The 525,830-nt window shown below is 34.3% G+C and overlaps 28 protein-coding genes and 1 long non-coding RNA gene across 49 annotated transcripts; 14 read left to right on the top strand and 15 right to left on the bottom strand.

The window, feature by feature from the left end:
- The first annotated feature begins 480 nt into the window (after positions 1–480).
- On the top strand, positions 481–38,172 carry LOC149484799 (very long chain fatty acid elongase 7-like). Of its 2 annotated transcripts, none has more exons than XM_089701115.1 (6): positions 481–641; positions 28,929–29,082; positions 32,060–32,250; positions 32,535–32,615; positions 36,296–36,595; positions 37,004–38,172. In XM_089701115.1, the coding sequence occupies exons 2-6, from the start codon at positions 29,022–29,024 to the stop codon at positions 37,286–37,288; spliced, it is 918 nt and encodes a 305-aa protein (XP_089557241.1). In that variant the 5' UTR covers positions 481–641; positions 28,929–29,021; the 3' UTR covers positions 37,289–38,172. The 2 variants fall into 2 exon arrangements, with proteins under 2 accessions (XP_089557241.1, XP_089557242.1); XM_089701116.1 differs by lacking the exon at positions 481–641 and adding an exon at positions 27,693–27,858.
- A 909-nt stretch (positions 38,173–39,081) lies between these two features.
- On the top strand, positions 39,082–51,393 carry LOC149484798 (LMBR1 domain-containing protein 2 homolog). 2 transcript variants are annotated; one of them, XM_089701098.1, is made up of 10 exons: positions 39,082–39,712; positions 40,112–40,284; positions 40,923–41,301; positions 41,578–41,748; positions 42,759–42,936; positions 43,313–43,494; positions 43,836–44,075; positions 44,899–45,100; positions 45,850–45,948; positions 46,414–51,393. In XM_089701098.1, exons 1-10 carry the CDS (start codon positions 39,539–39,541, stop codon positions 46,587–46,589), a joined length of 1,974 nt encoding a protein of 657 aa, XP_089557224.1. In that variant the 5' UTR covers positions 39,082–39,538; the 3' UTR covers positions 46,590–51,393. The 2 variants fall into 2 exon arrangements, with proteins under 2 accessions (XP_089557224.1, XP_089557223.1); XM_089701097.1 differs by having other exon boundaries at positions 46,363–51,393.
- A 6-nt stretch (positions 51,394–51,399) lies between these two features.
- On the bottom strand, positions 51,400–69,672 carry LOC149484797 (proteasome adapter and scaffold protein ECM29). The gene is made up of 37 exons (XM_089701085.1): positions 69,534–69,672; positions 69,302–69,420; positions 69,080–69,208; positions 68,730–68,848; positions 68,289–68,414; positions 67,738–67,849; positions 67,326–67,465; positions 66,946–67,042; positions 66,761–66,850; positions 66,557–66,642; positions 66,365–66,477; positions 65,911–66,066; positions 65,500–65,641; positions 65,058–65,174; positions 63,763–64,063; positions 63,353–63,527; positions 62,627–63,004; positions 62,014–62,354; positions 61,749–61,856; positions 61,562–61,675; positions 61,269–61,383; positions 60,716–60,899; positions 60,336–60,454; positions 59,857–60,026; positions 59,315–59,421; positions 58,828–58,957; positions 58,341–58,462; positions 57,697–57,916; positions 57,067–57,321; positions 56,538–56,727; positions 56,010–56,152; positions 54,962–55,113; positions 54,614–54,806; positions 53,936–54,074; positions 52,476–52,694; positions 51,789–51,860; positions 51,400–51,574 (listed from the first exon to the last, which is right to left on the bottom strand). The coding sequence occupies exons 1-37, from the start codon at positions 69,583–69,585 to the stop codon at positions 51,450–51,452; spliced, it is 5,670 nt and encodes a 1,889-aa protein (XP_089557211.1). The 5' UTR covers positions 69,586–69,672; the 3' UTR covers positions 51,400–51,449.
- A 797-nt stretch (positions 69,673–70,469) lies between these two features.
- elgi (E3 ubiquitin-protein ligase NRDP1 elgi) lies at positions 70,470–73,970 on the bottom strand. Of its 2 annotated transcripts, none has more exons than XM_089701061.1 (7): positions 73,668–73,970; positions 73,439–73,581; positions 73,037–73,119; positions 72,531–72,736; positions 72,084–72,242; positions 71,376–71,506; positions 70,470–71,255 (listed from the first exon to the last, which is right to left on the bottom strand). In XM_089701061.1, exons 1-7 carry the CDS (start codon positions 73,755–73,757, stop codon positions 71,117–71,119), a joined length of 951 nt encoding a protein of 316 aa, XP_089557187.1. In that variant the 5' UTR covers positions 73,758–73,970; the 3' UTR covers positions 70,470–71,116. The 2 variants fall into 2 exon arrangements, with proteins under 2 accessions (XP_089557187.1, XP_089557188.1); XM_089701062.1 differs by having other exon boundaries at positions 72,087–72,242; positions 73,668–73,968.
- A 277-nt stretch (positions 73,971–74,247) lies between these two features.
- On the top strand, positions 74,248–98,379 carry aux (cyclin-G-associated kinase). Its single transcript, XM_089701059.1, has 19 exons — positions 74,248–74,567; positions 76,585–76,989; positions 77,706–77,803; positions 79,379–79,604; positions 80,096–80,251; positions 88,824–89,031; positions 89,300–89,417; positions 89,779–89,997; positions 90,414–90,577; positions 90,655–90,738; positions 90,816–90,921; positions 91,449–91,606; positions 92,082–92,290; positions 93,334–93,671; positions 93,961–94,111; positions 94,383–94,707; positions 95,031–95,226; positions 95,979–96,140; positions 96,654–98,379. The coding sequence occupies exons 1-19, from the start codon at positions 74,435–74,437 to the stop codon at positions 96,762–96,764; spliced, it is 3,567 nt and encodes a 1,188-aa protein (XP_089557185.1). The 5' UTR covers positions 74,248–74,434; the 3' UTR covers positions 96,765–98,379.
- Positions 98,380–98,955: 576 nt separating this feature from the next.
- Positions 98,956–103,733, bottom strand: LOC149484793 (pre-mRNA-splicing factor ISY1 homolog). Its single transcript, XM_089701057.1, has 7 exons — positions 103,634–103,733; positions 103,437–103,459; positions 102,921–103,084; positions 99,888–100,091; positions 99,464–99,613; positions 99,230–99,321; positions 98,956–99,154 (listed from the first exon to the last, which is right to left on the bottom strand). The coding sequence occupies exons 1-7, from the start codon at positions 103,634–103,636 to the stop codon at positions 98,993–98,995; spliced, it is 798 nt and encodes a 265-aa protein (XP_089557183.1). The 5' UTR covers positions 103,637–103,733; the 3' UTR covers positions 98,956–98,992.
- On the bottom strand, positions 100,102–102,900 carry LOC149484794 (uncharacterized). The gene is made up of 2 exons (XM_089701058.1): positions 100,945–102,900; positions 100,102–100,866 (listed from the first exon to the last, which is right to left on the bottom strand). Exons 1-2 carry the CDS (start codon positions 102,305–102,307, stop codon positions 100,268–100,270), a joined length of 1,962 nt encoding a protein of 653 aa, XP_089557184.1. The 5' UTR covers positions 102,308–102,900; the 3' UTR covers positions 100,102–100,267.
- A 5,909-nt stretch (positions 103,734–109,642) lies between the features above and the next one.
- Positions 109,643–113,875, top strand: LOC149484792 (uncharacterized). The gene is made up of 7 exons (XM_089701056.1): positions 109,643–109,917; positions 110,005–110,197; positions 110,280–110,363; positions 110,670–110,820; positions 111,095–111,390; positions 111,668–111,795; positions 113,414–113,875. Exons 1-7 carry the CDS (start codon positions 109,759–109,761, stop codon positions 113,618–113,620), a joined length of 1,218 nt encoding a protein of 405 aa, XP_089557182.1. The 5' UTR covers positions 109,643–109,758; the 3' UTR covers positions 113,621–113,875.
- A 1,668-nt stretch (positions 113,876–115,543) lies between these two features.
- LOC149484791 (uncharacterized) lies at positions 115,544–120,528 on the top strand. Its single transcript, XR_016316305.1, has 2 exons — positions 115,544–116,932; positions 120,333–120,528. It is a non-coding gene; the product is annotated as an uncharacterized LOC149484791 (long non-coding RNA).
- Positions 120,529–131,627: 11,099 nt separating this feature from the next.
- Positions 131,628–159,079, bottom strand: Pkcdelta (Protein kinase C delta). Of its 4 annotated transcripts, XM_089701088.1 has the most exons (13): positions 158,807–159,079; positions 154,194–154,303; positions 152,168–152,369; positions 148,985–149,114; positions 143,741–143,851; positions 142,756–142,827; positions 139,432–139,568; positions 135,146–135,319; positions 134,709–134,863; positions 133,526–133,664; positions 132,965–133,153; positions 132,523–132,663; positions 131,923–132,373 (listed from the first exon to the last, which is right to left on the bottom strand). In XM_089701088.1, exons 1-13 carry the CDS (start codon positions 158,897–158,899, stop codon positions 132,224–132,226), a joined length of 1,803 nt encoding a protein of 600 aa, XP_089557214.1. In that variant the 5' UTR covers positions 158,900–159,079; the 3' UTR covers positions 131,923–132,223. The 4 variants fall into 4 exon arrangements, with proteins under 4 accessions (XP_089557216.1, XP_089557212.1, XP_089557213.1 ...); XM_089701090.1 differs by lacking the exons at positions 148,985–149,114; positions 152,168–152,369; positions 154,194–154,303; positions 158,807–159,079 and adding an exon at positions 144,061–147,496 and having other exon boundaries at positions 131,628–132,373; XM_089701086.1 differs by lacking the exons at positions 143,741–143,851; positions 148,985–149,114; positions 152,168–152,369; positions 154,194–154,303; positions 158,807–159,079 and adding an exon at positions 144,061–147,496 and having other exon boundaries at positions 131,628–132,373.
- A 6,680-nt stretch (positions 159,080–165,759) lies between these two features.
- RanBP3 (ran-binding protein 3) lies at positions 165,760–172,327 on the bottom strand. The gene is made up of 6 exons (XM_089701055.1): positions 172,289–172,327; positions 171,668–171,790; positions 170,528–170,934; positions 168,873–169,013; positions 166,856–167,095; positions 165,760–166,484 (listed from the first exon to the last, which is right to left on the bottom strand). Exons 1-6 carry the CDS (start codon positions 172,305–172,307, stop codon positions 166,086–166,088), a joined length of 1,329 nt encoding a protein of 442 aa, XP_089557181.1. The 5' UTR covers positions 172,308–172,327; the 3' UTR covers positions 165,760–166,085.
- A 1,017-nt stretch (positions 172,328–173,344) lies between these two features.
- LOC149484788 (kelch-like ECH-associated protein 1B) lies at positions 173,345–208,961 on the top strand. The gene is made up of 13 exons (XM_089701054.1): positions 173,345–173,717; positions 184,154–184,311; positions 191,348–191,461; positions 191,816–191,980; positions 193,233–193,382; positions 195,276–195,392; positions 200,505–200,666; positions 203,453–203,644; positions 205,153–205,284; positions 205,715–205,794; positions 206,119–206,324; positions 206,570–206,746; positions 207,872–208,961. Exons 2-13 carry the CDS (start codon positions 184,159–184,161, stop codon positions 208,150–208,152), a joined length of 1,929 nt encoding a protein of 642 aa, XP_089557180.1. The 5' UTR covers positions 173,345–173,717; positions 184,154–184,158; the 3' UTR covers positions 208,153–208,961.
- Positions 208,955–216,084, bottom strand: LOC149484787 (uncharacterized). 2 transcript variants are annotated; one of them, XM_089701052.1, is made up of 7 exons: positions 215,909–216,084; positions 215,759–215,830; positions 213,935–214,065; positions 213,184–213,297; positions 212,912–213,100; positions 212,002–212,681; positions 208,955–211,921 (listed from the first exon to the last, which is right to left on the bottom strand). In XM_089701052.1, the coding sequence occupies exons 1-7, from the start codon at positions 215,963–215,965 to the stop codon at positions 209,352–209,354; spliced, it is 3,813 nt and encodes a 1,270-aa protein (XP_089557178.1). In that variant the 5' UTR covers positions 215,966–216,084; the 3' UTR covers positions 208,955–209,351. The 2 variants fall into 2 exon arrangements, with proteins under 2 accessions (XP_089557178.1, XP_089557179.1); XM_089701053.1 differs by having other exon boundaries at positions 213,935–214,053.
- Positions 216,085–219,322: 3,238 nt separating this feature from the next.
- Positions 219,323–251,342, top strand: LOC149484786 (dual specificity protein phosphatase Mpk3-like). Of its 2 annotated transcripts, none has more exons than XM_089701109.1 (6): positions 219,323–219,954; positions 233,027–233,117; positions 243,649–243,829; positions 244,346–244,484; positions 246,797–247,027; positions 247,635–251,342. In XM_089701109.1, exons 1-6 carry the CDS (start codon positions 219,588–219,590, stop codon positions 247,658–247,660), a joined length of 1,035 nt encoding a protein of 344 aa, XP_089557235.1. In that variant the 5' UTR covers positions 219,323–219,587; the 3' UTR covers positions 247,661–251,342. The 2 variants fall into 2 exon arrangements, with proteins under 2 accessions (XP_089557235.1, XP_089557234.1); XM_089701108.1 differs by having other exon boundaries at positions 219,324–219,954; positions 246,797–247,032.
- Positions 251,343–254,432: 3,090 nt separating this feature from the next.
- Positions 254,433–341,827, bottom strand: cno (adherens junction formation factor afadin). 12 transcript variants are annotated; one of them, XM_089701077.1, is made up of 37 exons: positions 341,484–341,827; positions 338,435–338,500; positions 322,743–322,872; positions 321,334–321,442; positions 320,937–321,127; positions 320,410–320,566; positions 319,931–320,056; positions 318,575–318,732; positions 315,620–315,701; positions 284,266–284,450; positions 280,881–281,048; positions 277,121–277,245; positions 276,518–276,889; positions 274,208–274,372; positions 273,499–273,607; positions 273,119–273,264; positions 272,437–272,656; positions 271,191–271,329; positions 270,646–270,833; positions 270,459–270,549; positions 270,133–270,329; positions 269,627–269,767; positions 268,570–268,690; positions 264,938–265,118; positions 263,926–264,063; positions 263,711–263,813; positions 263,348–263,618; positions 262,984–263,266; positions 262,455–262,597; positions 261,894–262,053; positions 261,439–261,559; positions 260,344–260,664; positions 259,570–259,787; positions 258,825–259,011; positions 258,374–258,483; positions 255,950–256,094; positions 254,433–255,302 (listed from the first exon to the last, which is right to left on the bottom strand). In XM_089701077.1, exons 3-37 carry the CDS (start codon positions 322,848–322,850, stop codon positions 255,258–255,260), a joined length of 5,724 nt encoding a protein of 1,907 aa, XP_089557203.1. In that variant the 5' UTR covers positions 322,851–322,872; positions 338,435–338,500; positions 341,484–341,827; the 3' UTR covers positions 254,433–255,257. The 12 variants fall into 12 exon arrangements, with proteins under 12 accessions (XP_089557203.1, XP_089557200.1, XP_089557209.1 ...); XM_089701074.1 differs by having other exon boundaries at positions 262,984–263,618; positions 264,938–265,111; positions 268,566–268,690; XM_089701083.1 differs by having other exon boundaries at positions 255,959–256,094; positions 262,984–263,618; positions 263,711–263,810; positions 264,938–265,111; positions 268,566–268,690.
- Positions 295,458–297,549, top strand: LOC149484785 (uncharacterized). Its single transcript, XM_089701051.1, has one exon. The coding sequence runs from the start codon at positions 295,512–295,514 to the stop codon at positions 297,231–297,233; it is 1,722 nt and encodes a 573-aa protein (XP_089557177.1). The 5' UTR covers positions 295,458–295,511; the 3' UTR covers positions 297,234–297,549.
- Positions 341,828–342,549: 722 nt separating the features above from the next.
- D1 (D1 chromosomal protein) lies at positions 342,550–344,362 on the bottom strand. The gene is made up of 4 exons (XM_089701049.1): positions 344,245–344,362; positions 343,535–343,641; positions 343,300–343,455; positions 342,550–343,189 (listed from the first exon to the last, which is right to left on the bottom strand). Exons 2-4 carry the CDS (start codon positions 343,604–343,606, stop codon positions 343,064–343,066), a joined length of 354 nt encoding a protein of 117 aa, XP_089557175.1. The 5' UTR covers positions 343,607–343,641; positions 344,245–344,362; the 3' UTR covers positions 342,550–343,063.
- Positions 344,363–345,031: 669 nt separating this feature from the next.
- On the top strand, positions 345,032–346,320 carry LOC149484782 (NADH-cytochrome b5 reductase-like). The gene is made up of 2 exons (XM_089701047.1): positions 345,032–345,180; positions 345,298–346,320. Exon 2 carries the CDS (start codon positions 345,305–345,307, stop codon positions 346,184–346,186), a length of 882 nt encoding a protein of 293 aa, XP_089557173.1. The 5' UTR covers positions 345,032–345,180; positions 345,298–345,304; the 3' UTR covers positions 346,187–346,320.
- Positions 346,321–350,712: 4,392 nt separating this feature from the next.
- On the top strand, positions 350,713–356,090 carry LOC149484781 (putative acetylcholine receptor chaperone). The gene is made up of 4 exons (XM_089701048.1): positions 350,713–351,435; positions 352,787–352,925; positions 353,910–354,054; positions 355,975–356,090. The coding sequence occupies exons 1-4, from the start codon at positions 351,325–351,327 to the stop codon at positions 356,048–356,050; spliced, it is 471 nt and encodes a 156-aa protein (XP_089557174.1). The 5' UTR covers positions 350,713–351,324; the 3' UTR covers positions 356,051–356,090.
- An 8,135-nt stretch (positions 356,091–364,225) lies between these two features.
- Vta1 (vesicle trafficking 1) lies at positions 364,226–367,218 on the bottom strand. The gene is made up of 4 exons (XM_089701046.1): positions 366,837–367,218; positions 366,431–366,581; positions 365,822–365,979; positions 364,226–365,059 (listed from the first exon to the last, which is right to left on the bottom strand). The coding sequence occupies exons 1-4, from the start codon at positions 367,015–367,017 to the stop codon at positions 364,584–364,586; spliced, it is 966 nt and encodes a 321-aa protein (XP_089557172.1). The 5' UTR covers positions 367,018–367,218; the 3' UTR covers positions 364,226–364,583.
- A 155-nt stretch (positions 367,219–367,373) lies between these two features.
- Rheb (Ras homolog enriched in brain) lies at positions 367,374–370,462 on the top strand. Its single transcript, XM_089701045.1, has 5 exons — positions 367,374–367,559; positions 367,640–367,711; positions 367,837–368,044; positions 368,377–368,506; positions 368,663–370,462. Exons 1-5 carry the CDS (start codon positions 367,511–367,513, stop codon positions 368,750–368,752), a joined length of 549 nt encoding a protein of 182 aa, XP_089557171.1. The 5' UTR covers positions 367,374–367,510; the 3' UTR covers positions 368,753–370,462.
- A 3,340-nt stretch (positions 370,463–373,802) lies between these two features.
- LOC149484777 (uncharacterized) lies at positions 373,803–429,906 on the top strand. Its single transcript, XM_089701095.1, has 14 exons — positions 373,803–373,955; positions 374,236–374,363; positions 410,435–410,489; positions 411,426–411,567; positions 411,817–411,922; positions 412,187–412,345; positions 413,207–413,332; positions 413,635–413,747; positions 413,971–414,069; positions 414,892–415,129; positions 425,297–425,674; positions 426,035–426,242; positions 426,815–427,214; positions 427,656–429,906. The coding sequence occupies exons 1-14, from the start codon at positions 373,868–373,870 to the stop codon at positions 427,732–427,734; spliced, it is 2,319 nt and encodes a 772-aa protein (XP_089557221.1). The 5' UTR covers positions 373,803–373,867; the 3' UTR covers positions 427,735–429,906.
- LOC149484778 (uncharacterized) lies at positions 376,067–393,922 on the bottom strand. Its single transcript, XM_089701106.1, has 10 exons — positions 393,725–393,922; positions 380,028–380,143; positions 379,638–379,749; positions 379,111–379,208; positions 378,922–379,032; positions 378,301–378,516; positions 377,237–377,355; positions 377,053–377,149; positions 376,696–376,928; positions 376,067–376,338 (listed from the first exon to the last, which is right to left on the bottom strand). Exons 2-10 carry the CDS (start codon positions 380,133–380,135, stop codon positions 376,101–376,103), a joined length of 1,332 nt encoding a protein of 443 aa, XP_089557232.1. The 5' UTR covers positions 380,136–380,143; positions 393,725–393,922; the 3' UTR covers positions 376,067–376,100.
- Positions 429,907–430,777: 871 nt separating the features above from the next.
- Positions 430,778–432,774, top strand: Sh3beta (SH3 domain binding glutamate rich protein Sh3beta). The gene is made up of 4 exons (XM_089701044.1): positions 430,778–430,933; positions 431,039–431,242; positions 431,428–431,511; positions 431,605–432,774. Exons 1-4 carry the CDS (start codon positions 430,889–430,891, stop codon positions 432,064–432,066), a joined length of 795 nt encoding a protein of 264 aa, XP_089557170.1. The 5' UTR covers positions 430,778–430,888; the 3' UTR covers positions 432,067–432,774.
- A 3,346-nt stretch (positions 432,775–436,120) lies between these two features.
- On the bottom strand, positions 436,121–454,000 carry LOC149484775 (sphingomyelin synthase-related protein 1-like). Its single transcript, XM_089701104.1, has 5 exons — positions 453,371–454,000; positions 453,087–453,291; positions 450,154–450,440; positions 438,114–438,306; positions 436,121–436,740 (listed from the first exon to the last, which is right to left on the bottom strand). Exons 1-5 carry the CDS (start codon positions 453,813–453,815, stop codon positions 436,317–436,319), a joined length of 1,554 nt encoding a protein of 517 aa, XP_089557230.1. The 5' UTR covers positions 453,816–454,000; the 3' UTR covers positions 436,121–436,316.
- Positions 454,001–454,501: 501 nt separating this feature from the next.
- LOC149484774 (poly [ADP-ribose] polymerase 1-like) lies at positions 454,502–468,582 on the bottom strand. The gene is made up of 20 exons (XM_089701043.1): positions 468,284–468,582; positions 467,756–467,894; positions 467,471–467,622; positions 467,194–467,375; positions 466,654–466,852; positions 463,937–464,039; positions 463,629–463,803; positions 462,690–462,909; positions 462,392–462,499; positions 461,554–461,665; positions 461,051–461,213; positions 460,558–460,714; positions 460,317–460,475; positions 459,311–459,447; positions 459,062–459,198; positions 458,161–458,324; positions 456,743–456,863; positions 456,173–456,332; positions 455,662–455,853; positions 454,502–454,650 (listed from the first exon to the last, which is right to left on the bottom strand). Exons 1-20 carry the CDS (start codon positions 468,386–468,388, stop codon positions 454,578–454,580), a joined length of 2,958 nt encoding a protein of 985 aa, XP_089557169.1. The 5' UTR covers positions 468,389–468,582; the 3' UTR covers positions 454,502–454,577.
- Positions 468,583–470,320: 1,738 nt separating this feature from the next.
- LOC149484773 (poly [ADP-ribose] polymerase 1-like) lies at positions 470,321–484,894 on the bottom strand. The gene is made up of 20 exons (XM_089701041.1): positions 484,524–484,894; positions 478,936–479,077; positions 478,677–478,846; positions 478,179–478,360; positions 477,188–477,401; positions 476,831–476,936; positions 476,483–476,669; positions 476,040–476,256; positions 475,823–475,927; positions 475,556–475,664; positions 474,961–475,123; positions 474,501–474,657; positions 473,728–473,886; positions 473,441–473,577; positions 472,391–472,527; positions 472,035–472,192; positions 471,693–471,813; positions 471,350–471,509; positions 470,887–471,063; positions 470,321–470,526 (listed from the first exon to the last, which is right to left on the bottom strand). The coding sequence occupies exons 1-20, from the start codon at positions 484,632–484,634 to the stop codon at positions 470,457–470,459; spliced, it is 2,982 nt and encodes a 993-aa protein (XP_089557167.1). The 5' UTR covers positions 484,635–484,894; the 3' UTR covers positions 470,321–470,456.
- Positions 484,895–487,687: 2,793 nt separating this feature from the next.
- Positions 487,688–502,457, bottom strand: LOC149484772 (poly [ADP-ribose] polymerase 1-like). 2 transcript variants are annotated; one of them, XR_016316304.1, is made up of 21 exons: positions 502,112–502,457; positions 495,809–495,950; positions 495,558–495,727; positions 495,125–495,306; positions 494,674–494,887; positions 494,317–494,422; positions 493,981–494,167; positions 493,517–493,733; positions 493,300–493,404; positions 493,099–493,204; positions 492,579–492,741; positions 492,178–492,334; positions 491,791–491,949; positions 491,518–491,654; positions 491,077–491,213; positions 490,549–490,706; positions 490,217–490,337; positions 489,649–489,808; positions 489,182–489,358; positions 487,918–488,252; positions 487,688–487,860 (listed from the first exon to the last, which is right to left on the bottom strand). XR_016316304.1 is itself a non-coding variant. In XM_089701042.1 (20 exons), exons 1-20 carry the CDS (start codon positions 502,220–502,222, stop codon positions 488,186–488,188), a joined length of 2,976 nt encoding a protein of 991 aa, XP_089557168.1. In that variant the 5' UTR covers positions 502,223–502,457; the 3' UTR covers positions 487,688–488,185. The 2 variants fall into 2 exon arrangements, 1 of the variants encoding a protein (XP_089557168.1); XM_089701042.1 differs by having other exon boundaries at positions 487,688–488,252.
- A 5,832-nt stretch (positions 502,458–508,289) lies between these two features.
- LOC149484771 (uncharacterized) lies at positions 508,290–523,656 on the top strand. The gene is made up of 14 exons (XM_089701039.1): positions 508,290–508,567; positions 508,756–508,875; positions 510,181–510,280; positions 510,439–510,572; positions 510,920–511,042; positions 512,097–512,198; positions 512,606–512,689; positions 514,969–515,090; positions 516,241–516,292; positions 516,411–516,457; positions 518,795–518,962; positions 519,253–519,423; positions 520,874–521,074; positions 521,736–523,656. The coding sequence occupies exons 1-14, from the start codon at positions 508,504–508,506 to the stop codon at positions 521,970–521,972; spliced, it is 1,725 nt and encodes a 574-aa protein (XP_089557165.1). The 5' UTR covers positions 508,290–508,503; the 3' UTR covers positions 521,973–523,656.
- Positions 523,657–525,830: the final 2,174 nt, after the last annotated feature.

The following is a 525,830-nucleotide window of genomic DNA, read 5'->3' as shown; positions in this document are numbered from 1 at the left end:
TCAGTAAAATATAATATATTCACACGTACAGATTCTTGTTAGGTTTATCCCAACTATTGTCTATTTTTTTAAATGATTATTTTAAAAGATAAAAGATTCTCAGTTTTAAATCACATCAAACTTTTTAAAAGATTTTATTACGAACATACTAGAATATGATGCATATCTACCGAACCATCAGACTCTACCATAGAAGTAAATCTGCTCTACTTTAGTTTAATGTAGTTTATAAACATTAAATCATCGTTAATTACATACAAGAAACGATGGAACTTTTCTCAATAAATCTGTCTACTAAAAAATGAACAGAGCGCGCAAGTTGCCTACTAAATACGGATTTAGTAGGCAACTTGTGCGCTCTTTACACGGGTAAACTGTCCCAAAACGTAAACTTGCAAAACACATGTACCTTCGACACCTACCAAGTTATGATCATAGTACGACGTTGCATAACACTAGGTTTCGGTGTGTAGAACCCCAAGACAAGACGATGGTTGCAGTTGGTAAGCTCAATTCTAAATCAAGTTAGTTGCTTTTGAACCACGGTATTGGTAGGTCGTCCTCTACGTTAGATTTTTATCGTGGGTGATCGTAAAATAAACATAACAATTTTTGTTTTGTGCCTACTTCAGCAGTACGAGGTTAGTTAATATTTGTAAGATCATTTAAATTTATTGTATTGATAAGTGTAACAATAGTAACCCAGTTGTGCAATTAATTATTAGAATGATGCTTCAATAGACGAATTATGTCAAATAAGCTTTTTTTATTGGATTGACCTGAAATTTTTAATAAAACATACAATTTTTTTATTTTTGTATACTTACCATATAATCTTGAGTGAATATATTTGAATTAGAACTAAACTCTTGAATATGATAAAATGAAAATATTTTTTCCAAAATTTTATAATATTTTATTCTAAGTTTATAATATTCCAAGTCAAAGGTTAAATCATTGCTGCAAAAAGGTAACACATACACAAAATCTTTAAAGCAAGAACATACATAAAAAAATTCTATAGCTAAACTTTCTAAGCTCAATAGGTATGTCGCCTTTTAATATGATCTTATTAATGTGTAAAAAGTGTCATTAACGATAACGAACTCATTTAAATTTTTAGATATTACTTCATCTTAAAATGCTCCCAAAAATATCTTGCATATGGACTAAAAGAACTTTTTCATGTTATTTTTTAATATTAAATATAAACATAAATACTTAGTGCAATTTACATTGACCTTGAAAATACTTATATTTAACTAGCTTCCGCTCACGACTTTGTACGTGCATCCCCGTTTTTCCCCGTTCCCGCAAGAATTTCGGGAAATCCTTTCTTAGCGAATGCCTACGTCCTAACATCTACCTGCATGCCTCAAACAGCCCGATACGTCCAGTGGTTTGGGCTGTGCGTTGATAGATCACTATATCAGTCACCTTTGAGTTTTATATATATAGATACATTGTTTTTTTTAAATGTATTTCACAATACCTAAGTAAGTTAAAATAGTTTCGTCAACTACGAAAACTACGCTGCAATTTATTATCATATTTCTATGATTAAAATATTTACTACTAGATTATTTGTTTGTAATATAAATTATTATTTTAGGTTTATTTATTATGGACCAATCAGTCCCGAAATAATTTATACCAATTTCAAAACAGCCTTACGGAAGCGGTAAAATAAAAGTTAAAAAAGTTAATAGAGTTACATAGGTACAACCATAATAATTATAAAGTCTGCTTATAAATAATTATATCCTGCGTGATTAAAAACTAACGAAAATTGAAGACAACGAATACTTTTGGCGGTAACTTATTCTATAATTATAGAGGTAATAAATACATGCAATAATATATTCAAATGAAGAGCTTGACATTTAATAATTTAAACTTGCTAAAATATGGTTGACGTCATTTTCAATCTAATAAAAAAATTCATCCAGAGCCTATTTATTTCCTTTAGTATCACGTCCTATTGGCTAAATAATACAGGTAAAAAAAAGTAGAAAAAATGCTCAAACTCATGAAATTAATACAGTGTCGTCGATCCTTTATAAGTGTACAAAGTTTGAATTAAATATGTCCTTTTAAAGTGAGTAAAATCAAGCCTTATTGGACAGTTACATACAAATGTCATACATACACATTGAGATATACATATGGAGACGACACCGCCTACATCACTTAGAGCGTATACGCACTATGCGGGTAGCCGCATTGCGGGTAGCCGTCCGGCTGACCGCAAGCACAATTATGTACGTAATATTCATTTCTATGCGCACTGCGATGCGGCTACCGCAGACCGCACAGTGCGCATAGAAATGAATATTACGTACATAATTGTGCTTGCGGTCAGCCGGACGGCTACCCGCAATGCGGCTACCCGCATAGTGCGTATACGCTCTTATGTTCCGCTCAACATAAGCCATATGGCTTAACTGCACGCTCATTTTTTATTCGTTTTAAAGTGAAACGCATCAAATATGCCTTCGTGTGTGTTACGATATTGCACAAATAATACAAATAATACGGAAAAGTGACTAACATAACTTTTCATCGGTAAGTACCTAACTAGATAATAATTTTTAAAACTTAGTTAGAGCAAAAAAATGGCGCACAGATTTTGTTCGTGGTGTCTCCTCCATACGTAGTAATATTATCTCAATGTACATACATTACATAAACGGATGTCGGTTATACGCAATAAATTATATTTTGCGTTAGTTTGTTTATTTTTTTATCTGAAATACGTTTTACGTAGTATTTTTTCACAAATTAATAATGATAAATGGATGATGTGAACTGAACAAAAATAGTTAGTTCGGTAATGTAATACGCAAATAATATTTCATAAAAAATAATAATTAATTTTCTTTTTTGTTATGTAGTCATATTCGTTGATTCGTTTTAACAGATAAAAAATATTAAGTTAATAAAAAAAAATAACTTAGTTTAACATGACATAGATCATCTGTAGCTCAAGTAACAAGTTCTTGCAAGAACCTTGCATAAAGCATCAGGAACATTAAAGGAAAAACCAATAATTATTTATTACAATGCAAAAATATTATACGCAAATGAATAACAATCGTGTGAACGAATACGTTTTGTTAACTGTCCATTGATATTGCCATTACTCGTTTATGGTTAATTCTTGGCAAATATAATCATCATTTTAAAAACCACTAGCGGTCCGACCTGGCTTCACCCGTGGTACATGTTTACGTTTTCTCTTCATAAGAAACATCCTCGTACTATAAGGAATATTATAAAAAAATAATTATCGAAATCAGTCCACCCGTTCTCGAGTTATGCGCTTAACAAAACATTTTGCGCGTCATTTTATATTATAAAGATGATTTATACCAATATGTTATTCAGATCAAAGCCCAGGCATTGATCTAAATACTTATATTATCATAATTCTCAAGTACTAAGTACACAAGGCTATTCTTTTTATATGCAATACTTTATAAAACTTTAAATATATTATAGAATCGGTTAAACACAATTTTATTAAATACTATCTGAGGTAAGTCTTTATATCTATTTAATATAAATATTTGTACTGCTATTGAAAATTAAGCTTTTTATAGAGCTTTTACTCTCATTTATAAATGTTTCTATAATGTTCTATCATGCTTATGTATAAAAATCTATGTATATTTACAAAAATAACTTGTTTAAAGTTATGATAATATTAATGAAACATTAGTTTTTGTTTCAATAAGCAGTTCTGACACGGAACAACTAAAGGTTATGTCTTAACAAATGCAACAACAATTCAATATTTAGACACTATAAATATACTAGTAGATTTTTAAATACATTAAAATTTAGTCATGTCAATAATTTTCTTTCAAATGGGACAAAATAGAAAAAAAGTAAAAATTTAAAATGACTCTTATAGGTTAACTACAAATTAGCGTATATACGATAATGGTATCTATAGAAAGAACAAGGAGGTCATTTAACACTTTTATTTCTAAAAGTCGGGTTTTAGCAAAAATAGTAGGTGAATGTCCCTAGTAACAGCTAGCTTACCTTTCTACTTAATATGCTCGATTTATTCTGTGATTTTATACGAAGAATATTCATTATTATAACTCAAATTAAGGTGACTTATTTGTATTGGAGTTCTACTTTATACATATACATTGACTCTGTAAAAGGCCTTCGTTATTGGGACCCTTACCGACTTGACTTCACTTTGTTTTAACTTGCCAATAATTGGAAATCCTTAATATCAATGTCCCCTAATATATAAGAAAATAAAATGTATCACCAAAAACTAATTAAATGTTTTAGAAAATATTCAGAATACTTAATCGATCGAATAAATCGATACATATGAATTTAATCAATGCTAGACTGCGCAAATATTATTTACTAGCGGTCCGCCCCGGCTTCGCCCGTGGTACATATTTACGTTTTCTCTACATAAGAACCATCCTCGTACTTCAAGGAATATAATAGAAAAGAATTATCGAAATCGGTTCAGCCGTTCACACGTGATGCCGTGACAACGCGAAACGGGTGCGGACCCGCCGCCTATAGCTCCCGCCGCGAAGCGCGTCGAACGCGGCAACTGATACACAAAAATAATCCTTATGGCATGTAATTCACGCGCGATGACTTATAGCGTATTTCATGTATAACTTTGGTGTTTCTACACCGATTTACATGATTATTTTACTATAACCTGCCCAGGAGTATGAAGAATAATTGTGCCAAATTTCGTTAAAATCCGTCGTGTAGTTTTTGTTTCTATAACGAATATACAGACAGACAGACAGACAGACAGACAAAAATTTTACTGATTGCATTTTTGGCATCAGTAGCGATTCCTTATCACCCCTTCATAGTTTTTTTTTAAATATATTTCATGTACAGAATTGGCCTCTCTACAGATTTATTATAAGTATAGATTACTAGATTTCCGCCCGCGGCTTCGCCCGCGTTTTCAAAGGAAAACCCGCATAGTTCCCGTTCCCGTGGGATTTCCGGGATAAAACCTATCCTATGTGTTAATCCAAGTTACCTTTATATGTGTGCTAAATTTCATTGTAATCGGTTCAGTAGTTTTTACGTGAAAGAGTAACAAACATCTATACATACATACAAACTTTCGCCTTTATAATATTAATAGGAAAAAATAGGACAAAAAGGGTTCAATTGATGGTCTTTACCCCCGATTATGAAAAACAGCAAAAAAACTCGTAATAAAATATATCATATTTACATATTTTGTTTTTCGCTCTTTAGGATATTTTTTCCCATCGTAAGCGAAAATTTTTCCAGACGAACGTGTGAATTCACATAATGTGAATTTAAATATAGTAATATTCCATGTTTTTATATAATGCGTATATAATATTCACAAGTTATATGATCCACTGACTAAAACGAAAGTTACTCATTAGAAACATCAATCATAGTGGAGATCACATAGTTACGAATTGATCTACCCGGCGATATGTCCGGCGTCCACTGAAGGCCTAAAGGTATCCTGGTAAAAGTGGATTTTACATTGTAAATCGAAATTTTAAATCACCCCATAAATTATGTTATTATTATGTAATTACCCCATATATTTACAATGAAGCCATTGCTTTTTTTTCAATTAGATTCAATTAGATTCAATCCCTATTAGATTAATCAATTTAAATACATGTATAGTCGATTTCCTTCTAAATAATACAAAATATAACCAACAACAATGAAAACAAATTAACAATTTCCACGAGTGCATTTCAAACCTTGACTTTGTGACCTGAAAAACAAGGACTTATGTAAATATATAGTATGTATAAGAAAAATAAATTTTATGAAAAGCTATTTATTAAAATTGATATACCTATACTTCTAAAATATACATTAAACATATTATAATTATATGTACCAACTATATTATAAAATAGGTTCATAATGTCAATGTAATTTTAGTTTTTAAGTATATATATATATATATCATTTTTAAATTGTTTAGTCTTAAGAATTGTAATAATTTCCTGAATAAATGATAAATAAATAAATAAATAAAGAAGTATACGAATTTTCTTCTCGATTATAATTATATATTTTCCGTTCATGTGTAATTAAATTATTTTATATAAAATAATTGTTCATTTAACATTCCACTTTTCTTCGTTCCGGATTCTATAAATCTTCTTTAAAATTGTCTACTCTCACTATAACCTATAACATAAACTAATCTTAATGTGTCATCATTATAAAGATTAACTTCTATTATTATCACACATAAGCATTCCTACTGACCTTAACCATTAATATAGAATTTGCATAAAAAATAAACACGATTTCATGTTCATGTTATACAACCAATAATCATATCGCGATACATACTTCAATCATTCAAAAACACGATCGAATCTAGACTTTAAAATTTGTTAGAAGGTTATTGATCTCTGTCATCATTATTCGTCTGAAGTCTGAACACATAAACAAAAACTATGCAGAGGAAGAAATATACATAAAACATATCGAAGAGTCAGGTCTATTTTATGGGAAAAACGTTAAAACAAGTTTAGTAACAATGATTGGCTTCTAGGATTTTACGGTCAATCTTGTATAGTTACGAGATGTTTTTACTTATTATGTCAAGTGTCAACCAATAACGATTCAATTAAGCTTATTCTCGTTACAATTCTTGTATATGTCTTGTTGAAAGTTTTATTCTTTAAGTTAAAATGTTAAAATTCTATTATACATTCTATTTTGGGTTAGTTTCCGACAGAAATATGTATAATAATTAATTTTACTATGAAGGAATGCTTTTTCTTAAAATTACAATTATAAATGTAGAGTTATTATGATTAATTGCTCTTTGCACTTTGTCGGCTCGTAGAATGTTCTACGACAAGAAATAAATTACTAAATACATTTCCATTCTTCTATATTATTGGTTAATCAGAATTTGTACCAAAATTTGTACACGGAAAATCTTCATCTGAAAATAACATAATTAATACAAGTGGTAATTGGTGTAACCGCATAATTTCTTCATGGTTGTAAGGCTCTTGATTGTAATCATTGTAATCATTTGTTTTAGTACTGTTTCAAATACAATGTTTCTCTTAGCAATTGTATAAAGCATTTACTTAGTGAGTTGTGTGAAAGTCGTTTACTTTCCAAGGCTCGCATCCGATGATTCCGGGTTTATAGGCTAAAGGGCAAAAGGTGAAACAAAAGTTCTCGAAATTCTGTGACATTTCCGTAACAAGCGTTAAAACAATATTGTACTTGAAATAAACGGGAAATTATCTCAAAGATATCTTCCGCTGACGCAGTGCCGACGCGGACGTCTTACTTCAAAAAGTATATCTTTACAAAAAATAGCGAATTATAGCGCGTTTATGTCTTGTTTATTTTTATCACCGTGAATAGTAGATATGAAATCATATTTATAATATTATTATAGAAACTTTATGATTTTTTAATTCCCAATGGAATCGATAAAATAGTTTCTTGATATAATTATCAAGAAGCTATTTTATCGAAAAGATAGGTATATTTATTAGTAACATTTGATAGTAACATTTGATTCTTTGTTTTCATAAAGTTGGATCCTTTAAATACTACGTGCGATTACTTATGATTATAGAAACCGATATTCAATTATTAATTTATTGACATTGAACCTACGGGTCAAATATATCGTTTGCGATTCATACTATGTACCTATTTCTATTAATTATTCACCAATGTTTGTAATAAATAACGCATAAAATCGAATATTTTCCACAAATAACATGTTTTCATCTATTAGGGTAGGTACACACTACAGGTAGAAGAAAAGTACACTAGAAAATTTGATACACTTGTGAATGTAGTACGACAAATTACATAGTGTGCACTACGCACTTGTCCGACTTGTCACTTCCTCGGTACAATGACGTAACTAGATCCGTTCACTTCACGTACACCCTACCATACATTTTGTTATAAATAACTCTCAAATTACTGCTACTTGTAATCATTACATATTTCATAACGTCTTCTCAAAGCACCGAGGCGGAAATGTGCAATTTCCACTAAATCTATCATGCGGTATAATTCTTTCTAAATTAAATCCCCGTCTATATAACCATACTAATATTATGGCAATTATATTTAAATTATATTTTTCGTATCATAGCATTTTTAAATAAACTCCTTCAAAATGCTGCGAATTATTTTAACGAATTTTTTTGTGTTAATTCGACATGTCTAAAAATAGATCGTTAACTGTTTTTTACCCTCTAGTAATAAGCAAACAAATATAGGTATTGTAGGTACATATGATATTTAAAATGGCTTATTATCTCTGAGTGTCTACATGTTGGTCTAAGATCCGAATATAGGTCGACCTGTAGCGGCGTGATAATAGAATGAGACCAATTTTATAATAAATGTAGTCTATTAAAAAATCTATTAAAGATGGGTTGACTGAAAAAATTAGAGATTTTATTGAACGATAGAGTCGGTGTAGAGCGGCATAATATTATTATAGTTAACATTATATCTCATAAAACTTGCGACACGGTCGTCTAGTAGATTAATATTAACAGTATTATTTACTCCCTTTTACTTTCAAATTGTTTGTCAAAAAGATGTATATAATAACATGTAGCCGCTTAAAAATAAATTAAAAATATAATAGGTTATATTATATACTAATTTACCTTAAATCGTGCATATAATATAAAGAATTGCCATATGGTAACATGGCATAAATGATATAATATATTTATAGATATGCATGTATTTCATAATATTATATGTGTAATCTTATCCAACTTAGTAGACTCTATCGTAAATAACGCCTCATGTCCGTTGTAAAAGAATATCATCTAATCATTCAAAGGATTGATTACTTTATGTATCTACTGTTTTTATTGTCTTATAATTATCTAGCTGTGCTCCGCGGTTTTACCCGCAGTGCTCCACTTCTATTCGTCTTAGCGTGATGATATATATAGACTTCCTCGATAAATGGGCTATCTAACACCGAAAGAATTTTTCAAATCGGACCAGTAAGCTCCTGAGATTTGCGCGTTCAAACAAACTCTTCAGTTTTATAATATTAGTATACAATATAGATAAATCATCTTTATAAGCATTTATAATAATTTTATAGTCTCAATCACAACAATGCAAGATCAACGTCGCTCCAACATCAAAAAATGACTTTTACGGTTCATTCATTTAAAAAAGTGAAATCCTATGCGGCTTAACGACTAGTTGAGTTTGTTTTGTTTAAGTTTCATTGCATCAAAATTGCTCTGACCCAGTGGCCTACTCCACACTACGGAATTCGGAACTATTTATGTTACCATAACTTGAATCTCAGCTTCTACATTCATGACGAATAGATACCATCTATTATTAGATACTATTATTAGTCACGGTAGTTATTGTCGTGTACCTATAGTAAAAGTTACGTTCGTAGTGTAACAAAGTTTTAATTTATCTTCCAAAATTCAACGCCAATTACTGACGAAAATGGTATGGTTGTTGAATAACGTTTCAATAGTTTAATTACCATTTACATCATTCAATTCAAGTGAGACAAAAATAAACAGAGTTATTTATAACGTAAAAATATACGAATTATTTAATTCTACATTATAAGCATTAAAGGCAGTAATGCAATATCGTATGAACTACCTAGGAAATGAAACCTTCCTTATATTTAAGTATTAAAATTTGCTTTTCCGTACTACAGTTACGATTAAACCAGAATTTAGCACTCACGCCTACGTCAGCATTTTATTACAACATTTTTCCGATATTATCACTTATCGTTATGAAAGGCGGTACATATTATATTTTAACCGGTTTCGAAAAAGCCTCTCTCATGGAATTTTCGCGAACGTTTATTGATTAGGTACATGTTGTCGATAAAACACTATTAGTGTTTCTTCTATTTTTAATAAAGAGCGGGGAAGGATTAGAAGTACATAAAATGTAAAAAAAAATCTTAATTTGAAGGAGATTTGAAAAATCCTTGCTATTTCAATGGCTAGGGAAGTAACCTTTTATGCTGATATGACCGCAGCTTTGACATGTGAGTTTATATCCAAATGTCACATACACATGAAGAAAGTTGCGAAAGGTTGCAATAAATGTTAATTGCATAGTAATGTCAAGGACAAACAGAGTCAAAAAAATTTCAGTATCGAACAAAATTCGGTAACATTCTTCCGCATTTAAAGAATCGTGTATAAGTCGATGAACTTTTAAATTTTTTGCTGCAAGTTCAGTCTTCTTTATATAGTTTCGTAAGAATTATTTTGATTTAGCTCTTTACGAATTAAGTACATTTCACATTAACACACATTCTAGACGTGACCCAGACATGCTAAAATATTTTTCTAAATCGTTAATTTTATCAGGTTAATAGACTCATAGAATTTTACAATCTTTATTATCTTCATATAGCTATTCAGTTCGTGAGTTTTGTCACTGAATACGTCTTAAATTGGCTGGATGGATTTAGTATTTAAAAATTCATCAATCTAGTTTCAAGTTTGTCTACTGTGTTGTTTACTTACTAAAAAAAAAATCTATTGCATAGCATGCCTTCAAGCCACACCTCCGTGTCCGTCGGAGTGGGGAGCGTGAGGCTTTTTCGTTATGGAATTTCTCGATTCGGTCCCTGGGCTCAAGGCCCGCGATAGAAGCTATGCATTAGCTTAAAAACCATTTTGTAATAAATCCAGATACATCTTAGACGATAGCTCAAAATATTTTTGAATCATCATTTTCGGAAATTGCGATTTTCAAAGGCCACACAAAAAAAAATATAAACAACGATACCAATTTGAATCTCATTAATATCATTGTCTAAACTGCTATGTGGAGAAACAGTCTGCCCTTAATTACTATTACAGCATACACGTTACATAAGTAAATCAGAGCCGCGTGATATGATTAAAAAAACATTTTTACACGTGTATCAAGCCAACGAAATGACTTTCATAATTATTCGTTAACAGTAGGTATTCTAAGCGCAAACTAACAATTAAAATCAATGTCGAAACAACACGAACTTCACATATATCTCAGATATCACTTTAATAACTAAAGCTATTTAAATAAGAATCACTATTGTATAAATTTCCTATGCAGTTAAGTTCTTTAGAGTCGTTTGGCTCTAGACCTTAAGGTGATCTTCAATACGTTGCATTGTTTTTCCTGTTTTCTACGTAAAATCGCAATTGCAGGATTAAATGATCTTGACTATTATCATCTATTATGCTTTCGGTTTTCCTTGTAGATTATACTGGATGACCTAGGGCGCAAAGACTGTTCAGAGCATTATTGATGTTTATAGATAAATGATTAAATTTCGATGAAGCAATCTGATATATCTAATGGACAGATAAATGTTATGTGAAACGGCCTAGCTAAGTATTGTGAAAGTATATTAATATTAATACTTTATACCAGTCATAAAACAGGTGGTACCTCGTAAATCATCTTTAACCTACATCTGTCCTATAGGCCTAATTTTTTCTATGGTCATTCTATAAACGTATTTTTAACTTCTCATGCTAATAGCTAAAAGCCATACTTATTAATGTCAAGTTTATTTATTTTAGATTCAGATATTAATTTTAATACAGAGTAGTTCTTTGATACTCGCATATTTTATTGTACACTATTATTAACACAACGACGTCAAACAACATACATACAAATACAAAATAAAATACTGTTATTAAATCTGATAAGGATACACATATTAAAATAAAAGAAAAACATGGATCTAGAGTCACTTAAGGTGACGCACTTTATCAAGGAATTAATAAATAAAAATTATACTCAAATAACAACACTGAGCGCACTTTTTACTCTTGTAAATTCGTTACATACCTACTCTTGTAAAAACTGAAAACTTTACATATAATCTACGTTATCGTACATCAAGTGCAATACCTTAATAAATAAATAGATTACTGTGTATTAAATATAATATGTATACAAAAATATTTGATATAATGGAAAAATTTTCCTGTAAAATTTCGTGATCCTTAACATTTTTCAGAGGCTTTGAAAAGAGCACCTGGCCCTGTAGACAAAGTAACAATTAAAAAACGATAACGAAGTTAGAAAAGGAAAAATGTATGGGATTGACATTAGATAGACCACGTGATCTAACGCGGCGTATGTCAATCCCATACATTTTTGCCTTTTCTATCTTCGTTATCGTTTTTTAATTGTTACTTTGTCTAAGGCCCCTGGTTCACTAATTAATACATTTATTTGAAAACCTGTTTCTTTATTCCGGCAATATGGTTAAAGATTTTTAATACCATCTTTAATTGAATTGTAGTATTTATATGTTATGTCATGCATGAATATTTATTTAATTTTATTTTTAAATGCATATTTAAAATCGCTTATAGCGTTTGTCTTTTGCGTAACGGTTATAACTAATCTTTAACTAATAATGTTGTTGGATCCATTCTAGATGCAATAGTATATTGTATTTGTCAATTAATTACAAGCGGATACAAGGAGGCAACGTAATCCGAATCAGTTTTCCGCCGTAGCTCCGCACATGACGTGGACGTAACATTTTTATTTATCAAGCTTTTGATATAATATTAATTTCATGTGAAGATACTGTAAACACTACCTTAGTAAAAATAAGTTATAAGTATAGTAAGTATATAATTATATATAGTAAAAATAATAGTTCTCTAATTTATAGCTGATTCTGAATCAAACACAAATAAATTGATTTCTAAATGTAGAGCAATATTCTCGAATTAATATAAAAAAGTTTATGAAGCGAAACTTATCTGAAAGTGACCAATATCTAATCTAGAATGCACCTCCTGCATTTTAGTATCTAATTATGTAACTGTTACATTTTATCTTCATACTGTTGCCTTTTCTCGTTTTACGTAATATGCGTTAATTCATTGTCTTGGTATGTATTACAAGTGTACTTATATGCCTCTAATTCCCAAAACAAAGGCCTTATAAACGCGGATGGTTGTTCCACAAAATTGGTTGTTTAGTTGAAAGTGGGCTACACTACACTTTCATGAGTTTTCAATCTATAGTGGTTTAAAGTTAACTCAAAAATGGACCATTTTCGTAAATTTTCTAAAAAATCTTAGAGAAAGTGTAAGAAATGTATATAGTATGCTATATATTCGTGATCTACTCAATAAGCTCTTTCATTTGATACCCCACACGGCATGTTTTGGAAATTTTTATTTTTTTCTTTGTATGCCATATTTAATTACCGGGGTGCGGGCAGGGGGACCACAAAACTGGTTGGCAACATCTGTCTATAGGATGTCTGGGACCTATACAATATAATATATCAGAAGTCAGATTTAGGTCCGCTATTTTTGCAAACGAACATCTCCTTGGAGCCTGCTCTATTATCTAATCATTACATATTTAGGTGTAATTAATAATTACTTTCAATGCTATACTATTCGTTCTACAAAAAAACATTTTATGCAACGTTTAAATCCACCATCGATTAAAAACATAGGCCTATTAAATTACGTAATGAAGCAACAAAAACAGAAATATTGGCATGTTATCTAATGTATAATAGATTGGCAATCACAACTTGTTCTTTACGAAAAGTTAAATAGAGCCAACGAAAATGTTTCCATTAACATTATGGAGGTGATTAATTTTGTATTCAAATTAATTAATACACAACATAAGGTGATGGATTTAATGCATGTTCTATGGGTAGGTCCTAAGTTATATACTTAGGTACCTATGGGAAGATTTCTGATTAACACAAGATACCACTGCACCCCCTGTAAAAAAAAAGGCTGACTATAAGAGACATAGTACATTCAATAGGTGAAAAAAACACAGAATACAAGTAGGTAGTAGTAGAAGAAGTACCTCCCTAAAAAAATAGATAAAAATTCATAGTATCAAATAGGTCCATTGCGAAGTAACAGAAACTTAGAAACATAAACAAATAATCATATTTTGTGTTGTCGCACACGGAATGTAAATATTAGGTTATATTCATAAAACAAATATAATCAAATAATGTGAAATGTGAATATGCGCTAAATATTTTCGAATATCTTCCTACGGTCTGTCTTTGCTTTCTTTCTTCTCGCTGCCTTTGTCAATAACTATTAATCATGTAAAAAAAATTGTGATTAAAATCCCCATATAATTTGATCGTAGGTGGATATTTATTACATATTATCTAGATGCTTGCTAGCAATATAAGTAGGCCATTGGGTTAGTATGAAATGTCTACATTGCTCGCTTAGCGCGCTGTTTGCACTTCATAAGGCTCGGTTTTAACGCAATCAAATCATAGAAAACATTGCCAACCATTTAGCGTTTATATTTAATCAATGTTGTGACTGTGGTATATTCCCTGATTTATTAAAGTTTAGTAAAGCTGTTATTCCTTTATTTAAAAGTGGTGACCAAGAAGACTGTAATAACTATAGGCCAATTTCTATTTTACCAACTTTGAGCAAAGTCTTCGAGAAATTAATTTTAAACCAATTATGTAGTCATTTTGTATCAAATGGTTTACTGCACGCCAAACAGTTTGGTTTCACAAAGGGGCGCTCTACCACTGATGCGGGAATAGCTCTTTTGTCACATATAGAGCAGGCTCCAAGGAGATGTTCGTTTGCATAAATGGCGGACCTAAATCTGACTTCTGATATATATTGTATAGATCCCAGACATCCTATAGACAGATGTTGCCAACCAGTTTTGTGGTCCCCTTCCCCGCACCCCGGTAATTAAATATGGCATACAAAGAAAAAAATAAACATTTCCAAAACATGCCGCGTGGGGTATCAAATGAAAGAACTTATTGAGTAGATCACGAATATATAGCATTTCTTACACTTTCTCTAAGATTTTTTAGAAAATTTACGAAAATGGTCCATTTTTGAGTTAACTTTAAACCACTATAGATTGAAAACTCATGAATATATTTTTTAAATTATTATTTTAAATAATTAACAATAGTCCATTGTTTACGATTCAATAGTTCGTACAGTGAAATAGTTGCATGGGGGAGTGGGGGGAGCATTCAAAGATGGCGAGTATATTTTCAAGTTTATGCCAAAAATAAAGGCCTAATACAAAAATATCGGTGTCAGGGCTTAGAATAATTATCTCTGCACTGTCTTTGTGTTTGACAGAATGAAAAATATGGCAGAAAATTCTTGAATCAGCCTCTGTGTGATTAGATTTGGCATAAACTTGAAAATATACCTACTCGCCATCTTTGGATGCTCCCCCCACTCCCCCATGCAAATGTAAAAAATATGTATTGACGTTTCAAAAGTGCTTCTCGAAGAAGTCTAATTGAATAAATAAATGTTTGAGTTTGAGTTCTCGTTGAATCTATTCGTTTTAATGAAATTTTAATGACTAGTTTTGATTGATTAGTTTACTAATTATAGAAGTTTCGTGTAAATTCTTGTTAAGAATTTTCATCATCGTTTAGTGCATCATCGTTTTGACAACGGAAGCTAAGCTCGAAGGCTATCGTTGCATGTGACCTTTGAAAAGATACCTACTTCCAATTTTGAATTTTAAAATACTGCTTAATACGTAGGTGCATTAACAAAAATGCAATTTAAAATTTTAAGTGTTTTAATTATTTGGTGAACTAATTTGAAATGATGACAAAATACATTTACCACGTCGATTTGGCATTTATAATACTTCTTCTTTAATAATTACTTCATCAACCTGATCAAATAATAAATAAGATAAATCCTTCTAGTCTCTTCCTAGATAATTTCATAAAAAAAACTAACTATAGAACAATCCATTTAAACAAATGAAGTCCAATTTGTGCAACGCTACGTCAAATAAAAAAAAAACAAGTTATGTAGTTAGCAAGAATATTTTGTGGTCGTGTTACGTAGAAGGTATTAGATAATCTGTGCCCTTCCTCTCTGCTCGATAAAATCATTTCGAGCTTGTTCTCGTTTTTACTACCGAATTGTTTAGCTTGCGGCCACTGCCCAGTGCCCACTACGCAACAGCTACTTATTGTCCGAAAGAAAGGTGCGATGTAACTTTAAATTCAATCGAGTTTAGTTTATCTGTGTAACATCGAACTATAGTTCGATCGAGAGTTCGATAGTTCGATAAATTATATTATAATATAATTAAAATCTTTGTCTATATGTCTCTCTTTGTCTATGCCATAGTTAAATGAATTTTGAATTTCGAATATCCTGTATTCTATGTATTTTTTCATGCAATGTTCAGTTTAAAAATATTTGTATAATGCCACGGACTTGTAGAAAAACATGTTATATGTTGTGTGATTTATATTAGATTTAATTTATACATATATTATTAAAATCATTGCTAGTAACGTCTATTATAAGCTGTTTATGTTAATAATTGTATTCGTGAGCGATTATGCATTTAATAAGAATTGAAAATAATATAACATTGAACTTTATGTTTATTATATTTATAATGGACCAATTGAGAATAAATATACGTATAGGTACAAACTACAATTTTATACAGAAATTATTATTAATGGAAGATGGAACCCAGGATCCAAAGAATTTAACGGAACAGGTGGATAATGCCCCATATCCAACATTAGAATATTTTTATGCAATAAGTCATTTTTCAATGTTAGAAAATTAGTTAATTATAAATAAATAAATAAATAAATATTGGCATTATTACACAAATCGACCTAGTCCCACAGTAAGCTCAATTAAGGCTTGTTTTGTGGGTACTAGGCGACGATAAATATAATATTTAATAAATACATAATATATAGATAACACCCAGACCCAAGAACAAATAATTGAGTTCATCACACAAATATTTGCCCTGACGGCTCAGTAGGCAGTTACTTTACCACTGCGCCAACCGCGTCGTCAATACATATACATACCTATCTAACTATTAAAGATTCAAGACGTCATCATAAAACTACATTAAATTATTATTACCTACTATTTCCCATTAATATTTTCATTAAAATATAATATAACACAAAGTATTTATAAAATATTTTTTGCTATATTGAATGCCATTGAACTGGTATTTTCAAGCACAAATAAAACGCACATTAATCATTGATTGGAAAAAACCTCGTTTGGTAAGAATTAAATATTTAATCCGTGTTATTTTCATCTGCGAACGCATTAGACAATCCGCGTCATTTTATGTAAAAAAATAAATTACTTATTTTTTTTGTATTTTATTAGTAAGTATTAGTATGTATTAGATAAAAAAATGATGAAATCAAAACAACAGTGATAAAACATGTTTTTTTTTTTTCAAACAATTGATTTTTTGTTTTTTGATTTCCCGCCTATCAGGTCAATAACCGTAGACAGAGAATCCAATAGACACCGGCAATGCGTGTCGCAGAAAGAGATAAAAAAGAATACGTCACAATATTTAGGGTTACCGTGTGAGGGAAAATTTACCCCGCAATTTGTAAGATACAAATCTCTCAATATCATTATTCACATAACATAAGTGGATAATAATGAGATATCCACATTACATACTTACATGTTTATACTAATATTATAAAGAGGAAATGTTTGTAATTATGTATGTATAGGTTTTCACGCATAAACTACTGGACCGATTTCAAAAATTCTTTCACCATTAGAAAGCTGCATCTTCACTGAGCAACATAGGCTATATTGCATTTTCAAAAAAATTAGAGATCCTTACCAAAAATGCAATAATGTATCCTTAATAAAAATTCTGTCATCGCGTGCGCTGCGGAATCTTTTGAAAATAGAACAAATAAATGTTCTACGGTATTATAGAATGGACCAATATCTACAAGAAAGTCCGCGATATTCCATTCAAAAGATATAACGAATTTTTAAAAGTGTCAATTTACAGAAAATAGTAGGTATACTGTTTAATACAATGAGGAGGCGTAGTGCGGGACGGGGTGAAGGTGAGGAGGGAAGGGATATTCGCAGGAACTACTTTGATTCCGATTTGAAAAATTCTTTCAGTGTTAGATAGCCCATTGATCGAGGAAGGCTATAGTAGGCTATATTGTACCATAACACTTAGACCAAAAGGAGTGGAGCCACGCGGGTGAAACCGCGAAGCGCAGCTAGTATATAATAAACATATTACTTTTAGATTATCATTATCATAATCCCCATAATGTGTATGTAATGATAATGTAGATGAAAACTCGATTGTTTATTGTTTTTTATAAAATAAAATAAAAAAAATAAAAGAATGTTTATTTTCGAAAGTATTAACAGATACTTACACTCGTTAATTATATTGACCGACCCGCGAAGGCGCAAAAAAAAACGAAATTTACTTAATAATAATTTATTGTAATAAAAAAATTACATTTAAATTATCTCTTAACTACGTCCCTCCGGTTCAATGTTGGAACCAAGAGTGTCCATTGTCTTCGGCGGGGCAGCGTCGCGGTGGTGGTGATTGCCGTAATACTTTCTAACCTTCGGTTTTGGTTTCCAATCTGTTCATCCTGTAGCTACAATCCAAATTTGTCGTAAATTATCCGGTTCAGGAAAACTGGAACAAGCCATTGAATATTTCAGATATTTAATTAAATACACACTGCAGAATATATATTATTATTTCTCATAATAGTGGGTAACAATTTGTAGAAAAGTTGGCAACACAAAAATTTTTAGGTTAAAATTTTTAATTGTTATTTTTGTGGTTTTTAAACAATGTATTCAAGTCAACAGCACGTGATACACAATATATTAACACGCTGAAATATCATGAAGGCCTATAAACTGATAAAGAGTTGTATACTTACGAGTGAAAAGACAATCCAGGCATTTTCGTTCCACTATCACTTTTACACCCTTTAACGCTACACCGCACCATGGTATTATTTTATAAGGTATTAACAGTAAGTCTAAATCATTCTAAACCAAACATACCATGAATTACGTAACTTAGAACATGTAAAAACTATATTTTTATGGAAGACGATAGCTAGCTGTCAAACTTTGTTTATCAAAGTAGGTTGCTATTCTTGAAAAAAGCGGCACGCTGCGTGAAACAAAAAATTTTATCGTTCTCTCTCATTTCTTTACACAACACCGGCATAAGTTGCTCTTTTTCTTGTGTGAATGCGACATAAGATATCAATTTGTCTATTGGTTTCTCTGTCTACGTCAATAACCCATGTTTTTCAAAAATGGCGACCACTTACAAATCATAGGGCCCGCGCCGTTGCATGTACACGACCGCAGTCTATTATTATAAAATGAACCGACCACAGACATTGAAATATTTGTACGTAGTACATAATATATGATTTCGGTTCTCTTTGAAGTACTCAAAAACTTCATCGTAGTAATATTGTACTTTCTACGGTTGATACGGTACTTTTTAGAAGCCGTTAGGATAGATATTTAAAGATGGATTGATGTTCATTATATTTTATATTAAATTTAAAAATAATAACTGATGGGATCAGAGGCGGCTCGCCCTAAGGAGCGCTGGTGCAGTGAACTCCCATAAATAATTATAATAAAATCATACTCCTTAATTTAATTATTAACATTAATTATTACTATTTAAAATCAATCGTAATCTTTAAAACTACTGTTAATACCCATGAATATATCCATCATTCCATCATCCCATACACCTGTATAATACCTAAGTCTGTATTATGTAACGCGCGAAGCGGTGCGCTCACGACTGCGCTCCAATGAAAAAAGATTTAGTACATTTCCTAATACGAAATCCAATAGGAGTGAAAGAGAGGGTTTTGCCAGAGCCCTGCGCGTGAAACAAAAGATTTTCTATGGAAAAGTAGCAAAATTCGGTGCGCCGCACCCGCAAACGTTGCCGGTTCGTTTTCACCGCCCGGCAGGACAGCGATTGCGACGTTGCCAGTTGCCACGTCTATAATATAAACAAACACTCGACTCTCGAGTCAACTTCAATCATCAATGCACGCGCGCGATTCATGCAATTTTCTAATTAAAATTATAAAATACGTGTTGAAATAGCCTGTAGTTATCAGTATTACTTGTGAGTGTTAAAATGAACAATAATTATAATGTGGCGTTCATTAAAAAGTGTGATAAAACGTTACAAATTCGGCTTGAATGTAAAGCTAATAGACTCTTAGACTACAAGCCCGCATAGGACAAAAATATGGGTCAAATGAACCACCAGGGGATATATCTAGAACGATAGCAGAGCAAAAAATAATAAGATTCATCACTATGCCGTCACTTGTAAGCTGTCCAACTGAGTGCAGATGAGAATTGAAAAGTACAGGTAGACTCGGTAAATTTTGGTCATATATTTTTGTACGGCATTCTTAACCATCGATAGATCCATTAAAAATAATAAGAAACCGCTCAGTGCCGTACAAAAATGTTGGTCCACCAAGTCAGAATTTTTATTTAATTTCCGAGAGTTACCGGGGGTAAATTTGGTCATTTGACCATGTACGGCATCTGTGTCATACTATTGCTATACTGCTTTTAATCCATTATTCCGCAACGCCGTACAAAAATCATGGGGACAAGGGGAAAAAATCGAGAGTTGCAATCCCCTCTCTTTCCCCACTCCAGGGGGTCATTTGACTAAGTACGGCTTCGGTTCCAAAACATTATCTAGCACTCAAAAGTACTATTAAAAGCAATGCCGTCAAAAAATAATTGTTCTTTTAAATGTATACCAATAATCATCTTAATTTCATCGAATTCTTGATATAAAGAGCTGTAAGGTCATTTGACCCTGTACGGGAACTTTTTTTTTAACATGATATTGTAAAATTCAATTGTTGTATAGTATTGCCGTTCAAAAGAAACCGTTCTAAAAAAAGTTATAGAGAAATGCAAAAACAGAAATTTTGTTAAAGTTTAAACATCGTAGATTAATGAAAATTAATAGTTTTCTACACTTTATCCGTTGTTTTAAATAGTATTAACATAGATAAATTAGGAAAAAACGATGCCGTACATTTTTGTGCAGACCACATCTTTTAGGCTGATGAAAGCGATGAAAGCTACAATTTTAAGGGTGCTTTATGGCCATTTGATACAGTACGGCATTAACATATTTTTACCCAACTACGGCAAAGCAAAAGGAGGGTTATGGTTGTTTACAGGTCATGTATGTATGTTCATCTATTCCCTCGTAACTTCTAAACTACTTATCAGAATTCGACAAATGACATATCATTAGAAGCGTCTGAATTGTTCACTGGATAACCAGCGACCAGCTAGCTAAAGGCTATATGGGGTTTCACAAAATCTAATGTGGCGCCCTCTAGCGGACAAAACAAACAGAGTAAAAAAATAAAGTTAAGATAAATATGCAGTGTTTGGTATCATTTGAAAGCGCTTTACTTGTACATTTTGAATATGTATATATTACCAGCATTTGCTTGTGACTTTACCTGTATTCATGGACTGATTGCATATAATTCACATCTTTTCGTTCATAGCTTTTTTATTAGTTCATCAATTTAACGGAGTCCATTCCACCTGACTCCGACTTTCCAAGGTGATAATTAACCACCTCGAGCTTCTTAATATTAATGTATATTTATATTTTATTATAAAAATATAAAGCAAACATTTCGTTATATGGATTTTTTTCTTTTTCAGATTTTTCCCCTTTGAACCAACGAAAATGTACGGCACATGAAAAAATATTATCTATGCATAAAATACTTTAAAAATAAATTTATTTCGTGTTGTGTCAAATGACCCCCTGGAGTGGGGAAAGAGAGGGGATTATAACTCTCGATTTTTTCCCCTTGTCCCCATGATTTTTGTACGGCGTTGCGGAATAATGGATTAAAAGCAGTATAGCAATAGTATGACACAGATGCCGTACATGGTCAAATGACCAAATTTACCCCCGGTAACTCTCGGAAATTAAATAAAAATTCCGACTTGGTGGACCACCATTTTTGTACGGCACTGAGCGGTTTCTTATTATTTTTAATGGATCTATCGATGGTTAAGAATGCCGTACAAAAATATATGACCAAAATTTACCGAGTCTACCTGTACTTTTCAATTCTCATCTGCACTCAGTTGGACAGCTTACAAGTGACGGCATAGTGATGAATCTTATTATTTTTTGCTCTGCTATCGTTCTAGATATGTCCCCTGGTGGTTCATTTGACCCATATTTTTGTCCTATGCGGGCTTGTAGTCTATAAGGGACCGCCACGGCCTGAACTTGATTTTACGCAAAAATGTACGACAAAAACGAAAACATATACGCGTGTGTTTAAATCTGAACAACATGTGAAAACACCGTGGTTGTGTGGTTGTGATGAAGCAACAACAGATATTTACGAATGTCTTGTCGCTTTAAGTTATAGATATTTTTGCACACCAAAAAGAAAGACGTATGTATTTCCTTTATAAGTAATTTTTTTTGATAAATGCACTGCTTTACACCATGTATTTTCAGTGTTTTATTTCAAGTGAACACCCATAAAATTTTGTCACGAGCCGCCTCTGGATGGGATGGGACCTAAATAGTTCGCATCGATGTAGTTTGAAAAAGAAAAATATGAAATAGCCAAAATTCGATTTACTATGAATTCAAAATTCCATGCGTGTATTTTCATAAACCATAAAAGCTAGCATAGTCATTAAATAAAAGTGTGACAGTTACAACCGAAATTATACGAAATTGTACACAAAAAAAGTGTTACGTGTGAAAATACGTTAATATTCATTTGCCCTATGTCCCAACTCAAGATCCCCTCGTATTTTTTTTCTAGATTGTTCTTTAACCTAAAAAATGTGACGTATCATAAACAACACGAGTACCTAACATAGAAAATGCCAAACCAGGGCAAGCGTATTATGTAAAAGGTATTGGAACTGGTTTTCATCCACATAACATCGATAATCTTAAATTTATATTTGCTTATTAATTTCGTAGGTTAAACGCGAAGAATGTAAACAAGGTCATTGTGTTACATAATTATTGAATGATACAGATTTTATAGATAATAGCAATAGCTTTTAAACAATTTTAAATATTCAGGTTTTTCATCATTCATATTTTAGGTGCAAGGAAGCATGGTGCAGATATATTTGCAAAGAAAACTTTAAAGCTATTGCATGCTACGCCTTCAAGCCACACCTCCGTGCCCGTGTGGGGAGCGTGAGGTTTTTTCGTTACGGAATTTCTGGATTCGGTCCCCGCGCTCAAGGCCCGCGATAGAAGCTATGCAATAGCTTAAAATACCTTTTTTATTTAATATGTAACACCATTAAACAAAGTCATATTCATTCATTGCAAAAACTTTAAATTAACGTTATGCTCCTCTCACTGCGTGTGCCATTTTAATATTGCTGAAGGCCCTAATTATAATTTTTGCTCACTAAAACTATAATTCATATGAAGCAAGGAAACTAATATACCTCGCGGCATCTATAAGGAAAGGTCGTCATTGTAAAGCACTTGTAAAGTCATTAGGTTTTTGCTCAGTCGGTTGAGCTGAGTGACGAAACCTTCCTGTTTTCAAGTACTCTAGTATCACTTACACTATGTTACATCGATGGAGGCCTGAGTTACTAGATCAAAAACAGTAATAAAGAAGATTCAGTTATAAATTTTTTATGTCGAATTTTCCTTACATATTTTTCATAAAAGCAAATTGAATACCTATGCAATGAACATGAACATCGTGAAATGCAGATTATCATATAAAGCGTATTTAATAATGCATCCTTTATTGATTCTAATTATTCCTAAGATAAGGAAGAACTTAAGGAAGAACTTAAAAAAGTATTAAGAATCATTATGTATTGTAGAGAAACAATGAAAACAATTGATAGTATATTATATGCATTTAGTAGGTAGTTAACTTTGTGTCGAAAACTGAAGATTTTAGGGAAAAATGTGCATTACCTACATGATATAATATAATAAATTTAAAATGGATAGGAAATGATTTTGAATATACACGAATATTTCCTGGGATTAAAGATATGAGTACATACTCTGATATCAATTGAAAACAATGAAATATAAAGTTATTCGTACAATAGGACGTATCTTTTGTAATCGTCTACCGAATTACCGATGTAGGGATTTCCGAACGGCCCTCTTTGGTCCGAGGTATTTAGGACAGCTAGCGAACCGAGACTGTGTCGAAAGATCATGTTAATAAGCAAATATGACCTTTAAGAATTTATGCTTAAAGTGCATTCTTGCTGCAAATATTGAAAGAGCCGCAGCCACCAGTCCACAAGATCCCTTGTCTAAAGAGTGGACTAGTCATTGCAAATGTAACCAAGCTGCGGTAAGGCTCTCAGTAAATGGATAGCGTTTAAACTATACGGTGTCAGTATGAATGAATGTTGCGAAAAATATGTACAATGCATTCAGAGATAATGTTTAGACTTGAATACAATGAGACATTATTTTATGGTTCGCGGAAAATCGATACGCAATCGATATAACCTTCTTCGGATGCAATAGGAAAGGGGAAACAAAGAATAAAGATGAATTCTCTATGACGCTATTAGCTATATTTAATTGCTTCACTTATTACGATGTTAAAATTGCATGAAATATCATGATAGCTAATAAACTGATAGTAATAATTAGCAACAGGTGTAGGTTTTCACAATATTTCATATGACGACCGACAGAATCGTTATATTTTGAAATTGCGCCGCAACGAAAGGATCTCGGCATTTATAAATCGTTGCAAATTCACGATTAACGCGTAGTTCGTGTTTCCAATAATGTATGCTTCGATTCATTTACTTATAAATTATCTATCAACGTTTAAAATGTAACTTCCATTGTAGGTAAATTATTACTCCAATCCGTTTATTATGTATATGGTGATAAACTATAGGTACATAATTAGTAATTGTTTTGACTTTTGACCATCAAAGGTTGCAGATTAATGTAGCTTAAATACTAAATCTATTAATAATATTATTCACTTCTCTAGGGTAAAAACTCTAACAGCCGTACAAATAAACGAGTTATAACATTTTATGCAAAGAATAAACTAAGAATAAGGAAAAATCATACAAATAAACACGAAATAAATGTAACCTAGTATAACTTCGTAATAAGTATTCATACTAATGCTATTCCGTCCTTATTACGGCTACCACCCTAGTATAAGTCTGACATAACCGAGTTATAACATATCTTTTAGTACATTGTGCTGTGTTTTACAAGTTTTAGAACCAATTTTCAATCTAAATTTGAGATAATAGCAATGAGAGTAATACGAGAAGTAGAAAAAGTTGAGCAAATTAATAATTTCATTACGTACCTATTGAAATGGAAAATTTTGTATGAAATGTCAAAATGTACGAAATTATGAAAAACCCTTTTGATATTTATAATGATTTATTTATTTACAACATGCGCCAAACCATACATACATAAAACTTATTTCTAAACTTATCACAATAATATACACTTTCGTTGAAAATATAAATCTTCTAAGCCTGGAGTTGTATGTTTTGAGTACCAGTTATTTGGCAACTCTCTATCTCAAGGTGGGTTTATCTTCTGTTCTCCAGATATTGGATAGCGTTATCTATCATTTGCTTGCATATTTAATGATATATTTAAATTATTTCCAATAAATATTTAAAAAATAAATAAACAGAACATCGTATGATGAAACTTCACAACAAATTCGACGAAGTCAAACGTCAAAATGACAGCACCACAGACAGCACCAAGCACGCACCAAGGCTTAACCGTAGACAATTTCAATGTTTTTCATAATTTTGTGAATGAATTGCGACGTTGCCGCTTCGCGCCTATTGCATAGCGTGAGCATAGTTACATCGACGTTATTCCAAATTTATTTGTAAGAAATTATGACATCCTTATTCTTTATTTATTCTTATCATATCTATGCATTGCATAAGGTTTGAATAAGCAAGTTTTTATTTGTACGGCTGTAAAGGAAGAAGGAAGAAAGGGAAAGGATGGAGGTATATCATTATATTTATGTAAAGGGTTTCTATATATTTTATCTAACGAACCATAGTGAGATGGACCTTTTAAAGCTATTCATTTTATCGCCTATATTCTTATTGATAACTTAAATCGTGAGAATTTATTCAAATAATGTTGAATAAGCAAAAATATCATCCCTCGATTGGAATCTAAGACTATAAGCAGATATCGACTATTAAATAGAGATAAGACATGTACCGAATAAATATTGAAATAAAAATCGTTAGAGACAATTAAAAAAAACATGACATATTGTGTCTTATCTTACTGCACTCATATAATAATTGATACGATTTAATTACATAATCGGACACAATAAACGTTGTTTTTACCGCATCGTGTTAATGCCCTTGACTTCCGTAAAGAAACTCGTTTCATAAGCTTACAGAAAATATTCAAGGCCGCGACAGTCAAGAGTGAGTTCCTTCGAAAATAGTGAAAGTCGTTAACATTTTTGAAAAAAGAAGCACATGGGTGTTCTTGATCTTCTTTAAATTGTTTATAACCAGGTAATTGTATGCGGCATGCTTAGGTTCATGACTCTACAATAAAAAGGGTTTTTATATGATTCCTTTTTAAAATTTGATGATTCAAATGATTGAGAATACCGAAATAGAAATAATAATTGGAAATTTTCAAATACATAAATACGATACCTAAGCTTGCAATCTGAAATTTGACGAAGAAAGTAAAAGCAGCAATGCTCTTCCTGCTCAGGTAGAGCTCACGGTAGGGAACGTACCATAATGGTGAAAAATATAATTTTATGAACCTATGTATTATAAAAAAAAACAGTTTACCTGTTACATCCCTTGTAGGTACTCTTAATTTTAATACTTATACTTATTCTTCGTACAAATATTCCTGCATATCATTTACAATCGTAGAAGTTATAAAAATAATAATTATACTAGTAGGTAAGTAATAGGTACATACGTTGTTACGCATGATTGATTGTTTTTCATTTTTAAATAATTCAGAATTATAATTTTGCATAATTTATATTATCCATAATGCTAAATAATTCTTGAAATAATAACTAATTATTTTCGGGGCCTTGTAATAAGTCAAAAATATAGTCACGTTTCCTTAATTTGATATACATAAAGAATATGGAGAATTACTATATTAATTTTACAGCATTAATTGTTTATTTTATTCATTAAATTAATCCGAAGTATTATACGAGTACTATTATTAGACTAGTGTCTTCCTAGAATACACAATCAAAAATAAACTTAAAATATCTTTCATATTGTCATTCAAATAAATATTTTGTTATGTAAACAACACTTATAAAAATAATTCAAGGATTATTAGGTGACCTGTTAAGTTCAAAATGGTTAAAGTTTCAAGTAAACTAAAACAATGACTAAGTAATTACATTGCAGTTGTTAGGTATAGCTAAATCACGCGTTAACTTCCTGTATGTAAAATACATATTAAACAATTAAAATATTTAAAATGTTATTGCTCTGTCAAATATTCACGTACCAAACGATGACCAAACCTAATTGTAAAAAATTGCAATATAATTAATTAAATTGTTTAATGCGTGTCTTGTTACTTATTAAAAAATATTTTAATCTACATATTATGACGTACGTTGCACCCCACCGCGCCGCCCTCGCTGAATTTCAAAATGGCGGATGGGTAGGGACGTCAAAGGGTCGGAAAATTAAAAGCTCAGTTGCGGCAAAACACTACTGTGAAGTGGTTGTGATATAAATATACGTATTTTTTTATTATACAAAATAGGAAGTGTCAAAAGCGTTGCTCTACGTGAATATTTTAATTCTACATTTAATGTTATTTGTGCATAAATTTTATATGATTTTTTAGTGCTAAAGTGACTTGACCGTAAGACTTATTCTTTAATTTATTTTTTATTATTAAATAGGTTTGCCTTTTAACAAAACGGCTATGAATAATAATTATTAGCTGAATTAATAGTAGAGTTTTAATAAAGTATAAATTAACAATATTTTAATTTATTTAAACGTTACTTTTTAGAGCAACTTTTCTATGAAACTATACTTAACAACAATTTTTGTCTGAACATAAAATATGATCTTATTTAATTAAAATTATATGTTAAGCGTTTCATATTACTAACTTTAGTTTTACTGAAAGCTACACTATCATACTATCCTCGTTATAATGATTTTAGGCCGATAGCGATGATTACCTATTCTTATGGTAAAAAAATAAATTATAGACATTAACTTATATTTACTATAGGTACTAATTATATTGCACGCCTCATAAGCGAAGCGTTGAGGTGGTACTACTGTCACTTCGCGCAAAACATCTGATTTTTCAAACTTAAAATGTCTTTATGTATCATACATTGCACTTGTAAGATAATACATACACACACATATTAAGAAAAAACACTATTTTTAACGTTCATGATATTTTTGATGTCATTTTTGTTATTTAAACTAGTTAAAAAAGAGTTTAAAAAAGTTCTGTCTTGGACGTCCGTGTGTCTGTATGTGCGGATCCTTTTTCTTGTTAACACGATAGCGACCAAAATACTTTACTAATCGAGTCTTTTTTTTTCTCTTACGCTTGAGTATGCTCAGGAATAGAACCCTTTCATTTTTCAGGGTCTGATTCGATGTGGTTTAATTGTTATTAAATAAACAAAAATAATAATTAAAAATATTTATTAAAAAAAAATTATGAGGCGTGCACTTTTGGATTTTCCAAATTATTTTAGAATTATAACAGCATTTAACTAGAGTAAATAAACGAGAAGTGTAGGTAGCATATACAAAAGGATCAGGAATAACACGTTCGATAAATTTTAAAGTGTATTAAATATTTTTAAATTTATTTCATATAGATAATAAGCGACAGTTTAATAAAATTTTGTTTGTTTACTGCTAACTGAAAATTGTTTAACAAAATATAATTGTTCACAGAGTCCACATAGATCTTCCTTCTAAATAAGATGCGGAAAGGTCTCTTATGACGCGAGAGTAGAAAACCAAAAAATACAATTGGATACAGCCGCGATGGCGACGTCAAACAGTACTTTTGCGAAGACCTACCAACGGCTATTCGTGGACTTAGCTGGTAAGTATTATTTATTTTATGTATTTAATTTTAATCTAAAAACAATCCATACTAATATTATAAATGCGAAAGTAACTCTGTCTGTCTGTCTGTTGGGTACTCAATCACGCCTAAACTACTGAACCAATTTTCATGAAATTTGGTATGGAGATATTTTGATACCCAAGAAAGGACATAGGCTACTTTTTATCACGGGAAAATCCCGGAAATCCCACGGGAACGGGAACTATGCGGGTTTTTCTTTGACTGCGCGGGCGAAGCCGCGGGCGGAAACCTAGTACGCAATAAATTCGTCGAATGAAATGTTTGAAACGTCACATTTCAAATTTTTGCATAAAGGTATTTGTAACTCTAGGTAGAGGTAGAAAACAAATTCAAATATATTAACAAACTTCGTTAATATATTTGAATTTATTGAACATAAGTACCTATTTACGTAAGTGTGAACTTAATTATATTATGCTGAATAATTTAAATATTTTAAAATATATAGGTACATTAAGTACCTACTGTAAATGCGACAAAAACTAGGAAATTTATTAGTGTAATTTGACAACCAAAAATTTTTCAAAAAAAAAAAAATAAAAAACAAATCACATTTTTTATTTTATTATCAATCATTTATTTAAATTTTAAATTACATAGAGATTATATTATGAATACGTATCCAATTTTTTTTTAATAAAAACGGGAAGATCTCTGAAAAGTTGAAGGAACTTTGCTGAAGTTCGCTGTTTTAATTAAGTATATTAAAAAAAATCAATTATTATAATATTATTTATCCTTTTTTTATAAATCAAATTGCAATGGAGTTAACACTTTCTTACCTTTTTTATTAGCAAGAAGCAATTATGTTTAGTTTTAAGGCCAATTTAAATTGAACATAGCCGTTATAATAATTACATATGATTAAACACTGTTGGTTTAATTTATCTAGCTTCGGGTAATGTTTATAAAAAGCATACTCATACTTTTTAATTTCGGGGCAGACCGCAGTACAAAATTATAACATAGATATTTTTACATTTGTATATACAACCAAACTCTAAGATACCTATGAAGGTGCCAACTTTTAATATAGCATATTAAATACTTCATTTCCCATATTGAATATAGTATTTTTCATGTAACACAATTTACAAAAGCTATGATTTAATTTATTTAAAGTAATTTTAACAATGACTATAAAACAAAACTAACACGACTCTACTGACACGACTCTACTGACTCGACTCTACAGTTAGTACTACTCTCTCGACTCTAAGTTTATTGAAAAATGATCGCCCTTCTGAGCTAATATCTTACTTTTTTAAGTATCTCATACAATGTTATTATAAGATCGATGAAATAGATAGGCTTCTTGTGTTGATTTTCCACACAGATACTCATTATTTTCTTCCAAGAGAAAATGGTACTAATGGCTGATTTTTCGATCCTAAGTTAAAACTTATACGTCGAATAATGTATACAACTACCGTTTTAAAAACGTATTCTAATTTCCCGTATTTGACAGTTTACGTGACATTTTAATATTATCGTGTAATGCTTTATTGGACGGATAAGTTTTATCCAAGCATTGAAAAATCGTCCCTAAGTAGACAATTTCTCTAACTGCATTTTGAACTCCAAATTAGCACATACTAACAATGAAAAAGAATAGGAATTGCTAATTTGTAATTGTTAATTAGCTAATGAGTTATTTACTGACGTTTCAACTAACACCAGCGGTTAATATAATCAACCTCGGCAATGGAAAATGCTTAGTACATGTATAATTTATCAATTAATGTGGGAATTAGTTGCACATTTATTTTTGTATATTAGTATAAAGTTTGGTAAACACGCATTTTTTATTTAGTCAACTTTTTTTGTAACGCATGCAATTCTGTAACCTTTATATGTTTAATTGATCGTTATTTAAACCAAATTAAAATAATTATAATACTTATAATACATATATATTAATATATATATATATATATATATATTTAATTTATTATAATATATATATATATTTAAACCAACAAAGGATTTTCCATTAATAGACATCATTTTAATTCCAAAATCATAACTGTAGTCGAAAGAAAATTTATTTATTATTTTTGATTCTATGCTGAAAATATCCCTAGCAGATTTATTAGAATAGTAGATACAGATAGTATCTGATTAATTAACTTTATGAGATCTTAGTTCCTAAATTTTTATATCGAAACTAGCGGCTTCGCCCGTGGTACCTACATGTTTAAACTATCCTATCTCTCAAGTTGGATCGAACTGCACATGGTGTACGAATTTTATTATAATCGGTTAAGGAGTCCATTGAGGACAAACATTGTGACACGAGATTTATATATACTATTAAGATATTATATACATGGAATTACACATTTCCAAATGGGTTAATACAAACCCATCTGGAAATATGAAATCTCAATACGAAAACATAACGCAAAAACTTTTTCATATGAATTTGAACACTTGGTACCTACATACTTACGTATACACTATACTACAATGAAAATAATGACGCTTCATTCCAGCTAAAGTTGAATATAAAATTTATGAATAAGTGCCAAGGCAAGTGCAATATTTTATATTACAATTATTTAAATAGCGTTATTCTGATTGATGTTATTATAACGATGACCTTATTGCCCAGTTTCTATTTAGATTTGATCTCGTTTCTTTACTTGCAAGACAAAACTGAGAAGCACCCTTTTTATATCCTATCCTATCTTATCCTAATCCAGACATACAAATATAACAACCAACGTTACTTTTTGTTGGTTATACTTTACTATAATATTTATTCGAAGACCTGAATTCATCCAAGAATCTCTAGATTTGTTGAATTGTATGAAAAAAATATTTTTTTCAACAATGTATGTGTCTCAGTCACAGTCGACTAGTGAGCGTCTTATATTAACAAACACTTAATATTTAATAATAATAATTTACATGTTATTTTATCTTTCAGATCCGAGAACGAACGATTGGTTCCTCATCACAAGCCCAGTGCCAGGATTAACAATATTAGGACTATACCTGTATTTCACATTAAAATGGGGACCTCGGTATATGGCAGACAAGAAACCACTACAGTTACAGAAAACCTTAGTCGTGTACAACTTCATACAAGTCTTAGTTAGCATCTGGTTGTTTTACGAGGTTCGTATATATTTGTATGTTTATTTCCATCGATCGTTTACGTAAACTATGAAAATTTAATAACCTACTCTAAATTACTGACACCTTTTATCAGCTACTATAATATTACGAACCCTTTTTTATCCTCTACCATAATCTAGAGCAGTTTTGGGTGGTTTTCGTTTAAGTGTAGAGATACTTCACCCGTACCTAATACTCCGTTAGATATTTTTCGTGTGTAATTAATAATACCTAGTATTATTTTATTAATAATGAGAAAGTAATGAATAACGCAACGGTTTCAGGGCCTCGACGCAGGATGGTTGAGGACTTACAGTTGGAAATGTCAACCAGTTGACTTCTCTAGGACACCAGAAGCAATGCGGGTAAGAAATAATAATATTTCGATAAATATACATAATAAACCTGTAAATTACTTGTTATTATGAAATAAATAAATTAACAACAGTAAATAAAATATAATATGACTACCGCAATATACACTTTTAAGTTGATCTTAAATATTTGTCAGAAGGTAATAGAAAACTAACTATTCGCAATTAGTATTTACGCATGCATTACACAATAATATGTTTTACAGAAATTTTAAATTGCACAGGTACTTAGTCACTGATGCCCTTTGCCGATTCTTTAAAAGAATAAATGATTGCTCTGATTCTTGTATCTTAAAAAAATCTTAGGTCTAACAATGCTGAAAGAAGCAACGGATTTTATAGATATATAAGATAGATATAAGAATAAAAGACATTGCGAAGTATACAAAGACATAAAAAAAAATTACTTCGCATACTCTACATGCAAACAAACAGTCATGTGTTGGAATTTGGAGGGAAATTCCATTTATATCAATAATTGTTCACTTGACCCAGTATACCTTTTGAAACATCCAGGATGCATCGCATAATATTGCACACTGCGTCTACGTCCGATTAGTACAATCGCGATTTATGATTCGGTACAATTGCAATAATAACACAATAGCTTATGATTCCTATTCAAAGCCCAATGTAAATCATTGAAGCAGATGTATAGACTCTAACTGCATTACTGCACACAATGACTTACATGCACAAATAGAATCTCTTGCATCGTAGAAAAGGAAATTTCACATTCCTTTCAGTACCAAGATGTACCTTACCTATTCTCTATGACCTATGTTATGTATTGAGAAATGTATTAAATTGCCATAAATAATGTATTATTTGTTATTTATGGTCATTGGGAAATTAATCAATATCTAGCTAGGTACATATTTATTATTCAAATTGTGTTTTCTAAGTCGTTTGATACAAAAAAACATAAGTTAAGTAATGGAGTTTTTTTATTATTTTAATGCTAATAAAATTGCAAAGAGTAAAAAGCAAATTAAATCTCCTATTATACATACAATAACATGGTAAATAATTATTTAACGAGTCATCAGTAATTTAACAAGTAATTCAATATTGCAATAGTCTATAGTCATAAACGAATTGTATTACTTTACGATATATTATAGATAACTCATAAAGCGTGAATATATTGTTAATTCATTGGCATAATAACAATCACGGTTTACTGATTTATAGTTATTACTTATTAGCTATTTCAATCAGATTGTAGTACCTATTCAATTACCGTTTCGTACCATTGGATAAATCTATCATTGAAGACATCATTTGCACGTTACTATGTTCCTGAAAATAATAAAAGGTTTTAATTCATGTTCATTCAAATATAATTGTGACAATTCACGAATATGTAAAAAAATAAATCACGCTAGTTATTACGAATTGAGAGACTTCCATCAGAACTTTAGAAAAACATTACCTAAGTGAAAATCTAAGGTGAAAATATTTCTCATTCCACACACTATGGCATAATATTAACACTACATATAGTAGAATAATATTAGGTATTCATAGGCTACTGAATTAATTTCCCCACTATAAAAAAAGTGTGTGCGTGTAACCTTTACGCGCGATTGAAGTAAAACTTCTTTGGCGTTGACGACATATATCACTGAAATGATTAAATATTAACTTAAATAAATAAATATTATATTATAATTTAATTATATTTATTATTCATGTGCTTTACAAAGATTATTCATGTGCTTTACAAAGATTATTTAAATGTTATATTAATATTATTCATTCGAAACAGGTAATTGAATGTCATCATAATTTCTTACGTACGAAATTATAGGTTTGTGGTAACTATAATGTGAAACATAAATTTTACTCTCTAAATTTGCTACTTTTCTTGAAAATACAGCATCTATCGTTGTACCGAAACGCGTTGTTGAATGAAGTCGAGAAGTATTCATAGATAAATCAAATTTTTCTTCTAAAAAATCAATTAACGGCTGAGATTCCTGAGAGCGAAAATTAACATTAAAATCTCCAGTTAGAATCATCGGTAATTCATGATAATTACTATTTAAAAGTCGAGAACCTTCAATTGTGAAGTGAAGTAATTGCTGATGAATAAATTTTATGATATTTGTCAGGCTAGTATTTGTAGAAATATAAATAACAACGATAATCACAGGTTGGTCATTCGTATTAACACATCGAACCAAGGCGATGTCACCAATTTGTGAAACCTCATCGGAAATTTGTGATAATATAGTTGGTGAAATATTTTGAATTGGTGTTACATTGTTCAGTGTATCTGTAGATGAATGATATACAGCTACTCCACCAGCAGTTGAGTTGGGTCGTTTGTATTGGGTAACGCAATAAAAATTTTCAATAAGAATTTGTTCGTCATTTTTCATCCAAGTTTCGGAAAATAACAGCAATGTGGACCTTTTTAATACTTTATCATTCAGATCAGAAACATGAGCACGTAAACTTTGGCAGTTGAAGGAAAATAGTGTAATGTTACTCTCATTTACAAGGTTATATAATTCTTCCTGTTGTGTTATTAGGCGAGAATTTGAAAGTCTTTCAAATTCACACTGTAAATCAACTATTCCCCCTGGACGCTTTCTTCCATGATAAAATTTGTTGTCATCGGTGTTTGAGACAATGAACAATCCATTTATATTAGTTACTCGTGATAATGCTACATATAACAGCTGCTGACTGTGACTTTTATTGTATTCATAAACGATTTGATCAAAAGTACCACCTTGAGACTTATGTATTGTAAGCGCACAAGCAGATACTAATGGAAAGTGATTTCTCTTTGCAAATATTGTCTTATTTCTATTCATTGGTACAGATGACGATTTTCGTAAAATTGGGACTGCTGTTCTACTAATGTTTAGAGTTTGAATATGATGGGCAGCTTTTTTCCTAATTTTCTCTCCTATCTTACCAGGAAACTCAAGCCATAAGCGTATGATGTTATCACTGTCATCACGTTCAATATACACTAACTTTCCAACACAACCGTTGGCTAAGCCATCAGATACATCAATATTGGTTGTAATAATGTAAAATTTGTTAAGAACTAATATGATTTCATAAGGCGATCCTCCTGTATCAATAACTGACATTTTATGAAATTGTTGGCGTACATATGCTTCTTGTTCAACTGAATGACAACCTATATACATATCTGTTGCTATGGATACTACTTTGTCTTCAGCAATATTTAAAATAGATTGATTATAATCCGCAACATGTTTATTTTTATTTTTAATTTACTTATTTTAAAAGTAATAAATAAACAAGTATATTTAGAGATTTTCAAAAAATTTTGCAATTTAAAATAATGTTTTTAAAACTATTGAATTTTTCATTCACTTTGCTATTCACAATTGATCCGTTTGAAAATTTGAAAATAAATAATCCTAATTGATTATGATATTTGCCACTAGCTGGCGTATAAGTCAAGAAGCGTGTAGTATATGACATATACTTACAACCAATCAGAATTATTATTTTTAAATGGCGGAAACTACGCAGACTATAGTAAGCGTTACTTCCGTCAGAAAATAAATCTGAGTTACTCCCTAGTCGCGCCTAAAGAAGTTTTACTTCAAAAAGGCTACTGAATTAAAGAAATAGAGCTTATTGCGTTTTGTAGCTTATCTTTTAAATCTCCATTTCAGGTAGCACGAGGTGTCTACATATACTTCCTCGCGAAAATGACTGAACTTCTCGACACGATATTCTTCGTGATACGGAAAAAGGATCGACAAATAACATTCCTCCACTTGTACCACCACACAGTGATGCCAATGATATCGTGGGGCGCCACTAAATACTACCCCGGAGGTCATGGAACTCTCATTGGTGTGATCAACTCCTTCGTACATATAATTATGTACACTTACTACATGTTGGCAGCCATGGGACCGCAGTACCAGAGGTTCTTGTTCTGGAAACGTCACATCACTACGCTTCAAATGGTATGTCGACTACTAATACATATATACCTACAGTTCGCGGAAGTTAGGTGCAGGTGCGACTGCGGGTGCGGGTCCCTTAACGTCCCGCTAATTATACCTAAAATTGTTTTCTGCGCAATTCGGATCTTACGATGTTTCGAACCGCCATTAAGTTTGAATCGTACTGTACGCGGTGAATTTTCTTTTTTGTTAGACCTCAATGATACAACTTTATGTTACATTACTTTTTTATCTTAGTAATTCTTAGAAATAGACTTAACTATTTACCTAGAGTAACCAGTTACGGCTTAAAATGTAGTCTTTCCACATCAAATAGACCATTAGTAGTTGTTATTTAAATGTCATGACCACTACACCTTTTGAGATTTTTATTGCCAACATTTGAGTAATTTATTATTATTATTTCAGCTACAATTCTGCATCGCATTCCTACACTCATCCCAGCTATTGTTCTACGATTGCGGCTACCCAAGATGGTCTGTTGTCTTCACACTTCCTAACTCGATCTTCTTCTACTACCTCTTCTACGATTTCTATTACAAAGCGTATGGCAAACCTGAGAGCAAAAAGAAAGTAGCCAATGGCAACGCAGTATCGGATTGCAAGACCAACGGTGTTACCAGCCACAAAACAAATGGCGTCGTCGCGAACGGTACCTCAAATGGGACAACTCACACAAAGAAAGACGAATAATCGAATACTCTTGTATTTTTCAAAAAATTATAATATACAAGCAATACGACTAAAATATAAATTGTAAATAATAATTTAAGATTTGGAGGAAAGTAAGAATATAGACATGATGTACATTTACGAATAGATTTACGATTTTATCTCTTTGAGGATAAAATAAGGAAGGGAATAGTGAATAAACATACAAATATTTTTTTAAGTAGGGAGAGTCATATAATGTTATAGGTACTTTTAATGTCATAGGATATTTTTTATTGGATTTAGATGCCAACAATTAAATATTTTCGCATTAACGCACAGAATAACATAAGAAAAATATTTATTTTTAAATAAATACTTTTCTATATATTATTCTTATTAATGTTAATGTTTCATTAACTGTACATAGATTAGAATTAATTCAGCCTTTTGCTCAATATTCATTTTATACTCTATCATTACTTATAATGGATTTTTGGTGCTTATATTGTGTAAACCTTAAGTTTAATCCTCCCATTATTATTATTAAACTTATAACAACATGTTATTCATTGCCTTATAAAGTAACAAAATTTTTACTGTTTTTATATTATAATGTGATGTATCTAGGTCTTCCAAATTGTATTTCATAGCTAGTTCGTAATTGTTCATTGTTTACAAACGCGTGTTACCTTGATGTTTAACTTAAATAACGACAAGTTACCTGTTATCAAAGAAGCTTTATCGGATAAACCTTGTATATATTATAACATTATAATAAAAAGGGAAAATGTGTTATTACAATTTCATTTTAAAGATTTTTTCCAAAGTGTTACGTCGGCTCTTAAACCGAATTAGTTTACTTTTAATAATCTTGTAATGGGACATAAACGAAGACTTAAGTAAACTGTTATCCAATTACAAAATAGTTTTATTTCCCATCTCCTCTTCTTTGATATACCCTTTTGTCCTTTCCCTTGTTTTTCTCCGTAGGTAGCTAGGTACTAATAAGAGCATAATACATTATGTTTGGGAAATTTTCGATGGGCCCTGGAAGGAAAGTACTTGAAATAGATAGCAACTTTGCTGAAAGCAAACATTCCTTTATTTTCAGAAAGATGATGAACTGCATTCTAAGATTTTCAAAAATTCACTTGCTTCGACCGGGAATCGAACCGACTAAAAATCACTTTTAAAAAATCGCTGCCCCCCCCTAGACAAGTGGATTTCTATTAGCGTAAAGTTTAATAGAATAGATTATGAATGTATGAGATTGACGTAATCAATCGTCGTCGTCGTCGTAATCAAACGTCAATCTCATACATTCTTAATCTATTCTATTAAACTTTACGCTAATAGAAAGCCACTTGTCTAGGGGGGCTGGTAAGCGAATTTCCCAAAAACTTTTAATGCAGTTTTCATTATTTTATAAGAATAATGGGATGTTTCTTTTGAGTAAAGTTTTCTATCTAGAGTATTTTAATTCCCAACTTCCAGTATCATAATAATGGAAGTTGTATGGCATAATTTATAATTGAACGAATATTAACTATAAAAACAGTTTATTTTCTGATAAAAGTAATCCTGCATGATATTATAATAGCGATTTTTTTCTCTCTGTCTAATCCTGTGTAGGTAGAAGGTACATAAAGGCTATATTTTGTTTATAAATAAGGATAGAATTGTGATTAGGACAAAGTTAGGTAATAGATATATTATATTTTTTTTTATTTCTGTTCTATTCCTATTGATAGAATATATATTATAATCTTTATTTATTTATAGTCTATATTATGATATGTCGTGTGTCAAATGGTGTACATCATACATGTCAATTGTCAAAAATCATCAATTCAATCACTCATTATTACAAAATCAATTTTGTTGAATTTTTGTGTAGGTACCTAATTCGGGCTGTGAATACTTGTTTCAAGAAGCATTACAAGATAATAATAAAACTACTCGTATTAATATCAGAGTCGTTTAATAGGTAACAATGACTCAAAAACGGCAGTGTAATACGTAAAATGTCGGCAGAGAAAACGGAAAAAACCATAGCAATACAATTTGATCCTATTCTGCCAGATTCTGGTGTTTTGTTTTACGAAGAATGTCCAGCAGAATATGAAATTCCTCGTCCTATATTATTGCCGTTGAAAAGCAGCACCCAAACGCATTTCGAAGAGCTTCAAACCGAGGCAGTTCGAGCGTGGAAAGAAAAACAAAAATCTTCTGATAAGAATTGAAAATATTATTTCTTTGTTGTTTTGATTGATAAAGATAAGCTTCAAGATGTACTATAACCTATTTATTGTGGAAATTATATCTGCATTCATATTAGCAGGAACATTATTGTACCGATATGGAGATTGCTATAGAAATCATATTATTGTGACAGTGTCTGTGATGACGGCGTGGTACTTTTCATTCTTAATTATGTTTATATTGCCATTGGATATCTCTTGGGTATGGCTCTTATTTTTAATTTAAATTGCTAATTCCCTGTTTTAATTATATATCTTATTTCACATGACTGAACCTTAATTTATACTAGTGCTAGTGCAAAGCTATGAAGGCTTTTTAAATATATACCAATCCAAATTTTCCAAATACTGTAAAATGCACATGCATTCTAAACAAATTTCAATTTAGTGTCTTAAAAGTAGGAATCACATGATGTATCTATATTAAGAGTAAATTTTATCATTTATTACTTGTATCAGTGACTATAATGATGAATCATAAAAAAATGTACATTTTACCATAACTTCAAAGTATTCTTGCCTTTTTTTTATTATTATATAAAAAAAATACAATATTATCATCAATATTTATTCCTCTCTCATAAGAAACCTTATTTTTCAGACTGTATACCGCCAACACCAATGCCTAAATGCCTCTACACCAGTCATCACACCAACTCAGGTTAATGTATCAAGTACACCGGCACCTGTCAATGTATGCCCTATATCATGGCCCGATAATGTATTCCCCAGCCTGTGGAGAGTGGTGTATTGGACGTCACAATGTTTGACATGGTTTGTATATTATATGTATAGTCATTAATAACTCAGGCCCCGGAATCACAGACACAATAGAAAATATATTGTGTCGTGGACCGATCGGGCCGTTCGGGGCTCAATGGGTTAAACTTTTTAAAATTTTTAAATCTATACATAAAAAGAATGTTGACATGATTAGCCAAACCAATTTGGCTTATTTATTTTAAATATTTATTCCATGAAGTTCAACCGATAAAATGACCTGTGCAGAGCTGGGGCGAACAATTAGTTATAAATATTATATAAATAATTTGCTCAACTATTATTTTTATACAATTCTGTGCTGGATTCATCAGCTTATTAAAACTTCTCATGGTTGGCTATTGCATAAGCATCTAATAAATAATTATAACAAGGTCTTGCTTCAGCCTCTAACTATAATTGTGAATATGATTCAGAAAAAAAAGATTAGTGTATATCAATTAAGATACTTTTTCCACTAAATACATGTACTTTGAATTATCTTTAACAAAATTTTAGTATTATCTTTCTTTAATAAAATATCTTTTACATAATTAATATAATAGGCTGTTTACTATACAGAGAATAATATCAATTGGATAGCATTAACATAACAATATATTTATTCACCTGCTATAAAATAAAAATTTCAGGTTGATCATGCCAATGATGCAATCATACAGTAAAGCTGGTGATTTCACTGTGAAAGGGAAGTTAAAATCAGCGCTCGTCGACAATGCCATATACTATGGATCCTACTTATTCATATGTGGCATACTTCTTATATACCTAGCCTTCACATCTGGAGCACAACTAGACGGATCTAAAATAAAGGCCATAGCATCTTCAGCAAGTAACACATGGGGTCTGTTTCTATTGATCTTGCTTCTTGGGTACGCTCTAGTGGAAGTGCCTAGGAATCTGTGGAACAACTCAAAGAAGAATTATACTCTGTCCTGCAGTTACTTCAAGATAGCTAAATTGAGTACTGATAAATGTGAAGCGGAAGAGACAATTGATGATATATTGGAGGTGAGGGCTATGTTAAATAATAATAAATATTTATGATTTTACGAGTAAAATTGTTTGCGAATTACTGCATGTTACGGATCTTTTTTGGTATCCATTTTCTTATAAGTTTTATATTATGCTTATTACCTTACGTATCTTCAAAAGTCTATAATGTATACCAATATTGTGTGTTGAAAATAAATCCTGTAAAAACAGCTACTGTAACAATCTATTAATGTTCAACTTAAGAAACAAAAATAAATGCAATAAAACAATGCTTTTTCTTCTATATTTCAGAGTTTAAACACAATCACAGCGGCAGTAGGGCCAGGTCATCCGTTACAGCGACATGTGGAAACAATTGTTCAGAAGTTACCAGTACAACTTAGAGACAAACTCAACTCTAGGGCTCCACCCGATAGGGCCCCGCCGCCATCTTTGAAGAGCTTAATTAATTTACACAAAAAGGTTTGTCCTACTGTTTATTTAAATGAAAAAATCGATTTTACAGGTCTGTAGGATACTTTCTACAAATAAGTTGTTATTTAAGAGGGGGTATAAAGCAAAATTACGAATCTTCTATTAATTGCACACACCTGCTTGCCAGGTAGTTATACACTGAAATGAGTAGGCAAGTATACCTAGGCATATTCTGTGTATCAAAAACTTATCAGTAAAATAAATTTCATTTGGTTATCAAAAGTATGAAGGTGATGAAAAAAAAATCCATAAAAATTAATTTAATTAAAAATAGCCACGACCACTTATCGATAGGCAAGCAATTATAGGCATATTTGTTTATAAAAAATATTTAATAAAAAATACGTCTCATCTGGTTATCAGATCGGTGAAGGACGATCTCCCACGGGCTCTCCTACTAAGAAGACGTTGACAAAATTATGTTGTTTCGGCTGATGTTCATTTGAATAAAATCCTTATGAATAAAAAAAGTAATTTGCAATTTGAAAACAATATTGGCAATTCAGTTAAAAGATATAATTATTTAATAGAAATATGTAGCATAAATACTATAATAATAATAACGTCTCTGAACTATTATTACAGAGGATTCTGATTTTTATTGTTATAATCTATACTTAATATTAAAGCTGAAGAGTTTGTTTTAATTTGTTTGAACACGCTGATCTCAGGAACTACCAGTTTGAAAAATTATTTCGGTGTTAGAAAGCCCATTCATCGAGGAAGGCTATAGGCTATATATCATCACGCTAAGATCAACAGGAGCGGAGCCACGCGGGTGAAACCGCGAAGCGCAGCTAGTGGTTTAATATAATTGTTTATGAAAAAAAAATCATAATAGGTATTACCATGTGTCAAGTAGAAATCGGAAAAGTATGAAAATTAGAGGTAACTTCGTGATTTTTTTTATCGAGTCAATTTATAATTTTATGTTTTTTTAAACAAAGAATTAATCAAATCGACAAACAAAACAAAGTAAAATCAATAATTCCTCACAGACAATCAAAGCGCTCCACGTGTTACAACGCACGGAGACCCAATACGGTCTGATGCTAGAAAAGATCTACCATTTAGAAGACATCGCTACCAACAGTCGATCACCGGACCATAGGTTTCAGCATACCTTCCATATGCCCAGACCAAGGTTGCAGAGGTTATTCTATCCACCTATAGTAGGTAAGTAATCATGAATGAAAGGACAAACTTTATAAAAAAATAACGAACAGAGCACTGATCTTGAACATTTAATACTATACTGTATATTGGATAAACATAGTCTTATTAATCCAGTGTTTCAATCTATCAATTTCAAGATGTTAAATAACCAGATAATTTTTATTTGATAATTGCTTAAGTTTGCTTAAGCTTAAGTTTTGAAAGCCTATGAACGACCTAAAACCTTTTTGTGTAAGTGTAAAATTAAGTTCAATTTTAAGTAATTTACTGTTTAATTGAATGGCTGGATATCATTCAGGCAGTTAACTAAATGGCTAATTAAGGTAGTTGGTGACATACGTACATATTTATTTATTTCAAATAATTTTTGAATCAGAATGGTACTGGGAGTGTTTCCTCAAGCAGTACTTCCTGAAGACAATGGCGGTGATCACTTGCGTCCTATCGGTAATGGTTGTGTGGTCGGAGCTGACATTCTTCAACAAGTCGCCAGTGCTGTCGCTGTTCGCCATCTTTGTTAACGCGGCGGGGGATAATTTCAATTATGTTGCTATTGTGGTCAGTATTGCAATGTTATAATTTTTCCCAGGATTTTTGCCTTTTTTGGACTTCAGTGAAATCATTAAAAAATTAAAATTGTAGGTGAAACCTAATTAATTACTATCTAATAAAATGTTATTATATATAGTAGTATCATCTATTTTTTCTTTTCAATGGTGGATATCTAATTAAATAATTAAATAGCCACATATTGTAACACATATATGCAAGTAAATTTTACATTTCATCAAAAATTTTCGGAATTAATAAAAAATGCAGAAACGCAAATCGACCTTTTTTAATACACCTACTAAACAACGAAAACCGCATCCTATTTTAAACTAAACATTCCATTACAGACGATATCAACCCTCATAATCGGGTACATATTCTACTGCGCGTACTCAACCGTACTAAAGATACGAGTACTCAACCTGTACTATTTGGCTCCACACCACCAAACGAATGAATACAGTCTGATCTTCTCCGGCATGATGGCGTGTAGACTCACACCCGCTATGTGCTTGAACTTTCTCAGTTTGACGCACCTCGACTCGCATATTATTACGTCTAGGATCATGGAGACTTATTATACGCAGGTAAAATAATATAATATTAATATTTACTAATAATAATTTAGAGTAGTATTTTGTTTCATTGATACATGATTCTTACAGGAGAAGTTAAATTAGAGTTCTACAATCTCTGCTTACGACTGTAAGATGTTAAATCGATAGATTTTTTAATTTGTTATATGGCCTATATAAAATATTACGGACATCAAACTATTTTTACCATTAGCACACCCCGGACACTCCATACAAAATTATCGTTTTGACAGTCACACTGTAGAGACTGCAAATGTGTGTGTTAACGCTTTATGGTTGGCACATTTGTGACTAGCGTAAAAAAAAATTCGCGTTTTTCTGATGAAATACATCCGTAAACAGCACAATATCTAACCATTTTCTACGAAAAACGATAATCACAATTCCAAAATAATAAAATTACTTTAAGTCAATTTGATTAATGTTGTCAATCTTCGTTGCGTATCGTCCTTGCAGAAAAATATGGCCCATTTTAATCACGATCGCGCGGGGTGAGGTAAGTTTAATTTTGGCGGGAGGCGGAGAGTGTCCGTTCTGTAGCGTTTAGCTACTATTATGTATTCTGTGCCATTAGCTTAAAATACACGAAATTTTATGCAACAAAAAATTGCAAAAAATACCTTTACTGCCTTAATTCAGTAAATCAACATTTTTCATGTGAAAATGAAGACCAAAAGCCGCTATTTTACACATTAACCATTGAGCCCCAAGCGGCCTGATCGGTCCCAGACACAATAGATTTTCTATAGTGTCTGTGGTTCCGGGGCCTGAGTTATTAATAATGAAATCAAATTAACCCATATAACCTCCCCAGATAATGGGCCACATGGACGTACTGCGCATCATAGCGCAGGGCTTCAACATTTACTTCCCGATGCTGGTGATATTCCTCTGCCTAGCCACGTACTTCTCATTGGGCAGCAGATTGCTGTCCATGTGCGGCTTCCAGCAGTTTATTGGTGATGATGAGCTCACTACTGATTTGGTGGATGAGGGACGGGAGATTGTTAAACGGGGTAAGAAAAAGTGGAAAAAATGTACAAAACCCACAAAAGTTGGCAATACTGCTCTCTCTTGCCAGATGGCTGTTTCAGATATGCGTATTTTATAATAATTTCATTACATTATTGCCTTAGGGCCGATTTTTCAATGCTTGGATAAAACTTATCCGTCCAATAAAGTATTACACGATAATATTAAAATGTCACGTAAACTGTCAAATACGGGCAATTAGAATACGTTTTTAAAATGGTAGTTTTATACATTATTCGACGAATTAGTTATATCCAAGCATTGAAAAATCGGCCCTAAGAGAAATTAAAAAATAACGTGAGTGCCGAGCACACCTGAAAGTCTTGACTTACGAATTTTGCGTGAATCGCTACATAGCATACATATAACTACCCGACCACATCTTAAACAGGATCTTATCGACTGGTCGACCCTTTTTCGATGAAATGCTTTCAGTTTTCTACCTGTCTGCGTCAAGGTCAAATTATAAACAGAGGCGATTGATACTATCCATACTAATATTATAAACGCGAAAGTAACTCTGTCTGTCTGTCTGTTACTCAATCACGCCTTAACTACTGAACCAATTTGCATGAAAATTGGTATAGAGATATATTGATACCCGAGAAAGGACATAGGATAGGTTTTATCTCGGGAATCCGACGGGAACGGGAACTACGCGGGTTTTTCTTTGACTGCGCGGGCGATGCCGCGGGTGGAAAGCTAGTTTACTATATACTTAATATTGTTACAGAGAAGCGTCGCCGTCAGCGCGTAGAAGAGTCGATGTCTCGTCGTCGCGACTACAGCGAGCGGTTTTCGCAGTACCGCACCGCACGGGACAACGATGGAGGTAACACTCGAATTTGATTTGTTATTAATGGGAATTTATTGTTTTTTTTTAAGATGATAGAATGATAAAGAAAATTCTAGTGGTATTGATTTCGTTTTTTTTTTCTGTAATTCAATTTAACAATAACAATGTCATATAAATTATATCTTATATCAGAGGTTTGATGTCACACTAAAGCTTTTTCATAATTTTTTATAATGACGTAAAGCTAATCGATTGATTTATCAAATATTATTATACAATGTTTTTTCAGAAGTATGTAGTAGTAAGTAGTAGCTTGTTTATTAATTCAACTAATAATTGCTATCAGGAAATAGAATCGTAGTCATATTTTACAGTTTCATTAGAACCCAAAACATTTCCAACAATATCCAAGTAATGCATTAGTTATTGTGCATGTGTGTCACGTTGCAGCCCACACCGGGCTTCTGCACGATGTCGACAACGACTACTACGCGCCAACAGACAGACAGACACACAGCTACCAGCAAGCAGAACAACCCTACAATAGACCCAACCTGACCCTTGAAGATGAACTAGACCGTAGGTTCGGGGAAAGTACCCTACCGGCGGTTAGAACGGAATTCGATAGGAGGGACAAACTGACCATGCCACCTAGAGGACTATTTGATGATGTTTAATCGTTTTTTATAAACAGCTTAAATCGTCTGATAAAAGATCGTCAATGATTGTAAAAAGCTTTCATTGAAATTAAAACCTTATTACGTCGCAATAAGAACCAAGATCTTTTGTATGGCTGATTAGAAAACTCTGCTCAATAGACACGTAGGTAGAGTTTTGCTTCGGATAGTTATTGAGCGTAATTGTGATGCCAGTTATTTTTTGTATCAATGCGTTTAATGTAATAGATATATTAAATGTTTTAACTGTGTTTCATTTCCTCTATTATCTATTATTCAAAAAATATGCTGATATTCTTCATGTTTTATAATTTTTAAGGATGGATTTTACTTTATGTAAGCAATCGTATTAAAGTGATGTCGTGTGTTAAAGTATTCTATATTATGGCCTATTATTATAATAATTTCTGGATGTGTTAGCTCGAAAGAAAAGCTCTTTAAAACAACGAGATAATATAAAGATATGCAGCATAGAAATAATTTTATTTAATCTGTACGAACTCCTTGCAAACGTTAATTATAATAATTTTTTATTCGTCGTTTTAAAAATATTTGGGTGATTCTGAATGCTGATGGAGTTAGTTTATAGATGAAGGTTAGACAATTTAGTCTTCATATTGCAGCTTTTTGCAGCTGCTCCTGTTTCGTAATTTTAACAATTAAGTATGCATATAAAAATGTTTTACTTCAGTAATTGCATTGTATTTACATAAGCCAGTATAAATCTAGTTTGCGTCTTAACGTATAGAGATATATTATTTGTAAATATTGAAAACATAAACGACCCCTTACGACCAATCATAAGTAGTGTATACTTAGAACAAATTGTAATCACCATCTAGTGCAATTAAGGCAATTATAGTTGAGCCAATTTAATAGGCAACATTTGACGTCTATCAATTTTATCTTCATAGGGTGGTAACTTGCTTAAAAACATCGATTAAAGCGAATTAATCGATACGGACTTGAAACAATTGTCAATCGAACTTGAAACACATGTCAATAATTTATGATGATTTTTATTCCCAAGTAACCAATGCATTCGATTCTAGATGTCAGATTTCGATTTTTAGAGTAACGTCTCTGGTATTTATAAAGAAAAAAGGTTTATTGACACAAAATTGTAGCGACGTCAGTTCTTTAAATAAGAAAATGTTTATTATGTTTAGAATGGTTTATCAGTAAAATCAAATCTTAAAATTAGTTGCATCGGTCATTATTATTATAAATATGTAATCGTAATTGAAAAAAGTTAAGCAAATGTGCAGTTCTAACAAAACGAAATATCATGTTATTCTATGTCGTCGTTACTAGGTTACGTTGTTGAATTTTGTTGAACTGTCAAATGTTGCCTATTAAAATGGCTCTACTATATCTACGCGTAAAATTTATTTATATTAATTGCCTAATATAATATTATAATGTTAGTAATAATAGTGTTAATATTTAAAAGCTTTTATCAGGGTGTATATTGTGTGTGTGTAGTTAATAATTTGTAGCTAAATTCTTGTCATAGTATAAAATTTACAAGTTTATAAAAATATACAAACTTCGAAATATATAATAACATTCGAATTTCTTTTCAGAAAATATACATTTTGACTAGTAATGCTTGAAGTGTATATTAATAAATGTTTTTAACTGTAATTTCTTATACTAGGTATTGATTTGACTTTTTACAGCTCGCATCTATTTATATTTGCAATATTACATATAAAAACGACAGTTATTGTATAAATCACAAAAATTGACAAGAATTTTTGCCTAATATATTATAGTACGAACTATAGCCGTATAATTGTTATTAAACAGCTCACCAATAAGTTGGTGCTACTTTGAGATTATGATGGCTAACATAAAATTTAGTAACTTAATTTTATTCAGCACGCTTGTTTTCATATTGACACACGCAAAATACTAATTGTAGTGATTATTTAGAGCCCGATTCAAAATTGATTTTTAATAAGACTTTAATATAAGACTTAATCCATTTTTCATTGCTTATAAAAATAATATAAATTCTTTATCAGATACTTCAAATACGTATACGCTGCTCTGCGTACATACTTAAACGTATTATAAATAAATAAAAAAAAATACGGCCTTATTTTGTAGCCTTTGGAGTAATAAAGGTATTTTATTTCGCATATACGTTATGTATAATAGTTACCGTTATCATTATAACATTATCAATTGCTAATTTTTCTTCATGTGGATTAATATGTTTGTGTAAATTTTAACAATAATAAACCTATGAATTAATAGTGATTGAAATAAATACTTACTATAATAATTACTCAATAATATTTGCAATGTGTAGAATAGTCATGTATAAATAAGATATATAGTAAACCGTAGTCCTGTAGCTACCCGCGTCTTACCCACAAGGGCCTCTCGCGGACGCTTGCCAACAAGATTCACCTCACCTCCCGCGCCCCTTTTAACGGTCGGCACGTCTCTCGCCCGTGCCGCCGGGGAGGCAGTCGAGGATAAACCGCGAACGCGATACTACGCCTAGCTATAACGTTTCCCGCGCAAACCCTAACTGTCGTAAATCGTAATTTGATTAGTTATCTTGAATTAAGTTAATAATTATTCTCCTCTATTGTATTGTTGACTTTGTCCCCAGTGACCTTGTGTGTATTCTCGTATATTATATTGTGACCTTGTGTGACCACTAATCCACAACCTATGTATATTTTATTAGTAAAGAACTGACACCCACCCCTGAGTTATCATTTTCTGCCTGCTGGCAGTGGCGTACCCCATACATGTGACGACCTATGTCTATATCTGGCGATGGCCTCGCTGTTGATGCTCGACGTACCTCTTCTCCCATGGAGTCTTCAATATTTCTAGCGTGTTTTAGTAATTCGGCGAATGTCGTAAACTCCTCTCTGCGGAGTCGTTTTCTTTTACGAATGTTTAACATGCCGTATATCATATCTAGTTTCACTTTTTCCGTTAAGTCACTCGGTGGCAACCTTGCCAACAAGGCGCGAGCTTTCGCCACGAACACATCTGTATTTTCTTTCCCTTGTTCGTTTTCGAACAAGTCGCGGTATATTCTGTGGGGCGGCCGTCGGTCGCTGTAAGCGCTTCTTAAGTAAAATACGACCTCGTCCCAAGTAGATATTTGATTCTTAATGCCCTGCCACCAGGTGGCCGCATCATACGTCAACAACATTGCGTTTAATTGCGTTGGTATCAGCCACGTTGGCGCACTCTTTGTAGCTTTCCACTGCGTCTATGAATCCTCCGATCGATTCAGTAGGTGCGCCGCTAAACACCGCCTTACACCGCGCAAAATTACCGTTTTCGGCCATCGGCGCGGGAGTCGAGGTCATTGCGCGGTTTCCGATAACACTATCCAGGATTTCTTTTATCGCATTGGTTTGTGTTCTTTGAAGACCTTCCAGGAGCATGGAAACTCTCTTGCGAGTATGTTGCGTCAGCAATGTGAGGGGCGGAGGGGGTTTGGGGAATGCGTGTTGCATCATCCCCCTCGCCGCCATGCTGGTACTCCTGTTGTTCGTGCTGATGCGAGTCGTGTCTGTTGCCATATCTAGTACTCGTCATTATTATTAACTGAAATAACAGATAGTTCGTACGAAATTCACCCACACAACACGAATCGTTTAACCACTAATCCACCCACTGTTGGGACGCCAGATATAGACAGGTCGTCATATGTATGGGGTACGCCACTGCCAGCAGGCAGAAAATGATAACTCAGGGGTGGGTGTCAGTTCTTTACTAATAAAATATACATAGGTTGTGGATTAGTGGTCGCCTTTACACACAAGGTCACAATACAATATACGAGAATACACACAAGGTCACTGGGGACAAAGTCAACAATACAATAGAAGAGAATTATTAACTTAATTCAAGATAACTAATCAAATTACGATTTACGACAGTTAGGGTTTGCGCGGGAAACGTTATAGCTAGGCGTAGTATCGCGTTCGCGGTTTATCCTCGACTGCCTCCCCGGCGGCACGGGCGAGAGACGTGCCGACCGTTAAAAGGGGCGCGGGAGGTGAGGAAATCTTGTTGGCAAGCGTCCGCGAGAGGCCCTTGTGGGTAAGACGCGGGTAGCTACAGGACTACGGTTTACTATAGATTATAATATTTAATATACAATGTTAAGTAATGATTTAATGTACAAAATGATCTAATAAGGTTTTTTAGAATAATTATAGCGCCTTGGAAGCCTTGCGTATGAAAGTGTTGGTAGAATAATGAATATGCCGTCAATTACGAATGCCAGTCGCATATAGCTACATTTACTTATTAGTTCACAGACATATAAAATTGATAATTTTGTACAAAATTTATAAAAATCTTGTAAAAATAATAATCAAGTCATAAAATCGTTTAACAGACATCAAATCAAATATGTAGTATGTAAATTTATATGTGTATCGAACAAGATGTATCTCTCAATTTTTTTTTTTTTTAATAAGTCTGAAAATAAAGAATACGGTCTGTACGTACATTCACGGTAATAAAGCAATATAGAGATGTAGCGCTGCGAACAACACTAGGTGATCTTAGTTAAAGAAATGCTTAAGTATATATTTATGGTTATATTATCATACAGCTCGCAAAGCTCTTATTATTTGCAATATTATAAAAACGACAGTTATTGTAATTTGATCACGAAAATAATAATCAATTTGTCAATATGGTTTATATAATTCTATATATTCATCCCGCAGCTATTTATGTAAATACTAGAATTTATTGTTGTTTCATTCCATAGTTTAAGTAAATTAAATAAAATGTTGTAATAAATAAACACGTGTTTCATTTTCCATTCATTTATTACGGAATAGTTAATAAATTACTACATTATTAGAACAACACTTTAATGTTGTCGACTTTGGACCGCAGCTCGTGTGAAGAGTCCTTCGACAGATCTTGTGCATACGTCTGGTAAATTTGTTTTAGCTTGTTGATTTCTTCCGTTTTCTTCAAATCTGTAAAACAATAATAATAAATTAAAAAAAAAACATTGATATTTCAATACCATCTTAACAAAAGGTAACATCGGTGGTTAATGTTAAAAAATGTTTGAGTTTGAAAGAAATATGAGTCTACATTATCAGGGAATATATTTTTTTTTTCCTACACAGTATTTATTATCAATTGTTGAATAGGTTTTTATTTTTGATACAGTATTGAAAAACTTACCTTTTAGGCGTTTTATCAATATTTCCATGATATTCAGGGCATCTCTTCTATGCCTCACTTGGTTGCTGTTTTCTGTAAAATAAATGAAAATTGTTAAAAAATTAATCAAATAATTTCTTCTTCTCTTTCGGTTTTATGTGCCATGGTTGGCCGACAGGTCAGACGTTGGCTTGGAATCCCGCCTGCATTCATGCCGCTTCGCATGATCGAATCTTTTCTTTTCTTTAAAATTTATCATATTAAAGTATGTTATCCAATCATGTACTAACTTACTAGTTACACTTACATTCACTTACTAGTCTCGTGTAAAAATCACAGTACATTTGAGCTAATCATATACCCTTACAACATTATTAGCAAATACTTACTAAGCGTAAACTCGACGATATTAGCGACATGTGCGGTGACGTCAACGATCCCCTTGTCCCGACCCACGACCACCAATAAAAATTGGTTGTCTGTAAAGTCGGTTTACTGACGATAGTTGAACGTGACAACGTCCGATTGTGCTTCTTTGTCGTTCGTTCCGCGCTCTCGCTCGCACTTCAAGCCTTACATGGAACGCCTCAGAGCGAGGTAACGCCGCATGAGTCATGTTTTTTCGTGCGTGCAGCCGGCTTTATCGAATTATAAGACGTTGTCACGTCAAAAATACCCTTCATAATATTACCAATAACGCATACTTACTAAGAGTAAATTCGACGATACTAGCGACATGTGCGGTGACGTCACCGATGGCCTTGTCCCTGCCCCCGAGCGCCATGTTGTCGGTCTCCATCGGCTCGTCGAGCGCCGCGAGCCGCTCGAGCACGCGGCTCACACTCGATAGTATCGCCAGTTGCGTAGAGCGAGAACTTGTGGGGTACGATTGGGAGCAGTGCCCGAAGAACACGTCTTGGTATTTATCTGGAATATAATTTTAAGCTATTGCATAGCTTCTAGCCTTGAGCGCGGGGACCGAATCCAGAAATTGCGTAACGAAAAACCTCACGCTCCCCACTCCGACGGGCGCGGAGGTGTGGCTTGAAGGCATAGCATGCAATAGCTTTACTGCGGCAGTCCCCGAGTGCCACACGTCTTTTTATTCTTATTTTGTTTTATTTGGTTTTGTATAAGACTAAAACACGATTAAGACATGCCAGTTATGAATGGCAAGAAAACTTTAACAAATTCTTGTAAATGATAATTTATCCGATTCGAAATGAAGCTTCCTATGAAAGTCTTTGCAAGGATATTTACACAACTTACATTTTATATAAAACTTGTACTTTATTTTATTAAACTACTAGCGACCCGCCCCGGCTTCGCACGGGTGCAATGCTGATACTAAATACACTACAGAAAAACTTTTAACGTTGTATATAAAAACATAGCGGCCCGGCCGGCCGGTACCGCTGCAAACGGTACGTCCCGCAATTTTTAAATCTGTAATATCTTCGAAAATATTCACTTAAATCACGGTGTAAAGGGCCATATAGATCTATATTAAATGAACAATGTATTCAAGGTATTTAATTGGTTATGGATTAATGCTGTATTGGTTTAAATCGCTTCGAAAATTAGCCATTATTTGACGTAAAAAGTAAATGACAAAAAAAAGTTATTGTGGGTAATCTATAAGAGATAGACATATGCCATCGCGGACTTTTCTGTAGACCTTTTCAATGTGTATAATACTTAGTACATTATTTTGATAAAACTCGTAGGGTTCAGCCTGCGTTTGCAATGTAAGCGGAAAAAATGTAATTTTTTACGACATCACATTAGAAACCTCAAAAATAACAGTACTTCTCTACTATTTAATGGATGTTATTATACATATAAACCTTCCCCTTGAATCACTCTATCTATTAAAAAAAACCGCATCAAAATCCGTTGCGTAGTTTCAAAGATTTAAGCGTACAAAGGGACATAGGGACATAGGGACAGGGAAAGCGACTTTGTTTTATACTATGTAGTGATAATTGACACGGATGAGAAAGCGAGCTCGCTCAGTACAATGCGCTCGGTTAATACAAGCAATGTAAAATTTTCAATCTGTTAATTGTAATTTTGCGAACTTTTTGCGCTTCTAAACTCTTTTATCTGTTCTGTGTTATTTAATGTGTTTCTTCTAATAAAATTCGTTCGTAAAAAGATTTACTTACTCTGTGTATCAGCGCTCTTAGGCCACGCCTTCCCGAGCAGTTCGTAAGCGGCTTCTTTAAGCGCCGCTAACTGTTCCCTCCTTTGGCGGGCGCCTTCATTATCTTCTTCGTCGGAGTCCTTGTCCATTGAGTGTTCGTTCTATGACCAATATACATGTATATTTATATATTTTAAGGATAGATTTAGTCGCTTTGAACAACAATATATTCACCAAAATATCAAAAAAGGGACGGTCCTGTATTTAGTCCTTTAATATTCTAGAAGGATCACAGAAATAATTGAATTATTTTGAAATTCATTCTCAGCATAATGCCGTATAAAGCTTAATTTTATCAAGATTGAATATCATAACAAGTTATTTTTCCAATACTTTTGTAACTTTTTGGTACTGGATTGTAATAAATTATTATTACATTACTAGCTTTCCACCCGCGGCTTCGCCCGCGTTTTCAAAGAAAACCCCGCATAGTTCCCGTTCCCGTGGGATTTCCGGGATAAAACCTATCCTATGTGTTATTCTGATGTATAAGCTATATTGGGGTAAAGTTTCATTCAAATCCATTCAGTAGTTTTTACGTGAAAGAGTAACAAACATCCATACATCCATACTTACAAACTTTCGCCTTTATAGTAGTTGTAGGATAAAAAGCTACACAAATAGCTGAATATCAACTGACCTTAGACAGTATGACCTTAACGATATCATAAACTTGATGGAACACATCGCAGCCGGTGGCCGCGAGCGCGGTGCCGAGCGCTGTGATCGCGTGCTTCTTGTATACCATCTCTTGTTTTCTGCTCTCAACTAATAAAGCGTTGATACACTCTGTACTGAGCGCTTGGGAAACGGGTGACTCGCCTTCTTTTACACTGAAAACAAGTTTTAATTGATAGTTCTCTTCGTAACTTTGAATAAAGACTGTTCGATATATTCTAAATCATGTCAAATAACAAGCTGTCAAAACTATAAAATCTTAAAAAACCTCATTGCCTACATACATTAAATGTTTTATAAAAAAAGATACCTGCAAAGTTCAGCAAGCGCGTCAACAACATGTTGTTTCCCATCAAACGTCTTCCCGTGAACAGCAGCGAGGAGCGAGCGAATAAACGCCTCCCGTTGGTCGCCCAGACCACTCGATAGCTCCTTGCTTATTGTTTTAATTGCGTTTGCAGCCTGGGAAACAATAATTTGCGTAATAATTAGAGTTCTATTTGGATGTCAATTGAATATAGATATATGGTGAATTAATTTATGTTACCACACTTGGTTGTTGGAAGTTGGATATTAAAATATTCTTGAAACTATTTTAAATATACATGTAATTATAAAATACCACGATATAATCACAGGGATTAGGTCATTCCTCCTTTTCGAATGCATTTATATGAACATAGTGAAAAGTGAAAAGGATAACGCGATTTTATGGATCTCCCAAAGAGCGGTTGGATGAAAATGCTCGTACAAAGACAGATCGTAGTTAAAAAATAAAATAAAATAAAATAAAAATCGTTTATTTGTTTCAAAACACAGTGTACAATGAGTTTAGAATACAGTAAAAATTGCATATTATAATAACGGTTTGGTTGGTTCAGTTGCTTTCAGGGTATGTGTAGGAAACTGAAGCATTAAATAAAGTTGTTTTCTCTACATAACATCGATTCTTACATCAAGAAAAATAAGGCCCTTCTCTCATGGAGCTACTCAAAAAGAACTAGTCACAAACTCAAATTACTAACGAGTTGCCTGAGTGTCACAGCCCATACATGTTCTATGGAGATTCGCTCACGACGCGACTAGTTACTAACTGGTGAGTAACGCGTTTGCAACAAATCACGCGCGACGCGTCGTGTCGGTCTCCACGCTACTGGTTTCCCGAGTTTCTTTGTTTTTTATGATAAAAATGAACGAGCAAACATTGACAAGTGACTGAAACCTTATAACTTGAGTAGCGCTGTATGCGAGATACAATTTGTAACTGGTTTGTAATCGTAATTACTTATTAGTTCAGTCATTTTTGAGTAGCTCCATGAGCGAAGGGCCTAAGTTTCATCTATTTTTTTACCCCTTACCTGAACTTTCTTAGTCCAACTGCTAGAATTAAGCGCCTTCTCAATTTCCTCCCGTAGCGCGGGCAAGTGTTGTTTGATGCCGCTCTCCCGACCCGGGCTTATGTCCGTCCATATTTCTTCGAACATCTCCACAGTATTCGACTCTATAACAATGTACAATAAGGTCCAATTTAATTGGAATATTTACAGAGCTTGAGTTAAATATAAAATTCTAAAAGAATTTCGTAGGTTATTTTGTATTTGAATTGCTACCAAAGCTAAAAATGTATGGTTATATTTATGGTGAATTTATGGTGAATATTTAAATCATTACATCAGTTAAATTTTCACATATGAAAAATATCTTGAAGTATGCTGGCATCAGAAAGCCGTTTGTCAATAAAATCTTTGGGAAACTTAAACTAACATTAACCCTCTTTAAATTCATTAACAACATAAAAAAGTTACCCGATAGTTAAGCCTATCCGTACATACAATTTTATATATTATGTATTTTTATTCTATACGTATTCTTAATTTAAATCTTACCATCATCTTTAGGTGCGTGCATGGCCAAGAACACAATAGGAGCTAGTATGGCCTCATTGTCTTTGATGTGTTCTATCTTGGCTTTGGCGATAGACTTCAATGTGAGGGCTATGGCTGACCTCGCAGAATCATCCTCTTTAGTTTCGTAAAGGGTTACCAACTTTTTCATTAACTTCTCTATGGATTGCGGCTAAAATGAAAAATGATTTTAAGAAAAGTAATACCGTAAAAGCACTATATCTTCATTTTTTTTCTTTAATTCAATTCATATTCAAATTAAGAATATTGTAAACGATAATATTAATTTCATTCATTCCATCCATTGGACAGGTTTACAATTAAAATAGATACCTTGCAATTTGACCAGTTCATCATAGAGACAATTATTAAAAACTATTTCTGTCATTATTCTGTAGCATTTCTATGTGAATGATCTCGTTAAAGAAAGAATAAGACATTTTACCCCTTATTATTTATTCATCTATATATTTGCAACAACCATGCAATAAATATTAGGAAATAAACTCACTTTAGCAAACGCCGACACTTGTCCCAGCGCCTCCGCATAATTTTTCCTTACAGTAGCGTTCCTATCAAAGGTGCCATTCAACAAATTGGTCATAATCTTTCCAGCTACAGGCTCCAATTCTGCCCTTAGATAGTGTGCGGCTAACACTAGGAAATGTGCGCAGGCCACTTTAGTACCTAGTTGTGGTGACTTGGCAAGTTCCAGAATCTTTGGGAGCATTTCTTTCATCGCTTCGATGTCTATGAATGGCATACACTGCAAAAAATATAAAATTTCATATGATGGTTGGAAGAAAATCCAATTTATAGTGGAAATATAGAAGATATGCGGCATCTATACAGTGAAAAGAACCATTAAAAAGAAGAGATCGCTATATATATTTCATTCTACTGTAGTAACAAATCGTCAAATGTGTCTACTGTGTTTTAATTTCGCGTTTTTTTTTTTGGGCTTGTAGAGATATAGACAGAGTCCATCCTTATCTCTCTTTATTACCAAAGAACAACCGGATGCATCGCTTCCTTAATCAATTCACAATATCTGTATGATTAATACTATTGAGTCAATAATTATTTCAGTTTTGTTTACTGAATTCAAAATATTATGTACATTATCAAATTAATCACCCACCTTAACAACAGTGTCCGTAGTGTAATGCTGTCTCGTAGCACTAGCGCGCAAATCGTCCAACATTTCCCTTGAACCACTATCCGTTAGTGCGGTACTAAGATAAGACAGTTTAGCGGACTCGAGCTCGCCCGCCGCCGCTACTAGCGCGGGCACTAGCTTGCTAAGGAATGGTGTAAGGCTACTGCCCGCTGCTGTTACTAGCTTGGAGACCGTTTGGAGACTGAAAAACATATTTGTAATGTTTAAAAAAAATACATTTTGTTGTTTGGTTTTTTGTGGGGGCGAATAAGCGGATTTTTTTGTAAGAAATCTTATTTTTTTATTAATTTTGTAAAAATAACAGTGCAAATGGGTGCAGAAAGACGGTAATATCATAGTTTAAATCTTGGAAAATATAGCATTGTAGCGTTCTCAAGCTCCTTCGTTGCTAATTAACATATCAGGTTGCCTGGCAGAGATTGCTGTGTAGCAATAAGGCCGCCTATTGTGCAAAATTTTTGTACCTCATTAATTTGTACCACATTTCCTACATTGTTTTGTACAATGAAGTGTTATAAATAAATAAAAAAATAGGACAACGAAAATAGTAGTATCAAAAATATTGACAGTCGATAGTTAATTTGACAGTATAAAATGTTGCTCACCTCACACTTCGCACTTCTTTGACTAGATTAGTGATCCCTGTATCCAATAGTACCGGCAAAATAGCCGACACTATCTCCTTGCCATCTTTACCCTGACTCACATCAGACGCTTGGATGCATAGCTAAAAAATATAATGCCGAATAAGGAAAACGATAAGTCAAATAGAAAACAGTCTACACGCATACAAGTGAAACATTCCTAAATAATATGTAGGATTATTATATTTTCAGAAGACCATACTCTCACATTATGACTAGAGTTTAAATTATTGTATAGCTTTAAGGTTTCGTCGACTAGATTTTTTCCACAAACTGTGTGTTTCTTGCTACATACACAATAAGGTTCGAAATTCCCTATATACAAAACTTTAGATAGCACATTAGCCGTGGCCGCTTGCCGCGTATAGTGTCGAATTCATCCCAGACCGAGTTCCTTAATACATACACAATAAGGTTCAAATTTCTTCAATATACAGATTATACTAACTTTAGACAGCACATTAGCAGTAGAGGTCGCTGCTTGCCGAGTGCCCTCGTGCACGTCATCCATCACGCGGAAAAGTTGACACCAAATAGATGGCAACTGTTCTAGTGACTCATGGAGGCTTTTTGCACCCCTATATTCATTTAGGAGAAAAAATTACATACATTTTACTCTAATATTTTTTGTGTCTAATCAAAAAGAACATCTCCGAAAATGAACTTTAGTTATTGTTAAAATCTGTATTGTAAACAGAAATCGGGGAACTCTATGAATTCATTTATTTTAATTATCAAAGATTGTAGCAAATAACTAAATGTAATATTACAATTAGCATTGATATCAACATAACCCGAAATTTTATTGAATTTGCTAGAGAAAAGTTAGCAGTCTTTAGTTTGTTAAAATTTATGAGAATGATCTTAAAAAGCAACACTCTCTGTTGAAGGAATTTTGTTTTTATAAAATCCAGTTATTTTCAAACAAGTCTTACCTTAGTAAATCGGACAGAGCGTTGCAACAGGACATTCTGACACGCCATTGGTTAGAAGTAAGGTTGGCTGCGAGATCCGCCAATATTTCTTTGTGATATTTTTGTACCTATAATAAATATTTTACGTATAAGATTTTTGGAAACGAATTCTTTTAACGAATATTACAATTTAAACAAAAAGAAATACTAACTTTATTCTGCTAATACATTCGTTTGGTAAATGATAAAAATACGTTATAATAAAGTTACATTTTTTAAGCCCACATTTCATCCGGCATCTATCTTTTTTACGTGAAACAGTTTGAAATCTTAATCTCGTGAAGGTATAGCTGAAGGTAACGAATTTCGCGTTCACAAGCACGTTCAAAGTCCTTTTATCTATCATTAGAAAACTCTGCTTTATGCCTCTGCCAGGCAGAGTTACTTTTCGGACAGTTTTAAAGCGTAATTATGAGCCTAACTGTATATTGTACGTCACTTACAAATACCTCAATGGACCCTAAAAAACGAGACAAAAAGCCCACTATATCTAAATATCTCACCGTAGCCTGCGTATTCGGCACAATAGCGTGCCAAATGCTCGCCATCGAGTTTTGTATACGCGGTGTCGGATCGAATCGGTAGCGGTAAAGTCGTGGGACTATTTTGGGCAAGTGTTCTGATAGTTGTGCACCAGCTTGCAGTGCTATGGAGTGGAAACCGAAGGCCGCACCTGGAATGCATGGTTTATTATTAATATTGTATTAAAATGATTATTATTAGCGTATTTCAGACGGGACCATAAATTTTTAAAGGGTTTGAATAAAGGGGTAATAACTTTTTAGATCTTAGTGAAAGTATTGCAATGTAAATTCAATGAACTACTACTACTGGTATTTTATATGTTAAATATTTTATGTTTAAAAAAACGCAAGATAAAAGAGAAATTTGTTATTTACTAAATAAAAATAAGCAAGATCTGATACTACATGAAATTTCATATCGTGAAACTGTAATAAATCAATATTAATAATATCCATACCTCTCTTAGAATTCCAAACAGAATTGTGATGAGCCAAGTGCATGAACTTGTACAATAAGTCCGGTTGATTCAGATCTGATGCCAGCGAACACAGCTCTTTGTAAGTTGACAAATTTCCACTGCGAATATAATTTATATTATTTTCATTTATAACCTTAAAAACAATTGTCACAAAACATACTTTTATTATATTTTTACTTCTTTTTCTTAACTATCTACTGGTACTAGTCTCTCTTCTCCACCTTTGGTACTTACAACTTACTTACTTTTTGTGTAAAAGCACAAATTTATAAGAATCAATTAAAAAGGCAATGCAGTTTTAAGTCTATAATATATCTGAAACCAAAACGAATTATCACTATTAATAATAATAACATTACCCAGTAGGTGCTGCTCCTAACTGTCCTTCTTCAAATATCTTGGTATCTTCAGTGACTTGTGCCACCGATCGCTTGCCCATCGTCAATTGGTCTATAATTTGAGCGACTAGCGCTTGTTTCTGGCTTTCGTCGGAATTCTGATAAACAAGACTGAGGCCTTTGCTGGCTACGTCTTGTACGATATCTAAAAATTTTGACAAAATAAGAATAGTAATTGTTCCATCCAAAAGCAATCTTTATTTCCATTTGACATATACCACCAATGAATTTTTTCTCTGTACTTGCAGACTTATCATTTTAGAACTTGAAAATTAATTCTATGAAACAACATTTATAGAAAAACTAGCTTCCGCCCACGACTTTAGTACGTGCATCCCCGTTTTTCCCCGTTCCCGCAAGAAGGTTTGGGCTGTGCGTTGATAGATCACTATATCAGTCACCTTTGAGTTTTATATATATAGATTCGTTTAAGGACCATGTTTTACGCTGGAATAGTACTCATAAAAGGAGGAAAATCAACGATTTTTTTTTTGCTTATTTATAAAATACATACCACTATTCTCTGACAAGTAGTCCATAAATACGTCTTGTAGTTTCGGCAGTGAATTCTTTATTGGTAACCTTTCCGGACAATTCTTTAGAAGAGCCAATAACCAGATGCTTGTTGCCTAAAACATTCGAAACTCTATTTATCACTTAACTTTTGAAATATGGAACATAGCTATACAAAAAAAATTGAAGAAGTACTTATGTGTTTTTTTTATTATTATTACTTTTGTTTTGACACTCAATATGATTGGAATATACAATATTTTTAAGAAAGGTATCTGAAAAATATTGTCTTACCTGTCTAGAATGCGGATGTGGGTGTCTGCCAATCTTGAACAGTTCTTGTAAGAGCCAGCTTAATAGTTCGTCATTTTCTTTCAAAGCCTCTGCATCTCTTATTTTTGCGTCTCCCTACACAAAATAAAATAAATAAATATACTAATGTCAAAGTTTTTATAAATAAAATATTTAAGTAAAACTTTACCTCCTGTGGTAATTCTGTCCATAAGTCTCGTTTTTCATTTGAATTCACGCCTTCCACGCACAAAACTAATGATTCACCGATTTGAAGATGGATCTCGAATTCTTTGCTCTAGAAAATTAAAATAGGCTTAATATTTTATTGATACAAAATCATAATTTTAAATATATTAGTTCCACATTGTTAATTTTTTTTAATAAATATGTGGATATAAAATAGCGTATCATTTTCATTAATTTTTATATTCCGAAAAAATGTACACACTTACATCTTTAGCCATTTGCAGGAACCCTTTAACGATCTGCTTCGCGAAAACCAACCTTTCCCCACAGCACATAAGACCTAGCGTATACAACGACCTCTCTTTAACTTTAGTCGGTAATTTGGCGTTTCCCACGATCCTGAACAGCCTATCAGCGACGAGGAACTTGGTGACGTCATCACTATCATTCGCTTCTGCTTTTATGTTGAAGGGATTATCGCTTTGTATGAGCGCGTCTTGTTTTGAAGAACTGTTTGGTAGAGGCAAAGCGGAACATCGCACTAGTAGGGATACAGCCGTTACAGACGTCGCGACTAGCAATGATTGCGAGTTGGAGAGGAAGTTTGCTAAAAATTAATTAAATACGTAGAATTAATTGGAGTATAGTGTATATTAAAAGCTACTGATTGAAGTATTGTCTTACTTTGTTAATTGTATGTTCTTTATTGATAAGTTTTTTAACTGTATTACAAGTTACAGGTACTCAATAAGTATAGAAAACCTTTCAAAATGTATTTAGATTATTTTATTTTGCATTGGGCTGGTAACTAAAAAAACTATATTATTTAATATGATAACAAAAAAAAATACAATGTAAAAAAATATCAAAACATCTTACCTAAACACAAAGCTGCTTCTTGATAAGGCTCCCAATTGACTGGATTGAAGCCTTTACCACCGAACTTGCCCTTCCGAGACTGCATTATACACCGCTCACACATATTAGTGAACGCTGCTATATACCCACACTGCGCTTCCAAACTCTTATTATTCACACCCTGTACAACGAACTCCTTTATCTGTTTATCTATCGCGGACTTCTCGCTTGTATGTACTGTAATTATCGCGAAAATTGTCGCTGCCGTTTCACGAATCTCCTCCTTGGTACTGGTTGTAAAGAGATTCAGTAAGAATGGTAGAAGTGACGTGTATTTTGGCGCCATTTCGTCGGGCACACATCCCACTATGTCTAGGAAACATGTGAGCGGCATCACACCTGTAAACGTTTTATGAGGTTAGTATTTTGAAGTATTGACAATTTTAAGTGCTTTTTTTATTCTAGAAAAGGAGTAGTTACAAATAATCATACCCGGTATTGCACTTAAACACCTTTTAACGTGATAACGTTTTTAAAATCGTTTTAGTCGGGTGACATGTTCAGAAACTTGTGTCACACCAAAACCTCACGAGCGCGAGGTATACCGAGAGAGAGACGGACCGATCTCCCGTCTCATTTCGAGCGCTGCCACTGCATTATGTTATCACGTAAACATCTCGATCGTAAACCTACTTTACAAACAACCAATTTTTTTTTGCATGCATTTTTATTTTATCTATTTATTACCTGGGCTAGCATTAAGCAAAGACGTAATCATTGCTAGATATCTCTCCAAAACTTCTGATTCAAGTAAATTACTAAAGAGGTATTTGGTCAGTAAAGGTGATGTCGCATTAGGGTGATTGGAACAGTCCTTGAGATTCGCGTCATGGTTGAGACACATCCGGAAGTAGCGTAATATCTACAACAATATTAATTACAGTAAGATTGCAAATTTTTTTGAAGATTTTTTTTATCGCTTGTAAATATTATATGCATTTATTTTTCCTTCTTTGTATAACATTGTTTTTTTAAATAAAAGTTATTTCTTTCTTACTTTCTTTCTAAAATAAAATTCACAAAATAATCAACCAAGAATAAAATGCATTATTAACTTAATAAATGTGTTTCATTTCATTATTAATTAAATTTCTCACCTCTTGATAAGTCTGAGGATGAAACTGCAAAACCTGATTTCCAATAACAAACCTATGCTTTGAGTTCGAGCCCTTCTTTCGTTTCTGCATTTGTTCCCAAATATAATTCAACATTTCATTAAACTTGGGCGCTTTGAACACATCTTCCTGTACTTTGTCCTTGTCTCGCTTGGAGGAATCCTCATCTAGGTTGACTGTTGTCGTCTCTTTCTTTGACACGTTGTTTACTACGTCATCTATTTCATTTGGTCGTGACGTTCCGTATAAACATTTTAGAGCTTCGTTTGATATATCGTCTTGGCTAGATAAAGTAAATTATAAAATATCACTACATAGTATAAAACAAAGTCGCTTTCCCTGTCCCTATGTCCCTATGTCCCTTTGTACGCTTAAATCTTTGAAACTACGCAACGGATTTTGATGAGGTTTTTTTTAATAGATAGAGTGATTCAAGAGGAAGGTTTATATGTATAATAACATCCATTAAATAGTGGAACAGTACTGTTATTTTTGAGGTTTCTAATGTGATGTCGTAAAAAATTACATTTTTTCCGCTTACATTGCAAACGCAGGCTGAACCCTACGAGTTTTATCAAAATAATGTACTAAGTATTATACACATTGAAAAGGTCTACTGAAAAGTCCGCGATGGTATATGTCTATCTCTTATGGATAACCCACAATAACTTTTTTTTGTCATTTAATTTTTACGACAAATAATGGCTAATTTTCGATGCGATTTTAACCAATACAGCATTAATCCTTAACCAATTTAATACCTTGAATACATTGTTCATTTAATATAGATCTATATGGCCCTTTACACCGTATGATTTAAGTGAATATTTTCGAAGATATTACAGATTTAAAAATTGCGGGACGTAAAGTTTGCGGCGGTACCGGCCGGCCGCCCGGCTATCTATTTTATACCCGTGCGAAGCCGGAGCGGGCCGCTATGTTTTTATATATGTACAACGTTCACAGTTTTTCTGTAGGTAGTGTATTTAGTATCAGCATTGCACCCGTGCGAAGCCGGGGCGGGTCGCTAGTGTTATAATAAGTTATAGAAGGAACCAGCCGGAAACAGTATCAAATATTATACACAAAATTAGGTTTTTTAAATTGTTTTTTGGAAAATTCATTTAAACTTTTTTCTTTTCAACTTTTTGTGGCATTTACTGTTTACCATTTTTTGTTACAAGCTAATTCACATACAGTATAACTGGGGAAAATTAAGCCTCTTTTTTTGGACGGAAGAATGTTCAAATCAAAAATCAATCAAATTATAATCATACCTATCACCACTGGCCAGCAATAGCAGATATCTTGAAGGAATATAGTCCTGAGGGAACACGGCGGCGGAATATCTCATCGCGACATAACGTATCATTGGCTCTTCGCTGTGCATGTAACTGTGGACGAATAATGAATTATAATTGCTAATAATGAATGAATGAATGATTTTAATGAACTTTATGATTTAAGAATAATTTATTTATTTTGAAATAATGTTGAACACGAATCTATAACTACCCTCATATAATTTTCACAGTAACTAGCCATGATTTTTCACAATCAACTACTTAATTGATGAAAGCTCTTTAGCATTTCATTTTTAACTATGAAAATATCGCTTAAAAAAAATACAAAGTTTATTTTAATAAATAGTTATTTTTAAACACTGAATGATGTGAATTATTATATTATATGGATATTAACTAATACGTTGTTCCTTACTGATCCAAAAGCGCAAACAGTGCTAATGCTTGCGGCTGGTTGAATGGACTAGTGGTTTTTTCGGTTACTTCGTCTGTATCCATTTTTTCATCTCGTGACGTACCCGCTCCAGAAGACGACTGTTCTTTATCTTCTGTTTTCTCTAAAATAAATATTTATAGATTTACACAGATACACTAGTATATTTTTTTTTGTTGATGAGGGTTGATATAAACATTTATTATTGTATGGCTCAGTGTAAATACTAATTACACGTAAATACTAATACTAAGCATTTTCACAACATTCCGCATTATTTTTACACCATAAAACAACAGACAATAAATAATCATTTTCTTAAATAAAATCTAAATGAGAAAGGAAATAAAACGTATATAAACCCTATTTATTCTTACATCTAATTGTACCTACCTTCACTGTTAATTTTAAAAGCCACAGCCATCTCCAACAACGCATCTCTCAGCGCTGTCTTGATTTCGGGAACAGCTTCTGGAATCTTCTTTACCAATTCTTCGAGCAACGCAAACTGATTGCTAAAGCATTCAGGAGATTTCATAGCTAGTCTACCTAAAAACACGAATTTAAAAACAATTTAAAATTAGTTATATCTATCATTTCTAATGGGAATCTACTTGTTGAAACGAAAAATCGAAAATTTATTTTGACAATAGTTTCGTTTTAATAATTATGAATCTTTGGTAGGTACCTTTTGGAATCTTTTTTTTTTATTTATTTCAAAAATTAAGCAACCAATTTTAATAATTATTTTACCCTAAGCTACTTGTTCAATGTTCATCAATTATTTATTATTTCTTATTGCTTAATATTTCACTGGTAAACTGGGACGAATTGTTGAAATATTTACCCAAACACATGTAAGCTTTCTGGTGATGTTCCGCGTGTTCTTCAGCTCGTACCAACTTTAGTAGACCTTGCAGAAATACTGTGGCTACCTTTTTCAATTGTACTTGATCACCGCTAAAAAATACGATTTTCAAAATATATTGAATGGAAGAGCTATGTTGAATTTGCAGAAAAACACAAAAAAAATACTCACTTATTGATTACATTTAACAGAAACATGAGAGCCATATTTCTCAATCTTGAATTAGTATTTGGATCAAATAAAGAAGAAAATACAACCTGAAAAAACAATATCAAATCGTTAAATCATAATATACCATTTTATATTTAAAACCTTCAATAAATTTCTGTGGCAATTGAGAAAAAAGAAGTTGCAGGATTACAAAGAAAGACTCACTTGAACGCAATGTGGGAACATTATAGCAGGCCCAGTTGCTTTATTCAAATACTGGATGAGTTTTAGACGAAGTCTCGTACATGCGGGTACCTAGAAAAAATTAAATTAAAATTTATGGTATCTTTTTTTACAAGCAACACCATACAGTTACTGTAAAAAATTATAAAAAATACTCAAATAATTACCTTGCGATCATCTGGAGGTACTTTTAATCCACCCCAAGTACCCAAATATAAAGAGTACAATGGCGCCACTATTGATGGTTGCGACCAATCTACAGAACTGAAAAAGTACATTACAATTTATTTACACTAGTAAAATCTAACTTGCAATATCTGAATGAACACAACTTATATTATATTTATAATCACTGTGCACCAAAGAAAGCACATTAAAACATGATCAAAGATGATTGTAAATTAATAAGCAAATCGGTTTTATAGCATTCAAATGCTTTCTTGAATTTTTCCTTAATATTTCTCACAAATAACAGATGTTCATTTTTTAATGTATTGACGGAAAAAATCAACTATAAAAAATAGTCAAAATAAATGTCTCCTATTACCTATTAACTCTTATCAAGGGACTATTGGCGTGGTTGGCAACACTGAACCTAGAATCAGCTGCGGCAACAATCAGTGTTAAAAGAATGTCATTCATGTTAAATATATCCTTGCTAATAAAATTCACTATGGACAGTTTCATCTGCAAAGCAAAAAAATCACAATGTTAAATTTAACTGAACTATGAATTTGATATTTAGTTATTGTTGCTCCAGTAAGGCCAAAGACACGAGTATGAATATACTTGTGTCTTTGAAAATAATCTCAAGCATTATTCAGTTCTCCTTATTGTTTTGTATATTAATCTAATATTAAACATATTTTTGATTGTAATATGTTTCACATTTTCAAGAAAGTAGATATCAGTAAAAATTTTTAAAACATCAAAACTTAGTAAATCAAACCTTAACTTACTTCCTCCAGCTGGTTTGGGTTCAACTGATTCTTCTCAACAATCCTTTTATAAGATTTGACGCTCATACCTGGTGGCACTTGGAAATCACTCTCTCCTGCGTTGGGCAGAGCCCTTTAGAAAAAAATTGTCAAAACAATAAATATGCGTAACAAAAACAAGATGGAGTAACTTTCTATAGTAATTTTCCGATTTTCAAAAATTCGTAACTCAAAAACTAAGTTTCCTCAGTGTGAAATTTCAGATTTAGTTTCCATAGGACAATTATTAGGTAACCACAAAAAAATTTATGACTCTCAACTCCACACTCTATAATGTACAGTTTTACCCAAATTAGATTTGTATATATATCCCACTTATTTTTTAATAGCTTTATTAATATTAAAATTACGATAATTTGCTACTACAAACAAAATTATAACATATACAAATTTCAATTTAAATTAAGTATGGATTCTGTAAATTTTTCAAATACTTATGAAAATTTTAAATAAGCTTAAATAAGTAACACTACATAGATGGATGAAGATATATTATGTATGTTAGAACTTACCTGTATGGTAACAAAAGGACATCTGTTGCAAATTTAAGAATTAAAGTAGCAACCTTTGGTTTTGCTTTGAGGTTAAGGTCTGATTCTTTTATATCAGCAAGCAGAGGGATGACCAACATCAATAATCTGAAAATATCAAATTATTAGCAATACTCAAAAACGTCCTGCCTTCTGCCTAGTTCAGAAGGCAGAGCTTTTTTTTAATGTTAGTAAAGTTCAAAAAATAGTTTAAAGTAGGAACTAAGTACTAACATTGCAGTATTGTTTTAAGATTTTTGCACTGAATTATTTATTAGAAAATTATTGTATTAAATGCTTTCTTTCAAATATAACAGATTCAGTTCATAGTTGATAATGGATTGCAGAAAAACTAATAATAAAACAATACACATTATATTTTTATATCATTTAACTATTATTAACCAATCTCTATAAACTTACTGATCTTGATGTCCTTGAGGTCTGTTCTCAATAGATTCCAGTAGCGAAGGAGCTAACTTCAGTTGCAGCTCTCGAGGCAATCTCGGAAATCCCATTGTTATATAAATGATAGAGAAATTCTACAATAAAATAATTATTTATTAATCAATGACCAAGATGAGTATATTAAAAATAAATAAACATAAGTTACTGTATCATTTAAATAGACAATAACTATAAAATGAAATATAGACCTTCTTTCTGTTTCCTTGAATCATAGATTATTTTACTGCTAAGTAGGTTTGTAGTTAAGGTGCAATAAAAAAAGTTAATCCTGAGGATAATAGAATAAAAAAAGTAAAAGTACTTACAATAATAAAGCTGTTGGCAGTTGGGTCTCGATACAATTGCAATAAAGTTTCTACAGGTAACTTGACATCGGATCTACACTTCACTCTTTTATTTACATGAACTAACAATTCCATCACTTTAGTGCGAACCTGGAACATGTTAAGTAATTAAACTCTATCATCATTAACACTATGTATCTCCATATGGTTGTACAGTAACAAGTAAGTAAATTCCTAACATACCTGTTCAAAAGGTGACGATAACTTCAACATTACAGGTGGTAGGAATCGGTTAAGACAACTCTCCAACTGTTCATCAGTATCGGCATTTCCGAGGCGGAGAAACACACGATCAAGAAGCACTAAAAGAGTGGAGATTATGTTTTATTAAACAGTCGGTTAAAGAATAGCTAGGTTACAAACGTATACATGTCTTTGTAAATTGAAGTATACGTTACTTAACCAAACAACTTACATAAATCATTAGAGCAATTATTGCTGCTCTCTGTAACTTCCATCTCAGACATTGTTTAGAGTATTTTTGAAGATCTTTCCAAACAGTAAATACATTCGATTGTGTTTACTCGGAAAGACACAATGACATACAAAAATGCATATTTTGACATTAGTAAATTTGACAATTTAATTTTTTTTTTATTTGACAGTGTCAACTTCATTCTTTGGTGTATAGCCGGGTAATTATCTGACCACTTTGAAAATACAGAGGTATATTTTTATTCGCTGCACAATTCGCTGTAGGAACTCGCAACGGAGCGAGCGATATTATGATTTAAAGGTCTGGAGATATTTAGAATAATTTAAGTAGATCTTAAAGATTGATAGGGCACTTTTTCCATGGCAAAACATATTCTCATTAACATAAGATTTTTTTACTTATACAAGACACTGCTACCCGTTTACAGCTCATTATAAATAGTGAATCTCAAAATGACTTGAGGAAAATTAAAGTATCATTCAACAAGGCATTTGAATAGATATTTTATATATTTTTTATATGATAGCCATTTTATGATGGTTTTAAAATTATTGATCTAATGCACGCTCCAAATATACGAAAATCAGTGTAGATGAGGAGCGAAATAGATAGCCCGACTATCCTTTTAATACGTCACTATATAGTCACTACCTGTATCATACACACAAATTTTGACCAAATTTTACCGAAGTATTCAGAAATTTATGGAATATCATATTTTTTCTGACAATGGGCTCAGTGAGGTGATTTCTTAATTGTATCTAAAACTCGTAGAAAATCAGTAAGGGAGTTATCACCAAATATCCAGCAATGAATGTGCATGTGCATAGTGCAAACCTTGCAAACATTTTGCAAATAATCTACTAGGAGCAATTAGGAGTATGATATTATAATGTTGAATAATAAAACAAATGCTTTTGGAAAAAACAATTTTAATGATAATTATTTACCTCAATTGAGCTAAAAATAAAAATTTATTGAAACAAATATCTGTGGATAAAATAAACATGTAAGTATGAGTATGTATCACAAAAGTTATTACGTTGGTATTATGTGAAATCAGTTTTTAAAATAATTACATAATAATTTGTTTTTTTTTTCAATAGCAATATGATTGCGTACTATATTAAAGAATCTATTACTAGTTTTTAAAAACTAACAACACAGCACTCTTTATTATACAAATGTTATGATGTTATATACTAAGGTCAAACGCCGTGATATCATAACGGAATGTTCGTTTTTCAGTGCCTCATTTAATATCCTTCAAATGTACAACTTTTGTGTTATTCAGCTTTCAAAATGCTTTGTAACGTGCCATCCATATCCAAAATCTTAACATGATTTTTGTTTATTCATAAACAATAAACCAACACAACTCCAAAGAGTGTATTCAAAAGTCATGGTTATTTGCTTTGCATAAATTAACGGTCCAAATTTTATCGCCTCAATTCTCTAGTCCATACTTCATTATCCAAATATTCCCAGTATCAGCCTTCTAAATAGCATAACTTTGAAATATGCAGTAGTTTGATGAACGCTGACCAACTTAATATCTATGACTATTCTATGCCATGAGCGAATATCATGACAAGCCCGGGCTCAACCATCATGTGTTCGTCAACATGTGTGTTATCACAGTGGAGCACCAATACTGCCTGCTTTCCAGGCACTCGCTTACATACATATTTTTCATACAATCTGTAAATAAAATATATATTGTGTTGATTAGTATTACGTCAGCAATATCAAGTTTGATAATGAATTAGCTTAGATACTTTACCATAGACTATTATGTGAAAAGTAAAATATGCATTGTACCTTCTATTATTTTGTCTAGTCTCTAGTGAGGAGAGGCCTGGTGGCCATCTTCTTTCATGGCAGTTTTCCATCAGATCATCTATTATGTGAGGGGGACATCCTGACTCAGATAAACTTCTCTTGATCATCATCTGTAGAAGAAATCATTGTTTTAGGACCCTTTTATTTGACATAAAAATGAATTCATACTACACCTAAAAAGTTATGTAAAACGACCAAAACATAACGGTTTGTAAGGGCAGATATTCAACCTTCGGTTAAAACTTATTCATTGTATATTTTATGAAACAAACACTTTGAAATGTGTTTTAAATTTTTTTATATACAATACCATAATATGAAAAATATTATTTTCAGATAAGTTTTGACCAACAATTGAAAAATCCACCCACAGCAGACACAAGTAAAGAAAATCCCACACCACAGCCCAGTTCAACACAGTAGCTATAGGTCGCGTAATGTAAAAAGAACGCTGACGGTTAAGCTGCGCATTGGCGATTTATTGGTCTATTTGGTGTTATTAGGTGGTATAAGAATAACAAATATGTATGTAGTTGCGAAGCCACGACACGAGAGCCTACTTCAAAAATAAAATAAGCAGCAAATAACTTTCGTGCTAAACTCGATACATGCCAAAACACACCCCATCACTTTCATCCAGCGTTCTTCTTACATGATTCGCATTATACACATATTTCAGACTATTACCACCTGCAGGACGTCATCAGGTGTGGAGATCATACCGCCCCAGCGTGTGACTCTCGCGCGGGACAATGAATTCGCCCAGCGTATAACTTCCTCTCGCTCCATTTGATCGGCGAGCGCTCGCATCGTTGGGTTGGAGACACGCATCGCTCGCATGAACTCCTGTTTATTTATGGTTGAATAATATTATTTACATTTTGAGACATCCTTAAATGATAATGATAGCTTCAGTCTAGACAAAGTTAAATAAAATTAAGAAATTAAATCAGTATGGAATGAATTATCATGTGTGAAGTCAGGCATTTCGAATTATAATAAGAAGATCAGTTTATTCTAATAAAGTTTTGGTATAATAGTTGACGTCAGCCTGTACTGTAAGTGTCTAAATAGAAAGTAAATTTCTATTTTATTATCCTTACTATGAAACTATGTTATTTATTAAAGATATACCTTTAGCAATGCTAATTCTCGCTTATGTTCATTGATAATAAGTCTCTGTTCAGCCAACTCTTGTTGGTACTCAGTCAATTTTCCTTGTTGTGTGGTTATAAGAGCTCGCAGCTCACGCACACAATTGTGGTCTGCTAACTCATCTTTGGGTATAACGAGACCACAGCCAGCTTCACAAGGCATTGGCCGCTTTGGATTGAATTCACCTAGGCAAATAATTTTTGAGAAAACATAATTTTATGGTATGTGGGTGCAATAAATGTCTTTAAAATTTGTCATAATTATAAGTCCTTAATTATTAAACAGGGTATATAAGACCTTATAATTGTTTTGTTATGATTGTGAGATTTGTATAAAGTTAAAAAAAAGAATCACATGAAGTATAAATATTCAAAACTATTCTTATGAGAATGAAAATAAGGTATTTTGTATCACATTCAAAAACTGAAATCATTATCATTACATTATTTTATCAAAGTAGTTCATACATTAAATGTTACACTTACATTCCACTAAGTGAGAAACAAGAGAATCCAGTTTTAAAACAGCATTGCAACCATGTGGTGCATTATCACAGCTTGTACATAATCTGTAATTCAAATATAAGTTGTTTATTATTTATTACATTAATTATAGTTTTTAGTAAATAATTCATGAGCCCTAAAAGTTATAAATATATAAAATATAGTAATAGGTACAATGGTCCTTATTTTTATTAAAATAGGAAAACCAAATGATCAAATTAGATTCTTTAATATTATATTAGGGGTTCATGTAGGGGGCATGCATTTTTTAATTAATATACATCCATTCATAATGAAAACCTCTAAGGAAATCCTGCATTTCTTGTTTACAAAAACATTAAACTCACTGCCCTAGATTCGAATATAATTTCGTAACAGCAATACCTTGAAAGTAGGTTACGTAGGATTCTTGGAACTGGTCTTAGTTGACTTGCTGTGACTGCCTGCCGGTCTACTGGGCAAGTTGGCTGGAGACTTATCCACTCAGTTATGCAGGCACGACAGAACGCATGTTCACAAGCAGGTGCCTTAAACAGTTGTATAAAATTATTTATCGGAACTTTTATAAAGTTTATCAACACTAACTTTACAGTTTATTTAGTTCAGGACATACCTGTAATGGATCTTCTAGAACCCCTGAACAAATGGGACAAATAAGTTCTTCGTCAACGTCACCTTGAAATCTTTTGATTTCAAAGCCCATCCTTATATCCAATGGATGTCATGAATCATCCACGCTATAATTTTCTTGACTGTTTTAAAATATTCACAAACAAACACCAAATAATTCGGACTCTATCTATGGATTTGTTTCCGCTAAATCCAAGTGAACATCATTCATCAACAAAAAATAATACAAATAGCACACAAAATGCACTTCACACTTGCAACTGATAGTGATGTGAAATCGAGAGTTGCATATTCTTTCCATTTTGATAGCAACTGGCAACTTTTAGGCTTAACCGGTAAGCAAAAGTCATAATCGGAATACAAAATATTCACAAAAATACGTACGGTCTACAAAATCCAAATCTATGTATCTAATTCTTTTGTTATACATATTTTAGAATAATGACATGGTTATTAAATTAACTATCGTGCTAATTTATAATACGATATTATCGATTTCGATAGACCGATGGAATAAAAAACATACTCTACGTCTCCAGACATCACTATAGTGTCAGCAATCGGCATTCAGTGGAATGACGTATGTCGTTTGTCGTATCTGTCTGCCAATCTGCCATTCTATTAAATTTTCTTTTCAATCACTATCTTTTCGCTTATAAAATATAAAATGGATAAGGCCATGTACAAGTATTAACATTATTGTTTATTGTTTTTTTATGTTGTGTTAATGTTTCGAAGTAATAAGCAAAAATGAGTGTGTTCAAATCTGCAATGGGGTACTTCAGCTCTGGAAGTGCCAACGGGGGCAGTGATAATGATTTTGTTGGTCAATTTGTCGAAATCGGAAACATGAAACTTAGGGTCAAAAAAGTTATAGCAGAGGGTAAGTCATTTATAAATCTTAATATAGCTTTTATATTTGGAATATATTTTTATTCATGTTCTAATCGAGACACTCAAGATGTACATTAGGGGGCGGCGGGATCATTGTCTTACAAAAAACATTCCAACATATATATTTATCACTATAAGTTCTTACACCTATGTTCTTTGGTGTGTCACCTATAAGTTGTACATTTTCTTAGCTTACTGATTTTCAAATGACACAAATTACCTTTTACATTATAGGTAATACATAAAAAATTGAAATTTGTGGTTTAATAATACAATAAATAATATTTTATATAACAAGTGATAACTGCGTTAAAAACAACCGACTTCAAACTTGCACTTGCAACATTTACAATTACAGACAAAAATGCTCATAAAATAAAAACTACTGGGCCTATCCGAATAAAATTTTTATGGGACCAATTCGACACCATCCCGCATCGAACAAAAAAAGAATCACGTAAATCGGTTCAGAAACCTCGGAGTAATCGGTGTACATACATTAAAAAAAAAAAAAAACATACCGGCCGAATTGATAACCTCCTCCTTTTTTTTGAAGTCGGTTAAAAATATGATTATGATTATATTAAAATTATATTTGAAGAGCATTTGAAAGTACCTTATTGTTAAATTATAATTATGAGTAATTTATATTCATTCCTTAATTCATAATACTTTCACATCCTAATGGATTTTGTAAAAAAGAGTTAAGCATACATAAATAGCACTTGGAAGGTTTCCAATCACTTTTTATTGATTGAAATAAATATATTTTATAGAGGGTTTAATCACTCTAAACTATGAATATACAATGAAGAATTTAATCAGTTTACTCTTCTTCAAATTCAAGTCAAAATAACTTATGTACTTAACCTCTCAACCACCGAGAGGCCAGATCCCACCGCGACACAATAGATTTTCTATTGTGTCTGTGATTCCGGGGACTGATGGATTAATACATATTATATTTATATTTGTCTGTCTATATGTTATTTTGTATTTTAATATGAACTCATATTGGAACATTACAAAATGGGTCACATTAATTACACAATTGAATTTTTCATGGTACAAACTCTGATCCCCTATTCTAATACCTTGGGGGTAGCATTTATCAAAGTATTTTCTTAGTGGATGTCTACATCATAGAAGCTATCTGCATACCAATTTCATCCCAATTCCCATGTGGCTTTGTGTTGATTGATCTGTCTGTCACTTTTTAATATTTTTGAAAAAGGTAATATTTTGTGATTTTTACCATTCCTTTTTAGAGTAATGGTAAGTCGATGAATTAAATAAAAATAAGTAATTGTCCTCATCTGGCGATAAAAAAAATCTATAGGCAGAAAACATGGGTTCATATGCAGCCTTGTGATCAATTTTTTCTGTTCTTTTTTTTATGAAGTATATATTTATGAGGCATATCTGCTGAAATAAAAGGTTGATAATACATAGTTATTGAAAAAGTTTAAAGGCTCTGTTGATCTTGCAACAACTTTGATACAGAAGAACAATTGAAACTAATTGTGTGGTTTTGTAATTATTAAATATTTAGCTTTGAATATTATTAATTGATTACAATAATCAGTTAATTATTAAGTATGGTGATATTGAATTATTAAAAGTCAATTATAGGTGTAGTTTGTTAATTAACCAAACTAGATGTACTTATTAAAAAAAAAACTATAAAATACTTTGCCAGAGTATTGATGATTAATAATCTGTGACTGAGCTTTAGTATATTTTTTAAACAAAATTGTATATTTTCATATTAGAAAAATGATGAGGGCATTATAAAGGATGCAATGCTACATTTATAGAATGACAATATTTGTTACTCCGCTGCAATACACTGATTGTAAATAGTGATAAAATTGTGTACATGTGTTTTATTAATAGCACTCATTTATATGCAATAGGACCACTATTTTTAGTAATTGAGGTGAAGCCTTTAGCAGTATCAGGCTGTTTGTAATAAACAGTAATTATAATTTCTCGCTTTCTTGCAGGTGGTTTCGCATTTGTATTTGTAGCACAAGATGTCGCATCTGGAACGGAATATGCCTTAAAAAGACTAATGGCAGCTGATGAGCAGGCTAATAAAAATATTATACAAGAAATTAGTTTACTAAAGAAGCTCTCCGGACACCCAAATATAATTAAATATATTGCTGCTTCATTTATTGATAAGACGAAAACAACTCATGGGATGAGTGAATATCTCTTGCTAACAGACTTATGTAGTGGAGGCAGTCTTATGGAGGCTTTACAGAATAGAGGGCAGGCGTTTCCTTTGCCGACAATAGTGAGAGTGTTCTATCAAGCTTGTAAGGCTGTGCAACACATGCACGTCCAAGTGCCGCCGATAGCTCACCGTGATCTCAAATTAGAAAATTTTCTTATATCTAACGAAGGTAGTATGAAATTTTTTTGTTCAAGCTAAATTAGAATAGTTTATACCATGTGTGCGCAAAACTCGAGAACGGCTGAACCAATTTCGTTTATTCTTTTTTGTAATGTTCCTTGAAGTACGAGGATAGTATGGTATGAATGGAGAAAACTAAATCATGTACCACGGGCGAAGCCGGGCCTGACTACTAGTAGTTGATAATTTATACTTTAATAATGTAACTAATTTCCTCAAAGCAAGTGGGTGAAATATAATTTTCTCTGAGGCCTGTATTATAATACTTATATTTGAAGAGTTGTAAAATATATTACGATCTGTATAATTGCGGGATTGGATTCGACGCAATTTGACGCAATAGTCTGGGTCACTACTCATTGCGCCAATCAGTCGCCAATATTGTTTTTAAATATATCAAGTATGTATTATTATTGCTTTTGGAATGTTTGGTTCATGAAAATGTTGATTAAAATTTTCCTTTAATTTGGAAATCAAATCGTTTTTTTATTCTCCCAGGTAACTATGCTACCTAGGATCGTAAAAAAATACGATTTTATTTCTGTTATCACTTATCACTATCAGTTATCACTTATGATGCATAGAATTGTTTAAATAGAGCTTTGGTAAAAGCTTTGTTTCCTCTAAGAGAAAGAAAAATTCACTTCTAATGATATACATTCGTCCTTATGCTGAGGATGTCATTTTTAATGAGCAATGTTTTAGGTACAATAAAATTATGTGATTTTGGTTCTGCAACAACTGAGGTATATACTCCCAACCCCTCATGGAGTGCAAACCAAAGGAACATGCTAGAAGAAAATGTAAGTAGGAAACATTATACTTTTTATTTTACTGTGTAAATAAATTTATGCTCATAACTACTTTCATAAATTGTAATATATAAAACAGAATACTGTTAGTAATACAGTATGTTTATGTAAAAATGGATTCATTATACTATCATTTGTTACAATTAAATATATTACTCATATAACGTACATTTATTATGAATTAGTTGCTAGTCTAACAAATTGTGTTTTATTTACATCATAATGAATGGTAAATTGATTTTTTTTCCATAATGCACAACCACCTTTGTGGGCGTTACTCATAAATCACCTACTTAAATATTTTGCCAATTATGTATATTCCATGGAATTGGGGGTGAGTTAACTGCTATAATTTGGGCACAGTTCCAAACTACATGTCGTCGACAAATTTCAAATTGAAAACAATATTAACATTGCTGGATCACAGGATCTATGCGACGGACGGATCCCAGGACACGCGAAATCGTGATGCGTCCCACTATATTTTTGTAGCCGCATCTAGCACATCGGTAAAGTGGTTAACGCGTGAGCGTAGAACCAAGGTGTCCTGGGTTCGATTCCCGGTGGAGAGTAGAAAAAAATTCTCAGTCTGGCAGGACACAGAGAGATGATCACCTAATACAGAATAAACATGCTTACAACGATAGAAATGACTGTACTGAATTTTCTCTATCATTGGTTGGCTATTAATTAATTGCTAAATTGAACAGAAAGCCGCTTAAAATATCACGACTTGACTTGGTAAAACTGCTTTATGTTACCAGTATAGATTTAATTAAAATGTGTCTCCAAAATCACATAAATAATCGAACACAATCAATAGACTGACCTTGCTTTTGCTTAGCTCTTCGTTTTCCGACCATTGTCTTAAACTTACCTTGACTCTTAAGGCATATACTAACGACACAATAATTATCATATTCATATTATTATTATACAAAATCCTCCGCCGCGTCTGCAGTGCGCGAAAAAATCTCAGAAACTACTGCACCAATTTTCATTATCTTTTAAAATATGGAATCGATCGTACTATTTATTGCACGCCTCATAAGCGAAGCGTTGAGGTGGGTACTACTGTCGCTTCGCGCAAAACATCTGATTTTTCAAACTTAAAATGTCTTTATGTATCATACATTGCACTTGTAAGATAATACATACACACACATATTAAGAAAAAACACTATTTTTAACGTTCATGATATTTTTGATGTCATTTTTGTTATTTAAACTAGTTAAAAAACAGTTTAAAAAAGTTCTGTCTTGGACGTCCGTGTGTGTGCGGATGTGCGGATCCTTTTTCTTGTTAACACGATAGCGACCGAAATACTTTACTAATCGAGTCTTTTTTTTTCTCTTACGCTTGAGTATGCTCAGGAATAGAACCCTTTCATTTTTCAGGGTCTGATTCGATGTGGTTTAATTGTTATTAAATAAACAAAAATAATAATTAAAAATATTTATTTAAAAAAAATTATGAGGCGTGCACTTTTGGATTTTCCAAATTTTTTTAGTATATCATTAATTTTAAAAGAGCTAGTTTAAATTAAATTCCTTTTAACATTTCAGTTGGCCCAATTCACAACGCCGATGTACAGAGCGCCAGAGATGTTGGACACATGGGACAATAGAAAGATAGATCATGCGGTCGATATCTGGGCGCTCGGGTGTATTCTGTACACTTTGTGTTACATGCAGCACCCGTTCGAGGACTCTGCCAAATTAGCTATACTGAACGGCAATTACACTTTGAACCCCAATGATCAACGCTACAAATGTTTCCATGAAATAATAAGTAAGTGCTTCGGTGATTTAGATTGATGATGGTTATTGTTCGATTGGGATGTTGGCTTAGATTTTTTTTATGAAATTTGACAGTTATTATAAAATCATATTTAAATTCAATCTTAATTATGATTTTAATAAAAAATTTTTCGGTTTAAAATAAATCTATTCATATTGTACTTATGTGGATTCCGTTCCGTAATTTTTGAAGGGAAAACTTCTTTAGCGGCGTTGAGCACTTTTTCTGTAATGGGTATAAAATCTTAAACTCGCGTCAGGACACGTGACCTAATCGAAAAAGCGTAAGACGGATGGTTATCAAACATGCTCAACGTTAATAATCAAGTTTTCACTTCTGCCGGCACTCCCGGAGTGCAACCCGTCTTTTTTTGATAGCTTAACTACCCTCAAGTCACATAAAAAAAAAATAAAAAAAAATGTAAAAGATTATTTACTTAGATATGAAACCTCGCACTAAAAGCTCGTATTATTTGTTGTTAGGTGGTTGTCTGACAGTGAACCCCGAGATGCGGATGTCGATCAGCGGCGTGCTGGAGCGGCTGGCGGCCATAGCGGAGACACAAAACGTCAATATGAAGCAACCACTCAAATTTGAGCGTAAAAAAGTTGAACAATCTGTGGCCACTAGCTCGCCAGGTAATAAGAAGTCAAGTAAATATTACACTACCATATCTTAAACACGCGACGCGCTACAAATCGCGAACGAAATAATGCGTTTTTTGTTTTTCATTTTATCGCGGTCGATTCGTTTATAAACGGCGGTTTATTATTTTGCATTTATCGAGCTAAAAATGGTCAAGTATTTTTTGACTTTTTACACTCAAATTTATTTTTTCAATTTCGTTTTGTTTCAATTGAATAGTTTCATAGAGGTTTATTTGACGGTAAATTATTGTGAGATGTCTTTACATTCCAATGTTTTTTCGACAAAACAAAACATCGCCAAAGGTAAGAATAATGACATTGTTCGTCGAACGAAAAAAAGGTAGTATAGCATTTATTTGACTTTTACATATTTATTTTTTACATTATAAATGTGTTTAAATTAGCTACCATATTATATAATTTTTTCAATAACATTACTATGTAGGTATAGTTTATAAACAATTGTCACAAGTGCAATATAAGGCTAAAATAATCATTATTATAATTATATTGGTATAAATGAGCTTTAAATAATAAAAAATGTATTTTTTCAAAATATATTTATAGCTCGATTACCATATTTAACTTATAATGCAGTCTTAAATACGAATTTCATGCTGGGATTATAGCAAGTTAAATGGATATAAATTAGATAAAATCTTTAAAAATTTACTTATTATACTAATACAAAATATATTTTAATATTTTGAACACATCGCACTTTCCAAAGCTTTGTACATTCCTGCGTATAGTTAATTCCCAAAAGCCATTGAATTATAAATATGGCTATAATATTATAGGCATAATTATAAAACCTATTTTTATAATATAAGACATTGTTTCTACTTAGAAAGTCATTACGTGCCTAGACATAATAATGCATTCCATCATTTAATTTGATTCTAATATATAATTTCTATAGGGGATAGAGTAACACTTTTCTATTATTAAACATAATTATTTATTATATTTGTATATAAATCATACTAGTCACAATATTAGTTTTCATTACCACTTTTCTTATAAATATAGAGCAATAAAATACGGCCTGATTTATACGGATTTATTCGAGAAGGGACATAAATTTCATTTTCCATACCATTTGACCTGGCAGATTTCCAAACAAACAGTTTTAGATAGAGCACGTAAAATATAAACATTAGCATAATTTTTAGATGAAATGCCGGAAAAAAAATGACTTTTGATGAGTTAGTGACGTCATAATGTCCATATATCTAAAATGTAATTAAGTCCACTAATGACCTATATTTGGTTTAGGCTCGTATCTTCACCCACTTGCACATCATGTCATCACATCATAGTACCCGAAAATAACGTTAGATCTCCTAGGTACACCCGCTACAGTTTTTTTTCCCAAAAAGTGTTTTTCAAGCTATTGCATAGCTTCTATCGCGGGCCTTAAGCGCGGGAACCGAATCCAGAAATTTAGTAACGAAAAACCTCACGCTCCCCACTCCGACGGGCGCGGAGGTGTGGCTTGAAGGCATAGCATGCAATAGCTTTACCGCGGCAGTCCCCGAGTGCCACACGTCTTTTTTTTTAAATCTTTTCCTCTATGTATAGAATTTCATGTAAATCCGTCCAGCGCTCAAAGCGTAAGAACGGTAGTAGACTATACATATAGTAGGATCTTAATCGTGCCTTATATCTGTTTTAGTAATACTACGTCTACTCTCAACGAATAATTCTGTATATTAGAAATCGATGTCTAAATACTATTAGAATTTTAAGTTGCTTAACTAAAATTATACATTATTAACGAATATTGGCCTAAATAAGAACCTAATATACTAATATTGTGACCGTGGTATGGTTATTAACATCGTGATTTTAAATTATTTAACATTTGGTTACCTATTATTATAAGAAATTTGCAATTCGCACTAACATACGGTGGCTTGATAAAATCGCACCAAAATATTCATATGTATACTTTCGGTGTTATGTATAGAATAAACACCAGTGTCTTAACCAAATTTTGGACAATATAAATACGTAATTTGGTACAAGTGTTCGCTATTAGGTGGAGACAAATTAGGTTAATGCTAAAGCTCTGCTTCCATTTAAAAACATTTTGGTCAGAGATATAATAGAAAATATAATTTTTGGTATAGACTTTTTTGTCTACATTCTTTGGCAGGTAAATAAACATAGCTTGGGCTTTAACATTAACATAATATTATAATCACAAATAATAACACCTTGGCCACGGACACCGGCGGCGCGACCGACGGCGCGACGGGCGGCGCGGCAATTCGCGCGGCGCGGTAAGCATGCCACGGGCAGTTGCGTTCGCCGCCGCGACCAGTGTAGACGAGGAGACGAGATGGCTTTATCAAAGTTAGCTCGACGTTGTTTGGGGAGTAGCAGCTTTTTTGCTCAAGATTTAATGTTTGGAAGATATAGTGGAGTACACGAATTAAATATAAATCGTGTTACAGACGGAGAATTCCACCAAAAATATGAAAAATATAGGCATGATGAAAAATTATGTTGCGGGTGGCTAGACTTCCAAATAGCTGGTCTAGCTAAAATTTCTGCAATAAAAGCTTCCGTCTCCATTTTCGCGAAAAAAAAACAAACTATTTTAAATTAAGTTCGCTCCGGGAGTAGTCGCCGCGTCTGCCGCTCGACTCCGTGGCCTCCGCCGTAATAACTCATACATTTGTTTCGATCGCTAGTCGTGCCGCGCGATTCGCTCGGGGAAATTCGCCGGTCGTCTCGCTGGTCGCCGCTGCGCCGTGGCATGCCCAGTACATTTCCATACATTTGATTCATTCGCAAGACGCGCCGCCAGTCGCGCCGCGCGAATTTTCGCTATAGCGAATTGTCCGTGGCCAGCACGTAATGTCACTTCATCACATGCGAGCGGTCATATAGTCATGAACAATGTTCTATTTCATATATTTTATTTAATCACATATTGAGTTTAAAGAGAAATAAATGAAAATGTTGTAATCATTAGCTTTGTTTTTTATTTTAAACATAAATACTTCATAGCAGGAATACTTACAAGTGATTGGGCGGTTCACGAGGATGAGGGTAAAATATATCAGTTTATGTTTATCACTAACACTTTCCTAATTGTATTACTAACGCTTGATGGCTAGATTCATTATATGTATAAAGCAAATAGAATCGTAATATTTCTCAAGAAATTACAAGCATTGATAGTAAAACCTTTACAGGAACAATGCTTTGGTTTTAAGTGTTAAGTGTCATTGTTTTTGCAATATTTCACTATGATAGTGCTATTGTTATTGGTAATAACTTCTGTTCATGTATGTATGTCGTAAGTTAACTTTTAGTTCTGTTTTCACATTATACATTTATTTCATATAAATATACTATGTTAATATATTATGACTTGGTATAATATAATTTTTTAGACACTTGGTCATTTTATAATTGTAACCAACTTTAATATAATTCATTTAAAATTGTAATTAAAATTAGTATAAGTTTATTAAAGCGAAAGGAAATATATGTACCTTATGACATACAAACATTTCGCTAAGGGCAACTCTATTAACAAAACCTAAGCATGGGTTGACTAATATAATATGCACTTCACTTTACTACGCTAGTAAACTTAATATCTAAGAAACGATAAAATATGTGTTTTTTTTTTCTTAAAAAGTATACGATTGCAGTATTTACCATTATTATTAGTACCAGAGTAATCTAAGAGCACAAAGAAAAGAACTCAATTAGAAGTCATCATTAGATTCATTAGAATTTACTTGTTGAACAAAGTACATATGTCTAATTAGATGATAAAATTTACTGTGCTTTCTGCATTTCACTGTTTGGTGTTTTTAAAAGTTGTTAGCGTTAGCTTCACAGTAGGTACAGCACTCTTTCTTTATTTCGCATTATAAAATCTATTAAAATCATAATAGATCACGAAAATTAAGTGTTACAAGTAGGTGTAAAATATTATCTTCTTTAATTATTATTAGTTGTTATACTAAAGCATAAGTTCGTAAGGAAACTTATAAAATTGTTTTTCCCTGCCCTCTTGCTTGCATTGTTCCGATTTCCTTAAATATATAGGAATGTATTTTTCATCAAAGAAATAGAGAAATAAGTTTTGCAAGCTAGAGACAATCATTAGATATTTCCGACAACTATCTGAATTGTAAATGATATTTGAACACCAGAAACTCTAGTATAAGCTTCTTGTTTATCGATTTTTATAGAATTAACTAAATATTATAAAAAATATGCCTATTCTCAACTTTATGTATTTTATATTAGAAGCTATTTTCACTAGACTCTTCAAACCTCGTATAATAATTTTTATTTTACCTCCTTTGCATGTATCTCTTAGTGTCAGCTTCTTCTGTTTTGTTAGAGATAAGCTCATTTATTGCATGTTTGTGTCTGCCTGCTTATCAAAAAGTCTCGAAATCAAATTTTCCTTTATATAAACGGCAACATTTATGTACAGCCTCTGCAATAACTATATGAAGACATATACATTTGCAAGAAATTTTGTTACAAAGGTTTACAGATGTTAATACAAGACATATAAAGAGTTATGTGGTATCAAATTATTATTATGTTGTTATTTAGGCTATTGACGAGACTTTTTGATCGTGCGCCACGATACTGTATCCATATGTATCACGTTTTCTTTTCATTTTAGGTGTTTTCAACTTTTTCGGGTGCCCGATTGCTTTCTCGTTTAAATGACCTCGTCTACGCATGCGTCCCGCGCCGCTCGCACTTGACCGCTTGCTAGATTACGGACATGCTCGCAATGATGAGTATTGTTTTCATTTATTCGTATTTTATATAGTTTTGATTGTTTTTTAGGGCAAATATTGTTGAGAAATACACGTAGTGTATAGAAATTTTAATTGAGCATTGAATATCCACACCATCATTATATAGGTATATTAAAATCTGAAATTGCAAAAGAAGCAAGTATTGGTGATGTTTCTCAACTATATTTGCTAAAACATAAGAGCAATGTGCAATGATCTAGTAGGTAGCTAAATTGCTCAACTATTTTTAAATGAACCTTTAATCGCGTATAATAAAAGCTTAAAAAATACATTTAAAAGATCGCTTAAATCAGTTTTTGAATAATAAATAATACTTGCTTTTTACGATGACTATTATTTTGACCAATTACATGAGTATGTGTAGTTACCTATATAGACATTTGAAGCTTTTTCATTTAAAAGTATTTTTATTTCACTTAATATGATTTTATTGTTTTTATTAATTTTGTTAGCTAAATGTATAAGTAATATATTTGTAATATTGACGGAAATACTATTTTCTTATTGTGAAGTGCTAACGTTTGTTTGGTACTTCTTAATATTTTTAAATTAATGGAAACGCAAAGCTCAAATGACATTAAATTCATTGTAATTTAATAGAGGAATAATAATAAGACAATAATGTTAATCATTCCAACTTAAGTATTATATGATATGAAAGAATAACATGTAAGTCGATCAGTATTGTAACTTTGTTGTTATAAAATAGAAAGCGTTCCAAAAAATTTCAGTATACATATATGTATACAGGGTGTCCCACTTTTGGTATACTAAGCTTAAAGGAGGTTATAGTTTTGCATACGCTGAGTACGTAAAAAATACTTATAAAATTCCAGACGCATTTTTTTTTTTGGATAGATGAATTCTTAAAACTCTATGTGTACACCCCTAACAAGCAACACGCCCAAATTTGCCACCCGCATGTGAGATATCGTTTAGGATTATGTTTTCATAGACAAAATGCTCACATTAGAGAAGCGGTATATGCCGGCTGCGCGAAGCTAGAGAAGAAAACATGGATTTTCAGGAAAAATTTAGCAAAAAAATTTTGACGTAATTTTGTTGTTTAAGTATTTTTTACGTGATCAGTGTATGCAAAACTACAAGTCCCTTCGCGCTTAGTATACCAATAGTGGGACACCCTGTATATACATATGTATTAAGCATATTTTGTTTTCGTGTTTTTTTAATAAGGAATTTAATTGAGTGATTATTTTTCGTGCTGTGAATTAATCGTGTGTTGTTTTTTGTTCATCTTTATTTGTTAGAATTTAAGTCAATACACATTTTAATGCAAATGTTTTTTGGTAATATCGGTGCTAAGTATTAAGCGCCACAGGAATCTTTTGTCTTCTTCTATTACAAATATGTAGCTTCAAAAATATTTTAATTCATTTTAACATTATGTACATAACAGACTATTTGGTGGAGTAAAACAAATTCTGTTAAGTAAAATTGTACCAAATAACGAACGGTGTTGAACGATTGTCCAAATAATTTAAAATTTTATTTTTTATAAAATTTTTACAATATCATATTTTACCATTACTTTCTACAGTACTTAACAATAATTAATAATATTGTACACTTCGTACAATAGTGTGTTACCATCGTGTGATCATTCCATTTAGTTTATAATTTTTATTATTTTATTAACGAATAAGATAAAGTATAGAATAGGATTTCCAACATCACATATTATTTATCGTATATAAGGTCTTTATAATTTTGTGTTTATACATATTATAACATTCACGAGCCTGACTTTAATAGAACGTTTTATTGAACGTCACGGGACTAGGACATATTCCTTTTTAATTTTAATTTATTAACAAAGCACTGAATTTGTATTATTACTATTATACCTTTTTATATGTGCTTATTTGTTTCTTAGGCAGCTGTTATTCTTGGAATTATTCTTATTAAAAGAGGTTTTCATTCCATTACATATTTTAGTTTCATAAAAATATAATAAAAATGATATAATAAAAAATTTCATACATTTGTGATAGTAATTTAAATTACGTGAAATTAATTAATATGCTCTAATCGTAGAGACTATGTATCATGTTTCTGAATTAATGTTAAATTAGGTAGTATTAAGCTATTGCATAGCTTCTATCGCGGGCCTTGAGCGCGGGGACCGAATCCAGAAATTTAGTAACGAAAAACCTCACGCTCCCCACTCCGACGGGCGCGGAGGTGTGGCTTGAAGGCATAGCATGCAAATTGCAATAGCTTTACCGCGGCAGTCCCCGAGTGCCACACATCTTTTTTTTAATATTTTATACATTAAACATTTCGAGTATGATTGGATTGTTTGCTCACAATTTACTCTTTATTATAAAACATGATAAATTGTCTAAATTAATTAGATCTTTACAGTTAAATAGAGGACTGAAAAATAATTATGTACCTATTATATTTTACAATACATTTATCTTCAATAAATATTGTATGCTTAGATGCGAAAATACCGTTGTATCGCTCAAATTTTGAAATTTTCGTGCAAATAACTTAACATTTGCAATAATATAACTTATGATTCTCTAATCTAAAATATTTATTAAAAATTTAAATTTTGTTACGTAGTTGATAGATGAGCAATATTTTTGTTACTATTAGTAATGTAAGTGATTTGAACTTTGTAAAGTATTTAAATTATCAATAAACATGTAAAATAATGACATAGTTTTATTGGATGTAGTTTTAAGACATAGATGTAAGTTTATACAACAATATTGAGGTGTCAATTTAATTACACACATTGTAATCGTAACTGTAATTCGTCCTGTTAAAAGAGGTTTCCCTATTAGTTCGTTACAAAAAATGTATCCTTGATTTTTTATCTGTACCGATCTCAATTAGTCATCGCTATTTTTGTATACTATGCAACATGTACTTAATTTTCTGAGTTGCATTACAAATTTAACACGAACCCATCTTTTTCTTTTATTGTGCTTAATTGATAATGATGAAACAAATATATCAGCAAATGTTGTTCCCAACAACGAAAATACATTTTATCAGAATAAAAAGGTACACCTACATTTGACATCATGAAAAAATGCATTCTTACAACATATTTATCATTACACGTTTTTATGAGACAAACAATTACAAATTTAACGAAATTTCTCATGTAATTTATTCGCAATACTACTTTACACAATCTATTAGAAGGCGTCTCCTAAATGTCAGTCAAAATCAATCCCAAGAGAGCGTTTATTATTCAAACTAAATTAAATGTCGTTTGCCACTTCCAACACAACATACTCCTGTCGCAAACTATATTTACCATTGACAGATCAAGGACTACTACTACTTTATTGGTTTTAACTCGGACAACCCACGAACCTGATGATTGTTAACAATGTAGACCCACCACTATAAAGCCTTGTATTCATGGTAAACATTTGTTAACTTTGTTTAAATATTGACACTCCTCGGACGAGAACATTTCAACATGCTATCAACTTTGCGATACGCAGTGGTTCCAGTTACATGTAGACTGCAACACCTCCATGACTTCAATAATTGTAACTCTACAAACACAAACCATAATTAATAGTAATTGTTTCTTGTTTGATTTTACGCGAGTTTTATACACTCGTATACGTCAAGACCTTATAACATCTTAATCTCCCCGTGACCACGCTCTCTGCAAAGTGTGCGAAACGTCGGGGTAATAATATAAATCTCGTTTAAAATTTTTAATTTATAACTAAAAGTGTTCACCTTCATTCCAGGAGTCAAAGACAACGGCCCAACAATCCCCGAAGTGTCCCGCCCCCCGGAGCCGGCTCGCCCCCCGCCCCCCGCGCGCCCCCCCGCCGCCCCCCACTACGCCGCACAACCCCCCTCGGGGGGACTGTTCTCCTCGATCAAAGATGGCGCTGGTAGCTTCTTGAAGAACTTGAAGGATACCTCGTCGAAGGTCATGCAGACTGTGCAGCAGTGAGTTGGTTGTTTTGTCTTAGTTTAGTATTGTGGTGGTTCAAAAGAATTCTGATCAGCCAAGTTGAATAGTATTTATATCTATCATTGTATGGCTCTCCTTTGTACTTATACTTGTAACTTTTTGGTTGTAAGTGATTATTTTTTATTAAATTTTATGTATGACTGTTTTGAAATTACACGTGAGATAACTTTTAAATCTAGTAAAAATTTCATTTTATTCGTAAACCAAGTGACTCTTAAAAATTATTAATGATTTGCTTTTCAGATCAATAGCTCGAGCCGATTTAGACATAAGCTATATAACTAGTCGTGTTATTGTGATGTCGTACCCATCAGACTTACTGGAGAGTGCTTACAAAACCAACCATATTGAGGATGTACGGGTAAGTGGAAATAGTATTATTCTATGAAGCTAAATATTAAACTAATTTGGATACTCGCAATTGTATACGTCAAGTTAGGCTTTACGTACTAGGAACAAAAGCAAGGTATTGTCTTCTACTTACTACTATAGACAGTTCGTCCAAAAATATCCGAGAGGAATTGTATAAAATATTCATTGAAATTTACACCTTATTACGTGGTAGTAAAATTCAAATTCTATTGTATCGTTTATTATAAAACTCTGCCTAATACACACGTAGGCAGAGTTTTACTTCGGACATTTTTGAGCATACTCGAGAGCCTTATTGTTTATTATACGAAAGTACAGTATTATATGACTTTTTCTTTCCATTATTTTAGCTATACCTCGAAAGCCATCACCCGGGCGGCAAGTACTGCGTGTACACAGTGCACGATGCAAAAGCTCGCTTCCCAAGACGGCAACTCGTTACCGATACATCAGTGTGGCCAAGCGAAGAGCACAGAGCACCATTACTAGCGCCTTACTACTCATTATTACAGCATATGTATCAATACTTGGGAAGGGATGATAAGAGCGCGCTTGTTATTGCTTGTCCGGTAAGTAATTATAGTTTCTAGCTGTATCTATTTAATAATAAGTGGGTGGGGCCAAGCGAAGAGCATAGAGCACCATTAATAGCGCCTTACTACTCGCTGCTACAGCACATGTATCAATACTTGGGAAGGGATGATAAGAGCGCGCTTGTTATTGCTTGTCCGGTTAGTAATTATAGTTTCTAGCTGTATCTATTTAATAATAAGTGGGTGGGGCCAAGCGAAGAGCATAGATCACCATTAGCTCTTTACAGCATATAATGTGTTTGAAAGGTCTGAATCAATTTTTATCGAATTTCGATGAAAGAATAAGAAAGATAAAAATAATAGTAAAATTAATGTTTGCGACGATTTGATTCCAAATTCGTGGATAGCTGAATATTTCAACCCCAAATTTTAAAACACATTTTTATTTTCAGGATGGAAAATCTCGATCTGCTATGTTATTATGTGGGTTATTGTTATACGCGAAATTGGTAACCGTACCTGAAGATGCCCTGCAAATATTCGCTGTAAAACGTACACCTATCAATATGACACCGAGCCAATTGCGATATTTATATTATTTACATAATATTGTCAGGTAAGCGATTAGAACCTTTAGGTATATGATAGGTATGTATATATAGGTATGTAAATTATCAAACATTTTCTTTTCAGACCAGAACCAGTGTTACCTCACTTCCGACCTGTTTCTTTAGTATCGCTTACGATACAGCCAGTGCCATTATTTACAAAAGCAAGGTAATTTTCTTTAAAATATCACATATTATTTCTCTAATCTACAACTATAAAATCAAATTATTAAATTTAATTTGCAGAGATGGTTGCCGACCGTACCTAGAAGTGTTCAACGAAGATAGAATAATATCTCCCCCGTTACGGAGTTATGAGAGTTTACACCTTTACAATATGGCTGAAGGAAAGGTATGTAACGATTTATAGATAAGTTTTAAAATTAATTATAGAAACGTATAGTGCAAAGGGGGCGGGGCTTAAAAAACGTACAGCACCACGTGATTTGGACATCGTGACTTCTTTATATGTTGTTGCATTGTATTACTCGTTTATAGTATTTTTATTTTGTACCACATTTAAAGAGTATATTATATGAGAGTTCCGCTTCCATCATCGCAGGTAACTCTCCCGCTAGACTCGACGGTAACTGGCGATGTGCTAGTAGTAGCGTACCACGCGCGTTTTTATTTTTTACCGCTTTTGTAACGTTCTTTTAACGTGATAACGTGTTTAAAATCGTTTTAGTCGGGTGACATGTTCAGAAACTTGTGTCACACCAAAACCTCACGAGCGCGATCGCAGGAGAGAGACGGACCGATCTCCCGTCTCATCTCGAGCGCTGCCACCAATAAGACGTTATCACGTAAACATCTCGATCGTAAACCTACTTTACAAATAACCAATTTTTTATTATAAAATGGCTTCCATCATCGCAGGTAACTCTCCCGCTAGACTCGACGGTAACTGGCGATGTGCTAGTGGTAGCGTACCACGCGCGCCAGCAGCTCGGCCGCCTGCAGCGCGTGCCGATGCTCGCGGTGTCCTTCCACACTGGCTTCCTGGCGTACGACCAACACGCCATCAAGTTCACCAGGCGAGTGGGACTGATAAACATACACTCAACTCAAACTCAAATTTTTATTTATTCAATTAGACTTCTTTTAGAAGCACTTTCGAATCGTCATTACATATTTTTAAAATTTACGTAACGTAGTCTTCATACTACCACAATATACAGATACAACCAGTAGGGAAACTTCATACAACACGTTCGAAATGACTTACGCACACAAGCAAGCGTCTTTACGAGAATCGAAGATTACTGAATTAATAAGGCGTTTGTAATTAGACATTTTCTATTTCACTAATTTTGGAAAGATAATATTTCAGTCATATCACACTGTATATTCTCGACCCACTTAGCAATTTATTAAATGAAAAAACAAATTCAGAAATTGTTGCTCTCAGATTTCGTTGCGCGTGTGCTCATCACTTCAACGATACAAAATTTTAAAAACACATTAACCCAAAATATATCGAACACCATACTCACGCAAACAAACTTACAGATCAGAAATAGACGGTATAGACGAGACATCACCGATGAACGAGCACTTTTCATCAAACGTGTCAGTGGTGATAAGCCTCGTGGTGCAGAACGGGGAACGGCGCAAACCGCGCAGTGATGTATGGGAGGAGGACCATTCCTTTGCTATACGGACACCTGATGTTCTGTTCTCTACTACACTGGAGAGAGATGAGACGGTGGATAACTTTGGTAAGTGCTTTTAAGTGAAATTACAGTTTTATCTGTGCCGTTTTGAAATTGTAAATTGTCTTTAATTATAGTGTATTCTGGCAAACTTATTTGTCTGTGCCATTTTGTACTTAAAGACAAGGTGACTAAGAAATTCTTAAATCATGAAATAATATTTTGCTGTCTTTATCGACACAATTGGGTCGGTATTGTAGTTGTTCTTACTGTCTCAATTCGAAATCTTGAAAAATCGTACAAGTACGAAGTGAGTGAAAAGTGAATTATTAATTTCGAGTTTATTGTCATGTTATTTCATACAATGCATTATAATGATAAATTGAATAAAATTTTTAAAATAGATCTAGCAGTTTTTGAGTCGTAACAAATCTTCACATAAAACTACATATTTATATTTTTACTATAGATTCAAGTTTTATGTGGCAAAATATATATGTATATTATGTAAAATAAGAATAAATAGACCTTACGGGTATTGACATAAGAATTAAATTGACATGTATTACGCAGCTAATCTCCGAAGGAACCCGCCCCCAGTTCCACCAACAAGTATGTCAATGCAATAGGCATTTTAGTGAGCATGTGTGGTTTAAAACTTTATTGGCAGTTTCTATATAATTTTACATTTAATTTCATGCACAAATTATGTTCAAATGTTTTAGCTCCATGAAGCACAACTTATGATTTTTAAAACATTACTAATTATTCGTTTTTCTTTCTCCTTGTATTTTATATCTAGACATAGTATCATGCGCGCAAATGCTTACCTGGGAAAAAAATCATGCTTTCACATCTTTAGTAAAAAATAATTTCAAATTGATGTGCTTTACATTTTATAATTAGGAATAATTTAGTCACAATATTTAGATTCTTGACGATACCCAAAAAGACAAAACTTTAAGAAAATGTCCTAAAGAACCAATATAAATTGATCACATTAGTAAAATTCTTGATTTCTTTCGTAAAATAAGATATGAAACAAGTATCTGAAAATCAATTAAAACACAAATATACGACCACCTAACTTACATATTTTTAACTTCCAGTAACAGCAGATTATCCGCCACGCGAAGAAAAACGTCCCCACCGTCCAGCCCCACCCTCCCCACAGCGTCCTCCACCACCCAAAGTATCCACAATTCCTACCAATCCCACTCTTTCTGCCAATCCCACTCTTTCTGCAAATCCCACAGTTCCTACCAATCCCACTATTCCTACTGACACGACGGATACAGCAGACTTCCTGAACCTCAGTAAACCGCAAGAGGAAGCAAAACCCAAACTGAAGAGCGAAGACTCGTTCGACTTCTTCGGCATGATGGAGAAACCGGCGGATGAATCGTTTGGCGATTTCCTAAGCAAGAAAGTTGAGGATAATCCAGCGGTAAGTTAATTCTGACAAATATTTTGTACCTACGTTCTCTTACATTAACAAAGTACTTATGTTAAAAAAAATATTCATCCAAGATAACTTAAGTTCACTAGAATTTTCTTGTTACCTAAGTTCAACTGCATACTTTATGTTGATTGAAATAGATATGTGTTTCGTTTGTATTTCAATATATTTGCACGTTCAAATTACGAGGTATAAAATACATTACATATCTATGTTACTACATTCAAATAAAGCAATTTGAATTTGTTTAATAATCATTTTCGTTTTAACTTTTTAGCCATTCTCTCAGAACATATTCGGCGACCTTCCACCGCCTCCCACAGCAGCTGCAGCTAACTCCAGCGATATTAACTTCGACCCGTTCGGGTTAAATGACCCTCTGCCTAAACAGGAACCATTGTTGACACCTCAGTTGATTAAAGAGGAAGGTGAGTTCAAAAAACAAGATTTTAATTTAGAGAAATAATTATGATTTGTTATATTTTTTTCTTTAAATTTTCGCACTTGATTGTGATGCTCCATTGCATTCTTGAATTGATACAAATATAATTTTTAAAAGAAATTCTCTTAAGGCATAATGTCGATTCATTAAGGATAGGAACGGCAAAAAACTTGACCAAATCCTTTAATTCTACTGATGATCAATTTTTTATTTTTACTAGATAATTTGTGCTTAGGAATTATTGTTTTGTTACACAGGTCGATCACAAAGCGTACCACTCGAAAAAGCTCAAGCGCGTCAAGATCCATTCGCGGATCTCGGTTCATTGGGAACTGGATTGAATACTGGTTCTAATTCTAGCAACATTGGCCAAAATATTGGCCAAAACATTGGCCAAGCACCAAATGTACCTCTCACTTCGGCCAACGTTGGCCCCAATGTGATCCCCACTGTGCCGCCAAGTACCGCCGGTGTTGGTGCATTTGCGGCCAATGTTGGCGCCACACCGATTACTACGCCAAGAGCTTCCCCCGCACATACCCCTTCGCATAGAGCGCAAACACCGCAACAACCTGATTATAGGTAAGATGATTCACACCATATAATAATACCATTAATATTGGTTATAATAAGAATGTCTGACTTTAAATGCGAAGATCTGTTTTTATAGGAAACAAGCCATAAATTGTATAGACAAGAAAAATTGCATTCGCACCTTTAGAAAAAAAAAACAGTTAAGAAATCAAATTCGGGCGTTTTGAAAGATACAACCTTACATTATTCCTATCTAATACATCGATGGTATTAGATAGTATGGATTCTCTATAGTTCTAATATGGCTCCATTTATGCAACTTTATAAGCTTTAATTTGACTAATGACGTCACAATGTTTCAATTCTTGCAGCCGCAGCCACTTCGACCCTCCAAAAGCACCAAGCGAGGAGAAAGTCAAGAAGCCAATGGACGTGTTCGGTGATCTCCTCGGTAGTCAAGGTTACGACTTTGCGAAGCGCGAAACTGGGCCGAAGACAATGAACGCTATGAGGAAGGAAGAGATGGTTAAAGAAATGGACCCGGATAAACTGAAGATTCATGACTGGGTAAGTTTTGTTCTTCAGTATATAGGCTGATGTAGAACATAATTGTTCTGCATTTAGTTGTAGTAAATTACGTAATTTTTTTTACGAAATATTGTTTTTTTTTCGTCAAAATTACTGCATACGCATGGCCGATATCAGATGTTGTGTATCATTTTTTTGAGTTAGTTCGGTTAATATTAAACGGACCAATTTTTACACACACATAACGATTATTGACATTCCAATTCATAAGGGCAAATTTCCACTATAAGAGAAACCGTAAGAGGAAGTGATTAGCCACTTTCTCTCACGGAGACTAGTCGTTTAAACGTGTCATCAACATCGCGTAACCGCGCCGCTCTTACTATGTATAAAGATTACTACAATTATTTTGAACCTTAAAGTCATATGGATAAGGTTCAAAGTCATTTGTAATGTTTTGCCTGAAAAAGCCACTGCTGTGCGGCTCTTTTAGTGGTCCGCATTAGATAGCATAGTACATAAAAATAACACGTTAAAATTACAGGGGCCACTGAAAATCAGTGTTGCAACAGCTGCGTTGCAATTTATGCTGAGTGGCTACTGGCTACCATTTTGGCTCTACTTCTTACTTTTATATCTTTTAATTTAGTTATATACCTATATTTTAATTTTACTGTGTTTGAATTGTATTGTCATATTCTAATTGTATTGTGTGCTAATCGTGTTATTTCAATTTTGTGGAGTCAAATAAATGATCTTTCTTTCTTTCTTTCTATCAAAATGTTCTTCAGACGGAGGGCAAGAAAGCAAACATCCGCGCGTTACTATGCTCGCTGCACACGGTTGTATGGGCGGAGTGTCGCTGGGCGCGCTGCGACATGGCGCAGCTGGTGTCGCCGCAGGACGTCAAGCGGAACTACCGCCGCGCCTGCCTCGCCGTGCATCCCGACAAGGTTAGGCGAATAAAATAAAGAAATGTGTGACACGCACAGGTATCAGAAGTGAAACTTTGGAAAGATTCAAAAATACTAAAATGACCGCGTTATTCCATGACGTGACTGTATTGCTATGACGCGATTTTGAATACTCTCAACGCGCGTACAGAAGTTTCACTTCAAAATAGTTGTATGAAACTTTACATCATCTCAAACTTTTTGGTCTGCGTTTTGCATGTCGCGTGAGTCAGCCGCGGCGTTGGGATATATTGAATAGCGCTCGTCAGAGCAGCCGAAGCCAATATGGCCGTCACTATAATGTGAAAAAAGTTTCACTTTTACGGTGTTTTCATAAAAACACACGATACTTCTTTTTGTGAAGAATGCATATTTTTATCTTTATGTTATATGCAAAACTTTGTACTTATTCAATTTTTATGTAAGAATTGTAAAGTAAATTGTATTTTGAACCCTTCTCTTAGATTTACCATTCGCAAGAATTTCTTTGTAATTTGACTTTTTTCTTTTCAGCAAATGGGAACACCAAACGAGAACATAGCTAAAATGATATTCATGGAACTTAATAACGCATGGAGCGAATTCGAGAATGACGCTAAGCAACAAAACTTATTCCAATCTTAAAACTTATTTAAAGGGTATCGTTATGATCTTGAGCGTAACTTCCAGATCTTTCGATACAATTCTTTCGTTATATTTTAGGAATACTACATTATTTATACCACGGAAATTATATTCTTTAGTTCTTAAAAAGCGCTCGACTCTGATGCATTCTTATATTTTTTATGTTGGTTAAATATAATTTATAACATTTAATACTCTTTCAAATCGGCGTTCTTACGATATAAGAAGCTAGGATCGAAGACAAAACAACTCAATTTAGTTATCAACTTCGTATTTTCTTTTTAGAGAGTACTTACATTTTTACTTAATTATAAATGACGGTAGTCGAAGTTAGTTCACAAAGTTATTATTTATTGAACATGAAAATAAATATCAGTATCGTAAAATGCCTTTTAGTTTATTTCAATGTGTTGAAGATGTGCTTTAATAGCGTATGAATACAGAATTATCTCATTTTTATAAAGTACCCTCATAAGTTTTTTTTTTATGATCATCATATCGCCAAAGGGCTGTCTCGTTTTACATTGCCTCAATCTATATGACATATAAAAATTAATGCTTAGCATAATTTCTGCTAGACGAATAAATAATATACTCAACATTTATAGATTTTAATACGTAATTATGAAATAGTTGAAATAGTAAAATAAAATGATCGATAGGCAAACGTCCCAGAATTTAAACAAAGTATTGTACATAACGTTGATTCGCTTTTCAATTGATTAAATTAAATCTAAAAATAGAAAAAAAAAATATAGCATTCATAATTTATATTTCATTTAGCAATGTATAAAAAATTATATTACGAAAATTCTTTATAATAATTTAACGAGCACGTTTATGTATAGTTAGATAAATATAGCTTTGAATTACTTACATATATTTTGCGGGGATAAAATTCTATGTATTTTTTAAAATTAGTTTAAAATTTTATAATTCTTCTAGACAAAGTCTGAACTGGTACTTATGTAAAATATTAAGTAACTTAAATGTTATAGTCGTGTTTTTTCTTGTATTCGAAATTCGTTTATTAGATAGAGTAGATCGTTATAAATACAAGTACATATTAAAAATAAATTTTTCTCACGTATAGCGTATATTGTAGAAGTTATATTTTCTCATTGTTAGTGTTAAGTGCGAGTGATGGAATAAGTATTATTTTAATCCAAATAATAAAATGGTGAACAGTTTTGGTGGTTGAAAATATTTAAACGTCATTGAGCTTATAGTGGGAGAATTTTATACATTCCGTTGTCTCGTCCGTAGATGAATATAATTTTGTCGATAATTCAAGCTTATTAGATATAACCCGAGTATAACGAGAATAACTTATTTATGAACGAAAACTAAAATGTATATTTTGAAAGGCGAAATTGTTGCATTTACGATACCTAATGCAATTTATAAATATTTATTTCTTTCAGTCCGCTTATTGAAACCAGTGCAATTGTTCCTAGCGTTAGTATTCTTATAGATGCTTGTGATGGCCTACAATGTGTAATTATATATCAAGGTGTAAGGCCGCGGACACACGTGACGTGTATCCAATCTGTGTATAATTTGCTTGAATCGAGTATATAAAACAAAGTTGTTCGAAAATAAAATGGCAAATATATTTTATTGTTTTATTGATGATCCAATCCTCTTGTGCTTTAGATTTATAGCTCTATCGACTAAATAAAAATTAAATGTCAAAAAGATATACATTTTTGCCTTGTCTTTGTAAATTAAATTAACTACATGGAAAAGAAACTACTGGGCTCCAAGTCTGTTAACTTAAAAAGGCTTCAGTTGTGTCTCAATTTGTTTGCTTCATACTTATTTGGTCTGCAAAATTTTTAAGCTAAATTGTGTTCTATCGCATTGCACATCGAAGCGCAACTGAATTGTCATTGTTATTTATGAACATATTTTACTGTTTTAAAAAACTACTTATCGAGACAACATAAAAGTCAAACGATGTTTTTTCCTAGAATTCATACTTTTAATATAATCTCTAATAAAATCATGATTTGTAATGGTGTGTTATTGAACTAAAATAGCAGCCTGCTCTTCGAGTGTATTTATTTATTCACTAAATACTAAATTCACAATACTGAGTCACAATATGTACTTAATAAGTATCGTGTGTCCAAATCTTAGATATATTAAGACGAAAAAGGAAAAATAATAAAAGAATCGTTATTTGAAAAATATTATAATCTTATAGCCCTAAATTATAATCTACGTCAGCTCTCCTCGACTTTAACATCTAAACAGCCGTATTTTTCTAGAAGCTCCTGTTTCTTTCTTCTAAGAAGCGCTTCTTCTACGTCCTTCTGTGACGGCACTGCAACATGTGACACTGGCTTTTCTGAATCACTGTCATCTTCTATTCGCTTATCTTCGGGCTATAATAAGAAATAATGTTAGTCATGTGTAAAAAGCATCAAGTAAAAAGCATTGTTAGCTGAATTATTTCTTACATCTTCAGGATATATATTCTCTTCCTCTGGTACATCCTGCTCTTTATTCTCTTCCTTATTTCGTTTCCATTCGTCCACTGCTCGTGCTATGGCTAGAAAAAATATAAAGGCAAAGTTAATATCATGTTCATGCTTTAGAGTTTGGATGAAGATCACATCTTTATCTTTAAGGTAAGTGCATAAATGGTAGAAATACTAGTGTTATATATACTGCAGCAGACAATATGAACATACCCTCTTTTTCAGCAATTTGCTCTAAAGGTATCAAAAGACCATCTTCATCGTCTCGATACCCGTAGTAGTCCGCGTCCACGTCTCGCATCAAGTCCGCGCGAGTTCTGCGCGGAGGCGGCGGTGGTTCTTGTTCGAATAGCTCACGGACACCTGGGAAAAACTAGGCTTTAATGTGTCCTATAAATATAAATTTAATATTTAAAAGTAATACGTCAGTTTCGAGTAAAATTATTATAATGCGACGAAGAGACTTCAGAACAGTAGAGTACAGTAGATAACACTTATCTTTGAAAATGTCGTAACTTTAGACAATCAGTGGTTGAAAGCATAGTTTTAGATCTCTATCCAAATAGTGGTAGTATTAAATTTATTATTAAAAAAAAAATAGGAAACAGAAAAGTAAATATTTCCCAATCGTTCTTACCTGGTAGATCTTTTGCAGCACCAAAATATTTATAACCTCTATTCCCTGGAACTTCTTTCCCATCCTGGTCCAACATCTTTGGTCCCACGCGCGCATGGTCCGGCCCTCCGAGGGATTTGATCTGCACCTCCCAGTGACGTTTCTCCCTCATCAATTTGTTTATCTCATCGTTCAGATCCCGTATTCGAAACTCACCTAAACCAGCTGAAAGTTGGATAATAATGATTGATGGATTAGTTAGTTATAGTTCTTAATTGTATGTTGAAAATTGCAGATTAACTAAGTAGAAAATAAAACGTGGCTTAAGAATGTATAAGTTTTTATATTTATGGTTATATAGTTTGTGGTTTTATCAATGCATCGCAAATTGAAAATTAAATTTATGTTTTGCTTTTTTTGGATTTCTTTGTAGATTTGCGTTTGCTCTTCTTCGTTAGATCTGTTTTACTCTTCCCCTTTTTCTTCTTTCCCTTCTTCACGCTTGATTTCGATGCCTTGGACTTAATTTCATTTGTGCTACATTGTTGAGATATATTATTGTTAACTTGCTGCTGCTGAGGAATCTTCGGTGTGACGAGCTCAATTTCGAGATCTGTTTTTTTGTCTTTTGTTTCTAGTTTCTTTCCAATTTTAAGAATGAACACATCCTTTTGCGGATGTAACTGCTTTGCCATATCAACTGGCACTGGACAATTTGTTGGTGTGACATTAATAACTTTTCTATCTCTGCTGTCGTATCTTCTGTCCGATGTTTTATGAGTATACATTAAGTTAGAAGTATATGTATTTGAAGTCTTATCTCTCGGCAATTGAAACTGTATTTGGTCACCCGTGTTATATGGAGTTTCTTCACAGGAACACAGCTCTTGTATTCTTTCGTATTTACCATTTCTCTCAACTCTCGTGCTTTTCGGTACTCTGATCCTTAATTCGTTTGCATTAACTTTTGAGAATATTTCATCATAGTTGTTAGTACTACCTAAAATCAATTATGATATTTAATTAAAATAGTAAATGTCTCCCACAATTTTTTTTAAATTTATATTAATGTACTTACCCTGATCATATTGGTATATGTTATTATTTTGCACAACATATCCTCTATTAGATGCTTGTCCACTTGATAGCTGGGACACCGGACTCCCTGCTCGTCTTGAGGACATAGTGTGCATGCTACGTTGTACTTCTCTCTTTGTGAGAACATCTTCGTCTAAAAGAACCTTGCCCTGACAATCCATTTCTACATTCTGAAATGAATACATTGCCATTCCGTTGTCTTCTTTTTTAAGATAAGAAGTTTCGTGAGATTTCGTTGAAGCACTGAATGCTGTAGTGATTTCTTTACCAAGAAATGACATTCGCGTTGTAATTTCGATCATGCCTATAGAATCACAATGGTCACTGTCTCCGCAGCATAAATGAAACAGTTGTTTTGTAAGCGGTGTTGATGTCGTACATATTATATTGTCTTGTGGTTGCTCTTCTGTCCATTTTTTACATAATTCTTCCCTTAAACTCACGAAATCTTTGGTGTAATCCATATTCGTTTCAGCAATTTTTGTAATGCAGCTAGAGCAGGGAGGTTGTTTCGTAAGTTGTAAATGTATAATGAAGTCTTTTATGCAACATATTTTATCGTAGGTCATAGCGAAAAGAATAGATTTTCCAACATTTAAATTATTGAAATCTACAATTTTGCCATACGAAGAATCATACAGCACTATGGGCTGTTTTCCTAGAAATGTGGTAGATATAACAAGATTATTGTAATCCAATTCGAAACAATCACACTTCATGTGTATTTTGTTTATAATAAGTTCAATTAGAAATAAATGATATGGAAAGTTAACGTTTTCGCTAGCATCAACTGAAAGTTCTTTCTTTGTTTTAATGATATCATCACTTAAACTTTTTATCGACTCCCTAAGTGCGTTGGCTTCACTGGTTAATTTTCTGCTCATGCTGGCAATTTTGTTAATATTGCTCAGCACAGGTATTTGGGAACCTTGTGGGTTTTCCGAAAGCTTAGAAGAATTCAATAAATCATCCATATTTTGTTCGTTATCGGTTAAGAGATTGAGTTGTTCCTTGACTGATTGCGATTTCAGGCTTATACTTCGAGGACTCTCCGGACTTGATTTCCTACGACTTCCTTCACTTTTTAACGATATACGGGGTGAGTTTCGGTTTGAAGGAGGTGGACTTGGAGATTTCTGAACAGGGCTTATTGGCATTATTAACGGAGATGGCGGGGGACTGGATTGCAGGAATACTTGATTTTCAATTGTCGGCGACACGTCCAATATAGTGAGGTTTTGCGATTTTACACTTGTCTCTTTTTGCGATTTTATACTGCCTTCACGCGGACTAGCTATCACGGGAGATGGTGCTTTAAATACTTCGGTGCTAGGTTGGTCCATGTTTGTAATAAATACTTAATTGGAAAAATTACATAATTTTGAATTGAATGTGATATGAAATGTTACAAAATAATGGCATGGCCCTATGGTTTTTATTTAGAACACTAAAGTTAAACATAAGAATGAAGCTTATTTTATTAATGTACAGTAGAATCCTTTTATTATGACTCTGTTTATATTGACCAACCGCTTATTATGACGTATTACACAGCAAAGTTTTCATATAAAATTCTTAATTAAAGTCAGTAAAAATGACTTAGTTTATAGTGACATGTCGTTTATTGTGACCAATTTTTGATGAATTGTCCGGTTATACTGACCGAAATGAATTCTAACACTTTCAACACTTTTCAGTTTGGGAAAATTATGTGATATCCGACAACACTTTTTTTTGTTTGTTTTGAGTCTCAATGTGTAGGCATCTCTATTTTGTTTCTCTGTATTAAATACTAACAAAAACAGGAGATTGTTTATTTTATACAAAATGCTTTGTATGACGTCCGTTTATTATGACGTGTTTGATATTTCCCTTCAATGTCATTATAAACGGATTCCACTGTACCTACAAACAATATATTTGAATCAGTTATGTAAATAAAATAAAAATGCTTACCATTTTGTATTTGCGCTACTTTCTTTGCAATTTCTCTCACAATCTGTAATCTCCATTTTTCTGCCTGTTGAAGGTCATTGCACTCTGAAGCAAGGTATGGTCTGCGCTCCCTCTGACCGCCAGCTTCTTGCACTTGTGCTGCCCGCCATCGGGCTAATGTGGTCCTATATTATTATTATGAGTTAGTGGAACTTGAACATGTGATTGTTACCGTAGTTACTTTTCATTTTTGGTACTTATAATAGTTATTGGTTGGATTGAATGAAAAATGTACCTCTAGTATTGATTAAATCATAGATCTAGTTAATATTATGTTTTTGAGTGAAATTAAGAATTTAAATTCACAAAATGAATAAGCTTTTATCAAATACAATATGTTTAATTGTTTTGGGTGTATCTGTCAGGAAGCTATATTAAATATGATTTTTTATTTAGGTATGTTATGGTTAGGTACTTAAAATAAAACATATAGGTATATCCTTAATAGTTAAAACAAAATAAAGATCTTTTACTCACATAGCCTTCTCTGCATTCCTTGCCTAAAAAAAAAATATATTCATCGAACCATTTGACAAATGTGACAGAAATAAGAATTCATTTAATAATAAAACAACTAACTTAACTGTATTTTTTACATAATAACCTTTTATCAATATACAAGGCAAAGCTACAAAATGTACAAAACAGAGAATAATAAAGCTAGAACAACTTACCATCTTAATTCGTTACTACAGTCTTATTCAAAGATATTTGGGGTTCATCAATTAGTTATACGGAATTATAATGAACACTAATAGATTTAAAAAAAACTATCAAAACTATGCAGTAAACAAGGAGTATGTACACATTATCCACTTACTACAGACACATGACAATTGACAGATCACTCGACACTCACCACAGAAACTACCTAATAGCACATGTCAGTTGTCTTTTTGAGAATTGTATGTCAATGTCATCCATCTCATGTCAGCGAGCATGTCAGATTGTCAGCGTCCGTCGAGGGTGTCTTCCGATATGCACTGCAACCACTGCACAGTGCACAGTGCAGTGCTATCACTGTAGAAAAATTCGTTCCGTTATGGACTGCCAGTATACTGCCGCAGTACCCTAGGGAAATTTATGACGTCATTAATCGCCGCCATATTCTACTGTGAGCACTGGCGTTTTCGAGGTAAGGTACTCGCAGTACTTTGATCACGTGATCAGTCCACAGACCTATTATACATTATACTCTTTGCCACAGAGCAAGTAATATGATCAGTCAAAACCACTCGAGTGCCTAACGTCTTATAAACAAAGCTACAGTATAATCAGAAAATTTTAAAGTTCTGTAATTCGAGCTGAAAGTTCTTTTTTATTCTTTTTTATGAAAAAGTACTTACTTTTATTATATTTTAAATTCAATTTACAATTAATATTAATTAAAATATTTTTAATTGGACAGTACTCCAAAACAGTTTATTTTTATGTTCTAGAAAACTTTAATACACTCATTTGAATGCTGCGTCAAAAAATGCGGCTGACAGTATACTGGATTGCGTTCCGTTTTAAATCGTAACCAGTATAACTGGATAAAAACGAACGGCTTCACAGTATACTGAATTGACGTCACACCTTACAGTGGTCGCAGTGCATAACGGAAGACACCCAATACTTTCGACACTTGGTAAAATTCAGAACTGATGCCGTTATCCTTGCGTTATAGATCAAGAGCAGTGCCGGTTTTAGCCTTACCAGCGCCCTGGGCGAGATTTATACGGTGCCCCCTAACTGCAATTCAAACCCATATGAAATAAATTAGTTTAAAAAACTAAAAAAAAGCTTTCAAGATAGATACCACTAAAAACTTAGATCATTAAGTAATAAATAAATAAATAAATATTATAGGACATTATTACACAAATCGACCTAGTCCCACAGTAAGCTCAATTAAGGCTTGTGTTGTGGGTACTAGGCGACGATAAATATAATATAGATAATAACACCCAGACCCAAGAACAAATAATTGAGTTCATCACACAAATATCTGCCCTGGCCGGGGATCGAACCCGGGACCGTCGGCTCAGTAGGCAGTTACTTTACCACTGCGCCAACCGCGTCGTCGCGCGTTTTCATGGTTCTTACATCTTGCCAGACACAAAAATAAGTATCATATCATCAAATCTTAGATCATTACTTAATGATCTAAGCATCAAATTCACATAACTACCTAAAAGTGTAACAAATTTGAAATAACCCACTAAAAACATTAGTTAGCTATAATTATTAAAAAAATAATAGTATAATATATAAGTAATAAAGTTATTACTTATCTTTTACGGGGACTTATGTTGATGGAATTTCACGTATCTCGATGACACAATAACTAAAAAGTCATCAACTTTCCTAAAATAAGGAAAGTCTGGCCGTCGTGGGCTCTTGGGTTATTAGGTTTAAATCATGGTTTAAATTAAGAATTTTTTTAAGCTAATGCATAGCTTCGATCGCGGGCCTTGAGCGCGGGGACCGAATCCAGAAATTTAGTAACGAAAACCCTCACGCTCCCACTCCGACGGGTGCGGAGGTGTGGCTTGAAGGCATAGCATGCAATAGCTTTACCGCGGCAGGCCCCGAGTGCCACACGTCTTTTTTTATTTAAAAAAACCTTAGAGCATCCTAAAGAGATCAATTTTTAAATTAAATGGCTTCATAATATATCTAGCTCCATTTAATTTTACGGCTTTACGGGCTTTACTAAACGGCTTTTTTTTTGTAACTTCCCTGATACAAACACGAATTTTGAGCAAAGATACAAAGGAGACTTTCGTCACAGAATACTTAATAGTTGCTTTCGTGTCGGCAATCCAATCGTTCCTGAGATAGAATCTCAATAAACAGGGCAATGTAGCAATACATTCAAGATTCTCTCGCTTGTTCAATGTTCTCTCGTATTATTTCATGACTTGAGGACTTAAATCATTACATCATTATGATCTAAGCTTTAGGACCGAGTATATTATACACACAACTCTATGAAATATTCTGTTGGCTATAATATATTACTCTGTGTAGGTACTCTATTAGGTACATACTCCCCGTTTTCCAACAGCACTAGAGCGCATTATGAGGCATAATGCTTAAGGTGATGAATTAATTTTTCTAACATTTACGGCCCTTTTTAAACCTTCGTAATTTTTATATTATTAAAGTTGTCGTGATGAAAATTCTTGACAAGAAAGTTCAATAGTAACTCAATACGTCTACCGTTTTAGAAACATGATTCCATGATATTTTCTCGATAGAAAAAAAATACAAAGTTCTCATTGTTATTTTTTTTTAATCTCTGGCATCTTCAAAATAACAAACGTAAAGTTACGACTTTTTGGATATTAACTATAAAATATACAACCTATACGTCTACCGATTCAGAATTTTGAAATATGCGATGGTTTTGAAATAAACAAGAAATACTTAAAATTAGCGCGCGACCAGCCAATATAGTGAGAGCCGCCCTGTACCTTCCTACCCCGATCGCTGCACGAGTCATTCTCGCTACGGCCGTCACACGGGGAACTTGTGTCGCTCGTGCAATCGTAACAAAGGGTGACAACACGATAAGACAAAATGAGACAAATGGGGACAATAAAGAAAATAAGAAGAAGAAACATAAAGGTTGGAGGAAAAAGAATGCTTACAATTGGAACAAATTAATGAAGTAAGTTGGTTTTATTTTAAATTTGATGATAATTGTATTATAGACGATGTTTGATATGTACCCCTGTTTTAAGTACATAACGAATGTGTAAGGTTTTTTCATTTATAGCATAGATAATCTTTTCAGAAATCCGGAATCCAGAAGGAAAATAAACCCACTGATTGTTCACAATGTGAACCCACTCCTTCGTAAGTACCTTTATTCAGTCAAAAATGTATGTTATCAACGCTCTACTGGTTTTATCGCATGATTTCATTTTTAACAAAAAGCAACAAAGTGCAAAGAAATAAAAAATCATGGTGAACTTAGTGGAAGTATGGCGGATGTAATATGGAACAGGAGCTCATTGGAGTAGTATTATATTTAAAAAAAATACGAAAAAATTTCAAGAATTACATTTCTTAGTAGGTGGTAGATAAGTATGTTGTATAAAGAATTTGATGTTGATATTTATTTCATTTATACTTACTACACCTGTGCGGGAAATTGCTTAGTACTAAAACAGGTTTATATTCATATTTACATAGTAATGTGAGTTTTAATTTCGAAAAATTTTGTGTAAGTATATTAAATTGAGTTCCTGGGTGATCTGGAAACACAATTGGGCCCGGAAGATGGCGCTGCAGTCACTCCTCCTAATCACATGAACCGATTTGGATGAATATTTGTGTGCACATTTCATTGTTGTGGGATGATTGGTTGATTCGTTTTCACATTAGCTAATATTATGTATTTTTGTTGTTAGCAAGTAAACTTAATTTAATGTTTAATACATTATTATTGGTATAAATAAGCCAGTGTTCGTCTCACATTGCTGTACCTGCCTACCTACCCTACCAGGGCCTAACTTTGTACTGGCTATTTTATTTTGATTATTTGTAATGAATAATTAGAATTATTATAATAGAGTGCAAAAAATAAATACATGCGTCAATATATTTTGTGTTTTTTTAAAGTGAAACTTTTATAACATCGTCTCAAACTTTTTGGTCTGTGTAGCGCATGTCGCGTGACGGTCGGCTGCCGAGTAGGTATCTACTCGGCAGCCGACCGTCACGCGACATGCGCTACACAATGCAGTGTTCGGAACAGTTCGAACAGTTTCACTTTTACCGTGGTTTCATAAAACCACACAACATTTTTTTAAACAATTTTTTTATTTAAAAAAATATCATTCCGACCGCGGCTTTGCCCGCGTGGAATTAGGTTATATCGTGAATCCTGTTTTATCCCACAAAAGTGTTCAGTTCGGATAAAAAGTATCCTATCTGTAAATCCAGGAAATTAGCTATATTTTATCAAAATAGCTATATTTTATCAATTAGTATTGACTATTGACGTGATTAAGTAACAACTAACAAAAAAATATACAAATTAACATCCAAAGTTTCGCATCAGTTTTACTGTATTAGTGATATCTTCCACTCTTGACTTTGACTGAGAAGAATTAGGGTTTATAACTTCTTTCAGAAATAGTACCTTTCATTTCTGGGCATGATGTAATATCTACGTCAGCATCAAATTCTATCTAAATCAATTCAGTAGTCCGCGTTATTCAGTACCATTTCATTTTTTCAGAGTAACAATATTTTTTGTTATTTTAAAGATTATTTATAACCTGTATTATTTTGTAATAAAGTAAACATTACGAAATAATAATAATGTCTAAGTAGTTGTTAAAAAGAGGATTATTTGTTTATAAGCAAGAAAATAAAACCAATGAATCAACAATAAAATAAATGTATAACAATATTATAACTGTATGACGACTCCATACATGTTTGTCCCGAGTCGGCCAGCGGCAGCGCGGCGAGTTTGGAAGAATGACTTCGCGCACACCCGCGTTCGCGATAGCGAGCTATTAGACTCCGCCCGCCAGGCAGTGGATTTTTTTTTGTGTATCGTCTTAACGTATGTTCCAACTACAGCAACGCTTCGCACAATCGAGCACTAGAAAAGTAATGCGCGTGAATTGATGCGTGCAATCGATTTATCGTTAGTAATTATTAATTGTTGGAAAAAAATTTAAAGCTTTCGTTTCATTGTAGTTTTTTCGAAATAATCAAAGTTAATTCAAATTGTGTTAAAAAAATAAATATACCTAAGTATGGATGAAGGTACAAACATTGAAAAAAATGTTAATGAAATAATCAAAATCCAAATTACATAAAATAACCGTAAATATTTTTCAACCAATTATTATGTATACCACTTTATTTACACATTAATGAGGTTATTGCTAACTATGAATATTTTTTTTTTCAAAACTGAACTTAGCGCAACCTGCTGGTGCGTTTCATGTTCCAATTAAGCATCAGCATAATTCGGCATTGTGCGGCACTGAGTCGCATTATGCTCTGTAATGCTAGGCGTCCATTAGAGGCGGATCGGGCCGGGCCGCATCGCAACGGGCCGTCTCTAATGGACGCGCTGTTTGCTCCTGCGTCCACCTGTACGGGGCGCGGCGGACCGCCTAGGCGGATTTTATCTAACAGACGCTCGCCGCTTACATCCGCCTGCCTGCGTCCACTAGACGGGTCGGGGCGGGCCGGGCCGCAGCGCACCGCCAGCAGAAATCCGCCTGCGAAGCGATATCCGCCAATGCGTTGCGGCCCGCCCCGACCCGATCCGTCGCTAATGGACGATGTTTCATACAAAACATAGGCCGGAGTATTTTTGCGTTGCGATGCGGCCCGGCCCGATCCGCCTAGTGGACGCCTAGCATAATTGGAAAACAGCCACTGTTCCGTGGCCACTGTAGTGGATCAATAAAATTTATTAGAAAGAACGTCAATCAATGTCAAAAGTCAAAACTCAAAACATCTACCTATTGCTCGGAAGTCGGAGCACTCAGCAAGTCAGCACAGTATTACGTGGTATTACGTCTTTCTACTCATGTGGTATTACTTTACTCTATGAGTCGGAGCAATCAGCAATTACCTATTATTAACTATTGGTATTGTGTGGTATTGGCGATTTTACGATTTATCGGCTGTTGTGTCGGCTGTCGGCATATTATAACAAAGTAGACACACTTCTCTTAAAATCTGAGGGAAAAGAGGAAAATCTAATTTAATCATTAACAGAAAACAATTAATTATATTCTTTACTCACTATTGATAGTAGATAAGCGAAAGTAATATGGCTTGTGCGAAAATCAAACGTGAAAATTTTTCTTACTGGAATAATATTCCATCAGATGTATTAATCCATATCTATAGTTATTTAAATTTTGAAACACTCTCTACATGCTTTAGAGTGAACAAAGCTTGGAGGGACATGGGAATATATTACTGTGATGTGAGTTGAAGCTTATAATATTTATTAGACTAATTTTCTTTATAGTATTAACTATCCACACACTATTTAAATTATTTATTATTTTAGCATTATAGATTATGGGACAGAATGGTGAAAGAATGCCTTTCTAATTATGGAGAGAGCCATGGGTTAAGATCATGTATGACCAGTAAAGAAACCTATCTAAATGCTCTATTATGGCAAGATGTCGCAAAAGCAAAGCGACACATAAGAGATTATTACCAAAAGGATGGCATTAAACATATACATGTTTGCAAAGGTAGGTTTTGTAATTAATAATTATTATATTATATTACAATTATTGTGGTTTACAAAAATAACATTTTGTTTTTTTTTTCTAGAAATGCTTATTGTGGTTACCGATAACTGTGTTATTATATTGAATGTATATAACTTCAAAATGATAAGATTAATGAATATTAAATGTAAGTATTGTGTAATTGAATACTTGCCTTGGTAAAGCATTGAGGGTAGAAATATTTCGTTCATAGTCTAATAAAAAATGTTAGTTCTTAGTGTAACTATGATTAATACAAATTTCTATACAGTACTATACTTAAGTAAATTTTTTTATAGAATTTTCTTAACCTAAGGTAGAGAAGGTAAGTGGGCGCGTCTTTCTGAAAAGTAACATGGGGAGCATTTTGTTGCAAAATAATGGTGACAAAATGTTTATAGTACTCTAGGGTTAAACACTTTGCTGTGTTTTGATAGACATTGATCCAAAACAGGTGTTGATTATCAAGAGTCTGCCACATTGTTCACTATACTCAGTGCTCCCGTACCTGGTCTAGAGGAGTCTCACACTTTGAAAATATACAAAAAGGGAATCTGCCATTGCACTGACAGCGAATACAGTCATCCAATTCCGAAGACAACTCTGTAAGAATAAATATTGTATATTTAATTTTTTTATAAAATTAAATTTTTAATGATAGACAGTAGCACACACAATCAGCAACAAGATAAAAATTACCTGCCAAAGGGAATAACCAATTGTTTTATCTGCGAAAACTACATTCTATTCTGTGCATTATTTTTTGCCTGATACATATTAACATATTATTTAGATTTTAGATGGCCAAAAATTTAAGTCTAAATTTTTTTGTATAAATGTTATCATGATACTTTTACACATCCCTAAATCAATTCACAGGTACAGTGTACACGACAGGGGTTGTTACTTCTTTGACGAGAGTTACACCCTCTGGGTGTTCCTTCCAAAATGTGGTCGGCACTTATGTCTTATGGCCCGGTACTACGGTCAGAGGGAGCCTGTTTACAGCCTGTCTGTTCATACAAATGGCATATACATCTACTTGCTTAATGGCAGTGTTCTGTTTATGGATAAGATGAGCAGGAACATAAGCATAATATTCCGTGTGAATGCACCAGCACGGATATTCGACTTGAAGCCGCTCACTTTTGATCGCTTGACTGTTATTTATGGAAGTAAGTTAATTTTTTGGTTTCTTATATCTTGTTTGAGTAGATTCATATAGGTTTTCATAGACTAACATCAATTTTAAAATAGTAATGAAGTTATATACTACATCGAAACATGCTGTATAAACAATTTTTGCTTGCAATTGATAGTTTTATGGCTAATATTTGAAATTTCCTTCAACATTGACAAGTTAACTTCTGAACATCGAGTTTCATTATATACCTAGGCTAAATTATAATGTCTGTAATATGCAAAATTTTCTCAACATTATGCTCTCTCCAGCAAACGACTCCCAAGATCCGAGTATATATGAGAATAAGCTAAGGAATTCAAAGGTTTTGGTATTTCCTAACCTGTCCGCAGCCGTCATGCACGGCGATATGTTACTGCTAGGGTTTGACGATGGAGCGGTATGATAGACTAATATAGACCAGTAAATTTTTAAAGCTTCGCTTACATTGCTTAAAAAATTGTAACAAGATAGTATTTTTTTCAAAAATTATGTTTTTCTAACTATACAGACTTTATGGTTGCAGTTTATTTTTATGTGTTTATTGGGAGCTTTGCGAATTTTAATGAGCAATTATTTTGAAAACTTGGCTATTTGTGCGAATGCATGTTCATGTTGTTCTTTTTAATGTCAATTAGTGTCTATCTAGTGCTATTTATATATAATACTGAATAATAATACGAAATATAATGAAATTTCTCATTATATCAAGCAAATAGGTTCCAAATTGTTTATATCAAGTAATTCGGTTGAATTATACCATTCAACCGAATCATCTCATTTCCTATCACAATCCTTACGTTCCATTCTTAATGCCGCAGCTAGGCTATGCTCCTCGTGCTGCTCATCGCGCTGCCGTTATTCGCCGCGACATTGCCCTCTCTGGCCACACACTGCTCTACTCGCGCGATTATTCGCGACGCTCCTCACTTGTCATTTGCCTTGTCTCACGAAATGGACGTTGAAACGGTGGCAGCGTGCGCGCTATGTATAGCTAATTATGTTAATGTAGTACATCGTCGTTGTCGTCCTCAAACATAAAAAACATTAACAATTTTTCATTTGACCTTTCCATGCTTGGCGACGACATAATTATTAATTTCCAATTTTGCATACGTGTGCGTCTTGCGCGAGCGCTCGATGCGGATTGCGATCGCGCGAGTATGTGGCCAGGCATTCGCACTCGTATTGCCGGTCCTTTGACTCGCGCGCAAAAGCCGACAAAATAGGGAGCAGTGAGCAGGACGAAGAGCACAACGAGTGGCATGACGATTGACGAGTAACGTGGCCACACTATGCCTTTGCCTACTTTCCTCGTTACTTCCCATATCACTCGTCCAGTATGTGGCTGGCGTATAAGATTTAAATTCATTCGCATGTATTTCTTTGGATATTAATATAGCACCAGCATGAGCGGACCTTTTATCCACCAGTCTATATTATCACATTATCATTTAATTGACTTGTGTTTTTTTGGCCATATGAAAAAGCAAAAAATGAACTACTTTAAAATATATTCATTGCAATTGACCATCAAAATGTGTACTGCGAAACATTTTCCTTTTTCTGTATATCTCTTACTTCTCCATTCTCCTTAAGGCTAAAATACTATACATGTGTACATAGCGCATATTTAATATTTAGGGTTGGTTTCACAGCTTCTTATTATGTTCTCCATGTAAAAGGCAATTATGGAAGATAACGTAATAATTTATCGAATAGGCTATGAAGAAGCAATAAGCAAGCGGTGAAACCGACGGTCATTTTCCATCAATTTTAATAGCCTACATACAATGCCACACCATACAATGAAGAACTACACCCACAATCACATTTTAAATGTGTCTGAAACAAAACTCTGCCTACGCGTCTATTAGGCAAAGTTTTCTTGTGAGCGCTACCATTCGCGACTTTGAACATTACTGCCACAAATTAGGGTTCTATATTCAATGAGTGTTTCGTATAAACTACTATTCCTAGATGAATCACATACGTCAATGTATCATTTTTTTCTTTAGTTCGGCATATACAAGCCTGGTACGATGTCCACTGAGCTTGGTGGAGCCCCCGAACTACAGTTTCGTATAAAATTCAGTGACCAGCCCCCAGTAACCATTCGTCAGTTGGACGTGCACGAATGTTTCGGCAAACACACTATATTCGCACTTATAGGCAACAGGATTGCGAAAATAGTAATGACCTACCCGCAGTATTATAATTATTGAATTTTGATGTATTTTTGTTTATTGTTTTTGAAGTACATAATTTATTTCTGTTAAATCACAAACTGAAACACGGATACATGTTGTTTTAAATGTGAATTTTATTCATTCGTATCTTTAGTAAGAGCCAAGAGGTCTTATCTTTTAACGTACACGTATTTAATGTATTTTAGTCACGTAAATGTATTCTATGTTGTCTATAGTTAATATCATGTATGTTGTAGGTGTATGAAAAAAGAAAAAAAAAAACAATTAGCATAGTAAGACGTAGCAAGTAGCTTAAATAGATTTATAACGTCTGACTTTTATCCAAAGCAAATGATTTTAATTTACATATAAATATATATCCTTTTAATCAACCTTGGGATGATTTTGTATGAATATATTATAAGTATTCAAAATTTTAATCTTGATAAATGATTTATTTATATAAACTATTGTAAGTATTTATTTTTATACATACTTAAATATTTTTACCAAATTCGGATTACGTAGGTACGTAATTATGTTAAAAATTATATCTAAGGGTCAGCTCACACCGAGACGCGACGCGACGCGTCTGCCCCCCTAGACAATTAGTGGCTTTCTATTAGCGTAATGTTGAATAGAATAGATTATGAATGTATGAGATTGACGTTTGATTACGACGACGACGACGATTGATTACGTCAATCTCATACATTCATAATATGTATTCTATTCTATTCAACTTTACGCTAATAGAAAGCCACTTGTCTAGGGGGGCTGAGTCTTATGAGGTGACCCTTACTCGTAGCTCTAGTAAAGCGTTTAAGATAATAATAATTATCTGTTTAGGTTTAAGATATGGATGTATATCGAAACTCAAATTAATGTCTATCTATTTACGTTTAAATAAGCATAATATGAGGTAAAAGATACCTATTATATAAATATAATATGTATATCAAATTAGGGCTGAGGGGTAAAAAACTAAAGTTTATTAATATGTCTTTACCTAAAAAGTATCAAATAGGGGCCGTTCATAAAATACGTCACAAAAAAATAAATGCCCCCCTCCCCCCCCGGTTGTCACGCTGTGTCACACTTTCTGTGACCCCCCCCCCCTGGAAATATTTCGTCACAAAAACTAAGACCCCTCCCCCCCTAAACATGATCAATTTTGATTGATAATACACATATTTTGATATTAGAAAATTTTATTTTTATTTTTATAATAAAATTTAAATATTAGCGCTCATGTTGAAAAAAATAAATATATCAAGTTACAATTTATTGTAATAAATATATATACATTTAAATATCTGTATCACTACATAGTATAAAACAAAGTCGCTTTCCCTGTCCCTATGTCCCTATGTCCCTTTGTACGCTTAAATCTTTGAAACTACGCAACGGATTTTGATGCGGTTTTTTTTAATAGATAGAGTGATTCAAGAGGAAGGTTTATATGTATAATAAGATCCATTAAGTAGTGGAGAAGTACTGTTATTTTTGAGGTTTCTAATGTGATGTCGTAAAAAATTACATTTATTCCGCTTACATTGCAAACGCAGGCTGAACCCTACGAGTTCTATCAAAATAATGTACTAAGTATTGTACACATTGAAAAAGTCTACGGAAAAGTCCGTGATGGTATATGTCTATCTCTTATGGATAACCCACAATTACATTTTTTTGTCATTTACTTTTTACGACAAATAATGGCTAATTTTCGAAGCGATTTTGAACAATACAGCATTAATTCTTAACCAATTAAATACCTTAAATACATTGTTCATTTAATATAGATCTATATGGCCCTTTACACCGTATGATTTAAGTGAATATTTTCGAAGATATTACAGATTTAAAAATTGCGGGACGTAGCGTTTGCGGCGGTACCGGCCGGCCGCCGCGGCCGTGCCATTGCACCCATGCGAAGCATGGGCGGGTCGCTAGTTACTTATACGAAATAAATGACTTCTATCATTACAAAATTGAAAAAAAAACTCAGTAAAATTTTTTCATGAACGGCGAACGTCACGCTGCCGTAGACCCCCTGTCCCCCCTTGTCACATCTTGTCACACTCGCGAAAGCCCCTCCCCCCCCTTGTATGCGAACGTATTTTATGAACGGCCCCATACACAGTGTATTGTATATATTTGAATTTAATTCACAAAATTGTGGATTTGTAAATAATAAGTAATTAGTTAGATTACTTATTATTTACACATACATACATAGTCACAGCAGTGTGCCAAACATATTAATATGTTTAAAAGTTTCTAATAAGTATTATGCCTTAATCTTTGAGAACTTTTTTTTGCTGTCGCTGGTCTTTTCCATTATTTTGTTACAAATTAAAGATAAGAAAATTGTTGTAGAAAATGTGATTTTTAAATTTGCTTTTTGAGATCGTTATGAAACATAATAGGTATATATCTACGATATTGATTAAATATGTGTATATGGTTCTATGTTTAGCATTAAACATTATTCTCACGTGATCTCAATGTCTATTTAGCCAAATCATTTTAAGAATACCTACAATATAGAATAAGGAGCTTTACAACTTGGATTAATTTATAATTTTATTTATTATTAGTTATTACTAAAAGTTTTAATTATGTTACGCTTGAATATTGTAGGCGATACAAAAATACGCGTGAATTTCGATGAATTTATAGGATAACTATGATACCGCCTGATATTATGATAACAGAAAGACTGTTTGGAAAATGTGCTTTGGTGAACGGGAACGGGATTGGATGGATGAGAAGACGAGTACAGTTCTAAAAGAATGCGCGTTAGCAAGGTTAGAATGTCACTTAAGCCTCTACTGCACGTCCGCAGATGCATCCGCGGACGGACGCAAATGCACCCGCAGACGAAATTCCACCAACCGATCACACGTCTGTTGAATGTTGATCTTTCTGTCTGAGTTCAAACTAGGCAGACGCTACTCGTGCGCATGGATATTAATAATAATTTATTCATTTATTCAAGCAACCAGGACTCATTTTGTTAGTAACAATTAATACCATATTGAAAGTAGTCGCCGCAGCTGTAACGCGTATATAGCGCCGCGAACGCTTTATATAAACGGCACGAACGTCATTGAACGCTTTCGGTTGGCTGACGGATGGTCGTATGACCAATCAATTTAAGCCAAACATTCGTTCGTATCGTTTGTCTAAGTGACATTCTAACCCTGCTAAGCTTTCTATTAAAAAGGAAAAATAGTCGTTTTTATATCTCTCTTTCTAACTTATTATTTAAGACTGAATTGTTTTAAAAAATATTTTTTGTTTGCAAATTATATAATTTTTTCCGGCCAATTTTCTGTATACAGGGTGTACCAAAAAGTAGTGATGAACGGAAGCTGAGAGGTAGAGGACCTAGAGGGCTATCCGAATCACCCCCATGTATGTTATGCGATTTTTCGTATTTTCGGAGTTATGACGTTTTTTTTCAATTTTTCACCTATCGCCGAGTACGATGATATTTTCACTCATGCTGACGTCAATGATTGCGGAAGATTTTATTTATTTATTTAAATTCTTTATTTAACACACACAAAAAAAAGAATATACACAAAAATAAAAGAACAAAAAAAGAAAATCATATTAACATGTTAAATAGGCGGCCTTATCGCTATAAGCGATCTCTTCCAGGCAACCTTTGGATAGGATTTGTCATACGAATTAGAATTAGATGGGTGGTGTTTGATTTAAAAGAGAAAAAATAAAAAAAAATCATGATAATAATAATAAAAAAAATATGTACATACATATACATATATTATATATATAATAAAATAGATACCAATACTATAAATACATGCTATAAATACACATACATACATATATACTTACATACATACATACATGATACATAATACATAACTATGTATAAATAAAAATATTACAGCTCGTTGAAGAAATGGTTAAAAATTAGTTTTTTAAATATGTGCAGAGATTTAGCGCGACGTATGGTTATCGGAAGTGCATTCCACAGGAGTATGGCTTGAACATGGAACGAATTATGATAAAATTTGGTCTTGTGAGGTGGAATTTTTAAAAGTACATTTTCAGAGCATCGAAGGTTGAAATCCGTACTCTCACGAAATTGGAATTTTTCCTTAAGGTAACTGGGAGTATTAGGATGGAACAGGACACGGTATAGGAGTTGGAGAAGGTGGGAGTTCCGACGCTGACGTATTGGTAACCACTTGAGCTTTTTCCTGTATTGAGAGACGTGGTCATACTTGCGCAAGCCAAATATGAAGCGTATGCAAACATTTTGGAGTCGCTCAAGTTTGTCCAACTGGATTTCGGTCAGGTCGGGATAACAGGCATCGGCATAATCCAGGATGGGAAGGAGAAGGGACTGTGCAAGAGAAGTTCTGGTGGAAATGGGCAAGAAGTTACGAATTCTCATGAGTGAATGAGATGAGGCAAAGATTTTTTTATTTAACTCATTGATTTGTGGTTGCCAAGATAACGTCCGATCAATGGTGACGCCTAAGCTTTTGATGCTATCACTGAATGGTATGATGTAACCGTCTACAGTAATAGGGGGTAAACTAGACCATCCTATCCTTGATATGTAAGAAGAGCTGCCAATGAGAATCGTTTTAGTCTTAGAAGGATTAACAACTAAGCCATGTGCTTTACTCCAATTCATAATCAAGGAAAGGTCGTTATTTGTAGTAGCTATGGCAGACGGTAAATTTTCAAACGTAGACATCGTGTAGATTTGGAGATCATCTGCATACATGTGTGAGAAGGAAGTGAGGGAAAGTGAGATAGAGTTTATGAATATAGAGAAGAGAAGAGGAGAGAGGACGCCACCTTGTGGAACACCAGCAGTGATATCAGACCATGTAGAAAAAGTGTTGTCAATTTTGATCCTTTGCTGGCGTCCCAACAAGTAACTTTCGAACCATACAATCACCGATGGAGATATGTTAATTGAGCGTAACAGTCCCATTAGAATGTCAAAATCAACAGTATTGAAGGCATTACTGAAGTCAAGTAATGTGAGGATGGTGAGCTGCTTATCATCTAATCCTGCCCTTATATCATCGGTGATCTTGGTGAGAGCAGTAGTCGTACTATGTCCAGGACGGAAGCCGGATTGGAAGGTATTTAGAATATTGTTTTTATTAAGGAAAGAACTTAACTGTTCATGAACTAACCGTTCAAGAACTTTGGATAGGAAAGGAAGGATGGAGATGGGACGGTAGTCGGAGAAGGAAGAAGGATTTGGCTTCTTAGGCAATGGAACGACATGGGCGTCTTTCCAGGCATTAGGAAATATTCCGTTACTGATAGAGGAGTTGAATATGTAAGTGATGACGGGAGCAAGGATATCTAGGATAGGAAGGATCATACTACGACCGATGCTATCACTACCGACGGCTTTGGATGAAATCGATGATATGCTCTTCTTAACACCACATACGGTGAATTGTTTGAAAGTGAACGGTTGATATTGAGGAGTTGGACAAGATGAAAGATTACTCAATGTGCGTGACTTAAGTTCTGGATTAAATACAAGAGAATTATGTGTAAAGTGGTTGTTCATTAAATCAATGTTAGTGTTAGGAGGGAGAGATAGTTGCTGCTGTTTGCCAACTCCTAAGGACTTAAGAAATTTCCAAATCTTAGCTGGGTCGCCGTTCTCGACCGAATTGGAAACGTGGCGTCGCTGAGCATCTCTACACAAAGTATTGCAGTGATTCCGTATCATATTGTATTTCTCCCTGTTAGCCGGTGAGTTGTTCGATTTCAATTTGGATTTCGCCCTGTTTTTTGAGTTAATAACTGACTTGATTTCATTAGTCAACCATGGTGCCGGTAGTTGTTTAATTCTTACAGGTTTAATAGGAGCATGAATATCATATAATTGCGTTAATAACGAATTAAAAACAGTGACCATATCGTTGACGTCACTTGCACCATACACCTGCCCCCAGTCCAGCCTTTCAGCGTCATTCGCCAGTCGATTCAAGTCCATATCACCAAAACTTAACATATCACCAAGACGAGAGACTGCCACAATTTGGACGAAATAACCCGGAAATTCATAGTAGCAGAAGAAACCATTAAAAATGATAAAAGGGTATTCAGACATTTAAAAGACAACTTTTTACGGTGATGTCGCACTTGCATTGAGCAACAGCGGGGTTATTTTAAAAATTTCTGGTAATTAAACACCTATTTATTGGTTTTAATGATCATCATGTTAATTCAATTTTTGCACTTACCACATTTAGATTTAAATTTTTCGATTGAAGCCTTCTCAATAATTAAATGAAATTTTCAGGGTAGCTATCTGATAGATAGAGCAAGTTTTTAAAAGTCAAACGGAAAACTTTTTTTATGTGATTTTATTTTTTTACGGGCCCTTGAAGTGGTGAACATACTGGGTAATTTTATCTTTCTTGCCATTTAATTCTTTTTTTTATTCCATTCAAAGATCTAACGTTAGTAAATGTTACCATACTGAATTGGCCTATCTTTCAGCTTAGCACACAAAAAAAAATCAACAATCTTCCGCAATCATTGACGTCAGCATGAGTGAAAATATCATCGTACTCGGCGATAGGTGAAAAATTGAAAAAAAAACGTCATAACTCCGAAAATACGAAAAATCGCATAACATACATGGGGGTGATTCGGATAGCCCTCTAGGTCCTCTACCTCTCAGCTTCCGTTCATCACTACTTTTTGGTACACCCTGTATAAGACTCTCTTATCTCTATATTATAAGGATATTTTATACCTGGTTGTTGTAGTAGGAATAAATGTTTAGAATAAGTCTATTTATTTATATAATACACATTTATGTATCCCTAACATATATTTTTGTGTGTGTTTAAATAATGAATGTACCTATATGTTATTATGTGTTATTGGAAAATAAAGAAAAGTGTGAGGAAATATTTTCGTGTTTTATTCCATATCCCATTTAGACCGTAGGTACCTACCTAGGAATAAGAACACAAAGTTCAATATTCAATTATCTTTATTACATTTGTAACACAATGTATGCAAGTTGACCGCACTCACAACTAGATGGCGCCAGCTGTCGTATCACGATATTTAGATCTCGCTATCGTTTATCTCACTAAGAATAGTGACCTTCGGTCGCATACAAATGTTTGTTCGGGGATTGTTGGTGGTTGTTTGTTGAGTTGGTGGTTGTTTGTTCTTGGTCGTTTGGTCTCGTTCTCAGCGTTCTGCTCGCTGATCAAAAAATAAAATAATTAATTAATTGATTAATTAAAATCAATTAATTAATTGAATAATTTGATAATTCATAAATAACTTGTTTGTTTCTGAGTTATTAAATTTTTATTGCGGCCAGATGTAAATAAATACATCCTGCAATCATGCCGCCGCCGAGCGTACCGCCGCTGCCGCAGCGACGGGCGACTCGCCCGCGCGCACTGGGCCGCAGGGTCTATAGCCGGTCGGTTGCCGCACTTGAAATGGGCCTGGACGCCATTGCCGCTTCCGGCCAGGCCGCAATTGTGGCCCGTTCAACGACAGCTGGCCGGCGTCCTGTGTTGGTGTCGGAACCTCAGTCAGGAGCCGGCGATGAATCGTTCCTGGCAAGTCCGCTGACGTTGTCGCCGGCCCAATCCACCGAATCCGTATCCTCAATTGCTCGTCGACAGGCCCCGGCATTCGCCGCCACGCCAACGCCGGGCACTTTAAAACGCGCCGCACAGGCACCTCTACCACGTACTCCGCGCTTTCCCGCCCCCTTACCGGGTATTCCCGTGGGACGCTTTCCCTCCCCTCCCCATAGAGTAGGAGAGAAAACTCTCACAGCGTCCCCGCCTCCTCCTCTGAACATGCCGACGATGTCATCGGGCTCTCCTATGGAGACCGGGACAACCGGCACTACATACGCGGCCATGGTCGCGTCTCCAAAATCTCCAGTACCCACACCCTCCACCTCCTCCGCTGCCGTTGAGCCCACCCCAACTAACCATATTGTGACTGCGACCGACACTGTTGCTTCCGCCGGCACTGCAAGCGCCGTGCCTCCCACCAAACAGCCCAACCGCTACCCTCCGCTCATCGTAGAGACGCTGCCCGACTGGCCAACTCACTTTAAAGAATTAAAGAAGGTCCTCGGGCACACCCCGAACGGACGTCCGTTTGGTAAGGGCGTCCGATTCATGCCTAAGACGGACCAGGAGTTCCGAGCCATCCAGCGCTACCTTACGCAGCTGGAGAGCAACACCGGAATCTCCTGGTTCTGCTACTCGCTACCCGCTGAAAGAAGCGTGAAAGTAGCGATCCGCGGCCTGCCGGCTAACACAGAACCGGCACTTGTGGAGGCAGAGCTGCGCGAGCTCGGGTTCACCCCAGAGCACGTACGCGCAATCCCAGCTCGCCCGGGTAGGCCGGGTTGTTTGATGTTCGCGCAATTGCAGCGGACTCCGGACCTCATCCCAGGCATTTACGAGGTCAGCGAACTGCTCTGTATGCCCGGGATCATTATTGAGGCATGGCGCGGCAGGAAGGGGCCCGCGCAATGCCATCGATGCCAACAATTTAGGCACTCCTCCCAAAACTGCCACAGGCCATTAGCCTGTGTGCGGTGTGGTGGGAACCACCCGGCGAAGGAGTGCCAACGTCCGCGTGAGGAACCACCGACGTGCGCCAACTGTGGCGGCGCCCACACGGCCAATAATGCGAACTGCCCGGTCTTCCGCAAGGAGACTCGCAACCGCAAGGCCGGCACTATAGCCCGCACTGCTACAAGTACGCGCACGCCCGCAGCTGAAGTCGACGCACCTGGTTCGCTCATGGCTGCCGCCAACCAGCCAGGACCGACAGGTAAACGCCGCCGTAAGCGTGGCAAGCGCACCCGCACCCAACCGCGGCAAGAAGCACCGCCAGCTGCGAAGCCCACCGCGCCGCTCCATGTACCATCTGCACCAGCCACTGCACCGCCTGTTGCATCTTCCACCAGGCCGCGCCCTGCACCGCAAGTCGCGCCGCAGCCAACCAAGACGTCCAAGCCCACCGTGGTCGCTGCCCCCGCACGGGGGACGAAGGCGAAGCGAGTGATGCCGCTGGACCCTCAACTCACCAAGGTCATCAGCACCCTTAATCAGGTGCTGATTGCCATCCAGGAGCAGCGTGACCCAATACCGCTGATCCTGGGCTGTATCGCGGAGCTCTGCGCCTCTTATGGCTGAGCTTCGCATTGCTTTTTGGAACGCCGACGGGCTCTCAGCGCAAAAAGCCCGCCTCTTCAAAACCCTGCTCTCCCAGCGCCAAGTGGACATCGGCCTGGTTAACGAGACGCACCTCAGACCAGTAGACAAGTTGAAGGTTTCCGGATACTATGTCTACCGGGAGGACCACACCTCGCCAATCGGGACTGCTTACAGGGGATTAGTAGTCCTGGTCCGTCGGAATCTCATACACCAACTGCTACCAGTACCACAGCTGCAGTCGTCGTACGCCCTCGGCGTGGAAATTTGTATAGACCGCCAGCCCACCCGAGTGTTCGCCTTTTACAAGCCGCCGCAAAACCGACTGGCAGTGGCTGATGTCCGAACCTTGTTGGACTCGCCACTGCCCACGATCCTCGCTGGCGACTTCAACGCGAAACACACGGCGTGGAATTCCAACACCGTAAGCCCGGATGGTAGACGCTTACTGGACGATGCAGACCGCCACGGTTACGAGGTGCTGGGACCAGAGGTCCCAACACACTACCCGTACTGTGCAGCCCACACTCCGGACGTCATCGACATAGCAGTAGCACGCGGCCTCGTTGCCGCACCGTCGCTTGACGTCCTGGATGACCACCTCATCTCCGACCACCAAGCCGTCCTCTTGACGCTGACAATGACTCCACTGACGACATCGTTGCCTTCTCCAAAGCATCGCCAGGACTGGCGAATCTTTGCCGAATACATGGCTGAACACTCGCCGTCCTTTAGAGTAGAGAGCCCTGCAGACGTCGATCGACTCGCAACGGACCTCAGCGCAGTCATGTCCAATGCGCTTCGAGAGTCCAGACTCGATGCGGCATCTACTCGTAGAAAACCCCAGCTCCCTGCCTACATTCAAGCGATGTTAGAGAAGAAGAGGAAGCTGCGTAGACTATGGCAAAACCTGCGATGCCCGACCATGAAGACGCGGCTGAACGCTCTGGCAGCCAAGATTTCAGACGCACTGGAAACGGTAGCAGTCGAATCATGGCACACCGCCATCGAGCGAGCCGGCGATGACTGGTCCGGCATGCACCGCCTTTGCCGCCAACTCTCCAGGAAGCCCTCTCCGATTAGACCCCTCATGGCCGGTGACGGAACCCCACGTTACCGCGCCGAGGATCGAGCGGAGATTTTCGCAGACTACCTGGAGACGCAGTTTACGCCTAATCCAACTGCGAATGTGCAGCATGTAGAGACCATCAAGCGACATGTGATGGACTACTTTGAATTGCCGATACCGCCGACAGAAGATCCCGTCGTGTTCTCCCCTGGTCGAGTCCAAAGGATGATTCGACGAACTAAACTGCGCAAAGCCCCCGGTCCCGACCGAGTCACCAACGAAGCGCTACGTCACCTACCCCCGCGAGCTATCGCGACGCTGACGCGGCTCTTCAATGGAATCCTCCGTACCGGGCACTTTCCATCCCCGTGGAAGCTCGGCCGAGTCATCCTGATTCCCAAGCAAGGCAAGAACATCATGCTGCCTGAGAGCTATCGCCCCATCACTCTTCTGTCCTCGACCTCGAAAGTCTTCGAGAAACTACTGTTGCTGCACATTACGCCCCACCTTCAGCCACGCAACGAACAGTTCGGCTTCCGCGCCGAACACTCCACCACTTTGCAAGTGACGAGAGTACTGCACCACCTCGCTACCGCCTACAACAAGCGAGAACAATCGGTTGCAGTATTCCTCGATATGGAGAAAGCGTTCGACCGCGTATGGCACACCGGACTTATCTACAAGCTGTCCACGTCTACTACTCCGCGTCGAGTAGTTAAGACTGTGGCCACCTTCCTGCAAGACAGGCGTTTTCAAGTGGCGGTTGAAGATGCTTTGTCCACAGAGCGCCCCATCCGAGCCGGTGTGCCCCAGGGAAGCTGCCTGTCGCCCGTCTGCTATAGCAGATACACGGACGACATCCCAGTCGCTGGCGGAGCCATCTTAGCGTTATATGCCGACGACGCTGCGTTTATTACCACCTCGCTGAACGCCAAGCACGCATCGGTAAAGATGCAGCGAGCACTGGATGCGCTTCCCTCATGGCTGGAGGACTGGAGACTCAAGGTCAACGTGGGGAAAACTCAGGCGATTTCCATCGGGCGGGCGCGCCTTTTGCCGCCCCCGGTGTCTCTCATGGGCGAGAATGTCGAATGGTCACCGACGGCCAAGTACCTTGGTGTGACCATTGACAAGACACTCTCGATGCGGCCCCATGTGAAAAACGTGGTCGCCCAGACACGCGCCGTGCGGAATATACTCCGCCCCATGCTGGCGTCTCACCTGCCTCTCCGTACGAAGCTGTGCATATACAAGGCGTACGTTCGCACGCGTCTTACCTATGCGGCCCCTGCGTGGTTCGCACTGACCAAAGAGACGGACCGCAAGTCTCTGCGAGCGCAGCAGTCGCTAGCGCTCCGCACCATCTCCGGAGCACCACGCTTCGTACGGAATCAGGTCATCTCCAGGGACCTGCGCATGGAGAGCCTGGACGACTTCGTTCGCCGCCTGAGTTCCTCTATGTTCGCGCGCGCCGACGGAGCGCGATCCCAGCACTTGCACGGCATCGCGCCATACCATCGACGACCGCCGGACATAAGAGGCCTACCACGTGACCTAATCTCCTAGGACACGACCGCTTCCTCGCCGCTGGCTGACGGGCGCTCACCGGCACTCTGTCGGCGAGCTCGACCTCGCTGAGCGGCGGGTGAAGCACACTCGGACATTCTCCCCTGCAGCAGCTCGCAGATCGCCCGCGATACCGCGGGCTGGATCGCACTGCAGCAGGATACCTCCCGGACATGACACCTTGGACCATCCGGTCCCACCCAGTGCCCCGCCTGTAGTTGCAGGCGGCGTTGCTACCACTGAAAGGGGCCATCGCCCCGAACAGTTACCCCGAAGCCTGTGAAGGCTTGCGTGGAAGACCCGAGTAGTAGTGTTTGTTCGGGTTCGGTTCCGTTCTGGTTAGGGCCTGGATACACGCACGCTATACGCTTTCACCTTTGTTGAGACGTTTTAGTGTCAAGTACCCAGATATTCCCGTTGTTATCATAGTGGACTTCCACCCCTGTTGGGATTCACCTTGATAGCACGGCGCGCATCACAGTTATTATTGTCAATAGTCTGTAGTTACGTTTACTCAATAAATACTGTAGTATCAATCTGCATTTCTCTGTCACCCTTCACCCCCTCCCCCTTACAACTGGCGCCCTGACGTGAGGCCTGTCGACGTGACGTCACCGTGCTACGACGTGCTACGAGATCTGTAGAGCATCTACGAGACAACGTTCGCCTGCGCTACGACGCCTACGAAAGACGACCTACATTGTTAATGACTGGAAGAGGGTTTGAGATAACAAAATCATCTAAACTTAACCAACCTACTTACGTCACACGCTCCGGACGGCTTACAACGGTTAAAGTACAGAAAAAATCTGTGAAGATGTTATCTCCAGAACAATTTCAGCAGCTTTTGGAAAGGATTCCCGGCGCGCAGCCTGTTAGAAAAGGGTCTTTTACAAATTGCAATTACCATTATGATGGCGTAAAGGATGCCGAAGTAGTTGAAGCCTTCCTGTCTGCTATAAATATTTTTAAGCGTTCCGCTGATATGGGTGACAAGACTGCTCTAGACGAACTCCCCTTGCTGCTTAAGGGTGAAGCAGGAGTCTGGTGGTTAGGAGTAAAGGAGGATGTGACTTCGTGGTCAGACTTTGAAACCCGCCTGCGCGAAAACTTCGCGCCGACTCGAGAGCCATATCTGCTGTACTCCGACATAATGCAAGAGAAACAGCTCTCAGGAGTACTGACTGAGGATTTTGTACGACGCAAGCGACTGCTCTTTTCTCAATTACCTAGTCCAGGCCATCCAGAAACTCAGCAGTTGGATATGATTTATCATTTGCTACGCCTTGATATCCGCGAAAAGATTCCTCGAGCTGACGTCAGAAACTTCAACCAGCTTTTAAAGGCGGCTCAAGCGGTTGAACATGTCCTTGAGGAGAAAGTCGGTGTTTCTCGTTCAAATGAAGTTAAGCCTACGGAACACAAGTTAGATGCCCGACTAGTCCCCACACGTAAAATGAAATGCAGATTCTGCAAGAATTTTGGCCACACTACAGAGAACTGTAAGAAGTTGAGTGCCCGAAGGGACAGGGATAACGTACCGCAAAAAGATACGAAAACTGAAGCTAAAGAAGCAGTTACCCAGTTCCCTTCACCATCGACACCAAAATTCAGTTGTTACGGCTGTGGTGCTCCTGGAGTAGTGCGAAGCAACTGTCCGACGTGCCACGCCAGTAAAACTCAGCGCCCCGACCAGAATGTTGGTTTCTGCGCCATATCTACTTCCGCTGACACCAGGGATCGGCCAGTAGTATATGTCGATATTGACGGCATCACCGGCGCTGTCTTTCTTGATAGCTGTGCCAAATCCAGCATAGCGTCCTACGCGTTGTATTGCGAGCTCAGAAGGAAAGGATATGTGTTCAAGGAGTTAGGAGTCGGAATAACGTTGGCTGATGGTGTCCATAAACGACAAAACGTTTTAGTAACACAGGCTCCAATAAAAATTAACAATCGCACAATCCTCACAACCCTGTTGGTTTTACCTGAGTCGCGTAGGAATAAAACCCTACTTGGAGTTGGATTTATTCAAGATGCTCACATTGTGATGAACTTGCCGCAGTGCACATGGCACTTTCTTGAAGATCCATCACAGGAATTTGAACTCTACCCAGAGAGTTTTGTCAAGTTTGGGAACGTCGAGCTTGCAACAGTCACATCTGACGACATCTCCTTGTCGCCCTCGTTACCTGAAGAAAGTAACACCGAAGACTGTATGCCACGCCCTTTGATAAAAGTAGCCATTCCAACGCCTCCTCCCAGGAAGAGACGCTTTGATGAGTCCCCTGGCGGAGCTTCCGCCTTTTTAGATGCACTCTACGAAGATGCCATAACCAATCTGCAAAATTATGATGAGGGTTATGACTTAAGTGAATTTGAGAGTAATCTCTTCCCAAAAACCTCAATATCATCGATAGATGTCAGAGATATTAAAAATTTTCTGGATCGTAATCTTGACGTATTTACGCCTAATGGTAGGCCAGTCAAAGACTTCGAACATTCGATCGAGACCGGAGATCAGAAACCGATTTCGGTCCCACCTTATCGACTCTCACCTTTGAAAACAAAAATCCTGAAGGATGAAGTAGAGAAGATGCTGACAGAAAATATTATTGAGCCCTGTTCTTCCCCATGGGCTGCACCAGTAGTGATGGTCCCCAAGAAAGATGGAGGCACCAGAGTTTGCGTAGATTACCGACAACTGAATGCAGTTACAATACCAGATGCGTATCCCATGCCAAGGATGGATGACCTGCTCCATAATGCTAAGCCTGCTCCTTACATGAGCACCATAGATCTACGAGCTGGGTATTGGCAAATTAGTGTCAAAGAGGAACACCGGGATAAGACAGCATTTGTAACCCCATTTGGAATGTATAGATTTCGGAGGATGCCTTTCGGACTACGCAATGCTCCAGCTACGTTCCAACGAATGATGGATCGTTTCCGCATCTCTCTTAGCCACATAAAGTTGATGGTATATTTGGATGACCTAATAGTCATGTCTTCGTCGTTTGAAGACCACCTCAAAGATCTTCAAGATGTTTTCAATAAGCTGATGGAATTCAACCTTACAGCCAATCGAGAGAAGTGTAACTTCTGTTGCCAAAGAGTAAAATACTTAGGGCACTACATTACGGCTGATGGTCTTCAGCCTGATCCTGATAAGGTCAGTGCCATATTAGATATGCCTGCTCCGCGAAACTTGAAGCATTTATTAAGTTTTGTACAAATGTGTTCATGGTATAGAAGGTTCATTCCTGCTTTCGCTAAGATTGCCGAACCACTCACTCGCCTGACCAAGAAAAATGCCTGTTGGCAATGGGAAGAAGAGCAAACAAAATCATTTGCAAAGCTTCGAGAGCTTTTGGCGTCTTCCCCAGTTCTTGCCCAAGCGGATGAAACCAAACCATATACAATTAAAACTGACGCTAGTAGCTACGCTTTGGGTGCAGTTTTGGTGCAGGGGGAGGGTGAAAATGAACACCCCGTTGAATATGCAAGCCGTCTCCTAAACAAGGCAGAGCGCAATTACTCCACGACAGAACGTGAAGCGCTTGCGGTGGTATGGGCGGTTAATAAATTTCGAGGTTACATAGAAGGTTGTAAGATTACGATTATGACGGATCATCAGGCCCTTAGATGGCTCATGTCGTTGAAATCGCCAAGTGGGCGTTTGGCCCGATGGGCTCTTCTTCTACAACCGTACGACATTACTATTAAGTATATTTCTGGCAGAGTAAATGTTGTCGCTGACTCTTTATCGCGACCCAACTGTACTCCTGAGACAGAAACGGACTGCGGTCTATGTACAGTAGTGGTTGACATGCCAGCGAAGAGTAAAGAAACGATAAGGACAGAGCAGCTAAAAGATGAAGAAGTTGTCAAGATAGTACAATGCCTAGAAGGAAACAATACAGAAAACGGAGAATATTGGAGTAGAAAGGGATACTATATGAATAACGGCTTGTTATACCGTTACAGTCCCGATACTGATATAGGAATCAGTCAACTAGTAATACCCAAACAAGAGCAAAATAGTATCATCAGTGTTTATCACGATGAACCAATTGCTGGACATTATGGGGCGGAAAAGACATTTGAACGCATTGCCAAACGATACTTCTGGAAGGGGATGAGGAAGCATATTGAGACTTATGACCGCAACTGCCTTCAATGTCAACGTTACAAACCTTCTAACCAAAAGCCCGCCGGTTTGCTCCAGACCACAGCTAGCAATCATCGATTCGAAGTGGTCGCTTTTGATTTATTCGGGCCATTGCCCCGAACTGCCAAGAACCAAAACTGGATCTTCATCGTCGAAGACGTCGCTTCGCGTTGGGTAGAATTATTTGCTTTAGAACGAGCTACTGCTGATGACTGTGCCAAAGTAATTCTTGATGAGATTATACTGAGATATGGCACTCCACGCCGATTTATCAGCGATAACGGCACGCAGTTCGTGAGCTCTGTCATGCAACAATTAACGTATTGCCTTAATATTCAACACGGTTTCACACCAGTGTACCATCCTGAAACAAATCCGGTTGAGCGAAGGAACCGTGATCTGAAAACACAATTAGCCATTTTAGTAGAGGAGAATCATAATACATGGGCAGAGAGGCTACCTAGTATACGTTTCGCTATGAACACGGCATCATCCTGTTCCACTGGGTACACGCCTGCGTATCTAACATTCGGACGTGAATTGAGGACGCCGGATGATGTGAATCATGATCTCCGTGAGATAATACAGAATGATAACTTTATCAAAGAAGTTACCCCGCGCTTACTCGAGATGGCAGACACTCTGCTTAGGGCACGGGAAGTACAAGAAATGAAAGAAGAAAAGAGGAAGGAGTACGTGGACAAGAAGAGACAAGCTTGCCCTGATTACGAACCTGGTGATTTAGTATTGGCTTCTACCCATGCATTGAGCAAGGCCAGCCAGGGATTCAGTTCGAAGTTTGCTCCTCGCCGTGATGGGCCTTATATTATACTACGCCGACGTGGTCCTAGTTCATTTGAATTAGCAAGCACTGATTCCAAGACTCCTGTTGGTGTGTATCATGCCTCGGCTTTAACGAGATATCGTTCTGAAGAAGCCGTAGTGCCAGAACCCACTCTACCTATTAGAAAAAGAGGAAGGCCTAAGAAGCAAACCATAGACGCTAAAGTTATAACGACCAAGGCTTCTAGACCTAGAGGAAGACCACGCAAGAATCGTCAATAAAGCTACATTCCTGTTCCTGTCCTACTCGTCGGGTCGACTTCATGGACAGAGGGGGAGAATCTGTAACACAATGTATGCAAGTTGACCGCACTCACAACTAGATGGCGCCAGCTGTCGTATCACGATATTTAGATCTCGCTATCGTTTATCTCACTAAGAATAGTGACCTTCGGTCGCATACAAATGTTTGTTCGGGTTCGGTTCCGTTCTGGTTAGGGCCTGGATACACGCACGCTATACGCTTTCACCTTTGTTGAGACGTTTTAGTGTCAAGTACCCAGATATTCCCGTTGTTATCATAGTGGACTTCCACCCCTGTTGGGATTCACCTTGATAGCACGGCGCGCATCACAGTTATTATTGTCAATAGTCTGTAGTTACGTTTACTCAATAAATACTGTAGTATCAATCTGCATTTCTCTGTCACCCTTCACCCCCTCCCCCTTACACATTTATGTTAAATTAATTGCGAAGTTTTAAATAAAAAATTTTGTTTAACTTTTCAAAAAAAAAATGTCGCTGCTTAGCCATTTCATTTTGTAATTTGTCATGGCATAAAATATTGAAAAGGTAAGCCAATAAAAGACGGAATATTTTTACCAATTTATTTATACATTATTGTTACAAAATTTTAATACTTAATTACAAAGTTCAACGTAAATAATATCGTTTACAAATCGTTTCGGTATTTTTTAATTCTTACAAAGAATTATAGTGAGCTGGTTAATAACCTACTAAAAATTACTTTACAACCTACTTAAAATATAAAATAACAACACTGTGTTCCAGACACATTGTGAATTATAAAATAACACGTGAATAACATGATATGTACAATTTTATTATATTTTTCCTTTTTTTGTTTCTTATTTAATTAAGGCCATAAGCCGCTCAAAGTCGGTCCTTAATGAGATATAATACCTATGCAATGGTATGGACTAGTTTAAGGGTACATTTTTATATTATTTAATTACATGGTAAGTATACCTTATTTAGAGATATTTAAATTTGATATAATTAAGCACAAATCATTAAATTTCGAGTGCGACCCAAAGGCCAAAAGTGATTGATTCAACAATTCATCTGAAATCTGAATAATTATTATCCAACTACTTGAACATCTTTATAAATGTAACATGACACCCACCATCCATCCTGGAAATGGCATGGTTAAATACATAAAGTTGAACAGTTGAGATATTGTAAGACTTCAACCAAAAAATAATATAAACAGTTTATAAACCATACGAGGTGGTTAACATCAATATTTTCTCGTCATAATATTATGATACATATAATTATTAGATAAAACATAAATCCATTCTAGAAAATATCTAACATAGAAAGTTTAAATTGTAACTTCATCGTTGGTAACAAGAAAATGACTAGATAAAGTGTTTGAACTTCAATGAAAGTTGTTTAAACACCATAGACAACATATAGACTACAGGGCCTAAGGTATTTCAAAACCTGTAGGGAAAACCTGAAAAGGGATAAATGAAGCCGTGACAATGATCATTTTATCAAAATTTTCAACGATCTGTAGCATTAGGATTAGTGTAGGAGAACCCTCGGAAGGGCTCTTGGTCCATAGAGCGCAGAACTTGCGGCTCGACCGCCGTGAGGCGCGGACGTTCGCCTGTGAACGCGCGGTCGAAGTATTGTGTGTCTAATGGATGTCTCTGTAAATAGATACATTTTACATCACAATACCATGATTGATTACAACATGAAATTTCTCGGATATTTTAAAATTATATTAACATCTTTTTAATAAACCTTTCCTCTAAAATCTAAATATGTACATAGTATAATATAAAAAAATACCCACCACTTTAGGTTTAAACGGCGCCTCGAGTTCCCGTCTCTCAAGTTTGTCCCACTGGATGGGCTTGAAGAAGTCCTGGTCCCGAATGTCACCGTGCATGCACTCCACACCGCCCAGCCGCGTTCGCGCGTCTTTGTCTAATAGCTGGATATACATTTTTTTATTAGACCATTATTCCTTTTAGTGGTAGCTCAATAATACTTGGTTCATAAACCACATAGATATACTACTCTACTACGACTACTCGCAAAATGTTACATGGTGATTTTGTAATGATTTAAATGTATATTTTTAACGTGTTCGTACACACGAACAAATATTAGAATATAAGGTTTTGAAATGTAGATATGATATGTTGTAACTAGTGAACAACGGGATAAAAATGTTAAAATGTTTGTTCCTGAGGGATGCGATTGGTAGAGATTCCTCTAGATTCAAAACTTACCCTTGTCAGTATGCTAAGACTCTCCGTAGATAAGAAGCGAGGGTATGAAGGCATTTCGTTGCAAATGGACCAAAACAACTCGTCCTCGTCGCAGCCGCTGAACGGACTCTGACCGATCAGCATTTCGTATAACAGAACGCCAAAAGACCACCAGTCTACCGTCTGGTTGTATTTTAAGCCTTTTATTATCTGCAAATAACGTAAAGATTGTAAAGTTTTTAGCCAAACATTATACAAAAGTAAACTTACGAGTGGAATATACATAATTGTTACTTAAATCATACTTCTCCTACACTCCTAATTTTATACGTATGCGAAAGTTTGTGAGGATGGATGTGTGTAATGTGTATGTTTGTTACTCTTTCACGCAAATACTACTGAACCGATTACAATGAAATTTAGCACACATATAGAGGGTAACTTGGATTAACACATAGGATAGGTTTTATCCCGGAAATCGGGCACGGGAACTATACGGGTTTTCCTTTGTAAACGCGGACGAAGCCGCGGGCGGAATCCTAGTTGGATTATAATGCTAATCAGAAGATGACCTACTATTACCTCAGGAGCCATGTAATCAGGTGTCCCGCAGAAGGTATCGGCAGTTTTGTCCAAATATATCTGAAGCTTGCACATTCCGAAGTCTGCTATCCGAACATGGCCGTCGAAGTCTAACAAAATGTTATCTAATTTCAAATCCCTGGAATAAAAGTCTTTTTATTGGATTTTTTATTGATTGATGCGCCTCATGATGTGTCTTTCGTTTTGATAAATAAAATATTTTTAAATAATATGTATTTTAATGCTTTTCAAAGATCATTAGATATCTATACTAATATTATAAAGAGGAAAAGTTTGTAAGTATGTATGTAAGTATGTATGTATGTATGGTTTTCACGCAAAAACTACTGGACCGATTTCAAAAATTCTTTCACCATTAGAAAGCTGCATCTTTACTGAGCAACATAGGCTATATTGCATTTTCAAAAAAATTAGAGATCCTTACCAAAAATGCAATAATGTAACCCAAGGTGTAAAAAAATCCTCAATAAAACTTCTGTCATCGCGTGCGCTGCGGAATCTATTGAAGATAGAACAAAAAAATGTTCTACAGTATTATAGAATGGATCAATATCTACAAGAAAGTCCGCGATACCATATGTCCATCTTCAGTAGTTATGTTACTACAACAACTTTTTTACGTTTTCAAAGTAAATAAAAGTGCCGACAGTAATCAAACCATGTTATCCATACACATATATTAATCCTTATCCCATTAAATGATGTTTTATTATAGACTGTTTCAATACCAGCAAAATACTTTTTAAATGAAAAGAATTGGATATTCCATTCAAAAGATATAACGAATTTAAAAGTGTCAATCTACAGAAAATAGTAGGTATACTGTTCGAGCAGGCCGTAGTGCGGGGGTCACGGAGGAATTCTACCAATATGCGTCTTGACGGAACACAGTGGGGTTTTTGTCGGTAGGAATCCGACATAACCCACGGCCCCTCCCCTGGAGGCCGTGGGTATCTATGAAAGATTTCCCCACTAAAACAAAAAAAAAAAGGCCGTAGTGCGGGACGGGGTACCTAAAGGTGATTTTCATGTCCGACCTATAGTAGACTTTTCACTGTAAAGATATCGCTATCTATGCGGGTGAAACCGCAGGGCATTGCTAGTAGGATATATGAGAAAGGCTTTTGAAAGATATATGTCTATCTTAATTCAATTTAAGTACCTATAAACTATTCCTCTTTTGTGTAAGAACTTAAGCCCGGAAACTATTTCAGCCGCGTAGAACCTCGCCCGGGGCTCCGGGAAGCGGCCGCTTTGTTGAATGTGGAACATGAGATCACCGCCGTTCAAGTATTCCATTACAAAGAATAAATTGGACTGTAACAAAAATATTAGCTTTCAAGAAATATATGGGAAATATTTAAGTACTTACATAAAACTACAACTACCTAAAAAAAATAAAAAAATGGCTATTTCATTTGACAAAAATAGGTAGAAAAGAGTACAAATCAACAAATCACTTTACGTGCCAAGAGCTAAATTTGCCTGCACTAGAAAAATTCCAACTAAAGTGTTGCACTTTATTAAATACGCTTAGTAGGTAGGTAGGTAGTAGTAGTAGTAGTAGTAGTAGGTAGTAGAGATTAATAAGAGTCTTACATCAGTCTGAAACGTTGCGAATAAATGGCACAGGTACGGATGGTTGGTGCCGAGCGCTAGAACCTTCCTCTCTATCAGGGTGCACTCGACATCGTCGTCTTCTAACACCACATCCTTTTTCAGACACTTCACTGCGTAGTAGTACTCCGTTTCCCGTAGTTCAGCTAGCATTACCTGGAACAAATAGAATATAATCCAAATTTGAATGGGTACTAGTACTAGATACGATATGGTGGTATCATTATTTTCTCTTAGTTACTACTAACTAACTACGTTGCCGTCCTTAACAGTAGTTAATCCATCGAATGCAGTAGAAATTAAATGAAAATAGTTACAAGCCTAGTCTTAAAGCGGCGATCTGACAGTCGGAAGCTTAAGCTTTCAGACTTTCAGTCAGCATTTGGGCTTTGCACGAAAGGTATTTCTTCAAAATCCTCTGCACTATCGAATATATTTGTTACAAAAAAATTGTAAAAGTTTACTATCGCTTTCAAACCTTTACCTTCCCATAAAAAAATTAAAAGTTTGAAAAAAAGGTAGTTGCTCGAAATCTTACGGTATCTAATAAAAAAAGCTTATGGTATCTAATCGCCTATTTTATGGTAGGTATGAATGTTTTTTCACAACAAAGGAATAAGAACTAATCGTAAATCCCATCATCCATAACTGAAGGAAAATATAAATCTAGGTTTCGAGTTTTACATCAGTTCCTTTGTCATCCTGTCATCACATATAACTATAAAAATATCGCTTTGCCGTGACGCAATTATAATTCGCGTCGTAGTCGCTAGTACAATGATTAATTTATTGTAAAATTTCCCACGTGGTGCCTGACGTCCAAATGATGTCAAAACCAAGAATAGCCCGAATGTGAAATGGATTGGCGTGACAGGTGACCCGCAGCCGGCTGCGGGCACACTGCCATATGAGCCGCCAGGGTTATGGTCAAAATGAATTACCCTTATTTGCAAAACACAACACTACATAATGGTTATTTATTTGGATGACACAATCGCAGTATTACAATATGTTTGTGATGTCAAGTGTTAACGACTGAACCGATCCAAGATTAACAAGTTCACTAACTACAATACAAAATCAAAGACACTATAAAAATGTAAATGGATTAAATTATGTTTTGTTAGTTCTCTCAAAACCTCTTCTTTTTCACAAGTTTAAAATGACTTCATCACATAACTTATAGTATTTAGATAAGGTAAACATTGGTAGGTTTGATATGCATATTTAGGTTCATATATGTAAAATATAAAAAAATTTTTATTACAAATCATTATATAAAATGTTTCATCGCAATATAATTCAATAATGTAGAACGTACTGAACGTTCAGTTAAGTTCATCGTACTCTACCCGAAGAGCGATATAAATAATTTGACATTTTGTGACTCGGAAGCGAGCCATCAGATTAGCTTTATTTACGATATTTCTGTTCTCTTTAGCAAGTAGTGAAATGAACATTTGGTTTACATTTCATGAATTTCAGTAGACTTTATTATAATGACATCGGAGAGATGTAGGACGTGTTTTACACCCACTGCATTATATAAAGTGTCGTAATAAACCTATTAGATATGAAATGATTTTACAGCGATTGGTTGATACATTTTTATTTATTATCATCTAGAACGTTTTTTTACCCACGACAGGCATCTGTAGAATACGCAAGTATTACCTATATGATATCGATAGAAGAAAGAGTCATTAGAATTTTCCTTTTTATTCTCCAGAGTCACTAGTCATAATGTTTTCATATTAATAATTGAAAAATTGATCAATTGAACTTAAATAATGCACTTTGCCCTACTTTAGGCTGTCCCTGTCATACCAGTAAATAGTCCTAAGCAAGTTGCAACCTATAAAATCTTATTACATATTTCTTACCTATCTAAACTTACAAGATGTTATTGTTAGATTTTTAAAATAAAATTTGACGAATGTAATAAACAGTTTCTGTTCTTCTTTTTATAAATATAGTAGTTAATATTATTATAACGACACGCTTTCCTGTAGTTAATAGATGTCCCTGGAACAAGGGAGGACCTCTGCCTGTCAGGAGTGTTGAGTGATAAACAATCTTCTGTTAACGTTATTAAGATTTAGAGCTGTTACACTTATTATGATTTATGAATTACAAGCAATTATATAATAGGCATTAATTTAATGTAATCACGATATTTAATTTGTAGTAAAATATATCTTCTTTACGACGACATTAACTGTAGGTATAAGCATAACATTAATGGGTCGTGAACTAAGTGATAGAAATTAGGTGCGACATCAAAATACCGTTCCAGATTCTTCTGAAAAATCATGTTGAAATGGTCGTCAAATAATTCCGGAATAGAAATGTTATTTAGGTGTGCTTGCAGTGGAATCGGTTTCCAGTGACCCATTTTCAATCTATTCTCGCTACACAGGTAGCTAAGAGGGAAATTTTCAATTAATATAACATCATAAATATATATTTTTCAGTGTTGCTTTATATTAAAAAATAAATAGCGCTATAAAATAAATTTATCTACTCATAATATTAAGAATAACAAAGCAAATTTACAATTTTATCGGGCTCTATAAATTGATAAACAACCTCGATACTTCCCGCCTACCTGTCTGGTAGAATAAAATGAGCACATAGCTATTTAGAATTAAAATTCTTATCTATTATCCTAATTTCTTCTAATCCTAAGTAATGCTACAGTCACTTATAGCTCCTTCAATCAGCACCCAAACATTCATCGTACTCATTTATCTCAAGTCAACAAGCCGGCTCTATCGTATTTGAAACAGAGATACTATTTTTTTCTTGGCAAAAACCTTGTTTCATTTCTCGTATTTATTTTTAGTGAGACAAGCTCACATATATTAGCAATTTAATTGTTAGAATTTCGGGCAATGTTTTGATAATATTTAAATGTGAGTATCTTAGAAAGTTCTGGAACTTTCACTCGAGTATGTTTATGTTCGTAAAATATTATAATATTAAAAATATTTTGATGCTGACATAATATTTGATTTACAATTCTGTAGATTTGTCGCCTCAGACACAACACGTATCTATACTTAATATATACACTGATAGATAGTATTGTACTTCGAATGTGTGTTGTGCCCAAACGTGATTAGTGCTGGCACTCGTCTACAAACACGAGCAATTAGGTCAACGCTAAAACAATATATCATATCAATCGATACCTGCTATTGTCACGTGAAAAGGTTTAAAAATTCAACGAAGGTTGCAAATGTAGAGCTCTCGAAGGTAACATTCATTTCATACTACGTCACTATTTTTTTTCCGAGATACATCTTCTTAGGCGATAAAATTAAACAATAGATTTTCGAAGACGAATGTAGAGTCTAAAGAGAGATCTGAGGTAGATACCATTTCTACTCACATACACATAATATTTACATAGATTTGTACACGGGAGAGTAGTCAGATATGACATAGGTAGTGGGGAAGACAGCAATGTTTTAAACAGTTTTACAATAATAGGTATGTACGATTTATGGCAAAGCTCCAGTGTCTTATGCATGAAGTTTGAACGTGTTAGAGAAAATAAATAATATGCAGGGTAAAAGTGTTCAGCCCAATTAAAACATTGTCCATAATCCTCCACCGTCTACCACCAACCACCTTGATATTGAAACAGATATATTAAGTACCTATGTATTTTTGAAGTGAAAACTTCTTTAGCGGCGTTGGGTATAAAATCTTAAACTCGCGTCTGGACACGTGGCCTGATCGAAAAAGCGTAAGACGGATTTTTTTTAGCCCTTATATTCCATGCGTAAGGCGGATACCATTCCAAAATATCAAACATGCTGAACGTTAATAATCAAGTTTTCACTTCTGCCGGCACTCCCAGAGTGCAACCCGTCTTTTATTTTTTTTTTATATATATTACGACACATATTAGTAGTTTATTTATTTATTTATTTATTTAAATAGATACACATCACAGCTGACAATTTTGACTAATTATACACAAATTTAATCACATGTTGCGGTAACATGCCAGCCAAATTGTATGTAGGTACACAGCACAATTGAGGTTAAAAAAAATTTATTAAAAATAACATTATTTAGCACAATTCATAGATCAAGTAAAATATTTTTTTTAAATACATGTCATAAAATAAATTGAATCTAAATCATAGTAGTTTGCTCTACCAACGCTCTACCATGACTATCATTCACCTATTTTGTCCATAATTCATAGTTGTTAGTCTATGCTCTATCTATATTTATCTTAGGATTTTTCTCACCTTTCCAAAGCTGCCTTTTCCCAGCACCTTTATGAATTGGAAGTCATCTATGGTGTACTTCCTAAAACGAGGAATGCTGCGAGCGGGAGGGGTGAATCTTCCCGTCTTCCTGAAAATGCCGTATGCTGTCGATTGTTCTGCAAAAAAAAAATTAAGAGAACGTTATAGTTTAATAATTATTATAATTTCTTTTACATTTTAAGTACTTATGTAAACGTGGATGTAGCGGCAGATATAAAAAAAGATCTAGGTACTTAATCGAAATTTTGTTGCGATTGCTATGGCATCTTTATTTAACTACCTAGTTACGTAATTATTAAGTTTATTTATTTTTAATTTTTCTTTCATACATAAAAGAAAGAATTTTATTTTATGACTCTATACACATGTCTTAATAAGAGAGTCTTCATTTAATAAGTGAGTCTTCGATGATCGATTGATGACAATCTCATAGTTAGATACTTAAAGTTGTTTTACAGTATATTTATACCGCGTAAATAACCACATAATGACACTACTTCACACTTTATAGACAATTTCATACATAATAAAGAATCACGCGGTTTGCTAAAAATATTCTCCTCCTACTGAACAATATAATCAAGGGCATGATACAATAAGAAATTCGATACAGAAATAGATCTAAATTTCTAAATCGAATTAAAGTGTGAAATTACTTTTTAAATACCTAATAATGGATACGGTGAAAGTTAAAGCTGTAATATATTTTTAGATAACCTCTTGAAGAATTTCTTCAAGAAACGTAATGTTTAAAATTAAACAAGGTTGTTTTAAAAAATAAATTAAAATGTGGGTTTACTTTTCAATTTCTAGAGCGTGCGGTCTACGACTATAAATCAGTTACCTGTGGCACACCTGTGGTATGGTTTACAAATTCAGTATCTAGTCTGTAGCACGCTGAAACTACAGAAAGTACGATTTTTAACTACCTACCTAATTGAGTTATTTTCTTTTTGAAAACGAACTTTTAATTATAGTTAATTAATTTCTAATAAGTTAAGACTTAAGATTTGAAAATAAATTAATCAAAATTAATGCGGTTGGCACGCTTTGCGAGTGTTGCTTTCAACGACTGAATTATTGCATACGTTTTACTGTCAGTCATAATAATAATTATGATTATTTCCATTATACTCTCACATGTTGTCTCAATCCGGTCTTTTCACACACAATTAAACAGACACAAATGATGTAATAATTCGAAAAGTTTATGTTTTCGCGCCGTTTGTATATGTTCCGTGGAGCTGCCAAAATTGAAAAAATGTACCTAACATAAAGAACGTACCTACTTACATTCATTGCATATTTTTATCGACTGTTCCTTCAAAATGTGATAGGTGGTAAAGCATTTGTAACCTACAGAATCAGAAATATTTTACAATAACTTTATGCGGTATAAATAAAATATGATAGGTGCATAATCTCATATAAAATTTATTTAGATTATTCTTTGTTATTATGATTATTCTGAGAATAAAGCATTACGAAACAAAGTTCGTACATTTTGGCAAGACATAGATATATGCATCTGTAATTATCGTTCGTTGAGATATAAGTAATTTAAGTAATTTCTAAGTAATTTCTAGGTAATACCGCTCTTATCTTGCGTATTGCGGAAAAAACAATTGAGATTTGGGTAATTTTCTTTTCTTTTTAAGACGAAGTTCACAGACGTCTTCAGTTTTTCGACGAACTCGGTCGATACGAATGGAAATAAATAATGAGTAATAAATCGATCACAGAACACACATTCGCTTTATATCTGAATAAATCTCTCCATTGCTTATTTATAGAGGTATGTTGTTACTACGTTGGGAATACGTTTGGAAACAACTGCGAATGCTTTATTATTAAAAACTGTCTGATTGTCTATCTAAGTCACGTGAAACATATTGAAATTGGCACATTCAACAAAATGTAGAGCCCATTTTTTTGCGTGCAATTATAACATATATGTTTGGTTCAGTTCATTTACTGTGGGTATAATTTAGTTGGTGGACGACTTATTTCCACAACCCTATCTAAATTTTATAATAATAATTGGAATAGGTACGAATAACAAGCCCGTTATTATTTATTAGTAGGCCGAATGCCACTAATATTATCTAATATTGAGGACGGGCCTAAGTGCTAAGCTTTATTGAAATCCTTCTACTAAAAGACATTAAATAAATCATGTTTACATTTACTGAGCTTACACATTTATGAATACAAGAAGCAAAACCAAAGATACTTCAAAGAAAGATAAAATATTATTATTGCAACCGAGACGGAGAGCCGTCGTTGCGTCATACTTCACATCCAGAACATTTCACGAGAGCTAATAAACTGTAGCCAACACAAAAGATGTTTGACCGGGTCATCTCAATGTGGGTACATCAGGAAACAATTTCGCGAAAATATTTATTTACTTCTCAGAACGGTTACTCCGTATTTTTCCGTGTATATAAGTGTGCGTTTGAATTTGAGTCAGAAGTGTTAGCCAAAAAGTTTTATGCGAAAAAATCTAGTTTATTTTCCTTTTTTTTTGCTGACTGTGTTGTCTCTGGAATTGTTTTTTGGAAGATAAGATTTTTAATATCTTGTCCGGTAGCATACCCCTGCACACTGCTTTATAGTTTATACCTACTCGGCAGCCGACCGTCACGCGACATGCGCTACACAGACCAAAAAGTTTGAGACGATGTAATAAAAGTTTCACTTTAACGAGTAGTTACCTTATATAAAAAGTTCAGTCATTTTTGTTTTTGCAATTTTCTTCAATTTTATGTTAGTAGGTATCTGATTCAATAAAATTAACGAAAGAAGCATCCCCATCCCAGAAATAAACAAACGCATAATACAAATATATTCCTAAATAAATAAAGAAATCCTGCGAGCCAATCCAGGCTACGATTTGCAGATTGGGAAAGTCCTGAAGAGTTTTCAGTATTATTTATATACGATTCAAAATACTATTCGCTTTTTGCCAATCGTGTCAAGCATGAATTTATTACGAACTATGAGTTTATCTTGAAATAGAATTTAGAAGCTTATGTAAACCGAAATAAAATGTTACGTATAAGCTTATTACATAATCAAAGTTTGAATAAAAGAAGTAAGGAATACAACTCACCTTAGAGAATGGTCGTCAGCGCAGCATTAAGAGTCAATTAATTAGTTATCTTATGTGCAAATCTAATGTCGATTGTGAAGTTAGTAGCGCTGTAAGCATTTATCTTTATGTACATATTAGTATATTGAAATTTAAAGAAATAGAGGAAAGTAGATATTTTAAATTTCTAGTATGATAAAATAGCTCACCGAGCTCTTGTTGGACGATGTCGGAGTTATTATTTTGTACTGCATTTGTGGACGTGCTGGGGTGGTCCGCACCTGTACATAGTTTCGGTAAAAAAAACGACTGCATGCGTTCAATCGGCACATATTCATAAAAATATACAGTGTGTTTTCTTTATCCTAAATTAAAAAAAAATGTATATCCTTATAATATATTCAGCCTAGAGCTTTTTATCATTTTCGTGATTTTCTAAGAAGATAAGAAAAAAATTACTTTTTATTCCAACGTTATTTTATTTTGTACATATAATGTACATTCCATTGCTTTTTTATGAAAATTTGCAAATAACGGCTTAATAACAAAGTTTGAACATTGGCAATGTACAGTAGGCTATTTGGATGATAAAAATACATTACGTTTGACGTCTGGCCAAAAATAAACGTCATAAAAGTTCTAGATGGGTAGCAAACTTTTCGATTGAATGGAAGAATTGAAATTCTACTGTAGGTATACATATTATCTATTGGTAGTTAATATATTATTATTTTTATAATAAAAAATTGCAAAGTTAATCTTATTAACTCTTTGTTTCTTCTTAAAAATAGATAAAATGAAATATGTATTAATTTGCTCAAGTCCACAATTTTTTTTTATTTTGAAAATAATTATATTAGCTGTATTTTATATTTTATACCTACTTTATGCGTCTTACATAAGCTTGTAGGTATCATCGCCCTCTACACATAGGCAATTATAAATTCTTTATATTATAATAATTCTTAAATTATATTATAATTGTTTGTTAATTACCACATCTATCGGTGGTAATAATCGTGTACAGGTGAGCAAATGATTGGCTTGAATCCAGAATCTGGTTTCGTGTACACCCACGCTAACATTTAACAACAAAAACAAATGTACATTACAAGAGGAAATGTAACGCTTTATATGAGCTAAATTCAAATACCTACTCGATCAAAATTTATAAAACAAATTATACAAACCCACCTCTTTTTGATGCCGTTCGCGACGCCAAAGCCTCTACTAATAGGCGCTGATTGACTCCACACAAATTCGCCGTCAATTTTTCACATTTTCGATGACAATTTACATCGCAGTCTATAACAAAGGGTTTACTTTGCTACCACGGGAAATGCGTAACCATTTGCTACGACAGAGCTTCGAGGCCAGGCCATGCATAAGCAATCGTGCGTTTAGGCATTTTGTGTTGCGAATTTATTTACATTTATGGGCTGATATTCTACGAGTTGACGTCAATATTTAATGTGTGTGTGATAGATTATGAATTGAAAAGTACATTTCTTTACCTTTTCTGGCATAACTGAATCCGGATGGAGACGTAGGCGCCGATGAATCGAATCCTGAATCGTTTGAACCGGTCGAAGTTCTACCGTCAGCGTTATTTTCACACTCATAAAAGTCATTTGAACTTTCGCTAGAATCGTCTTCATCTTCATCAGAAGAATCTTCAGAAGATGATGTTTCTGAGGAACTACTTGAACGAATTACTTGAGGAAGTTTCTTTTGAAGCGGTCGCGGTGTCGCTATAAGCGGTTTTGGAGCAGGAACATCTTTTACGGGCTTTTTAGGATGGAATAAGTTAATACCGGCATTTGGAATAGGTCTTTTAACACTTTCACGTTTATTTTCTTTCTCTTTTTCTATATCAGTCTTAATGTTATCAGTTTTCTCTTTTTGTGATAATCTTAACTCAGGGTTTATATGCGGAATGTCTTTTTGTTTTATACTGTTATTTGATAAATCATTATCTTTATTTTTAGTGCTAATACTTTCATTCTCCTCTGTTCGCAATTCTTTTGTTTCTTCAAGTGTATTATCATTTAAAGGAAGTAAATCTACCTCATTTGTTTTATATTCGTTTGTTGTATTGTTTGCATTTGTACTATTTTCAGGAAGTGTTGTTATTACCTCTATATTGCTTGTATTATGTGTAATGTTTGGGGGTATTTCACTATCCTTTTCACATTTATTGGTGATATTATCAGATCCCGTAGAGAGTAACTCATTTTGTAATACAGGATCAGACTTTTCAACTTTTAAGGCCGAATGGTCCTTTATATTTTTAACTTCATCAGATATAGTTTTAGGTTCAATCTTAGCAACTTCAATAATTTCCTGTGTTGTATTGGAACTATTTTGTATGTTTTGATCATTCTTCATATCTTCATTTGGGGACTCTTCTTTTTTGATATTTGTATCTACTTTTTTTTCCGGGGTAGATTGGATTAAATCATGATTAATTGTTAGATCTTTTCTTTTTTTTCCATTTTCCTTAGCAGAATCAGTTTTTTCGACCTTAAGGGTCGAGATATCATTTTTATTTTTACTGGGTATTGTTGGTGCCGATGTCGATTTTGGTAAAAATTTGTCACTTTTAGGTAAAGATTTGTTTTTTATATCTTTCTTTTTCATATCATTTTTATCATTCCCCCCTTTATTAGGTAAACTTGAAATACTTTTTTCAGGACTTTTTTTATCTATACTTTCTTTAGTACCCGGAGATTTTTTAACAATTTTTATTTTTTTAGTGTCATTTTCTGGTATTTCTCCTTTGGTTTGTGGCAGATCTGAAGGTTCATTAATATTTAATACTGAATCATTAATTGAATCACAGTTATTCTTCATTTCTCGATCCTTTATTTCAAACTCATTTGCATTTGCATTTGTTTGATTCATTATTATTTGTTGTTCTTCAGGATTTGCCATATTCTTAGTTTCACTAATCTTTGCATCAATATTTTCTACGATAGGGATCTCTTCCACTAATTGCTGATCTTCCTGAATTTTGCACGTATAGGGTTTTTTACCTTCTGCTTTGTTTAAAAGATCGTGATTTTCATTTTTAGTTTTAATATTAAGTTGACTATCGCTCTGACTGGAAATGATATTATCACTCCTATCCTTTAATTCACTTTCATTGTCTTCAGGGAACCAACAAAATGATCGCTTTTTTTCTTCTTTTGCTTTATCCAGATCCTTTTTTCTATTCGTTAAATAGACCGTTTCTCGTTTTCCTATTTTACCCCAAAAGTTACCATCGTCTGGCTCAGGTGATGCGATAATGTCTGAAGTTTCATTATTCTGATCAGATTTCAATTTTATTTTTACACTTTTTCGATGCCCTGTATCAACTGCATTTGAAGTAGCTTTTTTGGGTTTGATATTTACATTAACATCTTCTATCACAGCACTGAATATAATATCTTTCTTTTTTGGAACAGGTTTTTCTTCTACAGTAACATTTTCAACAACAAACTTTAAAGGACTAGATGGTGGCGAAATTTCCACACTGGTTGTAATTTTCTGTTTCAATTTTGTTTTTTTAATTTTGTTTTGAGTTAAAGACTTGCTTTCGTCGCTCTTTATAACGTTTTCAGTGATAGGTAATGGGAGAGTTTCCGATATACAGTCCAGTTTTCGAATATTTTCACCAGATGTCGACTTTCTTAAACTCTTTCTTTTTGAACTACGTTGAGATAGTAAAGAATGGTCTGACTTGGTGGTTGTAAGTGGGTTTGGTTGATGGATAAATTTTCTCTTTTTGTTATCTATTGCCTTGATTATTTTTTCTTCAATATTTTCGGTGCCAATTTTACTTAAATCTAAAGTAGCAGTACTTAAATTCTCTCTCCTTATTAAAGAATCCAATAGTGTAGCTTGCGCCGCTAATAATTCCATAGAACAACGTCTACCCAATTTCATATTATCATTTGGTGTGTCGTTTGCACTAATTTGTACTGAAGCTGGTTTAAGATCAATATCAGTAATATTGTCTTTTGAGATATCCATTGCATTATTTTCCACATCATTATCATCTTTATCTTTGAGAGTAAATTTTTCAACTAACTTCTCTCCGATAGTTTTCTTTTCTTTTTTATTTTTAAAAGCTAAATCATCAGCTAACCTTTCTCGCCATTTCAACGGCTCAAGTTTGTCTTTATCTGTGGTTTCGTCTGAAGAATTTACAACGGTTGAAGTATCAATAGGTTTTCGAGGCGAATCTCTATCTTTTCTCTTTACTGTGTGTAATCTTATGACAGGGCGGTCACGTTTTATTGTTGATCTTTGTGGAGGAGTGCCTGGAGAAGAATCAACGCCTGTATCAGGCTTATCAGCAACGTTATACGACGATTCTTTTTCAGTATTTATTGGAGAGCTTAGCCGTTGTGATTCCGTCCTTATATTTGCATTCCTAGATTTATTGCGATATTTTTCACGTGACACATCAATATCCGCAGTGTTTATATTGACAGGCCTAGAAGTATAACTAGGTATATAAGTCCTACTTGTTAAGGGAGTCCTTCTAGGACTGTTTATTCTAACAGGACTCGATGTCCCTTTTTCTGAGATTGTACTTAATATAGGCGAATATGTCCTGCCACTTCCTAATAAATAACGTGATGACAAGGTTCTCGTATAAGGACTAAGTGAAGAATGGTTTGAATAATTCCCACCGGAGTTCAAGTATGATGCACTGTACGAAGATCCATACGGCGATCCGCTATAACTGTAGGGAGAACTATATGACGGAGTACCACTGTAATACATGTTTGAGATGTGTTCCGAAAAGAGCGGCATTTTATCGCGGGAAATCCGAGCGCGCGGGCTCGGTGATTCGGCTCGAGCGCGCGACGCAGACTGGCGCGGGACAGCTCTCGGCGCGACGCCTGCGCATCAGGTGCGATCCGCCCACCCAACAATACCGTGGCACGGCCCAGGTGATTGATGGATGACGTTTTCATGACAATAATAGAATTTTTACGAAAATAATATGTATGTACCTCAATTATTTGGTACATTGTTTGTATGATTCAAGAGGTGTTATTTATAAATATTTTTAATTTGTGCAAAAATAATTTTGTATTAGGTACCTTTTATTTAATGGTTAATGTTTCCAAATTACATAACAATCGTTGTGTCTCTTACATTAAAATAGTTTATGATCGTATTATTATACCTTACAATAAAGTACCTACCTAATAAAAGTGACGTAGCGTTTTCGTAGTACTATTAGGTAAGAAGACAATAATAAAAGCATAAAAAGCAAAAAAAGCATCTAATATTAAAAATCTATGACACAAATCGTCATATATTTTTTACCCATGAAAAGTTTCAAACATATTTTGAAAATATTTTACTTTTTCCTTTGAGACAATTACCTAATTCCAAGTTTAGTTTATAATTATAGGCAATGTTTTTAATGTCATATTTTCACCAGAATCACACCTTATAATTTTATTTCCTTTACTCCCAGACTTTTTAACTTAAATATAAAACGATTATGTATGCGTTCACCTAAATGTGTTGGAGATCGTAAAATCATACCACACATAATTGTTAGTCTTATCCAACATAATCATAATCATAATACCGCAGACACAGATAATATTATATTAAACTAATACTATACGACGAAGAACATGTAACAAATAAAGAAATTTGAATTTGAATTTGAATTTGTAATCACGATTCACGATGCATGCATGCAAGATGAATGTTGAATTTCCATAGAATAATTATCGAAAGCTCTATGATTTCTTGAACAATTGTATGATTAAATGAATGTCGCCAAAGCTACAGTAATGCAAAACATTAGGCACGATAAGATTTAAAGATAAAATTCAAATAAAACACAATAATTAAAGTATATGAAAGAGGGTTAAAAAAAAACAGCAAATTGAGTAGGAAGTATTTGAAATATAAAATTGTGGAAATATAAGTTTTCGTCAGTCTTTATTTGTGGAAGTTCGTAGAGGGAGTTCTGTTTTGTTCTAATTATTATTATTGCCCATACTTCTCACATTCTACATTTAGACAGCATCATATTATATTTTCATAACCCATAGTATCGACGGAGATAGTCATATTACAATAACAAAATAATATTATAGTTTATTGTAAATCAGCTGTATATTGTTCTATTTCGTTTATTTTCAGTAATCGCTCAATTTTTTCAATTTTACCTTGGACACATTTCTAGGTACATTATTATAATATATCATACCAGCCACTCGTCCCTGTTCAGCCAGGTTGACGAGGGATAGCAACGACATAAAATATAGCCTATAGAATAAATAAACGGGTACTGGTAAAATGATTTTTCAAATCGCTTCAGTCGATCCCGTGATTACCCTCTACAACGTCACAAACTAACATATATACAAAGTTTACCTCTTTATATATAAGTATAGAAAGATAAGAAATAATTACCTTCACATTTAAGTCCTTGCTTAAAGAATCCGTATAGAAGAGCTCCACAATGATCGCAGAATGTTGGAGACATAAATTGATAAGGACGGAATCTATGCGGGACGTCCACTTTAAATCTTTCTCTCAGGTACTGGAACAAAGGACATCTGTACGTACAATTATAGGATTGTAGTGTCTCTTATTATTACTTTCAACGAATTGTATAGAGTACGAATGTAGTCTAGTACGGATGTAGGCTCTACATTCCTAGAGCTACGTACGTAGCGCTATATGTATACCTGCTTACACAAATGATGTATGTGTACATGTAAATATTTTTAAATTACTATTATAGAAAGTAAACACCTTTTAAAAAAATCTACCTTTTAAAATAATAATATTATGTTCTGTATGCCTATTATTTAATAGGCATACAGAACATAATATTATTATTTTAATTATGGATATTTGTTCCTTTCCTGTAAAATAAAATAGAGATAAAACAATTACTGTTTGTATTTCTACTAAGAATCGGCATAGGTTTTCTTAAGAAATAAGTCTACAGAATAAGAGCATAATTTTTTACATATAAATACATTATTTACATCAGGCGGGATAGTGCTCAAACGCCTGCCTATCAAGTACCTATAAATAAAAAAAAACGGGTTGCACTCCGGGAGTGCCGGCAGAAGTGAAATCTTGATTATTAACGTTGAGCATGTTTGATATCCATCCGTCCGCTTTTTCGATCAGGTCACGTGTCCTTACGCGAGTTTAAGATTTTATACCCAACGCCGCTAAAGAAGTTTTCACTTCAAAAATGTATAGGTAGTTAGTATATTTTTTTTCAAACCCTTGCATGAACTATTAGGCGCTGACTCCACGAGCGAGAGAATCGCGGCGATATTATCGTCGTGCCACGTATTTCTATACACTCTCTATGGAACCGTCTCCACACGGCGATATTATCGCCGCGATGCGACGAGTGGCAATGAGCGTGCGAAACGTCATTACATCGTCGCTAGCCCGCCGCGACTAGCAGCGGGCGCGCTGTCAAACGCAGCGTCATTTCAGCGTTGCCTAGTAGTTCTCTTCAAGGAAACGTGGCGATACCGTTACGAGTCGCGACGATACGCGGCGGAATTATCGCTCGTTCGTGGAGATTATCCGACGATATAAGGGCGGACTCGTCGCGATTCTCTCGCTCGTGGAGTCAGCGCCTTATGATGATTCACGATGTATATGTATATGAAACGGAAAATAAAATAGCAAGTAAAATAAACTAAGTATATTCATATTAAGTTAAGTAGGTAAGTTTTCTTTAGTAAATCTATTTTATTGTGTACATAATTTCCCTAATACTTTTAACTATGTCATTGATCGCATGGGTTGCTTGGAAGAAATTGCTTGAAGCAATAAAGCCGCCTTTTGCATCAAATGTCCTCCTTTTAAGTTAAATTTGTATTTTCTGTTTTTTGTGCAATAAAGTTTATAAATAATTAAAAATAAACAAATAAGTTAAATATTCATATAGATTTCAATGATTGCGATTTTATCTGTGAAAATATATTGAAAATGCTTTTAACTTTATGTAGTTTCTAAAACCATTAAGTTACCAAATAAAATTATAAAAAATGAAACAGGTAAGTATGTGATTTGATAAACGGGATTTATGTCCTCAAAATACACTGTTCCTCACACAATTACCGTAACATTCGGAATTGAAATAGTCCCGATTTTATTTTTAGTTTCTTTAATAGTTTTTACCTAATCTGCTGCTAGCGGCAGACTATGTGTCTTGAATTTAATGTTATGTTTGTTATTGGTGGTTGCCTATAATTGTGACAGCAGTATATCTACGATTGTAATTACTAAAAGCTTTTATCCTGAGCTTTTATCTATGTTATCAGTGTATGGCATGTTGGTACACTCATATATACCGCTTTCAAAGAGCAAAAAATAAATTGATTCATTGACACAATACATCTGCAAACACACGTATAAAAATAAAGGTGGAATTGAAAACCTTTTTTTTAGTTAGGCACGTAAAAAGTCAATTTACAATATAATCTTCTAGCGACGCGGACGCCTTGCTTGTTCACATTTCACTCACTAAAAATGAGTTAGAGCTTATCTAATAAACAAAAACTCAAAGATATTAACCAAGAATTAGATTTTTTATTGTTACTGATAAATAACTAACAATTATTAATTCTATTATTGGACAGGATACTGCTGATGTTGGCTGCATTGTAAGCTAATAAAAATAACATTACGCTTGCAATATTAATCATGCCCTATCTAATAAAATATATGCATATAGTTATCTTCAGCTAAATCTTCAGCTAAATAATTAGTTAAAGTTGTTTGAAAGTCTCGTAAGTACATTTTACACCTTTACCAACTAGGTTTCTGCCCGCGGCTTCGCCCGCGCAGTCAAAGAAAAACCCGCATAGTTCCCGTTCCCGTGGGATTTCTGGGATTGCGTCATTTTCCCGGGATAAAAAGTAGCCTATGTCCTTTCTCGGGTATCAAAATATCTCCATACCAAATTTCATGAAAATTGGTTCAGTAGTTTAGGCGTGATTGAGTAACAGACAGACAGACAGAGTTACTTTCGCATTTATAATATTATTATATATTATATACTATGGATTTTTGATAAAACATCGAAGAGTAACGAAGACTTCAGATAAATCAACTTAATAATGGTACGGTAATGATATGGTACGAATATTATATAAAAGGTATAAATTACTAGGATACCTTTTGTATATTATTATTTTCAACGAAATGTAGGTACATAGATTACGGATGTAGACACTAGACTCTACATTCGTAGAGGCTCTACATACTACCTACGTTCGTAGCGCTAATTACCTGTTTGCGCAAATGATATACCCAATTTTGATTAATAATCTGTTGATTTTAGGGTAACTATATTATAAAATGAAAATATATGCCTTATATTAATCGATTAATATACCTAATATTCTTTTTTTGCAGTCGACAATTGCAAATCAAGTACCCAATCAACACACATTAATTAATATGGTTACAGCTACGTTAATTTAGAATTTATTACATTTATTTACAGAATATCCCGATATTTTTACCTTATCAATAATAATAAATACCATAATATTTATCATTTACATTTTTTTTCCATTAGTCCATTTTCGTATCGAAAAAGTAAATATGTACCACAGTAGCATCAGATTGTGCGGTCGAGCCAGGACATTTGCCGAGCAGTTTATCATGGCACCGCTTGTGCACAGCCGTCTGGCAGGCGACGCACCGGTAGCCCTGCTTGCCGAAACCCCACAGGAACTCTTTACAGAACGCGCAGAACGTCGGCTGCCTGAAAAACTTCGCGACGAAACGATGCCCCTGAACTTCGTGGACCCTGCAAAGATAGATAAAAATATATTAGTAACGAAATTTCGATTAAGTGACTAATAAACTAACAAATTTCTCATTTATATAGGCTAAAAGGCTATAAAATCCGTAAAGAAACGCGATAGTCTGCAGAAGTAAAATGAAACGGGATTGAGCCTAAACGTGAATGTTAAAAAAAACTATAAATCCGAGATTAAACCTAAAAATATATGAGTAGAAACCAAGGAATAATCGTAAACACGAGCAACAAACACATATGTATAATATTTTATGTCTATGGAAGCATTGGTTTCGCTTCATAATCCGAGTGTTCTCAGTTTTGTTCGAAGGAATTATTTTAACTCGTGCTTTTATTAGTGCAGCGCTTAATATCCATAACCATACGTGAAATACATATGTGTTAATCTGAAAACTGAACTCAAATTAGAATTTACAAGGTAACTGCGAGCATTCGATCTTAAAGATTTGCTAGTGGTTATATTATTTCGAGAATTTCTTGTAAACTTCAATAAAACTATGCCAAATAGACCGGGAGATACTGACACAAAATTTCGAGTCATTTGTAACAGGATGGCGGTTCTACAGGGGTCTTAGTACGCAATGACAAAAAGAAAAATGATGGTGTGAACGCTGGTACCGGTGGGTTAGTCGCGTGGGCGTTAGTCGAACTCGTCGGAAAAATAGCGAAAGTCAAACGATTTGTAACACAAAAATTTTAGAATTTACCGATAGCCCATAAAAAAGAAGTAGGCGGTAGTGTCATGCCATACTTTTCCGGTATGACTTACAGCCCGCCATACCGACGCGAATGTGTTGATTTAAAAAAAACAATTATTCAACCATTTGTACCAAGCTAACTTTATCACAGGTAACCATCGTCGTGCAGCCATTTACGAAAATCGCCATGCCATACTTTTCGGACGATTCCAAATGGTCGCCATACCGCCGAAAATCTGCAAATTTTTTTTATTTCGCCTATCTTTTTGTACCAGTATTGCATTTGGCTTTTTGGAGAGTATTTGATAAAATGTGACCATTATTATATTTGCCATACTTCTAGTAGGGGGAAAAAGTGCTGTCATACTTGAAAAATAAATTTATTATTAATTTATATAAGTGAAGATTTCCAACACCTAGATCTTTGAAATTTTGTATTTATATTCGTTGATCCTCAAACTTACAGGAAAAATAAGTGCCATACTGTTACAAATCGTTTGACTTTCGCTATTTTCCGACGAGTTCGACTAACGCCCACGCGACTAAGCCGCCGGTACCAGCGTTCACACCATCATTTTTCTTTTTGTCATTGCGTACTAAGAACCCTGTAGAACCGCCATCCTGTTACAAATGACTCGAAATTTTGTGTCAGTATCTCCCGGTCTAAAATGGCAAACAGGGATTTTCAAATTCCCCGGGCACATAATTGTCATTTGCTCGTCATCCTCACGGGCTTAACAATTCAAAACAACATATCAACCTATCTAATATTACCTAAGTTAAACCCCATTATTTGCGAGCTCTAGAATGGGCTCATTGTGATCACTAATTCATACATAGTAACTAATCCCTAAAAATAATAATATACATGTAGCAGTCATCTGGTTGAATTTGCTATTTGATTGAATGACTGGCATTCAATGAACGCTAGTCATTCAGGCAAATAGTAGCAGGCAAAATAATTAACCAGATGTCAGTCATTCAATCAAATAGCAGATTCAGCTTGATGACTGCGGCCATGAATCTGACAATTTTATATTTAGTTACAATAGCCTCATTATTTTTAAACACTATATTATTTTTTTATCATATTTTTGTATAAATAATAACATACTTATGATGTTTGATAGCGCCGCGTCGTTGCGTGATGCGCTTGCCGCGGGAGCATCGCACATCGCTGCCGACTTCGCCAGGCCTCGCGCGGTTCCGGCCACCCGACGCCCACTGGAAATATGTACAAGCAAACACCTTTTAATATGAGAATCGTCATAGATTAGCATTGACATACAACCGATCTAAATAAACTTACTGATTAACCGATTAGTCATTTATGTGCATGTTTTTATTCTCTACAATCTCTGCATCTGTTTGCCCCGGTTTTGATCTTTTTTTTAATGTTACTAACCGTTGCGTAAATATAAGTTCGATGCTAACTGCTACCTAATCAATTAAATAGATTCATTTTCAGTTAGGAATTTCATGTTTATAATTTTGTTTTATTAAGTATTTGTTTCAAAAAGCATAGTTCAGGTTTTATATCCGTCTTAACAAATATATTTATTAAATATAAATCAATAAAATATCGTTCAGACGATACAGAAAATACATCTAGTTTCTTATTTATATTTTATGCATTGCATTCATAAAGCTACAAAACAATTTGCAATTTTCATCATACTCTTCTCGCTTGCACATGCCCGGGCGCTTGCATGAACAACATGATAACAAAAACATTATTATTAGTAAACATACCCGAAACAAAAACGACATCAATGAGGTTACTAAATATCTTGACACATCGCCAATCGAACTAGGGTGCCGCAAACCGTTTCTATACTTTACACCATGTTTATTGTTTTTTATTATTTTAGCGCCCTGTAGCTAAAGCTACTAAAGCGGGCAATATGCTGCTGTAAAACCGCAAGTTCGTACCGTTCAAGGTCTTTTTTGAAGATTTTTTGGCATGTATCCGATCGTGAAAACGATTTTCTTGGGCAACGTAGAGCCAATATCGACGCATGTTTGTGTCATTGCTCGAAGTTGTCTCATTAGAGAGATTGGCAATATGATTCATCAGCAATAATTTAGTCATTCATGAATTTTAACTACTACGTACCTACTGTTCGTTTTAGTTGTTGAATTAACATAAAGTAGTGGTAGAAGCATTAGCGTAGCCAGGTAACGCTTCACAGTCACGGACGAATTCTACCATATGGCCCCATCGTTGATGCGGCTTGACGGAACACAGCGGGGTTTTGGTCGGTAGAAATCCGACATAACCCACGGCCCCTTCCCCGGAGGCCGTGGGTATCTATGCAAGATTTCCCCACTTAAAAAAAAGGTAACGCTTCACAACGATCAATGAAAAAAACCATAGATTTTAAAATGGGAGAAATTTTTAAAAGTTAAGTTCGATCGAGACTCTGCTAGGACTCGAACCTAATTAATTTTAGCACTAATATGAAATAACACATATTTAGGAATTATGATAAGTTTGAGATTACCACATATTTTAAAATAATTTATATATCCATTTCAGTAAACACGATTTTTATTTTGAACTTTCAGGGTGAAAGCCGATTTACATTAAATCTACTCTGAATACATTTTTCGTAGTTTTTCATGAAACGTACCTACATCGCATTACTTTAGGATTAAAAATCGTAGGAGAGTACCTATGCAGTATGTACCTACTGCCCTGCACATACCTATGAATAAACAGTTAATATAGTTATTTATCAGCTGTTTTGTTTCTATAAAAATGCTAATAATTTACCCTTGTAATCTATAGTCTCCACAATCTACATCATCGAATCCCAGTTTTTTTCGATTGTACCCGTATTAAAATTTAAATGCCCAGTAAGAAAGTCAATAATGACACTGGGGATACCTGAAGACAATGTTTACTTTATTATAACAATTCCTTTTTCACATTTCCGTTAATTGCCTATTAAGGTTCATTCGAATTTAACATTTAATTTTCTAATTGGTACTGCTTTTACATAACTTTGCAGTTTTTACGTGTTCCTCATTACACAAGTTTGTGCAAAACAAGGAATAAAAGGTCTACCACATCGTGTGTTACATCAAACGTTTAAGGCGTGCACGGTTAGTGCTCTCTATTTATATCCATGCATTTACTCGATACTACGCCACTCAACCTTCGTTCTTATTTGAACGTTTTACATTTCACCAGATTTAATCCTGTTGAATATCAGTCACGGAGTATAGATATATGTATACGTTCTGCGTTTGCTTTACCTTGGAAAATATCGGAAAATTCTCATGTTTCTTTCATAAATAAATGTACCTAAGTTTAGTTTTGGATGAATAGTAAATCATTCATTACACAACTATGATATACCTCTAAAATCTAACATGTTGTAATCAGACACTTTGCAATGTAGTAATTACATTGCAAATACATTTGTCTGTTTATTTTACTTTCTTTCGCACAAACTCAAATCTTCTCAAATCGGCTAGTTAATCATATGATGTTGCCTGGAGGTTTTTAGTTTTTACTTGCTCTAATAACAAATAGGGTTCAAATTTTAAAAATGTTTGTAAATAATCAAAATTCGAAAAAAAATAGGAATTCAGTAAGTACAGAATATATGCAATTCTAGGCATGCTTTCATATAAAGCGATGTCTTTTAAAAAGTTACTAAGTACATACTTTAAATACATATGCAACTTCATTTATCAAACAAGGTTACAATTAGATTTATTCAGTTACAAATTACAGCGTCCGACAGGGCTATGATAAAATGAATGAATGTGTTTATAATAACTTCACAGCAACTTCACTACATAGTATAAAACAAAGTCGCTTTCTCTGTCCCTATGTCCCTTTGTATGCTTAAATCTTTAAAACTACTTAACGGATTTTGATGCGGTTTTTTTTAATAGATAGAGTGATTCAAGAGGAAGGTTTTAGTATATAATTTATTAGGTTTTAGACAAAGCGGGCGAAGCCGCGGGCGGTAAGCTAGTTAACTATATAAACAAACCTAGAGACTACTGTGAGACTATCTTGTTATTTGTTAAATGATGTTGCGTGCGAGAAATTTTCAGTGATTTATCAACGCTAAGCTTTGTGAAGTCTTTAAATTATAGGACCAAGTTTGTATACAAGTGTTTTTCAATAACTATCGGCATGCATGCAGGTTGTTTTTTTATGTGCAATCGATTTAATTTTATAGAAATTTTTATCTTGAAAATTTCTGTATGAATTTTATTTAAAATGTCTTCGTCCGGATTCCGGAAGCATTATCCCAAATATTTTTCAGTCTGTGATTACTAAATGTAATCTTCCCATCTTAATTAATCTAAACTTACCCTTTTGATGAAGAATATTTTGTGAATGAACAGCTATGCTTAGGAACTATGCATAGCTGTTCTTAATAAATATATAACTAGGTATTTAAGAAAGGTTTCTTGGTCACTCTAAATTATTACTTACAAACTGACCCGACAGACGTTATCCGCCTTCGCGCAAATAGTCAAACCCGTTAAGTTTTCGAATTTCCTTCATTTTTTACGCAAGTTTCTTGAGGTTTTCTTTCATAAGATCCTTCTCCCAACGATAAAGAACAAATCAAAATAAGAATTATCAAAATCGGTTCAGCCGTTCACATGTGATGTCGTGACCAAGGGAAATAGGGATTCATTTTAATATACATATATAGAGATTATATTTCATTACTAGCGATCCGCCCCGGCTTCGCCCGTGGTACATGTTTACGTTTTCTCTACATAAGAACCATCCTCGTACTTCAAGGAATATAATAAAAAAAGAATTATCGAAATCGGTTCAGCCGTTCTCGAGTTATGCGCTTACCAACACATTTTGCGATTCATTTTTATATATAAGAAGACTAGCGGTCCGCCCCGGCTTCGCCCGTGGTACATATTTACGTTTTCTCTACATTAAAACCATCCTCGTACTTCAAGGAATATAATAAAAAAAGAATTATCTAAATCGGTTCAGCCGTTCTCGAGTTATGCGCTTACCAACACATTTTGCGATTCATTTTTATATATAAGATTATCTACTAGCGGTCCGCCCCGGCTTCGCCCGTGGTACATATTTCGCAATAAAAGGTAGCCTATGTTCTTTCTCAGGGTCCAAAGATTATCTGTGCCAAATTTCATCAAAATCGGTCCAGTAGTTTATGCGTGAAAACCATACATACATACATACATACAAACCTTTCCTCTTTATAATATTATTAGTATATTAGTATAATTAGTATAGATAGGTACCTAATTAAATAAATTATGAATGAATATGAATATTAAAAAAAAACGTAACGTAGAACAACACATTCCTACTACCTAGATAAATAAGACTGAATACCGGATATCGAATCAATACGTTCATTGTTGAAAACAACAGGAATTGAACATCTGCAATCTATTTATATTGACCTCAGTTTAGGAATTACTTACTATTTTATATCGAGACACGATTGTCGACTTATCGAAAGCACCTAGGCATGGGAAACGTTTAACCAAAATGAAAACTGTGAAATCACTTTATACTTTGAATCGCGGAAGGATCATTGAGATTTTTTTGTTTGTTTACTTCATGTATTAGTAAACGGGTTGTAGGTACTTTTCTACGTTAGGTATTGCTTCTTGGCTAACATTTAGTACAGGCAGGTGAGCAAGGGATTCGATTCAGAGATACATCATAGCATCCGCAAACCAAGACTGTCCACTTACATTGTCTACATTGAGGCGCTGGTAGACGGGAGGGCGAGGGCGCGGCGGCGCGGGCGAGGTGCGGCGGCGCGCACCCCCGCCCGTGAATATCATCGGCGGCCGCGCATGCCGCCGCTGTCAACGTCGCACACGCACTACGGTCGAACCGCGTCCGCACACCGCGCTCCTCTCGCAACCAAGTATTTATAAACGAAATTCCTTGCGCGCTATTCACGGCCGGATACAACTTTTTACACGACTTTCAGCACTTACGACGTACGAAACACTGAAGGGGCAAGCTCCTGGATTGTCTGCGGATTCCGTGACTCAACCGCGCTCGCCCTCCAAAAGTTTCATACAAATTCACTAAAATAAATTTATACTGAAGACGAATCAACGATAGAAAACTTATTTTTAGTTGAATACGATGTTTATTGCATTAAATATTCCGACAATAGACGACGGAACATCGGGAAAGTGTTTTTAAAACGTTCGCTCGACTCAATGCGGCGAGAAAACATCAAAGACGCGTTTATTGAATTAAAATTAGACGAGGCGCTTTTACACTGATGTTTTATTTTAACTTTATTTTTATCTTGATTAAACTGTTTTCAATTCAATCATTTTAATTGATTGGTAGGTGCTATACCCTGAATTTTAAGGAATAGGAAATAACGATAAATCTAAATATATAAGTAGAAGACATAAATACATACCTATTTGTATGAATGGTAATTAACCATTGATTTATTAATTATAATTGTGTAGATTTGTCTATCTCGCTACTCAATTGAGTATTTGAATAAAAAAAAAATATTGATTTTTTTTATGTATTTTGAAACTTTATTATTAATAATATTGATATTTAATACAAATAACTTCAAAAAAATTTTTTTCCGTTAATTATAAGCAATTAAAAATTGATGAAATTTAAATTAGAATCACGTGACTACAAACGCGCCATGACTGGTCACCACAGTTGTGACGTCGTAATGTTATAGCTATGTATTAACTGCAGTACATAGCGTTTACGGCTATTACACGTGACTAAACAATAATATTGAAAGTTTATTGCTAAAATACGATTTGTTAGTTGGTTCCGAATTAGTTAGTTAGTTACGAAAAAAATAAGAATCATCATGAATAGATGTTGATATATTTATGATCACCGATTTTTGTCAGGAGTTGCCTTTGTAGTATTCGTACATAATGGTACAAAACGATAACTTTTGAGGTTCGCCATTTTTAATATAAATTTAAGTAATATAATTAACAATTAATATATTTAATATGTAATTTAATAATGACAACAAAATTAAATAGATCAAAACACTGTATTAACACGCTTTTATTAGCTTCACCTATATGTTTGTATGTAACATTATCCTTTCGAAGTTTCGACTCGATTTTGATCCACTTAAAACCGACGGATTTTGTTCAAATTTTGAACACTTATCAAGGTCCGATGACAATACAATAATATCATAAATTTATCCTGATAAGGATCGCCAGGATCAGCTTAAAACATATGTTTGTATGTAACCAATTCTCCTTTCGATTCGATTTAGACCCACTTAAACCGACGGATTTAATTTAAATTTTGTATACTTATAAAACCCGGTAACAATACAATAATTTCATAAATTTACCTTATTATCCTGTTAAGGGGCCCTGCTCCGAAATGTATGTTTCTAAATCATGGTTTTTGGATAGAAATCATCATATTTAAAATCCTAAAAAAATATATAGCACAGATAAACGTTTGATCTAGTGACTTTTTTGGATAAAAACACAATATTAAACATTTGACTCGATCAAAAAAAAATCAGAAGTAACATCGATTTTAAAAGCATAATCAGTTTTATGAGAATTAGGGGAACGCTATGTTTATGAAAATTTGACATTTCATTTACTAATCAGGTTTTACAGGGAAATTTTTGGATAGATTTTTAATTTAGCCCTTATTTTTTTCTATATAAAATATAATACGTAAAATGCGACTCGCGCGCACCACGTCAGTGCCGCCAGAGTCCAGCCGGACGTCATCGAAGGAGGACCTGTGCTAGTTTTGCTCCCGACCACGTTGCAGTCGCCGCTCGCGTATTAGAACCGAGCGGCGAGTAAAACGGCGAGCATGTCACGGTATAAATAAATCAGTAGTTTGATTTTGTTAGTTATCCTAGGATTATTGTTGTAAATATAAATTAACTTCTTATTCTATACTATTAAACGAACAATATTTGCATATTAATATATTTGTTTGTAAATACAGTGTGGAAATTTTCGATGGGCCCTGGGTGAAAGTACTAGAAATACTGGAGATAGCAAATATCCTTTATTTTTAAAAAGAAATAGAACTGCATTCAAAGATTTTCAAAAATTCATTTTCTTCGACCGGGAATCGAAAGAACTATTAAAACCGCATCAAAATCCGTTGCGTAGTTTCAAAGATTTAAGCGTACAAAGGGACATAGGGACAGTGAAAGCGACTTTGTTTTATACTATGTAGTGATTTAAAATTATGTTTTAAAAATTACCTTGCCTGAGATCCTCTTTTTTATGGGTTATTGAATAGGAATAGCGGCAAAGTTTTGAAGTACTAGTAGAAAGACTATTATGATGTTGGTTGATCTGTATTCAATGAGTATGACAAATATTATTTTTATGAAACAACAATCCAAGATGGCGCCGACGAAAATTTGACTTTTTTCGTGATGGGTGTCATTTTCATGGTTTTTGGGGTAGCAATTAACGAATATGAGGTCAAAACTATAATCCAAGATGGCGCCGACGAAAATTTTACATCTTTTCGTCATGGGTGTCATTTTCATGGTTTTTGGGGTAGCTATTAACCAATATGAGGTCAAAACTAAAATCCAAGATGGCGCCGACGAAAATTTTACATCTTTTCGTCATGGGTGTCATTTTCATGGTTCTTGGGGTAGCAATTAATCCATCAGTCCTCGGAATCACAGACACAATAGAAAATCTATTGTGTCGCGCCCCGATCGGGCCTTACGGTGGTCAATGGGTTAACGAATATGAGGTCAAAACTATAATCCAAGATGGCGCCGACGAAAATTTTACATCTTTTCGTCATGGGTGTCATTTTCATGGTTTTTGGGGTAGCTATTAACCAATATGAGGTCAAAACTAAAATCCAAGATGGCGCCGACGAAAATTTTACATCTTTTCGTCATGGGTGTCATTTTCATGGTTTTTGGGGTAGCTATTAACGAATATGAGGTCAAAACTAAAATCCAAGATGGCGCCGACGAAAATCTTACATCTTTTCGTCATGGGTGTCATTTTCATGGTTTTTGGGGTAGCTATTAACGAATATGAGGTCAAAACTATAATCCAAGATGGTGCCGTCGAAAATTTTACATCTTTTCGTCATGGGTGTCATTTTCATGGGTTTTGGGGTAGCTATTAACCAATATGAGGTCAAAACTAAAATCCAAGATGGCGCCGACGAAAATTTTACATCTTTTCGTCATGGGTGTCATTTTCATGGTTATTGGGGTAGCTATTAACCAATATGAGGTCAAAACTAAAATTCAAGATGGCGCGGACGAAAACTTTACATCTTTTCGTCACGGGTGTCATTTTCAAGGTTTCTGAATTCTGCTCGAAAAATATGTAAACGGTTGTAAGAAAAATATACTTACCAAATTATCGACGGTAACATTGGGGATTTGTCTGCTGTCTCAAAAACCTTGAAAATGAAACTCATGCCGTAAAGATGTAAAATTTTCGTCGACACCATCTTGGATTTTAGTTTTGACCTCATATTGGTTAATTATAGCTACCCCAAAAACCATGAAAATGACACCTGTGACGAAATTTTGTCAAATTTTCGTCGGCGCCATTTTGGATTTTAGATTTGACCTCATATTGATTAATAGCTACTCCAACTCTTTGAAAATGACACCCGTGACGAAATTTTGTCAAATTTTCGTCGGCGCCATTTTGGATTTTAGATTTGACCTCATATTGATTAATAGCTACTCCAACTCTTTGAAAATGACACCCATGACGAAAACATTTCAAATTTTCGTCGGCGCCATCTTGGATTTTAGTTTTGACCTCATATTGGTTAATCGCTAGCTCAAAAACCACCCACATTTGCTACTTAGGAAAAGTTCAGATTTAAAGATATCATAGGTAATGTGACGAATATAATTTATTTCATTCCGACCGTTTCTCGGAATAACATACATTTACTAAGAAGGGTTTAATATATTGCCGGTAACATAATATTATGATGTATGATAATAATTAATAATTCATAAAAAAGTATTTTATACATTTCTTAAAAAGCTTCGATATTGTATACAATAATACAAATCATTAATTGATTATTATTCAAATTGTTGTAAAATAGTCACACTTTTTTAAGTTGGTTGAATACACTAACTTACTTATTACATACTTATATTCAATTATTATTTTGCCTTTTTTATTTGTTTTACTTTTAATTATTATTACCAATATTTTCAGAAGAAAATAAATTAATGTATCCAGAACGAGAGTTTCATTTTAAACTTTAAATGTATGTATAAAATAGACCAAAAAATTTTTACGAGAAATTAACAATAAATTATCTTTTATATTGTTTCTATCGATTTGAATAATAAAATAAAATTTGAAAAAGGAATGTTTCCTTTCAGAAAAATTTGCTATCCCTAGTATTTCAAGTACTTTCCATTCAGGGCACATCGAAAATTTCCACACTGTATATATACAAACAAATATATAAATATGCAAATATTGCTCGTTTAATGGTATAGGATAAGTAGTAAATTTATTTATCAACAACATTCCTACGATAGCAAATAAAATCGAACTACTGATTTATTTATACTGTGGCATAATCGCCCGCCTTCATAGGTCACCGGAGTTCATGCCGCGCCGGCTCCTGCGCAACGCGGGCGCGAGCCATCTCAGTGCCTAAAATGCCTAAACTTTCAGTACAAGGGGCTCTTAAGTATTTCAAACTATATTTATTGTTCTATCAACTGCAATGAGTGAAAACTGAAAACTAACATTATGACGTCACACGCGCTTGGGTGACGCTTCGGGAGTTGCCGGCGTGTCTTCGGTACTGGATTCAAAGACTAATTTTTATTTTGAAATAACTTTTGAATTATTGCAAAAAAATAAAAATAAAAACAGTTTTGTTATAAAACTAATATATAATCTTTCCATTTATCACAAAAAAAAATTTAATTCAAATACTCAATTGATAAATATTATACTAATGAATTTCAACGAACTTAACATTTTACACCTATAAGATAAAAGAAGACAGGAACACAAAATTATTCAATAGGTACTTTTATTTATGAAATGATTATAAACATTAAAATATCTATACGTATTCAACAAATTTAAGTCACTTAAAATGCGTTATTAAAGTAATCTTGTTTATCATATCTATAAATTTATATCAAACCTGGCATTTTACCAGACGGAATTGTACGGAAATAATTGCTTTGAAATGCTATAAGTACATATAATTAAATATGTAATGTTGTGTTAGCACGTTTTTGAGACATCCAGTGATTTATTTATTGACTAGCTTTCCGCCCGCGGCTTCGCCCACGTTTTCAGAGGAAAACCCGTTCCCGTAGGATTTCCGGGATAAAACCTATCCTATGTCCTTTCTCGGGTATCAAAATATATCTATACCAAATTTCATGCAAATTGGTTCAGTAGTTCAGGCGTGATTGAGTAACAGACAGACAGACAGATTTACTTTCGCATTTATAATATTAGTATGGATTAAACCTTATTGTAATACAATCATTAAATTATAAGAAACAAAAAGAAAATATGAATATTTTAATGAATAGTTTATTTAAATTATCAACCAGAGAAAATCTCTAAGTAAAGAATTACCTCTTTTGATCTATAAGCATATTATACAGGGTGTCCCACTGTTGGTATACTAAGCCCAAAGGAGGTTATAGATTTGCATACGCTAAGTACGTAAAAAATACTTAAAAAATTCCAGACGCATTTTTTTTTCAAGTTTATGAATTCTTAAAACTCTATGTGTACACCCATAACAAGCAACCCGCCCAACTTTGTCACCAGCACATGAGCTATCGTTTAATATTATGTTTTCATAGACAAAATGCTCACATTAGAGAAGCGGTATATGCCGGCTGCGCGAAGCTAGAGAAGAAAACATGGATTTTCAGGAAAAATTTAGCAAAAAATTTTTGACGTAATTTTGTTGTTTAAGTATTTTTTACGTGATCAGTGTATGCAAAACTACAAGTCTCTTCGCGCTTAGTATACCAATAGTGGGACACCCTGTATAGGCAGCCCTTGGCTGCAAAAAAAATAGGCGTGGTTATGAGCCTAGTTGTTTTAGGTATATTTTGTTATGAGACTGAAGCCGGCAAGTGGTGAGTAAAGAGTGATTTTTTTCTCCCTCCTTCAAAATTAACATTAACATTTTATTTTATAATAATTCATTCTACTGGCGTTTTTGTTTATGTGCCAATGGCAGACTATAGTTGTTGTTCCATTAACTTATAACTTATAAGTACAGTAGAACTCCAATTATCCGAACTCCGACTATCCGAATCGCCGATTATCCGAATCACAAAAAATTGTCCAAAAAAAGTCTAAGTGTGCTATTATTCTTCCCCTAACAAGAATATGGAGAGGATGATGATGATAAAGATGCGTTGTCACTAGAGGAAATAAGAAAAATTATTGCAAAAATATTTAAAACATGTGAAAATTGCATGTTTCTTTCATTTAATTCAATAAAAAAATAGTGCAATATCAAAACGTAGCTTTTATTCTCTCCAATGGCAATTTTTTTTTAATCTGATTATCCGAATATTTGATTATCCGAATGGGTCCCGGTCCCCATTAATACGGATAATTGGAGTTCTACTGTAAGTAGAAAACACTAGTGTTAGATTGTAAGAGATTTAGTAGAAATAAAAAGATATAAATCTAGACTTTAATCATTTAGGTTTATTCAATCATTATTGAGAAAATTATGTACACAAGTATTTGGTGTTCAGCTCGGACACAATAATTTACACAGCAAAATTTTGGAATGTGTTAATAAAAATTACAATTTTACTTTCAGTAAATGTTATATTTCAAAAAAATTACACTTTCTCAGTTAGATTTATAATGTTAAATATCTTTCCTAATATTACAGAAATCATTACGCTAACCGTTGATAGTATATACCCTAATACTTCATATAATTTTGAACTCATTCTGTCACTTTTCTCGTTGGCATCACATACACTAAGACATAAAATCACTGTATCGACACATCTTGGCATTGTCTTTTAGGAGACGTTCCGTCTTCGACTGGTTCTTTTCGTTTTAGTGCTTTTGATTCTTTTTCTTCAACACTTTCAGTGGCTTCTTCGTTTTCAGTCTTATCTTTAGAGTCTGCTTCGAGTCTGCCGTCTGGTTTATCTTGGTTTATTTTATTTGCGGCATCTTCATCACTGTCGTCGTCGTGACCATCATCGTTTCCATCATCGTGTCCATCATCTTGAATGTAATCATCATCATCAACAGATTTGCCTTCATCAACATCGATTTCATCGTGCCTTTGGTTTTTGTCGTCTTTGCTATTTGATATTCGTTTACTCCGCGCGATGCGGGCTAGCAGGGCTCTATGTAATTGTGCTATATCACCGGGTGCTCCCTGCAATTAAATGACAAATAATTATTTATTACGTAATTTTGTTTTTCGGGTACATTAAGAAAACAGGGTATTAAATTAACTATTAATAAGAAAATTATTAAAATAATTAAAGCATATATTTATTTTACCAAATGTAAAATGTAAATTTTTTTTTTGTCATCACATTGTTTGTCGTTTTATTTATTTTCTCTTAACGTATGCGAAAAAAATGATATAAAATATTTTCTGTGGACACAATAGCAAAATTAAGAAATGGTTTTTCTTTCACAGTGTTACAAAGAATGAAATGTCAATTGACCAGCCTGGTGGATTAAGAATAGTTTCCCTGCAGTTGTAGAAGCCCCGCGCAGTGACTTGCTGACGTCACTCACCATGATGAGGAACAGCTTGATCTGCAGCTGCGCGTCGGCGGCGGTGATGCGCAGCGACTTGGCGCCGGCCCGCTCGACCACCATGTCGGGCCACAGCTTGGTGTTGAGCGCGACGCGCAGCGAGCCGGCCACGCGCGCCACGAGCCGCGCGCCGCCGCACGCCGCGTCGTTGAGCCGCAGCACGCCGCGCCCGCGCTCCCGCCAGCTGCCGCTCTCCCACGCGAACAGCCGGCACGATATCTGCAAGCAACCATTGAGATATACATATGGAGACGACACCGCCTACATCACATATGTTCCGCTCAACATAAGCCATATGGCTAACTGCACGCTCATTTTTAACGTGATAACGTTTTTAAAATCGTTTTAGTCGGGCGACATGTTCAGAAACTTGTGTCACACCAAAACCTCACGAGCGCGATCGCAGGTATAACGAGAGAGAGACGGACCGATCTCCCGTCTCATCTCGAGCGCTGCCACCAATAAGACCTTATCACGTAAACATCTCGATCGTAAACCTACTTTACAAACAACCAATTTTTTTATTTGTTTTAAAGTGAAACGCATCAAATATGCTTTCGTGTGTGTTACGATATTGCACAAATAATAAAAATAATACGGAAAAGTGACTAACATAACTTTTCATCGGCAAGTACCTAACTAGATAATAATTTTTAAAACTTAGTGCAAAAAAATGGCGCACAGATTTTGTTAGTGGTGTCTCCTCCATATGTAGTAATATTATCTCAATGAGAACAACAAGTTTATTCAGTAACGGCCTTTTATAAAATCTTATTTTCAGCAGCCCATAAATATGTATATTCTCATTCTCATTTTTTGTGCTCTTACCTCTGAACTTTTGACTGGGTTCTTTTAATATATCTCAAAATTTAAAGCAAAAAAGCAAAATGTTTTTGTTAAAAATATTTATTTTTACAATTTGGCGTTAAATTGGTTAACAATAACAAAAAAATAATTAACAGAGCACATATTTTTTATTTAATATTTTGCACACCTTACGTTTCCAGAGTATTGCTGAAAAAATTGCATCTTGATAGTCTTATTTGGTTTGCAGTAAAATGATAACTATGAGTTACATCAAAGGTATAAATAAAATAAAAGGTACTTCGTATAAACTAACTTCATATGTATACTTTTCAACTTGTAGCAAAACATAGGTGCACACATATTTATAATAAATATGCGTGTGTTTTTGTAATGCGTTTATATTCCCATTTAATTAAGTGACATTATCATTTAAAAATATATGTCACTGCGTTGAAATGGGATGTTTTAAGCTTATACGCACGACGACCGCACAACGAACGCAAGACGAGCGGCTGACGCGCTTGCGACGTTGCCGCTCCGCGGACAAACTTTTGATTATTTCTACGAAAGATGCGAGTATTCGTCTTACAATCGTCAACGGAAGCGTGCGCATGATTTGCGAATAACGAGGTGAATTTGCCTTATACTATTTACGAAGACTTCAAGCTACAATTTTTTCATAACATTGCCGTTGAAATTTAACATCATCACAACACTTAAAGTTTTTTCATATAAATGAATGAATGAAAGCATTATAATTGTACACACCAAAACAAAAAAAATAACATTAAGTAAAATATACATAAATTGCACAATAGGCGACATATTTATCTTTGATACAACAAAATCAATTGTAGGCTATAATATGAGTCAGGATAAATTTTAGGTATTTAACAATATCAACTATATCACAATTTAGTGTGACAAAGAAGTTCTAACAATTTTACAAACACTTTAATACATCCAATTGCATAGTAGTAGTACAGCCATCATAAATAAAAGTCTCAAGACGTAAGTTAAACAATCTTGTAGTACCTGCAATACATTTGTTTTTTTAAATGAAAACTTCTTTAGCGGCGTTGAGCACTTTTTCTGTAATGGGTATAAAATCTTAAACGTGCAACCCGTCTTTTTTTTTGTTTAAATTAGTTGAAAATGAATTCTCAAAATACATTTATTCTTTAAATACCTGTAATACATTAATTTCGTCCTCTTCGCCGGTCATAGTGCAGTTGGAGGTGGGCGGCGGCGGTCGCGCGTGCGATCGCTCGTACTCTGCCGCCGCCGCCGCTAGGCTCTCTGTTCGAGATTCGCTTGGGCCAGGTTCGTCCTGTGGGGAAAATGTGTATAGTTCAATCTATATTCTATACTAATATTATAAAGCTGAAGAGTTTGTTTGAATGCACTTATCTCAATAACTACTGGTCCGATTTGAAAAATTCTTTCAATGTTAGATAGCCCATTTATCGAGGAAGGCTATAGGCTATATATCATTACAGTAAGACCAACAGGAACGGAGCCATATCGGTGAAACTGCGAAGGGCAGCTAGTGAGTAATATAGTAAGCACTAGCTACTACATTATAACAAATCAGATTAACAAAAATATTTATATATCTATTTATTAATATAAAAGGAAATGTGTTTGTTAATACAGTAGAATCCGTTTATTATGACTCCGCCTATATTGACCAACCGGTTATTATGACGTAATTGCACTATGAAGTTTGGTTTTCATATAAAATTCTTTATAAAAAAGTCGGATATATTGACTTCCCTTACAGTGACATGCCGCTTATTATGACCCATTTTTAATAAATTATGTCTGGTTATAATGACCGGCATGATTCTTTACACCTTCGATAATGTTCGTTGATTCTCGACGACGCGACGTTCCGCACGTGGCTCGTTTTTGTTTTGAATCTCAGTGAGTAATTGACGGTTGAACATTAGTGCTAAGGAACAACTCGAAAGTGAGGCATTAAAAGCTGCAGAATTATTATCACGATTTGTTCACAGCAATATTGAAAATGATAATTTGACCATAGCTATGTCTTCTATACACAATAGTATTAGAGACCGTTTTTACAATAAAATGAAAAAACAAAAGCAGACAAAAATTACAGTGTACTTACAGTAAAAAATACACTTGTATGTGTTATTATAATAATCTGCTGATTACGTGCAATTTTGATTTTGATTTAATATGTACGTATACATATGCAGGTATACTATGTTTCTGTATTAAAATACTTAAATACATACATATTTACATAATAAAAGATTTTTCATTTCACATAACGCTTTGTATGACGTCCGCTTATTATGACGTGTTTGTCGATTCCCTTCGATGTCATTATAAACGGATTCCACTGTACTTATTACTCAAGAACAACTGATTGGATTTGAATGAATTTTGCTTTGTTTGTTTGCCTGGGTAAGGATTATAAGTGTTAAGAATTATTGAATGTATACTTGTATTGTATTGTATTGTATTGTATTGTATTAGCCTGTTGTGTCCCAATGCTGAGCAAAGGCCTCCCCAAAGCGCTTCCATGAATCACGATCTTGTGCTCTTGTAGACCAGTCTCTAACTCTATATTAAATTGGTCCAGTTTATCCCGCCATCTTTTCTTCTTATCCCAAAATAATATATAAATAAATTATAAAACTGTCAAAACGGAAGGCCCGTTTTGACAGTTTTAATTTTTAAATATGCCCATGAATCTCTCAATTTTTTACCAATAAAAATGTTCTGAATGTTTCATTGAAATAGCAAAACATATCAAAAGTTCAAATAATCATGGGATATATTAAATTATAAATATCATTATTATAAACTAACCTGATGAATTTCCAGAACTGTGGCTGCCGCAGTTGTGAACAATAAATCTGTTGTGCCATTTGAAGAACTGTGTTCTGCGGGACATGCATCTCCATTATTCACAGATTCTTTCATCACCACCCGTTCACTTAAATTCTGTCCAAAGACAAAACCGGTTGAAGATGTGCTCGTTGCAGCGCCCACTGGTGCGGGCACCGATGTGTTGGTCCTAGGTGTAACATTAGCAGATCCAAGTGGAACAAACTTAGGCGTCTCAACACCTTCCTCTGTTTCTTGTAACCTATTTTCGTTAGTACTGTCGGCTTCATTTTCTTTCTCTTTTTTCTTTTCGGGGCTGAGATCATCTGTGGTTACTTTACTAAATGGGTTACTGGCAGGTTTCAATTGCGACGGGCGTAAGAGTGATCCTGGAATAAAGATATTGTTCACATTGAATGCATTATATAAAATTTAAGACAAGTATAAACAATGCCAAGTTTATATCATATGTTGCTTGTGTGATTTTAACTTGCAATATTTGTTATTTGTTTTTCCCCTATAATAAAATAAGTTGACTAATTATTGTGAAAGGATGTCAGATATAACAAACATAAATAAAGAAGGATGGCATAATTTTTCCTTATTTTATTGATTTAAAAATAAAATAATATACTTGATTCATTCTTGATTTAGAAATGAGCTATTAAATTTTCATTTAGTTCAAACTATGTTTTGATATTGATCAACAAATGTTCTCATTGTTTTTTTTTCTTCAACTTCAAAAACATGCAAAATAATAAACATTGAAAGGGTGGATTTTACCAATATTTTTGTTATGATCTTTATACTGTAAATTCAAACAATATAACCGGTAACCACAGAAATATATTCGATACTCACCATTAATTTGCTATAGTTTATGCTTTGAAATATGAAACACAAGATTAAATTGGTCTACTCATGTTTGATTTATATTGCTTTTTAAAAATATCTATTTGCACATACAAGAGGCATTCCTTTTACATGTTTTATTATGAGCCCACATTTGTGTATCTGTTCATTAATATTTCATTATCTATAATATATAATTCATCTGGAGCTATACCATCTCAATAGAAAAGTCAAGTAATGGTAGGACTTAATAACTTTAATTTTACTCACCAAAAGGATTATTTCCCTTGTTAGAACTAGCAGCAAATCCGGATGCACCAAAACCACCCAACTTAGGTTTTGCCAGGACAATTCGGGACTGAGTGCCATTGTAAATATCCTCAGAGGGTTTTCCTGTAATAAGTTTATTGACAAATTTTATTGTGAAATTGGTGTAACTGTATACACCCAGATATTTAATATAATTAAAGATAAAACATGTTTGAATTTAAATGCAATTTAATCGCGTTACATTACATTATTCGATGATATGTCATTATCATTTTAGGTATTGAAATGTTAATGTTTAGATTACTTTCAAAGTGGAAATAACTATTTCCAGGAGCATACGAGAACATTTTGATATTGTAATTCAAACATTCACTTAAAATATTAAATATTTTAACAATATATAGGACTAAACAGAAATCGAATTTATGAGTAGAAGTTCCAAAAAAAGCGAAGGTAATGCATTGCCAACTTAAATGTGGTTATAAATCATACTTGGAAACATTTTAAGTAACCCTTTTATTCAATTCTTTAAATAAACAAGTTATTTTATTAAACAGTATATATAAAAAGTATTCATTCGTTTACCTTCTACTGAATAAAATAAAAAGATTTTTACCATACCTTGCTTAGCATCTGCCATTGTCGCACGACGCAAACAGCAACACACACACAGATGTACAGAACAGCAATCTTGCAAGGACTAGTGACGTAACAACTCTTAAAATTAACTTAAAAAAACCGATTATTATCGGTACTCTCACTAACTAGGATAATAATAATATCTTTTTCAACATTCGAATCAGAGATTCAACAGTATTCAACACTTTATTATTTATGTCGTCGTATCAGTTACTGTCAATGCAAACAAATTAATAATCTTACTGAAGCAATAACGTTTACTATTAAATTATCTGATTCAAGTGTGGCAAAATAAAATAAATCGTTTAGAGAGGAGGGTGAAAGTAAGTGTAACTTGTAAGTTCTTGGCGTGATGTAAAATTCAAAATTGTAAATAGTAGGTAGATAGGAATCTTTTCAAGCGGCTTGTTTTTTCGTTTGTAGGTGTAGAGAGAGATATAATATAGGTATATATATATATATTGCGATAGTGTGCAAGTGAGACAACATGGTAAGCACCGACATTTTAGATTCCTTTCTTAATAAACCGGAATATAATATGTTTATAACTTTAAAAAATGAGCTATCAATTCGATGTGGGTAGTTTTTGAAAAAGAGGGTAAGTATACCTATAGCACTACCGTTCAGCCCGCGGTTTAGCCTGCGTAGTCAAAAGAAAATTTAGCTAAAAGTTAGAAGATCCAAGATATTCATACATAGTACCCACAAGTAACCCAGCACACACCAATTTCCACTCAAATCGGTTTAGTTGTTTATGCGCGAATGAAGATGAGAGAGACAAACAGACGGACAGAGTTACTTCCGCATTTTTTAATATTATCTAAATTTGCAAGCAAAAAATCATTAGAATAGGGTTTGGTTTGGGTATTCTATTAGTTTAAATCAAGGTTTAAATATATCGAGTATTCCAAGTCAAAAGGGAATCGTAAATATGCATGGCTTAAATTTCTAATCTTTATCAACTGTGTGTCACTGTGAAATAAGCAAAAATATTCCACTCTATATGTCAATGTCAATCGTATTCGTCGTCAATCTATCAATTTCATTCATCGTCTCGCATTTTGATTTTGTTAAAATTTAAATAAAAAGTTAAATCATGTATCAATTTCTTATTTATATCTTGATGTAGCCAATATATAGTTCAATTATCACAAGTTGATTTTATTTAATCTATTAAATTTTTGCACTTCTTCTGTTTACCATTTATCCAGGAAGTAAATAAAAAACTGCGATCGTCTAACTTCTGTTTTAAATCTCGTGTGCGGAAGATATTACAGGTTATAAGTGATACATGAATAAATATGTAAAAGTTCAACTGACTCAAGTGCTAATATAAGTGACTTTTTGTTAAAATATTAATAAAAAATATAGTGGAAAGCTCTTTCTAAAACTTCGGCCAACATTACAGCAGGTATGTACCTAAACTCAATGTTCTTATCACTTGTTTTTTTTTCACATAATCATAATTATTTTTTTTTTAGCCTTTTTTTTTTGTAAATATTATATGATTGTAAAATTTGTAATGGTACATAAAATTGTTAAATAAATAAATAAATAAAATTATTGTTCTAATCTCTCAGACATGGAAATAAAAATTTAAGTAACAGAAACATAAGTGACATACACATATAATTCTTACATTACTTAACATATGATTGCATAAATTATATGTATGGTTCAAACTAAATCATACAACAGTATATTAAGAGTATATTATGTACTATACAGAGCATATAAAACTAAAAAGTAAGTGAAAATTTTATTAAATAGTGGAGAAAAAAGAGAGATAAGATTAGAAAAACTGATAAATTCTATTTTAATGTATCAGACTGCTATTTGATATATATTTTGTTACCGGCCAAACCCGATTTCAGGACAAACTAGTTTACCTAGGCTTAACTAGTTCGTCCTATGCGCAATCGGATGAACTAGTATAGCCTAGGCCAAAATAGTTCATCCTAAGACCAATAGGATAAATCAGTTTGGGCTAGGCCAAACTAGTTTATAACATTATCATCTATGCATGGTTTTTCTATCAAAAGCTAGAATTAATTATTTTAAATAGTTTATTAGAAAAAGTCAATAGGCACAAATTTAAACAAATCAAATATTGCATCTAGGGATGTAACGATACCGATACCGATATATCGGCCGATATAATCGGTAAGCCGATATATCGGTATCGCCGATTATAAAACAACCAATACCGATATCAAACAATTAAAAATCGCGCCCAATGAACGACGAGGGAGGCCGCCCGCGCGTGCACACCTTGTTTTTTGAAAAAACTCTACCAATAGTAAACTTTTATTAGGAACTGATTGTATGTGTATAACTTAAAGTTTAACTGACTTTGCAAAATAATAATACTAAAATAAATGGTTTTCTTGTTTTGTTGATTTGGCATTGTTATTTAAAAGAATTCAATTTACAGTTGAGTCTCTGTTAATTGTTGGTAACTTTTATGCATAATTCACTATTTATTTTTCTACCAAGCTATCGATATCGGTATCGGTATCTGTATTGCCGATATTTTATTACAAATATCGGTATCGGTATCGTATCGGCAAAATCATGTATCGTTACATCCCTAATTGCATCACTATTGATTATGGCTTTGAAAATTTTCAAACAATTTTGATCCAAGAATTTTTCCATGAATTTTGAAACTTGTTTCACAATAAGATTTGGTCACTTGATTATTTATTGAAACAATAAATACTTTTTGATAGGTATGTACCTTATATGTGCAAATATTGAATGGAAAAGTTTTCTTAAATATTCTTAGCAAATATTATTATTGCTAAATATACCTACATGATATCAGCAATTTGATAAACAATGATGGGCATTGATTACTTAATTATACCCATATAATTATTATTTATGAAATCTTAGTATCCTACTCATATTATTTTTTAATTAATTGATTGGCGTATTTAAATATGTATAATGTTTCGTCTATCTTCAAATGTAGGTAGTCCGCAAATAAATATTTAGCAGATTTTAAAGTACAATTGGAGGGTTTTTAAGAGATTTACACAATATAGTTTTTATCTAATTGTAGAATGAGTTTATGATTGCATCATTAATGTAAATTATATTATATAAGAAACTAGCGGTCCAACCCGACTTCGCCCGTGGTACATATTTACGTTTTCTCTACATAAGAACCATCCTCGTACTTCAAAGAATATAATAAAAAAAAGAATTATCGAAATCGGTCCACCCATTCACGCCGTGACAACGCGAAACGGGTTTCATTTTTATATACAGGGTGGCCCGTTTACAGTGGTCCAAAAATTTTTTTCAGCTTGAGAGCATCATGAGTAATCATTTAAAACATACTTTAGTTAAGCGAAAACTTATGGTTTAGAAATTATGATTTTTTTTAAATAATCTGGAGTTTCAATATTTTTGACACAAAACCACTCTGTTATGAAAACTACTGGACCGAATTGAATGAAATTTGGTATAGGTATAGCGCAATAACCTACCTATCGCGCTATAGGCTCATTTTGTGTAAATAATTAGACTGATTTTTTTATTTTAACTTTTTCTTTAGATTTTTGAATTTCTCGGCAAAATATTGATTTTTCGAAAAAATCCTGTGAAAAAAAATGTACCACCAAGGTTTTGCTGGTACTGCTAAAAACTACCTTAACATAGGGTTATTCTTTACACAAAAAATCATAGTTGTCCTTCGATTGTAACATCTTCAAAAACAACATCATTTACATTAACACATGAAAATCGAAAAATTACGATTTTTTTACCACTGTAAACGGGCCACCCTGTATATATACGTAGATATGTTAAATAAATAAATAAATCCAAACTGCATAACTAAACTTACCAACAAAGCTTATAAAAATATTATATAATAATATGTAGGTATAACTAAAACAACCTAGTTAAAAGCTTCCAGGAATTTAACCTGTTTTACAAAATATATCATTAAATTATTTTCTAGCTCATATTGTGTCATGTTTGTTAAATCTTAATTAATTCAATTAGTTTCTATTGATATTAATCAATTATAAATTTAGCCATTTGGGGTGGTAATAAGATTATATTCATAACAAAAACAATTCTACGTAAAGAAATGATAATAATATTTTTTTTATTAAGTCATTCTTACGTACACAATATACAGGTATTTTATGACATTAAAGATATGAAAAATGTTCTGTTTTGCTGAGTCACTTTAGTCGAAAATCAAACAGCGGTCTGTCGCGGTTACACGCGCACGCAAGTCGCACCGTCGCGTCGTCAGCTGAAAACCGCGTAAAATATATCGACAAAATTATTTATTCACTAATTACTATGTACTACCTTTTCCTATTTAAGTGGCACTCTTGGTCATAGAATAAACAAAGATTTCATTTTAATTCAAAATAAATATTATTTATCACTATTTCAGTTTGTTTGTGTAGAGTGTAGTGAAAAGTGTAAAAGTGAGTGTTTTGTGAAAATAGTGTTGAATTTCTGGATGCATATCAAATATAAAAAGTCTGTAATATTATACAGAGCGAATACCATGACGCGATCTGTGTCATTTGACGGTAAATATTCAAACTGTTTTTGAATTCACTTGACCTGCGAATTAATTCGAGCAGTCTGAAATTGATGTGTAGAGTTTGTAAAATTAACTGAACCTTTTAAGGATTTATAAACAAAGCTAATTTTTTTTACCTATTAAATATATATAAAAAAAATAATTATATATAAAATATTATTTTTATTACAAAACAATTTCCTCATTGTTAATTTTTATTTAAGTTACCAAGATTTATCTTAAAGTGCTGACTGGACAAATTTCCTATTTTGAGCAAATTGTGCGCTCTATTTCTGATTTCTCTTCCCATTCAATATTATTTTAACTGAACTTAAATGAATGTTATATAAAGCACTTGAGATTAGTCACACTGATTAGACATGGATTAGACCAATATAAATTTTCCAATAAAAAAACATCACTTTGTCTAAAACAATTGATAAATTATACCTTTCTCAAGAATGTCCATATGCCAATATCCATTAAAAAAAACCGCATCAAAATCCGTTGGGCAGTTTCGAAGTCTAAACATAGGGATAGACAGACAGCAGGAAGTGACTTTGTTTTGTATCAATTTTGTACTAGGTATGTAGTGATAAGGAAAGTTTCGAATGCGGTAAAATCAATTCTTCGATGTTGTCATAGGGTTTTATCGGCATTACGAAATTCGTCATTAAAATAATGAATTGGCTGTCCATGTGATAAATAATTGTGACGATAAGATTTTGTTAGACAATATGACTTGTTTTATTTTTATTATTATGAAAGCATTATAGTTCTTTTCTTTCATAGAATAATAAATGGTATCAATATAAGCACCATACACGTCGTGTTTTCAAACTGATTATTATTTTTATTGTTGGAAGTCTAATAGTTAGGGAGCCAGCAGCAGATTTTATGACCAAGTTCCTCTCAAGCGGTAATTTGTAAAATGCATCAAAGTATAGTATTATGAAGCCTCGTGAACGTCAGCTGGAGCTCGGTTGGGGGGATGAGCGGCTGTAGCCTCCCACGCACGTAGGAAAAAAAAATATATTCAGTCATTTCCTCTCAGCTAAAAATTTGTCAAATTGTAGCTAACCCAATATCTCAACGAAAAAAAATAATCAGCTGGTTACAACGTGGTGTATTGTACGTCAGCTGGTGTCTCGAACATGAAAAAAGAACAATTATTTTCCGTGATTTCCTCTCAAACAAAAATTTACCTGATGATAGCTTATATGTAACTGTGGATAAATATATAAGTCAGCTGGCTGTATCTTGGTGGAAAAACCGTCAGCTGATACTTTGAAAGTTATTACATAGGAGTTAGACAGAAGCTTCTATTGCCAATTTATATGCATCAGCTGACTAGGTTTTCCTCAACTTATTGCTAGCTGATTTTTTTTATTTATCGCATCAGTATATTAACAATCAGCTCACAAATTTTCATCTGAGAGGAAATGACGTATCTTTAATTATTCGACATTGCGCTTCAATATAAGAGTTAAGTTGAAATAAACATTCAGTATCAATATTTTTGAAACGAATAAGTATGAAATCAAATAATTTTATATATTTAAATAATTAAATAATCAATTAGCAATAAATGAACTAGTTACTCGATAAATAATATTTATTATATAAACTTGATAAAACATGATAATGAGAACAATATGATTTATTCGTTTTCGCTCTGGCTTGAGTCACTTTCCTCTCTTTCCGATTCATTATCAGAGTCGTTATATACCAACGATGTAAGTTTTGCAGGACGTCAACATAAAGTCAGATTGAAATAATTTCTCGTAAATGTTAATAAATGTTAAATGAAGAGTTTGTTTGCCATATGTACGGATTTAATCGTCTAAAAAAGATCAATGATTAACGTAGTTATTTTTATTTAATACTTTTTAGTGTATTTTTCAACACGAATCCAACGAGCGCAAACTCGATACCTAAAGTTGAGTCAATATATTACCGAGTTCCTATGGCCACCTTCCGATTCCATCATCAAATCAGCTCTATATCATGATAATGTTTCATCGCTATCCAATTACATACGTATACAAAATTTCAGCTCAATCGGTTACCAGGAAGTGAATCAACTTTACTTGCTTCATTTCAATTAAGTCATCGAGATTAGACAAAAATGTTCATAAAATAAAAACTACTGGGCCTATCCGAATAAATCCGAATCCGAATTTTTATGGGACCAATTCGACACCATTCCGCATCAAACAAAAAAAAAAGAATCACGTCAATCGTTTCAGAAACCTCGGAGTAATCGGTGAACGGTTTGGACGAGAAACTACAGTGGGGAGCCCATGTCAACACCGCTGCAGGTAAGCTCAGTTCTGCTGCATATGCAGTCCGAAAAATAAGGCATCTCACCGATGAAGATACGGCTAGATTGGTTTATTTCAGCTACTTTCATAGCATTATGTCCTATGGAATTCTACTGTGGGGCAGGGCTGCAGATATAGAAACTATTTTTATCTTACAGAAAAGAGCCATTCGCTCTATATAATATAATTTACGTGCTCGGGACTCACTAAGAGATCATTTTAAGAATACTGGTATCCTTACTGTACCATCACAGTATATATTTAATAATATCTTGCATGTACACAAAAGCTCTGACTTAGACACGATTATGGCACAAGGAACAAGAATAGAATTGAAATGCCATTTTTCCGATTAGCTAAAGTTAAAAATTCATTTATGGGTCAAGGTATACGCTTATACAATAGAATTCCTCACAATATTAAAGTTCTAAATTTAAAACTTACATAAAAAATGTACTAGTTCAGAGAGCGTACTACAGTATTCAGGAATATATGGACGATAAAGACCCATGGAGGGTTGTCGCGTAAAAACCACAGGACAGTTCTTTGGCATATTATGTAGTTAGGTAGATATAAGTTACATATTATGTAAATTTATTGACATTATTTAAAAGAGCAACTATGGAGTTTCTTGCCGATTCTTCTCCATAGATACTGCTTTCCGAATCGGTGGTAAATGTTAAAAATACTATGTAATGACGATTCGAAAGTGCTACTAAATAGTAGTCTAATTGAATAAATGAATGTTTGAGTTTGAGTTTGTTTGTTTGAACATACATAAAAAAAACATACCGGCCGAATTGATAACCTCCTCCTTTTTTTTGAAGTCGGTTAAAAAATCAGCTAGCAATAAGTTGAGGAAAACCTAGTCAGCTGATGCATATAAATTGGCAATAGATGCTTCTGTCTAACTCCTATGTAATAACTTTCAAAGTATCAGCTGACGGTTTTTCCACCAAGATACAGCCAGCTGACTTATATATTTATCCACAGTTACATATAAGCTATCATCAGGTAAATTTTTGTTTGAGAGGAAATCACGGAAAATAATTGTTCTTTTTTCATGTTCGAGACACCAGCTGACGTACAATACACCACGTTGTAACCAGCTGATTATTTTTTTTCGTTGAGATATTGGGTTAGCTACAATTTGACAAATTTTTAGCTGAGAGGAAATGAATGAATGTATTTTTTTTTCCTACGTGCGTGGGAGGCTACAACCGCTCACCCCCCCAACCGAGCGCCAGCTGACGTTCACGAGGCTTTATAATACTATACTCTGATGCTTCTGACGAATTATCTCTTGAGAGGAAATAATGAACCCAATTTGCACCTGGCTCCCTAACCATAAGGAATTATGGAAAATTGATTAGCGAAAATTTTATTGAATGGCGTTTAGCGTATTTTGTCATCTCATGCACAAATACGTGGGTTTAGTGTTTTGTAATAATAAAAGGAACTAACTTAGGCTAAATTCTGCTATATACCTACATACATATATTATGTACATATATATTTTGGTTGTTAGCTGGGGCTTAGGGCACTTAGGGCCAATTTTCTTTTTCACCATTCAGACTTCCAATCTAACAATTTCGAAATTAGAAAGGTAAAAATCTAATAAATTGCTCGAATGTTTGATTCATAAAAAGTATTATGTAGATTGTAAATTCTGTAATTTTTATATTACCTACTTCAAAGTTAACTAGTAAGTATGTATTGTAAATTGGAAATCCCACCGGACTAAAACTTATTTCTGAAACATATTTATTTACGAGTGCAAGTGAACTAATTTTGCGGTTATATTAATTGGTTTTTGTAACTTTGGTCGTTATTCACTAGAGGCTAAGATTGAGTTTGAATAGATTAAGAGCTAGCGCGCACGAGCAACTTTGTCTCCGCAACTATTTTGTCTCTCCCACCTATGGGCTATTATGAAAGTGCGCGCACGTAGCGACGCAACTCCCCATACAAATTGATGGGAGAGACAAAATAGTTGCGGAGACAAAGTTGCTCGTGCGCGCTAGCTTTTACAGTTATTTCCTTTCTATGCGGACGTCTAGTGCCACAGACCACAGTTGACAGAAAAGTTAATAGTAGATACAGGTACCTACTACCGTACTAGGTAGGTTAAATTCAAGATTATAACCGTCCAAATAGAAAAGATAAAAAATATATACACAAAAAACTATTCAATATTAATAACCAAATCCATATTAATTAAATTCAGAGATTAGTGGGACGACAGAAATTATGGAGCTATAATTATTAGTTAATTATTTTTACTTAAAATATTAAATAATATTTCAATCCTTAAAGACAGTAAATGTGAATACTGAATAATTTAATAACTTAATTCGAATAGGAAATCTCAAGGAAATCTCATTAAAATAAACTTAGGATCTGAGAAATTTTCCTACGAATTATTACAAAATAAATCGAAGTTGGGACAGAAATTAGAACTCTAGGTACTAGATACTTTTCCTTGACATACTTATTATTTAAATAGTAGTTCCCCGCGGTGATGATGCCTTTAGCCTTTCTCGATAAATGGGCTATCTAACAGCGAAATAATTTTTCAAATCGGACCAGTAGTTCCTGAGATTAGCGCATTCAAACAAACAAACTCTTCAGCTTTATAATATTGCGAATGCGTCTTTACAAACTATACAAGGCCAGTACGCAACGGTGTGAAACTAATCACGTATAGTTTGGAAATAACTTTTTTACAAAGTTCTTCCAATCTATACAACAGCAGTACACAAATACTCGCGTAGCGTCTTTCCAAACTATACAAGGCCAGCACGCAACGGTGTGAAACTAATCACGTACAGTTTGGAAATAACTTTTTAACAAAGTTCTTCCAATCTATACAACAGTAGTACGAAAATACTCGCGTATACATTGTAGTGAAGTAAGTAAGAATAGCGCTCCAAAACATACAGCGCCAGTACGCATGCGGACTAATCGTGTATGTTTCGGAGTAAGCACGGCGTCTTTCCATTGCTCGTGTTTATATTATTGTATTAAATAAATAAATAAATAAATAAATATTATAGGACATTATTACACAAATCGACCTAGTCCCACAGTAAGCTCAATTAAGGCTTGTGTTGTAGGTACTAGGCGACGATAAATATAATATTTAATAAATACATATATAGATAATAACACCCAGACCCAAGAACAAATAATTGAGTTCATCACACAAATATTTGCCCTGACCGGGGATCGAACCCGGGACCGTCGGCTCAGTAGGCAGTTACTTTACCACTGCGCCAACCGCGTCGTCAAATATTGCATAGTCGCGTAGTATTGCATGTTGCATGCATGTGTATGTAATGTTGCGTACTGATCGTATATTTTTTTGTATCGAGGATGCTTTTGTCTTCGTTCCCGACTATACTGCACGACTTATTATTGACAATAGTGCTAAAATGTAAGAATCTAATAAGTCCAGAAGAAGACGGTTGCAAGACGACGGAGCCCCGCTTCGCGGGGCTCCTATTTTTGTGTAGTTAAAAAAAACACGAACCTAACCTAACCCATAGGTACCCTTATCTGTTACTTATTTATTTTCCTAAGCTTACCTAATAATATTTTTATTCCATATTTTACTGAATCAATAATAATATAGAAGAATAAAAGTAGATAGATATATAGTTGAACAAGTCTTTGATTACCTATATATTTATTATTTCGCTCAAGCGTAAGTGGTGTAGTAGGTATTAGTCAGTTCTTTAAAGAAACGAATCTTCAATGGCGGCGCTTATCATTCCCTCTCGCTCACACACGGCCGTACGGTATGCAAAAAAAAATAGGATAAAGTAAAATGTATTTAATTTTCCCTGTTATAATTTTTGGAAGAAGTGTACAAATACAACCCTCGAATTTAAGGTTTTTGTGGGGGGGAGGGGAGGGGGGAGTGGTGGGAATCCCTCCTCCAAAGGGGGGGGGGGGGTGAGGAGTCACTTAGTTTCTGAGATATTGGAGTTTAAAGTTTTGAGAATTGCCTTGAAATTGCAAAAAAAAAATATGGACAAGAAATAATATGAACTTTTCACAGTAATATCACCAAGTTTCAAATCGTGGGTAATTATTGTACCGGCGAGCCTAATTTTTTTTTTTTAGTTTGTAACATTTTCGCCATTTATATTTAGAATGACAATTATGTATTTGCTATAGTAAATAATATTTTCTTTAATAATATATTCTTTGGGGAAAGTTGTTCAGTTTATGGGCTAATTACGAGACTACGAGTATTAATGGGGATTTTGTTGCGTTCTGTATATGTCATTTGATAGTTCATATAAATACACAAATATCATAACAAAACAGTTTGTCAACAAACAAATTAAAATAATTAACAAAATAATAAATAAAATAATTATCAATTTACGTTATTTTTATTTTCTTTTTTGCTGATCCTACCATCTGTCAAAGTCAGCTTTGGCCGCCATTGAAGATTCGTTTCTTTATTGAACTAGCTAATATATTTAGTTATATTTTGCGTACTGATCGTGTATAGTTTGGAACGGAGAAGCAAGCATCCGCGTTACAAAGTATACACGATCAGTACGCAAAATTCGTGTATATATTGTAATAACAAACTTAAAAACAGCATTACAAAGTATACACGAGCAGTTTTCTATGGTTGCGTTCTGGCTATGTATAGTTTGGAAATACGCATTGCGAATAGATAAAATAAATACTCGAAAACATTTCAACGGGAGTTGAGTAAATATATAGTAGAATACACAACATCCATGTTGGGTTGTTTTAAATCCATTAGGTAAATAAATAAATTTAATAATCTAAAATTCTACTCTGAATAACAAATTAAAGATTACCGCCCATCTTTTTCAAGTAAAGATATAAAGACAAGATAATGATTTTTATCATTGCGATAAAGAAGCATGTTATTAATTTCATTACATTATTATATGTTTGAATTTGCTTTCCTTGCAGACGACATGGAGGTAGACGATATAGGGAAGAAAGGGAACCTATTAGACGAGATGCCGCCTATTAACTGTGATATGATGACAGAGAGTACTTACGGAAGCAGTAAGGACATCGGCGATACTACTTTCTGTTTGGGGAATTATATACCAGATTTTATGAAGGTGAGCTTTTTATCTTTGCTAATCTTTAGTTAATATCATAAGTGTGAAATTGTGTTGTTTCACGTCGGAACGAACTGAGCGATTTATAGTGGTAGTATGTCTGGAGACAGGAGGCTCGACGGTGCGATTTTATGGTATGATTTGTATGTCTAGAGATAGATAGGAGACTAGAACAAGGGAATGAAAAAGACGTGTGATGTGTAAAGCTATTGCATAGCATGCCTTCAAGCCACACCTCCGTGCCCGTCGGAGTGGGGAGCGTGAGGTTATTTTCGTTGCGGAATTTCTGGATTCGGTCCCCGCGCTCAAGGCCCGCGATAGAAGTTATGCAATAGCTTAATATAGGCAACTGGTCTTAATCGATTTTTTTAAGCAGGTTATCACCCTATGAAGATAAAATTGATAGACGTCAAATGTTTCCTATTAAATTGGCTCGATTATATAATATCATCACGCTAAGACCAACAGAAGCGCGCGGAGACGTCTTTTCGATGTACTCATGGAAAGCAGATAATCAGTTCTTCATATTAAATATTAACATTATCATGATTACGATTTATATTAACTACCTAGCTATAATTTATATTAAGGATAAACTGACACAGCTAAACATGATGATGATATCTATGATAATACGATAAATTACAATGTCAACTACCCAGACTGTTATGTCACAATCTTAATTATGACGATCATGTAATGAGGAACCTACATAATGGGCAGCTGCAGCGTAGGGCGAGTAGAGGCAATCACGATTGTGTAGAGGGCGAAAATGTCTATGAATGGCCGTCACTCATCACTGTTCATTTTTCTTCGTAATCGCCGTGATGGCGGCAAACGTCAACGATCATTTGTTGGACCAACGCTGCCCATTTTGCAGAGGGCCCGTAATGATTCAAGATACAACTCTATTTCGTTCATCGTTGGATATTGCAAGTCATTGTTTAACTTTTAGGTCAAAAACCATTTTAAATATTATGTAAAGCGCGAAATTCTATCTATGTTATTGTGCTGATGGATTAGTTTCAGTATTACACAATAATTTATGTTATCGCCTGTATTGACAAATTGACATATTTCAGATTAGATTCCCGTTTTGTGTTACGAATAAAAATATAAGAATACGTGTCTATTAGTACATAGTACTTTATCACTCCGTTTTTAATTTTACGGTATTCAAAATATGCAGACTACTACTGATTTCTAAATATGACTAGACAAAAAATGGGAAGGTTATACAGTGAAATAGCGTTTCAAAATGTTTCTTCAAATTAGAATTAATACACTACATAATGTTCATAGAGACTTAATTGTAGAGAATTAAAAAAACAGCACTACGCTTATTAAATTTTCGTATCTCGTCGGTGAGCCAAGGCCTTGTAATAAAATTAAAAGTGAACTTTTTTTTAACGTTGTGTAAAAAAGAAATCGTTGAATTGAGCTTCAAGCACTAGGGATTCCCCTGTCCCCGTGTTATCTTAAATTCGGCTAGTTCCATAGCACGCATTCAATTCGTAAAATGACTAGAGTCATATTATTGACAGAAAAATATTCGCCTGATAACGTTTTTAAAATGTATGATTTATTTATACATATAATACATATATGGCGTTGTGGCCATACGATTTATAGGTGATTATTTTGTTTAGAAGTACACCTATAGCACGCTTTTTAATATCGTAATAATAATATCTTTATCTTTATTGTTATATATTAAAGACAAACGTCAATAAATGCATTAGGTATACGATTTTAGATTAGATTAGATAAGCATAATGTTTAACTTTTTTTAAATATGATTTATTGAAAGGGTTAAGGATCAAGGGTAAATCTCTATAAAAAGAAAAAAATGTTGTGTGGTTTTATGAAACCACGGTAAAAGTGAAACTGTTCGAACGGTTCCGAACACTGCTTTGTGTAGCGCATGTCGCGTGTCGACTGTCGGTCGGCTGCCGAGTAGGTATACCTACTCGGCAGCCGCGATACACGCGACATGCGCTACACAGACCAAAAAGTTTGAGACGATGTAATAAAAGTTTCACTTTAAAAACAAACGACAAGGAATCTTATTGATTTAAAATTAAAATATATTAATAGATAGGAATATTGACTACCAATCTCTAAATTTTATTCCTATATTTTGCAAGCATTTGACCTAAATTCAATTGTTTATCTTACAGTTCAATAGTTCAAAGTACGTAATGTTTTGAAATATTCCATGCCATTGACATTCAATACTCAACAAGTACTATACAATGTAGGATAACTAGTGAAAAAAGATAAATAAAAACCGGTCAAGTGCGAGATTGGTTCTCGCGTACGAAAGATTCCGTACAAAAACAGCAAAAAAAAAAAGATGTTTGTATGAAATATTTAAAATTACAACACAACAATTAACACTTTTAAATCAAAATATTTAAAAAAGTGTTAATTGGTAAGGTAACTAGAGTGGTAATTGTCTAGGTATCACGGTTCATGAGATACAGCCTGTTGGCAGACAGACAGAGCCTTATTAATATCACAGAATAATAACTAATAGGGTATAGCGTAGTAGGTTTCCTTCTGAGTTTTGATACGGAACCCCAACCTACTAATATGAATAGGGCTCACTGTTGAGTCACAATTACGAATTCCATATTATTTTTCACACAGAGCTTTGCTGTAGTCATTAGCGGATTGGTGACAACCACAGGTGACAACCAATAGTGATATTTAAGAATAGAAACTATACAAAAACCTTATGCCGGCTGTACACACTCGCCGAGACACACCGAGACAGGCCGAGAACGAGTATGTACATGGTGCATTCGTCTTGTCTCGCACTCTCGTGTCTCGCCTCGGCTGTCTCGGTCGCTGGTCGGTTTTTTGCGCCCGAGTCAAAGGGTCTCGTTGAGTCTCGCGAGGAAAACGAGAGCGAGCATGTACACACTCGTTCAGTTAGTTGCTCGCTGACGTTATTTATGAACGCACGTGTTTCACTATGTGGTCTAATGAACGAGAATTACAGTTTTTGGAGTGCTATCAAACAGAACCTTTTTTATGGAACTTATTTTTTATGGATTTATTTTAAACTAGCTTTCCGCCCGCGGCTTCGCCCGCGTTTTCAAAGAAAAACCCGTTTCCGTAGGTTTCCGGGATAAAACTATCCTATGTCCTTTCTCGGGTATCAAAATATCTCTATACCAAATTTCATGCAAATTGGTTCAGTAGTTAAGGCGTGATCGAGTAACAGACAGACAGACAGAGTTACTTTCGCATTTATAATATTAGTATGGATTGGCCAGAAGGTTCTGCCACCAACTCAGCCAATTGATTTTCCATTTTACTTCTGAAATAAAGAAGCGTTTCTATTGATTCCTTAAAAATACAATAAAATACATTAACTATTCAGGAAGTTTTTATATTTATTTCCCTGTTTCTACTGCGGTGCATAGTAATCATCCACCATCTTCTTTTTCTCCATGGTTTGAGAATTTTTTTTTTATAGTAAATGTTTAAAAAATTATAATAGCTCACGGCACAAAGACAAATAGCAGCAGCTATTTCTACGTCCATTCTCGTGTAAGTCTTCAGTTCAAATGTTAGAACGAGTGTGCACAGGCATGCTCTCGACGAGAGTCTTTTCGGCCGAGGCTCTCGACGAGAGGCTCTCGACGAGTGTGTACAGCCGCGGTTACACTACATCCTTGTGCCAATCGTAAAATTTTATGTAGATATTAGGTATATACCAAAAACTGCGTCCCGCATGAGTTTTTTAATTTAATCTTAATCTTCCCATGGGAATATGAGTATAAAAAGTAGTATAAGTTACTCCTTATTACATCAACCAGCTATCTGTCACTGAAAATCCAATCAAAATCGATCGAGTCGTTCCAGGGATTAGCTGGAACAAACAAACAGATTTTATAATAAAATGCTACAGGTACTCCTATTTTACTATTGGTTTAGATAACTTGTTAACATATGCCTAAAACCTGAAGGATATAATATATTGTTTACTTCAGTTTTACAGTGACTGAATACGAATACAGTTTCAATAATTATATTTACATAGCAAGATAAGCGAGTTGTGTTGTTAACGAATGATTTACAAAACGCAAGCTATCATGACAAAGCACATTTGCTAAGCCACGTGTGGCGGTGTTGCTTTTATTTTAAATACATATATGCATGGTTTTTTATGACCTGGCGATAGGATCTGAAGCGTTCCAAGGTTAAAAGTAAAAATTAATTAATTTAACAGTTGTTATCGGGAATACGCGGAGTATCTGTATTCGGTGTTATGTAATTCATCAAATTTACCTTGTAATCTTGTAAAGACTGTCTAGACTCTAGTAGTAAGTAAATAAGAAGGTACACACAAAAACAAAGAACGAAAGTTTGTTTATTTGTTCGTTTGTCATCTTTCTTTACCGTCGCAACGGAGCGATTTTATGAAATCCAACGATGATCGATTTTTTGAAATCGATCCTGTTGTTCCTGTGATTTGCGCGTTCAAATAAACAAACAATCTCTTTAGCTTTATAACAATACTGTAGATATGGGTCATGTTATACTATGAAATTATATTTATTTGATTAGCAATAATTTATAACATTTATCGATTAGACTTGTAATCATAAGCGTAATCAATCAATTCATTAATTGCTCTGTAATTGGATTTAATAATTGGATCAGATTATCCACCTGTTTTATATTAGATATCTATTAAAATAGTTATGATTATAATAATATATTATAATGTTAAATTATGTAATGGAATATTATTAGAAATAATTAGTGTTTACTTATATTTTGTTGTGGGAGTCATTAAAAGAACAAGGAATCGAACATAAATACATCCGCTTAATTAAAAATGTTTACAGCCAGAGTACTGCGAGAATTCAATTAGAACAGACGGGTGAACCTTTCAGAGTAGGCAAAGGCGTACGACAAGGAGATCCCCTGTCACCGAAAATATTCTCGGCGGTACTAGAATCAATATTCAGACGTCTAGATTGGGAAAATCTTGGTATCAATGTGAACGGAGTCTTATTGACTCATTTGAGATTCGCAGATGATATTGTGCTATTTGCAAAATCTTCGGAAGTTATAACAAAAATGTTAAAGGAATTGGCAACGGAAAGCATGAAATTAGGATTAATACTGAACCCAGAAAAAACAAGAGTAATGACAAATGGAGAGAGAATTACCATAAACTTGGGAACCAACCAAATTGATTACACAGATGAATATATTTACCTGGGACAGCTAATAACAGACGATAATCAGATGTGCAAAGAAGTCGAAAGAAGAATAACTAATGCCTTTAATAGGTACTGGAGTTTGAAAGAGATTATGAAAGATAAAAATCTTCACGTGAATATTAAAAGTAAAATATTTAATACTTGTAAGTATACTACCAGTTCTCATGTCCGGCAGCCAAACCTGGTCCTTATCACAAAACGCGACTAGCAAACTCTCATCATGCCAATACGCAATGGAGAGGAGCATGCTACATGTGAAAAAATCAGGCCGACTGAGAAATCGAGCCATAAGAAGCAAAACGAAGGTCGTAGACATTACATGCAAAATTAGAAGGATGAAATGGCGGTGTGCAGGACACACGGTAAGAGGAAAAGATAAATGGAGCAAAACTATAACACAATGCCTATCCTAGAGAAGGTAAGAGGAAAAATTGGTAGACCGCAAAAAAGATGGGACGAAGAGCTAAGAAAAGTGGCTGGCGTCACATGGAACAGAGTGGCCCAAGAAAGACATGAGTGGAAACGGTTGGAGGAGGCCTTTGTCGACTGGCAAACAGATCTACAAAAAATAAGCAAAATTCAAATAAGAGACTAGATTAAGGTTTACATTAGATTTTGAATAAAAGGCTTTTTATTTTATTTATTTATATATTTTGTTAATTACGTAGATAAATTTGCAATATATGATATTTTTGCAATTTTGGTCCATAAACCAAAGTACTTTCAGTTATTGAATTTAGTAAAAACTATACTTATATCTATACTTAGACTAGACTAAATAACCCGGTGTACTTTTTCTATTATTTATGTTTCAAAAATAATTGTCCATTCCTTCTCGAGTTTTGGCGAGATAAATGAACAACATTTTTTATTAATATAATATAGAAGATTATAGTATACATATTGTTCTTATCGGATTGCATAAAAATAAATTACTAAGATTCTTTTTATTCTTTTAATTCATTTACGATTAAATTCATTCGCATACGTACTTACATAATGCATGCCTGCATACTAGGTACTTATAGGTACCTTCACGCTTGCATATTATAAATTATAATGCCTGTCTTACATAATTTGACAAGATAATAAATACAATTCTTTAGAAAAACTCGTAAGTAATCTTTTTATGCTATTATCTCAATTATCACGCAGCCATAAGTATCTCAAACATACAAACTTTATGCAAGTGCAATGAATGGCAATTCTTATACATATGTACAAAGAATTTATTTAAATGCCACATCATGGCATAGTAAATTTTAAGGTGGCTTATCAAATTATGATATGAGCAGATAAGTGAGATAGCATTAATTTCATATCGGAGTAGGCTATACTTTCGTCTCAATGTTTTTATATTATACCCTTCATATTATGATAAGGATGCGAGACGTAATTTTTGTTTTGTTAAGTTGATTTATATCACTCGTTTAGTAATTAATCAAGGCTTTCTGTTTGTGTGTAACTCTGTGTTTCGTATTTATTTCAATTACAACCAACTAACAAGCTGTTACTGAAATGAAGTCAAACGATGTAAAAAGCCGACAAGGAACTAATTGTTGCTCTTTGAAGCTCATTTTTAGAGGCCTAGCTCTAAACATAAAATTTTGAACATTGTCTTATGTTCTCTATGTAGGTATTACTAGAAAAGTTTTATAAATGATGAATTATGTGTATAGGTTCCGATTATTCGTTAATCAGAATTTCTAAAAGCAATTATGCAAAATACGCGATATAATCTGTGGTTTTAAAAATATTTATAATTTAAAATATTTTATAAATTGCTACAGATGCTGTTCACGATGCGATCACACCACATGCTGACGGACGTCGTCCTGGAGGTCGGCAATGAATTGTTTCACGTACACAAAGTCGTATTGGCAGCTGGCAGCCCTTACTTTAAGGTATGTATTTTGTACAATACGTTCAGCTCATGGAAGGCTCTTCTTTAATCATTTTAAATTGTGCTTGGTTCCAAGTAAATAATTTTTGAATTGTATAATATTCGATATATTGATTGGTCCTCGACTTCGCTCCATGTGGCAAGTCTAACCAGATGCAGTCACATTTTTGTGTGAAACGTAAGCAAATCTTCATCTATCGTATCTTAAGTGATTATAACCAAGTATTATGGTAAATTTTATACTTTTTTATTTTTCTTATTCTATTTTTAAATTTGTAATTGTGACGTATTTTTGTAGTTTAAATGGAAATTATCTATCTTTCTTTTTAAAATTGACTATAACCTTTGTCACCAGGCAATGTTCACGAGTGGTCTAAAAGAGTGTGAAATGTCACGTGTCCGCTTACAAGGCGTGTGTCCCTCGGCCATGGCGTGGCTCGTATACTTCATGTACACGGGCAAAGTTAGGATTACCGAGGTCACCGTGTGCCAACTCTTACCGGCGGCTACTATGTTCCAGGTAAATATTTAATTGGTATTTTTCCGTACTGATAGGTTTAAATAGGTGTGTGGTGTGTTTAGGTGTGTCCCTTAGACACATAGAACTGAAAGAATAGAGTAAATTCGATCTCTCTGTGCCACGGGTGGCCGAGTTGGTCAGGCATCCGCTCTGGATTGGTGTGAAAGGATGCGGGTTCGAGTCCCGCCTCGTGATCAAATTTCTTCTATTCTTTATAAATGTATATTTACGTTCAAATATTTTTAAGGATAAATAAATGATATCGTGCCGGGATTCGAACCCTCGTCTTCCGCCTTATCGGGGTGACGCCTGAACTCTCGGCCACCCGTGATCCCGCCAGAGCAATCGAATTTAATTGATTGAATAAGTTTTTTTTGTAATAGGAGCTAGATTTTTTTATGCGAATGAGCATCTATGTTAGGTTTTTTTTATTAGCAAAATTATAATATTATGTGATATCGGTTTTTCATTATCGGTTAATGATAGTGAACTTTAGTAATTATAGATAATTTTAATTGGACAATCATTCCGTGTGTACTTTTTTTGAATTGATACGATATGGTAATAACACCAGTTCGTAGTTCCTATTCATATTTTCAATATAAAAAAATATTTTATTGAATGCGAATCGCATAAAAATTTATAATTTTTTCCTCATAACGAATTGTTTCTTAAAATTGTGTGCGTCATCTACAGAAAGTAATTAAATATTTGTATACTTATACTAGCATGTCGTCATTTGGATACCTACTAGTATCTGCATACAAATATTTATTTACTTTAATCAGCAAATATTGTGGCGCAAAAATAGGGTAAATCATTCATAAAATGATTCACCGAATTATTGTGTATAAAAATATGTACAAAGGTCTACTTTACGATGCTGTTACTAAAACATGATTTTTTTATCAAAGGAGGAAATAAGATACTATATTATTTCATTATGCCGTAGCATTCTGAAATTCATACATAGTATCTATGCGGTGCGAAAAAGGCTATCACGATTCTTATAAAAAATATAACAATTTTAAATTCCAATATAGTTTAAATTCCATCAAGGTATATTATATTTTTAACCCAGTATTATTAAGTATCTGTTGACTTCTTTAACATTATCTCTTTCCAATCTTAAAATGCTGTTTAATATTATCCTGTAACTTCAACACAATAGCGTTATACTTCGCACTATTCCAATATATGCCCTTTGGTAATAGTGTATCAAGGGACATTATATTGCAGTCATATGCCGCAGATATCAAATGTCATAGACGCCTGTTGCGCCTTCCTCGAGCGCCAACTGGACCCGTCCAACGCGATCGGCATCGCCAACTTCGCTGAACAACACGGCTGCATAGACTTGAAGATTAAAGCCAACCAGTTTATTGAGAGGAATTTTATACAAGTAAGTTTGTTGATAATTGATATAGCTCTTTTTGACAAAATGTGTGTGAATTTTTGACAATTTTTTGTGACTTTCCTCTTTTATTATGTCAAAGGTAGACTGGTAGAGAAATAATCGATAATAGTGATTACATGATTCAGTTTCAATCTATACTAATATTATAAAGAGGAAAGGTTTGATTTTTTGTTTGTTTGTTTGTATGAATTGAATAGGCTCCGAAACTACTTGGCAGATTTGAAAAATTCTTTCACTGTTGGAAAGCTACATCATTTCTGAGTGACATAGGCTAGGTTTTATCCCGGAAATCCCACGGGAACGGGAACTATGCGGGTTTTTTTTTGAAAACGCGGGCGAAGCCGCAGGCGGAAAGCTAGTATTGAATATTTTTCGACTTAAATGTTACGTATTGGCAACTAGTTATTATTCTGTGGTACTGGGTAGAAATTTATGACGAAAGAAATTTTTATTATATTGTTATATGTTCTGATTCAGTCAGAAGTTACTTTTGATAGGATTGTAGTGTGTTCATATGTATAACAGGAATTGCTATAGCTTTTGGTGTATGTCAATTTTAAAATATCATTCCCACATACATATTAGTAAATCTAATGAGTCATTTGGAACTTTGTACTATCTCACTGATATTAAATCTGATGATATTATTTTTCCAAATCGTAATCTACTATAAGTCTAGATGATTCAGTACTTCTATGTTATTATCTTTTTTTTATGTAAAATTCATCCAAAGGAAAAAATCTTGATAAAATCGCAATAATATCTAAAACCGGATTGTAAAAGTGCTGTGTCACTTACGAACGTATGGGCTTACATTTCCATTTATATTCATGAATGTCTTTGTCAAATGCCTGTTGCATCAACAACAGTATACATTTTATTTAAACATAATTTAATCAATATGATAACTCGATGATAAAAGCAAGCATTTGTAATGCTATGTATAGGTACGTTTAATTCGTGACATTATTTTATTTGGTTTGATAAAAATAATATTATGAAATAACTAATCTTGTAGGTACCGATGAATATGTAATATTGTGATAAACGATAAACGCTTTTCGATGGCAAACAAGATTGTACTGAAACAAAAAGATTAAAAGTTATCGTTACTTTTGGTATGTTGATAATGTCGTCGCAGATATTATATGCCTAATCACAACATAGTATAAAACAAAGTCGCTTCCCTTTATTTGTCGGTCTATATCACTATATGTATGCATAGACCTGCACGACTACTCAACGGATTTTTAATTTTTATGCAATTTTTTTTAATATAGATAAAGTAGTTCACGAGGAAGGTTAAATATAATTAAATTAAAGTTTAAAATAAAGCGAACGAAACCGCGGGCTGAAAGCTTTACATGATAATAATTAGGTAATAAATAAATTAACATACTATTGTCTTCGCATTACTATTCTAACTATAAAGTAATATGGGGCATTACTGCAATACCTTTACGCGGGAAATCGCGAGTCACGATTCCAATTTCTGATGCGTTTTATCCTCTTGACATTGTATCGTGTACAAAAGGGGGGGAAAGATGATCTTGTAAAATTTGAATACCTATTTTATTTTATTATTAGTACCTACAGATTAAAATTATTAACTGACTTCGCAAAAAGAGGTCGATATTTCGATTTTCGACGCATATTGTCTACTTGTTATATTGTGTTGAAAATAGAGACACTTCATAAAATAGGGAAATAGGCTTGTTTACTGTTTATTTATTTTCACAAAAATTGGATGGAAATGAAAATTTATTTAATTAAAAATATACACCAAAATTTTATGTTCTGAAGTACTTGTACATTACTGGTTTATATTTTGAAAACTGGTTTAATATTATTATATTTTTTATTATTTTATTTTTCTAGGTATGCCAAGAAGAAGAATTTCTTCAATTAACTGCGCCAGAATTGATATGCCTCATACGGAAAGATGAACTCAATGTTCGAGAGGAGAGAGAAGTTTACAATGCTGTGTTGAGTTGGGTGAGATTTTGTGTTTTAATAAAAAGTTTGTAAATATAATATTAAGATAAATTGTAGAGAAAAAATATTTTTAACTTATAGAACAAAATTAAACATTATAGGAAGATCTCTTTCAAACCGTGAACCTAATCGAACATTTTAAATTATATTTATTACGTGTTAAGCATAATAAAATAATAAAACTTTGATAAAATTATTTTTCTTACGTGTACATAATTATAAAGGTTTTTAAGGAAAAGATAAATTTACTTATTATACATTTTTTAGGAATATAAAAACTATTTCTTGTAATTATTCAACTGAGCTATGTAAGATAAATCCTATAAATTTGCATCGCGAAATGACTGTGCAGTATTTCACTGTATATTATGTATTTATATTACGATTTCAAATAACAATAAACAATATCAATTCGCCCAAATAAACCTTATCTACTTTATTTATAACTAGCTTCCGCCCGCGGCTTCGCCTGCGGGGTGTTTTTTCGCAATAAAAGGTAGCCTATGTTATAATGGGTAAGGCAAAACAATTTTGTATAATATGTATATAGGTCAATTGGCCTATCATACTATGTATATTTAAAAATAACAAATTTATAATAATGCTAAACTAAGAGTAAATAACGCCTTTAAAACGACGTGCGCAAACAACGACGCGAGTAGTCTAACAATATGTAGCGTGGTATTTTATTTTTTGTTTAGGCACCAGTTTTCCTCAATCGTCACAGGCTATATTTGAAATAAAAGAATATCCTGTTTGTACGTAAACGTTGCCAGTTTTGTTTATGAAAACCTGCTCCCGAACCATGATGTCTTAAAGCAGTTTTAATTCCAGTATGTAAAAATGACAGCGCTTTATGGGTCGCCTAGCGCCATCACTTTACCACGCTGGAAATATTACTGTTATAAGATATGGTTACACCCCTTGCATTTGTGAAGCGTCATTGAATATCTGCAATTCATTGTTAAACTGCGTTTCTATTGTTAGGTATTGGTATTCAGACGTATAAATGTCACGCTATCTCTTTTTTTACCTTTGTGTATGAGGAAAATGTATTATTTTATGTTATCTTTCAGTTAACACCACCTGTTGTTTCCAGCAGTTATTGAATATGTATTTCAAGTTTTAGATACTTTGCCTTGTCTTGTCATTTTTCATGTAGTTATAGTGACAGAAGAAGGCACGATTTTATATTAACATTATTTTTAACACTACTGTTACATAAATGTTACAATACTATTATTGTATTATGTGTGATATAGGTCTACCAGAATCTGATGGCATATTTATATTTAAGAAATAAAAGATTTTTATGTGGCAACTTATTTGACAACTATCAAATTGGATGTCAAATTATTTGTCTTTTTTGCAGTTGATGAATAATTTTTAGGATTTTGTCTAAAAAATCTTTGAAAATGTCGAAAAAGCCGTTGCGATCACAAGCAAGAGGTGTTGTTTATAATGTGTATGGAAAAACATTCGATGAAGAAGGGTCAAACACATCACAATTTTCAATTTTGAAGATTTTATTGGTAAATTGGACTCACCCGTTTTGATACTATAAATTAAAAAATATTATATGTAGGTAACTATAATATTGTTTGTTGATTAGAATATAATTTATGAAAACTTATTACAGGAGTTTCTAATACGGCTATTCGTCAAGTCCAAGCTGTCCAAGTCAATTTTATAATGTGTGTCTGTTAATACTTACGAAAATAAACATAATTTTATTTTATTTTTATTTTATTTTATAAAAAATTATAAGCAGTTTTGATCTACATTATCATTATATCGATATTTTCACATGGCATACTGGTAATGAATATACAAATATAGGTATGTGTAAATAATAATATGTATTACCTGTATAAAAGTAATTTGTATAATTGTATATTATAGATGTAAGTATGTACCTACATAATATTAAGTGGATATCTCATTATTAAGTACAGTATTGTCCACTTATGTTATGTGAGTAATGATATTGAGGACAAAATAAAAAATAAGCAGTATCAAGATAGTTCAGTCCATTTTCCCTAGGGTTGCACACTCAAAATTTTGATTTCCCTAATTGCCATCAGATTCTGGTTTACCTGATATAACATAGTTCTAAATTTATTCCTATCATTGCGATGGATCTATCAAACTAGTATCTATAGATACTGAAGAATATTCACATAAAGATCGAATACAGAAATTAAATTTTATTTAATAGGAATTATTAATAAATAGTAATATGACTTTATTAAATAAGGAAATGGTAACCACCATGATGACCTATGCAGTATTATTTCCAACGTGCGAAGGTGATGCTGCTAGACGAACCATATAGCTCTGTCTTTTTTCCGCACTGGAATTCCCAACAGTTCAAGTACAAATAAAAATTATATGAGTCATAATAATATTTGAAAAATGATTTAAATAGTTGATGTTTTCTAGTATTTTTTGTGATAGCGTATTTTTTCCTATACACAATTATTATCGATTCATTATTTATTAATGAAAAAAAATTTCGTTTTTATCGTAAATAATAAACAACAGCTGTAGTGTGTTATCAGTGTTACCATTATTTTTAAGGCTGTTTATATAAATGAAAATAATTGCGTATTTACTTTTTATTATAAAGAGACGATGAGAAGATAATTTATTGCTTGAGACGCATGATGTTAATCTAATCTAAACACATATGATTTTGTTTATTTGTACAGACTATAGATAATAAAGACTGAACACGTCAAACATATGAGTCAACTATTGGCTGACAATATTTCCCCATCCATACGCAGAGACAGAATGACATGACGAAAGAATGATACAAATACGTCACGGATTCGCGTAAACATTTAAATCTAGGTCCATTTTGATTCATTTATTATACATATAGTGACATCACACTGCTCAGTATATAATTTCAAAGTCAAAACCTACCATTTATACTTTAAAAATTGGTTGTCTGTAAAGTCGGTTTACTGACGATAGTTGAACGTGACAACATTCCGCGCTCTCGCTTGCACTTCAAGCCTTACATGGAACGCCTCAGAGCGAGGTAACGCCGCATGAGTCATGTTTTTCGTGCGTGCAGCCGGCGCTATCGAATTATAAGACGTTGTCACGTCAAAAATATATCAAGACATTAAATTAAAGTCGAATTAAAAATATTGTATACATGTCCAATTAAAAATATTGCATTTTTTCTAAAGAACACTATAAAAATTAGCAACGTTTTCCTATAGGCACTGACTGATAATAATATAGTACACGCGTCATCAAAACACGTCTTATCATGGCAAATTGTAAATTAGCTAGTGCTAACTCATTTAATAAACATAGGCAATTCTTCTGAGAAATAATGTTTATAATACAGTATCTCGGGAGAATACGCATGTACGCATTTTTCCGGTTAAGTACAGTCATAATATGTATATGACAATCTTATAAGTTTTGGACTATGGACTAATTAAGGGACAGGTTAAACTAATAATGATTGTGTAAGTAAAACTGTACCTACCTCTTATATTTTTATGTCTCACAAAATCAATATTTAGATCAAAGTTGATCGTAGGTCAATTTCTAGTAAAAGTTAATATAATTGATTGTTTAATTATTACGTGATCTGCTGACTCAATAATCGTGACTAAACATAACTCCAATAATAAACCGAATCATCATAAAAACTTTAGGAAATAATTACGTACGCTCATCGTCTTATCATCGTATAATATGATTGACTTGGTAGATAAGTGTCACGTACGATAATATTCAAAACACACTACCTAAAAGTAATTCATATATTTTTTGTTGCAATTAATATTCCGGGCAAAATACATATTAGGGAGCGTCCATAAATTACGTGAGGTGTTTTTGTCCATTTTTTGACCCTCCCTCCCCCTCTAGTGAGATATCATGAGATTTTATTGAACCCCCTCCCCCATCCCCCCATCTCACATGAGATTTTTCAAAATGTGGGTTTGTAAAAAGAAAAAAAAATTGCTTCGTGCTTTTGTTTACGACTAGTTAAAAATAGTAATTAATATTGCTGAAAGTTATAATAATTGCCGATTTTTCAATGCTTGGATAAAACTTATCCGTCCAATAAAGTATTACAAGATACATAATATTAAAATGTCACGTAAACTGTCAAATACGGGCAATTAGAATATGTTTTTAAAATGGTAGAATATGTTTTTAAAATGGTAGTTTTATACATTATTCCACGAATAAGCATTGAAAAATCGGCCCTTAGTGTTCAAGGTAACAATAGAATATTTAAATCTTAACCGTAACATTAAAATCTTAAGCATGATATTTGGATTAAAATTAAATGTACCAAAAGAGTATAATTTGCTTTGTTTCAATTTAAAAAAAATTGCGTGATATTTGCCGACACCCCCCCTCTCCCCAACGTAAGGTTAGATGAGATTTTACTCGACCCCCTCCCCCCCCCTAAAACAACTCACGTAATTTATGGACGCCTCCTAACGGAATCGTCACTAAACTAAACCTCAGACATTGAGAAAAAGTACCATAAAGTATTCAAGTATTCAGACTGCGAAAGTCTACATTTGCAATTAAAATATTTTATTATTTTTAGACAGACAATAATTTGACTCCACAGAAAAAAAACAAGTCAAGGAAAAACTAAATAACTGGATCAAACCAGGACAAAACGGGCAACATCTGAGTCATGGTCCTTTACCGTCTCTTGTAAACTCACGATTTAATCCCTTGGGTTTTATCGCAAATCGTATCTAAACAAGCAGACATGTCCACAGAAACAAATTATGTCCCAAAATAGACCGCTTGAGCTTCTCTTGTACTCTAATTGGCAAAATAAAAAAAAACTATTATCAAACATCACTAAGTAGAGCATATTATGCGGAAAATTGACATGATTTTAAAAGAGCAGTTATATAGACTTATTATATAGTCTTCTCCTTTAAGGTCTTCTCTGTAGAAACTGCTTCGGAACCGGATAATATGTGCCAAATGCCCAAGGCGTTACTACAATTCAATACTGTTTTTAGAAGTGCAATTGAATAAATACATATTTAAGTTTAAAACCTTTTCTTAGTCAAATCGATCACAAATAATAACATTTAATATTTACAGGTAAAATACGACGAGGACAAAAGGTATCCCCGTATGGAGCACATCCTCCAAGCGGTGCGGTGTCAGTACTTGACGCCGAGCTTTCTCAAGGAGCAAATGAGCACGTGCACGGTGCTCAAGAAAGTGCCCGCCTGCAGGGAATACCTTGCTAAAATATTTCAGGTAAGAACTCCAAGGTTATTTTGGAATTAAATTTAAGATTTTTAGTAAAGGAGAAAAGACAATTTTTCACAGATGTAAGAACAATTTTGCACTATACGGTTTATTTAGCGGTTTTATCTTACATTTATTGACATTTTTGTAAGATTCTAATGTTTAGAATCTAATCTATAAGATACTACTAAATAGACTATAGATAATATATATCAGTATCCGCCTATCCTGGATATAATCCTCTATTAATTAGTGGAAGGTTACACGTGATTTGATTCACCATCTTTATGACTATTACCTTTGCTATTACAGAAGAAGGAGGTTCTAATTTCGATTGTTTATTTTTTGTTTTGATACTCTTATCGAGTAAGTCCATTGGTTTTCAACCTATTGAGGTGATTCTTTTTGAGTTTCATAAGTAATTAGTGTAATTTTATCCTTATTAATTTTGATCCTTTTTTTTATATAAAATTTACTTGCTGTAATCTTTACTAATATTATGTTAGCAGTATATTATTATTAGTCTGTGATGTTAGTGAAACCGCGGAGTGCAGCTAGTATGTTATACCTCTACAATAAGAGAATTGATCTGAATATATTATTATACACTTATATTATTAAATCACGATAATATAATAAATAATATGTGATGACCCATTTTATGTCTGTTATTATAATTGTTTGTTTCTTGTTACATACATAAACTTTTTTTGAGTTCAATAACGGTCAAGCGCTTTCGTATCATACATGTGTTAGATTCAAAACATAGAGTCATAAATAAATAATAAAAAAATAAATACTTACACTTTATTTAGCAGTGTATGCTATGATAGTACTGTCATACTCAGTGCAAAGTACAAACAGATATATATAAAACTAATCTTATCCTATTTTTTATCGCGTGTAAAATAACAATAATACACTGTCTTGTCATAATTATTGTAACAAGGACTTTTTTAAATTGCATAAACTTTATCACTGTATATATGAATATTACTATTAAAAATATATTATGATGATATATGTATTAAACACGGTTATTGCTTCAAACAGACGTTCGTTTATTTGTCATTTTGAAATAGTTACACATACATTCCATGTAATAGATGGCGCCACAACTCTTATTTTGTTACTAAGTACTAACTCAATTTACAATAATATGAAGCTCATTCCAAATGATCTTTGGCTTTTAATCGATCACTATCAAGTTGGGACCGTCAATGAAAATACGCACTCTCTTTACGGGAAAATTATTTACTACTAATCTTACGGATTGTTTTAAGGACTCCAAATTATTATAACGTCTAGGCTATGCCATACTGTCTTAAACTGACTATAAATTATGCGTATTAAGATCGAGGCGGAGGATGGTCACTTTAGCTCTTCATCTTTTCAAAAAATAATAACACCCATAATCAATGTTAAATATTAATAGATAATCTAAAATATGATAACAGAATGGGATATATTTTATATTAATTTGTTCTTCATTTATTTTTAAATAATTTATTACATAACGTGTAATATATTTACATTACCATAATCTTAATGAGCGTATAAAAAAAATACGATTGTATTGTTTCGATAATTTGCATTTTTAATAAATATAAGATACCTACAATGATAGTGCAAAAATTAGAGCGCGGGAGCAAACAAATGTCGACTTTATTGAAAGAATACAAAAATTCATGTATCCTTCATGAAGTGATTATACAGGGTGTCCCACTATTGGTATACTAAGCGCGAAGGGCCATGTAGTTTTGCGTACACTGATCACGTAAAAAATACTTAAACAACAAAATTACGTCAAAAATTTTTTGCTATATTTTTCCTGAAAATCCATGTTTTCTTCTCTAGCTTCGCGCAGCCGGCATATACCGCTAATCTAATGTGAGCATTTTGTCTATGAAAACATAATCTTAAACGATAACTCACGTGCTAGTGGCAAAGTTGGGCGGGTTGCTTGTTATGGGTGTACAACATAGAGTTTTAAGAATTTATCTATTTGAATAAAAATTCGTCTGGAATTTTATAAGTATTTTTTACATACTCAGCGTATGCAAAACTATAACCTCCTTTGAGCTTAGTATACCAACAGTGGGACACCCTGTATATAGTATGAAGTGATATTATTATTGTGTATGTGTTAATAAAAAAATAAAGAAGGAATTCCCAAAATCATGATGTAGAGATAAGGAAAAGTGCTATCTAGAGTAAAATAATATTTATTATTGAAAAGTTTACAAGATCAGGGTTTGGTTTCCAATTAATCATATTTAAGTTTATTTTCGGAATTTCACGTTTTTAATATTTAAGAGTAATATTGTACCAAATTTATTGATATCGAGCATAAATATTAGCGTATCCTTGATATTTATTTGTACAATACACAGAGGTGATCAAACTTTTACCTGACGCGACTCAACATGACTAAGCACTTATAACTGTTCAAAATTTGCTTCTTATGGCTGAAGTAAAGTAATAAAACCACCTGTAGATATTCGTGGAGGCGCACTTTCGTGATGAATTTATAGATTATATGAAGTGTGACGTATAGCATACTGCGAAAATTAATTATACATATAAAATGGCAACCGTACGTATCTCTATCGTTATTTATGTAAACCGTAGACAATTTAAATTTGAATTATTAACGAGTACTAACATAACCCCTCAATATGGACGTGGCATTATTCTTTCAACATTGTACTTTTTTAAAATAAAAACGAAAAATAAAAATAGTCCAATACATTGGTATTGGACTAGCCTAAACTAATATTTACATATATTTTCAGGATCTGACGTTACACAAGAAATTAGTAGTAAAAGAGCGGAGGCCGAACACGCCGCGAATAATATATGTGGCTGGGGGATACTTCAGGCATTCTATAGATGTGTTCGAAGCTTTTAATTTGGATGACAACTGTTGGACGACGTTGCCAAGACTCACTGTGCCTAGATCTGGATTGGGAGCCGTGTTTTTAAAGGTATTTTCCTTATATAGTTGTAAATTTTTCAGTTGTTTTTTTTATATATTGAGGCATCTGGGTAAAAGGATTTATTCTTGGATTGGACAAGCAATGCTGCAATGCTTTAAAGTGTAAGGCTTCCTGTAAGACATGTATGTAATGATGATGACGCGGCACCGGGCACGTGTTTATCAGTCATAATGATATATCATTGTTATAATGAAAATGGAAATGAAAAATTATTTATTTTAGCAAAATACACAATAACAATCGTTGTTATAGAAATAATCGGCTTATACTTAATGTCAAAAGATAGATACCTAATACATTCAGTCAAAAGCTTCCCTTCTACTTGTACCGTAGGAAGCATACAATTGGTATGAGTTCATCTGAAAAAAGTCTTATTAGATTATTGTCTTTTGTATCTCATGTTCATACATAACGATTGAACAAATTCGTAACAATCTTCTAACTGAAAACATAACCTTTTGCGATAGTTTCGAAGGACGTAAATGTCTAATGTTTTCAAGCAATTCTAATATCGTAATAAAATTATCTAAAAATAAATTTTAGTACGTGACCAAGTCTGCCTCACTGTTGTTTTTAAGCGGCTTTTGTTTTATCACATTGCGCTAATGCAAAGGGAATACTGATAAACTTACACATATTATCATGATCGAATTGCACGTTGACCGGAAGTTCACAGATTACGCAAACGTGCTGACAAATAATGACATTGTAAAATGTGTGTAAATATTATTATTAGATACACGTATCTACTGTGAAAAACCTGAAATTTTTGTATCAAAATTATGTATATTTACGTTACAATATAAGTAAAGCTGTGCTATTAATCACAACACATAAATATTCATGTGTTACATTATTAGGTGATTAACTAAATTCCGATACATGAAAATGTCGTGTCATTTTAGAAACATAATTCAAATTAGTTTGTTTTGTAATCCATTTATTCTAATGCCGATACACTAAATTAAATAAAAATTATTAATTATAATTGTTACAATAACCGTAAATTAAAATAAAATGCCTAAAAAATGTATATGTATTTTTAAAAATTTAAGGGTGGATATTAGTTGCATTGTAATAATCGAGACACAATTCGTACTGTTACGGGAGGTGAAATAAACCTCTTTTTAAAAAAAAGATTTTATTATTAAAACTTGATTTAAAACACAATAATTGATTTTAGAGAATTAATACACAGACTTATATGGATTTGCCGGCAACCGTACCCTGAGGGTGTTGGATGTAGACTAACTGGACGTGGGACGCATAGGAATGATGGCGGGAAAGGAATGTGCTGACAGAATAGTTTAGGGATGGCTGTATGCATTAGTGCATACAGTCTTGGAATATAACAGTACGAATGCGCCACGTTTTCGAGAAAGGCGGAATTTTACAGGAATCCACAGCTAAATATGTTCTGATAGAAATAAGGGACAACTATTCACCCACAAAACATACATAATAACAAAACAATTATATTATAATATTATATTCAGGGATTTTTCTACGCGGTGGGGGGACGCAACACATCGCCCGGCTCGTCGTACGACAGCGACTGGGTGGATGTGTACAACCCCGCTACGGAGCGCTGGCGACCATGTAGCCCCATGTCCACCCCTAGGCATAGGGTGAGTTTTCATTTAAATTTAACTGGACTATAAACTAGAATTAATAAAATTATTTTTTGTATCGATTTTTAACTCGCATCAAATGTCTTAACAAAGTTTTACTGATTCTTTAAAAAATAGTGAAAATATGAAGTATATTTTTTCTTACAGAATTTTAGAATTATTTTTTATTTTCTCTTTACTTTAATATTTAGTAAAGAGATATATTTTTTCTATAAGAAAGAATATATCTCTGCCGTCGCACATTAACTAAAAAGACTAGCTATAGTAGCCACTATAGGGCGTACATAAGAGCTAGTGTAGCCTGAACATAATAAGAAATGCAGTCACCGAAAAAACAAAGCTATTATTATGTTTTAGCTGAATCGAAAATTTCCAATTTTATCGCGACAAACAAACACTAATTTATTTAGATTACTATCCTTTCCAGGTAGGTGTCGCAGTGATGGATGGTTTGCTGTACGCTGTGGGGGGTTCTGCTGGATCTGAATATCATAAGTCTGTCGAATGGTTCGTATTTTTTCTGTAGTGCAATATTAAAATCGAAAATAAAGAGTTTTTTTGTCAGTTTGTTAGTGCTTTTCATGCACTTTGGTGTTTATGCCAAATATTACGGTAAAATTCATATGTTGTATGTGAAAGTTATATAAGGATGGAAGTTTATTACCATTTCTCGCAAAACTTGATTGAATTTCCATAACGTTTTGTATGGATATAGATTATAGTATGTTTTATTTATTAGCATTTAGCACATACAACGCGAATGCTCCAATTATTAATTATTTTCAAAGATAGTATCTTTGTTATACATTCAAAACGTTCTATAATCTCCAGTTACGACCCAGAAAAAGACGCGTGGACGTACGTAGCGTCAATGGGCAGTGCGCGTCTGGGCGTGGGCGTGGCCGTAGTCAACCGGCTGTTATACGCAGTGGGCGGGTTTGATGGCGCGAGGCGAGTGCGCTCTGTGGAGTGTTACCACCCGGAGAATAACTGCTGGACTGAAGTGGCTCCTATGAGCGTGGCTAGGAGCGGTGCGGGTGCGTATTGTAGGGGGGGGGGGGGGAATTAAACAAACATCTCTCGTGTATAAAATGAATACATAATTGAATTGCCAGCCAACAACACACCATTAATATTGTGCCTAAATAAAACACAATAATTTTATAATTCAATTTGTAATATTTTTTAATAACGATTAATCCAATAGTGGTTAATAGTTTGTGAAAAGTTTTTCTCACATTTTGCTTGTTTTTCGAGCCATTAGATGTGTAATTTTTACCAGGCGTGGCAGCCCTGAACCAGTACATCTACGTGGTGGGCGGGTACGACGGCACGCAGCAGCTGTCCGCGGTGGAGCGCTACGACACGGAGCGCGACGCGTGGGACAGCATCGCGCCCGTGCCCGTCGCTCGGTCCGCGCTCTCGCTCACCGTGCTGGACAACAAGCTGTACGCTATGGGTGAGTGGCCGTGCTGGACAACAAGCTGTACGCTATGGGTGAGTGGCCGTGCTGGACAACAAACTGTACGCTATGGGTGAGTGGCCGTGCTGGACAACAAGCTGTACGCTATGGGTGAGTGGCCGTGCTGGACAACAAGCTGTACGCTATGGGTGAGTGGCCGTGCTGGACAACAAGCTGTACGCTATGGGTGAGTGGCCGTGCTGTACAACAAGCTGTACGCTATGGGTGAGTGGCCGTGCTGTACAACAAGCTGTACGCTATGGGTGAGTGGCCGTGCTGGACAACAAGCTGTACGCTATGGGTGAGTGGCCGTGCTGTACAACAAGCTGTACGCTATGGGTGAGTGGCCGTGCTGGACAACAAGCTGTACGCTATGGGTGAGTGGCCGTGCTGTACAACAAGCTGTACGCTATGGGTGAGTAGCCGTGCTGTACAACAAGCTGTACGCTATGGGTGAGTGGCCGTGCTGGACAACAAGCTGTACGCTATGGGTGAGTGGCCGTGCTGTACAACAAGCTGTACGCTATGGGTGAGTGGCCGTGCTGGACAACAAGCTGTACGCTATGGGTGAGTGGCCGTGCTGGACAACAAGCTGTACGCTATGGGTGAGTGGCCGTGCTGTACAACAAGCTGTACGCTATGGGTGAGTGGCCGTGCTGTATAACAAACTGTACGCTATGGGTGAGTGGCCGTGCTGGACAACAAGCTGTACGCTATGGGTGAGTGGCCGTGCTGGACAACAAGCTGTACGCTATGGGTGAGTGACCGTGCTGGACAACAAGCTGTACGCTATGGGTGAGTGGCCGTGCTGGACAACAAGCTGTACGCTATGGGTGAGTGGCCGTGCTGGACAACATACATCCTGCGGCGGAGCGCTACGACACCCGTGCAACTATGCTTGTTATAGACATAAAACTTCCTCTTGAATCACTAAACAACCCGCATCAACATCCATTGTGTTTTAAAGATCGAACCGTACATAGGAACAGACATCGGTGAGCGACTTGATTTTATACAGCGGTTGTTCTCACTTTTTGAAATGAATATCTAAAATGAGGGCAAAAATTTCATTTTTATATTTGATGACTATTGTGACTTTATTTAACTAATATCTCTTTCCAGGCGGCTACGACGGCGCCGCGTTCCTCGACATCGTGGAAGTGTACGACCCGGTGACGGACAAGTGGGAGAGCGGCACCCCGCTAACATCCGCGAGGTCCGGCCACGCGTCCGCTGTGTGCTACCAACACGTAGCCCCGCTAGAGAGCGAAACCAAACCCGCAGTACTCAAGAAACTGAACAAAAGAACCCGCTCGCCACAAGCCACGTCCTCACATACAGATGACGTGCCCATGCCGGATAACATCATACGGACGTTGTCGACGTCACGGGGTCAGTTATAACCCAATTGACATAACCGGGAATGTGCAGTGAATGTGATCATATAAGAACAGTTATAGTGTGTAGTGAATACAGTATGTTGTACAGTATGTTGAACTCCTGAGGACAGTTATAACCAGGGATAGCAGTGGTAATGGTCATCTAGTGCTTGCAGTGACTATTATATGTTGTCCACCTCCTAAAGACAGTTTCAATTCGACCAGGGTTAGTGCACAATATACAAATACAACCAGTAGGGAAACTTAGTACAACACGTTCGAAATGGCTCACGCACACAAGCAAGCGTGTTTACGAGAATTGTAAGGGTATTATGACAATTGACAGATATAAGAACTACTGGATGTATCTGTATATTGTGGTTAGTGTGTGCAGTGACTTAACTATTCCGTGATTTGCTCATCACATACAATGTTATTTTTAAAAAATGTAACTCGTTAATGCATACTGCCATTGAATGCCATGTACATTTTAACTAAGTTATGTATATTACAGGATATATAATCACAATGTATAATGTAATGAAGTTATTTAAGTCTCAAACTGTATCGTGCAATCTATTTTAAACTTAGGTTAAGTGAAAGTGTATCATGCTGGTAAAGTATTGACAATAGATATGTTATAAATTCAGAATAAAGGTGTATGTTTAGGATTTAATCCGCTATCAAACATTGTTTCAACAAATATTTTAATGATTATTATTTTATTAATATTTCAACTGTATGAATGGATAAATCATATAAATTTATAATGTAATGTAAATATAATTTTATCCTAATTTTTTAAGAAAATAAAGACTGTTATGGGATTGAAATATTTTTTATTTTTGTATCATTTCTAAGTACATCTTATATTATTTATGAGACAGCAACATTGCTTAAAACCAAGGTTGTCATGTGACAGCTATGAAACAAGCTAGCTAGAATACTTATAAACACGATAATAAATTAAATACTGGAGCACAATTACTCAAATAAAGATATTTAAATCCATAATATTTACAAAACCTTTCCGGTACATTAACATTTTAAAATAATTACATACAAAAAGGAAATCATTGTCGTTTTCCTGCCCGCTGCTTCTAAAATTGAGTAATATTTGTCATTATCAAATTAAAATTAATTCTTTAAAAACATAATAAACTTTAAATACATTATGTATTTCCTATTTTTTAAATAAATATAAAATAAAATCTAAATATTGCCTATTTCTTCACTTTCCTTCGTCTTTTGACAAATATTCTGACATCAGGCACATCCTGGTCATTTGCTTCAGCAGTCCTTGAGTTGTTTGATGAATCTATATTCGAATCCTGACTTGTCATATTCTTTGCAGTGTGATCATCATTATGCACCGATGCTTCAACGCTAACCTTTAGAGGTGTTGATGTTGCCAAAGCTTTTAAAACTGGGAAGCAGTAATTTTTTGTAGGCTCTTGTGTATTGACTTCTGTCTCATGATTGCTTGGACTTATTCTGTCCTCTATTTGAGGTTGAACACCTGTAGATATTATAACAACATTTGATCCATCCATTGATACTTCAGGGTTGAGGTTTACATACAAATTATTTGTATCTATATTTACTTTGCCATTAATCTGCTTATCTTCTGGTTTTTGTTCATCTTTCTTGGCATTAGTTAAAGTTACGTCGTCGATGAAATCCATTTTTAAGCTATTAATATCTATTTTATTTTGTTCATGACCAGTTTCTACATTTTGTACATTTTCTAGTACTTTTTCCTGATCCTCCGTTTGTACTAATTTCATATCCACTGCACTTTGAGTATCATCGAAAATAGATTCAAATGCGCTTTGCTTTACCGCAGCAGTAGCCGCAGGTGTAATACCTAAATCTTCAGGCATAATTAAACTATTACTTTCGCCAAATAAGTCACTAAATTTCGTTTTAATCTCATCAGTTTTCACATCTTTTTCATTTTTGCTTTTGGATCTCTTGGTAACTGTATCCTTAGTTTGCTCTGCAGTTTTTGTCTCTAGTTTCTTTTTATTCCTTTTGCTTTTTGGTTCTTTAGCTGTTGCATCGCTAACCTTTTTAGTTTTTGTAGTCTTTGCTATTTCTTTCTCCTGGTTTAAATTGGCAAACCCATCCTGTGATACTTGATATGGTACAGTATCAACCGTTATTTTCTTTGCCTTCTTTTCACTACACTTTTCTTGTTTAGTTTTTACTGCGTTATCCACTTCTTGTTCCTGGTATAAAGTGGCTACTCCAACCTTTGATATTTCACATGGTACAGTATCAACTGTTATTTTCTTTGATTTCTTTTCTCTAGATTGTTCTTGATCATTTTTTACTGTGTCGTCCACTTCCATCCCCTGATTTACTGTATTGTCCTTGATTTCTCGACATGAAACATGATCTGTAGTAGTTCCCTGTGATATAACATCAATACATGTATCTTTTGTAGTTTTTATGGATTTTTCAACTTCTTTCTCTTGTTTTAAGTTACTGACATTGGATTCCTCAGATGACACAGTCTCTCCTGTATATTTGTGCGACTTTATATCACTACTACATTTATCTTTAATAGTTTTTGTAGACTTACCTAACCCTTTTTCTTGCTTAACATTACCAACTGTGCATTTAGTTTCCTCACATTGTAAAGGATCTGTTGTATTTCTCTTTGACTTATTTTCACTAAGTTTATCTATTTTAATATTAATACACTCGTCTGTTACTTTTTCTTGCTTTATGTTACTATCTTTCACCTTAGATTCTTCACTAGAAACAGGGACTATTTTAGTCGTCTTTGTGTTATTATCAGTACTCTTTTCTTTTTTCTTTTTTGCTGACGCATCTTTTTCGTGTTTTATATTACCCACTTTGTTTTTAGTTTCATCACATGATACAGGTTTAACTGATTTTTTCTTAGTGCTTTTCTCACGACACTTATCTTTTCGTTTTGTAGATTTATTATCTTCTTTTACTTCTTCTATATTTCCTTTTTTGTCCTTGAATTCGCCACATGATTCATTACCAACTGTATCTTGCTTTGTGTTATTTTGATTTCCGTCAGTTTTGTGCTCATCTGAAGTTTTTTGCCTTGGTAAATCCATGTTATCATCATCACTTAACAATAAATCTCTTTCTACAGTACCCAGGGAGCTAGCTTGATTCTCCATGTCAATGGCATTACTTTCCTGATCCAAAAAAGTTTTTGAGGTAGTCATTTCTTTTACACATATTTTTTCATCTAATTGTCGATTTTCAGTCTTAATTGTATCTTGTAACTCCTCGTTAAATTTATTTAACTTCTTATTTCCTTCAGTTTCTAACATTGGTTCTCCATATTCTTCATTTTTTCTTACTTCAGTTGATGCTTGGTTTTGCATTTTAGATATATTATATTTATTCACAGGTTCCATTGGTTTCTCCAAATAAGATGTCTGGTCATCTGGATGTTTAGTTTTAAGCCTCTCCTTAACACTATCATTTCGATAATCAGTTTCGTGTTCTATTCTTCCTATCTCTCCAGATTCTAGAGACATGTCCAATTCTAAATTTTCAATATTCATATAAAATTCATCCACTATCTCTTCACTCATATTATGATAATATGATGGTTTATCTACTAAAGCATCAGGTACTATTACTTTTGGTAGTTTCCATAATGATTTGTCTACCATTCTAATATCAATGTCTTGACTAGAAGTCGTCTTTAATACAGCTTTACTATTTTCAGTCTTTAAAATATATTTCTTGCTTGAAATCCTAGGATCTTCTAATGGTGTTGCAGCTGTGTGCTTTATTTCTAAAAAAGAAACAAAAAAACTATAATAATCGCAATAGTAATATGTTTTACAAGTTCAAATATTACTTTTAAATATTTACCTTTTACTTTGTTATAATCATTGGTCTCGGACATAAAATGATCAGGTGATTGACAGGTTCTGTATGGATCGTCAGGAGATATAAGTGCTGTGGATGGATCAATATATTCTTTGTAGATGGCACCACGATCCCTATCTCCACCTAGGTATTCCCCATAAGAATCTACTCTTATTTTCTTGTGGCTAGGTTCTTCTGAATGGAACTGATGAGGTAATTTATGTTTCGTTGCATGTTTTTCACTTCTATCGTTCATGGGATTATCATAAAAACGTGAGTCTTTGTCGTAATTGGAGCGACGATCTCTACTTTTATTGCGCCTATACCGATCAGACGGTGGGCTTCGTTGTCGGTCGTAATTATGCTGCGTAGAGTAATTGTTGAGTCCTCTGTTTCGCGCACTCCTTTCCGGACTTCCATTTCTTCTGTGGTAATTTGGTTCAGGTCGGAAATTACTTTTGTATTTATCATCATTCATCCTTGCATTTTTCCGTCTGTGTCTGGGATCTTTTGATGTCTGACTATTGTAAGAATATCTATCATCCATACTGGAAGTTTCAGATGTTCTGTGGCTTCTTCTGTCTGATTGATCAATGTGACTCAGTCTAGGGTGTCTTAATGGATTACATTGCTCATTTTCATCTTCAGAACTCCATACAGGTTTACTGTCCTCCAAAACTTTGCTAAAAACACAAAATTAATTAATTTAAAGTATTTATAACTACAAAATAATAAAATACTAAACCTTTTCATAATTACACGGAAAACGTTAATTTTCCTTTTGTAAATAACAAATTTTAAACCTGAATTTTTTTACCAAAATGCATTTCATGATTTAAGGTAGATTCTGTGTGTGAAAATAATTAGATAATTGTATACATGCAAAAGTTATTTTAAAATAATTTAATCTTACTTCTCCGCTGGCATAGATTTCCTCCTGTCCATTACTTTCCTTGATCTTTTAATAGATTTATCATCCAATATATTTTCTTTTGTTTCACTAATTTTAATAACATTTCTTACATCTTTAGTTCTGTCTACTTTTGTTTCTTGTTCATCATTTTTAGCATCCTTGTTAACTGGAGAATTACTTCTCGTTTTTCTATAAAAATGAGTATGCATAAAAATATCTCATAAAAGTAATATATTATTATATCTACATAATATATTCTTTAAATAACTTACTGGCTGTCAACTGCATTCTTGTTACTTTTATTACTTCCTGTGTGGGTATTTCTAATTGAGTTGAAAAATCCTCTCCCTTGTGTTTGAAGACCTTTTATTACAAGCATATCTTTCCTATGAAAATAAAAAAGAAAGAAATAAAAAAGAAGTTTTTATTGTATAGCTACTCTTTATGCAGGCCAATGTTACAGACATTATTACAAAGAATATGAAAGAGTCTAAATTGGAACAATTATATTTAAATTTTTGGTTACATGTTTTACAGATCATAAAACTTAATACATTATTCACTGAGTATTGGGAGTGGGAGTACGTAAAATTTTAAATTGCAAAAGGATTTGCATTTAGCAGATGAAATGAAACTACTTCCCTACTCTGCATTCAAAAGACCGCAGTAAAATAGCAATGCATTCAATAACAAGCCATTTAGAACACAAATATTTTAGTGACTCAACACTTAATTATTCAATAATTATTTATTTAACATTGCTGTCATTGATCAATATCTGTTTATAATTAAGTCATACTGGCACTATCTCTGAATTAATACTTCAAAATTATCTTTTGTAAGTTATTTGAAATTTCTTGAAGATTTAACCTAACCTAATTAAGTTTTTTAAGACAAAATTTACTGGACACAAATTGCAAAACAAGAACATGTATCCAAAGTATATTTAATTGTGTAAAACAATTTGGACACTGACAAAAGAATGTGGTAAATTTTAAAAAAGATAATAAAATAAATACTTACTCTATATTGAGATCGGTAATAATCTTTGTTTTCCTTTCAATTTCAGCCTTTGCAGTTTTAAGTAATGAAGAGTAATTCACCTCCAATTTCTTATATTCTGAACTTAGTTTGTCAAAATCCTGCAAAATATTCTATAAAATCAATGCACATCCATTCTACAACTAATCAACTTACATACTCAATATTCTTAAGTTAATAGTCCTATTATACATGTATATTATTTTTATTTTATTTTCTTTATTTAAGGATCACAAAAGGTATAGTAAGGACATGTGTACTTACTACGTGACCAAGCCAACTAGACCCTTTTCAACTGTGACGTCACCCGCCCATGTCTCGGGTACAGATAGCAAAAAATGTAACACTCGTAATATCACTGTTCGCTCTCCGCTATGAATAGTCTTATTTTTCCCCATTTCGAGGGCTATTCATAGGAATAACAACACAGTAAAACTTAAACAAATAACAACAAAAAACTTAACAGTCAATAACAAGATTTAACGATTTCAATAAAAAGTACAGAAATAACTAGCGATGCGAAACATACGAATGCGTCGATGCTGCGAACCGTACTAAGGCGAACGCGGTACCTGAGGCGGTAAGCGGGCGGGGAGGCCGCATTCCACCCGAGCGTCTAGTTGGCTTGGTCGAATTATAGGCTAAATATAGTTTTTTATATATAAGTTGGCGTATGCACAACCGGTTATATGAGACCACAGCTTACACACAAGCGTTAACATAAATTTATGAAATTAATATTATATTATATTTGTTGCTATACAAAATTTAATGATACTTGTATGTTAGATGTGTGTTGTAATACTTCAAGTATAAGCATAAACCATTTATTTTCAACTAAAATAGCCAGAAAACAAAGAAGTATTTCAATGAGAACATTTATCTGAACAACCATGTTATTTTCCTAACTTTCCACAATCATGAAGGTCACAAATAGGTGATGTTACATAATTGTCAACAAAGAAACCAAAGGACAAAATGGCTACCAACAAATTACGAAATACAAAAAATCTTCTTGAATATTATTTCTTTTTATATTTCTATCAATCTAATTTTATAGGAATAAAATAATCAATCAACAGATTATTGTTATAATATTGAAAAATATAATATGTCTTTGTACTGATCAATTTGTTTTAATTGTTTTTGTTCTTATTATATCCAAAATGAAGTGTTAATAAGGCAGAAATTTAGAAAATACTATCCATAAAGTATAAATGATAAAAATAGCCCATTATAGCAATTGCCTAAAATAGTGTATGCACTAATTATAGTAAATTCATCAGCTCGACATTTGGTTGGCAAAAAAAATCATCTAATAGGTAATGAAAACTGTATAGTACATCATAAATTCAGTAAAACAATGAATGTTTGTATCAATGATATCATAAATACATAGTTTCAATTCTAGAGAGTTCTATAGAGTAGGTAATACATTTTCATTTAAGTATATTCAATAAAAACAATATCTATTTAAAGACTCATGTTCATAGTACTGTGGTAAATACTGTCATGTTTAAAGTACAAAAAAATGTTTTAAATTTGTTGATAACTTTAATTCTCAACCTGAACTATGAATAGTATTGGAATCTGTTTGATAGTGAAGAACTGTCGAAAATTCATGAAATGATTCAAAATTTAAAAGGTCTTTAGTTGAATTAAGTTGAATGACGCCTAATATAGTATAAAACATAAGAATAAAAATTCATTTACGCGAAAAATTAGTCCTAAACCTAAGTAGACCAATGCAGACTGGGTCGGAATAAAGAAACTAAATAGTATAATATATATACAATAACAACTTACTTTTTGGAGCTTATTAATAGCAACAGTATATTCCTCAATCTTCATTTTTAATTCTTTATTTTCATTTTTTAACTGCAAATAAAATTAATTATTAATTACGCTTCACAAAAAACTTGACAGATTATTTTGGCGCTAAATTGTGATACCTACATCATGTATTATATTTTCTTCTTCATAATTTTCTAAGTCATCGTACAGAATATCCATTATTGAATGTCTTCTATAGTGAGTAATATAGGAAAATTGGTTATATCCCCTATAAACTGAATATAAACAAAATTTTCACTAACATTTAAAACACGTATCTACATGTATAACAGCTTTGCTGTGAAACACTAAACTTCAAATGTCATCTGTCAAAACCAACTACCCCTAACCCCATAGATTATGTACCTTATATTCGTACACAGATCTAGTACAAGCTGATCATTCTACGATATCAGAAATAGAGATAATCCCTGATTCTGTAAACCCTTTGGACTATGTTAGATCTGTGTTAGGCCGGCCACATACATCAGTTTTCCTGATTCGGAAACCGTATCACGAAAAATTCCGTACGACTACCACACACAACCTTTTTTTTCCGTTCGGAATATCGAGATTAGTCTTGGAGTAGCTTCAGTGGAGTGCACACGTTTGGAAGAAGCATGAATTTCGTATATAAAAGTTGTTCCTCGAAATACAATCTACAAAAATGATCTGATATCATTTCTTCGTAAAATACTTTTATTATATTATAATTACTTTTATTATATTATAAATTCAATTTACAATTAATATTAATTAAAATATTTTTAATTGTACAGTACTCCAAAACAGTTTATTTTTATGTTCTAGAAAACTTTAATACACTCAGGGTGTCTTCCGTTATGCACTGCGACCACTGTTGTGGTGTGACGTCAATTCAGTATACTGTGAAGCCGTTCGTTTATAGCCAGTGGTTACGATTAAAATGGTTACGATTTAAAACGGAACGCAATCCAGTATACTGTCAGCCGCATTTTTTGACGCAGCATTCAAATGAGTGTATTAAAGTTTTCTAGAACATAAAAATAAACTGTTTTGGAGTACTGTCCAATTATAAATATTTTAATTAATATTAATTGTAAATTGAATTTAAAATATAATAAAAGTAAGTACTTTTTCATAAAAAAGAATAAAAAAGAACTTTCAGCTCGTATTGAACATTTTCAACACAGTCTAATAAAGTTAATTTTTGCAATTCTTCCATTGTTTTATTTATTAATCCAAACTAATTACAGAACTTTAAAATTTTCTGATTATACTGTAGCTTTGTTTATAAGACGTTAGGCACTCGAGTGGTTTTGACTGATCATATTACTTGCTCTGTGGCAAAGAGTATAATGTATAATAGGTCTGTGGACTGATCACGTGATCAAAGTACTGCGAGTACCTTACCTCGAAAACGCCAGTGCTCACAGTAGATTATGGCGGCGATTAATGACGTCATAAATTTCCCTAGGGTACTGCGGCAGTATACTGGCAGTCCATAACGGAACGAATTTTTCTACAGTGATAGCACTGTGCAGTGGTTGCAGTGCATATCGAAAGACACCCCAAATGCTGCGTCAGAAAATGCGGCTGACAGTATACTGGATTGCGTTCCGTTTTAAATCGTAACCAGTATAACTGGCTATAAAGGAACGGCTTCACAGTATACTGAATTGACGTCACACCTTACAGTGGTCGCAGTGCATAACGGAATACACCCTAAGATATAAGCTTCTTGTGTACCACACAGGGAGCGGGAGTTGCCATTTAAGATAAAAGAAGAAGAACTAAAGGGCCCAGTACACAATTTATAGCGTGTGCTGGCCTTTTGGCACTCGCCATTGTGTACAGAGGGTAATGGTATGTCATGGCGCGCAACTTGGCGCGCAATCTTCGCGCAATCGAGTGATCGAGATGTTGTTGGTTTTAATCTTATAAGCGCTGATCGGCGCCGACAAGTTTGTTGAAACTTGTTGGAACTTGTCGGCGCCTATCAGCGCTTATAAGCACATGTTCATATATTTTCCTGCGCGGGTCACCAGCGCTTATAAGCGCCAATAAGCGCTTATAAGCGCTTTTAAGTTTCAAGCTTTCTTTCTGAATACGCCCTTTGGGTACACGTGGGGTACACAGACACTTAAAAGGAATCGTGGCGTAGCATTGGCCCATTGCAGGATAGTGTTTTTTGCATAACACTGTTCTTCCATTAATCGTCAACAAATTTTTTAAATGTTGAAGGCTATTTAAGAGCTAGCGCGCACGAGCAACTTTGTCTCCGCAACTATTTTGTCTCTCCCATCAATTTGTATGGGGAGTTGCGTCACTACGTGCGCGCACTTTCATACTAGCCCATAGGTGGGAGAGACAAAATAGTTGCGGAGACAAAATAGTTGCGGAGACAAAGTTGCTCGTGCGCGCACTGTCTTAGGAATAAGATTTTAGGATACCGTTCTGTTTTTAAAACTAGTTGTTTAACTATTTGACTTGATGGCGCTGCGCTGCACTCTGACGAGTGACGACGTGACGTATAAAATTTAGAAAATTTGTAGACGTCTATTGGAAATTGGATCTAATCTAAGGGCGTATTCAGAAAGAAAGCTTGAAACTTATAAGCGCTTATAAGCGCTTATCGGCGCTTATAAGCGCTGGTAACCCGAGCAGGAAAATATATGAACATGCGCTTATAAGCGCTGATAGGCGCCGACAAGTTTCAACAAGTTTCAACAAACTTGTCGGCGCCTATCAGCGCTTATAAGCGCATGTTCATATATTTTCCTGCTCGGGTTACCAGCGCTTATAAGCGCCGATAAGCGCTTATAAGCGCTTATAAGTTTCAAGCTTTCTTTCTGAATACGCCCTAAGAATTTGAAAAGAGTTGTTTATTAGTAAGTCTATTGAATGCCTTTTTTCTATTTACTATTTAATAATCTGTTGCCAAACTCACTAATATTTTTAATTTTTGTATTCTGTGATAGCCTATAGATGGAAGTTTACTAGGTGTTACCACTTTACGAAATTTCCAAATTTTGCGGCAACCTTTTTGGTTATCGAAGTAGTGTCGAAAAATTTATTAACCGTAATTTTTATGTTAGTTGCTGTAATGATTGACCTAATGGTGAGCGATCACCACCACCCACCAACAGATATAAGGCCTCTATGGAAAGTATTGACGATGGAAAAAAAGAAATAGTCACAGAATACTTACTAGTAGCTAAGAATGGAGTCCAGTACGACCACAATATAACTGACTGAAACAAAACTATCCCTTTACTCATAAGTATAATCATGTAGCGAGCAAAACAATTAAAATAAACCATAATGGGATACTGTTAAATAAATTATAAAACGAAATTAATTATTCTGATTGCATTTAAAATAAATTAGATGGATCTTTAATATTGTAATTGCTAATTTATCACATTAAATTCGATAACTAATAATGACAGTAGTTTCATAAAATATTTATCGCAAATAAAAACCACGGGACAAATAAAATTTATACATGGAAACCCTACTTTACTGGTCGTGGATCGTACCCACTTCGTATTAATACGGAAATCGTTCTTCGTTAAACATTCGTAGTTTGCGCCCAGCGCAGATTGTTGTGTCGCCTATATTACTTTTCATAGGCGTTTCAGTTAGTGTTTATATTTATCGGCTATTTTTAAACTTATGTTTATATTATACCATTTTCATATAATAAAAAATGGCAGTGAAAATCAAAGACTGTCCTATTTGTGAAATTTAGAATTGAAGTGTAGAGTGCAACAGGCTATCAAAGACCCTTGTAAACAGAAATTAATCAAGTGTTTTCAAGATGCCTATGGATTCTGAATGCGAATGTGCTCTGGTTTCGAAAGAATGGTTGCTAACAAAGTTAAGATCAGACGAAAGGGACACAGTTTTGATTGATTGTCGAGGGTCTAACGAGTATGCTGTATCCCACATACGTTCTGCAGTTAACTTTTCGATACCCAGTATTATGCTAAGGAGACTAGCGGCGGGTAAAATAGAACTGGCGTCAACAGTCCAGTGTAAAGAGTTAAAGGCTCGTATCACGCACTGCTGTTCGAGGGGAACCTTTGTCCTGTATAGCGATGGAGCTCCGCGGGACCCAGACTCCGTGCATGGTATCCTGCTCAAACGACTCAAACAAGATGGCGTGCAGGTCGTGTGCCTCGAAGGTAATTACTTTCTTCAATTCCTTTTTTATAAGAAAATAATAATAAATCATTAAAATAATCAGCACAAAAGTTTACATGTAAATACCAATTTCCTATGATGAGGCATGAACATTTAAAGTGAAGATTATGAATCATGTGTATTATTTCTATTTAAAGCTAGAAGACTTACTAATTTACTATTATAAGGTTTGAATGGCTCTATGTTATGTTTCACACAATAGGCTTTTTATTTTCACCTTTGTTTCTATATATTTTGATGCACTGTATAAACCATAATAATTAACCATGTATTTAAATACTATAATCCAAATAGTATAAACACCTTTAAAATTAATAATTTATTAATAGAAATTAAATAGCATTCTAATATAATGAACATTGGATCCAAATTTTTTACATCTTGGTTCTTATTACCTACAACACCACTTATTTTCTTTGTGGATAATTAATTGTTTAGGCAAAACAATTTCAGCACTTTACACAGATTTCATTTAGGTATTTAAATAAGAAAAAACACCATATAAGTTATTTATAATATGTGAGCTCTTAAAAGTTAATAGTTTATATTACTTGTAGACCAGAATTGTTTCCATATAGAATATTCCATATAATAAAGAAATTTAACAAATTAATTAGTCGATTATAAGCACCATTATACATAATTTTATCTCATGAAATTGTTAACTGCGTTTTGACACAATATTTGCAAAATCTATTAAGGACGCTGTCACAAATCTGCGTTACTCAAATTTAGGTATCTAACGACGTAACTTTGTTCGCGGCAATATCACGCTCACGTAAACATAGCGCATTCCATTTTATAGACCATCTTCATACTTGATATTATTTTTAATTTTTGATATTATGTATTTTTATTGAAATTGATTCCAGAAGATTACTAGGAACTTTAAAAATTCATTTTGTTACTTTTATTAGTAGGTACGATCCTAATAAGTATGTTAGTATATTCAAACAACTTAAAAAAGTGTGACTATTTTACATCATTATTTCATTGAATAATTGAAATAATAATTGAATAATAATTTAAATAATAATCTATGAATTGTATACAATATCAAAGCTTTTTAAGAAATGTAGAATTATTATCATACATATGATGTTACCGGCACTGTATTAAATCCGGCATTGTATACAATTCTTAGTAAATGTATGTTATTCCGAAAAATAGTCGGAATGAAATAAATTATAGGTATTCGTCACATAACACATTACCTAGGATACTCTTAAATCTGAACTTTTCCTACGTAGCAAACACATTTGCAAGTGTGGGTAGTTTTTGGGGTAGCTATTAACCAATATGAGGTCAAAACTAAAATCCAAGATGGCGCCGACGAAAATTTTACATCTTTTCGTCATGGGTGTCATTTTCAAGGTTTTGGAGTAGCTCATAACAAATATGAGGTCAAAACTAAAATCCAAGATGGCGCCGACGAAAATTTGACTTTTTTCGTGATGGGTGTCATTTACATGGTTTTTGGGGTAGCTATTAACGAATATGAGGTTAAAACCAAAATCCAAGATGGCGCCGACGAAAATTTGACTTTTTCGTGATGGGTGTCATTTTCATGGTTTTTGGGGTAGCTATTAACGAATATGAGGTTAAAACCAAAATCCAAGATGGCGCCGACGAAAATTTGACATCTTGTCGTCATAGGTGTAATTTTCTTAATAATAAAGAAGTAAACTAAAATAAAATAACAGATTTTCGTCGGCGCCATCTTGGATTTTATTTTTGACCTCATATTGGTTAATAGCTACCCCAAAAACCATGAAAATGACACCCATGACGAAAAGATGTAAAATTTTCGTCGGCGCCATCTTGGATTTTATTTTTGACCTCATATTGGTTAATAGCTACCCCAAAAACCATGGAAATGACACCCATGACGAAAAGATGTAAAATTTTCGTCGGCGCCATCTTGGATTTTATTTTTGACCTCATATTGCGTAATATCCACCCCAAAAACCATGAAAATGACACCCATCACGGTAAGATGTAAAGTTTTCGTCGGCGCCATCTTGGATTTTAGTTTTGACCTCATATTAGTTAATAGCTACCCCAAAAACCATGAAAATGACACCCATGATGAAAAGATGTAAAATTTTCGTCGGCGCCATCTTGGATTTTATTTTTGACCTCATATTGGTTAATAGCTACCTCAAAAACCATGAAAATGACACCCATGACGAAAAGATGGCAAATTTTCGTCGGCGCCATTTTGGATTTAAGTTTTGTCAAATTGCTTTACCCCACCAATCCGTTCAACAACCCATAAAAAAAGAGGATCTCAGTCAACATAATTTTTAAAACATAATTTTAAATTACAAATAACTGGAATATGAAACTTATACAGTTTACTCTTATAAAGTATCAAATATTTCAAATCACGAAAACGACAGTATACGCACAATAATCTTTTTCTAATTCGTTTTTATTTTTGGGACGAGGAGCGATACACCCGTCCTTCCAAGAGCGCTTCTGAGCGCGGTCTGACGACCCGCGAGAGCAAAATGTATGAAGAAATCGACAAGTATTTTTAATTTAGCTTATAATTGAAATAAAATTTTGATTTAGATACAAAAAAATTATCTTAATCTATAAAGGACTATATATCCCTCAATAATTTATAGGTAAGAAGATAGATTAGGCTTTTAATTTTCTTAAAAGTGTACCGGTTTAGACCCCATTTTTTTGCATTTTATGCGATCATTGTGCTGGGAAAATCGTATTTCAGTGACAATTTTGTATGACGTCGTACAATTTTTATAAGATGATCGTAGAACTGAATATATTGTCTTTAAATTAAGATATTACTTTGTTCTCACGTGTAAGTGCTTTGAGTTAAAATTGTACCGTAAAATAGCGGTTTTTGTTAAAAAACTGTTATAGCACCCTTAATAAGTAGAGCTATAGGAGTCATGCTTTATATTTTTTATCTATTTTTATTACATTTGATGAGCACTATTAATATATTATGGACAAAAAATCAAAACTTGGTATATAATATCATTCATGTAGATTTTAAAGAGTTCAATAAAGTGTTTATTGCCTGCTCTCTGTTGAAACATTTCTTATAATGATGGCAATTCATTTAAATTTAATTTTCTTGCACTGCTGACTGCTGTGATTCTTTTCATCGTTTTATATGGGGTCCAAAATATGTTCTCAACATTAATTGACTAGCACAAAAGAAATATCCTGAGAATAATCAATCAAGAAAAATATGAAATTAATATGTCTAATATATTCCATGTAACAAGTTTTATACTGCCATAAAACAAAAATAAACTAAAATTTATTTAGTTTGTATGTATAAGGGCTGATTTTTCAATCCATGGTTAAAACTTATCCACCAAATAAAGTATTACACAATAATATTAAAATGTCACCCGTAAACTGTCAAATACGACCAAAGAATACATTTATGAAATGGTAGTTTAGTACATTATTCGACGAATAAGTATTAACCAAGGATTGAAAAATCAGCCTTAAGTAATATATTTGACCACCTTTATTAGTTCACATGTGAAGTGTGAAAATGAATACAAGGTTTTGGATCAGGATGATAATCATATGAAGAGACTTTAAAACTAAAACCTACACACTTTGGGTACAGACAACTGCATGTCTGCTTGCTAAATAAATGTCCCTAATTGTAAAAAACAAATAGAATATAACAAATAAACCCCAACTAAAATATGTAATACCTATGTGATATATTTATAGAAATATTTTCATAATTGTTTAATATTTATTTCTCATTAATATACTCCTATATTATAATTGTAGTAGTATTTAAATCAATAGAACAAGTATCGCTAAATCTTAATATTTAATTAATAAATACTTTCTTTATTACCTTATCTTCGTATAATAATATATCCATACTAATATTATAAATGCGAAAGTAACTCTGTCTGTCTGTCTGTTACTCAATCACTCCTTAACTACTGAACCAATTTGCATGAAATTTGGTATAGATATATTTTGATACCCGAGAAAGGACATAGGCTACTTTTTACCCCGGGACATAGGATAGGTTTTATCCCGGAAATCCCAAGGGAACGGGAACTATGCGGGTTTGCAATGATTGCACGGGCGAAGCCACGGGCGGAAAGCTAGTAATATACATAATTAATGTTCTGCTAGCACTGATAACATGCACATCATAATAAAATGTAGTAAAGTTAACTCTAATAATAATTATGGAGTAAAATAATTATATAATGTGCATTCATTGCACATGTGCTATAATTATGATGTTGGTGTTATATATCTATCTATCTAAATTCTAGACTATAATCAATATCATGGTAATTGGTATAATATTTTTTAAATGTTTTTCTCGAATTACGAAGACATACAGTATGCGTAGTGCATTGCTCAGCGGGTTATAATTAAACTTACATTTAGAAAATGAAAATTTTATTAAAGTTCGTCCCATAAAAAACCAGTGAAAACTACATCAAACTACAAGTGATAACATGCCACTTGACAATTGTTCAAAGGAGTTCTTCTATTAACCATTAATTATTATTCATTGCTTTATTGAGCATAAAAAGTAATTTAATGCCTATGTATAATGCATGTGAAGGCAAAACTCAAGTCTCAATATGTTTTTATCACAGATATTCAAAATAAACATTCATTGATTCCTTTTGAATCATATTACATAACAATTAGCTACTAAATCGATATATTATACATGGAATAATGTTTTTTTTTAATTATTGAATTTAATACACATAGCTAGCTGCTACGATTGTGTATGTATGTATGTTAATTTTAATAATGAATGAATTAAGTTAACATTTATTGAAATAGGTAATTTAAGATATTCATAGTGAGTGTTTGCATGCAAATATGAATATGTTTCAAGTGGATTTGAAGAATATGAACAGTATAAGAAAAATAATTTGGAAAATCCAAAAGTGCACGCCTCATAATTTTTTTTTAAATAAATATTTATTAATTATTATTTTTGTTTATTTAATAACAATTAAACCACATCGAATCAGACCCTGAAAAATGAAAGGGTTCTATTCCTGAGCATACTCAAGCGTAAGAGAGAAAAAAAGACTCGATTAGTAAAGTATTTCGGTCGCTATCGTGTTAACAAGAAAAAGGATCCGCACATACAGACACACGGACGTCCAAGACAGAACTTTTTTAAACTGTTTTTTAACTAGTTTAAATAACAAAAATGACATCAAAAATATCATGAACGTTAAAAATAGTGTTTTTTCTTAATATGTGTGTGTATGTATTATCTTACAAGTGCAATGTATGATACATAAAGACATTTTAAGTTTGAAAAATCAGATGTTTTGCGCGAAGTGACAGTAGTACCCACCTCAACGCTTCGCTTATGAGGCGTGCAATAGCATATATGTATATGCAATATGCATGTTCATCAATAAATATGTTACTTTTTTTCTATTCTGATCATCTCCATGTGGAATTAATTGCTCATGTCAAGTCCAGGGAATATCAAAGTATACTTACATTAGGAGAAATATTTTTTATGGCTTAACATATTTTAAATTATGCCGATATTAATAACTCGCCCATAAATAATAAATAAAGAGCTATTAAAATAGAGCAGACAATATATTATGTATATAATCACATTGAATATATCGTTACATTTCTTCAGTCGGTCGTGTAGGTATTCGAGCCGCTTAATAATGACGGAGGTCGCAAGTTGAGGCATCCGTTCTACCAAACGTGGGAGAGGATGTCTGTTACTTATTGTGCTCTCCAATGCGAGACGATAGATTACGATCGCAGCTCTAACGCGGACGCGTTTACGTTTCCGACCATCGCATTTTATACTCTTCTACGAATAATAACCATACATTATGTAAATAGCGCGAGTCCTGCGTGCGCTCAGAGGAAATAATATGCGTCATCGTTTTACTATAATCATTATAAATACAAATACAACCACGTCCATGATAAATGATAATATTATAAGTGCAATCTATGTCTGTACTATCACGCTGTATACGATTGCATTTTTGTATTAGGAATTTTAGTGGTGTAAAAGCTATCAAGCTATGTCGATTTGTAAAGACGCGGGCGAAAGCTAGTTGCTTAAATGTTTCAATTTTTCATAGCGCTCCCTGTAAATGAATAAAACTCATACATTTTTGTGTCTATATATTTTTATCTAAAAAAACAGTTTCAGTTTTATTATCTCCCTAGAGGCAACTTGCATACGTTTACTAGCAATGAGAATGAAAGTTAAATTGTATTTTTTATTTTACCAATGTTTATTAAAAAGAGCATACCTAACTATGTAAAATATATGTATTCTAAAAAAACAGTTTCAGTTTTATTATCTCCGTAGAGGCAACTTGCATACGTTTACTAGCAATGAGAATGAAAGTTAAATTGTATTTTTTATTTTACCAATGTTTATTAAAAAGAGCATAACTATGTAAAATATATGTATTTTAACAACGAATTATTTGCTTTGGAGTTTTCGTAAATATTTAAAGTATGATCAAAGGCGACCGGATGCCTGCATATGCATGGTCTTCCTCCAGCGGAAGAGTGTCGCAATTTTATTAATAAGTTCCTGTTTCATTTACGTCCTATCAATAATTTTTAATTTCGCTCGCCATATTTCGTTTTAACGTTGAAATATTATATCGCGAAAAAAATTTATAATTGGAAAGAAATAGTGTGCTCTTATTACCTATGGGTCAATCAGTTGAAAATTTATCGGTATACATATAGGTAAATATGTATGTATATCACTTTTATTTTGGTATACGGTTCGGACAAAGAAATGTAACAGAAGCGGATACGAGTCTCTGCCAATAAATATTGAATTCTGCATAAACACCGATGGTTATTGTTTCGTCCAAACAAATAGCACGTGCGCACAATTTCAGGATGTGGAGAAATCTGACCAATGTTTAACAGTTATCGTTTAATGGTATGAGAAATCTTTCGCATCTGGTCGGCTGGCTCGATCTAATAGAGGAAAATGAAATCATCACGGAAGTTATATTATCGTATCGTTCGTTTCTGAAGTGAGCTTTTGATATTATTGAGGGGATACGGAATATTTGTCATAGCTGTCATATTTGCCACTAAAGAACGAAGCTCAAATTTCGGGACAAAGTTTATATGAGAAACTTCTCCTTGACCTGAACACTTCTATAGTTCGTAATTGTATGCGTCTATTTATACCATACATTCAGAAGATTTGTTCATTCCGAGTAGTGCTACAATTATTTTTAAACAAACTCAACAACACAATCATAACAGCTGATAATATAGTAATTCAAGGTGTAATATTGACTATTAAACTGTGAATGAGTCTTTTATCAGTTTATTACACGGTCGTAACATTGGCATTGAAGGTTTTTGCAAGCTGATGTAATGTCCAAACCGCGGATTTACAGCTTTGCTAGTATTCATTGTATTTTGAATTAATTTTGTGTCGTTTCGCTACGATGACCCAGGATAAAAAAATACATTTTAAAGGTTGCTCTATTGTTGTATTGTTGAATGGGTAAAGGCAAAAATTCAGCGCATTTATCATTTGAAATGAAACTAGCATAATGTTATTACTTTTTTATATAAGAACTGCGATTCATTATTGAATTATATGTAAGAAAAGCGTGAATATGACTACTGTGCTGATACATAAGATGTATGATTATGAATGTACTTAGCTGTTAGTTATCATTTATTCAATGGCGCCAGAGCTATTATCGCTCTGAAATCGACCCGCTTCTTAATTGGTTCAATATGTACACAAAGCCCAGCTTTGTTGTATTTATCCCCACAGAAATTAGAGATAAATTGTTTTAAAAATAGATGGAGATCGAATTGTCTGTTTCCTATAAGTGATACGCAGACACATCATCAGATCACATCACACTGCTTGTGGTTAAGGTAGAATTAAAGAAATAAGAATGGCCTTAGGCCTTAGGCCTTATAATCTCATTTAATCACGAAATAACAGCTTTAGCCAGTGGGTTTACTTTGTAAAATAAGCTTTAAATTAGGTATTATAAAATTATAAGCAAAAACAAAAAAAATGTTTACCCAAATAATTATTGGTCGTGTAGTTCTGAAAATACACCTTATTTTTTCTAAGAAAAATGCTTCATGAACGAAATCCATTCGCTGTTTTTCCATTCTACCTCTTTCAACGTCAGTTATTTTCGGATAGCTATAAAAATCCTCTATCGGTTTGTACAAATCCAATCGAATGGCGTCAATCTGATATAGGTATTATAGTAGAGCCATTTTAATAGGCAACATTTGACAGTTCAACAAAATTCAACAACGTAACCTAGTAACGACGACATAGAATAATATGATATTTCGTTTTGTTAGAACTGTACATTTGCTCAACTTTTTTCAATTACGATAACATATTTATAACAATAATGACCGATACAAGTAATTTTAGGATTTGATTTTACTGATAAACCATTCTAAACATAATAAACAATTTCTGATTTAAAGAACTGACGTTGCTACAATTTTGTGTCAATAAACCTTTTTTCTTTTTAAATACCAGAGACGTTACTCTAAAAATCGAAATCTGACATCTAGAATCGAATGCATTGATTACTTGGGAATAAAAATCATCATAAATTATTGTCATGTGTTTCAAGTTCGATTGACAAATGTTTCAAGTCCGTATCGATTAATTCACTTTAATCGATGTTTTTAAGCAGGTTACCACCCTATGAAGATAAAATTGATAGACGTCAAATGTTGCCTATTAAATTGGCTCGACAAATTACTTGTCCCTCGGCAAATTTGATTTCCTTATAATATCTTAAAATAAACTTATTATTTCTTGGACTTTTTTCATATAAACATTTTCATAAATGAAGTCTCGTTCACAGAAACAATGTGTACTTATGTTTTTTTTTTCAGTAATTCAATGAGTCGAACTTTTACTCACCGCTTTATTTTAAGAATATTTGATTGAACACTTAACTTTTCAATTGACCTATCTCAGCTCAATTATATTTATATCTCGCCTACGATGTTCTTCCCATGAATTGCCTTAAACTGCCTTAATTGGTCTTTATTTAGTGTGACAATAAAGTCTGTTGGATTGAATCTGTACTCTTAGATTCAGTGATATGACTAAACGTCATAATTTTGTATCGTCATTAGCCGCGTCCAGGCCGACCGAGCGCGGCTCGCGAGTCCCGCTCGCGAGCCAATAGCTCGGCCAGTGTGGACGGCGCTCGGGCTTCCTCGGGCGCACGTTGGCTCGGCCGAGCGCCGCTCGACCCCGAGCCATGCGTTGTCGGTTTTTGGCGATGCTCAAAGGCGGCTCAGTCCGAGCGGCTCGCCCGGTGTGGACGGACATAACGACGCTCGCGAGCCAGAATCAAAAATGGATAAAGAAGACAGTAGTTATTCGCTTAATACAACTTTACGGAAGCTTCAAAATGTTATGGGATTCGAAAGATCCAGATCATTTAAATAAAAACAAGCGAGTTCCTGTTCCTTTAACAAACTGTTACCGTATTGGTTTCGGTTTTGGTACAATTTTTTAATCCAGATTTTTTGTTTCTTTTTTCTTTTTTTTATGATATATCCAGACAACACAAGCGCCGCAGCAGCTAATAAAACGTGGCTCACCTTGGCTCGCGAGCGCGGCTCGGAACTTTTCACAAATAGCTCTGGTGCCACGGCTCGCGAGCAGGAAGTCTGAGCGCGGCTCGCGAGCCGCGCTCAGCCGGTCTGGACGCGGCTATTCATAACAAAACACTTTCCCTTATAGTCCGGGATCCATCGCCCATTTTTGCAAGTGATTACTATCAAGCTAATTTTTCGTGAGTAGCTTTATTTTGATGAGATGCCCAATAATTTCATGTACGAAACTCTCGATTGTGGTAGCTACCAGAGGAAACAAGGATAAAATATTTTGATTTGATGGTTCTTAAATATTAATTACTAACTGAATGTTTTTTTTTGTTCAATCTCAAGATAATTATCTAAATTATTCGAATAAATATTTGTCCTACAAAATCTATGGTTTGATCAAAGAGTCCCCCTTTCCAATGTGTATCGATAACGAAGTCATCATAAATGATTACTAACCAGCTGATTTTTTTATTTTCACTTATTTAATACTTATATAATTCAACAGACATATTGTCCTACAAATTGCGTAATAAATATTTGAGAACCGACAAATCAAAAATTTTTATCCTTGTTACCTCTGTAAGCTACCACAATCGAGAGTTTCGTACATGAAATTATTGGGCATCTCATCAAAATAAAGCTACTCACGAAAAATTAGCTTGATAGTAATCACTTGCAAAAATGGGCGATGGATCCCGGACTATTACTCTTTGATAGCAATTGAATATTTCCGGATTTGTAATGTAGTTTTTGTGAGATGCTCTAAAGAAGTAATTTAATAGTTTATTGCTGAATTGAGTGCAAAATAAAAGGGTGAGTGACTAGTGGCTAGGGTGTGCCAAGGTCTGTCACCTGCCGCCTACACCGCCACCCTTGGGAGCTCCTGACTATAAACCCGGACTAAACCTATACGCTATTTAGCTTTGTTATTAATATGCCATCAGAATTACGTACAATCTTACTTTTAACAACTTCCACCAGGCAGCGTAACAGAATTTATAATTAAGCTTAATGCATTTGTTTTAATTCATTCCCACAAACAATGTGCTCTAAAAAAGCATTTCAATTTTAATTGACACCGTCCGCGTCGGCAGGTTAAATCATATCACGTAATAATTCCAAATAGTTATGATCATATCAAGAAACATTACGACGTATCCAATACAGGCGTAGGCGGCTTCCATATATGTTTACAAATTCTTAAAATATATGGACGGGATACGGGATTTGTTTATTCATCTTGCGGTAAAACTGGCTCACTCCGTTATCTTTTCCTTTTGTGCGACATCACCGCGTTTGTGGTTTGTCAGTTACCACACATTACGCTATTTATTCCTTTACTGGTTTCCATCACGACTCCAATTAGCCGTTAGCTTGACTTCCGGAGAATAACCGGTGCGAACGTCAGAATGGGATTTCCGCTTTACTGAGAAAGAAATTCGAGAATTTAATTAATGTTTTATACTTCACTTCCTGCATGGAACATAGTTTACGAATTTAGAAAATCAATGACCCTGCTCTTCTGCAGGTATCGTTAAAAATATGTTTATGTATAAAAATTAAATATCATTAAAAGTAGGTTAATATGCAAGATGTCATTTTGCAGCTTTGTATAACTTTATAGAGTAGCGAGGCTCTTCTCAATTATTTTTGTATTCATTACGAGTCTTTGAAAACGAGAAATCACGGCTGAGCTGAACAAGTGAATCGCAAGTTTGCTCTTCGTGGGCGTATCAAGGTTCAGCGGGCGAGGGTGTTTAATGGAGTCCTTGCTGGCGAGGACACTAGGAGGGTGGTACGCGCGGCGGGCGGTGTGCGGGGGCGGGGGCACGCTGTTTCATTGAGTGCGGCGGATGAATGGGCAGACACGATGACTCACCGGATCGATGCTGAAGCCGCGCGCCCCGCGACCCGCACCCGCCGGCAAGCTACACCAGCACCACGCGACTGCGCACAACACCCAAATTGCAACCGCTAAAGAAAAAAATACAAATTACGTCGTCTGAACTACACATTAGTCGAGCGACGATGTAAAAGAAAAGAGATATACGCTACCTACTTTAAATGAATACGGATTTTTAATTACGAATAGTGTTGATGCATTTTGCATAGTGCTTCTGTCTATGGTTTAGAAAATGTATGTTACACAGTATCTAGATTCTAGGTAGGTAGTCATAATAATATGACCTAGAATACAAAAATGCTTAGGCCAGTTTCGTATAAGAATAAAAACATCTTTACAAACAAAATGTTGGAAAAGTAGGTACTTACGTAATGTAAATAAATATAAATTTGCTTTACGATACTTGATATTTTCCGATACGTATCAAAACACTGAGCCCACTCGAAACCAAGTTGGTATAAGAAGTTGGAGCGATTCGCAAGGTCACGCCCACGCGATAGCCCAAGTGGACATTGCCTTAAACGCCGCGTTTGTTGTGGTGGGCGCTCGTTATTTGCAAGGTTCACTATAGCATAAATTTGCACCGACGCTCAAATATGTTTGTCATCTCCGGACTTCCATGACCTGAACTTTTTGGAACGTCATTAAAACACAAACTTGCGAAAATCTAAAGTCTCGGTGTGATAAACAACACAAAGCAACAAAAATAACTCAAAGCAAGGGTTCTTTCGTACATTGACATTGAGTAATAGCGGTTTTCATGAATACGATATGAACAGAATAAATAAGATATGGCCCATAGTCACGGATCGTAATTTTTTGCGCTTTACCTTCAATGACCTACTCGAATCCGACTAAAAAAAGGAATATAAACACATCATTATTGACAGCTACCTATGCTATCGTACAGGCTACTTCTGTTTTGGGTGCTAATGTATCTATAGATGTAACATGTATGCATGATGCGTGGTACGACGAAGTGGGCGACATTAGCATCACAATGGTGGCGAACAGCCGGAAGTAGGCCTGACGCACCGGACGTTTTGTCGGTGTCTTCCATCTCTCATCCTTATAAATTCGAAATTAAAACGTGCTCATTTTTAAAAGATGCCTCTCATACCGGGAATTAACCTTTTACATGCCGCTCGCTATTGAATTCCTTTCCGAGAAGAGTACGAATCTATCGGAATTTCAAATGTCGGTGGGCACTGGGCATACGTTGGACGTGCCGTTCTGAGATGTATAACGTTCTGATTATTTAGTTGCAAAAACTTGAATGCTTCTACAGCGATCCAAATGTATAAAATCCTTACCAAAATGTATTTCAGTTGCATTAAAATTTACGATCTTATTATTGCACGTATTTTTATAATCTTCCTGGAATTGTAAAATGCAAAATGATACTTTTGATGTCATATTAAAATTTTAAGACTTTTTTAGCAGATATTCGCCATTCTAGCTATATCAGTTACAGCATGAACATGTTAGAACAATTTGTTTGTTTACAGGTGATTTTGCGGAGTTCCGGCGGGCCTACCCGGAGTGGTGCAGCGAAGCGGGGGCTCAGCACTTACCTCACTTACCGCTCATGGGCTTACGGTCAGTACAGCTTTGGTGTCGACGACACCGATATCTTGATAAATATATCGTTATCGCATGTTTGGTAAACGTTGTGTAATCAACACGCGGGGGCACACCAATTTCAATCATGCAGTTTTGTTTATTGAGCTTTTATGTCAATCTACGTACGCCTTCACAGGTTAATTTAGTTGCACTTACCTCATCGGGTGGTCTTTATGAATCTAAGCTATTTAATTATAGATGTCCTATTTTAGCAACATAAGCACAAAAACTGACTGTTGTAAAAACAGTTTTAATACGTCGTATAATTGGAGCCGTTATTAGCAATATTACATCCACGTCGAAGGAGTTGCGCAGGCAATCTCTCGATAGTCATTAATTATGCGAACGGTGGAAAAACTAGCACGCGTGGGAATCCGATTTCATGCGCGTGAGACTCACCATTCAGCTTTTATCGGAAAAAGCCGCCTCCGGACCAAGTACTCGTTCCAAATGCCGACTCTCTCCAAGCGATTACGTCGACTTGTCTTTAGTGATAAATATATTGCTTTCCAATAATTTAAGGACCTTCAGCGTTATCAGCACTTCCTTGGTGTAGTTGTTCGTTTAATTAAAAATAGGTAATAAAAATATTCGATTACATGTAATTCGGGTCTGCTGAATTTATTATGCAAAATTAAGAAATCTATATAATATGTATGTGTTATATTTTGAGCTTACTTTTAATTTAATTAGTTTAGGTTTACCGCACCAACTCGTTCATATTAGGTACATTTATGCAAAAAGAACCTTGGGCAAATTTTTTAATAATTATTTATAAAACTGGAAAAAAACACTCTTTCTGTCTTTCATTAAAAGTTTCGAGTGTTTATATAAGAAGTTTATTAAAAATCCAATTAATAAATGAGAATCCTACGTGGCATTACTTCTGAAGTAGTAATTCGTTATTACGTAACGTTATTGTTTTGTTAACTTCGTCGTCTTCCGCAAATCGAAGAATCAATTGAAACTTGATCGACGTGGGAGCTTTGTAAATATAATATACAGTATTTATACTGAAGTGATTTCTACAAAATTAAATTGTGTTACGACTTACGAACGACTGGAGAATTAAATTTTATTTGTACGACGAACTTTTTATAATTTATGAAAAATTAAATATGTAATTTCCATTTGGTCATATTTATATTTTGAGTTTACTTGGTAAATTTGAGCAAGTTATAATGATATTGTGGAAGTCAACTTCAATATTCAAAATATTTTGTACCAATTCCCAAAATTACTGAAATAATGTAAAAATACGTTGAAGAAGCGATAATAGGATTAAAAATAAAAATAACGATAATATGTATGATATAAATAGGATAAAGCGATAACGTAATTTGCACCTCTGATAATTTTACACTGAAGCAAAGTGGAAATATTGGGGGTGATGATCTCATTGAGAAGAGAGTTTATTATTATGAAATAGTTTAGTAAATAGACAACTATAATACGTAGGTTTCATTTATAAATATTAACAACCAATAAAAGGGCGTTATTCATAATACCTACGTACGAATCTGTTAATTAAACGCCTTTCATTGTTCTACATTTGGTGATGTAATGCCATCTTGGTTACGTTTCACAATCAATTAACATTGCACGTGTCAATTGATACTGGAGGTGACTCGTACTTTACGCGCTTGTATGAAATATTCCATTCACTAGCAATCGTTGTATGACTGGTTTTGTTCACTTATTGCGTTAATTCAACGTTTTTTTCACAAATGAAATCGGTATTAACTTTGATATTTGAAACCTCTCTAGTGTTATTACATCTCGGTAATAACTAATAACGGTTTACGTAAATCGTAATAATACAAATTATAAAAATGTACACGCTTACATCATAGCGATAGGTATGTTCCGGCGTTAATTAAACTCGGCAAGTCGTGTGTTGTGGCAAGTTGAGTGCACCATAAACGTTAAGAACATGGTTTTCTCATGAAGCGCTCTCCCCAGTGTTCCGGTGAGGCCGAGTGGCGCATTGCAGTCCACTTGACATTAATAAAAAGCGCTCGGTTAATAAACCCATTCATCATTACCATTTGTGCCTACGTCGCTACGGTCTCATTGAGCCGAGTGTGCGCTTACCTCACCAACCATTGCATTAGAGAAACGGCTTGCGCGTTCAATGGCATACGCTCCATTCATGCTACGTGTGCGCTCACGGAAATCACCGCTCACTATTCAGTTTTTCGCCTCGCAAACTAAAATAGTATTTATCACTACACAACGCACGGTCGCTATGAGCTCGACGTTTAATTCATTGATACGAATCGTATTTCTGTCATTGATTTCGAGCGTACGACGAAACGTTGTTCTAATATAAAATTATTTGCCATACATCCTTTGAACTTTAACGCCTACGTTCACGAAATTCAGGCGTCGTTTCTTATCTATAAATAGATGTATTCAATTTTGTGCTGAAAGTAAATTTAATTTTAATCACACCCACGACTCGCTCGTACGGTGAGGCCTACACGTGATTTTGAGTGGGTTTGTAACATTATAAATAACTTGAATGTTGTACCTGATACCGAGGCTCGGAGCGCTTTTCATTCTAATTATATAACAATAATTGTTCGCAATTTTGTTACGATTTCAAGAACGGATCAATCTTGAATGCTCAATGAAAAAGCGTAGTAGGTACCTACTTACCTACTATGTAACTCGACTATACCTTCGGTTGATTGCATAGCAAGACTGACGTCAAACAGGGCCGTTATATTAATAACCTTTTAACAGTAGCTAAATTACGACAGTGAACACAATCTGGTAATTGTATTTGTTCTGTTTATAACATAACGTTAAAATATGTGGAAGGACTACAGAAACCTGTGTTTAGAGGCCAATATTGAGTGAATGATTCGTATTTCACGGCATGTTGGTTTGCCTAATGCTAAATTTACGGTATTTATTGAATTAAAATAGCATCTGTTAAGTGAGAAATCCAAACAAACATAATTTTAGATTTCCAAGTGTGAAAAGCTAGAAACAGCAAACAATGGTGCAAAATTCACGCAGTATTCTACATACTATTGATAGATAATGATAAATGGTTTGAAATTTGAATATTTATATGTACATATTAGAAATGCTTTGTTAGAAGATTTCAATGTTGGTGATTAATGTTGACTAACGGTCATTCCAATGTTCATTTTAACCTTGTACACTTATTAATTTTTAAAATAAAATGAAGCAAATATGGAGGCACATAATTATTAACGCTCATTTGCCTCGCTTAAAAGGACCCAATAACCATCTACACAGCCTGAAATTGATTGAGAATCGTTGATGATATCCATGTATAATCTCCTTAATTCGTATTCCACGGCAATTTATCAATCTGTATTACAGTAACTCACGCGAACACAAATTAATCTACCCAAATAACAGTTTCAAGGACAAACGTAGGACAGATGTTATCGAGCGATGATTTCGAGATCCTGGTTGACTCGCTGCTCGCCAGTCAGGCCAGAGTCGGCAGGTTATCAGCGTGACGTCACGGCGACGTCAGCACGCGACCGAATGCTTCATTCACGAATTTACAGTGGCCACTTGCGTGCATTGCACGTCTCACTCCACATTTACATTTATTTATCAGGAGCGTATCATCGCCTGAACGATCATGACTCAACCATCGTCACGTTTAATAATAAATTTTACCAGCGTACAGCTAAAAATATGGATGACCGCTTTCATTTTTATACCAGGATACGTTCGCGAGTGTGTTATAGGATGTGCTATATTCATAACATTCAATCATTCATATACAGGGTGACTGGTAATTCGACGTGATCCTTCAAAGGGTCACTAGAGGTCATTTGCAACAAATTAAGTCCAGCTAACCAGGGGTCAAAAATGGATGGTTATTGAGCTATGACCCTTTTCTTTTTGAGGTGATGCAAGTTTTGGGCAAGTTTTCTTTTTTAACTGATCGCTCATTCTTCGGCTTTCAAAAAATATCAATTGAATGTTAACAGTGTAGTAGTTTTTTCATAATTATGTAATTGTTTTTGGTAAAAAGGCAGAAAATATTCATATCAAAATCCGTCATAGCTCAATAACCATCCATTTTTGACCCCTGGTTAACTGGACTTAATTTGTTGCAAATGACCTCTAGTATAACCCCTTTGAAGGATCACGTCGAATTACCAGTCACCTGTATGTATTTGTTATCTTTTAAATTCCGGTGGTTGTAGTATTTTATAGGATGTCAAATGAAGTTTATCTCTATTATCTCTCCAGTGTCTATCAGAGTCTTTCGCAGAAACAAAATATAAATAATCTATGTTTTGTTTTTTAAGAAATATACGTGATTGACGGATCTTTATCTTGAATTTCAGTAAATAGGTAACTGATGTTTTAAAATTGTAAACGTTTGGCTAATGACGAACTCGTATAGCCTGGTGCAATAAGACAAGTTTTTATTTAAAACGAATATATGATTTCAACTATCTATCAGCAAGAAGTCGTTGCTATTGCGGTTACGTCATAATTGATACCATAATGAACGTTAATTGCGAAGTATATACCGGTGTACAATTGTATAGACGTACTCTTACACAGTACATGATTAGCATACACGGTAATGGCAGCACAACTATGGTATGCTATAAAATTGTAAATTTTAATATGCCATTGTCTCATAGGCAAGTCGTTCCGCTCATGGCGTTGTTTTTATTAGTGTTCACATTGCAAATATATTCAAGGTTGGCATTCATTCATAGGTCGCCATGAACGAGACGAATACGTTGTCGCAGCAGTACGCCGTAAACTTTATCGTTTTTTGTATGGCGTCACCGAAAATCATAACGTTATGAGTTTTATCTAAACAAGCATTTGTTAATGATCTTGCTCGCTATTCAAGAATGAGCCTATATTGTAAAACAAGGATTGTAAAACAGCCAAATACTGAATGAAACGATAAGCTGCCGTTGTTGCTGCGTGTTATGAATTCGCAATGCAATTAAGGTATTTCTCTTAATTACATTGATTGTTATTACAAACGCTAGTTATCTTGGTTCGTGAAAATGTAAAAATTTATTGATTAAAACGTTTTGAATAATTAAGGACGAGAATATGAACTGATGGGTGTTTTCAAATGATATTTTTAACTCGATATTTTTAAGGTAGAGCTGCTTAGTAAAGTAGTAATTTTACTCTACTTATTACATGTTATTAGTAAAATGTGTTAAATCCAAATGATAAAACGAAAGCAACACGCACGCACACATGTGCACACAACACAAACAATAAACGCTCTCGCTTCTTTGTCCGGTCGATTTCGCTCGTTAAAGTCCTGACAGGATGGTAACTAGTAAGTGAGGTATTAAAAAAGCGTCCCTTGCAGGCGGTCATTGGCGTCGGGTGGGTCGGTCCGCATTCCTCTGCGCTGGCGCACCGCACGCAACCGCACGCCTACACGTATCCGACCCACACTCCACTCGATGTTAACCGAACCGATCGCGATGCCACTTTCTTCTTATCACCCCGGCCGGTTCGAGCGCTCTTCCATTTCGGCCGCGTTATCGAAGGCACTAAACACGTTATAGGACTCGTTCATTAATAACACGAGCGAGCCGTGTCATGGCTTCCGGTGCTCGCCCCTCCGTTCAAATATGAATTGTATTCGCACGAACGTACTGACACTTCGATACAAATATGGCTGAGAATTATGATTATTACATTCGGAGAACGTGCCGTTTTTTCGCTTATGTAGAGATAAGTTAACTTACTTATAATTTAAATATTTACGAAATACTCTATACACTGCAGTCTGCAGAATACATAATTTCAAGAATTACCTTAATAATTATGTAAATAATTTTTCACTTATTTTATTCATGGGATAATTATTTTTACTCGTTAGAGTGACGTCAGTCACGTGAGAGGAAGACAAACAAACAAACACAATTTTGAATTTATTATTAAATATAAATATTAGTAAAGATTCGGTGAGATGTAACATTATATATTATGTGAATATCTTTAGATTATAAATAATTAACTGTGAAATCATTTCAAGGAATCATAAAACGCGACATCATAAAAAATATACACAGAAGCTCGCCCTTCTTTAGATTGAATTCTATTTTCGTAACAATAATGGAATAATTGTTCGTGGGCTATATTTATTAACAAAAGTGTATACAGGTGCTTTCGAGCCGAGTGCGAATCTCACCCACACGTAAATCGATTTAATTCACTGGTACGAGCGTTGTCATTATTAGATCAGTTAGATCAGCGAGCGTGGGCGGGCTGAATGGTCGTGTTGGCTCGCCCACGCTCGGCCCACGCGCCCTGTGCCCACACAGCGCCTGCGAATTCGCTGACCGACTGCTACATTCATTACTACTTTATACTTTTGTTTATTTATCACAATTGTCGGAGGACACGCACCATTCATGCGCTCGCTGGCTAATGAAATAATGCCTATGTACTTTGTTGGCTTCTTTTGAATTAGAATTATAGCGCAGTACATACGTCGTACGTATATTAACTCGCCTACTATTGTAACTGGCGGAAAACGTCGTATTGTTGTATTAATTGTTTGTCAATTATAAAACTTTTTCAAATTGTAATGAGGTATCATGCTATTAGTATAATTGACTTCACCTATTTACCATAAACTTAAGAGAGACTTATTAAAGAAAATTCACAAAGAAAAAGAATACTACTTCCGATGCATATAGATACGGCGTTTCTGCATACACACTTAAAATATTATAAGCTATTATAATAGCTTTGATATTCAATAGAGAGAGCTAGATGGAGTCTTGACATATATCCTAAGTGGATGATTTTGCTATTAGTTGCCAAGACTTGCTTCTGATATCATTAAATGTTGGTTAGTTGCTTAGTTTTGAACTACCACAAAGGCAAATATAACAGTTTCATATTTTAGTTTAAACGTGAAAGTTGGTGAGCAGTCGCAGTTGAGCATCGATGCATGCATGTTTGTTCCTCTTTCACGGGAAAACCATTGTATGTATGTTGATAATATAGGTATATTAAGAAGAGCTGGAACGTCAACACATTTACACATTGCACATGTTAGGCCGGGAGATACTGACACAAAATTTCGGGTCATTTGTAACAGGATGGCGGTCTAGAGGGGTCTTAGTACGCAATGACAAAAAGAAAAATGATGGTCAGAACGCTGGTAACGGCGGACTAGTCGCGTGGGCGTTAGTCACACTCGTCGGATAAATAGCGAAAGTACAACGATTTGTAACACAAAAATTTTAGAATTTACCGATAGCCCTTAAAAAAGATGTAGGCGGTAGTGTCATGCCATACTTTTACGATGTGACTTACAGTCCGCCATACCGACGTGAATGCGTTGATTTAAAAAAAACAATTCAACCATTTGTACCGGGCTCACTTTTGCACAGGTAACCATCGTCGTGCAGCCATTTACTAAAATCGCCATGCCATACTTTTCGGACGATTCCAAATGGTCGCCATACTATATAATTTTTGAATTTTTTTTTTCTCGCCAAACGATTTGTACCTACCACCCTACATTTTTTTCAACAACTCCTGAATGATTATAAATAGAAGTGTGATAATGCCATACCCGTGGGAGGTGGCGAATGTGTATAAGATTTTTTTCTTATTGTAAGATTTTATTCGTAGTTTGAACGATTTGTAGCAGTATGGCACTAATTTTTCCCTCTATTAAAAGTATGGCAAATATAATAATGGTCACGTTGCATCATATACTTTCCAAAAATGCCGTACTGGTACAAATCGCCAATTCTTTTCATTTTTTTTTACGTCTTGGCTTAAGTCTTACAATCATCCGCCCCATGTTTGCAATCTGCGATATTTTTTTCTAGGTAGAATTGTATACAAACAAACAGAATATAATGATCCCATACTGTAAAAAAATATTTTACGTATTGTACAGTCGTATTTTTGAAACGTGACGAATAAATTAATTTTCAAGTATGGCAGCACTTTTTCCCCCTACTAGAAGTATGGCAAATATAATAATGGTCACATTTTATCAAATACTCTCCAAAAATCCAAATGCAATACTGGTACAAATTGTTTGGCGAAAAAAATTTTTTTTTGCAGATTTTCGGCGGTATGGTGGCCATTTGGAATCGTCCGAAAAGTATGGCATGGCGATTTTCGTAAATGTCTGCACGATGATGATTACCTGTGCAAAAGTTAGCCTGGTACAAATGTTTGAATTGTTTTTTTTTTTAATCAACGCATCGCGTCGGTATGGCTGTAAGTTACACCGGAAAAGTATGGCATGACACTACCACCTACATCTTTTTTATGGGCTATCGGTGAATTCTAAAATTTTTGTGTTACAAATCGTTTTACTTTCGCTATTTATCCGACGAGTTCGACTAACGCCCACGCGACTAGTCCGCCGGTACCAGCGTTCTGAGTTCTGAGTTCTGACCATCATTTTTCTTTTAGTCATTGCGTAATAAGACCTCTGTAGAACCGCCATTCTGTTACAAATGACCCGAAATTTTGTGTCAGTATCTCCCGGCCTATGTATGTGTCATATTTTGCAATTGTTTATAAATACAGGGTGATGTAATTGGTGTAGTACGAATATCTAAAAATCTATGAAGAATTTTGTGATACAGTAAATGGAAGAATTATAGACTATTTTACAGTATTTAATAAAATCATTTAATTTTTTGTTCATTTTCATTAGAAATGTCAATTTTTCTCACCAAGGTGGAAATTTGGATGATAAGGATCTTGTTAGAAAAATATAAATTTTGACTAAAATCGGCATTTTTTTTTTCAAAAATCAAATTACTAATTAATAATCAGAGTTATCACATTATTAAAAAAACGCCCGTTATTTAAATCATTATCAAAACAACCATCCGTGTGTTGGGAGTAAGCGCACGTGTTATTTGTATTGTTTTTATGACCTGAAATTTAATTATTATTTGATAATTGAATGATTATTAATACTTTTATCCAATTGATTATTATTAGAATAAATAATTAACTTCATCAATTGATTTACTTTTAAATTATAATTTTACAGGTAATTTATGAGAGCTTTCATAAGTACATAATTATATTTGCATATATTTATCTACAACGCACCATTTTACAATTCAAGTCTAATATGAAACTAGAGTCGCATTTATTTTTGAACATACTGTAAGTGAAATTGCATAAGTGTGAGTACTGTGAACATGCCAGCTTTCCTTAATTGACCGATACTTGGCAGTCATGTAGCATATGTACTAGAATAATACCTACATAAGGTACAGAAGTTCGTGCAGGTTTTGCAGAATCATTCGCGGGTGAAAACGCGCGGTACAGCTAGTTTATACATTGTGGTAGCATCAGGATTATAATATGTTGTTACTAGCAAATTGTCGATAGCATAATGCAACAATGAAAAATAGCTGTCAATGAATGCAGTGAATAAACTTGCCGTCACTCGCGTGCCTGGCTAATTTGATTGTTTTCTAAATGGCATACTAAATGGCGGCGCGACGGTTGAGAAGGCGAATTCGGAAAAGTATCGCGTGGGAGCAGACGCGTTGGCGTCAAACGAGCTCCAAGGGTGGGTGTGTGGGGGGAGGGGGCGTAGAGTAAGGACGCGCTGTGTGGGCGGCCATTGATCCACGGGGGCAGGTGAATGGAGAGCCCCGGCCTACACCCCCATTGAGCACAGCAGCCCAGCTATCGATCGCCGCTCGGCCGGGCTCCCCAGCCTGCCTGAGCACTTACGAGAGACCTTCACGACTTTCTATGATGTAACGCTTTATAGGTCGCCTAATCGCTCATTGTTTTGTAGCTAGGTTTTAAGGTCGCCATGAAACATTGTAAGGAAAGTACACTTGGAAATGAAATTCGAGTGACGAATGGTCTTGGTTGATTGTTAGAGCTGATATGAGGAGCTATTTATTGCTTTTCCGTTTAACATGACTTCGGTTTAGAATAACAATTACTGTCATACAAAGCACCGGTATTTGTATCTTGATGACGTTTGTCATAAATTTCCATTTAATGGGGAACGAAATCCGAAATTCAATAAACACATACACAAAAACACATTCAATAAACACATTATTAATGTCGGAGGAAAATTGAGAGAACAGATAATTTTAATTTTAATAGGAATTGCTTTCAGGAAATATAATTGTATTCAAAATTAATTTAACTTGAATGCTTATACATTAAACTCTATTCGTCATAAGATATCGAGGTGTTCAAAAGCGTCATACCCAATTATTCTGAATGGTTTATTTTACAGAAATTTTAATAAAGCATTATACTGACGTAACAAGGTTAAAAAAAAGACCGTTTCGCTTCTTAATATTTTATTATTCTTTTAGTACAAATTCTAATCTACATCTATTCAGTCATTAATAGATGGTAAAATTGTATAACAATACTTGTGATTACGTACACTATTATTTGTTAACTTAGCAATTTTACCAAGAACATAAGATCCAACTCCTTATAACAAAATATTCATGGTACAATATCGTTATTCCAGGTCGCTCCGCATCTCTGGCTCGGGCAGCGACGACGCGCTGTCCTCCGGTTCGTCGTCAGAGTGCGAGGACACGCACACGCACGTGCAGCAGGACTTCCCCATCGAGATCCTGCCCAATCTGTTCCTTGGCAACTCGACGAACAGCGAGGACTGTGAGGCTCTAGCCAGGCATAATATAAAGGTGAGAGTGAGATGCCTGTATTGCAAACTACCTTTTTTGAAATTGTATGTCCTAACTTGGGAAATTTTTAAATCTTAGAAAAATATCGATCACGAGGCGGGATTCCAATCCGCTTCTTTCGTCTTTAATTTTTTCTCATTTATAAAGCATTTTCATCAATGCTATAGAACTAAATATTAAAAATGTCCTTACTTCTTTAAGAATAATATTTCTGTTTTAATATTGGTCTGATACTGTTTAAATTATTTGTAAATATTGGTCCAGTAACCGTATAAGGATATTAAAGTGGAGCCCATTCATAAATACACCTTTAGCAATATAACCTAGTTTCACTTACAGATAATTATACCACAACCGTAAAGTTCTAATCAAACTTTTTCGCGCTGCAATTTAGCATCCGTATGAAAAGTAACTCATGTTCACCCATCAATTATGGTACCTCAATGTAATTACCGCGTTGTAGGAAGGTCGCTGAATAAATTAAGAAATAAAAAGTATTATTTGTTTCGTTTTCAGTACGTGCTAAACGTGACGCCGGATCTTCCCAACACGTTTGAGGCGGAGGGCTGCGGGATCAACTACCTGAAGATACCGATCGCGGACCACTGGAGTCAGAACCTGGCTGTACACTTTCCGCAGGCGATACGGTTTATTGGTGAGGATACTTTATTTACATTTCGCTATAATCTTATAATCTAGAAAAACTAAGACATAGCTTTAATATTCCTGAGAATTTTTTAAAGAATAGAAAAAAAAAACGAATCGAACCATTTCGACAACCAGATTCTCCAGAGAAATCGAATTTCTTCTACTCTATAATTTCTCTTTCGTTTTTATGTGTCTAAAGATTAGTCTTGTCTTCCTCACAGGAAGATGGTAGATTTGTCTGTAGTAGTAACTACGTATCTATTTTAAGATTGTGGGTTTTACAAGCTTCAGAAGAGTTTCATATTCAATTTGACCTTTATCTATTATTATAGATGTTTATTTCTAAGAAACCGAGTTATCTCGTTGGCGGAAATTGAATGCGGTTTGCTATTTTTATACATATTGTTCATCTTCGAATTAGATATTATACGTAAATAGGATAACGGATATTATAGAAATTCTTCTGTCTTTCACAATTGTTGATGTTATTGATAATTCTGAATATATTAAGTCGAGTGCACACGGAAACCCAAATTGATATCCAATGGATATCCATTACCGATAATCTGATATTTAAAGTTATCTATAAAAAACACTCGTAACCTTCAGCTTTATCACCAACTATAATATCGTAAATACGACTGATTATCGTTAACTGATACAAAAAGGAAACCATTTTCGAATAAATGAAAATAATCTGATAATAAATCAATAATCGCCGGAAGTCAAATGAGCAGGTGGCAACAAATGATGCTCGGTGCATTCGTAATTAGCGGATGTGATATCAATTATCAACAAAAAATGTCATTGGATCTAAGAATCAATGGGTTCATTGCGCCGGGATAGTCAAGGTTTCATTGAAAATATTGTGTAATTAACTTTTTGCTTCTTATATGTGGGTGTATGTTAATTGCTTAGTAAAAACGATAGTAGACAATAGGCATGACGAAAGATTTTGAAATCCTCTTCCATAATGTGTGTATACGTTTACAATACAAGAAAAACCCTATATTTCGGTAATATACTTAAATTTAACGAAGATAAAAGCCATTTTCCAAAAAATATTTATTAACTGTGCCAAAACAGCTCGCAGGTGTCATGGCGTAGGCGTGACGTCACACTTTGGTAAATACGTAATTATTTGTACGCATTGCGAAGAAAATTAAAAAAATATTTATTTAATATGTGTTATAGAAACGAATTTCAAAGTTTATAAGTGGTGTGCAGTATTGCAGTGTGAATCCACATAAAAATAATGCTCAAAAATGTGTTAGTAATTATTTTAAGCGATAAAATAATAAGAAATGATTGTATAAAGTTGGCGCGGAGAACCCCGAACCATGTATTCGTGAATTCGCAATTATATTTCTGTTCTGAGTCGATAAAGCATACGTGAAACAATAGAAAATAAATAAAAATGCGTATTCTCAACATATTCATAACAACAAAAAACATCTGACGTGAGTTGTTTACTTAAGCGTGACGTCACGCGTGTTTTAGTCAAAATGGCCAACTGCAGTATTTCAATGTTTTATTTTATTGATAATCTCATTAATCTTAATGTTTTTAAGATTTCTAAGTCACTATATGTAATTTATCTATTATACATTTTCCCTTAAAAACACTAATACGATCATTTATGGATACTGTCGTCATGCCTATTATGTTAGTTTCCTGGTTCTAGGGTAAAAGGTCTAATTTGGGTATCCATTGCGTAATGTAGACTTTTAATGATATAAATTGTGACAATGAATATCATTAGTAGTGTGGGAAAATTGCAAATAAAATGCAATTTATTTTTACAAATTTTTGCTTCCATCATTAGTTACAGATACAGTTCATATACATCTCAAAATTATACCAAAAAAAAACTGCATAATTGAAAACGTCGACTGTCTATTGAGTTTTAGGGATACACCAAAATTCTATCCAACACCGATTTTCACATCTATTGATACCATAAAGTTTATCTAATTGTATACACTAACATGTTAATAACTCAAGCCCCGGAATCACAGACACAATAGAAAATCTATTGTGTCGTGGACCGATCGGGCCGTTCGGGGCTCAATGGGTTAATATCTATTGACCTTCACATAATTACTGCCTGTTAACATTCTACAGAAGATGCGATGTCAGAACGGACTGTCATACCCACAAGTATCGAACGTCACATTATTCATATCCACATAACATCTAGTGCTATCTATCACTACCAAGAAGCTTATATCTAATACACTGAAATCTCCAGTGTATTAGATACAAGCTTCTTGATCACTACACTGTGCAGTATTTCATGTGTCATTCCCTTGTCCACAGAGGAAGCGATGTCAGCACATTGCGGCGTGCTAGTACACTGCGTGGCGGGCGTGTCCCGCTCCGTGACCGTCACACTCGCCTATCTCATGCAACGACATCGCCTCTCGTTACGCGACGCGTTCGAGCTAGTTCGTTCGCGCAAGACGGACATCGCGCCGAACTTCCACTTCATGCGGCAGTTGCACTCGTTCGAGCGGGACCTCGGCCTCCACGAGCGCAGCGCCCCACTGAGTAAGGTCTGCGCTTTGTATCTACGTCCTTATCCCCCCCGTCCTTTGGTTGCTGTGTAATGTCCCGCTGTAGCGCGCTGTGGTGTGTGTTTGTTTGCCGTTTAGTGTGTGTTGTGTTGTCATTGAATATTTGTTTTGTTTTGTGTTATCAATTCTGTAGTGTTTATGTTAACTTTTTCTGGAAATTATTTTTTTATTATTTGTTTGCAGTTTAGAATTACATTCTAGTATATTTGTAGTTTTTATATTAGTAGTTTTAATGTCATTTATTAAAAAAGTATAGCGCATAGTTGTTATAGATACTTATACAGAGAAAATATTAATTTTGACTATTAACCCATTGACCACCGAGCGGCCCGATCGGGCCGAGACACAATAGATTTTCTATTGTGTCTGTGATCCGAGGACTGACGGATTAAGCATTATTGCATATTATATTTGCTCTTTAAAGCGTTATATTCCAAGATTCAGAAGACATTTTTTACCTATTTTATCAGTCATTAATGTTTTCCTAAATATCCTTTTCACTTCTCAATAACCCCATCTATAAGTTTACTTTCCTATTATATCTCAAACACGTACTAACATGCTCATATCTATTGTTGCAGGTGCTGGAGGGTCTGGGCGTGCGTGAATCAGCCGCAGCGGACCCGTGCGGGTGCGCACCGGTCGGCGTGTCGCCCGACTCCGGCATCGAGTTCGACCGCTGGAGTGCCGCACGGGACACGCCGCAATGACACTTCGGTTGTGACCTGCTGCAAGACCATCAGCAAGAACAACAGCAACAATAACAGCAGTGACTAGTGCGCTGTAGATTAGTAGACTTTTCGCTGACACGCTACCCTAGAAGCAACAAAAACCCCTTCCCCTAGCAACAAATGAACAAAATTAAACAAATGAAGAACGACTCCGGCATCGAGCTCGACCGCTGGAGCGCTGCACGGGACACGCCGCAATGACACTTCGGTTGTGACCTGTAAGAAGATCAGCAACAACAACAACAGCAGTGACAGGAGTGCGCTATTAATAGACTTTTCGCTGACACGCTTCCCTAGAAGAAAAAAATTGGTTGTCTGTAAAGTCGGTTTACTGACGATAGTTGAACGTGATAACGTCTTAAGGCCGATTGTGCTTCTTTGTCGGTCGTTCCGCGCTCTCGCTTGCACTATGGAACGCCTCAGAGCGAGGTAACGCCGCATGAGTCATGTTTTTTCGTGCGTGCAGCCGGCTCTATCGAATTATAAGACGTTGTCACGTCAAAAACTTCCCTCTCAACCCAGAACTTAGTAGTGACACGCCTATATCGATGCAATCTCAAGAACTACATCGCCACTTGTACCGTTTCGCTCAGGACACGCTGCCCTAGAAGCGACAACCACCTTCCCCTAACCACAAAACTAAATAGTGATGCACTTGCAATCTGCAGAACGTTGGCACGCTGCATTATCACTTCGAATATTCCGCTGCATTGACGAACCCTGGAATACTTTAGTGTAACTCCTGTTCTAACGCATTAGTGACGCCCTCTTAGGAATAACACTTTCAACACTTAAAGACTATAGTGTTACTCAAGACATCTCAGATTTAGCCATCGTCCCATTTCTGGAATATTCCTACAATGCTACCGCCTGAACTATACCTCAATACAATAAATAGATCACTTCTCACTTCCCTTGGCGGCGTCTCATCGATATTTCTAAAATATTTTAGAATTCATTTCATAAGATGACGCGTAATCGCATTTTATGTCAGATAATGTAAACAAATTTCAAATAGAATCAATACTTACAATAATTAAACTTTATTTCTTAGTCTGAAATAATATGTGTATGAAGAAATTTATAAATAAATTTGTTTACATTGTCAATGGGGACAAATAATTATAAATAATCTCGCCGGCGAGAAAATAAATTTTATATTGTAGTTGTTATTTATAAGGCCAAAATTATGTGTATGTACATGATTAATGTCAATTTTTGAATATTCCATTTGAAACAAAGAAATATATTATCCAGAGATGAAATATGTTTTACTTGTATAAAATGGCTTCTATTATTATATTAAAATATGTGTTTCTATGTGTGAGTGTATTAAAAAGTTATTATTACGTCGAGATCTCAATATTTGGGAGTATTATCTAATTAAAATATTCAAAAAGTGACACGTTTAAAAATAAGAAAGGGGACATGAAGCGATTATGCGTACACCGAGACAGGACTACAGAAGGTACAAACGGTTTGTGCAAACAGCGCAATAGTACAAAACAAAGCGTGATGTAGGTCATAACTAATAGAGTACACTTTATGTGCGATCGTCGCATCGTCTCCGGGACGTAGTTTATAATGTTTACAGCACGTTATAACACGCCGCGATTCGACACTAGGATACGTTAGCACCTTAGCAATAGTGCCAGATGTAATATTGTAATACGAATATATTAATATTAAGGATTTTATAAGTTTGATATACGTTAGGATAATGGATACGCGATGCATTCCTGACCACGTTTCTTCCATTGTATGCATTTGTGTCCATTCGTTTTTATGCAAGATTTTATTTTTACTTTTTTTATGGATTCGTTCTGTTCGTCTTATCTATCCTCCATGAGGATATTTCTGTCGGCTCCGGCCGGTTTGTGCCACTGATTAACAGATGTTTATGTTTTACACTTGTCACGTACGTCGTAGTTAGCCGTAGATAGACATTTAATTAGTCGCTCGTTAAAACGCTCGGTCCGTGGTTAGTGGTTGTTGATCATTGTCGTTTGATTGAACAACGTATTTTAGAATTGTATTGAAATTAGCGTAACAATGATAACTTGACAATCAACGTTACCGTCCGTAAGCAGTTAACTCTTAACGGCTAATTAAATGTATGTTTAGTTGACGAGCCCGGCTCGTTACCGATAGTTTGGTGCAACTACACCGAAAATACTGTATTGTATTAACGTTCGTGGAAAACATTTTATGTAACCGAGTGCTTCTTACAATTCTTCCATTGTTATTTAAATGTGATTGTAAAGTATGAATGTGTGTGTGTTGTGTTTAACAGTGTACATTCACACAAATATAATATTTACATTGACCACAGACATGCGGTGTTCCTCGTATCGTACAGTCGACGCGTAACAACAAATATCATTGTGTTTGTCTTGTTATGTGCGACTGTATCCCTACTACTGTATCTGGTCCTTTTCAAATAAATAGATACGAAAATATTATTTTACTTCAGAGAATATTTACGAAAAGGATAGATTTTAATAAATTATGCTGCAGTTTATTTTTATACTGATGTTCTTAACTTGATTCTCGAATAGCAGTGCCACCATGTACACGACTTAGATTTTATCGTTCGTCTCTTATTTAAGTATTCGTTAAAAGAGTATGTTTTAATCAATTATAGGTTCAATATAATAGTCGATGTGTATTTTTCTATGAATTATAAAACAAATCTCCAAGTCTTAATAATGATACATTACTGCTGGATTTCATAACCAGTATATATGTATAATATATTGTGGTTCGCCATATTTTTATTTGGTAAGAACTATATGCTGTATCCTCATTGGCATATAATATTTATTTACTTGCTGTTAAACAAAAAATATATTTTTATATAGAAACTAATTTCGTCGTCTCTTTAAGTGTGTAAATAAAACAAGCTTTAACGTTAAGTATAACTATAAAGTAGTTAATTGTTACGAATTGTAAATTTGTTTTAGGTTTAAGAAGTATTATCGAGATTCAGCTTCCTAAACACTCAATGCCAATTTATAAAGAATCAACAATTATCAAAACCGCCTTTAATTTTAAAGTCGTTGAACACTCGTTATAGGATCACTGTAGGCGGAACTTGCGACGGTATTCACCTCGTGCGAGCGGTTATGGTGTAATTGTAAGCTTTAGTTGCACGATGTTATAAAGAATTTTATATTTCTAAATATATCTAAATAAATGGTATATAAAGTAGTGCACAAAATCACCAAATGTGAGGCGTGCGGCGTTCCGTCGCGGTTGGTATCACAGATGTGGAGATATTCTTGTACCTGTGTATATTATGCTAGTTCTGTTTATTACATAATTATATGTGTATGTTAAACGATGGAGTTGATAACATTTTAGATATCTTTTAGTGCTTTTTTCTATGGTGCAATTGTTAAAATCCTCTTAACCGCCCTGAGTTTATGGCGTTTTGTAACGACTGCACAAAGGTGCAATTTTTACATTGTAGATCAAGTGAAGTTTGTAGCAGCATCACGCCACATGGCACATGTAATATTATTAACCTTGAAACAAAATATAAACACTGTTAAATTATTTATGCATTTTATTTTTTTCCTCAACCTTGTATCTATTTCATTGTGACTAAACAGCATCAAGATAGGGCTTTAAGCTATACGCTCTAAAAACCTGCATTGCTCCGCTCCTACTGGCCTTAGCGTGATGTGATGATATTAAGCCTATAGCCTTCCTCCATAAATGGGCTATCTGGCACCGAAAGTATTTTTCAAATCAGACCAGTAATTCTTGAGATTAGCGCGTTCTATCAATCAAACAAACAAACGTCTGAATTTATATTTTTGGTTTTATGGCATTCAAATGCTTTATAAATATAAATTTATAAAGAATAGAAAAAATTCGATCACGAGGCGGGACTCGAACCCGCATCCTTCGCGCCATTGGTTGAAATGGTTGTTAATCATCTCAATAGATGGCGCGCGGTGTGTCCCTTCAGACACATAAAACTGAAAGAATAGAATAAATTCGATTGCTCTGGCGGGTCACGAGTGGCTGAGTTGGTAAGGCATCCGCCCCGGAATGGCGCGAAGGATGCGGGTTCGAGTCCCGCCTCGTGATCGAATTTTTTCTATTCTTTATAAATTTATATAAACAAACGTCTGCTTTATAATATTATTTAATACTAGCGGTCCGCCCCGGCTTCGCCCGTGGTACATATTTACGTTTTCTCTACATAAGAACCATCCTCGTACTTCAAGGAATATAATAGAAAAGAATTATCGAAATCGGTTCAGCCGTTCACACGTGATGCCGTGACAACGCGAAACGGGTGCGGACCCGCCGCCTTTTTATAGCTCCCGCCGCGAAGCGCGTCGAACGCGGCAACTGATACACAAAAATAATCCCTATGGCATGATTCTGTAATTCACGCGCGATGACTTATAGCGTATTTTATGTATAACTTTGGTGTTTCTACACCGATTTACATGATTCTTTTACTATAACCTGCCCAGGAGTATGAAGAATAATTGTGCCAAATTTGGTTAAAATCCGTCGTGTAGTTTTTGTTTCTATAACGAATATACAGACAGACAGACAGACAGACAGACAAAAATTTTACTGATTGCATTTTTGGCATCAGTAGCGATCCCTTATCACCCCTTCATAGTTTTTTTTTAAATATATTTCATGTACAGAATTGGCCTCTCTACAGATTTATTATAAGTATAGATAGATAAGGATACTCTACTTTTCTACAGTATAAAAGTTGTCTAATAGTACTTACCCGTGAATTTACCTACCTACTTTCAATTGCTATAAAGAATTTACACGAAAATTAGTTTCTCAATAATAATTAATAATAATCAATGTATATAATATAGTAGATATAATGCTGGTTTTCAGAACTCCATTGGTCAACAACGTATACCTATACCTGAACTTTTTCCCAGTACTATTTTACTGAATTGCATATACGTTAACAGTATTGATTATAATACTTAGAAACCACGTGTCAAGAGTTTCTGGACCAAAAGGCTAAGTTGTGCCTTCATCTGTTATTTATTGTGCAGATAATTCAGCACATAAATAATCAAATAAATTGTCTTTGCCACAAAATTTCAGACAGGATAACATTTGTATTTCATTGTAAATATGAGCTCCATTCTCTCGGCAGTCTCGTCGTGATTTTGCGATAGCTATATTTTAATTTTAACAAATCTCTGCGCAATTTGTTATTCTGATTACGAAAAAAAAAACGGTTGTATCACTACTTATAAGGGGACAGTTAACGTGTTAAGTTAAAAAAGTCCACTTTTTACACAATCAACTTGACTTTATTCTTAAAAAAAGTAGGTGATATGAGTGAAGCGCAAGGGGAACGCTTTCATCATAACATACCAGGGACGGCGATATTAGGTAAATTTAGTTGTATAAGTTTTTACGAACTTTTTTTGTTGGCCTGTTATTAGATAAAAGGTAGTTGGGTTCTCTAGCTAGAAGAAAATTATTCAGTATTTTTTGAGTTGATTACAGAGAGATGGTTGGAGACTGTTTTTATGTATACTAGCTGTGTCCCGCGGTTGCACCCGCGTAAATGAGTTTTTCCTTTTAATCCTAAAGTTCCTGTGGGAATATAAGTATAAAAAATAGCCTAAGTTACTCCTTATATCATCAGCTATCTATCAGTGAAAGTCCTGTCAAAATCGGTCCAGCCGTTCCAGAGATTAACTAGCTAACATAGATTGTTCCGGAACAAACAGATAGACAGACAGACAAAAATTTAAAAAAAATACTGTTTTGGTAACTATATATACGGAATATAAAACCATTTATGCATTTAGTATAAAGCGGTTATTTGAATATTAAAAACAGACACTCGAATTTTATTATTGGTATAGATGTAAGAATAGGTATCTGGATTTGTCGTATTCTTAAATGTTTCATACACAGGTTTCATACAATATAAACTTAAAATATTGGAGGAAAAAATAAAACACAACAATTGTATCGTTAATTTATTAAAATTTTCAATTAAATGTAGTACAATAGGATCTATGAATAACAATATAATTAATTTGTGTTACAATTTCCCAATTATAATATTTAAATAATAATTATAATCAGAACTAAGACATCAAGAATGATTTATATACAGGCTAAGTGATATAAAGGGGAGAAACTAAATTTAATCTTAAACACTTTCTAATTGACTATCGTTGGGTGAAATACTGGGAGCAAGGAGCCCAGTGGCTAGAACTATCATATACCTACCGCTACGTCTAGGCCTCTCGTCACTATGTGTTCTATGCATTATAGATATTTTATTTACGTTAAATATAAATTTCATTTACAAATAAAAATATGTGTACAAATAACACAATCATAGAAGTCTACTACAAAATTTAATATTTACATTATATTAGTGCCTTGGATGTAGACAACACCGGATTCCAGAAACTAATCTTTAGGCTCTAAAACGGTACAAATGTTTTCATACTCATCGTCATATAATTTAAATCTCTAGCTCTTTCTATCGAACATTAATTACGAGTCATTGGAATCCGATATCAACACTTGAAATCAATACAAAAATTATAGAGTTATCGTTCAATGCCAACGTCCGCATCGTAATGGTACAAAATTTTTGGCACAACATAGTGCTAATTATTTTATTTTATACTTCTATATACACAAAAGCTCACTGTTTTATTGCTTTTGTTGTACAATTAATTTCATAGTTTTTAATAATAGTAATAGATAAATATTTTTTCCATGTATAGACTATCTATAAAACTCGAGTCAAGGAATGCTTTAGGAAGAAATAATTCGAAAGATTCATTCTTTGGAATGTAATGAAGCTTAAAAGGCAGCGGGACTATATAAATAATTTATGAGTTTACATAAATATGGATATGTTCAATTACACTAAGTACACATAAAGGCACCCACAGAAATACATATTATTTTTGGTCCTTCTAATAAAACTCTCATGTAGCAAACATTAACAATTTATTTAAATAAATGGCACTACTAATTTGGAAAATAAAACCTTTAGAATGTTATGTGCCATCCGTCACGAATAGTACGAGCTCACATTAAGTATACACCTTACGTGGTAAATAGTTGCTATCGTTATCACTATTAAATAATTGCACTAGCTGCTAAGGCGACATTAAATCTGTTAAAAATATTACTTTAAATTTACTGCCATAAAATATATGTTTAAAAACATTACTTATCCCCTACTAATTGTAAATTGGTGCAATTGGTTTTACAAAGAAAGGCAATTGAGACGACGTCTCGTTGTATAGTGAGTGAGTGGTCCGCGCTTATGTCGTATCGAATCAATTATTTATCGCCCGTTGAAGGCTACGCAGTATCATTTGATATTTATAAATAGACGAACGTATTGCTTTAATACTGAATCAGCTGCAAATACTACATTTATAATGTATATTTCTATCTATATTAAAGGGTAATGGGACGAATTCTTCAGTGTACCGCGTCGATGTCTCTTTGGGCGCGCGATATCTTCACCTGGAAATTAAGAGATTTGAAATGTTAAATAAAAACTTAATACTATACTTAAAACAAAGAGAGCGAGCGAAATGCAAATAAAAATGTTCATTATAAATATGCTTTTATTTTTTTGCGCCACCTTGATCAACCTTAACATGAATTGAAATTTTACAATTTATAGCTATAATATCTCTATGCAGTCTTTAAGTCATAGCTATAAGGAAGAGAATGTTACTCCCCCTACCTTTAAAACTGTTCCATCGCTTAGGTTAGTTATAATATCATCACCTCCTACCCAATTGAAAGCATTTAGAAGCAAGATATTAACTATTAGTGAAATATCCTACCCCTACCTTGCACAAAACCTACCTTCGTTTATCTAATCAGTGGTAAAATATATAAATAAAATATAATATAGTGGTTATCCGACTCTTATAATTTCAATTAGCTATTTTACAACTACCCGCTATGAGCTCTATTTACAAACCTATTTCTACCTACCAATTAGTCTATCTAGTCACCCATTATTAATAATATTATTTCCATAACTCACTTTTAGTGAAATTTATTTTCTATAACTTATTAGCAAGTCAACCCAAATTAGCAATAATTCCGTACCGCAACACCAAACCCCGTATTAGTTAAAACGGTAAGATCACCCGTACAGCGTGTACCTTATCCTTGGGCGTGGACGCCTCGCCCGACTCGAGCGCGAACATCTTCATCTTCTCTTTGAACGACAGTTGTTCGGGCACTGGCGCTGGGGCCGCGCGGGCCCGGGCTGCGGCTAGGCGACGCGCTACTGGGTCTCTGCATCGAAATAGTTTTGTGAGTATATTATAATACAAGTAGACCGTTTCACAATTTCTATATATGTTCCGCTTTATCTATTAGTAAAATAAAAATAAAAAGACGTGTGGCACTCGGGGACTGCCGCGGTAAAGCTATTGCACAGCATGCCTTCAAGCCACACCTCCGTGGCCGTCGGAGTGGGGAGCGTGGGGTTTTTTCATTACGGAATTTCTCGATTCGATCCCCGCGCTCAAGGCCCGCGATAGAAGCTATGCAATAGCTTAACAAATAATGGAGTCAAAAATGTCGAATAAATTATCAGTGTTTGAAAGAAGATGATGAAAGCTACTACAATAATATTATTAACGATTTTATAACAATATAAACAGAATGTAAGTACGTACGAAATTAGTTGTATGCACGTATTTACTCTGCTATAGTTCAGTAGGATTCACGCGAAAGAGCGTTACGTGTACGTTACGTGTGAAAAACTAGTGTTACGTGTAACACTAGTTTTATAGCTCGAAAATAAAAAATAGTCCAATCATCTTTGTATGAGGATGTTTTGTTATGTACCTATTTAGGTAAGTATGTATTGTGATTTTACTAAGATAAACAATAAATATATTGTTAAACTAGCGGTCCGCCCCGGCTTCGCCCGTGGTACATATTTACGTTTTCTCTACATAAGAACCATCCTCGTACTTCAAGGAATATAATAGAAAAGAATAATCGAAATCGGTTCAGCCATTCACACGTGATGCCGTGACAACGCGAAACGGGTGCAGACCCGCCGCCTTTTTAATTTTTATAGCTCCCGCCGCGCAGCGCGTCGAACGCGGCAACTGATACACAAAAATAATCCTTATGGCATGATTCTGTATTCACGCGCGATGACTTATAACGTATTTCATGTATAACTTTGGTGTTTCTACACCGATTTACATGATTCTTTTACTATAACCTGCCCAGGAGTATGAAGAATAATTGTGCCAAATTTGGTTAAAATCCGTCGGGTAGTTTTTGTTTCTATAACGAATATACAGACAGACAGACAGACAGACAGACAGACAGACAAAAATTTTACTGATTGCATTTTTGGCATCAGTAGCGATCCCTTATCACCCCTTCATAGTTTTTTTTTAAATATATTTCATGTACAGAATTGGCCTCTCTACAGATTTATTATAAGTATAGACTAGCGGTCCGCCCCGGCTTCGCCCGTGGTACCTACATGTTTAAACTATCCTATCTCTCAAGTTGGATCGAACTGCACATGGTGTGCGAATTTTATTATAATCGGTTAAGTGGTTTAGGAGTCCATTGAGGACAAACATTGTGACACGAGATTTATATATGTTACCGGAAATGTATGATATCAAGGAATTGCATACAATTCCTAGGAAATGTGTACAATTCCGATACCATTTAGGAAATGTATAAAATATTGTTTAAAAAACTATTTAATGCATGCATATCCTAGGAAATGTATAATCTTCCTAGGAATTGTATACAATTCCAATATCGTATTAGGAAATGTGTAAAGTAAATGCTTTTAATAAAACACGTTGTTATTTTTTTTTATTATAGCTCTTATTGATACAATCGGATTACAGTCATACCGTAAAATTGTAATAATATTATGTTCATACTATTATCTTACTAATTAACATTTTAAAAATCAGCTATCTAACTTTTAACGTAAATATCACAAAATCAACTTATATTAATTATTCTTATAAAATCAAATTTTCATTTGGCAAGTAATCAGTCCTTTCATCCCGCTGTCCCCGCGTATATTTGGCGCAGTCGGATTGTATAATCCGCCGTATTACATTACGGCTAGCTGTTTTAATATGCCGAAAATTCGTCTTTTTCCAAAATTCTACAAAAAGACGGTCGCGAGCCGACGGAGCCCCACTTCGTGGGGCTCCTATTTCTGTGTAGTTTTCAAAAACACGAACCTAACCTAACCCACCCCCTTATCCAAACCAAAAATTTCTGATTACGAGTTATCGGCATAGTTACTACAAAATGCCGACCGTTTGTAAACGGCCAGATTATATACAATTTGCCTGCGACATATCAATATCTTAAATGTTTTACATTTCCGATAGCTATTTAGGAAATGTATAGATTTCCTAGGAAATGTGTATAAAATAATTTATTTCACACATTTCCATGCGATTTTAGGAATTATATACATTTCCTAGGAATTGTATACAATGACGGATTACATACATTTCCGGTAACATATATATTAAGATAAATGTTAGCTATATCAAATAAAACATTACCTATAAACCTCCTGCGCGCCGATGACGCCGGGCGTGTGAGTGTTGAGCGGCGACGTGGTGGACGTCATGTTGGGGCCCGACATCATGCTCTCCGCTTCCTCTATGAAACGCTGTAATGCATTTGTTTGTTTAAGTGTGCTGTATAAAACTGTCAGTGATAAGTTTAAATGTAAAATGACGTAATTCTGTATCTTCTCTAAATTTCAATAATCCGGCTCGAAGGACCAATGTGAGTAACTATAATCTTTTATCTTGTCCAGATTGTCAATAATAATTAATGTAAAATAAATTAGTTTAATAATTTATTTAAAATAAAATATTCATAAAAAATGCATATTGGTGTATGTCTTAGTTTTATAAAGTAAAATATGATATTTTTTTATAAACAGTTCATAATTTGTATATGAAAAGTGGTGCATGTTTCATGTCTATCATATCAATTTGTACTCACGTCGGGGTCCTCCCTCTGCACGGGCGTGTCGAGCGGCGGCGGTGAGGAGGCGGGCGGGGCGGGGGGGGCTGCGGGCCCGGGAGGGGGGGAGGCGCCTGGAGACTGTCCGGGGGAGGACGCTTCGGCTGCTTCTGCGGCGCGCTCGTGGAAGGACACGCGCTTGTCGCGGGTCGCACTCACTGGTGATCTAGGAAATGGTATAGATTAGTACTATGCTTCATTCGATGAAAGGTATACGAAGAAGAGCCAAAAATAACGTCGAAGAAGTTCACGTGCTGACAAAAAAGGGGACAACACTTTGATTGTAACAAGATCTCCTTTCAACTTAAATTTTTTATGAATACCAATATAAACCAGTTAAACTTTTAACTATATTCCATATTATCATCTTACACATTACATTAAATTAATAATAATAGAAACAACTATATTTAGTTTTCACAGCATTAACAGATTAGAAAACTTGATAATAAATAAAATACAGACGATAACGTGTTAGTGCCTGAAATAGACTAACCAGAAGTCTGAAATTATTACGATACTAGAGGTCCGCCCCGGCTTTACACGTGGTACATATTTCGCAATAAAAGGTAGCCTATGTCCTTTCTCGGGTATCAAAATATCTCCATACCAAATTTCATGCAAATTGGTTCAGTAGTTTAGGCGTGATTGAGTACCAGACAGACAGACAGAGTTACTTTCGCATTTATAATATTAGTATGGATTAATATCAAGTGACACGTACTGCGGCGCCACATTGTCATGTGGGAGCTGCTGGTGCGCGTGCTGTGTGTGCGGCGACATCGCGCGGCGGCCCGCCATCACCGCGAAGGAAGACCCGCGTTCCGGCGGCGCGGGGGGTAGGGGCTCCCCGCTAGTGGTGTTCGTGGTGCTCGATATCGACATCGAGAGGTTGGATACGCTTGTGGATAGATCGGATATCCTCGTCTCTTCTGTTGTGCTCTGTAATGGGATATAAATACTATTATAACAAACCTATTTTTTTGTGTATTAAAAAACTGTTAAATAGATGTATAATTATTTATGTAAACTTTACAATATAAGGAGGAGTCAGTGATGCGCGAGTCGATCCCGGCAGTGCTTGTATGCGCACGTGCGCACGCGCACGGGTCGGGCGGCGATTAGTAGGGTTGGTTTCATATGCATAGGTATACGTAAATGCTCAAGTGTCGAATTACTTTAATAAAAAAGAGCATACGTGCCGAACACACGTGTTACAAGTGAAACTTCTTTGGCAAGATTCAAAGATATCAAAATCGTCATCTCACTCCATGACGTGCTAGTATTGTCATGACGCAAGCTTCAAATTACTCTCAACGCGCTTAAAGAAGTTTCACTTCAAAATGCATAAAATAATTAAGTATAGTGACGTTACAGTTCACAATTATCACAGTAATATTGATAATAGTTTCTATATTAAAATTAAGCCACATATATGCAAACAAAGATAACAATATTACAATATTACAAAACCACAAAAATATTAAAATTGACTTACAACATGCGTCGAATATCCGTTGACAATTTCTGTTCGCGTGTTCGTCTTCAATATCGATTTAGGTTGCGGCTGCGATTGCGACTGCTGTTGTGTTTGTTGTTGTGAATGTACGTGTTGCTGTTGCGGATGTACGTGTTGCTGTTGCGGATGTACGTGTTGCTGTTGCGGATGTACGTGTTGTTGTTGATGCATGTGTGGTTGTGGCTGCGGCTGTGTTGCTATGTGCGGCCCGTGTGATGATCGTAGGTCTCTCTCGTGGTCTAATAGCTCTGGTTGTATTGACTCCTCTTCGGGGCTGCCTTCGCCAGTACCGGCTTCGTCCTGTAATGGAGTAAATTTTAATCATAATTGATTGAATTGTATATGGGAATGAAAGGAGAATGGGCAAATTGGGCCTGAAACTTGGGCTAAGACCAATACACACGAAATATTGTTTTTGTGATAGATCATTAGTCATTACACATACCTTACGAAAAAAATAAAATAAAAAAATAAATCAACCGGGTTCTTGTACAGTCAAGGCAAAAAGTTTTATTTATTTGGCTATTATTTTGCGCACAATAACGGTGTTTTTAATTCGAGTGAAGTAAGTATAAATCTAAATGTCACTGGAGTGACTGAGTTTAACCACAAAAAACGTCTAACTACGTTAAATTATAATAAACACGGTATAGGTACCTGTTACAAAACATAATATTAGTGTATTTCGGTTATTAGAAGGCTTAAGATTAGTACGTATTTGTAAGTGAAAGTGAATTGGAGTAACATAAAGATATTATCATTGTCTTATAACAGTTATTTATTGCAAAAAATATTATACACAAAGAAATAAAACTTGATGTGGCTGTACAAAAACCCGGTTGATTATTTTTTTATATATATTTTTCCCGTTATGTATGTGTTATGATCTATTATAAAAACAATATCTCATGTGTATTGGTCCAACTTAAGGGTTCAGGCCCAACTTCCATAGTAAAATGCCCATTCTCCTTTATTTCTTCGATTAGTTTTCAAGATAAAATTTATTCAAAGTAATGCACCAAAAGTCTGAGTCATAGTCAGTCAGTCAAATTGTATGTAGTGCCTATAGCTTACCTGTTCATCTTGTGTGGCACGTCTTTCGAAGTCTCTCTCGAGTTGCAAAGCGCGTAGTTGCTGGTTTTGTACTGGTGTTCGCGATGCTCCTAGCGCTAGCAATTGTGCTATGGCTGCATCTCTGAAATTGGACATCCTGTTAGTCAATACTGTTATTTTGAAAACATGTCTATTATTTCTAATTCCATTATAAACATAGGACGCATTTAACTATATTTGTTCTAGTCGTTAAAAAGACAGTTATCTATAAACTGTTGAAGAGAAGTGAAAAATATAATTTTGTTATCTATTCATACTTTTAATTAAAATTTAAACTCAAATCATTTTTTCATTTTTCTTTGGTGTAGGTACAACGCTTAGCGAGTTAACAGGATTGTAAATTGTATTTCTCTGTAAGTTATTGTTCTTTTTGACAAATATGCGTGCGTGTGTTGTGGGTATGTGTGTATGTGTACCTGCGCGCTCGTGCCGCAGCCCGCCGCGCCTCAGCCTGCCGCTCACGCTCCTCCCGCTGCCAGGGGTTGTGCGGCGCCAGCCCGCGGCCCGCCCCGCCCGCTGGGGCCGCCGGGTATACCGATACCGCTGGCGGGTCTAGTGCACTCGCTACGTATCGCTCTACAACATATGATATTGATATTATTGTAAATGTTTATTGAAATAAACTTAGAAATAAAACTTAACATAGTTTTGAGATACATAAGTAAATAAGACACATGTCAAACTATAAAAATGTGTAAGCTTATTCAAAAATAGAACTGACGTTATTTGACATAATTTAATGATAGCAACGCATTTAAAGTTATCTTATTTTATATAATATTTTTATAATTAGATTTATTATAATTAGATGAGGAACACTTTAGACAACTCGTTGTAATGGTATATGTTATCGATATTCTCTAAATATAATTTATGGAATAATAGCTTACAGTAAATTTATTATTTCTATCAAACAGAGAATATAAATCGACGGTAACATTAATCAATAAATGATAACTATGTTCCAAGCTACTCACCATCATCCGGCTGCACAGAACTGGCACCGTGCTGGTGCGGCATCTCGTCGACTTCTGTTTCGGGTCTGCGGCCGTGTGGTTTGGGGGCCACTGGGGGTTGCGACCGCTGTGGGGATGGCGGACCGGGCTGGTGCCACTCGTAGCTGTAATGTTTCGTCAATTACGAATTTATAGTACCAAAAAAGCAAAATAACTTCAAATAAAGAAAGGATTTGAAATTAGCGTCAAAAAATTTTTTGCTAGACTTTTATAGATGGAAATATTAAGTGAGCGATAGAGAAATAGAAGAACTGCCATATTCAATCCCTTCTTTATCTGACCGAGCTATACTATCAAAATTCTTGTCCTAACAATGTGTCTATTTGTATTATACAGAGCTTGTTAAGTTAAAGTGACTTTTCTTCATTATAAATTTTCAATAAAAAAGTGTGAATAAGCGTGGAAGTATGATCCTGCCTTCATAACAAGTATGCAATTAAAAGTTTTCTTTATTTACACAGTTATAAATCTGATGAAATCTTCGACTCACCGTTGAGGCTGTTGTTGACCATGTTGATTGTGATAATGCGGGCTCTGATGTTGCGAGTGTAAATACTGTGAGCCGTGTAGTTGCGGTGACGGTTGTTGGTTCTGAGGACTCATAGCTTGTAGCCCTTGCATCGAACCTTGCACGTTCAACAAGCCCTGCATCGAGCCTTGGGTGTTTTGCAGCCCGTGCATCGAACCTTGAACATTTTGCAGTCCATGCATCGACTGGGAAGTCTGCATTCCGTGTACTGAGCCTTGCGCATTTTGCAATCCGTGCATTGAGCCTTGCGAGTTTTGTAAAGCTTGCATTGATCCCTGTACGTTTTGCATGGATCCTTGAACATTCTGTAGCCCCTGCATTGAGCCTTGTACATTTTGGAGGCCATGCATCGAACCTTGAACGTTTTGCAACCCCTGCATTGATCCAGGAGTATTTTGCAACCCTTGTGGCGAAGATCCATATAACCCTTGTGGCCCTTGCCCGTAGCCCGTGTGCACGTACATCTGCGGCATTACGGGCTTTTGGTATTGCATGTGTTGATGTTGTTGTAAATGTTGATGTTGAAGTTGTTGTCTTCTGTTTACTTCTTCGGACATTTCTGCTAGTTTTGCGGCCCTCGCGTTCGCTTGGTTTACCTGAAATAATTTATGTCATAGATGTATAATTTTCATCAAATTAAATACTATTCAAGTTATCTATATGAACAATTGACTCTTAATAATATTACCTGATGTTGTTGAGCGGGACTTGGTTCATTGGATGGTTCCGTGGAGTTAAAGTGAGCGGACTGGGGCCGTCCACTACCCGAGGAGCGGAGAGATGACCACCTGCTTTAAATTAAATATCGTATAATTGTTAACATCTAGGTTTTGTTTTTTGTCTCTTATAAAGCTAGGTACGCAAATAGTAAAAGCAAGTAACAGGGTCAGTAACATTACTAACCTGTCTTGTTTGTCGTGTACCGACGATAAATTCTGGTAGAAAGAATCGCCATGCGGTGTGGACAGGTTGTGGCTGCTGCGGGATTTGTTGGCCCACGAGTTGCTTGCCACCGATTGAGCACCCGGGCTTAACGGGCCACTGTGAAAAACAAAATAATGAGTATTAATTATTATTTGGATTATTATAGAAAAAAAAAAGTTTCTACAAGAATATAAATAAACATATTTTCCAAACTAAATACTCAAATATTATTTCCCCATAATATTGAAATCTCATTTATTTTTAACTGTTTCTGGGTATTTTGAAAAAGAATTCATTCAATTAATGTTATTAATAAAAATAGCATTAATATTATGAACATGAAAGTCTGTAAATACGGATGGATGCAATACTCCTTCACGGGTACACCACTGAACGGATTTTGATGGTATTTGTAATGTAGCTTATGTACCATAAGCTATAGAGATACTTGCTTTTGCGGGTGAAACCGCACGGCACAGCTAGTCTATACTAATATTATAAAGAGGAAAGGTTTGTAATTATGTATGTATGTATGTATGGTTTTCACGCATAAACTACTGGACCGATTTCAAAAATTCTTTCACCATTAGAAAGCTGCATCTTCACTGAGCAACATAGGCTAGGTTTTATACAGGAAATCCCACGGGAACGGGAACTATGCGGGTTTATCTTTGAAAACGAACGGGCGAAGCCGCAGGCGGAAAGCTAGTCCCTTAACAAAAGTGCAGTTCCATGTATAGGTCGCGTCATGTAAAAAGAACGCTGACGGTTAAGCTGCGCATTGGCGATTTATTGGTCTATTTGGTGTTATGAGGTGGTATAAGAATAACAAATATGTAGTTGCGAAGCCACGATTCGAGAGCCTACTTCAAAAATAAAATAAGCAGCAAATAACTTTCGTGCTAAACTCGATACATGCCAAAACACACCCCCTCACTTTCATCCAGCGTTCTTTTTACATGATTCGCGTTATATATAGTGTTCAACTCACGAGACGTTCGCGTGCGCGTGCGCCTGGTGTACGGGCGCGGCCGCGTTCGCGTGGTGCAGCGCCGGCGTGCTCTTGCTGGGCTTCACCGGCTCGGCCGCCAGCCGCGCGGGCAGGTCGCGCTCCGACGCGCGCCGCGCGCCCGCCGCGCCGACACCCGCAACAGCCCCACCCGCACTCCCACCTATAATATTAACGCTATATAAGACGAAAGATCACCAATATGCGAAGGTTTTGAGATGATGTATAACACGAAATATCGCCAATATACGAATGTTTGTAAAAATAGAGTATTTTAAGAAGATACAACATTGATACATATAAAATAATAACTGTATTACAAGACTGAAAAGCAAAGCCAATACAAAAAATCAACATAGAAAGTTTGAAGTAAGGACAGTTCGATTAACATTAAATAAAGAGCGTGTGTGCCAAGCACACGTGTCAGAAGTGAAACTTCTTTGGCAAGATTCAAATATAGCAAAATCGTCACCTTTCTTAACGTAACGGTATGGTACGGTCATGACGCATCCTTGAAATTTAAATTGCCTAAACAAGTTTCACTTCAAAAAATATTATTAACAAATGTATAAAATAGAAGAATAGAGAAAAATTAATAATGCGCATAAAAAGAAAACGATAATGACATCGGCAGCATGATATAACAAAACAAAACTGCGATCATATGTGTATTGGGTGAAACTGCTACTGTAGGATTTTTTATTGTCGGGTCGAAGTACACATCATCCCATGCAGTGAAATAAAATTTCTGCCAGTTGCATTTGGAATATGACTTTTTTAGTATACATGCGTACATGTGAAATACCACATGATTGATAAACAGCTTTTATTCCGTTATGGAAAATATTCAAATAATATTAAATAATCATTCGCTCAAAGAAATAAATTCGATATTTTATTCATTATTTAATGAATGCATTACCCTAACGCATTTATTAATGTTAAAAATTATATTCTGGATACTTAAAAAAATGTGGTAGATACAGAAGCGTGGCGAGTGAATTTTATTTATCAAAATCTAGTGCTTGCATTGTTTAATTCAACAAAGATGTGTTTGTCATAAAACATTTCATGATATTTGAACGAAAATAAAATTTAAATACGTTCTATTAAAAAACCTTACAACAAATAATAAAAAAATAAAAAATTACTCATTCCCTTCAACAATAAAACATTTGTGAGACAAATTACACCACATCATGCCTTTACAAAAAATAAATATCAACAAATAAACTTTGCCACGGTACGAATAAAAACTAAAATCGGGAGTATACGAGACCTCGAACAAAAAATAACGCAACGAAAGTGCCCATCTAGAACGAAAAGAAAAAAAATACGTAAAAGTATGCATAAGGTGCGGACAGCAACACACCTATTTCATGCGCTGTGTGGGGAAGTCTTACGAGAAGTCGTGTCGGACGAAAGAAGCAATGATGTAGGGCAGCTGTGAAACCTGTCGCTGCGGCTCAGGTCGGGGCAGCTCAGCGCCAGCGCGTCGCTCCAGCCCGCGCGCTCCGACCGCTCCGACCGCACCGACGCCGTCGACACGTCCGTCGACGACGCGCCCTTGCCGAACATCGCCACCACCCTCGGCACGCTATCGTCCCTATCCGTGCTCGCACTAAAACAGGAATCCTTACTCCGATCGAAGTTTTCAGAGTTCCCGCTGCCCTGGTTCGATTTTAACTTTATATTCTCCAGAGTTATCACCCTCGGTTTCTTATCGATGAATTCACTGAACACGAAACTGCCGTTAATCGACGCATTCGTCTCCGTGTGATCCTCCGAGGGTAAATTCGGTAGTTCGAATTCGTTTCCTTGCGCTAGCGTGTCCTCGCTGCCGCGCGAGCCGAACTTCGACCAGTCTTCCAGTTGTATTAAGATACTTTTGACCTCGTCTTCGGACATTTTACTGCTTTTACTTTCGGTAGATATAGCTTTACTCTGCTCGTATTGTATGTCCGCTAAACTAGTGCTAGTGGGTAGACTGAGTTTATGTTTTGGGGAAAAGTCTTGTCGGACGCTTAAATTTGGACTAGACTGGCAGTTTCTTTGATAACTCTTTACGCAGTATTTCAGATTGATTGCATTAAAACGTTTCGTTAAAGCTTTCACTTTACCAAACGCCGGCCGGTATTCATCTGGAGATTTCCAGGATTTCTTATCGACGGTGCCTAGTACATTTCCGTTCATACCACCGTCTTTTATTTCCTTATTGACTAAAATATTCTGGGGCTTTTCATCAAACACAGCATTGCGAGATTCGGAAGTTGAGTACGTTGAAGCATCGTCTGTGTCTTCAGACTTAACAGAAAATGATTTGGACATATTAAAAATAGTTCTTCTTAACCTACTATGAACGTCTTGTAAATTTTTAAACTCTCTATTTAATTTTAATCCTAATTCTAACTTTTGGCGAGCTATTTTTACCGTATTCGATGGTTTCATTTCTATCTCTGAAGGCGAGGGCGGCGTTTGGCACATGGCATCGGCGGTTTCGGGTTTTCTTTCCTCTGATTTATCCAGTGAAAGTGAAGGTAAGATCCTACGTATTTTTGGCGTTGCAATTTTTTCATGAACTCCATCTTTTTCTACTATGGTAGGGTCAAAACTAGGTTCATCAATGTACGGTATAGGTTGTGTTTCAGGTTGTGGTGTGCGACAACATTCGCACGCGCTTACGCAGTCTCCTACACCAGTACATCTCCGTCTATAGCAATCCTCTTTGGCACGCTCATTACACAAATCCAACATTAATTTAGTATTAATAGGTTTCATTTCGGGTGGTAATATTATATTTTCATCACTCGACTGTTCATAGTTAGTGGGAGGGTCTGGTACCGGTGGTGGAATTTCATATGGAACATGAGTAACCATTTGTGAGTAACTATTTGAATGCGGATCATCATCGTCTTCACAGGTGAAAGTAAATATAGGTATTTGCCGTTGCGACATTGTTTCACCGTTAAGTTCTGCTAGGCAACTAGGCGTTTCTGGGGATAACTCTTCTTGAAGCTGATCGTTTTCCCTGTCTAAAGTTATAATTAGTCTAGGTATAGAACCGTGATAATACGATTGAAAATCCTCGCTTTCATCCGTAGTACTAGACTCTGATGACATATTTCTTAGAAGGTGACACCGGTCATGACACGGGCGTCGACCGTAGCCTGTAATTAAATAAATCTTTTATATTATTATGCTGTACTTAAAAAAACGATACGACGAAAGCCAAAAAAACAAAACGAAACAAAAACCTGAAAATTGAACCTCCGATTCAACATCAAAAAACAAAAACAAAAATCGCAAAATAAATCCAAATAGATATTTCTGAAGTCGTTTGCCTGCAGTAGCAAGTTCGCAGAGCGGCGATGATGGCTTCAGCAGAACCGGGATAGGATTTATACATCTGCCTGAATTACGACGCGCTCGATCTTCGTATAGAATTTCCTCATCTATGGATTGGTAAGAGATTATAGAAAAATACAGACGTAAACATAATTCATGTTTTATTTTTGTAGACTTAAAAATTACATATTTTCTTGTACATATGCGAACCTGAAATATCGTTAGAAATCATTAAAACTTAAGGAATTACAAATTAATATTAAACATACCTTGTCTGTTTTGACTGTATGTTGGTTGATGTAATAAAGTCGCAAGACCATGCAAAACGGCGCCTTGTTTCGCTACTTCTAATGTAACCGTCGGTCCTGTCCTCACTAGATACTCTGCTGCCTATGAAATTAAAAAATAACTTGAGTCAAAGACAATCATGATCGAACAAGTGACATATCAATCTATAGTATATGTCACAATAGTCTTGTATTTTTATTTCATTTTTTAGCTTCAAACTATCTCCTACAACAAAAATTATATCGAATAGGATAGCTCCTTAGGACTTGACAAAAGACAAAACAGAATTTCGCATTTATAATATTAGCAAGAATAGCATAAAAATGGCCGAAAATTTAAAAGTCTGAGTACTAATCTAATTTACAAATATTTTTTAAATTTTCTATTGCGAACAATTCAAACATATGAGTAGAGATTGTCTAATCTAAAAATGAACGCCCCTCCACTGTGTTTACGCTCACATTCAAAGTACGTGTATAGACGCAATACACACAAATTGGTCTGCCTCATTGGTCTTTCAGTCCTCCAGTCCCGTCCATGCCCGAACGACAGGACCAGTTGGCCAACTAGTGCATAAATGACGCGATGCACGACAGAACGGACGTGTCATTCCGTACATAGCGCGCTCTCCCCGCCATACAATGCTAGGCACCTGAACTGATCGCCCGATTAGTTGACAAATCAGTGCGCGAGTGTCAAAGTTTGCAGTAGAATCGACGCGCGCACACATATAAAGTGGTTCAATAATTATTTGTCCTCACACATTGAAACAATTAAGTTTAGTGGAGGGGCGTTCATTTTTAGATTAGACAATCTATACGTATAAAAATTCAACGCATCGAACTTAATATTACATCTAGTTAAGTCTAGTTTTTAGTTTCCATTTAAAATTTTATTTTTATAAAATATTATTAAAGCGGTGCCCGGGCTTACCTGTAATTACTAATGATTATTTTAAATTAATTTTGAATCGATTGAACAAAAAATATGTTTCTAATTAGTAAGCCTTTTTGAAATAAATACATAAATCTAATGTACCTTTTCCTGCGAGATGCCAACTAGCGAGTGTCCGTCCACAGACAGCAGCTGGTCGCCGGCCGCGAGCCGCCCGTCGGCCGCCGCCGCACCGCCCGCTACCACCGACTTGATGTAGATGCCCAGCTTGCTTTGCCCCGCACCCTGTAGGAAATATTATGTGATTATAAATTCAGTTTTTTTTTTCGTTTTTACAAATCGGGTAGGGAGTTCTCACTTTACCAACCGATTCAAATTCTATTTTCAGCATCTCAATTTCAAACATACCACGATTTACAGATTATAAATACGTCCATTAAATTGATTTATGTAATGTATCACAATGATGTCATTTAAATACGTTAGCGAAAGTTGATAAAATGATAAATCCATTTTTAACGATTACACAATTCTGAATTCAATCATTGCACTTAGGTTATCTTCTCATCACGTGCGGTTCGTCCGCGAGCTGGCATATCCGCCTCACTAAAGGGGCGTCACGAAATCGTTTACTAGTGATTAAATGGTACCTTAGCGGCGACGATGCTGAGCCCCATGCCGCTGGTGTTCTTGTGCAGCTGTATGATCTGCGGGCGCGGGTCGGGCGCGCGGCGCGGCGGCGCGCCGTACGCGTGCATGTACACCGTCCACAGCCCCGCCGCGTGCGGCTGGTGCGCCAGCCGGCACAGCCCGCCGCGCTGCAGGGGCGCCACGAACTCCGCTAGACCTGGACGATACGACACGTATTAGCTTTTTATTTTATATTTTTTTTTAATTTCTTCGCAAAAAGTTCTAAGAAAACATTTTTCTATAATGTTAAATTAATAATTAAAAAAAAAACTACGTTCTCATTTACCTGGTGGAACTCCTCGAACGACTTCAGCGCTGAATCCATCGCCAGGGATTAGTAGCGCTGCGCCCAACCATTCGTTCTCTTCCAATCGTATCTGCAAACGTCATATTAATATTAGAAATCGATATATTTTTTTTTTAATAAATGGCTGTGTAATCCGGTAATTTCTACGTGTTTGAGTGGTGCGTACCTCCCGGCCGTCAGCGCGGTACAGCTCGTCGGCGAGCGCGCGCGCGTGCGTCACGGCCGCGTCGAGCAGGTCGGGCGGCAGCAGCGGCGCGAGCAGCGCGCGCACCTGCACCGAGTTCAGCTTGAAGCACGCCGCCAGCGCCGCGCGGACTTCTTCGGCGGTGCGGTACTCGCCTTGGATCAGACGCGCTACAATACACAAAAATCTATGTTAAAATATACTTTCGTAATGAAATTCAGTAAATCAAATATGAAATTATGAGCTATCGAATTCAAAAGGTAACAAACGAAGTAATATTTATCCACAACCATCACTTCACTCACATGCCATTTTAATTATTATAACGTAAACGTTAGATAAAAATAATAATTATTCCTGTAGACTTAAAAAAATATTTTAATGGCGAATTACACAGTATAAGTTATCTATAATTATGCCCTATAGATTTAAATATTCCAAATTCCAACAGAATAAAACACTTTCATTACACACTTTTACAGATTTCCAGCCAATCAAATATAAATAGCAACAAAATATGCACTAACCAGCTTGATGCGTGCGCGCGAGGTGGCAGTCGGCCGCCAGCTCGAGCCCCTGCCGCTCGGCCCAGGCGGCGAGCAGCGCCAGCCGCGCCGACAGCGCCGCGCCCCACCGCGCGCTCACGTTGCTCGGCTCCGTCACCAGCTGCGACATGACATATTTTAACGTGATAACGTTTTTAAAATCGTTTTAGTCGGGTGACATGTTCAGAAACTTGAGTCACACCAAAACCTCACGAGCGCGATCGCAGGTATAACGAGAGAGAGACGGACCGATCTCCCGTCTCATCTCGAGCGCTGCCACCAATAACACGTTATCACATAAACATCTCGATCGTAAAACTACTTTGCAAACAACCAATTTTTTACTAAATGATATTTATACAAGTTTCGCTAAGTGACATTTGTTGTGTGATTACAGTTTATATTTTAATTTCTTTTTTTGAATGGTTTACTATGACCAACACGAATTATGAGAATTTTAAAAAGAATAAAATAAAATTCTATCACGTTGCTGATTAGATCCCGCTTATTGATCGAATTGTTTCCCATTATTAAAAATTTCTCGCTAATAAATCATTTGAATGCTATAAAACTAAATATCAAACACGATTATGTTTTAAAAATCATAAAAATTTAAATATGACTCTACATATACTCTTATTACAAACAAATCCATTTTTAGCAAGCCTTGTGTAACAATACCCTATTATAGTCGAGCCAATTTAATAGGCAACATTTGACGTCTATCAATTTTATCTTCGAAGAGAGGTAACCTGCTTAAAAACATCGATTAAAGTGAATTAATCGATACTGACTTGAAACATTTGTCAATCGAACTTGAAACACATTTATTAATTTATGATGATTTTTATTCACAAGTAATCAATGCATTCGATTCTAGATGTCAGATTTCGATTTTTAGAGTAACGTCTCTGGTATTTAAAAAGAAAAAAAGTTTATTGACACAAAATTGTAGCGACGTCAGTTCTTTAATTCAGAAATTGTTTATTATGTTTAGAATGGTTTATCAGTAAAATTAAATTACTTGTATCGGTCATTATTATTATAAATATGTAATCGTATTTGAAAAAAGTTAAGCAAATGTGCAGTTCTAACAAAACGAAATATCATGTTATTCTTTGTCGTCGTTACTAGGTTACATTGTTGAATTTTGTTGAACTGTCAAATGTTGCCTATTAAAATGGCTCTACTATAGTTACATATTCTACAAAATGTATCGTAAACCTACCTTATTAAACGCAATAGCGTTGATAAAATGGAACAGATGCGAGAACAGCTGTATAGTGAGCGCCGCGTTCACCCTGCACCTCCGCAGCAGCACCATAGCCGCGGCCAACGCCTGCAGTACGGGCGCGGTGGCCTCCGTGCCGTCCGCCAGCGCGCCGCCGCCGCGCGCCAGCTCGCCCACCGCGCCGCGCAGCTCCTCCGCGAAACAGGATACTAGGTTGCTGGAACCATATTCGAATTATTAAATTGTTTGAAATACCACGCATTTGTGGTAATATCGAATATAAATTCGATATTCGTATTTCAAAATTGTTTACGAACACATATTCTTATGAAAACTAGACAAATAAAAGCTAAATTGGCAAGGAAGATGTCGAGGTTAGGCCCAATGAATAAAGTTTCACATTTTAACAAATTTCAGGAATATCCACTAAACTTAAACCATTTGTAATAACATAATATAATCAGTAAGGTTCAACAAGATATCGAGCCATTTAAAATTTTTACCGGTTTTAATACATTAATAGTAAATGTTTAAAAACCGGTAAATGGAATAAATCATACAAATAGTAAATCTTTTTAAATTCATTAAAAAGATTCACATAAATTTCAGATATATAATAAATATGCAGAATATACAATGAGTTTTTAATTCTAGAAAGAAATTATATAAATTTACTAACCTGAATGCATTTTGTACTGTTGTAGGCAACAACTCCTGTGCTTGAGTCGAAAACGAAGATATGTGTCTGTCGCATTTCAGGAAGTGCAAAAGTTCACTAGCGTTCGCCATCCAAAACGCTTGAGCTGCAGAATCTGTGCATCGTTCCTGCAAATAATGAAAAATTTCTATACAGTATAAATTTAATAGGTCAGAAACTAAAGAAAACTTATGATTTATCTACTGGTGTCAATGAAGCAACTTCTACTAAATATTGCAGAGCTTTACCAAACTTATTTGACCTAAAAATACAACCTTCCATAAATCTGTAAGAGCTCAAGATGTCGGGTGTAAATATCAATATATGTGAACCAAAGTAGGGCGTGACAAAAATGAGATTACCTGAACGGTGGCATGTATGAGCGTCGCGACGTGATGTAGGAAAGCTGTCAATTTGTGAGCTCTCTCGGTCGGCGTCAACTCGGGCCGATAGTGAGTCGAAGCGCGATATCTAAAATGAGTTTATCAAATATTAACGCGCTTACTTTTGTGTGACAATTTTTGGCTTTTATTTTTCCTTTTGAAACACAATGTACATAATGTTGAAATTCTTAGCAAAGGAAAATAATTTGAAAATTTATTGAAGCATCTATAATGATATATCTTTAGTATTAACTCAGTAAATAAAGTCACTACAACTTTAGTTAATTGGAAAAATTGTTAGTAAACCAGCATATGCACCAAGGACGATAAATTACCACGACGTCGCCCACCCACAGATAATGAACTTAGTCCTAGAACCTCTTAACCTGTCCCATCACTACATCAAAAACAAAATAGAACTGAAAATAATATCTCCTGTATAACGCGAATCATGTGAAAAGAACGCTGGATGAAAGTGATGGGGTGTGTTTTGGCATGTATCGAGTTTAGCACGAAAGTTATTTGCTGCTTATTTTATTTTTGAAGTAGGCTCTCGAGTCGTGGCTTCGCAACTACATATTTGTTATTCTTATAACACCAAATCCTCATAACACCAAATAGACCAATAAATCGCCAATGCGCAGCTTAACCGTCAGCGTTCTTTTTACATGACGCGACCTATACTTACCTAGCGCACAAATACAGCGTATAAACGGGCGCCAGTTTGAAGGCCGGTGCGTGCGGGTCGAGGCGCGTGATGACCGCAGCAAGGAACTGCGCCTGCCCCGCTTCTGGGAACTCCAGTACGGCTGGCAGTATCGCCTCTTGGCCCGGCCGCCAGCTGCCACTGCTCCTAATTGATGTTATACCGGTTTTTGTAGGAGGAAAATGATAAACAGGCTTACAGAGTGTACTATGCGATAGAACTAAGAATAAGATTCTAAGCCACTTTATGGCGTCATCAATTCAAATGATTTCATAATGTAAGTTAAGAAATAAAGAATGTTTGTAAACTTGATAATAGAGTCGAGAAATAAATCAATACATAATGTAAACCATTATTGAAATGCTGAAAGGATTTCTGATTAAACGTATTTTTTTCAAATAACATTTGACGCGTATACGATGGATAATGATCAATGAGGTTCCTAATTCCTATATGTATTATTGTTTTATTTTACGCAAGTATTGCATTTAGAAATTAATTACAGGGGTGGGAAACCTCTCCGTAACTACACTCGCTGTAAAGTGTTCGGATCGTCAGGATAAATGAGGTAATACTTAAATCGCGTTAAATCCGTTACAAAGTTTATATTTTCCACGTGTTTGCAGAGTTTAAAATGGGGTAATAACTAATAAATAATTTCTAACGCAAACATCGGGGAAAATAATGATTATTTATGAGGATATTCATAGAATTGATACTATCCTATAAGTACAGTTGATTTTATTGACACATCAAATTAAAGTTTGTCTGGGTAGGTACATCATATATATACTAATATTATAAAGCTGAAGAGTTTGTTTGTTTGTTTGTTTGAACGCGCTAATCTCAGGAACTACTGATCCGATTTGAAAAATTATTTCGGTGTTAGCCCATTTATCGAGGAAGGCTATAGGCTATATATTATCACGCTAAGACCAACAGGAGCGGAGCAATGGGTAAAACCGCACGGCACAGCTAGTTATAGATATTACGTGCATGACAGACGGCTACTAATACAATAAACAGATATTAAAACCATAATAAAGTATATCTAACTTTAAACTACACCGCTACACATTTGCATATGAGTTAAATTTCAATTAACGATATTCTGTATTATCGGTTCGGATTTGAAAGCATTGATTTGATATCTTCAATCTATGAACTGTATTTTGCCGAACAAATTAATATGGGCCCAATCAGACTTTTTTTTTTATAATTGCTTATTTTGTAATGTATTCATTCAGACATATATATAAAAAAAATATAAAAAAATACATATACTAGGTAGTTGATAAAAAAACTACTGTCAAAGTTACAGAAGAAGAAGTAAGAAATCTACTAATAATATTATGTTTCCCAACTTTTGTACTTTGCCGAGTGGTAACATATTGACAAAATTATTGCAAAATTGTAAAGTTTATCCCTTTGTTAAAATTTCTGTCCAAAAATATGTTATTTTTCTAAATGATAACGAGGTTTCAATACAAAATATCTTTAACAAAATACAAAAGGTACAACTTTTAACAAAGGTAAAATTTTCATAAAGCAATTTATTCAAAAGTACTTCAACTACAAAGTTTCAACGCGCGTTGCCTCTAATTGCACTATTAAAATTATTTGAGAGCCAATGCCGGGAGAAGATACTTCGTCCCTAGTTAGCTCTTATAAACTAATATTCAGGACGAAATAGTGTATTTCAGATAATCAATGATATAAATAACACAAAATTTTGTATCGTTCGTAATGAAAGAAAATTCTTTTGGAAATGGAATGTGGAAATGGTTCTGAAAAAACATCTGCTCCCGAAAGTTACATTGATTATCCTGGTTTATATGTATAACAAGAAAACCTTTCTGCTAAGCCGGTGATCTCTTATACCTTGTAAATTCATTTAGCGGACCCGTATTCGGAGTAATTTAAGAAAGTTTTCCCTTAATCTCATGAGAGTAGGAAACCTCAGGCGTGGCGGGAGTACTGAACTTCTTTGCAAATATGTACATAAATTATTTCCGTCTACGATAAATGTTGTACATAGATGTGTTATATATTTTTAGTTTTAATTTTGGTTTTTCTATAAATACTCGTCTTGTAGTATCACAATACCTTTCAATAGTATTTAATACGGACAAAAAAACTGATATTATGGATATGTAGAAGGTTAGAAAAAACATGAATTATTACAACATATATCAAGCACTGCGCAACATTCGTAACAATAAACATACATACAATATCAAAAATAAAATACATTAGCAAAATGACAAATAAAGAAATAGCAAGCATTGGTACCTGTTCTCGTGTCCTGAGCCGCCACTTTTCGCGCTGCATATACTCTTGGTTTCGACATTGCCATCTAGATCGAAGGTCGTCTCATAGTTATCCTTGTACTGCGAGTGCGTGCGCGACTGGTCCTGCTCTGCGTACACGTTCGAGTGCTCGTCGCGCACGTACTCGTCCTTCGAGTCGGACGCCACGAGCGACTCGTTGTCGAGCTTGAGCGTGTTGTTGTTGTACGGCTGGTGCTCGTACGCGTACGTGTCGTGCGAGCCGGGGCTGGCCGCGCGCGGGAACTCCGCCTCGTTCGCGTTCGTGTTCGCGTTCGGGTCCGCGGCGTGCTCCGCGAGCGAAGCGGGCGACATGGCGCCGCTGTCCGCGCCCGACCTAGCGTTCGGATAGACAAGCGCATGTTCCGTGAGCAGTGACATACATGCAAATAAAACGATGAACGACATACGGCACAAGCGTTCGGATTAAACGAAATAGAAACAAAAATATTAATGAGTGTTCGTGTCGTGATACTAAGTTGCTGTACTAGTAGTTTTAAGGTGACATCTACACTTCTAACTATACAACATCGATAAAAAATTTGATGAATAAAATGGAAAAGCGTACCTGTCGTATATCGAGCCGGAGCCGTAGTGTTGCGACTGGGAGAGGTTTCGGTTGATGAGGTTCTCTTGAGCGGGGTCCACGAAGCGGAACGTGGAGACGCGTCCGAATTTCAGTAGACAACCGTGCTAACGAACATAAAACATATAATTCATTTCATGTTTAATAGAGACAGACTACGAGTGGACGGAAAATAGATTAACCACCTACACTTTTGCCTATTACAATGATATTTTTCCCATGATTATCCACATTGACAAAATACGTAAGGCGTAAGCGTAATTTATTGTGTACGAATTCAGTAGCGAATAGTGTTGTAAGGCAGCGTTTAATTTAATTTATAATTTTAATAGTTCCTACTACGATAGACTCGAAACGCAAGAGGATTTACCCAGTATCAATGATATTATATATAGAAACAAGAGGTAGATACGTCATCAACGCACCAAAACTGATTCCGTGAATTGGTCCTATTTGGGACCAATGCAATCAGTCAGATTGTCACCGGTCCCAGTGAGCGTATATGCCGATAGGTACATTAAAGTTGTCGAAAATGCCTTCCTGTGTGTTCAGAAAGTGCACGTATTCGTGCAAAAAAATAAAAGATAAAGGAATATCATATTATCACAGCAAAATATATTAAATTATTACAGTTTAAGAGTAAAAATAACAATTTACAATTCTTTATGAATGACACTTGCTTGACACGTGTATTGAAATAATGAAAGGGATAAAACATTGCTTCAATCACTAGTGTGACAAAGCTAGCGTACACTGTGTTCAAAGATTATCATGTAGATACGATTATTGAAAATAGAACGGTTATTTTATTAATTTCGACGATGGTAAATACTTGATTATTTTTATATTTAAATCCACAGTTTACATCCAGTGCATATAATTAACAAATATAGCTATTTATTATATACAATGAAATCGTGATGGCAAAAATGTTTGTATGCAATAATAAAATGATTAAATATAAAAATAAAATGATGTTGAATATACGTAAACATTAAAGAAAAGATTATCGCTACTGACGAAAAATGCTATTTGCTTTTCTGTAAATAGCTATTGAACATAAATTTTATTTGTGTTTAAGATAAAAAAGGCTTATTACTTCATCCTTTCTTTTATTTCATCCTTTTTTTCATCTAGGCACCACCATTATTATAATTATCCTAGAAGTTGGAGTGATGACCTTGTACGGGTTTCGGGAACTGCCTTGAAACGAATAGCGTAAGATCGGTCCTTATGGAGTTCTATAAGGAGGATTATGCAGTATGCTGGGTGTTTATCGGGTCAAATGATGATGACCGAAAACGAACACCACAGCTAGTAATAAATACTTAATACAGTTATATCTCCAAAAAAAATTTTTTTTTTTTCATTGTAATACGACATCATAATAATCATAAAATAGTAAATGAAATTGTCACATTTATTTACTTGTGCAGGAAACCTAACATCTATATTCTATAACATTGAACCTTCTGTGTCGTTAGTCTATGCCAATTACCATGGCAACTATTTGTTTATTTATATTTAATTGGCGAATTCTTATGACTTTTGCTTACACCTGCGCGGAAGTGACAAACTATCTTTGTCTTTTTTATTTATATCATTTTATTAGAGCCATCTCTCTTATACAGTCTGTCAATGTAATAAATTAAGTAAAATGAAAATTGTATTTGTGTGTGCCTGACACTGCATATGAAGCATTTTTTTTGGATATATTGTGAGTATATAACGTATCTATAGATAAAATATCATTGCCCAGTATATGAATAATTATTATATCCCAGTAATAGCTATTATTTACACTTATAACACAAAGCTAGTAGTTTGAAAGTCATCCTGAAGTATTAACATAATAATTGAGACCTATTTACATACACGAGTTCGTAGTCAGTAATATTGAAAATTGAATAGAGAAAATCTTAAAATCATAACGTGAACGTGTGTGAATTATTAAATCAGTAATTTTTAATAATTATTCATGCCACATTGTCGTTATAACCAACAAAGTTTAATTCGTAAAGCACTCTCTAAAGGGATGGAGGCTAATTCTGAATATTTTATGAAGAACCGCTCTACATTCCCACACATTTATATTCTCTTAGGGCGCTTGTGCACTACAAGGAATTTTACTGTCCGGCATTCCGATTTTTTACGGTCCGGTGTGGCATGAAAAAACCGATGAATTGCTTGTGCACCTGTCCGTCTTTACTCGGATCAGTGCGGTACAGTTCAAGGAAGTATGGCGGTATAATGCTATCATAAATGATTGTTTTTGCATTTTACAAGAAACGAGTAAAAATATAGAAGGTGAAATATTATATTACTTCGTTATAATAAAAAGTAAAGTTCCGTAAGAGATTTAAAATGCGTGTTTCACTTATTTATTTTAATCGGTGACGAGGAGCTAAAGCTATTCCCACTTGAACTTTAACTTACCAACACTTACTTAGATAATAATTATAGGTCAATGCTTGGTCAATGTATATAAAATAACAATACCGACTTCTCAAATCTCATTGCCAGCTAAAAGAAAGTAAAACAAGAGCTTGCTTTCAATTGGCATATGCAATCAAAAGAGTAAAATCCAAGCAAGTGGGCACTCGAAAACAATTATACCTACAGCGACTCGTAAACTCAAAAAACCATCCGGAATAGGGAAAAGTAAAATGTCGGACAGTAAAATTACGTATAGTGCACAAGCTAGTATTTAGATTAATTGCGTGCCATACCGGACCGTAAAAAATCGGAATGCCGGACCGTAAAATTCCTTGTAGTGGACAAACGCCCTTAGCATTTATTTTGATAAACACCAGCAAACCCCCACACGTATTGATTTTGAGTAAACATATTACACGCGCTAAAAATATATGTTATGTTTTTTCAGGGTGTTAGGTTCCATACACTTTGGGTTTTTTTTTATATTACGCAACATAAAGTTAATTACTTTAGAAAAATATGAATATGGTCCATCGTTTAACCTATTTATTCAGTGGCGACAAAAAATTCAAGAATTTATAAGAAGTAAGCAATTGCTTCATTTAGATTTTTTAAATTAAACACGTGCTGCCGGAACAGTGTTCTCAAACAAAAGAATAGAATAATAGACCACGACCGATTGCATTTTTCATCATTTGCCCTCTGCATTCATCTTTCATCTTTGCTATTAAATGTTTTCAACTTGTCCATAATTACTTTTTATGACACTATATTGTACAATACTAGAAATAAGAATAATTAGAATAACATGATGAAAACCTAAGTTTTTAGAGATTTATTTCAAACCTCTATTAAAAATTCAATTAACTTTCTGAACAAACTTCTATACAGACTGTATACATTAAACAGAAAATGTTTTAAAATTCTAACTTTTACATATTACTTGACCCCACTCTCACAAAATTTATTTTTAAACCGTTTTCAAACTTTCACGTAAACCCTGTAACAGAGCGTACCTAGTTTTGTTTATACAATTATTTAAACATAAGTACTTTTCATTCATTCACTCACAGCCAAACTCAATAGTGAGTGAGTGGGTGCATTCACCATACCACATCACATTTAGCCGCGCAGTGTGCAGTCTTGCACTCGTTTACGCACACGTGCACGTCCGTGTGTTGCGGCGTCACCGTGTAGCCCTTTGTACCCGCCACCATGCAGTGCCGCAGCTATATCGACAGCCACCCACTCACAACCCCACCTACTCACTCACTCACTCACCCACTCACTCACCACACCACATTACCTGCAGCCTCGCGGTATGCATAGTCCTGCGTCCGTTCACATACACGTGCGCGTCCGTATGTAGCGGAGTCACCGTGTAGCCGCCGCCCTCCGCGCCCGCCACCACGCAGTGCCGCGGCTGGATAGACGGCCCGTACAGCTGGAGTGCTGTGCCGTTGCCCGAGCCCACCTATTGCATAAATAAGAATAATAAATAATTAACTGTTTGGATTGACACGAAATAAAAATGTTGATATCGTTTATTGACACGGAAAAAAACACACATGTGTAAGCAACTAACTGCTTGTCCCGGCTTTACGTGCTCAAAGCACGGAAAAACAAATAAAAGTTACTATCTGCAGCTGTACGGCATCTGTGTCATACTATTTCTATACTACTTTTAATCAATTATTCCGCAACGCCGTACAAAAATCATGGAGACAAGGGGAGAAAATCTCTACCTGAACCTTCGAATTCTCATCTGCACTCAGGTGGACAGCTTACAAGTGACGTCATAGTGCTGAATCTTATTATTTTATGCTCTTATATCGTTCTAGATAGGTCACCTGGTGGGTCAAATGACCCATAATTTTTTCAACACGGGCCTGTAGTCTATAAGCCTCGGCTACATACCGATAAACTTTTTATAAAAATTCACATGAGAAGAAATTGTAACCAACATAAAAATTGGCAAATATTGTACAAATCTCATGACATTTTTAACGATTTCTATTCTTTCTCTTTTTCTTTGAATACACAATAAGCCAAAGTATCTCTAAACCAAATGTTTGTTGCTTGAGCTTTAAATCCGATGAACGATCATGTAAATTACAGTAACAACTCAAGCTATTTACTCGTATGTGTACAAAACCACAACGTTGACCTCCGTATTTCAGTATTAAAGTCTAGAATATATCACAAAAGTAAGCGTTTCATGACAAATTGCGGTACATTTAACGTAAAAATAGGTGAAGAATAAACTTTTATAATCTTCTTTGCTTATGTTATTCTTCTTCGAACATCTTAAATAACTGTAGCTATTCTAACATAAAAGTATGAAAGTAAGATGTTCCATATTGTCGCAATGTGTTATATAAAAAGAACAAGTTCACACGATCGAATTGAACAAAAAACATTTTCTATTGTGACTGTAACACGGTGATATAACTTTACACATACGAGATACAAGGAATTTTCGAATGTAAGTTGAACTTTTAATTTGCAATACATTTTCATCGTTGCATGTAGAGTGTAGTCATGTTACGAACTTTTTTTAAAGCTAAGTCACAGAAAGGCTAAGTGTAAGTATATTCGTTTAGAAAAATTTCATTCTCCTGTACTAAAGAAAAAGTAGCGAAAAATATTTTACAAAGAAAATATGATAATGCCATTGAAAACATCCACAAATATTCTTCGCACACAATGACCTACTTTTGAGCTTATATTAAGTTGCCAGCAGCTAAGCTGGTAGCTTTATCACTGTTAATCTTTTGCTTTTGTGATTACTCTATGTTCTTAAAATTTATTTTGCATTATGCCATTTTAGAACACGTTGTACTGAATTTTGATGGCTATAATTTCATATCTCACTATCTTCCGTCATTTGAAATGAAATATACCTCAAACGTCTACAATAAGCAAACCGAGGGAGACCCCTATATAACATTTTAAGCAGCTGCCATCTCGATCCCGTCTTATGAATTGGCTCGAGACAAATTCGATTAAGATTAAGTTGGTGTAGAAGCTGTGTATAGTCTGCTGTACGTTGGCGATGTTATTTATATTCCATGTGAGAGGAAACAAAATTGTTAAAATATGTTAATGATGTACACGAGTACGTGAAACATTTTGCCTTAGCGGCCAATATAAATATAGCTATCAGTTAAACAGCCAACCAGCAAAGTATGGAAGGAATTCCTAGCTGAGGAGTGTATTTAAATAAATTTGTTTATTCATCGACTGTAACGAACTCGTACGTTTTTGCACTGGGAAAACGTTAACATGCATTATTTTTCAATCAATTTAACACAAATGTGTATGTAACCTTTCAAAACATGTGAGTTATAGAGAACACTTTGTTTCAAAGTACAAAAAAGTTACAACTCACACAGAACAGTATAAATACATGCACGTCTTTTATCTTTGGCTCTTACTTTTTTGTTTGAAGCATCGCGTTTTGTTGTGAGAATCAAATTGACTTTGTGCACGTCTTAATAGGTTAAAAGATACTGCATTGCGCTCCGCACTATTGACGATAGACGGCCGGATATAATGGTGACCCTAAGACGGCAAAGCTCGTAGCGCATTAATCAAATTAATGGCCCTGTTTTAACAAAACGTTAATCAACATGAATTAAGAAGAGGAAGCGAAAAGGTCCTTGAGCTTTCACTCAAGTAATTGTAGGCAAAATATAAGTGAATGAATTATCTAAAGCTTAAGAGTTTATTTATTAGTTGCTATTGTTACTGCCTAAAAAAACAAAAAACAGTAATTTTAAAAGCAATAAACATATTAATAACTTATTTGGATATTGAACCAAGCATATAGTAATATCAACCTCGAAGGACCATATTTAAACCTGCGCTGTCTTAAAAGTAAGGAATGCATGTTGTCGTATTTACGTTTCATTCTTTTCTTGAGATATCCAAGTTTGTGTTGAACACGACGCAAGCAGAAAGTGACCGTTTAGACTTTATCTATAACCCAATTCTGTGTTATTGATTTCCTGTTCAACATTCGATCATTCTTTGTAGTAACTGCGACGAATGACGTTTTTTGCAATCCGATGTATTTTGCTACATCAAACAGAATATGTATTTCTTATTTTAAGGTTCTACAAAATGTGTTTAAAAATGTTATTTTAAATTATAACGTAGGTACGTGTACGTATAAACCTCAAATAGAATAAATACAGTAATTTGATGTTTTAATAAATTTAGGGTTTTTAATTATAATGCCCTCAAAATAATATCATTAGGGTTGGGTCGGGTTAGTAACCCTGACCAATGCTATGTGAAATAATAATTAGAGAAGTATTGAGGTGAATGTTACCTATTTATAGTATTACTTTTTACTGTAATTTTGTATTATTTATACTCACATAATTTTCCTATCTGATTAAAATGCATGTCAGATCTAAAGATGCGAAATTTTTAGTAACAATCCTGGTCCATGGTATCAAAATTGAAATATCTGCTGACGGATGAAAATAAAAATCTCTTTGTATCCGTGATACAACGGGATCCCTTCAACCTGCATTTTCCCATCCCATTCGCAATGACAACATACCCGTCTTCCGTTCTTTATCATCAAGCGGATAGAGCTTCAGAAGATTGCTATATAATGACGTAATAATTTCGTAGGTAGTACTAATCTTCGAGTTCCCTAAAATAAAACTTGTACAAACCTCTACAACATCAGTGATGCGGACCCGTCTCCCGTTCTCTAGCGCGGTGCCGTCGGGCGTCACCTCTATAAGCATGGGCTCGTTGCCGGGCCGCGCGCTCGAGCTCGCGTTCGAGCCGGCTTTCTTCTTCCTGCGCCGCGGCTGGGCGTCCGACGGCCGCCGCCGCACGTGGAACATTATAGAACCTGCGTTATAAAAAAAATAGCTGTTTGATTCATAGTTTAGGTACATCGATGGTATCGTTCTGGGATAAAGAGCAATTGGTCCCAAAGCGAAGCATAGCGGGAATTCAAAGATATACGAGGACAGAATACTTTATCAATATATGGAACGTGATAACAAAATATTCTTATTCCCACACAATTTCTCTGAGAGGGTACGATATTTGATACGTCGACCCAAGAGGCCGCTGGTGTAAATTACATGCAATTTAAAAAACATTTCCAAATGACACATCATAAGAAAGATAGGAAGAGTTTTTTTTTATAATGTTTTATTTTAGTATTTAGCTTAATGCGATAAATAAAAATTCAACATCTTCTGTTTAGTCTCTAAGGTTTAGTCTATGAGTATAAGATGATAAACGAGTCAGTGACTAATGCGCCAGCTGACTGACAGCATAACCGGCTAATTGACAAGGAGCAGACTAAGGGCGCGTTCCCACTATGTCGTAACGACTAATTTATCGTTCGACGACTGTCGTCTTTACCTGTTCCCATTATAACGATTGTTTGTCGTCAACATTTTTTATCGTTTAGCGACTGTCGTATCTAGTTGTTCCCATTGGATCGCGACGACATTTTATCGTTTCCTGGCAGTCGCTTTGTCGTTTACACATCATCAGCAAGCTACAAATCTAGTCGCCTCTGCGTTCGCTTGGTGATTACTAGTGCGTTTACTCTCCTGAGTTCAATGGACGTCATAGAGTTGCCGTCCACGATTTTTTATCGTTTTACGACTGTCGTGCTTGCCGTTCCCACTGTCACGACAAAGTGTCGTCACTGCAAAAACTGTCGTAGACGACAGTAAATTGTGTCGTTCTAAATGTGAACACCTCCATTTAAACATATAAGCCACGACACTTAAAACTACACGATTATCTGTCGTCACGACACGGTGGGAACGCGCCCTAAGCAGATTATTTTTAATTTGGAGTAATTATTCCCTTGTCTACTCTATAATTATACAATATGTGGTTCAATATATTATCATTTCCGTTTGCGATTTACATCTTACGTCATACGTCATTGTCAGCATCTTTCTCTTAAAACAGTTCAACCAGTAATTGTCATTTCAGTAACTGCAAAAAGGAAAAGAGCTTTCGCCGATAGTCAATTAAAAGCGTTGCATTTATAACATTCCCCATCGTGGTCTATTAACAGCTTTGGAGTGTTTCATGAACTTGGAGGTGTGAGTGCGGCATGGCGCCACGCCCTCACCTTTTGGTACACGGCAGACGCCGCGACGGCAACGAGTGAGCGTCTCTAGTGTCAACATCATTAGTGTCGACTGTAGTTTTCCCGCCGCGTCTACTATATCAATCTATGGCCAAAGATACAAAGGCGCCGTGACATGTGTGTAAATGTCACGCGGTACGTTTTATAAATCTATACATATAATAAATCTGTAGAAGGGTCAATTCTGTACATTGAAAATATTGAAAAAATAAATAGCAGGGGGTGTTACTGGATCGATACCAAACCCAAATATGTGATTAAAAAAATTTTTGTCTGTCTGTCTGTCTGTCTGTCTGTCTGTATGTGAAGACATCACGTGAAAACTAACGGTTCGATTTCGATGAAACTTGGTATAATTATACCTTATTATCCTGGGCGTAAAATAGGATACTTTTTATCCTGAAAAAATACGAAGAAAAAAAATAATCTTAATTTTTCAGTTTTATCCATAGACGTTGTTCTGTAGAACAGCGAACACACGTTGGGTATTATTATAGGCCTAGCCGTATTTGAGTCCAATAGATATTTATAAGATGTTATTGTCAGAGTTACTCAAAATGGAGAAATAAACCATCCACGCGAAGACCGACATCCGCGCGGACGGAGTCGCGGGCGGAAGCTAGTCGTTCATAAATTGACAGTCAACGTTCAGTGCAGCGGCAATCAAAAAGCTTTTATAGGAATAACATAAGCACAGAAAGTTTTCAAAACGTAGTTTCTAGTCTTCGTTTGACATATCTATGTATAAGAAGGATATTCGGGTGCCTTTTGGTTCACTGATCTCTTGATGGACAAGTAAGTGATCATCCATCTGTGTCCTGCCTGAACGAATCTTTCTATGTTACCTATAGTTCACGCCAGAAATCAAACCCAGGACGCCTTAGTTCTGCGCACACGCGTTTACCTCTCCCATTGTATTAAGGAGGCGGTAACAAAAGTAATACATATTAAACCTTAGATCATTAATAATGATCTAAGTATTAAACGTATAACGTATATGATACAATTACTAATAAATATTCAAATTATTTTAGTTTCGACACGCGTCATAAGCCATTAAACCAATTTGTGGACGTAGTTCACAATCGATCTAACATAGTACATAATTACTACATAAATACCCAATGGAGGTTTGTTTATGAACATAACTCCAGCAAACTATGTTTAATTCATGAAATTTAGTACTTCAGCTTCTCGATTCCACCGCGATGGCCAATATTTACTCACGATGGCGGCTTTAGTTATCCATTGTTAAATCTATACTTAATATTATAAACCTGAAGAGTTTGTTTGTTTGTTTGAACGCGCTAATCTCGGGAACTACTGGTCCGATTTGAAAAATTCTTTCGGTGTTAGATAGCCTATTTATCGAGGAAGGCTATAGGATATATATCATCACGCTAAGACCAACAGGAGCGGAGCAATGCGGGTGAAACCGCGGGGAACAGCTAGTAAATAATAAGTTTCTATTATACTACCTATAACATCAATTTTATATTACATCTATTTTATGTATATAAAGTTAAGGATTATAGGTAGTTAATATTTCTAGTACCTATATTGTTTTTGTTTCCATTAATATAATAAAACATAATCAGCAAGAATGGATGAATCGATATATTTTTATGACACAGGTTCCTATAGTTATTTGGATAAAACACACTTATCTATACATATAATAAAATCGTAGGAAAGTCAAAACTGTACATTGAATATTTTTTTAAAAGAATACATAATCCATGATCTATAATCGATATAGAAGCCAAAAATATAGTTTTTAGAATTTTGTCTGTTTGTCTGTTTGTCTGTATGTTTGACCGAGCTAATCTCGAAAAGTACTGCATAGATTTACTTCAAATTTTGCATGAATATTCCTAAGAGGTCGGGTGAGGATAGTTTAAACATATTATCATGATATCACCTTCGGGGGAGGAGCTGTGAGCCTTTATTTTTCTTACATATTCCGTGTACTACGACAGCGTACAATCTAAAGACTCATGTTTAAATGTTGGTTTCGAGTAAGCCATGCTATTATCTAGCTTTACAAAATAAAAACTATGTCATTTACGTAATTTGGGCAGAGAAACAGTTAAATGAATTTAGTAGTATAAAGACAAATCTGAAACAGCGCCATCTATGAAATTTCGTAAAAATCAAATCAATTTACATGTTAACACTACTGAAAATACTGTTGAAAATTAATAATTTAAATATAATCATGTTATTTATTTAACTCTTTAACCCATATCTTCCCTTCCCTATAAGGTGCGCTTATATTTCGTGTGAATATACTACATTTTTAAAAGTGAGGGTAGATGTTTATTATTTTAAGTCAAACTAGACACCATTACAATCTCAGAGCAATATTACAATTAATCTAATATTGATAGTGTTCATTGGTTACATTTCTTAAAATCTTCGTGTTTTATAAATTTATAAAGAATAGAAAAAATTCGATCACGAGGCGGGACTCGAACCCACATTAATAAAGTTAATTTAATAATTAATTAATTACAGGTTAGTTAATTTCGTGATCGAATGTTTCTATTCTTTATAAATTTATTATTTATAAATTTATATTTATAAAGCATTTGAATGTCATAAAACCAAAAAATAAAAATATCAAATTCAATCTTTGTGTTTTGTGAATTTTCACCATGCGTTCCCACAAAAGGTAAGTTGTTACTTTTATAGGTATTTATTATTATTTATAATGATAGCAATTCATGTTTTTTAAAGTGAAACTTTTATTACATCGTCTCAAACTTTTTGGTCTGTGTAGCGCATGTCGCGTGACGGTCGAACCGTACGATAATTATCGTACAAATACGATAATTTTGTGCCTAAGTTTCACTTTTACCGTGGTTTCATAAAACCACACAACATTTTTATTGGTTTTATAAAGGTTTTATATTACACTTTTAGAATGAAATAATAAAATGATGAATTCTTTTTGACTTTTACAAGATTTTGAGGTGCGTTGGGAACAGTAGTTTGTTGATAAAATTTTATTTGTAAGTAGCTTTTTTTATAGATTTACAGTTAACTTTAGATTTTTTATTTACAGATTCAATGTTCATAAAATTATATCGCCTTTGGAAGACGATTTCTGCTGACAATTTTACAACACCACTTGAAAATTGATGATTTGATGATGAAGATAGTGGCAGCGAGGATTAAGTGGAAATTAGTAATCATCCGCTTCGTCAATTTTTGACTGAAGTTAATGTCCAACGTATGGTTCAATCATTGGAAGTATCTCGGGTAATTTTGGAGGATATTTTTCAGGAAGGAGAGAAGGGGCAGCCAACCACATATCAAAGTACTACGTTTTAGTACCGAAAAAAATGTTATTGCCAAATGAAACATAAATTTTGCACTCACAACTGTACAAGTTATGATTTTTATTCTGACTTTGCTGTTATCTGATTATAATATTTATCGTTATGGCTATCGACCGTACTGGGATGAGAGTACATGATATACTCATCATCCAGGATTGCATAGAGCATTTTCACACTGAAAAAGATGTTTTCTTTGAATCGTAGTTGCTTCATTTATTTATTTTTAATCATTTTACATAATATGTTTTATATTTGCCCATTTTCATTATATTTTATAAATAAAATGGAACCAACATAACTTTGTTGTGTATCATTTCTCTATTAATAACCCGTAGGCATATTTTCCAAGCGCCCCATTTAAGGTGCGTTCCTGAAATTTTAATGTATACTTTTGCCTAATATAAGCTCAAGCTCATTTTTAGATGAAAATAACAAAGAGAACTTATTTATTAAAATTTAGTAGATAAAAGAAATTATGTTACGATTTTATAAGAAAACACAGTATATTTATTAGGCGGCGGTGATTTTCCAGGCAAAAGATATTCATCAGCTCAATAAAATTGAATAGTATGTTGTTAGTTATTCTTTAAATTCACAGATTGTAATGAGCATTTCCGCATGCAAGTTGTATCGTAGTTTAGATATATCATAGTTTTGACACATTAAAGTTCCAACAAAACCCTCAAATTTTTGAGCAGAGTTGAGCAAGATAATTTAAAAAATGTGCTGTGTTAAGTATTATAGAAAAGGTTAGTTCGTTGATAATAATTATTATTTCTTCATCATTTACATGTTGTTAAATGTTAGTAAAAATAAACTTTGACTGTTAATACTTTTGTTATGTACCTACATATAAGATTAGAGGATGCATGGGGCCACCCAAGAAGCTGCACCTGTTAGCAATTGCGACATCGCGCACACCTGCGCTTCGAGAGAGTGTTGCGGCAATCATCGCCACCGCGACGCTGCAGCTGCCCCGCCGAGGAGGACGAGCACTCTTTGTTCCAACATTGAACGGGAGGGACATAGTTTAAGTTAGGAATAATTTATCATGTAATTTTTTTTACAATAAATTATTAATAAGTAAATTTCGGTTTTTTTTGCGCCTTCGCGGGCCGGTCGATATAATTGGCGCAGTCGGTAGGATGATCCTCGAGAGCCGTCTCTCGGAACGCGAAACTACAAGCATCGAGTATCGCCATTCCATCGGAGGGACGACGACGGGGACCAAGAACCTACATCTATTGGCCGCCGCAACGCGAAGGGTATCCGAACATTGATACTGCAACAAAAGGCCGAAATGAAAATCCTGTAAGTACACTAATTCTCTTAGTGACTTGCCACCCCTAGATTTGTAGTTTTCCTAGATTACCCATTCACGGGAACCGAGGAACTGTAGTGCGTAGGTAATTATTAATTAAATATTAATTCATCGTGAATTAATTTTCTAAAAATTCAAATATAGGTATTAGGTTGACAAAAGATTAATAAGTTTAGATATTAATTAATTACGAATTAATTAATTTTCAAATTTTGCGAATTAATTCATTTTATAATTCAGATATATTAGGTAAAGATTATTAATATTTTTTTATATTAGTTAACGAAGTAAATAAATTTAATTAAATTTAATATATTTTATATATAGGAAATACAGATATTTAAAATGTCAGATTTGGATAAAATTTTTAATGCACTTAGGCTTTTGCCAGAATTCGATGGTAATGTTAACGTTTTAACAAGATTTATACATTTAAGTGACCAATTGGCTGAGGAATTTATAGAAAAAGATCCCGGAAATACTTTAAAAACTGCCGCGTTATGTAATGGTATTTTAAATAAAATCACTGGGCCCGCAGCCCGAGTTATTAATGCAAACGGTATACCTACTACTTGGCACGGTATTAAAAGCGTATTAGTTAATAACTTTTCTGACCATAGGGATGAGACCGCCCTTTATAACGATTTAGCCTTATTAACGCAAGGTCGTAGCTCTCCTCAAGAGTTTTACGAAAAATGTCAACATCTTTTTAGTACTATAATGACGTATATAGCATTACATGAAACAGTCGTTACTACTCGTGAGGCAAAAAGGGACCTGTATCAAAAATTAACACTACAGGCTTTCCTACGTGGCCTACGAGATCCGTTAGGCTCACGTATACGTTGCATGCGCCCCGCAACCATTGAAAAAGCATTAGAATACGTGAATGAAGAACAAAGCACTTTATACCTTCAACAACGTAATGAAACTTTTGATAGGAAACCCCACGTACCTTTTAGAATGCCGTACTCGAATGAACCGTTTTATAGACATAATGATTTTAGTGAACCTATCTCTTCTAAACTACAGCCTTTACATTCGTTCAGACCGCAATTTAAGCCACCAAATTTTAATCGAAATTTTAATCAACCACAGGGACCAGCACGTCCTACTCGTACTATGCAAATTTTCCGCGCTGCACCCCCTAACTATAACCCGCAGAGCAATACGTTCAGATTGCAGCCTAAACATCCCGCGCAACCGAAACCGCATCCTATGAGTGGCGTTAGCCATTACGTTACAAAGACTTTGCCACCAACACCTTTTGCACGCGCTCATGATTGGTCAAAATTTGGTAATCCACCCCCGAGTAATTACTTTAAGACTAGGGAGATGAATCATAATGAATATATAGATAACGAAGAATATTACTGTACCGATTTATATCCTTATGAGGATAACTATTATAATAATGAATATTACTGTACGGAATATGAACCTTATGTACATTACGAACAGACAGACGCACCTGAAAATTCTGATGAAACGTGTGACGTACGTTCAGAACACGATCAGGATTTTCAGAATCCACCAAAATTAGAAAAACCAAAATAGAATTAAATCTACACACGCAACGTCAACTTCCTTATATTCAAATTCATAATCCTCCACTTAAATTGTTAATTGATACTGGAGCTAACCAATCTTTTCTTAGCCCTGATGCAGTACAGAGATATTTTCCTGACGTTACTCTTAATTATGACCCCTTTGAAGTAAGTAATGTTCATGCTGTAACTCGTAGTAATTATTCTATAACATTACCTAGTTTTCCTGAATTTAATGACCCTGACGATATTACATTTTTCGTTTACAAATTTCACAATTATTTCGACGGCTTAATAGGTTCAGATTTGTTAGATAAATGGGAAGCATCAATTAATTATAAAACTAAAACTTTAAATACTTGCAATGCTACGAATCGGTTATTAGTATATGACTCACGGAACGCTAATCTTTATGAGGACGTCATACCCGCAGGAAGTAGTAAATTAGTTAGATTACCTGTAGATGTTGAGAATGGAGACGCTATTATACCGGAACAAATTATATGTAATTGTCATATTTCTGAATGTTTAACGAAGGCGAGAAGCAATCGCGCTATCGTGGAAATTTCTAATCCAACTCGTAATGACGTAATTTTTTCAATGGATCGACCGGTATGTGCAGAGGTTTATAATAACGAGTGCACGCGCACCAAACGTTCGTCCGACCGTGTGAAACAGGTATTATCTCGCTTGCGTACTGATCACTTAAATAATGAGGAACGTTTAAATTTAGAGTCATTATGTTCACAGTATGCGGATGTATTTTATATAGAAGGAGAAAACTTAACATTTACGAATAAAATTAAGCATTCTATTAGAACTAAGGATGAAATACCGGTTTATACGAAAAGTTATCGCTATCCATTTATTCATAGGCAGGAAGTACAGAATCAGATAAGTAAGATGTTAGAACAGGGTATTATTAGACCATCGGATTCAGCATGGAGCTCTCCTATTTGGGTGGTACCTAAAAAGGCAGATGCATCCGGCAAAGTTAAATGGCGTTTAGTTGTTGATTTTAGAAAGTTAAATGAAAAAACTTTGGATGACAAATATCCGATTCCTAATATTACGGATGTCTTACATAAATTGGGTAACTGTCAATACTTCACAACGCTAGATTTAGCAAGTGGGTTTTATCAAGTGGAAATGAACCCGGCTGACATTCCAAAAACTGCTTTTAGTGTAGAACATGGTCATTTTGAATTCTTAAGAATGCCCATGGGTCTAAAGAATAGTCCATCTACTTTTCAAAGAGTAATGGATAATGTACTGAGAGAATTGCAAAATTCTATTTGTCTAGTCTATCTAGATGATATAATAGTATTTAGCACTTCTTTACAGGAGCATATCGTTAATCTTGGGAAAGTGTTTCAGAAATTGCGTGAATCCAACTTTAAAATACAAATGGATAAATCAGAATTTCTTAAACTCGAAACCGCGTATCTAGGTCACATTATTAGCAAAGATGGGATAAAACCTAACCCAGATAAGATATCTGCCATCCAAAGGTATCCTCTTCCGAAAACTCCAACCGATATTAAACGATTTCTAGGTCTATTAGGTTATTATCGGAAATTCATACCAGATTTCGCTAAAATCACGAAGCCCATGACACAATGCTTAAAAAAGGGTTCAAAGATAACATTTTCTAAAGATTACATTGAATGTTTCGATAGGTGTAAAACATTATTAATGAACGATCCAATTCTTCAGTATCCTGATTTCAATAAAGAATTTATTCTTACAACTGACGCGTCGAATTTAGCTATCGGTGCTGTACTCTCTCAAGGCCCCGTTGGTTCCGATAAACCAATTGCGTACGCTTCACGTACACTTAATAGTAGCGAAATTAATTATAGCACGATTGAGAAGGAGCTATTAGCAATTGTTTGGGCAACGAAATATTTCCGTCCTTACCTTTTTGGCCGTAAGTTTAAAATTATAACTGATCATAGGCCCCTTCAATGGGTCATGAATTTAAAGGAACCTAATTCCCGTCTCACACGTTGGAGGCTCAAACTTAGCGAATACGATTACACCGTAATTTATAAGCAGGGAAAGCAAAATTGTAACGCCGATGCTTTATCGCGTATTCAAATTAACAATGAGGAAACAGATTCTTTAGCGGTTAATCCAACAGAAACAACACCTTCATTAATAAGAAGAAGTTCAGATACAATTACTGTTAATTCGAATTCAAGTACGATTACTGCACATTCGAAATCAGGTACTCTTACAGCAAATTCCGACACCGTCACAGTTCATACTGACGCGGAGAACCCAATTCTAGATATACCTATAACAGATCACCCGTTGAATAAATTTAAGAGACAGATAGTTATTACTTTAATAGATAGAGTACCGAGTAAGCCTATAATTTCAAAACCTTTTGAAAATCATACTAAGATAGATATTAATGTTAACAAAGCGAATATTGATAGCGAAATAGTTTCACTAATTAAAAAATATGTAGATCCTAAGATAAAAACTGCAATTCTAGTTCATCCCCCTGATGCTATGTGTACTATAGTTCCAATAATACAGGCTAATTTTAAAAGTTCATGTATGGATTTAGTTCTTACAAAATTAGAATTGCAAAATGTCAAAGATTACTTTAAGCAACAGGAAATAATACGAAATTATCATGAAGGCAAAACTAACCATCGCGGAATTAACGAAACTCATTTATCTTTATCTAGGAAATACTTTTGGCCTAAAATGAAGGAAGCAGTAACTAAATATATTAATGAGTGTAGCATATGTGGTCAAGGGAAATATGATAGAATTCCAGTAAATCCAAAATTTCGAATCGTAGTTCCTCCTACAAAACCTTTTGAAATAGTACATCTCGATTTACTTAGTATTGATTCTCAGAAATATCTCACTATAATAGATGCATTCTCTAAGTATGCTCAAGCATATTGTTTAAAGGACGCAACCGCAATAAGCGTAGTTCAGGCTCTTTTGACGTTTGGTACACATCATGGCTTACCTATGACTGTCGTAACGGATCGAGGTCCTGAGTTCACGAACCAAATATTCAGTGAATTTGTAAGGCTTCATAGAATAAATCACCATAAGTTATTAGCTCATGCACCTAACGAAAATGGTATGGTAGAACGGCTTCACTCAACTTTATTAGAACACATACGTTTACTAAAACTTGAACGACGTGGTGAATTAATCATTAACTTAATGCCGTATGCTGTTCTTGCCTATAATAGTTCGATCCACAGTTTCACTAAGTGCAGGCCTCTTGACATTATAACCGGTCACTTAGATCCCCGCGATCCTGTAGATATCGATCTATCAGAAAATGTCTTACAGCAATATATGCAGGAACATCGCGATAGTATGCATAAAGTATTCAAAATTATTAATGAATCGTCTTTGGAACGCCGTACTCAAATTACAGAAAACATTAATAGGAACCGCGAACCCGAAATACAGTATTATCCAGATCAACAAATTTTTGTAAGAAATCCTAGGGCTAGTCGACAAAAGACCGCACCGCGTTTTACGCACGATACTGTACTGGCTGATTTACCTATTCATATCTATACTAAGAAGAAATATGGCGCTGTTGCTAAATCTAGGCTTAAGAGGGTACCTAAATTGTTACAGAATCCTTCCTCTGATCCTGTGCCTGATTCAAGCCGAAGATCTCACCCTGACTAGCTTGGATGACGGACCCGGTATATTACCATTTAATATTGGAACTGCTAGAATTGTCACTCATTATCATTCATTTTTGCAAATTATTAATTTAAAGGATATTCGTGATAGTATAACCATAGTAAAGGATCAATTAAATTCATTAACGCCTAATTTGCACGATAAATTATTTTCGCTTTATAATTCACATATTGAACACTTGCATTATAAGATTATTAAATTGTCAAATCAGTTGGAAACTTTTGAACCCAATCGCATAAAGAGAGGTCTCATAGATGGTTTAGGTTCAGTTATAAAAAGTATTTCTGGTAATCTAGATTATACAGATGCAATTAAATATGATACCGCAATTAAATTATTACAAAATAATGAGAATAAATTGATCACAGAAATGAATAATCATATAAGCCTCAGTAAAGATTGGATAGAACAACAATCTGATATTTTAAACAACTTAATTAAAAATCAGGAAAAAATTGAAATAGCTATAAATGATTTAAAGGCCAATAATTTAAATGTTACTCTATATATAGATTTAATTCAACGCGTAGCGATTTTATCAGATAATATAGATGATATATCTGAAGAATTACATAGATTAGAAAATTTATTAGGTTTTATTCGTGCGAAAAGTACGCATCATCTTATGTTCAATTCAAATTCACTAAAAGAAATGCTAAATAAATTACACAAATTTTATGGCAAAGAGCAAATCCCTCAAGTTAATTATAGAGAGTATTTTGATTTAGTTAAACTAGGCTATTATTATAGTAATAGGAATATAGTTATAGTTTTTATGTTCCCGGTTGTCCTTCCTGCTACCTTTGAATTATTTAAATTATCCATAGTTCCTAATAAAGATAGTAAAGTCCTAATTCCACCCTATCCTTTTGTGGCAATTCACGACGAGGATTTTATGTACATGGAGGCAGAATGCCCGAAGTCTGGCCTAGGGTATCTATGTGAGGACAAGCTGAACCATCATCGATCCAAAAATGACTGCGTGTATCACCTTATTACCACGCAACGAGTCGTCGCATCTTGTCTCTTCACGCCTGTGGAGCTCGGAGCGCCCGCACTAGAAAAATTAGACGACGCCCACTACGTCATCAGTTTCCCCAAGCCATCAAAAATCCACTTATCATGCTCGCAAGATCAATATGACGTCATTAAAGGAAGCTACTTAGCCACCATACCCAAAAACTGCATTCTTCAAACGGAGGCTTTCAAGGTAGTCAATCGAGAAGACCATATCAAAGGACAGATAATGAAAATTGCAAACCTGCCAGATTCCAGCCAATATAATACAGATGAAGAAGTTCTGAAGTTGAATTCGATAAATTTGGATAAATTACACGCTAGTAACAGAGCTATATCAATGGAAATGCCTATCAGTACTAACAACGGATACGAGATTCTCTATATGCAGCCTTCCATAATACCGATATATGTTATATTAATAACGAGTGCAGTTGCCCTAGTGACATGGTACGTCGTACGGAGACTGCGTACATCAAAGCCTATTACTACGAGTGTTCATAGTAATCAAAAAGAAGAAATAGAACATCAATCGGCGGAGGGTGAAATTTCAGCGATATTAACGAGCCTTGCCCGCCAATAATCGCTGAACTTCAGGAGGGAGGTGTTATGTACCTACATATAAGATTAGAGGATGCATGGGGCCACCCAAGAAGCTGCACCTGTTAGCAATTGCGACATCGCGCACACCTGCGCTTCGAGAGAGTGTTGCGGCAATCATCGCCACCGCGACGCTGCAGCTGCCCCGCCGAGGAGGACGAGCACTCTTTGTTCCAACATTGAACGGGAGGGACATAGTTTAAGTTAGGAATAATTTATCATGTAATTTTTTTTACAATAAATTATTAATAAGTAAATTTCGGTTTTTTTTGCGCCTTCGCGGGCCGGTCGATATAATTCTTTTGTTCAGTATTTACCTGTATGATTATTGCTTGGTAATTAATATGTATATTTTCATGTCGTATAGCTAATTATAAACATAAGTGTGATGTGAAACTAGCTGGATTTATTTTTACACACTCACAGCCATATATTTTATATTAAAATAGTGTTAATAGTGTAAATCATAATATTTTTTCACAATTAAAAATATTTCCTTTTTTCTGATGGTATTGGCATCGAATTAAACCGCGCTGTCGTTTCGTTCACTAAAAGTGATGTTATGAGGACCGAATATGTAGCCGCCTCAACTTACGGAAACGAGAGTAACCTGCGTTGTCTGTTAGTTATTGTATAGTCGAATTTAACGTTACATGGAAATTGGAATCTAAATGTATTATGTATACTTATATTAAATCTGTACACGAAATATATTTCCTAAATAACTATCACGGGGTGATTAGGGATCGACACTGATGCCAACGAAGCAAACAGTAAAATTTTTGTCCGTCTGTCTGTCCGTATAACCGTTATAGAAACAAAAACTACTCGACGGATTTAAACGAAACTTGGTACAATTATTTTACATATTCCTGAGCAGAGCAGTAAAAGTAGAGTTAAAGCTACACAGAAATCATATTGTATGAAAGAAATGTTCTCCTTATTATATAAAAAATATCTCCCGACATCATAAATGTAGGTATATCTTTTATGGTTGACTCACAATAACACGTGTAACTTCCGATAGCTTAGGAGTTCGAAGCTTTCTGATTATATTAATTGTCTATAACACTCTCAGTCCGTTTCAACTCAATTTTTATTAAAGTGAAACTTTTATTACATCGTCTCAAACTTTTTGGTCTGTGTAGCGCATGTCGCGTGTATCCGACCGACACGCGACATGCGCTACACAAAGCGGTGTTCGGAACCGTTCGAACAGTTTCACTTTTACCGTGGTTTCATAAAACCACACAACATTTTTTTTTCATGCATCAGTGCCACCTAAAAAATCTTTATCTCGAAAATCGAGCAAAGCTAAGAAAATGAGAAAAAAGAGTTCTCAAGAATCGTTAGAGGTAAGAGGCTTACTATAGGCCGAAAACAACATGTGTTATGCCGAGAACCTGAAACCGCTTCACAACGAGAATTGCGGCTCACAGCTGACCGCGAACGGCATGTACTATCCCGTGAGACCGAAACCTTCACTGAGAGGGTATAATGTCTCACAGCTGATCACGGCCGTCATATTTTATCTCGAGAATCTGAAACTTTTACTCAATATGAAGACCGTTTGACAAATGATAGGGTGCACCATAATATTATTCGATCTCTTGAAGATGAACATGAGCATAAGCAATGACTAGAGTAAGGACGCGAATATTACAATTAATTGAGACAAAAACGATTAATAAGTTTGTTTAATGAAAGATTAAGAATTGAAACTATTCGGTCTCTGGAAACGGACGAATAGCGAGAGGCCCCTCTTACTGCAGACAGATTTCGACATAGTCTTAATGATTTAGATTAGAGGTAAACATAGAAGATCAATCTACGAATTCGGTGGTGGGGTCCGACAAATATAAAAGTGGGTTTGCTTATAACCTCACAATTGATTACAGATCATCTTCTGTATAGGCGATATTAACGTAGTATGTTATTTTTGTTTTACAATTTTAGAACATGTTTCATCAGGTTAATTCGTATGTATGCAGTTTTAAATCGACATTAGAAGCTTTTCCTCAAGATGGTGAATGGTGATATTAATATAAAATTGTTATAAATGCCGATGGACGGACGTCTATCGGCACTCAGGAACTTCCTGGGCGTGTTATAACGCCCAGGCCACAGTATTACAATTTTTTCTACAGCAGGGCGACGAATGTATTTTCGCATAGCAACGGAGGGGAACTCGCGGGGGGTCAAGTGACGCGGGCCACGTACCATTAACATGCTTAGTTTGTGGTACCGAGCGCGAAAGAAAGTCATCGTGTTTTTGTTTTGTTACTATGTAAACTAACGTAATTTAATACTTAGGTACAATATATTCTATAACGGTGCGCTCAAACTGTTAATCTACATTTAATTTAGATTATTATTTGAAATACTAAGTAATGTAGAATTTAAATCACATTCATTCATGTTTTCCTCAGATTTTCGATTTCCTCCGATTTTAAGATTTTCTTATCAGTGTTCAATTTTAATTTAGTTAAATTTTATAAGAGACAACTAAGAACATTCAAAAATAAAGTGTCACGTATTTTTTTAAACGACGAATGAAGAAAAACGACGTAATCGCGGACGAAGTCGCGGGCAACAGCTAGTAATATAATATTAGGCTCATAGCATTATATGGAGCCTACACCCTAGTAATTACCGACTGTATTATAACGATGAAAGTAAGTAATTAATAATTTTAATACACTTAATACAGTATCACTTAAAAATAACGTCACCTTATAAATTGTAGTATATGCTATGGGAATTCATAAGTAAATTACCAAGTAATATCTCTTTATCGGAATTTCGTAGACGCGAAGTGAAAAATTTATTGAAATGCATTTCGACTCCATCACTCGTGGTTTCGAATCGACGGTCTTATTGCAACTGCCTTCGACGAACGTTGTTGTGTTCAATCGACAGAAATAACGTAAATATGTATTCATAAAACGGTATTAGCCTGCGATAGCCTGCGTGAAAAAACACCTGAGTTGTTTAACGTAATTTTGTCATATAGCAAACTGTTTCTAGTAATAACTATGTAGTTTGAATTTATTGTTTTATTTAAGGAAATTTCATAATTAATAATTTTCCAGGAAAATGTCACATCACACGTCACTGGATTAATTTAATGAGATTTTATTTGCAATGTGTATTTACAATTAACTACACGCAAACCGAGCACACAATTTTGCACTACAAAGGCGGATAAATATTTACGAGAAGTGCGAATACATTTATAATAAAATACATTAATATGCGGAATATCATTGAATAGAGAGAAAGGTTAAAACAAATAAACGTTCAACGCTCGATTTTGGTGAGCCCCGTTCAATTTACCTGCAGAATAAATAATTAATAACTGCGTCGACATAATAGTACATAAATCGAGGAATGATAGCATAGTTTTCATATTAGTAATGTGCGGTTATGGTTAAGAAAACGCTTATTATGTGCTCTTAAAGGTTCAATGGAATTAAAAAGAATTTCATACATATACATAGGTGATCTAAAATGTATCGGTCAATCACAAGCCATCCCCCGGCCGGGCGCACTTTGCGTGTGCCGCTGTCCTTGCGTGACGTGACGAACATTCCTCTAATGGTCTAACCTGTTGCCTTACCTTATTAATGAGTTTATACATATTGTACTATACTACACACAGACGCACAGACCGCTAGAAACTTTCAAGTTTCAAGCCATGAACTGGCTAGCAAGGCCTATCTACCTACAAGTCATATCTCTGTTCTGTGTAGAGCTTACAAAGTTGATCAAAACGAAACGAACTGTGAAAAATTACGTTGTTAAAATACAAAGAAGATGTTAATAGAAAAACGTGATGTTAAACAGACGCTACGAAGTAAAAATAATGTTATTTCCATTATTTCTCGAGCGTCAAGAGAAATTAATAAATACATTTTTTCTTGAATGCATGCTAGGATCTTTTATAAAATTAGACACCGTAATAACGATTCATAATCGAAATATATAATATAATAGTATAACCATCGTAACAGCAATAATTTAAATAAATAAATAAAATAATTTCATAGAGCAATAAACTCATGACAAGAAGCATAAGAGATTTATAGTCAACTAGCGGCCCGCCCCGGCTTCGCCCGTGGTACATATGAAAAATAGATGTTGGCCGATTCTCAGACTTACCCGATATGCACAGAAAATTTCATGAGAATCGGTCCACCCGTTTCGGAGGAGTATGCAGACTAACATTGTGACACGAGAATTTTATATACAGGGTGTCCCAAAAAGTAGTGATGAACGGAAGCTGGGAGGTAGAGGACCTAGAGGGCTATCCGAATCACCCCCATGTATGTTATGCGATTTTTCGTATTTTCGGAGTTATGACGTTTTTTTCAATTTTTCATTTATCGCTGAGTAGGATGAGATTTTTATTTATGGTGACGTAAATTATTGCGCTAGATGATTGATTTTTTTTGTGTGCTAAGCTGAAAGATAGGCCAATTCAGTATGGTAACATTTACTATCGTTAGATCTTCGAATGGAATAAAAAAAAGAATTAAATGCCAAGAAAGATAAAATTACTCAGTATGTTCACCACTTCAAGGGCCCGTAAAAAATAAAATCACATAAAAAAAGTTTTCCGTTTGTCTTTTAAAAACTTGCTCTATCTATCAGGTAGCTACCCTAAAAATTTCATTTTATTATTCAGAAGGCTTCAATCGAAAAATTGAAATCTAAATGTGGTAAGTGCAAAAATTTTATTAACATGATGATCATTAAAACCAATAAATAGGTGTTTAATTACCAGAAATTTTTAAAATAACCCCGCTGTTGCTGATTGTAAGTGCGACATCACCATAGAAAGTTGTCTTTTAAATGTCTGAATGCCCTTTTATCATTTTTAATGGTTTCTTCTGCTATTATGAATTTCCGGGTTATTTCGTCCAAATTGTGGCATTATCTCAAGTAGCGAGGTCTTTTTAGTATCCCCATTGAAACAAATCAATGGGGTTTAGGTCGAGAGACCGTTAGGCTAGGCTTTAAGGCAGGCGTCACCGGCGCATGCGCAGGCTGCAACGACCAATCCATCTTTCAGGGTATCTTTGCCCTTTAGCCTGGCCTCCACGGTCCCCGGACATAAACCCTATTGATTTTTTTTCCGTGGGGATAACTACAAAAACGAGAGACTGCCACAATTTGGACGAAATAACCCGGAAATTCATAGTAGCAAAAGAAACCATTAAAAATGATAAAAGGGCATTCAGTCATTTAAAAGATAACTTTTTACGGTGATGTCGCACTTGCACTGAGCAACAGCGGGGTCATTTTAAAAATTTCTGGTAATTAAACACCATGTTATTGGTTTTAATTTGTTTTTATTAATCATCATATTAATTCAATTTTTGCACTTACCACATTTAGATTTCAATTTTTCGATTGAAGCCTTCTGAATAATAAAATGAAATTTTCATGGTAGCTACATGATAGATAGAGGAAGTTTTTAAAAGCTAAACGGAAAACCTTTTTTATGTGATTTTATTTTTTTACGGGCCCTTGAAGTGGTGAACATACTGGGTAATTTTATCTTTCTTGGCATTTAATTCTTTTTTTTATTCCATTCAAAGATCTAACGATAGCAAATGTTACCATACTGAATTGGCCTATCTTTCAGCTTAGCAAGCAAAAAAAATCAAGCATCTAGCGCATTAATTGACGTCACCATGAGTGAAAATATCATCGTACTCGGCGATAGGTGAAAAATTGAAAAAAACGTCATAACTCCGAAAATACAAAAAATCGCATAACATACATGGGGGTGATTCGGATAGCCCTCTAGGTCCTCTACCTCCCAGCTTCCGTTCATCACTACTTTTTGGGACACCCTGTATAAGATATAAATATTCTGGATATGTTCTGTTTAGCTTTTCTGATGGCAATTAAATTCACGAAGAAAGTAATAAATACGCCATCACTGATAATGACTAAGTGGGAAAACTGGCAATTACAATTGGAAATGTAACCATTTCGCTCGATGTTCACCTTTATAAATTTATCATTATTTTTTCGATATCACAACTCAATACAATAATAACTGTACTGATAGGGAGTGGCGTAGTTATCATTGTATGTGTGTAGGTACAAAGGACAGTATCTGATAGACTTATGCGTATAATTCTCTTGGGCACGGCTATGAAGTCGAACGTGGTATACCTATGTAATGTATTCGAATTGAATAGAGGTCGTTGGGTTTGTCGTATTTTAAAAATTTCTAGTTCAGGTTGTTTTTATTATCAATAAGGAAACATTCTAGGAAAATTGATTTTATTCCATGTAGTCCTCAGTCATTAAAAAATCAATATTACAGGCGCGAATTGTGAAGTGAAATATTGTTTTACAACCCTTTTATAAATACGATAAGATAAGATATTATCTTAAGCCTCTCTTCTGATCTAACAATTCACCAAAAAATTTAATTTTGAAATCAAATTGGGCACTAGTCTGCCACTACACTGAAGAAATTCACTACATTTATTTCTCAAGAAATATTCCTTGAATTAAATAAGACAACAACTCGTGTGGTAACATGAAAACTAACACCGATACTAAAGTGGAAGCTCACAAGCGTTTCAAATTTGGCATTTCTTTTAAGGGCTTTAAGTTAACAGATCAGCGTGGGAGAATTGTAAGTACAAAATATATCTTCTATAAAATACATAAAACAAACAATGGAGATCGATATTTAATAACTTATTTTCATTGGATAAAATACAAGAAATCTGTTATGGATTTAAAATATTAAATAGATAAAATCATTTTCAACTACAAGTTTATATTCCACGTCGTGATAGCATATACTTAAGTCATTAGAATAATTGAATTCGATTGATTTGAAGGCTAAGGCTTAGCCTTTTACTTTAAAAGGCGCTATTTAATTTTATGCCTATTTTATTGCTACGATTCAATTCAATATATTTTCCTTTTATCCGGTGATGGAGAAACTCGCAAAATGTAAATTATCTGTTCTGTCATTCTTGCCTGAACACAAACAAACGAAAATTCTGTTTGATTAGCCACGACAATGATCGATAGTGAACAAACAAATACAATGTGTACGGCTCGTTGGTACGGCTCTACGATTTGTTTTGTTTCCGCCATCTTTACTAACAAGTAATCTTTTATATATAACTTACATATTAACAAACCGCTTTTTATGATTAATTGACTACAAACTTGACTCAGAATTATGTGGACGATCGGATGCAGATAGGTATGTGTGGAATATCGGAATTCGGATGCAGCAGATTCATATAAATCGTGAGTCAAATAAAAGTGTCGCGAGTCAAAATCTAAAGAGTGAAATCGAAAGTTTGTTCCAAAGATATCATACAATAGTAAAGGCCATTCGGGCGTGACCTTTCTAAAGGTAGGACGTGTTCTGGTTCCATACTGAGCATAGGGACGAGATGAAAATTCGTTTCGTATGCTCGTGAAGGCTGTTAAGGATCCTTTTTTCTCTTTTAACCGACTTGTAAATGGACTGTACTACATAAGAGACGCAGATTTTCTAAGATTACCAAAAATATTGGAATTGGATTGGAGACTTTTAAGTTTAATATCTAAATAGTTTTGTGGAAGGCATAAATACTGCGTAATATTAAAATTTGATCCATGTACGCCTAAACAAACAGAATCTAAATTAGGTTCAATTTCCTTCGACCTAAAAGTATGTATGTACTTATAAACTATTACTTATTCAAAGATAACGATTAACGATCACGAAAGTATTTCATTATCAATCAACATAATCACAGTTGAACGTATTTATATAATTAAAGCTTGTGAAGGTGTGAATATATATTTGTGTCTCATTCACGCAAAAACTCATTCAAGATAACATCAGTCAAAGGCAGGAAGATCTCATCTCCTATTAGAAGAGGACAACGGCTTCTTGCCGCGAAGGGATAGGGGAAAGAACGTCAAGTACCTAGCTAATTGTTTAGATGTGGCGTGTGAGATGATGGATTGAATACAAGCTTCATATTCATATCCATTTTCCATTCCATATAGTTAATGGATAAAACTTTATCTAACATCGTTGAAACTCGCTATCACGATTCACGTTACACTATGAAAAAGTTTAGCATGTTGGTAACAACTTCAATAATTTTTTATGTTACTATGCTATGTTATTAGGGATATGTCAGCTTAACCTACACATCACATATAATTTATCTAGGAGACCGAGTGGCGTACAGATAGACTACAAGCCCGCATAGGACAAAAATATGGGTCAAATGAACCACCAGGGGACATATCTAGAACGATAGCAGAGCAAAAAATAATAAGATTCATCACTATGCCGTCACTTGTAAGCTGTCCAACTGAGTGCAGATGAGAATTGAAAAGTACAGGTAGACTCGGTAAATTTTGGTCATATATTTTTGTACGGCATTCTTAACCATCGATAGATCCATTAAAAATAATAAGAAACCGCTCAGTGCCGTACAAAAATGGTGGTCCACCAAGTCGGAATTATTATTTAATTTCCGAGAGTTACCGGGGGTAAATTTGGTCATTTGACCATGTACGGCATCTGTGTCATACTATTGCTATACTGCTTTTAATCCATTATTCCGCAACGCCGTACAAAAATCATGGGGACAAGGGGAAAAAATCGAGAGTTGTAATCCCCTCTCTTTCCCCACTCCAGGGGGTCATTTGACTAAGTACGGCTTCGGTTCCAAAACATTATCTAGCACTCAAAAGTACTATTAAAAGCAATGCCGTCAAAAAATAATTGTTCTTTTAAATGTATACCAATAATCATCTTAATTTCATCGAATTCTTGATATAAAGAGCTGTAAGGTCATTTGACCCTGTACGGGAACTTTTTTTTTAATATGATATTGTAAAATTCAATTGTTGTATAGTATTGCCGTTCAAAAGAAACCGTTCAAAAAAAAGTTATAGAGAAATGCAAAACCAGAAATTTTGTTAAAGTTTAAACATCGTAGATTAATGAAATATAATAGTTTTCTACACTTTATCCGTTGTTTTAAATAGTATTAACATAGATAAATTAGGAAAAAACGATGCCGTACATTTTTGTGCAGACCACATCTTTTAGGCTGATGAAAGCGACGAAAGCTACAATTTTAAGGGTGCTTTATGGCCATTTGATACAGTACGGCATTAACATATTTTTACCCAACTACGGCAAAGCAAAAGGAGGGTTATGGTTGTTTACAGGTCATGTATGTATGTTCATCTATTCCCTCGTAACTTCTAAACTACTTATCAGAATTCGACAAATGACATATCATTAGAAGCGTCTGAATTGTTCACTGGATAACCAGCGACCAGCTAGCTAAAGGCTATATGGGGTTTCACAAAATCTAATGTGGTGCCCTCCCTCTAGCGGACAAAACATACAGAGTAAAAAAATAAAGTTAAAATAAATATGCCGTGCTTGGTATCATTTGAAAGCGCTTTACTTGTACATTTTGAATATGTATATAATACTAGCATTTGCTTGTGACTTTACCTGTATTCATGGACTGATTGCATATAATTCACATCTTTTCGTTCATAGCTTTTTTATTAGTTCATCAATTTAACGGAGTCCATTCTACCTGACTCCGACTTTCCAAGGTGATAATTAACCACATCGAGCTTCTTAATATTAATGTATATTTATATTTTATTATAAAAATATAAAGCAAACATTTCGTTATATGGATTTTTTTCTTATTCAGATTTTTCCCCTTTGAACCAACGAAAATGTACGGCACATGAAAAAATATTATCTATGCATAAAATACTTTAAAAATAAATTTATTTCGTGTTGTGTCAAATGACCCCCTGGAGTGGGGAAAGAGGGGGGATTACAACTCTCGATTTTTTCCCCTTGTCCCCATGATTTTTGTACGGCGTTGCGGAATAATGGATTAAAAGCAGTATAGCAATAGTATGACACAGATGCCGTACATGGTCAAATGACCAAATTTACCCCCGGTAACTCTCGGAAATTAAATAAAAATTCCGACTTGGTGGACCACCATTTTTGTACGGCACTGAGCGGTTTCTTATTATTTTTAATGGATCTATCGATGGTTAAGAATGCCGTACAAAAACATATGACCAAAATTTACCGAGTCTACCTGTACTTTTCAATTCTCATCTGCACTCAGTTGGACAGCTTACAAGTGACGGCATAGTAATGAATCTTATTATTTTTTGCTCTGCTATCGTTCTAGATATGTCCCCTGGTGGTTCATTTGACCCATATTTTTGTCCTATGCGGGCTTGTAGTCTAAGACGTTAAACGTTGTTATTAAATATTCACCACCCGTTGGAATGTGGGATTTGACGCTCAGTGATTTGAACGTTGATTTTCCATTTCAACCAAAATAAACTTTTACAAAACAAAAAGTAACACCGGAAAATTATATAATTCTTTGTAACTGAATTGTGAAACACTTTACTATGCTATCATTCGGACGCTTGTGTTTATTCGCTTTGAGGGTTCATTTTGAATTCAATGTCAACAGATCCTCTTAAGCTTAAGCTCTGCAGATGAAAAGTTATGATATAACTTGTTAAAGCTATAATAATAATTCTATATCAATGTTATAAGCTTTGATCGAGGTTTGATACGTGTCAGTTCATGTTGTTCATTGATTGTTTGTTTGACCTATTAAATATGGACTTATATTGTATATGCTAGGAAAATATTTTTGGGTGAACAGAGTAATTATATTCGGAATTTATTGGCTTTGTACCTTTTTCATTGTTTAAGAAATGAATGAAAACTATATAATGTAGATAATATTTAAAACATAAGTTTATGCATATCTTAAACCAGGATTTCTGTAGAAATTGTTAAATATCTATTAACAAATAAAATCATATTCTAGTCTACCTACTTTTACTATCCATTTCAGATGAAATAACTGGAAAAAGAAATGTAAAAGAATATTATGTCTAAAAAAATTTCATCGAAAGAACCATTCGTCAATCCCATATATTACAAGGGTGTGATTCGACTGGAATAATGGAAACGTGAAAATATCGTATATCTTATACGTTATTGGTTATTCGATTGAGCTTCTTTGTGATGTTTTCTTTCGAAGTGTTACTTCAATAAAACATTATTTCCCAATCGCCATTGCTACGCAATTTACTTTCCAGCTTTATCTAACACAAGCTTAACCGGCAGCATCGCTTGTGGGTGTCTGATATTCACATAAACATTTTATCCATACTAATATTATAAATGCGAAAGTAACTCTGTCTGTCTGTCTGTTACTCAATCACGCCTCAACTACTGAACCAATTTGCATGAAACTTGGCATAGAGACACTTTGATACCCGAGAAAGGACATAGGATAGGTTTTATCCCGGAAATCCTACGGGAACAGGTTTTTCTTTGAAAACGCGGGTGAAGCCGCGGGCGGAAAGCTAGTTTTGTTATAAATGATGAACCTAGGTATTTTGTTTTTATGTGTACGTTAGTATTTAGTCTCCGTACAAAACATACCCTTACTTCATAAAACTTTCAATGCAAAATTCGCGAGCAGGCCTTCGCTATTCCCACATATAGAATTTTCAATACAGTTTTCTGAAGAAAATCTCAATGGCACTTTTAAATCGACGAATTTTCAACAATTTCTCAACACTAATAATTAATTTAATTACTTAAAATTGAAATTGAATGAAAAAAACATGTACGATTTTTCTAATCGAGTTTAAAGTTATGTAAATATTATTCTACCCTCCACCATACATGAACGCAATTTAAGCAATATCCGATTTGCAATACGCTACTCATCTGCCATGGAACCAGCGAGAAGCGTTATATAATACATCACATATCGGTTATGAAGCGAAAGTCAAATTTGGTAAGCAAAGTTGCATGTGGGTTAATAACCTTGTCAAATGGAAATTGTGATAGAGACGTTAGTACGACCGCGTTTACTTTCGTCTCACGTTCTCGGCTACGACTCGAATACGGCTCGTTCTGCAATCCGACAATCTCTCCGCCGTTTGGATCTACATAAAACACGTTATTCGGACATAACGACGTTGCCACCGCTGTATTCTTTGTTTTCATCTTTATTGCTTTTTTAGGATGATCATTTCATTTCGCCAGGGGATGTGTCGGGTTTAATGTTACGCCAACGCGCGTGATAATAGGGATTGTCAACGAAATGCTTATTTCAATTTGTTGTTACGACAGCTCGTGTTTAATTTATGTAAAGCTTGAAAGCTTAAGAAACTGTTACATTGTATGTTTTATCGTTTATGCAGCTTAACGTATTAAGGAAATAGGTAAAAAATTTAATCTGTTTTAAGTTCGTATGTAGAGCCACTAATACCACACTATAATTTACTATGAAGATCCATAACAGGTTTGTACTCAGATTGGAGCAAGAATTTATTAATACAGATGAAAGCATATAACTGAATGGCCATAGCTAGTCCAATATTATTGAACACGTGCTCATTCATAAATGACGTCCCTAATGACCGTATTATCGATAGCGATCCACGAAGCACACTTCAAACTCAATTTAGAGCGGAACAATGAAAGCATTTCATATAGGATATACCTTCCTGGGCACTTGAGTGTAAGGAAAGCTTGTTAGGAAATATAAGTTAATATTCAAAGACGTCGTTCGCAACATGCTTCGGCTGTAAGAGTTTCTTGAACTCCTTATTGCTTTGAAGTTAATTTCCATTAATAAGTGGGTACAATTCATTACAATTTAGGTTTAATCTTACAACGATTCTAACTGAAGTCGTTGGTACTTGGTTCTTACTTTCTCAAGGCTGAATTTGCTATAAGTTTAGATTTTACCTCACGATAAATCTGTAACTATATTAGCCCGTCGCCTGAGGCTCTTACTAATGAGCGTAACGTATGAAGGTTAATTCACCAGCAAATACTGTAAGTAAAAAGTGTACGCTATTTCAAGTATATGGCATCGCATGGGCGCGGACCAAACACAATTTAGCTTAGCTTGTCGAGCCCGACACATTACCAGCTATTTGTCTTCCTAAGAGCTTTTATTGGGCCAAGTGCTCGTTCTCCTTGACATTTAGAAAATACGAATTTAGGACACTAGGTATAGGCGCTTCAATTCTATATATAGTATCTTATAGGCAGGATTATTTTAAGCATAACAAAAGTTTCGTTTACAGGTATAAGGTACATAGAGACTTTAATACCATTTTATTGCATGCAAAATAGGCGACATTCATAGCATTTTCTTTTTTTGCACTCGTTTATTTAGTGTTCTGTCACTAGCTACAACAAAAGATTCGCGGTAACGGTATAGGTCAATTTACTCGCGCAACTTTTATGGAGCGACCATAAAAAGCTCTTTATAGAGGCGAAATAGAACAAGTTTAATCTCTGGACATAAGGAATAAAATTTGACCTTTCGTTGCCGATTAAAAACTGGCTTAGAAAGTTCCGAGGAAAGTGAATGAAGACAAGCGTAATGAGTCCCAAACAAGTTTGTAACTTACGAGTTCCTCAGTTTGGGGGATCGGTAAACGATCCTAAGACATTACGAACACTGTCAACTTTCGCGATATAAAACCTCCAAGGACGATATTATGCATGTCGATTCGGCGAACCGACGGGCATCGAACCGCGAAACGAGTTAAAAATACCACCACCGGCAAACGAACCGGCATCTGCGAGCACACCGGTCAGACTACTCTGTACTCTGTTGTCACATGTGTTTGTTTACTATCGGCTGGCTCGCAGCGAGGCGGCGGGGGCGGCTGGAGTCGCTTTTGGGCGAACACTACACGTCGCGAACTTTTGAAAGTAGCAAGCGAACTTACGACGAATGCCCCAATCCATGTCGGAACGGCGGTCGCAGCGGGCGGCCCGCGGCGCCGCGGCTAGTCAACTGGCGTCCTGCCGCCCGGCGCCCGGCGCCCGCACACTCCCGTTCTACTATTCCCATTGTTCGCGGCGACGTTTCTACACACTGCTCGCGGACATAACCGCATCTTAGTGTATGTGATATGATACATTGCCACCGCCAAGTAATCATGTTTGTATACTTAGTACAAATCATTATGATCGGTGAGCATTGTATCCTTTTGGGAAATTATGAACGTGATCTGTTTTACTTTGCTTAATATGTAATTCTATTAAAGTATACTCATATGCAAATAAGTTTTTGTTAATCAGACTGATTCTCTATTGATGACTTGATATAGATGTTCTCTCGACTGGGATTTAATTATGTATTATTTAAATCCCAGTCCAGTGATATTTATACGAACGCGAACGTGATCTACGAATTTCCATTTATTATTACTAATGAATTTACTAAATACTTAAAATCTTAGATATGCAAATAGTCATGTTTCGTGATTCTGATACTCTATTAAATTTTAATGTCTTGAATCTTTACACAGATATTTATTGAACTTGGCACCGATTACTCTGCCGCACTCACCACTATCATGAGAAGGCTTTATAGAGCATTTTCTCTTTTATACATACTAAACATTAAGTAACAATAGTATGTTAAAACCGCTCCAAGAAAACAGTGAGTTGCAGTATAATAAACACGCGAGCTTTTTCAATGCTCCCTACTCTTCGTTCTTAAGAGTTATTTTCACAAAAGATATACAAGTATTCAAGTTACTTTTTCATGAGTTCCTTTTCCATCCATATTCTATAGAACAGAATACATGAAACAAAAAAAATGTTCTAGAGATGCGTTTTTAAAAATGAAAAGAGAGCCAAAAGTAACATACATAATCGGTACTTCGTTAATTTTCAGAATTTATTAATCTTCAATATTAATCCATAATACTATCTTCATTCTTATTCAAATTCTATTTATATAAAAAAGTGACTTAGTAAAACACTGTGAATAAATCAATCAAAACTTTGAAAATATTTATGGAACGAAGACGAGACGAAATTATTTCACGTTAAGAATGACATTAGAATTCAAATTAACTTCTGCCACTTAATGAAGACGTTATTTGGATTGGGCGCTAACTTTGGCAATTAACAATTGAATTAGATCAAAGTTAGATTAGTTTTCGCTTGTTAGTGCAAATAATATATTATTTATAACACTTTTACTCTATTTAATAAAATATCTTTCGGTTTCGACTAAATTTACTGTATTTATTATTTTAGTATACAAACTTTAATGAGCAACTCCTTTGCTTCGTAAAGTACAATTACAAAAAATATCAAGTACACATGCGATTTTGAGAAATGCCTGTATTTCAGGTATTCCTCACATAGCATTTTCCTATACGTATACAGTATGAATGCTTAAACTGGCGATCCAAGGTTTCAATAAAACTAAATGCGGGGTTGAAATACAACCCAGAATGTTTTTCCATTCTTTCGAATTTTTAAATACCTATTTAGAAATTTCTCGTTTCTATCGATATGCTTAGAAATGAGATATTCATACTGCGTATGACAGAATATAAAAATAAAAATATAACAACTTTTATCAGTGACCAAACTACTTATGAAATTGAAATAAGGAAAGTATCCTATAGAACATTTATGACTATAATTATCATTGTTACATTTATAAATATTCATTAGGGACAGTCTATAAATGGATATAATGACTTATGTCAATTTAAAGTATTTTCAATGAGAAAACCAATTAAGGATTTTCTGAAATTTTTCGTAATGAATGACGCGCGAAATCCTCTCTACATTAAAAATTAATAAGGTCACAGTTCTTGAGCAAGTAAATATATTCGAAATATACTAAAAGCTGTGAAATTCGCGTGGTATGCTCATTAACTGAAGAGGCGATTGATGTTCATTAAGACGCGAAGGAGAGCCGAGTTCGAGGCCAATCCTATATTCATGTTTCATATCTTCACTGAGATAACTTATTTGAACTAATCTTATTAGCTGTTGCCTTCATCAACAATGTTAAGTACAGCATTTATCGCATCTTATACATACTGTTCTACAAAATTTTAAATTTTACTCTCAACGCGCCTAAAAAAGTGAACTTTGTGAAGCGCGTTGAGAGTAAAATTTCAAGGTCGCGTCATGGAGTATGACGACGATTTAGCTAAAGAAGTTTCATTTCTGACACGTGTGCTCGGCACACACGCTCTTTTTTTTTAATTAAAAATTACCTAATAATTCTCTGAAGCAGGCGGGTAGGATAGAAGCTACTGTTATATAAAATTAATTAAACGCCATTCCGTATATCAAAATACTGTTCTATCATCACTTTTCTATTTTTATCATAAAATTATACGTTTTGAATTATTACGCTCATCATATTTTGTTACTTCCTTTAAAAATAACTCATAACTCTCTAGTTGCTTTATTAAACAGAAACATTGACATTTATATAATATGACGCAAAGCTTATAATCCCGGTAAAGCCCCCCTTATTTTGGCATTAATATGTAAGTAGCTGTAAACGGGCTTTGACGCTCTAGCATAAACTATTATTTGCTCGGAATTAAATGAGCATAAATACAATATTTTAAACACAATACAAATTGTTCATAACATTATAAATTGTATCAGCCGTACAAATAAAAACTTGCTTTTAAACTTTGTCATAATTTCTTACAAATAAATTTGGAATAACGTCGATGTAATTATGCTCACGCTATGCAATAGGCGCGGAGCGGCAACGTAGCAATTCATTCACAAAATTATGAAAAACATTGAAATTGTCTACGGTTAAGCCTTGGTGTTGTCATTTTGACGCTCGTTTGACTTCGTCGAATTTGTTGTGAAGTTTCATCATACGATGTTCTGTTTATTTATTTTTTAAATATTTATTGGAAATAATTTAAATATATCATTACATATGCAAGCAAATGAAAGAGAACGCTATCCAATATCTGGAGAACAGAAGATAAACTCACCTTGAGATAGAGAGTTGCCAAATAACTGGTACTCAAAACATACAACTCCAGGCTTAGAAGATTTATATTTTCAACGAAAGTTTATATTATTGTGATAATTTTAGAAATAAGTGTTTTATGTATGTATGGTTTGGCGCATGTCGTAAATAAATAAATCATTATAAATATCAAAAGGGTTTTTCATAATTTCGTATATTTTGACATTTCATACAAAATTTTCCATTTGAATAGGTACGTAATGAAATTATTAATTTGCTCAACTTTTTCTACTTCTCGTATTACTCTCATTGCTATTATCTCAAATTTAGATTGAAAATTTGTTCTAAAACTTGTAAAACACAGGACAATGTACTAAAAGATACGTTATAACTCAGTTATGTCAGACTTATACTAGGGTGGTAGCCGGAATAAGGACGAAATAGCATTAGTATGAATACTTATTACGAAGTTGTACTAGGTTTCATTTATTACGTGTTTATTTGTATGATTTTTCCTTATTCTTAGTTTATTCTTTTCATAAAATGTTATAACTCGTTTATTTGTACGGCTGTATAACTTTTATAATATATTTAATAACTTAGATATTTTCTATTTTGTAACGGCGATATCAAAGTAGAAAAACTCACGATAAGGATTTATATGTTTTTATTTTTATTTCGTTTGTGAGGGTTTCGTTCACGTCTCTATGACCAAATTCGATTTTACGTGTCACTACTAAGTAGGAGTTATTGTTCACTTTAACAACCCTTATCAACTGTATTATTTCCTTCGCAAAAAGTAGAAGCTCGGTTAAGTAGTAAGTTTCATACAATTCTAATAATTGGACAGTTAAGTTTTAGAATCATAATGACAATTTGCTTTTTATCTAATATATTGTTGAGTAATAAAATAGCTGTGTACCGACTCCGCGGACGATACTACGATAAATACTAGTATTTCTTTAACTTGAACGTTACTCTCATAAAAAAGCTACAATACTGCCAAATTTTATCAATGGTTTCGGAATGATTGATTAATTATGTCCCAACTCCCATCAAACAAATATTGTGGTTTTCAATCGTTAAATACAAATTGATACTTACACAATCCTGTAAGGTGCATCCATCATCATTCATCAAAACAAATTCAACCTTATTAATATGGCTTAAAATCGCATTTACAAAGCAGCAAAACTACTACCCTAGGTGTCCGGTATGGTCAACATTTTTCTCACTAATTGTATATCTAGCTTGACAGTATTGGCACCCTTTTCCTTTCTTCCTTATAATAAATGCAAAATCCAAATTTTATTCACATTAATTATGATTTTACTGAAGATAATACATATTTAAAAGACTATAGAGTTTTACAAAGGCTTTTTAGTTTTTTACCGCGGTGAAATCCCATTGCCATGTGACTGCTTTTCACTTCACGCGTGAAACCCCAAGCGAAAAGCTAGTAAAACTTAAAACATAAATAATAAATGAGCACGTTACTCACTGCGGTGCGGGTGCGTCATGACGATCGCGAGCGGGCACTCGTCGTCCTCTAGGATGGACTCCGAGTTGTCGGCTGCGTCCACCTTGTGAATACATTTTGAATTAATAAATAATAAAATCTGTATCTAAATATGTAAAATATTACAATTAAAAATACATGCAAACAAAGGATGAGGTTCTACATCCTTTGTTTCGAAGTTGGTTAACAAGACGACGAAATTCGCTTTTGTCATAGTACTTGAAATTCGAGCATGGCTGAACAGAGTTTATTGATTTTCGTTTGTGCTTGTCTCCACTTGGACAAAATCAATAAACGTCAGGATCACAACATCAGGATAATAACCGATAATTTGAAAAAGTAAAAAAAAAATTGGTTGTCTGTAAAGTCGGTTTACTGACGATAGTTGAACGTGACAACGTCCGATTGTGCTTCTTTGTCGCTCGTTCCGCGCTCTCGCTTGCACTTCAAGCCTTACATGGAACGCCTCAGAGCGAGGTAACGCCGCATGAGTCATGTTTTTTCGTGCGTGCAGCCGGCGCTATCGAATTATAAGACGTTGTCACGTCAAAAACTATTCGCGCGGAGCCGGTGCGAGAAGTTAGAATGATATAAAAGTTTAAACGTTATAAATTAGGCCAATTATAAATTAGGCGTTATAAATTATAATAGGCCAACACCTTCTTAACAAAATAAACATTACTAGTAATAATGATTTGTATGACAAAATTAGAATGTATTGAGTTGAGTTCTATTCCAAAGATTTTAATGTTAATTGCAGCGTGAATGAAAAATGAGAAAGAAACGAATGAGATGAAAAAGTTCATAGAAAAGATGTTTGCTTTTAATATTGTAACGTCAGCGCCCACTCATTTGTAATGTTAAGTAACGTATGTTTCACGTAAAAACTAATGCTGTTTTTACATGAGATACTGACAATAAAAAATAAGAAATTATAATATTTTTACACGTATAAAGCTTTACTCATCAGATTATGATCTTTACTAAGAAAAGATGAAGGAGTTATTAATTGAGGTCATGAAACAAATCACTTGTACAAGGTGGACCAAAAGAAGTCATCCGATGTTGTTTGGCTCTCATTTTTTTTCTAAATGAAAAACTTCGATTCTGTTTTTTGATTATGTTTATTTGAACCTTTAAAATTTTATTAGTTAAGTCGAGAAGATGATATCGACCAAATGGGCGCCGTCACAATTGATTGCCATACGGGCTCGTTTTAGGGCATTTCTCATCACTTCAGCGAGAACTTCGGGCGACAAATTCTCGCACTCGTGTCTAATGTTGTCCTTGAGGGCTTCCAAGGTCTCAGCCTTGTTCATGTAAACACACGACTTCAAAAAACCCCACAAAAAAGTCTGGAACGGTAAAATCGGGCGGTCTTGCGGGCCAGTGCAAATCGCCAAAACGAGAGATGAGGCGACCCGGGAAAGCCGCCCTCAGAATATCGGTTGTGGCTCGCGCAGTGTGTACCGTTGCTCCGTCCTGTGGGAACTACATATTCTCCAGTCCTAATTCGTCCAATTGCGGCAGAAAAAAACTCAGTCAACATGGCTCTATAGCGTGTACTGTGCCCGTAGCATGTTTCCGGCGACAGCTCGACATCCTCGGCAACAGCGGCGATATTCTCGGCAGAACGGGCGCTCCGGGGCCGGCCACTCCTGGCAACGTCTCGTGTGGTCCCATACTCTTCAAGGTTGGTGGCCAAACGGCGCAGTGTTTGCGCAGTCAGTGTCGGACGGCCGGGGAATCGGCGACGAATTGTTACGCAAAAAAGTTGACACGATTATTCCGCGTTCTTGGGGACTGTATCGCTCCATGGCTTGTTCACTTGTATTCTACATCTGTCTAGTACACAAATGTCAAAATAGATTTGACATTGGCGGCCATTTGCAAAAATGAGAGCATCTTCCAATAGGGTGATTTCTTTTGGCCCACCTTGTATATTTCGGGAAAGAATGTCCAAACATATCGACTCTGATTTAGAAAAGAAATATGTTCCGTCCAGTTGGTGACAACTTCTGGTGAAAGTGTGTGCACTTTACACTTTCACATACATATTATCAAATATTTGAATATTTGGCTAAATTATCCCACTTGCGTCGCCATGCAAGTAATAGATTTTTATGAGTTTGTGGTATTCTATAACAACTGCTAATAAAATGAATATGACGGCACCAGGTAATAAATGCGAGTCATTCTACAAAACAACTAATTCAATGACGATATGATTTTGAGTGTTACCGCATTTTTGGACTACATAATTGTGCGTGAAAACTAGATAAACACTGATAAAAACGTGATGATACAGTTCATTCAGTTAACAAGGAACAGTAGCAACGTTTTAACTCTTACTGTACAGAGATTTGTATGTTATGCACGCAGTTGTTTTATATTTCATTCGCCAAAACGACTAATTCAACAACTTTACAGACACACAGAAGGTGCTACACGGTGCAATACGTAGTGTAAATCATCTCAAACTCAACTACGATATGCATCGCTTTACCACGTGAATCTTATAGATGATATTATATTTCGATGAAAAGAATTTACGTTATAAATACGGCGAAAATACACAGTTTTGAACCACGCCTTGTGATGTGATTTCATTAAAATTATATATGTATTCTTTAAGAAGGTAAAAAAGAAAGAAAGAAAATAAGCTTCATTGCCACTGAACTTAATTTTGTTTTTAAGTGAAACTTCTTTAGGCGTGGTGGGAGGAAATTTTCAAGGTCGCGTCATAGCAATACCGTCACGTCATGGAGTAAGGCGACGATTTTGGTATCTTTGAATCTTACCTTCTTTCACTTCTGACACGTGTGCTCGGCACACACGCTCTTTTTTTTAATTTAACCATTTATAACTATTTAAAAACTACATTTAAGTCTTAATGCTAAAACAATACATACAATTATTTTTGCCAATTGAAATTACCTGCACAATACAATAGTGGTGCGGATCGTGTCTCGAAAGCCCGTACTTGTCGAGCATTTCGCGTACTATCGCCGCGGCGCAGTCACCCACTGATAGCAATAGCGTCTTGTATGGTACTGATGGGCAGAGAGAAGACCCGTAGATTTTTAGCGTGCCACCTGTATAATGTTAATGTATTTAAAATATATAATTTAAAAAATGTGTATAGTTTATGTCGTCTGTAATAATGCATAAGGTAGAGATTGTCTAATCTAAAAATGAACGCCCCTCCACTAAACTTAATTGTTTCAATGTGTGAGGACAAATAATTATTGAACCACTTTATATGTGTGCGCGCGGCGATTCTACTGCAAACTTTGATTTGTCAACTAATCGGGCGATCAGTTCAGGTGCCTAGCATTGTATGGCGGGGAGAGCGCGCTATGTACGGAATGACACGTCCGTTCTGTCGTGCATCGCGTCATTTATGCACTAGTTGGCCAACTGTCGTTCGGGCATGGACTGGACTGGAGAACTGAACGACCAATGAGGCAGACCAATTTGTGTGTATTGCGTCTATACACGTACTTTGAATGTGAGCGTAAACACAGTGGAGGGGCGTTCATATTTAGATTAGACAATCTCTACTCTTTTATTTGGCTAGATATTACAGAATTTTTGAAATTTATTCATTCATTAGTAATGAATATCGATCGTTTAAAAATAATGCAATTTTCAAACAAAAAGATAAGGAATAGTGACAGTACATAATATATTATTTTAAACAAAAAGATAACGTAAAGTTATTATATTTCAGGCTTATAAGCCTGGTCGCGGAAGAATTCCAACAAATACCCGCGGCCCCATCATTAAAGCGGCTCGACGGAACACAGTGGGGTTTTAGTCGGTAAGAATCCGACATAACCCACGGCTCCTTCCCCGGGGGCCGTGGGTATCTTTGGAAGATTTCCCCACTATAAAAAAAAAAAAAGGCTTATAAGCCTGCAATATAAGTCTTGCATATCTTCTAAGAAAATCCTATTAAACTCATAATCGCATTTAATGTCTTAGACTTAGAGAATTATCGTAAAATAATTAACATACCTCGTTGTAACCCATATAAATATTATAATATGTACAGAGATGGTAAGATTTGGTGTGTGAATTTTTATGGGTTAACCCAAAAACTTCTTGTCCAAATACTAAATTGTTTAAACCAGTAGAAATACCTTTCTTTTAAGTTTTTATCCCGTTGCAAATGTACTAAAATTGTCAAGGTTGAAACAGTTAAGTATTGTTATTTAGATAATTCTGACAATTTTTGGATTCTGACGAATTAAATCTATCCTTGTATTATATAAAAATGTATAATCATACCAGTATCCGGGCCGCCGTCCTTAGACCGAAACTGCTGTAACTTCCTCTCGAGTTTCTGTTGTCTGCGCCGGCGCATCACAGCCTCCGGGTTACTGATGCTTCGTGTAAATGACGTTTCCGGTAATTCTGTCGAGTTATAATTATTTTGTTACGTTAGAAAACTAGATGTAATTACAAAATAATGTAGGAAATAAAAGAAATTAAATACTAATACTAAATATTTCTTGGAAATAAATATTATCTTATCGCTTACATAAAAATGTTACATCTTAATCCATGAACTTCAAAATACAGAAACTGTTTTTGGGAAGTAGAAAATTCAGTCTGCTCTTAAACTCTATTGTAATTGTTAAAAGTCTACAAAAATTACGATAAATAATAATTATCATTCATTCATCAGCTTTTTAAATAAAAGATATATTATATGTATTTATGTCATGTTTAAAGCATCTTACAATGAAACAAATAGACTAACAAACCTGTATATAATTTCTCAGCTACTGGACGGTTTTCATCGTTTGTGTCGGATTTCAGTCTCGATAATTTTTCTTTTTTCTTCAGTTCTTTCTTTTCCCGTTTAGAAAGTTTTCGCTTAAAGTTTTGGTCCCCTTTCTCGTTCACAGCAGATAAAGGCATCTGCAACGATCGAATTAACATTTACTTAATGCAAATAATAAGAATAGTCAGCAACTTATAGGTAGCTATCGAGAAAGGCTCTTATTATATATATTTCCTGTATAAAGGACATATTCTGTCTGTATTTATAATAAACATTGTTTGGGACAAATTTGAAATATTTGAGTAGTACACCTTCAATGACTAATGTTTATTGAAGCAATTCGTGTGGCACTCGAGGATTGCCGCGGTAAAGCTATTGCATAGCATCGCATCGCTGTGCCGGTTGGAGTGGGGGGTGTTAGGTTTTTTTCGTTACAGAATTTTTACATTCGGTCGCCGCGCTCAAAGTCCGAGATAAAATAATGAATCCTTCCACAAGAGTCCTTACCTCATTCCCACTAGAGCACTTAAGAAGAAAGCGTCCCTCACGATCGTCCGCGTGCCAGTTGAGTTGCACCAGCAGCGGCTTCTCGTGCGGCTCCAGTTTCCTCTCGTCATCTGGCCCGTGTGTCTCCCATAGCGAGTACGAACCGAGCGATAACATACGCATGTCTGGACGGAATTTCTCTATGAGTGTTTCTGGAAAAATAAAGGTTATTTTGTATTATAAAATGTAAATGTTGTAGGTAGATTTGTGTAATAATGTCCTTTAATATTTATTTATTTAAATTGGTTTTGGGTAGTGGTGATTAAAGGTAGATAGGTGATTGAGTGTCATCAGAAATTCTTACATTATTCATAATTCTATGCAATTTAAAGCTTCATTGATTAGAAATACAACTTACCTATAACATCGCTGACGGTAGCATCGGACGCTACACGAATGCATTTCGTTGCTATCTTTTGACCCGAATCTTGAAAGTAGAATCGCATAACACCATGGAATTCGAGGTTCTGTAAAAGCATTATAAATATTACAGTATCAACTTTGCCAACTGAAAAATAAACAAATCCTGCTCGGAATAAAGTTAAACTCCATTATCGCGTGTTCTAAAGAAATACTAAAAGCAAGCAATTAGTGTCGATTGTGTTTTATATCTTTGCATAAATGGACGGGAAGGAAATAGGAGCGTACTTTCAAAATGAAGATATTTTATCACAATCATTTGAATTGTAAATTGTACAATTACATTAACAAATTAAACGTTCTATGAATCATATTACCTATTCATTATTTGCAAGGAACGATTCATATTTGAGAAAAAACAAACAAAGGAATTTTAAACGGTAGTAAATAATTTGTAATTCCTATCTCTATCTCCATCTTGTAGATAAGTTTTTATCTTCACGATTTGTTGACGAGGGAGTGATACCTGACTCATGTTTAAAAATACAATTGCTTTGTTCATAATTTTACAACACGCTTTTTACAGCAAACAGCAAAACTATACATACAAAAAGTTGTATTGCAAAATGAAATTACTTAAAGATGCATACTTATTTATAATTTAATCATATTATATTCATAACTATCAAGCGTCTTCCGTGGAAAATTAGAATTCAAACTATGTTTTTAATTTTAGAAATATTCATTTTTTTAGCTTATTTTTTCGTTGTGCGTATTTCGTAGCATCAATATTTTTGGCCCCTCTATCAAATCTTCGCAATCCACAAATGATTAATTGTTTTTTTGTTTTTCATTTCATACACCATGATAATATTATGTAACTAGTAAAGTGAATCATATCACAAAATTATAAATGGGCAATGTACATATATTATTAAAATAATAACTATGTACCCATACACAATGAGATTCGTTTGATGAAACAGGATATATTATGAATCATTGAAAGCAGCTGTGGTATTCTAGCCAATATTGTCTATTTGAAACAATAGGAAGGTCATGAAGATGGCACAACGAATTGATGAGGTCAAAATATGGTCGTTCCATTTCGTCGTCGTCGTTTATTCTTCATTCATAAAGTATATCATTTTATTGTTCCTTTGAAATAAATTTTAAGTACCAGCATTAATTGAGTTACAAAACGAACCAAGCAAATTAAAATTTGACCTGGCCACGTCAAATTTAAAAACAATAAGCCAGAATGCCATCGCTTTCACCGCGTCTCAAACCAATCAAGTGTATCCTACTCAATTACTCTCCGTTCTATCCAAATTTCTACCGTAACAGTATATCAAAGTGTGACTAAATAAAAAAAAACAATCAAAACAGTGCAGTGGTATCATTTACCTCATTCGGTTCGCTGAGCTCAAACAGATCGAGGCGGTTGGCGTTCCACTGTTGGATCATGTTGCGGAGCGCCTCGCGATCCAACATTCGCTTGTCCGCCGCGTCCATTTTGTCACCGCATCAAGGAATCCTGCAATGTGAAAGAATTTCACTTAGCACACAATAGAACACATTAGCACGTTATAGGCATTAATGATCATTTAAATAAATAGATCACGTGTCTAAACGAATTTTATGTAGAAGAAGAATTGTGTTTTTAACGAATACTTTTATGTACTTTTTGACTATACTATAGTCAAAAAGTACATAAAAGCTGTAAAAGTACATACATAAATTTCCCAAGCAACCATAAATAGAAAATTTCATTCACAAAAAGTTTTAAACTAGACATGAGATAAAAAGACTGGGTGCAATTTTGTTTTTTTTGTATAATATAAATCGTAATCAGATAAGTAAATTGATGTATCATCGTTATCTTTAAGATAACCTGAACAACAAACGTACCATTACAATTACGCATATTATTCATACCTACGTACAAAACATTAATTCTAACCTAACTATAACAATAGTTCTATTATATTAGTTTCTAGCTCCAGATGATCGGTTCATAGTCTCATACTCATACCTAGTTTTTTATATAAACCACCGTCACTAAACATTATTTTATATTTAGTTGGTACCTAATCGAGAGCAAAGCTAAGATAATAAAGCATTATTTTTGAAATCTTCAAACAATTTTTATTTCTATAACTAACGTTATAAGTTATAACTAACGGATCCATTAAATCCATCTTCTTTAGTTCGAATCGTATGAAACAAATGTGATTGTTAAATGGTCGAAAGGAAACAAAACAGTTAATTTTAAAAACTCAATAAAATTAAATCGAATGATCGTCAATAGAAAGTGCAAAGTGCGGATTTCCTATTCGTAGTCATGTTTCTTTTCTAATATCGTTGCTTTATAAAATGTATGTAATGTTATAAGTACTGGCCATTTAAGTATTATGGGTCATAAAATACCATCAAATAGGTTAATCGATGTCGTCATTTTCAGTCACTAGACAATCTTAATAATAGTTATAACAGCATTTCAACTTTCCACATTTCAATCTCAAAATAGATAAGTGTTTAAAACTCTACATTCACAAGAAATATCTTATCTGATATAATTTTACAGCCATTATATTAAATGAGTTAAGTAATAAACTCGTTATCTTTCATAGGTATTCCTTGTTTCACCTGCTAAGTAGAACACCGTAGTAAAGGTAATATAGTGATAACTGATAATATATTCTTCGACTTTTACATCCACAAATCTCAGCTTTACGGAAATTACAAATGAGCTTTTAAACTAGTCGATAGGATGTAATTAATAAGTTATATTTTTAAATAAGTAAACAATTTTAACAATGAGATATGATATCGACGATTTCCGTATCACATTTTCCTATAGAATCATGTTGCAATATAAAGTGAGTCATATTAATTGGTATACAGATTACAGATATAATTGCTTATTAATAAACTTTAACATTTAAATAGCGTAGCATTATCGTGTCAGCGATTTGTAACCGCATAGGGACATGTCGCATAATAATAAATAATAACAACAGCTGGGATAGTGGCTCGATTGCAATTTCTTTTCGCCTTGTAGATTATATAATGCATAATTAATTTTATGCAATACAACTAATCCCCTCGTGTAATTTCTATTGAGGTCAAATAATGGCTATAACATATTATTATGGTGAGTTCGTATCTACCATCTGGGTTTTATTTTAACATCTCTTTTACTCTAGTATTACATTAAACGTAATGAAATTATTCAATTATAATAGATTGTATTTTATTAATCAACACGTAATATATGGAATATTTCAAGATTAAAAAAGCTCCATTTGATGTTCAGTATAAACGATTGAAGCCAATTCAATCAATAGAATTTGAGGATGATTGCAATGTAGGGGAGGAAACAATAATCTGTGCCATTCGACAAATTAACCATTGATATAAAATGGGTCAGCGTGGTAATTGTACTTATCGACAAATGTCATTGAATGCAGTAAACCTATGACTCAATAAAAACGATTCCGTACTAAAATCGCACACTCGATCAAGAAACCAATTCCCGCCTTAAAAGGCCACGCTCAGAGTGCCACAATGTCTGCGTTCGAACCACAGTTCGAACTAATTTATGTATATGGATATCTCCGTTGACGGATCTCCTGAATCACACTTTAAATTAACATTTAAGCAAGAAATATGATTTGCATAAATGCTAATGAGTTAAACAAGACTACGTAGTAAAAATAGATTCAGGTGTTCATTTCTCCGATTAAATTTGTCTCAAACAAATTTATTTTAACAAATTTATCTCGGTGAAAACTGATAAGTGATATATAAATCAATAATCATACATGACACTGAATCAAAAATAAAATATGATTAAAAATATGCCGATACCAGACAATAACGACAGTTTCATAACTTCTGTCTGAGTATTTTTGTCCCCATACGTCACATTAGTCTCAAAAAAAATGTAGGTACCAATACAAATTTAAAATCGATGAAAGCATTCTGTTGGTGGGCGGATCCTGGCATACATCATGCGCAGGCGCACCTACACTCGCGTGTTTGTATTTATAACGTAAACATATGGCCCGGCGCGCTCCAGACCAGCCACCGGCCGACAGACGAACACGTCTATTACCCTTCTCACAAACATCGGCGGGTTTATAGCAGAACAATCGATTGAACACACACGATCAAAGATGTGTGGAACGTTAAACGTCGTGGTGGACCTTTCATCGGTCGATAAAGGAGCCTTAAATGTATGTTAATGAGACAATGACAAAGTATTGTCTATTAAACTCACTCGTACTAAGAGAATTGAAATAGATTAGGTTCCAAGTTTATATGCATCAATTTAAAAAAACAAAACAAAAAAGAATTTGGTAAAGAACAGAGCCAAATGAATATTACTTTCATGATCCTAAGTTTTCGAAAAATATAGTATATTATGTAACCTACGAACAACTACAGTATTATTTTTACGTGTGCTGCCTTGGCTCCTCCCCAACCAATAAAGAGACTCCAGTATGGAAATCGTAAGAGCTTATTAAACAAACATGAAATTCAATGTTCATGTTATGAATGGATAGAGCTAATACCAACGAATATAATAACAGTTTACATAAACGAGCCCGCTGGATATTGGATTGCGTAGTGGAATGCCTATGCAATATACGAGTAGCTAAGTGGCTTGTAGCGCCTATTAAGGTTTCCGTTACTTGGAAACGTGTTGTTTCAGTTTTAACCCTAAGCCAGTTTGCTAATGTTAGACTGAAACCGAATCTTGTATTTTGTAGTGGGAGCCGCATCCGTTGCTAGTCGAAACAAAATTTGTTGACCGAATAAAAACACGTTTTCGTTTTTACTTTCGGAATATGTACACATTATTCTCAACGAGGAAGAACTTAATATTTCCGGTAACAGAATATAGAAAAGCATTAAGATTTGTTTTTAAAAATAATTACAATAGCGACATTAGTGATTGGATTGCTAACGCACAATCTAACTGAACATGACTCAATATCTCGCAAAAACTAAACCCTTGACAGCCGTTTTTAACCATCAGTTTATGGCGAATAATAGTTAGTAAAAAAATAAGGTTTCGTGAGTCGTTAACTCTTTGGTACGCTGACACGTAACCAGGAACCGCGTACCATTCAAACACGGATCGCTGACTCGTAAAAATAAACACGCACAGTTATCCGTAACTTGCATTAGCTTATTTTTATCTACGTCTATTTATTTAGATCAGGAACTGTTCAATTAAAATAACTGAAAATGGAGCGTTCGTGTACTATGCTACTCGATAAAAGTATGTGAATAAGGAATTTATGCGAACGCTTAATCGTATAATCTCACGCTATACTATACATATACTATAGTATGTACGATAGGTCGAGAGGTACGTAAGGACTCGCGAAGTACCTTTGTTGTCATTGGTGTCGGTATAGTTTACGCTTGAACGCCGACCTTGCCCCTTCCTGTGGCGAACAGCCGAGCGATATCAGAATTATGTAGTCTTATTAATTAACAAAAAGAACGCGTGCTTTATGAGCGAATAAACATTACTAATTAATTATTATTCGTAATATCTATGAAAATATCTCTTCATTACCACTAGACCGTGATGTAGAGATCGCGCCCATTAACATAATTATCGCGACTATAATAAAACAATACAGATATAGTATTCGATTCTATTTAATTGACTTATATCAATTAATTATTCTTGGAAACATGATTAACACAAATTTTGGAAATTTGTAATTATATTTTTTGTGTTTTAGAATGCCCTCCACTGTTTTGTAGAAGGCAGGAATGGTCAATGTTGAAGAAAGAACAGAAACCTAACCTACATTATAAAATGTATTAAAAAGTGATGCATTTACAATAAAAATAAATATATATTGTGTTTCACATTGGACGTAATTCACTTACGAGCTTAGGTCCTTGGCATACTTGTCGTTTGTGCGACTTCATAAACGAGTGCAGAGTGGAACATAATTGTGTTTATTTCATAATTACAGAAAATAGCTGCTTATTTGATGACGAACTGGAGGAAAAAAGACGAATTCCTATTACAAACTACCTACTTATAATGATCATAAGAAGAACTATTGATATTAAAAGTTGTTTCATTAGGTGATCAACAATCGTCGCTGCATCACTTGTAATCTTGTAAATATGGTATTTCATCTTCAAATGTGCCATGCCATGTTCACTTGAGCGAAGCTAAAATAAAGCGTGGGAATGTAGTAATGTTTACCGTAGAGGGTGCAAAAAGTATGAGGTCGCACACCGACCCTACAACAAGTGCATAGGGGCGGAACAAGTGAACCCGAGATATCGAGGGGCTTTCACCACCCACTCGATAGCTATGGCATTTTGTAAACTGCTCTTAATTCCATACTACCAGCCCTTTTTTCCTTGAGTTTTTATATTTGAACACACTTGTTTGCTGAAAAGATTTACACGACCATACTAACTATTCAACAGTTTAGGAGCGTCTACACTTCATTCAAGTACCTGCCATTATTTCGAGGTCATTAATCCATTATTGATGACCTCGAAATAATGTAAAGCATGGCATGTACGTAACAGTTTTAATTGTCACGCGTAATCGAGTAGTATTAGTTTAGCAAATGCAACTCCCACAAGCCCAGACGCTTGTACAATACGCATGTAGCGCCTGGTGTCATGAGGAACAAAAGGCGGGTCATCATAGCGGTATCCGCATTACCCTGCACGGTATATCGCGACAACGCACCGACCGTGCAGCGAGCACCATTCATGCACCGTGCGCTCGAGTTACGGGAATCGTGATACCACGTTGATTCGCTTAGTGATCTCATAGCAACCGCCGCTGTATGGGAACGTGCCACCCTCTGCGAATGCTCCCATGCCGTGATCAGTACTGATAGTGCTGCAGCTGATAGCTACAGCAAAAGCACCGTAAAGGAGTGAGAAGATTTGTCTATGACAAGCCAGTGCCGATTATAAGTAACCTCAATTATATGAGATAGAGTTTTGAATAATTATTACAATCATTATGCATTATGATACATGTACATAATCCATATCACCAATCATGACAACAAAAGGTAAAAACGTATCTTCTCTCCTCCCTAAATATTTATACATATTATATTGATCCGATAATTATGCATACCTATTACCTACTACATAAGTCAAGTACAGCCTACAGGCTCTACCAATCCACATCAATGCCATCGCCATTTTAAGTACCTATCTTAAAAATATTAGGTAAGTTAAAGGTCGATGTAAACATTACATTATGTAGGTCTACAAATTGTAGTTATATCACATTTTTTGCAAACTTTAATGAGCACGAATATATTAAAAAGCACCTGCCGCTAAAGATCAACTGAACAAGGAACGAAAAGGCAGTCTATTTTTAAAACTATTATGGATACTTTATTGCTTTAGTAGGTGTTTTAATTATTATGAATAGATAACTTATAAGGTAGTTAAGTTAAGTAGGTATATACTTAAATTAATTCATAGCTAATTCTAATAGCAATTTCTGTAGATAAGTTTTTCAGAAAATTCCATCGTTCCATAGCATAATCCATAATTAAAACGTAAAAAAAAAAACGTAAACGTCTGTGTTTTACAAGAAGAAAGTCGACAGCCATAACGATGAAACCGAAACGGAAAGTGAAAGAGCGTAACAAAAAAGGGAGATACAAGTTTCATATTTTGTACTAAACACTAATTTGTTACTTCGTATCGTGAATCCCTTAGCGGACGCTGCCGTAGCGCTTATCTCTCTCACGGCTAACACAAACCGGCTCCGGTATCAACGCATTCATGCCCTCAATGCACACGGTCAACGGGTACTGTTTTATCAACGATCCAAACAAAATTCTACATCACACCCAATGCAAATATCGAACGAATCGTCAACCCAGCTTTCCGGCTATAACTTCCGCGCAAAAACACGTCAATTATAATGGCAACGAAAAATTCTCACGGTATAACTGTTATATAACGCTTTCTTAGTAATCCGCTTAGGAGTCAGGCGGTTCACACTAGGTCAATAAAACCTTTGTTTGTCTCTACATGCAATTGTCACTTCCACGGCTCCCATTTAATGTATGCTAATTAAAAATGTGAAAATCATTTTAAACATTTTATTATACTTGAAGCAGAGCCCATAATGTATGTCTGATAGAGGAATGCAAAGAAACGTCACTGCAGGTATGTAACTTTATGACTCACTTTAAAAGAACGCATATCGTTAGTGTACGAGCGAAGCTTCAACCAACTTTGCGGTGACTATTTTATTGCAAGTTGCAACGCATGTCTAAACGCTTTAGCACAGATTAGAGAATAGTTACTTCGTAACAGATACATCACTCCCATACAAAAGCTAAAATACCTACGCTATATTTACCTACAAAATGCGCCGCAACTCGGCTGCAGTAAGAAATGTACTCTACGAACACGCACCGAGAAGTGAGTTTCTCGCGCACGCCGCGTGATTGCGTCATCAAACGAAAACTTTAGGGTTGTACCACAGGTTGTACCGAGCGCGTAAATTAAACACAGAGTTGCTGAAACACTTAATTTTTTATTGTTTACATTATACAATAAAAAAAATGAAATCTTATTGATAGTAGTTGTTTCCTTCGGTTTCACCCGCGTGGACCCGCTATATGTGTCTCGTGGATAAAAAGTAGCCTGGTAGGTTTGTGAGTTTCTTTGTTACTGCGTGGCTCCGACTCCGTACTCCGAACTCCCGACACCCGTCCACATCGCAATAACCGGGCATCTTGGTAGCGAGCGCGGGAAACGTGACGCGGGTGCGCAGTCTCGCGTGTGCCAACCAACGTCCAACTGCCGCTTGGGTCGGTACCGACCTACTGTGCGGTAGGCGCTTATAGCGCGACCTTGAGCGAGTGACGGAGGCCTGGCTTTAGCATGATATTATCTGAATCTAAATTGAACGTGAAAGCTCGATTTCTTTTTATAAGAATGTCGTGATAAGGCAAAGTACGCCATGTCTGCAAATGCTGCATATGTCACTACAATTTTTCTGTATCGGCATGTAAACTATGAAGATATAGATTAAAACATTGTACATAAAATACGAATGAGAAACTAAAATATCTAACAGCCAAATGACAAGTAAAACAATCTCATCATAAAATTGCAGTGTAAAATTTGGCTGTTAGATATTTTAGTTTCTCATAACTAAAATATCTAACAGCCAAATTTTACACTGCAATTTTATGATGAGATTGTTTTACTTGTCATGTAAAAAACACTTGATACTTCTACATCTGCTGTTTGGAATAAATAAATTAATGAAAGTTTTAAAAAATTGTCCACATAATAAAACATGTGACATCGTTGCTCACCTGCCGGTGCGCGTGCGCATTCCTCTCAGTATTTAAGTGATTTAGGAGTCGAATTACAATAACTGTGAAGACAAGATCTGGAGTATGTCGGGTTTATACAGATCGTATTACGGACTAATATAATATGTATCATATGTTGAGAATTCAAGAGATTGACCTTAGAATGAAACAGTCGAATAGTTCGCAATAGCAATAGTCAGTAAAATCATTCATCGTTCAACATCTATTCATGAAAGGACCAAATCTATCCTCAAATATAATTAAACACGATGAAACTGGTATTATTTGGCATTATTTCATATCCTTGTCCAAATGATCCTCCTACAGATTAGATAAAAGACGTACCTATCTACTATTCAACTACACATTTCTCATTAAAACGATAAATGATAAAAAAACGTATCCGATACTTTGTTCATTCTGCGAAATTCTTCAATTTATACATTATTTAGCAACAGAACTGCAGAGTGCAGACTCGATTTATTATTTAGCGCCATATCCATTTCACATTCATAAAAAGGAATTTGGGATGCGACGTACAAAAAGAACTAAAGAAAGTATTATCAGCGCAGACGTTACATTTAGAGAGTAGTTGGGAAAAGTGATAGTAGGGCAAGTTGTTGGCAGTCTGGTTCCGTTCCGGCGCGGGCGCGTCAGAGAGATCGCAGGCACGCGGCGCAGCTGACTGCTCTTACTACCTTCTCACATTGGCGAATTTATACTTTATTATGACAAAATAAATAAAAAAAACAAATATGAATTTCCATAGACGGATCGAAGTGAAAAAGGAGAAAAGTTACATAAAAGTACTGTATTGCGATTTGCGATACCTATCTTCGATCTTGATAGATATCTTTTACAAAATCTATAAAACGCTATCAAAAGGACGTATCGACGGACGTATATAGATTTTTCCTTTATATTCATTCTTGACCTCAATTTTCCACAAATTGTCAGTAGAGCCCTCCCTCAGGTCTCACCCTGATCGGTTTGCTATCCAACACTGTCATTTATGTCAGTCATGTTAACATGTTAACTACTCAAACCTACTCGTCATGTGTTATGAACTTAGACACAAAAAACTGGAGATGAATCGGCAAAATTCCTATGTGATTGCTGATTGCTCGCTTCCGCCTAATGGCCCCTAAAGAATAGAAAATATATATATATATTCCTATCAATTTTCGAGAAAATATATTGTTAGGCATTTAAGGTACAAAATTTATGTTTTGTAATATGTACTTATAAGTCTATAATCTATACTAATATTATAAAGAGGAAAGATTTGTATGTATGTATGGTTTTCACGCATAAACTACTGGACCGATTTTGATGAAATTTGGCACAGATAATCTTTAGACCCTGAGAAAGAACATAGGCTACCTTTTATTGCGAAATATGTACCACGGGCGAAGCCGGGGCGAACCGCTAGTAAATTATAATATGAAGATGACTAGATGTGGAGTTGGGTAGAATTTATAATCTGACTATTTTCAATAATTTTTAACTTTCTTTAAGATAAAAGAGCATCTGTTACATCTACGAATTACACTTATCAGGGATTTACTATATCACGCATTCACTATATAAAAATTTGATGCTACAATGATGCTCCTTTCAAATATCCGGACAACACATTGAAAATAATACGAAATAATCAGTACTGTATATTTATAACCGCGGAATATTTGTAATTTTTGACATAATATTATCAGTCGCAAGGTTGAGGGGTTACTGGAGCCAGGTACGGCGTGGTATCATTGTGCCACCCCATCTCACGCAATTTGATACAAAAACATTCGATCAAACGTATAAGCCGGATTAACTAAATAATGCCATACATCTTCATTTTTTATCGAAGAATGCAATATAAAAATATGCAGAAACAACCCAATTTCAGTCGGTTCTTTTAATAAAACTACCTAACAATTGAAAGTCCGCAACAAACGTTCGAATAAAAACTTGCATCATATCTACAGCATACCTGAACACGAAACGCAACAAGCCATTGTCCTATTTAAAGTTCCACTTTTCCAAATATCAGTTAAAGATAATAAAAAACAATACGTTCTTACGCCAATATTTTACAAAATATGTACAACAAGCCATTGTTTACTAAACATTTATTATTGGAGGTAGCTAGGTGGATAATGCGTAGTCTACACGATGCAAGTGTACTGGCAATCCTGCCGTGACGAAACATTCTCACGTTCACACGGTTGGTATGGTGCCAGTACAAAATTGCAATTAAATGACCTGCGATAGAGCACAAAATATGACATGACTTCAATGATCAAGCACACAAATACATACAGTATATACCTACACGACGAAATTAAAGCACTGCTAACCGACACGTTTTTTGATTATTAAATTATTTTTTTAACTAAGTACATTCAATTGAGCACTTCTGTAGACGCAAGTTTTATACAGTGAAATGAATGAGACGGTATAATTAATGTTACTTATTAAATATGCGGGTCATTGTGCCTTCTCAATCCGCCTTCCTAGTATTTTGGTTATCATAAGGTCAAAGTTGCAAAAGGTTACAATTTCGCATATATACATTATTAATTAATTTACTTTTTATCGTTCAAAGATAATAATATTGGGCCAAAATAATTATCAAAAGAAAACATTTATTGCAAGCAAAGGGTTCATACCTACTTACAACAGGATGCAGTATTTTTTTATATATATTTAAATAAACTAACGGTTCGTGTCCGTCTGGCATATACATATAATCACACATATAATATTCAAATGAGGAAAGTGTCAGCTAAAAATTATAACACCAATATTCTGTACATTTCCACAAGCACCACTCCGGATGTCTGTCTAGAAAGTGAAACTTTTAAGGGGCCCTGCTCCGAAATGTATGTTTCTAAATCATGGTTTTTGGATAGAAATCATCATATTTAAAATCCTAAAAAAATATATAGCACAGATAAACGTTTGATCTAGTGACTTTTTTGGATAAAAACACAATATTAAACATTTGACTCGATCAAAAAAAAATCAGAAGTAACATCGATTTTAAAAGCATAATCAGTTTTATGAGAATTAGGGGAACGCTATGTTTATGAAAATTTGACATTTCATTTACTAATCAGGTTTTACAGGGAAGTTTTTGGATAGATTTTTAATTTAGCCCTTATTTTTTTCTATATAAAATATAATACGTAAAATGCGACTCGCGCGCACCACGTCAGTGCAGCCAGAGTCCAGCCGGACGTTATCGAGGGAGGACCTGTGCTAGTTTTGCTCCCGACCACGTTGCAGTCGCCGTTCGCGTATTAGAACCGAGCGGCGAGTAAAACGGCGAGCATGTCACGGTATAAATAAATCAGTAGTTTGATTTTGTTAGTTATCCTAGGATTATTGTTGTAAATATAAATTAACTTCTTATTCTATACTATTAAACGAACAATATTTGCATATTAATATATTTGTTTGTAAATACAGTGTGGAAATTTTCGATGGGCCCTGGGTGAAAGTACTAGAAATACTGGAGATAGCAAATTTCCTTTATTTTTAAAAAGAAATAGAACTGCATTCAAAGATTTTCAAAAATTTAGAATACACTAACTTACTTATTACATACTTATATTCAATTATTATTTTGCCTTTTTTATTTGTTTTACTTTAAATTATTATTACCAATATTTTCAGAAGAAAATAAATTAATGTATCCAGAACGAGAGTTTCATTTTAAACTTTAAATGTATGTATAAAATAGACCAAAAAATTTTTACGAGAAATTAACAATAAATTATCTTTTATATTGTTTCTATCGATTTGAATAATAAAATAAAATTTGAAAAAGGAATGTTTCTTTTCAGAAAAATTTGCTATCCCTAGTATTTCAAGTACTTTCCATTCAGGGCACATCGAAAATTTCCACACTGTATATATACAAACAAATATACAGGGTGTCCCAAAAAGTAGTGATGAACGGAAGCTGGGAGGTAGAGGACCAAGAGGGCTATCCGAATCACCCCCATGTGTGTTATGCGATTTTTCGTATTTTCGGAGTTATTACATTTTTTTCAATTTTTCATCTATCGCCGAGTACGATGAGATTTTTATTTATGGTGACGTGAATTATTGCGCTAGATGCTTGTTTTTTTTTGTGTGCTAAGCTGAAAGATAGGCCAATTCAGTATGGTAACATTTACTATCGTTAGATCTTCGAATGGAATAAAAAAAAGAATTAAATGCCAAGAAAGATAAAATTACCCAGTATGTTCATAACTTCAAGGGCCCATAAAAAAATAAAATCACATAAAAAAGGTTTTCCATTTGGCTTTTAAAAACTTGCTCTATCGATCAGGTAGCCACCATAAAAATTTCATTTTATTATTCTGAAGGCTTCAATCGAAAAATTGAAATCTAAATGTGGTAAGTGCAAAATTTTTATTAACATGATGATCATTAAAACCAATAAATAGGTGTTTAATTACCAGAATTTTTTTAAATAGCCCCGCTGTTGCTCAGTGCAAGTGCGACATCACCGTAAAAAGTTGTCTTTTAATTGTCTGAATGCTTTTTTATCATTTTTAATGGTTTCTTCTGCTACTATGAATTTCCGGGTTATTTTGTCCAAATTGGGGCATTCTCTCAAGTAGCCGAGGTCTTTTTAGTATCCCCATTGAAAAAAAATCAATGGGGTTTATTCGAGGGACCGTGGAGGCCAGGCTTTAAAGCAGGCGTCACCGGCGCATGCGCAGGCTGCAACGACCAATCCATCTTTCAGGGTATTTTTGCCCTTTAGCCTGGCCTCCACGGTCTCCGGACATAAACCCTATTGAATTTTTTCCGTGGGGATACTACAAAGACGAGAGACTGCCACAATTTGGACGAAATAACCCGGAAATTCATAGTAGCAGAAGAAACCATTAAAAATGATAAAAGAGCATTCAGACATTAAAAAGACAACTTTTTACGGTGATGTCGCACTTGCATTGAGCAACAGCGGGGCTATTTAAAAAAAATTCATTTTTAAACACCTATTTATTGGTTTTAATAATCATCATGTTAATAAAAATTTTGCACTTACCACATTTAGATTTCAATTTTTCGATTGAAGCCTTCAGAATAATAAAATGAAATTTTTAGGGTAGCTACCTGATCGATAGAGCAAGTTTTTAAAAGCCAAATGGAAAACCTTTTTTATGTGATTTTATTTTTTTATGGGCCCTTGAAGTTATGAACATACTGGGTAATTTTATCTTTCATAGCATTTAATTCTTTTTTTTATTCCATTCGAAGATCTAACGATAGTAAATGTTACCATACTGAATTGGCCTATCTTTCAGCTTAGCACACAAAAAAAAACAAGCATCTAGCGCAATAATTCACGTCACCATAAATAAAAATCTCATCGTACTCGGCGATAGATGAAAAATTGAAAAAAAATGTAATAACTCCGAAAATACGAAAAATCGCATAACACACATGGGGGTGATTCGGATAGCCCTCTAAGTCCTCTACCTCCCAGCTTCAGTATATCACTACTTTTTGGGACACCCTGTATAAATATGCAAATATTGCTCGTTTAATGGTATAGGATAAGTAGTAAATTTATATATCAACAACATTCCTACGATAGCAAATAAAATCGAACTACTGATTTATTTATACTGTGGCATAATCACCCGCCTTCATAGGTCACCGGAGTTCATGCCGCGCCGGCTCCTGCGCAACGCGGGCGCGAGCCATCTCAGTGCCTAAAATGCCTAAACTTTCAGTACAAAGGGCTCTTAATACATACTAGCGTAAACAATTTAACAGGGAATTAAATCATCGTAATAACTAATAAGCACCTTCAATATAGTCATTTCAATTTTACAGTCATTGCACGTCAGTGGAAAAGTAAAGCCATAGTAATGACCGCAAAAGAATATAGGTACTACTTAGACGTACCTACATAGGTACTTATTATAACGCATAAGGTATATTATAAAACATTGCATTTAATAATAATTATTGGTCGTCCTATCGTCGTTAATAATAATTATTGGTACAGAAATGGAAGATACTCTATTCGTAAAAATTACGTGTGGCTATGGAAATAATGTCAATGGCTCTATAATAGTTTTTCTTCCTCGAACGCTATTCTACGTTTGCGAACTAATTGAATTACAGTTTCAACTGCGTCAACACTAAGCTTTTACCTCTTATAGTAAAACTCGTGAATAAAAAATATTATTGTTTCCTATCCCATCACAAAAGTTTCTGTATAAAATGTAACCCGTATAGATTCTACAGCAATAGCTCTAACGACTCTATTTATTTTTATTTTTTTAAATTAATTGTTCCTTAATTTAACCCATTGAGCCCCGAACGGCCCGATCGGTCCACGACACAATAGATTTTCTATTGTGTCTGTGATTCCGGGGTCTGAGTTAATAAACAACACTTAATATGAAGTTTCGCAAAAATAACCATATGGCAAGGATATTAAAACTAAACCGATATAGGAGGAACCCTTTTCTGCCAAAAACACGTACATCGACCCAGAAACCTCAAAGTAGCTTCCTATTTCGTATTCTGTTATACTTGGTGAATAATAGACGATTGTTATTTGTTATTAACACTTTTAACATTTTTATGGTGGACGAACGAATTTAATTGATATTTAAGTTACAATAAGTGATATACTGGTTTAATAAGCAATTTAATCGTTTGTAAACAACGCAGCGTAGCCAAAAAGAAAAGCTTGCAAAATTGTACTGTTTATTGCTGGAAAATATATAACACTGACCGACTTACGTGTATTTTATAACAACATCTTCATCCCATCGTTGAAATCTTAACTAGGTTCTTTAGCAATTTTAAACAAACATTCTTGAAAGGAAGTTACGTGTTTACATTTTTGGCTAGTTTACTTAGGTAATGTGGAACGACGCTAAAGTCTAAAACATCCTTTGACTGGAGTTATCTCTAACAGTTTATAGGGCAACGCCCGTAAGGTACGTGTTGATACAGGCGCTTCTTACCAGTAGCTGAATCGAGAAAGTCTAAAGACGCAATCAGCGACGGTGAAAAGCACATAGAAGGTAAAGACCCATGTTTAATGGCGTACTTAAATATTCAGGACGGCAATCCGCAACTGACCTACTGATATCCATTTGTTGATTTGTTACAACGATTTGTGCGTCAGAACATGTTTCAAATAAGTATTATATTGAAGTAGAGTTTGAGATATCGCCATTTACGATTAATTTACACGCATATGATCTGAACACTTCTATATTTATGATGTTTTTATAGCATTAAACGTGATTAAATACCTTATATAAGTTTTACCTATATTGCTAATTGACTGTCCTTTTACCGGAGACATTGTTTCAAGTTATTGAACTAGTAGACTAGAGTAGATAATTTTTGACACAAAAAAAAATCGCAGTCGGATGAAACCCATTAGAAAAGGAGGGGAATATGATGAAAATAAAATGAAAAATAAATTACGGTCAATCCGAGTTCGGGAAGTGGGAGGGGGGAGCTTTTAAGAGAAAAAAATGGTTTCTCTCGATTTTTTTCTCTTAAAAGCTCCCCCCTCCCACTTCCCGAACTCGGATTGACCGTAATTTATTTTTCATTTTATTTTCATCATATTCCCCTCCTTTTCTAATGGGTTTCATCCGACTGCGATTTTTTTGCACTTTTTATTATTTTTAAAGGGATCTACCTCAGTCTATAGATATCGTATGTAGGTATGTAAGTACTTACGTTAAAATAAATAGCGATTGATATGTTTGACAGCCAATAGTGTAGCAGTTATCTACGCCATGCTATCTGCAACAAATTGAGAGATAGTGCATTATCATAATGTTATATGGACAAATTAACAGTGGCGGGAATAAGGTCATCAGTGCATTTGCAATTGGATGTAATTGATAATAATAGGTAGACCAGCAGGCCAGTGTTACACAAGTTGTATAATATATGTTTACTTTTATAATTAATTATTAGATATTATTGGTAACTATGATAAATGAATCAAGTCACGCTTTACCTTTTTAAGTTGTTAATGTGTTTTGAATGCTTACGATACCAAAAATAATTCAGATTTAGTCATGGAAAACCTAGCATAGAGAGTTTTAATACGCATATTCCTACATTCCTTCAAAATGCAAAGGTATTCGCCAACAATGTATAATATAGGTACCATAGAACATATTATTACCACGACGACGCGCATCTGACTCATTGAGGCAACGACCGGGTGGTTCCACCGAATCCAACCTTCATTTTATATACTTCAATTGCATTTTTTACCTTTGTATAGTACCCTTATACATATTAAACAGAAATAGTATTACAAAAATATAATGTTCTATGGCCATGATAGAATAATAATTACGTAACAAATATTGATCGTGTATCACAGTCAAACCACTAACTTCACTTTACTTTCTTAGGCCTTGTCGTTTCGCTTAGTAGTAGTATCGTAGTTGGTAGGTATTTAATCATTAATTTGGGTAACTATTCCGTATTACAAATACATACTTGGAACTCCGAAAACGCTCATTAGAGTTAAATCTTTTCATGTGGCACCTGATAATATTCGGAATTCGGAGACCGGGCATCGAGATAGAATGTACTACCGGGTCTTTTTCTTCAAGTGGTAACAATTCTCAAATTTCTGACTTGTAAACATACTACATAATATAAGCTTACGAAATACTTAAGCGTAGAAACATATTTTAGCGTATGTGTATGAATGTCTTTATTTCATTATTCAATTTAGAACCTTAATATCAAAGGCCGAAGGTAGTCATAGCATCAGGTTTTGTGCCCTGCTTAAATTCCCTATAAACGTAATTATAATGCAAAACTCGTTATACGACACATAGTCAATACAATAGGCCCTCACGACAATCGGTTACCGGCACGTGTCACGATTACGAGTTTCAACTGTTGGAACTCTGAACACATTTGATTTGATTGAACGATATGCCCAAAAAAGACATCGCAAAAGTACTATCACAAAGACAATTAATTAATACAAAAATGCCGCGATACGCTTTCGCTTTCTAAGAACCTCGAAGGTTAGAACACTTTTGTTTTAATTCCAATTGCAACAACATTGATCATGGTGCATTAGATGTGGATGGGAGATCTTAGAGAAAAACTGGTAAATGAGGAATGCTAAAGTTGCAATGGGTTGTGAAACCAGTAAACTGTACTTTATCATAGTATTCTATATAAAAATCAGTCAGTCAGTCTGAATCTGTCTGATAGATACACAAAATTTATCTATCTATATCTCCAATAAAAATACAATTCAAAATCTATTTCAAATAGATTCAGCGTTTTGCTTGTGACATTTTTCTTAGCACTTTTTTAATTACTTATCCAAATTAATTAAAAAATCTAATAGCATGTAGATATAATGATTTATTTAGTATGTGTTATACCTAGTAAACTAATAAAAAGGTTTCTAATAATTTATTTTAATAATACATACTAAAAGTGAGGATCATTTTTTTACTAGCATACCTCATACTTTTTGTTTACTACAGATTAACATTTCAAATGCTTACATTGGGGCATTTAAAACTGTTATTTAATTTACGGATACAAAGGAAAATTTTCCCTTTAGTACATAGTATAAAACAAAGTCGCTTTCTCTGTCCCTATGTCCCTTTGTATGCTTAAATCTTTAAAACTACAAAACAGAATTCGATGCGTTTTTTTAATAGATAGAACGATTCAAGAGGAAGGTTTTAGTATATAATTTATTATGTTTAAGACAAAGCGGGCGAAGCCGCGGGCGGAAAGCTAGTAGAGAATAAATTTTATTCACATGATTCACTGGTCGCTCCTAATAAGCAAGCATAAGCAGAATCAACGTTCTTGTAATCAGTATGTAATATAAAATTTTTAAATATATTTCACAAAACTTATTATTCCTGTGCATAAACTACTGAGGAACGAAACTCCAAACTAATTGATTAAGTTGAATTGAACGCTGGAATTTTTTTAAACAAATTGAATATGTAGTTGAATTGAAAGAATATAGTACTGCCTTTTGGATTAAATAAGTATAATATGTAGGTGCGATACAACAATATTGAATGAATAACAGACTAAAATATTATAAACTTTAAACACATATTTTAGTCATAAATGCTGGCGAAATTGTGTAGAGTTGATGAATTTGATAATAATGGACATAATACCGTTATGATTTTTGAGAATTTATATTACAAAGGGTTTCTAATATTAATAAGGTTTGGATAATAATTAATAACCCTTTCAAACGTCTTTTTTATTGTTTTGTTTCTCAATTACTCCGTTTTCAACCAATTCGCATGATTCTTTTGTGTTTTAAGGAAAACTGATTTTATATTAGTCCCATTTTACAATTGAGAGAAGTACCAACCCCGTAGAAATGTAGGTAACATTTTTTGTAGAAAAATATTACAACTCTGATCATACATTATGAAATCTTAATAATTAAGTGTTAAAATTATATAAATTCCCATGCTATGGTAATTTTATTACAATTGTTGAATTTGTTATTGATGGTTCTTGTTGTACTAATTATATAATTAATATGATCAAACAATAATTTAATTTAATTTAAAATAATAAATAATTATTACAACATAATCTCTAAAAAAATTTAAATCTACGTATTTGATACAATTTGTAAAGTTTGTAACAGGTCCATCAAAGTCCATCGAAACAACAAAACGAGATCGTCATCAACTTAGAACTCTATTTTTTCAAGTAATATTTTGGTATTATGAAATTAATAACTTTTACAAACCTGTCCTGAATATATCACAGTTGTTTTGATTATAAACATTCACCAATTAACTTATTTTTACACATTTTAACAAAAAAACAGGCACTTTAAAACTTGTAACTTGTCCAACTTTTAAAACTTTTGGAAGGCACTTATGATCAAACACCAATTGACGTCAAAGTACACCAAACATATTCTTCTTTGTTTCAATGTAAAAAAAGATTAATTAATACGATGAATACTCCCATTAAACAAGGTTTCCCATAAAAACGTTGTCAGTGACGCGAAATAACGACTGTAAATTAATATATTCTCAGCAGTCAACACAACACGAGCATTTGGCGAAACTCGAGCCGTCTAGCGAGTCATTTACGTAACTTTTTAACGTAAAATTACATACCACGGATACAAGGTATTTTGGGCCTTTAACCGCTACGACATAATTACTTACAGTGACATTTTAAATTTAATAAAATTTATAAAGAAGAGTTACTTAGAATACGCTTTGGTAGCATTAAAATAAGTTATGCTTATGCCTTATTTGAGCTTGAAGTAGGTACTACGTTGAGCTTGAATCAATGTTATTGGAGAATCATGTTCCATCTTATTTGTGTTGAGTTTTTTAAAATGCCACAGACGCTATTCATTGTACCTAAAATGGGCAAAATAATTTGGTGGAGTATCTACACTTGATTATAAATTAATGATAGTGTCACTTATCAGGGTATAAATTCACGAAATTATCTTTTCCCCCATCATCAATTATTTATTAACTCAAGCCCCGGAACCACATACACAATAGAAAATCTATTGTGTCTGGGACCGATTGGGCCGCTTGGGGCTCAATGGGTTATTATCGATTTGCCTGTGGTATTTACAAGCTAATTTATTGTACAAGCTGCTATGAATTAAACCCATCTTTGTATTTTTTAATATTATATTAATCTAAATTGTACAACCACTCACATACACACAGTAAAACGTCAATATTAAAAAAATCATCAGTCTGCATAGAACACAATATAATTAATATTTATCAATTAATCAGTTGTAAATAATGCAAGAAAAATAATAAAAAATAAAAAAATGACAATAGAAAGAAAAATATTTATTTTATTATAGAAAATAATACTTGACATTCTAGTCAAACCAAGAAAATCTACAAATTATGTTTATTGATTTCTTACAATACAAATCAGATTACAAAATACCTATTAATATTATAATAAGAATAAATCTACAAAAAAATGATCTTACAAATTATATCTTAGACTTGTACGTTTCTAGGGAGAGCTAAGTCAACCTAATTTTATTCATATAAATCCTCTTAATTTTTTTAATAAATGCTATCGTCAAAATACTTAAAAAGGAAGTTATTAAATCTCTTCAATTACAAAATATTCACTTTATATGAACAAAAGTAGGATGAAATCTCAAATGAGACTTTTTGTACTGTCAAGATAACTCCCTTCATGTTATTGCGATGAACTCATGATGCAGTTTGCATTAAAGTATTTTCAAGAAACTGTTATTCAGGCAGAGTGAGTTATCAATGACAAACAAATTACACTAAAGAGAGTGACATTAGACACAGAGACATTTTATTGGTCTGAGCCTTCATCCTCTTCATCGTCTTCTTGTTCTTCTTCAGTAGAGGCAGCATCTTTTTTAGGCGGCGGTGCATCCTTGCGCGGTCTGCCCCGAGCTCTTCCCTCACCGGAACCACTCTAAAAATAAAAGATAATTATTAAGTTTAACTCTTAAATTGTTACCTTTGTAACTCTTTGATTCATTTGCTTTAGAAATATATTAATTAGCATTAAATGTGACAATCTACCTTAGCTTTTGGTGCCGCTTTTTTCTTTGAACCTTTAGGCCTGCCTCTACCCCTTTTGACTACTGGTGCTTGTTCATCATCCGAAGAATTTTTTGATTCTTTTACTTTGGGTGCTGCTGCTGGTCTACCTCTTTTCTTCGAGTCAACTTTTGCTTCCTGAAATTACAAAATATTTTTTTTATGCACAAATATGATTTGGATAAAATGTTAGATTCAAAATTTATAGATTACGTACTGCTTGTGTTCCGTTGGCTTTTGGTCTACCTCGGCCTTTCTTTTCAACGGCGGTTGAACCATCATCAGACATTTTTACTTGTAAATTAGATTTTAGTTAAAATAGAGCTGAAACAAAACAAAATTAAATACTTAAATGTTGGATATTTTTAATTAAAGTTTAAAGACGCCGGTAAAATGTTTAATAGTCGTGACGCTTATCGTACTTAGGCATTATCTCAAAATTATTGTTTCTTCTTAATGTAAACATTAAATATCTATCGAAGTTATAAAAATAAACGAAAGAACAGAGAAATAATATGTAAACATGACGTATTCAGTCTAGAATCACATAAGTACAAACAAAATGAGACAATAATTAACCAACCGACGCTACTCAGACGTTGTGTATAGGTACGCTATGCGGCTAGCGTCATCCATAATAACTGAAGAATGTAATTACATACTCTTCCGACAAACCTCTTTATGAAATAAAAATACTTACAATTGAAGCATCAATATGTACGTTATACTTAAGAAATATTGAATACAACATACATTGAAAAAAAAAAAAATTCATCAAGCACAATGTTAATTTAATGGAGTCTGCCTTTTAGAACATAATTAAGAATGTACAATATTTTACAGGGAATATTTTAAATTTATACCACCAGAATTGAAGCGAACAGAATTTGCAGAATAATTTTAATTAAAAAATAAAATTTCACTCACCGAATTGTTTACAGCAAACAGTATCGAATTTGCTAAAAAGATTATGGCGGGCTAAGAGCAGTGGTCCGGCGTCTGTATAGAGGTCGCCACAGTAGTCTGAAGTCTGAAAGCAGCAATCTGCAATACTTACCATATTATAGTTTCATTGAATTTTTTTTTTAATTTTCTGCTAATGGTAGTTTGTAATTACTAACAAGCATATTCTAAAAAAAATTTAGTTATTAATTTTACTCATTGCAGAAATTAATAAACTGCGTTGATGGAAACAACCAATATTTAATAATAATAATATGAAAACAGATTTCGTAATGATTATCCATAGGTTTCGCAACATAATTTTTAAAATGACTTCCCTCGTGATATCTACAGTTTATATAATACTAGTTTTCTGCCCGCGGCTTCTCCCGTGTTTAAAAGAAAAACCCGCATTGTTCCCGTTCCCGTGGGATTTCCGAGATTAAGCCTATCCTATATTTTGTTAATCCAAGTTACCCTCTATATGTGTGCTCAATTTAATTGAAATCGGTTCAGTAGTATTTGCGTGAAAGAGTAACAAACATACACATACACCCATCTTCACAAACTATCGCATTTATAATAATAAGGAAGGATTGTAGGACTCTGTGATATCTACATTATTAATTACGTTAATTACCATTATCCTTACTCTGTGCACAAAGTAATAAAAAATGTCAATTGTCAAATGTCATTGTCATTGTGATTTCAGATTTGTGAAATACAAAGTAAAGACCATATATTCAATGTACTCTGTGGTAAAGACCAAAGTAAAGACGGTCGACGTACCATATTCCAAATTACAAAATAAATATTGTTATTTGTTAAATTAGATAAGAAAACTAGTAAGGAAAAGAAAATAGAGTATAATTTTAAATTCGCAAACCATGGTATAATTTAATATAAATACTTCAGCAGTAGGTAATACTTTACGAGGTTATGACTGAAATAATGTTTTCTACAAGTTTTCTACGTAAAATAGGTACATAAATTAATAAACATATTCTAAGATTTTCTTATCATTGTTGGTAATTATAGAGCGATCATGATAGCACCAGTTGAACCAAGTAAAGAAGATTGTTGCAATAGTGGTTGTAATCCTTGCATTTTTGATGTATATGAAAAGCAGTTGAAATTATACGAAAAGTTAAGAGATAGCAATGAAAATGTTGAAAAGGAAAATGACAATGGTATTTTACAGCTGGAGTATACAATATTTGTTGTTACTGAAATTTTTAATGTATGCACTTCACACAAGATAATAAAATTCAAACGAAAAGTAGATGGTCATAGAGTCTGGTGGAAGCCTGGTGATCATTTTTTCGTTTTATACAAATCTAAAAGTATAAAGTGCTCACGAGCATACACTCCAATAAAATTAAAGCAACAAGAGTTTAACAATTTTGATTTCTCTATTGTTGTCAAGAAATATTCCAATGGCTTAGTATCCAATTATTTATTTAATTTAGTGGAGGGGGATTTAACATATTGGAGGGGTCCTTGTGATTCTTATGAAGTTACACCAAATAAGTATGATAATATAATTATGGTAGCACAAGGAACAGGCATTGCACCTTTTATGTCTATAATAGAGAGCATTTTACTGAATGAAGATGATCTAACTAAAATTATTTTATACTTCTGCTGTCAATCTATAGAAACAATTTTATTTAGAGAAGAATTATATGCATATAAATCTTATTGGAATTTTAAGTATGAAGTTTACTTGAGTCAGTGTTTGATGGAAGTTGATATGAAATATGAAGAACCTATTATAAACAGACGTCTTAACTTTGAAGATATAAAACAATACCCTCAAAAAAACAAAAATCAATATTTGGTCTGTGGATCTAATGCTTTTATGGAACACTATAAAAGTCAATTTTTATCGCAAAATGTACCCTCTGAAACCATAAAATTGTTTTGAGAACATGTAAAATAAAGTGGAGGCAATCCTTTTAATAAACTTTGATGTATATATTTATAATCAACAACCAACTACAGATAAAGAAAGTTTGAGAAAAACTTCACTGGCAATATAATATTTAGAAAAATATAGAAGATTTTGAAAAGTTGAGGCAAATGCTCAAGGTCCAAATAATCTACTTTAACCCATTGAGCCCCGAACCGCCCGATCGGTCCACGACACAATAGATTTTCTATTGTGTCTGTGATTCCGGGGCCTGAGTTATTAAGTATGTATCAACAGAACATTGGCATTGTCTATTGACATTGATTTGGGCCTCGGATGAATAATTGCAGAATATATTATGAATATTAGCGTTTTTTTTAAATATAATGTTGCTAACCTGTGGACTTCATATGTGACTAGATCCATTGAGAAACCTGCACCCTCTTCGAGACAAAACGGTTGGAACAAAAATACCTGTGTACTTAGATAGCTTGTAATGTACAATGTACAATCCCTCATTGGTTAAAATATTTATGCTAGCCAAGATTTGAACTATCAAAAATAATAATTTTTGATAGTTCAAATTTTCGAAACATTTATAATTACTGATATCTGGTACAGTTATTAAATTTTAATTCTTTTCCTTTTTTTCGAGAGTTAAAAAATACATTTAATATAATTTGGCAACTTAATAAACCTGTCCTGAGTCCTGACTCCTGACCATCTTTGTGCATCATGATCAGTGATTAGTCTAATGCTTTACTCACTTAAGTGAAAAAGAATGTGTAAATCCCAATTCCCATCGTCCACCACGGCATAAGAAAAAAGTTTGAATGCCAGCCATAGAATTTTAGCATCATTATAAAAATAAGCAATCATATCATATGCCAGAAAATGTATGAAATTGTACTAAGTATAGTATATGTCGCAGGCAAATTATAATATTATATCGCCGTTTAGAAACGCTCGACATAATATTTTCATGTTCTTTTTCAACTACATAGAAACAGGAACTCAGTAAATCCTCACTATATTACAAAATGCATTTGTAAACGGCGAAATAATACAAAACGCCTGCGACATCACTACATAGTATAAAACAAAGTCGCTTTCTCTGTCCCTATGTCCCTATGTCCCTATATCCCTTTGTACGCTTAAATCTTTGAAACTACGGAACGGATTTTGATGCGGTTTTTTTTAACCCTTAATAGGGCGGAGGTAAAAAATATTAATAAAACAGTTTTTGTGTTATTATTTATTCGTATATTAGGACCTATTTTAATCGTATTCAAGAAAATCTAAGAATATATAATCATAAGTACGCGAAAATTGGGTGGTAATTATTTGACCTTAGCCCGTCAAGGTACAAGAACTAGAGCTGCTACAGTCCCTAGCTTCTCTTTCTTCTGGAGCAATATGAAAGCTTTTGAAGCATGGTGTAGCACATAAAGCTACTTTGCAGATGTTACAAATAATTCTCGATCGTTTTTGAATGCTTTTCGTGCTACATAATCGACATCTAGTAAATTTTGCCTGGTTTTCTGGGTAGTGTGGTACAGAAGAGCGTCTGATTTCAGCGGGTACTCCGAAATTCCCACCTTGTTTATTCTTGAAAATAATACTTGTTGTTCTTTTTTTGCATGTGAATCCATCTATTAGACTCCGAGCCAAACGCGCATATTTACAGTTAGCACTTTGGTATGCTATGCCTTGGAATCTTATCTGACCAATTTTGTTAGTGCCCCAAAGTGGTTCTTCCGGGATACTTTCGTCACTGCTTTCAATTTCGGAGAGATTTCTTTCTAAAATTATCTCGATTGCAGTGTCCGAAAGCTTCTTTTTCTTGATGTTAGTATTCGACATTTTCTGAAATAGCAATTGCGAGAAGGGTAATGGTAACTATATAACCACCAAATACTATAGTATGTCGGTGTAACCAGGCAATGGTATAAGTTTTACCACCGAGTTTACAATGATTTTCTGAATAGTACAAACTTCATTTCAAAAATTACTATAACAGTCATGCAGCTAAACATATTCAATAATGCTACCAAATATCACAAAACCATTTACTGGAATCTTAGTAGAACAGGGAGAAGTGCCACAGGATATGCGCGATGCTAACATCATAACACTATATAAAGGAAAAGGTGACCGTGGTGACTGTAACTCTTACCGCGGTATTTCCCTCTTGAGCGTCGTAGGGAAGCTATTCGGAAGAGTCATCGTGAACAGACTCCTGAAGCTTGCAGATCGCGTCTATCCTGAGGCACAATGTGGCTTTCGCTCTCAAAGATCCACAATCGATATGATTTTCACCCTACGACAGCTACAGGAAAAGTGCAGAGAACAACAAACACCCCTGTTTATTGCCTTTGTAGACCTAAATAAGGCATTCGATTCGGTTAGCAGGGAGGGGTTGTATTCTGGTTTGGAACATATTGGCTGTCCGCCCAAGTTACTCTCAATGATAAAGACATTTCACGAAGAGACGAGAGGAGTAATCGTATACGATGGAAAAACTTCGGAACCCTTTTTAGCGCGTAGAGGAGTCCGTCAAGGTTGTGTTATGGCACCAACATTGTTCGGTATATTTTTTTCACTGCTCTTGAACACTGCATTTAAGAACGATCAGCAAGGTATCCATCTGCACACCAGGGCCGATGGTAAACTTTTTAACGTCTCTCTACTTAGATCTAAGCGACACCGTTTAGATCTCTTTGTGGACCAGCTTTTATTTGCAGATGACGCAGCCTTTGTTGCGAATTCCGTCATGGAATTGCAATCAATTTTGGATAAATTTTCTCGCGCTTGCACTTTGTTTTCGATGTCCATCAACACTAAAAAAACTGTTGTTTTGGTTCAGGGACCCACTGATAGACCAACATTCCTTTTGGATGGAACTCCATTACAATTAGTCGACAAATTTGGTTACCTCGGATCTACTGTTACGAGTAATCTCTCCATGAATGCCGAGATTGACAGTCGCATCGGCAAAGCTGCAGCGATGTTTGGGAAGCTCCGTGATAGAGTGTGGGAGAATAATCATTTAACAACCAAAACGAAGATGATTGTTTATCGATCTACTGTGCTTAGCACTCTCCTATACGGGGCTGAGACCTGGACTTCGTACGCTAAACAAGAACATCGGTTGAATGCATTCAACATGCGCTGTCTGCGTAGTATTCTTCGTATAACATGGAAGGACCGAATAACTAATGAAAAAGTCCTAGAGATTGCACAGTTGCCCAGTCTTAGAGCCCTGCTTAAGCAGCGTCGGTTGCGTTGGCTAGGACATGTCCACCGCATGGATCCTTCCCGATTGCCGAGGCAAGTAATGCTTGGTGCAGTTGCACATGCTAAAAGAGGCATCGGAAGACCTTTGCTGCGTTTTAAAGACAGTGTGAAACGTGACATGTCTACGTTCAAGATCAACCCCCCAGACTGGGAAAAGCTCGCCCAAAACCGAACATCTTGGCGTAGTCTTGTTCATGAGGGTTGTAAGGCACACGATCGCAGTTGGTTCGATGCTCTGCGTGATCGTCGGACTAGATTAAATAATTTATCACCAGTCACATCATCAACATATAAGTGCAGGAGTTGTGGGCGCTCTTGTCGCTCCAGAATCGGGCTCTTCAGCCATGAACGACGCTGCCCTAAATTATAACAATAATAAAATAACTCATATTACAATTAATTAAATTAACTTAAATATGTACTAAATTGCTGCATTAATAGAATTTTAACTTCGTAATTAAAATGTAACTGCATATATAATCTACCATAGATTTAATAGGCCAACGACGAGTAGAACAAAATTATAACTAACGCAACCACATACCTCCAATTTTCAAATTTTTTCGATACTTTTTTTTTAATTGTTGGTAGTTTGTAAACTTTTTCAGTTACGTTATTGCCAGGTCTAATAAAAGTTTATACGCTATTTACACCTTCCAAAAAATGAATTTATGAAATCATGCATAAAACCTTCCTTGGTTTATGGTCAATAAACTGAGGTGGTAACCAATTGGCCTTTGCCCTATTAAGGGTTAATAGATAGAGTGATTCAAGAGGAAGGTTTATATGTATAATAACATCCATTAAATAGTGGAGAAGTACTCTTATTTCTGAGGTTTCTAATGTGATGATGATGTGTGCTTACATTGCAAACGCAGGCTGAACCCTACGAGTTTTATCAAAATAATGTACTAAGTATTATACACATTGAAAAGGTCTACAGAAAAGTCCGCGATGGTATATGTCTATCTCATATGGATAACCCACAATAACTTTTTTTTGTCATTTACTTTTTACGACAATTAACCAATGCAGCATTAATCCTTAACCAATTAAATACCTTGAATACATTGTTCATTTAATATGGATCTATATAACCCTTTACACCGTATGATTTATGTGAATATTTTCGAAGATATTACAGATTTAAAAATTGCGGGACGTAGCGTTTGCGGCGGTACCGGCCGGCCGCCCGGCTATATATTTTATACCCGTGCGAAGCCGGGGCGGGTCGCTAGTAATATATAAACAATTAGCAGCAGCTACAATATCCGTCGTGTCGTCAAGAAAGAATAACACTAACATATGACGAAAAATTGGTTACCTACTATAAATAAATAAAATCTTTCGATTTAAGTTTTCAAACGACTTACCGGCCATGCTGACCTATAAGTGTTGAACATTAATAATAATTTATACAAACTTCCTCGAATATTATTGTAGGCAAACTAATTTTGTGTTGTGTAGACCGGCCATAATTTGTCAATAATATTTTCAAACCAAATGACTCGTATCTAAACCGCAACATTATCTGAATAGCCTCAGTATCCGTGACGTAAAATTAAATGGCGTTTAAAAAAAAAAGTATGGATTTTTTTCGCGCCGGGCGCGAATCGCATTCGTCTGAGTACAGATTCTCTGGAAATGATATTTTCTATGATATTGAATGATTGCATTCATTTTGTGAAAGTTTTTTTAAATTGCCATAAAAATTAATACTCTAATTTTATTTAATATTCAATATACTTGAAATATTATTGTGTTTATACTGTATGGACTTGTTCTAGTGCTAGTGAAGTGAACGATTACGATATTTGAATATCGAATCTGAAAATTTACAAATATAAAAAACAAAAATGGGTTCGATTGTTCTTAAAAGTTTATCCATCCTTTTGGGTCTGTTTTTTATTTTCATGGGGACCACCAAAATAACTCCAATGATATCTAAAGAGCTACACAAAGAATTGGTAAGAGAATTATTATTTCTTAATATTTATTTTGATAAAATATTCTTCAAGAAATATGTAAAGGTCGCTCTAGGTGCATTACATTTTTGTTGCGAAGCGATGTTCCTCGCTATTTTGGTATTTGGCTTGCCGCCTAATAACACGGTGGAGCTGTCTGGTGACAGACCGATTCGAAGGCGCCGTATCTTATTGTGTTTTTATACTCATTAATATAATGTTTATTTCTCTCCTCTATTTAAAAGAGAAGACGTTATTCATTTATATGCTAGCATTAAGAAGCGTATCTTGCAGACGCAGACCTCATCATTAGTTTACATTACCTATTCAATTATTTTATAAAAAAATATGACTTGGGATTAAATTTCAAAAGAATCTTCAAAATTAGTTCAAAGATCTGATTAAAAAAATCCTATCGAGAACGTCCTCCTTTTTTTAGTCTTTTGAAAAAGCAAAACTATTATCACTAACTACATAGATACCTAGTTAGGATAAAAGAAAGTTCAAGTTTCTCTGGCCCTATATAACTACGAACTTATAAATACGCAACGGATTTTGATGCGTTTTTTAAATAGGTAGAATGATTCTCGTGGAAGGTTTAAGTATATATCATTTATGATTTATTGGGTTTAGACAAAGAGTAAAGCCGCGGGCCCGGGCGGGTCGCTTGTGTATTATAGGTACATGCTAGTATACAAATGCAAGTTTGGAAGAATGTAAGGATGATTGTTTCTGAATCATGCCAAAAAACTGACCGGCTTTTGATGATCCTTGGCAATGTTGTAGCTTGTGTACTTACTAAAAGAACACAATAGGCTATGAAGATATTAGAGCTTATATTATATTATATATAGGCTATGAAGATATTGTCCCCGAATCAATCTAGAAGCAGTCAATTACCATGTTCCAATTTCTTACACAAATTAAGACGCACATTCTAGTATGAAACACGTCAAAATAACTATTCATTTTCGGTTCATAAAAGTGAAATGTAAACATGTGTAACGATATTTGAATCTGTAGGTAATTGTTCAAAAAATAATGTAAATAAAATAAACTTTGTAACTGAATTTTATCACTGTAATAACGAACAGTCTACTTTGTTATGTAGTCTTCTAAAATCGGTTTTAATTGTATGGAAGGTTGCCACCAACATCTATTTACACCTGCTTGAATAAATCAAATATTTCGTTAATAACATTATTAACTACAATGTTTATTAGTCATATGATAATTAATTAACATATTAATGGAACATACCTAAAGCATTAAAAATTAAAAGCACAGTTTTGATATATTTCGACTTTATAGTTGGTTTACAGAAAATCCGTATACAGTATGTTTCTTATTTCAGAGAAAAGAGTATGTGAGATACGCAAAAGTATTTCCATTAACTGAAATGCTGGACTTCAAAGTGCCATCGAAATGGTACAGACGGACGATCGGAGGCTGCGAGATTCTCTTCGGCTTGGCTCTTGCTCTTATTCCACACCGTGAGTATGTCCTATAATAGGATCACGTAATTGCTCCTGTGAAATTATTAGTTACTTAAATTCCTATTACATGATTCATATTTTAAACACGCTGTTGAGACTATTTTCTGTATTACCGTACCTATACTATCCTTCAGCTACATAGTAGGTAAACTTATTTAATTAAAAATCATTCATATTATAAAGGCATGGGAGCATTGAAGCGTTTGAATTCGAAAATAATCGCTCTTAATGATTGCTTTAGTAGGTAGGTGCTTAAAACATCAAAGATTACGTGAATAGACTTCGTGGTCATAAAATCCGTTACCTATATTAAATGGGTGTGGATGTGTTCGCTTTAAAACTTCATTTGAGAATTGACACATGTACATAGTTAGTATCACAGAATTAGGTAACTGAATTTTAATTATTTCTTGAGTTTCTTGTTATACTTAACAATTTTTTAAATTCTAAGTTACATAGAAAGTACTTATATGAGCGTGCGATGTGCGTCATTTTCTAATTTATAAAAATAATGGTTTTTATTGTCCGTTATTATTTCAGCATATTTGTTATACATAGGTATATATGTTATTTTTTTTCTATAAATCAGATTCCATAAAATACTTCTCCTGTAAATATTACAGAAAGGCAACGGACATCAACTTAATATCTAAGATAGAGCAGGCGGCCGCGGCGCGGCCGCGGCGTGGTCTTTGACCAAGATGAGTCTCAAAACTTTTTGATCATTCAAGCAAACAAAACGCTCTATTTCATAAAACCTGTCCTACTAATATTATAAATGCGAAAGTTTCTGAGGATGCATGGATGAATGTTTGTTATTCTTTCACTTAAAAACTACTATACCGATTACAATAAAATTTGGTGTGGTAGCTGAAGATCCAGAAGGCTGCTTTATTCCTGAAATCCCACAAGAACTATGCGGGTTTTCCTTTGAAAATGCGGACGAAAATGTCTTCATAAAACCAGTCCCCTCTATTACAGAGAGGATAAAGAACGCAGCGAACATAGGCCTCATCCTGCTGATGGTGCTGGCCGCGTACTCGCACATTGCGATCAGCGACCCGTTCGACCGGTGCGCGCCAACGCTCGTGTTCTTCTTCATGCTGTGCGGACGGCTTGTTGTTTGGTAATGTTATTGAGTATAACTTTAAAAAATGTATTTTCAGATATGGAGATAACTTCTGCAAAAAGATCTACGCTTCAAATAATTAATATTGTAAATAATGAACAAGCACACGTGTCAGAAGTGAAATTTCTTTGGCAAGATTCAAAGATAACCAAAATCGTTGGTTTATTCCATGATTTGACGTTATCCATGACGACCCTGATTTTGCTCTCAACGCGCCTAAAGAAGTTTCACTTCAAAAATATACTTTCAGAAATGGAGATGAGGTCTTCAAAAATATATCTGCTTAAAGTTAATCTTTATTGTTCGGTATTATTTCATAAAGCAATCGCACTTAATTATTTGAATTATCTGAATTAATCACGAATTAATTCATTATAAAAACACTGTTATCGATTCGTAAGTAACATTAAACTCATAATTTAAATCCCTTTAGGTTTTTAAACGATGTGTAATGCTTTAAAATAACTATTTGTGTATAGTAAGGTACTCCCACTATGTCCTGTTCTGAATAACAATTTAAACAAGTGTCATTCAATCTAGCAACGCCATAGCTTGTGTGAGCTTGAAAAAATAAATTTAGTGTTTCAAACAAAATATTATAAGTAGGTAAAGGGTAACCTTCAACATTTTATGTGATATAAAATATTTAGCGATCATCTTATTTCGAATAGTGACCGTGGATATCTGACGTTACTGCATACATGTTTCAGTTTAGCGGACATAACAAGAGCATACTTCATGCCATATTAAAATATCGCTCAAACCAAATGATCCATCCAAAACGAGACGACGTTCGTTTCATCTCCGTAACGGCCACTAAAAGTTTTATCGGCGAATAGAGATAGTCAATAATAATTTTTCTATTTTCGATGCGTGCGTCAATATAAAGCATGTGTGTGAATATGATAATGCCGCACCTTGACCAATTTTTACATGATATAAACATGAGTTAGTGAATAAAATTAGTTCTATCACACCCGCGTGGGGCTGGCGTGTGGCCAGAGATTCCGCTATGACGAATCGCCTGTCGTGGGCATAATGGATTCGAACCAATGGCAATAAATGTTTAATCATTTTTAGATATTTGAATGCGGTCGCTATTATTCTGCTGGTAGTCTGGTAATGTTATACTTATATCATATCCGTAATGGCTCATCTGTATTTTTAATCTATGCTTAGGTGTAGCTACTAAAATTATTAGTTTAATATACAGGAGGATCACATTTGATATCCCCACTCGACTATTATGTTTATTTTTATCCTGTATGGTTTAACCTGTAAGTATTATGATCACACGTTGCTAAATAAAATATTACAGATGATTTTATATTATTTTTCTGAAAGGTAACTACATTGTCTTTCTATACATTGTAGATAAATTAATTTATAATCTAGTTAATTTTATTGTGAAAGCAAAACTTGAAGGATATTATAAGAGTTTGGTGAAAAGTTTTTAACTGTTTACTGTTACTATAATAATTTGAGCAATGTATGCGAAATGAAAACATGAAATCCCAGACATGCCCAGACACGATTAATTTGTTTTGAAAGTATAGGTATAAATAGAAAGCCATTAACCGGTCTTTAAAATCTAATTAGCTCAATAACAGCAGCTGGTGCGATCTCACACTAATAACGAATTAATCCCGTTTGAACACGATCCTACAGAGAAAATTAGTAAAATCTATTAAATAACTATCTATTTGATCATTACATGCGTTATTACTGTCAAAAAGGCCCGTCTCATGTGCATAATTGAGTTTTTAAAGACCTCTAGAAATGCTATGTAAGGAAAACTGCATGATCAACAAATTTAAACGCTCTATATCTTATGTAATAAAAAAATCAATATCAAAATATAACTTGTATAAATGTAAATTCCGATATACAGGATGTTCAATAAGTTTCTTGTTACAGGTACCAAACACATCGCCGTGAAATGCTGGAAAAGATGGCCGCTGCTCAAAACGGGAACGGTCTAAAGCGAGATTGATATTATTATTTTGTTGTAGAATACATGTAATTATGCTTAATTTATTTTTTTCGATACGCACTTTTGATACCAACTACCAACGAAAAATCCGAAATCCAATTTGAATTAGGTGTTGTAAGTTTTGGTTGCAGTTTGTTTTAATGCACTGTGATTATGATCTAGTCTACACGATATTATTTACAATTAAAGTAGGTACTCTATTTTCCTGAATGAAATCCTCATAATTTAATGTTTAGAGCGATATAAATTCATTGCATTATTTTTATTACGGTCTCTACTTGCGAAGTTTATGACGTTAAATAAATAAATACTATTCTTAAAATCTTAACTTTTTTTTAAATTAGTACTGATTTATGAGCGATGTCTTATGCGGGAAATGTAGGTAATAAATCTAATTAAAATTAGAGAGTAGAGACGACATGGTGGAGTTATTCGTACTAGAACAGTTTAAGGAATTAGAAATTTAAGATATGTATATTTGTGACTGTATCACTTAAAGTCCAAAATATACTAGAATGTAACAAGTATGTTATTCCCGATAGGATTCATATGCCTTTTTATAACGACCACTTTATAAGATACCCATGTGTAGAGATAAACTACGATAACATGGCGCGCCCCTCCAAAATTCAAAACGTTTGAAAGTATTTGTGAAAGTATTTACAATGCACCACCAAGATTCACAACGCATGTGTGCGTAATGACACGGCCGTCAAACAAAAACAAATCCACGGATTTATTGCTCGACTAGTCACGCTCTAATCGCTCATTATTATTAGTAATGGCGCTGCACTGACGTATTCTATGAAAACGACACGTGCGTTGTCTTGGGCGCTCGGCAACTTATGAGTAGTACTTAGTTGACCAACAAATCTGGACGTAAAGTACTAAAGACGAATACGTACAACTACTGGAACTACATACAAACTCCTTCGTAAGGATGTCACTACACACATTGAAACAGTAATTTGGAGGGGCGCGCCATGTTATCGTAGTTTATCTCTACAATATGATAAATGATAGGTATATTATCATGTACGTAGGTATTTAATAGGTGTATTTTTGTCAAAACTCTGACATCGTAATAATCATTAATAATAATTAGTCACAACACTACCTTACTTAAAAATAACTTCTTTTTATATCGGGATCCGCGAATGCCCATTCTTAATTTTGTAGAGGATAATATATACCTGCTTACCAGGATAATGTGAAACCATGTAATAAAATATTGGCAATGAATTGTAATGTGTAAAAGTGATATTAATTTAAGTGTGTGTGGTGTATTTATTTGTATGGGAGTAGATTGAGTGTGTTGTAGGTTATATTAACTGCCACTATACATAGATATAACTTGCACTTAGGAGATAATGATAAGGACATTTCTCGTTGTGAATATGATTTGCTCAATAATTGTGTAGCACGGATGAAGTTTTCATAGCCTTGTTAATAAAGAACTATTTTATTCGGTCAATTTTTTGTTTACAGATTACAGGAATTGATTTACAGCTAGTTCATACAGAAATGTTTATACTATCGTTTCTATTTCGGTGGTGACTTCATATACAAGTCGGTATTCCTGGTTCATTAAATATACCGATAAAAATATTTTTTTCTTATCATCCAAGATTGACGACTTAAATAGTATGATACATTGTTGATTCGTGTACACACTGTCTTTAGAATTATAATTGATGTCGACTACAATACCTACACGTTTAAAAAATATTTTTACAAAATTATACGGCCACGAGGGTATTTAAAAAAACCTGTGTGAACGATTTATGCCTTAGCAAAATAACATATCACTCAGGATAATCAACTCTGTATATTTATATAATTATCTACACAATTGAGTTAAAAAAAGTTATATACAAGGAACTACATAAAAATTGACAAGAGTATAAATAGTTCTATCACGGTTAATAATGTGTTCAGATACTATTAAATAACTTTGTTTACTGAGGGTTGTTACATATACAAAATTTAGTTCCTATAAATAATTTAGAATGTTACCAGTACCTACCCTTAAACTTTTTGATGTGCTTGTAGATAAACACGCATTTTCTTCGCGCAATTATTTCTTTTTGTTATAAATTAAACATTTTCATTGTTTGCCGGTCGATAAAAAATTCATTTTATATTTCAACAATAAAATGATTTAATAAATTGACATATTGTTTTATTTAATACATTTTTAAATGATTAATCTATTAGCATGTTTATTTATTCATCGAAATATGAGGAATAACCTTATACTCGGATTTTTAATTAGATAAAGTAAACTGACGTTTTCTGTGTTGTCAGTTTTTGATGAAATAAAAATAGCGTTGTCACAAAATGAATGATTGAAAATCGGGAATGAATGAAATTGAATCGATCGTCTAGTGAATATTTAGTTTGTAACAATATAACATCAAATAAACACAACAATGACAACAAACACAACGTAATTAGTTACAATTAACGAAAAAATTACAAAAACAATAACGTAAACAGCGTAACAATAAAAATAAAAAAATGATTATAATTACACTCTACTAGTAACTTATATCTTATGTAGCTTTATATATTATAATTAGAAATAATGTTATTTTATAGTTTGAAATGATGAACTATTCACAGTCATTGTTCATTCATCTGATTGAATGAGAACTGAATTCCTCACTATTACTTTAAATGTGGCAACATTATTTTACAAAGTGACATTATAGTCTGTCCACTATAAGAATTGCTTTTTGACAGCTCGACGGGTGATACCAGAAGTGATGTTCAAAAGATTATCGATTGTGATACCATTTCAATTATAAATTCAAAATATTATCATAAATCGAATCAGGTACGTAAATTATAATTACAACGTAAACGTACTAATAAGATATGTAATAATAAGACCACATATCTATGCATTGTATGTTAAAACTAAACTAAACTAATATTTTATTATTTATTGGTTTCTATCTTACAATTTGGTTGTCTTTACGTTTAAATTATATAACATAATAGAAGAGTTTTTCTGTATCGGATATATTTTACAGAGTATTTCTATCGATTATTTTAATCTATCGACCCATCATTGAATAATTCTGTGTAGGCATCACTAAGTGGGCGGGACCTGTCCATGAAGTACGATAATTATTTGTATGACATTTTAACATAGACAATACAATTATACATAGGCGTGAAGCTGTCAAAAAGCAAATAATATAATGGACAGAGTATAGCTGCTGTCAGTTTACTTTATCTAATTAAAAATCCGAGTATAATAATATCTTGAGTGTATTAGTCTATGATAATATGAACCTATGAGTTTCATGTGCACTTAAAACTAACTCTTCCCCAAAAACTTGTTCACTACCACTTTCGTAGTTTTTAAAAAAAGAAGTATAGGAAAACTTAGTTACTATATAGTTCTATATAATGTTAAAAAGAAAGACTGGGTAACTATTAACATATATATTTATATTATATCTTGACAACAATATATTTACGATTTACATAATATGTAGTTATTGTGAAGTATAAACATAGATAATAAATAGTTTTCATTTCATATATTATCTGTTGTCACTTTGATTCTTTGACACTTGTACGATTGCGCCATTATTATTCATTGTTCGTTGTTCAATAAAACCGCTCATCATATTTTCTCGGACCTTTTATTTAACAATCACTACGTTGCATGGTGTCAGAAGCGGTTGTAAAGTATGTAATAAGAAAATATATGAGAAAGCTGTGAAATGACGACATCCGACGCAGTGGCTGGAATAAAGCCGCCAGCTAACCTACAATTAATTGACGCCGACAAGTCAACGTGTTGGACAAGGTGGGTGCAACAATTTGACTGGTATGCCACAGCAATACAATTAGACAAAAAACCAGCCGCAATCCAGGCAGCAACTTTTATGGCGGTCATAGGCCCAGACGCCATCGAAATATTTAACAGTTTTAACCTTGTCGACGCGGAAAAAAATGATATTGAAATCATTAAAAATAAATTCAAAGAATATTTCGCGCCGAAAAAGAACATATCTTTTGAACGATATGTATTCTTTAAGATCGAACAAAACGAGGACGAAGTATTTAATGAATTTTTAATCAAAATAAAAACTCAAGCAAGTAAATGCGAATTTAACAACTTACTGGATGAAATGATAAAGGATAAAATCGTTTTTGGAATTAGATCAAATCAGGTTAGAGAAAAATTACTAACGGAAGAAAATTTGGACTTGACAAAAGCAATAACGATCTGCAAAACTAGTGAACAAGCATCTAAACAATTAGATGAATTTGATAGTAAAAATAAAGTTTTTGCTGTGAAAAATAAAAGATCTAACGAAAACAAGACTTTTGACTGCCGAAGATGTGGTACTAACCATAAAAGTAGAGAGTGCCCAGCTTTTAACAAATCTTGTACCAAATGTTCCAAACAGGGTCATTTTGCTAATATGTGTCGCACAAAAATGAAACATAATAATTACAAACAGAAAAATAGAGTAAACGCAGTAGAAGAAAGCTCTCAATCCGAAGATGAAGTGTACATATCCGCTATAAGGTCTGGAGAAAAGAAAAACTGGACAGAAAAATTACAAGTTGGCAATTTAAGGATTACAGTCAAACTAGACACAGGAGCAGAGTGCAATGTGTTACCAAGACACTTGATGAACAAAACAAAGGCAATTTTGAAACCAAGCCGAACAAAAAATTTAATAAGCTACACAGAAGACAAGATGGCAGTTCTAGGTGAAACAGAGCTACTATGTAAATTAAAGAATGAAGAAACAAAAATAATATTCAAAGTAGTTGAAGAAAAAGTTTCTCCAATCCTAGGACTTGAGACCTGTGAAAAATTAGGACTTGTCGCAAGAGTCAAAACATTGAAGGTGAGCCAATATACTGATAATATATTTGAAGGATTAGGCTGTTATAAAGATTATGTGTATGATATTGACCTAATTGAGAACCCAAAGCTTGAGATTAAACCGTCAAGAAGAGTACCCCATGCTATAAGAGCCGAAGTTAAGCAAGAACTTGACAGGATGGTAAAGTTAGATGTCATAAAACCAGAAACGGAGCCAACTCCTGCTGTGAGTCCTATGGTAGTTGTCAGACAAAAGGACAAAATAAGAATCTGTATAGATCCATCAGATGTCAATAAAAATATCCTCAGACGTCACTTTCCACTCACAACTATAGAAGAAATTTCAGCTGATATTCAAGGTTCTAAATTCTTTGCATTATTAGACTGCACAAAGGGGTTCTGGCAAATTAGACTATCAGAAAGAACACAAAAAATATTAACATTCGCTACCCCATGGGGAAGATATTCTTTCAAGAGACTTCCATTTGGAGTTTCATCAGCACCAGAAATATTCCAAGAAATATTAACAAATCTACTCAGTAATATAAAAAATGTGAGAGTATCGATCGATGATATTTTTATACATGCAAAAACTAAAGAAGAACTACGCAAAACTGTTGACAAAGTCATTGAAATATTAAAGAAATCTGGCTTCAAACTTAACAAAGACAAGTGCATCTTTGAAGCAACCAAGATAAAATTTCTGGGACACATTATTTCAGCTAAAGGTTTAGAAGCAGACCCAGGCAAAGTAGAAGCTATTCAGGCAATGAAAAAACCTACAAATAAAACCGAGTTACAGAGACTGTTAGGAATGATTACATATCTCAATAAATTTATCCCTAACATGTCGGATTTGACAAATCCACTTAGAGACCTGTTACACAAGAATACAAGCTTTACATGGGAAATTCATCATGAAAAAGCTCTTGATAAAATAAAACAAGTGCTTCAAAATCCCCCAGTATTGAGACTATATGATGTCAACAAACCTGTAACATTGTCTGTAGATGCAAGCTCAAAAAATCTCGGAGCTGCACTTCTCCAAGAAGGACAACCAGTAGCCTATGGAGCAAGAGCATTGACCAAATCTGAACAGAATTATCCACAGATAGAAAAAGAAGCGCTCGCCATACTGTTTGGATGTAAGAAATTTCATGAATATGTTTATGGTAAACAACTGACAGTAGAATCCGACCATAAACCACTAGAGACAATATTTAAGAAAAACATACAATCAGCCCCCGCAAGACTTCAACGAATAATGTTTAACTTAGCACCATACTCACCCAAGGTATTATTCAAAAAGGGAACTGAAATTCCATTAGCAGACTTCCTTAGTCGAGACTGTGATGCGTCTAACTTGAGATATGATCCAGAAGAAAACTTAAAAATCGCAGTTATACTACCTATGTCTCTAGATGCTAAAGAAGAATTAATTAAGGCTACTAAAGAAGATCAACATTTACAGTTACTAATGAAGACTATAAAGCAAGGATTTCCTGAAACCATGAAAGAACTACCTACAGAACTACAACACTATTTTAACTTTAAAGAAGAATTGAGCTATCTGAAAGGAATTATATTCAAAGGTGATAAGATTGTTGTTCCGGCATCACAAATCCCTAAAATGTTAAAAAATATTCATCAAGGACATCTTGGTATACACAGCTGTTTGAGAAGAGCTCGACAATTTCTTTATTGGAAAGGACAATATAATGATATCATAAAGCTAGTTAAAGGGTGCACCGTCTGCGAACAAACACAAAGAGATAACATTAAAGACACAGTCTTAGTTAAAAAGCTTCCTACACTTCCATGGCAAATAATTGCTTCAGATTTATTTGAATTAAAAGGAAAAACTTACCTTGTTATATGTGACAGCTACTCTGGATATATTGATTTTCAAGAGCTAAAAAGCCAGTCGTCATATGAAGTGATTGAACAACTTAAAAGATGGTTTTCTACCCATGGTATACCAGAAGAGTTACAAACTGACAATGGAACACAATATATGTCTAGAGAATTTAAGACCTTTCAAAAAGAATGGAGATTTAACCATGTCACATCTAGTCCACATCACCATCAAGGTAATGGACTTGCTGAAAGAGCAGTTCAAACAGCAAAAAACATACTAAAAAAAATGCAGCATTGACAAGTCAGACGTGCAGCTTGCGTTACTGAACTGGAGAAATACACCTAGAAATGACCTATTAGGCTCACCTAACCAACGACTTTTCAGCAGAATTACAAGATCACCAATACCTGTAAGTGACAAATATTTAAAACCAAAAATCATACAAGGAGTCACAACTGAACTACAGACATTAAGAGAGAAACAGGCCAATTACAGTAATAAACATACTACAAGACCAGTAAATTTGGAAATTAATGATAAAATCAGACACAAGGTAGCTCACCAACACTGGGAAGGGGCGAGAGTAATAGAGAAGCCCAAAAATCTACCAAGATCTGTTATTATACAAACAGATAAAGGACAAATTTTACGAAGAAACTTAAGTCATTTGCACAAGACACAAGCTGATATTCCCAGCAACAGAATAGCTGTACCTGAAACTAAATACACAGAAGAACCAGTAGTACAACAGATGCCAGCTCAAACTCAATCACCGGGTGTTCCTGCAACAACCCCAACAACTACACATCCATCAGAGATGCGAGAGATGCTTAGCTCTAATAATACACAGAGTTCTAATATGGTGACACAACCAGCGACTGCACCACAAGTCTCAAGATATGGTAGACCTATAAAACCTATTAATAAACTCAATCTCTAATATTGTTAAAAAACAATAAGTACTGTAGTACTATTTCATGTATCTTAATCATTAACATTAAGTATCAGTTAATTATAACTTGTTTACTATAATTTTATAAGAACTTGTTCAGTAATCATTTACATTAACATTGTTAATTAGAACTGAATGCTTTGCCATGTATCTTGTTATATAATCATATGATAGATATAATTTTTTAATTACTGGATAAGTAAAAATAAAGAAATTTAATACTTTAAATAAAAATGTTCATTCATAGTGTATACATATATTTAAAAAAAAAAAAAAAAAAAAAGTTTGGTTTGTTATGGTTGTTTAGTTTGTTTACAAAGAAAGGGAGATGTGAAGTATAAACATAGATAATAAATAGTTTTCATTTCATATATTATCTGTTGTCACTTTGATTCTTTGACACTTGTACGATTGCGCCATTATTATTCATTGTTCGTTGTTCAATAAAACCGCTCATCATATTTTCTCGGACCTTTTATTTAACAATCACTACGTTGCAGTTATATTTACGTTATGTTAAATGAAGTGCATAAAAAGTTTGTACTTAAAAAAATAATTCTCCAATTTTAATATTATATAACTAAGTATGTATTAGGAATAGTTTACCAATACCAAAATTATAAGATATAATAATATATGTATTTATGTAATTTAATGTAAAGCTAGATGGAAATCTACTTTACATACCTTTGAGTATTTCTCACTTATGTGACATTATTTTTCTCATTATAATTTTTATAGTACTAGCACGGAGCACCTATAATAAAATATCTTTATAAATTTATACAGCAACAAATCGCAGCGTGAATTTTATTAGAACAACGCAGATGACATGAATTTTTGAAGCATGAAGCATATTATTTCAAGCCGGATCACGTCCAGTCTGCAGAAGTTCCAATGCATTTCTCAAATTGTTGATTGCAGTTTTAATATCTTCATAATTCAGGGCACTGCTGGCCCATTTGCAATACTTCTGAGCTTTGGCTATCTGTTCTGGGTTGAGTTGGGCGACGAGGTTCGAGTTATCACCATACAGGGTGCTTGGGGGCGTTGGTTGTGGTTGTTGTGATGGGTCGAAGGGAATGAAGCCGCCGGGGTTCGGGTCAGGAGTGTATGGCACTGGTGGAAGTTGGGACGCCGCGCGAAGTGCAGCGTTAGGATCAGGCAGAGAGTTGCTGAAGCTGGTAGGAATTGTGGGTTGAGAAGGATTGTCACTAAAACCGAATTCTTGAGGAAAGCTGCTTGGTGCCGGATTGGGAGCGGGCGCTGGCGCTGACCCTTCTCCTTCAGCTAACGATCCAGTGTCGTTTTGTTCTCCTTCACCAGCGAGTGGAGTTGCTAAAGGAAAATAAAATTAATTTATCCATGACGTTTTTTGATTTAAAATACAAATAAACAGCATTTATTCATATCAATCTACTGTTTTACTTTTTGTGTACTTACATTCAACTAACATCTGACTGGCTTACAATTAATTGATCTAATCAGAGATGATAATATACTAAATATATATTCCATGATTTAATTATCCTCTCTTAAATCCATCTATCAAAAACTTAAGACACATGAACTTTATTTATGGTAAGGTGGAACTCATAACTACAAATTAGAATTCAATTTGCGGCTTCATTCACATGATCAAGTTGTCAGTAATTGTTAAACATGTCACATCTATACTAATATTATAAAGAGGAAAGGTTTGTATGTATGTATGTATGGTTTTCACGCATAAACTACTGGACCGATTTTGATGAAATTTGGCACAGATAATCTTTAGACCCTGAGAAAGAACATAGTCTACCTTTTATTGCGAAATATGTACCACGGGCGAAGCCAGGGAGGACCACTAGTAATTAATATAGTGCCATCTATTGGAAGTTATTAATTTTAGAGTGATTTGAATGTGAATGTGTGTGAGTAATTCTGGTTCTTTCCACAGGAATAAGATCTTTCATTGTGTTGAAAAGTAGCCTGTATCACCAACTAAATATCCTCAAATACAAACAATATCATAAAATAGCCTGTTACAGCGAGAGATAAAGAAACACATTTCCACAATATTTATAACATTAATAGAGACAAGAATTATATATTACTTACGTGGTTCAGGCATTTCTCCGTTCTTCAAGGCGCTGTGTATGTGTGCAGCTCGCCACTTAGCATACTTCCTATTCTGAGCTGCTTCTTCAGTTAACTCACCAAAGGTTGTTAGAACATCATATATCATACCAGCCAGGAAGAATGATTTCACTACATTCCTAAAACAAAAACCATTATCATTACATAGTATAAAACAAAGTCGCCTTTTCTGTCCCTATGTCCCTTTGTATGCTTAAATCTTTAAAACTACAAAACAGAATTCGATGCGTTTTTTTTAATAGATAGAACGATTCAAGAGGAAGGTTTTAGTATATATTTTATTAGGTTTTGGACAAAGCGGGCGAAGCCGCGGGCGGTAAGCTAGTAATTATAATATAGCACACATATTATGGAACATTTATAGAAAAAATTAAGAATTTAGATGAAGTAAATTAATTCTTTATGCTTCAATTCATTAAATTTCACTCTCTTCAGCTTTTAGTTTGTTAAAGAATCCTTTAAGAATGACACATTTCATGTAAGGCTTCATTACGAGATTTATCCCTTTCATGTCATACCTATTACATGTTTAAAAGTGCATCCAAATTCTTATAAATAACTTCAACTTACTTTCCATAATTCTGTTCTCTGTCTTGTTTATCAGCAAACAAAAACAATTTAAGTGCATAGTTCTCCAAATGAGCTTGAGCCACTACTTCATTAGATACGGCATCATTATCCTTATTTGTCTTTTTAGCTTCTTCTAACCAATCCATTATAGCTGAAAGCATAAAACGATATTACGTTTGATATTCATTTGTATAATTAAGCAAGTTTATTTAAGACTAATATACAAAACTAGGACCTAACTGTTACCCAATTGTATATTTGCATAAATATATTTATGCAGAATAAACCTAATGTTATAAGTTGCCTTTGCAAGGTAATTTTATTCATTACTATTTCAAAACATACCATAATCGAGGACTCTAGGGGGAAAGAATATAAATAAGTACCTAAGTTATCAATAACTCACCCATGAGAACCTTTGTTTCCTCGGGCGTTTTTTTCGTTGTAAGTTTAAGCCCAACTTGTAATGCATGCAAACGACACCAATAGGCGATGACAGGATCTCTAGCATCGTGTTCTGATGCAGTTTTTAAGTAATATTGAATACTCTTCAGGCTGGCTGGGCAATCCGGAATGTTTAGAGACATTTTGATGTTTTTTTCACCGACTAATTCACAAGTTCACAGTACAAAATCTGAATAACTCTTAATATTTTCAAATTGTATCGTTATTAGGTGTAAAATTTTATCCGAAAAACGGAAAATCTTTATTATTATTATGAAGTAATTATGTTTATTTTTGCAGTAAATTACCTACTCATTTCGTCATTTGTACCTACCTATTTATAAAATTTTGTTTGACGTCTATCAGTGTCACAATTGCTATTTACTACCTTGACATTGACAACAGATGATAAAAAAATTTGACGAATTCCTCATGATGTTACGGAAATAGGACAAGTTTTAGTTTATTTGATCTGTACTTCCAGTATTGATATTTCTGATGGAGTTTTGAACTTTGATGTTTCATGAGTAAATTGCTTTTGCCCAATAATTGACAGTTCTGATATTTTGTGAACTTTTGTGGAAGAAAAATTGTATTATATTAAATTAAAGGTCATTGTAAAATCTATCCACTAAAATGCCGTCGAAGCAAAGGAAAATTGCAATGATGGGCTACAGATCTGTTGGTAATGGCCTGGAATCAACCTATTATTTTTAAGTTTATATTTTTATTATGACGTTATAATTTTTAAAAACACATTTGCAGGAAAATCTTCTCTTATTATACAGTTTGTTGAAGGCCAATTTGTAGATTCGTATGATCCAACTATTGAAAACAGTAAGTAATATTATTGTTCATTATACAGAAGAATAATATACTCACTTCTTTGTTAGAACTACAAATTAGTTAACCTTAGAATATGTTACAATTCTTATTGCGATTAATTTGTTGATTTTTTTTAGCTTTTACAAAGTTCATCCGGTTAAATTCAACAGAGTATGAAGTAAAGTTAGTGGATACAGCTGGTCAGGATGAGTATAGTATATTTCCTCTTCAATACAGTATGGATTTTCATGGCTATGTTTTAGTATATTCTATCACATCAAGTAAAAGCTTTCAAATTGTTCAAATAATATATGACAAATTATTAGACATGGTTGGAAAAATACAGTGAGTATTAATTTTAATTATATTTACTTATAACACTGGATGTTTATTTTTACCATTATCAGTACTGTCAACTATCATACAATTATAAAAAATAAAAAATTCTTTTAAACATTTTTTGTTTAGCGAGCAAATATCACATTTGATTTTTAGTTTTATTTGTATAAAAACAGTTAAAAAGAAGGTGAAAAAAAATAAAAGTTGAGTCATAAATAAAAGCTAAATGCAGCTGCTGTTTAATCATCAGTTTCATTTTATTTATACAAAACTATGTTCTCATTTATGTCAAATACTTTTAGTTCTTTCACTAAGGATGCTATTATGAATGGTTTCAGTGTTCCCATAGTGTTAGTTGGAAATAAAACAGACCTCCATTTAGAAAGAAAAATCAGTACAGAGGAAGGAAAGAGATTGGCTGAAAAGTGGAATGCTGCGTTTGTAGAAACCAGTGCTAAACGGAATGAGGTAAAAGCTTCTATTGTGTTTGTTATTTAAATTTATTTCATGACTGTTTTCATTAAAATCTACAAATAGTTGCATGCTTACTTTAATTTGAATTTATTAAATATTAACTCAAAAATGTTAGTATTTTAAATATTAATCTGCGATTATTCCTTCCAGTCTGTTACAGATATGTTCCATGCAATGCTCTCTGAAATAGAGAGATCAGATGGGCACATGCCAGAAAAAAGTGGATGTACTATTTGTTAAGAAAGGACACAATCAAAGTGCTTAATGTGATTATATTTTCGTGCACACCTGTAACAGTAGCTATTATATTTAGCAATTAAGTTATGTTGTGTTCACTTGTATGTAATGGATATAAACTGTTTAAAGTTTCCTCTTATCAATAAATTTCAGAGTTAAGTAGTAAGTACCGTATGTGGCTAGGTGACTGGTATGTACACAAATATACAATCAGTTAGTATAAAGAGATCTTAAAGAAAGACAGTTGAAAATTGAAATAGTAATGCAATATTCAATAAGTTGCCAATTTCAGTGCTTTTGTTTGTTGTTTCAGCTTCTATTCTAAATATGTGTAACAAATTCCACTTAACAGTATTTCCAATATTGAGAATATTTCGTATAAGAAGCCTCAATTGTCATTTAAAATAGTTAAGAGCGAAGAGCACTAACTAATGTTATAACTTGTAACATTTCAGTTTTTTTGTTTCATAAATATAATGCAAAATCTCTTGATGACTTCAAGGGGCAGTTTCATCACTTGAATATAGTCTCATTAACAGTTTTAATGTATATTTTCATCAAAAAGTAAATAGGTGTGAGATGATGAACTCACCCTTATAATTTACTATTGTATAAGTTTTGAACATGTGTATTATTTCACAGCCTTATTGTTCAATTTGTGATAAAATGTCCACCCAGCACCACCCACTTAAACACAATTTTGTGTCCCTAAACTTTGTATCACTGTTGTAATTCTTGAATATTCGGATATCAGAATTAGGCAGGTGTAGATGAGCGCAATGTTAATAATTACTCAATTTCTATTAAAATATGATTAAAAAAGTTAAATTATCAGTCTAGAAAATAACCTTCATAATTTTTTATATTCAACTTATACATTAGCTTTGTTGATCCATTATTTTACAAGCAAGCATAGAATAATAAAAAAAAACATGGTGAAACCAAAAATAGTTCAAAAAAATGACAAATTAATTTGTTTTTATGTGGTATTTTCTATTGTTATAAGCATATAAAATATTTATTTGTATCCAATTAGATTTAAGTGTGTATAATAGATTTTGTTAGCAAAGATATTAAAGTGCGACTTAAGTTTTTAAATTTTAATCATAATCTGTATGTCATAGGCCAAGCTTGAGAGAGAACTACACTGATAAGAAATATAAATATTTTTTTTATGTTATGACTAAATCCAGATTTATTTACAATTGAAAAGCTGTTGGTATAAATATAAATATAGTTGTATTTTGACCTTAGTTATATGTACTCACTACTGATTTGGTAAAGAATTTGATCAATGAATATAGTTTACATTACGAGGGTATGTTTGATTGCATTTAGTGAAGTTAGCATACATGAAACCCATACTATCATAATTGTAAGGTATGAGTTTTTAATCCAACCACCATAATTCAGTTGGATATCTCTTTCGACTTACTTTGTATATTATATCATAAGGTTATTCATTTCATAGTGTTAATAGCTTTCTGTGTCGGCTTTTAAAAATAATGTGTATAGAAATGATCTGTAACTGATCATTCTGGATTTTTATGTCACATTTATACCCATGCTTTATTCAATTATTATGTTGTTACTGTTTCTATTGAAATTAAACTACAATTCCATCGAAATATGGCACTACAATATAATGGTAATAGGTAATGTATTTTTTACTCAATGGTTGCCTGTGCAGCTTCAAAAGTTTACATTCATATTTTAAAAAGGGATATTAAATCTAACATACATTTTTTAAATACTTTTTTTAATTCAATTATGTTGTTACTGTTTCTATTGAAATTAAACTACAATTCCATCGAAATATGGCACTACAATATAATGGTAATAGGCATGGTAATAGGTACCTAATGTATTTTTTACTTAATGGTTGCCTGTGCAGCTTCAAAAGTTTACATTCATATTTTAAAAAGGGATATTAAATCTAACATACCTACATTTTTAAAATACATGAGTGCACTCCCAATAGAGATTTTCAATGTATATCTAATTTTTTACTCCTTATGATAGATCCTTGACAGTTGACAGGATACATTAAACACTGTTGTACGCACGTTGTACGTAATTTTTAAGTCTCGTATTTTGTGTGCAAAACGCGCACAGGAAAAATATAGGGCCATTCAAATGTAAAAATGAAATTCTTAATAATGATGAAAAAATAGCACAAGATATTGTGGATTTGTGGAATCTTTTTGTACAGCAGTTTTTGGTCAATATACATTAGTTGAGATTTTTCAGTAATTATGCATACTTTCTTGAAGATAATGTTAAAATTTTTAAGTACATTGAAAATAATTTTAAAACTCGAATTATTTTACTTAATGTTCCTCTGACGGATTTAATAATAACTTAAAATGCATTGGGTAAAGCATTGAGATATTGTATATTGAGATAATGTATGGCATATTATTGTTGTTAAAACGGGTGTTAACATTATCATGTAGTGTAATTCCATAGAAAAATTCATTCATCAGGAGAAGGTTTTCCAACTTAATTTAAGTTGAAATATGATATTTTTTGATGAAGTGGAGCAAAATAAATGCCTCCACATTATCAATTGATAATATATTATGTAAACAAAACATAGCATTCTTGAGGTCCTAGACATCTGAAATTCTGAAAATCATTTCTTATGAAATCTATGGATGTACGAGTACTGCAAAAATATTTAATTAACACATAATGGCCTATTACCAGATATTATATTTACATTTTACAGTTTCTAAAAAAAAATTGTATTTTGTGATACTGTTTTGTTATAAGAAAACTGGCAAATGAAATATGATAAATGGGTTTAAAATACATAAATGTTTTATTAATAATAGAATTAAAATTATAATTGTAATTTACACAGTTAATAATTTTAACGTAGTGTTCTGCGTTATGCTAGAATCAATCAATGTAGAAAAAGGACTTATTTCTAGGTAATATAGTTTGTATGAATATTGCGTGATCGGCTTTAGCATAGAATGTAATTATGTAAATATTTTTATTTAAAGCAATTAAAGTAAATGGCACAAATAATAAATTTAAAATTTCAGCAAGTCAAGTCAATAAATATTGTGGAAAAGTGAAGCGTGTGCTTATTAGAAATTCCTATCGAGTTAGATGGCGCTGGTGAGCCTCAATTATGTAAGACTCAATTATGTATGTTAAGACTTACTGCTGAAATTAAAAAATTAAAATTCGTACGTACTGCTAAAACAGGAGGAAGATCACGATTCTTTTTTATATCCTTTTTTTTGGAAAATCAATAGATGTATGGCGTCGTATAATAATAAATAAGGTTATGACTTACAAAGGTGGATTTAGAACATTTCCACACACCTTACTCCTCAATTATTTTGTAGGTATTTTCCTAATTTGTTATCTCAGATAAACTAAATATACGATCAAATAAAAAACTTTTTAGTTGATCTGAGTTTATCATTCGCGTGGTCGTTAGACTCTACTTACCTATGTCGCTAATCGCTATCTCCTAATTTAAAAAATAGGATAAAATATGACTCAATCTTGTTCATCGAAAAGTTCTGAATCTACTCTTGTGCGTTACCATAAAAGCAAAAATATTAAATTTTTTCAAGTGGTTTGTTTCCATGAGCATGAGAGATGTTTTGTTTTGTATTAATTACAATTATAAAAGAAATAACGTTGCAATGTCATTCACATTGCAACGTTATTTCTTTTATAATATAACTTAAAAGAGTGGCTGTAAGTAAAATTATTTGTCAATAAAGTCGTCACTGGGTTATGTGCATTACAAAATAAGATTGTTTTATTTACGCATACTTGAAAAAAGCACTTAGTAGGTACCATTGAGATAATATTACTACGTATGGAGGAGACACCACGAACAAAATCTGTGCGCCATTTTTTTGCTCTAAGTTTTAAAAATTATTATCTAGTTAGGTAGGTACTTACCGATGAAAGTTATTCCTTTGCACTTTTCCGTATTATTTGTGCAATATCGTAACACACGAAGGCATATTTGATGCGTTTCACTTTAAAACAAATAAAAAATGAGCGTGCGCCACATGGCGTGAACGCCATATGGCGTATGTTGAACGGAACATAAGTGATGTAGGCGGTGTCGTCTCCATATGTATATCTCAATGGTAGGTACCTACCTAATTTAATATTTTGACTTGCGCGTGCGCCACGGTAAACGCTTTCGTTTTTTTAATAATATAATTTAAATTCTTTGTTAACATTCATAAAAAAACAGCTTTTTACTACAACTACACTAACAAAGCCCAAAGGAGCCATAAAGTAATCTACTTGCTTTTAATTGTAAATGAGAAAATGCTCCGAGTAAACTATTTATGATGTTTCTTGTGAATTTTGGCACAGGCAACTTAGTCTGGGTTGGTGGCGTATCTACCTCTTGTTTGTATATATAATATCATTGATTCCATAACGATTTATTAACAACTAGGTTTCCGCCCGCGGCTTCGCCCGCGCAGTCAAAGAAAACCCGCATAGTTCCCGTTCCCGTGGGATTTCCGGGATTGTGTCATTTTCCCGATATAAAAAGTAGCCTATGTCCTTTCTTGGGTATCAAAATATCTCCATACCAAATTTCATGAATATTGGTTCAGTAGTTTAGGCGTGATTGAGTAACAGACAGACAGACAGAGTTACTTTCGCATTTATAATATTAGTATGGATAGTATGGATTATAAGAAACGAATAACGATATTGAATCAAAGAAATTTCTAAAACTTGTATTTTCTTGACTTGATTTGTTTGTTGTCATGAACTGTGACGTCACACGAAGCGCGCCAAATGGCCGCGTCGTTTGAATTGTCGATTTGAGTTGGGTTTTTTACAAAAATAAATTATATAACTACTTTTAATTACTTTTTGGCTGCGAAACTTTTCTCCCCTATACAAAATGTTGTCAAATACAAAACTATCGGATAAAAAAAATCATGCATGTTCCTATTAAACATACAATATTGTGTGTATATTATAATATCACAGTATTACAATATTATAGGAAATATTGTAATACTATGATAATATTATGAATTAAAAAATATTTTTGAACGAAGATGACTGTCACTTTGACATTTTATTGTTGTCAACAACAAGTTTATTGTGAAGATGGCGACGACAGGGGTTGGTTTTCGGTGGTTAGATATATTGGAAAAAGAATTCGATAAAGCATGTGTTGGATTAGATACATCATTAGGTAAGCATCTTTTATATATTGTCATAATTTTCTCTACTTAGCTTTAATCTGTCAAGTACATTTTCACAAGAAACACAGCTTCGTTTGTGAACCAACTTACAACATAATTCCTCTAATTTCCTTTCCTTTTCGCTTATTTTTTTTTTATTCATTAAAACTTCTGTCTAAACTTGTCTTATACACTACCGTTAGGATTTTACACACATTACGTAAACAACAAATGAGCGGTTAGGTCATTGACTATAATCAATAAACGAAATGAAATTGTTATGTTTTACAGTGGAACTGGAAACGGAGGAGCCAGAGGCAGTGTTTTCAGCACGACAGAAAATAGCAACACTTAGCTCATGTTTTGCCCAGCTCACACACAAAGCCTTAACAATATTCCAACATAGTGCTAAACTTGAGGTAGGTGTTTCAGGTTACTGTCTTGTTTCGTAATATGTTTAAACATTTTTGCATATTATTTTACAATTGATATTGAAACAAGGATATTATGCCTATGTCATATAAATAGGTATAGATTGTCTAATCTAAAAATGAACGCCCTTCCACTAAACTTAATTGTTTCAATGTGTGAGGACAAATAATTATTGAACAACTTTTATATGTGTGCACGCGGCGATTCTACTGCAAACTTTGACTTTCGCGCACTGATTTGTCAACTAATCGGGCGATCAGTTCAGGTGCCTAGCATTGTATGGCGGGGAGAGTGCGCTATGTACGGAATGACATGTCCGTTCTGTCGTGCATCGCGTCATTTATGCACTAGTTGGCCAACTGGTCCTGTCGTTCGGGCATGGACAGGACTGGAGGACTGAACGACCAATGAGGCAGACCAATTTGTGTGTATTGCGTCTATACACGTACTTTGAATGTGAGCGTAAACACAGTGGAGGGGCGTTCATTTTTAGATTAGACAATCTCTAAGTCATAATTTAACCTTACTTGAAACAGTTATGTGTACTGAAAGTATATTATGAAGTACTGAACTATAGTTAGTTGTAAGTTTAAACATTATAGAAGTGTTACAATATTTAGTATTGCTGTGAGTAAAACTAGGTAATGAATAAATTATTTTAAGTCCTGGACAGCTGTTGCCTGTTATGAGAGCCAAATAATTATATTTAAACCTTCCTACAATTCACTACTCCTACACTACTTCCTTCATTTCATTTCAATCAATATTTTGTTTTGTGTTAGAATATATCTTAATATTTATAAATCTCGTGTCACAATGTTTGTCCTCAATGGACTCCTAAACCACTTAACCGATTATAATAAAATTTGCACACCATGTGCAGTTTGATCCAACTTGAGAGATAGGTTAGTTTTAACATGTAGGTACCACGGGCGAAGCCGGGGCGGACCACTAGTTTATTTATAAAATTCTATTAAATACCATGATTCCTTTAATGATAAAATGCTGTTATAAAAAATGATGGTTTTATATACCTAATTAAAATTCATAGGGGAACATTAGAAAATAAAAATTCAGATCAAAATCTAATAAAAAATAAGTCTTAGTATTATACAAATATGAAATTTCTTTCTTTTTGATTTTATTATAATCTCATCTAATGAATATGATCTCTTATTTCAAGGATTTTAGAATATGGATAATATTCTAAAATCCTTGAAAGAAGTCAAAAATCCTTGAAAAAATAATTTTTTTAGTAAACTAGCTTTCCGCCCACGGCTTCGCCCGCGTTTTCTAAGAAAAAACCGTTCCCGTAGGATTTTGGGGATAAAACCTATCCTATGTCCTTTCTCGGGTATCAAAATATCTCTATACCAAATTTCATGCAAATTGGTTCAGTAGTTAAGGCGTGATTGAGTAACAGACAGACAGACAGAGTTACTTTCGCATTTATAATATTAGTATGGATGAAGTTTTTGGTTAATTTAATTTATTCCATAGCATGCTAACAAATTATATCATTTGTGTTATTGTCAATTTATCATATTCATAATTTCATGCCCATAAATATATTTTTGAGGAAATATGTATATTGATGAAGTCGTACTAACTTCAACTGATAAAAAAAATCTTTCTCATAGAATTTGTAACATCATATTATATAAAAAGGTGGAAATAAAACAATGATCAATATGGCATAAAGATTTTATATCACAAACTTATAATTATGGTTCTGGACTGTTCCAAGTAGGGCCGCGGTCATATGGATGTTTGTGCAGATGTCTCCGATGCGGCGGCCGAGTGGCTGCGCTCTCTGTCGTTGTCTTTGGTTTGGGTTTTTCCGCGGAACTGTTGAGAATCTCCTGGTCCTCGTCCATAAAGTTGTCCATGTTCTCGTCGAAGTAACTCGCGTCCTGTTCGTCGTCGCCCCAGTCGTCGTTTTCTTCGGAATCCTTTTCACTTCTGTGGTTTATAAAGATAATAGGTTTAGTTTTGTTAGGGATTTTTCGCAAGATTTATTCATTTTTCTAAATAAATTAAAATAACTCATCATAAGTTGTAGTAACTAACTTCAGTTTATGAAAATGCAGACATGTTAGTTGTTAATTTATTTTCCAACTATTTTGCCATAATTTATTTAATTTTGAATTTGAATTGAATTTGAACACAGAAATGGATCAAGCTCTGAAAATAATAAGTTTGGGACAATAGTTTTCAAGCCATTAGCCATCATATTGGTATTTTACTTATATCCGAGCCGAATTGCAGTACCATTCATTTGGAACATAATTTTTCAACATAGTTGTAATATTCACATACTTTATTCCTTGAAGCTTTTGGAACAATCGGTCTGCCGCGGCGGTGACGTCAGACGCGGGAGCCTGCTCCTCCGTGTTGTCTGTCATTCGCGCCTCCAACCGCTGCAGCGCTGCATCAGCGCGATTGGTTAGACCTATGAACTTTTCTGTAAGCTGCTGCAGCTCTTTTTCGTTGAAGGTTGTCTGCGATGCGTTTCGGAATACGCTCTCCAATCGCTTACATGTTGCGTCCGTCTAAAAAGGATACGTTTGAAATAATCAGTTAAAAAATAGTTTAATTAATTAAATTAATGAAAAATAAACTATTAGATATAGCAATTATTATATTAATTATACTTAAATACGTATTTCGCATCACCTGTACAGGACGATTGTTGAGTAATTTCATAACTTTGTTGTCGTGATTACGCATCGTGGTTTGGATATTTTGTAACTCGTGAAATGTTGATGCAGTCCTGAAAAGGTCGTAATTAATGATAATAAATAACTTGTTATCATACAATACATGATAATATAAAAAGGTCGGTGATTGATATACATACTTATTTATTAAGGAATCTATAAGTTTATCTAAAACGTCGGCGACGTGGGTGGGATCGTCTAGTTGAACCCGCTGGCAGGAGTCAACAAATCTCTTTTGTGCGTTCAGTACTTCTTGCATCTAAAAACAAAAAGTACCTAAATACCATTCTTTACTATACATATAAAAATAACTCATTATATAATATTTAGTTCCGATAGGTTTTAATAAATGATGGTAGGTAATTTAATTACATATATGCAGCCTATAATAAGAATCGTATAAATTTGCAACAAAAATTTATTCTGCCGCTGATCCCGACTCCCTCATCTCATCTTACGAATTGTAGTTCAAAAACCTAACTTGGTAATTTGTTCAAAGCAGGCATCTCGAATTTATTTACATGATTCGAACATTTTGACCTGAGTATTTATTGTAAATTTATTCACTCTATTTCTATTACTACGTAACTAATTCATTTAGCCCTTTACCAATCTAATTATTCGATCGAGTTTCAAAGCAAATACCTCATGTTTTACTCACGATATTTGTGAAATTAAAGCGTTTTGACTTTAGTATCTGCCTATTACTTATTCTAAATTTATTCATTCTGATATAAAATGTTCAAGTCGCTCGACTGAGCAATTCTATTGCTTTCGTAATACAGCTTGCCGTGCCTCTGGCCTTCGTAGCTTTAAGCTCGAGCAAGTAGCTGTCTTATTTTAAATTCTCTATTATGGATTCATAGTCCTACATGTTTATGTTCAATGTAAAATGTTGCAAGCGTCATGCTGTTGTTGTTTAGTTTATTGAGTAATCGTTTATTTACTTGCAAGGCTTGATCCGAAGGTACTATTTAACTCGTGGAATAGTTAGACATTATAGCAACGCATTAATTGTAATTGTAAACACGCAAAGTAGATTTTGAAATGAGATAATTTATAGTGTACAAATACTTTAGGACTAGTAAACATGAAGATTTTAATTAAAAACGTTTAATGCGATTACTGCCCATTATAATGGTAAAAAAATTGTGTATTATAGGGCAAGGCCAAGGACTTAAAAACTTCTCACTGCTTATCTTACCTTCAAGTCGATTTTAAATGTATTATCATTAAGTCTCCTTGTGAATGCTGCTTCTAAATCTGCGGAGTTTAGTCGCGCGTCTCTTTGTCGCCGCGCGAGGGCTCGTAGACCATCAGCTAACTCCCGCCTGGTCACGTTCACAAGGGCCATGCCATCTCGCATTAGGGACTCTAACAGGAGGCTTCGACGCCACGTGTCAGCGTATGCACCGCTCACCTGTAAATATAAATATGATATAGCTCGTAGTTTTCGCATTACACACAAAAGTGTGTGTGGTGTGAAGTCCCGTGTCCCCAAGTGGGGTAAGGGGCAGATGCATTATGCATACATCTGTTTCACTGATCGATTTTCTTTAGAGACAAGTAGGTGATCAGCCTTCTGTGTCCTGCCAGACCGAGACATTTTTTTTTCTTCGTCTCCACCGGGAATCGAACCCAGGACCCCGCGGTTCTACGCTCATGCGTCAACCACTGTACCAAGGAGGCAGTCTATTACACACAATGACTATGTAAAATTTGTTCGTTTCTCCCTAAAATGATCTATGGAACTCGGTAAGAAGAACTTAGAATTACTATTCTTTTTATTTCTAGATATAAACGTATTTTATTAGAAATCAATTACCTTTTCTAAATAGTGCGTATGCGAGCTGATCTGGTTGGTAATATTTTGTGCAATTTCAGCAATTTTTGTTTGACTGCGCTCTATTTTTTCGCTGCTTTCCTTTATTGAGGCCTGAAAAAATATATTTTACCTATTATAATATTCACCTGTTTTATCATAAAAGATAAATTTATTTGTCAGAAAGCTTACTTGCACACTTGTTTGTAACATGTGGAGTCTGTGTTCTAACCGTTCTGCCGCTAATTGTGCTCTTTCTAGCCTTAACGATAGCGTGGTTTCCATGCGATCTGAAAGCATTATTGCTTATTATTCACTCACTATACTAAATAACGTCATAAATATTTAAACAGATAGTTAATTTCATATACTCGCTTCCATCCAGTAATTGATTAATTGATGGCCCTATTCGTTCAATTGCGAATGACATACGGGAACAATATTGCGAAAGTTGTCATAACCTACGGATAGACACTAAAATAGGATATGACACAATAAGATTATCGTGACTCATCGTTGCATTGAGAAATATGTTAGTTTCAGCACAAATGTGCGATTTGGGTCAGGACATCAAAAAGTGTCTATGGTTGTTTACATTTGCGCGGTCATACGTTTGTACATGCCAATAAGTCAGAGCTAAGGCTTGTGATGTTAGAACTTTGAAGCCTGTCGTTGCAATTTATGTGAGGTTGTTGTATACTTTATGTATTTGCGCTCACCCAGTTTGTCTTGTATTACGTCGAGTCGCCTCGCTTGTTTTACTTGCACTGCGCTTATGGTGTCCAACATACGTAACCGTTCGTCGATGTTTGCTAATATACTAGTAAGTTCCTGTAATAAACAAGCAAACATTTTACTCATCACATACCGAAAGATATGATAACGATAGCGAAGTGTGTGATATTTAGAAGCATACTTTTAGAAAAGTAATGAATATTACTCAACTCAAGAACATGTCTTCATAAAATTTTTGGCCCTTAAATACCTGGATACGGGTAAAATCTAAAGACATATCTCAAATGATACAGGATAGTTAAAATTACCAAATTTATTACGTCGGACATCCATGAAATGCGAAATAGAAAGAAAGAAAGAAAATACGTTAATACCTTAGGAGTGTAAGCAGCGAGCGCGTACGCACGCAACGAGTGCGGCTCGGCCGGCGAGGAGCGCGCCAGGCAGAGGCACGCGAGCGCCGTGACGGCCGCACTTAACATCGCCCCGTCTGCAACACAATATATTATTTATTTAACATACTACATACGTAAATACGGTGTTTTTGAATTGGAGTCTGTCGCTTACAAAGAATTAAATTACCATTTCCTTTGAAAATAAATAAAAGAATTTCGTCAGCGAGATCATAATTCATCAACGTCAGAAAAATATTCCGCAAAAAACATATAATGGACACTCATGAAGGATGATGAATGGACGTAAAACAAAACCCCGATAAATTAATTCGAAGCGAAAAATGCCTTCCCGTTGGCCTACGTAATTGAAATTTGTTTACACGTCACTTTTAAGACTGTCCATTCATACGGCAGGGAAATTTAAAGCTCCATTCATTCCTGTCTCTGCATTGTATCTTAACATTATTCCTGTTTATAGTAGCTCATTATCCTTTGTTAATTCGCTTTTGCTTATTGAATACGTTTGAAGAACAAAGGTTAAAGCCGTACCTAAACAATATGCTCTAATGATCTTAGATTTGTTTTAAGTTGTAATAAGAATGGTAGATATAAATGTTAAATACGTTGCAGAATCGCTGTATTTCTGAAAATGTAAACGTGTTTTGCCTCAACAAACGAGATAACTGTTATAATTAGTTACCATTGGTTACAAGAGCTGTCTATTAGTAGTGAAAATACTAATTGCATTAAACGCAAAGTGTTCCTAGCCTCTCCTTCAGGTGAATGTACAGACCGGAAGAAATTGTCATGAATCGTGACTAATGTTATAGACCGGGAGATACTGACACAAAATTTCGAGTCATTTGTAACAGGATGGCGGTTCTACAGGGGTCTTAGTACGCAATGACAAAAAGAAAAACGATGGCGTGAACGCTGGTACCGGCGGCTTAGTCGCGTGGGCGTTAGTCGAACTCGTCGGAAAATAGCGAAAGTCAAACGATTTGTAACAGTATGGCACTTATTTTTCCTGTAAGTTTGAGGATCAACAAATATAAATACAAAATTTCAAAGATCTAAGTGTTGGAAATCCTCACTTATATAAATTAATAATAAATTAAGTTTTCAAGTATAACAGCACTTTTTCCCCCTACTAGAAGTATGGCAAATATAATAATGGTCACATTTTATCAAATACTCTCCAAAAATCCAAATGCAATACTGGTACAAAAAGTTTGGCGAAATTAAATTTTTTTGCAGATTTTCGGCGGTATGGCGACCATTTGGAATCGTCCGAAAAGTATGGCATGGCGATTTTCGTAAATGGCTGCACGACGATAGTTACCTGTGCAAAAGTTAGCCTGGTACAAATGGTTGAATGATTGTTTTATTTAAATCAACACATTCGCGTCGGTATGGCGGGCTGTAAGTCACACTGGAAAAGTATGGCATGACACTACCGCCTACTACTTTTTTATGGGCTATCGGTAAATTCTAAAATTTTTGTGTTACAAATCGTTTGACTTTCGCTATTTTACCGACGAGTTCGACAAACGCCCACGCGACTAAGACACCGGTACCAGCGTTCACACCATCATTTTTCTTTTTGTCATTGCGTACTAAGACCCCTGTAGAACCGCCATCCTTGTTACAAATGACTCGAAATTTTGTGTCAGTATCTCCCGGTCTATTAGGCGAATCATTCTCAACGCGTGCAGATTTGCATTGTTTATTGCTACAACAGGTGTGCTATCTCGTCCTTATTTAAATCAATTTGTTAGCATTCTTCTTCAGTTCCAAGACCGATAGGCGTGTGGGCTTTGATAAATAATTCGCGTGAATTGAACATGTTTTATGAATCTTTCATCATTGGCAAGTAAACACACTTATATTTATTGCAATACACATTGGCCATTATCCAACGAGGTCTAGCGTTTCCAGCTTTCATACAAATATATTGTTCCGTAACCATTCTGAAGATACAGGTTACTTTAAAGTAGAACCCCGATCGGAAAGTTTCATAGCTTAAAGAAAAGGAATTAATGACGTTGACATTGGACTTGATTAATCACTGTTTATAGTCCGGCCTTTCAATCAAACAGATCTAGCACATCCGTGTTCCCTACAGCCTATTCAGAATTTACTCTATTCCAAATAAAGATGTCTCCTAATGTGGTGGAACTACCATAAAGATCCGGACTGTCACAGTGCGCCCACACGCGGCCGGGGTCAACCTTTCGTCAGTTTAACTTGGTCTCATGTGGTTACATAATCCGTCTTCCAGTATACGTCAGTCACGGTCCCTGATTGGATCGTTTTGTACCAGTATCTATTTATGTCTAGTTATTATTCCCAACTTGTATCGGGTGCCTGTCATCGAATAATGTTCAATACAAATTCGATTATGCTTCATTTTATTCAGAAGAGTTCATTTTATATGAGTTGCTCAAATATTTAATTGTTTAGATTACTTGTACTAAGGCTGTGTTGGTTGTGAGTAGTCACGTATTTCGACGCGTTACTTGTCGTTGTAGAGGTCTGATTCGTCACGCAGCGACCCTATCAAAGAACTTATTAGCTCCCATGTATTAATTCTATTAAATTTTTATTTCAAAAGGAATCAAAAGCTAATTACATAGTAGATACATTCAGTTGTTTATTTAATGTTCTCGTAATATGTTTCTATGTGTTTGAATATTTAATTCCTCCTATATTTTTCATGTTCTAGTTTTCGCTATTATAGGAAGGTTCCTTAATTAAAAGCTTGAATCCAATTTTGTAATAAATTTCTAAAGGTTTTAATAACTTTTTCATTTCATGTCTATTAATTAAAAACGTTAAAAGGTTCTTTGAAATATAACGACTCCAATGAAGAGAAAGAAATATCAAATCTCGTAGGCTTATTTGAAATGAGTGACCTTTGTTTCTGGAAAATTCCTAATCTTTCCTTTACGTATGTTATGTATTTTAAAATAAAAAAATGCGAATGTTTCGTGTTTAAAATAAGATGAAGCATTGTGTTGGATGTTACAAAGTCTACTAAGTGATTTACGGAGGCATCGTACTCGGGAAGCTCTTCAAACAATAGATTATTAAACGTCGAACCAGTAATTAGGTTCGATGAAAACAAATGCGTTTAAACGCCCCGCGTGCTTACAACTTGTTAAATATCAATTATTGATTGATAAATAGTAATTTCTAATGTCTAATATGTATGTACTTTTAAATGGAAATTACCTTCTATATTTGTTAATTTAGCTTGTAATTTCACAACATTAACTCATCATAAATAAATAGGATGTCTCTTATTGACCACGCGACTTGTATCCATTAATGAAAGGGAAAGGAATGCAGAAATTGGGAGTGCAATAACCTTGCCCTTAGCAAAAGTTGCGACACAGGTTTTCTTTCAACTGATCCTTTTGGAAACAATTCAAACGAACACGGGTCAACAAATGGCTAAAAACTTTTTATAGCAGCATGTGCATTTCTAGAACAACATAAGAAAGCTATTTTAATAAATGACAGATATTTAATAACTTAGTTTATAAGCATTGATATGTTTATAAACTAAGTTATTAAATATCTGTCATTTATTCCTAATACCAATATGTAAAACAGTAATTTAATTATATCTAGTCTCTAACATATAGACTAACATATAGAATCTTAGTAGATCTTAGTAGATAGAATCGTCTCTAACATATAGAATTTTAGACCGTTTGTCAAAGTGCAGTAGGACTGGAGTGTAGCCAAAACGCCTAGGGCATATTTCCAGGTGTTAGACTTTTCCTTTTTCTGGAACGATCGCATGCAATAAGACTTCATTAACCCCAAAATGTCTACATCACATTTCGAATTTCCTTTTCCTCATGTTAAGTCTGATTTGTTTCACGGGTTATTTTAATTATTGTAGCTACTTCCATCAAGAATAAAATCCCTTTGTTTTCCCACAAGACACGTTTATCTTAGTGAAATATTTTAGGACCAGAATTTTAAAACAGAACAACAAGAACATGACTTATTTTCAAATCCTAAATAGAGATATTGTGTTTGTTTTCTCAAGTCGTTGGCCTTTACATCTTTCTCAGCCCTATTGTACAGATCGGCTTCCTAGTGAGATCACGTTTATTTCTAAGCTTCCTTCTGTCGTAGTTACCGTCTGGTCCTTTGTCTAAAATACCCACTTGTTCCCACAATTTAATGCAATTCATTTTAAGGATCGCCTGCCCTGATATGGACTGAAATTAATCGGATTTTTTTCCTGCTGAGTCATGCGGCTTCCGTTTTATAATTAAAATGTAGGAACGGTACATGTCCAAACATCTTTTTCTTTGACGTCGAAGTATCTTTTTATCATTCGTCGTATTAAATTTATTTCTATTGCATTCCTAATTTATTTTCTATAATATGACGTAAGCTTATGACGTTATTGTTATTATATGTTACAATGCAAACAAACCTAGGTGTGTTGTGGGACCAACCCAACCCAGCTCTAAATTATGGAGGTCACAGATTTCAATAAATATTTATATCAGATTAACACACATCATTCGTTTAGTCCTTAAACTTCAACATACACTTGCTTCAGGCCGTACGCGAATGAGGTCAGTGAAACAGTTTGTGGTCTATTAGACATGCAAATATACTTTTAAGAGGAACGACATAGTAAAATACAGATATTGCATATATGCCTAAAACCAACAGATTGAAGATTATCGACGATGAAATACTTTATATTTCATCGTGGTTCTTTGATTTTATAGAGAGAATGAGCTACATACTCTATTTTTTTGCCTTCTATGTAGAGATGATAAAATGCTTTTACCACACATAGAAAATATCAATGCAGCCTAGCACATTTTGATATGAATAATAATATATGTTATAAGCTTACTAATTGATGAGATGTTTGATATTACAAATTAATATTTCCTTTTTAAAGAACATAATATTGTACTTACAAATCCTAAGAAACCTTACTTCATTCTAAAATATATTGTTTAATTCGTGCGTGGATTCTAATACAGACTTTGTTGTTGTGTAGTTGTTTTTATTGTTTTTAATTTATAAATTTTTCAATTCAATACTAAGTATTTTAAAATAATGTGAAAATAAAATCTGCCGATACTCGTATAAATGTGATTAGATCATGAATACAAATCACAGGAGCTTACCTGCACCGCCCCGTTCGTGGAATGTCGTCGGGTAGCTGATTATAAATTTTCGCTATGTGTGCAATTTACGTGACTCACCGCTCGGAATATTTACATCTCGTGGACCTCCGTGAAAAGGATGTAATATTATCTATTCGTTGCCCATCACAATACTTCACGTTGGACAAATTAAATGCAGCGTAAGAAATCGTTATAGCCCCTTATTAATAAAACTTTCAAAGCCCGCGGCTGCAGCCTGTCATCGAGCTCTGGCTCCTGACGATGGGTTTGGGGCGTAATAACACCCACATTACCAAAACAAGAACTTATTCTAAATTTATCTTGCCCAAAATTTGTGCCTGTTTACTCGTGCAATAGCGACCATAAAATACGTTGATATAAATTAAGATAGCTGGAATTCTCCTAGATCTCGTTATCTTCTTGTCTGAGGTCGTGTCACTGGTCGCCCTATTGTTATTTTAGATTTTAAACTTTGAGCTTGCGTCAGCTTCATATTGAACTTTTAATTTATAAATCGATATTCATTATAAATTAGAATGAGAAGAGAATTAAATTACTCAGTTATAAAGTTTAGTTGAAACAGTTCTGTTCAGACAGTAGTCTAAATGTTTATTGAAGAACCATAGGCAAGTATTTACTATTAGTTAAATAATATGATAATCATGAATTAAATGCAAATTTTTATTTTATATATGTATTTCTGTACATAATGTACATGAAAGTGGGTTAAATGAGCGCTGTAGACTGCGCGGCGCGGCGGCACGAACCGGCCGAGGATTGGCCGGTAACACCAGAATCATGACCTCTTACTATTTTAGCACTTACTATAATTCACTGCGACCAATACTTCGGTTGATTACTAATAACTAATAAACGCACCGCTTATCTAGGTCACACAGAATATAAATCGTGTCTAATCATAATAACGCTGACTTACGGCCTTAAGTTTTAGCAGCTCAGCCCAGCTTAAAATATTTATGAAGTATTATCATAAAATGCATGGAAGCCGCCATAAAATGTGTTACATTTTAAAAAAGGTTTGTTGTAATCAGCATTTCTTCTTGTGTTTAAGCCGACAGTTACAGCATGTCAATAAAACAATTCTAGATTATTAAAGGACAGAGGCTTTTAAGTTTTTGTCATACTTGACGATTTTGATGACACATGATGGTGATAAGTCAGTAATGCGGTTACGTGATTCATAATCCAAACGTGAAATTTTTACTTTGTTTTCTATATATTTTATAGGTGATTGTCCTTACCAAATCGTTGTTTAAACTTGGTCGGTATTTATTAAGCGCCTTTTCAGCAATGAAATTTATTGGCAAAGACTGATTAGAAATTAAAAGTGGTAATGCCACATGAAAGAAAAAGAAAGAGCGCCTCTATTCTTATGAGTAACTATTCCTAAGATTTTTTAAATCACAATTTCTTTTTTACAGCTTATGATATAAAGGGAACAAATGTTTAACTCAATTATCCCATTCATTACCTGTTACGTAACATCCAATTGATCGTGTTAGAAAGTGGTCTATGGAAGCTTTAATAGAGTTCTAATATAACTAAACAGTTTTATCTCGCTAGAGGCACAATAATTACAGGCTAAATTATACAGCATTACTATTATGTTATTCACTTTGGTTGACTACTTAATAACTCGACGCGGAAAGATGAATCGCTTTTTAATTCTATCACTTTTTAGGGGAAGCATTGGTTTTGAAACTTATCAGAAATAATTTATTTATAATGGATATTAATTATTTGAACTCGTTGATTTGAACAATGATTTTTTTATTGTCAGGATTAAAAAAAAAAGTTCTTTCGAAGCACGAGTTACGAGATAGATCGCTTGCAGCTTTTTAATTATTTTTTTTATGAAGTGTGTGGGTGGTGTGCTCCATATTATATAATTTTGAAAAACGTTTTGAGGATTTTTCACGGCGTATATTTCACATCACGCCACTTACTTTCTCGAGTGCGTACGAAGCGTTGTGACAAAGTGGTGATAAATAAATGCGTAGAAAGCTCGGTTATCATTAACAAACAGTTGAATTGCAGCCAGCGTTTAGTCGTACACATGCAATTGTGTAATCACAGTACGGCATATATAAGCCGCTCTAATCTTGGGCTTAGTGTTCCTGCTGAGAACATTTGCAAATAGCGTATCTCTTAACTACCGAGTATCATAAGATTTGCTAAGTTATTCAATTTTGAAAGCATTTTTTGCTGGCTATACATTGCTAAATCGTCTTAGGTTTGATATTTGGGTGTTTTTTTTTTAAGTTTAATAATTAGTGTCTAATAATGCACTGTGACACGACAAATTTCGGAAGAAAGAAACCTTTTTGTGTTTGAAAAAAATTGTTGAAATAAATTGTACAGTGAAAGTAGAACGTCTCCATAAGATTGCTTGAATAGGGAGATGAATAAAGTTAGACGTTTCTAGAGCATGGTCAATGGATATCTATAGACTAGACTATAGGATACATTAATTATGCTGAATCAGATTAAAACATTTACAATCGACGTACTTGCCATATCCATTATATCACGTATCAAATTTTATATTAGGAACACCTGTTTTATCGAAAAATATGTAAATTGCAAATCTTTATAGAAACATACCAACAATATTGTCGTAAATACTATTGGACATTATTTATGTTGAGATCAATAATATTTCGCCTTGAAGATTCTTGTTTAACAGGTATTTAACTGCGAATACGCGTATAACATTGACGTGCTCTTAATTTTATTGAATACAGATGCGCTCTCTTGCGAACATAATGCCGCAAATTTGGTGATATTTATCCTAATACAGTCGTGATCTCACTGTTTACTTTATAACTAACAAAAATGTAAACTGAGAAAGGAGTCTGAATCATATACTTCACTCACGGAGGCTCGTGGAAGCCGTGTCAAAGAGGTCACCTCGAGCCAGGTTCAACGGCTGGAATTATGGTGTCGTTAATGTCCTGTGTTCGTAAAATGCCTCTTAAACATATTCCTAATAAGATAATACCAAAGTTTACAATGGCCTCAAAAACGTTTAAATACTTTCGAGCGGTACATGACTAGCTTTCTTTGCTTTTTGAATGCATTGTTCGTATATTTAATTCCATTCAACGAACATGCATTCTTTCGAGAATCATGAGGCTTAAAATTTTAACAACGTATTAATGGGTCGTGGTTTGTTTAATTTGTTTTACATTTTTAATGCGCATGTAGTGCTGATTTACAGCTGTATGGGAATTCATAGAAATCGTACGTACCTCGATAAAGTATACATAATAATATAACGAATGCTCGCAAACCGGCTCCGTGGCGACATTATCTTAATTTCAACATTTGCATGATGATGACTATGTCTGGTCACTACAATTCTTGGCGATCCTTCTCGTTTAAATCGATATATCTAACTAATCTTCGTATTTACTTTAGAGTTAAAAAAAAACAAATCAGCAAATAAATAAATGTTATCTCAATGATTTATGTTGTATCCTAAAACGTATATGGAGATGTAAGTGAAAATGAGGTTTTATGATCTGTTAAATGTTGCCGTTGAATATTTTAATAATATTAGCACAGTCCATTATTGACTTCTTAATTTAGGCATAGCTATTTTAACCAAATAATGGTGTAACTGTAATATTGACGGATAAATTTAACTGTAATATAATTTTCCTATAATGTACAGTTAAGCCACATGATGTTTAATATATTTTATGTAAACAGAAAGGAAATCTTTTATGAATGTTGTTAGCGATCGATGGCTTGTCAAGGATTTTGTTAATATATTCATATTTTAACCGTACTACGCCTCGGTCGTGTGATTAATTTGAATAAATAATCTCATATTATACATAGCATTACCTACTACTTCTGGTAAGGTTCAGATCAGTTGATGAAATATGAGTTCTAGTACTTTCTCTTGCTTCACAATTGATACAGAGTATAGTATATGGAGGTTAAGATAACAATGTTGCATTTTTACACAAATATTGGGTATAGTAACTAAGTATATCATCAAAATACTCTGCACAATATTAAAATATTTTTTTTATATTGTGTTGAAAAAAATTTATTCGATGATAAAATAACAAACGTTTTTCTGTGCTTTCTATGACCAAAAACCTAAAGACAATTTACCTAAGTATTTTTAATAAGGATATTTATTCTTCGTACACGTTTAAAATACTCTATTTTTTCATTATATTTATAAGGATAGGATGCGTTTATCTTTTTTGAATAAGGGCAAAAATTATATATCACAATGATTGACACGATTTTAATTGTGTATTAAATTATCAATTATTTCATTAAGTTATGTATTTCTTTTAATATTATCCATTTGAGAATGTACAGATTCAACATATTTAATAGAATATTGAAATTATTGCCGTATTTAATGGCTGCTGTTATGTATAATTAAATGGCAAGAGCGGCTCATCTATGCTTCAAGTTGTTTGAATAAATCTCACAGCTTGTATTTGTCAATCGTACATCCACAGTGATTACACCACGCCATTCAATATATCTATCTTAATTAAAATAAACCGCTTAATGTTTGTGGGGACGTAATAGCACAGCAATAAATCTATATAGGATTTTGTGTCACACATTAAGTACCCTATTTAATTGAAAATTTTATATCATAAAAGCCATTAAATATCTTTTAAAAATTCTGAAAGTATAAATTTCGTTCTTTGATGTTTTATCAACATCTATTATAAATTTTCTTTTCTTTGATACCTTAAGGTTCCCTTGACAAGATTGCCCTACAGTGATAAGGTGGTCTAGTTGCGCGTTATACTACTATGCTATATTTATCTTGTGTACTCTATGCATCTCTGTATCTATAGAATTATTATTTTTTCATCATACAGATATCTTTACGGAACCCTAATAACAATTTATTTTTATTACACTAGATACGTGTTCTCGCTTCCTAGCAAACATCGTAGAGATATCAGTAACATTTCGAGATATATGCGTTTAATAAAATACGATTCGTATACGGTATTTGTTTTTATGCAGTTATGTGGAAATAATATTTGAGTTTCGGAAGACGTGTCGGGAGCGGTGTTTGTGAGGGGCAAATACAACGCACTTGACACGCGGGAGCCACCAGGGACCACTTGTTGCATGTTTGTCTACCTTGATATGCATACCACCCAAATTAATAACAACCCCCCGAGAATGTTCCAATTGTCTACACTAATTATGTTTTGTTACGTGGTACAAATAGCTTGTTTTTTGTAGGTTTACGTAATTGTTCCGTAGCACGAAATGGCTTGATAAAAAATAGTATGAGTTGCTTGATTTAACAGTAATGTTCAAACCTTATAACTATATGGAATTTGTATGTTCATTGTTTTTATTGCTATATGATATCTATTCAAATCGTGATGTAATAGCAGCTCAAGATAGGTTCTTCTTCATTCTCTATTTTCCGAGTGCGCAAGTCATTTGTAGTTATTCGCAGTAAGACATGTTGAATATTCCGTGCGAGAACAGTACTCGACTGTGTGCCATTACGGCTAAGCATTTGATATGGAACTTAGATCGTTTATGGGAAGTGAGGCTTGTTCCCGGGCCAGCTTCGAGATGTAATTGATTATGGCCGCTTGCCCACAGGCTGCGGAGATTAATTCCGAGAACAATGTGTACGATTCGAATTGAAATTGCGTATTGCAATTGAAACGGGAAAATATTTGATTAGCTGGGTCCACACCGGCCGATCCACCGCGATCCGATCGCGCGCGGCAGGCGCGCGATCCAAAGATGCGGGCGGTGTGGACGTGCCGCGCGCGATCCATGCACGCGTTTTGCCGCGCGCGATCCCTACCTCGTGCGATCCGTTAGCGGGCGGTTTTTGTACCCGCTTCAAAGGTGCCTCAGTTGCGTGATGCGCGCGGTGTGGACGGTTGTGTTGGATCGCGCGATCCACCTCACCATGGACATCTCAGAAAGTCGAATATCTCAAATTGAATAGCATTCATTCTTGCAAAATTGTGTTCCACTTCATCTGAAACTAACTCTGCGTACAGCTGAGTCCCAGATTCCAATCGATTTTTGTAAAGTTGTTTCACCCAAAACCGTCGATTTCTTTTTTTTGATTTTTTGCGCAAACATTTCAGTATAATAAAAGTTACTGCTGCAACGGCAAGTACGTGTGACTCCATATCGTACAAGAGTTAGACTGGCTAAATCACGGATCGCCTTAGGATCACTTGGAGCGCATATTTTGGATCGCAAGTTTTTAAAGTGGATCGGCCTAACATGATCCATGATCCATGCTCCGCGATCCTGGATCGCGGATCGCGGGATCACTGGATCGGCCGGTGTGGACCCAGCTAATTGGTTGCGATGTCAACACGCGAAAGATGTCGTGTGAATACTAAATTACTCAATTCGACTTTCAAGGGCACCGCTGCAGTTTCGTTTTCTTCGAAAGCTCTATTGGTTCTTGTAATGACATAATTTTATGAGTGTTGAGAATTTGTTCATACGCAGTAAAATTTATTGCAGATGATGTTGGTAATTTAAACTCTGATGGAATCACAGGAAAACGTACGTTAGGAAAGTGTTAAGTTTGTAATCAGAAGTAGTATAACTGTAATAAGAAGTAATAAAATTATAATAAATAGGTTGGAAATCTGTGAGTCAGAAATCGACACAAAGACACACAATCAATTCTTTGTCATTTTTTGCAACGTGGAACTGGTCAAATTTCCAAGAACAGGTTTCGCGGGGATGAGGATGAAATCACGAGCAGCGGAAGTGTAATTATACGAATCCCTTCATTATAATATCAATTAGCGTTAAATGGAGACAAAGCAAAATAGTCTTTACAGTATAGTAATGTGAGTAAATGAATATTGGCCATCAGGCTATCCACCTTCTCCCACGCTTCAGCGCTATTATGAAGCTGCGAAACGAGGTAGCCCTGTGGTAGCTATTTACGATTTATTAACCCGTAATCGCTGTACTTGGCAATTCCCGCTATAATTCTATCCGTAAATCTTGCTGTTTCTATTAAAATATATTATGTTTCAATGCGGATGAATCTAACCTTCTTAAAGTGTCGCTTTCGTTTTATATTGCATTAAAGTTTTTATGTGTAAAATATATAGTTATATCGCTATAAAATTGTATGAGCGTGATAAAGATCTCGGCTGGGTACATAAATAAATATGAACACGTATATTATGGAGCATAAACGAAGATCTGATTAAGATGCATTTCCTTTCTACGTTTAAATGCCGTATCTACAATATAGCAAACTGATGATTACGATATCTGCTCGGAGACGCTTCGGTAGTTAAAGTTTGCAAACCGGTCAATATTATGATTTATGTTCTTACTTCGCATTTGTATGCTTTGTGAACTACATTAATTTATTCATTTAAAAGCTGACGGGTTATATTTAACTTTATTTATGACATGGCATTATAAGGTTTTTCATAATTTAGGTTTCTATTAAAGATAATGACTTGTTTTGCAATGGACGCTTTAAACTTATTTTAGAATAAATGTATTGAGACAATTTTTTATATAATTATTGAATGTTTTATTTAATGCTTTCACTTAATATACTAGTTTTCATAGAAACATTAAATAATCAGGTAGAAAATTAAGTTTTAATTCTTCTTACTAAGTATACATACTTGTATAAACTAATTATGTACTGAAAATTATAGATTTATCTTGATAAAAAGTTAGAACTGTACAAATTTTTTTAATTTGCTGAAAAAATCCTGATGAATGCCTGGAAGAGATCACTCTTTAGTGATAAGGCCGCCCTCTGTGATAGTCTAGGTATAAGTTGTAGTTTTAAGTAATTTCTATTATTAACTAGCATAGTAAAGTGTTAAAAATAAAAAAAAAAAAATAAAATCTAACTATGTTAACATAGCTCTACAGTAGAGCTCAATCAAATCTATTTATTTTGATAGCAATAGTAATTTATACTTGTATTTAAAATAAAAACATTCGTTATCGAAGATTTTACTTTAATGCAGATTGTAATAATTAAAACATTCTTGAAGCATTTAATTCTAATCTACATTGACATTAACAGCTCTAATTACATATTCAAAAGTGCATTACATGATGCTATTATTAAAACCATAAAACGAACGTTTAACATCTGTATGATAATAATGTGTACCTATAAATATATTATAGTGGCGCCATTTTTTCCTCCTATTAACATATACATGAGTCATTATAATATATTATTCTAATTAAATAACTAAACGTCAGAATTATTTTAACAAGTCACATAATAGTATGCGCTTAATAGTTATTATTTAATAAGGTAGGAAATATGTATATTAAATCGATAATAATTTAAGCGCTATAGAAATTTCTGATATACTTAATCGACTCTTTATTGTGCGCACGTTTGCGTAAATATTTTAAAGAGGTTGCTAAGGATATCGCGTTATCAAAACGTGCTGTCTTCTGATAAGGTGATTATAATGAAATCATACCAACCTAGGGTTCGTTAGCGGGCTGCATACACGGAGTGTCCCCGGGGCTACTATGCGGTCACTGTCACAAACACACACAACAATACGATTCACAATATTGCGATCGCGAACATCGCGCGTGGAGTCGCGGCTTGCGTAGGGTCGCGCGACAGGTGCGGCCGTCGCAGCATCCACGACGAGTGTGCTTGTCGCGCCGAGCCGGCTGACCACGCCCCGTGCGTACGCGCACCTCCCCGCCGCACACTGAAGCCTTCCTCAATAACATTTTCAGTGGTTTCCCATGTCTGTTTTATGAGCTTTCACTTGTTAACTGTCGTGGAAAGCAGTGAAATTCGAGAATATGAGGTGTTTTACGGTTTGAGCACTAAATACTAAATTAAAATCTATTTGTCCTCGTATCCGGCTAGTTAGCCGTAGGTAGGTACACTTATCTTTATCGCAACCATGTATGGTAATTAATAGATCAATAACGTCGACGGCATCCATTGATATTGTTAATTACTGAACTCGCCAGAACACAAGCACAAGTAGCGATCATAAAGCGAGACTGTCACGCTGAAATTGAATGTTAACAGCGTGAGAAAGCCGCCCATAAATCGGCCCGTCCTAAATGATTCCCTTGATTAGATGCTAATTGAGAAAATATGAAATCTCTGTGCACGGTTCGGTGAAACGATGTCGTATAGGTGGTACTCGTGCACTCGAGTATTAATTTTGACTCTCGTCACGCTTGCGTCATGACCCCTGTAGTAACTTATAAGTATTCAAATTACCATCGATCATCTCAATCAATATTAGTTCTGTTGCTGCTTTCAGTTACATAAAACTTTCTCTGTTAGATTGGAAGCGCGTAAGACTCGAGATTTCGCGATCATCAAAAGTCAAAGTAAATTTCCCAGCGCACCTGCGCGGATGATTTACGCCCGCTGCGTTCTTGCGCGTAATTAGCGACAAACTGGGGGGCATTCGAAGAATTTTTCATTTTCTATAATAAATCACTTTTTATTACATACGGGATAAATTATGGGTGTATCGAATTATTTTAGCATGAATTAACTTATATTAGTTGTGTGATAAATCGAAGGGAACGGACAATTAATTTCATCGAGATTATCGACGTTTATTATCGGATTACAATCTTGTTAGGAATAGGGTTAAGTTCGTTAAGAGTGTGCTAGAAAATTCCAATTACATAAGATATGATTTTGGATGTATATAAAGGCAGTAAGTTATCTTTGCCAGCGGAGATTTTCGTCATTGTTTGTTGTTTGCGCTGATGAAAACTGATAAAGCGTTGTTAGATATGTTACAAAGGTTACAATTTTTTAAAGATAGTCTCGTGTTATTTATTAGTTTATAATTTGCATATGGTAATACAATTTGTATTACGCTACTATTAAGATATTAATTATGGAATCAGAATCGATCTTTTAACATCCGTAAATAATAAATTTATTATAGTTTGGTACATTGTGAGGGCAACAGAGCACATTGAAAAATACGAGAAATACATTCAAAAGCACCTTAATAATTAATTAAAATCTAAAGAAGTTGCGGGTAAAAGCTAATAAGAAATATTTCAAATAATTGACGAGGCGTAGATAGAATGTGCTAGACCCAAACTCTGACGGAAACATCGTATGTTTACTCTCGGATTGTTTGAATTCTTTATTTGTTTTATTCTCCGTGTTCATCATATTCTTTCATGTTTAAATTTATGTTTCCCTCAAAAAATTATAATAAGGTTAAAAGCTTCCTGCTGAAAGCTGCCCATTGAAGTATTTGACCGCAGAATTCGGGCAAGCTGGCTGCATAGCAATTAGCAAATTACAATTTTCGATGACCGCGACGCGTGTATTGCCAAGCAGCGGGACAACTGGTTTTGTGGGTTTTGGTCGGGACCCGGCCACTGGCCACCAGTCAATGGCTTTGCTCTTTCCCGCAAAAATTAACTTTGCATCTGTCTGCTCATTATAACCCGAGGTCATTCCATACTTGTAAGTAGGTACACTGTCAACACTCCACATTTACTATCGAATTAACGACGCCCTAATGAATATTTATAAATTAATATTATCAACAAAATGCTTCATTAATTCTTTAATGATATGCTGTAGACAGTAGAATAAAAACGACAAGTCGGACGTTATTTTAATCGGTAAACGTTTTAAGTTATAATTTATGTGTTGCTTTATCTTTTGCAGAGGTTTAACGATTTTATGTATTTTTTAAATACTAGTTACCTTTCTGACTGCCTTTTGTGGCTTAAGGGTGCGTATAAAGCAAAATTACCAATCTTCTATTAGATGATACGTGTAATATTCAAGACCAAATCTAAAAAATAAAATATATATCAAACTAGATGATATGTTCAACGATTCTGTTCAATCAAAAACATAAAATATTAAAATTGATTGATTTATCGTGACAAAACCAAACGTTTATCTCGAGAAAAAAAGAGCGCCAAAAGTAGTTTATCGCAGATAAAACCAAAACTAAAAGTAATTACACAAAATGCTCTGACAAATATCTTGCAAATGTTTTAATATAATTGTTTATGAAAAAAAAAATCATAATAAGTATTACCATGTCAAGTAGAAAACGTAAAAGTGTGAAAATTAGAGCTAACTTGGTGATTTTTTTTTATCGAGTAAATTTTAATATTTTATGTTTTTGATTAAACAGAATCGTTGAACATATCATCTAGTTTGATATATATTTTATTTTTTAGATTTGGTCTTGAATATTACACGTATCATCTAATAGAAGATTGGTAATTTTGCTTTATACGCACCCTTAATATATATATGTATTAGAATATAAAATAATTTGGAAAATCCAAAAGTGCACGCCTCATAATTTTTTTTAATAAATATTTATTAATTATTATTTTTGTTTATTTAATAACAATTAAACCACATCGAATCAGACCCTGAAAAATGAAAGGGTTCTATTCCTGAGCATACTCAAGCGTAAGAGAAAAAAAAAGACTCGATTAGTAAAGTATTTCGGTCGCTATCGTGTTAACAAGAAAAAGGATCCGCACATACAGACACACGGACGTCCAAGACAGAACTTTTTTAAACGGTTTTTTAACTAGTTTAAATAACAAAAATGACATCAAAAATATCATGAACGTTAAAAATAGTGTTTTTTCTTAATATGTGTGTGTATGTATTATCTTACAAGTGCAATGTATGATACATAAAGACATTTTAAGTTTGAAAAATCAGATGTTTTGCGCGAAGTGACAGTAGTACCCACCTCAACGCTTCGCTTATGAGGCGTGCAAAATGTGTTTTCTAAACATTAAGCTCTCGTATAATAATTAATTAATAATTATATACCTACTATATGTATTTAAAAAAGCTTATAAAATGTAATAAAATGAGCGACAACAATAGGCCCCATTTATGTAACCGAAAATTGTTTTATTTCAATTTTAGCATTCGATGTATGTCAAATGCACGCGTGCGTAACATTAAGCCAATTAAAAGTTTAGGGGACTGGATATTGGCTGCTGCGAATAAGCCATAATCCAGTATGATATACAGCCTGTCTGGAGCTATTTGACGAAGAATGTCTGGCCCGTGTGAATGACCAATCTACGATAAATCAATTTAACTAAACGATCCTAGCTTTACAACTATGCTAAACTATAAAGATCAATTTTCATTTATAATTGGGTGCTTAGAGGCGTATAGTCGTATGTTGGATGACCGACTGTAAGACTGTTGTTGGAACAAAACATATTATGTTAGAATATAATGTTATACGTTCGAATTTTTAGATGTCGATTAGTCTTCAATATACCTAATTTAAACATGCTATTTAATATGAGATGCACTTTTCTTTTACATCTGAAACGAAACAAGCATATTTCAATCGATCGAAAGCTTTTCCCCAGGCGATTTACGTTCCACCGCCGCGGCCGCGGCCGCACCGTGTTGTTTACACTGGAATAAGATGTTAGATTCCACTAAAAGCAATCATGCCATATTGTATAATATGTATGACTCATCTGAAATATGTAAAGGCTTTATTTGTTACAGCAGACTCTTTACGCGAACAATAAGCATTTAAAGTAATTTAGCGCAAATATTTTATCGAATTGCAGCAAATTGAAAGCGCTCGTTAGAGGGCCATTTGTATCAATAGACGCCAGATTAGCGATCGTATCTCTAGCGGTATCGCGAGATTTCTCGTCATTTGAAATTTTGCTTTATATCGTATTCAACGAGCTATTCTAATTGCACAAAATTACGTCACTCGCAGGATAAAATGTTTTGCTCGAGCCTGGCCTTGCCCATTTATCTTGAGAAACTACATAGATATTATCTATGAATAAATATCAACGGCGTTCTTTTATTGTCGTCCTACACTTATCTCTATTATGCATTCTAATTAGGTTTAGCGCACAAACAAATTACTAAAACATGCATTTAAACATCTAAGTCAAGTGGTTGGTACAATAAATCTATATTTGTAGTGTAATTGTCGAGGTAGTAAATAAGTTGTGTACGTTATAATTATTTATAGGTTAGTCCCTCAGGTTACTCAAAGGTAATAATTATAACGTACACGTCTGACTTGTCATTTTTTTAAATAATGTCTTTCGCATATAAATTTTATTGGAAATTTTTGGCGACGCGATGTTATACCTGCAATACGCGCGATTCGTGGCAAAAAAATTCGTGGCAAAGTATCTATCAATACTAATTTTAACGCGATATGTTTAAACACGAAAGCTTGTAAGTTCGTGGTATATTTTGCAAGTTTACTTTAGGTTATTTGAAATGTAACCCACTTCTCACTTTATATTCGCCGTCTGTTAGTATATCATGTTTTTATGGCTGCTATAAACTGAGATGTTTCCCGATTGATATTGCACTTCAATGTAATGAATATGCATACAGCTTCGTGCCTCAGAGTTAGGATTATAAATATACCGTTTTTAACAAACTCGTATTAATTATTTTGATGGATTGAAAACATTGAATTTATTAAGTTTATGTTGTACGTTGGTCAAAAAGATGTTTATCTAGACGGTTTTGAACTTGGGTATTTCGACATGCGTGTGCTATAGCATTATTTTGTAAATGTATAAAAACTATATAAATACGAATTAATATCAAATTACAGCAAGAATATAATATCTGTCCGTTTTATTAACGCATAGGAAGTTAACGACAAAATAAAGGTGATGATGTGATTTAATTATCTTTAGCTTGACTGTTTAATTAAGTTCTCTCAGTAATAGCCACCATATGTTAGAAACTACATTTATTATCAATTTTTGTGATATTGTGCGAATCAACAGGAAAGTATAAATTATAGTTTAAAGCTTGTCTATTAACATGTGTCACGACATGATCGATGCTTTTCGATAATGTTATTATAGCGAAATTACAATATAGACATGTCTCGAGATATATGACAAAATTATACGTTGCAAGACAACTACTACATCTTATTATTATGATTTACATTTTTTACCTCCAATAGTAAGTATTTTTACAATGATAAACATAAGGTATCGTAGAATTTAGGAGAACTGTCTTTATATTTTGTTGTATTTTTCTCTATGTGCATTGGTTTACATGGTATGCATTGGCAATTGATTCTGACGGAAAAGCTATCTATGTTATAATAGATGTTCAGTTTCTTGATGTCTGTGAAAACCTTGATGTTCGCACTCTCAATTTGAAACGTTAAAAATTACTTAAAATTCCTGAGAAGTCTAGAAAAATGTAAGATTTCTAATTGGTCCGTCTCCGACGCCGCAATTACGCTCTCTTTAATTACATCTATAATGCCATTTACAAATCCATTGAGCTTTTTATGACTTGCAAGTTTCATTACACATCGTCGGGATTTATAGGAAGAGTGCATTCTTTAGCTACACGGTTCGTTTAGTATTCTAAGAAGTAATCTAATTTGACACGATATTTATTGCCGGCAATTACGTGTTATGCACTCGTTGCTCGGTGACAGTTACATTAATATTCAACAAGTATGCAACGATCCTTTCGTATCCTATTATGTTAGGGGTAATGCCATAATGCCACCAATTTGTGGGTCTGGTAAAGACGGTGACAGGGTAATTAGTATTTTGAATTTACATTAAATTTGTTTGTTGTGTTCTAAATAGTGTCAGAAATTTGATTCGAGATAATCTGTGCAACAAAGTCCGTGAGATTTTCCTTTGCTCATTTAAAATGGTTTAATAAATCGTCTATTTGACCCGCATCAATCTGCTGTTAGACCGCATCTGGTCCCGCTATTAAAGTTCTTTGTTGTCATGTCTGCGGTTTGCGGTGAGGCCTAGAACTTCACTATATACGAGCTTTTGCCCCCCGATGATTGTAGGCTATGAAACACTATCCGTATACGTGTTACGTGCTTTGAATAGAATGGAACTGTGTTGTTGGTAATGATTGAACTCTCTCAATAATTATTTTAATTGTGTTCTAACAATCGTAATTTTAATAGGTGCTATAACGGTAATGGGTAGCAGACAATCTATACATTAGATTCGGGGTTAAAAAGCTTTCGGTGCAATATTTTTTCTACGTATATTGTTAAAGAATGCATGATGGAATACCAAGACACAGGTGCCTGAATAAAAATGTTGTTAAAGTTATTCAAACAAGATTTTCTTTATTCACAAGCTTGTTGGGACAGCGACATCTTGAAGTGTGTTTTGCTCCGGGATCTTTTATACAGAGGTCTGAGAGCTTCTTCAGAGCTTAGGTTAGCTCTTTAAAAACTTTCATCACGATATTCTAGTGCTCCCTGCGTATAGTTGTTTAATATGTTTATTACATTAACTTACATAGCAATTTAAAGTCATTATTAGCTGTTTTACAATACTTTGATGAAAATTTAATGGTAATTCTTTTGTTTGTTGAATAATAAGTATATACATGGATAACATAATAAAAAGCTCAGTAAACTTATCTGAGCTATTTTAACCGAATAGTGATGCGGTTTATTATATTGTCGGTTTTAGCTTTAATGGCTAATAAAATTGTAACTGCCCGAGTAATCATATAAACTGCACAGTGATGCGTGATCATCAACTGCTAAAGGAGTAAAATGCGATTAGATTAAAAGACATAAAGTATAATAGTACGAGATCCGGCTGCAGGATCAGTGCGTTCATCGGTTTTTTGCTGAAAACCGAATTTTTATGTACCTATATTTATAATTAGGAGAATATATATCGACTAGGTTGCCAGTCAAAATTTGGCCGCAAGCATGTTTAATTAAAATTTTTCTAATCGATTTTTGGGAAAAAAATTCGTTCACTTGTTTTTTGAATAAAATGTAGTCTACATCACGTCAAATGATATAAAAATTCTAAAAAATCACGGTTGCCGCTTTTCACCTGGCCGCAACATCTTGGCAGCCTGGTGCAAACAGGTATGATTTCGATTTATTTTTACGTTCATAACGCACATTTATGAATCATATATCAAATTAAAGCTAATTTTTTTCTATTTATTATCATACATGGTTGCCTAATTAAATCCGGCCGCAAATAAGGGTTGCTGGCTTATAAAAATTATAAATATAGGATTAGTGCATTCATCGGTTTTTTGCTGAAAACCAAATTTTTATGTAACTATATGTATTTATAATTAGGAGAATATATATCGACTAGGTTGCCAGTCAAAATTTGGCCGCAAGCATGTTTACACTCAACCTTAAATATTCAACATCTTTAACAGCCGGCAACCCTTATTTGCGGCCGGATTTAATTAGGCAACCATATATGATAATAAATAGAAAAAAATTAGCTTTAATTTGATATATGACTCATAAATGTGCGTTATGAACGTAAAAATGAATCGAAATCATACCTGTTTGCACCAGGCTGCCAAGATGTTGCGGTCAGGTGAAAAGCGGCAACCGTGATTTTTTAGAATTTTTATATCATTTGACGTGATGTAGACTACATTTTATTCAAAAAACAAGTGAACGATTTTTTTTCCCAAAAACCGATTAGAAAAATTTTAATTAAACATGCTTGCGGCCAAATTTTGACTGGCATCCTAGTCGATATATATTCTCCTAATTATAAATATACATAAAAATTCGGTTTTCAGCAAAAAACGATGAACGCACTAATCCTATATTTATAATTTTTAAAAGCCAGCAACCCTTATTTGCGGCGGGATTTAATTAGGCAACCATATATGATAATAAATAGAAAAAAATTAGCTTTAATTTGATATATGATTCATAAATGTGCGTTATGAACGTAAAAATAAATCGAAATCATACCTGTTTGCACCAGGCTGCCAAGATGTTGCGGCCAGGTGAAAAGCGGCAACCGTGATTTTTTAGAATTTTTATATCATTTGACGTGATGTAGACTACATTTTATTCAAAAAACAAGTGAACGATTTTTTTTCCCAAAAATCGATTAGGAAAATTTTAATTAAACATGCTTGCGGCCAAATTTTGACTGGCAACCTAGTCGATATATATTTTCCTAATTATAAATATACATAAAAATTCGGTTTTCAGCAAAAAACCGGCACTGATCCTGCGGTGGGATCTTAGACTATAATGGCTTATCCTAGCGCCAAGATGGGTTGGCATTACAAGTCCAATATAATTTTGAATCCTATAATTATACATATTAAACGTTTTCTACTTTTAAGAATACATTTTTTTTCACTAGGTTGTTATGCAATACCTACGTATATATAATATTGTTTACTTTTAAGAATACAATTTTGAAATCGAGGAACACTATACTTTATCGTGAGAATAGCCAGCTATAAATAACTCAAAAACACAATTTCTAGTTTCTACTGAGTCTATTGTGAAAACTTTCTCGAATTCGATAGGTCTATTAGGAAAATATACCGACGGTGACAATTTATAGTATGCCATAAAACGTTTTCATATTTAAATGGATGGCGTATATACGCAATAATGTAATCGCTTGTTAAATTGAGCCCACGACGTTTGTGTACAATCGCATAAGATTAGCATTTTTGTCAAAGGCATTTTAGCTACACCTGTATCATGCCGTCACCGTACTTACTGAATTCCAATTACATAGTGTAATACGGCACACGGCTTACAAACGGATAGACGTAGGGCGAGCATTCAACGAGGTCATTACAAAGTAATAGGAATTTAGCACGACCAGGATTAGAAATATCGTACGTGACTTCTGAATACAGAATTGTCATAGGCGTACCTTAAATGTACGCGTTTTCGCAGCATTACCCACCTTTATCGATGTGTCGTAAGCTATTGTGTCTGTGCCGTATCCTGTGAGTTATTCGATACGATTGTCTTCCCGGGTTATGTTGTCACGTTCAGTCCCGTAAGCGAGGGCGTCGGGTAGGTCACGCTTGTTGACTTAGAAGACGAGCAGTTGGCTTTGAGGTCCGCTGAAGCGTAGACATCCTCTACCGTTGTGGCTGCGACCGCAAACACTGTTCCAGACGTGCAAACCTGTTTCGGCGCATCATATCGCTCTGGGACATGTTCATTGAACATTGCTTCCACGTATTACATGCGTCGCGGAATCAATAATAAGTATCATATTCAAAAGAATTTAATTTGAATACTTTTAAATGACAGTTGAACAGTTATTTTTACGACGGAATATGAATTTTGATCTAATATGTAGTTACAGCACATTCGAATGGAACAACCATCCTTTAACCAAAAATACCAGAATTTCTTGGCGTTGCTTAGACTCCCTTCCGATACCAATTATTTTAACGGCTTCCAAGAAATTCTACGACCCATTAAATGTGATTATTTCTTAGAATAATTTTGATATCCGTAAATTCGAGGTACCTAATGCTGGCTTAATTTTTATTATGGTAATTTTAAGATCAAGCGTACAGATTTCGATTTTAGAAAAGCACCCAGATTTCATAATCCCACAGCAAGTGAACCGTATGACCCATGCTTCTTATATAAATAGGTCTTGCATGTTCGTAAAATCTGAGCCGTCATAAATCCTATAATTATACGGTGTATTAGTCATACCAAATAAATATTTGGGCGTGCAAGACACGTTTACACTTAGCGGGTCGTGATGTTGAGTTATCATTGTACCATTGATAGCCTAGACCTGCATGCAGTCTATTCTTAATTAAATACGTGGGTTGACATTTTCGGGTCACACTTGAGTCATTGATTAGGATCTGACATGCCATTGTTTTGCATTGAAACTTTCTCAAGTATTTCGGCAACAATTGGTTACTGGAGCTTGAAAGTAACGTAAAGGTATGCAGCTGCAGGATGAAGCGGTAATTGGATACGGGATGTTAATGGGAATGCATTACTTTTGCGTATCGTCATTCGGCTGGGCATTGTATAGACACGATTCCTAGAAGCCGTCGTGTCAGACCTGATGACGACGCGCGCGCACTGCCAGGTGCGATCACGATCCTAATGTCGCTCGCCTGCACAAATGCATTTCACCGCCGTTATATCTCGCACTCGATATACAAAAATAAACATTGTCGTTGACACTGCAATAAGTCTAGACTAAATATTTAGTCTTGCTGATGATTGTTAAATGGTCGAATAGCGACCAAGCCAAATGTCTTCATGTGTTCACAATGTATGCTATTGAAACTAAAGTAACAAAAGTCCTTGTTATCATTTACTTATTAAATGTTGTTAACCAATATGAAAAAATCTGTTTTATCATTATGTTTATATCGTAATGAATTATTTTTGTAGGTACTCGGATAATACACATTATTATTTAAAATATAGTTACATAGTAGAGTAGTAGAGTAGATAATAATGTCAATAGTAAAAAAAATGTAGTTTACTTGCAAGGTTTAAAAGCTAGTATCCAGTGCAAGCAATTGCTGTTCCAGGAAATATAAAACTGACTAGACTCGAGAATTATAGTTTGTTTAAAATTGCTACAAAATACAAGAGCAGTAATTTGGAGTGAGCTATCGACGCCTCCATTATGCGTGGAAATTATCGCGTAAATTACAGTCACTGGCGGGGACGTGATGTTCCGTCAGTAACAAGTGCAATAGTAAATTGTAATGCGGACAGCATGTATCCGTTGGACATGCTCCGAGTTTGCAACCGATTTATTCCCTTGCAGGGACCCGTAGGGGCCCGTACTGCATAAGCATGCGAATTATGATTCACCGCGATAAGGAAAATTGACGAATCGATTGATAAATCCGGGTTGCGTAGAAAAGATATTAAAAATATAATTTTTCAATTTTGAGGTATACTGACAGTACAAAGGATCTCATTGTTATTTTTCGAACCAATTTGGACACATCAAAACATTACTATAATTAATTAAATTATTTATAAAACTCGTATAAGGAAAGTTGACTGACATAACCACCACTACAAACGACGTGATAAACGATTTGTGATACGTTTAAGACAGATTAAAGTAATTCTTTAGGATTATTTCGTGGTGGTTCCGTTAGCTTTTATAACGTATCGGACAAATGTCAAAGGAAGATAAACCAAATTAATTTTACAGTCTTCTACTTGGAACATTTCCAATGGATCACGGACGATTATCCTATACGTGTTTTTGAAGCTCGCTTGTTTGTAGATAAGGTGGTTTTCAGTGTTCGTCATATGCCGTTCGATGGCATTTCACTAAAATTTATTCATACCTCGCTATTGTTACATCTTGCACTGCACGCAAGAACTTTTAGAAAACGCGGACGCATACAACACTCGCTGTTATTTCCCTCTTGTTAAATGCTTCCAGAATTGAATGCTAGATCGTGACGAATGAAAGCGTATACTGAGAAAACAATGCCCACAGCGGTCTTGTCTGTTTCGGATGGGACAAGAAAAGTCGAAAGCGACATCCCGCGGTGATTTTGACCACATGCTCTGACAACCCGTTAGGCGCATGGGTGGCAATGTTTCTCAAACGCCTTACTATTGTTTGCCCTCATTACCGTATACACGAATACAAGACACTTTCAAATCAGTCCAATATATCGGTACTCGGTAATGAATTCATACTCAATTTTATGGTAATGTATCAATTTATTTTTGAGAACACGTTGATGGTGTGCAGGTATAACCAGAATTTTATAGGAATACATGTGACGAGCTATTTTTTTTGGCGTGGGTTTAAATAGCGCCTCTTAAATTGACAGACGCCGACAATTTATTTATTCATTTATAGACGTTTATTGATGAATTTGTATGTAAAAATATGTGCGAGGCATGTTATTTATTTTATTGAGTTGCATTTTTACAAATAAAGCTATATATCTTCAATGACTCAATGATAATAAATAAACCAACTGTATTTTGAAATAAGTTTCTAAAACTTAAATTTTAATATCTGTTTACATAGACTAAGCTAACTTCCACCGTTAAGATATAAGTATGAACACACCCATGTGTCCGTGAGTAGTAGCAGCAGATGCCTTAATATACCGTAAGAAATTATACAGTCCGTTTTCTTTCTTCAAAGGAATAATGTTTAGAAAAGATGCAAATTATTAACCTTTAGGCCGTTTACATTATTCTTGAACAGTTAGCGCGGTGAGGTGTTTGCATACCGAGTGACAATGAGTGAAAAGGCGAAGGACAATCGTGCCTCAGCCGCTCGCATGCAAATGTGATGAGACATGCTCTAGCTACAAGTATGAACAATACCTATAGGGTGCGGCCACGGCTATTAGACAAACACCGCATAACTCAAATACTTAAGGCGAATCTGTCTCTTAAATAGAGCAGTTTGATAACTAATTTTGAAATAAAATAAATTGGCTAAACAGACGTTGCGATCTGTATGCAGTTGAACATGAGAACAAATAAACAAAAATTTACAAATTTAAAAACTGATTACGTCACGTTTAAAACTGTTTAAGATAATCTTTATTTATTTATAATGTTCTAAATGGTAGTATAAAATGTCTCGCAACATCTGTTATGCTTATTATGTGTCCGACGATGTTATCAAATCTTATAAAATCCATTAAATGTTCATATACACTGTGTATTTTGATAGCATAATTACATAAATCAATTATGATTACATTAGAGAACGCGACATGTGTGGTCTCATTAGAAACGTAGCGACAAGAGTCCAGAAACGGACTCGCTACTAAAATGTGACACCTTACGTGTTATTCAAATTAGCCTCCAATTTCAAGTCGCATCCCGAAAGTGTCGACACAGAAGAAAGGTGATTTATTGTTATTTCTCGGATGAAATTGTACCTTGTTCCGGCGCGATCGGAGCGGCACGTGCGGTGGATATTCAAATCGTTTAAACCGCGGTGAATCAATCTTCTCGGCTGTGACGTTATCTGCAATCAGAGCCCACATGGTATAACGAGGAAAGACTATTCTACGATCACTCAGCGTGTCGTGATCTCGAGTGAAATATATGCAATTAATCGTTATTTAATTAGACGATACTTGTATGCGATCGGACCACATGATTGGCGATGTTTCGGTAAATCGCTTGGGGCTGTGCTCGACTTCTATTGTTGTCGTAATGGATCTTGTTCATTGTCTTGTTCTGTAACTGTTCATTTGAAATGGTCCATGGCAATGAAAAAGAGAGTATGCTTAGCGAGTTTTCATGTTGACGTAGGGAGCGAAAGAAAGACTCATAGTAGGTAATACTTTTACCAGGGTCATAAATTTAAAATTTCAGACGTAGGGAACTAAAATCACATAGCTTTAAGGATTTAAATGAGATTCTTAAAAGTTAGATTTTTCAGATTATTCTTCTCATTTACTAAACATAAGTATGTTGGTACACTGTGAGTTTTTTTTATTAATTTTTCATTTAAACATGGCGCATACTGCAGTTTGGATATAAAAACTATATTACTGATAATATAATGGTAATGATCTTGAGAAATTGTCTATTACAGTTTAAAGTTTCATAATTCATCTTGATTTTACAACAAACGAACCTTCAACTTGAGTGCACTATTATGATATTCACGATCATTCGTCAAAATACACACCCACTTCAATATTCAGACGATAATGATCTTGAAATCCGCGTAGGCTGTGTTTATTAGTTAATAGGTCTGTCTTATTGTAGACCGCTCTGTCTTGGTTGCACTAATGAAAGGTCTTCATAAATATTAAAACGGTTTTATGGGTTTATGTATCCGTCGTTAAATGAACATTTCAATGCTGATTCTCATTTTTATACATTCTCTGTTTTTTGTTTACATCGATACAAAATATTTCAAAAAAATCACTAATGAAATCTAAGGGTTAAGTGTATCATAAAATATATTTAAACTGTAAACAGAGCTTTGGACTAGTTGCAGTAGTAATAACGTGGTCCAATAAAATAAATAATCTAGGTCGGCCAGAGTTCAGAAGGCTAATGAACTAGTATATTTATTCCATCAATCTAAGATTATATTAAATTCATATCGGTCTCTGTACTCAACATAGAGATTTTGTATTCAGGGAAGGTTATAAACACGATAAATAAGCACAATTCAATAGATTAATTTCTTTAATATACTAAGCGAGAAGAAAATTTGATACTGAAATTTCATAACTCACTCTCAAATGCTTAGTAACGATGTAGTTGCAAATCGTAACAAGATTGTCAATAAACAGCGAGCATCTTCACACGATGCAGTCGTTGAAAAGCTTATGTAATGTTGCGTAACATCACATGCGGGTTATTTCAACGACTACGCATCTCTTGTAGTTTGTATTAACAATTGTTGTTATTAAGGTTTCACTTTTCTTCCCGTTTCGTTAGTGTCTATACTAGTTGATAAGTTCTATTGTCAGAGAACTTTCTTAAAAGCTACAAAGCACGTCATTAAAGTTTATCTACCTATATTTGGATTATTATAGTTTCTTTGGATATATTATCATAATTATACAGTTAAAAACGTTGTAATGTATAGCAGCGATATTTTGTAAACAAGAAGTATCAGATGAATATTTATTACCTTTGAATCATATATTTTATGCGTAATATTTTCACGTGTACTTCAAAGTAGTAATAAATAATTTGGAAAATCCAAAAGTGCACGCCTCATAATTTTTTTTTAATAAATATTTATTAATTATTATTTTTGTTTATTTAATAACAATTAAACCACATCGAATCAGACCCTGAAAAATGAAAGGGTTCTATTCCTGAGCATACTCAAGCGTAAGAGAAAAAAAAAGACTCGATTAGTAAAGTATTTCGGTCGCTATCGTGTTAACAAGAAAAAGGATCCGCACATACAGACACACGGACGTCCAAGACAGAACTTTTTTAAACTGTTTTTTAACTAGTTTAAATAACAAAAATGACATCAAAAATATCATGAACGTTAAAAATAGTGTTTTTTCTTAATATGTGTGTGTATGTATTATCTTACAAGTGCAATGTATGATACATAAAGACATTTTAAGTTTGAAAAATCAGATGTTTTGCGCGAAGTGACAGTAGTACCCACCTCAACGCTTCGCTTATGAGGCGTGCAAAAGTAATAGGCAGTTTTCAAGGTAATGTGAAATGAACATTTGACTGTAATGAACAGTAGCTACATATTGATATAACATCAATCGTTTCAACATGTTACATCCATTAATTGAATCCCTATTTGCCTACAAGTGAAACCAAGTTAGGTAATTTGTTACTCAATCGTATCTTTGTAATGATTAAAATGCCCTGGATTTAAGTCATTCCGTTAGTGTTAGATGCTTCGAATGGCTTCCGAGTTGAGAAATAAAAGAATATTGCAATATTCGTTTGTATCGAAAGCTCTCTATGTGGATTATGTAAGTTCAACATCAACCTGTTGTCCCATAATTCATTATGTACGTTTTTGGTATTAATAATATCATAATATTCGGTATAAGGATATGTTCTTGACCCCTATGCTAATGGATTCACAACCATAAGAAACTAAGAACTTCGAAATAAAAGATTCGTATAACTTATCCGGTTAATGGTCGATAAATTGTCACCAAAATTTTCAAATAACAAATGTTGCGGTCTGTTAAATATCCATAAATCTAATATTTGAAAATCCATTTAGCCAATTGTCGATATATAAATGTTTACCCGCAGGGTTATCACTTGTCTCTTCTTTAATATATCACACCCACTTATGGACAATAAATTGCTTAAAATAAAATATATCTATAATGATGATGTTTGTGCGGAAGCTGTGTCAGCGTTTATTTCTATGAGGGTATTGACAAGAGGGTTGCTAGAGCATTCATCCCAATGAATGTATATGTTTATTGTTCATTGATTTGCTCAAATGAACTTGTTATATGTTTTGTTTAATCTCATATATGAGAAATAATTTTATTGACTGACTCAATAAATTCGAAGAAATTAAAGATTTTTAACGCGATTTATTCATTATATTACTTTCCCGACGTTTCTCCCTGCAAAGTGTGCGAAACGTCGGGAAAACAATATACTGAATAAATCGCGTTTAAAATCCGTTAAAAATCTTCAATTTTTAAATTCGAAGAAGTTTTCACTAAACATTTATTTATTGAGATGTTAAACAATAATTTATCATAACCACACCTTATAATGCTTTTAACATAAATATATGCAGGCGCCACGATTTATTTATCGCAACAATGACCGTATCTCTCAATCTACGTTTAAGGTTTCATCTCATTGTGCGACTGACACGCGATTGCAGTTAACACTATTACACATTTAGTTTGAACAACAAAAAGAATCAAGTTTCGTTTTTTTTCAGGCAGAGCTTGTGGATATGAGGGCAGAGTTAGTACAGACCCGGGCTGCCTCAGCTGGTAATCTCTATTATACTTTGTAAATAACTATTATGCTAGTTGCTCGTGTGTCTATTATCTGATCAGATTGCATCGCGTCAATAATTGGGACAAATAACTGATCCTGAATGTGAGATTAGTTTGTGGTAACGGCTTTTCGCTTTACTTACAATGTTGGTGTTACTCAAATATAATATGTAGTTTTTGCAGCATGCAATTTGATATTATACGATATGATTTGGGCTTTTAAATTAAGATTTATATCTGCATGTTTCATGAACATCCTTTTCCGTCGTTTTTACTGCTCTCAATGATGCCAAAGCTTCGTGTAATTATATGTGTATTATTATTTTATTACCTACTGCTTTAACCTAGATATAAGCAATTTTGCGATATAATCAAGGCAAATTATTTTCTAATACCTGTGATTTATTTCGCATTGAAATTAGGGCAGTTGAAAATGTCTTGATCATTGACTAAAACGTCAAGTCACGAAAAGTTTTTTTTTGACCTAGCTATACGTTAAAATTATATTCAATTATTATATCATTTAATAAACTATATTGACAATGAGTCGTGTCGATACTGGTGTTAAATCTAAGGTCTTGAAGAAAGGAATTAATATTACTATAATAACGAAAAACGTATAAGAAATTTTGTAAAACAAATTGTATACACAAAACTCTACATCTATTTAATTGCCTTAGTCTAAGCTACTACACACCAGAAAAGCATTTTAATATTAGTTTATATAACAAAGGGCGATAAAGTTTTCCAAATTTCGTATTATGTACAAATAAATATAATTTGAATTTGAAAATATAAAAATCCGCTTGCGTCACTTCAAAATCATCGCATGCGTATCTACGTAGCCGCGTAGTTTAAAGCTGCCATGACATTCAAGTTCTTTTAAATTCAGTGCATATGGATATTCTATTTATACCAATTTTGATTCAGGAGGCTGTCAAGAGAGCGGTGACATGGCGGGCAACGTGCCCGAGGCGGCGCGCGCGCGGGCTGAGGCGGGCCAGCTCGCGCGCGAGAATGCAACCCTCAGAGAGACTGTGCTCGCCTTACATTCTGAACTGTTTGGTGCTAGGTTAGCTCATTTGTATACATAATAACTTAACTAAGACTATTAAATGTATGTTTAAGCATACGAATAAAACTAGAGTCATTTGGTTTGTGTGTTGGAAGTTTTTAAAAACTTTAAATAAATTTAAAACACACACAAACCAAAAGACTCTAGTAAAACACAAATATTCTATCAGGTCTATAGTTCATTTGTTAAGAAAATATTAGATATAAATGTAGTCATTTCTTATCTACTGTATAATATGGTTTTCAGATTAGCTACGAAATACTTAGATAAAGAGTTAGCTGGTCGGATACAGCAGTTGCAGCTGCTGGGCAGCGATATGCGTGCTGAGTTGCGGGATTCTCTTTGGGCGCAGGTAAAATATTTCACTCTACAATTATCGTTGTTTCTTGCTCTTTTAACTTTTAAAACAGTGAATATATATGCACAAAGCATATAGTTTCAGTATTTGATTGAAAGAAATTAATTAGCGGAGATCCTTTTGCATGCGTCTGTGGTGTGTGCAGGTAGAGGCGGAGATCCTGCTGCAGCTATAAAATACCCTAGAACGTATCCGCCGATACGTGTGCGTGTGTGTGTGCGTCTCTTGTTAGTTATGTGTATGTGTGGTGTGGTGCAGGTGGAGGCGGAGATCCTGCTGCAGCGGCACAAGACGCTGGTGCGCGTGTGCCGCGGCACGTCCCCGCGGCCGGCGCGGCCCGCGTCCCCGCAGCGCGCGCGCCCGCGCACCGTGCGCGTGCGCCGCTCGCCGCACCTCGGCCTCGGCATCTCTGTCACCGTGAGTATACATTATAATCCCGCACACATACATGATAGCACGGGTCGCATTATTTTTTTGCTTTTCAACGTTTTATCTAAACAAAAAAAGACGGGAGCACTCCGGGAGTGCCGGCAGAAGTGAAAACTTGATTATTAACGTTGAGCATGTTTGATATTTTGGAATGGTATCCGTCTTACGCTTTTTCGATCATTTCACGTGTCCTGACGCGAGTTTAAGATTTTATACCCATTACAGAAAAAGTGCTCAACGCCGCTAAAGAAGTTTTCACTTCAAAATTTATTAAAATCAATTCAGCCAATTTGAGGTATAAGTGGTGTAACTAAACTATAGATAAAAGATGTACACAATTGTTAATTATTGAATTTCCTATTGTTAAAAATATTTTTTGAACTTAATCTATAATGACCGATAAACAGAAACGTTCTGTAAATTTTGGCACAAATGTAAAATATTTCATATTTTTATCAAGTTTTGAAATGAATGCATATTTTCTTTGTTTTGTGATTTTGTATACTTACGCATATTTAGGTTAAAGAAATCGTCACAAATGTTTTGAAATTCGCTAAAACATGATCCAACTGTCAGACGACATCGTTTTACTAAAACAATATCACTGAAATACCGCATTTTAAGTTGACCCTAAAATAGAAATAGCATTGAAAACAAAACTTTTCTCTATTATCTTTGTAAATGAGAAATATACACAATGTTTCTATATTTACGTTCGTGTAACGTTCTCTTCGGCTGTATCACATAATAGTGGCGAAACTATCGAAAATCTTTTTAAAAGACCGACACAAAGCTGACAAAAAAATATGCCATTGTTATAGCTCTACTACACTCACAATTCCTATACAGGGTGGTAGAGAGCACGGTGTACCGATCCTCATATCGGAATTGGAAGCAGGTGGCCCGGCAGCTCTCACAGGACAGCTTTATGTGGGAGACGCTATACTTGCAATCAATGATGTTGATCTCACGCAGGTACGTAGAATTTAGTGGTCCTTCGAGCCGGATTTGACATGTGAAATGATAATTGTGATAGTTTTATTTGGTATTTCATTTGTTTGATGAGTAAGTCTTAGTAAATTATGTGTTAGTTAATACATAAATTATATGCCTCCCTTCATATCTTTTAAGGAGGAGGATAGCTCATTATTTTTTTTAGATTAGGGTTTTTTACTCCGTAATTTACGTTCTTTTTTTCCATTCTATTGTCGATTGATATCGATTGTTAAGAAATTGAATAGATAATATTATTATGTTTTTGTTATAAATATTTCCAGGCATGCCATAAAGAGGCTGTACAAGCGCTACAGAGTGTGAAAGGTGACTGCGCGTTGTGCGTACAGTATATCGCTACTGACGACGACGATAGACTCTCTGAAGACAATTACAGGTGGGTTTTAGTAGTTTTATTTACTTTAATTGGTACTTTCTACACACATAGAGATAAATGATATAATAATTATAAGCGACATACTTTTTTTTTAAATCAACCTGAGTTTGTAGCAGCTGATAATCATTCATTGGTTTGCTTTAGTTTTTCTATATGAATAATGAAGTACATACTTAGTATTTTTTTAACGTCATATTAAACTGCTTATAATTTAAAATTGCAGGTTTCCACTGTATCCCGAAGATGGCGAGGATTATTGTGAGGAGCGAGACGGGTCGGGTGTGACTCCCACCGCGCCCAGAACACCGGAGTATAATAATAGGTTAGATATTTTGTTGTCATTGGTGAACTAACTCACAGACCGCGTTTTTATACGCGAAACAGATAAATAAATCTTCCAATTGATAGAGATGATGTGATGAATTAAATGAATTAAACGAAATTACAACGTCACACTGTACCAAATAATATCAAACAATCCAAATGACTTTTTAAAAAATATAGCTTTTTTAATCTTATAACAATGTTACCTCAAATAAATTAATTACCGTGCTTAAATTTATTTGCCGTATTGAACATTATACTCTGTCCATTATATTATTTGCTTTTTGACAGCTGCACGCCTATGAAGGATTGTATTGTCTATGTTAAAATGTCATACAAATAATTATCGTTCTTCATGGACAGGTTCCGCCCACTTAGTGATGTCTACACAGAATTATTCAATGATGGGTCGATAGATTATAATAATCGATAGAAATACTCTGTAAAATATATCCGATACAGAAAAACTCTTCTATTATGTTATATAATTTAAACGTAAAGACAACCAAATTGTAAGATAGAAACCAATTAAAAATAAAATATTAGTTTAGTTTAGTTTTAACATACAATGCATAGATATGTGGTATTATTATTACATATCTTATTAGTACGTTTACGTTGTAATTATTATTTACGTACCTGATTCGATTTATGATAATATTTTGAATTTATAATTGAAATGGTATCACAATCGATAATCTTTTGAACATCACTTCTGGTATCACCCGTCGAGCTGTCAAAAAGCAATTCTTATAGTGGACAGACTATAGACACAATAATAAAACATGAAAATCCCAAATACAAATGTTTTTCCTTTCAGATGCGACTCAGAAGACCGTTCTTGTAGCGAGAGCGAGTCCCGCTACGACGTATACAAGCGTTCCCCGCGGCCCGCCCTGCCCCCCGCATACACCTACCCCCTAAATCCTGCACACAAACACCCTATGCTTAATGCACACACACACCCCGCACCCTACCCGGATTATAATAATATTAACAATAATCTCAATATATTGGACATGGACGATGATTCGATCAAGATTGAAGCTAGATTGGAGGTGAGTTTGTTGTGTTAATTAGATTATATATTAGTTTGTTTGGATAGACGTAAAATAAATGTATTTTGTAGAATCGCACCAAGCCGAAATAGCGGGTGGCTTCTACTACATTAGGGAAAATTACGTTAACACAAAATCGATGTTCGGAAATAGTGAGCAGCAAAAACAATGCACCACGTACCTTGGAGATGCTGCAGCACTCGATGAATTTGCGCCCAATTATCCGATGCGATACACGTGTTTCAATGGCCGCCGCGCGCGCACACAGCAGAGGAGCGGCTCGATCGAATGCGGAAGTACAAGTGAAGACCACAGATTAAGGTCTCGACTGTCGTGGTGCATGACAGTTGCAAAATAATTTGACAACCTTTGTTTGCATACTCTGTGCCAAACATCGATAATAGACACCACGATCAATTACACGGTAACGAAACATCCCGCCCACCAAAATGCCTATGGTATTTTCTGGTCAGACGATAAATAGAACATAATGGGAACGAGAACGATAAGAATGATCCGTATAATTATTGATGATACTTATTGATTACGATAAAAACTAGTTACCTAACTAATTGATTCTGTATAACACGATAGATGTTACACAGACACGATATCTTATTGCTAACGATAACTTAATGTCTAGATACCTTACGATACTAAAAGAAAGATAAACGATTTAAGCTAGTCCTCGATTGGTAGAGGGCATAACTTAACCAACGGTCTTTGAATTATATGATTTTTCGCTGTTTTAACTACTGCAATCCGAGCTACACCATCAGAACCGGGTAAAAGATCCACTACTCTGGCAAGAGACCATTGTAGTGGCGCACGATTTTCATCCTTAATTATCACCATTGAGCCTATCTGAAGCGGTTTAGAATCCTTAGTCCATTTGGCGCGTTGTGTTAGTGAGTTAAGATACTCGTGTTTCCATTTGGACCAAAAACTCTGGTGAAATGATTGTTACAACTGCCACCGATGAAGCCGACTTATATTAACATTTGATAGATCTTCATCAGGGACAGCTGTCAAAGGCTCTAAGGTAAGGAAATGGCCTGGAGTTAAGACCGATAGATCATTTGGATCCGAACTGATTGGACAAAGCGGTCGCGAATTTAATACTGCTTCGATTTGCACGAAAAGCGTTGTAAGTTCTTCAAACGTAAGAACTTGATCACCAACTACACGAAGTAAATGAGATTTAGCCGCCTTGATTTGAATTTCCCATACACCACCGAAATGAGGAGCTGATGGAGGATTGAACTTAAATTCGATCTTTTCTAAATTAGAAGCTTGATGCATAAGAGACGATAATTGATTTCTTGCACCGATAAAGTTTGTTCCACAATCCGCGTGTATCACGTTACATCGACCACGGCGTGCCACAAAGCGTCGTAACGCAGCTATAAATGCGTCAGTGGACAGTGTAGACACCACCTCGAGGTGTACTGCTTTTGTTGTAAGACAAATAAAAAGACAAAGGTAAGCCTTTTCAATCTTAGCACCTCGATGTGGGCCTAATTTAATACGAAACGGTCCGCCGAAATCGACACCTACTATAGAAAATGGTTTGACTTGATTAACACGGTATGACGGTAAATCACTCATAAACGGTTGTAATGGCTTCGGATTAGTTCGATAGCATTGTATACATTTGCTTAAACGATTGCGTACAGTACGTTTTGCCGATATGATCCAAAATTGTTGAAGAAGTAAGAAATGCGTAGTATTGATGCCCGGATGCAAGTAGTTACGATGAATGTTGTCGATAATTAAAAACGTTAATGGATGATCAGACGGTAGAAAGGCTGGATGCCTTTGTTCGTATTCTAAACCTGCGCGTGAAATTCTACCGCCCACCCTGAGAATACCTAATCGATCGATAAACGGATTGAGTTTTCGAAAAGGTTTCGATAAAGGTTTGTTCGATTTAAGATTAGCAATTTCGTTCGAAAAGACCTGACTCTGTACATGTTTAACGATTTTTAATAATGCGTTATGTCTTTCAACGTTATTAATGAAATTATTACGATTAGCTTGAGCTGGGTTTTAGAGTTATTGATAAAACGATATACAAATGCCAAAATGTTAACGATTGTTTGAAATGATGAATAACGATTAAGTAAAGAGTCAATTATTGTTGGTTCGATTGGAGCTCTCTCTTCAGCGGAAAGAGCTACCTTCCGTTGCTCCTTCTCCATAACGACCTTCTCCTCATTTGATGTGACAACAGCTGTATCCGTAGGCCAAGTATCACTACCTTGGGTTAACCAGCACGGTCCCGCCCACCATAAGGCATTGTGCACAAGCTCACTCGGAAATAAACCTCGTGAACACAAATCAGCAGGATTATCACCTGAGGATACATGATGCCACCAGTCTGTAGGGGTGATATCCTGTATGTGACTGACACGATTCGCGACAAATGTTGTCCAACGCGAAGAATGAGAACGCAGCCAAGACAAAACGATAGTTGAGTCAGACCACAAATATACAGAATCAACATGAATACGAGAAAGATACGTATCTTTTACAAATTTGTAAAGATCTGATAGAAGAACTGCAGCACAGAGCTCGAGTCGTGGTAACGATGTATGTTTAAGAGGTGCAACTCGAGCCTTAGAGCAAACGAAGAAAACATGAATATTACCAACAGCATCTGTAACACGTAAATAGATGACAGCTCCGTATGCAAGGGTAGAACTGTCACAAAACCCATGTAGCTCATACGATACAGCATCCGTGCAGGTAAGTTGCCGAGGAATTAGAAGGTCACTCAAAAGATTAAGTTGAGTGCGATGTTTGTTCCATGTATTGATGATCTCGTTAGGCGGCGTTTGGTCCCATCCAACGCCGAGAATCCACAACTTCTGAATTAAACATTTTGATTGAATTGTGATGGGAGATAAAAAACCTAACGGATCGAAAACCCTAGCGAGTTCACTAAGAATTGACCGCTTAGTACATGGCCGATAAGTAGATTCAATTTCGAAAACGAACGTATCTGTGGATGGATTCCATTTAAGACCTAATACCTTAAGAATTTGATTATCAGAATTGTCTAACGATACGGATCCAGTCAAACAACTATCACTGGGTAGATCAGACAATAACTGTGGTTTATTACTAGCCCACTTCCTAAGTTCAAACTGTCCACACTTAAAAAGTTTAATAATCTGCGACTTTGCTTCCTGAGCGACCTCTAACGATGAAAATCCGGTTGTGACGTCATCACAATAAACATCAGACAGTAGTACTCGTTTTGCGAGTGGATAAGAATCTCCCTCATCTTCAGCAAGCTGTCGAAGAGTACGGCAAGCGAGAAACGGAGACGAAGCTAATCCATATGTGACTGTATTTAAACGATATTCTAAAAGGGGCTCATCAGGAGAACTCCTCCAGAAAATGCGTTGGTAATCACGATGTTCTTGCGCTACTACAATCTGTCTAAACATTTGACGAGCATCAGCCATGAAGACAACGTTGTGTTCCCTAAAGCGTAAAAGTAGATTTAAAATATTCGGTTGTAGCTTTGGGCCGATAAGTTGCGTGTCATTCAGTGACTTAGAATGCATATCCTTCGCAGAAGCGTCGAATACAACGCGGAGGCGTGTGGTCGCAGAGTCAGGGCGTAGAACGCAATGATGAGGTATGTAATATTTTCCTGTACCAACTTGTGCTGCAGGAACCACTGTCATGTGACCACTTTCGATGTAATCAGACATAAAGTCGACATATTGCGATTTTAACAAAGCGTCACGTGACAACCTACGTTCGATAGCATAGAACCTACGCAAAGCAACTTCGCGAGAGCCCTCAAATGTCGGTTCTGAATTATTCTTAAACGGAATACGAACAATATAACGCCCAGATTGATCACGTGAGTGTTCATTAACGAATTTACGTTCGCATAATAACTCGTCTGGAGTCAGCATTGAAGTTTGCGGTACTGAATCTAATTCCCAAAAACGATGAACTAATGAATTTAAATCATTATCGATTACAGGCAACGTCTGCAACAGACTACTACATGAAATATTAGTTTTACCTAGAAGTAGCCAACCAAAGATTGAATTAAACGCGGTAGGTTGGTTGACACCTCCCTTGATATGTTGATTAAGAACAGAGTCAGCGAATACATCAGCAGCAAGCAAAATGTCAATGGGACCAGGTATATCGAAACCAGGGTCCGCTAACGGCAACGATTTAATATGGGACCAACTTGATGAATTAAGTTGAGCGATAGGTTGATCGCCACATATTTTAGATATGACGTGCATATCCAAGTTAAATAGAATTCGACCGTTAGTGCCGATAGAACAAGTGACGTCACCGATAATAGGTGCATCCGCTTCCCCTATGCCACTAATTGCCGCGGTTGTTGAAGCCGGCGTTAAATTTAAAAGTTTTACTGCTGATTCTGTTATGAAATTGCTCTGACTGCCCGTATCAAACAGGGCACGAAACGATTGCATATTACCTGAAGCATCCTTAACCTGAACGATAGCTGTGGCTAACAGCACTGTATGATTCGTATGTGACCTTGACACCAGCGACGACCCGATTTGATTTGATTCGATCTTAGTGTTATGATCGCGATGGAGTAAGGTGTGATGTTTACGCTTACACATACGACACGAAAAAATAGATTTGCAATTTTTTAATTGATGTGATGGCTTCAGGCAATTAAAGCACCAATTGTTTTGAGTGGCAATAGCCATACGATCGTCAATCGATTTACCAATAAAATCTTGACAAGAAAAAATAGAATGCGACTTATGGCAATACGCGCAGCTACTTGAATAAACTTTAGACTTATCGTTCGAATTACCTCTATTGTTCATAGCAACAAGTACATTTGAATTGACACGTTTTGTTGATTGATTTTGAATAGTCGAATGCTTTAAAGATTTATTCACACCAGAAAAATGTGTATCTCGTAATAAGGCTTCGCATTTAGAACGCAAAAAACCCCTTAATTGATCATAAGACGGCAACTCCACGTTAGAATATTTCTCCTCAAAATCGCGGCGTAAATTCTTGTCTAATTTTGATAAAATATGGTACACCAAAACGAAATCCCAACGATCTATCGGTAACTCAATAGATTTTAAAATATTTAAATTTTCATCGAATAAGTCGAGTGACTTTTGAAACTCAGTTGCGTTGTTATGCATGAAGTTAGTGTTTAAAATATCTTGCCAACAAGTAAAAGCTAATGTTCGTTTACATTTATAGCGATTAATAATCGTATAGGAGCTACCAACGTTGACAAGAGAGCATTTTAGTATAGTTGGTTCTTTGATATACTGTTCCTCTTGCTATTTCGGTTAGAGTCCGGGCTGTCTGGCTGGTCGCAGTGGTTGCGTTTTTTAGTGCGCATCTCATCTGCACAGGATAATTTCCCTAATTTGAAGTCATTTTTTAACGCGTAATTTTTAATATTTTGCCTTTAGATAGATCCATCAGACATAGTTTTTTTATTGCAAGACGTTTTTTTCGTTGTTAAATAGGTGCCAGACGCAATGTTTTATTTCGTTTTTATAAAAAATTCAAATTATTTTAGAATGTCTGTAAATTTCATATTATGTTCTTCAAACATAATATAATCTAAAATTAATTAGCCAGACGCTAATTCGATTGTTAAGTATTAAATTATGTGTATAAATAAAAATAAGTAATGAAGCATGCAGCTCATCAGCTAGTGTATTTTAACTATGCGACAGGAAATAATTGCAAGAATACAATATTATTTACACTTGTTCTTATAAATAAAAGCTAAAATGAAAAACAAAACATAAAAGTGAAAAATAAATTAAAGTTACCATACATTGAAAAGAATGGAATAAAAACTATATCAATGAAGGTTAAACAATTACATTGTTAAATTTAAAAAGCCATCTTCATAATCATCATCATCATCATCTTTCCTCACACTGTCAGAATTATTTATGTTATCGTCTAAGGAATTGTTATTATTTTCCAATATTCCATCATCTGTAAACAACTAGAAAGTTTGTTTCAATATTGATGTACACACGTACACACACACAACACACACACACCACACCACACACGACACACACACGTGAACACACACACACACGCATGTTTAAGTTTGTATTGAATTTAACTAAAGTAGTTAGCATGAATTTATATAGGTAGGTATACTAGCGGTCCGCCCCGGCTTCGCCCGTGGTACCTACATGTATAAACTATCCTATCTCTCAAGTTGAATCGAACTGCACATGGTGTGCGAATTTTATTATAATCGGTTAAGTGGTTTAGGAGTCCATTGAGGACAAACATTATGACACGAGATTTATGTATATATATTAAGAATTAAGATTAATGAATTAATATTGTTATCATCATCACTACATAGTATAAAAAAAAGTCGCTTTCTCTGTCCCTATGTCTCTTTAAATCTTTGAAACTACGCATAACGCAACGGATTTTGATGTGGTTTTTTTAAATAGATAGAGTGATTCAATTGGGAGGTTTATATGTATAATAACATCCATTAAATAGTGGAGAAGTACCTACTGTTATTTTTGAGGTTTCTAATGTGATTACGTAAATAATTACAATTTTTCCACTTACAGTGCAAACGGAGGCACCCTACGAGTTTTATCAAAATAATGTACTAACTACATTGAAAAAGTCTACAGAAAAGTCCGTGATGGTATATGTCTATCTCTTATGGATAACCCACAATAACTTTTTTTATCATTTACTTTTTACGACAAATAATGGCTAATTTTCGAAGCGATTTTAACCAATACAGCATTAATCCTTAACCAATTAAAGACCTTGAATACATTGTTCATTTAATATAGATCTATATGGCCTTTTACACATGGATTTAAGTGAATATTTTCGAAGATATTACAGATTTAAAAATTGCGGGACGTAGCGTTTGCGGCGGTACCAGCCGGCCGCCCGGCTATATCTACACTAATATTATAAAGAGGAAAGCTTTGTTTGTTTGTTTGTTTGATTGTAATGAATAGGCTCATAAACTACTGGACCGATTTTAAAAATTCTTTCACCATTCGAAAGCTACATTATCCACGAGTAACATAGGCTAGGTTTTATCCCGGAAATCCCACGGGAACGGGAACTATGCGGGTTTTTCTTTGAAAACGCGGGCGAAGCCGCAGGCGGAAAGCTAGTATTTTATACCCGTGCGAAGCCGGAGCGGGCCGCTATGTTTTTATATTCAACGTTCACAGTTTTTCTGTAGTGTATTTAGCGATTATTGCACCCGTGCGAAGCCAGGGCCGGGCGGGTCGCTAGTTAATATTAGATATATATTAGAAAATTTAACTTGTATTGGCAACACTGTATTTTGTTTGTGGTTCTTTTTCTTCTTGTACGCGGTGTGTAATGTGTGGTATTAGGCAATGTGCTATTGGAAACAATATACATAAGTTTATGTAATCGCTGTTTTCATTTAAACCCATAACTTAATAGATAAGTAATAAAAAAATTGTTTTGTATAGAAGATTGTTGATGTACCCTAATAGTTTATTTTTTAGCCTAAGGAATAAAATGTACCAATGGAAGGTACTTGTTCCCACAACACAGGGAATCCTAGAGTAGGAACAATTCAATTTCTATGCATCTTAGGTATATTTTCGAAAAAAAGAAGTTATTTTTTATTGTTATTTAATTTTCGCGGCTGACCCTTTCTATCTCTCTTGCACTTTAAACTATCTCTCCATATACACAATCATCAAATTGTTATACTTACCTACTTTCACTACGTTTTTATTTGTACATATTTAATACTTAACAATCGAATTAGCGTCTGGCTAATTAATTTTAGATTATATTATGTTTGAAGAACATAATATGAAATTTACAGACATTCTAAAATAATTTGAATTTTTTATAAAAACGAAATTAAAAATTGCGTCTGGCACCTATTTAACAACGAAAAAAACGTCTTGCAATAAAAAAATTATGATTGATGGATCTATCTAAAGGCAAAAGTTTAAAAATTACGCGTTAAAAAATGACTTTAAATTAAGGATAATTTCCTGTGCAGATAAGATGCGCACTACTGAACGCAACCACTCCGGCCAGCCAGACTGCGCGGACTCTAACCGAAATAGCTAGAGGAACAATATATCAAAAAACCAGCTATACTAAAATGACTTCTTTTTCAACGTTAATAGCTCCCGTACCATAAGAGCTTCATACGCGTCGCGATAATATTCATGAGTCATAGGGAACGCCTTAACCACCGATAACGCATCCCCGCTAAGAGAAGAAATTAAATAATGAAACTTTTCCGTGTCCGAAACTGACGTTGAGTTATGAATTAAAGAATTAAACGTATCATAAAACACAGGCCACTGCTTGATATTGCCCGAAAAATGTGGCAATGTAATTTTAGGTAAACGGATATTCGATGAATTGATGTTCGAGTTAATCGAATTATTTGTATCATGTTTAGTTAAACTAATATAAATAGACTGTATCTGAAAATATAATTCATCGAATTGTTCCTCAATTTCAGTTTCATTATCCGCGTCGTCCGACAGATCGAGTATATTAAAATGAGCATTTTCGAAATTTGAAACGATTTGTTTAATTTCCTGATGATACGATAAAAATAGGTCGTATTGTGAACGATCACTCAAAGCTGCATTACCTATTTCTAACGCCTTCGATAATCTTTTAAGCGCTATAGTACGTTTTCTACGCAATGTCGATAAGTCCTTAGTCGTATAATATTCATCCACCGATTTAGATTTTAATTTTTTCAAAGAACCTAACTTCCGAGTTGTATGTTTAGTTAATAAAGACATCTTGTTAAATTTAAATTTAAATATCGAATAAACAAAATGTAAAAACGTTTATAAACAAACAATTAACTAACAAAGTTAATCTTCGATGTAATTTTTCAAACAATGAAATAAAATGAAACAATGAAATTATTATTTCACCTTTACGCATATGAAGTTAAGGATGAAAATCGCATGAAACGGTAATGTGAATGAATACAGATTATAACTTACAATAACAAGTTACAATGATGATGCGCTGCGCGAGCCGCTGGAATGTTCGACGTTCGATTGTCAATTTACCCCCGAGTGTTAATATAAAAATGAAATTATTTTATATTACGATTTAACCTAATATTACGTTTTAATATTAGTTATGTAGTTAGGATAAACTGTAACGTGAATGAATTATGTTTTGGAATGTGAAATTACTATAGGCCGATGTAAAATTAAGCACCGATGAAATATGTGATTGCTTAACTAGTTCCTACAATAATTAAACACTTTTGACTTGTACTTCTGAATATGTATTAAGTTTTAGAATATGAAATTGTTTTAAGCCGGTTGAATTTAAGCACCGATAAAATAAGTGTTTGCTTAAATAGATCTTATAACAACTTCCTACTTTGTTAAACAAAGAACCTAATACGAACGGATTTGAATTTGATTTTAGATTATGAATTACGTGTGACCAGTAATACCATAAGCTTTTGAATATGATAATTGATACGCAAATTCCCTGGTTTCGGCACCAGAAATAATGTAGAATCGCACCAAGCCGAAATAGCGGGTGGCTTCTACTACATTAGGGAAAATTACGTTAACACAAAATCGATGTTCGGAAATAGTGAGCAGCAAAAACAATGCACCACGTACCTTGGAGATGCTGCAGCACTCGATGAATTTGCGCCCAATTATCCGATGCGATACACGTGTTTCAATGGCCGCCGCGCGCGCACACAGCAGAGGAGCGGCTCGATCGAATGCGGAAGTACAAGTGAAGACCACAGATTAAGGTCTCGACTGTCGTGGTGCATGACAGTTGCAAAATAATTTGACAACCTTTGTTTGCATACTCTGTGCCAAACATCGATAATAGACACCACGATCAATTACACGGTAACGAAACATATTTTGTTGATTGTTTTTGTTATGAAGTCTGTTCTCCTAAAAAGTGTTTTTTATTAATAAAGTACAATTTCTTTTGATATGAAAAGACGGCATAATACCTTTTCATTAGTTAACCAAGCCTTTCTTGCATTTTTAAGCGTCTCAATAAATTGTTTTGAGGTGATGATGACTTTTCGCGTCACTTTGGGATCACAACCCTCGTACATCAGTTATTTTGGCATTTAACACTTACACTTTTTAGATGGTGAAACTAGACGAGCCAGATGTGGACAATAAACGCAAGTACGCGTCCCCCGTACGTGTTCCCGCGGCACCAACACCAATTGTCCCAGCGGTACCAACACAAAATATCCCAGCGGTACCAACACCAATTGTCCCAGCGGTACCAACACAAAATATCCCAGCGGTACCAACACAAAGTGTCCCAGCGGTACCAACACAAAGTATCCCAGCGGTACCAACACCAAATGTCCCCATTCCAAATATACCAGTACCTAGTATCCCTATTCCAATAGTCCCTGCAACAATGGTGCCGGCGTCTCCAAGGCAGAATTCGTCGCCTCGCTCCACGCCGGTGCATTTAGCAAGGACTACGCTAAAGAAGAAGCGGAAAGCTCAGGTGAGTCAGAAAAAGCTATTTATTTATTGCTATCTATTGATTATACAAGGGGTAGTTGAAAGATAATTGCAGATTTAGGTGAAATGGTATAAATTATAGACTATTCCATTAATACATAGATTATTCTAAGGTTAAAATTATGATCTATATAATATATATAAGAAATATACATATTATGTATATTACTTGAATAACTTGTACACTACTAGGACTTGGCTTGTGTTCAGCTGATAAAAAAAAACTATATTTTAGATAGAATGCAATAAGTTCTATAATCATAAGTCGAACCAATTGTAACACTGTTAAAGAGTAGTAAATGATATTAGTCGACGCTTTCAATATTTCCATGCTTTTCCCCAGGACTGGCGCACGAAAGGCGCGTACAGTGCGGTCTCCATAGATGGCATATCGTCTGACGAGCCAGCTGGCGGCACAGTGACTGGCCCCACGGCACGGGGCGCGGCCGGTGAGGTGACGCTGGCACGGGATTGGCGCACACGTGGCACGTATACTGCATTGCAACACGCGCCTTCGTCTGATGATGACTTGCTTGATGTAGTGCGGAGCGGTAAGTAACCTGTACTGTGCGGTCTCAATGGACGGTATATTGTAGGACAAGCTTCCCGCCCGCGGCTTCGCCCGCGTTTTCAAAGAAAAACACGCACAGTTCCCGTTCCCGTGGGATTTCCGGGATAAACCTATCCTTTGTGTTAATCCAAGTTACCCTCAATATGTGTGCTAAATTTCATTGTAATCGGATCAGTAGTATTTGCGTGAAAGAGTAACAAACACACACACATCCTCACAAACTTTCGCATTTATAATATTAGTAGGATAGTAGTATAGGATTAGTACGATAGGATGAACTGGTCGGCAGTACCGCTGGCCCGGTAAGGGGCAGGGCAGACTGTGATTGGCGCACGCACGGCACGTAAGCGGCATTGCAACACAACACACGCCCTTATAATAAGTTGTGATGTGCTTGGTCAAAGAAGCTTATTGTATGTATAAAAATGCAGAATAGTGAAAGTTTCCCTTGTAAATGCGTTTAGTTTTAGATTACAGTTATAGAAGGTTGTACAGCTTGGTGGATTGTTTTTTGTTAATTATAATGAAATCTATTATTGTTTGTTCTCACAGATGAGGTTATCAAGAACGGATCTGTATTACCTAAAGTACCAGCACTGACTGAAAAGGAAACAATTATATCATTAACACCGACAACAACCACGGTGGTCCCAGAAAAAGCAGCACCGCCAGCAATAAACTCGATGCAGTCGACATCAGCTCCAATGCTGACGTCAGCTGCAACGTCGACGTCCGCCGCAACGATGACGTCATCGACGACGTCAGCAGCAACAACAGCGTCGGTGACCACGCCGACGTTGATTGTGACGTCATCAGCGGATCTGTCGACGTCAGCGGTACAAACCACGACGATCCGACGTCAATCCGCGCTTGCGTCTCCGTTGAGCGTTGATTGGAAATCGAACAAGTTGAACGGTGATACAAAGTCGAGGAAGGAGATTAAAAACTTTAGGTAATGTGTCCTTAATTTTTATTTTAATCAGTTTATTTTATAAAATTTTTGTTCATATCGATTCAATATTTGAATTAACCACAATTCAGTAATGACAAATCCGTTAATTTATTTCTCGAATTAAACTCGAACCATTAAAACATTATACCCACGGGTTTCACAACTATTGATATTATTCAGAATGTAAATACTAGAGTCTATATTCTAAACCTATAGAGTAGAGTAGTTTAAAGCAATAATCCATATAATACTAGCCGTTCGCCCCGGATCCGCCACGGTTGTATTTTTTTTTCTTAAAAATTTTAGGGATAATCAGTAATTATTATTGTACTTCTCCTGGTTCTAAGCTACCTCCACACCAGACAATTTTCAGCCAAATCATTTTCTTGAGTTATAAATAGTGTAACAGACACGACTTTCTTTTATATTCTATTATAACAGGATAGGGTCAGCCCGTCGTGTGGAAGCGTGCTCGCTGCTGAACGGCGACGGCGACCCCGACTTCGGCACGCCGGTGTGATTCCGCGCCACAACCCAAAGAATCTCTGCATTTTCGCTTACATCGCTCACTATATTGGCGAGATAGCTCCAACCAGTTATGCAGAAGTTATCCCATCCACGCCCACATTCCAAATTATCCTTAAATTGCAGTAGAAACAAAAATAGACACGAAAATTGGCTACGCTCACGGCTGCCAACTTTTTTACAAAGCGTTTTATTATTAATATGGGTTGGATCACTTTTACATAACAGTGGCATTTGGTTTGACACGCTGTTTCGATAAATTAAGCTTCAGCCGCGATTTGGCCGCTTCTTATTGTTAATGTTATACCCCGGATGCACTATGCGGCTAAAAATGAAATTCGGATTAATCATTGCAAAGTACAATATCTCGAGCTTTAAAATTGGATTGATTCGTAAATACGCTTATGACTAGTCTTGTTTGCATATTACATAATATTCGAGACTAGCTCATGTTGGATAAAAATACGCTACATTCGAAGTATATCTGAATGCCAAATCGGTTCAGACATTTATTCGCGATTTACACTCAAAGAGAGATTGAGAAGCTTTGTTAAATATTTAAAATTGGCTAAAAAACGCACAAAATAAAAATTCGTGTATTTTTATAAGTCATTGTGCATCTGGGGTTTTCATTGCGTATACACGTGACATTAAAGTATGTACTTGTGTTTCAGTGTTTAAGAGATCATAATGTCTATTTGTAGCAGCATTTTATTACAATGCATGCTACGCTTTAAAACATTCTTAAATTATTAGTTATTTTTTTTATTTAACGGACTGATAATTGGTTTTAAATGTATACAATAAGCAAAAAGACTTATAGGATATATTTTTTATTAATCGTCATATCCTACTGTTGTATTTATACGCTAATGAAATTAAACAAAATTCTATGATAATTTTTTCGCTAAATTTGTACTCGTAAGTTGGTGAGATCGAAAAAAACGTTACCTATAATAGAAAATATATGCAATTTTAGTATGTAAATCTAAAATTAATCGTAGTTGCTAGTTAATGTTTGTGAAATATATTTTCATTAAATGGTGCGCCCACACTGGCGTGTCGACAACCGAGTGAAGGCGATCGGCGCGAATCATCAAGTACGTCACATTCGCGATGCCAAATGTGATAATTACGCCTAATGACCTCTGCTTTATTTTTCTCAAAAAAAAAACTGTACAAATGTTTAATGAAAATATGCAATTATCTGTTTCGGAATGTGAGAACACGTATTTACGTATGTGTGCGTAAAACTTTAAATTGGAAAGCATTTGCACAAATTAAGATATTGGTAAAATTCGGATTGAATTTCTGTATTTAGTTATTTTTGCGCAGTTGCGTAAAACATTGATAATACTTTGATATTTATGAAAAGTTCAAGCAGCAACAGTGTCTACGACCACCAAATAATTACTTTGTTTATCACAATAAACAGCTGTTTGGAGATTCGCCAACATTTTAGATTTTGACTACGTTACGGTGTCTCCGTGTGATTTAATTGTTACATTAATGGATTCCGATCATAGATATTTTAAACAATCAAATAATCTTCACTGTTTCTTTTTTGCCTTTTATTATGATTTGATTACTTAATACTAATTGTTACATTCATATACAAAACTGATTTCGAAAAAAAAAATATTTATTGTGTTATTTATTTTTATGCGATTTATTTTATAAATATTCTTTATATATACGTACGTTAATTAAATGTATCCTTCAAAAGTGATTATTATTTATAATTTAATATCATAGTTGTATCTTATATTTTAGAACTCGGTTGAATCTATATGAATGTGCTATATTTAAATTGATATGTATTTCTATATATGTTGCCATATCATATATAACCACATTAGTTTATTATATACATACATTGTTAATGTATGAACAAGTAATGATCTAAGCAAATCTGGTACTTATTATGAGTATGTGGGATTTTAGAAATTATAAGTAGGTATTTCGTTTAGTACTTACTGAAGATTTCTAAGTACTTGTCGTCATGCACTAGGCCTACAGATTAAGAGATAGGATCATAGTTAATAAGACTGCATAACATTCCACGCGTTGCAGTATCGTTTGCGAAATAGTCTAGTTTTTATTAACGGAACCATCATTTGCCTATGTATTATAATATGATATATTGAATAAATTTTTATAAAAAGTCTGTGTTTTTTATTTCGCATTTAATTTTAATTTACCTATTACCAATGTAAACAATGGGAGTCTGAACTCTGACCATTCGTTAACGATGTTTTCTTTGAGGTAAATTTACCTTTACAAACGCTGCGCTGTAAAAACCGTAAAAACCCTTTAAACTAAAGACATGCTGACAGTTATGGCACGTTTACTTCATAGTACTCTAATATTCCATATTCCCGAATGAATTTCAATTTTCAACTTCTACAAAACGACAATAATTTGAATAGCGCACTATAATAGTAGGCATTCATGTATAGTATGCGCGCACAGACACACGCACACTCATATAGTTCGGATAACACACGGACAGGTCCGAACCTGTCCGTTTGTGTACATTTTAATATTAATTATCTTCGGAGTAACTAATAGAGGTACTAACATTTTTGGCAGGCTGGAATAAAATTGAACCTGGCACATCTTATTGCATAAACTGTTACTGCTCGTTTGTTTAACCATTTGTCAAGGAATAAGTAGGTGAGAGTTCCAGTGGCTATTTTATTCAAATACTTAAATATATGTATTTACAACAGATATCGCGGGTTAGTGCTAGAGATAAATAAAAGTTAGGATCATCATTATTCAATAGGTAGATAGGTATGCCGATAAGGCATAAGTTACATGATATCATAAAAGGCTTTATTAAGTTTTTATTAATATTACATACAAATGAGTTTTATAAAATAGTTGTCTGAAGTTTTAACAAACTAAGCTGGACCCATTACTATAACCGCAGGTCGCAAAACAACTGCATCAAAAGATTCATGCTCATTTGATGTAAAAAATACGGCCACACTGAAATGTATGTCAAACATAAAGTTGACAACGACACTTGACAAGTAGCAATTATTATTACCAGATTGTCTAATGGCCAAGCCTATATTTTTGTCTAGTGTAGTTTAGAATACGTTTTAGCTTTTTGAGTCACGTTAATTATAGTAAAAAAAACAATGGTTGTCAAAGTGTATATTAGTGGTATTTCGGGAAACAAGGAAGTAAGTAAATTACTGATATTTGATACACTGCTCAAGATCATCTTTTTGCTCGGCTGATTCACATTCTGTTTCTTTCATTTTTATTTTTCGATCTCTCCATCGTAGGTAAAAAAGAGACAGCAACGAGTTTTAATGATACTCGATTCGAAGAACATAAAATATGAAATAATCGACATAACGGAGCCCGGGCGCGAGTCTGATAAGGATTTTATGCAAAACAATGCCAAATCAAACGGCGGCACTGTCAGCGACCCCAACCCTCGCTCGCCACTTCCTCCTCAAGTGTTCAACGACGAAGAATATTGTGGTGTAAGAAGAAGTTTTATATTTATGAGCAAAGCTATAATAAAAATATTATTAATTCAGTTTTTAAACTGCAGTGAGGTGTCATTGAGTAAAAGTAAAGTGTGACTAATAATTGTGTTTGCTAACTGATAAGACCCAATACAAAACTATTCTTATGTGATATTAATATTGATGATATTTTATTTTAGGACTATGACCAGTTTGATCTTGCCAATGAAGTGGATACCTTAGAGCAGTTTTTAAAAGTGGAAGTACCACCAGAAGAGCCTCAGGTACACACATTACTGAATGTTTTTTTTATATAAGTATATAATTTATTTAGCATTAATAGGAAAAATATTAATCTTCTAACTTCAATATTTTAGGAAAACGTTGCAAATGGAGACATCGCAAAGGCAGAGCCCAAGGATGAAGTCACAGAAAATGATACAAACGGAACGGCAGAAGATCAACAAAATGATGAAGCCAATGAGTCTTCCCAAGACAAAGAAGACTTGCATCCAGCAAAGGCAGACAGTCCTCCCACAGATGATGCAGTATTAACAAAAGAGTCATCAGTAGAAAAAGAGTCAGCGGACAGATTAAAACCTGATGAGGAAGAAGAAAAAACACAAAATGAAACACCTGCACCAGTAGAAGAAACAAATTTAGAGAGTAAAAAATCCTCAAAGGAGAATACACCCTTAAAAGATGAGAATGTAAATGAAAATGGTGCAGTTAGCTCTCGGGAGCAATCAAATGAAAAAGAAGTTGCTGAAGTAGAGAATGTAAAAGAGAATCCTTCCGAAGCTCTCATTGAAAGTGAACAGGCAGCCGCTGCTGAATAAATGCAGCTTGTTCCACGCTTATCAGCTCAAATCATATTAGCACTAAGCAAGCACTTCTCATCTAAATCATTATTTATAATCATTGTTCACTTTAATTGCAAAATTATATCGAGTCATTGTATATAACAAAAGTATTGTTGAGATATTGTGTTATGTAGCTTTGTATGAAGTTACTAATTTAATGGAGTGGCCTACGATCATTTATCATTAGACTGTAATATGTTTTACATTATTGTTCAATGTGGAATATTATATTGTAACAATTGTTTGTAATTTTAAAGTTTCAAACTATTCATTATTAACACTTCTAGATGTGCCTCCATTTACAAGGATTTACTTTGAATATTAGAAGCATGTTAAAGTTTTAAATATTTTGCCTTAGCTATTCTAAATCTTTGGTATATGAAGATACATAGTTTTAGAAAAAAAGAGCCGAAAATCCAAGAGCTCATATTATAATGAAGTTTAAAATATTTATAGGCTTAATACATGACATTTATTATAAGATGTACAAGCCGATATCAAGACTTTTAGTCTTAAGGTGCTGATATTTTTAACCCAAAAGCATTCTTCTATTTAAACAGTGCTTTTTGTATGTATTTTTTTTTATTTGATTAATGAGTTTACACATTTATTCATCATATTCTTAATGTTATTAAAGACATTTTTTAACCAATTTTTTTCATATAAATTATATAAATACAATTATTTCTGTATTTTATTTATAAAGATCAACATGACAACAAACAAGCTAATATTTTATATTCTTCTGTGACCTTATTGTTGGAGAAGCCACATCTTAGCATCGTCATTATATTCCTAATCTTTTTAATTTTTAGGGGCGTTAAATCTCATTACCCACCTAAAGACGCGGAATAATCCATCCGATTGTATTGAATAATAATATATATACTTCTTCTAAGTTGGCACTTTTAATAATATGTAGGGAAGGGATTATAGTTACGCACTAGTTGCGTTTGCGTATGTTTATAATTGTTTTTAATAATGTCGTCCGTCGATAAATGTATTTTGTTTAAAAGACAATTAAAAAAAGATTAGACCTTTCATAAAATTATTATGATACCTAGAGATGATGGATTTACATTACCATGGACTAATAAATATATATATATATATTATATTATTCGTCCATGACATTACTATGTTCTGTTGAACAAAGTTACGTGTTAAATTTGTTTTTCCAATCATATAGGTGTGTTTGGAGTGGGAGTTAGACCATTCTCCCATTGCGATACGCACAGGCGATTCAAGTATCCTGCAAGTCTCGGAGACTAGTCGCCGCGGAATGTCTCACATACATTGTACCGGTAGCGTAGTGTGCGAGCCTACATACAAATGTATGTGAGATACTCCGCGGCGACTAGTCTCCGAGACTTACAGGATACTTGAATCTCCTGTGCGTATCGTAATGGGAGAATGGCCTTAGAGCTGAAGAATACAATTTTAGATTCAGTTCCATCCAGAATGAATAGCCTGAAATAAAAAATCCCTCTGTGTTATGTTTACGACCATGTCGTTTTTATCATAAAATTAATTATTTTTTTGCATAACAGACGACAATTACTTTTTTGTGAGTCTCATAATAATTATAACCCTTAGCAAATATATATTTTTATAATAATACATATAAATGGTGTCGTTATTTAAGCCCTAGTACCTGTTCTTTTATACTTCTATACTCTTCAACTTGAAAGATAACAACCCCTTTCCCTCTTCCCTCTTTCGCTCACTATTTTAATATCTTACGAGCTGCGCTCCGCGGTTTCACCCGCGTGGCTTTTCTCCTGTTAGACTCTTAGCGTGATGATATACAGGGTGCTCCACCATCGGAATACTAAGCTCAAAGGAGGTTAGAGTTTTGTATACGCTGAGTACGTAAAAACACTTATATAATTCCATTTTACATGATCATTTTTTTTTGTTTAAGTTTTACATATAAAACTACAAGTCCCTTCGCGCTTAGTATACCGATAGTGGGACACCCTGTATAACCTTTCTCGATGAATGGGCTAACACTGAAATAATTTTTCAAATCGGATCAGTAGATCCTGAGATTAGCGCGTTCAAACAAACAAACAAACTCTTCAGACAAACTCTATAAACAATCTCTATAGATATTTTCAAATATAACAACCTAGCTAAAAAATCTAACAGATTTAATATATAAACTAGAAACGAGCCCGCGGCTTCGCCCGCTTTGTCTAAACCCAATATATGATAAAACCTGCCTCGATAATTACTCTAAATTTAAAAAAAAACCGCATCAAAATCCGTTGTAGCTTGTAGGTACCTTTATCCTAAAACCTGCCTATTTCTGTCCCGAAAGACGTTAAAGGTGGATATTTATTATATCACAAACGTGGAAACATCACAGAAACCATCATGTTGAAGGATTTCTTGTCTTCAGATACAACAACTTGAAGCATTCGCATCGTTTTGAAATTTTATTGAACCGCCCATCAAAGACTATGTTCCATGTTGTGTTACATCGTGATTCGTGAGTATAATACCAAGTACCAACGAGTGTATTGATGTAATATTTTACCGAACCAAAGCACGAACGCGGGCGATGCTGTCTTCTATTGCAATAGGTTCAAACCTGTTACAACTTATAGGTAGACTCGAACACTGAGCATTGCGCCGAACAGAGCATCGGGCATTAGCATGAACGTTACATTTCATAGAGATGCTTTTGTAAATTAATAGCTGTATTGTTGTAACTTTCGTTACTACCACAAGTACCTACTTAAAAATGCTCTAGTGAATGTCCACCCTAAAGTTAGTTACAAATTCGCATTATTGTCTGAAGGCTGCGGTCAGCGATGTCTGGAGTACCTACCTTAAATCAAGCATCCTTTAAATATAATTATGTTGAATTCTTACTAGACATTCATATGTAGCTACACCACATACACTATATTTCATTTACAACTAACCTATTTAGTATTGACCTATGCTAAATTCGATATCAATAATAAGTAGAAAAAGAATCCCATGTTTAAATCTTTGTAGAATAACACAAACAAGTTTTGAAGTGTTCTCTGCGTAAAGAGTTCATAAAAAAGAATCTATGCAAAAAAATTGGAACCTTTCGATTCTTTGCCTTGCCTGTTTTAAAATACATGTGCTTTTAATTTATGGAAGTATTTAGGTACCTATGTTAGAACTAAGTTATTACGTATCTATAGTTGGATACGTAATACATTTTCACAATATCCGACGGTCAATTAATTTTTAAAACATATTTTCCTTGAAGGTTGGAAGTGAGCTAATTTATATAATACATACAATTACGCAAATAACGGAAATGCATGATATTTTGTAATTTTTTCGGATAAAGCGGATCGAAAGGGCCTCAACTGGCTTCCTTTGCCTGTTCCATAATAATAATAATAATACGGGCATTTCTCCGCAACTCGACGTCTATGCGCCTATTTTGCGTGAGAGAGGGAGGTGGGGGAAACCAGCTAAAACTGAAACCACCCGAGCTCCTCCATGAAGCCAAGCAGCTTGTGAGGACTGCCAAAGGCTTCGGGGAGGGACCCAGGAGACCCCAGGTGTCTTGCCTGTTCCATTTACTTTTAGTATTGCAGTCAGAATAAAACTTGGCAAATAAGTTCGAATAGTTTGTAATATATTTAAACTGAAAACTGAAAGTTTTGTTATAGTTATGCCATATTCGCATTTTATCAAATTGTTAAAGGGCCGAGTAGCCCAGAATGAATCAATAGAAATATCAAAAAATAAATAATTACTTAGTAGCATTCGAAAGTATTGCATTATCATGCACTCGAGTGTGTGTATGAATGTTATTATTTAAGTAGGTACCTCTTTAATGCGAAAACCATTGAACGGATTTTTATGACGTACATTGTACACGGAAGTGATGTAGCAGAATCATACATAAGCCATAAAATACTTGCTTTTGCCCGCGGGTGAACCCGTGCGGCACAGTTTGAGCATTGTTGCATGTTTTTTAAAATAAATGTCCCAAAAACCGCACTACACAAATAAAACAAAATGCGTATTTAAGTTGAAAGCGTAATATATTTTCATGATTATCATTTTGAGCAAAATAATTCCTTAATAATTTACTACATCTTTAGCTTAACATAAATATGGAATAACTGTATATAAAATCTACAGTGGAAATGTATAACGCTCAGGTATCTAAAGTTTAAATGATATTATTTAACTATGTATAGCCTCATTCCTACGCCGAATACGTTTTACATCGTCTTCTTCATGACGGGCGACGGCGGATTGCTGAAGTCTCGTCGGAAGGTTTCGCTGAGTTCCCCGATGTTCCTGTGCAGCGGTTCGGCTTCCGTGAGCTCGTCCAACAGACACGCTTGCACGTTCTTGTCGAGTGTGACGAGTCGCTGTCGCGAGTTCTTGAACTCCTCCACGAGGCTGAGATTCCTCTTGATGCCGTCGACGAGTTTGACGACGGAGTACTCCCCCATGGCGGCTCCTTCCTGCAGCTTGGTGCCCGCGATCTTGGCCATCGAGGACGTCTTCACGTCGCTCACCAGCTGTATGAGCCACTGCCGCAAGTTGTTCAGTATCGTCATGGGCCCCTCGTACTCGTTGGGCACGGTGCCGTCCACTTCGGATTCGAAAAAAGACAGCAGCGGAAACCATATTCTTGTTCTGAAATAGACAATTATTTGAAATTAGTTATGAATACGATAATATACACTCCGACAAAACATGCAAACAATTATATGCTTGAGCACGGATGTTCGTTAGTAAACATATGAGTTTTATAATTTATTATTAGTCACATACAAGGGAAACATTCATACGAATGCTATTTACATATTACGTGTGCATGTTTACGAGAACTAGTTTTAATTCTTGCCCTTTTATGGGTGATGTAATTTGATAAAATTCCTGTCATCAACGCGGCGACAACCTTGTTAATAGATGCACGAAATGTTTGTATGAAAACGTATTTGGCTTAATGCCATAAAAAACTTATCTTTTAGTTCAAAATCATTTCACAAAACTGGTAAAGTTATGCAACACACTTACAACTATGTATCACGTAATGATTCACGTTACCTACATTTAAAATCAAGATAATATACCAAATGTTTCTTTCTTTTATACGGATTACGGTTATAAATTAACATTTATTTTAATTAACCTACCTAGCTATTTTAAGAAAACACGTTACTTTTTAATTTAAAAATAGAATTAAATGTTAATTGCATGTCAGACTCTAGTCAAGAGGTAACTACATATATAACTTCCCTCAATTATCAATTTACTCGACAATTTGCAACGTAATTTTAAGACGTGCACCAAAATAGTTCATTCGCTTCAATGTACATCAAAGACACTGTCCAGTGTCATCATATTATTTGACAGGGTTTTGTCACACGATCACTATATCTAAGATACATGTATAGATGAGTTCTTATACACACTAATGCGCGCACGCCACTCACATGAAACTGCACTAGTAATTAATTATGATTTATTACAGCAATGCAATTGTCATTTTCTAAAAATGAATACATATTGCAAGTACTTTTCTGCAAATGTAAACGAATAGAATAATCGACCTAGTAAAGCTGAACGAGGGTATTTTTGAGTTCAATCGTCACAATTAAACAAACAATACAATCTTAATACATAATATCCTATATCTTCTTAAATGTATTTTAGCTTTTACCTTTTTAATAGATCAACTAGCTTACCGCCCGCGGCTTCGCCCGCTTTGTCTAAAACCTAATAAATTATATACTAAAACCTTCCTCTTGAATCACTCTATCTATTTAAAAAAAACCGCATCAAAATCCGTTGTGTAGTTTTAAAGATTTAAGCATACAAAGGGACATAGGGACAGAGAAAGCGACTTTGTTTTATACTATGTAGTGATGATATATTGAAAAAAGCGGGTCATCACTCATAAAAATTACTTTACTTAAATACGTTATTGCTCAAACTATTGCGGGCATAACCGCGGGGTACCTACATATCTAATTTCTAAACCTAGAAGTACTAACTAAACGTACCTAGAAGAGTCGCTCTGCATGAGCGCCTGGTTGTTGGACAGCGTGTGGTAGTACAGGAACAGCCGCGACGTGATATAGAACGCGATGAACACGTCGATCGAGTAGTGCTCGTGCGCCGCCAGGATGAAGAATATGCCGAACATGTTCATCACCCACGTCAGGATGTGCAAGAGGTACTGACTGCGCGATGTGTCTGGAAGAAACGACATTTTCGTTAGTAGTTCCCAAAAATAAATGTCAATTCTTATTGTTTCTAAGTTGATTCCTTTTTAAGTTGGTTCGTTCGTTGGTTGGTTCGTTGGTTCTTTGCTATTCGAGAGATTTTTAACTGACGTTCCCAAAAGCGAAAGAAGTTAGATTCGTAGCGTATAATCTTTCTTAGCTTATTATGGTTTTATGTAATTTCCTCCCAGAGCAAACACAGTAATTTACTACGGGATAGATACGTTGAGGAGGTAAAGCAATCATCAATTATTCTTCTAAGAATATGATTCAGTATAATGTAATCGAAACATAAGTGGGCCATATGGCCCACGGTTAGTACATATATTGTATGAACAAGAATGACGGTCGGAACGGTAGGACTGTAAGGGACCGGAAGGAAGTTAGCGCGGAAAGTTTATTTTTTTTAATTATTAATATCTCAAAAAATTGCTCCTTAAATGCTCCATCAGAATCTGTAATTGCTCCACTTCTACAATTATTAGTTTATTTATAATTAATTTAAAAAAAAATCCAAATACTGAAAACTTGATTTCCCTATAGAATGAAAAATATTCACTTTTCATAGAAAATTTTTTTGCAAAAAAATTGCTCCCGATTTGCTCTATCAATTACAAAAAAAAAATATTTAATTTTGATAATTTTTACAATAATTAACTGAAAAACTATGTTTGCATAGTAAACTACTGCGCTGTGACGTCATCAATTATTGTCGTTGCGATGCATAAGGCCCTTCGCTCATGGAGCTACTCAAAAATGACTGAACTAATCAGTAATTACGATTACAAACCAGTTACAAATTGTATCTCGCATACAACGCTACTCAAGTTATAAGGTTTCAGTCACTTGTCAATGTTTGCTCGTTCATTTTTATCATAAAAAACAAAGAAACTCGGGAAACCAGTAGCGTGGAGACCGACACGACGCGTCGCGCGTGATTTGTTGCTAACGCGTTACTCACCACTTCACCAGTTAGTAACTAGTCGCGTCGTGTGCGAATCTCCATAGAACATGTATGGGCTGTGACGCTCAGGCAACTCGTTAGTAATTTGAGTTTGTGACTAGTTCTTTTTGAGTAGCTCCATGAGCGAAGGGCCTAAGGGTCATAGGTATTTACACGTATCAGCACTGCAGCGATATCTATGAAGATCTTAATGTTTATGTTTTCTTATTTATATTATTTACTAGATTTCCGCCCGCGGCTTCGCCCGCGCAGTCAAAGAAAAGCTCTCATAGTTCCCGTTCCCGTGGGATTTCCGGGATTGCGTCATTTTCTCGAGATAGCCTATGTCCTTTCTCGGGTATCAAAATATCTCCATACCAAATTTCATGAAAATTGGTTCAGTAGTTTAGGCGTGATTGAGTAACAGACAGACAGACAGAGTTACTTTCGCATTTATAATATTAGTATGGATAGTGATTGAGTCAACAATTGAATAACAAGTGTAAGTACTATTTTATTCAATAATAATGAACAATTAATAAATATTTCTACTGTCAATCATCATCAAAGTATTGAATTGGTATTAATAATTGAATTTGAATTTCTGTTTACTATAAGAAAAATTAATATGCACTTTTTATTTCAGGGTGTGAAGGGATTCAGTCAAGGAGTTTTAAATTATTGAAGAGTGGTAATTATTTAGAAGTAGGGTTCGCGAAAAAATTGAGCCCTACTTTTATATAATCACCTGAAAATTTTTCACTAGAGTATAATTAATAATTCTTTATAATTATATAAAGAATTATTTTTGACAATAGGTTTAACATAAAAATTTTACTTATTACATAAATTAATTATTGAGTTTCATCTAGCAAAAGTTGAAAGAAACAGATCATATTATTATGTATTTAAAATCATTCTTATTATAGGTATGTTTATAAACATTTCCCTACCCATCCCTAAACTCGCATATTACGTTTATTTGTATTATTAAAACTTCAAGTAATTTTTAATTAATTTGTGTTTCAGTCGCTTGTTTCATCTTTCGGTGTCAAGTTGCTATCGTTTGCGGGAACTATGCGGGTTTTCCTTTGAAAACGCGGGCGAAGCGGCGGGCAGAAATCTAGTAAATAATATAAATAAGAAAACATAAACATTAAGGTCTACAGATATCGCTGCAGTGCTGATACATGTAAATATGGCCCTTATGCGTCGCAGCAGCAATAATTGATGACGTCACAGCGCAGTAGTTTACTATGTAAACATAGTTTTTCAGTCAACTATTGTAAAAATTATCAAAATTAAATAATTTTTTTTTGTCATTGATAGAGCAAATCGGGAGCAATTTTTATGCAAAAAATTTTTTTATGAAAAGTAAATATTTTTCATTCTATAGGGAAATCAAGATTTCAGTATTTGGATTTTTTTAAAAATTAATTATAAATAAACTAATAATTGTAGAAGTGGAGCAATTACAGATTCTGATGGAGCATTTAAGGAGCAATTTTTTGAGATATTAATAATTAAAAAAAATAAACTTTCCGCGCTAACTTCCTACCGGTCTGTAAGGGTCTTGACAATATTAGATTAATATTGTAAAGTGGATTCCAACGATGAGTTGGTGTGGAACTGAAATATATTGTAAATATTTATGACTACCGATTGATAAAGGATTTCTAAGTTGATCAATTAGAAATAAAGATTTCACATAATTTCGTAACATAAACCTTGAATTCATTAATTTCTCGATCCATTATAATCTGCATCTCCTTTACATTATACGAATTATAAAAGAAAATTAAATATTACGAAACAATTTTTTAATTAAATATATTTCTAAAAGGTCATCCAGTACCTGTTACATTAACGAATATTATCAAGATTAGATATGTACATAATATGTAATGTTAATGAATGTGACCGATTAATAAAGGAAAAAAGTGAATGTACTTGTGATTGAGGATATATTATTATTATTATAAGCTTTTTATTTAATTTAAGCAAAATTGCTTGGTAAAAGTTTTGACAAATACGATATAATCGTTTCCAAAGAGGAAACTTACTAATTGTTTTGATAAGAGGATAACTTTTGAGCTAGATTAGCTCAGGTTCTAAAAGATATTTTGTACTCGTCTGAAACGAATATATGAGCGAAGGAATATCTTAACATATTATGAGCGAAGGTATGTGGCCTCCAATAACCAAGCAATATTCTAAACTAATACGCACAAGATGGTATGCAGTAGTTTCGAAGAATCGTAGTAGTGCTGGCATTCTATGTCATATTTATAGAATTTTTCACTTTAATTTCGTAGTGAACCCATATAAAATATGAAGTAAAATGCTAAACTAATTGAAATAAGACGATTTTAGCTTTATTTAAATTGCATCAGGCAAAGTAACGTATGCATGGATATGGTATGTCGGGGCGGTAATATTTGAGATTTCCGTTATATAAGTACCTACATATTGAAACGATTGTTGATCTATTCATTCGAAGCAGAATGTAATGTAATGTTGTATTCTTCTAGTAACAATATCAATGGCTAATCATAGTAACAAATGTTTTTGTATCTATTGTGTTCTATTTTGAATTTAATGGAGCATATAATTTTCGATTAACTTGTCGATAATGATGATTTTTTTTATTATTATGAAAAAAATCAATTGCAGGAGAGTTATTCATAAGAATACCCAGATAATTTGGTGGTATTCTCATATTATAAGAAGATACCTACTAATATTATACAAAAAAAATAGGCAGTCTTAATAATTTTAATGTCATAGGAGTGTTATTTTCTTATCGCTAGACGCTAATTAATGTATAGTTAATGTATTTTTTAGAAAGTTTCGATAAAATTGTTATTATTGATTACAAACTATTAAACAAACGAGTTAAATAAAACAAGTATTACTATCAACTTGTGTCATTTAAGCAGTAGGTAGTAGACTTAATTAATTTTAAAATAAATAAAAAACAATTTTAGTGACAATTTATTTGTTTTGTTATAACATTATCACCATTTCAAGACGCATATTATTCCATATTTCTGAAACGCAATCAGTGCGTTATAAATTCAAATGTTTACATGAGAAGTCAGACCCGCTTGGTCGATATGAAAATATTTATTTGTCAAAGCATTCAAGCCGACACAGATACGCTAAAATAAGCTTATTCTATGTAAACAAACATTTACTTCCTTGGACGCAAAACAAAAATGGCATTCATAGATTTAAATATTTATGTTACCAGTTCAACAAGCACAATAACAATTAAGTATATTATTGCGTGTTTTGCTGATACGGAAATGTATACGCAATTATTTAAGAAAATAGATAATATACGTACATATATATTTTATTTCTATCTCATTCTAACAGATTGTTATCAGGACTCGAGTCAAAGTTTAATTGCCTCTCCTATGGACCTATGATTTATTACTACAACATATTCTACTGTGTTAAACATAAGACCCAGCACATTTTCACAATTAAATTTCCTTGTATCTGCATACCAAAAAATGAGCAACAAGCACCTTTCCTATCTCATGCAAATTTTCTGATCAAAATATTTAGTTGTAGTAATATAATATAAATGTAAATTGGAAGCATAAGTATTATATGGAAATAACATTAAAAGCAACCTGTTGATAATTTTAAAATAAAAAAGATAATTTAAATACCTAGTAGAATATATTATATAAAATCACTTTAGTGAGTAACGTAAATGTAATCTAAATCAATTCTTATAAAATTGATGACTGTGTTCAATTATCAAGTGTTTATCAGTGTAATATTGACTTTGAACGAAACAATATTACCGAATATCAGTCAGTTACTAGATAACATTTTTTTGGTATCGGGAACTTTAAACTGCTCTATAAAGAGACAAAAGGAAGTTCTTTGGCGCGAATTTTGATACTTTTATCTAAAGAAATTATTCACTATCGGGAACTCGTTTTATATTTGCAGATTTGCGGTCAATAAAGAATTGGGTTGTGCGCAATTTGCAGAAATCTAGATCGAATTACGCCGTACAAAATGTTTATAATGACCTTTTTACGTTACTTCCTAGTTGCTATTGAAAACATTCAATGAAAATTTAGAAAAGTGCTAAACGAAGAATGAGATAAGTCATGTTTAAAGTATATTTTTAACATTTTACAAATATGTACCGGTGTTCTAAGTGTGTACGTTAAGTTTTTATAATTCTAATTTTCAATTTAATTCCTTGACCAAGACGCAGTACATAGATTTTTATGCACGTTTATGAAAAAAATATTTTTTTCAACAGCAATAATACAAAAAGGAAAAGCATTGATGCGGAAATTATGATGTGAATAAGAGGTCCTAACTCCCAAGTGAATATATTTGAAAATTCTACACGAATAAGAGATTTGCCAACACTATATTTTATCCAAAAGGTTTTTAAGCGTATTTTTTGATAATATTTTCTGGTATAGCTTTTTATAGTATAGCGAGTAAAAAAGCAAGCAACGACTCTACAGATGCATTGCCAGTTTTACAGGAGTGGGGATAAGAAATGAAGTAATGGAGGAAAATAATACAAACAAGTCTTATTAGCAATACATTTATCGTTAATATCAGGAGCTAATAACGTATCTGCACAATTGAATCATATCGAGATTATTCTTTAATGACGAATTTTTGCGATTTTTATTTGAAGTGGGAATATTTTCTTTTTCAAACACAATTAACTGGTTGACCTTCATCGATTCATCATAAAAGATTAAATCAAAATGACGCCTGAAAGAACACACTGGAAGTATGATCACAACTGCATATTAAATCATAAAGTTTCCAAAGCGAATACTGTTTCTATTCTTTTCTGAATCGAGGAAAGTGGGCACTTAAGTTTTTCTCTTACTGGCTCAATCAATATAATATGTAATATAATATTCATTTAGATCCAATTTAAGGGAACATCAAATTCTCCAATTCCCCTTAACCCTATTTTTAGGACTATGTGTACGTTATCCACCTACATGCTACAATTTAAAAAACTCGGTCAGTTGTTTTAGCGTGTTTGAGTATCAAACAACGAAGTCTGTTTAGATAAACATCATTTCCAACTTATGCAATAAGTAGTTCGATGTACTTTATAATTCAGATTGACTCTTATATGAGTATAGCCTATCATTATGAACTTTTAACTTTTGGGATTAGTGTTGTTCAGTATTAACATAGACTAATATATTCAAGAAGACTTACAATCGCCATAGTAAAAAACGTAACTCGTTTCTCAGTTCCCAATTTTGTCGATAGATGTCACTCACAGTAGCATTTGGCATTTTTATAAGCTTTTTTATACGTTTAAGAACTAGATGTCGCCTTAGAGCATTAAGTCGGTTTAATGAAGCTAAGAGATGTCGCTACAAAAAAAATCAATGTGCCAAATAGTATCTTGACGTAAAATATAATACGCAAAAAACGTAAACTATAACGTAAAATATAATACGTAAAATATAATACGCAAAAAAATATTTTTATTTAAATGTTATTTTTTGCTCTGAATCGCGCAAGCGAAATGTTTTCGCTACAGAGCATATATACAACTTTCCGCCATCAATAATCGGGGCCTTTACGGCCGGCCGGTCGAGTAGACTAGTCTCTCCCTTTTTCGATTGAGGAAATCCACCTCCCTACCTCCAAATCATTTTGTTTTAGTTTTAAAGATTTAATAAGCGTAAAATAATACTTTCTTCATTTTTGTATTTTGAGTAAACGTAACACTAATAACGGTTAGTTTGACCAGAGGCGACTCGTGACAAAATTGTATGGGTGTTTAATTAAGTATTGAACTAAAGTCTAAAACAAAGAAAATACAGTAGCGTAGTAAATTCATTACAAAAAAAAAGCACCACAATAAGGGTGCTATTACAGATTTTTAACAAAAAACGCTATTTTACGGTACAATTTTAACTCAAAGCATGTTCCCTGTTCGAGAGTGACTTCGTGACCACCATGGACTTAGATCATTAAGTAATCGATAACACTCGCAGGTGTTTCCCCTTTTGTCGAGGTATAAGATTATTCGAATCGAAAAATCTTATGCTTTCATAAAAACTACTTGCGTAATCGATTACAAACACTCTGCGTTTTCCTAGGCTAAAACATCGAAAGGACGTCTGCGAGTGCTCCGCTAAAAATGCCGTTTTGCACTGTCAAGCCTTGCAGAAGCAATTCAAACATGTCGAATATTAAAAAAGATGGAATAACCTTTCATTTGTGTATATTTTTTTAACGTACATTTCTAATTTAATGCAATTTCTAATAATCGTCGATGTATCGTTTAGCGATATGATCAAGACAAATAATCGAGTCGTTTACTCGATCATTGATGTGGCCCCACGAGACTATCATGGAAAGAAAATATACAAATTTAATCTTTATGAACTAAGAGATAAAGTTGAATTTAAAACGCGATAATGAACCGCATTCCTTACGAGTCTATCTTTTAGCCCCTTGACCACCGAGCGGCCCGATCGGACCACGGCCCACGACACAATAGATTTTCTATTGTGTCTGTGATTCCGGGGGCTGAGGCATTAAAGAAATACAAATTTAATCTTTATGATCTAAGTTATAAAGTTGAATTTAGAACGCGATATTGAACCGCACTCCCCACGAGACAACTTGGAATGAAATACAAATTTAATCTTTATGAACTTAGGGATAGAGTTGAATTTAAAAACTCGTCGCTTAAAAGGTCATAAATTTTTACGACTTTCGTGACACAAATTATTTTTGTGAATGTGTGATTGTGTTTCAATAGTGTGAGTTACCTTCCCCGCACCAAAATCAGCAGAAAGTTTAGTTAGAACATTTGCCAGCGTACTCCATCCATTACTTAATGATCTAAGACCATGGACCACGTTGCTATGAACTGTTTTTGTCAAAGAATTACTCGAACAATTAGAGCATAAATTTCAACGTAAGATGTATAGGTGCCCGTAGCTGTATTGATGAGTCTCGTACTTAAAAACCGATAGATGCTGGTTCAAATCATTGCCGTACATCTTTTTTTTTTTCCTTTCCCGTATTTTATGGTCATATAAATAATACTGTTTACAAGGGAATAATTAAGAAGAAAAAAGATATAGACATTTTTTTTTAACAGAAAATAAAGAATTTAAATAATATATATTACTAGCGGTCCGCCCCGGCTTCGCCCGTGGTACATATTTACGTTTTCTCTACATAAAAACCATCCTCGTACTTCAAGGAATATAATAAAAAAAGAATTATCGAAATCGGTTCAGCCGTTCTCGAGTTATGCGCTTACCAACACATTTTGCGATTCATTTTTATATATAAGAAGACTAGCAGTCCGCCCAGGCTTCGCCCGTGGTACATATTCACGTTTTCTCTACATAAGAACCATCCTCGAACTTCAAGGAATATTATAAAAAAAGAATTAACGAAATCGGTTAATCCGTTCTCAAGTTATGCGCTTACCAACACATTTTGGGATTCATTTTTATATTATAAAGATATACACTACTCTGATCACTATGTCGAATGTTTGTAGTGGGCACGTAGTGGGTGTCGAAATCTTATTAAAGGTACTCTCTTCCTTAAGATGCTCCACAATCCTATATAAGTTACTCTATGATGCTCCACCACCGCGTTGCTATGAACTGTATTTATCAAAGAAATAGTAAATACTCGAACAATTAGAGCATAAAGGAGAATGACCACGGGTGGTATCGGTAAAATTTTAGTTGTGCCACGTATTCGTGATATTGTTAATTCCTATTTGTATTTATAATGATCATATGTATCAATATTAAGTCTTAATGATACCGGATAAATTGAAATAATAGTAAAAGTTATTCTTTTGAAACATGTATGACCACGTATGGAATCGGTAAAATACTAGTTGTGTCACGTGTTCGTGATATTGTTAATTCCTATTTGTATTTATAATGATCATATTTATCACTATTAAGTCGTAATTATACCGAATAAATAGAAATAAAAGTAAAAGTTTCTGTTTTGACACATATATCTCTCTTGCAAGCGTCCTGCGTCATATGTCATAGTTGAATGAATGTGTTCGACGCATTGTTCGACGTTATTTATTTTGAATTATAATGTTTATTACGATTTACTTTTCACATTTGTCTTGTAAATTAAAATATTACCTATGTAATAAATGTAAAACTTAACGTTCATCGTTAGTATAAACTCGATAAAGTATTTTTTTGAAGCGTTGAATAAAACTATTGTTTTATTTTTATTGTCGTGAACTGCGGCTTATTTACATAAAAACTTTAATCGTTTCTAAAAGTACTAACATCAAGCTTTAAATTGAGCTATATTTCATCTTGACACAATAAGTTTGATTGCGATACCAAGTGCCATAGTCACTTGGGCAATCTCCTTTCAATGTAAGACGTATAAGGGTGCACTCACACACATCAGTCACCGTCACGGCACGTCACCGGACAGGATTAAAAAAAAATATGTATCAATAGTTCTAGTATGACTCTGTTCCCACACGACAGTCGCCGGCACGAAATCTATCAGTGACGTCCCCGGTCAGGCACGTCAAATAATCTTTCCATACATGTATCATACTTTTATCCCCACTCACCCGGTGCCGTCACGTCTCAGTTCAGTCAGCGTCGTGCTACCGTCAATTGCTACATGTTCTCTAGCGTGACACACGTCTAATCACTCACTAACCTGATGTATGTGTTCAATGATTCAGTCAAACCGGCGACGTGACTGACGGACAACATGACGGTGACTGGTGTTTGTGGATACGTACACAAACCGTCACCGATCAGTCATCGGTGACTTGACGGTGACTGATGTGTGTGAGTGCACCCTTAGTGCCTGTAGCTGTGTTGACTGAGTCTCGTACTTTAAAATCGATAGATGCTGGTTCAAATCATCGCTGTTCATCCACATTTTTTTTTCTTTTCCCGTATTTTATGGTCATATAAATAATACTGTTTACAAGAGAATACTTAAGAAGAAAAAAGATATAGACATTTTTTTTAACAGAAAATAAAGAATATATATTATATACACTACTCTGATCACTATGTTGAATGTTTGTAGTGGGTGTCGAAATCTTATTAAAGGTACTCACTTCCTTAAGATGCTCCACCACCGCGTTGCTATGAACTGTATTTATCAAAGAAATACTCGAACAATTAGAGCATAAATTTCAATGTAAGACGTATAAGTGCCTGTAGCTGTGTTGACTGAGTCTCGTATTTTAAAATCGATAGATGCTGGTTCAAATCATCGCTGTACATCCACATTTTTTTTTCTTTTCCCGTATTTTATGGTCATATAAATAATACTGTTTACAAGGGAATACTTAAGAAGAAAAAAGATATAGACATTTTTTTAACAGAAAATAAAGAATATATATAATATAATTATATTATATACACTACTCTGATCACTATGTCGAATGTTTGTAGTGGGTGTCGAAATCGTAATAGAGGTACTCACTTCCTTAGATGCTCCCTAAAAACTAAAATAATAATTCAAAAACACCGGAGTTTTTAAAACAACGCCCTCTAGATGTAATAATTGAAAATCGATAGTTTGCTGTTTCCTTAGTTCTAAAATTGGTCACTAGGTGGCGCTTTTAAAACTGCAAATTAAATAATAAGCTCAAATGAGAGCGCCATCTAGCAATAAGCTGAAATTACGGGGTACGATCTCTAGTATGACAATCATCAGTCCTCTTTAGATTCTATTAGTCCATGGTATTAATAAAGTGAAGTCCCATGTCCCAAAGTGGGGTAAGGGGCAGATGCATTATACATCTGTTTCTCTAGGGACAAGTAGGTGATCAGCATTATGTGTCCTGCCAGACCGAGACATTTTTTTTTCTTCGTCTCCACCGGGAATCGAACCCAGGACCCCTCGGTTCTACGCTCACGCGTCAACCACTGCACCAAGGAAGCGGTTTAGTATTAATAGTTCTATTGAAATAATATTCTTCTCTTAGTTCTATTGAAAGAATCTTCTAGTACTTATCTACAGTCTTTCCTGTAATAGTAATTTGAAAAATCCCAATCTTTTAGATGGGAGTGATTCAGGTAAGTATTATTTTTATAACAACTTAAATTATACAATATACATGTTATTAAAATTTAAAACTGTATCGCCGAAAACTAGAAATAAAGAATTTCCAGCTAAGTGCCGAAAAGGTGTGCCAATACAGATATCTTTATCTTGTTTAACTGTACATAGCGATATTAGGCTGTTTCCGCGTATGATTCATAATTTCAGAATGGTATCGCATTAATTTGGCTATTAATTTAAACCACTAGATATAAATAGTATGTTAATTTAAGTGTGTACGTTATCCACCTACTATGGATAACATATTTCAAATTTCATTCATTTTATTTTTACAGATTAAGAAAATTAAATAGTACAAACTAAATTAATTCTCTAGTGGCATTCTCTAGTGGAAACTTAATCTTGAGTCAAATTAAGATGGTCAATTTTGACTATCTTCTGAATTTTTAGCTTTTTTGAAGCGAAATTTGACGTCTACGTGCAATATTATCTTAAGATATACCCATTAAGATGGCTAAACAACGAACGCGTATCCGCTTCATACAAATAACGATTGACCTAATGATACAGTTGCATTCCGTCCATGGAATTTTCTGTGACTCAATGTCGCGCCTGTTAAACCAATCTGACATTCAACCGATGTAATAATTGAATCTTGTTTTCTTCTACCAAGAAGCAACAATAAAGTATCAAGTCAAAATTAAACACATAAATTATAAACACGATGAATTTAAGACTTTTCTATGTTTCAAGAATTTTAGCCGCATATACAAAACAATCACAGTAAAAATTACTCACATTCAGTGATGAAGAAGTTGAGTAGCGTGAGCGTCACCGTATGTCCTGAGAACATATAGTCCCCACAAGTACGCACACCGCGCACGGACATGCCGGCACCGCTCCATATATCGTAGGCCTGCCGCAGCCGCCGGCCCCACACCGTGAGGTCGTCCGCCGGCGGGTAGAACCGCGGCTCGCACTTCAGGTGCGACCCGGGCACCGACAGCGACGTGATCAACATCGTGAAACATCGCAGCAGGAACACGGTGCCCGCCAACGCGAAGAACCGCCGCAATATAATAAACCTACGAACGCAGATTGATTTTAGTCGTTATGTTCTTTTTACTATCAATGGAGTAAAGCTTAACAGCATTGTAGGTGTGACGTTATTGACATCATGTACAATTCTAGCACGTAACTTGGCAAGGTTTTGGCGTAGTGAGGAAAAGTTCGCCCAGAGTTTAGTAGGTGGAACTACTGGTCACTTATCTCTTGCTTTTTTTTCATGATTATTGCTATCATCTATGTTCAATGATGTCTGTTGAGAAGAAAATTTAAGAAAGGAGAGGAATACGTGGAAAACGCCTGTGCGCTTTCAACGACCCTTGCCAACTTACGTGCCGGGGACTGTACATACAATAACAATAGAACAGAATATTTAAAATGTGTTGATACAATGCATGACCCGGTCCGATCTCAAGACATCATGCGTTACTAACTTATTTCCCAAGTCCTTAACTAGATGTACCTGTAAGTCGAGCACACACACAAGAATATTGACAAAAAAACTACGTAAGATAATATTGTGTGTGTGTTTGCCAGTTTGCGTTGTTGTTTATTTGATAAAAAAAATGTAATTTTCTTTGAAAAAAAGCTTTTGTTTCGTCCGAGTCATATTTTACCAGGAAAAATTGCCTAAAATATTGCTTAGTGCGAGACCATATTATATTGATTTTTATCAATTTTGCATAGGCAATATATTTTTGCGTATTATATATTATTGCGTATACTTAATGCGTAAATGAATTAAGAAAATGGTAAAAATATAGTATCCCGTAATATTTTTATTGGTGTGATTACAAGCTTAATAAATTAATAACATCGATCAAAGTAACATGTAGACTTTAACTTTTTTTTAGGTCATAAGCCTGCTATAAAGTATTTTATAACTTTTATGAAAATGACGTATGGTGCGATAATGCTTTTTTAATTTTCAAAGAAACAAGGCCAAATCTGCTTTACATAACAGCGAAAGGTGAGCGAAAACGGGTTAATTGAACTAAATGAAATAAAAAGCGGTGAAATATTTTAATGCCGCTCATTACAAGAATTACATATTTACGTATGTATAATGTATATTGTTAGTTGTTACATTTCATCTAAGAATGATGTATAGTTTAGATACATAAATATAATTCCGAATAATTTTATTATACATATTAATATCATATCAATATTTTGGTTATCGAATATTACACCTAGATTTTGATAAGGATAAGAGAAATTTCTGTTTCAGTGTCAGAAAAGGTTATTAACATGCCATTGATGTGTGTCATGACATACAGTTATTTTGTTTTAAGATGAATGTTAGTAAGTATGAAGAGTAGTTACAAAAAAAAATCGTGAACAAACATAATACTGCACTCTCAGTAGGTATTAAACTTAGAAGTATACATAAATAAAATCAGTAAATGTATAATGATGAAATGCTTCTTTGGCATATAGCAAAAGAAGCCAGAAGATGTCTTTTATAAATATGAAGGATTGAAATAAAAATATCGAATTAAACGAATTTATTGAGAAGCAAAGTCAAATATTAATAAGAAATAAGAGTCAGTCTTTTAGTTATAAATTGTTAACAATCTGTTGTGACTAAGGATATAAAAATATCTGTGATTTATTTAAATACAAATCTGAGTAACTTTATTGGAACAATGAAAATTATAATATATATCTGTAAATAAATAGTTATAATAGAATAGTCATTATGTTATTACTTGTTTATCTATGAAATGCTTCAATTATCCATTGTGGACAATACAACAAAGGGTGACATAAAAATGTAAATAAAATCTTATCAATTAAACAAGGTTACAAAATCTGAATTGTTTTTGTTTTGAGCACAAAGAAAATCAGTGATTCATTTACAGTACAAAGTGCGGTCAACTCTGTTGTAATCTATTTATTTTATTTCTATAAAAAATATGAAGCGACAAAGATAAGGTTATTCAATATGCCTAGCCAATCCATCATGATTTTAATATGACTTAATGTTTATGAATAAAAATCAATAATTAATTTCCACTTGAAACATAAAATGAACAATGGCTAGTTATTATTGTTGTGTGGTTGCTACATATCTACGACTATATGGTTTCTTTTAAAAATACAAGAAGAGAAAGCTAAATTTGCAATTAACTGATTAATGTCAGTTTCTTAAACTTTCTAAAATATTTTTGTTTTTCATGTTTACCTATATGACTCATGTTTTAACCTCAATTTTAATAACTGTAAACATCAATAATAACCATTTTATAACTACAAAATATAGGAAAACATCTTCATAATATCCATTTAATTATTCATTGTAAATGACAAATCTAATGGATTAGTGAATGACTGTGTATTTCTATGTAAAATCAAAGGTGGTTATTCACTCTTTAATGGGGGGAAATCCCAAGGAAAAATATTATCCAAGAAAAAATTATAATAACCAATATTTGCTTACATTGATAACATTGTGTTTACAAATTTGTATTGGAAAAATGTAGTTCCAAAAGTAGATTAGAGTTTGATCCAATGCCAAACTGTGACATTGTTTTTGTGCCATCACAAAGAAAATAACAATAAAATCATGACACAAAGAGGAATAAAATATTGTTAACAATTTTAAATCATTCAAATTATTATACTTTCCTCAACTGTAAATAAAGTAAATGTAAAAAAATTACCTGTGTTTGTGGAAGAAGAGGACAACCAAAAAGATTGCCAACAATAGAGAGCCTGTAATCTCACACATATCAAAGGCCCATGGAATATGTGGAACATTATCTAAGAAGAGATCTGGAAGCGGTGGATATTTTTTCATATCTGGAACTTTATCATGCACTATCACCATAACCACTGCTGTCACCCAAGTGACTAAAAACACATATCCTATGGAAACAAAACAAAATTGAATAAAATAAAATAAAATTTAAAAAAGGTTGTCAAACAAGATACAATCCTCATTTACCCATTGCTATTGCAGTTTTCCAAATTTCTGGTTTTAATTTAGATGCCTTTACATCTGTATAATTCGATACACAATCAGTATTTCCACTATAAAGTTCATTTTGTAGCTGATGATGTAGGTTATAACTTAAATGTGATAAATTAGTTCCCACAAAATTTATGTTTGTCGCTGGGTTTGAGAGTGAATCTTCGCACAAACCGAGTTCACACATTGCATTTCTATTGCTCTTCTGCAATTTCTTCACCATCAATATAAACCGTTTGCGTTCCCCAAGTTTTAACTTGTCGAATGGATAATCGTAAAAATCTCGGTCCACGAAGCTCAGTAAACATCGACCATCGATATCTTGTGACTTACAAATTCCTATAATTAAGCTACTAATTTTTTCTTTATGTAATAATTCAATAACTTCTTTGTTGCTCCATTTTATAATATCCGAATCCATGATAACAGAATGATGTGCACACGATCACTAATAAAATAATCTCTTTATAAAACTTCACTTAAAAATTTATCCTAAATTTAAACAAAAATAAAAACACTGATTTAAGACTAGAGAGAAAGCGAAGACATTGTTCCAGCGTTTTACTTTGATTATCCCAATTTGACAAATGTCCCATCCGTTCTTTACCCTACTACGCCGTCGTTGTTTGACAGATGACACCGACATTTGACATTTTCTATTGATGGATGGATGTTCCACAGAGAAAAAAGAGTTGCCATTTTATGAGGAAATAATATCTATTAAATTCTGTAAGTGTAATGAGAAATATTTGAACAATTTATAGGCTTATTATTATATAGGCACAGCGCTTAGAGCATTAAACCAACTTTAATGCTCTTAGGCCTAAGCCTGGCACAGCGGCAGTGAGAACATATTATTAGGAACGAGTCATAGTTCTCTGAGATTCGTTGTATTCAGTTTTAAATCTATAAATATGATTCTTAATACTGAGTCTTATTATTTCAAACGATTTAGGATTTAAATACTGCTCCTAACTAATTTTATAAAGTTTTGACAAACTGCGATTCACAATTTTATCGATTTTATCCAAACTCTCACGTTCACTTGACAATCTAGCCTTTCATGCAAGGAACATAAGACGTAAGGTAAAAAAAAAAACAAGAGCCATTTATATTAATTTTATTATAAATAAAAAAAAATGGATTACAAGAGTAAATACAGAATGTTGTAAATAATATTTTTTCACGTACATACATCAAAAGTTAACTGTAGCAAATATTTGATTGTGACTTGAGCTTCATTGTAGACAATAAATCTGGTTTATTTGTTAAGAAAATAAATAAAATAACATGAATAGTTAATTACGTGCAAAAAAATTGGTAAGTATTTTGGTAACGCCAACAAAATGGAGACGATCTTAATATAAGATTCCAGTTGTCCATTAGTTCAGAGATATATGTAATAATTATGTCACAGCCTTGTTTCTTAATCAGACGTTTAATTAAGAGCCTAGCCCATTTATTAAACGGCCTTGTTCAGCTAACAATGATATTCAGACATCCAATTTAACAAGGCATTTGAATCGCGCGAAATGAGCTTTCCTACTTTTTTTTTTTTTTTTTTTATTTGTGATAGGCGGACGTTTGACCGCAGTCCCGCCTGTTGGAAAGCGGTAACGCAGTCTAAGATGGTAAGTCACGTCTACCTAGAAGGTGCCTATTAACTCGTCTCTTGAAGGAACCCAAGTTGTAATTTTCCGGAAAGACAAATTCCGGCAGGGAATTCCACTCCTTTGCAGTTCGCACTAGAAAAGAAGACGCAAAGCGTGCTGTGCGAGCAGTCGGCATTTCCACTAAGTAGGGATGGTATCCTGATTCCTGCCGTGCGCCTAGATGTTCGTTGGAAAAAAGGAGAAGCAGGGATGAGGCTGTGTAATTCAGTTGCACATTCGCCGAAGTGTAGGCGATAGAACACCGAAAGACTGGCAACTTTGCGGCGATGACCAAGACTCTGAAGGCGGTTTTCGCATAAACGGTCGTCACCTATAATCCTTTTGGCTCGTCTTTCCATCGCATCCAAAATATCAAGGTGGCATTTGGCAGTGCCTGCCCAGAGGTGGCAGCAGTATTCCACACATGAATACTGGTTTAGGCAAGCTATTTTCCCTCAAATTTAGATCAACTTACTTGTAGATAAAATGAACTGTTTATTATATTTCAGAATCTAAAATAAGGTAACGGGAGACATTAAAGAATGTTACTTTTTAAAATTATACTGTACTGTGAAGACAAGCTTTTATTCTAAAACATTTTCACAAAAAGGATACTCATTGTGTACAAGTTCACCACCTTGCGCAGAGAGAACATCGTCGTTCGTTACAATATTGCCAAGAGGTACAATGGTGCCATCTTGTAAAGTGATGGCGCGCGAGGGGTCTGGTTGAATACAACCGACTCCCCAAACTGACTGGGTGTCATCTGGCAATTTTGTAACGTATTCTTTGGTGTAGCATTTCTTCCTGTTGGAAAAAGGATATATAAATTTTTGATTAGTATTCATTTGAATGTTCCTGAATGTTATTATGGACTAGTTGAAGTTTTATCGCAGTTCGACTTATCAAATTAACAATTACGAAGTATGTACACATATATTATAATTATAAAATATATAATTTGTAAAATAAACTATAAATTATGACCAAGGAAGATTTCTACGATTAATATAATATTTAGAAACTTCATTTAACTCCAGCAAGCTTAAATACATAATTGTTGAAATTAAAGTACAGTTCCTGTCTTAGTCTAAGTTGAGGATATTTTCAAGCACATGTAACTTACATATTACCAAGCGCCACTTCGCACAACAGAAGCACGCCACTGGGATGGTCCGCAGTAGCGTGTATGTATTGTGCGGATTTCGTCACTACGTCCGCGAAGTATATCCCTTTGCCGAACATGTAGCCTGTTACTGGCACCCCTGGTGGTGCTATGCGGAGACCTTTGCAAGTTTTACGTGTTTAAAAACAATATTTATAATGCAGTCTGATACCATAGACAAGGGAAAAAAAGGGAAGAAAAGGGGTGAACGTTGACTATAATTGATTTCGAGAGATTCTAGTTTAGGTTCTTGATACATGATGGATTTTTGTAATACCATCGAGGGTTAGCACTCTGCAGTCTTAATGCTATAGATATTAATTTGTACAAAAAAAATTAAAAGAAAGAATCTGCATTCAAATATTTTCAAAATATTGTTTTTCACAATGTGAATAAAACCGACTATAATCCGTTAAAATTACGCCTTGTAATTTTATTTTTTCATGATAAGGATAAATGAAAGAGTTTGATACAAAAATGTTATATATAAAAAAATATGTTAGATATAAAAAGTTTTAACATTAAAATAACCTTTATGAAGTATAGCAGCAATGTTAGAGAGCCGCGACCCGTGCCATAACAGTTTCCTATTGTGCAATGATTTGTAAGGCTCATAGCGCTCCTTCTCACCTTCCCGTTCCACTATAAATATCTGAATAACCAGAACTGGATTAATATGCAATACATGTTAAAAATGTTAAATGACTCCAAAATGTACACAAACAATATTAATGAATGTATTATTAATAGTGCGACGTTGCGTCTTTCCAAACTATACATAGCCAGAACGCAACCATAGGAAACTGCCCGTGTATATATTGTAATGCTGTTTTTAAGTCTGTGATTACAATATATACACGCATTTTGCGTACTGATCGCGTATACTTTGTAATGCGGATGCTTGCGTCTTCGTTCCAAACTATACACGATCAGTACGCAAATATACTACACTACTTACACTTGAACGAAATAATAAATAAACAGGTATTCATATATTTGTACAGCTATATCTATCTACTTTTATTCTCCTTGATTATTTTTGATTCAGTAAAATATGGAATAAAAATATTATTATGTAAGCTTAGGCAAATAAATAGGTAACAGATAAGGGGTAGGTAACAGATAATGTGGGTTAGGTTAGGTTCGTGTTTTTAACTTTAACTACACAAAAACTACAAAAAAATAGGAGCCCCGCAAAGCGGGGCTCCGTCGCCTCGCAACCGTCTTCTTCTGGACTTATTAGATTTTTACTTTTAGCACTATTGTAAATTGTAAGTAAGTCGTGTAGTATAGTCGGGAACGAAGACGCAAGCATCCACGATACAAACTATACACGATCAGTATGCAACATTCGTGTATGCATTGTAATAATAGATTTAAAAAAGGCAATACAATAATATAAACGCGAGCAATGGAAAAACGCCGCGCTTACTCCGAAACATACACGATTAGTCCGTATGCGTACTGGCGCTGTATGTTTTGGAACGCTATTCTTACTTACTTCACTACAAAGTATACGCGAGTATTTGCGTACTGCTGTTGTATAGATGGGAAGAACTTTGTAAAAAAGTTATTTCCAAACTATACGTGATTAGTTTCACACCGTTGCGTGCTGGCCTTGTATAGTTTGGAAATACGCGGCGCCGTTACATTAAATGGTTGTAAAGACTGGGTTCTTCCAATATAAGATACATGTGACTCTTATAAGTGTAACGACAAGCATGATTCTAAGTGGATCTATAAGGCCAACAAGACAAGTTAAAAAACGTAATACGACGGTTACCAAATGATATTCATTTGTTTTTGTATTGCGTGATAGGTTTTTTTTGTTTATTTCGTAGGCCTTTATGACGTCGAAAATATTATTATTATTATTATATTAATAGTCACATATTATGAAAGCAAGCTAAACTGGAAGAAAGAGACAATTTAAATTTTTTTAGACTCACCTCTTCAATGTGCATCTTAAAGGTATTCAAGTGTATTTCTGATTGAGTGTTTGTAAAGTATTCCAATATCATATTGAATTCTTTAGAATCTCTGTCCAACGTAACGATTTCTGTGTTCAGTCTATGGTAGTATGTTTCCATTCTATTGACAGACGCGTCCATTTCTAAATAAGTATAAATAAAAAATAGATCAATGAAAAAAAGATCTTTGAAGTGTGACAAGATTGGAGACCATTACAAAAATTGTTTCCACTTATATACCTATCAGCAAAATAATACAGTAGGCGCGCGATAATCCGGCGCTCGCCAATCCGGCACGCTCAGTAGTCCGGCACTTCGGGACTCAGAGAGCCCGCTCTATAATCCGGCATTTTACATAGCTGAACGCCGGATTACTGAACGAAAACGTCACAAATGATGAACCTAATATGTAATTTTAATACTTATTTAATTAATATTTTAATTAATTTATGTATTTTTTTATAATAAATTCAACTTACGTATTTTAAACTGAACTGTACTTACTTATTTTAAATATGAAGTCTTATTTCCTATACTAATTCGATAATCCGGCATTTCCGACAATCCGGCATAGAGGAAAAATCGCCGGTGCCGGATTAGCAAGCGCCTACTGTACTTATAAAACATATAAATATAAAACACTAGCTTTCCGCCCTCGGCTTCGCCCGCGTTTTCAAAGAAAAACCCGTTCCCGTAGGATTTCCGGGATAAAACCTATCCTATGTCCTTTCTCGGGTATCAAACTATCTCTATACCAAATTTCATGCAAATTGGTTCAGTAGTTAAGGCGTGATTGAGTAACAGACAGACAGACAGAGTTACTTTCACATTTATAATATTAGTATGGATTACTTCACAAAACTTATAAAACATAAATTACCTTCTTCTAATAATTTATACGATAAGTGAGTGTTCCGCAAGTTGAATAGCATCTCAAATTTGGAATTAATTAACTCCATGCTACTCAGAACCACTAAATCTTTTTCTGTTCCCTTATGTGGTATCTTCGTATAGAATCTGCAATCAAAAATGATATTTATTTCAGGCTCGATGGAGCGAGCAGAATATCAGTGAATTTTTGAGTAGATTCAATTACACAGGCACAAAAGAAAAAATAAAAAGAACTTACTTATTAGAGAGATCTTTAATCCTATTATAGCTGACTTTTCCCTTTTGGACTAGAAGAAATAAATGCAATAAGGTCTCATATCCCGCTCTGATCTGTTCATCAGCAAGGACACCTAAGGGCATTTTGCTCGAATCCACCTGAATAAATAGCAATCAAAAATTATAAAACATTTCAAAAATGAAGTACTTACATATATTTTACTACAAAAACCCAACACCCAATCTATACTACCTAATTGGTCACTATAAGTTCTACTAGGAGTAGGAATGCACAAAATACTTTGGGATAAAGGCACCCTTAACAATGTGTTTTGGGTATTTACAATAGGATAATTGATCGGGGCACAAAGTATACAAGCGAAATATATTAAAAAAACTACAGGGTTATTTATACACATATGTGTTATCCTCAATGTGTAAATATTAAACACCATTAAAATCCCACACTATGTTTGTCTAACTACTAGAATGCTTACAAGAAATCACGTGTTCGTATTACTTATTGTATTTCCGCAAATTTTGAAAAAAAGGTCGAATTTTTACTGTCTTCACTGCACCTGCAGAAATTTGAATGATTAATTATCAGCAATAACTAGGACAATAACGAGCATAAATTAACATCTCATATTGTTGTTAATTTTAGTTTGCATTAACATATTGGATAAAATGCTCAATCTCGATCGAGTCACAAACTTAGCAGAAATCATTATGTATGCTTTATGGATAAATCATAATAACGTTAGTCTTCATATCATCACTTCTTGAAACTTAATACCTGTAAGGTAGGTTAGTTGAAATTGATATTTTGGGTTTTATGGCATTCAAATGCTTTATAAATATAAATTTATAAAGAATAGAAAAAATTCGAACACTATGGCGGGTCACGAGTGGCCGAGTTGGTCAGGCCCCGGAATGGCGCGAAAGTTCCGCCTCGTGATCGAATTTTTTCTGGTTAGTTAAGTTAAGTATCCGTTAGTATTGTAGATATATTAACTCTTTACACTTACATCAATATCTGCTATTGTTTTATTAATGATGTTGATATCGAAGAGCAAAATCATCAGTTTCTGTAATGTAACTGGTAGAGAGCTTTGGCTATCCATGAGTAGTACAGGAATTGTTTTGTTCAGATTAGCCAATTGCACCAAATCGTATTTACCATGTTTCTAAGAAAAAAGAAAAATGTTAAAAATATATTAACTAGTACGTGTACTGCATAATCAACAATAGATAACTATATTTGATAACCTTCTGAAATTGATGCCTTGAACTCCACGTGTTCCCCGTCTTCTTGAAAAATTCCTTTTCAAATAATTCCTTAGCTCCGCTTAAGTCATCCTCAAACTCTTTCACAGTTAAGAAAGGTTGGGAACCAGTTTCACCCGTCCTCTTAACAACCCAGTACCTGTTGGAAGGGCATTTCCACAATCTATACTAATATCATAAAGCTAAAGAGTTTGTTTGTTTGAACGCGCTAATCTCAGGAACTACTAGTCCGAATTGAAAAATTCTTTAGATGATTTATCGAGGCAGGCTATAGGCTATATATCATCACGCTAAGACCAACAGGAGCGGAGTGATGCGTGTGAAACCACGGAGGACAGCTAGTAATTTATAATTTATAAATAAGATTATAATAAATAAATGGCAATTTTGTAAATATGAACGTCTGATTATTAACAAACAGTTGATATTATCAGATCATCAGAAGCTTTTTTTATTTATATAGCATATTATTTACCGTTTAGAATAATCAGCTTCTAGCAACTGTATGGTACAACTGAGGTTGGCACAAAACTTAGAGTTCAGGTCTGTTCGGTTAAGGGTCGCGGTGAATGGTTCGTCATCTCTGTATACATGCGCCACTTGTTCCAGCCCCTGGATGCACAAAACTGGCACCCCATCTATAAATAAATAGTATAAAGAAAAACCTAATATATACTATAACTATAACTATTAAACACATAGGTATTGAATTAGTATTTTTCACTTACACAGTCATTTTTTAACATAACATCTCTTACTGTATAAGTGGCACTGGCTCACATCTCTCCTTTGATTTTTGTCCCGCTCATTTCAATGTCATATGAAACCTCAGGTTTAAAAAAAGAACTGTCCAACGATACCTTATGTTTATAGATTTTATTTTAAGATAATAGACTTCAAACCTTTTTAGACCATCGCCGAAGTATTAACGTTAAAGTTGAATTAAATATTGACGCAATCTTTTATACGTAAACTCACCCTTAACTTTGGTGGTTGCAATATCAGTATCGGCCGTTTTAGCCGAATACATATTTCCTGACACCTTTACTTGCTTGCCTTCAATGACGTCTTGCGGTACCCGAGATAGAACCTAAAGAATATAAAAAATAGTTTGGAAAATCCAAAAGTGCACGCCTCATAATTTTTTTTAATAATTATTTTTTATTAATTATTATTTTTGTTTATTTAATAACAATTAAACCACATCGAATCAGACCCTGAAAAATGAAAGGGTTCTATTCCTGAGCATACTCAAGCGTAAGAGAAAAAAAAGACTCGATTAGTAAAGTATTTCGGTCGCTATCGTGTTAACAAGAAAATCCTCCGCACATACAGACACACGGACGTCCAAGACAGAACTTTTTTAAACTGTTTTTTAACTAGTTTAAATAACAAAAATGACATCAAAAATATCATGAACGTTAAAAATAGTGTTTTTTCTTAATATGTGTGTGTATGTATTATCTTACAAGTGCAATGTATGATACATAAAGACATTTTAAGTTTGAAAAATTAGATGTTTTGCGCGAAGTGACAGTAGTACCCACCTCAACGCTTCGCTTATGAGGCGTGCAAAAGTTCAAAATACAGTTCACTAAAATAATATGTTACAATCCATAAAAATATTTTTTGAATATAACAGCGTTTTCAAAAATGCGTACTACTAACTCGTTGCATACATTCAAAATGCATTACCAATATAAGCAGGATTTTCGGAAGAAAAATAGCTCTTCTTTAAGCTTTATAAAATGATTTCTTTTATATAAATTGATAAATCACAAACTTGTTGTCAAGCTTTATTAAAAAAAAAACTTACATCAAAAGCCCAATCCGCGATATTATGTTTCTTAATGAGAGACAGCGCACCAATTATTTCCATACTAGGAGTAGATTCAATTTCATCCAGATACTTTTCTTCAATTACCTGGGAATAAAAAAAATTTCAAGTGTAAGTGGCATAATTAGTTCCATACAACATTCCATACTAATATTAAAAACGCGAACGTGTGTATGTTGATTAACATGTTACATTTATTTTTCAAACACATTTTCTTCAAAAAAACATTCAACTAGTTAGACTACAACGCACAGCTAGTAAATTATCAAAATCTCACATGAATGCCGCCAATCTCGATCTTTTCCACCACACTTGAGCCCTTGTTCAGCGCATCCGGTGTGGAAACTACCGCGGCTACAGTCTGCACCAGCTGGCTGGTAACGAGCCCCCCGAGCCGTAGTATGCGACGCTTGATCGTCTCCTTCTGCTCCGCTTTCAGACCGTGTATGTAGAACTGCACGTTCTTTAGTGGCGCGTGCACGAGTATTGTTCTTGGCCTGGAATTTGTTTTGATGGTACATTGGTATGGTATAGTGTTTTAAGCTATTGCATAGCTTCTATCGCGGGCCTTGAGCGCGGGGACCGAATCCAGAAATTGCGTAACGAAAAACCTCACGCTCCCCACTCCGACGGGCACGGAGGTGTGGCTTGAAGGCATGCTATGCAATAGCTTTACCGCAGCAGTCCCCGAGTGCCACACGTCTTTTTTTAAATATTTATTTATATTTCTTTATGGAAAGCAGCTCTTATACAAAGTAAATAAACACTTTAAAAAATACACAAAAGGCACGCTACACAGCAATCTCTGCCGGGCCTCCTGGTAGGGAAGGGAATGTCAGAAGTTTATGGCATAGCACAAGAGAAAAAAAAAGATAAAATAATCCAAAAAACAATTGTTAGAAAATAAAATAAGTTTGAATATTAATTTAAACGTAATAAGCATTGCCAAATAACTGCAAAACTGAATAATTGATGTAGGTAGTCAGTTGATAACAAATCGCAATAGTCACAAAGACTGTAAGCGAAATGAGGGTAGATGGGTTGAACATTGAATAATCGTCTTAACAATTGTGCATTGGTCACAACCACTAGGAATGCGATTCAAAGTGACGTCACATTTCATAGACAATCGACAATAAGTGTATAGTCTATGATTCAATACCTTAATGAGTTTTGAAAAGTAACGAAAATATAGATCTGTATCTATTAAACTAACTTCTTTGGCTGCTGTGGAGGTATTTCTATCAGTCGTTCGTTGAATATTCTTTCTCCTAAGGTTGGCACATAATCCCCAAAGGCTGCATACTTTAGCAATTCCAGCGGAATTTCCATCAATTTCCTGCGAGGTTTCCTAGTTTGATATTTACACGAGCCCCATTCATCGCGATGACCTGTAAATTTTATTTATATCATATTTTATTACTCAGGTAACAATTTTCACTGATAAATAAATATTTACATTTGTGAATTTTTTTAGTTGTTTCAAACAACAAAAGTAATAAAATAAAAAATAATAAATCTCACCTGTACATTCGTAATTCGAAGTTCTAAGCTGTAACTGTCCCAGGCATTCCGGACACCTATGTAATACGCCGAACGTCATACAATCCGCCAGCAAGTTTAATAGCTAGAAAACGAAACCAAAATATATAAATATATTCTAATATACGAATACGAATGTTAGTATTGACAAAAAGCTAACATTTTATCCACATATTGACGCAATCTTATCCAAAGTCTCCAAAATAATAGGTTTTATAATACGTAATACAAAAAAAATCAAAAATTATTAACTAAAATAATATTATATTTATGTTTATGTCGCAAAACAATATCTATATAGGTAAACCAGAGTCTGATGGCAAATTGGGAAATCAAAATTTTGAGTGTGCAACCCTAGGGAAAATGGACTGAACGATCTTGATACTGCTTATTTTTTATTTTGTCCTCAACATCATTAGGCACATTACATAAGTGAACAATACTGTACTTAATAATGAGATATTCACTTAATATTATGTAGGTACATACTTACATGTATAATATACATATTACTTTTATATATGTAATACATATTATGTATTATTTACACATACCTATATTTGTATATTCATTATCATTATGCCATGTAAAAATATGGATGTAATGATAATGCAGATCAAAACTAGATTGCTAAAAATTTTTTATAAAATAAAATAAAACTATGTTTATTTTCGTAAGAATTAAAGACACACACATTATAAAATTGACTTGGACAGCTTGGACTTGACGAATAGCCGTATTGGAAACTCCTGTAATAAGTTTTCATAAAATTATATTGTAATCAACAAACAATATTATAATTACCTACTTATAATATTTTTTATTTTAAGTATCAAAACGGGTAAGTCCAATTTACCAATAAAATATTCAAAATTGAAAATTATGATGTGTTTGACGCTTCTGCATCGAATGTTTTTCTATACACATTATAAACAACACCTCTTGCTTGTGATCGCAGCGGCTTTTTCGACATTTTCGAAGATTTTTTAGACAAAATCCTAAAAATTATTCATCAATTGCAAAGAAGACAAATAATTTGACAACCAATTTGATAGTTGTCAAATAAAATTGCCATATGAAAATCTTTTATTTCGTAAATATAAATATGCCATCAGATTCTGGTAGACCTATACTTCTATACTAATATTATAAAGAGGAAAGGTTTTTAATTATGTATATATGTATGGTTTTCACGCATAAACTACTGGACCGATTTTGATGAAATTTGGCACACTTTAGACCCTGAGAAAGAACATAGGCTAACTTTTATTGCGAAATATGTACCACGGGCGAAACCGGGGCGGACCGCTAGTTGTTGAATATTTTGATGACGTGCACAGGAATAAAGAACAAGATAACCAAGCTTTTTTTTTCTAATTTAGTAGGTACCTAAATAAACTCTCATAACAGCAAAATCCTAGTCACTTGGTGCAGGTATAATTATATGCATGATCAAGCTGTTTTAATATTAATTATTACTTTGTATTAACTTCATAAATTCATGTTAACGCTTGTGTGTAAGCTTCATACATCTTTTGCTGGCTGAAGTTGGATAGAACTTTCACAAGAAGAAAACAAACATTACAAGTAAATGTTCTTCCTTTGTTATGGAAAATGTTTAAAGAATACAAAGTCAGACATTAGCTAGTCATGCAAACATTTAGGTAAATATTTTATGTTCTAAGTTCTAACCCTCTTACATTATATTCCAATTTACTTTACAAGGTTGCCCCGGCCCAGCTTCGTCAATAACTCAAATAACCTTAACATTTCCACGAAACCAACAATAATGTCAGAACCAATAATTAAGAGATGACGAGAATAAATTTGTTAAACTTTGGTATTCAAAATGGGAGCAGTTAAAAATATTTTCAATCAATAAATGTTCAAATGGCAGACTAAAGATAACCAACACGTCTGGATATTATCCATACTAATATTATAAATGCGAAAGTAACTCTGTCTGTCTGTCTGTTACTCAATCGCGCCTAAACTACTGAACCAATTTTCATGAAATTTGGTATGGAGATATTTTGATACCCGAGAAAGGACATGCTATTTTTTATCCCGGGAAAATGACACGATCCCGGAAATCCAACGGGAACGGGAAATATGCGGGTTTTTCTTGGACTGCGCGGGCGAAGCCGCGGGCGGAAACCTAGTATTGTATAAATATTACGACTTATGTTAAACATAGAAAATATTAGTCTGGGCTTGGCAAGTTGCTTATTAATCTATACTAATATTATAAATCTGAAGAGTTTGTTTGTTTGTTTGAACATGCTAATCGGACCAGTAGTGCCTGAGAACTACTGGTCCCATTTGAAAAATTCTTTCGGTGATAGATAGCTCCTTTATCGAGGAGGGCTATCCATACTAATATTATAAATGTGAAAGTAACTCTGTCTGTCTGTCTGTTACTCAATCACGCCTAAACTACTGAACCAATTTTCATGAAATTTGGTATGGAGATATTTTGATACCCGAGAAAGGACATAGGCTACTTTTTATCCCGGGAAAATGACGCAATCCGGAAATCCCACGGTGACGGGAACTATGCGGGTTTTTCTTTGACTGCGCGGGCGAAGCCGCGGGCGGAAACCTAGTAGCCTATATATCAATACGCTAAGATCAACAGGAGCGGAGCCACGCGGGTGAAACCGCGAAGCGCAGCTAGTTTATGATAACAAAGAAATTACCTCTTCAGTTCCTTTCAAAAATTTCGTATCATTCCTTTGACATAAATTTTCCAATTCATTTTTAGATAATGCACGTAAAGCTCTCTTATGTTTGTGAAAGGTTTCATTTTGCAGTCTTATTTCCTCGTCGTTGCCGCGCCGCAGAGTGTTCTGCTCGGGCACAATCTTATGCTTCATGGTTGGTTTTTGTACATGTGGTCTAGGAAAGAAAAATTTCCAATAAATTAAATGTGTTAAACTCGACTACCAACTTCCAATAATATAATGTACATATCGCCGTCATCTGGTTGAATCTGCTATTTGATAGAACGACTATCGCGTTCTTTGAAGATATTATCAATGCTAAAGTTTGTGAGGATGGATGTATGTTTGTTACTCATTTACGAAAAAATTATTGGACAGATTTGGATGAAACTATCGAAATAATTGATTTTATCCGCGGTTTCATTCGCCGGGTGAAACAGCGCGACGTAGTTCGTTTCTAACATAATAGAATGTTTGTTACAACTTTACCTAAAACTTAAAATGAAATATATTTACCTTATGTAATCTTTGACATTTTCTTTATCTGCTTCAGACAACAATTCAAATCCTGGCATATATTCCCCTCCCACAGAAAATTTGAAGTCGCTTCTTATATTTGAAAAGCATGACAAATGATGGAATTGAGGTGTTTCACCATACCTCACTGAATATTCTACTTTGGCAATCCTCAGGTCATCCTAAAAGTAACATTCAGTACTTTATAAATAATTCAATAAAGAAAGTTGTTATCCATAAACAGCCATGCATAAAATCACACAAACTATGTAAATACCTTAATTATTCTTAAGCCGCATATCCTACAAGAAGCAGTGGACGTTTTACTTTTTTCTATAGAAAACTCTGATAGAATAGCTTTCTCTCTATCATCGAGCACAATTTTTCGTTCATCATTTTCACAATTACTATTTTGCTCATTAGGATCAACTGCAAAGTTACAAAATATTAATCATGTGCGTTACAGATGTTTATAGCATATAACAAATTACAATAAAAAGCATTCAATATACTACAGGATCAATGAGATTAAGCTTAGTAAAAAAATAAACAGAAACAATACCTAAGTTCTCTTTAATTCTTATCTGATCTTGAGGCTGAAGAGTGTTAAAATTCTCAAATTCACTAAAGTGTGCAAAGCGTTTGCCGTTTTTGAAAAAACATCTTTCATGATTCCAACGTGGCTGAAAAAACCCTTTTGTCTGAAACAGATAAAGTTTTCTGGCCATTACATTTAAAATATATATAACACCATTAACTCTCAAGTTCATATTAAGAATAATTAGGATGTAAATACATGAAGACATTTAGACATGTTAAAATTTTGATAATGGGTGTCGAGTTAACTTACGAAGTATATAACTTATGAAATTGAATGTACTAGACGAATCTGTCACTTAAAATGTAGGTCAAATAAAAAGGAAATATTAAAAATCAATCAGTCTTCACCTCTACTTTACCAATAATAAAGATAGATTAAGCTGAAATTCGTGAGGTGTAATGAAATAGACGGTACTACCGCGCCCGTGTTTTTGTTTGATCACCCAAATATACTTGCAGTAAGCAGTTATTTATTTTTGATTAACATTACCTTAAAGACATAGGCAATCCTTAATTCATTGCTGAGAATCTTTTTTTTGCACGATTTACATTCTGACCGACTACTCTTGGCGTAGTCAATTTGGTATTTAAACATTAGATAGGTATTATATAAAAAACAACTGTACACAATACTTTTTAAACGCGAATAGGTTTTTCGAACCAAGTATAATCCGATTAGAAAAATTAGAACGTTATATTATTTTTATAATTTTATTATAGCTACTACAAAATTAGCGCCAATTTTGCCAAAACATTTTTTGACATTGACAATTTGACACCCATGTTTGAACTTTGAAGTCTGACTGAAGACAGGCGGTGCTGCCACTTGCTTGCTGCGATAAATCATTACTGTTTCTGATGGCTGGTTCACACGATTAGTGCGAGTGCAGGTGTTTAGTAACTACGTGTGGACAGCGACTGTTTAGTGCAAGTGTTTAGTAGGCTGTGTAGAAAAGTGAATAGAAGCGTGTTCTATTTTTTTGCGAGTGGACTGCGAGTAGCCACGTCCCGCGCGCCCTCCCTTCCCCCTCACTCGCAGTGTGCCTGCCTAAACACGTCTGGACAGGAGTGTTTAGTGTTTAGTGTTTAGCGTAGTGTGTCGCACTAATCACCTGCATTCGCAGTGAATTGGACACTACTCGCACTACACACCTGCACTCGCACTAATCACCTGCACTCACACTAATCAAAGTGTAAACCAGCCTTTCCACAGAACAAGAATGAGTTTCGTTCTAGAATTTAATAAATTTTTATTCCTTATCCTCACTCTTAGAACATAGCGCAGACGGCTGTTTTAACACTAATTGTTGGGCTTCTATTATCAATTAATTATTATTTTCGATTCGACAAAGCAGAGCGCTCCGGCCGCGACATCGCCTTTTTTATGAGTTGTTAAAAATTTTAAACTCCCATACGTGGCAAATCCGACTACTATTTTTTATATCATTATAATAATTATTAATACGTGATTAATACCTTATTAAGGTTTGTGAGGAAAGAAAAATTTTAATGAAGGTATTATTTTCATAACAGCATATCATTTATCTACAATATTATTAAATTTATCAAATTTTTATACAGGATAAACAGTCTAATATCATAATAGTTACAAGATAGTAATTATTATCAATAATAATTGTTATTAATTTATTATTTCTCCATATCTTTATTATAGTAAAAATATAAGTGATATTTGTAAAATAAAACAACATTTTTTTATTTCCAAAAATATTAATTAAAACACAGAAATTTTAAGAATTATGGAATTAATAATAATAATCGAATCATCTAAGTACAGATTCATAAAAAAATTAAACAAAACATAATCAACTGTATTAATAAAACACGTTGACAATATTATTTGAAAGATTCAATTTCCAATTTACTTAATATTGTAATGAAATACAACTTCAGAGAACCAAAACACTTATTACATAATATACAGTAATATTGTGATTTTGCTGCCATAAGGCAATCTTCACACTGCCCCGCACCACGCTGCATGTTGCGTGACTGCGTGTTTAACGTTACTTGTAAGTATCTCCGTTTGTATAGAAAACACGCACAGTTGTGCGTGTTTTCTATACATGTTGGACACTAAAAATGCAACCACGCGCGTTCATGCGGATCACGCGCATACACGCGGAGAAACATGCACCCCCGCGCGTAGGTGCGGGGCGAGACGCAAGGTATGGCACACCGAATCCCGCAGTGCCGCGCGTCGTGATGCTCAGTATTGCACGACCACCACAGAGAACGGCGAATAAATGAGAGCCGCCGTGCGTGAATCTACAAACGCACCTACGCGCGTGAGTGCGCAAAAAACCCGCACGATGATGCAGATCTGCACTCCCACAGGAACGCGCGTAGGTGCGTCGACACGCAATATGCAGCATGATGCGGGGCAGTGTGAAGATCGCCTAATAGTAATACTAAACAAAACTTAACAATTCGTACAAACTACATAATAAACCGCCTTCAGGCACTCTTTAACTGAAGAGAAATAGGGACATCACACAAGTACAAGTATTTGTAAATTTACTTCACAAACAATTAGAATTGAATAGTAGGTATTTGAAATATATTTTGGTTTAAATATTTGAATCGTAACGGCGAATCAATAGCACACATACAATAATTATTGTGACACAATTGTTTTGGTATTAGTAAAACCTAAATTTGATCTGCAACAGATATTTGATGTTAACTTGAGCCACGTCGTATACGATAAATCTGAAATAGTTCTTAAGGAAATAATAGGTATAAAGTCAAATTCCGTGTCACCTTATTGCGTATGGGGCAGATGCAATAAACAAGTTTTACAAATAGAATATTATTATTTATTATTATTTATGGACAAGTCGTGCCAGACTGAGATGATTTATCAATGTTGCCCATCCACTTAGGACTTGGTTCTAGGCTAATTTAAGCCATAGAAGATACGATTTACCAGAGAGGTTTACCATACCCACAAATATGTACTTTATATACACCAAAAACAGAGTTGAATTGAGAACTTCCTTTGTTTTTGGCAAAATCATTCGAAACAAAAGCACACAACAGCAGGAATGATCTAATTATGTAAAAGGATACTCGTTGTACTGCAGTTTGCACTGCACCCGGTTCTCTATTGGTTTTCCCAAGGGCACAATAACACCATTGTCTAGCACCTTGTTCTGGGTCGGGTCAGGCTGCTCACGACCAACGCCCCATACTGAGTTCTTGCCGCTCGGTAGTTTGGTTACGTACTCCGCTTTCATGCACTCTTTCCTGTTAAATTATTTTCAGAGAATATCGTCATTAGTACTTTGTGTACCTAATGGACAAGATATTTAAAATTCAATATACTGATATATCTATTGCCTGTTATACGGAGTAAGATACTTTGATTATAAGCAGTTTAAGCATGATACAAAAAGCAACATTGCAAACAAAATAAATGCGTACAAATTACAAATTTAGTACATACACTCAACACTTCATTGGCAATTTTAATGAGACTGTTTTCTACTGACTATTTAGCCAGAAAATATAGCCAATTATTATTTCCACTCACATATCACCAAGAGCCACTTCACTCAGCAGCATCAGACCCACGGAGCTGGCTCTGCTTGCGAAGCAGTAGTTCGCCGACTTGGTCACCATGTCGGCGAAGTAGATCCCTTTGCCGAACATGTAACCCGTCACGGGCGCTTCTGGAGGCGCTATGCGAAGACCTACATACGAAAAATAATAAGTAAGTTTTTTTAATGCACAATACCTTATCAATATGCCATTTAAGTAGGACAAAAGTAACAGCAGTAACATTTTGTATTTTTCGAATAATTTTGAAGCTTTTACAATCAAAGCAGAAAAGGAATCAACTTGTACTTTTTAAACACTCCAGATTTATATTATACCTTGCGAGAGAATTCCAGCGTAGTTGGTAGTTCTGGAGCCGTGCCACAGAAGCCGCCTGTTGTCAAACTCTCGGAAAGGCTTGAAGCGGTCCTTTTCGCCTTCACGCACTACTTTAAAAACCTAAAAAATAAAAGAAATGCTTTTGGATACTAAATTAGTCATAAAATTCTTCTTCTTTCTTCTGGACATGCTCTGATTATCTGACGCATCAGTTAACATGACAAATAATAAATGAAAATTCCGCAAACATCACCAGCAAATCGTGAAACCGGACCTAAATGTGTGTTATATTTATCTTACATTTTAACTAACTAATACTAACATTTTAAAAATCTTTATACCTCTTGAAGTTCGAGTTTATAATTAGAGTGCGTGGAACCGTGCGTGTTCTTAATGTATTCATTTATCATCTTGAATTCCTCACTATCCTTGGCGATAGGCTCTATATCTGTTTTCAGTTTCTTATAATGAGCTTCAATTGGACAAGTGCTATTTACATCTGTTAAGAATAACATATGGGAAATTCTTTATTATTTTGAACAAATATTACAAGAAATCAAAATAAATATTTTTTTTTAGATTCTCATTTTTTTAAATATATGTTGAATACAATTAAAAAGAATTCTCAGAAAAGAGTTATATGCCCTTAATAAAAGACTTAATGCGGACAGATACTCATCACAAATAACCAATTTACCTGATTGCATAAGACTATAGGCAATTTCAATTTCGAGTAAGTTATCAAGCATCTGTATTTTATTGGTGATTGCGTCTATGCTGTCCAGCAGCGGAGGATTATTCGTACCAAAGTTATGGGGAATAAGAGTATAAAACCTGAAATAGTACCATAATAAAATATACATATTTATTAACCGACTTCAAAAAAAAGGAGGAGGTTATCAATTCGGCCGGTAGATATATATATTTTTTTTATGTATGTACACCGATTACTCCGAGGTTTCTGAACCGATTTACGTGATTCTTTATTTGTTCGATGCGGAATGGTGTCGAATTGGTCCCATAAAAATTTTATTCGGCTAGGCCCAGTTGTTTTTATTTTATGAGCATTTTTGTCTGTACTCGATGACTTAATTCGAATGTAGCAAGTAACTTTGATTAACTTCCCGGTAACCGATTGAGCTGAAATTTTGTATACGTATGTAAATTGGATAGCGATGAAACATTATCATGACTTAGAGCTGATTTGATGATGGAATCGGAAGGTGGCCATAGGAACTCAGTAATATATTGACTCAACTTTATCGAGTTTGGGCTCGTTTGATTCGTGTTGAAAATAACACTAAAAAGTATTAAATAAAATTAACTGCGTTAAAAATAACCGACTTCAAAAACGGAAAAGTAAAAAATAAAAAAGATTTGATATTATTAATTAATAATTACTACATATTATTTAGATGTGCTATTTATTAAATTATTAATACTTGACTGATTTCAAGACGAGATATCAACACAAACACGACGACAAAATACAAGATATGTCGACGGTATTGTATGTATATTGTATAATGTATACGTGTGTAAATGGTCAAAAGCGATTTTTGTTAATTTTTTTTCAGTCCTTTAAAAAAAGGATACATTAGTTTTCAGTTAACTAGTGATATGTGTAATGGTAAATAATGCTAAAACTAGTATTATTTTTATAAAAAAAAATATTAATCAAATAACAACCAATTGATATCTATAATTTATTTAACAGGAATATGAATATCAATAACAAATAACGCACCTGTTCGTAGCATCTACAATTTGACTGTTATTTGCCTTGCCTTTCTGAATATTTGTAAGAAGCTTAGATAAAACATTATATCCAGATTTAATTTGCTTCTTGGATAGTTTTCCTAAAGGCATCTTTTCTGTATCAAGCTGAAATAACAATAAAAAAACCACAAATTATTTCTATGTTTTTATCTTGAATGTGATAAAAAAAAGATTTCAACCAACAAATTAATTTTTTTGACCCACTGCGAAATATTTTTTTCACTTTTTTTCATTCCAAAAAAGTCAAATATTAACCTCAAACTCTAGCAGAGTCTTTATCATGGTGTCAACGTCGAATATCCTCTTAACGAGATTTTGCACTGGCATTGGGAGGCTACTGTTCTTGTCCACTTTTAGTTTCTTTATTTTTTCTTCACCGTAATCCATATCAATGGGGTAATATGCTTCTGGCACCTAAAATGAAAATAATAAACAAACACATTAGACTAAGAATTGTGGTATATTTTTGAAAACATCATCTGTTCACCTTTTATCATTTTATGGGTTACTAGCTTTCCGCCCGCAACTTCGCCCGCGTTGGTCCGACTAGGGCCCTTCCGGCCTCCTCCACTCAAGCGACAGCCCAAGCCGAGGTTCGAGATCCCCGTCAAGGGGGGACGCCCTTGCGCATGTCGCTACCAGGGTGAACCCTCAGTTCACCCCCGCGTCCGCGTTAAAATGTAGAAGCCCTTCTGGCTAACATTGAGAAACACCACACAAAAAAAAAAATTCGCCCGCGTTTTAAAAGAAAACCCGCATAGTTCCCGTTCCTGTGAGATTTCCGGGATAATACCTATCCTTTGTGTTAATCCAAGTTACCCTCTATATGTGTGCTAAATTTCATTGTAATCGGTTCAGTAGTATTTGCGTGAAAGAGTAACAAACATACACATACACATCCATCCTCACAAACTTTCGCATTTATAATATTAGAAGGATAGTTATAGGATATTTCCCCATCCAGTCCAGCAATATAACAATATAAGAAGACATTTGATGATATTTTTATTTTCTTTACGTAATCTTACCTTCACAAAATCTTTTCGGTCCTTCCAATCATTCTGGGTTTTCTCCTTATACAGGTTTCTGAACTTATCAGTGGCATCAAATAAAGTTTTACAATCCTCTACTTTGGTACCGCCTATAGGTGTACCAATACGACCCCACGCTCGGAACAACCAATATCTAAAATATAATAACATCTGTGAATTGGCTGGGATCACTATTGTGAAATATTATTGTATATAAACATGTTGGCATGGTTTTATTAAACACTTACTTAAATCTGATTTATTTATTCTTTATTGAACAATCATGCTAGAACAGAGATAGTGTTTATCATTTAAAGACCCTAGTTCGTTTCTTAGGTTTACTACACAGTTATAAAAAATTACTCAAAATAGCAATTTCTGAGTTCATCCAAAACAAAGAATGAAAAAAAAACTATTATTTTCTTATTTATAACATCAGCCCAGCTCTATATCTTACTTCTCATTATCATCAGCCTCCAACACTTGCAGCTTGTAGAAGGAATTCTTTCCCGCGACTACGTCAGTCTTGGCCAGCACCACTGTGAACTTATCCCCCGATCTGTCTGTATATACGTGTGCTTTGTCCGCTAGACCCGAGTCCGGGTCTACGGCCGTACCACCTATATGGCCAATCTTTATATTAATATCGAAGAATGCGTAATAATCTATATGATGAAAATGAATCGCCAAATGTTATGCTAAGCGTAAAACTCGAGAACGGTTCGACCATTTCTGATATTTTCTTAACGGTTTTGTTAAGGCACAAGGATAGTTTTTGGAGAGAAAACATGAAAAGGGGCAATAGGGCATAAAAACGTTTGCTGGAGCAATTAGTATTAATATAGAAGCGACATTCCTCACTCTGAAAATTCGAACGCCCTAATCGTGAATGTGAAATCACGCTCTCAATTAAACAGATATTGACATAATTTTAAAAGAGTAAATATAGATCTTGTCGGCAATGCGGCTACTATCTGTTAAAACTGTTTTCCCGAACCAGTTGTAAATATTAAATTATGTATTTTGACGATAAAAAAGCTTATTAATTATACCTTTAACTTTAATCTTTTGTTTGGCTGATTTTGACTTTGCATACATGCTTCCAGATATTAACTCTATGGATTTTCCGTCGATTACATCTTGCGGTACTCGTTTTGTTGGCTGTGTAAGTTTAATAAATTGTTACAAGACGGAACATTTTACATACATTTTTCCTTAATAATCATTTGAAAAGAAAAGCTGTTGAAATTGATGTACATTTTTAAAATACATTACTAGAAATATTTTTTTTTAATTGAAAATTCGTTATTCATACTTACATCAGACCCCCAAGGAGCAATATTATGTTGTTTGATAAGTTCTAACGTTTCTGTGACGGTGCCCGTTTTGGGGTCAATTTGATCCATGAATGTTTCATCCACAACCTATAGAGAAGAGGCAAAAATGCGAGTCTCACGTGAGAAAGAATACTCCACATTAAATAAAACAGGACACTATTTACAAAACAAGTTCACATGCCCAAAGAAAATGACTCACTTCAATATCTTGATCCTGGATTTCTTCCATTTTCCTGGGCATATTTTCGACATCTGTCTTTGTGGATATAACAGCCGCAGTTGTCTCAGTCAATTTAGACACAACAAGACCTCCCATTTCTAATACACGATTTTGAACTTCCTCTTTTAGAGCATTAAATTTTCCATATAAGTAAAATTGGAGATTCTTCAAAGGTGCATGAGGGATAGTTTTTTCACTGAAATTAATTAATTGTTTTTTAGTAATATTGAGAAAAGCATGTAACTAGTTAAAATTTTAAATAGATCATTATTATTAATCATTTCTATGATTTGTCAATTTTTGCCGAATATAATATTATTTGAATATAATATAATGTAATAATACATTGTGTACATTGAATTAATGTGGCCAATGTTAAACATATTTAATAGATAAAAAAGTTAATCATGCTATTCACAAACCTCTCTGGCTCCTCTTTCTTGACGACGACTATAGCCGGCGGTGGAGCAACCTCAAATACTCGCTCGCCCACTTTAGGTTTGTAGCTTTTAAACACTGAGCCGCCTTTATATGGTGCCGGTACAACCATTTTAGCCCTTTTAGGATTTGTAGTTGTATAGATACATTTAGTCCATTCACTTATATTACCTGTAAATTTGTTAAACCTTTTTAATGAGAGGATTTTTTCAATTTTATCAAAGTTTGACAGGGCTCTCTGCTCTCAACAATAACATCAAAAAGCTGAGACAATAATTTATTGAGTGCAAGATTTATAGAAAAATAAACAAATTTTAGAAGGGTATGTATACCTGTGCATTTATAATGGAATGTATCAAGAATTAATTGCCCCTGCTTGCATTCTCGACATGGCTGCAGTGCTCCAAACGCCATTATGTCAGCCAGATGATCCAGACACTGAAATTTTTTACTGTATGTAATCTTGTTTACTAAGCCTTTAATTTTTATCTTTGAAAATAAGAAATCACGAAAAAGGGGCAATTGGGCAGAACAAAGTATGTCAGGGTAACTAGTTTATAATAAAAATTTAGATGATATTTTTTAATATAGAAAATATCTTACTTATTAAAAATTTTGTCCAAAATCAACAATTTTCAATAAATATGTTTAAATATATGATGGATGCAAGTACACAATAGAACACAAACCTCATCTGTGCCTTTTAGGATTTTTTGTGAGTTTTTTTCAAGTAGTTCATGCAAGTCAGTCTTGCTTAACTCACTGAGCAAGTTTCTGTATTTGTGAAACAATTTATTTTGTTTCTCTAATTTCTTTTCTAATTCTTTCTCTTGTTTTATTTCTGCTGCATCTTTTGCTTCTGCTTTTAATTTTTTCACTGGAACTTCGTCCAGATTTGAAGCTCTGAAAATAAAATATTGAGTATTATAAAAATTTTCATTGCAATGCATACAAAAAAAAAACAAATAGGTATGTAGATTGTAGAATTTGAAAACTCCATCTGAATCAAGGAAAATACAAAGCTTAAATAAATAACTTACAAAAAAACCAGACATAATATTCTCTGTCTTATCAATTAATCTTGAACTTGTCTTTTAGTTTATACTAGCTTCCGCCCGTGACTCCGTCCGCGCGGATGTCGGTCTTCGCGTGGATGGTTGATTTTTTTTGTTGATTTACCATTTTGAGTAACTGACAATGACATCTTATAAATATCTATTGGACCCAAATACGCCTAGGCCTATAATAATACGCAACGTGTGTTCGCGCTTCTACAGAACAACGTCTATGGATAAAACTGAAAAATTAAGATTAATTTTTTTTCTACGTATTTTTCCAGGATAAAAAGTATCCTATTTTACGCCCAGGATAATAAGGTATAATTATACCAAGTTTCATCGAAATCGAACCGTTAGTTTTCACGTGATGTCTTCACATACAGACAGACAGACAGACAGACAGACAGACAAAATTTTTTTTAATCACATATTTGGGTTTGGTATCGATCCAGTAACACCCCCTGCTATTTATTTTTTCAATATTTTCAATGTACAGAATTGATCCTTCTACAGATTTATTATATGTATAGATAATTTTAAGATGTATACTTGTAACTCAACATCTTGTTGGTTTTATAAGGATTTATAACAAAATAAAGCAAAACATAAAAATAAAACCCACTTTATTTCATCTTTAACCATTTTTTGGTCTTCCTTACTAAGTTTAACAAATCCTGGAATGTCTTCTCCACCAGCTAGGAACAACAATTCAGCCTTCCTTTCAGCAAAACACTTAACATGATGCCATGCTGGTGCGTCTCCATACCTTGGATCATATTCTATTTTGGCAACTCTGACTTCATCCTAAGACATAAATATTTTTTTTGTGAACAACAATCCTTACCTACCTGATATTAATTTAAATTTAGTTATTATGGTAATACAGAATTTTATTTTACAAACATTTATTTAACACTCTATTGTTTATAAAATGGAAAAGAAAATAACAAACATTGTTTTCCCCAAGAAAAAATCATTGATTTAGTTAAAACCTTAATTATTGTGTAGATTTTCATAAAGAAGAGTTTCATCTGATAGCGATTATTGACTATTCATAACAGAAGTCAGTATAATTTTTATTTTAGTATAGCTATACATAAAATATGTTAACTTTTCCTACCTTACAAATTTTTATATCACAGTGTTTGCAGGTACATTTGCTGGACTTAGCATATTCAATTGTATAATTGGAGAGGCCGGTTTGAACAGTTTTACTTTCATTGCCTCTCTTAGTTCCCTTGCCTTTCTTTCCCTTTTCTGTGGGTAAAACCACTGCACCAGAGGATCCACCTAATTTTGTTGGATATTACATTAATATTCATCCACACAATATTTGTTTCAAAGCATTAAACATGTAAGTAATAGAAAATTATACTAACCAATTTTTTCTTTAATTTTTTTCTGGTCATTGTGTGTTAGTTTATTGAAGTTTGAAATTTCAGCAATACTTGTTGGACACTTCTTTTTGAAAAAACATTCTTCATGATGCCAATTTGGTTGCTTCCCATCATGGAATGCAGACTGAAAATGAAAAGATGTATGATTAAATGAATCAATGCTTCAGGATTAATATGCTTTATAGTTTATAACTGACTTTAAAAAAGGAGGAGTTCTTAATTTGTCTTCAAGTTAATGTTTTTCAATCCTATAATAATAATAATAATGCTTTCTAAATAACAAGAAAATTAATTTGTGAAATAAAACTCATTTTCAAAAATATTCCTGCCATATTAAGGTATAATATAAAAAATTACAATAGTAAATTTATATCTGTAGTTTTATTTTTCATTTTTTTACTTTTAATAGAGTGCAAATAATAGGGAAGGAGGAGCTAAAAAATACCACATTTCACACAATGATTTATTTATGAATTCTAATCAAAACAATGTATGTAGGTATATGAACGCTTATATACACAATATATAGCTCTTTTAAAATATTATCCAAGTTTCATCACTGGCCGCGAAAGCCCGACGCCACTAGCCCATACAAAAGTACCCAAACCTCTTTTTAATAAATTTTGATCACCAACGTAATAGTCCATTGAAATGTTACATTTTTTTTTTAGGCCAAATCTTAAGTTTTTTAGAGGACGCAATTTTATTTTTTGGATGTGTAGGGGAGGTCAGTGTGAAGCTAAAACCAAGTTTGTGGGGTCGCCACCCTTGTCCCACGGCCGCCATCTTGAAAATAGTGGTTGAAATGGTTTTTACGATATATCACTTAAACTATTTATCTGATAAAAAAACATTATTAGCATTATTTGTTGCAAATTAAATTCTCTACAACTTTAGTCCAGTAACTTTTTGTCGTAGAACTATAAATAAAAAAGTTATAAGTGAAAATGTTCAGAAATTAGAGCTATTTATGTTTTTCGATAATTTTTTTTTATCATTTTAGGAAGAAATTATATCAGACAATTTTTGTAGATTGTTTTTCGAGGAACAATTTTTATTTACAACATTTTTTAATTACGTCAGTAGCTAGGGTTTTACAGCGCTCTGAAGTGAGTACTATTTTTCAGTACTCTTAACTAGACATAAATTGGCTATTGGCTCTTTTCCCAGACTCCAGAACAATGGAAGCATACTGCAGAACATTTCAGCCCTGCTTTTCGACGTAAAAAATAACGTGCTTCCAGACTCTACCTCCTGGGAGGTGGGGAAAATAGTCAATAATTAATTATTAATAATATTGCAAAATTAATTATGAAAAATATTATAATAACAGAAAAAACAATTACTGATGACAAATTATTATTTATACACACATAATATATGTATATGTATAATGTATAGCTAATAGCACTGAAAAATAGTACTCACTTCGGAGTGCTGTAAAACCTTAGCTATTGACCTAATGGAAAAATGTTATGTATAAAAGTTGTTCCTCGAAAAACAATCTACAAAAATGGTCTGATATCATTTCTTCGTAAAATGATAAAAAAAAGTTTTATTGAAAAATATAAATATCTCTAATTTCTGAACATTTTCGCTTATAATTTTTTTATTTATAGTTCTACGATAAAAAGTTACTGGACTAAAGTTGTAAAGAATTTAATTTGCAACAAATAATGCTAACAATGTTTTTTTATCAGATAAATAGTTTAAGAGATATATCGTAAAAACCATATCTACCGCTCTTTTCAAGGTGGCGGCCGTGGGACAAGGGTGGCGACCCCACAAACTTGGTGATAGCTTCACGCTGACCGGGGGGGTCTACACATCAAAAAAATAAAATCGCGTCCTCTAAAAAATGCGACCCCAAATGTAACTTTTCAATGGACTATAAAGTGTGTATAAATTGTACTTAAAATATAAAAATTCTCTGATAAATTAAATTATTAAGACTTAAATGAATGTTAAGATGATCTTAATAAGTCAAAATTTAATAAAATTTAATAATCTTTTTGTAATCTTGTTTTTTTCATAGGGGTACACTTGTACCCCAGGGTATTGTTTATGAAATTTTAAGTTGGGTACGGTTCCAGACTCCAGAGTAAACTTGTAATTTTTTTTCTAGACTTACCTATATGTAGGTATCTTATTTATTAAAACATATTCAGAAATCTTTACTAATACATATTATAAAGCTGATAGTCCATTGAATGAGTCCCTCCAAGGGGGGTCTAGAGTGCGTGAGTTAGTAACGTAAGATGTTTCTTCGGAAACATGTCAAAAGTCCCTAGGTAATAAACATACTAAAACCCCGGGACACTAGGAGGAGCCCCGGAGTGGGGGGAGGGGGGGAATGGGTCCATTTTTTCATTTTTCGCTTAAATCTCAAAAACGGTACATGTTAGAGAAAAACTTTCAAGGAAAAGTTGAAAGGCCATAAAATTTTCTACAAGTTGTACAGTGCGACACAAAAGAGATGAAAATAAATGAGGGCGCCACCGTCGCTCATATAGCAACACTGATACTGCGACGCAAGCGATCTTGATACTATAGAATAAAAATCCAAAAATCTATATAATATAATCTAAAATAAATACCGCGATTTAAACCGTTATAATTGTTTCATTGTAGCAATAGTGTAAATTTAAGACAAAAATACATTAGTATTTTAATTGACCTACCTAGGTCAAATTTTACTTAAATGTATTTGGAATTAGTTATTTTATAAAAATCGGTCAAGTGTTTAGACTGCAGAGGCGCACATAGAATCAAACATACAAACAAACAAGCATACATGCAGCTCAAACACATTACCCTCTTTCTGGGTCCGTCGGGTAGAAAAAAACAAGGCGATTTGAAAACCACATATTTTTATTTTTTTTGTAGATAAATTTTGTACATTAATATAATTCATCAAAATCTAAATATTCTACTCCTTCAAAGGACTGATCATCACTCTGTTTCGAAGTACTGGCAAGAGGGTACGGGGCATCTTCAGTATCTGTAAATATGATACAGTAAATATGATTTTTTTTCTTATGGTTTGATTGATTAATAGATAGATAGCTGTATGAAAACAGTTATCACTATACTATGTAGTAAAATCTAAACTAGGTACTTTATTTGAGGCTGGTTGGATTGGATATAACTTCTTGACTCAAATTGTGCTGGTCGCACTATAAAAACTAGTTTTTGTTTACATACAAATAACCTCAAATTAAATTGCGAAAACGTAATAATCGCCATACATACATACATTAAACACTCGTCACTAATGGAATATTCTATTTTACGTAGTACTGAGCAAAAATAAATGGAATCTCACCGGTATATTCTGCTGTACGTTTGTAAACGTTTTCCAAATCAGTCAATAAATTTCCAGCTTGAAATTCGGACAAACACCGAATAAAAACTTTATACACCACATCACGGACACCGCTACGTTTAACCTTTTTCATGATGTCTCCTTTTTTATTTAAATTTCTTGTTCTAAATAACAATTTTATCTCAATAATTCTCCACTTCACGAAAAAAACAACAAATTTTTATTCAACTTGACAGCTACATTGCCAATTCAGGGTTGCCAGGTAATGAAAAACGAATTAGTTCCAAAATAATTAATTTCATCTCTTTTATGTCGTACTATACCTAAATCATTTTTTTCTATTCGCAGCCGTTTTCGAGCTACATCCCATGAAAGGTGAAAAATTCAACTATCGTAACTAACCTAATAAAATTCAATTCCCCGTAAACGCCTCGGTGGTGGAATCTGGTATTTTTATCAATGATAGACCTAATTATGAGCAATCTATGTGTACCGGTCACAAGTTGCACTTTTGAGTTTTTTGGAAGAAAAAAATAAAAAGATCAAGTTCAGTACTCAAACTACCCTAATATAATATTTTGACAATCGATTCCTCCTAAAGGCTTCCATGGAGGAATGTGTTTATTTTACCAATTATAGACCTAATTAAGAGCAATCTATCAGTACCGGTCACAAGTTGCACTTTTGAGTTTTTTGGAAGAAAAAAAAAAGATCAAGTTCAGTAACTCAAACTACCCTAATATAATATTTTGACAATTGATTCCTCCTAAAGGCTTCCATGGAGGAATGTGTTTATTTTACCAATTATAGACCTAATTAGGAGCAATCTATCTGTACCGGTCACAAGTTGCACTTTTGAGTTTTTTGGAAGATAAAAAATAAAAAGTTCAAGTATCGTAACTACCCTAATAAAATTCAATTCCCCGTAAACGCCTCCGTGGTGGAATCTGGTATTTTTATCAATGATAGACCTAATTATGAGCAATCTATCTGTATCGGTCACAAGTTGCACTTTTGAGTTTTTTGGAAGAAAAAAATAAAAAGATCAAGTTCAGTAACTCAAACTACCCTAATATAATATTTTGACAATAGATTCCTCCTAAAGGCTTCCATGGAGGAATGTGTTTATTTTACCAATTATAGACCTAATTAAGAGCAATCTATCAGTACCGGTCACAAGTTGCACTTTTGAGTTTCTTGGAAGAAAAAAATAAAAAGATCAAGTTCAGTAACTCAAACTACCCTAATATAATATTTTGACAATCGATTCCTCCTAGAGGCTTCCATGGAGGAATGTGTTTATTTTACCAATTATAGACCTAATTATGAGCAATCTATCTGTACCGGTCACAAGTTGCACTTTTGAGTTTTTTTGAAGAAAAAAATAAAAAGATCAAGTTCAGTAACTCAAACTACCCTAATATAATATTTTGACAATCGATTCCTCCTAAAGGCTTCCATGGAGGAATGTGTTTATTTTACCAATTATAGACCTAATTAAGAGCAATCTATCAGTACCGGTCACAAGTTGCACATTTGAGTTTTTTGGAAGAAAGAAATATTTTTTGAAAAATTGTTTGAGCCAAAATCATTTTTTACTGCGTGTAACTCAGAAACGGTAGGATATAGGAAAAAATTATTTAAGTACAACTTGTAGATAATTTTATGGCCTTACAACTTTTCCTTGAAAGTTTTTCTCTAACATGTACCGTTTTTGAGATTTAAGAGAAAAATGAAAAAAATGGACCCTTTCCCCCCTCCCCCCACTCCGGGGCTCCTCCTAGTGTCCCGGGGTTTTAGTATGTTTATTACCTAGGGACTCTTGACATGTTTCCGAAGAAACATCTTACGTTACTAACTCACGCACTCTAGAACTTTTTATTCAATGGACTATGAAGAGTTTGTTTGTTTGTTTGTTTGAACGCGCTAATCTCGGGAACTACTGGTCCGATTTGAAAAATTCTTTCGGTGTTAGATAGCCCATTTATCGAGGAAGGTTATAGGCTATATTATATCATCACGCTACGACCAACAGGAGTGGAGCCACGGGGGTGAAACCGCGCGGAGCAGCTAGTAATAAATATTGAGACATTAATTGAAATCTCCAAAACTGATTTGTCACACAGGATTTAGGTATACATACTTCAAATTTTTAGTTTTATATAGGTTTTCGGTTTTCCTGTATGAGTACATAATATAAATTTCATATTGATATACTTAACTAGGTATAAAACCATATTCTTACCTGAACCATAATAGCTATTCGTAAAGCCCCCTGATCTATCTTCTGTTGACAAACTTTACATGATGCTCTGCCAGATTTCGCATATTCAACTTGATACGGCAAATCACTCATTATCAAAAACTAGAAATAACAAGCATAGAGGAAAGTAATATAATATACTGATAACAAGCACAGAGCAAGTAATCACAGAGCAAGTAATATACGTAGGCCCAACACGTTGGCCCCATGTGTACTGCCACAGAGCAAGTAATATTGTACTGCCACCATTCAATGTTGTACTTGTGTACGTGTGTCGTGTGTAAAGTTTAAACGTTGTATCGTTGTCATACCTACTACGTATGGTATAAACCTCAAGGTCAGTATATATTATTATGTTCTGTGCTCAAGGTCGACCTTCACCGGCGCCGGCGTGATAATAGAATGAGACTTTGATATAATGAATAATAGAATGAGAATTTTATAATAAAGTGTATTAAAAAATGTATTAAAAATGAGTTTAGTGGGAGAAGCCTGGACAGGATATTTTTTAATTAATTATTAAAAAATCTTTTATTTTCATTTTTTATTAATTGCAGTTTCGAGATAATAAAACAATTTTGTAATAAAACAGCGCTGACATAATTTTTTTTTTCATCATCCTACCTATCAAGTGAAAGTAACTGGTACCGACATACCTGTTTATACCTGCCGACCTAGCCGTTTGTCCCGGTAAATATTAGAAAACGACTATGCCTGCACATTCTGTAGGTTTCATACTTTAAGTCTATTATAATTTTTTTTTATTATCTTGATACTGGCTCATAATTTGACTTGGCTAGTTTTTAGAACCTCACAAAATATAAACAGTATGTAAAACTAGCCTCATCAAATTATGGGGTTCAATAGGTCATTAGTTGTTTGCTTTGTGAAAATAATTATATTATTCAAATTAAAAAAGTTATATTTTGGAATAAACGTTGTTCTCTAAGGGAAAATAAAACAATTGAGTTTTCAGTTCACCTAAGAACTTAATACATCTTTGTAAATAAATTTCTGGACTGTCTACAGAACTTGGCACAGAAATAATAATAATGGTTTTTAGCAAACTCAATACAAGGCTAAAATTAAATAAAAAATGTTTTTATCTAATTATCATCGTCATTATTTTGATTAATATCTTCTACATAATAAGACTGGTTAAAACATTTGTATCGGACGTGGCATATCCCTGTGGCATATCCCTTCCAAGCACTTTTGTTTCATGTCACTACATACACAACGGGATGAACGGCAACCAGCTTTACATTGTCATGATAATATCACTTCGATAAACTGACTTTACTGATGAAGTAATTGGCAACAGTTTTTTGTCCTCAACCTTTCAGCTAGAGTCTATGGGTTCAGAAAGCGTGGGTCTTGCTACGTTTGCATTCTGCCAATAAAATGCCTGGTAGGTGGCTCTTAGCACATGCAGGCGAGACGCATGTTGTGTAATTTATCAAGTTTTCTGATGTTCGGAATCAAATAATGTTTATTTAATTATCTTTCAATTGACACCCTTTTTAAGTAAATCGGTCCAGTAGTTATCTAGATATACCGCACAATAGAACGGCCCGACGGCCACCTTTGCTACGTCATAGCTCCCCCCTCCATACCCCTAGGAAGTGACTACCGCACTTTTTGTGTTCAGAAAAACATGCCGATTAAGTGGATATCAGTAGTCCGTATGACGGAGGTGAGTCCCACGAAAATCGTTATTTGAAGACTTTTTTACAAATGGGTCTCACACTAGTATGGTTTGTGAGGAAAGAAAAATTTTAATGAAGGTATTATTTTTCATAATAGCATAATATCATTTATCTACAATATTATTAAAGGACATTGCCAGTGTTCGGACCAAGTGCTGCCCAGGAATGAATGTAATTGCAATGGGATCCTAGCATTAATATACATAAAGAAAAAATATTAAAAAAAATATCCCCCCCTGGAAAACATATAAAAAAATCACGAATGTGTACCATATGTCGATGGCCCGTGGAGGTGGTAAACGGCAGATTGAAACGGGATTTCAAGTTATTTCGCCAGGAATACTGCAACATATCCTTGCCTCACTTTTTTTCCGATCTTAAAATCGCCGCTGAGCTCACTAATGCTAATGCATTTCATGTGGATTTATTAGATAATCCTCATTGCCGTGATTTCATCAATATAGTTAGAGAGGGGATGGACTCTAATAATGATTTGGCTGATTACGTCTATTCCAAAAGGCTAAACCGAAACAGAGTCGCTTTTGATAACATTAATGTTGTTCAGAACAATGTATTTCCAGTTCTCACCGCTGAGGAATTGACTTTATTCGCAGTTGGTACATACCAAATAAAACTCGCTCCGAGTTACTATAGCGAGCATATACGAAATGTAGAAACATTTGTTATCCAACAATATAACGGAGATTTAAGCGATCTATCAACATTTAATATGCCGTCTGAAAATGTCCACCTCTTCAGATTTAACTTAAGAAGTAGACATACATCGTCTAAAGTCTACCATTCCTATATATTAGTCGATTCCAGCAATACCGGACTGGCAGCCATAAGGAACTATTGTTGCACATGTTTTACGGGTCGGAGGACTATCGGCTGTTGTGCGCACACCATGTGCTTAGTATGGTTTTTAGGGTGGGCTAGGCACCAGGACGTGATAAGGTGTCCTGCTTTATTCTTAGATAGAATTATTATCGATGACGACGACGATGATGATTAGTATAATTATTGTATTCTGTACCAATATGCAGTATTTTATATTTTGTATCGTATTCTGTACCTGTTACACATAAAAAATGTGTATTTATTACATGTTTTTCTTAAAATCATTTTTTTTTTAAATAAATAATTCAAAACAAAACATTTTTTTTCTCTTGACTCCTGGGATAGATTTTGATGCGCTTTGGTTTACATGTTAGTATTGGCCTGAGGAACAAAATGTACCATGTCTTCATTCTGGGCAGCACTTGGTCCACCTCCCATACAAAAACTGTCAATGTCCTTTATCAAATTTTGATACAGGATTAACAGTCTAATATCATAATACAAGATAGTAATTAGTATCAATAATAATTGTATATTATTTCTCCATACCTTTTGTAAAAATATATAAGTGATATATTTTGTAAAATAAAACATTTTTTTTATTTCCAAAAATATTAATAAAAACACAGAAATTTGAAGAATTAGGGAATTAATAATAATAATCGAATCATCTAAGTACAGATTCATAAAAAAAAATTAAACAAAACATAATCGACTGTATTAATAAAACACGTTCACAATATTATTTGAAAGATTCAATTTCCATTTAACTTAATATTGTAATGAAATACAACTTCAGAGAACCAAAACACTTATTACATATATACAGTAATATTGTGATTTTGCTGCCATAATAGTAATACTAAACAAAACTTAACAATTCGTACAAACTACATAATAAACCGCCTATGGCACTCTTTAACTGAAGAGAAATAGCGACATCACACAAGTAAAAGTATTTGTAAATTTACTTCACAAACAATTAGAATTGAATAGTATTTGAAATTTAATTTGGTTTAAATATTTGAATTGTAACGGCGAATCAATAGCACATAATATACAATAATTATTGTGACACAATTGTTTTGGTATTATTTAAAACTTAAATTTGATCTGCAGCAGATATTTGATGTTAACTTGAGCCACGTCGTATACGATAAATCTGAAATAGTTCTTAAGGAAATAATAGGTATAAAGTCAAATTCCGTGTCACCTTATTGGGTATGGGGCAGATGCAATAAACAAGTTTTACAGCTGATAGAATATATTATTTATGGTCTAAGATCCGAACATAAGCCGATCTGCAACGGCGTGATAATAGAATGAGACCAATTTTATAATAAATTTAGTGTATTAAAAAATGTATTAAAAATGGGTTGACTGGGAAAATCCTGGACAGGATATTTTTTAATTAATTATTAAAAACTTTTATTTTCATTTTTTATTAATTGCAGTATCGAGATAATAAAACAATTTTGTAATAAAACAGCGCTGACATAATTTTTTTTTCATCATCCTATCAAGTGAAAGTAACTGGTACCGACATACCTGTTTATACCTGCCAACCTAGCCGTTTGTCCCGGTAAATATTAGAAAACGACTATGACTGCACATTCTGTAGGTTTCATACTTTAAGTCTATTATGATTTTTTTTTATTATCTTGATACTGCAATTAATTAAAAAAAATGTTTTTTTTTTAATTCATTAAAAATGTCCTGTCCAGGATTTTCCCAGTCAACCCATTTTTAATACATTTTTTAATACACTAAATTTATTATAAAATTGGTCTCATTCTATTATCACGCCGTTGCAAATCGGCTTATGTTCGGATCTTAGACCATTATGGACAAGTCCTGCCAGACTGAGATGTTTTATCAATGTTGCCCATCCACTTAGGACTTGGTTCTAGGCTAATTTAAGTCATAGAAGATACGGTTTACCCTGAGAGGTTTACCATGCCCACAAATAATATTATGTACTTTATATACACCAAAAACAGAGTTGAATTGAGAACTTCCTTTGTTTTTGGCAAAATCATTCGAAACAAAAGCACACAACAGCAGGAATGATCTAATTATGTAAAAGGATACTCGTTGTACAGCAGTGTGCACTGCACCGGGTTCTCTATTGGTTTTCCCAAGGGCACAATAACACCATCGTCTAGCACCTTGTTCTGGGTCGGGTCGGGCTGCGTGCGACCAACGCCCCATACTGAGTTCTTGCCGCTCGGTAGTTTGGTTACGTACTCCGCTTTCATGCACTCTTTCCTGTTAAATTATATTCAGAGAAAATAGTCTTTAGTACTTTATGTAATGGACAAGATATTTAAAATTTATTATACTGATCTATTAATTGCCTGATATACGGAGGCGACTATACTTTAATTATAAGCAGTTTAAGCATAATACAAAAAGCAACATGGCAAACAAAATAAATGCTTACAAACTACAAATTTAGTACATACACATATAGAAATCAACATTTCATTACCAATTTTAATGAGACTGTTTTCTACTGACTGAGCCAGAAAATATAGCTAATCATCATTTCCACTCACATATCACCAAGAGCCACTTCGCTGAGCAGCATCAGACCCACGGGGCTGGAGGTGTGAGCGCAGCAGTAGTTCGCCGACTTGGACACCATATCAGCGAAGTAGATCCCTTTGCCGAACATGTAACCCGTCACAGGCGCTTCCGGAGGCGCTATGCGAAGACCTGCATACGAAAAATAATAAGTAAGTTTTTTTAATACCTTCTTCTGAAGAGAGCATACTTGGGCCGTCCCTCGGGCCGTCGGCCGGTGGGTCGACCCAAGTATCGCTGGCGCGATCAAGTGGAGAGGGACCTGAGTGCGCTTCAAGCCAGTGACAATTGGCAAGAGACCGCTCAGGACCGGGGAAGGTGGAGAGTTCTCGTCTCGGAGGCCAAGACCCACTTCGGGGTTTCAGCGCCACAGGAGTAGTAGTAGTAGTTTTTTAATACACAATACCTTATCAATATGCCATTTAAAGTAGGACAAAAGTAACAGCAGTTCATTTTGTATTTTTCGAATAATTTTGAAGCTTTTACAATCAAAGCAGAAAAGGAATCAAATATTTTTTAAACACTAGATTTATATTATACCTTGTGAGAGAATTCCAGCGTAGTTGGTAGTTCTTGAACCGTGCCACAGAAGCCGCCTGTTGTCGAGCTTTCTGAACGGCTTGAAGCGTTTCTCTTCGCCTTCACGCACGACTTTGAAAACCTTAAAAATAGGGCAGAAAATTTATTTTTGCTTTTTGAATTAAGTTTGAGTGAACTTTAAGAAATTAGGATATTTTTAAAGATTTAAGGCCATCTTCTAGTTCTGTTATCTCATTCGTCAGTTAAAATGACAAATAATGTGTGAAAATATCAAAAAGTGTAAAAATTACTTACATTTAAAAAATTGTAGAAAATGTAAATATAGTAAATACCTCTTGAAGTTCGAGTTTATAATAAGAGTGCGTGGAAGCGTGCGTGTTCTTAATGTATTCGTTTATCATCTTGAATTCCTCACTATCCTTGGCGATAGGCTCTATGTCTGCTTTCAGTTTCTTATAATGAGCTTCAATTGGACAAGTGCTATTTACATCTGTAAAGCAATAACATATGAGAAGTTTTTTATTATAGTCATACATTACAAGAAATCAAAATAAATTAATAATTTTCTCAAATTCTCAAATCACTGATACAGTACGATTCAAACTTAATGGCGCGGCGGCTCGAAACACCGAACGATCGGATGCGCAGAAAACAATTTTAGATATTACCGGAACATACTAACTTCCGAACCGCCAGTAAGTTTGATCGTTCGTTTCGATCGTTGATCGAACTGTACTATAAACCTGGCATGTTTTGAAATACATGTTGAATTCAATAAAAAATAAATCTCAGAAAAGAGTAATATGCCCTTAATAAAAGATTTAATGCGGACAGAAATTCATCACAAATAACCAATTTACCTGATTGCATAAGACTATAGGCAATTTCAATTTCGAGTAAGTTATCAAGCATCTGTATTTTATTGGTGATTGCGTCTACGCTGTCCAGCAGCGGAGGATTATTTGTACCAAAGTTATGTGGAATAAGAGTATAAAACCTGAAATAGTACCATAATAAAATATATTTATACTTGACTGAGTTCAAGACGAGATATCAACACAAACACGACGACAAAATACAAAATACGTCGACCGTATTGTATGTATAATATGTATAGATGTGTATATGGTCAAAAGCCATTTTGGTTGGAATAAGTTATAACTTATAAGTCTAGTGATATGTGCAATGGGCAATAATGTTAAAACTAGTATTAATTTTATAAAAAAAAAAATGAAATTAAAACCAAATAATTTCTGTATATTATTACACTGGAATATGAATATCAAAAACAAATAACGCACCTGTTTGTAGTATCTACAATGTTGCTGTTATTTGCTGTGCCATTCTGAATATTTGTAAGAAGCTCAGATAAAACATTATATCCAGATTTAATTTGCTTCTTGGATAGTTTTCCTAAAGGCATCTTTTCTGTGTCAAGCTGAAAATGTGATAAAAAAAAAATTTCAACCAACAAATTAATCAATTGAAGCAAATTTTTTGGCCATTTGAGAAATACTTTCTTCTCTTTCTTTTTTTTTTTAATTCACAAAAAATTATTAAGTTCAGATATTAACCTCAAACTCTAGCAGAGTCTTTTTCATGGTGTCAACGTCGAATATCCTCTTAATGAGATTTTGCACTGGCATTGGGAGGCTGCTGTTCTTGTCCACTTCTAGTTTCTTTGTTTCTTCTTCACCGTAATCCATATCAATGGGGTAATATGCTTCTGGCATCTAAAATGAAAAGAATAAACAAACACATAAGACTAAGAATTGTGATATATTTTTGAAAACATCATCTGTTCACCTTTTATCATTTTATGGGTTATAGTTATAGGATATTTCCCCATTTCTAAGAATTCAATGCAACATAGCATAGAAATGTTTCCAGTATCCAGTCCAGCAATATAACAATATAAAAAGACATTTGATGATATTTTTATTTTTTTAATGTAATCTTACCTTTACAAAATCTTCTCGGTCCTCCCAATCATTCTGGGTTTTCTCCATATACAGGTCTCTGAACTTATCAGTGGCATCAAATAAAGTTTTACAATCCTCTACTTTGGTACCGCCTATAGGTGTACCAATACGACCCCACGCTCGGAACAACCAATATCTAGAAGATTTTATTATTATACAATATAAACATTTCGTTTACATAAACAGTTACTTATATGTATATATCATGTTTTATTAATGTTTATCATTTAGAAAGACTAGTTTATTTTTTATGTTGTCGTAACTATATAGCTGTTAAACAGTTTACACAAAAACAAATGAACAACAACTATTTTTTCCTATTAATAATATAATCTGATATTAGATAATAGAAGCTAATCTGAGCTTCTTCTATCTCTTACTTCTTCTTATCATCAGCCTCCAACACTTGCAGCTTATAGAAGGAATTCTTTCCCGCGACTACGTCAGTCTTGGCCAGCACAACTGTGAACTTGTCCCCCGATCTGTCTGTATACACGTGTGCTTTGTCCGCTAGACCCGAGTCCGGGTCTACGGCCGTACCACCTATATGACCAAACTTTATATTAATATCGGAGAATACGTAATTATAATACAACAAAAGCGACCCTCATTATCTGAAAATTCAAAAAACCTAACCGAGAACGCGAAATCGCGCTCTCAAAAAAGCAGACATTGACATAATTTTAAAGATCAAGAAATCTTGCTGGAAATCTGTAGAAACTGCTTCCCGAACCAGAGGTAACCATGAAATTATTTATTATCACGATTCAAAAGTTGAATAAATAAATATTTGAATTTGAATTTGAAAAAACCGTAATACTAGTTTGTCATAAAATAACCTCCTAAAAATAGCCTCATAAAAATAATGCAATATTTGCGAATAAATAATTATAATTATACCTTTAATTTTAATCTTTTGTATTGCTGATTTTGACTTTGCATACATGCTTCCAGATTTCTCTATGGATTTCCCGTCGATTACATCTTGCGGTACTCGTTTTGTTGGCTGTGTAAATTTAATAAATTTTTACATAACATAATTTTTTTCCATACTAATTTAGAAATATTTTTTTAAATTGAGAATTTGTTATTCATACTTACATCAGATCCCCAAGGAGCAATATTATGTTGTTTGATAAGTTCTAACGTTTCTGTGACGGTGCCCGTTTTGGGGTCAATTTGATCCAAGAATGTTTCATCTACAACCTATAGAGAAGAGGCAAAAATGCGAGTCTCACGTGAGAAGTAATACTCAACATTAAATAAAACAGGACACTATTTACAAAGCAAGTTTAAATGTCCAAAGAAAATGACTCACTTCAATATCTTGCTCCTGGATTTCTTCCATTTTCCTGGGCATATTTTCGACATCTCTCTTTGTGGATATAACAGCTGCAGTTGTCTCAGTCAATTTAGACACAACAAGACCTCCCATTTTTAATACACGATTTTTAACTTCCTCTTTCGGAGCCTTAAATTTTCCATATAAGAAAAATTGGAGATTCTTCAAAGGTGGAAGAGGGATAGTTTTTTTACTGTAATTCATTAATTGTTTTTTTTAGTAATATTGAGAAAAGCATGTAACTAGTTATAATTTTAAATAGATCATTATTATTAATCTTTTCTATGATTTGTCAATTTTTGCCGAATATAATATTATTTGAATATAAATTATGTATAATATATAAATATATAATAATACATTGTGTACATTGACTTAATGTGGCCGTAATGTTAAACATATTTAATAGATAAAAAAAGTTAATCATGCTATTCACAAACCTCTCTGGCTCCTCTTTCTTGACAACGACTATAGCCGGCGGTGGTGCGACCTCAAATACTCGCTCCCCCACTTTAGGTTTGTAGCTTTTAAACACTGAGCCGCCTTTATATGGTGCCGGTACAACCATTGGAGTCCTTTTAGGATTTGTAGTTGTATAGGTACATTTAGTCCATTCACTTATATTACCTGTAAATTTGTTAAACCTTATTAATGAGAGGAGTTTTTCAATTTTATCAAAGGGCTCCAAAAAATAACAAAAAACAAAAAAGCTGAGACAATAATTTATTGAGTGCAAGATTTATAGCAAAAAAAATAAATTTTAGAAGGGTATATACCTGTGCATTTATAATGGAATGTATCAAGGATTAACTGCCCCTGCTTGCATTCTGGACATGGCTGGAGTGCTCCAAACGACATTATGTCAGCCAGATGATCCAGACACTGAAATTTTTTACTGTATGTAATCTTGTTTACTAAGCCTTTAATTTTTATCTTTGAAAATAAGAAATCACGAAAAAGGGGCAATTGGGCAGAACAAAGTATGTCAGGGTAACTAGTTTATAATAAAAATTTAGATGATATTTTTTAATATAGAAAATATCTTACTTATTAAAAATTTTGTCCAAAATCAACAATTTTCAATAAATATGTTTAAATATATGATGGATGCAAGGACACAATAGAATACTAACCTCATCTGTGCCCTTTAGGATTTCTTGTGAGTTTTCTTCAAGTAGTTCATACAAGTTAGTCTTACTTAACTCACTGAGCAAGTTTCTGTATTTGTGAAACAGTTTATTTTGTTTCTCTAATTTCTTTTCTAATTCTTTCTCTTGTTTTATTTCTGCTGCATCTTTTGGTTCTGCTTTTAATTTTTTCACTGGAACTTCGTCCAGATTAGAAGCTCTGAAAAAAAATCGAGTAATATAAAAATTTTCATTGCACTGCATACAAAACAAACAAATAGATATGTAGAATTTGAAGTCCATCTGAATTAATGAAAATACAAAGTTTAAATAAATATTTTATAAAAGACCAGACATAATATTCTTTTAAGTTGTAGGTATACTTGTAAGTGAACAGCTTGTTTGGTTATAGAAGGAATGACAACAAAATAAACAAAAACATAAAAATAAAACCCACTTTATTTCATCTTTAACCATTTTTTGGTCTTCCTTACTAAGTTTAACAAATCCTGGAATGTCTTCTCCACCAGCTAGGAACAACAATTCAGCCTTCCTTTCAGCAAAACACTTAACATGATGCCATGCTGGTGCCTCACCATACCTTGGATCATATTCTATTTTGGCAACTCTGACTTCATCCTAAGACATTAATATTTTTTTAACAATCCTTTCTTGATATTTATATATATATTTATTTAAGACACAATACATACTTTTATAAAAAGTAAAGAAAATAACAAACATTGTTTTCCCCAAGAAAAATTTTTTTTTAAATCTTAATTATTGCGTAGATTTTAATAAAGAGTTTCACCTATTATTGACTATTTATAACAGAAGTCAGTATAATTTTTATTTTAGTACAGCTATAAATAAATGTTAACTTTTCCTACCTTACAAATTTTTATATCACAGTGTTTGCAGGTAGATCTGCTGGACTTAGCATATTCAATTGTATAATTTGAGAGGCCCGTTTGAAAAGTTTTACTTTCATTGCCTCTCTTAGTTCCCTTGCCTTTCTTTCCCTTTTCTGTGGGTAAAACCACTCCACCAGAGGATCCACCTAATTTTGTTGGATATAACATTAATTCTTATTTACACAATATTATAAATCATTAAAAACATAATAGAAAATTATACAAACCAATTTGCTCTTTAATTTTTTTCTGGTCATTATGTGTTAGTTTATTGAAGTTTGAAATTTCAGCAATACTTGTTGGACACTTTTTTTTGAAAAAACATTCTTCATGATGCCAATTTGGTTGCTTCCCATCATGGAATGCAGACTGAAAATGAAAAGATGTATGATTAAATGAATCAATGCTTCAGGATTACTATGCTTTATAGTTTATAACTGACTATAACAAAGGAGTTCTTAATTTGTCTTCAAGTTAATGTTTTTCAATCCTATAATAATACATCAGTCAGAATCGACATTCGAAATCGAAAATTTAACAATAATTCCAAAAGTTTTCAAACTTCGGTCAAGTGAATGGTTCATTGGGACGACAATAAATCTCATTTTGCAACCTTGTCCGCAGTCCGGAACATTGTTAAAATTGCGATTAAATTATTTTTTTGCTATACCATATAGCAAAAAAATAATTTAACCCAGTTGTTACTATCGTTCTTTTAAAAGGACGCACCATAAATAAAATTATTATTAACAATGAGGGCATTTTTGAAAAAAATGTTTATATTCATTTGGCACCTCACGGTTGTAGGAATTGGAAAATTAAAGTGTTGTGTCGTTTTATAACAGTGGTATATTTTTAAATTATTTTAGAATTTCTGCCATTTTCCATTGATAAATCAAGTTAAATGTATTATCAATAAATTACAACAAATTACTTGATTTATTTTAAATACACGTAATTTGAAACGTGTTTTATCAGAAATATATATTACCTACAATTAGATTACATTTTATTTGTGATATTTATGCAGTTTTAATTGCCGTTCTTTTAAAAGGCCAGTAGTAATATGTACTACTACAGAGTACTTTTTTGCGCATGCACTCTTTGAAGAGGATCACAGCATCGGCGAAGCCATGGTGCCCTACTATGGTGGCCATCCATGCAAGCAATTCATAAGAGGGAAACCGATAAGATGGGGGTATGAATTTTGGGTCGGATCGACACGGTTAGGTTGCATAGTTTGGTGTGATCCATACCAAGGACAATCGAATGATGTTGGTAATCAAAACAAATACCAAAAGCCTCTGGGATTGGGTGCAAGCGTTGTATTACAGTATGCCGATGTACTGCGACAAATATAGGGCAAAGCTGCATTCCATTTATTTTTTGACAACTTTTTACGTCCATCCATCTCATTGATGAACTTCGAGTACGAGGAATAAAGGCTACTGGCACAGTACGTGAAAATCGCGTCGCGAAATGCCCTTTGCCTGCTGGCTTTGAGAATTGAAAAAGACACCACGAGGTACATTCAAGCATCAATCGACCAGAGCAGAACAAATTTATTTTGCAAATGGAATGATAACAGTGTTGTGACTGTTGCATCAAACTTTGATACGATTCAGCCTGTGTCTACGGTTTAAGAGATTTTCACAACAACAGAAGAAAAATATACTTGTTGTAAAAAAAGTACGAGAAAATGGGAGAGGTGGACAGATCCGACCAGAGCATCGGTTTGTACAAGACATCTATCAGAGGCAAGAAGTGGTATTTTTCTTTGACTTGTCATGGACTAGATATGGCAATACATAATTCTTGGCAAATATATAAGTAAAAGGTGGCCATTATGATTATCTCCACATTCGTAGAAGTGTTGGAACTGCTCTGCTCGAAACATATAAGAATGAGGAACGTAAAGGTGCTAGAGTTTCCGTGAAACCTCTGGATTTGATGGAAAAGATCCCATCATTAGGTACAGAGACAAGCAGCTTCGGTGTATAGAATGTCACAAGAAAGCCAATTTCTATTGTCCTAAATGTAATGGAACCTTGCATCCTAAATTATGTTTTGAAAACTTTCATATTGTTACATAAATATATGTGAAATGTATGTTGTCATTTTAATATCATAGTCTACCTACTTAGTAGTACATATTACTACCGTCCTTTTAAAAGGACACCATTTTCCGAGATTTTCACGATAGATAATATTTTTATACTATTTTTCCAGTTAAACTTTTTGCAATATGGACACAATATGTAAATTTCACCTTAATATGATAACAAAAATTGTTTCAGTAACATCTGGGTTAATCATCGTGAAAAAAATTCCAAAAGTTCTGCAAACTTGGGAAAGTTTTCGATATAATATTTCATATCACGTAATAAATTTGCAACCAATCTAAGTGTACAGAACATTGTTAAAATTGCAATTAAATAATTTTTTGCTGTATGGTCGTGAAAAAAATTCCAAAAGTTCTGCAAACTTGACACAGATATCAGAAATATATACGGTTGTATAAATTTGCAACCTTTTTCGTTGACCGGAACATGTTTATTTATAATTATTTTTAATTCGAGGTCATTTTTTCGAGTAAGGTGGTCTCGGAATAATTACAAAAGTTTTGGAACTTGGTTGCAAACTTCGAAAACATCTATTCTAATGCATTTACAAATCTGCAACCTCATTCAGTTTAATAAAAAAAAAACAGTAATATTCAATATTAAAAGATGTTCCGTACACTGAGATTGGTTGCAAATTTAATATGTGATATGAAATATTATATCGAAAACTTCCCCAAGTTTGCAGAACTTTTGGAATTTTTTTCACGACCAAACAGCAAAAAATTATTTCATTGCAATTTTAACAATGTTCCGGACTGCGGACAAGGTTGCAAAATGAGATTTATTGTCGTCCCAATGTACCATTCACTTGACCGAAGTTTGAAAACTTTTGGAATTATTGTGAATTGATTGTCTTGACTGACTGGAGTATAACCATAATAATAATGCTTTCTAAATAACAAGAAGATTAATTTGTATAATAAAACTCATTTTACAAATTAATCTTCCTGCCATTTTATGGTAAGATATAAAAAATTACAATAGTGAATTCATGTCAGTAGTTTTATTTTTCATTTTATACTTTTAATATAGTGCAAATAATAGGGAAGGAGGAGCTAAAAGATACCACATTTCACACAATGATTTATTTATGAATTCTAATCAAAACGATGTATATGAACGCTTATATACACAATATATAGTTAGGGAGCCAGGTGCAAATTGGGTTCATTATTTCCTCTCAAGAGATAATTCGTCAGAACCATCAGAGTATAGTATTATAAAGCCTCGTGAACGTCAGCTGGCGCTCGGCTGGGGGGGTGAGCGGTTGTAGCCTCCCACGCACGTAGGAAAAAAAAATACATTCATTCATTTCCTCTCAGCTAAAAATTTGTCAAATTGTAGCTAACCCAATATCTCAACGAAAAAAAATAATCAGCTGGTTACAACGTGGTGTATTATACGTCAGCTGGTGTCTCGAACATGAAAAAAGAACAATTATTTTCCGTGATTTCCTCTCAAACAAAAATTTACCTGATGATAGCTTATATGTAACTGTGGATAAATATATAAGTCAGCTGGCTGTATCTTGGTGGAAAAACCGTCAGCTGATACTTTGAAAGTTATTACATAGGAGTTAGACAGAAGCATCTATTGCCAATTTATATGCATCAGCTGACTAGGTTTTCCTCAACTTATTGCTAGCTGATTTTTTAACCGACTTCAAAAAAAAGGAGGAGGTTATCATTTCGGCCGGTATGTTTTTTTTTATGTATGTTCACCGATTACTCCGAGGTTTCTGAAACGATTGACGTGATTCTTTTTTTTTGTTTGATGCGGAATGGTGTCGAATTGGTCCCATAAAAATTCGGATTCGGATTTATTCGGATAGGCCCAGTAGTTTTTATTTTATGAGCATTTTTGTCTAATCTCGATGACTTAATTGAAATGAAGCAAGTAAAGTTGATTCACTTCCTGGTAACCGATTGAGCAGAAATTTTGTATACGTATGTAAATTGGATAGCGATGAAACATTATCATGATATAGAGCTGATTTGATGATGGAATCGGAAGGTGGCCATAGGAACTCGGTAATATATTGACTCAACTTTAGGTATCGAGTTTGGGCTCGTTGGATTCGTGTTGAAAAATACACTAAAAAGTATTAAATAAAAATAACTACGTTAATCATTGATCTTTTTTAGACGATTAAATCCGTACATATGGCAAACAAACTCTTCATTTAACATTTATTAACATTTACGAGAAATTATTTCAATCTGACTTTATGTTGACGTCCTGCAAAACTTACATCGTTGGTATATAACGACTCTGATAATGAATCGGAAAGAGAGGAAAGTGACTCAAGCCAGAGCGAAAACGAATAAATCATATTGTTCTCATTATCATTTTTTATCAAGTTTATATAATAAACTAGCGACCCGCCCCGGCTTCGCACGGGTGCAATGCTGATACTAAATACACTACAGAAAAACTGTGAAGGTTGTATATAAAAACATAGCGGCCCGCTGACCGCTCCGGCTTCGCACGGGTATAAAATAGATAGTCGGGCGGCCGGCCGGTACCGCCGCAAACGCTACGTCCCGCAAATTTTAAATCTGTAATATCTTTGAAAATATTCACTTAAATCATACGGTGTAAAGGGCCATATAGATCTATATTAAATGAACAATGTATTGAAGGTATTTAATTGGTTAAGGATTAATGCTGTATTGGTTAAAATCGCATCGAAAATTAGCCATTATTTGTCGTAAAAAGTAAATGACAAAAAAAAGTTATTGTGGGTTATCCATAAGAGATAGACATATACCATCGCGGACTTTTCTGTAGACCTTTTCAATGTGTATAATACTTAGTACATTATTTTGATAAAACTCGTAGGGTTCAGCCTGCGTTTGCAATGTAAGCGGAAAAAATGTAATTTTTACGACATCACATTAGAAACCTCAAAAATAACAGTACTTCTCCACTATTTAATGGATGTTATTATACATATAAACCTTCCTCTTGAAACACTCTATCTATTAAAAAAAACCGCATCAAAATCCGTTGCGTAGTTTCAAAGATTTAAGCGTACAAAGGGACATAGGGACATAGGGACAGGGAAAGCGACTTTGTTTTATACTATGTAGTGATATTATTTATCGAGTAACTAGTTCATTTATTGCTAATTGATTATTTAATTATTTAAATATATAAAATTATTTGATTACATACTTATTCGTTTCAAAAATATTGATACTGAATGTTTATTTCAACTTAACTCTTATATTGAAGCGCAATGTCGAATAATTAAAGATACGTCATTTCCTCTCAGATGAAAATTTGTGAGCTGATTGTTAATATACTGATGCGATAAATAAAAAAAATCAGCTAGCAATAAGTTGAGGAAAACCTAGTCAGCTGATGCATATAAATTGGCAATAGATGCTTCTGTCTAACTCCTATGTAATAACTTTCAAAGTATCAGCTGACGGTTTTTCCACCAAGATACAGCCAGCTGACTTATATATTTATCCACAGTTACATATAAGCTATCATCAGGTAAATTTTTGTTTGAGAGGAAATCACGGAAAATAATTGTTCTTTTTTCATGTTCGAGACACCAGCTGACGTACAATACACCACGTTGTAACCAGCTGATTATTTTTTTTCGTTGAGATATTGGGTTAGCTACAATTTGACAAATTTTTAGCTGAGAGGAAATGACTGAATATATTTTTTTTTCCTACGTGCGTGGGAGGCTACAGCCGCTCATCCCCCCAACCGAGCTCCAGCTGACGTTCACGAGGCTTCATAATACTATACTTTGATGCATTTTACAAATTACCGCTTGAGAGGAACTTGGTCATAAAATCTGCTGCTGGCTCCCTAACCAATATTACTCTTTTAAAATAATATCCAAGTTTCATCACTGGTCGCGAAAGCCCGACACCACTAGCCCATACAAAAGTACCCAAACCCCTTTTTAATAAATTTTTATCACCAACGTAAAGTGTGTATAAATTGTACAAAAAATATAAAGATGCCCTGATAAATTAAATTACCTATTAAGACTTAAATGAATGTTAAGATGACCTTAGTAAGTCAAAATTTAATAAAAGTTAATACTTAATCTTTTTGTAATCTTGTTTTTTTCATAGGGGTACACTAATTGTACCCCAGGGTACTGTTAATGAAATTTTAATATGGGTACGGTTCCAGAGTAAACTTGTAATTTTTTTTCTAGACTTACCTAGTAGGTATCTTATTTATTAAAACATATTCAGAAATAATAAATATTGAGACATTTGAAATCTCCAAAACTGATTTGTCACACAGGATTTAGGTTTACATAGGTAGGTACTTCAAGTTTTTAGTTTTGTATAGGTTTTTACTCATACAGAGTACCTACATATCAATTTCATAATGATATACTTATACATAGGTATAAAACCATATTCTTACCTGAACCATAATAGCTATTCGTAGAGTCCCCTGATCTATCTTCTGTTTACAAGCTTTACATGATGCTCTGCCAGATTTCGCATATTCAACTTGATACGGCAAATCACTCATTTTGGTAATAAAATTTGTTCATTCAACCAAGATTCAACCATACACCGGCTTTTCAAAAACTAGAATTACAATATTGTAACAAGCTTCAACTTCAAACTTTCAATTTCAAAGTGCTGTCAAAATTCATAAAAATTTTAACAGTTTGTCAACGATTAGTCGCCCCGTTTTCCAATTACAGAGCATAATGCGACTCAGTGCCGCACAATGCCGAATTATGCTGATGCTTAATTGGAACGTGAAACGCACCAGCAGGTTGCGCTTAACCCGTGACGCGTCCTATGAACAGGCGGTTGCTCATAACTAAAACTGTACTGTAGCGTCCTGTGTAACAACGACTGTTCATAACGCGGCCAATGACTTTGAAGGTCACCTGTAGCTGCTTACAAGTGAATGTTTCCAGTATAAAAAATATTTGTCTATGCCTTATACATTTTTAATTCGAATCGGTACGACTCCGACGCTGGCAATAAAGACTAAAACCACAAAATAAAAAAAAAAAGTGAATCATTGATTGAGTTGCGTCATCGGCCATAGTTTGTGACATTTGTCTTGTTCAACGAATATTTGGATTGTGAATTATGCCGAGAGGAATAATTAGATGAGTGATAATTGAGACGTATATTACTGGAAATTTTACGTAGAATACGTTTATGATATTGGTTTTAGGGATATTTGAAGAATACTCAGTGAAAAAGTGTCTCAACTTTTCAGTGCGGAAGACGCAAAATGGCGCTTTTTTTCTTGTTTGTGAATAATGGAGATTTGTTATTATTCATAGTGAAATACGTTGTGTTAAATGTGTGAAAATATAAGTGAATGTATTTGGCAATCGTGTAGTGATATGAAAACGTGAATATGATCATTTGATGACTCAGCATTATCATGTAAGTGTTAGTATGTAAGCAATTAAAATTAAAACAAAAGAAAATCAATTTTTTATAATTTTATAGAAAAAATATATCGTCATGATTACATTTTTATGCTATAACTAGTTTCTTCCTCTTTCCAAAAATATATCATACATGGCATATAATTATAGAACAATAGGGTAAATAAAATTTTCAAACTCGGTAGTCATAAAAAAGCTAGATTTCGTGAACTCCCTTGACACTATCGGGATCGGTGCCGGCTGAGCGCCGGACGCGTCACGGGTTAAAGTTCAGTGTTGAAAAAAAAAATATTCAATAGAGTTAATGCATCTACAGACGCTCCGATTTGGTTGGTGCCAACCATCCGACCACGACCAAATCGGAAAGTGTAGAGAGCGGTCGGTCCGACATAATTATTATTAACGTGGTTTGACGTGGTCGGATGCGCCAGCAATACCGACCAAACCAACTTCCTATCCGATCCAACCAAATTGGAACGTTTGGAAGCTTTGTTCCGACCAAATCGGCTCATTCCATAGAGTAATATAGGTAATTGGCTCATTCACATTTGCAACGCCGCCGGTGTAGGACGTCAACATGAACGCCGAGGGAGTTACGGTCACCGAACGTGACATATTAATAAAATTACTGGAACTATATAAAGACTTTCCCTGTTTGTGGGACTTAAGTAACAAAGATTACGCAAATAGAGATGCCAGAAATCAAGTGTATTTTATTATGTTAGAAGTATTAAAAAAATTGACAGTGCGGCTACATTAAAAACCTTAAAAAATAAGCTATAAGAGCCGCATATGACTGTAATTTTCTCTATTTCTATAGTAGAATTTAGCCCATTCTCTTCGTACTATGGTCAACTGACATATTACTCTATGGTCAACTGACAGTTGGAAGGCCAACCGTCGGACAATCTGTAGCAATGTTGGAATGGTTGCCATGTCGGTTCCAATATGGTTGGCACCTCAGAGCAATTTATTCCTCTGAGGTTGGCACCAACCAAATCGGAGCGTCTGTAGATGCTTTTAGCAATAACCTCATTAGTGTGTAAATAAAGTGGTTGAAAAATATTTACGGTTATTTTATGTAATTTGGATTTGGATTATTTCATTCACATTTTTTTCAATGTTTGTACCTTCATCCATACTTATATTTATTTTTTTAACACAATTTGAATTAGAAACCTAACTTTGATTATTTCGAAAAAACTACAATGAAACGAAAGCTTTAAATTTTTTTCCAACACTTAATAATTACTAACGATAAATCGATTGCACGCATCAATTCACGCGCATTACTTTTTCTAGTGCTCGATTGTGCGAAGCGTTGCTGTAGTTGGAACATTCAACGTTAAGCATTATGCCGCATAATGCGCTCTAGTGCTGTAATTGGAAAACGGGGTCGACGTCGCGTTGCCATCAGCCATATTATAATATAGCCAACATCTGTTTTGTGGCCAATATTTAGCGAAAATCGACGCACATAGAGGGTAATGCAAAATGTGTGCAAAATGTTAAAATGTTGTACGTAAACGTTGTATCCTAAGGTTGTATCGTTGTCATACTACGTACTACGTAGACATAATTCTCTGTCTGCGAAGTACCTACGAACTGCTAGAAATTAGAAAACTACACTACTGACTAGGTGAGATATCTAGATATGGTCGACATATTATTAAGGTACATTTCCAAGATTTCCACAGACCACAATCGTGAAAATAGCGATGCGAACTGTGGATGCGAATAACGAACACAATATGTAAACAGTACTATAGGTAAACCAGAATCTGATGGCAATTAGGGAAATCAAAATTTTGAGTGTGCAACCCTAGGGAAAATGGACTGAACCCACAGACATATATATAAAGTAGACAACGCAAGTACCGCGATCTGTATGAAAACCAAGCGTGTCATATTTTTTGTACTGACCTTGACGCGTTATGACGTCACGAGCGCTTTTTAGTGATGGTAATTTCATTTTACGCTAAATCGATTAGGACGCCACTCGCGCGGCGATTCTAGTATCGTCCTATCCCATCGAAGTAAATCGAAAGAAATCAGATCAAACTAGATCTATGTCTAAGAGGTAGTTAAATAAATGAATCGTAATCGATTACTAAATCGATTCAAGACAGAAAAATGATAATTACCATAGACAGAGGAATGATAAAATAAAGTTATAAACCTTTTAATATTCTAACAAGTAAACTAATGTGTTTTAGCTTTTTCTTACATATGCCCATTGAGTTACCACGTACTAGAGAGGCCATCGAAAGAAAGTAATGAAACTGTCAATCAATCAATCTTTATGTCCCGTTGCATCGATCCATTTTTCTTTTATGTTCGGGTTACTTGGAAAACTGAAAAAACAAACATAGTCTAAGCAATAAGGAGTTTTCTTAAAAAACTCCCAAGATGACACTTTAAACTAATGGCGTCCATGTCATAATATTTATTTTTAGTACCTTTGTATTAAAATACTTAAAAGTTCTAGGTCAAGTCGTATTAAATGACAAAAAAAATCTATGCCTTTTTTCTGAAAAATTGCTCCTTCAAATTATCATTTTTCTGTTCGATTATAAAATCGACTAGAATCGAGAACTGTTGCATCAAATGAACATCACTAACCACAAAATTGGACAGAAAAATGAGAAGACGCTATTCATTGCTTGTTATCATACGACGCGATCTTTACCGTGCCAAGTAAAAGCCGCAATGTATTCCGAATCATTTCGTATGATTTGGTATCCGTGTTTGTCACGATCGTTTTCCACGGATATTCTTTATTTGATTTTAAAATAAATAGTGCATATTCTGATTAGAAAATTACTTACCGGTGGAAGGAAACATCTCTGCTAACTCGGCCACTCACAGCTGTGGAGTTTCTACAGTTTATAACGGCGCAATTCGGCATTTTACTTTATTCAGCTTCACGTCTTTCCTTGGCGAACTGCAAGCGTGGACTGAGTGTAGGCCAGCGTCAAGTAAGTTTCATAAACTTAGTTTGGACACGGGAAGTACATACACTCGCTTAGTCTATCTTGATAAATGTCTGTGACTGAACCTCTAAAATTCTATGGATGGGGTGCTAAAGTGTATTTTTTTATAAACAAAATTTAAAAAAATATTAAAAAAAAAAACTAAAGGGGACCTAGGTAACGAAAAAATTGTGGGACCTTAAAGGACCTTACGGAGACCTATCGATCAAGGTCGTTTTCGACCCAAAATTCCGCAAAATTCCATTGGTGGGTTGCTAACCCCGTTTTCCAATGCACTAGAGCGCATTATGCGGCATAATGCTTAACGTTGAATGTTCCAACTACAGCAACGCTTCGCACAGTCGAGCACTAGAAAAGTAATGCGCGTGAATTGATGCGTGCATACGATTTATCGTTAGTAATTATTACTTAATTGTTGGAAAAAATTTTAAAGCTTTCGTTTCATTGTAGTTTTATCAAAATAATCAAAGTTAGGTTTCTAATTCAAATTGTGTTAAAAAAATAAATATAAGTATGGATGAAGGTACAAACATTGAAAAAAATGTTAATGAAATAATCAAAATCCAAATTACTTAAAATAACCGTAAATATTTTTCAACCAATTATTATATGTATACCACTTTAATTAAACATTAATGAGGTTATTGCTAACTCTATGAATATTTTTTTTTTCAACACTGAACTTAGCGCAACCTGCTGGTGCGTTTCATGTTCCCACAGAACAGTAAAGTAGATAGAAGTGTGATGTGGGCGTGGCCCACGTGTCACTAGTAAGGTAAGATCACCTAACTTGCTCTCAGTTATGCGCAGAAAAATATTCGAGTCGGTTGTCAGCTGTCAAACCTTTTTTCCATATTTATTCATTAATTAGGACGTGTTGTTCGGTATTAGAGTGCAAAAATGATAGCAGACGAAATAATATCAGCAATGGAGGCATTTCATACCATCGGTAAGTCTTATTTTTATTTATTTTAATTATATTTTATGTTATAACTTCGCTTGTCGTAAATTGTCAAAATTGTATACAAATATCTAGTCAAAATAAACCTTAATTCGTAAGAAATTAGTACTATTATAGATTGAACAGCAAACAAGACTTTCTGGAATATTATTGCAATAAACAAACGAATGTCGCTTTAGTGATGCTTATGCCGCATATCGACAGTATCGATACTTTAGAAAAGACAAACATTATAAATGTTAAATTTTATTTATTTTTCCTTAGCTTTCATTTGTCCAATTTATTTATAGATTTCCCAAAGAGGCTAATTTAAAAGAGAAATGGATAAATGCAACGTGACGAGTTAACTGGATGCCGAACATCACTAAGCAGTCTAACAAAGGCCACCGATACAGCAAACCTACTGCAGTTCCAAGATTTAAAATAATGCATATTTTCTGTTTGTATTTTGTAAATATAGATTAATACTATTCTATTCCGTTTTTTATTTAATAATAATAATATAAAAAGACGTACTTAGTAGTAATAAACATACTCCAAAATGTGACGCATTATACTATACTCATATAAAAGAAAGAAAAAAAAATACACAAAAAATATTTATTTATGAATTATCGATAACAAGGCTGACATCCCTCAGAGCATAGCATCAGATAAATATCAAGTTAATGTCATTAATGTTGAGTGACACAAATTTCAACCTTATCTCTATGTGTTGCGTTTCAAATTTATATCTATCGAAAACTAACGCCCTCTGTTGTGGAGTAGCTGAATGTTTTCGAATTTGGAATTTCTGTGCAATGAGAAACAAAACAGCTAATATACCTAGGGATGTTATACTAAAATAAACCGTAACATGGTGCGTTAGGGTACATATTGAAATGCTGAATTTATAACCTAAGTCAGTTTTTACTCAAATTAAGCTGTCCAATCAAAGGCATAGTTTACTTGTAGTGTACTGTATAACTATCGGTTTAAATGTGTGGGTTTGGCGACACTGGTTTTCATACTAATTAGACATTACAGCACTTCTATATGTTTTTACTGTTCTGTGCATGTTCCAATTAAGCATCAGCATAATTCGGCATTGTGCGGCACTGAGTCGCATCATGCTCTGTAATTGGAAAACAGCCGTTTGCATTGGTGAACATGAACGCAATTTGAGGACGCTGATCCGCGCTGATCAATAGCAAAATCTGTCAGATGTCACTTATCAATTGTCATATTTTCTACCTTCGTATTTCGTAATTCGTAATTCGTATGGCAAACATTCAACTGATTTGTTGAATGTTTATTTCATAATTTTTAAAAAGTCTTTTAAATTTCTTTGTTTTGTTCTGTAGTAAAACATATTTTATGACTTCTTGTTTAAGTTATCTTATTTTACTTTAAAAGCCGCTGGAAGTAAAACCATATTTAAATAATTTCACTCACTAAAATGGCTAACAGGAAAGAGAGCCTCAGTAGAGCTTTGGGTATTTCGGAATATCCCTGGAGTTCCGGTAAGTTATATCACATCAATAATGATAATAGAAAACAAAGACCGAGTATTGTTTTTTAATATTATCATTGTGTTTAATATCATATTTTTACTGTTCTTTTAAGTAGATAGATGGCTCGTGTTATATTAATCCATTGTAAGTTTAATTTTCATTTGAGTTTATGTAATATAATTCGTTAAAAAATATAGACGACGAGGAAAATCATGAGAATCAAGGACAACATGCAGACCAAGAACAAGATACGTCAGCCACACCTGAGGAAGTGGAAGAAGTTGATTTGGATGCACCTAGATCTGCTAGTTATAGTGGTAAGACATATTTTTTTACTATTTCTATTATATAGTGTATATGTATATAATAAGTTGATTTGTTTTTTGTAAATCATGTAGTTAGTTTTGTCTAGCATAAATTCCTAATTAATATTAATTATTAATCCATACTAATATTATAAATGCGAAAGTAACTCTGTCTGTCTGTCTGTTACTCAATCACGCCTAAACTACTGAACCAATTTTCATGAAATTTGGTATGGAGATATTTTGATACCCGAGAAAGGACATAGGCTACTTTTTATCCCGGAAAAATGACGCATTCCCGAAAATCCCACGGGAACGGGAATTATGCGGGTTTTTCTTTGACTGTGCGGGTGAAGCCGCGGGCGGAAACCTAGTATTTATATAAAGCAAAAAGGAGATAGTAGTTCATCTTTTGTTTGAAGAAAATTCCACTAAATTACCACGGCTGTAATTGTGTTGTGATTGGCAGTTCCCATGACAACAATAGCACTATACAAGCACTATAGTTAGAAATAATTATAGTATCACCAATATCATTAGTAATGCATAGTGGCATATCACAAAACAGCTACATCCTACTGTGCCATAATATGAACTTATAATATTTGTACTTATTTTTTTTATGTCAGAGCAAGCAAAGGGGCTTTTTTCAAATAAAACAAAAAAAGACAGGTTGCACTCCGGGAGTGCCGGCAGAAGTGAAAACTTGATTATTAACGTTGAGCATGTTTGATATTATGTCTTACGCTTTTTCGATCAGGTCACGTGTCCTGACGCGAGTTTAAGATTTTATACCCATTACAGAAAAAGTGCTCAACGCCGCTAAAGAAGTTTTCACTTCAAAAAAAAATACATAAACATGGAATCAGATTTTGAGGATGGCGACTGCTTTTTTATGCACAGAAAAGAATAATTAATATAGTTAAAAAAAATCACACTTGATCACTTACAGAATTTGATTTAAATCTTTTGGTTTCAAATGGGTCAAAAATGAGTTGAAAAGTTAGTTACATACAAACATAAAAATTTGCTAAAGCTATAAATTGAATGAAAATAATGATCTTTTTTTCCAAAACATATTAATTATGATTTGGCTCATCCATTTTTTAATTATGGTATTTGTCAGAAGAAAATTTCAGATATGGATTTTTTGATCTTTATAATACACTGGTTACTAACCACCATTGTATTATAAAGATTCGAGATATAAGTTTGATAGCAAATGCATAATAACAAAAGTTCTGTTAGGTCAATTCACTTATATTAAATTCTCATAACTTTTATTCATAATTATTATAATTCTATTTATAACTCTAGCTCCACCACAAGCAGCTGTGCAAAGATCCCAAACAAGATTGGAGAGGGAACTGTTCTGGTCCATTATGAACAACCCTCGGCTACCACCCTGTGCACCACGGTAAATTTAAATTAATATTTACTGTACAATATTTAAAAGAAAACTATGAGTTAACAGCACCCATTTTTTGTGAAAGTCAATTAAGTGTTATAGAAACTGAATTGCTTGCATGTTATAATTTTGTATATATATTTTTTAATTATGAGTAAATTTCACAGACCTTCATCAGCTTATGAAGTTCCTAGTGATAGAGTGGATTTAAACTGCCCTGTGTCTAACATACAGCGTGTTATGGCGATCAAGAAACTTTCGAATAATCTGAACCAATACAACAGGAATCGCTCACAAAATCGTGAGTAGAATTATTTTATTGAAATAGTAGTCAGGAAAACTTCCAATTAATTGTCACTAATGAAGTCACATGTTTAGTACTTATGGCTCTAGAATAAATTTAATGTGATATTCTATACTAATATTAAAAAGGTGAAGAGTTTGTTTGTTTGTTTGAACGCGCTAATCTCTGGAACTACTGGTCCGATTTGAAAAATTCTTTCGGTGTTACATAGCCCATTCTTCAAGGAAGGCTTTATATTATCATCACGTTAAGACCAACAGGAGCGGAGCCACGCGGGTGAAAGGGCAGCTAGTAAATAATATATTATGTATAATATATTATTATATTTTATATTTATGTCATAGGTCCATCATCAAGCGGTATGCGAGTGATCTTCAATGAGGCTGCTTGGGAGGGACCGTCCTCAGGGGGAGTCGAGAGAATTCGGCGAATGGCCAGACGTCGACTCACTGGCACTTCTAGAAATCGTATGTATATTGTGTACTAGCAATGCCCTGCGGTTTCACCCACATAGATAGCGATATTGTGACAGTGAAAAATCTAATATAGGTCGTACTATAGGTTTAATTTTTAATCACATGAAAATCACCTTTACCCCGTCCCGCACTACGGCCTGCTCATTGTATTGAACAGTATACCTACTATTTTCTGTAGATTGACACTTTTAAAAATTCGTTATATCTTTTGAATGGAATAAATTCCAATTCCAATTCTTTTCATTTAAAAAGTATTTTGCTCGTATTGAAACAGTCTATAATAGAACATCATTTAATGGGATAAGGATTAATATATGTGTATGGATAACATGGTTTGATTACTGTCGGCACTTCTATTTACTTTGAAAACGTAAAAAAGTTGTTGTAGTAACATAACTACTGAAGATGGACATATGGTATCGCGGACTTTCTTGTAGATATTGATCCATTCTATAATACCGTAGAACATTTTTTTGTTCTATCTTCAATAGATTCCGCAGCGCACGCGATGACAGAAGTTTTATTGAGGAATTTTTTACACCTTGGGTTACATTATTGCATTTTTGGTAAGGATCTCTAATTTTTTTCAAAATGCAATATAGCCTATGTTGCTCAGTGAAGATGCAGCTTTCTAATGGTGAAAGAATTTTTGAAATCGGTCCAGTAGTTTATGCGTGAAAACCATACATACATACATAATTACATAATTACAAACTTTTCCTCTTTATAATATTAGTATAGATTACTAACTAGTTTTACGATTGAACCCTGGTCCGCGTCTATTCTTCATTGTCAACAGATATTCGCGATATATATTTGTACGAGCGCTATAGTTAACGCTTTATTCGTTTTTGTTATGTACATAATGTTATGAAAATCAGTTGACTGATTTTCATGATACCATAAAAATTTATATTACAGAATTTATTTCTAATCGATGAGATTACAAGCAATTTACATTTCTAAAGACAATGGATGAAATATGTTTTGTTTTTTGAAAAAAATAAATAAATTATAAGTTCTTTTTTTCATTTTTTAAACTTAGCTCCAGAAAGGACCGAGCAAGGTGGTAGTTCGAGGCAAGACGATGTTGCACCAACTGAAGAGCAAGATAATGCAGAAGAAAATGCTAATCATATCGTGGAAGGTCAGTAAATTTAGATTTTTTGATATCTACATAACAACTAAATCTATATATATATATATATAAAACTCAAAGGTGACTGATATAGTGTTATATCAACGCACAGCCCAAACCACTGGACGTATCGGGCTGAAATTTGGCATGCAGGTAGATGTTAGGACGTAGACATCCGCTAAGAAAGGATTTCCCAAAATTTTTGCGGGAACGGGGAAAAACGGGAATGCACGTACAAAGTCGTGGGCGAAAGCTAGTTGAAAATATAAGTAGGAACCCATAACCCCTTAATAATGATTTAAAATACAAATAAAACGAATTATAATATTTTTTTTAGATATTCATTCATAAGTTAGTCATATCAGTTAAAAATAAATTAGGAGTAGGAAAACTAAGCTGAAATATTTTGATTGCAGTGGCAGAGGAACCATCGGAACAAGAGAGATCATTCTCTCCACACGTAGAGGAAGCGACGCCGGGTGAAAACGAAGTCATCGAAGGCAAGTTATTACTGTATAAAATATCAATATAAATAAAAAGTTTTATTTATATTGGCTCGTCCAAGTGTGTGTCGGACCACGAATAAAGTAGGGTTCGTAGTCATTTTCTGACACTGCTGTTCTGCATTTATTGTGTAGTATTGTGTATATTGGATGGTTTTTTTTTAATTATTAAGGGTCACAACTCGGGTGAAGAATGCAAGGGTGCAAATACATATTTGTCGAAGAAACAAATAATGGCGACATTTCAACAGGTTTTGATTTTGGAACACTCGGACCATGCTGTTTCTAATTTGTTGTCCAGACTGCAAACACTCGGAAATCAGACTTCACTTTAGATTGTTTTTTTTTATTAATTTAAGCTAACGTTAGATTAAAATTAAGCAACTTCTTATGAAACTAGATAAACAGGTGTTCTATTACATCTATATATGTATATATGTATATAAAAATGAAACCCGTTTCGCGTTGTCACGGCATCACGTGTGAACGGCTGAACCGATTTCGATAATTCTTTTTTTATTACATTGTAGTAGGTTCTTATGTAGAGAAAACGTAAATATGTACCACTGGCGAAGCCGGGGCGGACCTAGTATGAAATAATGATTAATCTCTAATACGTTTAACGTTTTTACACAAATGTTAAATATATTTGATGACTAAGTAATCGTGTTAGGTGTTTCTAATTAAACGTCCACCACTGTATAAATAAAAATCACGCAACGCGTCTAAAGAAGTTTCACTTCAAAAAAACAGTTGCATTGAAAACCTCCCCATATTTTTTGAAATCGGTTAAAACTAATGTCTATTTATAAATATACTAGCAATGCCCTGCGGTTTCACCCGCATAGATAGCGATATCGTAACAGTAAAAAGTCTACTATAGGTCGGACTATAGGTTTAATTTTTAATCACATGAAAATCACCTTCACCCCGTCCCGCACTACGCCTGCTCATTGTATTAAACAGTATACCTACTATTTTCTGTAGATTGACACTTTTAAAAATTCGTTATATCTTTTGAATGGAAAATCCAATTTTATTAATTTAAAAAGTGTTTTGCTGGTATTGAAACAGTCTATAATAAAACATCATTTAATGGGATAAGGATTAATATATGTGTATGGATAACATGGTTTGATTACTGTCGGCACTTCTATTTACTTTGAAAACGTAAAAAAGTTGTTGTAGTAACATAACTACTGAAGATGGACATATGGTATCGCGGACTTTCTTGTAGATATTGATCCATTCTATAATACCGTAGAACATTTTTTTGTTCTATCTTCAATAGATTCCGCAGCGCACGCGATGACAGAATTTTTATTAAGGAATTTTTTACACCTTGGGTTACATTATTGCATTTTTGGTAAGGATCTCTAATTTTTATGAAAATGCAATATAGCCTATGTTGCTCAGTAAAGATGCAGCTTTCTAATGGTGAAAGAATTTTTGAAATCGGTCCAGTAGTTTATGCGTGAAAACCATACATACATACATACATACATACTTACATAATTACAAACTTTTCCTCTTTATAATATTAGTATAGATATACTTATTTCTAAATACAACAGCATAAATTATCTTAAATGATATGAACTAAGTCGAAAATGAATTACAATAAACCAAGATATGTATATACGTACGCAAATCCTAATTTATTACACTCAATGCACGCGCATAAACAGGTGAACACATAAACAGAATTTCATTTAATCTATGTCGTTAACCTTTTTGAGAACAAACAAGCGTTATTCAAGCATTTCTACCCTCATTTAATTGTACATTTTATGGGTGCATCTTTACGAATTGTTATGCCAAAAATTACTTTCTTCTTAGTGGTTTCTTAAACTTTTTAAAACAAATGAGTTTTACCGTGCAATAATGACCAAAGGTAATCTGAAATGCATTTTCATTAGCAAAAAACGTGAAGTTTGTTTGAAAGTATGTTCGCTTTTGGAATACTAACGATCGGCAGTAAATTATATAGTCGACATATTTGATACGAATAATACGAATTGACTTTTTTCCAAGCATATGATGAAAATATCTAAAACTAGCTGTGCCCTGCGGTCTTTCCCGCATTACTCCGCTTCTTTTGGTCTTTGCCGGATTAAATATGTATATGTATAACACTGAAAGAATTTTTTAAATCGGAGCAGTAACAAACAAACAAACTCTTCAGCTTTATAATATTAGTATAAATTACTCGTAAAATGTTTGTCCTATTCTAAATAAGTTATTATAACTACTCATTATATTACAATTGTATATAGTTAATGCGGCACTGAACAACGTGAGGATGGAAGAAGAAATAGTGGAGATTGAGCCGGAGGGTGCCGCCAACGAGGAAGCCGTTGTGAATACTGACAACGCACAACAAGAAGAAAATAATGAGGTATTTATTACTTGGTAAAATATATGCAGTTTTATTTGTTATGACAATATCAAATTGCGTATTTTATGCATAAAGAATTTGAGAGTTAAAATTATTTATAATGATAATACCACTAATAGCAATGCAAATGAAATAATAAAGTGAAAAGGGTTGTTTATTTATGATAAGGGCGCTTGTGCACTACAAGGAATTTTACTGTCCGGCATTCCGATTTTTTACGGTCCGGTTTGGCATGAAAAAACCGATGAATTGGCTCGTGCACCTGTCCGTCCTTACTCGGATCAGTGCGGTACAGTTCAAGGAAGTTTGGCGGTATAATGCTATCATAAATGATTGTTTTTGCATTTTACAAGAAACGAGTAAAAATATAGAAGATGAAATATTATATTACTTCGTTATAATAAAAAGTAAAGTTCCGTAAGAGATTTAAAATGCGTGTTTCACTTATTTATTTTAATCGGTGACGAGGAGCTAAATCTATTCCCACTTGAACTTTAAGTTACCAACACTTACTTAGATAATAATTATAGGTCAATGCTTGGTCAATGTATATAAAATAACAATACCGACTTCTCAAATCTCATTGCCAGCTAAAAGAAAGTAAAACATGAGCTTGCTTTCAATTGGCATATGCAATAAAAAGAGTAAAATCCAAGCAAGTGGGCACTCGAAAACAATTATACCTACAGCGACTCGTAAACTCAAAAAACCATCCGGAATAGGGAAAAGTAAAATGTCGGACAGTAAAATTACGTATAGTGCACAAGCTAGTATTTACCTAGATTAATTGCGTGCCATACCGGACCGTAAAAAATCGGAATGCCGGACCGTAAAATTCCTTGTAGTGGAAAAACGCCCTTATAAACTAAATAAAAAAAATAAAAATAAAAAAGCCTTTTATTTCCACACAACAGTTTTACAATTTTACAATTTTTGTTAGTAGAACATATTAATTTAAATTAGACAGTTTAACAATTTTACAATTTTACAATTTGTGTTAGTAGATAATTATATAGACAAACGCCCTTAGAGTGTTTTAATTATTTTTCATAAGGGCATACACACTAGCTGTTCGCCCCGGCTATTCTTAATGTTATTATGAAATTATTCTTGCATTGGCATAATTTTGATGTCTATTATAATTTTTTAGCAATCTACATCTGACGGACAGCAGGGACGTAAAATAAAGAGGAAGATAGAAAGTAAGCAAAGTTTTATTTTGTTTGCATATAAAGTTTATTTATAAAGATGTTAAAGAATATACAAAGATTATGGTTTTAATGTGAAAACAATTGATTATAACTTTTATTTTTATTTCAGTTCCGGATGATGTTTCTGAGGCTGCGAGTCTAAAAGAGATTAATCAAGTGAGATTTTTCTATTCAATATATCATTTTATTAATAATACTAAACAGAACTGATGAAGTGTGTTTATCTAGAAAGAGCATATTCTTACTAATATAATGTAATATTATTATTTTTTATGGATTTTAAAGCCTGTAACACAGTTTTGAACTAACACAGGCTTTAGTTTCCCCAAATATATAAACTGTATTATTTAAAAAAAAAAAAATTCAATAAAGATTTTTTCATTTTCAATGTTATAAATGCTAAAGCAACTCTGTCTGTCTGGTTAAAATCTCGCCTCGTGATCGAATTTTCTCTATTGTCACACAAATGAAAGATGTGACCTGCACTCTATAGCTTGCTAATATACTCTAAGATTGTAAGGCGGTACCAAATGAAACGAGTGATCAATCCGAAAAAATGATTTATTGTGATATATGTATATTAAATTAATATATTACTTTTTTACTTTACTTTACTATTTATATTATGCTTATTCTATATTAAGGCTACATATGTTAGCTTATGACAACTTAAGGCCCAGTTTCATCAAGCTCTGTTAGTTAGTTTAACACGCTGTTAACTCTTTTAACGGGACATCAATGTAAGGGAGTGTCCCACCATGACCTAATCGAGGATTAGTTTCCTTAACACGGCATTATATTTAACCCGTGGCATAGAGGCTCTTTAAATTTTTAACAAGCGATTAGAAAAAATGATTTGAAGTTTTCTTGCTGTCAAGATGGACTCTGCATACTATTTTATTTTTGAAAATGAAGATGTATTGGATGATTTGTATAATTTGGATTATATAGTGCGACCGCGACGGCCCAGAATTTATAAAGACGTCGTCATTGTTTCGAAGAATATGATGATGTTGATTTTAGTACAAGATTTCGTTTATCAAAACAATCGGTTTTGGAAGTATTGCAATTAATTGAAGATAAACTCGAATAACCGTCGGATCTGTAAGTAAAACTATCTCGTGAGGTAATATTTATATTTATGTGCATAAAGGTTCCTTCCTACATACTGTATTATTTTCAATTAAACCATAATAATCCTGTGAGTCATGTCAAATCTAGTATTGAATACCAATATAGGTACTTAAAATGTAAACTTCACCACTACTCAGGTAAGGCTCAGGCCTCCTCATGATTATGAAATGTACTTATCTTAATTTTAAATTCTGTTTTAGGAATCTATCAGTTTCACCTACAGACCAACTGCTTATTGTAGTGCAGTGCAGTGATGGCTCAGTGGTGAAAAACATTGTGAGGAAACCGACATATCATAAGATAGTGTGGTGGACAATGACCTGATCCCTTACCGTGTTTAAGTTTAAGTTAGCACTACCAATCCCATGTCCCAGCAGTGAGAAAGTATATGGGCTGACGATGATGATGATCCTAATTTAATTTAAATGTGACATTGTTATAGAAATATGTAATTTTTCATGTTACCTAAATAAATAAAACTTGTGTTTTTATAAAACATTTTTATTGTACCCTTAGAATGTACCTATCAACATCATTCAATAAATAGGTTATAACAACTAGATACTAGGTTATTACAAACAAGAATTTACTATTAATTTACTTTAAATGTATCTTGCTACTTCGTCTTTATTTTTCTTGTTTTAATTGCTCTTCTAGTATGAGATCTCTCGCACTTTCCTTCGGAATCCGAATTTTTTTTCGTAATTTCAACCAGATCCAGTTTACCTTCGACCAAGTGAAATTGAACCGCGATTTTTCTTCAACATTATTGTATTTATTCAATTCAAAATAAAATTAAAATAACACAAGAAAAATCACAACAAAACAATCTCCAAATAACATCAAACATTTGTAACCATGGTAACGACCAAATCGTTTGACATATAAACCAGCAAACGTAAAAGTTTCTACATGATTATTAAATTGTATACTGTGTTAGAACATTTCAATTTAGTCGAATTACCAAACATGACAGTTATTATACAACTAGAACAAATAGCCCCAACGTGCGAAACTATGGTATTGTCAACTATGACATTTTGTTTCGGGCGGTTTAAAATACGAATGAATGATTCGTGAGTCGCTCAGTTAATGGTCGATTTGATAATCGGCTGTTAGATTTCCTTCTTGGGACCTGTAGAGTTGACAACGATGTTAAAATACATGTTTAATTTGAAGCTCGATTAATAAATGTCTGATTTAGAAAATATTGGTGAAATTGGGTCTAAGGCTACTACACGACTCTTCTTAATAACTCAGGCCCCGGAATCACAGACACAATAGAAGATCTATTGTGTCGTGGACCGATCGGGCCGTTCGGGGCTCAATGGGTTAAGTGGTCAATATTCACGTTTGCAGAAACTGCTTCGGCTGCTGGAGTGCCCCGTGTGCCTGGAGTGGATGGAGCCGCCGCTGTCGCAGTGCGGGCGCGGGCACCTGCTGTGCGCGCGCTGCCGCTCGCGGCTCAGCGTGTGCCCCGTGTGCCGCGGCACCGTGTCGTCCGTGCGCAACCGCGCTATGGAGGCGGTGGGTGTTCATATTATATGCTGTTTGAAGTGGAAGGAATTATATGGGACTTGATGCTTGTTGTAATTATGTAATGAAAATAAGTCCTTTCTTTTCCCAATTCCTATAAAGAAAAACCAAAGTGCGCAGCTAATATTGTAAATACTTACTTACTTACTTCCGTATTTCAATATATGTATAACTTTCGGTTATAATATTACTCAGTAGCGAATTACTTTTTTTTGTACTATATGACATAACCATAATGATATACATTATACACATTATAATGTATGGCCGGTGGCGTGCAGGTGGCCGAGCTGGTGCGCTACCCGTGCCGGCACGGCTGCGGGCGCGAGAAGCGGCTGCGCAAGCGCGCGGCGCACGAGGCCAACTGCCCCTCGCGGCTGTACCGCTGCCCCGCGCCGCTCTGCGCCGACCGCGAGCCGCTGCCGCTCGCCGACCTGGCGCACCACTGCCAGGTGAGACGGGGGCGCTGACAGGGGACTGACGCGGCTAATGCCAGGGGAGGTAGCACTTGGCAGGGGAATGACGCAGTTCCTGACAGGGAAATGATGCAGATACTGTCAGGGGAATGATCTTCTCGGGATAATGACACAGCTACTGCCAGAGGAATGGCGTAGCTACTGTCAGGTGCGACGTGATCGCTGACAAGGGAATGACGTAGCTATTATCAGGGGAATGACATGACAACTGGCTGCACTACTGCCAGGTGACAGACGTCATCACTACTAGATTCGGTGCGTGCCCATCCTTAGCAAAGAAATGCTGTTAACTGAAGTGAGTTGAGGGATGAGCAATGCATGCGTTCCACTTCCACGTCTAATTTCATTGTTGATAATTATATTTCTCTCTCGCATCAATATATTGTGATTACGTTTAATAGCTTTATAGTATTTATGTCGTGGTCATATCGTAGATTTGATCATTTCATGATATGAGTGGCCATTTCACGAAATGGTCGCATATCGTGAAATGGCCAACATAGTTTGATCAGATCGTTAAATCGTCAACGTTTCACGATTTGGTCATCCACATTTGGCCAGATCGTATAAAATATAAAGAGTCCATAAAATATTAAAAAAATTCAGAATAACTATATTCTAAAAACTTGTTTAATGTCATTAAAGTTAGTGCCGCGGCAGCGGCCGGCGAATGCCAGAAGCGAATCGTTTTTGCAATAGAAAACAGTTAGGTTAGGTTAGGTTAGACTTTGATAAACAACGCACGAGCCGAGCGAGCAAAGCGAGCGTGCCGCGGCAGCGGCCGGCGAGTGCCAGAAGCGGATCGCTTTTTAAAAAACAAACAATTATAATAATATAGTAGTAGTTTCTTAAATTATTTTATTTAAGTCGCATTTTTTCTTAAATACATATAAGATATCCACATTTTCCATAGTACTCGTACCTCTTCGTCGTAAATTCTTTGCTATGACTTGATTCATGATATTGTTATCAAACGAATTATGAAGTTTTTAACTGCGAATAATTTAATTTTCGCCAGCGGCCGCCATCTTATCACATAAACACAGAGCTTGCAGCTCGAAAAAAAACCCGGGTTTTAATTTTGGCGGGTTTTGCATTCCCTATTGCAGCGCCTCTACCAACGATTAATGTAACTATTTTACGATAATATGATCAAATAATTTTGATCATTTCATGAAAAAACCGTGCGTTAATTGGCCATATCGTGAAACGATTTCTTATCATTGATCTGCCCAAACCACATCATGATGTGGCCAAACTAAATTGGCCATTTCACGATATGCGACCATTTCGTGAAATGGCCACTCATATCATGAAATGATCAAATCTACGATATGACCACGACATTTATACAATGAAAACCCCGATAGACAAAATTCAAAATAATAATATTCGCTTTAAATGCTATATATTGTTATGTGTTCAGACGCGTCACTTATCAATGCTGCGCATGGGCCGACGGCACAAGCTGCTGGTGCGCGTGAACCTGGAGCTGCACGAGAACTGGCTCGTCATGTGGAACCAGCACCTGTTCCACTTGCGACTTGACGTGGAGTTAAACCACGGCCTGTACGTGTACGTGTCGTATATAGGGCCCATGGCGGACGCCAGGAGATTCCTTTATGAGGTATGTTATGTGACATAGTGATTCATATGGAGTTGCAATCGTCCTTTTGACGAATTACTAGTTAGGTTACCGTTTTTTATAATTCAAAATTAAGGTTAATATCGGAAGTTCATTTTATAATAATTTGCACAAGTTACATAAGTTACATTGTGATAATATTACTACGTATGGAGGAGACACCACGAACTAAATCTGTGCGCCATTTTTTTGCTCTAACTAAGTTTTAAAAATTTTTATCTAGTTAGGTACTTACCGATGAAAGTTATTCCTTTGCACTTTTCCGTATTATTTGTATTATTTGTGCAATATCGTAACATACACGAAGGCATATTTGATGCGTTTCACTTTAAAACAAATAAAAATGAGCGTGCTGTTACGCCATATGGCGTATGTTGAGCGGAACATAAGTGATGTAGGCGGTGTCGTCTCCATATGTATATCTCAATGATAAGTTATTGTGGATTTGCACAAGTTATATTCTTACACTATACTTAAATTTTAATTTTTCCTTATAGTTAGAATTAGGAGCTGTTTCGTTTAGGATGATAAAACTTACATATGAAACGTAACGTAACGTACAGATTAGATCGCTTACAAATATCCAACTTCTTGAAATCAATGTATATCCATCCGCCACCTACTCACTCTTACTTATCTCCAGGTGACGGTGCAAGGGCAGCACTGCGACCGCAAGCTGGTGTACGCGCGCGCCACGCACAGCGACCTCGAGTGCTCGTCGCTGAACGTGACGCGCAAGGACTGCTTCCACCTGCCGTTCGAGCACGCGCTCAACTACCTGCGCGGCCGCTCGCGCGCCTGCGAGCCCGACCGCCCGCTCGAGCTGTGCGTCGAGCTGCGCCAGCGCGAGCCGCCCGCCGACGACCCGGCCGACTCCTGATCGGAGTGCGTCGTGTACGTCAGCGAGGGCCGCGTCGTGCGCTACGAGACGTGCCCGCTGACGGGGTAGCTGGCTGCCCGAGCTGGATTGCGAGGGCGAGCTGGATTGCGAGCGCGAGCTGGATTGATAGTGGGCGAGCTGGATTGCGAGGGCGAGCTGGATTGCGAGGGCGAGCTGGATTGCGAGGGCGAGCTGGATTGATAGTGGGCGAGCTGAATTGATAGTGGGCGAGCTGGATTGCTAAATTGTGGGCGGTGGAGCTAGATTTCTCTGCAGATGGACTGGATAGATAGTGACATATAGCAAGAAATACATTAATGGTGGGGTGCTGTATTGCTAAATTAGAGGACCGTAAAGCTGGGTCGCTCAATTGTGAAAGGCAGACTAGACAGATAGAATAGGATTTGGTATTTTAGTAGGTGGAGCTGGACTCCCGGTGTTGTGTAAAAGAGAGAGATAGAGCTACATCTGGCAATTGTCGTTGTATTGCTGCTCCCACTACTTTGAGGAATGAAACATCAAGAGACATAATAATAATAACATAGCACATAAACTGATTTCTAACTGTAACAACATGAAGTTAAGAAAATCGGCTCAGGAAAGGAATTTGGCAAGGAAACACGCGTGTGAAACCGCGGGATGTGAATATGAACTTATGTATAAATAGCAATAACATTTCTTACTTAATAACGTTTATAATATTTTTTAGATACAGTTAATGAAGTAATTATGTATTGAAAACAAATTTTTTATTGAATATTACAATGTACAAAACACAATTTCATTACCATTTTGACGTAATTATTGTATTGATAAAAATTATGACTCAGTTGATTAATTACTTTTAATTTTTACGGTAACGAAAATTGTATAAACGGTGTAATCAAGTTTGCTAGCGTAGAAATTAGAATGCTGCTTTTAAAGGGTACCAAAAGAAGATTCACTAAAAGTTGAGCTGGCTTTGGCTGTGACCAACTTACGAATATGTGATGACTTAAATAATGTTGTAATTTAGGAAGGAGGGTTATAGTTATAAGAGATTTCAGTCCCTTTGTAAGAGGATTGTGAAAGTGTCTTTATACCTTGAGTGGAAGATTATAAATGGCCCAATTTGTACAAAACAATATGATTGGTTTTTATTGCCGCTGTTTCAAAAATGGTTGATGTCAAATCGAAAATGTGCATGGAAGTGTAAAGAATGGATATTTAATGCATTTTTTAATAGCCACAGGCCATACATTGAACTATATTTCAAGTGTGTGCAAAACATATTATGCCATCGTAAAGTTTAAAAAACATGTCATCTTGCAAGTTGCAATTATTACATATTTCGGTTTGATCCAAATCAGAAGCAGATCAAACTTTAATATGTAATTTATTGTGTTATAGAGTAGTCTACAAAACTTCAAAAGATTATGGCGAGTATTTACTCATTATATTAATGAGATATAAACTTTTCATATAAATTTAATCCAATTGATATATCTAGTTCAATGTGTGGTATTTGTGATTGTGTGTTGTCTTATAATTACTATGCCTAGAAACGTGACGTTTAGTGTAGTTATTAACATTATGTTGATATTCTAAGGTTAATACATTCCTAAATAATTTTGTACACCAGCTTTGTAATGGGTACTCTTTTCCCAAAACCAAAATCAACATTTTTATTTATTTGTACTTAATATATACAAAAATAATACACTTTTTTAATAAGTCTGCACATAGAATTACATTAATTTTAATATTTTAAAAATTTGCACAAGCTCCGCTCTACTTGACATATATACAAGTTTTTGACACTATGTGATTTATACTGAGTTGCCATTAGAGGAATTTTAATATAATGTCACTTAAAAGTAAGTATTTTAGTTATGTACGTCTAGTAATCATTTTGTTAAATTTCTAGTATGTTAGTGTTTGTGTACATATAATATTATATAATCCTAAATCGCTTCACTTTCATTACTATATTTTTAATATCTTTAAACTTAAGATGTTCAATATTGTATCATCTTTATATGCATTTTATTGTTTAATATAAGTTTGGGTTCCGTACTTAAACAGTTCAGCACTTGAAAGATGCACCGAAAAAGATTAAACAATGTACACATTTTGTAATTATCGAATTATTAAATGTTCGATAAAGTGATAAAAAGGTTAGTATCTAATCTGTGCTCGTGCGAAACCCTCAAATCTGTAACTGTTAGTTTTATTCTTCATTCATTTGTTATTCTTACTATTATATGTAACTAGCGGTCCGCCCCGGCTTCGCCCGTGGTACATGTTTACGTTTTCTCTACATAAGAACCATCCTCGTACTTCAAGGAATATAATAAAAAAAGAATTATCGAAATCAGTTCAGCCGTTCGCGAGTTATGCGCTTACCAACACATTTTGCGATTCATTTTTATATACATATAAGAAGAAGAAGAAGATATGTTATTGTTCGTCACTCACCATTTGTCATTTTATTACAATCTTGAAATGGTTCTGATTACCGCCTATAGTATTGTATACTAATAAGATTAAGATATTGTGTTATTACAGTCACTACTGTGCTACTGTGTGCAATATTTATTTCATTTTTATATAATACTAGTGGTCCGCCCCGGCTTCGCCCGTGGTACATATTTCGCAATAAAAGGTAGCCTATGTCCTTTCTCGGGTATCAAAATATCTCCATACCAAATTTCATGCAAATTGGTTCAGTAGTTTAGGTGTGATTGAGTAACAGACAGACAGACAGAGTTACTTTCGCATTTATAATATAAGTATGGATTACTAATATAGCTTTGAAATTGGAATTTCGACTAAGATATACAATATAGTGTATTCTTGAATTTGTTATATTCTCTAGTATTATATATCTTATTTAGTATTTTATAATTAATTTGTAAATGTAATATTTAAACAAGAACCAATGTTGATAACAGAATTGTTGAAAATTGTTCCAATGGAGATTCTTGTCTTAAATTGTATGTTATTAAATACCATAATATCGTATCATAATATTCAATATATAAAAATGAATCGCAAAATGTGTTGGTAAGCGCATAACTCGAGAACGGCTGAACCGATTTCGATAATTCTTTTTTTATTATATTCCTTGAAGTACGAGGATGGTTTTTATGTAGAGAAAACGTAAATATGTACCACGGGCGAAGCCGGGGCGGACCGCTAGTATTCAATAAATATTACTAAGTATTTCCGCAAGTCAATGTAAAGAACAGGTTTGCACAGAAATTAAAATAAAACTTATTTGTACACGTCCAAATTCTTAAAACCTTTCAGTTCATAGACCGGGAGATACTGACACAAAATTTCGAGTCATTTGTAACAGGATGGCGGTTCTACAGGGTTCTTAGTACGCAATGACAAAAAGAAAAATGATGGTGTGAACGCTGGTACCGGCGGCTTAGTCGCGTGGGCGTTAGTCGAACTCATCGGAAAATAGCGAAAGTCAAACGATTTGTAACAGTATGGCACTTATTTTTCCTGTAAGTTTGAGGATCAACGAATATAAATACAAAATTTCAAAGATCTAGGTGTTGGAAATCTTCACTTATATAAATTAATAATAAATTTATTTTTCAAGTATGACAGCACTTTTTCCCCCTACTAGAAGTATGGCAAATATAATAATGGTCACATTTTATCAAATACTCTCCAAAAAGCCAAATGCAATACTGGTACAAAAAGATAGGCGAAATAAAAAAATTTTGCAGATTTTCGGCGGTATGGCGACCATTTGGAATCGTCCGAAAAGTATGGCATGGCGATTTTCGTAAATGGCTGCACGACGATGGTTACCTGTGCAAAAGTTAGCTTGGTACAAATGGTTGAATAATTGTTTTTTTT

This window comes from Colias philodice, chromosome 11, assembly GCF_061535455.1.
Source record: "Colias philodice isolate Cphi_HAF_F1 chromosome 11, ilColPhil1 Martin Lab GWU primary, whole genome shotgun sequence".
Classification (NCBI taxonomy): domain Eukaryota; kingdom Metazoa; phylum Arthropoda; class Insecta; order Lepidoptera; family Pieridae; genus Colias; species Colias philodice.
This window is presented reverse-complemented; position numbering and strand designations above follow the sequence as displayed.

Excerpts from the sequence above, each read along its gene's own strand:
- LOC149484799 (XM_089701115.1), top strand. The coding sequence starts at position 29,022 with ATGGCGACGTCAAACAGTACTTTTGCGAAGACCTACCAACGGCTATTC. Across the intron at positions 29,083-32,059 it reads GCTATTCGTGGACTTAGCTG|ATCCGAGAACGAACGATTGG; the intron begins GTAAGTATTATT and ends TTTATCTTTCAG. Across the intron at positions 32,251-32,534 it reads GCATCTGGTTGTTTTACGAG|GGCCTCGACGCAGGATGGTT; the intron begins GTTCGTATATAT and ends CAACGGTTTCAG.
- LOC149484798 (XM_089701097.1), top strand. The coding sequence starts at position 39,539 with ATGTACTATAACCTATTTATTGTGGAAATTATATCTGCATTCATATTA. Across the intron at positions 39,713-40,111 it reads TGCCATTGGATATCTCTTGG|ACTGTATACCGCCAACACCA; the intron begins GTATGGCTCTTA and ends CTTATTTTTCAG. Across the intron at positions 43,495-43,835 it reads TCAATTATGTTGCTATTGTG|ACGATATCAACCCTCATAAT; the intron begins GTCAGTATTGCA and ends ATTCCATTACAG.
- LOC149484797 (XM_089701085.1), bottom strand. The coding sequence starts at position 69,585 with ATGTCTGAGATGGAAGTTACAGAGAGCAGCAATAATTGCTCTAATGAT. Across the intron at positions 61,384-61,561 it reads CACATCCGCATTCTAGACAG|GCAACAAGCATCTGGTTATT; the intron begins GTAAGACAATAT and ends CGAATGTTTTAG. Across the intron at positions 52,695-53,935 it reads TAAGAGCGCTGATACACAGA|ATAAATACCAAGACGTGTTC; the intron begins GTAAGTAAATCT and ends ATTATATTCCAG.
- elgi (XM_089701061.1), bottom strand. The coding sequence starts at position 73,757 with ATGGGCTTTGAAATCAAAAGATTTCAAGGTGACGTTGACGAAGAACTT. Across the intron at positions 72,737-73,036 it reads TGTTTCTCACTTAGTGGAAT|GTGAATTCAATCCAAAGCGG; the intron begins GTAAGTGTAACA and ends TTATTTGCCTAG. Across the intron at positions 72,243-72,530 it reads GAGAATTAGCATTGCTAAAG|GAGTTCATGCGAGCGATGCG; the intron begins GTATATCTTTAA and ends ATAAATAAACAG.
- aux (XM_089701059.1), top strand. The coding sequence starts at position 74,435 with ATGAGTGTGTTCAAATCTGCAATGGGGTACTTCAGCTCTGGAAGTGCC. Across the intron at positions 89,418-89,778 it reads ACCATATTGAGGATGTACGG|CTATACCTCGAAAGCCATCA; the intron begins GTAAGTGGAAAT and ends CCATTATTTTAG. Across the intron at positions 90,739-90,815 it reads CCATTATTTACAAAAGCAAG|AGATGGTTGCCGACCGTACC; the intron begins GTAATTTTCTTT and ends TTTAATTTGCAG.
- LOC149484794 (XM_089701058.1), bottom strand. The coding sequence starts at position 102,307 with ATGGACCAACCTAGCACCGAAGTATTTAAAGCACCATCTCCCGTGATA. Across the intron at positions 100,867-100,944 it reads CATATACCAATATGATCAGG|GTAGTACTAACAACTATGAT; the intron begins GTAAGTACATTA and ends AATTGATTTTAG.
- LOC149484793 (XM_089701057.1), bottom strand. Across the intron at positions 100,092-102,920 it reads AGTAGCGCAAATACAAAATG|CTGGTTTAGGTGAGTTTCGA; the intron begins GTAAGCATTTTT and ends TCCAACTTTCAG. Across the intron at positions 99,614-99,887 it reads TGCTGCAAAAGATCTACCAG|GTGTCCGTGAGCTATTCGAA; the intron begins GTAAGAACGATT and ends AGTTTTTCCCAG.
- LOC149484792 (XM_089701056.1), top strand. The coding sequence starts at position 109,759 with ATGGCTTGTGCGAAAATCAAACGTGAAAATTTTTCTTACTGGAATAAT. Across the intron at positions 110,364-110,669 it reads AAGATTAATGAATATTAAAT|GTGTTGATTATCAAGAGTCT; the intron begins GTAAGTATTGTG and ends GATCCAAAACAG. Across the intron at positions 111,391-111,667 it reads CTTGACTGTTATTTATGGAA|CAAACGACTCCCAAGATCCG; the intron begins GTAAGTTAATTT and ends TGCTCTCTCCAG.
- Pkcdelta (XM_089701090.1), bottom strand. The coding sequence starts at position 147,352 with ATGCCGCTCTTTTCGGAACACATCTCAAACATGTATTACAGTGGTACT. Across the intron at positions 139,569-142,755 it reads CATCGTCCAACAAGAGCTCG|AACAATCGACAGCATACGGC; the intron begins GTGAGCTATTTT and ends TTTTTTTTGCAG. Across the intron at positions 132,374-132,522 it reads CGCCGTTTAAACCTAAAGTG|AGACATCCATTAGACACACA; the intron begins GTGGGTATTTTT and ends ATCTATTTACAG.
- RanBP3 (XM_089701055.1), bottom strand. Across the intron at positions 167,096-168,872 it reads ACGAAATTAATGTATTACAG|ATATCGTGCCGGCTGTTCGC; the intron begins GTATTTAAAGAA and ends GGTTGCTTGCAG. Across the intron at positions 166,485-166,855 it reads TCAAGCTGTTCCTCATCATG|GGAGCACCCGGTGATATAGC; the intron begins GTGAGTGACGTC and ends ATTTAATTGCAG.
- LOC149484788 (XM_089701054.1), top strand. The coding sequence starts at position 184,159 with ATGGAGGTAGACGATATAGGGAAGAAAGGGAACCTATTAGACGAGATG. Across the intron at positions 195,393-200,504 it reads ACAATGCTGTGTTGAGTTGG|GTAAAATACGACGAGGACAA; the intron begins GTGAGATTTTGT and ends TAATATTTACAG. Across the intron at positions 200,667-203,452 it reads ACCTTGCTAAAATATTTCAG|GATCTGACGTTACACAAGAA; the intron begins GTAAGAACTCCA and ends ATATATTTTCAG.
- LOC149484787 (XM_089701052.1), bottom strand. The coding sequence starts at position 215,965 with ATGGATATTCTGTACGATGACTTAGAAAATTATGAAGAAGAAAATATA. Across the intron at positions 213,298-213,934 it reads ATTACCGATCTCAATATAGA|GAAAGATATGCTTGTAATAA; the intron begins GTAAGTATTTAT and ends TTATTTTCATAG. Across the intron at positions 212,682-212,911 it reads AAATCTATGCCAGCGGAGAA|CAAAGTTTTGGAGGACAGTA; the intron begins GTAAGATTAAAT and ends TTGTGTTTTTAG.
- LOC149484786 (XM_089701108.1), top strand. The coding sequence starts at position 219,588 with ATGCCTATGGATTCTGAATGCGAATGTGCTCTGGTTTCGAAAGAATGG. Across the intron at positions 244,485-246,796 it reads GCAGGCGATACGGTTTATTG|AGGAAGCGATGTCAGCACAT; the intron begins GTGAGGATACTT and ends CCTTGTCCACAG. Across the intron at positions 247,033-247,634 it reads GCAGCGCCCCACTGAGTAAG|GTGCTGGAGGGTCTGGGCGT; the intron begins GTCTGCGCTTTG and ends CTATTGTTGCAG.
- LOC149484785 (XM_089701051.1), top strand. The coding sequence starts at position 295,512 with ATGGCGCTGTTGCTAAATCTAGGCTTAAGAGGGTACCTAAATTGTTAC.
- cno (XM_089701072.1), bottom strand. The coding sequence starts at position 322,850 with ATGGACGCGGCGGACAAGCGAATGTTGGATCGCGAGGCGCTCCGCAAC. Across the intron at positions 277,246-280,880 it reads TGCATACCGCGAGGCTGCAG|CACGGTTGTCTACTGAAATT; the intron begins GTAATGTGGTGT and ends TATGTTCGTTAG. Across the intron at positions 258,484-258,824 it reads TGCAGAGGGAGGACCCCGAC|CGTTTCATAGAGGAAGCGGA; the intron begins GTGAGTACAAAT and ends AATGCATTACAG.
- D1 (XM_089701049.1), bottom strand. The coding sequence starts at position 343,606 with ATGTCTGATGATGGTTCAACCGCCGTTGAAAAGAAAGGCCGAGGTAGA. Across the intron at positions 343,456-343,534 it reads AAGCCAACGGAACACAAGCA|GAAGCAAAAGTTGACTCGAA; the intron begins GTACGTAATCTA and ends TTGTAATTTCAG. Across the intron at positions 343,190-343,299 it reads AAGCGGCACCAAAAGCTAAG|AGTGGTTCCGGTGAGGGAAG; the intron begins GTAGATTGTCAC and ends TTTTATTTTTAG.
- LOC149484782 (XM_089701047.1), top strand. The coding sequence starts at position 345,305 with ATGATAGCACCAGTTGAACCAAGTAAAGAAGATTGTTGCAATAGTGGT.
- LOC149484781 (XM_089701048.1), top strand. The coding sequence starts at position 351,325 with ATGGGTTCGATTGTTCTTAAAAGTTTATCCATCCTTTTGGGTCTGTTT. Across the intron at positions 351,436-352,786 it reads AAGAGCTACACAAAGAATTG|AGAAAAGAGTATGTGAGATA; the intron begins GTAAGAGAATTA and ends TTCTTATTTCAG. Across the intron at positions 352,926-353,909 it reads TCTTGCTCTTATTCCACACC|AGAGGATAAAGAACGCAGCG; the intron begins GTGAGTATGTCC and ends CCTCTATTACAG.
- Vta1 (XM_089701046.1), bottom strand. The coding sequence starts at position 367,017 with ATGTCTCTAAACATTCCGGATTGCCCAGCCAGCCTGAAGAGTATTCAA. Across the intron at positions 365,980-366,430 it reads AGAGAACAGAATTATGGAAA|GAATGTAGTGAAATCATTCT; the intron begins GTAAGTTGAAGT and ends TTTTTGTTTTAG. Across the intron at positions 365,060-365,821 it reads CGGAGAAATGCCTGAACCAC|CAACTCCACTCGCTGGTGAA; the intron begins GTAAGTAATATA and ends ATTTTCCTTTAG.
- Rheb (XM_089701045.1), top strand. The coding sequence starts at position 367,511 with ATGCCGTCGAAGCAAAGGAAAATTGCAATGATGGGCTACAGATCTGTT. Across the intron at positions 367,712-367,836 it reads TGATCCAACTATTGAAAACA|CTTTTACAAAGTTCATCCGG; the intron begins GTAAGTAATATT and ends GATTTTTTTTAG. Across the intron at positions 368,045-368,376 it reads GACATGGTTGGAAAAATACA|TGTTCCCATAGTGTTAGTTG; the intron begins GTGAGTATTAAT and ends GAATGGTTTCAG.
- LOC149484777 (XM_089701095.1), top strand. The coding sequence starts at position 373,868 with ATGGCGACGACAGGGGTTGGTTTTCGGTGGTTAGATATATTGGAAAAA. Across the intron at positions 413,748-413,970 it reads CTCTCTGAAGACAATTACAG|GTTTCCACTGTATCCCGAAG; the intron begins GTGGGTTTTAGT and ends TTAAAATTGCAG. Across the intron at positions 426,243-426,814 it reads GCTTGATGTAGTGCGGAGCG|ATGAGGTTATCAAGAACGGA; the intron begins GTAAGTAACCTG and ends TTGTTCTCACAG.
- LOC149484778 (XM_089701106.1), bottom strand. The coding sequence starts at position 380,135 with ATGTTAAGTGCGGCCGTCACGGCGCTCGCGTGCCTCTGCCTGGCGCGC. Across the intron at positions 379,209-379,637 it reads CGTAATACAAGACAAACTGG|ATCGCATGGAAACCACGCTA; the intron begins GTGAGCGCAAAT and ends TAATGCTTTCAG. Across the intron at positions 379,033-379,110 it reads TGTTACAAACAAGTGTGCAA|GCCTCAATAAAGGAAAGCAG; the intron begins GTAAGCTTTCTG and ends ATATTTTTTCAG.
- Sh3beta (XM_089701044.1), top strand. The coding sequence starts at position 430,889 with ATGGTTGTCAAAGTGTATATTAGTGGTATTTCGGGAAACAAGGAA. Across the intron at positions 430,934-431,038 it reads GTATTTCGGGAAACAAGGAA|GTAAAAAAGAGACAGCAACG; the intron begins GTAAGTAAATTA and ends TCTCCATCGTAG. Across the intron at positions 431,243-431,427 it reads ACGACGAAGAATATTGTGGT|GACTATGACCAGTTTGATCT; the intron begins GTAAGAAGAAGT and ends ATTTTATTTTAG.
- LOC149484775 (XM_089701104.1), bottom strand. The coding sequence starts at position 453,815 with ATGGATTCGGATATTATAAAATGGAGCAACAAAGAAGTTATTGAATTA. Across the intron at positions 453,292-453,370 it reads GAAAACTGCAATAGCAATGG|GATATGTGTTTTTAGTCACT; the intron begins GTAAATGAGGAT and ends TTGTTTCCATAG. Across the intron at positions 450,441-453,086 it reads CTCTTCTTCCACAAACACAG|GTTTATTATATTGCGGCGGT; the intron begins GTAATTTTTTTA and ends CTGCGTTCGTAG.
- LOC149484774 (XM_089701043.1), bottom strand. The coding sequence starts at position 468,388 with ATGTTTAAATACCAAATTGACTACGCCAAGAGTAGTCGGTCAGAATGT. Across the intron at positions 467,623-467,755 it reads AAGAATTAAAGAGAACTTAG|TTGATCCTAATGAGCAAAAT; the intron begins GTATTGTTTCTG and ends GTAACTTTGCAG. Across the intron at positions 456,864-458,160 it reads TTAAGATGCACATTGAAGAG|ATATTTATAGTGGAACGGGA; the intron begins GTGAGTCTAAAA and ends CTGGTTATTCAG.
- LOC149484773 (XM_089701041.1), bottom strand. The coding sequence starts at position 484,634 with ATGAGTGATTTGCCGTATCAAGTTGAATATGCGAAATCTGGCAGAGCA. Across the intron at positions 475,928-476,039 it reads TCCAGGATCAAGATATTGAA|GTTGTGGATGAAACATTCAT; the intron begins GTGAGTCATTTT and ends TCTTCTCTATAG. Across the intron at positions 473,887-474,500 it reads ACCGAAAAGATTTTGTGAAG|GTGCCAGAAGCATATTACCC; the intron begins GTAAGATTACGT and ends TTTTCATTTTAG.
- LOC149484772 (XM_089701042.1), bottom strand. The coding sequence starts at position 502,222 with ATGAGTGATTTGCCGTATCAAGTTGAATATGCGAAATCTGGCAGAGCA. Across the intron at positions 490,338-490,548 it reads ATAAACTCGAACTTCAAGAG|GTTTTCAAAGTCGTGCGTGA; the intron begins GTATTTACTATA and ends CCTATTTTTAAG. Across the intron at positions 489,359-489,648 it reads GAAGTGGCTCTTGGTGATAT|GAAAGAGTGCATGAAAGCGG; the intron begins GTGAGTGGAAAT and ends ATAATTTAACAG.
- LOC149484771 (XM_089701039.1), top strand. The coding sequence starts at position 508,504 with ATGGCTAACAGGAAAGAGAGCCTCAGTAGAGCTTTGGGTATTTCGGAA. Across the intron at positions 516,458-518,794 it reads GTCTAAAAGAGATTAATCAA|AAACTGCTTCGGCTGCTGGA; the intron begins GTGAGATTTTTC and ends TCACGTTTGCAG. Across the intron at positions 519,424-520,873 it reads ACCTGGCGCACCACTGCCAG|ACGCGTCACTTATCAATGCT; the intron begins GTGAGACGGGGG and ends TTATGTGTTCAG.